This window comes from Eumetopias jubatus, unplaced genomic scaffold, assembly GCF_037043125.1.
Source record: "Eumetopias jubatus isolate StellerSeaLion01/CBP00866 unplaced genomic scaffold, mEumJub1_p1.0 scaffold_3, whole genome shotgun sequence".
Lineage (NCBI taxonomy): Eukaryota > Metazoa > Chordata > Mammalia > Carnivora > Otariidae > Eumetopias > Eumetopias jubatus.
Window position 1 is genome coordinate 103,116,261 of NW_028274809.1, and position 576,716 is coordinate 103,692,976.

The 576,716-nt window shown below is 44.5% G+C and overlaps 4 protein-coding genes, 1 non-coding gene and 2 pseudogenes across 8 annotated transcripts; 4 read left to right on the forward strand and 3 right to left on the reverse strand.

The window, feature by feature from the left end:
- Positions 1–66,851: 66,851 nt before the first annotated feature.
- Positions 66,852–121,931, reverse strand: TFCP2L1 (transcription factor CP2 like 1). Of its 3 annotated transcripts, none has more exons than XM_088022168.1 (16): positions 121,870–121,931; positions 121,231–121,260; positions 118,257–118,408; positions 89,111–89,187; positions 88,450–88,555; positions 87,670–87,776; positions 86,450–86,602; positions 83,099–83,209; positions 80,183–80,274; positions 78,510–78,558; positions 78,322–78,415; positions 76,179–76,269; positions 75,349–75,452; positions 71,857–71,999; positions 67,805–67,856; positions 66,852–66,898 (listed from the first exon to the last, which is right to left on the reverse strand). In XM_088022168.1, exons 1-16 carry the CDS (start codon positions 121,929–121,931, stop codon positions 66,852–66,854), a joined length of 1,470 nt encoding a protein of 489 aa, XP_087878294.1. The 3 variants fall into 3 exon arrangements, with proteins under 3 accessions (XP_087878294.1, XP_087878292.1, XP_027957165.1); XM_088022166.1 differs by having other exon boundaries at positions 80,138–80,274; XM_028101364.1 differs by lacking the exon at positions 121,231–121,260.
- Positions 121,932–167,230: 45,299 nt separating this feature from the next.
- On the reverse strand, positions 167,231–427,396 carry CLASP1 (cytoplasmic linker associated protein 1). The gene is made up of 39 exons (XM_088021764.1): positions 427,317–427,396; positions 395,628–396,107; positions 338,275–338,353; positions 336,610–336,713; positions 335,382–335,473; positions 333,449–333,524; positions 328,425–328,522; positions 317,139–317,206; positions 288,414–288,566; positions 285,687–285,760; positions 284,454–284,546; positions 283,340–283,485; positions 282,311–282,446; positions 280,989–281,059; positions 276,843–276,902; positions 268,137–268,214; positions 266,441–266,608; positions 265,789–265,838; positions 264,534–264,704; positions 262,639–262,686; positions 253,970–254,074; positions 249,772–249,939; positions 243,776–243,883; positions 235,987–236,090; positions 234,086–234,109; positions 232,520–232,764; positions 230,665–230,728; positions 227,929–228,092; positions 223,570–223,648; positions 222,425–222,568; positions 213,978–214,121; positions 212,887–212,993; positions 204,078–204,228; positions 199,558–199,804; positions 196,845–197,035; positions 194,847–194,975; positions 180,808–181,014; positions 179,169–179,285; positions 167,231–170,360 (listed from the first exon to the last, which is right to left on the reverse strand). The coding sequence occupies exons 2-39, from the start codon at positions 395,820–395,822 to the stop codon at positions 170,274–170,276; spliced, it is 4,545 nt and encodes a 1,514-aa protein (XP_087877890.1). The 5' UTR covers positions 395,823–396,107; positions 427,317–427,396; the 3' UTR covers positions 167,231–170,273.
- On the forward strand, positions 175,027–175,620 carry LOC148164727 (ubiquitin-ribosomal protein eL40 fusion protein pseudogene; annotated as a pseudogene).
- Positions 338,912–339,037, forward strand: LOC114207381 (U4atac minor spliceosomal RNA). The gene has a single exon (XR_003608854.1). It is a non-coding gene; the product is annotated as a U4atac minor spliceosomal RNA (small nuclear RNA).
- Positions 427,397–443,582: 16,186 nt separating the features above from the next.
- LOC114207376 (U6 spliceosomal RNA) lies at positions 443,583–443,680 on the forward strand (annotated as a pseudogene).
- A 37,061-nt stretch (positions 443,681–480,741) lies between these two features.
- On the reverse strand, positions 480,742–491,488 carry NIFK (nucleolar protein interacting with the FHA domain of MKI67). The gene is made up of 7 exons (XM_028101365.2): positions 491,329–491,488; positions 490,243–490,380; positions 485,493–485,601; positions 483,469–483,680; positions 482,472–482,537; positions 482,261–482,335; positions 480,742–481,496 (listed from the first exon to the last, which is right to left on the reverse strand). Exons 1-7 carry the CDS (start codon positions 491,431–491,433, stop codon positions 481,308–481,310), a joined length of 894 nt encoding a protein of 297 aa, XP_027957166.1. The 5' UTR covers positions 491,434–491,488; the 3' UTR covers positions 480,742–481,307.
- A 7,879-nt stretch (positions 491,489–499,367) lies between these two features.
- Positions 499,368–506,360, forward strand: TSN (translin). 2 transcript variants are annotated; one of them, XM_028101355.2, is made up of 6 exons: positions 499,368–499,558; positions 500,741–500,834; positions 501,821–501,917; positions 503,661–503,776; positions 504,668–504,747; positions 505,530–506,360. In XM_028101355.2, exons 1-6 carry the CDS (start codon positions 499,493–499,495, stop codon positions 505,761–505,763), a joined length of 687 nt encoding a protein of 228 aa, XP_027957156.1. In that variant the 5' UTR covers positions 499,368–499,492; the 3' UTR covers positions 505,764–506,360. The 2 variants fall into 2 exon arrangements, with proteins under 2 accessions (XP_027957156.1, XP_027957157.1); XM_028101356.2 differs by lacking the exon at positions 504,668–504,747 and having other exon boundaries at positions 505,530–505,691.
- The last annotated feature ends 70,356 nt before the right edge of the window (positions 506,361–576,716 follow it).

The window sequence follows — 576,716 nt, forward strand, 5'->3', positions numbered from 1 at the left end:
GCACTAAACGAGAAAAATATGCAGCCAAGAATACTATATCCAGCTAGGCTATCACTGAAAATAGAAGGAGAGATAAAAAGCTTCCAGAACAAACAAAAACTAAAGGAATTTGCAAACATGAAACCAGCCCTCCAAGAAATATTGAGAGGGGTCCTCTAAGCAAAGAGAGAACCTAAAAGCAGCAAAGAGCAGAAACGAACACAGACAACAGACAGTTAACAGTCACCTTACAGGTAATACAATGGCACTAAATTCATACCTTTCAATAGTTGCCCTGAATGTAAATGGGCTCAATGCCCCAATCAAAAGACACAGGCTATCAGATTGGATTAAAAAACAAGACCCATCAATATGCTGTCTGCAAGAGACTCATTTTAGACCCAAAGACACCCCCAGATTGAAAGTGAGGGGGTGGAAAACCATTTACCATGCTAATGGACACCAAAAGAAAGCTGGGGTGGCAATCCTTATATCAGACAAACTAGATTTTAAAACAAAGACTGTAATAAGAGATGAGGAAGCACACTATATCCTACTTAAAGGGTCTATCCAACAAGAAGATCTAACAATTGTAAATATCTATGCCCCGAACATGGGAGCAGCCAATTATATAAGGCAATTAATAACAAAAGCAAAGAAACACATTGACAACAATACGATAATAGTGGGGGACTTTAACACCCCCCTGACTGAAATGGACAGATCATCTAAGCAAAAGATCAACAAGGAAATAAAGACTTTAAATGACACACTGGACCAAATGGACTTCACAGACATATTCAGAACATTCCATCCCAAAGCAACGGAATACACATTCTTCTCTAGTGCCCATGGAACATTCCCCAGAATTGATCACATCCTAGGTCACAAATCAGGTCTCAATCGGTACCAAAAGATTGGGATCATTCCCTGCATATTTTCAGACCACAACGCTTTGAAACTAGAACTCAACCACAAGACGAAAGTCGGAAAGAACTCAAATGCATGGAGGCTAAAGAGCATCCTACTAAAGAATGAATGGGTCAACCAAGAAATTAAAGAAGAATTAAAAAAATTCATGGAAACCAATGAAAATGAAAACACAACTGTTCAAAATCTTTGGGATACAGCAAAGGCAGTCCTGAGAGGAAAATATATAGCAATACAAGCCTTTCTCAAGAAACAAAAAAGGTCTCAAATACACAACCTAACCCTACACCTAAAGGAGCTGGAGAAAGAACAACAAATAAAGCCTAAACCCAGCAGGAGAAGAGAAATCATAAAGATCAGAGCAGAAATCAATGAACTAGAAACCAAAAGAACAGTAGAACAGATCAACGAAACTAGGAGCTGGTTCTTTGAAAGAATTAACAAGATTGATAAACCCCTGGCCAGACTAATCAAAAAGAAAAGAGAAATGACCCAAATCAACAAAATCATGAATGAAAGAGGAGAGATCACAACCAACACCAAAGAAATACAAACAATTATAAGAACATATTATGAGCAACTCTATGCCAGCAAATGAGATAACCTGGAAGAAATGGGTGCATTCCTAGAGATGTATCAACTACCAAAATTGAACCAGGAAGAAATAGAAAACCTGAACAGACCTATAACCACTAAGGAAATTGAAATAGTCATCAAAAATCTCCCAAGAAACAAAAGCCCAGGGCCAGATGGCTTCCCAGGGGAATTCTATCAGACATTTCAAGAAGAATTAATACCTATTCTCCTGAAACTGTTCCAAAAAATAGAAATGGAAGGGAAACTTCCAAACTCATTTTATGAGGCCAGCATTACCTTGATCCCAAAACCAGACAAAGACCCCATCAAAAAAGAAAATTACAGACCAATATCCTTGATGAACATGGATGCAAAAATTCTCACCAAAATACTAACCAATAGGATCCAACAGCACATTAAAAGGACTATTCACCATGACCAAGTGGGATTTGTTCCTGGGCTGCAAGGCTGGTTCAACATCCGCAAATCAATCAACGTGATACAATACATTAACAAAAGAAAGAGCAAGAATCATATGATACTCTCAATAGATGCAGAAAAAGCATTTGACAAAGTACAACATCCTTTCTTGATCAAAACTCTTCAGAGTATAGGGATAGAGGGTACATACCTCAATATCATAAAAGCCATCTATGAAAAACCTACAGCGAATATCATTCTCAATGGGGAAAGGCTGAGAGCTTTTCCCCTAAGGTCAGGAACGCGGCAGGGATGTCCACTCTCACCACTGCTATTCAACATAGTATTAGAAGTCCTAGCCACAGCAATCAGAAAACAAAAAGAAATCAAAGGCATCCAAATCGGCAAAGAGGAAGTCAAACTCTCACTCTTTGCAGATGATATGATACTGTATGTGGAAAACCCAAAAGACTCCACCCCAAAACTGCTAGAACTCATACAGGAATTCAGTCAAGTAGCAGGATATAAAATCAATGCACAGAAATCAGTGGCATTCCTATACACCAACAACAAGACAGAAGAGAGACAAATCAAGGAGTCTATCCCATTTACAATTGCACCCAAAACCATTAGATACCTAGGAATAAATCTCACCAAAGAGGCAAAGGATCTGTACTCAGAAAACTATAAAATACTCATGAAAGAAATTGAAGAAGACACAAAGAAATGGAAAAACGTTCCATGCTCATGGATTGGGAGAATCAACATTGTGAAGATGTCAATGCTACCTAGAGCAATCTACACATTCAATGCAATCCCCATCAAAATACCATCCACTTTTTTCAAAGAAATGGAACAAATAATCCTAAAATTTGTGTGGAACCAGAAGAGACCCAGAATAGCCAGAGGAATACTGAAAAAGAAAACCAAAGCTGGCGGCATCACAATTCCGGACTTCCAGCTCTATTACAAAGCTGTCATCATCAAGACAGTATGGTACTGGCACAAAAACAGACACATAGATCAATGGAACAGAATCGAGAGCCCAGAAATGAACCCTCAACTCTACGGTCAACTTATTTTTGACAAAGCAGGAAAGAATGTCCAATGGCAAAAAGACAGTCTCTTCAACAAATGGTGTTGGGAAAATTGGACAGCCACATGCAGAAGAATGAAACTGGACCATTTCCTTACACCACACACAAAAATAGACTCCAAATGGTTGAAAGACCTAAACGTGAGACAGGAGTCCATCCAAATCCTAAAGGAGAACACAGGTAGCAACCTTTTCGACCTTAGCCGCAGCAACTTCTTCCTAGAAACATCGCCAAAGGCACGGGAAGCCAGGGCAAAAATGAACTATTGGGATTTCATCAAGATAAAAAGCTTTTGCACAGCAAAAGAAACAGTCCACAAAACCAAAAGACAACCGACAGAATGGGAGAAAATATTTGCAAATGACATATCAGATAAAGGGCTAGTATCCAAAATCTATAAAGAACTTATCAAACCCAACACCCAAAGAACAAATAATCCAATCAAGAAATGGGCAGAAGACATGAACAGACATTTCTCCAAAGAAGACATCCAAATGGCCAACAGGCACATGAAAAAGTGCTCAACATCGCTCGGCATCAGGGAAATCCAGATCAAAACCTCAATGAGATACCACCTCACACCCGTCAGAATGGCTAAAATTAACAAGTCAGGGAACGACAGATGTTGGCGGGGAAGCGGAGAAAGGGGAACCCTCCTACACTGTTGGTGGGAATGCAAGCTGGTGCAACCACTCTGGAAAACAGTATGGAGGTTCCTCAAACAGTTGAAATTAGAGCTACCGTTCGATCCAGCAATTGCACTACTGGGTATTTACCACAAAGATACAAATGTAGGGACCCGAAGGGGTACGTGTACCCCAATGTTTATAGCAGCAATGTCCACAATAGCCAAACTGTGGAAAGAGCCAAGATGCCCATCGACAGATGAATGGATAAAGAAGAGGTGGTATATATACACAATGGAATATTATGCAGCCATCAAAAGGAATGAGATCTTGCCATTTGCAACGACGTGGATGGAACTGGAGGGTGTTATGCTGAGTGAAATAAGTCAATCAGAGAAAGACATGTATCACATGACCTCACTGATATGAGGAATTCTTAATCTCAGGAAACAAACTGAGTGTTACTGGAGTGGTTGGGGGTGGGAGGGATGGGGTGGCTGGGTGATAGACATTGGGGAGGGTATGTGCTACGGTGAGCGCTGTGAATTGTGCAAGACTGTTGAATCACAGATCTGTACTTCTGAAACAAATAACGCAACATATTTTAAGAAAAAAGAAAAAGAAGAAGATAACAGGAGAGGAAGAAAAGGGGAGTATGTCAGAGGGGGAGACTAACCATGAGAGATGATGGACTCTGAAAAACAAACTGAGGGTTCTAGAGGGGAGGGGGGTAGGGGGATGGGTTAGCCTGGTGATGGGTATTGAGGAGGGCACGTTCTGCATGGAGCACTGGGTGTTATGAACAAACAATGTATCATGGAACACTGCACCAAAAACTAATGATGTAATATATGGTGATTAACATAACAATAAAAAATTAAAAAAAAAAGAACTAGAAATAGAAGCGATTTGAAACAAGCATGAAAGAAAGGAGCAGCGGGTCAAGGGACTGTTGCTTTTAGTTTTGTGGGGGGTTTTTTTCCAGTCCTCTGCGTGGGTTACTTTTTAAAGAATAAAAGGGTAATGCTTTTAATCGCCTCAAAAAAAAAAAAAAGAAAAGAAAACCTTAAATGGCACGCATGGCTCATGTTCCATGTGTCTTTGCCTTCGTGGGCCTGGTGGGGAGCCCCTGGAATGACGTGGGCCTGGGGACGTTGGAGTCTGGGGTGCTGATGCCCCTGTCTGAATCACTACCCCTCCGGCATGATTCCCCCTTTCTTTTCTTCCTTATTGGCCCCTGATCACCTTAAACGGCCTATCATGCAATCATGGCTCATTCATTGATCTTATTTATCATTTTTTCTCCCCCCTAGAACGTGAGACCCACAAGGGTGGGGATTTTCACCTGCTTTGTTCTCTGCGGAATCCCCCATGCTTAGAACAACGCCGACACACAGTGGATACTCGGCAAATGTGTTGAATGAATGAAAGAGTGAGTGAATGAATGAATGAAAGGTGCTAGAAATCTCAACGTGGCAACTTTGTGGAGCCTAAAAGTGGGGTAGTGGGGGCACCTGGGGGAGTAGAATTGTCCCTTTTGTCATGGGGCAAGATGTGCCCTGAGAACCCAATTTCATTATGGCCACATCCATGGAGTTTTCTTTTTAAAACATCATTTTGCCTAACTCCTCTAAACCTACAGGATTAGCTCCCAGGTGGGAAAATCACAGGCAGAAGTCAAGTGGAGGGTGAAATTTAAGTTTGAAAAAGAAAGTCCTTGGACTTCTTCCAAGTGTCCCCAGCCCAGGGGCAGACCCCTCCACAGAGCCCCATGGGGGGATTCTAGGATCCCCACTTTTCAAGCTGGGGACGCTGAGAGCTCGGAGAGGGGCAAGGGCTTAACTGGGGCCACACGGTGAGGACGGAAGCCTGCTGGGGCCACAGGCACGGTCCGGAAACTTCTTTCCCCCTCCTCTCCTGGACATCAGGTGCCTGGGCTCTGCTCCATCACCGATGGCTGGCTGAGTGACCACGTACTGAGCGCCATCTTCCCTGCATATTATCCTCCCATGGAAAGTGACAAGATGGCACCAGCTTCTTCCCCAGGTCCCTCAAATCCTAAAGCAAAAGCAATCAGCATGTGATGGCTATCCTAGCACAGAGGACAACCTGGCTTGGGGTCAGTCCGATCAATGCTGGGCTGCTACAAAGGGGCTAGATGACCTCTCTGTGCCTCAGTTTCCTGGTCTGCCAAAAGGGGCCCATAAGACCTATTCTTTAGGACTGTTGTCGTGGTTGAGTACAATATTGTACGTGTGAGATGGCTAGGACACGGCCTGACAACAGCAAGAGTGGTGACCTCAATCCTAGCCATTATTATTCATGTCTTTATTCTTACTATTGCAGGTGGCAGGGGAGCAAGGTCAAAGGGCAGAAACTGAAAACTCTTGTGTACATTCCCCCCCACACACCCACTTCTAGCATGGGGTCCCCACAATCCCCAGAGCCTCTCCCCAGCTGGCTGGGTCCCTAGTCCTTTTTTCCAATGCTAGGGTCTGAGAGCTGGCTCTAGGAATCTTGTTTGTGAGCACAATATTGCCCTTTGTTGTTCAAATAAACCTGCCTGATTTGGTGAGGAGACAGAGGGAGGGGTGGGATGGCGGGTGCAGAGAGAGAAATGTGGGAAGCAGAAAGTGACCGAGGACAGGGTCCGGCGAGACAGGGAAAGTCAAGGAGGGGAGGAGAGCAGAGAGGCAGAAGGACAGAGGGTGGGCGGCAGAGAGGCTGCCGGGCTGGCGAAAGACAGAAGGAAGAGAACAAAGACTGGGAGGCAGGGAGATGGACCCTGGGCAGACCCGGAGCGAGCCGGAGGGAGGGGTGAGAACAGCAAGTCGGGGCAGCGCCCGCTTCACGCCAGGCCAGTTTGGTCCAGCCAGGCCCCACAGGCCCCTCGGCTCTACCAGAGCTGTCCATCGATGGCCTAGTGAGCCCGAGGGAAATGAGCCTTGAACCCGTTATTCTGGGTAGGAACAAACACCCTTTCGGGCAGCCTGCTCTCTGAAGGTGGCCCTGGGTGGGGTGGGGGGTGGCAGCTTCATAGGGGCTCTGTGTGTAGGGCTGGGTCCCCAGCCAGGTCTAGGGCCCCAGGGAGCCTCTGTGGTTGAAGACATGGAGGCTCAGGCCCGGGGTGCGGCGAAGAAGGTACCCAAGTCAACACTGGGTGGGAGCCTCCAGGGGAGCTGTCAGGACCAGGCTGGAGGATGAAGGGATGGCCCCTCATTCCCCCACTAGTGCCCAACTGTGGCCCACTGCCCTGACTCCAGAACATGACTCTTTTCCTTATTATACTCAAATAGTAGGGCCAGGGCTCTGTCGGTACAGAATCACCAAAGACAACACGTTAGCCCAAAAGAAACATGGGCACTTCTCTCTTGAGCAGCACCCAAGGTACCTGAGGAACAGCCTCCACACCCCCATTCTCTCTGCTCTACTTTCCAAGGCCTTCTGCAAGGTGTCTGTGAATTTCTCCAAGGTTTGCCCTCTCGAGGGCCGCTTCTGGCCCCAAACGCCTGTCCCACGGTTCTGTTTTGTGACCAGCACCCATCTCCTGCTCCGTTACATGCCTGAGGACCCCGAGAGCAGGTGTCACAGAGAGAGACTCTAGGTGGCGAGGAGGGCCAAAGGACCCAGAGAGGAAGCTGCTTCGTGGGGCTTAGCACGGTTCTTAAGAGCCCACCTGGAGAATACCCCTGCAGCTCCAGCCCATGCTGGCCTCGGGCTGGTGCCACCCAGGCCCCTCCTGGCTCTCCACTGTCAAGCCCAGGTGGAGGTTCCAGCCCCCCTGAGCCCCTCTCCTTGCAGTGCCCTCCCAGCCCCTGCTCCGGTCGCAGCCCAGCAGGAGATACTGCCCTTTAAGCCCAGCCCACCCCTCTTGCAAAGAGGCTGGGGTTTTAAATAGCAAAACCCTCCTTCCACACAAGAATCCCCACTCTGGCGGGGTCCACAGGCCTGACTCCGTAACAGGGCAGCTCACTCAGAGACGGTGAGCCCCTGAGGCGGGAGCCCGCCTGCTCACCTGCAGATTCTGAGTCGGAGTTTGGCACATCTGTCTGTGCTGTGGAGAAATCGCCGGTAGAGGCCTGTCATCAGCGCAGCCCCAACCCCATACCTGGGGCCTTGGGTCTTGTCGGATCCTGTCCTTCCTGATCCTGCAGCCAGAGCAGAGTCCCTCCCTCACATGTGACCTTCGGTGGCTCCCCAGTGTTCTTGGGAAGGAGCCGAACCTCTCCACTTTCCGAACGTGCCCTGATCTCGCAGCACCTGAGGCTTTTGCAGATGTGGTTGGTTCCCTTTGCCGGGAGCAGCCTTTCCCCATCTCCTTCACCGGCTTCCTCCCATGCACATAGGCACTACCTCCCTGACAACACCCCTTGCCCAGCATCGCCCCAAGTCTCTCCCACTCCTCCTGAATGGCTCGGGTTGTTAAGTGCAGTGACCCCGAGCCTGGACCTGAGAGTCCTTGAGGGGCTCATAGAATCTCACAGGGTCATCTTTTCATTTCTAAAAAGCAAGAAGTCAGAACCAAACATATTGTACATGATTCTGTTTCCCCCCGACTCTTTATTTTCTCCGTGTTTCCCCTTACATTTTGGGAGTCTACCCGGGGTCAGAAATGCCTGGGTGGAATCTGGTTCTGACTCTTCCCAGGGAGGAAGTTTCAAGCAAATTCTTTAGCTCCTTGGTCTCGCAGGGTTCTCAGTCTCCTCACATGGGAAATGAGGAGAAGCCGTTCTCACAGGTGCCGGGAGGTACGAGGAGTGTGTGTGTAGCACGTGGCACTGTGCTGGACACTTACAAGGTGCTTGATCAATGGGGCCCTAATCATCTATCTTGACTTTGATATAACAATAACAATATAACAGCTTTGGCCTGCAGCCATCTTACGTACACAAAACACAATGGAAGGCACTGGAATTTGCCAGTTGGCAAGAACCACCTGTTCTCTGTGTCAGGTAGGAAGGAGAGACCAGGGGGAAGGAGAACAAGGCAGGGGGAAGGAGTCCGGTTACTTGAGTTCCACCCAGGCAAAAGATGCCGCGAAAGCAGCCGCTGGGACTCAGGGACCAGACAGAAGGTTCTGGTGCAATCTCCTTTTCCAACATCCATCCAAGTGGCCCAGCAGGAGCTGACAGCAGCCCATCCAAATCCCTGCCTTGAAAGGCTCCCCCGCTTTTCCATGAAAGCTGCCTTGTCTCCTCTCCTGCCCCTTCCAGGCCCAGGCCTCATCTGGAGTTCCGACCCTGGCTTCTCTGGAGGACCTTTTACCTCTTGGCCCAGATGGACTCTCTCTCTCCGTCTCCCTGTCTCCCTGTCTCTCTCTCTCTCTCTCTCACACACACACACACACACACACACACACACACTCCCTAATTCACCCATGGACAATGACTGAGCACCTGCCAGGACATGCTCCTAGGGAAGACCAAGCCCATCCTCAAGGTACTCGCTCTGTGGCAGGAGATGACCCCAGAAGCTGACGCTGGAGAAAGCACATGGCATACCCATGCCCAGCTGCAAAAGAAGTGCCTATGGGGACACCAACCCCGGTGGAGAGGAGGAAGTCTCCCGAAGGAGGGCAATGCTGAGCCGAGTCTTAGCACAGGAGTTCTCAGGGGTGAGCAAAGTGGGAAGAGCATACAGGTGGAGGGGACCACTCCAGCAAGCACAGAGGAGGGACAGAGCATGGTGGGGGTAGGTGGATGGGTGGAGTACAGGGTCCTGGAAAGTAAAGACAGGCAGGCAGTGGAGAGAGCGGGCGGGAGAGGAGAACTTGGCCTCCTGTATGAGGTCTGGGGGCCGTGTCAGAACATGGGGACTCTCTCCAGGAAGTAGGAGGAGCCTCTGTGGGTTAACAGCAGGGGGTGGGCTTCCCCTCCATGTTCTTTTTAGAAAGAACACTTTGGAGCACCTGGGTGGCTCAGTCGGTTAAGCATCCGACTCTTGATTCCGGCTCAGGTCATGATCTCAGGGCGGTGAGATCCAGCCCCATGCCAGGCTCCTTGCTGGGGCACAGAGTCTGCTTAAGATTCTCTCTCTCCCCCTCTCCCTCTGTCCCTCCCTCCCACTCAGGCACGCTCTCTCTCTCCCTCTCTAAAAGAACAACAACAAAAAAAAAGACCACTTTGGCCACCAAGCATGAAGGAAAATTCAAGAAGGTCAGCTGCATTCCACAAGCAGCGAGGTACTGCTCATGCAGACGCAGCATCAGCACTGGAAACACAAAAATGAATTCTCCCCTGGGCTTCTTCTGCTTCTTAAATATGCATTAACAATTCCATGTGCCCTGGACCCCCAGTCCCCGCAAGCATTTTCTCTTCTCAGCTTGATGCACCTGCCCGTGTTCACAGCCTCTTGGGGAAGACAAACCTGTCCACGGCTGTCGTACAGTGGAATGGACGTTCTGAAGTCATGCACCAGGGGAGGTGTGTGCCAACGAGCACATCCAAGGAAAGTATCACTGACCCAACCAAAACGGGGTCCATCGAAAGGAAACAGGTAAGGAAATCCTGTGAGTCTCTATTATGCTGGGAGTCCAAAGTAAAATCCCTGCCCAGAAACATGTTCTAGTCTACTTGCAAATATATGTATAACTGTTTATCTATAAGTATATACAATATATAATTGTTTACTTATAATTATATATAATATAAAATGTTTATCTAAATTAAATATAGGGGCACCTGGGTGGCTCAGTCATTAAGCGTCTGCCTTCGGCTCAGGTCATGATCCCAGGGTCCTGGGATCGAGCCCCGCATCGGGCTCCCTGCTCAGCGGGAAGCCTGCTTTTCCCTCTCCCACTCCCCCTGCTTGTGTTTCCTCTCTCGATGTCTATCAAATAAAATTTTTAAAAAAATAAAAAACAAATTAAATATATATAATTTTTAACCTGCATGATTCCATTTATATAAAATTCTAAGAAATTCAAACTAAAATGTAGAGACAGAAAACAGATTATTAGTCACTGGGGGACAAGGATGGGCAGGGAGAGGGTATGCAAGAGATTATAAAGGGGCACGGGGACACTACCTGGGGGGGTATGTTTATTGTCACCATGGTGGTAATGATTCCATGGGTGTCTACATATGTCAAAATTTATCAAATTGCAGACTCTAAATATGTGCAGATTATTGTATGTCAATTATTCCCTCAATAGAGCTGTTAATCAGGAAAGCCTTTACCATAGGAAAGGGACACACGGGGAGCTTCTGGGATACAGAGAAGTTCTAGTCCTTGACATGAGTGGAGGTTACACGGAAGTTCTTTTCATTATGACTCATTAAGCCGAAGATGATACTTTTTATGTTTTATCCACCTTTTCTTTTTTTTTTTAAGATTTTATTTATTTATTTGCCAGAGAGAGAGAGAGAGAGAAAGAGAACGAGTGGAGGGAGGGGCAGAGGGAGAAGCAGGCTCCGCACTGAGCAGGGAGCTCGATGCAGGGTTTGCTCCCAGGACCCTGGGATCACGACCTGAGCCAAAGGTAGACGCCCAACTGACTGAGCCACCCAGGCGGCCCTAAATCTCATACTCTAGCAATCAACCTCCATTTCTCCATCCCCACCCCACTCCCAGCCCTAAGCAACCACTGATCTACTTTCTGTTTCCCTGTTCTGGACATGTTATATGAGTGGAATTGCGTAGCGTGTGGTATTTAGGAACTGGCATCTTTCATTTAACACAATGTTTTTATGCTTCATTCATTGGAGCACGAATCAGCACTTTGTTCCTTTTTCTGGCTGATCAATATGCCATTGTATGGATATACAACATTTTGTTTATCTGTTCATCAGTTGATGGGCATTTGGGTTGTTTCCACTTTTGGCTACTGTGACCAGTCCTGCTATAAACATTCATGTACAAGTTTTTTCTTTTTTTTAAAAATTTTATTTATTCATCTGAGAGAGAGAGAGCATGCGAGCAGGGGGAGGAGCAAAAGGAGGACAAGTAGACTCCGAGCTGAGCGCAGAGCCCAACGTGGGGCTCAAGCCCAGGACCCTGAGATCACGACCTGAGCCGAAATCCAGAGTCCGATGTTCAACTGACTGAGCCACCCAGGCGCCCCACGAGGTTTTTTTTCTTTTTTATGCAGATATGTTCTCATTTCTCTTGGGTATATACCTAGGAGTAAAATTGCAAGGTTGTACGGTAATTCTATGTTTAATTGTTTGAGGAACTACCAGAATGTTTTCCAAAGTGGAGGTACCATTTTACATTCCCACCAAAAATGTAATAGGGCTCCAGTTTCTCCATATCCTTGCCAACACTTGTTATTATCTAACGTTTAATCCTAGCTACCCTAGTGGTTGTGAGGTGGTATTTCATTGTGGCTTGGATTTGCATTTCCCTGATGGCTAATGATGTTGAGCATTTTTTCATGTGCTTATTGGCCATTGCTATATCTTCCTTGGACAAATGTCTATGAAAATCTTTTGTCCATTTTTTAAATTGGGTTTTGTCTTTTTATTATTGAGTTGTAAGAGTCCTTTATTCTAGATACAAGTCCCTTATCAGATATAAATGTTTTATAACTATTTTCTCTGATTTTGTAAGTTGTCTTTCCACTTTTTTTGGTGGTGCTTTCTAAATTTTTATGAAGTCCAATTCATTTACATTTTTCTTCATTGCACATGGTTTTGGTGTCATATCCAGAATCCTTTGCCAAATCCAAGTTTATTAAAATTTACACTTTTGCTTTCTTCTAAGTGTTTTTGTAGTTTTAGGCCTTACATTTAGGTCTTTCATCCATTTTGAGTTAATTTTCATATATGCTGTGAGGTTGGGGTCCAATTTCTTTCTTTTGCATGTGGATATCGTTTATCCCAGCACCATTTGTTAAAAATACTATTCTTCCCTCATTGAATGGTCTTGGCACTAATGATGAAAATCGGTTGGCCATAGATGTATGGCTTTATTTCTGGACTCTCAAATCTATTCTACCAATGTATATATCCAGTCTTGTGCCGGCACCACCACATCTTGATTACCATTGCTTTGTTGTGAAGTTTTGAAATAAAGAAGTGTTTCCTTTTGCCTTGTTATTCTTCTTCAAGATTGTTTGGGCTATTCCGAGTGACTTTACTTTCCATATGAATATTAGGATCAGGTCATCAGTTTCTACAAAAAAGTCAGCTGAGACTCTGGTGGGGACTGTGCTGAATCCTTGGATCAGTTTGGCATGTGTTGCCATCTAACAATGTTCAGTCTTTCAGTCCCTGAATCCGGGATGTTTTCCAATTATTTAGATATTCTTTCATTTCTTTCAATAATGTTTTTGTAGTTTTCAGTATGAGTTTTTTACTTCTTTTGTTAAGTTTATTCCAAAGTATTTTATACTTTTTGATTCTATGAAAATGGAATTGTTTTCTTTTTTTAAGATTTTATTTATTTATTTATTTGAGAGAGAGAGAGAGTGCATGAGCCAGGGGAGGCAGAGAAGCAGACTCCCCACTGAGCAGGGCACCCAACTCGGGGCTCCATCCCAGGACTCTGGGATCATGACCTGAGCCAAAGGCAGACACTTAACCGAATGAGCCACCCTGGCATCCCCAAAATGGTATTGTTTTCTTAATTTTATTTTCAGATTTTTTTTGCAAATGTATAGTGATACAATTGATTTTTATATATTGATCTGTTATCCTGCAACCTTGTAGAACTCATTTATTAGTTCTAATAGATTTTTCAAGGATTCTTTAGAATCTTCTGTATATAAGATCACATCATCTGCAAATATAATTTTACTTCCTCCTTTGCAATCTGGATGCCTCTCATTTCTTTTTCTTACTAAATTGCCCTGGCTAAAACCTCCAGAACTATGTCGAGTAGAAGTAGAGACAGCAGACATTTTTGTCTTGTTTCTGATCTTAGAGGGAAAGCATCCACTCTTTCACCAGTAAGTATGATGTTAACTGTAGGGTTTTTTGTAGATGCCCTTTACTACGAGGTTGAAGAAATTCCCTTCTATTTAGAGTCTATTGAATGCTTTTATCATGATGTTTACAATTGTTATACCTTCTTGATGATTTGACTCTTTTATCATTTAAAGTGTCCCTCTTCCTCTCTAGTAACATTTTGTTGTTGTTTTATTTTTTTTATTTTTTTGTTGTTATGTTAATCACCATATATTACATCATTAGTTTTTTTTTATTTTTTATTGTTATGTTAATCACCATATATTACATCATTAGTTTTTGATGCAGTGTTCCATGATTCATTGTTTGTTCATAACACCCAGTGCTCCATGCAGAACGTGCCCTCCTCAATACCCATCACCAGGCTAACCCATCCCCCTACGCTCCTCCTCTCTAGAACCCTCAGTTTGTTTTTCAGAGTCCATCATCTCTCATGGTTCGTCTCCCCCTCTGACTTACTCCCCTTCATTCTTCCTCTCCTGTTATCTTCTTCTTTTTCTTTTTTCTTAAAATATGTTGCGTTATTTGTTTCAGAAGTACAGATCTGTGATTCAACAGTCTTGCACAATTCACAGCGCTCACCGTAGCACATACCCTCCCCAATGTCTATCACCCAGCCACCCCATCCCTCCCACCCCCAACCACTCCAGTAACACTCAGTTTGTTTCCTGAGATTAAGAATTCCTCATATCAGTGAGGTCATATGATACATGTCTTTCTCTGATTGACTTATTTCGCTAAGCATAACACCCTCCAGTTCCAACCACGTCGTTGCAAATGGCAAGATCTCATTCCTTTTGATGGCTGCATAATATTCCATTGTGTACATATACCACCTCTTCTTTATCCATTCATCTGTCGATGGGCATCTGGGCTCCTTCCACAGTTTGGCTATTGTGGACATTGCTGCTATAAACATTGGGGTGCACGTACCCCTTCGGGTCCCTACATTTGTATCTTTGTGGTAAATACCCAGTAGTGCAGTTGCTGGATCGAATGGTAGCTCTAATTTCAACTGTTTGAGGAACCTCCATACTGTTTTCCAGAGTGGTTGCACCAGCTTGCATTCCCACCAACAGTGTAGGAGGGTTCCCCTTTCTCTGCATCCCCGCCAACATCTGTCGTTCCCTGACGTTAATTTTCACCATTCTGACGGGTGTGAGGTGGTATCTCATTGAGGTTTTGATTTGGATTTCCCTGATGCTGAGCGATGTTGAGCACTTTTTCATGTGCCTGTTGGCCATTTGGATGTCTTCTTTGGAAAAATGTCTGTTCATGTCTTCTGCCCATTTCTTTTTTGTTGTTGTTTTAAAGCCTCTTTTCTCTGATAACAATAGAGCCACTTTAGCTTTCTTATGGATGCTATTTGCATGATATATGTTTTTCAGTCCTTTCACTTTAAATTTATCTCTACCTTTGAATATTACATGTGCCTCCTGTAAGACAGCATATAGGTACATCATTCTTTTTAATCCATCCTGACAATCTCTGCTTTTTATTGAATTATTTAATCATTCCCATTTACTGTATTATTGAGATAGCTGGATTTATGTCTGCTACTGTCACTTCTTGTTTTCTACATTTCATACAATGTCTGTTCTTCCCTTCCTCCTTTACTGCTTTCTTTTACATCAAGTCTTGTTTAATGCAGCATTTGATTTTCTTTAATGTTTTATTTTCACAATTTTTGAAGGTTTTTTTAAAAGTGGTTGTTCTGGGAGCACCTGGGTGGCTCAGTCGGTTGAGCATCTGACTCTTGATTTCGGCTCAGGTCATGATCTCAGGGAAATCAAGTCCAGCATCAGACTCTACGCTCAGCGTGGGTTAGCTTGAGACTCTCTCTCCCTCTGCTCCTCCCCACTCTCTCCAAAATAAATAAATAAATCTTTTAAAAAGTGGTTGTTCTGCAGTTTGCTATATATATCTTAACTATCCTAATCAATTACCTATTTATACGAGATTATTCCAGTGATATGTAGAAATATTACTTCATTATAGCTCTATTTTCTTTCTGCTTTTTTTGGTATTATTGTTAAACATATTATATGTATTATGTTACTGAGCCAATGATATGTTATTATTAGCTTACCATCTGTAGCCATTTCCTGCGCCCAGTGCAGCTTCTCAGATATTTTCCGATGCTCCAACCCACTTCCTTTATGCTATTTTGGTAAAAATATTACATTTCTATATGTTATAGACCCAACAATACATTCGGTGCATGTTACTTTATAAAATTGCTCTTTAAATCCACTAGAAAAAGAAAGAAGATATGCATTTTCACCATCTTTTTAAATTACATAATTATATTTACCAGTGTTCTTTTTGTCATGTGTGGATTCAAATTATCGTCTGAGGTCACTTGCCTTCAAACTCAAGAACTTCCTTTAGTATTTCTTGAAAGGAGGGTCTGGCGGCAACAGGTTCCCTCAATTTTTTTTTATCTTGAAAAATCTTTATTTTGATTTCAATTTTGAAAAATAGATTTTGTGGAAATAGGATTCTTGGTTGACAGTTTTCTCTTGGAACATTTTTAATGTTATCCCAAAGCCTTTTGGCCACCTTTGTTTCTGCTAAGGAGTCAGCAATTAGTCTTACGGGGGCTGTCTTGTAAATAATGAGCCCTTTTTTTTCTCTTGCTGTTTCCAAGATTGTTTCTTTGTGTTGGCTTTCAACATTTTACTATGATTTGTCTGTTTATGTATTTCTTTGCCTTTATATTGTGTGATGGTCTTTGCGCTCCCTGGATGTTTAGGTTCTTGTTCTTCAATAAATTTGGGGATTTTTCAGGCTATTTCTTCAAATGCTTTTTTCTGCTCATTTCTCACTCATATCTACTTCTGGTAGTTCCATTACACATATGTTGGTGTCCCATGTTTCCACGAGGCTCTCTTTACCTTTCTTTATTCTTTTTATTCTGTTCCTCCACTTGCATAATCTCTATTGATATAGTTCCAAGTTTGCATATTCTTTCTTTTGCCAGTTCAAATCTACTGTTGAGCCCTGTGATGAATTTTTAAGTTGTTATTGTACTTTCAGTTCCATAATTTCCATTTTGTTCCTTTTTATCATTTTATCTCTTTATTGATATCCTCTATTTGATGCAACATTGTATCATCATACCTTCCTTTACTTCCTTCATCATGGTTTCCTTTAGTTCTATGAACATGTTTATAATGACTACTTTAAAGTCTTTTTCAAATAAATCTGACATCTGGTCTCTCTCACAAGTAGCTTTTGTACCCTGCTTATTTTCCAGTATATGGGCCATACTTTTTTATTTCTTTTCATGCCTTGTAATTTTTTGTTGGAAACTAGACATTTTATTTATTTTTTTAAAGATTTATTTATTTATTTAAGAGAGAGAGTACAAGCAGGGGGAGGGACGGGGGAGAGGGAGAGAGAGAGAGAATCTCAATCAGACACTGTGCTGAGCTCAGAGCCCAACTCAGGGCTCGATCTCATGACCCTGAGATCATGACCTGAGCTGAAACCAAGAATCATATGTTTGACTGACTGAGCCACCCAGGCGCTCCAGAAACTGGACATTTTAGATAACATATGATAGCAATTCTGGGTACTGCTCTGCCCCCTCCCTCTTCTCAGGCTCGTTATTGTTATTTGCTTGTTTATTTGTGTAATGACTGACTGGATTATTTTAGTGAAGTTTATTTCCCTCCCACAGTGTGCAGCCTTTAGTGCTGGCCCTCAGGGAGGTTCAGCTTTGGTTATGCCCACAGTCATCCTGAGATGACACTGGTTTAGGTATGGCTTTCTTCCTCTCTTTCCTTGACCATAGCCAGCTTTTAAGCTCCATTCATTGCTCTACAGTTTCCAACAATACCCTGGAGGCATAAATTGCTCTACAAGTTAGTCCAATCAAACTCTTCTGCTTTTGAAGAAACAGTGTCCAAGGTCAATGTTTGATTTTTGTTCTGATGCCAAGACTCCTCTTATTCCCTGCTTCTCTCCCACAAATAGCCAGCCTACAGATTAGCCTGTATCTTGAATCTCCTCTCAACTGCCCTTCACCACAATTTCCATTGTTCTTGAAAGTATTATTAGGTTCAAACTTTTTCATTCTCTGTTGCAGATGAAGTCAGTTTTTCTGGAAAGAGATAAGGCACTATTTGTTTTATGGCCTGCTTCTACCACCAGACAAAATCTGAACCAGGGCTCCGGAGCTGTGGGTAGGGATAATGGCAAGCTTCTCTCTCAGTGACACTCCTGCTGTAGCAGCTGAGCATCCTGTGGGTGATGGTGGGGAAACAACCTGAGGTCCGGCCAGCTTGCCTCTCCTGGTGAGGAATCTCCACCTCACAAGCTGGGGCATGGGTGATCAGAGACCCAGTGTTCTTGGCACACCATGCCCAAGGTAGATCCTCCATTCCATGAGTAGGAGGGAAAGGCAGCCCCAACCTCTCAGTCAGACTCACTGAGGACTTAGCTTCAGCAGCAATGGATGAGAAATGCTGACGTCATGCTCCGCTCAGCAAGAAAAACTTCTGGCTGGATGCTGTGAAGAGGGAGCCCAGGCCCAAGAGGAGTCTCCATCACACTGAGCCAGGATGGGGGAGGGAGGGAGGGAGCAGTCTTGGTTCAAATACCACAGATTCTCACTTTCTTATGATAGAGTTTTCACCAACATTTATAAACGGTATGGAGTTTTCAGAGATGTTTCCATTATTTGTTGTTTACCCTGAGAACCATTTTCTGAGGCTTTCAATGTTTTGTTGTGTTTGGGGTTTCTTTCAATAGTTGTCACCAGTTTCACTCGGGAGCAGGTTGGCAAAGCTCTTCACACTGTCATGCTTGAAGTTGATCCATATTTCATGTTTTTGAATTTTGACCTTTTTTGAATGTATATTTAGGTATATATTATGGTGGAAGTATTGAATGCTTTAGGAAAGCTATTATCTAAAAGAGATGCACTTAGCATTCAGATTCATGAATGTTCTTATTATTTTCCACCTTCATACCAGTCAGTGGAGGTTTGAGTTGCAGTATACAAACGCTTTTATCTGGCCTTATAAATAAATTTTGTGTACCTTCCCACTTGTTCTAGAAGTTGAGATCAGTTTCTATTTTGTTCACAGGCTCATCTGTATTCCAATTGCTTTGAGAAGATTAAAAAAAACTATAGTTAAGCTATATCTCTGTAAGCCTCATTGGTGGCCCATACATCATAGAGTTGTCATCTGTCCATTTATTCTGGTGACATTCTGTTTGTAGCTACATTTGGGTGGGCAGCTACTGGGAATATTGCATCATTTACTTTATTTTATTTTACCTTATTTTATTTTATTGTATTTTATTTATATAGCTTTGCCCTTCCCTGTAGTCATTATGTATGATATCTCTGTCATCCCTATGGGTGCATTATTATATTTATCTTACGCATTGATCTTGTCTCAGGAGGTTCATTTCTTTTCCATAGGTGACAAATTGTCTTTCTGCCTTCTGCACCTCATCCAGAAATTTTTCCATTTAGTTGCTTTAAAATATTTTCTCCTGGTGTGCAACATCTAGTAAAGACCCTGTATATTTACTCTTTCTGTTCTTCCTTCCTTCCTGATATGCCAAGGTTCTGTATTTTATCATTTCCTCTCCCTTTCAGGACTTTCTTTGGCCATTCTTTTAGTGTAGATCTGCAGGTGACAAATTATCAGTTTTCCTTCACCCAACTTCATCCAAGAATGTCTCAATTTTTCCCTTTACTTCTGAAGGATATATCCAGATTTCTTTCTTTTTTTTTTTTTTTAAGATTTTATCTATCCATTTGAGAGAGAGAGAGAGAGCATGAGCGTGAGTGGGGTGGAGGGTGCAGAGGGAGCAAGAAAGAAGCAGACTCCCCACTGAGCAGGGAGCCCGATGCAGGGCTTGATCCCAGGACCCCGTGATCATGACCTGAGCCGAAGGCAGATGTTTAACTGACTGAGCCACCTGGGCACCCCACGCTGGAGGTAGAATTCTAAGTGGACAGTTCTTTTCTTTCAGTATTTGAAAAATGTTATATCACTTCCTTCGGACCTCCATTATTTTTTCTTTTTATTATTGAAGAACGTTAATATACTCCATGTTTTTTTTAATGAGAAATTCACTGTTATTTGAATTTTTTTAAAAAATAAATGTAGTGTTTCCCTCTCACTACTTTTAAGATATTTTTTCTTTAGTTTGCTGGAGTTTGATCACGTGTCTTTGCATGGGCTTCTTTGGTTTTATCCTCTTTGTTTCACTTAGCTGCTTGAATCTGCGAATTTATGTATCTTGCCAAATTTGGTAGAATTTCAGCTGCTATTTATTTTGTTATTTTGTCAGCCCCACACTGTTTTGCCTTTTCTTGGGAACTATGATCACATGACAGTTTGGTTTTTTGTTTGTTTTTTTGTTTTTGTTCTTTTATAGCTTTACAGGTCCCCGAGGCTCAGTTCTTTCTTTTTCTTTTTCTTTTTTCAGTCTAATTTCTCTCGGTTACTCAGACTGAGTGATTTCGGTTGTTCCATCTTCAAGTTTACTGGCTCTTTCCTCTGTTCTCTCCATTTTGCAGTTAAACTAATCCTGTGGGTTTTTTAGTTCAGTTATTTTATTTTTCACTTCTGGTTGTTCTTCATCTCTTCTATATCTTTGTTGAGATTTTTTTTTCCTTTGCCGAGACCTTATTTTTTTTTATTTCTTTTAAGTGTGTTTATAATTGCTTGTTGAAGCATTTTGTTGTTGTTGTTGTTGGCTGTTTTTAAATCCCTCTTCAGATAATTCCAACATCTCTCTCATCTCAATATTGTTATCTGTTGATCATCTTTTTTTCATTTGAGGTGAGATTTTCCTGGGTTTTGAAATAATAAGTGATATTTTATTGTACTCTTAGCATTTGGGTTATTTGCAATGAGAGTCTGGTTCTTATTTAAATTTTCTGTTTTAGATGACTTCCTCCAGTGGAGAAAGGGTCAGGGGAAGTGTACCACACCATTACTGGCAGGTGGGGCAGAAGTCCAACTTCCCCACTCTGTCTCCATTGCCACCCTAGATAGGAGGGGAGCCATGTTACTGCTAAATGTATAGGAAGCCTCTTCTGACACCACCCTGACTGGGAAGGGAGGGGCAGGTCATTACTGCTCCGCACATGGTTGGCATGGCCTTTGCTGACAGAGATGGGGAGGGGCACACAGTTTTTTCTCTGGTATTTGACTGGAGTTGGATGGTTGTTGTCTAAAGTTTTCTCCGTTGCTAGACTGCCTCTTTCCTTGTCCTCAAGCTAGATAGAATAGGCTTTTGTTGGGGCCTTCTTTGTCTGCGCTTCTTAGCATTTTGGGTTGCTGGCTCTGCCAGCACCCAGTCCAGGGCACATTAGGCAAATAAACAAACAACAAATCTGGGAACTCATCCACTGTCCTTCTTTGGGTCCCAAGGTCCCTGGCCAGTATACCTTCTTTTCTCCACCTTTCAAAATCTTCTTCAGTTTGTTTTATGTTAATGCCCAAAGTTTTTAACTGTCCTGAGTGGGAGGAATATGAAGAAGTGCCTAATTGGGAGTGTATTCCATGGGCAAGACAACATCTTTCTTGCCTTGTCCTAGACATTCTGCATAATGAAGTGTTTTCCATTCCCCTTTCTCGCCTTGCACTTTGATACATTCCTTGTTTCACTGGTATTCAGAGACACTGATGGTTGGAACCAAAGACAGAAGGGATTTGTTTGCAGTTTGTTTAAAAAAAAATGGTACCTGCACCTAAACACCTCAGACTTTCAGTACTACTGAGTTTCCTGGGAGAAAACAAATCCCAAAACCACATGAGTGGTGACTCCATTACACACACTATCTCCTATTTGTCCAAGACACTGTGCAGATCCAAAAATCATCCCCCTGCTTGAAGTGGGGAGGGTATGCAGAAAAGCCTGATGGTGTGATTAAAGCTTGAAGAAAATGAGCCAATGAAAAGATTTCCTTTAGCACCCTCATCCACATCTTTGGCCAAGTCAGCCTTCAGTCGGTAGAGGCCTTCAGACCATCTGGCACTGAGAAGCAGTGATGCCTTTCATGAGCATCTCTCCAGCTTAGCCTCTGAACTCCAGCTGGCCCAGGTGGGCAGTCTGCCAAGAAGGCCTGGAGTCTGCTCCAGTGCCCCCTCAGTGCCCCGTTCCTTGTCTCAGCGGGCCCCAGTGTAAAGAAGAGAGAGTTTGCTTTGGCCTCGTGCTGGCTGTGGTGTAAAACCCCATGAGAGCACTTACCAGCCAATATGACTTTGGCCACATTCTCAACTCAACCTCTCTTACTCCCTCTATAAAATGGGAATAACAGAAGCTAACTTGTGAAATTGTTGAAGGAATAGAAACGGTATGTGAAGTTTCTGGCATGTAATTTCTTTTTGATATATGTCAGCTATTATTATCATAGGGAATTCCAGCATAAATAAAAGTCCTCCAGGGGTGCCTGTCTGCCTCAGTCCAAAGAGCATGAGACTCTTGATCTCAGGGTTGTGAGTTCGAGCCCCTTGTTAGGCATAGAGATTACTTTAAAAAGAATGAATGAATGAATGAATAAATAAATAAATAAATAAATAAATAAATAAAAGTCCTCCAATGTAAATATTTTAGACACCATGAGAAGTGCGTGTATGTGTGTGTGTAGATGGATGATTATATTTCCCAGTTAAAAGGGTACCTGAAGTACATTTTGTATACAACTACTAAATTCACATAGGCCATATTCCTGAGTTATTATTACCCCACCACCAACAACCCCCAAGTTATATTGTCCTTGTTTTTTCCACATTCCATATTTAAGATGCTTAAAATTTCTTATGCCAAAGGAACATTCTTATCTCAAGGCCAAGCACAGAGACACAGGTGCATGTTAAAAGGACTTCAAGCTCAGGGTAAACTCTAATGGAGTATAGTTCTCAGCTAATCATGGATTAAAGGGTGAGGGGGCAGGATTATCATATAAATAAGACTTCTTTTGGTTATGATCAAGGTAATACCACTTTTTCCATTCACTTTTCTTAGGTGAGCTGTAAGGTTCCTGGGTATTATCATTCTGACAAAACAGTTAATCTAGGTTTAAATGCCCATGGTACCTGGAGTCTATGTCATTTGGTCTTAAGAAGATTGAATAATTCAGGCACCTCCACAAGTCCAGGGATGGTAAATAGGTTTTATCCCACATGCCAATTCCCATTGATTTGGAATGGCTGCCTGGAGACAGATCCTAATCCAGGCCTAACTGGGGGGGAAAAAAAAAAGAGCGGTAATTGATTAGCCATGTCTACAATGGACAAAAAAATGGGTGAGTACTGAGTGTGCTAGGTATTTGCAATCCCTGCATACACCAGAGCAGGGCTTGGCAAACCTAAAATAGTAAACATTTTAGGTTTGTAAGGTAAGTACAATCTCTGTCACATATTCTTCTACCTCCTCCTTCTCTTTTTCTTCCTCTTCTTTTTTTAAACATTCATTTTACTTACTTTTTTAAAGATTTATTTACTTATTTGGGAGAGAGAGAGAATTGCAGTGGGGAGGAACAGAGGGAGAGGGAGGAGAGGAAGGAAGAATCTTTAAGCATTCTCCGCACTGAGTGTAGAGCCCAACCCGGGGCTCGATCTCACGACCCTGAGATCACAACCTGAGCAGAAACCAAGAGTCAGACGCTTAACTGACTGAACCACTCAAGTGCCCTCTAAACACTTACTTTAAAGCACAAAAACTGTTCTAGCTTGTGGGACATACAAAAACAGACCATGTGCTAGAGTGGGCTCACGGGCTACAGTTTGCCAATCTCTACATTAGAGGCTCAAACATTGTACTATGACTCCTTTCCCTCACCATGCAAATATAACGATCTTTCTAGCGCATATTCTGGTCAGAATTATTTTCCATGGAAACTTATAATCCAGTGGAAACAATATAAATATCTACTACCTAGCTTATTTTTTAATAAAATAGCAATTCTTTTAAAAAGTGATATAAATATTAAGGAACTGATGTCAACAAGAAAAAGATAAGTTTATAGAGCAAGTCTTAAAGAAATGTAGCATTGATACACCAATACCATTCAGTCGATCTAAACTTTTATCAATTTCTCTATTTATGAATTTTGTATGTATCTTTCTTTGATGTAAAAAAACAAACCCCTCCAAACTGTATACTTCTTCACTCATTCTTGCTTTGAGCTTGTGCACTGTTGACTGTGGTCGGCTTCTGTCTGTTTTGGTTGTAGCTTTATAGCTCTTTTGGGGGTCTTGGTGGCAGCAGTTTGCTGAAATGAGATGTCGCTTGAAAATCCCCATTTAGCTCAAAGATTTTTTTTTTTTTATCGCTTCTAAATTCTTCCAAAAAGAAGCTGTCTTCCTGGGTTTTTTCCTCCCCTGACTCATAATTAGAATAGAGAAAAGGTTTGGGGATAGTCCACAATTACAATTCTTCATGACTCATTTTCCAATCACTATAATGAAAATAATATAAATATGTAACTGATATTGATATAAATGATTCCTCAGCTGAGCAAATTATTTGGTAGAGAACATTCGCACTTTTTCCTGTCTGATCTGCTTCCTGTTCACCCTTAACCCTGACTTGTGCTCCGACTCTGAGCTACATAGAAGGATATCTCTGGTGAGGTATCTCCAAGCAGTGCTATTTACCCCCCAAAATTTCTGCCCCAAACTGTAGGTCAAACTTTTTTGCTCTTCAGTCCTGAACTATAAATAGGCCTTTCCAGTTTTCTTAAACAAGTGATTTCTGGAAATTAGAGCCAAATCATGGAGGCCCTCAAATGTACAGTGAAGAGAGTGCACTTTATCTAAAGGCAGTGGGTTGTTTGGGGTTTTTTTTAGTGTTGGGTTGTCTGAGTTCTTTATATATCTTGGATATTAATCCTTTATCAGATAAATCATTTGCAAATATCTTCTCCCACTCAGTCAGCTGGTTGTCTTTTAATTTTGTTAATAATTTCCTTTGCTGTGCAAAAGTGGGGTTTTTTGGTGTAGTTTATTTTTGTTTTCGCTTCCCTTGCCCGAGGAGACATATCTAGAAAAATGTCACTATGGCCGATGTCAAAGGGATTACTGCCTATGTTTTCTTCTAGGATTTTTATGGTTTCAGGTCTCCCATTTAGGTCTTTAATCCATTGCAAGTTTATTTTCTTTTAAGATTTTATTATTTATTTGAGAGAGAATGAAAGTGAGAGAGATCACAGAGGGAGAGGGAGAAGCAGACGCTCCACTGAGCAGAGAGTCCGACGCGGGGCTCGATCCCAGGATCCCGGGACCATGACCCAAGCTGAAAGCAGATGCTTAACCAACTGAGCCACCCAGGTGCCCCCATTGCAAGTTTATTTTTGTGTATGGTGTCAGAGAGTGATCCAGTGTCATTCTTTTGCATGTACTGGTCCAGGTTCCTCAGCACCATTCTAGATAGTAGACTGTCTTTTCCCCATCATATATTCTTGCCTCCTTTGTCTTCATTAATTATGTGGTCAGTGTAAATGTATATAAATGTAGCCATTTTATAAAATGTAGCCATTTTAACAGGTGAGCAGTAGTAACTCATTGTGGTTTTCATTTGTATTCCCCTAATGGCCAGTGATGTTGAGTATTTTTTCACTTGATCATTTGCCATTCATGTATCTTTTTTGGTGAAGTGTCTATTCAAATCTTATGCCTATCTTTTTTAATTGGGTTGTTTGTTTTCTTATTATAGTGTTTCTCAATATAGTTATATAATTTTCAATATATAGATAATACCTTATATATTCTAGGTACAAGTTTTTTATTAAATATATGTTTTTGCAAAGATTTTTCTCCCTGTCTATGGCTTGTCTTTTCATTCTCTGGAAATGTCTTACAAAGAGCAGAACTTCCTAATTTTAGTGAAGTCCAATATATTAATTTGGTGGTGGTGTTTTTTTGTTTTTTTTTTGTCATGGATCATACTTCTGGGGTCATAGCAAAGAAATCTTCATTTAATCCAATGTCACCAAGACTTTCTTTTATGATTTCTTCTAGAAGTTTTATAGTTTTAACAGTTTTGTGTTTGGGTTTGTGATCCATCTTAAGCTCATTTCAAATTTGGTTTAGGAATATGACTCACCCTGAGTGAATTTTTATGTATAGTGAGAGGTATGAATCAAACTCTATTTTTCCCCCTATGGGTATCTCATTGTTGTAGCACCACTTGAGGAAAAAACTATCCTTTCTGCACTAACTTGCCTTAGTAGACTGTTACAAATCAATTGTCCATATATTCATGGGTATGTTTATGTACTCTTCCTTCTCCTCCATGAGTCATGAAGACTACCCCCAAACCATAGAATTTCTTTTTGTGGGTATGTCGTGATCTCCAACCAGATAGGGAACTCTGTGACAACAGGAGCTGGTCCTCAAACACGTTGTGGCCCCCACACCTAGCATGCACCCAGCCCAGAGCAAACAGCAGGGAAGACTTACTGGGTAGCTCGGTAAGGAAACGAATGGGGAACTAAATGGCAGAGGTTGGCCTCTGGGTCTCCAGCTTCATCCTCTGCTTCCGTCAATTTCCGGTGGCTCTGAGTAACTTACCGGTCTAATCTAAGTCTGCCCCTGGGACGTGATCCAGCCCTTTGTAAGGTAGAAGGGAAAAGCAAGCAGTCCCTGGTTTCAGTACAGTGAGAGTCCACGGGGGACTTTCTCCCTGATAAAGTTCTGGGAAAGCTGGGGCAGAAGTATCCTGGCCACAATTGTCCTCCACTAAGTAGCCTTGGTTTTCTCCCTTCCCTTCCAAGTCTGGAGGTTTAATAAAAAATAGGGGAGAAAGGGTATATGTTTTGTTGCCATCTGGAACAGTAAGAGAGGTGTAGCGGCCGAGGCCCATAAGCCTGCGTCTTCCCAGGCACCTGTGTCATGGGCAGCATCTCATTCTGTCCCTGGCATGGGTAAGAAGGGGAAGCCTGCAGCACACAGGACTCAAGTCACTTGCCTAAGGTCACACGGAAGCTCAGCGGAGGGTGTCACCAAGAACCCTCAAATCTAAGACTCCTGGCCTGTGGGCCTTGACCTGGCGGTGAGATGGTGTAGGTGGACACACCCATGGCCCTGGGGAAGAGTTGCTCAGAGTAATTGCAAAGCGCCTGTGAACCCACAGTCACTCCAAAGATCGCCTCCATTCCGAATAAATAACATCACACACATTTACTTGGTGCCAATTTTTCCAACCAAAGTAGTTGAATGTTATCTTGGTGAATAGGTATAAATTCATGTTTAAAAAACTACGTATCATGCTTTTTTATTTCATTATATAGTCTATCAAACCGTGTATACAGAGGCCCAGCTGCTATCATGGTCCTTGACATTTTGTTGATGTTCTTAATGGAGGTATCCCCTGCTTAACAAAATTGGAATCTTCCAGGTTCCAGGCCTGAGAGGGACTCTGCCCTGGGGTTCGCGGTTCAGTTTCTTTAATCATGTCTGCAATAGTGATGAGCACTGGGTGTTGTATGTGAGAGATGAATCACTAAATTCTACTCCTGAAACTAGTATTACTCTATATGTTAACGAACTGAAATTTAAATAAAAACTTGAAATAAAAAATAAATAAATCGTGTCTGCAAAAGCACGCTGGAACCGAGACAGGCTTTAGTCACTCCTAGCTTTGCCTTCCACAGTGGAGACAGAAGTGAGTTCCAAGGGCACAGGGTGAGTAAGAAGGAGGGGGGAGCTGCCTCCCTCTCGCCCCAGGGTCAGGCAGACTCAGCCCAGGTGCTGCCTAGCACCCCAATCCCCCAGGGTTGTTCAACTGCTCCCCCAACCCTGCCCATTCATGCATCAGGAAAACCACAGACTTGAGCCCTTTCCATTTTGTGGTCGTTCAAGTGCCTTGGCTAAGGGCCTATTCTCCCCTGCACGGTTCCACCAGGCTGTCATTGAACACCTGGAGAGCTGTCAGAATGCATCATACTTGGTACCCAGACACTTCCTGCAGACATTTCTGACCCCTGTTCTGGGAGGTGAAGGGCCAAGGATGGATTGAGCCCAACACCCTTCCCAGGTCTGGACTTCCTGGGGCCCCGGGACACACAGCAAGGCAGCGAGCAGGGCGAGACAGCAGGGGAAGGGATTTGGGGTCTGTCAGAATCCTCACTGTGCTGACATGGATGAATCCCTTAACCTCTCTGAACCCTGATTTCCTTATCTGAAAGTGGGGATAAGAGCCTACCTAGCTTCATGAGCCTTGGTAAAGATTAAAGGAAACATTGGAAGTGCCTGGCCCTACGTCTGCTCTATGGCCGCCTCTTGTCTGACACCCGTTCCCTTGGTCTTCCTTGGCTTCCCTTCCACACCCTGGCTGTGTCTGCCCCACCGGGCCCACTCAGCCCCATTCTTGCGGGTGGAGAAGGGGCCTCCGGAGGCAAGTGGGGACATAGAGGCGACTGCCGGGGGGGACATGGGAACGCAGGTGTGTGTGCGCACGTGCGTGTGCTCATGTGTGTACAGACGAGGTCAGCCGGCGGGACACAGAGTAAAGGGCTCAAGAGAATTCCGCCTCATCGAATGCCCCAGATCCCACCATTCTTTTGAAGTTCTTTTGCAATAAGTCATCTTTTTAAAACACGAATGTCCTTGGGAGGCCTAACAAAGGGAGTCCCTCCTGCTCGAGTGTGAAAGCTTTTGCTGTTTTTAATGGTTCCATCTCCCTAAGAGTGATGCAGCGGAGGGAGACAAGGGGGGCAGGGGGGTTGGGGTCAGGGAGGGAAAGGCCCAGGTGAGGGGGGTGTGGTGCTGGAAGAAGACCAGCAGGGCTGACCTCACAGGCGGCACTCAGGTGCAGGGGTGGGAATCCAGGGTATCTTTTCCCTAGGGAGGCGGTCAAGACCCCACCCCAGCGTCAGGAAGGACACGGGCCAGCAGGTCGCTTGAAGCTGCGTGTACACTGAACTGTTCTCTGAACTTCTAGAACGTCTATGGCATGAGCAGCCTCAGGATGGCCACCGAGCTCACGCCTGCTCCCTGGGAGTCCGAGCTTCCCTCGGGGGACAGACAGGTGCCTGGGCAGACACTGGTTGGATGGACCCCAGGGAACTCCCCTAGAAGGTAATGGTTGGTTGGGCTCCCTTCACACCAGCTGCCATGGGCTTTTTGGGCATGGCACTCATTCCCACCTCCTGGCCCTCCTTACCAGAATCTTGTTTCCTCTGATCGCCCGATCCTTCCAGCTCATTTCTGGACCTTTTTCAGTCTCAGCTCAAATGTCACCTCCTCAAAGAGACCATCCTGGTTCCTCCCCACCTAAAACAATCTCCTTCTCCCATCAGAGTGCCCTCCTCCTCCCCTTCACAGCTCTGATGTAATTTGTAGGATGGATTCGTTTGCTTGGGGGGTGGGGATCATATTTCTAGGATATTCACCAAGGCCCAGTGAAGAACAGGTCCAGGGTAGGTCTCTGAGAGCTTGAGGAGGCCAAGGAGAAGACTCTGAACAGAGCCCCAAGAGGGCTGCCGGGCCTGCCGGGCAGTAGGCTGCACCCAGGGACCCTGCCACGTAAATTTGCCACGGAGCTGCATAAGCCTCCCAGAACCTAGACATAACCCACGGGGCAGTAAAAAACGGAACCCCAAGCTAACTGTGATCACTAAACATTTGCTCCCCCAGTGAAATGCAGTCTCAAAATAGAAATGAAGGTAAATTATAGAAAATTAAAGTTACATTTTCTTGCACACCTGGCATTGAGAGTATGAAATTCATGCCTGTCTCATTTACTTACTCAGCTATGGTCTGTATCCCGCACTTGACTCTAAGTTCCATAAAAGCAGAGACGTCGCTCCCTTTATAACTACTGTTTTCCCAGAACAGGCACTGGACCTGGCCCCTAATACACACTGTAAATTTGGGAGGGGGGAGTGGTAGCTACACGGATGAACAACAATGGGCTTCCTCCTCTGCCAAACCCACCACCCACCCAGGTCTCCTTGTCCCTTAGGACAAGTATCCCTTCCCTCTGAACATGGACCAGCATGTCTGAATCCTCCCTCCAGACCTGTTTTCTGGGAAGCTGCCACAGGGGCTTGCCCTGCCATGATGCCTGAAGCCTCTGAGAAGCAGGTGACAGCTTGGGCTAAACTGGTCTCTTTGTTCCCAGCATCAAGGCGGGTTGAGCAGAAGCTTGGCAGATACCACTGGCAGGTTGGGCCTGCCAGAACAGGGGGCCGACGCCAAGCCAGGGAATGTGTCAGGAGATTCCGGGGGTGGGGGAGCACAGAGAGCACTCCTAGGTCTTCTGGGAGCATGCCCGAGCTCCAAGTTCACATGTCAGGCCGTGCTGTCCACTGAGGCAAGAGCTCCTGCCAAGGGCAGGAGGCCACAGAGGCAATGAGGTCTGCCTCAGTGCCTGCTGGGAAACAAGCCAAGTGGTCATACAAGCTGCCAGTACATGTAGAAGGCTGAGTGCTGGAGTGGAGTGCATGTGGTTTACCGGCCCTAAGACTTGAGGCATGTGTCTTTAGCTCTCTGAGCCTCCATTTGCTCATGGCCAGAACATTTCCCTTCTCCCCTCTGCCCATGCAGCTCTTTGAAATTCTGCACCATTGGCTCCCAATCACAAGGGCCGGTGAGTCATGCTGGCATGAGCAAGCATGAGTGAAGGCTCGTTTGGGTGGTTGCTCTACATACCTCATTAGAGCGTGTAGCCTTTACATCCTAAACCGCATCCCGTCCAACCACGGTTCAGTCTTAAATCTACAGGTCATCATTTAGTGTCTCCATTAGTCCTTTGTTGATTTGTCTCCAGTGATTCTGGTTGTCTGAAACGAATTCTTAATAGCCTTCTCAGGCAGGGCTCGTGGGAATTATAGTCCCTGAGTTCTTACAAGTTCATAACAGTTCATGGTCTGTATACTTGAAGGTCACTTTGGAAAGAAAGAAAATCCTTAGCTCACATATTATTTCCTTCAATATAAATATGTTTGTCTAATGTGTTCTGGCATGAAATGCTTCCAACAAAATATCTGATGCCAACCTGACTTCTTTTACTTAGAGAAGTGCTGTCCAACAGAACTTTTTGTGATAATGCAAACTTTCTAGAATCTGTGCTGTCCAATGTGACAGCCACTAACTATGTGTCCTTGCTGAGCACTTAGAGCATGAAAAGAATTGAATTTTTTATTTTATTTAATTTTAATTTAAATAGGTACATGAGGCTGGCCAACTACCATACTGGACTGTGCAGCCTTACGTTGACTTGGCCTTATTTCCTACATATCCAAAAGATTTTTTCTTTAAAATTTGCTAATTTTAGGGGCGCCTGGATGGCTCAGTCAGTTAAGCATCTGACTCTTGATTGTGGCTCAGGTCATGATCTCAGGGTCGTGAGATCGAGCCCAGAGTCAGGCTCGGCACTCAAAGCAGAGTCTGCTTGTCCCTCTCCTCCTGCTCACGCTCTCTCTCTCAAATAAATAAATGAATAAAATCTTTAAAAAAATATAAAATCTACTAATTTTACTGTAAGTCTCATCATTGCCCTTCTGCTCCAATTTCCCTAGGTATGGAGTGTCAGCTTTTGATATTTTGTTTCAAGTTTTTTTTTTATTTCAGGAAACTTTAAAAAATTAATTTAATTTTAATTTAATAGATTTTAAAGACTTTATTATTATTTATTTAGAGAGAGAGAGAGAGAACATGAGTGGGCGGGAGGGGCAAAGGGAGAGGAAGAATCTCAAACAAACTCCGCACCGAGTGCAGAGCTCGATGCATCAGGGCTCAATCCCAGGATCCTGAGATCATGACCTGAGCTGAAATCAAGAATCAGACACCCAACAGACCTAGCCACCCGGGCACCCCTTAATTTTGTAGATTTTAATATTCATTCTGTCCCATTGCTTTGATCTTCTTCCTCAGACATCACTCTCATACATATATTAGATCTTCTTTGTCCATCACTGTCTCTCAAATCCTTTTCACTTCTCTTCATTTCCTTTTTACCTTTAAAGATCACAAGGGCCAAGTTCAAAAGGATTCAGGGGTTAATCCGAAGTAGACCCTACATGGGACAATTTGAACATGAGGCCACAAAACATCATAAGGTGGCGAATTTTTCCCACATTGTTGGGGGAGTCCATGTGCTGTGCAGCCCAGAAGAAAGACAAACATTGGGGCGCCTGGGTGGCTCAGTTGGTTAAGCGACTGCCTTCAGCTCAGGTCATGATCCTGGAGTCCCGGGATCGAGTCCCGCATCGGGCTCCCTGCTCAGCGGGGAGTCTGCTTCTCCCTCTGACCATCCCCCCTCTCATGCTCTCTATCTCTCATTCTCTCTCTCAAATAAATAAATAAAATCTTAAAAAAAAAAAAGAAAGACAAGCATCACCAGCATTCATAAGTGTGTTTCCTGAGAGCTGCTACTGAGCCACCAATCTCCAATCCAGTCTGATGTGGAGGCTGGTCCCAGAGTGGGCGAGGAGGATCTAGTGAGGAGGAGTACATTGAAGGCATATCTTCTACTTGGGCAGTCACTTTTTAGAGAGAAGAGAGGTCTTCAAGAGTAGGGAATGCTTCTTATCCAACTTTTCACCCCAAATATTTTATACAGAAAATGGTACATATAAGATGTTACATAAATGCTTATTAAATTGAACTCAACTTTAAGGGCGGAACCATATATTTATCCCTATTAAATTTAATCTCATTAGATTTTGTTCTTTATTATTGAGCAGCTCATTGAATTTACCTTCTATCATCCACTTTATATTCCTAAGGCCAACCAGCTGTGTGGCACATATCACAAGTGTACAGATACCAATCTCATCCCGGCAGGAACTATAAAGAGCAGGAAGGGGACAAAGACAAAGCCCATGGATGGCCTACCTACAGAGATAACCCGCAGAATTGCCCCCAAGCCCTCAGTCATGCTTGCCTGAGTGAGGCCATGACTCAGTTATAGCCCACCCAATTATCAGGTAACAAAGATCACAGCTAACACGTACTGAGCACCTACTAGGTGCTAGGCACCACACTGAGCGAGATTATTCTAGCTTCAAAATAATCCTATCATCTGGAAGTAGAGTTAAGTGTCTAAGAATAGAGTCTCTGAAACCAAACTACCTAAGTTCAAATCCCTATGACCAGGGATAAGTACTAACCCCTCTAGCTTCCCAGTTTCCTCTTCTATGAAAGGAAAGAATTGGGGCGCCTGGGTTGCTCAGTTGGTTAAGTGTCTGCCTTTGGCTCAGGTCATGATCTCAGGGTCCTGGGATCGAGTCCCTCTTCAGGCTCCCTGTTCAGTGGGGAGTCTGTTTCTCCCTCTGCCTCTACCCATCCTCATGCTCGCTCTCTCTCTCTCTCTCTCTCTCTAAATAAAATCTTAAAGAAAGAAAGAAAGAATGAATGAATGAATTGGCTGTACTCACCTCATCCAGTTGTTGTGAGACAAAATCAGATCATACATGTAACTGGCTTAACCCAGGTTCCCACAGGTGGTATGTGTCTAAGGCAACAGACATTGGTTTGATCCTTACTCTGAAGAAAATGGAGAGCCATAGACATTGAATAACTTGCCGAGGACATACAGCGAGAAAGTGGCCACACCCGTGCTCCTAACATTTCTCTCTCCATCTTGTCCACAAGGAGACTATGAGTGATTTTTACAAGTCCTAGTATAGTTCAGATGTGCCCTGTCTTTTGCATTTCCTTGCTCATCAGTATTTAAAGCCTGTCCTGAGAAAGACAAGCTGACAAGGAAATTAAGAAGGAGTGTTAGGGAATTTTCCGTCCTGGCTATTCATCTTTTTTTCTTCACCTAACCTGTGAGATCTGGACGTCAGAACAGAAAAATGACCAGAAACATGATCAGGTCATAAATATGGAGCAAGTGAGTAGTGCAAATAAATGGATGGGTGAATAAATGGACAGTTAGTCTGCACACTGCGAAGTTGTCCAAAGTCCAGACCCTTGATGATGTGGGCTGTGGCCTGGCATCGTGACAGCTTTCATTGCCATGGACATCCTAGGGAATTTTGTCCTCTGTTCCTTAGGAAGTTTGCTGTTCACGTGACACATGGGGACAGTTCCAGTTCTAGAAACTATAGCCAGCCATAAAACATTTTTAAAGTCCAATCAACAATCATCTGTGCTGTATGTGAACATGCTAGGAAGGAAAATGACTGCCCGGGGACCCTGGCTGGAAACATCAGGGCCACACCCACCCCTGCCTCCTCCCTGTGTGGCTGCCCCAGCTCCCGTGAAGTCCCCTAGCTCTGTCATGCACTGAGACTATAGGAATGACTCAGATTTTCATCCCTTGCCTAGAACCATCATTGCTGAAAGATTTAAGTCCTCACACTTGATTGAACCCAACTGTGCCAAACTCCAAGGAGTTATTGACCTACCTGCTGCTGGAGAAATCCAAAACCAGTGAGTCCCTTCATTTTTTTGTCCGCAGTCAGGGGTGGAAATCCAAAGATAGGAAACAATCATCTTGTGTAGTAAGTAACTCAGCTCCTAAGGGCTGCTCACCACTCCAGCCCAGCTCTCCCCATGCTGCCCTGATCACACTTCACACTCGACAAGACCAGAGGGTCTTGAGTCTAGCTGTAGGTGCCCCGAGGTGCCACATGGCTGGACAACCCTGGGCTCCACCACGTGTCTCCCTACACTCTGCCTCATTTCTCAAAGATTCAGTTCATAATTTCTTTACCTCTATCACTGTTTGAAAATGTTCATTAAAAAGCTGGGCTGTGGGGGGCGCCTGGGTGGCTCAGTTGGTTAAGCATTTGACTCTTGATTTTGGCTCAGGTCATGACCTTGGGGTGGTGAGATGGAGCCCTGCATCATCAGGCTCCAAGCTAGGCCTGGAGCCTGCTTAAGATTCTCTCTCTCCCTCTGCCCCACCTCATTGTGTGCCTTCTCTCTCTCTCTCTCTTAAAAAAAAAAAGGGGGGGGGATTTACAAAAAAATTTCAGTTCAAGTACAACCTCTTCCAGGAAGCGTTCCTTGTCTTCTCTGACCAATTTAGGTATCATGACCCTCCTTTGGGATTCCACTGCATCCAGAGTTTGTCTCTATCAAAACAGCACAAAGCAATGGTTCAAGCTGTGAACTTGGGGATCAACACACCTGGGTTCAAATCCTAACTCCACTAGTTATTTGCTACATGACCTTGGGCAGGTCCCTAGACCCCCAGAGTCTTCTATAAAATCTGGTTGAGAAAACACCTACCTCCTAAGAGTTTTACGACAACACATTTAGAGCACTTAGTGTAATACCAGGCATAAAGAACATTTGAGCAAGGATAGTAACACTTATTTAAAAATTATTATTTTAACACAGATGACTGTGTAATGAGACTAAACACCCATCTGTCTCCCCACTGGACTGTGGGTTCAATTTTATTTCCAACTCCTATCAGAGGCTGAGAACGCACAAGGAAACGAGATTTTTCCAGAGTTTACATCTTCCAAAGCCATATATCATGTCAAATGCCCTTTCTGGAAAGTCCAAGCAGCATGAAGCCTATGAAACCTGCAGAATTAGAGTCTAATTAGCAAGTACTAAAAGAGCAGAATAGATGACGTGGGGTCTAGAAGCCTCGAGGAGGGTCCACAATGAGGGCTGGAAGAACTCTAGAGGGCTTCATGGAAGAATGTCCTGACCGTTGGCCTCTAAGCACAGAAAAGATACAGCCACTGTTCTGTCCATGGTACTCAGCCTGACCTGGCCAGCCACCTTGCAGGTGGTCCTCGAGAGCAACCAGAGCCTGTGTTTCTACCTCCCTAGGCATGCATATCCTGCAGCACTCCCAGTTATCACTGGCTCCGTTCTAAGATGCGGAAGCTGAACCATAGAGAGAGAACATGCCTTGTACGGTGGAGGCCAGTGTGGGAGCACCAGGCCTGTCTCACTAGGACGCCCGTACTCCTCGCCCTAAGGCTGAAGCCTCCCAGCACAACTGGAGAAATAGCAGGAACACTTTGCATTTCAGTCCTGCTAAATACTATTCCCAGGAATGTTCGTAACCTCCATGCCAACACTATGAGATGGCGTGGGCCACCTATAATTACCCTCTTGAGCAGTCGAGGAACCCAAGGCCAGGGTCAGCCAGCTTTCAAGGACTGGAGTTTTGAGTAGGTCTGGTACCGGCTCTCCACCCTGATCCAGCCTGGCAGCTGCCTCCGTCTCCGTGACTCGGCTGGGGGCGGCTGGGGGTGTGGAGCGAGCTGGGGAACAGATCCCATTAAGCTGTGTCCATCCACAGGGTGTAAGGCCACACCTAGCCATTCCCTGGAGCACGGTGGTCGAAAGTGCAGAGGGAACACTGGTCTGGAGGAACAATGGGTATTGATTACGCTGGCAAGTGCCGCGGACACACTCAGAGGCGGTTTGGCTTGGGGTTTGGGGTGGTTTTTCTTGGATGCTGCAGCCCAGTTATGCATCATTCTTGCTCTCCCTGGGGCCCTGGGCTGTCTGAGGACCCAGTGGGAATGGCTCCTCAGCACAGGACATGTGTTGTTGCATGTCACCTCTCCTCTTGGGAGTGACTGGTGTTACCGCACTGGATGCGCTGAGGTTGACCTGATGTCCCTCCGAAGACTAGGACAGGGGCCTGGACGTACTGATCTGCAACATCCCAGCCCTGGAGATGGGGGCTATCCTCCTTTATACGGGGGCGCACACACCTGAGAACATTCTAGAGAGGACTGTGTCCATGCTCCATTTCCTGGCCATCTACATGTCACTCCAAACACTTTCTCACACACACACATACACACACACACAACACACACAACACATATACACACAACACACAAACACGGACTCTACCTAGACACACAGGGCCAGGCCATCCCTGCCACCACCATGATCACCTCAGTGGTCGGGCAGTCAGATGATCTCAAGGAAGTCTTGCTTCAGTCATCACTGCATGACCTCTCACCTCCCCTCTCTAGAACTCAGCGTCCGCAACCATATGGCGAGGAGACTGGACCCATCGACTGCTCTGCACCACATCAGACCCTCTGCACCTCACCTGCCTCCTCCAGCCACCTGGATACCTCTGCAGGGACCAGCTCTGCGTTCTTGCCCATCCACACGCCTTTCCTGGGGGCCACACAGTCACAACCTGAGAGGGCAGGATGCAGGAGCATTTGGGTAAATTCTCCTTCTCTCTTCCCTAAGATGAGGTTGGGAGCTTCTCAGAGCTAGGCCGGGGAGCCTGCTCTCAACCACATGTGACATCAGCTGTCCATCCCTCCCGCTTCACTCCCCTGCCCTCGCTCCGTCTCCGTGGAGTCACACTCCCTAACACTCGGCTGGGGCGGACTCAGGTCAAGACCGTGCGTTTGAGAACTTCTTAGTCCTCTATTCTGTGACCTGGGAAGGATGTTCTTCCAGGAAAGACTGCCAAGGCCTGGGTCTTATTCATCTCACAGCTGGTTTGCCTGCCTGCCTTCTTTACTCACTGGGTGGTAGCAGATTCTCGCCCGATTCTCACCTGATTCTTGCCGGCCCTTCATTCCTTCCTCTGTAAAATGGGCTGAGCCCTTGCAGAATTTCTCCAAGGATTAACTGAAACAACGCACATAGTGCACTCTGTGCAATGCCCAGTGTCCAGTAGGTGCTCAGTAAATCAAACAGAAACAACACTAGGCTTGAACAGAGCACAGAGAGGCAGTGGCTGAAAGCAGGGCCCCTGGGAAGTTTCCAGCTGCCCTGCTGGCCGGCCATGAAGGCAGAGGGACCCATGTCCACCCAGATCTCACACACACTCCAGTCTCGTCTCCCTCCTCTGCAAACCCCCAGATCCAGTGTTTGCAGGCTGGACACTGCACGCCCTGGGTAGGGAGCCCGGAATCAGGGCCAAGATTCCGGCAGGTGCTCAAGATCAACAAACTTCAGGTTTCCTGGTTGAGGTCATGCACGTACAACATGTTCCTTCTTTCCAGGAGGGGGGAGCAGCCCCCGAACCCAGACTTCATGCTTCTCTGTCACCTTGACCCCCTCCCACTCCCCTGCCCTCGTTTCCCCCTCTGTGGCTCGGCTGGCTGGTAGACCCGAACAAACAGAGCTCGGAGCAGAGGCTCCAGAGATAACTGTCTGCTTGCCCAGTGCCTCCACTCTGTGCCTGGAGCCAGCTTCTGATCCTGGGGGTCCCACAGCCCTGGGGCCTTGGCTGTGAGGGCACCTCTGACAGCAACCCCCTCACGTCCAGCCACTCTGGAGGTGACGGGAAGGTGGGCAGCAGGGAAGCACGGGGAGCGCCGGCCTATCTGCAGTAGGCAAGAGCTCCCTACCAGGCTGGCACACACTGGCATGGAAGGTCATCCAACACAACCATCTAGAGCCCCTGAGTCAGCTACAAATTCAGCCTTGCCTACACATGCGCCCCCCCAGCCATCTGCCCACCCTCCAAGCTCCCCCTCCCCACCCCCCTGGCCTGCCCAGCACTTGTCAGGACCGTGGAGCTGGTACTACTGTTTGTCGCAGGCTCGGTGACACCCTCCTCTTGCAGTCATTCCACAGGAATGCCGACCACAAGCTTGCCCACCCTCTACAAGCCTCTAGAATGATGGCTCCGGAACATGATTCACGTTGGGGTGACCCTTTGCTTAAAATCCTTCCATGGCTCCCTAGGCTTTCAGGATGAAGTCCTCCAAGACCTCTCGTCTTCCCACAGCTTAGCCTCCTCCCCTGCCTTGCCTTCCCTGTGCTCCCTCTGTAGGCTTCCCCAAAGGCTGTAACCATGCTCTCTGGCCGTGGGACTTGGCACATTCTGTTTCTTCTCATTGGGATGCTCTTCTCTTCTTCCTTGACAGAGGATCCCATAGTCTTCTTTCAGGACTAGGGCTTCTTCCTTAGGAAACCTTCCTAGATGCCTCCAGGCTGGGCGGGGTCTCTTCCTCGCCCCCCACCCCCACCGCCGAGCTTGGGCCCTTCGAGTCCTTATACCCATACCTGCTTGCTCTTCTGTTCCCACCTATCATCTGAATTCTTTGAAAACAATTTCAATGTCTCCTTCATCCTTGGTAGGCTCAGCAAATTTCCAGAACATAGTAGTAGATCTCAAAAAATGTTTATGAGATGGATGGATGGATGGATGGATGACTGGGTGAACAGATGGATACATGGATAGATGCAGGATGAATAAGCAGCAAAAGATCCAAAATCTCCTTACATCCTCCACAATCAATAAAAATGTGGAAAATAATTAGATTAACTGAATTGAAAATTTGCCACCAGAGTGAGAGCTTTGCCCTTGGGATGTGGACTTTACTTCCTGTATTCACGCAGTCAGCATTTACTGCAAGCCTCCTGGGTGCCTGAAGGAGGAAGAAAGCCCGGAAGTAGAAGGTCAGGGCCCTGCCCGCAGGAAGTTGGCACCATCACCAAGCAGACTAGACACATCTGGGATGAACTCCAAGAGCCCATCAGCCCCCTCCTGAACAGGCACAGTGGGTACAAGGAGGGGGTTGGAGGGGCTCAGAGAGGGTGACCCCAGGCCTGCTCTGCAGTGAGCACTCGAACCCCATCAAACTCTGACTCCCAACTTCCACATCCCTTGAGATGGACAAAAATATGACCCAAACTTGGTGCCTGACCCTTGAGCTCTCGCTCTCATATTAACCTCAATCTAAATAAACGTTACCCATATCTGGGAGGCTTATCTGGCCTTAATGCAAACTTGGATGGAACCCTAACTGGGTCAGGCTGGAACCCAGACCTCAATCTTTACCTGCACGGAAAGTTCCAGAAGCCCTTGTGCGACAAGTAACTCTGTCGAACTCAGACATCCTCTGAGAGAAAGACTCTGGCAAAGGCAAAGCAGGTTCGGAGAGTGGCTCTGCTGTGGAAAGCCCACCTGCTCCCCCCCATCCTGCCACAGCCCAGGGCCCTGTGCCAGGGACTCGGGTCTCTGGGAGAGACACGGCCTTCAGAGGAGGGCCCCCTGGAACCTGAGGTCAGTTGAGGTGTATGGGAGCAGGAGAGAACAAATGGACCCTGTCCTCTGGATCAGGCCCTGCACTAGATACCCGGGGAGACCTTGCCCTCAAGAACCCAGTTCCCGTTGGGAAGGCGAGATTTATTCCTTCCTTCATTCAACATCTATTACACATCTTCCGTAGTCTCCAAGCTCACGGGGTAAGCGTCCCGCAATCCAAGGATTTGGAAATCTGATCTAGGGACACTCCAGAACGCAACGGTCTCACATGTGTGAACGCTCAGGTTGATGCGTGGCCCAGGCACTGCTGGCATCCGCCTCTGTGACACTCCCTGAGTGGCGGTGCTAGAAACATTTCTTCTTTTTTTAAGATTTTATTTATTTATGTGACAGAACCACAGCAAGAGAGGGAACACAAGCAGGGGGAGTGGGAGAGGGAGAGCAGGTTTCCCACAGAGCAGGGAGGGGAGCCCGATGTGGGACTCGATCCCAGGACCCCGGGATCATGACCTGAGCCAAAGGCAGACACTTAACGACTAAGCCACCCAGGCGCCCCAAAACATTTCTTCTTTAGATGTTGTGGCAGGTAGCAATACGCCTGGCTTCAAATACTGTGAGAGCCTTTCCCTTTCTGCTGATTGACTCATGGTGACAAAATGGCTGCTGCCACTCAAGCCTCACAGCCACATTCCAGTCAGAAAAGATAAGGAAGGGCAAAGGGGCCAAAAATCCCTTCCCGGCAAACTTTGCCCTTCCCTAGGGACTTTCACCCATCTGCTGCTGTCCAGATCCGTGTCACGTGTACACTCTGAGCAGCAGGGGAGATGGGACGATTGAGTGATTTTGTTTTCATAAAGGGAAGCAAGGAGAAGTGGGGGAGCATGGAGGCTGGGCAAACACCCAGCAGGGCCCGTCATAGATGGGCTATAACTCTGGGGCAGGGTGCAGCCCAGCTGGCTGGTCTGGGAGCTACATGTCCTCTTCCAGGGACAGTGCTCTTCTCTCTGACCTCTGCTGTCAACCTCACATTTAAGGGCTCACAAGCTGGTCTGCTCCCGCGTTTTTAAGGCTTTGCAGGGTTACGGCATTCGGGATCCCAGATACTTAAGACCTCTCCTCCGTGCAGGGGCCCTGCTGGGCTCTGGGGATGCATGCCGAGGCAGTCTCCCTTCCTCAGAGCTGGTCCCGGGGCACTCCAAGAAATGGTGTTTCCCGTCCTAATATTTGGTCTCTCCGTCCACAAAGCCCCTGCTCCTGCTCCGCCTGGGCACGTCGGCCCACCCTTCTCTACTCACCCAGGCCTACCTCCTCCATGAAGCCTTCCGGATAGCTCCACTCCTTCCCAAACTCCTCCTCAAGCCCCTCCCAGCTCTACCCCTCCTCAGGACGCTGACAGCAGGTGTGCCCCCTGCCGTGAGTCTCACGTTCACGGGCCACCCTGGGTAGAATGTGTGCTGCGGCAGAACTCAAGGCCCCGCATGTCATCTGCACTAACTAGGTAGCATTTCCTTCAACGTCTCCACGGGCACAGACCCAGCGGGGCGAACACTCCCCCTGACAAGCTCCCTGGTGCCTGTCCCCACACAGCCCGTGTCCTCGCCTGAGCATGATCTCAGAAGCCGGGGGCTTTAGCCCTTTCTCTTCTCCCCCCAGGAGTGAGGCCCATCTGAGACATGGCAATGCAGGACCAGTCGTCCCTCAGTCTGGGCGCCCACAACTGATCCCTGCTGCCAACCCCAAGAGAGCGAGAGAGCTGCCCAAGGCCAGGCATGCCCTTGCCCCTCTCCTTCCCTCCCGCTATCCTCCTTCCAGCAGTGACAAACACTGCTAACTGGGGCGCAGCAGGTGCAGTGGAGAAGTGTTGCCCCGCCCCCGCCCCCGGTGATGCTGTGATGCTGTGAAGCAGGCAGCAGGGGGGAAGCCTAGGAAGCTGGAGCTCAGAGAACTCAGAGGGGCATCTCGCTGTGGTCAAGGGGGCCTGGTGAAACCTGCCCCATGCCTCTCTCACAGCAGATGGCCACTTTGCCCTCAATGCGCCCCACAGAAGCTCCTAGCAGGCACCCTCTGCCCATAGACTGGCATCCTCAGCCCAAGGGGCAGTCCAGTTCCTTGCAGGGTGGCCTCTCCCCCCGCCTCCGTGCTGGAGCTGATTCCCCTCCACTCTCCCCCAAGCAAGAGGTCTGACTTCCCTGGCAGGCTGGCCTCTAGTTCAGATTCTCAGATCAAAGCAGCAATTCCCAAAATGTTCTCCATGGAGCACTGTTGTTGGTGAGTTGCCAATAGGGCGAGAATAAATTTGGCAAATGTTTGATAACACAAAGGGAAAGAGGTTCTTCACGGCAGACCTTCGCAGAGCCTTAACGTGCTTTGGTGTGGGGTGACCCCTGGACAGGAAGATCCTACGTGCAGCATTTCCCCCACTCATTTAAACACTGACTGTGGAACACCAAAGACATTTGTGGACTACAAGAGAGTTTGGAGAACTCCTTCATTCACTCACCCATCCAACGAGTGTGTCCATCCCCTGCTGGGCGCTGGGATGGGGCAGCAAACATGCAGGCTTGGCCCCGCCCTCATGAGGTTTACATTCCAGTGGGGACAGACATAACCGTACTTCATTCACCCACCCACTCAATGCCCACTGAGTGCCCCTCAGTCCTCAGTCCAGTGCCAGACCCTAGAGCAGAAATGAATCGGCCGGGATGGCGGCCCTCAGGAGTTCTGGGGTCAGCTGATGTAAGAGACTCTCCCTGGTGTGAGGTGTAGAAGGCATGGCTTTTTTGCAAAGGAGGCTTCAAGTCTTTTTCCCTAATCCAAGCCACCCCTGCATCCTCCCCCTTCCAGTCCTGAGTCAATCCAGCCTTCACGGCCTCCTTGAGCCCTTCTGGCAGGTGCTGAGGGCACCCCACTAGTCTGGGGACGGCGTGGCAGAGATCTGGTGTCCGGCCTGGGGCCCAGCCACAGTGGTGAGGGAGTATTTGCCCGTGAATGCTGGGTATCCTGGTAGTGTTTCCTGCTGTGTAGCCCCCAAGTCTGGCCCTCCACGCTCTGGGGAGTGCCCTAATCCCTCTAACCAGGATTTTGGGGCTTGCCACAAGAACCCGCTCCAGGCTGGGCTCTGGGAAGCAGACTCCGGGTTGGAGATCAGCACGCAGGACACTTACTAGGTAGCACTCTGGGCATCCGTATGGGGTGAGGGAGGGGACGCCGGGGATGAGCGGTGACGGAAGTGGAGGGTGGGGGTGGCCGCCGTGTGGGAAAAGTTGCTCCTGGCAGAGGAGCTTCCCTGCAGTGACCAGAGGGCTCCCCCCCCTCGAGCTCAGGGAAGTGCAAGTGGCTGCCACGGAGGGAGGGGAGAGGTTAGAGGGGAGGCTGGACAGCGGATCGGGGCCAGGTCATAGACAGCGGGAGGGTCAGGTGAGGGAAGGCTGGCCTCACCCCACCCCTAGGAAAGGACCAGGGGTGTTTCTACACCCTCGCCGTAATGTCACGTTTGCACAGCTTTCACAACGTGTTCGGGCTGCTCTTAACAGTGCACCTGCACTAGCTCATGAAACCTTCACAGCACTGCTCAGAGGCAAGGACTCTTAGCGCCCCCATTTTGCAGATGAGAAAACTGAGACACCGAGAGGCCCAGTCAGTCATCCAAAGTCACACGGCTAGTAAGCAATCCCAGGCTGTCTGGCTCCAGAGCACCTGCCCTTCACCCCCACACCACTCATCCCGGAAGCATCTTTGAGTGGCTGGGGCCAGGGCTGTGTCCTCTGACCACCTTGATTCTGCTTGATCCCCCAGCAGGCCCATCCCTCTGCCAGCCCGGTGGAGACGCCACTGACCCAGCCCTCCCAACCAAAGCCCTCAAAACACCAAACCCTCAAAGGCAGCTTGTCTTCCGAGGACAGTGTGGCCGATGCCAAGCCCCGGGGGATGGGCTGCAGGCCAGGGACACGGTTTGGCTGCAGAACATCATAGGGCAATTTGCAACACCTTCAAACCTCCTAGAACAGCCAAGGGAGGCAGGTGATGTGCATGTCTGCAGGAGGATGGCTGGTGTCAGGTTACCCTGGGGGGCAGAGGAAGGGCCCTGCAGGAGGGCAGGAGCCAGGGCTACCCCCGCCACCCCACCCCTCCTGACAGAACACCCACATTCCCCCCGGCATGCGGGGCACGGCCTGGGGCCCCCACAACCAGGTGCCCAGGGCCTCTGCCATCGTGTCCATGAGCTCCTGTGGTACCGCACCTCGGGTCCCTGGCCACAGCTCCCACTGCTCCCCTCCTCAGCCTCAGCCCCGCGGGCAGGGGGCTTCTCCGTGCCATGGGAGCACACACTGGGGGGTGGGGGAGGCTGGCAGCTGCCTGGCCTGCTGTGAGTGCCCATCTGCGTCAGCACGGTGGCCTCACGCACCGAGCCACCTGCCCCTGCCCAAGGGCATAACTGCGGATGGTGTGAAGGTGTGTGGGCGGCCTGCTGCATGCCAGGCACTACCTCCCGGGTTTATCTCCCGCCTGGCTTCCACAAGCAGCTGCTCAAGCCCTACCCTGTGCCGGGTGCCCTGGCAAGAGTGCCCAGGTGAACCAGCCCCAGGCCTGCCCGCGGGGCTCCCCCCTTAGCCAGCGGGAGCCCACCTCACAGCTGTGGAAGAAGAGCACGTCGGCGAAGAGACCCGCACGGCCACCAGCGACTGAGCCGGGCCTGCCCTGGAGCCTGCTTCGTGCAGAACGCTCACCCCAGCCACCACAAGCTACAAGGTGTGGGCTGCCATGCCTGCACTCGAGACACAAAACTGAGGCCCAGAGAGGTCGAGCAACTTGCCCAGGCTCACACACCGGCCGCGCTGGGATCCGAACCTGCTTCTGAACAAATCCAAGGCCGTGGGCCCAGCCTGGGAACATGACAGGCTGAGAGAGGACGGTGCTGGGGGCGGAACAGGGAAGGCGGAGGGAGCTGAGTGATGACTCACTGGAAGACGTTGTCCTGGTTACAAAACAGGCTGGCTTGTGCCAGACACACACTTTCACTCGCTTTCCCCCTTTCTTTCCCTGCCCTTCCACTCCCTGATCCTTGGGCTCCTAGAGAACATTCTGTTCTTACTGAACCTTTTACTAACAAGGCAAAACGATCCCTCGCCCGTGGACTGAGGGCCTCGGGCGACTGGGATCATCAGCTCCAGGCCCCCCGGCCTCCTGCGGGAGAGGGACGTGCTAAAGTGCACCCTCCTGGAGCCCAAATCTGCCAGGCTCCCCAGTGCTTTCCCGGTCAAGTTCAACCTATCCTCAACTTAGTCCCAGGACCAGCCCTCCCAGGGGCTCAGAGCAGAAACGCTGCACAGACTTTTACACACACAGGGGGCTCCACATCCCCACCCACGCTGCTCCCTGCAAATTCCAGATGCTCCTCTCTGTACTGTGGTTATGTCAAAAAAATGCACTTGCGGGATGCCTGGGTGGCTCAGTCGGTTAAGCATCTGCCTTCAGTTCAGGTCATGATCCCGGGGTCCCGGGATCGAGCCCCGTGTCAGCCTCCCTGCTCAGTGGGGAGCCTGCTTCTCCCTCTCCCTCTCCCCCTTCTCGTGGGCTTCCTCTCTCGCTCTCTCTCTCTGACAAATAAATAAAATCTTTTTAAAAATGCACTTGCTTCTAGGAAATACTGAAGTACTTAGAGGTAAAAGGACATCGTATCTGTAACAGTACTACTCTGAACCATTTTAAAGAAAAAATGTTTTGAGAGAGATGGGTAGATGATAGATAGATAGATAGATAGATAGATAATAGGTAGGTGGTAGATATGGGGGAGGGGAGAGGGAAGAGAAGCAAATGTGATAAAATATAACACTTTAAGGAAACTGAGTGAAGGCTATTAAAAATTCTTTGTACCAATTTTGCATCTTTTCTGTAAGCTTAAAATTGTTTCTTTAAAAACGCAGAAAATAAATTAAAAACGCACTAACCTTAAGCCTCATCTCCAGAAAACAGCCCCAATTATGGAGGCTGGGTGTTGGTTCCCTCCCTGGCCCCACCCAGCCCATCCCTCCACTGTTTCTTCGTGTTCCCTGTCACACTTCACTGGGATGGTCTGTTTCCCTCCTCAGCAAGTGGGCGCCTGGGGAACAGGGGCGGGGATTAACTCACATCTGTGTGTCCCCTAGCAGTAGGCTTAGTGCCCTGAAAATGCTGGAGCAGGATGGGACGTGCCCATCTTCAGGAGCTCCTGCTTGTGCAGGGCAAAGAGAGGAGAGGGCGAGCCACATTGGTGCTCGCCCTGGCTCGGGCCACTGTCCTGAGCTAACAGGCCACCACTCCCCTGCTACTTGACCCACTGGTAGCTGACTCCCAAGAGCCTGGGGCCAGGCTCTCCGAGAGCCCAATGTCCCTCCAGGGAAGTTGAAAGGAACAAGCAAGAGGAAAGGCCAGGCAGCTGAGGGCCAGGAACTGAAGGTGGGAGGTCAGGCAGGGCCATCAGGGGCTCTGTAAGATGGTATCACAGCAGGTGCATGATGCAGGAGACTGACCAGTGGAGAGGCAGAGCGGCAGGGACACTTGGAGAGGCCCAGGCTTGTCACCCTGTCACTCAGTCCTTGCTCTTCCTGGAGCACCTGCCCGTCTGGGCTCTGCTCCATGAACAGGCAACACAGCAGTGAGTGAAACAAACCTCATGGATCCTTCCCCCTCCCACGTCCGACTGCTGGGGACAGTCAACCCCACACAACTGCAGGGGTCTATATGTATCTGGCCCTTTTTGGTATGATGAAGCAGGGGACAGAGAGAGTGAGGGATGCGGTGGGGAGGGGGATGTTCCTTCATGAAGTGATAGGGAAGCCCTCTCTGCTTGGTGGCCTGCAGGGGGCACCATTCCCATGGGCCCTGCCTGTGGGGCCTGAAGGAAATAGGGAGGAGCCGTGCAGATACTGAGAGGAAGATCTTCCCAGCTGGGAACAGCAAGTGCAAAGGCCCTGAGGCCAAACAGCATTCCAGAAAGAGCCCAAGAAGGCCAGGGAGGCTGGGACAGGTAAAAGGGGAGGATGCTGACATTAGAGAGACCATGGGCCTCTTGAGTGATCAGACTTACAGTTTTAGGATTTTTCTGGCTGCTTCGCGTGGACAGACCGTAGTAGAGGGCAGGGGCAGGGAGACCTGTCTGGAGGTGACTGTGGCATCCCAGGGCAAGATGATGCTGTTGGTCAGGGCCACATCATGACTCATCATGACTCTTATGGGCCCCTTCCTCTATTACAAAAAAATTTAATCATATTTTGTGACTACTTGGTATAAGGATGAATATATGTTATACATTCATCATTATTATATTCATTTTTTTTCCTGCTTATTTCAGAAGAAACTAAAATTAAAACATTTTCTTGGGCCCTCAGCACAGTGCCCATGGTGCCTAGCAGAAACACTAGCCTGAGGGGAAGTGGTCAGATTTGGGGTGTAGAGACAGCATGGGAAGACCAGGCAGACCCCTTTTCGACACTTTTCTTGCCCCTAGCTCCAAGTCCTCCTGGAATGTCACCACGTGAAGACAGGAGCAGGTGTGCTTCTTGGGCCCAGGATGGCACCTGGCACCTGGCACCGAGGTCCCATCCCTCTCCGGAGGCCCATCATGTGACCCTGCTCGGCAGGGTCACCTTTGCCTGAATCTCTGGAGCTACGAGTACTTCTCTGTTCCTTGCCATCGAAGGACTTTGCAAATCCTAAGACAGGGCACGAAGTTCAGAGAGGGGGAAGCTAGACCAGAGTTGTCAAAGACCACATCATGAAAGAGAGGATCTTGGGATGGCCCTTGAAGAAGAAAGAAGATATGGACAGGGTGTCAAAGGAGGATTGTCCCACAAAGGATGTCACTGGGGAAAGACTCAGCACGCTCCAGTGGCAGAGAGAAAATGACGGATTAGTGGGCCCCAGGAAGCTGTGGAAGATGGGGCCCTCAGTAGCTCAGTAGCTCCTCAAGCTGCCACCAGTGAGCTTCCATTGCCTCCTTTTCTTTTCTCTTTTCTTTTCCTTTCTTTTAAGTAGGCTCCACACCCAGCATGGAGCCCAACACAGGCTTGAACTCACAACCCTGAGATCAAGGCCTGAGCTGAGATCAAGAGTCAGACGCTTAACCAACTGAGCCACCCAAGCACCCCAGTCCACTGCCTCCTTTTAAAGGCACACACATCTTTGTCTGGAGGGAAGACACACAGGCCTTCGGCCCCCAGTGGGATTTGACATTCCCGCTCCCATGAAGGGGAAGTGGCCTTGGTTAAAGCCAAAGGGGATCTCAGCTGCAGAGCCCCATTACCACCCCGCACCTTGCCAGGACTGTCTTCTTCCCCCAGGCACCACCCCTTTCCCTGGCCCATCACCGAAAACAAGATCTCTGGTCTTCCCCAAAGTCATAGCCAAGCTCAGCTATAGGCATGGTGCTTCCTTAGTGGACTTGAGGCCTCCCATCCCACCCAGCGTTGGCATAAGTCCCTTCAGAGGATCATCATGCAGGGATTAGCGTTCAAAGCTGGGACAAAGGAAAGTGAGAGAAACCTGTGTTCCAGTCCTGACCTTCCAGGTTTGGTGGCCTCGAATGACCCTTAGAACTTAGTCACTTCCTGGGGCGCTCGGGTGGCTCAGTCAGTTAAGCGTCTGCCTTCGGCTCAGGTCATGATCCCAGGGTCCTGGGATCGAGTCCCGCATCGGGCTCCCTGCTCAGCGGGGAGCCTGCTCCTCCCTCTCCCTCTGCACCTCTACAGTGCTCGTGCTTTCTCTCTCAAATAAATAAAATCTAAGGAAAAAAAAAAAAAAGAACTCAGTCACCTCCTCTGTAAAAGTGGGCCTCAGGACATCTGCTTTGCAGGGTCAGTAATGAGCACGAGCCATATGGACTCCAGGTGCCTAGCCTGGTGCCTGGCACACGCAGCCTCTGGACAAACAAGAGCCATTTTCGTCCCTGGGGGATTTGTTCCTGTGTTTGGGGTTGTTTTGGTTGGCTGTTTTCCATCATTATCTCCCACTAGTCCAGGAGCCCGTTGAGCCAGGGATGATGCATCACTTTGCCTGGGCGCCCAGTGCCGAGCGTGCTCTGTCACGTGTAAGTGCCCAGTGACTGTCGCGTGGATGTCCTTACAGCCCTGCCCCCCACCTCCAGGTCTGGACATTGGCCCTTGCCTGGGGCAGTTTCCAGGGGAGTCTAGCTCTGTCCATCTGACCCCAGGCTGGGACAGCCTTTCCTTGGCTCTGCACTGGACCTCTTGCTGGGCTCTGAACCCCTGGGTCTCAGCCCAGACTCAGCTTCTCGTTCGCCGGGAGCACACTTGAGTGCCGGTGGGCGGGGCGGGGAGGCAGGTGCACGGTGAGGCAGGATGCAGTGTCTGGACAAGCTGCAGGCCTACAGACGTCACAGAGCAAGAAGGGAGAGTGCCGGGGCAGGGAGCCGAGCAGCAAGAGGGGTGGGAGTGAAGTTCTGACAGTCTCCTGGTAATGTACCTTTTCCTCCTTTATTTTCACATCTGGAAAATGGGTATAAAAACACCCCCCCTTATATAGCCATTGTGAGAGTTTTCTGAGAGAATGAAGCACAGGGCCTAGCACATAGAAGGCCTTCGAGAAACAGCAGTTCCCTGATTCTTCCTCGTAAAAGTTTCATGTGACAGGGTATGTATGGTGGGTACTGATGAGCGCCCAGATTCCCTTTCAGGGATGAAGACTTTCTCCTCAGGCTGCTGGGCAGGGGCAGGGGCAGGGGCAGGGGTGTGCCCTCCACTGTCACTAGGAGGATGGCCTCCTTCGAAGTCACGCCGATCCCACCCCTCCTTCAAGTGACTGACTGGCCCCTGTGTGGAGGCAACTCTGAAGTTCGGGTCAGCTTCGAGCTGCCCGTAGGGCCCACGGAGGCCCCCACTGAGACTCCATGCAGCCCAGCTTTTCCCCTCCCCTCCTCTCCAGGGTGGACCTCAAGAACATTCCTAGTAAGTGTCCTACATATGAATCACTGTCCCAGAACCTGCTTCCCAGGGAACCCAGACCCTCCAAAATCCCAACATCTGAATTCATCTAAGAGAAAAAGAGTTTGTTTGTTTGTTTGTTTTCTTTTGGACGTGGAGGTGGGCTTTGCTATGTTACAAAAGAATCTTTTACTCTCCGGAAGAACGAACCCATCATAAGCTTCCCTTAAATGGTGAGTCTCGCTGGTGCATTTAAAGCAGCACTTGATGGACCGGCATTCCATTCGAGCTCAGCAATATGACTACTGTCGGAAGTGCATGGTGTCCAGACTAACCTGCCAAACCAGAGGCATGGAACCGAGCAGGGGGCATTGCTCTGGACATCTGGTCCAAGCCCTCACTTGCTGGGGCTTCTGGGTCTCAGGGCTTCATTATCGAGAGACCCATGGGTCATTCTCCTGCTGTGTCCAGGCCCCGGGTTGGTGAAGGAGTGCCTGGAACGTGGAGCTGAATAAGACAAGTGCCCAGGCTCCAGGGGCCCTCCGTGCAGTGGGAGGACAGGGCAGGGTTGAGCCCCATTGCTGAGGCAAGCCAGGGGCCGTGGGAGCCGGAGGAGAGGCGTCTGACCCCACTGGGGTTTGGAGGAGGTCAGGAGGCCTCCCTGCGGCCAGCGAGGGGACCGAAGATGTTAGGTCAGAGAGTGGCACCGTCGGGTGGGGCTTTGGACACTTTCTAGGCCTGCAGAAAGGAAAGGCAGTCCTGGGCAAGGAAGCCACGCAGTTGGGCCCCCTCCATGCAAGCCTGCCGCCACGCACTTTTCTGATGGCGTCACAATGAAACCAGGCAGCCAGCCATGGGAAATGGGTGTGATTACTTTACTCTATGGACTCAGAAGCCAAGGTCCAGAGGAAAAGTCGGGACCAGGTTTGCCTGAGTCCTTCCAGGTGACAGCTGGCCCGGCATGGGCTGAATTGCCTCACGGTGGCCAGCTGAGCACTTGTTCCTGAGGCTGGGCTTCCAGACTCAGGCCCTAGGCAGAACCCTGGTGGCAAGGGGTGGCCGGGGCTTCGACGGGGAAGAACAATGGGGAGCCACTGCAGGCCCTTGCCTGGCCTGCTTGCCACGGTGTGGGGTGGCGATGGGCTTGCCCCCGGGCAGGGTCCCTGCAGCAGGGAGCGCGCCACATCTCCGGTTCAAGCAAGCACTGTGAACGTGGACCTGGGACCCGTTTGTGGAGGACACCAGAAGAAAAGCTGGTGCAGAAAAGACAAGACAGTAGAAGTTTCCCCAGAGCCACAGACGCTGCCCACCTCAGCCGGCAGCTCTCGTGGGGCGAGTCCTTCTTTTGCAGAATGATATGATTCATTTACTCTCTCGTTTAAAGCTGTTTTATTGTGAAATGTAATATGCGCACAGAAAAGGGCACAGACAGACACACAGCTCAGTGACTTACCACAAAGCAACACTACTCATTAAGTCACCACCTGGGGCAGGAAATGGAGCATGGCGGTCCCTCAGAACCAGCCCCAAACTTGAATCCTCTCCCACTGCCCTGCCCTGCCCCCCGACACTAACCACTAGCCTGAATTCAGGGCCATCACCTCCATGCCTTCCTCTCGATATAAGAGGTACAGTTACCACCTACCCGTCTCTAAACACTGCTTAGGTGTGCCTGCTTTATCATGCTACAAGGTCAAGCCGTGGGCTTTCTTTCTGGTTTCTTCCATTCACTGTCAGGTCTGAGACTCTTCGGCACGAGCACTGAGAGCCCTGTGCGGACATTTACGTCAAGAGCACTAGGTAAGCATTGTTCTGGAGCCAGGCTGGCTGGCTTCTGGTCCCAGCCCCACCACGTCCCTATTGCAAGCCACCTAGCCTTCCACACCTGGGCGTCCTCTCTGAATGTCGTGAACACACTTGAGGATGTCCTATGTATTGGCCTGGCACAAGAAACTGCCTCCCAACTAAAGATTTCCAGAACTGAGTCTGAATCCGGGCTCCACAGTTTCTGACTGTAGTTCTGAACAAAGTACTCATTTTCAGAGACTTGTTTTCTCCTACGTAAATAGAGTGATAATAGTATTCACCTCGCAGAGTGGTTTTCAGAATTACAGATGTTTGGGTAAATAGAGCATTACGGATGTTTGGGTAAACCCGGTAGACATCACTTCCTATAAGCTATGAACATCCCCAGCTGGCTGTTATGTATAACATGTTACTTATAAAGCAACCACTTGTAAGAGGGACCCTTTTCTCCTTAATGTTCATTTCAAAAGTGTGATCGTATCTGCAAAAAGCCACCACGGCACCTAACTCGGGGGACACCCTCAGCAAACATGCTTCTCGGCCCCTGACCCATGCCCTTGGGCTGGAAGGAAATGGGAGGAAAAGGTCTGCAGCTCCAGGGGGGAGCCCTGGACCCCAGCAGGGGCCAGCAGGAGCCTCCTAGAGACCTCTGGATTCTGCCTGTGCCCTCTCTCCCTCTCCCTTCTGCCTTTCTCTAAAATAAATAAATACATCTTTTTTTAAAAGATTTTATTTATTTATTTGAGACACAGAAAGAAAGAGAGTGAGCAAGCAGGGGTGGAGGAGCAGAGGGAGAGGGAGAAGCAGGCTTCCCGCTGAGCAGGGAGCCCGACATAGTGCTCGATCCTGAGACTCTGGGATCATGACCTGAGCTGAAGGCAGACACTCAACTTACTGAGCCACCCAGGCGCCCCTAAATAAATCTTTTTTAAAAATACAGAGAACAGTCGCAAAAATGTATAAACAAACAAAAAATAAGTAAATAGAATAAATTTAACATACTCACTTACAAGCGAATCCTCCATAATTGTATTGTTGAGTCTGTTGGCAGCTTCACCCGTGGATCAAGATGTCCCACTGACTTAGAGAAATAAAATTTACACTCAGATCCCCAAATGTCCCTCTTGGTCCTGCATCACCACTGGACCCCAAAGAGAACAGGCTGGAGAGGGCAGGCTTAGGTCACTTTCCTTGAACTGGAGACACATAACATGGGCCCCAGACAGTGAAAACTAATCTTGCTCGAGCACTTTCTGCTCAAATCCCTCACTGGTCACCACACAGCTAGTCAGGCTGCTTGTCTTGAGTGCAGGCGGTGTCCCCAGTGCATGAGATGGCATGAAAAGGTGGGAGCCCCGGCTTGCCTCCCGAAACCCCACGTTCAGGGCACTGGCCCACACTTTCTGGCCGAGTATCTTGCCACAGCACATCAGCATGTAAGCCTGAGGTTTGTCCCTGGAGAACAAGGACAATAGCCCTACCTCATGGGCGTTGCAAGCGTTAAAACAGCCAGTGTCTACCATGTGCTCAGGGAGGTGCCTAAACCATGGGTGTATGCATTCAGTAAGTGGTGGTGACAAATGTCTGCCACAGAGACTCTCCCAACCCCAATATGCTCCTCACCCTTAGCAGAGGGAAGTTGGGTGCCTGGCCCCTCCAAGCCAGACAAGCAATATCCACTTGCCTCCGCCGCCATCCTCGGGTCAGGTACACCAGTCACCTAGGGGCTCCCCATGATGGTCAACTTCCGGCATCCGCCATGCACCATCTTCACTCCCTTGCAGCTTCTTCCTGCATCCCTGTTTTGGGAAGGCAGTCTCTCCCTGCTGTCCAGGCCCAGTACCACCCCCTTGTACCAGCACAGCACCCTCGGTGGCCACTCCGTCTTGGGAAGCAGCCACTCCCAGGCACGTTCCTGACATCTCTGGTGGGGGAAGGGCCTGAGTTTGAGGGCAGAGCCCTGGCCCGGGGACAGGGGCACCTGGGTTCCTTCTCAGCCTGGATGGGCCACTGGGTGACCAGGGGACCTCAGCATGTTGCTTCCTTTCTGTGGGCCTCAATTTCCCCAGCAGCAGCTGTAGCAGCAACAGAGTCTAGACAAAAGCTCTGAGTTTTGCACAGTCTGCCCCTTACCACCTGGGCATTCTCAGACCCCCTGTCATAGTCCCCATCAGGCCCCACAGAACAGCTCTTAGTTTGGAAAGCCCTGCCACATACTATTTCCTTTAATGAAGGCATTAGGGGACAAGTCCGAAGACCACTGGTGGGGCCTGTGTCTTGCAGCATTGCCCCTAGGACCCTGTAACCCAGAGTCTGGTTGGAATTGGGCCACATGGTCCCGAAGCCATCAGGCGGGAGCCGTGTCCTCCCCACCACGTCTTCTGTGCCAGAGGCAGTGGGGACTGAAGTAAGCCCAGAGCCTCGGCCCGCCTCACAGTGGGCCCTGTGTGCCACTGCCCAGCCCCGCCACCCCCAGGCCCAGCCTCTGTTTTGTACACAAACACCCAGGATGGGTCATTGGAAACCTGCAGGCTGATTTCATCTTTCCAATAACAATGCCGTTTTTTTCTTAAAGGCCCCACGGCACCCTCTCAGGGTGGGGAAGCAAGTAGAGGCTGTAAGAGGGGTCTGGAGGAAATAGGGCTCCTTCCCCGGCTGCCTCCACGGGGTTGTGGGGGCGGGGGAGGGCCTGCACCACCCCATCCAACAGAAGGCCTGGCACACAGCACCACGGGCTAGGAATGGCTGTTGGCTAAGAAAAAAAAAAAATGAGGGGCGCCTGGGTGGCTCAGTCGGTTGGGTGTCTGCCTTCGGCTCAGGTCATAATCCCGGGGCCCTGGGATCGAGCCCCACATCGGGCTCCCTGCTCAGCAGGGAGTCTGCTTCTCCCTCTGCCTCTGTCCCTCCTCCCACTTGTGCTCTCAATCTCTCTCTCTCTCAAATAAATAAAAATTTTTTAAAAGTTTAAAAAAAAGAAAAACAAATGAAAGAATGAATGAATGAACGTTGATGCAGCCCACTTTGACCCTTTTTTTTTTTTGAGCCCGTGTGTCTACTAAAGCAGAATGGAGTAGTGGTTGAACACAGACTTGAGTCAAAAGCCCTGGGTTCAAAGTCTTTCTTGGGCAGGTCCCTGAACCTCCCCTGGCCTCAGTTTCTTCCTTCCTACGGTAGCGTCGATGAGGGCCCCAGAGCAGGGCCATGGGGCGCATTGGTATCTACAGACTCCAAACAGACCCTGGCACAGGGCTGACACTGTATGTGCTGGCAATTTCTTTTTCACTGGTTTTGGTGGGTTAATTTACTTCTTTACTACATGCCATGGTGGCAGAGGATGCTGGACCTATTGCTGGGCCACACTTTACAGTCACCCAGTGACGAGGCAGACTGGGGCCCCAGGACCATGTTCTGCCCCCTGTCATGGGAGGGGAAGCTGCTGGATGCCACTTGCAGGCCTGGTCTGACACCTCTCCCTCCACTCTGCAGGCTCTCATCCCTTCCTCTGCCTGGAGCAAAGGATGCAGGGGAGGCCTCTGAGGCCCTAGAAATGGCAAAACCACCAGATGGAAGACACACAGGTCCCCAAGTGACCATGTAGAACGCAGCCTAGCGAACCAGATGGACCTGACACACGAGGGAGAAATACGCCTTTATCGTGTTAAGCCACTCAGGTTTAGGGATTATTTTTATAGCGCCTAGCATTACTTACCTAATAATATGGGCATAATGTGAGGCTATTTTAATTGATTCTCCTCAGGGTATTTCCAACTTGATTTTTCTTTTCCTAACAATTATTACCATAGTGGTGCTGTTTTATATTCCTGACGGTCTTCTTCTTCTTCTTTTTTTTTTTTGACGGTCTTCTTTTTAAAGATTTTATTTATTTATTAAAGATCAAGCGAGGGAGAAACAGCATGAGAGGGGAGAGAGTCAGAGGGAGAAGCAGGCTCCCCACTGAGCTGGGAGCCCGATGCGGGACTCAATCCCGGGACTCCAGGATCATGACCTGAGCCGAAGGCAGTCGCTTAACCAACTGAGCCACCCAGGTGCCCTGACGGTCTTCTTTTTAGTGTGACCTTGTGGATACCTTACAGACAGTTCCATTCGTCAATTAGTCTACAGACCAACCCACCCTTCAAACTCTTAAGTCACTAGCAGCAAAAAAAAAATGGCACTCAAAACTCTGACACATGGCTCTCTCTGCACGGGGCCCTCATGATTCCTCTCCTAGAGTCTGGGTAATTTCAGAACATAGAGGCTGCTCTTATAGGGGCATCGGGGACATCGGGATATGGGGAGCAGCAGGCTTCCAAATGGACAATTTGGTCAAAAGTCAAAAGGTCAAGATGAAGGCTTTCAGAACCCCTGGCAGAGCTCCAGGCCCTGTCCATGCCAACACACCCAGGGTCCCTTGGCCCCACACTTAGTACTTTGCCCAGTTCCCTACTCTCCCATCCGAACTCACCTGTCCCCATCCGCTGCTACCGTGGCCCAGTTCTCAGTGTGCTAAGCTAATAAACTAATCTGAAGTCCTGTTAGGAAGGCACACCAGCTGGCTCCCTGCCTCATACAGGACTCTCTCGTGATAGCCTCGGGTCCCCCTTCTTCACTTGCCAATCACCATCCTGCTATCATTTACTCACTCAACAAAAACTGGAGAGGCTTGTCCCTGCCAGGCCCTGGGTGGGACTTCCAGAGTGGCAGTGGTCAGGCAAACCAATCTCTGTCCTCTAGGAGTTCTGCTCAGTGAGAGACAGACAAGCAGACAGTTCAGCCTCTGCACGGGAGCCCAAGGGAGCTCAGGGGAAGAGCGGGGCTGGTGAGCTCTGTGACTTGGAGCCAGGAAAGAGCTGAGTCCACAAAAGGAATGGAGGAAGTGGGGAGGGAGGGAGGGAGAAGGAAGGGAGGAAGGAGGCAAGGAGGGAGGGAGGGAGGGAGGGAGGGAGAGAGGGAGGGAGGGAGAGAGGGAGGGAGGGCGAAGGAAGGAAGGGGAGGAAAAGAAGAGAAGGAAGGACAGGCAGGCAGGCAGGCGGGAAGTTGGCTGGTTTCCCTCGTCCACCTTTCCCCACTGGACCTGTTTGAAGCCCCGCCCCTGCCCCTACTCCAGGTCACCCTCTCTGGTTATCAGATATTCCAATAGCTGCCTCCTGCCCGATAAGCTCTCTCCAGATAACCTGTTTCCCTTGTAATTGAGTTTAAATATTGATCCCCCCAATCAAGGCAGGTTAATGTTCAACCCAGCTGAGCTCTGGAAGCCTCCTAGTCACCGGCCCCCTTCCCTGGAGTACAGGGATACAGGGCTGAGGGAGGGGCAGCTGCAGGCACCACAGCCTTCCCTGGAAAGCACGTGCCTCTGGGGGCTTGCTCTGGGGGCTGTAACTCCTGGTTCTGCCCGGACGGGCTGAGTCTCGCTGGCGGGTCCAAGAGCCCTCTCCAAGCCCAGTTTCATGGAAGCCCCAGTACCTGCCCTGAATCAGGTGAGGACAGAGGACAGGGGTGCTTTGGGAAGTGTAAACTGAACTGACCAAGAAAGGATGCAGAGGGCAAGCCGATTCACTCCGTTGCTGTGCTCAGCTGGGAGAACATGCTCACACACACACATCTCTCCGGGGATTCTGCTTCACTGGCCCTTGGCTGATGCCCTCTGGCTCCTGAAAGTTTGGTCCTCGGGAGTCAGTCTTCTAGGGCCTACCCTGTCTGACACACTCCTGGTGGGATCTCCAGCCTATGGACGGAGGCCCGGACACTGGGTGCCCCCAACCCCACTGCTGACTTTGTCTGGTCTCCTGTGTGGACTGCCACAGTCAGTGACGTGGGGACGGCTGCAGCCCAGACCTCCTGGACTCAGGGGTGCTGAGTGTGGCTGCCATGCCTGGCCCAGAGCAGACACTGGGGTGGGGGAGCAGGCTGCCTGCACCCAGGATTGCACCCAATCAGCAGGTTTCAGAACTGGAGTCAGCTTCCCTTACAGTGAGGACGGGAGGGTGCCACAGCCGGCCCCTGCTTCTTGGGTTCTAGGGGACCACATCAGCTGACTCTGACGTTCTCTAGTCCCCACCACCACCCACCCTTAGCTCACACCCAGGTCTGCATCTTGAGTGACTCGTTTCCCCTCTTGGAAGCTTCTTCAAGCAAGCAAGCTCGCTCCTCCAGGCCAGTGGTTCTCAAAGCATGCTCTCCTGCCAGCAAAGAGGATCCACTGGGAACCAGTTAGAAATACACATTCTCAGGCCCCCACTCAAACCTACTGAGTCGAAAAGTGGCCGTGGGACCCAGCAGTCTGTTGAACAAGCCGCCTGGGTGATTCTGACACTGTCTGAGGACCACAGCACCCCACCCTGCTGCCTGGAAAGGGGCACCGAGGGGAAATCACCCTGGAAGCTTCATGGCCATGGCAGGGCCAGCGGAATGTGTGTAGGAAGGAGACTGTCTTCCAGTGCCATTCTGCTCGAGCCCCTGGGAAGGCAGCTGGGCCGTGGGCTGGGCCTCAGTACATTACCTCGCCGGTCCCCGTCTATCTACTCCGCACCCCCACGGTGTCACTCCCCTTTGGATCCTGGAAAACACGGAGCCGTTTCCCACCTCTGAGCCGCGCCCCCCACCCCCAACCCACACCGGGAAGCTGCTCCTGAGTTTCACTGGGAACCTCCTCCTGTGTCCAGGCTCATGCTCACTGCTTCACCCGCATGGTCTCAAGGCCAGTGACATTCCCAATTCCCAGATGAGAAGGCAGGTTCAGGGAGGTTCAGGATCTTACTCTACATGAGGTGGTTCCAGGATTCCCACGTGCACCACGCGCACCCTGCACACAAGCTAGCTAGGGGGAAAGGGGGACTTTACTGGAGAGTGGTGGGGAGGGGAGCTGTGACCCCTGGGCTCGGGAGGACAGGCAGAGCTCCGGCAGGAGGCACGCAGGAGCGACAGCCCCGGCTGGGCAGCATACAACACTGGATTGCAGTGGAGCGCCAGGGGCGGGCCGGCCTGGAAGAGGTGTGGTCTGGGGAGGAAGGTGTCTGAGCAGGGGAGGGGCTGGGAGAGAGAACGGAAGCCGGTGGGTGGCTCCAGAGATTGCACCCTCAGCCCTTGATGGTGACAACGGTCTGGAGTGGGGAAACTGCAAATGTGCCCACCGCAGCACTGAGCCCAGCACACCCACTGATGGAGCTTCGGAGGCCCGAGGCCGCCCACCAGGGTGGCTACAAGCGAAAAGAGAAAGTGAGTGTTGGCCAGAGCAGGGAAGAATTAGAACCCTCATTTGTGGCAGGTGGGAATGTGAAGTGGCGCAGCCGCTGTGGAAACAGTATGAGCATATGAGCCCGCAGCCGCACCCCTGCTCTATATCCAGAAGCCAAGGCAGAGACTCAAACGGACATCTGCACACCCGTGTTCACAGTCACAACAGCCAAAAGGTGGAAGCAGCCCAAGATGGATGAATGGATTAACAGAACATGGTGTATACATACAGTGGAGTACTATCTAGCCTTAGAAGCAGGGGTGGGGGCAGTCTGCCACATGCTGCAACACGGATGAGCCTTGACCTTACGTGGAGTGAGATAAGCCAGTCACAAAGGGACAAATACTGCATGATTCCACTCATCTGCGGTGGCTAGAACAGTCACGTCACAGACACACAGAAGAACCGTGGTTATAGGGTGCTGCGCGGGGCGGGGGTGGGGGGAAGGTTGAGTTTCTGTTGAGGAAGATGAAAAAGTCCTTGGGAGATGGTGGGGATGGTTGTACAATATGAATGTACTTGATGCCACTGAACTGCACACGCCTCAAAATGGTTAAGATGGTAAATTTCATGGTATTATGTATTTTACCACAATTTTAAAAGAGAGACTGGAGGCCTGAGCCACAGGGGTTTCTTACAAATGAGTTTTATTTGCATTTCTGACCCAAGCACAGATCCCACATACAGATTTCTCATCTGCACAATGGTACAGTAACAAGTGCAAAATATGCTTTATTTCAGGTACAAAAACAATGTGGCAGTATGACAACTTCTGTCTCGATGCCCACCTCCCATGACCCATCACACCCTCTTGACCCATCCAAGGCCCACACCACCCAGTAGACTCCCCACCACCTTCAGGAAAGAGTCACCCAATCTGGAGAAAGCTTGGAAAGTTACACGTTAAGGAAGAATCACATTACATACATGAACATTAGAGGACACAGTAACCAACTTTTTACCCAGCAAGGAGAGGGCTGGGGAGAGAGGCACACAAAACCATCTTCTTCTCCTCCTTCTTTTTTTAAGATTTATTTATTTGAAGGAGAGCACGTGAGCAGGGCAGGAGCAGAGGGAGAGGGACAAGCACGCTCCCCGCTGCTGAGCGCGGAGCCAGACACGAGCTGTATCTCACAACCTGAGATCATGACCTGAGCTGACATCAAGAGTCAGACGCTTTAACTGACAGAGCCACCCAGGCACCCCTCCCGTTCTCTTGTCTTTAACAACCAAGCCCCACCAATGCTTCACGACCAGGGTGCACCAAGCCCAGCGATGGAATCACAGGGTGAAAGCTAGCACTGCATTAAGAGCTCGCCCCCCAAACCTGGCGGGAGAGAGTGGGGGGTGTGGATGTGGAACTCAGACCCGGATGCCCCAGTTCTCATCCTGGCTCAATCCACCAGTGCTTGGAGGACCATGGGCTGGCATCTGATTTCTTATCTTGACTTCCTCACCTGGAAAACTGGGCCACGGCGGCCACACAGCACAGTGGGGAGGATGAGAGGGACCACAGCAAAGCACTGACCCAGGAGAGGACAGCCAGCATCCGCCGTGGCTGTTAGCATTGGTGTGATTACTAATAGAAGGCTGGATGCGGCATCCCGCTACCTGTACCTGGAGTGGAGAGGCGGTGGGCCCACAAAGACCAGACCGCCCCAGCAGGAAGGTGACCCCCGGCATGTAGGACTCAAGAGTCCTAGGCAGACCCGCCAAGTCCAGGCCCAGAGAACCCTTACTCAGGGCCAGGCAGTGGCCCTTCTCTATCACCACGCCGAGTTCCCTTTGTACGAGGAAGAGCCAGCAGAACATGCAGGGAGAAACATGCGGGACCCTAGGGAAGCCCCAAGGTCCTCAAGGCGCCAGCTGGAGGTGAAGGTCAGGCTATGACCTCCAGGAGAGGAAAGTTCCAGTGACCTAAGCCCAGAGGCCACTGCCCACCAGCTTGCTGACCTGTTAATACCAGCACAGAACCCTTCCCTGCAGGCAGCCCTCCAACGCCAACCCCTAGCACCCAACCCAGGGGTCCGAGGCCCACCGGGTCTCCAGGAGCAGGCCAGCAGCCGGGAAGAGGAAGGCAGGCCCGCAGAGGGACTGGGGTGGACGCTTCACAGAAGTGAGAGGCCACAGGCAGGGGAGGCTCCGGGGCTGCTCAGCCAAACACTTCTCTTGCTTCAAAGCTCAGGACAAATACTTTTTAAAAATTGTTTCAAAGTCCTTATGTAATAGGATTTCCAGTGGGGACAGAAAGCAACAGAAAACCTTACCTCAGTGGTTGGCAAAGTTTTTCTGGGAAGGGCTGGATAGTACTTACTTTCAGCTTTGAGGGCCAAGAGGCAAATCGATAATTATGTCAGAAGAGAAAACCAATTTCCACAACTTTTTTGTTGATGGAATTCAAAATACAGTAACTGAATCCTTTTTTTGGTAATACAGGTCTACTAATGAGAAGAATGGAATTGGGACAGGGGGTTGCGGGATAACATTTCACTTGGTTTCAGAGATCGTGCTCCCTGTCATCAAACATCACACAACCCGGCAGTGAGCTGGCTTTGGCCGGCAGTTTGCTGACCCCTACAAGAGCAGGTGTGTGTTGATCCTGGTGGGAGCTGGGTGATGGGTACTGGGGTTAATGATATTGTTCTCTCCCTGATGAAGGTTTGCAAACTTCTCATGATAAAAGGCTTTCCGCTCCTTGCTAGCTCCCTGCAGCCCACAACCCCGCCCCCGCCCCAGGGTTCCTCAAGATGAAGGTCATGAAGACAGGCTCCACACAGCCCCTTGGAAGGGGACCAGTATGACTGCTCGGATGACCGGGCTGGTCATCCCAAGACTAGGCAGTGACTGCCCCTCCCCACTGCATCACCATCAGCTGCCCAAACCCACCTCTCAGAGCCACTGCCTGGGGACGTTGCCCCTAGAAAGCCCCTACAAGCCAGTGGAGGATGGCAGGTCCAGCCCTGGGCCACTGGCCTGGGAGCCACCACTCAGAACTACTGGCTAGTCCCCACGGGAGTAAGGGGAAGGACGCCTGGGAGAAGCCTTTGCAGAGAGGTCTAGAGAGCTCCGAGGAGCTCCCAGGGGGCCTGGCTGGGTCCCAGGAAGGCCTGGGGGAGGGGGGGGGCCTGACTAGCACCTCACTGCCCTGCCCCCATGGGGCAAAGGGAAGGGGCTGGGAGGTGATCAAAAAGAGTGTACAACCACTTCCTACTGGCCACAGCCTGACTGATGGTATCATACCCAGAGCAAGGAACTCGAGGAGACAAAGGGCACGTGAGCCCCGGCTTTGGGGTCCTTGTCAGATGTCTGCTGCCAGCACTGCTCCCCTCCCCGGAAGAGGTGGACCTAGGGTGTGCATCCCCACCCCCACCCTGCTAACTAGGGCAACTTTACCCCAGACCAGTTAGTTTCATCAACAGAGCCTGAACAAGCGTCACACAAGATCTAAAGGGAAGAGCATGAATCACCGCTTCGGGCTGAGCTGAGAAGATCCAGGGCTGCGCTCGGGCCGGATACAGGAGCGAGGAAAGGGGTCTGCGCTGACGACCCGCGCGCGTGCACACACACATGCACATACACGCGCGCGCACGCACGCACGCGGGCATCTGTAATGCAGGCACAGAGTCCGGGCTGGGGCTGCCAGGGAACAGCAGGTCGCTGCTCTGGGGCGCTAATGGAGCAGCCGCCCAGCTGTGAGCAAGACACGCTTCTTAAAGACCCAGCCCAGGCGCTAGACCTCACGCTGCGGGGCACCCCGCGGGGTGCATGAGCGGTGCTCCGTACAACGGGGACACTCGCACGGGCGCGTCACCTGCCCGCCGTAGGACCTTACAGAGGGAGGAGTGGGAAAGCCCCACCACCCCTCACATTCACCTCCTGACCAAATCAGCCACAGCTCAAGATGGGCAGACGCGCGGGCCAAGCAAGGGTCTGGAGGCCCTGGCTCCTGCACCCTCGGGCCCTGCCACGTCCACGTCCACGTCCGCGGCCCCTGCCCCTGCCCCTCATCCTCTGCTCCTCCGCCTTCTGCGAGCCTCCGGGCTTGCTCCCTCTGCTCCACAGGCAACAGCAGGAGAGGTTTTCCATGTTTCTCATCAACTCGTTAATGATTTTCGAGCTTAAGCTACTCAGGCCAGGCCCCGAAGCCGCTCTGGACTCGGAAACTTGTGACCCACAGCTCAGCCAGCTCCAGTCCGCTCCCGGGGAAGCGCCCTCTAGGTTAACAGCTCTTCCCAAGGGGCCCAAGGCCGCCTGAGCAGGGTCAGCGGGTCCGCTGGCTGACCTTTGCTTCGGACCCTAAGTCCCGACTTCAGACTCCCTACTCCATCTTGTTCTTTCTGTCCATCCCCTCCCCCAGCAAATCGTCTTGTCCCCCATTCAAAGGCCTCTGTGCCTTCACTGTAAAGGTGCAACCTGGCAGACGCGATAAGGTTTATCACAACCTTGCAAACAGAAAAAGAAACATGACGGCCTGAGACTAAGGAACTCAGCTCAAGGCTTCTGGTTCACAAGATGGTGGCCTGAGCACATGAAGAGATCTTCTCTTTCTCCGGGGATCACACCTTTAAAAATGGCTGCTGGAGAAGGAGCCACAGGAGAAGCCACAGCCTAGAACCCGTGGGGTGGAGGCTACAGTTCTGCACAGGCTGACCCAGCCCCCAGCCCCAGACTCTGGCCTCAGAACTCATGGGAAAGGCAGTGGACATGAGTGGGGCGGGCTCTGGCTTTTCTGTACTTTCAAATGAAAAAAATTAAATCTACAGCCAGCTCATCTGACTCCCGTGCAAGGAGGACAAGCCGCCGAAACAAAGCTGCTTACATTTTGGTACCAAATTATGATGTGCATTTATTTCCTACTTCTTTATAAGCTACAAGATGCATCTAGAACCATTAGGAGAAGGCGAAAGGGGCATCTGGCTGGCTCAGTCAGTAGAGTTTGCGACTCTTGGTCTCAGGGTTGAGTTCAAGCCCCGTGTTGGGTATAGAGATTACTTAAAAATAAAATATTAAAAAAAACAAAAAATATTCAAACAGACAAACTAAAAAACAGACAGCAGTGGGGGTTCCAGAAAATGGAAGCCTCCACTAACAGAGAACTTAAGGTAACAACAGATCTTTATTAGACCTTCATCTGGAATTAAGAAATAAAAATATTAGCCTACCACATTTCTATAGTGAAAATCGAGCCTGTTCATCACTTGGCCTGGGAAGTGGCATCACTTAGGTCTAGCGATTAACAGACACCCTGAAAGACTGGCAGTCAGGACACCGGAAGGTCTAGTCCTGATTCTGTGTGACCTTGGGCAAATGACTCCACTTCCTTGTGACTGAGGTCCCTCCAGAAAGGAAATGACTGGTCCTGACTTTCCCCTAGGACTAATGTGTGGAGTTAGAACATGCACCAAGTAGGCTTGCAGAATTCTGAGCAGAGCGCGGTATGAGCCAGTACTGTTGAGAAGGTTAAGGGGGAGACAGTAGGCGGAGAACAGAAAGACAGTCATAAAAATGGTGGAGTCACACATAGGCTGGGTTTTAAAAAAGAAGGAGGAAAAAAAAAAGGAGTTTCCCAATGACAGCCCCATGTCCCAGAAGAAAAGATCCAGTAAGAATCAGGGGCCTCTAGCAAGAGTCAACAACTGATGGGGGAACCAGGCATCCGCACTCAAAAGAAGGATGTTGGACTTCTACCTCATACCATGTACAAAAAGTAACCTAAAATCAATCAAAGGCCACTGGAGAGCTAAAACTGTAAAAATATCTTAGAAGGAAACAAAGGCATAAATCTTCTTGACCTTGGATTACACAATGGTTTTTCAGGTACTACACGAAAACCACAAGCAACAAAAACACGTATCTTAAGACTTCATCCAAATTAAAAACTTTTGTGCTCCAAAGGACGTCATAAGAAAGTGAAGACAATACACAGAATGGGACAAAGTTTTACCAGATCATGTATCTGATAAAGGATCTCCATCTAGAGTATAAAGAGAACTCATGCAACTCAGTAATAAAAAAAGACAAATGACCCAAACACAAAGGGGCAAAGGATCTAAATAGATAGTTCTCCAAAGAAGACATACAAATGGCCAATAAGCACATGAAGAGAGGCTCAACACTATTAGCCAACAGGGAAATGCAAATCAAAACCACCAGGAGACACCACTTCACACCCATTAAGAAATGCTCTAATCAAAGGCAGATATTTAGCAAGCGTTGGTGAGGATGTGGAGAAATTGGAGCCTTCGTGCGCTGCTGGTGGGAATGTGAAAACGGTCTGACTGCTTTGGAAAACGGTCTGGCTGTTTCTCAAAAAATTAAACATAAAGTTCTATATGACCCAGCAATTCCACTCCTAATATATACCCCAAAGAAATGAAAACATATGTGTACATAAAAACTTGTACAACTATGTTCATAGCAGCATTATTCATAATAGCCAAAGAGTAGAAACAACTCATGTATCAATCAACCGGTGAATGGATATACAAAACGTGGTAGGTATGTCCACAGACCCGGGTCTGTGTGGCGGGTCCTACACATGCAGTGTAGTGTAGAACGAAATATTACTCAGCTCTGAAAAGAACTGAAGTATGGATACATGTTCGACATGGATGACCCTAGAAAACATTTAGTTTAAAAAAAAAAACAGCCACAAAAGGCCACCATGATAGGTCCAGAATAGGTAAATCTATATGGAAAGGAGATTTGCAGTTGCCTTGGACCAAGGAAGTTGGGGGGAGAGAGGGAAGGTGATCACTAAAGGGAATAGGGTTTCTTTTGGGGGTAAGGAAAATCTTCTCAAATTGAATGTGCTGATTCTGTGAATTCACTAAAAACCACTGAGTTGTATACTACTATAAATGGGTACACTGTATGGTATGTGAGTTACAGCTCAATAAAGCCGTTACCTGCTCCCCATCCTCCCCTAAAACAGAAAAGGAATCAGGAGCCTGTTGTACTCTGGAGGAACACCATACCTGTTGTCCCCACATAACCATGACCAGAGAGCCCTTTTGCCATCTGAAGTGTCTTGATTTATATGATAAATTTCTATCACTGCCCTGTCACTACGTGATTATCAGGCAGGTGGCTTTGCCCCTCTAGGCTTCAGTTTCCTCATCTGTAAAACAAGGTCTACCCAGTTCTGATCATCTTTGACCCTAACACTATATTCCCTATAGTCCCCAAAAGGTCCACTTTAGAAGTTGTAAAATCCTGCTCGGTTGATCATAGGGCTTCCTGGTGCTTTGGAAGATAAACCTAAGTTAGCAAAGGGTATAGATGACTGGGTCCCAGGAAACAGAGGCAAGATGAAGACTAATTCCTGAGTAAACTCAAATTTCCCCATAATTAAGCCACTAAGAGAGGTGATCCAACCATCCTAATGCAGGCAAAATGCCCTAAACACTCCCTCTACACATGAAAAAAGATAAAACATTTAAATGGGGGCCCTCAGAGAGGAGACAAAAGTCCTTAGGAAACTTGGCAAGTTTGGCAGTGGTTAACCAAGGTCTTCTCTAACGGGGACTTGGTTCAGTCCATGTGCAAGGGCCTGCTATCATGACTGTCAAGGTCATCTGATCACGCACTGGGACACTCATTTCCTAAAATGTCCTCCTTTTATCCATGACTGCTGAGGAAATAAAATTATATAAAAGAAGTTCAAGAAAAAATAAATCATTTTGTTCTGATCCCTTTTATATGCGTGAAAAAGTACCTGAAAATAGTTGTTCTAGCCTCTCCCTCCCTCCCAAGGGCATAGACCCGGGTCTGTGTGGCAGGTCCTACACATGCACTCTAGTGTCTACATGACTAATACAGAGACAGGAGAGCCCATCTCTGGGCGCTGCGGCGGCAGGTCCTTAGAAACGAGAGTGAAGGTGAAAGAAGCAGAAGGCACAGAATAAATCCCATTCTCATCAATCCATCCAAGAACTGGAAAGACGGACGCTCACCAGCGTCGCTGAGAAGGGAAACCAACATGAAGACAGAATGGAGGCGACCCACCTACATCCAGTCAGCAGTCCTGGTCATGGAGACGGTTACCAAAGAAGGGGAAGGTTGGGGGTGAGGCAGGGCTTTCCCTGGAGGCAGGGGAGTGGTTCAGGAGGGTACAGTGGCACCAAGATACCCAATGAACTAGCCTCCAATAAGGGAGTGAGGGGTTTCAGAGAAGATGCCCCCTAGGGGGGCATCTGTTTGCCTCTCTAGGACAGTAGGCAAAGAACAAGGAACCATTCAAATGCTGGAGGCCAAGAAGGGCAAGAAGAGCCATTGGCTTTCTGCATGCCAGAGACTGCATCCACGGGTTTCTGCTGGCTATTGGTCCGTGGTTTTCACAGACTGGGCCAAGTCCCTCCTAGTCACAGCTTGCCAGGTGAGGCCGCAGCTTACAGAGGTGCAACTTCTATGTCCAAGGGAATCCACGGGGCTGGGAGGTGGAGGCTCTACTTTACACACGCTACTTCTGCTCAGAGGCCACATTTCAGGATGATGTGATAGCCATCATTGCTCTCGGCTGCAAAGAGAAACACTGGGCATTTTACAGGAAGAAAGGCACGACGCTGTGACCTTGGGGAATTGGGGAGGGCACGGTCCTGGTGTACCAGCAGAAGCCCTGCCAGGGGTATTGGCTCCAAATACAATTGCATAGAGCGAAGTGTGCTAACAAAAACAGGTATTTTAACACATGCCTTCACATGCCTTCTGCCTTACTGAGTTTCTCTTTGGCAATGGGCCTTTCTACCATAGCTCTAGGCCCAAGAACTAAAGGCTCTCTCTATCCAAGGCGGCTTTGGACAAACTGTGGTTCTCAGGGTATTATGGCCCCCAGCACTCCGAAGGCAGGTGCTGGCTAGATCCAGAGAACAGGGGAGGACAGGAATGGCCCTGTCACCGTTCAGGGTCTATGACCCAGTCATAGGGCTTTCATTCTGATATACTCCATACGTTCACCTGCCCCAGCCCTAAGGAAGGTCACAGCTAGTCTCCCCTTTCTCCTGGCACAAGATGTTCCTTCTCAGACCCCTTCCTCAGGTGAAACCTTCATGCCCCACCCCTGCCCCAGATCCCTGCCCCACTAGGCCTGCAGGCTCAGCTGCTGTATTCCACACTTGCTCCTCCCGGAGACCCTCACTGTAGAAAAACTCAAATGCATCTTACTTCTACTCAAGTACTGAGTTCATGGAGTTCACTTCTACTCAAGTTCACGTTGCCTGGCCAGGATTTCCCTTTCAGAACTGATTTTGGAGCCAATCTCCAAAGTTCTCACATCTCCAGGGCAGGGTTTCACAGGACGTGAAATGGGAAACGTCCTTTTCCCCAGAGGATGTTCCCAGATGTCTCTCAAGGGACCCACTGTGCAGGCAGGCCCCACTTACTTCGATTAAACAAGAAAAAGGGGTGTGCGGGGAGAGGGCTTTACCTTTTAAGGTACTGAGGATAAAACAAGACTCATCTTGAAAATTCTGCACCATCTGAAAGGCAAAAAGAGAGACCATGTCCCTTCAACAGTGAGTTCATAATATGAAAAGCCTCAGTGACACGGGGCCCAGCCACCGCAGGGAGGCAGAAATGACAGTCACTGTGTTTGCACAAATGCAGGAAAATGGTTCCACTTAACACTAAGGAAACACGAAACAAGATAAACGTACGAGATGATCGCAGTCGTAATTAACAAAACCTGAACATAAAGGACAGAAAGGAGCCAGGCAGGGAAGCGAAACGTTAACATTTAATACAGGACTACATGTTTGTTTGCTTTCGTTTTCCTTTTTCCTACTTACTAGGACCTCCAATCCCTATAACGGACACATTATAAGAGCATGTATGTGTATAATAGCAACAAAGAAAAAAATAAAGTCCTTAAAAAAAAAAAAAAACCTTGGTAATTAGCAGCCTCTGCATATCAGAGTCCTATGAGGACCAATATAAACATAGCGCCACTCCCTATGTCTACAAAGTGGCAGGGACAGAACGATTACTCAGCCGCCTCTGCAGTTCTCGTTTTGATTAACTACCAGGTGACCTTGGAGAAGTCAGCCTTTCCCCTTCTGGTCTCCGTGCCCCATCTGTAAAATGGGGCTGCTCCCACGACAAAAGAACAGAACCAATATACAGAAGGATAGGAATTGGCTCCCACTGCCGGTGGAGCGTTAATCTCCACAACCACTTTACAAAGCTGTCCACAGGATCGGGTACCTTACTCCTCCGGGCCAGTGTCCCAGAGAAAGCCCTGCGCGTGCGCACACAAAGCACACCTAGGAACTCTGACAGCAGCAATGGCTGGTAAGAATGGGAACTGGAGGGACACCTGGCTGGCTCAGTCCGAAGGGCACGCGACTCTTGATCTCAGGGTTGAGTTGGAGCCCCACGTGGGGGGCAGAGATTATTTGCATAAAAACTTAAAAAAAAAAAAGATAACTGGAAGCAGCCCCCGTGTCAATCAGTAGTAGAAGCATGAATGAACTGTCACCTAATCACGCCACGCCATCCAGTGGGCCAGGGGCCTCCGGCAGCATCTCAACATGCTGAATCTCAAAATCTATGAATCTCAAAAATATAAAGTAAAATGAAAAGAAAGTCACAGAAAAACATGCTATTATCCACCTATATGAAGTCTTAAAATGGGCAAAATTAAAACAATGTATGGAGGAAAAGGGAATAATTAGTACAAAATTCAGACCAGCAGGTGGAGAGGTGGAGAGGTGGAGTGGAAGAGGAAATCAGCCCACAAAGAGGCTTCTAACATAATATTGCATTAACCTGAGCGCAGGTATTGGGCACTTACTTCTTCCTTAAACTGTAAAAATAAGTTCCATATACTCCTTGCATACATATGCCATACTTCACAATATAAATGGAAAGACCATTTTAAAAATACTTAAACATACCCACAACACACATACTAGCTAACACGCAGCAAAAACCCTTTCCAAATTAAAAAAAAAAAAAAAATGCAACCCACATGTCATTGCCTCCTCTGGATTATTGCCCCAAATCCTGCAAATCCATCCACCTGTCGACCCCTGCCCCTCCCTGCAGAGGCTAATGATGCGTGAAGTACATTTATTCTATACTGCTGGCCTGCTCCCTCTAGGACTCTTGGCAGCCCAGCCACTTGGGCATGCGAAGCCCTACGCAGAGCCCACATGGGCTTAATCAGTAACTCCCTTGTTTAATTAAGTGCCCTTGCACCTCAGGGGCCGGCTCCGCGCCTGGCCGGGCTGCCTCCAGCAGTCGGGGCAATTAAGAACCAAAGGTTTCCAATTGATTCAGGGTTAAGAGGCAAGGAGACTTCGGGGAATATGAATCGCCTACTTAGCTGAGGTAGCACTGTGGTTCTGTTCTCTGCTTCACTTGCTTAACTGCCCACTCGGGAGGACACAGGGCGAGCTGGGGAAGGGACTTCCTGCAGGGACCCGTGACATGGCAAGGGTTCCGCACATTCTTGGCTTTTGTCTTCACCAAAGAAATTCATTCCAAAATGCAGAGTGCCGAGTTTTCCTGCGCCCCCACAGCAGCCCATTGCTCAGGTGTCGTAACCTCCCTGGCTATTCTCAAGGAAGTGCTCAGGTCAGGAACCCTGGGCTCCAGTCTGTCTGGGAAGTGGAAATAGGGAAACAGCTGCCTGAGATTTCAATGGAATGATATGGAAGGAATTCTGACCCGGGGGCAAAACTAGCCAGTGGCAGATAAATGTACAGCTGGATCTCTGCTGCGTGTTTTAGGAATCCACACCTACACAATGCTCAGGCACACGACAGATGCCCGCACAAAACATTATCTGGCAGAATCACATCTAAGCTAATATGAACTCCTCTAGGAAAAGAGTGGGGAAGACAAGTGCCTTTCGCATTTGCCCGCCGCTGTTTTCTATTTCCTGACTTAAGCTGTGGATTTTTTTTTAAGTAATCTCTGCACCCAACATGGGGCTTGAACTCACAACCCCGAGGATCAAGAGTCTCATGCTCCCCCAACCGAGCCAGCCAGGTGCTCCATGAACTGCTTTTTAATTCAAGAGGAAGGAACCCACCAGCGCTTTGCCAACCTCCAGGGCCAAACTCCCATGAAATGGGGACTCCCATTCAAGGGGCTCAGGCAATTGTAATGACAAGTGGGAACAGGATTATCACCAATAATGACAATATATGAAATATACAGACCATTACAAGCCTTACAGTTCATATACTGTCAAATTTAAAGATCTCTCCATTACTTGCTCTCCTAAGTTAAAAGTGCCTAGCACCATCAATTACCACCACCACCAGCTTATCTGGTATCTCCGGGTGCCTGACACTGTTTTCTGTTTTCTCATTTGATCCTTACTACAACCTGCTCAGTGGGTGTAATGATCCCCATTTTATAGATGCGGAAACAGAAGCTCAAAGGGGTTAAGTAAATCTGCCCAGAGTCACACCACTCCTGGCAGCAAGGTCCGGGCGGGAACACATGTCTGATTCCAGAGCCCACATTCTCTCTACTTCCCCAGACACCATTCATGTACCATTTCCTCTACAAAGATGCTCTCAGAGCTCCCACAAGCGGCTTGCTGGAATCTGCTGGGGGCTCAGGGTGCCCCCCCCACTCCCATCAGCCCAGCTCTGTTTCTTTAAAGGCCTCATTTCAGGGGAGATGGTCTCTGCAGCTGGACGCCAGGGTTCCCACCCTAGCTCCACCCTTTACCGGCTGTGCAACCTGAGGCAATTACTCAGCCTCTCTGGGCCTCAGTTTCTTACCTGTGAAATGAGATTTCACCCAGTTCATAGGGAGGCTGTCAGGATTAATAAATGAGTCACAACATGTGTACTTAGGACAGTAAGCAGTGGATAAATGCCAACACTCCAGACTATTATTAGCAAGAGGAGGGGTCCAGGATAGAACAAGCTTAAAAACGAGGCATCAGGAATGCCTAGATGTAGCTGCAAACCCTCCTTGGCCATGATGGGACCAGATCACTCTGTGCCCTCTGCCAGAGGCCACTCGTGCCCCACACAGATCTGTGCAGCCAAGGGCAGACCCAGAGCGGCCGTGGCATCTTCGCAGGTCAGCAGAGAAGGGTTCTGGGCTCCCATGTGACCTGCGTGCTCTCCATCACCTGGACCGCCTTCCATTCCACGGCCCCTGGGACCTGCCGCTCTCCCTCCTCCTGACTTCTCACAGCCCTGACTGTTTAAGCATCCCGGGGGCAGGGGTGCAGTCAATGCCACGGTTCCTGCATGGCGTACAGCCGAGGACGAGGACGGGGTAAGGAGTGGATACTAGGTAGCTATTCAGAGCCTCGGAACTCCCCCCACACCCCCGCCCCTGCACTCCAGGGGTAGCCAAGAGCCTGTGGCATGCAGATGAAACCCGTTTGCCATCTTTGGGCAGAAGTTATCCCCAAACCCCAGTGGGGGGCGTTTCTGGTGCAGGTCTGCTGTGCCTCCCTACGGCCCCAAGCCCCAGGCCACGAGTGGGGGTGGGGGCAGTGCTCACCTCGTTGCTCACCACCACATGGATGCCCGTGGGGCCCTGCCGGTAGACTCGGTGGATATGCTGGGGGGAGATGCTGTACAGGTTGGCGATCTTCTCAACCAGCTCCAAGGTGGTCAGCTCTTCCAAGAAGATGGCATGGTACACTGGAGGGGCAAGGGACAGGGCCTTCTATAGAACACACCCGTGCTTTCTGAGGAGACTGCCTATCCCCAAGCCCAACCCGCCCCCCAAAATCAGTCCCTCTGTTGTACGGATACTCATGCCCAGACCCATTCCGTGGGATCCGGCTGTAACAGGCACAAAGCCTCCGCACAGCCCAGTGGCAAGGGCAAGGCAGCCAGGCCACGGTTCTTCATTTCTGTTCCAGCCTCTCTTGGGAGATCGTACGTAAAATGGAGAATTCCCGCATCCAGCCTGTACCCAATGACACCCATGGCGGCACAGAGGCTGGAGAGCTCTGTATTTCTAACAAGCTTCTAGTGATTCTGACGTGTGGCCAGATGCACACCCTTGCGAGAGGAAGAACTCCTGCATTCCCTTTCCTTTCTTTCCGCGGCTTAGAGGGGTCACTGGATGGCTCCAGGGGGGGCAAGAGCGGGATTTAAGGATAACTCCTACTTTTTAAAAAAAATTTTATTTAAAATCAATGAATTAACATATAGTATATTAGTTTCAGACATAGAGCTCAGTGATTCGTCAGTCGTGTATAACACCCAGTGCTCATCACATCACGTGCCCTCCTTAATGCCCACCACCTGGTTACCCCATCCCCCACCTCCCCTCCCCTTCCCCAACCCTCAGTTTGTTTCTTATGATTAAAAGTCTCCTATGGTTTGTCTCCCTCTCTGATTTTGTCTTTTTGTTTTTCCCTCCTTTCCCCTATGATCCTGTTTTGTTTCTTAAATTCCACATATGAAGAGTTCATATAATTGTCTTTCTCTGACTTATTTCGCTTAGCATAACACCCTCTAGTTCCACCCACGTCGTTGCAAATGTCAAGATTTCATTTTTTGATGGCTGAATCATATTCCATTATGTATATATATACCACATCTTCTTTATCCATTCATCTGTCAGTGGACATCGGGGCTCTTTCCACAGGTTGGCTACTGTGAACATCACTGCTATAAACCTTGGGGTGCAGGTGCCCCTTCAAATCACTGTGTTTGTATCTTCTAGGTAAATACCTAGTACTGCAATTGGTGGGTCGTAGGGTAGCTCTATTTTTAACTTTTGGAGGAAGCTCCATACTGTCTTCCACAGTGGCTGCCCCAGCTTGCATTCCCACCAGCAGTGTAGGAGGGGGGTTCCCCTTTCTCCACAAGGGGTAACTGTGACCTGACATCCCAAGGGTCTTGTCCTTGCCCTTCTCCACAGCACAAATACCACTCCACTCCGGCACCGTGACCACAAAGGGAAAAGGGGCAGTGGGAGCACCACCAGCCCACTGGAAGAGAACACTGACCCGGAGGCTGGAAATGCTTCCTTATAGGAAACCCAGCTCTATGGGTGCCCTGGGGCAGATGACTCAACACTGGGGGGCGGGGGAGGCTCAGGTTTCTCAAAAGCGAAGCACAACAGGATTAAACTAGAGGTTCCCAAACTCCTACCTCAACTGAGGAACCCTTGGTTTCAGAGGCCCTGTATTTCCAAAGCACATATGCACGTGCACACACAACACACCAGCTCCCTCTGAGAGGGGGTGGCAGAGGCCATGGCATTCCAGCCACACGACAGATCTGCCGTCCCAGGATTTCAGACAGGCTGACCCACCATCAGACTCTGTGCAGAGCACGTGGCCACCGCCCCTCCCAGTGCGGACAGCAGGTAAGAATGCCACGGCTCTTCTCTAGCATTGCCTTCTATGACAGATTCGAATGTACTTTTGTTGCTTTGCAACATTTTCGGAGGCCCTTCAGCTTTTTCTGAGTTCACTTCTCCAACAAATCAGGCCGGCCAGAAAGACCTAGACGGCTTGCAGGTCAGCGTGTTTTGTTGTAACCTGTGGTCACCAGCCTTTCCTGCCCCAGGTGAGTGTGGGGGCGGCCAGGAGTGCTTGGGGCAGCTGAGGGGTCTGTGGGACACTCCTCTGAACGCCTCCCAAGCCACCTCTCCAGGGCCATGTTGGCAGCAGCTCAGGGAAACATGAGGCTCTAGAGTAGGCAATCCCAGGCTGATGTCCCAACTCAGCCACCCTAGAAGCAAGCCCTAGAACAATCTCTACACGTCCTGGGGCCCCAGGGTGTGTGCAGGGGCAGCACCAAGCTCTTGGGGCCTCCAGGAGCATAAATCAGAGCTGTGCTTGGAGCACCTGCCCTGAGCAGGTGCCGTGCACGAGGCTGCCCTTTCCGCAAGTGCAGGAAACCCCAAGGCTCAGGATCTGTCCTTCACAGGCTAACAGCTGAGAAGCAGGGTGAGGACCTAGCCGCTCTCCAGAAATGTAGAGGGGCCAGACGGAGGGCTCAGAAGCCAGCCCCCAGGGTCCGAATGTGTGGGTCCTGGCTCTGCCATGTACAATGCTGCCATCTGGGGGCAGTGATCCACCCTGTGCCTCAGTGTCCCCCCCAGCGAAACAACATTACCAACAGTGCCTACTAGGAGAAGCGAGTAAGCAAGCACACGGGAAGCCCTTTGGACAGGGTCTCGGTGAGCCTTCCTTCTCCTCCGGTGCTCCCTCGCTCTCTGCAGACATATGCAGAAGAGCACGGACTCTGCAGCTTGAGACCAGCCACTGGTCAGACCGTCAGCACTCAGACGCTCAGAAGCAAGGCACTTCGCCTTACACGCCTTGTCTCACCGAAACCTCCCACCTCTGGGGGTAGCGTCGCTATCTGCACGTGCAGAAGCAGATGCACGAGCCCTGGTACCCTTCCCAAGGCCACACGGCCAACACGCGGCATGGCCAGCACTGGTGTCCAGACTCAGCTGACCTCGAAGCTTCTGTCCTCTCACCAAACTGCCTCCAAACTGCCAACCCAGAAGAGTCACGTGCCCCTGAGGTAGCTCTAGCTCCCACAGCCGTTCTCCTTTGCCCTCGGGCAGCCGCCAAACCAAACGGGAAAGACTCGTCCAGCTGGGGGGACACCACCATAGGAGGAAGCGCTCCGGCATTCAGGCCATCGAGCGTCACTAGCCTGGGAGCCGAAAGGCCTGATGCCCAATTCTCCCACGAGTGGCTAAGCAAGCGGCTGTTGGGGGACACATCCCCTCTCTGGGCCTGCTCCCCAGGGAGCAAATAAGTAAGCTGGACCAGCTGTTCCGGGACAGGACTTCCACCTTAAATATTTCAATTCCAGGAGGAAGTTTAACAAAAACTCATCCTTTGGAAAAAAAAAAAAAAAAAACCTTCACCCTTTGAGAAAGCAGAGTGAGGTGATCGGTGGACACATTCTCGGCAAGAGGACTCATGTTGCTGCTGTGTCTTCCTGTGACCTGGCCACCCAATAAACAGCCCTGGGTTGGTGGGGCAAGGGAGGGCTCCCCACAACTCACCACACAGACTGCTGTCCCCACCACCATCCCGCTTCTGCTGCAGTGGTGCTCGGTTCTGCTCCAGCTCCTGACAGACGTAAATGGTCATCTTTGGCCTCACATTCCTGGCAGGAGGAGGGGAAATAAATAGCAGGTATTGGGGGAGGGGGGTGGTGGGGAGGAACATTCCAGAACATCCCAGAACACAGGGTGGAACTAGCAGAGAAGGATTCAGGGAGAAGAAAGGAGGCCGCGGGGATGCAGAAGGCCTTTGGCTGGGCCTCTACGGCTTCATGCAGGTTTGCCCAGAGGCAGAAGGATGGCCAACCCCTCCAAGTCCTATGTAAGCTGCCATGAGGGCGCTCTGCCCAGAACATGCGTCTCAAGACACAAGGTGTTTTTCAGGGCGATAACAAGAGCAAACACTTTCTCGGGCTTACCCTGCCCCAGGCACCATTTCCAGAACTTCATATGCCTACCTCATTTCATCGTCACACAACTAGGGTGCTGGAACCACGGCCCTCCTTTTACAGAGGAGGAAACCGAGGCTCAACAGGGGTTAGGGCTTTCGTCTAGTGAACAACTCGTAAGAGGCAGACCTGAGATGCACACCCAGGCTCTCGCCCTCACTCTAAAACTGTGCTGTCCATGCGTGAAAGGGAAATGAGATTTAAAACTCGCTTGGTCAGTCATATTAGCCTGAGACAAAGCGCCCCACAGCCACATGTGGCCAGGGCTGCTGGACTGAAGAGGGTGGCCCTGAACATATCCACTGTGGCAGACCCAGCCCATCCCTGGCTGAGATGGGGCTCCCTGCCATACCCTGCATCCAGCTAGAAACTGACACCCACCGGCCTTTGATGGCATTGAAGAGCCGGATCCCATCTGCAGGGCCACAGATCTGGACCAAATCGTCTCGAGACATCTTGAGCAAGTCAGCACCTAGTCAGGGAAATGGGGCCGCCCGTTAGGAGGACACACAGAAAAACTTCTGTCCTCAGGCACCTGCAGATGTTGCATGGTGACAGAGTCAGCCTCATGCTCAGGGAGCACTGGACGTTCCACGGAGACAGAAACAACAAAAAGCTAAATATCAGGAAATCACAGCCCCAGAGATGAGTGGTGTTCTCAAAGGTCAGAAAACAGACAGGCATTTACCAAAGCCGACAGGTCCTTACCAGCTGTGCTCCCTGTCCCTCCCTCTGTACCGTTTACTGGCATGTAACAGAAGTGCATGTAACCAAGCACAGGCCGCTGATGACACGCGCACTTGTCTACATGCAGGGGTACACAGCTCCCTGCATGCGGCCGCCGGGAGTGAGACGCAGAACATTCCCACCTCCCACTGGCCCCCCAGGCCGGCCACTCCCCTGCCTCTGGGGAACCACCATCCTGACTGCTCGTGCTTAAAAGTCTTGCTGGCTTCTTTGAAGTTTACATAAGCGGAATGGAATAGGATGTACTTTCCCATGTCCGGCTCCCGTCCTCCAAGTCCTGTTTAAGGGCTCATTCATGGTGTCTGTGGTTAGAGATCACTCATGGCCATTATCAGCTAATATTCGTTGCATGAATACCCTACAATCACGTGTCCATTCTCTGCTGATGGGCACGGGGGTTGCTCCCAGCTGGAGAGATTATGGATAAAGATCTATGAACATCCTTATCGGTGGATGCAGTCCCTCCTCAAAGCCCAAAGAGTCCCTTAGAGCCTTATGCCCTTGTGGCCTCTCCAAGGGACAAGTATGCTACCAGCCTTCTGCTAAAAACCAGCCGGCAACCACATGGCCAGGAGCGACGATATCCATCCCCCTTTTCCTGCCACGGTGCAGATGCAGTTTCAGGCATAGCTCTGCAGGCACAATGGCTCCCACTACATAAGGAGTAAAAGCGCCCAAAATCCCTCCATTGTTCTACCAGGCCCCTCGGTCCCTCTCTGACCTCACCTCCTTCCCCAGTCCACTTAGCCCCACTCACCTGGGTGCCCAGCTCTGTGGCCACACACCAGGCAGGCCCCCACCTTGTGGCCCTTGCACTTCCCCCCTGCTTGGACATTTCACTGGCCCCCTACCCACTTGGCTCACTTCCTCCCCTGGGCCCAGCCCCTGCTCAAGGGCACCGTCTCGGGAAGGCCTATGCTGAGCAACCCCCCTCCCGCCCCGAAAATGGCAGCATCCCTCCCTGCTCCTCCCTAACCAGAGCCAGGGCCCTCCTCTGAGCCTGCCCACCACCAAAGGGTCACGTTGCACTGAAATATGTGGTTCACACATCTGTGCAGACTCAAGGCTGCAAGCTCCTGAGGACGGGGTCCCTGGCCGACCCTCCTCGTACCTGCCTCCCCCAACACAAACGAAGTTCTTGCAGAAGCTGAGCTGAGAGACAACCATGTGCGGTTTTCCTTCCCCTCTCACAGATGTCCTTGGGAGCCACTCCTCTAGTTCTGGGTCAAAACTTTATTCCTGGTCACTGTGGATTGACTCCACTTGGTGGCAGGGTTCACTGCTCCATTCACCCTTTTGCCAGACAGCCCTGGCTCCGGGTCTCTGTCTGCCGGCCCCTCCGGTAAGAGTTTGAAGGAAGCAGCTAGCTGTGTGCTCCCTCCCCTGTGGCTTCACCACCATTTCCCAGGTCGTGGCTCTGGAGACAGCGTGACGGATGGGCGGCATGGTGGCGGGAAAAGTGCTAAGAAGGCTTGCTGAGTGTGCCCCAGCCCACCTGGCGCAGGGGCCCTTCCCGGGCAAACTAGGGCCCACCCCAGGGGACCCAGATGGTCCTCCCTGAAGGCCACACTCGACTGGAAACTCCGAGGAGCAGGGCTTCCTATTTTAGCACTTGGCCCAGGGTCAGCAAAAAGTGAGCAAGCGACCCACACCACACTGGGTCCTCAGGAACAAACCACGACCCGGCAGGCAGTGCGGGCAAGTCCAGGAAGGCAACTGATTTGCGAACTGTTTCTAAGATCCCTGTGGGTTTTAAGAACAACACAGAGATGCTCACCTGAGAAGCTGGCGAAGAGCCGGCAGAACTGTGAGAACCTGTTTCGGTGGAGCCACTGCTGGGCATCCTGGATCGAGGCTGACGGAAGCAGGTGCTGCAGGCAGAGAGAGAGGGGAGGGGGCCTTGACATGACCACGCCGGGTCTGCCCAGGGACACGCGGCCAGAGAGCCCGGCTGCAGACACTTACATCATTGCCCAGGGGCAAGGTCTCCACGGGGTGCGTCGGAGAGCTGTTCCTGCAAAGGAAGAGAACAAGCGATCAGCTGCGGGGACAGCCCCTTCTCCCAGCCTGGCGCTCTCCCCTCCCCTCATGGAATGGCACTCCCTCGTAAATGCAGCAGGGCCTCAAGAATTTCCCAGATCAGAGACATGTAGGCGGAACCACCTGCACAATCCCTCAAAATCCCTGACCAGCCCTTCAGGGCAGACACGATGTTCTGACTAGCAACATAGCCGGGCCAACAAATCACCCCTCCACCCCGAGCTTGGGGTTTGTTTGCATCCGATTCCCTCCCACGCAGAGATCCCCCCACCAGCCTCGGCCCCAGGGGAGGGCAAGCTGCCCAAGGAGCCCCAGGCGCTGTTTGGGTGCCTGGACAGCGCCAGCCAAACCCCCGTCTGAGGAGACAGGAGAGGGCTGCAGGCTCCTGGGGAGGTATCCCGCCCTGAACAGGTAGGCCGCAGCATGGCATCCATCCACGAGAACATTCTCATGGCTGGAGACACACCGCCCTCCCTCCGGGGCTCACCCATGGGGAAGGCACAGACCTAAATGCCTGGATTTTTTTAAATTAAGAGAAAGATACATCTTTAAATGACCCTCCCAGACAGACACAGTGAAGAAGGCACAACGTGGATGGACATAGGTGTCTCATTCTACGTTTAAAATGACAACGTGGTAAGTGTTACTTTGCGTGCACTTTACCACAGTAGCAATGAAGAAAAAGCCCTCGCTGGGATGACCCTCAGACTGGTCGTCAGCGACAAGAGCTGCCCTTTGTCCAGTGTCCGTGAGGCCCCCCCCCGTCCCTGCATGAATCCTCACTCCCTTGGTAGCAGGGAAAGTGAGGCTGAGGGAGGTTAAGGAGCTCACCCCTAGAGAGGGGGGATTTAACACTTGGTCCACCTGAATCTGAGCATGACACCTTGGCTATGTGCGCCCCCTTCTCAGGGAGGCCCCTCATGACCTTGTGAAATCAAGTTCATGGACACTCTCACTCTCCCACTAGTAAAGTTCTCTGTACGCCAAGCACGGGCTTTGAGGACCCCACGGGTTCCACGCCTACCTGCTGAACCTGCCTGGTGTCTCCCTGCTTCCCATTGCCCCCCAGAAACAGGATCAGGATGTGTGCAGCCATCACAGTGGCACCGTGAGCCCTTCCTGTGCCACGCAGCCCGGGATGGGTCGGACCGATGCCCGCCAACCCCTGCACCATGGTCACCTTACAGTCAGCGTGGCCTGTGCATCTGCAGAGCCGGGTGACCAGGAGTGAGGCCACTCCCATATTACAAGCCCTGAAACATCCTGAGCCGACCCATGCTACCTGGAGAATGCACACAAGGACCCGGAAAGAACCAGGACAGGCCCTTGCAGCCGCTGGAGCCGCCCAAACGGCTGCCTCCTAAGGCCCCATCTGTCTAGGCCACTCTGCCCACCTGCTTCTACCGGGGGAAAGGGGTGGGAGGGCGGCTTCTGCCCCAGCAGACAGTGTTTACAGAAGCATGTCCAAGCACAGAAAACGTGCAGCCCACTCTGGTGCCAGCACACCAAGCGGGGGAAGACACAGGGAAGAAGATCAAGGAAGGAGCCGAGACCCATCATCACTCCAGGACCTCCGAAGGGAAAGACGGCGGACGTACCCTTCACCAAGGCCGAAGCTGTTTGGAGAGCCATTGTAGCTTGGAGACGGGGCGCTGTTCACTTGGTAGGCCATGTCCGGCCACGGGGAACACTGCAGAAAGAGCAGAGGGCGGCAGTGACTCGCGGGCCGTGGCAGTCAGGAGGAATTCAGGCTACAGAGGTGCTGACCCGGCTCCCCTCCCCCGCAAACCAGCATCCATCGAGGCCGGCGCAGGAAACCACGGATCCCTCAGCATTCCCCCCAAGTCTCCCAGGGCCCACATGAGGCAGCAAAGTGTGGGTTTACTAGGGCCACGCCCAAGAATTCAAGCATGGCACAGGAGAGACCTGAGATGCAGCCATTCCCAGAGCAAGCGAAGCAAGGCATGCGTCTCCGTGGGCTTGCTAGCAGTCGAACCAACGAGGGAAAGAAACCTCATCGGTCACCTGGGTCCACAGGGAAAGAGCTGACGACAGAGGCCAGCTGCCTGGAGGGCAGGGTTTCCAGGTGTAGACGAATGTGTGTCCACGCATGAAAGAGGGAGCACTGGACACGGATAACTTCCAAACAAAAATCATCAGTGAAGTTCAGTACTGAGGCGCCTGGGTGGCTCAGTCGGTTAAGCGTCCAGACTCTTGGTTTCGGCTCAGGTCATGCTCTCGGGGTCATGAGATGGAGCCCCGCGCCAGGCTCCACGCGCACCGGGGAGTCTGCTTGTCCCTCTCCCTCTCCCTCTGCTCCTCCCCCTACTCTCTCGCTCCCTAAAATAAATAAATAAATAAAAATCTTACCAAAAAGTTCAGTACTAAAACCCGCACTATTTGAAAACAGAAATGGCCAACAGGCCCTGGAGAGCACAAGGCACGTGAGCACCTCCAAGAGCAGGCCAGCCCCTCTGGACATCATTCTATGTATGTTTGTTACATGTCAGGTGTCCTGCGAGGAGCTAAGGGAGACAAAGAAAACACGAAAGACGTGATCCTTGACCTCAAGGCACTTCTTGTGCAGAAGCCAAAAATGAACATATGTGAGAATCGCCCAAAGAAAGCAAAGACATACAGGTTTTGCCTGTTGGGGAAGCCAGCAGACAAAGTATTCATTTCTTCCCTTCCCTGTGATGACACCTCTTTGGAGACAGCCAATTTGAAGCATTCCTAAGATTTACTATCATCCACCGAGCCACAGGTTGGTAAATATTTAACTCTGTTGTGCATGTGGGCTGGAATTTTGCGGTGCTAAACTTGGGAGCTGAGGAGGAAAAGCCAACAACCTGTCACCTGGCAAGGTCATGGGCCAGGTGGGGGTTTTGACCAACTGCACCACGCTCTGAGAAGGGCTTGGAAGGACGTGGTCTAAAGCACCCCTGGCCATCAGGTGGAGGTCAGAGGAGAGTCAGGAGCAGAGAGGTTGAGGCTCAGCCTAGAACGGAAAGGTGTCTGGAGGCAGAGGGCTGTGGGAGCATGGAGAGCACCCTGGGGTGCCCCCACAGAGGGGACTAGGGCCTGGGGAGAGCTAACTGGTCTGAGCGCTAATTCACAAATGCAGGGCCTAGCACTGCTTTGCTGCTGAGAGTAAGCCAGGCTCTTCCTACGCCGGGACTCTCTGGCCACTGTTATCCTGAGCCTGATGAAACACCAGTACATATCTGTCTCTGCCGCAAAATTAGCTTCCATACTCTATCTTGTTGCAAATACCCTTCTGCACATGGCTTATTACACATGCGCGCGCGCACGCACACACACACACGCGCGCGCACACACACACACACACACACACACACACACACACACCTCATCAAGCAGGACTGGCCACCATTCTCTTAGGTGCTCTGTGCCCGGGCCTCCCCTCCTCACTTAACACAGTCTTAACCCCCACCATGGCCGGTGCGGGGCCTCATGTATTTGTGGAGGGCTTTCTAAGCACGTCAAATTATTCAACAAACAAACACCCACGAGCTGGACTGATTACAGAATGCAGTGGGGAATAGTTGTTTAAAAAAAAACAACAGAGCCCAGAAAGAAGTGGCACCAGCGGTGACCAGTGGCAGGAGGAAGAAGCACCTGAGACAGTGAGTGTGTGAGAAGTAATGTTGGACACAAGGATGGTGGGGAGCAGGGTGCTGCTGGAGTCTGGGTTAGGAGGGAACACATTCCAGTATCCATCCAAACAACAGGGCAGCAAAGTAGTTCGCAGCCCTTGACCTGGGGAGCCCACTCTGAGAACGGAAGCCTGCAGAGATCTCTACCACACGCAGAACCTCAAGCGCCCAGGGTCACTCGCTGCACCCTGTGGACACAGCAAGCCCAGAAGGCACCAAACGTCCACCCACAGGCCATCTATCTACATAACAGAGGCCACGCCTCTGGGTAAAGAACTAGAAAGCTCTTTATGAACAGATGGGGAACAGACTCCAAGCTAGGCTATTAGATAAGGCAAGCAAGTTACAGAAACAGCATGTCAGTGTACACCGCTGGGTGTAAAGGCAGCGGGTGTGGATGAACTGGACGAATTGGCTTCACTGGAAGAGAAAGCTGGGCCACGTACATGAGGACCCAGAGACGCCAGGCGCCCCGGGGAGGGAAAGCTCGAGGCCAGGACAGTTTGGAGAGAGGTATTCTCTGATGTATATACACTCTCCTCTATTGGATTTTGGAGCTTTACCTATTAAAATGATAATCACCAGATTCTGGAAAGTGCAAATGGCAGCACCAGGCTGGAAGTTATTTCGGAAACGCCGTCCCGACCCCCGGGCCTCATCACATGAACCACAGCTCTGGACCTGGGAACCTACCACGACTTCACGGGCACTTTCAAAAGAGGCATTTACCCACAGGAGGCGTTCTTCCCAAGAATCTAAACCAACAGTGCGCCATCATCCTGCTCCTGGCAAAAGGCTGGTGGGGGCAGGCCACACCCCAGCAGTAGGCCAGCTCACCTCTGTGAGAATGGTGGTCTCGTAGGACGGCTGGTACTTCTCCTTCTCCTGGGCAGTTCTTTTCTCCATCTTTTCCCGGTCAGTCTTCTGTTTCCGGTCAGCTCCCTTGGGCTACAAGTGCAGAGCACAGGAGTCCAATTAGTCCAAAGTGAGTAGAGGCGGCTGTCACAGAAAGACCCGGGGCTCGGCGACAGTCCCCAAGGCCTGCGTGCTCCCGGCCTCTCCCCGGGGCCCGGGAGTCCAGGCAGGATCCTCGCTCACCTCCCAGGTGTCAAGCACAAGGTCCTCCTCCTGGAGCCCCTCCCCTTCCTCACCTGAGGGAACTCACGGCCTACTACAGGGTCCTGCCACTCAGCTGCTCAGGGGGAAATGCCAGCCCCTCTACCAGGGGCTGCTGGCCCATGGACAAAACCCTTGGGAGCCACAGCAAATTGCAATGCGTGCCTTGGGTTACCAGTGGAGGGCGAAGGAAGTGGAAGAAGTCAGGGCTGCTGGTGGGAGTTTGGTCTGCACCTGTGTGCTGGGAAATCCTGGACACATCGTGAAGGCCTCCCAGCTCCCAACTCCAGGACTAGCGTGCAGCTCCCCGCTCACACGCCCCACACAGGGTAACCCCTCCAACCTCACAGAGCCTATGCTGGGCGCCCAGCAAACATGAGCAACTTACAGAGGCACTACTACTCCTGTCATTTACAGGTAAGGAAACTGAGGCTCAAGTGACTTATCAAGAATGGAGAAGAACCTGCTCTGGCTGGTCGGGGTCTTCAAAAACAAAAACCCAAAGCAGAAGCAAGTGTTGACCAGGTGAAGAATCCAAGAGAGCATGTCCAGGTATATATCGCCACCAGGCTGGCCCACCAGCCCTGCTCCTGGGACGCTCTGGACGTCCTGTGACTATCACCTTCTCTGAGTTCACAGCCTGCTTGGTGGTTTCTGACATTAAGCCTCCAAGCAGCCCCAGAGCCCCAAACTGAGCGGTCTCCCTGTGGATGCAGTGGACCGTGCATGGTGCACAATCAGTGAAAACAACCTTCAGGGTTGCCACCTTCAGGGACTTTCATCCCAGAATGCACCTGCCTCAGGCCACACAGCTTTTCATTTCCAGCTCAAGAGCGTTTTAGGAGACCACCCTCGGGGTGATGTGATACCCATGTTAAAACAGAGGCAGGTCTGCAGGGGGTCCTCTGGGGGCAGGGATGACAGATCTGGTGTTCAGAGAAAGACCAGGCACGCAGCACCTATACCCCAGTGGCCTGCCTGCTCCCCAGCCCCTGCCCCTAACAGGAGGCTCTTCCTCACCGTCCAGAGGCCATAGGGCGAGCCTGCGTGTGGGGAAGGCACTTGTCCCAGTGAGGCCTGTGGAGAGCTGGCTGGTCCGAGAGGGGTCCTGTCTGTCCTGTCAAGAGGCCCTGACACCCCCCCCCACCCCCAAGCCCGAGCCTTGCTCCAGCCAAGCAGGAGGCTTCCCCGTGACGAGGGTGACTGGGGTGGAAGAATGACAGCCAAGTCATTGAGACTCTGCCTGGCGCTTGCACGCAACCGCTTGAACTGCTTCTGTGATGGGGCTGGGCGCACAGGGTAGCCACACCTCCCCAGGCATTCTGAGAAGCCAGTTTCAGGTGACTGGGGCCCCTACGTCCCTGCAGGAGATGCCAAGGCCTTCCTTGGGTCACTCAGACAAGGCAGCTTCCGGATCAATTCCCGTGATAGCTGGTGTGTGGTCCAAAAGCCTGGAGCCCTCACCCCTGAACTTCTGCCTCGAGGTGTAGACAGGGGAGCTGGCGGGGGCCATGGGAAGGCCTAGGCACTCCAGCGGGGGGAGACACTGTCCGTCTCTCCTGCTGCGCTGTGCGGCCTCTGAGCCCCAGGAATTCCGCTGGATGCCACTGGACCTGAGCACAAGGACAGCCAGCAGGGCCACAGATGTGGCGCACACGACGAGGACAGAGGTGTGACCGGGGACAGGCACAGACATCCGGCGGCGCAGCTGTGGGGCCATCCACGGGAAGTCAGCACCCCAAGATCCCGGAGCGGGCAGCAAGAAGGAAGACCAGAGGCCGCAGCACCCACCGCACCGGTAGTCGGGCTCAGGGGAGGGGTGTGCGTCAGAAACGGCCACGTCCTGATCCCCAGGAGCCTGAGGCTGTCAGCTCCCAAGGCTGCAGCGGAATCAGGACTGCGAGCAGTGGGAGAAGGGCACAGGAAGATGAGCCTGCGGCATCCCAGAGGCTCCGACGTAATCACGGGGCCAGTAAAGGTGGGCGAGGGGCCGGGGAGAGGAGGTCGGAGCGGTGTGACCCCAAGAGCCCGGCGCTCTTGCCAGCTCTGAAGACAGGCGGATGGGCCACAGGCAAGGAACGCAGAGGCCTCTAGAAGCTGGCAAAGGGAAGGAGAGGGAGCCTCCGGAAAGGAATGCAGCCCTCCTCACACCTTGACTGTAGCCCAGTGAGACCTCGTCGGACTTCTGACCACCAGCCCTGAGAGGTAATACGTGTGTGTGGCTTGAAGCCACTAAACCTGTGATCCTTTGTTCCAGAGGCAACAGGAAACAACTATGGTGGGCTTGACTGCAAGGAGTCATCGTCCCGAAGCAGGTTTCTGAAGAGTGCTACCGCTCTGGCACGAAAGACAATCACGCTCCCACCACGACCCGTGCCTTCCCACCTGGGGCGGCCTCGCTAACTGAGCCGGGGCCCGCCCCTCCCTCACCCCTGTGGACGCCACAGGCTCTGCTGCAACCCTGCATCTCCCCAGGCCATGCAGGACTCTGGGCTGCAGCACCAGCCACCGACCATGTCTAGGATGCATCGGTCCAGACAGCTGAGATGAAAAGTAGTGAACAGGCAACTGCGGGGGGCGGGGTGGGGGAGAGGGGGGACACAGGAAGGAAAAGAGAGGAGATGCCTCCAAACATGTTTCCTTCTCCAGCAGGAGGCCGCGACACAGGGAGCTCTACAGCCTCGGGCCCTCCATAAGAACATCTGGGGCCAGGACTTCCGCACGGGGTCTCTTGACTTGATTTTTAAGGAGAATCTAATGGGCTACTACAGAATCCGTGGCCAACTACAAAGCGCTTGGGAAGAAAACGAAAACCTAAACACGTGCAAGTCCTGGCAGTCTTACAAAGCAGAGCCGGGCACAGCCACCCGTGATGCTGCACGACAGAAGGTGCCCCCGCACAGGACGCCCACAGCGGGCAGGCCCTGTCAGCCCAGGACGTGCGGGCTCACGCTCCTCGGGGGCCCAGGTGCACGGGACGCCAGGCTTGCGCGGCTGTCCCTGTCCAGCACAGGCGGGGACCCCACGGGCATGGCGGCCACAGGTGTGCACAGTGGGGCAAGGACATCCTACCTTGAACACCTTGATCTGGCAGCTGGCTGAGTGCAAGTGCTCTGTGTACTCCCCATTCTCGTTCTGCTTAAATGTATCAATCTGCACCCGGAAAGGCACCCCCTTTTCGCCGCCGTGCTTCCGGGGAGTGAACTCTGTGCTGATGCAGTGCACCTGGAAGGGGAAATGTGGGCCAGGAGCAAGGAGAGGGGTGAGGCCAGGTCCTGGACTCCTCAAGGGCCCCTCGCCAAATGGAGGTTTCCGTCCTGCCTCGTCAGGTGCACACCTGCCTCAGTCTCCCCGCTCTCCCACCCACACTCCCATCGGGGCGATGGCCTCCCCCTGTCCCCTTTACAAAGGGCACGCCCTCCCACCTTTGTCCCTTGACCTTGGAGGCCCTGCCTGAGCAGCTCCGTCCTCGCCACTGCTCAGGCCCAGGGGCCCCAGTGGCCCCACCCTCACTCCCTCCTCCCCTTTGGCAGATCCCACAGACTGCACAGCTCTGTCCCCAGTGGCCCTGGCATCCCGGTTACTCGGGCCAGGCCAGGAGCAGGACCGGGAGGCTAGAACCATTTCTATGTTACCAGTACCTGCTACAGAAAAAGGCACTGGGTAACATATTTTTTATTGTAATACTATACTACTGCAATAATATATATTATTGTGGTAATACAATAATATTGTAATCATAACTTTAAAATACAATAAGAATATTGTAATTATGTAAAAAAAAAAAATCACTAACTTTTACTGAGCAATTGCTATGGACCAGGCACTGCAGTAATCACTTTATGTTCATTATCTGATTTATAAGACAGGTAGAAAAACTAAGAGGCTCAGAAAGGGACATAGAGTAAGGGAGAGAGCGTGTGTCAGCCCAGAAGCACAGCGGCCCCGCCATGCCCCTGGATCCACACCAGGTGCTTGATCACCAAATAATTAATTGAATTAAAGAAACTCTCCTGGAAAAAAATTTCATTACATGTTATCTATGCGAGGACATACTTATTTTGTAACAAGCTTACATATTGTTAAGCAAAACCCACACAGAGTTCTACAACATGCCAAGTCCTCTTCTAGCTCTGGGGACCAACCAGCTCTGTGACTGAGCCACACTCCTGTACCCCATTCCCTACAACGTGCATCCCTGCAACACAGAACAGAGCCCATCGGGACCCCGCGGGTGGATAATTTTGAGGAACATACAGGCCCCAAAACTCTGGCTTCCCCCTCCCGCTTACCTGAATGAACGCAGAGGCTCTCTTTGAAGGGTCCCACAAAAATTCAACTGCGTTCAGCTGGGTCGGGCTGGCCCTGGGGTCCAAGATACCAACAGACAGTGGAATATCTGCACACACATACACACACACACAAAAGTGCAATTGTCAGCCACTCCCGAAGATTTAGGGAAGGTCTCTCTCATTACAGGTCCAAATTCCTTAACCACAATTTGAAATGCCGAAAGTCCTGAAAACTAAGTTTTGCATAACTCATTTGGCAGCAAGCCCAACTTAAACTGCCATGAAGCCATTTCGAGTCTTTGTCCCATTTTGGGTGAACATTTTAACGCTACTGCAGAATATTAGTGGGCCTGGTTGCCTCTTGTGAGGCATTACCTGTCACTAGGGGGTCTATGTGCCCTGTTGTCATTCTAACTTCTAAATTCCAAAACCCAATGGCTCCCAGGGTTCGAGATAAAAGACTACGCATAGACCAGTGCCTCAGACCCCAAAATTCAATTTCTGTTGCCCATCTCTGCGATGCCCATGCTTCCCTTCTCAAACTCCTTTAAGGCAGGACCCTCTGCAAAGCCTTCCCAGCAATCCCCGATGGTAGGCCTTTGAATCAGAAGTCCCCGAGGGCAGGCCTGGTGGCATGGGCATGTCTGCCAGCCCCCACAGCATTTCACCCAGGGCAGGAGTGTATTAAAGTGCCCTATGGAGGCATGAGTCCGACGGTATCGGGGAAGAACCCCAATGTGCTCAGAGTGCCTTGGGCCCCTCATGGCCCAGGAGACTCACCGATATCCAGGATCCGGTCCCCAGGCCGGCTCCACCGCCATCCCTCCAGCTGCTGGTGTTCTGTGTACTGCAGCCGACGGTCGTGGAAAACCACGCGGATGATGCTCTAGGGAAGAGAGGCCAGTGGAGGGACAGGTAAGTGTGGGGCCGAGAAGGAGCCCCAAGGAAAACTCCCACTGGGGCAAACCTCCCACCTTTTAAGACCAAGACCCCTCCTGCTGGAGCCTTCCTTCCTAGCTCTCAAGCTCCGTAGGCTTCTCCCCACTCAGAACCCCAATAACAGGACACTGAGAATGAGGACTCTCTCTTTTCCAGAATTACTAAGTGCTTTACATACATGGCTAACCTATATACCTTTTTGTGCAGATGAGCCAACTGAAGCTCAGGAAAGTTCAGTAAGTGGCAAAGCCAGGCTCAAACCTGAGTCTGTTCAACCCAGAGCCTGTTCCATCAGCCCAGGACCCTCCAGCTCTTAGCACCGCCGGCTTGCCCCTGGCTGTTCAGACAGCACGCTCCAAGGAACAGAAACCCACTCCCACTCTGGAGCTCTCCCCAAACCTCCCAGGCACTCCTGACCCCACCCCCAGCAAGCCCAGGTCCCCAGACATGCCCCCACCCCGCCAACAACTCCTGAGGAGGGAGAGCGGCCCCGCAGCCTTGCCTTGACATATTTTGTGTTCAGATCTTGAAAGTCTCCCAGCTTCCGATTCTCCAGCAGCCGGATTTCATAAGACTGACCTAGAAGGGGGTTAACAGGACATTTTCCATTTCTGAGGAGTTTCAGACCTGGGGTTCACCCAGACAGTGGCCTTCTTGACCTCCTCAGTGGCCACCCAGGCCTCACGGCCCCAAGGGACAGAGCGAGGAGTCAGTCCACGGCCAACTCAGATGGCTCTCTGGGCCACACACCCCCATCTGTCCCCCAACCTGGTTGCGCTTAGGACACCCCAGGGAGCAAATCATGTGTCCCCAAGACACAGCACCTCTACAATTTTCAAAGAAATAGAATTCAATAAAAGGTAGTTAACGTTAAATTTATGGAACAGAACTTCACAGTTCTTTACCTCATAAAGGACGCCCCCCCATTCACTTGGATGGAGAACACAGCCACCCACTCAAATCCACGTTACTTATTGTAACTGACCATACCCTTTCAGAAAGCAGGTTAGAGGAACGAGTAAAAGCCTGTTAAACATTGTCTCTAATTGCAGAACGAAAAGCATTTTCCCAAGTTAAAAGAATTTCATGTATTTAAAGGGTGTGGGGGATTCTATTTGGTGACACAGAACCAGCACAAGCTGGTTAAAGAATATACATGGGGAAAAGACTCATCAGTCATAACAGAGAGAACTGCATCTATGAATAACCTGAAGGAAACTACACGTGTTATCAGGAAATAAAATAGAGTCTGAATAAATAGGATACATCACATTCCTAGACAGGAAGACCATTTATCAAATGATGTCAATTCTTCCCCAAATTAAAGAAGTGTAACCACAACTCTAAAACACCCATACATATTTCACAACTTAATAAAGGATGTTTTACAAATTAAGAGAGAATGATTTAATGATGGTACTGGTAAATCTGACTGGCTGTTTGACATTGTTTTAATTTTTAGATGAGGATAAGGACAGACTCACAAGAAGTAACAAAAATAGTCCTGAATACCTGTCCCCCAGTTTCCCCAGTGGTGGCAGCCAAGGTAAATATGGTACATCATGGAAACCAGGAGGCTGACCATGGCACAGTGCGGTTCACTCCACTACAGGCCTAACACGGAGCTCCCTGGGTTTTGCAGGTACTCACCTCATAGCAAATATCAAAACAAGATACCACTGGACTGAAGTCAACTTTCTTAAGGTTTTATGCAAACATGAATCATACATATCAGACACTCAATAGGGAAGGACTTTCTGAAACCAAAATTGGGGAAAAGGGAAATCTACATATATTAAAATCTCTCTCTCCATATATATACACACACACACACACACATATGTATGTATATTTATATGTATACATACACCCATATATATGAATGAAACTTAAATGCCAACAACAAATTAGGAACAGCACAAACCCAGTGGCTAGCAGTTTTAAAATAGTGAAAACAGCCATGATTAGAAAAAGCCTAACCCCCCCACCCCCGCCCTGGTGGGTGGAATGCTGCCCATTCCCCCAAAAAGATTCGTCCATATTATCATCTCTAGAACCTGTGAATGTTATCTTGTATTTGGAAAAAGTGTCTTTGCAGATGCAATTAAAGACACTGAGATGAGGAGATATCCCTGGATTATCTGGAGGTCCCTAAATCTTATGACAAGTGTCCTTGTAAGAGATACGCGGGGTATAGAGAGGAGGCAATGTGACCAGCAGGGACTGGAGGGACCCAAGCCAAGAAACACCTGGAGCCCCCAGAAGCTGCAAGATGCAGAGAATGGATTCCCCCCTAAAGCCCTGCCAAGCAGCATGGCCCTACCGGATTTCCGACTTCTAGCCTCCGGAACTACAGGAGAATAAACTTCTGCTGTTTTGTGTTAAGCCAACACGTTTGTAGTAATTTCTTAAAGCAGCCACAGGAAGCTAATATACTCCTCCCTATGATGAATAATAGAATGGGTGAAGAACATGCAATTAAATCATTTATTCCAAATATTGGAATAAATAACAACTACTGCAAAACACCACGTGAATCCTAGGGACCTGGAGAAGAGCAGAATGGACACAGGGCTGTAGGTCACAGAGCTCGTCCCCATGGCTCCCACCCAGCCTGAAAATGAGGTTGGCCACGCGCAGGAATACCCACTCAGCCGGTGCCCTTCCCAGCTTCCACCAGCCCCCGGGACAGGCCCAGCAGACACAAGGCTGTACCACGCCCCCGCCCCCCTCAGGACGATGGGCTGGGCCCCCTTCCCATCAGAGGGAGGAGGCGCAAACCCCAAACTCTTGGCCTGCCCACTTGCCAGCTCAGAAGATGCAACTCATAGAAGGGTTTTGCGGACCTAACCAACACTTCTAGCTTTCGGAAAAAGCCAGATTTTTAACAGACATTTCCGGGCTCCTGAGCCAACATTCCCTTAACAGCAACATAAAATGGAGCCTCACACACCCTAACTGGTTTTTCCAGTGTCCTCCACCTTCTCCAAGGAAAAATGTAGCCGGCTCTGGCATGAGGCCTGAGGCCCAAGTGGTCATCACCATGGGTTTATGGGCACCCCAGGACCCAATTAATACTGACCCCCAGCTCTGCAGGGCAGCCCCAGCTCATGCAACCCCAAGGCTCCTCCTGCCCCACCCAGGGCACTTTCTTGAGCCTGAACATAAGAGTCTGGAATCAGTGCTAGTTAAGTGGGGCCCTAGGCCCGGGGCTACGGCCTCCTCCACCTGCTGCAGAGACCTGACCCATGCGGTTCTCCACCGCCTCTCCAATCTCCCGCCCTTGTCCCTTCCTCCTGCACACACACGCTCTGGAGCCCCTCCCTCCCATGCCTGCCTTGATGCCAACACTGGGGCCAGGCCAACCTCCCCAAGCCCAGCTCTCACACAGTGCGGGGCCATCAGAAGGCCATGGTTGGTCTGTGGTCACACACACTGATGAGCAAGGTCACAAAAGCAGAATTGACCGGGGGCACAGGGGCACCTCTCTGCTTCGCCTGCATCGTTTCTGGACAGGGTTGGGAGCCATAGGAAGTGGGCTCTGGGAAGGCACAGAGTCTATCTGTTCTGCTTACCACTGCACTGTTTGACACACAGTAGGTACTCAGCAAGTGCTTAAATGTGATTTTATATTTCTTTACAATGCTGTTCTGTGCTATGACTGTAGGGTTTACAAAACTAAGACACGCTTTTGCCCTCAAAGGTCAGCAGTCTTCTGGGTTGTATCACACCACACAGGAAAAGCACTTATATAAGGCAGAATTTGAAAAATCTCCCTAAGAGACAAGAGAGATCCAAAGTTGGGCAACACTCACAGAGAATGGGGAGGGTGGGAAGGGTGACAAAAGGTCTGAATCAGGAGGTAACATTGAAGTTGGACTTTGAAGAGTGTGCAGGATTTCCGTAGGGGAGGGGGTGAATGAGTGAGTAAGTAATCCCAAGTAAAACTGAGGCAAGGTGGTGGGAGGGGAGAGGCATGCCTTTGGGGAGCAAGAACTAGCAGCTTCCATTCACTGGGTGCTTACATAATGGCAAAGTCCTGCTCGGGATTAACTCACCCAAAGCTCAGCACAAGTCAACAGCTTGTGACAGGGGCAGCTTAGGATCATGAGCCCCACTGAGAGAAGGAGGCAGAGGTTCAGAGACATTACCCGACTTGGGCAAGCTTGCACAACTAGAAGTGGCAGAGCCAGGAGCAAAAACTAAATCTGTTTCCAGAACCTACCACATCCTACCTGGTGGGTGTCATTTGCTGGGCAAAGGACATCTGTAGTTCTACATGATTCTCTCTCAACTTCTCTCTTCTGGAAGGCATCAGGTTCCATTTCCCACCCTAACTAAAGTTTGCCTACAGCGTCTCATGGCATATAAACCATCCCCATCCCAAGTTAAGATGGGTTTTTTTCTCCTTCCTTCTCTCTAGGAATAGCAGATTCCTAGGATGACCAAACCAACTTGCTGGGTGATCCTGCATATAGCATGTTGGCTCCATTTCCTAGTCTATAAAATATTCTGTTTCCCGGGGCGCCTGAGTGGCTTAGTCAGTTAAGCATCTGCCTTCGGTTCAGGTCATGATCTCAGGGTCCTGGGATCGAGCCCTGCATCGGGCTCCCTGCTCAGCGGGGAGTCTGCTTCTCTCTCTCCCTCTGCCCACCCCGCTCATGTTCTCTCAAATAAATAAAGTCTTTAAAAAAAAAATCCTATAAAAAATATTCTGTTTCCCACATTCTAAACAACAATCTGGGAAGAAAAACAAGTACTACAGGAAATGATAGGAAAGCCTGTTCTAATTTCAGAATCGTAAAATGTGGCAAAAGAAAAAGTCGGCCCTAGAATCAAGGAAATAGGGCAATAAGTAACTACCATTTAGTTTCTGTACAGCTACATGTCAGGACATTGCCAAGCCCGTTATGTGCACTACTTGATTTAGTCCTCTCAAGAGTCCTGTGAGGAAAAGCCATTATTGCCCTCATGTTATAGATGAGGAAATTAAAGTTAAGATCCAGAGAGGTTAAGAATCTTGGTGAAGATCAAATCCGGGTCTGTCAGACTCCAAAGACTGATCACTTAGCTGAACTACTACACAGAGTGTCCAGTGGCTTCAAAGGTCCCTTCTGGTTCTAACATTCAAGGAGTCCATCTATTACATTTCCTCCTGAATTTCTTCATATTCATCTTATCTGATGACCCTCTCCCACACACTTAAACCCTCCCCTTCCCTTCCCTTAAGGCTCAAATCCCTAATACACTATGACTTCAGTACCCCTGAAGCAATATGCACCTTCCAAGTCTGATGGACATGTAACCACATTGTGGCATAAGTTCTGATATTTGTTTCCTCATGATAAAAAAGTCTCCCTGAAACACATATTCCTACTCCATTTAAAATACTCCAAAGATATATGGTTACAGTACCTGAAACCATTATCATTTTTGACATGGAAACAGACCAAAAAAAAAGAATAAAGAACCCAGAAGTAGACTTCTAGATACCTGGAAACTTGATCTATGACAGTTGAGAAAAAACATAGACTTTTTAAGAGTGTGGAATAACGGGTTATCCATATGGAAAAAACACATCCCTACCTCACACCATATATAACAAACTAATTCTAGGTGAATAAAAACCATAAAATAAAAGCAAAACCTTAACATTTCTGAAAAAAATATGAGACTCTTTCATGACTGTGGGGTAGGAAAGGATTTTTTAAAGTAGACACAAATACACAGAGGAAAAACTATGTCCTTTATATTACATAGAAAACGATGTTAAAATTTATATTGAAACACTTTTGAAAATGCCAGGGGTAGGGTGCCTGGCTGGCTCAGTTGGTTGAACATCCAACTCTTGGTTTCAACTCAGGTCGTGATCTCAGGATTGTGGGATCAAGCCCTGCATCAGGCTCATGCTCAGTATGGAGTCTGCTTTTGTCCCCCTCTCTCTGCTCCTCCCCCCACTCGCATGCTCTCTCTCTCTCTCCCCCCCTCAGATAAATAAATAAAATCTTAAGAAAAAAAAAGGACGCCTGGGTGGCTCAGCCGGTTAAGCGTCTGCCTTCGGCTCAGGTCATCATCATGGATGGAGTCCTGCTTTGGGCTCCTTGCTCAGCAGGGAGCGTGCTTCTCCCTCTGCCTGCCACTCCCCCACTTGTGCTCATGCTCTCTCTCTCTCTCTAACAAATAATAAAATCTTTAAAAAGGAAGGAAGGAAGGAAGGAAGGAAATGCCAGGGGTGCTATTAATAATTACACAGTCTCTTTAAGTGGGGACTGACCTGGAAAACTGGGCCATAATGATCACCCTATGTTAAAAGAAAATGATCAATATACACACAAGAAGATGCTGGTCTCTACAAGTATGCAGGATAATGCAAAGTAAGGTAAGATACCATCTTACATCGATTGGAGGGGTAAAAACTACAGTCTGACAATATCAAGCGTTGATTACAATGTAGAGAATGGGTACTCTCAGAAGTTGTTGATATTAGTATTATATTGATATAACCATTTTGGAGAAGTCTGGCAAAAAAGAGTTTCATTAAGGATATACAAATCCTTCAGTCAGGCAAATCCTAGTCTAGAGGCATATCCTAAAGAAGCACTTGATGTATATTAGAAGAAAGACAAAAATTGCTCACTTCGGCATTGCTCATTATGGGGAAAACCTGTCAACAACCTATATATCCAGCACTGGGAAAAGAGATACGTTAATTCTTTTATTTGACTTAGAGTTTCATGCTAACTGCACACAGCACTTAAAATGAGCACTTTAGAGACACATACCAACACGGAGAAATCTCAGAGTCATAATATTAAGCAAAAAAGGTACATGGTAAGGACACCTGGCTGGTTCAGTCGGTAGAGCACGTGGCTCTTCATCTCAGGGTTTTAAGTTCGAGCCCCACACTGGGTGTAGAGATTATTTTAAAATAAATAAATTTTTAAAGAAAGGTTCATGGTGACACATAAGAAATTACTTAGATATAAACTTTGAAGACAAAAGAAAATGATGCTGTTAGCTTTTATGGTTAATTACACAAGGAAGTAAAAAAGTTAAGAATCTGCATGGAGATTCAAACCAACACCAACATTTCAAACCAACATCAACTTCACAAGTGGTTTTGCTTCTGAGGAGGGAGGAAAAGCTTTAGAAAGAGGTAAAATCAGAAGCAAATTTGGCAAGGTTGAAAACTGTGTTGGGCACGTGAGTATTTGTTCTCTAATTCTCTGTAGTATGCAATCATCTGAAATTCATACACACACACAACATGACTGAGTGAAGGAAGAACACTTAGAGCCGGCTGTCATTTGCAGTGCATTAGGGTTGTGTGTATTCTGATTCCCCAGCCCCACCTGAGAGGGAGGGTCCTTTGGACTCCATTACTGAGCAGTCACCACACACCCCCCACTGCCACCTTCATACCAGTGACGTGCTGGGTAGAGGGTATTCGGAGATGCTAGCGGGGAGAGCCTTCACCACACTCATTTACACACCACCCCACAATTTTGGCACTCAAATAAACTGCCTATAAGTGATGAGCCGATTTAATCAACCCACAGTTCTGTACCATACCTGCGTACAGAAAATCACAATCACTTACCATAAATAGTAACTGAAAAATTAGAGATATGCACCTCCCAGTGTTCTTCTGCATGCTCCCAAAACCACCTAGGGAACCTGGTTAGCACCCAGGTTTGGAGTCTGGGTTCATAGCTAGACCCACTACTGACCCACCAGCAAATCGCTCCATTTGTGAGCCTCAGTTTCCACATCTCCAAAATGTCGACAATATTGGTGCTTAAGGCAGAGGGCTGCTGGAGGATTGAAGGAACACCCAGCAGCAAGTGGTGCGCAGGTCTTGGGCTGGATCTTGAACCTCCCAGTGGTGAGGACACTGGCAGACACCACTCCACAGCAGTGCCTACCAGCTAGGGGTGGTCTTTCTACAGCCTCCCCCAAAGCCTTCAGGGCAATTCCCTCCAACATCCCCAGCCCCACCCTCTATGTGGAAGGCTGTTCAAGGCCTTTTAAAAGCCAGTGGGAAGGAGCCCCAGGGTCAGCACTTGAAGATGTGAACTAGCCCTTGGCAGGTGGCCCCCAGGCCAGCCCAGCCCAGAGGAGCTGAGGTGCCAGGAGTGGCGTGAGCTGGACCAGGGGCGGTCACAGGCTCCACATCCCCCTCCCCACCCTGCCCAGCAGAGCCCTGGTGACCCCTCCCACCTTGGCACTCCAGCTTTAGTCCTCAGGGAGCCATGGGGGCCCTCACCTGGCTCAGTAAGGTGATGTGACCTGGGCCACATCCTGAAGAATGGTTTGGACCCTGCCAATGGGCCCTGAAGCCATTCCAAAGGGTGTAGAATCTTCCCTCTACCCCAACCTTAAGACTGTGCCCAGCCTCGGCCCCTCTGCCCTTCCTCACCTCCACCTCACACCAGCTGTAGCAGAAATGGAGGAAGGAGGGCAAGGACCATATGGCATAGAAGAGAAACTTCTTTTCCAAGGAAGGGATGTATGGCACTTGACATTGCACCTGGTCCAGACAAGTGCTCAACAGACCTTCATTTTCTCCCTCTTCCCTCACAAGCCATGATTTCTAAAACCTTCTAGCCCAGACATCAGCCAGCTTTCTCCCTGAAGGGCCAGACAATAACTATGTTCGGCCTTGCGGGCCATAAGATATCTGTCACAACTCCTTGACTCTTGCCACCGTAACAAGGAAGCAGCCATAAACATGTGAATGAATGCGTGTGGCTGTGTTCCAATAAAACTTTATTTAAATACACTGAAATCTGAATTTTTATGTAACATTCACTTTTTCTGCTGACCTCTTCCTCCCTCCCAAATTCTTTTGATGCTTTGCAGCTTTGCCCCTTGGCTTTCTTGCACGATGCCTAAATCAGAGCTCATCAACTAGACTGGAAGCTCTGAAGGAGAGGCCAGCAACTGGTTTACCTGAACCAGGAGTGTGTGCGTGCATGTGTGTGTGTGTGCGCGCATGCGCGCACACACCACCCCCTTGTACAGTACTGGCATGTGACAGGCTTGTAATTAAGGGTGCCAGAATTTGATATTAAATTCCCTAAAGCCGTTAATAGAGCTAGAACTAGTCAGCCAAACCAAGAAGAGTATGAAGAGATGCCAGCCTCCCTAAATGGTCAAAGAAATGCCAAGTGGCAATAATGTCATATGCCAGTTTCATCTATCAGACTGGCAAAACTTTGACTGCTAGCATCCCAAAAGGACAAAACACGGGGCTAGGCCCTCACACATCCTGGAGGTAGGAGATTCTATGTCACAGCCTACTGGACATTTCGACAATACCCATCAATACTGAAGATACACCCAGTCTATTATACAAATGCCCCATTAAAAAGTTGCTGAATAATATGCACACAATGTGACTGCATTTTTAAATGTTCTACACATCCCCTTTTTATTTGAGCCTAATATAATGCATCTCACAGTTGACAGAAAAGGACCCTTCCCTCTTAAATTCCATACACCTTTAGCATTAACTTTGTTGAGGACTAGGAAGATATGACACGTGAATTTGAAAAACACATAAAACAAAGAGTAGGGAGTGCCTCCTACTGTTCCGGGCACGTAACAGATGTCCACAATGACAATGATTGGTATTTTTGCTTCCAGTGTCAGGCCAGTACCCAAAACCCAACCAAACAGGTAGGCATTTGGGGAAAACAGTCTTCATCCAATAAGAACACGGAACACATGCAGATGAGGGCAGACACAGGGAGGTTCCTTCCACCTGGCATCTCTCTGCGAGACCACCCTAAGAATCCACAGGACAATATGACTGTGCCCATTTTAGAGGTGAGGATACCAAGGCCCAGAGAGGTACTGATGTGCCCCAGGTGACACTGCAACTTAATGGCAAAGACTCAGCAGCCTGTGGCCTGGCCCAGGACGAAAAGAGGGGAGGGCAGCTGGGGTCAGGTCAGATGCCCTGGAGTTGAGCCTAGATCCTCCCGTGTCCTAGCAAGTTCTCGAACCTCCCTGCACCTTCCCCTCTACGTCTGCCAACTGTCCCGTGCAGGATGGTTGTGAGATTAAATGAGAGAACGTACCTCCAGCCTGGCACTCAGTAAGCGCTGCACCCTTGCCGGCCGCCATCTCAGGCTCTCAGCTCCATCCCCGCACTTCCCACTGCACTCAGTGCTGCAGCACAGATGGGCCCCTCCAGCCCTCACAATAGCTCCCAGTGACCGGGCCACCCAAGGCCACACAGTCAGGAAGCAACCCAACTGGGACATACCATGGGACGACTCCACCAGAGCCACCTGAGTCTCTTCCCGGCTGTCTGGGGGAGAGAGGGCAGGGGACACAGCCACCACCACCCGGGTGCTGCCCCGAGCAGGCCCGGCCCTGCTTGCCTCCCCCGGGGCCCTGCCTACCAGGTGCTCCCGCTGAGCGGCTCTGCCCAGTGAGCGGAACCCAGCGCAGGGCCTCCTGCCCAGATCACGGTGTTCCCAAGAACAGGAGGCAATTGCCTGGGCCAGCCAAGATTTAAAGGTTGTTTACTTTCCAACAGTTACTGCTTTGGGTAATTAATGCCACATAAAACATAATGGAGGCCATCGTCACCTCTGAGGAGGGAGCGCTGGATGCCACCAGCACTGCAATAATGGCAGGTGAAGGAAGCAGAACTCCGCACACACTGGGTCCAGCACGTGGAGTTTGTCTTGTCACCTGCCCATGTGCGGCATCATGCAAGTGTGTCGACACGGAGCACTCGACACAAGGAAGGCTTTGCCATCCACACACCCAAGTCTTGATCGTGATGGCCTGCTGCCCGTGTGACCTTGGGCAGGGCACTTAACCTCCTCACAGCCACTTATGTCAGGGACTGGGCACCATGCCCAGCACACAATGGATCCCTTACATGCATACAGTAAGTATGTGTGTGTATGTACAGAAGTAAAGGTCTCCATGTCCTAGAAACTCTTCAGAGAAGGGACTGCTCCCAGGGCTGGAGCAGGGAAAATGCAAGATGCTCATCTTGTCTTTGGCATCTCGTGAGTGCCAAAAATGAGGACAGGCTCAGAAAAGGGACAGAGGCATGTCAAAGCGACACAGAGGCTGGAATTAACTGGGTAAGAACAGAGAAACAATGACGTTAGGTTTTAACACAGAATAAAATATCCACAAGTCCATACTGATGTAATAAATAAGTGAATGCATAAAGTAATGGTAAAGAAGAAAAGGCTCCTTATACTAGCATTCCAATTACTCAATGTAGAAAGAAGGAAACAGAAAATCATGATTAGGCAAATGCTATGTAAGAACTGGTACAAAAATGATCAACTAGTGGATGCTACAACAGTGTGCAGCAGTTTGAGGATAATCAAGACATCAGCATATCAGATTATCTCCCCATCCCAAGATATTTATTAATTACAAAAGGAAAAATATCAACTTTGCAGCAGAGAAACCTGGCAGACGCCCCTAACTCATCAAGGTCAACACCACCTGCAATGAGACAAATCAGCATCGCGAGCCCCTAATATGATGCACTAGCAGGGCACAATGTCACTTCTGTGACGTTCTTGCCAAAAATGCAAAATCTCAATCTCATTACTTAAAAACATCAGACAAACCAAAATTGACGGTATTCTATCAAATAACTAACCAGTATGCACTCTTAAAGTCTGAAGGTCATGGAAGACAAGGGAAGACTAAGGGACTGTCACCAATGGCAGGGCGCTAAGGGGACATGACAACAAAATGCCATGTGAGGGGCACCTGGTGGCTCAGCCGTTTAAGTGTCCGACTCTTTATTCGGCTCAGGTGGTGATCTCAGGGTCATGAGATTGAGACAATGACGTTGGGGCTCGTGCTCAGCAGGGAGTCAGCTTCTCTCCCTCTCCTCCGCGCCCCCAACCCCACCCCACCCCCAAATAAATAAATACTTTTTTAAATGCCATGTGAGATCCTGGCTTGGATCCTAGAGCAGAACAGGGACAGCACTGGAGACACTGGTAAAATGCAAGACTGTGGTAGAGGTTAAGAGCATCACACCAATGTAACTACCTCGTTTCAATCATTATACCATGTTTATATATGATGTTAACATTATGGGAAGCTGGGCAAAAGGTATGTAAAAATCTTGGTACTGTTTTTGACACTTGGTACCTCTTAATCCCCTTTGACACTTTAAGTCTAAAATTATTCTCTTCTCCCTACCCAAAATGCTCTGGATGCCCCAGTTCCACCCAGAACTGTGAATAGTAGACCTAGATGGGACCCAGGAATGGTCTTGCTCATAAGCACTGCTGGCTGATTCTAAGCCAGGGGCTTCTGGGCCCTGGGATATTTGCTAAGCAGTTTTTTAAATTGTCTGATGTGCTCTGAGTACCGGGAATGGTATCTCTTTTTCCTATTTTAGTTCCCATTTGGTTATTGTTGGTTCATAGAAAATTCACTAATTTTTGTATGTTGAGCTTATATCCAGGCACACTGCCGAACTGAATCTTTAATCTATTTAAATGAACAATATTTAACTGCAGACTGTCGACCCATTTTGAATTAACTGGTAAATTTGACGGTAAGGTAAATTAAATGGTAACTGCAAATGGTTCAACTTAATACAATGGTTCTTGCAAATCAGTAAGCGAAAGGGCAACAGAAAAATGAGCAATGGCTATAAATGGCCAGTTTTTTGTAAAAGAAAGGTAAAGGCTTATAAACATACAAGAAGATGTTCAGTTACACCCTTAACATTTATTAGAAATTAAGTAAATGCAAATTAAAATAAGGAGCTTAGGGTGCCTGGGTGGCTCAGTTGGTTAAGCGTCGGACTCTTGATCTCAGCTCAGGTCTTGATCTCAGGGTTGTGAGTTCAAACCCCACGTTGGGCTCCACGCTGAGAGTGGAGCCTACTTGGAAAAAGACACAAATAAAATAAAAAATAAAAAATAAAAAATAAGGAGCTTACTTGTGTGTGCGTATTAGAACGGTTTAAAAGGTTGACAAGGGAGAGCCCAGGCATGGATATGGAGAAACAGGTACCCTCCTGCTCAGGTGGTAAGGGTATGAACATAAATTACTAGAACAAAGGACAGTAAAGAGTAGAAAACTCAGGCGCCTGGGTGGCTCATATGGTTAAGCATCTGCCTTCAGCTCAGGTCATGATCCCAGGGTCCTGGGATCGAGTCCCGCATGGGGCTCCCTGCTAGTTGGGAGCCTGCTTCTCCCTCTGCCTCTCTCTCTCTTTCTCTCTCTGTCTCTCATTAATAAATAAATAAAATCTTAAAAAAAAAAAAAAGAGTAGAAAACCCAATCTCTTAAGATAAGGTCAGAACTGTGACTCACTCGAGCACCTCCCCTCTGAGCCCTGCCCTGCACCACGTCCTGGGCTGAGGTGTTCACGTGCCCTTTATTGGCCAAGATTTTGGAGGCAGGAGCCAGACTTCCTGGTCATTCATATGCCGACCCCCAACATCTGGCCCTGGGCAGCCCCATTTTGTGTCTGAGCCTCTGTAAGACAAAGGACTTTGCAGGCCCTGTCCATGCAGCCCCAAGACAACCTAGGCCTCTTCTTCCCCCTCACCCCAGGCCTTCCAAAAGAGCAGGCACCTAGGACTACCTCCAGGAACTGCTCCACCTCAGCCTCTGCTTAGAGGGTAGAGAAAGGGAGAGGGTGGGAGCAGCCATGCTTACACAGGGCCCAGCTCAAGGGCCACAACCCGGCCAGGGGAGCATGGGACCCAGTCAGGCCAATGGCTCCCCTGAGAACGCCAAACCAGAGGCTGGGAATGAGAGCCACTAGCCCCTCTGCGCGGCCGGGCTGAGGATCTATGTTCTCGGGAGCTCTTGGTGGTCTCCCCGTCTGCCCTCTGGCTATGGGAGCGGGGAAGCAGGGAGGCACAGAGAGCATAAGGCAGATCCCCAGAGAAGAAGAGCGAGGAGAAGCAGAGAATTCTCAACGGTGTTTGAGCCTCTGGCTTTAGTTTGCTCCTGTGGCCCGGGTGCAGCCATGCCTTGAGGTTGCCTGCTCTGTGTGATGCCAGCAGAGAGCCAACAGTGGCCACCAGAAGAGGCCTCCACCACCTCATCCTTACACCGACCAAGAGATGGGCAATAACAAGTGCTGGGTGGGAAGGCACCAGAATCCTCCTGTATGCTGCTAGCAATGCAGTGTGGTACAACTGCTCTGGAAAGCAGTCTGGCACTTTCTCAAAAAATTAAACGGAGTCCCCGTATGACCCAGAAATTCCACTCCTAGATATACTCACCAGAGAAATGAAAATACAGGTCCACACCAAAACTTGTACATGAATACTCACAGCAGCCTATTCATAATATGCCAAGAGGCGGAAACTACCCAAACGTCCACCAACGACAGAACAGATAAATAAAATGAGGCCCACCCACATGGTGAAGTATTATTCAGCAATGAAAAAAGAATGAAGTATTATTCAGCAATGAAAAAATCTGATTCATGCTACAACATGGATGGCCCTTGAAAACATTATACCAGGGGCGCCTGGCGGGCTCAGTGGGTGGAGTGTGCGACTCTTGATCTCAGGGTTGTGAGTTCAAGCCTGCCCCACGTTGGATGTAGAGATGACTGAAGAATACAATCTTTAAAAAACAAAACAAAACATACTAAGTGAAGGAAGTCAGTCACAAAAGGCCACCATTTGTACAATGCGATTTACATGAAGTATCCAGAACAGGCAGCTTTTTAGAGAGAAAGCAGAGAGTGGCTGCCTCAGGCTAGGGGTGGGGACAATGGAGGGAATGAAGACTGACTGCTCACTAATAGGTACAGAGCTTCTTTTAAGAGGGACAAAGTGTTCTGAAATTGGTGGTGGTGGTGTAGTAAGTTCAGTTGAATATATTAAAAACCATGGATTGTGTACTTTAAATGGGTGGATTATATGGTATGTGAATTGCATTCCAATAAAACCATATAAAAACAGAGACCAGATTGAAGTAACCACTCTGTGACCTGGGGCAAGTCACACAGCCTCTCTAGGCCTCTGTTTACTCACCTACACTACAAGGGGAGTGGGGTGGGGAGGGGGTAGGCTAGATCAGCACTTTTCAAAACTTTAATACATTCGTAAATTACCCACTAACTTATTAAGATGCAGGTTCTAATTCAGTTGTCCTGCAGCAGACCCAAGATTCTTTATTTCTAACAAGCTTTCAGATGATGCTGGTTCATGGAGCACATTTCCAGTAGCAAGGCGAGATGAGATCTTAGGCCTCTCTAACCCTAATCCTTTAGGAAATTGACTCTTGCCCACCTCTGTGAATTCCCAGAGCATGTGTAGTCCTTCCCATTCAAGACTCATACGGCCCTCTAACCACTCCCATGAGAGCTTCTGGGGCATGAACACTGGCTAGAGTGGAAGAGAAAGATCAAAATGTCCCATGTCTGCTGGAGCACAGAGTGCTCAGCTAGGTACAGGTGAGGTCCCCAAGCTACAAGCAAAGAGCCAAGAGTGGGGCAGGGCCCACAGTTGCCTTGCAAGGTCCAATCCTCTGTTTCTGGAAAGAAAGAGGTGAACAGCAATGCCCTCAACACAGTGACTAACAAACCCTTGTACACCTAAGCATCAATTAGTGAAAATTCAGACATTCCTGCCCTACCTAGTCCATCACAGTAGGAACCATGAACTCCAAGAGACTCTGATGCTGCTGGCCCAAGGACCAAATACCATCCTTGAGCCACTCCTGAGAGAAGACAGGCTTGCGCTCCAAGAGAACGTCAACAACACACGACACATGCTGACAAGTTGGTTCCTCTCTCCAGACCTCAATTTCCCCATCAATAAGAGGGGGCTGGATAAGATGTCCCTCAAGGTACCCAAAGGACATTCCCTTGGGTGAAAGTAGAAGGTAGGAAGAAAGGTCAGCTGGCCATCTCTGGCCTCCAACCAAGATAACACCCACACATCTAAGCAATGTGTCTCTTTGCTAGAGAGTTCTGCAAGAAGAGTATCCCATAGGGACCTGTCGGAGGGACACAGAGTCCTGAGAAAAATGAGGTAGGAACACCAGTCTCTTAATTAACACCAAGGAGCATTTTTCCATCTCCCCATGACCCCTACAGACTCTAAAGCTGTCAAGTCCTGGGCCTGGGAGCTGAGAGTTCTAGGCTCACACCTGGCCCTGCCCCTAGCAGGTTGGATGGCCCAGAAACATTCCATCTTGACTTGGGCCTCCTTCCTTCTCTTGTGAAATGAAGGGGTTGAGACAATCATAGTAGCTACTTGGGTAGAGTGGCGCCTTTAAAACAAAACAAATGCAAAACACCTTCCTCCTTCAGAGCAGAGAATCTGTACACATTCTTCTAAGTAGTTAATTCTAACCATAGTTCAGTGGCCCCCAGAAACCCAAACTCGGGCCATTTTACAAAGAACAGGGTGGTTCTTCCTACCCTGGCCTACCTTCCTGCTCTCCTCCCCTCTAAACAGCCATGGGGAACAGCCAAACTTAGCAGCTGAAGGAATTAACATTTACTGAGACCCAGTGACATACCTGGCATTTAAATGTGATTAACTTCCTACAACGCACCATACAAACTCTAACCTTTTCCACCTGAGCAGTGACCAGAGCCAAGTTTATTAAGCCTGGTACCCTGTCCCTCAGCCTCACTGATTCTGTCCCGGCTGCCAGGCCCTTGTTTGGTTTAGGGGTAGGACACTCAGGGGCCTGGCAGGCAGCTGTAGCCCACAAGCTACTGGCCAGGGGCAAAGTGCAATGCCCTTTGGGGCCAGGGAGAGCCCGCCAGTGACCACAAAAATGTCACTGCTGCGGCCACGTGGCAGCTGTGCAGTGCTCTGATGAGCTGGTCTGAATTATGGGCACAAGGATCAGGTCTGTTTGGGTATCCCCTGGAAATTTTGGTATGTGCTGCTTTGCTTTTATAGTCAAAAGCCAAGGTATGTTGCTGGAGAACAAGCTAGCCAAAAGATTTTCTGCCCAAGTGGAAGAATCTGTCAAGTCGGTGAGCAGATTAACTGCATTACAGAAGCCTTCGAAGCCCTGCCTGCAATGGGGACCAGTCCTCTGGCGCCGCAAACTCTGTGCCTGGCAGCGCGTGGCAAAGCTACGAACAGGTGCACCTCTTCACTGGGGTATAGGGCAGACCTCCTTGAGTGAGAGCAGAAAAGTGAGTCCCCCAGAATTTCATTCTGTGGAGTAATGATAGCTCACCTGGTAGGACAGACAGGGTCACTCACAGAGGCATCAACACCCTTCCAGTCCCAAGTGACTGAGGCCAAAAGCACCTTAAAGACATCTGAGAAGAATGCTGAACACTGATGGAAATAGTGAACAGTTTTGATGAAACTGGTCAGCTTCAGGAAAGCCTAAAGCGGCTCCCTGACCAAGACGCTAAAGAAGAGGGTAGCTGAAAGAATAAAGTGACTGCGGGGCGCCTGGGTGGCTCAGCGCATCTGACTCTCGATTTCAGCTGAGGTCATGATCTCAAGGTCGTGAGATCCAGCCCCATATCAGGCTCCTGCACTTATCAGGGAGTCTGCTTGAGATTCTCCCTTGCCCTCTGCCCCTCCCCTTCCCCCCCACCCCCGTGAGCTTGAGCGCTCTCTCTTAGTATTTAAAAAAAAAAAAAGAGCCTGGGTGGCTCAGTCAGTTAAGCATCTGCCTTCGGCTCAGGTCAGGATCTCAGGGTCCTGGGATCGAGGCCCACATCGGGCTCCCTGATCAGCAGGAAGCCTGCTTCTCCCTCTGCCTCTGCCCCTCCCCCCTCCTCCCATGCGCTCTGCGCTCTAACAAAATCTTTAAAAAAATAAAAATGGGGGGGGCGCCTGGGTGGCTCAGTCGTTAAGCGTCTGCCTTCAGCTTGGGTCATGAGCCCAGGGTCATGGGATCGGGCCCCGCATCGGGCTCCCTGCTCTGCGGAAAGCCTGCTTCTCCCTCTCCCACTCCGCCTGCTTGTGTTCCCTCTCTCGCTGTGTCTCTCTCTGTCAAATAAATAAAATCTTTAAAAATAAATAAATATAAAAATTAAAAATAAATAAAAAGAATAAAGTGACCACAAACCCACCACACACAAAGGGAACAGGAGAGCAATGATAAGGGGAGCCAGCTACAATCTCTGAGATGATACACTCCCCTGCTCTCTTTAGAGAAGATTACAGGAATGACAGCAACGTGGCATCGGACAAAAAGTCAAAAAACAGATACCAAGATGATCAGAGGTCATTTTGAAGAAACTCAACGACGCTATTAACAACATTTCCCTAAAAAGTCTAGAGAGTATTTCTCAAGTGACGTGAGGAAAACTACGCCCACAAAGCACCTGCGGTTCAAATCACAAGTCTGCGACCTGAGCAGGCAGCTCTGCAGTGTGGAGATGCACGGGGGGGGGGGGGGGGGGGGGGGTTAGCGAGGGAGACTGGGAGAGCTCCATCTGGGATTCGGCACTGCCTGGGCTACATCAAGACCCTGACATCCAACTCTGCAAAGGACCACGGGGGAGGGCCCGTACTGCCAAGAAACAGGGAAGCTTCCAGAAGTGTAGGAAGGCATCGAGCTCGCACATCTAAATATTGGCTCCTGCGGGAAGATGGCCAAAGAAAGACCTGGAGAAATCCAAGGTGGATCAGCTCCCGTGAGAAAACGCTCAGCAAGCGTGCTGGTGGTTGTGCAGACGGACGGAAAACTCAAGTCGTGGAAGAAAATAAATGGCTGAATTCAAGTCAGAAAGGTAGCTTTTTCCAAGTAGCTCCTTGGTGCCTGCCCTTCCGCGGGACACGCAGGGCGGCGCCCAAGGTCACGTAATTAAATGAACCTTGTTTCTGATGCTTTGTCCTTTGGGGCCTTGCTGACCCCAGAGGCCACCCCTCCTAGGGCTAGACAGTTCGGGGATTATCAAAGCCTAGCTTCTGTGTCTTCCTTTCATATGCAAACCAACCAATCCAGACACCATGCCCCAATCACCTCCTCCTCCAAGGGTTTAAGCCCACCACCCACCACTATTTCTCTACCTGAACCACTCCGGGGCCAGGTACCAGAGGATAGACAGCCCTTAGGCCCCAGAGCCACTCCTAAGCCTGTTTGCGAGGCCTCGCCCATTCCCTCCCCTGGACACCCCAATAAAGGCTCTTGCCCAGGTTTTCCCCTCAATTTCTCGGCCTCCTGACCAACTCTGGTGCTTCCCCACGGAGCCCTGCATGGAGGGTGTGCCCCCTCCTCTTGAGAACAGTGACAAACACGCTATCTTTCAATGGCAATTGTCTCCTTATCTGTTGGCCTCACAATGCATGAAAAACAAGAAAACCTGCATTTTAAACAGATGTGGACATCCCCCTGCATCATCAGGCCCCCTTGGGAGCTGGAGGGGTTAGCTGTGAGGGAGGGACAAAGGGTGCTGGGCAGACTGGATCCACAGGCACCATCCTCTGAACCTCTGCAAGCACAGCGGGGGATCTGAGGTATCTTCTCCAAATTCATTCTGATTGGGGCCTATTTATCGTGTTACTGAACTGATGCTGCATTGTTCTCATTTCTGTAACAGTGCTTCAGAATATAGATGGTATTAACATAATTTTTTTAAGATTTTATTCATTTATTTCAGAGAGAGTGCAGGAGGGGAGTGCGCAGGGAGAGAGCGGAAACAGTCCCCACTGAGCAAGGAGCAGGACTCAATCCGAGGGACCTTGAGATCATGACCTAAGCCAAAGGCAGATGCTTAACCGACTGAGCCACCCAGGCGCCCCTAACATAATTCTTATGAATATATCATTCCCAGGTCATTGGACACTCTGGAATTAGACCGTGTGTTACATGTTAACTTAATTAATTGATCCGCTCAAGTTTGACATAACCAGGAGACCTTTGAAACATTAAAAATCATTTCTCTATGCTGTGAGCTAAGAATAATCTGTATTATTCTTTCATAATTACAAAAATATTCTTACATAATAATGAATAATCATTATTCATTTCAATAAATGTTCGTTGGTTTGAGTGAAAATCAAAGAAACAACAAAAAAACCCAATCGGCAACCACACCCCCAGCTCACTTACTAGTATTTTTATTAGTTTACTAATTCATACATGAATCATGAGGAACTGACACTTGGGAAAGTGTTGTTCCTTATTTTGTTTTTTTTTTTTTAACCTGTGTTACTATGCTGTTTGTAAAATTCTTTGCTGATTAAACATTTCTAAATTTTACGTACCCAAAATAAAGTATCCTTGCATGGCAAAAAACAAACGAAAAACAAGCAACAAGTATTTCATTTAATTCTCAAAACAACACCTGAAGTGGGTGTTAGGTCTTCCACAGAAAACACGGGGTGACAACAGGTTCAGTGAGCCGGGAAAGGAGAGAGCCAGAACCGGAACCTGGGTGCATCCAAATTGAAAATTCCCCACTTTTTATCTGCCACCGAGTTTCTAAGAGAGGATCATTAATAGGGCCATCCAAACTGGTGTTACCAAGAAGGGGAAAGACTTTCTTAAATTTAACAACACACGCTGGATATCTTTCATGGATAAACTCAAGAATCTGCCTCATGCTCTTCCTGCTTGCCTAGTGTTCTACAAATGAAGGTTCCATATTCAATCAGTTAAGGTGGGACAATATGATGTAATAGAGGTGGATTCCTCCTTCATTCCTTACATACCAACATGAAGGCCAAAAGTGCCAAAGACTTAGAAAAAACATTTTTTAAAACAGGCGAATAAATTAAAATCCTAAAGTAGAGAAGCTCTTTTCCATATGGGACATGAAGAAATACACAGAAAGAATCAAGGCAAAATCCAATAACCTGATCCCATAAAAAATTATAAAAACCTATATTGTGTAAAAGAACAAACAAATGAAAAATGAATGAAATAAATAAAAACATGGAAAAAATTTTTTTAAGATTTATTTGAGGAGTGCCTGGGTGGCTCAGTCTGTTAAGCATCTGCCTTTGGCTCAGGTCATGATCTCAAGGTCCCCAGATCGAGCCTGGCATTGGGAATCCCTGCTCAGTGGGGAGTCTGCTTCTCCCCTCTGCCTCTCCCCTCCCCCCTCGTGCCCTCTCTCCCTCCTTCTCTCAAATAAATGAATAAAATCTTAAAAAAAAATAAAGATTTGACAGAGATTGTGTGTGTATGCAGGGGGAGGGGCAAAGGGAGAGGGGGAGAGAGAATCTCAAGTAGACTGCCTGCTGAGTGTAGAGCCCTACACAGGGCTGGATCCCAGAACCCCAAGATCATGACCTGAGCCAAAATCAAGAGTCAGCCACTCGACCTACTGAGACACCCAGGCGCCCCTGGAAAAATACTTCTAACACAACATCCCAAATATGAAAAGAGCCTATATGAATAAACAAGGATAAAAAATCCCAGCTGAAAAATAGGTATATCACATGAAAAGCAAACAAAATAGTAATAACCAAAGAGCATAAAAAGTATATATATTCTGGGGCAGCCTGGCTGGCTCAGTCGGTGGAGCATGCGACTCTTGATCTCGGGGTTGTCCCCTGTCAGGTACAGAGATTACTTAAAAATAATATTCTTTAAAGATTTTATTTTTAAGTAATCTCTGTACCTAAAAAATATATACATATATATTCAATATCATCAAGGAAATGAAAATTACAACAGGAATACCTTATACTCTCCCCACTACTTTATGGTTTTTAAGGTTAAAAGGTTTTAAAAGGCAAAGGTATGGAAGAAGAGACATTCTTCATTCATTCAAAGAAGTCATGTACGCCGGGCACCGAGCTAGATAGAATAGCAGTGAACAAGGTCTTTGCCTTCCAGGACTTCATATTTCAGGTGTGGTAAGAGGAGAACTGCATGATAAGGCAGGAGGAAATAAACAATTCTTCAATACTTATTGTTCATAAAAGTACAAGTTAAGTACACCTTCATTGCAGGGCAATATGACAGCATCTATCAAAATGTTGTACCGGCAATTATTATGTCTAGATATTTATCCTGCAGATATTCTCACTCTTGCTTAAGCATAAGATATGTGTACATGCAAGCTCACTGGAGTGCTGGGTGTCATTCTGGAAAAAAAAAAAAAATGGAAACAAGCCTGATGTTCCTCAACAGAACAAATTACAGGACACCCATACAATGGGCCATAATGGAACTAGTGAAGATTAACTTCTGTTTTTCATTTTTGTAATGTACCCACATAGAAAGACTATGTTTTGTGGGGGGGGGAGCAAGTTGCTGAAAATATATAATGTGATCCCATTTATCTTAAAAAGAAAGGGGCACGGAGCACCTGGGTGGCTCAGTTGCTTAAGCATCTGACTCTTGATTTCAGCTCAGATCATGATCTCGGCGTCGTGAGACTGAGGCCTAAGCAGGGCTCCGTGCTAAGCGTGGAGCCTGCTTAAGATTCTCCCTCTTGGGCGCCTGGGTGGCTCAGTCGTTAGGAGTCTGCCTTCGGCTCAGGTCATGATCCCAGGGATCGGGTCCCACATGGGGCTCCCTGCTCCACGGGAAGCCTGCTTCTCCCTCTCCCACTCCCCCTGCCTGTGTTCCCTCTCTCGCTGTGTCTCTCTCTGTCAAATAAATAAATAAAATCTTTAAAAAAAAAAAAAGATTCTCCCTTTCCCTCTGCCCCTTCCCCGCCCCACTCGTACATGTGGATATGCGCACTCTCTCTCTTAAAAAAGGGGGGGGCACACACATTTCTACTAAGTATGTATGCCTGTGTGTCTATATAATTAGACATATGTGGGTTAATGCAGGGCTAAGAAAAATCTGGGAAGTGGGATTATGGAAAACTTTCTAGAGTACAAATTTCTGTGCCGTTTGCATTCTGTTTTATGGTAAGTATGTGCCATTTTTTTACTCAGGAAAAAAACAAAAGGGAAAAAAAGCATTTAAAAAAAAAGTATGGGGCGCCTGGGTGACTCAGTTGGTTAAACGACTGCCCTCGGCTCAGGTCATGATCCTGGAGTCCCAGAATCAAGTCCCACATCGGGCTCCCTGCTCGGCGGGGAGTCTGCTTCTCCCTCTGACCCTCCCCCCTCTCATGCTCTCTCTCTCTCAAATAAATAAATAAAATCTTTAAAAAAAAAAAAGTAATGTATTTAAGGATCACTTGGCTTACTCAGTTTATATTCCCAAACTTCAAGCTAAAAATTAATCTGGAAAGAAAACGTCAGCTATGGAGAAAGTGTAACAAGTAATCCTTTGCCTCATTCCTTAAATTCAAAGTCACTGACGTAACTGGGGAGAGGGGGCAATGTAACTGTGCTTACCACCTGCCAGACACTTGTTACTTAATTCTCAAGGCCACACGCAAATGAAACCATCCCAATTCCACAGGTGAGGAGTCTGAGGCTTCTCAAGATTAAGTGACTTCCCTAGAGTAAAAGCTGGTGAAAAGGCAACGGCCATCTGTCCTGGTTTGGGAGCAGAAGACAGGACTGCCCTGCCCCGAGCTCTTATCTCCCTGGCCAATTCCCTCAGGTCACCGTGGGTGGAGAACATGGGGGGGGGAGGGGAAGCAACTGATTATGGTTTTCTGTTCAAGGAGGCATTTTCTACCCCCTCCATTCCTTCACAGTTATCTCCCCCACTCACCCTCAGAGCTGCATCAGGAGTAGCAGGTGACAGTCACCGCTCCCAGAAATGCCGGGGGGGGGGGGCGGTCTCCCCTTTCATAACTCCCGTTATCACATCACACTGCTCAACCATTCCCCAGGCTTGCCTAATTGCATGACACAGGAGAGAAAAGCAGATTTCACGTCTCTCAGCTTATCTGTAAAATGGGAATAATACCTTTTGAGAGAAGTATTCAAAAGAGAATATCAGAAAGTGTAAATTCTACAGTGCCAAACAAAGGATCACACTAAAGGCTGAGGTCCTTGCACAAAGCTTTACTTGGCTGAGGATCCAAGCAAAGTAATCCTCCATAAAACAGCTGACATCATTTAGGGAGGGGTCGAAGTTAAAGATAGGATTTTAACAACCTGTGTAGGAAATGTCTCCTCCAGGTTATGTCCATTATCTGGTTGTACAGTGAATGAAGAATGAAAAAGTTCAGCAGGCCTTCTTGGCTTTAATCTGTTCCAAAGTTAACACCCTGCAGTTCCAAAAGGTACAATTCTTAGTTCTAGAACCAACCCTGTGTTAATCTTTGAATTAGGAAAAGGATAAAAATAGTAAAAAATTTCAAAGTCCCAATTTGATAACCTTGTTAACTTCCAAAATAGAATTAGGGTAGGGGGTAGGGAAAAAAAATCTGTCTGTCTATCTATCTATCTATCTATAGCATTAAGGTAAACAAGTGTCTACTTTATCATTAATAATGACCAATATGTGAGCGCTTCCTATGTGCCAGGCACTGAGAGCGTAAGTGACTTGCCCAGGTGGCTGCCCAACAGCTCAGCCTCAGCAAGGCAGCTGGGGAACTTGGCCAGCTGGTCTACCGCTCGAACCATATCATTGACACTCTTTTGTGTTCCCCGAACCTTAGCCATCCTAAACCACTCAGGGTTCTGGCACAGACAGAGTGCTTAAATGCACCCCCATCCCACCCCTGCACACACACACACTTCATTGCCTTTGCTTATTATGGCTTTTCTTTCTTCTCGCTAAGCCATTCTCTCCTTCCAAAGGACAGGAAGTTTCATTCCATAAATGAATGAAAGTAAGATTCCTGTAAGAATGCATTACTATAATAAGATCCAAGGGCCATTCTTGCAAAGCTGTTCCTTATCTCCAAGACAGAATTCCCACAGATACTGCCTGGGGTTCTCTTTCCACTCTTCTCCCTGACTCCTCCCCCACAGCACACTTCTACCCCTTCCTTCCTGCTCCAACCTTCAGGAAAGATCTGGCCACTGACAGAAAGGTTGATCTGGGACGCTGCAGACCTCCATGCAACAGCCGGCCACCCATTCCTTAGGACTCCATGTCACAAGAGGAAGACACAATTTGTTTTACAAATTGTTTTCACCATACATAAAATTAGCCACTGGGCTTGGTGACAAGGCACCACAGGTAACACACTGGCTTGACACTGCACTGAGAAGTGAACATCTGATGGTTTCAAGGTCTTACAGCCAGAACATGCCCTCATGTTTTCAGAGAACTTTGAAAACACCATTACAAGGAAGAGGGTATGGCACGGCCTCAGAGAAATAGCGTAATAGACATCACAGAGCCGATGCAATAAACGTCAAATACTATTAACAGCTAACTCTTCAATTAACCAAAAAAAGGTTTTGACTGATGTGTCAAAACTATGGTTTTTAAGTGAATCAATGACTATTTGTCATATGACATGGAAGTAGAGGCTACTTTAAATAAGATATGCTGAAAAAGATAACTCAGTTCAGCATTATTAATAACAGCAACAAAAAGGGAGGAGAGAAAAAATAAAATGGAAATAAAATAAGTCATGCCTATTGTTTAATTTTCCAAGTATCTATAGAGCACCTACTTCAGTGTCAACACACCAAGCTTGATACAATGTTTAAAAAAAGACAGATATAACTGCCCGGCTAGCTCAGTCGGAAGAGCATGAGACTCTTAAAAAAAGACGGATATGACATAATAAAATTAAAAAAAAAAACAGATATGGCTCTGCCCTCATAGAGTTTCCATTCTATTATGGGAGACAGACATTAAAATAATTACATTGTGGGCACCTGGGTGGCTGAGTCATTAAGCGCCTGCCTTTGCCTCGGGTCATGATCACAGGGTCCTGGGATCGAGCCCCGCATCGGGCTCCCTGCTCCGCGGGAGGCCTGCTTCTCCCTCTCCCACTCCCCCTGCTTCCGTTCCCTCTCTCGCTGTCTCTCTCTGTCAAATAAATAGAATCTTTAAAAAAAATAAAATAAAATAATTACATTGTGTATTTTCTTCCAGCAGTTATGCCACTATGCTCTCCTAAATAACAAAAGAGAAATAGCGAAATAATATGCAGACATCTTAAGTGACGGTAAAGAGGTTTCAATAATGACAGAAAATGGGGCACCTCGGTGGCTCAGTTGGTTAAGCGGCTGCTTTCAGATCCAGTCATGATCCCATGATCCCAGGCTCCTGGGATGGAGCCCCGAGGCTGGTTCCCTGCTCAGCCGGGAGTCTGTTTCTCCCTCTTCCTCTGCTCCCTCCCTTTTCCCCCCTCTCCTCATGCCCTCTCTCTCAAATAAATAAAATCTTAAAAAAAAAAAACGACAGAAAATGTTATTACAAGAATAGTATTTAATAAAATCATGAAATGGGGGCGCCTGGGTGGCTCAGTCGTTAAGCGTCTGCCTTCGGCTCAGGTCATGATCCCAGGATCCTGGGATCGAGCCCGCATCGGGCTCCCTACTCCGCAGGAGGTCTGCTTCTCCCTCTCCCACTCCCTCTGCTTGTGTTCCCTCCCTCACTGTGTCTCTCTCTGTCAAATAAATAAATAAAATCTTTAAAAAAAAAAAAATCATGAAACAATTTCATGAAGTATATGATCTCATCGATGTAAAGAAAAAGGTATACGAAGGAGGTTCGGTAATTATAAAATCCATCTGTAAGAATATATGACTGAGATTACTAAGAAAAATGATGAAAGGAACTCCTACACTTGAATGGGGAAACAATTTCCAAGCCACAATGAATAGTTCAATGTGAAATGGGGCAAGAATCAGTGAATCTCAGGGCTAGCTACAGGACATATACCTCTACAACGGTCTGTTTCTGGACTAATACTCTAGAATACAGCTTTTTTAATGTTGCAAAGTGGTATTTGAAGCCAGTGAGAAAAGGATAAACTAGGCAATAGCTAGCAGGTTGACTATTTAGAAAAATAAACAAAGTTAGACCTTTATATCACATCATAAATTCCAAATGCAACATGACAATATAAATCTCACTGGTAAAGCTGAAATAAATAAATATATATATAATGCAATAATAATTCAAAACATCACTAGATACCTAATTATTAAGTTTCATAAAAACATTCCAAATGCATTTCAATGTTAAAATTTAGAAACCATGAAATGAAATTTAGGAAACTACTATGTGATTGTGGGGTGGGGAGGCATTCTTAGAATAGAAGAAAAACTATTTTAAAAGACTGTAGGATTTTACAATAGACATTTCAAATAAATTTTTACACAGAAAGAAACATGACATAGATCCCACAACATGAATATAGTTATCACAAAATAAATATAGTTAAATGGCCAGCAACCAACAAGGAAAAATATTTGCAACGTATAAGAACTAAAGGTTTGATAGTTTTCATATATGGTGTGCTCTTACAATCAACAAGATAAAAAAAGATATAAACATCCCAAAAGAAAAATGTGCAAAGAACATGAACATAATTGGTGGAGAAATTTAAAAGACTCAGAAACCTATTTTATAATATTCGACCACAGTGGCTGATACGTGCTAGTTTATAATAACCACAGTGATAGAAACGCTGTTTTAAGTTCTATGTTTCACTACTCAGATGAAAAGACACAATGTCCAATATTGGGAAAGGCTAGCATATGAGATGGGGCATTCTGCTGAGACGGCAATTTGGTAAAAATGAGTCAAAAGCCTTATTCAAATCCTTCAGTCCAGTAATCCTACTTCAAAGATAATTTATTATTATTTTTTAAAAAACATTTTACACAAAGACAACAACTCAGGGCTAAGTGTCCCCCCCCATGAAACTGATGAAAGCCACAGACCTGTAACACATAATACTATGCACGCATTACAAAAATTTAAGTTCTCAAAAGCATTCTGAGTGAAATGAGAAAAGCTCATAAATCTAATAAATGAAAAGAAGACATACATCTGGAGCAGGATCAGTTCTAAAAGACGCATACACAAAATATGTGTGGAAATCAGGCTAGCAGTGGTCCTCAGGTGAAATCAGCAGAGATTTCAATTTTTTTTTCCTTCTCATCTTCTTCCTTATACGTGTCTAAATCATCCAAATTTTCTATAATGAGCATGTTACTTTAATAATCAGGAAAATGCAACTTAAAAAAATATCTGAAGTAAATACACCAAACTGACACAGGATGGTAAGACCATAAGGCAACTCTTTTCCCCTCTGTTTCAACTTTTCTATACTGAGCCAAGGAGAAACTCTTAAAAAGGCCTAGCATGCGGACTGTCAAACATGGCCCAAAGTTGGCTGATTACAGGGGGCAGGGGTGGAGGGAAGGGGGTGGGTGGGAAGGCCTTGCAGAGGAGGCAAAGGTGGGTGGCCAGTGCACCCTCAGTGTCCCCCTCAGTGTCCCGGGCCAGCCATGGAGCCCCAGACCACGCACTCACTCCTCAGCACCAGAGGACGGGGCCAGGAACAAGACCAGCCTCGGAGCTCAGTGCTCTGTGAACATCAGCCAATCTCTTCAGGCTACCTTTAGGCAAAAAAGCAGAGGCCCAGAGAGGAAAGCAAAGCTCCGCAAGCTGGGAGAAAGAAAGAAAGAAAATGGCCAAAGCCACTCCGCAGACAAGCAGTGAGGCACAGAGGTACCCCTCCACAGGGCCTGAGTCAGGCGCCCTGCTGCTAACCGAGCTTGGGCTTGTCAACCAGCGGAGGCCACAGAGCTACCCGCAGGGAGCATCGTGCCCTTCCACTGGGCCACATCAACCACAGCAGGGGGCTGCTTCCATCCCCAGGCCAACGCAGAGCCACCTGCTAACTCGGAGGTGGCAAGCCAGCAGAGGACAAGCCTGATGACCGGGCTGGATTCCCAACCCCCAGGGGCTCTCCAAATTAAGGTCTCCAAGTTCTACAGAACCAATGAAGCCCCGGGAAGACCAACTGCTTCCACACGGCAGCTCCCCTGCAACTCAGTGCCACCCTAGAGCGCACCGCATTCCCCTGCCCCTCTGCTCTGCCCATCTAAAAACCTAGGGGCAATTAAGCCACTTGATGCCAGGGTGTCTACGAGGTGACCCAGGAAGGAAGTGCAATAAACACATACACACGATCACACAGAAACCACAAAAAATACCATCTGTTAGGACACTGATCCACGTGTCCTGATAAAGGGAAGCAGCAACTGAACAGCCATTATCATACCAGGCACTTTAAACGGGTGCATTCTTTCAAATGTCGCAAAATTACACTTCTCAGTTTACACAGGCCAACACGGAGCCAAAGAGAAAAAGGAAAGGCAGCTCAAAGTCACGGCGTGAGGAAGTGCTAGAGTGCAGATTCAAACGTCAAAGCCCGTGCCACCTGCCTGAGGACACGGCGGGCGGTCCTGTCGCCACCGCCACACGCGTGGAACCCAGCCCCCGGTGCTGCGTGAGGACAGGGCCGACCTTCCCACCACTGCAGCTCCAGAAGGGACCACAGACCTCGTATACCTAAGGTGCTCAATCTATGTCCAGGAAAGGACACCGGTCACGGTCACAGTAAACAGCAGCCCTAACGATGGCTGCTGATCACTGAGCCTCCGCCCCGTCGGGGACCGTGCAAGAACTGTTGCCTCCCTTACCCACAGTTGGCTGAGCAACTCTAGAGCTGATGCGCCCACTTTTCAGACGAAGACGCGGAGGCTCAGGGAGGTCTCAGCGCTGGGAAACGGAATCTCCCTGACACACCAGTCTCCTTCCCAGCCAACCCCACTGTGACCAGGTAAGGAAGCCCAAACGCGTCATCCGGGTCCGCTCCCCACTCCTGCTGGGAGGTCTTCCCAGCCCCACCCACCACCCCCACCCCGCGTGGCGGGCGCTACCTTGGTTGAGATAGGTCAGAGTCTCTTCGTGCAGCTTCACTGCGGGCGACGTGGCCGCGCACAGCACGTACTGCAGGGGCGGCAGGCGGGCCTCGTTCTCGGGGGACAGCTGGGGCTCCTCTTGCTTGAAGATGGGCAGAGCGAGCACATCACTGCAACACACAGGAGCGGGCAGTCAGGCGCCCAGTGGCAAGGACAGAGCGCAGTTGCAGAAGCAGGTCCTGACCAGGGAGGGGCATCAATGGCAACACAGCCAAACCCGGGGCAGTGTGCTTGGGGGGGTAAGGGGGGGCATCCCAGACCCACACGTCACCGGCCCTCCAAGAGGCTCATTTCAAACCAGGCCAACCAATCCTTGAGGAGTCTGTTTTTCACTCAATGGCCCTCCAGAGAGTTACTGAATCAAATCATGGAGGCAAAAATGCCAAGTTATCTAGTATCGACAAATTACAGAAATCTCTGTGACAAGGGAAGGGGACCGGCAGCAATGGAGCGAACTTTAAATGCCGCATGGTTTCCATCCACAAGAGATGCCTCATTATGTAGTCTTGCTCTTGGCCTAAGAATCTGAACAAAAAATTTCATTTTTTTTTAAGTAAACTATTCTACTCCTTGGCAGCTTCTCAGACCAATTCAACCCTGTCCTCAGGGATCTGTAAACTATGCAAATGGCACTGCATTTCACTCATCCGGGCTGTGACAGCCCACCACCCCCAACATTCAAATAAAAATGGACAGTTGGCCCATAATCCTGATTTTAAGGGTCAACACTAATATCTCCTAAAGGCAAAACGAGAAGGAAAGACCTCGGTTTTAATTCCGTTTTCTTATTCAAATGCAAAATAGCAAGATGCTCAGAGATACTTTTCCTCCACCTCTGAACAGAACTCCCCGCCATATCCAAAAAAAAAAAAAAAAAAAAATCAGCCTCACATCAGCCTAGGACTTGTCTCTAGATGTACTTTTTAAATGCCCTCACATGGGAAAAAGAAATTCTTGAGAATATGAATGACCTGGGAGCAGGAGAGGCTTTAGGACCTCTAAATTACAAGCCACCTAGAAACAGGTGCCCCCAAAGTGCTGTGTCCTTATCTTGATAACCCTCCTCCCTCTGAGTGTCCCGCGTTAGGAATCAGATTCACCGACCCCACTTCACTATATAAACAGTAGTCACTGGTACAATCTGTTCCTCGTACAACACAATAAACCAGTAGTCTCTAAAACACAAACCCGGCACACACCCCAGCAATCCCAAACAATTCTCAGAAGTTCAAGTCTGGCTTGGAGCACACCTGGAAGCTCTCCTGTGTGGGGGCCGCCCCTGCCACCATCCCCAGCCCAAAGACAGGAGCAGTGCTGTCTTGGCTACCCCCACACCACCCCTTCCTTTTGCCACCCTGGCGCACACTCCCAGCCCAAGCGGTTATCTAGGAACACAGGAGAAGCAAGCAGGCCTGCTCACCTGGGGATTGCATAATTTCATGTTTGCCCAGACCGTGTTAAGTTAATAATCCATGGGCTGCTGCCTTTAAATTTAAAAAAAAAAAAAAAGAAAGAAAGAAAGAAAAGGAAAGAAAAGTAGGGGTGGTAAGAATCATCACTCACCAGTAATTTGTTTCAAGCCTGGCATCCTTACTTGCCAAGGAATAAAAGTCACGAGAACATCAAACAGAAAAAAGGAAGAAAGGAGTAAAGGCCACTACCTTCATAAGGTCAGACAACTTGCAGAGGTTCTGCAGAGTAAGGAGATGACCAAAAGTAAAATATATAAACCAAGGAAAAGGACAAGACTCTCACTCTAGAGTTGGGGGAACCAGTGGCATATTCACTGACCCTCACTTTGGCCTTCACTGAGGTCAGACTTTAAGAGGGTGAAAATCCCAGGTTCCAAGATATGAAATTTAAAAAAAAAAAAAATTTTTTTTTAACAGCATGGACCAAATGCTTCCTTATCCACGGTCCCTAAATGACCCAGAAACCAATACGGCTTTCTGGCACCTTTTACCCCAATTCCCACCCCACCTCCCAACCCCTAAACAATACCAAAATCCTAAAAAGGTATCTAAGGAATTCCATAGACCAATTTCCATTTCAGAAGCAGAAGCACCTCCCATACAAGGGGAGAACTATTTCCTAATGGGATGACATTTTAAGTATCCAGGAAGTTTTACACACACTCACATTCCACTCAAGGTCACCTTCACACTCATTTTTTTTTTTAAGATATGGCAACATATTTAATGGCCACAAACTAAAATTTAGGCAAAACCACAACCATAACCCATCACACAGTACAATAAAAGCGGACTCCATTGTAGCATTTCATGCAGGTGAATGGACACAATTTTCTGCAGACTCTTAACATCTGCCCCGTGGACTTCTGACATCCCCCAGAGCAGCTTCCCTCTGGTGACATTTCCATGGTCTGTAAGGAAGGCCATCATTCCTTAATTAAGATGTGAGACTTTGGCCGCCTCCCACTACTCAGGCCCATGAATAAAAAACAGAGGACACATCAGTTAAACCCAATCACTTCTTTTCTTCTGGAACGGGGATGTCTTCAGAGAGGACTAGCGGACACATACTTATCAGAAGCCAGGACTTCCAAATAACGTGTACTGCTAAATCTGAGTGGGAACTTCTTGGGAGGGAAGAAAAAAAAAGGGCACTCAGAAGGGCTCTCACTTCGGGGCTGTTGGCACCAGCGATTCCTTCCACCTCACAATTCACTTTCTCTAAGCCCATACCAAATGCCCTTTGGGTTAAATTAGACACATTTCATAAACTGTGACTAGGATGGAAATAAAGACAGGCTAAAGCTGGTTCAGGCGAGTTCAGTAAATGAAATGACTGCCCATTAGTGCCCAGCCAGCTGCAGAACAGGGAAAAACAATCCTCCAGGAACTGAAGCTAACGGGCTCCTGACTTCCTTAAAGGGGATAGGAGAGAACTTTGAAAAACAAGGCGGACTTACTTTTCCCTTTGAAGAGCACTAGTCAAGTCCCTGCAGAAGAAGAAAGATTTCCATCAAGGGCAATAAATGTGCCGGCCGCAGGCCAATACACGCAAGACCACCTGGAGGGAGGGGGCAACCTGTCCCTGAGCCCCCGCCCGCGGGGCCGCGAGAATGAAGCGCAAGGTCGGCCCTCGCCACTCACTCGCCGGCCCGCCCAAGGACACCGGAGAGGGCGCGAGGCTCGGAGAGGGACCCGGACAGAGAGGGGCAAAGAGCAGGGGGCGAGGCTTCCCCACGACGGGCACCGGACTGATGGTAGGAAGTGTCCTCTGCTCCGACGCGAGCCGGGAGAAGAGGGACGGGGGAGGCGGACGGAGCGGGAGGCGCGGCCAGCCAGCACGTGTGTGCTCCGCGCCCGCCAGGGTGGTCAAGGGAGGACGGGTCCCGCCGGAGTCCGTCCCCAGGCGGGACTCTGGGCGATGTCCCTCCCAGTCCCCAAAGGGCGGACAGCCGGGGGTGGTTGGGGGAGGCCAGGGCGCAGGGAGGGCGCTCGGGACCCAGGACCCTGCGGCTCCCGCCCCACCCGGGGACGTCCGACGGCGCCTCGCCCGCCGGCCCCGGCCGCGCCCCGTCCAGCCGGGGCGGCGCGGCCCTTACCGCAGGTAGCTGCCGGAGTTGTGCTGGTTGTAGTGCTCGGGCTGCGTGTGCCAGAACAGCATGGCTGCTGCTCCGCGGCCGCCGCGCCCCAGGCGTGGCAGCGAAACAGCGGCGAGCCGCGCCGAACTCGCCCGGTCCCCTGGAAGCCGCGCTCCCAACCCGCGGTGCCGGCCGGCCCGGCGCATTTATGGACGGCCCGGGGGCGGGGCCACGGCCGGACCCGCCCCCCCTCGGGCCGCGCGGCGGGGCGGGGGCCTCCGGAGGCCGCGCACCTGGCTGACCCGCTCGGGCGCGCCCTTCCCGGGAGCGAGCGCGCCTCGGGTCTGCGGGACAGGAGGGGGCGGCGCGGCCTCGGACTGGGGCTGAGGCCCGGCCTCCTCTCTCGCCCCCGAGGGCGGGGCCCAGGGGACCCTCACCGCCGCCCCGACGACCTCCCGCGTTTACCCCGCGCGCCGCCCTCGACTCTGCTGCGCCCAGGGCGGGTCCCCACAGTGACACCGCGGCCGGGGAGAGGCTGCCCTGAGCTTGGACGTTAGGGACCCCGGACCAGACACTCTCCGCCCCCTTACCTTGCTCTTGTTTTTTCATTTCACTTTACACTCTGAAATCGCGGTACTTTTTATTTTTGTTCATTGATTTTCTTTTCCACTACAATGTAAGCTGCGAGAGGGTAAGGCTTGGACTCCAATTCATCGTGTTTTCCCATTGCCTAGAAAAGTGCTTGGGAAATAGTAAGTGCTCTCCATAAATATTTGTTGAATAAATATGAAAAAAAAGGAGTGCATCGAGGGGGTAATCAGAGAAGGCTTCCTGAAGGAGGTGACATTGAGCCGAGGCTTTACAAACACGGAGGAAGCATCTCTGAACATCTGGAGGGAAAGTAGGTCCAGGCCCTAGTAATTGCCAAGGCAGACCAACTTTAGCATGACTGGGGCTGGGTGACCAAGGGGATAAGGAAATAAGGTGAGAGAGGTGGACAGGGCAGATCACAGAGGGCCTGGCAGGGCCTGGCACGGAGCTGAGATTTCTCAGTGTGTTTTCAGAAGAGGAGGTGAATATGTGATTTGCCTTTTGGAAAGATCAGTCTGGAAGAAGTGTAGGCAGTGGATCATGGAGGGGAGGGGATCAGGAAGGAGGGCATCGAGGTCATAGAGCCATGACTCACACCCAAGTGATATCCCCCACTACATGGCACAGTGCCTGGCACAGAAGAGCTGGACGTTCTGTCTCTGAGCGTTGATGGAATGGAATGAAGTCCCATGAAGCCCCAGACCTGAAACTCCAGCTCCCCCAAGCGTGGACGTGGGTAGAACCCTCCCTCACTCTGCTCTCGCAGCAACTCTTCCTCCAGCACGGGTCCTCGTAGCGGCTCTCAGGGACCACTACCTCCCCACTGCTCTCCAACCCCATGAGGAAAACAGAAATGTGTCATCCCAATGCCCCCGCAAGGAAGGACTTACTGTGCGAGCCACGAGGAATGCTATAAGCAGAGAGCCCTCAGACCTCAGCCCCTTCAGGGACAGGCTTTGCTGCAGAGAGCCTCCTCACACAAGGTCACACCCAGGGAAGGCTGTCCACATCCCACTGTCTATTGAGACAAGAAACTGAAAGTCTGGAGTCTCTGCTGATTGGCTCTTTTAGCCCTAGGACTCCCCGAGGGGCCAGTCAAATGTGTCATGGGTTCCTCCCATGGGCCCTCCCTCAGTCCACTCCTGCCTCCTTCCCATCCCTTGCACAGGGGTGTTAATCTCAAGGAAACTTCCTAATGAACATCCTGAACACTAAGCTCCGTCTCAGGGTCCATGACAAGCGCAGCATCTAAGTGGGAGGCTCTCTGGGCCGGTGTGCAAAGAGCACACCCTTAGCGGATCCCGTCACTGGATAGATACCCCCAGAGCACTTGCCGTGTGCCAGACATGGCATGGGGTGTGAACTGGTGCTCTAACTGGAGAGGCCAGGGGAGCAACAGTAGAGGCTGCTCTAGGAGTAGGAGGGAGGGTTGTGGAGCTCTGGAAAGCCCCCGGGGAAAGTGATGTCCCCTGACGGATGGGTAAGTGGAAGTTAGGCCAATCTGTGAAGCGGGGCTTAGAGGAGGGTCTCCAGCAGCACACACAGCATGTGCCAAAGCCCGGAGGAAGGGCTCTGGTCGTGGGAAACAGGTGACAGCATCTCAGACCTGGGTTTTCCACCTGCCTCTGTCAGGATCCATGACCCTGGGTGGAGTAAACTGTGTGCTGCTTCTCTCATCAGGAGGGCCCTGTGACTTGCTTTGACCATAGAATGCGGTGGAAATGACGCTGGCCCTATTCCAGGCTGGCTGGCCCCAACGAGCTTTCTGCCTCTGCTTTCCTGGAGTTCTGGAGCACCCTGGAGAGCGTAGATCAAAGCCTAGCCAGCCCCCAGGCCATCTCAGATTTGGCAACGGATCTGCTCCAGCAGGCGCCACACAGAATGAGTTTGAGCCCTGCCACCGGGCCCTGCCCAAAATGCAGACTTGATGCCCAAAATGCAGACTTGAGAGCCCGTGCTCTTCAGCCACCATCAATTCCTATCCTAAGGCCCTGCATTCCTTTCTGGGAACAAGGTTGGGCAAATGCGCTGGGATCCAGATGTGTGTCTGCTCCTGAGTAGTAGCCCAGGGCCCCCTAGAGTCCTCAAAGGACCACACCCTCTTGGCCACTCCACAAGGGGGTCCAGCTGCTCTTCGAAGAGGTCACCCTGAAGAATCTGGGGCCTGATGCCCCGGGGGGATGGTTTCCACAAATGCACAGGAGTTTAAGGATGGCCAAAGTAGGCGGGGAGGTATCCTAGCCAGAGGGAAAAGTCTGTATAATTATGTTTATCCCAGTATTGTTTATAATGGTAAAAATTGGAGACAAACGAAATGTCCCATCAGTAGGAGGCTAGATACATCATCTGCGGCCTGTTCACATGATGGAATTCTCTACAAGCTTGAAAATGAATTAGAGCTCCATGGTTGACGCTCACAAGCATAAGGTAAGGCAAAGAGAAACAAGATGTAGATTATATATTGTATAATATGCTTTATCAGGGTTAGCAACATGCAGAATAACACTAGCTATTGTACAGGAGTCTTTACGTATGTGGCTGGGAAGTGATAAATACAATTCTCAGAGCAAAGCTTACCTCTGGGGAGGAGGGCTCACGTAGAGGCTCACACAGGGGCCTTCAACTGTAGGCCATTACCATGAGTGGCCATTAGAACATTCTTTATGTATTCTGGCAATTGGAAATATTTCATTAATAGATTCATTTTTTTAAAAGATTTTATTTATTTAGTTGAGAGAGAGAGCATGAGCAGGGGGACGGGCAGAGGGAAAAGCAGACTCTGTGCTGAGCAGGGAGCAGAGCCCGATGTGGGACTCGATCCCAGGACCCTGAGATCATGACCTGAGCCCAAGGCAGACACTTAACCAACTGAGCCACCCAGGCGCCCCTCGTTCATAGATTTATTTCTGAGTACATGCAAGGCCAGAAGCATTGGCAGCCCAGGGTGTGGCATAGGAGAGAAGAAAAGGACCATGTTTGCCCTGCGCCAGAGTTCAAGTTTCACATGCTTTGCCTTGAGAGGACAGAGCCCCTTCTAAAACAACTAGAAAAGGCAGATATGGATGCTCCCAGGTATTTGCAGGTAGCAAGTAGCTCGCCATCTGCCCAGACCCCGTGACCTTTCCTTGGACAGGCTGTGCCCCATGCCCCGATGTCAGCCACTTAGGGCCCACACACAGAGGAGGGACTGCTGGTTTGGGGGCTAGGTGGGGAGGCGTCTATACCTGCTGTCCATGTCCTGGGAGGGCAGGGCTTGTGCACTCAACAATGTATGATGCTAAAAAGCCATCTTCCTGACTGGGGTTCCCTGAAGGGAAGAAGAACTGAGACCCCAACTGTGATTTTGGGAATCAAAAATCTGTTTTGATTTTGTTTTTTTGTTTTAAAGATTTTATTTATTTATTTGAGAGAAAGAATGAGAGAGAGAGAGAGAGAGAGAGAGCACATGAGAGGGGGGAGGGTCAGAGGGAGAAGCAGACTCCCTGCTGAGCAGGGAGCCCGATGCGGGACTCGATCCCGGGACTCCAGGATCATGACCTGAGCCGAAAGCAGTCGCTTAACCAACTGAGCCACCCAGGCGCCCAAAAATCTGTTTTGATTTTGAACCCCTACTCTGGGCTGGACACTTTCCACAGTAGCCCTGGGAGGGAGGGCCTGTGAGCCCTTTTGCAGATGGGGAAGGAGAGGCTTCAACAGAGTAAGGGAGCTGCTCGAGTGTGTAAGGCCACACAATGGAAGGGAAAGACCAAAGGGCCAAGACGAGGTGCGGACTGTGGTGCCCACAGGGGCACCTCCTCTGCCCCTTGGCAATTTCCCTGGCAGGTTCCCCTAGGTAGGGTGCCTCTGCAGAGCCCAGGGGCAGGCATTTGCTCCTGGGGAGAGCCTCTCCTGTGGGTGCTGTTATGCCAACAGGCTAAACACAGAGCTTGCAGCACTGTCAGGCTGGAGGCTGGGCCAGCCCTCACTGCTGTGCACATGGCCCAGACAGGAAAATGGGATGGACCTGGGGCTGGCAGGAAGGAGCCCGCCTAGCCCTGGTCCCTGGCCTGCATGGCCCTGACTCCTGCTGAGGGGCGGGGGGGGGGGGGTGGGGGGGGGTGGGGGGTGGTGGTGGATAGGGAAGAAGTTCCCACCTGCTGAGCGCTGCTATTAATTTAATTCACCAATCCCCACCACACCTCTGTAAGGAGGGGAAACAGACTCCAAAGGCTGCCTTGACTAACCTAAGGCAAGGTGACGGAGATTCAAGATTTGAACCCAGGCCATCTGATTCTGGTCCCCTGTACTCAGTCCCCTGTTTGGCACAACCCTGTGACCCTCAGCCTAGGCCAGGGTATGGGAGGGGCAGCTGTGCACAGGGTTCTAGCCCAACCCAAGTCACACCCAACATGCACCCAACAGCTGGGGAAGGCTAGGCTGTCTGAGGCCCTTGGGAGCAGACGGCCTTCCTGGGAAGGCAATGATCTTCCTTGAGTCTGTGCCCCCATCAGGCTCTGGAATCTCCCAGGCAGGGGCCATGTCCTTCTCCAAAATGCATGCCCTGTACCTGACACAGGGTCATCACAGAGGGGCTACTTAGGAGCCACAGGATTAATCTGATTGACATAAACTGCCATGAGACACCCTGGTGGATGCTTCCAATAGGAAACTCACTAGTGTGGTCTATTACATAAGTAACTAATCTTCTAGGAATAACATAGAAATGCACACAAAATTCAAAGGGTGGTACCTGGAAAGGAAAGTATTCTCCCTGCCCCCTCCACTTCTCTCTTCATCCAACTTTCCAGGGTTAGCAGTTTCCGTGGGCTCTTCCCAAACATGTATGGGAGGCACACTAGGGATTTAGAGCTATCTAGAGATGTTAGGGCTAGGTAACCCAGACAGGCTTCCTGGGGGAGGAGTGGAGGGGTAATTTGAGCTGGAGCCCTGAGGGAGGTAGGATTTCTGTGGTCAAAGAACAGAAGGGATTCTCTAGGCATGAGTAACAGTGTGTACAAAGGTGAAGAGGGAGGAAAGAGTGTGCTTCTCTAGGGATAGGATAATGGGGGGAGCCACGGGGAAGCCCCCTGGAGCAAGAAGGGGCCAAGTCACAGTAAGCCTCAGTGACCTCTGACTTCTAGGGAGTAGACTGGTCGTGTCACCTTGGACAAGTCACTTAACCTCTCTGTTGCTGACTGCGTGATGGACGTTTGCTGAGGAGCGCTCTTGGGATCAGCAGCTTGTCGGGGAGTGAGTGAGGGTAGGAGTGGGCAGGGATCAAATTAAGCTGTGAGGTCTTAGTGGACCCTGTGGGAACTCTGGGGCTGGGGTGGTCCTCAGAATTGTCCAGAATTTGAGCAAGGGATACACCCACACTCACCAATAACAGTCAGATGCAGGTTGCCCTTAGGGAAGGTTGATGACCTTGAGCAAAGTGACTCAGCTGGAGGCGAGTCCGGAGAGGGACCCAATCAGGAATATTAATGGCCCGCAGGGGCCTGAGTGCCTCAGTGGGAAGGGGACCTTGGCCGGGCGCAGCACCCACCAGGCTCTCCGAGCTGAGTCTCATTCGTGAAATGAAGATGATGATACCTGCGTCTTGCGGCTCTTGGGAGGCCTAGCGGAGACAAACACTGGGGCGTGCAGAGCACCCTCTCCCTACCTTCTCTAAAGCACTTTCCACTTTCCAGCTGCCCATCACCAATCTTGTTTTTAATTCTCGAATATTCAAAAGTGTGTAGTGGATCAAAAATCCAGGTGCCGGTTAGAGTTTCATTCTGCTGCGAGTGACAAAAGCCCCAAAATAAAGAGGGCTTAAATGAGATAGACACTTGTTTCTCCCTTAAATTCTAGAAGTCTAGAGTTAACACCATCCGATACGGTACCCAGGAGCCCCATGTGGCCATGGAGCACTTGAAATATGGCCAGCCTTAGCCAGGATGTGTTATAAGTGGAAAGTACAGCGATATCCCCTATCCGCAATTTTGCTTTCTGCAGTTCCAATTCCCCGCAGTCAGCCGTGGCCTGGGGCGGGGAGATGATCCTCCTTCTGATACATCGTCAGAAGGTCAATGGCAGCCTAATGCTATGTCACTGCACCTACATCATCCCCCTCACGTCACCTCACACGTAGTCATTTTGTCATCTTGCAGCCTCCCACGAAGGAGGGTGGGTGCAGGACAGTAAGATATTGTGAGACAGAGAGACCCCATTCACGTAACTTTTATTACAGTGTATTCTTATAATTGTTCTATTTTATTATTACTTATTGTGAATCCCGGGCTGTGCCTCATCTATAAGTTAAACTTTATCATAGGTACATATGCATAGGAAAAAGTCATATATACAGGGTTCAGTACTATGGGCGGTTTCAGGCGTCCCCTGGAGGACTTGAAATATATCCCCCATGGATAAGGGGGGACTATTATACACACCAGTTTTAAAGATTTTATATGAGGGGTGCCTGGGTGGCTTAGTCAGTTAAGTGTCTGCCTTTGGCTTGGGTCATGATCCCAGGGTCCTGGGTTCGAGCCCCACATCGGGCTCCCTGCTCAGCGGGGGGTCTGCTTCTCCCTCTCCCTCTGCTCCTCCCCATCCTGCTTGCACTGTCTCTCTGCCTCTCAAATAAATAAATAAATAAAATCTTTTAAAAATAAGTAAATAATAAAGATTTTATATGAAAAAGGAATAATATAGCCCTGTCAATAATTTTTATACGAATCCTTGATAAGTGACAGTAGTTTTAATATATTGAGTCAAATACACTATATTACTTAAATTAATTTCACCTGTTTATTTTTACTTTATTTTATTTAAAATTTAAATTTAAATATGTGGTTTGCATTTGTGGCTTGCATTATATTCCTATTGGACAGAACTGCTCTAGAGCAGTGTTTGTTTGTTTTTTTAAATTTTATTTATTTGAGAGAGAAAGCACATGTTGGGGGTTGAGCAGAGGGAAAGGGAGAGGGACCAGCAAACTCCCTGCTGAGCACGGGGCTCGATGCAGGGCTCCTCTTGGGAGACAGACACCAAGTCGTGGGGTGAGACAGTGAGACGCAGGGCGAGAAGTGGGGCTCCATCCCAGGACCCTGAGATCATAACCTGAGTCGAAGTCAGACACTTAACCAACTGAGCCACCCAGGCGCCCCTCTAGAGCAGTGGTTCTTTTTTTATTTATTTAATTTTATTTTATTATGTTATGTTCATCCCATACAGTACATCATTAGTTTTGGATGTAGTGTTCCATGATTCATTGTTTGCGTATAACACTCAGTGCTCCATGCTAGAGCAGTGGTTCTTAACCAAAAGTGACTTTGGCCCCCAGAGGACAGATAGCAATCTCAAGAGACATTTTTGATTGTCACACCTCAGGGAGTGGGATGCTACTGGCATCTAGTGGGTGGAGGCCAGGGATGCTACTAAACATTCTGCAATGCATAGGATGGTCCCCGTCCTAAGAATTATCTAAGAATTATGCAGCATGAGATATCAATAGGGCTCAGGTTGAGAAACCCTGGTCTAGGGGTCCATGCCATTAGTCCATGGAGTTCTACAGTATCAGGGACCTGGCCTTCCTATACCTTCTTAGCAATGTGTGCCTTCCATTGGCAACACTGTGGCACACTCTAAAATGGCTGCTGGAGCTCCAGCCATCATGACCGCATTCTATCCAGGCACAAAGAGGAAGGGCGGAATAAGGGCACACCTTCTTTCCTCAAGGAAGATGTGCACACCACTTCTGCTTACTCCCCATTGATTGGAACCTAGTCACCGGGCCTCATCTTGCTATATGGGAAGCTGGGAAATGTAGTCCTTAGTGGAGTGGCATGTGCCCAGCTAAAAAATCAGGAGTTTCTTACTGAGGAAGATGGGAAATGGGTCTGAGGCGGAGACTGGTATCTGCCGTACCTTGCTAGGAGCACCAGGCAAGGAATGTTATTCCCATTTTACAGAAAAGAAAAAGAAAAGAAACCCGGCACCCAGGTAAGGGGAACGGTCCAGATTAAATGGCAGACTCAAGCATGAACCTAGGGCACCTGAATCCCAGCTGTCTCTTCCTCACTCCCTGCTACCCTACAAACTTGGCTAAATCACACTTTTGTCCTTTGAATCTCATTGGCCAATTGTGCATATTGTCATCTCCATCCCCACGGTGGCAGTTTCTCTGTCAAGAACTTCACTCTCTCAAGGAAGAGAGTAACTTCTCAAAGATGCACCTTCAAATTCAGATAAAGCCTGGTATTCACTTAACAGCACTGTACCGATCTCAGTTTCTTAGCTCTGACAAATGTACACAGAACCCTAGGATGTTAACAACAGTGGAAACTGGGTGAACGGTATGTGGGCATTCTCTGTATTATACTGGCAATTTTTCTGTAAGTCTAAAGTTATTCCAGAATAAAAAGATCCTTAAAAAAAAAAAAAACCTTCTTTCAGAATTCAAATAGTCAAGTTGATACATTTCAGCATGAGTGGTTTGATTTTCTTAAAGCAAAGGTCATCCCCACCACTCACATTTATCATTCACCAAACAGCCCAGACAGGGCAGATATATTCTAATAAATAACTAGTGTACATCCAGCCCTTAGCATGTTCCAAGGGTTGTATGGGAACGTTATGTTTACGAGCTAGCCTGGTTCTCACAAACGGCCCTATGAGACAGCTACTGTGCCCATTTTACAGATGAGGCTATGGAGGTCTGAGTGACCAGGCGACCTTCGCGGGGGCACAGGGCTAACAAGAGAAGGAGCTGGGATCTGAGCCCCAGTCCCTCCCACTCCACAGACCCTACTACTGCCTTCTGCCGACTCTCCCCTCTCCATTTAGATTCTCCCATCAGTCTTTTGGGCAGTCAAGCATCCTCATTGTGATGACAACTGCCCTGCTTCCCACTCAGCGAATTGCCTTGGGCAGAGTCAGCCACAGGCACTTTGGCACAGTGCCTTCTCTCCGGGGGCCAAACAAGAGCCCTGTTATCTGCTTTATACCTCCTTCTGCAAACTTCCCCAGTTACAAGTGTCAGCCTCTGCAGGGAGGCCAGATTTAGCGCCTCTTCCCCAGGGAGAGGGTGGGACCGCTGAGAGCCCCTCCCCACACCGCTGAGGGCCCCTCCCCACACCGCTGAGGGCCCCTCCCCACACCGCTGAGGGCCCCGCCCCACACCGCTGAGGGCCCCTCCCCACACCGCTGAGGGCCCCTCCCCACCGGCTCAGCCCAGGGGTTTAAACTCCCACCCATTATCCCATTTAACTCTCCCAACATCCTAGGGAGGTGGACGGCATGACACCCAGCTCACTGACGGGAAAACCCAGGCTCTGAGATTCAGCCACTTGTCTAAACTTGTTCGGCTGGAGCCAGGATGGAGCCCAGTGCTGTCTGTCCAACTGCACCAGCCTAAAAGGAGAGTGCCGGGCTGGGACCAGACTCAGGATGGCTCCCCACGGGAGGCAGGAGATGTTGGACAGGCTGCGAGCAGAGCCTTAGCTCCTGGGGAAAAGAAGCAGGACTCAAGAGAAACTATCCTCCTGCTGTCCTTAGAGAGGTTGTCCCCACTGCCCGCCATGCCTTTACACCCAGGAGCCTCTTGCCTCAGAGGCTCTCTCCCGCCTACTCATTCATCCCAACCCTGCCCAGAAAGAGGATGGACCTACCATTGTATCTATCATTGTGTCTTCCAGAAACCCTCCACAGTGGAAGTCAAGACTTCTGTTTTCAGGTCAGGCAAATAGAGTGAGAAGAGTTGGCAGCCGCAAAGATTTGGGATCTGGAAAGCAGATGGGTGAGGCCATCCGACCCTTCTGATAGAGATGCTTTTTAGCCTCTGTAAGGAAGTCTCACGATTGTACAGCAATGCTGATGCCATTACAAAATTGCCAAATGGCCAAGAGCCGTTACTGGTTGTCAGAAGCATCCTAATTGTAGAGACATGAAAATATGAACAAAATTACGTGTCTTAGAATGAATGAAATAGGCTGGCTCCACACAACTGCGAATCCTACCTTGTTAAGGTAGGATTTAAAAAAAAACTACATTTCCCAGAGTCCCTTGCGGACCTGTGACCTAGTTCCCACCAATAAGATGCACCCATGGAAGGTTCTGATTTGGAAATGACAAGAAGGTTGGATAAGAAGTGAGAGGCTGGGAGAGCTCATCCATTTTGCTGAAATGGGTGGCAAAAACAACAAAGTTAATTTTCTGAGATTAATCAAGACAATTAAGCAACACTGTGAGAGCATTGCCTAGACTTGTTTCTTCTTCCCTTCTAATAATTCTGCGGGAAATACATTCCTTTTTGTCCAGCTAGTTAGAATTGCCCACCTGAAATATCTTTCCTTTCATTTTTTTGCTAACAAAACCCAGATTTTGTTGGGTCTTAGCAATTTGTGCCCAGCTAACAACTATATTTCCCAGGCTCCTTCAAAGGGAGGGCTAACCACATGACTAAGTTCTGGCCAATGAGGTGTAAGGTGATGGTGGGTGGGGTTTTTGGAGAAATTCCTCAGAAGGTGAGCTGACCTCAGTGTGTCCCACAAGGTCATGTCTCTCCATGGGGTGGTATGGGTCAACTCTTCAAAGCTAGAGTTTCATATATTATTGTTAATTGTGACCATAGGGCACCTATTCGAAAGGAGTGTCTTCAAAACAAAATCGCACCTCAAAATGGATATTTGGAATTATGATAAGACAACAAAGATACGGAACCTTAGGTCCCCTGCTGTCTACTGATAACCCCCACAGCTGGTGGAGAATGTTCTTTCGGCTTTGTACACGTTTAGACTTGGCACCTTTGTGTCTGAACCACAGCCAGCTGCAGAAGGAATCACCTGACACAAATCAACAAAGTGCTTCTGTAGATAATGTTAGTGCAGGAAATATGTGACAGGCTAGACTCTGAGTTTATTGCCTTGCCTTTTTCCCAGGTAGATTATTAATTACCTGACCACGGATTTGAGTTTCATTTTGTATTTGCAGGATTTGTCATTGAATAACAGTTAACGTCCTTAACTGAGGTGATGGATGTGTTAATTATTTTGATTTGGGTAATCATTCCACAGTGTATATGTATATCAAATTATCACTTTGTACTTTTTAAATATATACAATTATATTTGTCAATTATTCCTCAATAATGTTGAGGGGGAAATTAACCACTGTCTTATGGCAAAAACCCATATTTATAACTCGACAAATACTAATTTTCCATCTACATGGAAATTTGCCCTACATCCCTTTGGTACCTTCAGAAGTTGGTGTTGTTTTCCTGATGGTCCTATTTCTTAGTGTTTTAAGTTGGAATAATCCAGCTTGATGAAGTTTTAAATTATCATTAAAAATTTCTTTGTGGATCAAGTGTTCTTTCACATTTGTTTCAGTGTGTCACCCCTATTCCACACTGGAAATAGCATTTTTCCACATTATATTCTGTTGAACCCAGTAGTGAAATCTGACCATCACCTTTCCTGCCTGAGAGTGACTCAATGCTCGTATAAATATATTTTAGAGCAAAGAACAAGAGGAGGGAGAGCTGAATCAGTGGACCAATCTGCTTTTGCCCTTGCCTTTTCCTCCTCCCTATTGCCTTGAATGCAGATATGAGGGCTGGGGCTCACGCAGCCATCTTGTGAAGGCTATATGCTCATTTTTTTTAAAAGATTTTATTTATTTATTTGACAGAGAGACACAGCGAGAGCAGGGACACAAGCAGATTGGGAGAGTGGGAGAGGGAGAAGCAGGCTTTCCGCTGAGGAGGGAGCCCGATGTGGGACTCGATCCCAGGACCCTGGGATCATGACCTGAGCCAAAGGCAGACGCTTAACGACTGAGCCACCCGGGTGCCCTCTATGCTCATTTTAACATTGTCTTAGCAGAAATACAAAAGGAGTCTGCATCCCTGAAAAACCTCATGAGGACACCATTTCAGCCAGGGATTGCTCATCAAATCTTCATTGATATTCATTGACCATAATTTGATACTGCAGAGTGGGGGCTGCAAGTTACAGAATCTAATGTTTTGGAAGTGGCTGACTGGAGAGGGTCACGTCTGGAACTGTAGAGGTACATATGTGAGAGGCTGGAAGGCTGGCAAGTTGTTACCTTTAGTTTCGGGGTAGTGAAACATTTGGTCACATTCTTGCCTGTGATGCTTTGGAAACTGGACTCCGGGGCGCCTGGGTGGCTCAGTCGTTAAGCGTCTGCCTTGGGCTCAGGTCATGATCCCAGGGTCCAGGGATCGAGCCCCACATCGGACTCCCTGCTCCACGGGGAGCCTGCTTCTCCCTCTCCCCCACTCCCCCTGCTTGTGTTCCCTCTCTCACTGTGTCTCTGTCTGTCAAATAAATAAATAAAATGTTCTTTAAAAAAAAAGAAAAAGAAACTGGACTCTGTGCCAGCCAAGGGTGTAGATCAGGGCACATGGGAGAAGAGGGGGCAGAATATCAGCATAGGCTGGCTCAGCTCATTCTGGCTGCTTTGAACCAAGTCCTTCAAGAGCAAGGAAAGCCAGGCGGGAGCCAGCTGGTCAGAGACGAAGGTAACACACTCTGCCTACAGCCTCAATTGGAAATTGATCGAGGGTCCTGTAATTTGGAGACTTGTAGAGTTGAATTCAGTTGCTCCTGTTCCACATAGCTGTGAAATGAATGTGAAGGGACGTTAGCAGAAGACAAGAAAATTCACCTTCAGGCTTTTTCAATTTCCTTCCAGTGAAGACAAGGTAGCTTGCTGCCAGAGGACAAGGGAAAAACCCACCAGGAAAATCAGATTAAGGGTGAGCCTTCCCACCTAAATTTATTGTTTCACATGACCTCAAGGCATGAGCAGAGGGGACTGGGCCAAGGAGGAGGGGCCAAAGGGGAAGGGCTGAGCCAGCATCAGCTGTGACAGGGCCCAAATTTTTAGACTTAAAAAATAAAGGTCATCACCGTAAGTGTAATTGTGGGGATTAGTGTCCAGAATATCTTAAGGATTCCCATAAATCAATGAGAATACGAGAAACCATTCCATTGAAGAATAGGCAAAAGAATTGAAGAGGCATTGCCCAGGAGAAGAAACACAAATGGCTCACAAACATATAAAGCATTATTCAACCTAATCAGTAATCAGGAAAATAACAATTTTTTTTAAAGATTTTATTTATTTATTTGACAGACACAGCGAGAGAGGGAACACAAGCAGGGGGGGTGGGAGAGGGAGAAGCAGGCTTCCCGCTGAGCAGGGAGCCCGATGCGGGGCTCGATCCCAGGACCTTGGGATCATGACCTGAGCCGAAGGCAGACGCTTAACGACTGAGCCACCCAGGCGCCCCAGGAAAATAAAATTTCACAGCCTGGAAAAAATTTCAAAGTCAGAAAACACCAAATGTTGGGCAGGATGGGGAACAGGGCTGAGGGTGGGATGAAGTGGCAAACCACCGCAGAAAAGGGTCTGGCAGGAAACAGTTAAATGTGTACACATCCCACTCCCCAGCAACTGCACCCCTAAGTATTTGCCCTGGAGAAATTTTTGAACTTATTTTTTTTTTTTAAGATTTATTTATTTGAGAGAGAGAGAGACAGAGCATGCACTAGCGGGGGGAGGGGCAGCGGGAGAGGGAGAGAGACTCTCCAGCAGACTCCCCACTGAGCACGGAGCCCAATACAGGACTCCATCCCACCCCCCTGAGACCACGACCCGAGCTGAAATCAACAATCAGATGCTTAACCAGCTGAGCTACCCAGGTGCCCCAGATTTTTGAACGTATGCACCAGGGGACGGTTGCAAAAAATCTTGAGAGCAGCAGTGTTCATAAAAATTAGGAGCAGTAGACATCCTCAGCTGGAGAATGGAGTAACACATTTCTTACACAGAAATACACAGAGCAGTAAAGATGAAATAAAAATAGCCACATGCATCATCAGTATGGTTCAATCTTAGAAACACAATACTAAAAGGAAAAACTCTAGTTGTAGAAGAATTTTTAAAATTTATAAATTCATAAATCCATTTATAAAGTGTGCAAAACTAAACAATATGTTGTAAAGGGATACATAAATATGTACAAAATCAGGATTGCACTGAAGGGAAATGGCGGTTTAGTTTAGTTTTTCCTTTTTTTAAAAAAAATATTTTATTTATTTTATTTTAGACAGAGAAAAAGCACAGCAGGGCAGGAGGGGCAGAAGAAGAAGGAGAGAGAGAATCTTAAGCAGACTCTACATGGAACATGGAGCCCAGCACAGGACTCAACCTCATGATCCTGAGATCATCACATGAGCTGAAACCAAAAGTCGGACGCTTAACCAACTGCAACACCCACACGCCCCTGTTTTAGTTTTTTAAATATCTGTGACAGTAAATGCCCTTTCTTATGTATGACACATTTCACAATAAAAACAAAACAAAAGGCCATGGGAAGGCAAGTTGCTGGATTAGGATTACTCATACATGAATATATATATATTTTTTTAATATTTTATTTATTTATTTGACAGAGAGAGAGCACATACAAGCAAGGGGAGCAACGGAGGGAGAGGGAGAAGCAGGCTCCCTGCCGAGCAAGGAGCCTGATGCGGGGCTCAATCCCAGGACCCGGGGATCATGACCTGAGCCAAAGGCAGATACTTAACCAACTGAGCCACCCAGGTGCCCCGAATTTGACCAGAGGAACAATAGCCTCCAAGTGGAGTAAGTTACTATATTACCAAAAATTAGAAAATGAAAGTCTTGCCACAGGCTCTGGTCCTGAACTCATGTCAACAGCAAACAGGCTGCTGGAGCCCTAATTATGGTTTCCAAGAGGGACATCTCCCCAGTGCCCACACCAGCTGTGAGAATGGAAGAGAATGGATCCCAAAGATCCTCACAGAGGTCAGAACCAGGATCACCTGGTGGGCTAACCAAGGCACTCACTCCATTGCCCAGGCAGCGAGTCTTCGGGATCTGACCATGTTCCGGGTCTGTGATTGCACTGTGTTCCTCACTATCTCTTTCCTGAATGAGTTTTGTTGTGGACACCCCATTCTTCCTCTACCATTCATTGTATATTTAGCATGTTTGGGACAGAGGACTTGTCTTTCAGTTTCTAGGTCCCTGACAAGCTCCATCTGCCCCTGATGAAGAAGACACCATCCAGGGGGCCCGGACTTGAGCTGGATGCAATCAATGCATGAGACACAGGGCAGGCTAACTGTATTCTACGGAGAAGAAGAGTATGTGATGGGTGGTAGGTTGCCCAAGGAGGAAACTGGGGTGGAGACTGCTAGTTGCCCACCCATATAAACATCCCCTTTGGGCGCCTGGGTGGCTCACTTCGTTAAGTGACTGCCTTCGGCTCAGGTCATGATCCTGGAGTCCCGGGATCAAGCCCCACATCGGGCTCCCTGCTCAGCGGGGAGTCTGCTCCTCCCTCTGACCCTCTTCCCTCTCGTGCTCTCTATCTCTCATTCTCTCTATCCCAAATAAATAAATAAATAAAATAAACATCCCCTTTCCTCCTTATTAATGAAACCCTAATTTTGTTGGGGGAACAATGCACTTCACCACCACAACAACAAAAACTACATTCAGCAGTCTTCCTAATAAATGGGATAACAATATGACAAGGTTCTAGCCCATGAAACTAAGTGAAATTTGAGTGGCACTTTAGGGAAAGCTTCTCAAGAAGAAATCTAACTCAGCTAGCAAGTGCCATTCTGCCCTTGTGCTTGCCTGCTTTCTGTGCCTGGATCACGAAGTGAATGACGGAACAGCAGCAGGTATTTTGTGGCCATGAGGTACTCTTGAGGATAGAAGCTGTTATACACCAAATGTCTGTGTTCCCTCAAGATTTATATGTGGAAGCCCTGACCTCCAGTGTGGCTGTATTTGGAGTGAGAAAGTAACTAAGGTTAAATAAGGTCTCAAGAGTGGGGCATTGATAGGATAGGATTAGTGTCTTTTTTTTTTAAAGAGCCCCATAAAGAGACATATAAAAAAAGTCATGTCATCTGCAAAGCAGGAATAGAGCTCTCACTAGAAGCTGAATTCTGGCACGCCTGGGTGGCTCGGTCAGTTAGGTGTCTGCCTTCGGCTTCGGTCATGATTCCAGGGTCCTGTGATCAAGCCCCACGTCGGGCTCCCTGCTCAGTGGGTAGCCTGCTTCTCCCTCTCTCCCCTGCTCATGCTCTCTCACTATCTCCCTCTCTTTCTCAAATAAATAAATAAAATCTTAAAAAAAAAAAAGAAAGAAACTGAATTCTGCTAGAAACTTGATCTTGGATTTTTCAGTCTCCAGAACTGTGAGGAAATAAATTTCTGTTGTTTAAACCTCTCAGTCTAGGATATGTTGTTATGACAGCCCAAGCTGACTAATATAGAAGCCATGTGCTAATGATGGCAGCAAGAAAAGATTAAAAAGTTGAAGAATTGTAAGATGAATCAAGGAGTGAAGAAATTGATAATTCAATTGTGATAAATGGAGACTTTAACCCCACTTTCAATAATGGATAAAACTAGGCAGATAGAAGACAGGAACAGCACTGTAAACCAGCTAGACCCAAAAGACATCTATCAAACACCCCATCCAACAACAGCGGAATACATGTTTTCTTAAGCTCACATGGAACATTCTCCAGGATAGACCACATGCTAGACCATTGAACAAGCCTGGAATTAAGTTAAAAGCAGAAAATTTGGGAAATTCATCAACATATAGAGATTAAACAACATATGCCTAAGTGGGTCAAATGAAGAAAGGGTCAAAGAAGAAGTTGCAAGGGAAATTAGAAAATACTTTGAAATGAATGAAAATGTGTGTGTCCAAATCAAAACCTATGGATGCTGGCCAGACACCAGCAAGATGATGGACCAGAAGTCTCCAGATCCTTGTTCTCCATTGAAATATTAAATAAGCAACTGGAGACTGGGTGAAATAACTTTATAGAAGCTCTGGAAATCAGTCGAGATCTACAGCAAACAAGTGAATGCCCAACCAAGAAAAAGCCATGTTCAAAACAGTAGAAGGGGTGCCTGGCTGGCTCAGTGGGTAGAGCACGCAACTCTTAACCTCAGGGTCACGAGTTCAAGTCTCACACTGAGCATGAAGCCTAGTTAAAATTAAAAAAAAAAAAAAACGAAAACAAACAAACAAGGAAAAACACAATAGGACAGTTTATGGTGTTTTTACTCATCCTTCTTCCAACCACTCCCTGGAATGGCATACTTTGGGAGAAGTGGTAGCCAAGTTCCCAGTTCCTTCTGTAAGCCAGAGAGAACAAAACCATCCAAGTTTGCAACGTTCTAACCTGTCCTGGAGCTGCCTAAGGGATTGGTCTCTGTGTCATCTAATGTAGAGTTCAGATGGCCAAAAGCAGCACGGCTTGGATCTCAGGCTGGAGGAAGCCAGAGAAAGCAGCTGGAACAGTTCATGAAAACTGGAAGAGGACTACAGAGCTGCAGACCCCTGACATAAGAGATTACTGATGGAGGAATTACAGTAATACCACTAAGGCCCTGAGAGGAAGCTGAGTGAGATTCTTAGGGAAATTAAGCCATTTAAAGGCAGTCGCATGGGGTGCCTGGGTGGCTCAGTTGGTCAAGCGGCTGACTCTTTTTTTTTTTTTTTTAAGATTTTATTTATTTATTTGAAAGAGAGAGAGGGCAGGAGCGGGGTGAGGGGCAGGGGTGGGTGGGTGGAGAAGCAGGCTTTCCGCTGAGCAGGGAGCCCGATGCAGGGTTCAATCCTGGGACTCTGGGATCATGACCTGCTCAACCAACTGAACCACCCAGGCATCCCAAGCAGCCGACTCTTGATTTCAGCTCAGGTCATGATCTCAGGGTCCTGGGATCAAGCCCCACATAGGGCTCCACACTAAGCGGGGAGTCATTTGAGATTCTCTTTCTCCCTCTGCCTCTGCCCTTCCCCCTGCTCACACTCTCTCTTTCTCGCTTCTCTCTCTTCTCTTTTAAAGATCTAAATAAATCTTTAAAAATAAAAAATAAAAAAAATATAAGCAGTCATGGATATGGAGGGATGGGAAATAAAGCACACACACAGGCCAAGGGAAATACCCACCCAGAAAAGGCCTTAAGCCTTCATATCACGTTGATTAGTGAAGACCATCCCTCACTCAGAATCAATCTGCAAAGACTGAGAGAAGATAAAGATAAAGAAGATAAGAAAGACTTTTTTTCAAATGCTCAATTTTCAACAAAAGATCACAAGACATACAAAGGAATAGGAAAGTATGGCCCATTCAAAGGAATAAAATAAGTCTCCAGAAACTGTCCATGAAGAACCACAGGCTGTGTGGACTTGCTACACAAAGACTTAAAAACAATTGTCCTGGTCCCTCAAGCAGCTGAAAATAGAGCTACCCTACAACCCAGCAATTGCACTGCTGGGCATTTACCCCAAAGATACAAATGTAGGGATCCAAAGGGGTACGTGCACCCCAATGTTTATAGCAGCAATGTCCACAATAGCCAGACTGTGGAAAGAGCAAAGATGTCCATCGACAGATGAATGGATAAAGAAGAAGTGGTATATATACACAATGGAATATTATGCAGCCATCAAAAGGAATGTGATCTTGCCATTTGCAATGACGTGGATGGAACTGGAGGGGATTATGCTAAGCGAAATAAGTCGATCAGAGAAAGACAATTATCACATGGTTTCACTGGTATGTGGAATTTAAGAAACAAAACAGAGGAGTGAGCATAGGGGAAGGGAGGGAAAAATAAAACAGGACAAAACCAGAGGGGAAGACAAACCATAAGGGACTCAATCATAGGAAACAAACTGAGGGTTGCCGGGGGGGGGATGGGTAACTGGGTGATGGGCATTAAGGAGGGCACGTGATGTAATGAGCCCTGGGTGTTATATAAAACTGCTGAATCACTGAACTCTACCTCTAAACCTAATAATACACTATATGTTAATTAATTGAATTTAAATTTAAAAAAATTAAAAATGGATGCCTGGGTGGCTCAGTGGGTTAAGCGACTGCCTTCGGCTCAGGTCATGATCCTGGGATCCTGGGATCAAGTCCCACATCGGGCTCCTTGCTCAGCAGGGAGCCTGCTTCTCTCTCTGCCTGATGCTCTTCCTGCTTGTGCTTTCTCTCTCTCTCCCTCTGATAAATAAATAAAATCTTTAAAGAAAAAAAAACTAAAAAAAATAAAATTAAAACCCTGTCTTAAATATGCTCAAAAAGCAGAAGGAAAACACAGATAAAGAACTAAAGGAAAGCAGGAAAATGATTTATGAACAAAATGAAAATACTGACAAGAAGATACATATAAAAAAAATTCTAGGGCTAAACAGATAAAAACTGAATTTAAAAATTCACTGGAGGAGTGCAATATAATGAAGTTTATATTTGGTCATTCAGATGACCAAATATATATTTCCCAGGTATATTTGGTCTTCATCCACAGTTCCTGAAAATGTTGCAGAGCCATAAAGGTGACATGAGTGTCTTGTTACTAATGAAGGTGATTTTTGGACCCCACCCAGGGGCAGGGGCTGGTTGCAAGGAGGACTAACCATGTGATTAGGAAGTTGGAACTTTCACTGCTCCCCCCTGACCTGTGGGGAGGGGAGAAAGGCTGGAGGTTGAATCAGCCACTGGCCAATGATGCTCAGTCATGACTATCTAATGCCTCCATAAAAACCCAAGAGGACTGGTCTCGGAGAGCTTCCAGATTGGTGAACACATGGATATTGGAGAGAGTGGAATGCCTGGAGAAAGCATGGAAACTCCGTGCCCTTTGCCCATACCTCACCCTCATCTCTTCATCTGGCTGTTGTTTCATATCCTTTATCATATCCCTTAATAAGTTGGTAAATGTAAGTCTTTCCCTGAGTTCTGTGAGCCACTCTAACAAATTAAAAGAACTCAAAAAGGAGGTTGTTGGAGCCTCCAATCTATAGCCAGCCAGTCAGAAGCATAGGTAACTGCCTGGGGCTTACAACTGGTGTCTAAAGTTGGAAGTGGATGGCAGTCTTATTTTTTTTTTTTAATAGTGATTCATTGGTTTAAAAGAAAGAGAGAGTGAGCAGGAGGAGGGGCAGAGGGAGAGGGAGACAAGCAGACTCCCGACTGAGCAGGGAGCCTGATGATGCAGGGCTCAATCCCAGGAATCTTAGATCATGACCTGAACCAAAATTAAGACTCAGACACTTAAACCAACTGAGCCACCCAGGTGTCCCTGGAGGGCAGTCTTGTAGGACTGAGCTGTTACTTGATACTATCTCTGGGTAGCTAGTGTCAGAATTGAGTTGAATTATTAGATACCTCATGTCCAAGAATTGCTCATGTTCCAGAATTGTTTGGTGTTGGTAGGGGGGACCAACACCGTGTACCCTCCGCCACATTGGAATTGGGTCTGGGAGCGCAAAAAGAGTTGGCATCAGTAGAAGGGGTTCGATAACAGACTTTAACAGGAAGAAGGAAGAATCAGAAAACTAGAAAACAAGTCATTTGAAATTGTCAAATGTGAGGAGCAGAAAAGAAAAAAAGTGAACAGAGCCTAAAAGAATTATGTGGACATCATCTAGAAGATGGGATCCAGAAGAAGAGAAAGAAAAGGAGGCAGAGAGATCATTTGGAGGAATAAAAGCCCCAAACTTCCCAAATTTGAAGAAAGATATGTATATACAAAATTCAAGCTCGGCAAGCTCCAACTAAGATGAACCTAAAGAAACCCACACTGAGACACATCAAAATCAGACTGTCAAAGACAGAGAGGGAATCTTTAAACCAGCAAGAATAAATCAACTCATTATGTATGAGGAATCCTCAATAAGATTATCAACACCTTTTTCAGCAGAAACCTTGCTGGCCAAAAAGAAGTAACATGGTATATTTAAACTGTTAGAAGACAAAACAAGACAAAACAAAACAAAACAACCCTATCAATGGAGAATTCTACATCCAGCAAAACTGTCCTACAAGAGAGAAATTAAGACACTTGCAGATAAACAAAAGCTGAGGAAGTTCGTTGATACTAGCCCTGCTCTGCTGAAGTGCTAAAGGGACTTCTTCAAAATGAATTGAAAGGATGCCAGACAATAACTCGAAACTACATGAAAATATAAAGTTCTCCAGTAAAGGTAAATAAATGGGCACATATAAAAGCCAGTGGGACTATAATTTTGGTGACAAAAGCATTAAAACAATCATAAATCTATGTTAATGGATACACAATATTTAAAGATGTGATTTGTGACATTAAATAGAAGGGAGTCGACCTGCAAAGGAGAAAGGTTCTGTATTCACCTGAAGTGAAATTGTATGAGTTTATTTATTTTTTTAAAAGATTTTATTTATTTATTTGAGAGAGAGGGTGAGAGAGAGAGAGAGCAAGAGCGGGGGGAGGTGTAGAGAGAGAGGGAGATGCAGGCTCCCCACTGAGCAGGGAGCCCGATGTGGGGCTTGATCCCAGGACCCTGAGATCATGACCTGCGCTGAAGGCAGACGCTTAACTGACTGAGCCGCCCAGATGCCCTGAAGTTGTATGAGTTTAAAATAAATTGGTATAACTTTAGGGGCACCTGGGTGGCTCAGTCGGTTGGGCATCTGACTCTTGATTTCAGCTCAGGTCATGATCTCAGGGTCATGAGATCAAGCCCCACGTCGGGCTCTGCGCTCAGTGTGGTATCTGCTTGAGATTCTCTCTCTCCCTCTCCCTCTGCCCCTCCTCCTCCTTGTGCACTCTCTAAATAACTAAATTAATAAATATCTTTAAAAAATTGTTATAACTTTAGGATGTTATATGCAATCCCCATAGTAACCACAAAGAAAATAGCTATAGAGTATACACAAAAATAAATGAGAAGGGAATCAAATATATCACTACAAGAATGAAAAGGAAGGTAGTAATGGAGGAAATAATGGACAAAAAACTATAAGGTATACAGAAAACAAATCACAAAACAGCAATAGCAAGTTCTTTCCTATGGTTAATTACTTTACATGTAAATGGATTAAACTTACCAATCAAAAGGCATTGACTGGCAAAATGGTTTAAAAAAAAAAAACAGTTTCAGGAGGCTGGGTGGCTCAATCATTAAGCATCTGCCTTCGGCTCAGGTCATGCTTCCAGGGTCCTGGGATCCAGCCCTGCCTCAGGCTCCCTGCTCAGCAGGAAGCCTGCTTCTCCCTCTCCCACTCCCCCTGCTTGTGTTCCTGCTCTACTCTCTCTCTCTGTCAAATAAATAAATAAAAAAAATCTTTAAAAAAAAACAACAACAGGGGTGCCTGGGTGGCTCGGATGATTAAGCGTCTGCCTTCGGCTCAGGTCATGATCCCAGGGTCCTGGGATCGAGCCCCACATCGGGCTCCCTGCTTGGCGGGGAGCCTGCTTCTCCCTCACCCTCTACTGTTCCCCCAGCTTGTGCTCTCTTGCTCTCTCTGTCAAATAAATAAATAAAAATTTAAAAAAATAAAAACAACAGAAAACAGTTTCAGCTGTAAGATGAATAAGATTGAGGATCTAATGAATAACATCACACCATGCTGCATAATTTAAATTTGTTAAGAGAGTAGAACTTAAATGTTCTCACACACACACAGGAACTCATAAATATGTGAGGCACTGGATATGTTAATTAGTTAGATGGGAGGAATCTTTCACACTGTATATGTATAGCAGATCATCACAATGCACCCTTTAAATATCTTAAAATTATATTTGTCAATTATTCCTTAATAAAGCTGAAAAACAAATAGGATCTAACCATATGCTGTCTACAAGAGACCCTCAATTTAAGGACATATATAGGTTGAAAATGAAAAGATAGGGGTGCCTGGCTAGCTCAGTTGGAAGAGCATGTGACTCTTGATCTCAGAGTCATAAGTTTGAGCCCCATGTTGGGTGTAGAGATTACTAAAAATAAATTAAAAGGAAAGTGAAAAGATAGAAAAAGATACTCTTTGCAAATAACAACCAAAAGAGAGCCAAGTGGCTATACTAATGTCAGACAAAATACACTTTAAACCAAAAAGTTTACAAAAGACAAGGAAGGATATTATATATTAATAAAGTAAAAAACAAGATAAAACAATGGTAAATATATATGTACCAAGCATTAGAGCTCCTAAACATATTAAGGAAACATTGACAGAATTGAAGGCAGAAATAGCTCTAAAATAACAGTAAGGGACAAAATTCCACTTTCAATAATGGATAGAACAGCCAGATAGAAGATAAACAATAAGGGACTTAGATAACACGTTGGACTAACTGAACCTAGTAGACATGTACAGAACATCCACCCAACCACACAACACGCAATGCACAGAATATTCTCCAGTAGGAACAATACATCAGGCCACAAAACAAGTCTTAATAAATTTAAAAGACTGAAATCATACCAAGCATTGTCTGAATAGGTCTTTTTCATAAAAAGACGTACAGATGGGCAAAAGGTATACAGGAAGGAGCTCAACATTACTAATCACCAGAGAAATGCAACTCAAAACCCCAATGAGATATCATCCATGCCTGTTAGAACAGCCATTTTCAAAAGGACAAGAAATAACAAGTGTTGGCGAGGATGAGGAGAAAAGAGAGCCCTCACGCGCTGTTGGTGGGAATGAAAACTTGGTGCAGCCACTACGGAAAACTGCATGGGGGTTCCTCAAAAAAATTTTAACACGGAATTACTATACCATCCAGTAATTCCGCTTCTGGGCATTTATCTGAAAGAAATGAAATCACTATCTTAAAAAGGTACCTTCAGCAAATGGGTGTGGTGAGCTCAACTATATGCCTCAGCAGCTCGGAGGCTGTGCCAGCCCGTGATTCCTATGGATTCCAGTGATTCCTATGGATTCCAGCAACAGGGAGGACAGACTTGAGGAGACGTGGGACGGATTGTGCTGGTCCCTGGACGCCCGGAGAACAGGCACTGCCGTAATCAGTGTTGTTTCCTGGGCCTTAGCGGAGTAATGGATGCACTTTGCCTGCCTGCTGGGAGCAGGACTTCCTAAATCGCCAAATAATGTCTGGAAGGCTGGGGTCCAAGGCCATTTTTGCTGGCTGTAAGCGGGGTCTCGGGAACCAGAGGAAGCACTTCAATCTTAAAATCAAAAGTGTTTATGATCAAAATGAAACGGAATACTATCTAGGCAAGTACCCATGCGCCTATGGGTACAAAGCAAAGAACAGTACAGTGACTCCTGGTGGCAAATCGAACAAAACCTGAGGAATCTGGGGAAAAATAACTTGTGCTCACGGAAACAGTGGCAGGGTTCGTGCCAAATTCCGAAGCAACCTTCCTACTAAAGCCATCGGTCACAGAATCTGTGTGATGCTGTGCCCCTCAAGGATTTAAACTTAATGAAAAGTAAATAAATAAAGGTGTAGAAAAAAAGGTACCTTCAGATGGGTATTAACGAGGGCACGTGTTGTGATGAGCGCTGGGTATTATACATGACTAATGAATCGTTGAACACTACATCCAAAAACTAATGATGTACTATATGCTGGCTAACTGAACATAATAACAATAAAAAAGGGAACGTCACCCCCTTGTTCACTGTAGCATTATTTACAATAGCTAAGACATGGAAACAACCTGAGTGTCCGCTGATGGATGAATGGACAAAGAAAGTGTGACTTATAGACACAGTGGAATGTTATTCAGTCATAAAAAAGAAAGAAATCCTGACATTTGTGACAATAAGAACGGAACTTGAGGGCATTATGCTAAGTGAAATAAATCAGTCAGAGAAAGGCACTGTGTGATCACACTTGAATGTGAAATCTAAAAATGAAAACAAAAAACAGAAAAACTGAACTCATAAAAGAAAAAACTAAACTCATAGCAGATTGGTGGTTGCCAGAGGTTGAGAGTTGGAGGGGGTGGCCGAAATGGGTGAAGGTTGTCAAAAGGTATCAACTTCTGGTTATAAGATAAATAAATCCTGTAGATGTAATATGCATAATGGTGACTATAAATTAAAAAAAAAAGCTATCCTGCATTCCTGGTGAACCTCAAAGATTAATACCACCATCAAAGACATCAGAGATACACAATGGTAATCAAAGCCTACCACAGCCTCATGTGGTTCACCTATTTAGCCTGTAGACAAGACAGCTGATTCATAGGGATTGGAAAGCTTAATAACATGGTGAATTTAGACCACCTTATTAAGAGTGGAAGAGCACGGGACTCTTGATCTCGGGGTTATAAGTTTGAGCCCTAAGTTGGGTGTAGAGATTACTTAAAAAAAATTTTTTTAAGATTTTTAAATTTATTTATTTGAGAGAAAGAATGAGTGAGAGAGAGCATGAGAGGGGGGAGAGGGAGAAGCAGATGCAGGGCTCATTGTGGGGCTCAATCCCAGGACCCTGGGATCATGACCTGAGCTGAAGGCAGACGCGTAACTGACTGAGCCACCCAGGTGCACCTTAAAAAAATTTCTTTAATCTTAAAAAAAAAAAAGTGGTGAACTTAAATACAGATCTTCCATAAATCTTTCTTTACTGGTACAAATTATCACAGACCCTAGTGCTTTGTATTCAGTTATTGATATGGCAAAGAAATGGGGAGTGCCAGATGTTTTCTTTTAAATCAATGTAGGATTTGCATATCATAAAATCTACCCATTTAGAGCATAAAATTCAGTGATTTTTAGTCTATTCTCAAAGTTGTGCAATTAGTTTTTCTAATTCCAGACCATTTTCATGACCCTACAAAGATCCAGACGGAGCTTACTTGTACCTAACAAAGACCTGAACATATCTTTAGCACCATGCCTCAAAACTATGTCAACTCTCCGATTCTGGGCCATGCTTTGAAACCCAGGGGTCTCGAACATCCGCCTGGACATCCTACTGGTCCCTTGGCCCTTATGATCCAGTGGATTCAGTGGTACTCAATGTGTCTGTGGCAAATTTAGAGCAAAGCCATACCCTCTTCTGCAGGTAAGTACTTTCCTGAGAAACAGCTTTGGCTCTGCTTGAGAGTGAACATCTATGGGGTACGAGATGACGAAGGAGAGGTTGTCTGACCATTCCAGTTTCAAATGGATGGGATCTGGCTCATGCAAGTCCTGGAGACACACGTGAGCTCCTGAACACGGGTGGCTGCCCCACTCAGTGTGCTTGCTCCAAGCCCACTTCCTCCCTCAAGCCACCCTATGACTGGCTGACTGAAGAGGAAAGCATTGCTTGAACCCTGGTGCTCAGAGGGCTCTGAACGACAAGCTCCCACCAGCGGTGTGGGTACAGCCCTATTCAGTGGTGCACTGAAGGACAGTGGAGATGGGGAGTCCTCCCGAAGCACAGAACTCCAGGCAGCACATCGGTGTGGGGTCCTCTTTGCCCAGAGGAAAGATTATGTGAGATGAGACTCTCTCCTGATACAAGGGTGATCGCTAAAGTCAGTATCCAGGAATTTGGAAGTAACAAGATTAAAAAACTGATAACAAGGAGGTTAGAGAAAGAGGTAGAATGGGCCCTGAATGTGGAGATATTTGTGTCTCATGGGAATGGTCCCCACAAGGCCACCCTTTGCAGAGGAAGTTTTCAATAATCAATCTCTTTCCCCAACCAGTACTTACTCATTGACCAATTGGAACAGTGGCAGGATGGAGGTTTTATATTGGCTCCACAGCATGGAAGTGACCACTCCAAAACCGACTTGGCTACTTATCACTACCAAGTGCGTTCAATATGGCACCATACAGTGGGGGACCAGTCTGCCCCCTGGTGGAGGTTGACTGCATTGGACCTCCTTCATCATGGGCGCAGCAGTGATTTTTCTTTATTGGGGTAGACGTTAATTCTGCAAATGAATTTTCCTTCCCTATCTGCCATGTTTTTGCTGGGAGCACCATCTATAGACTTAATGGAGGTCTCTGCCCCTCAACATTGCTACTGATCAAGAAATTTATTTCAAAAAGAAAAAGAAACTTATTTCACGGCATAAAGAAAAGTAATACAATAGGCTAATAATACCCATGGGACTCATGGGTTTTACCATGTACCTGATCACTCCAAAGTAGCTGGTGTTTTAGAACAATGGAATGGCCAAACAATGACTGTAACCCCACCAGATAAGAGACAACACCTCACAAAAGTGAATTTCTATTTTACACAATACAGTATATGTCCTGAATCAGTATGTGGCCCCGTTTTTTCCTCTTAGGCAGAATACTTGGGTTGAGGGGGTTGAAGGGCTAATCACCTCCCTCACTATACAACTAATGACCCACTCACAAGACATTTTTTTTAAAGATTTATTTATTATTTTAGAGAGAGAGCATGTAGCGGGGAGGGGCAGAAGGAGAGGGAGAGAGAGAGAATCCCAAGCAGACTCCACGCTAAGCACGGAGCCTGATTCCGGGCTCAATCCCACAACCCCAAGATCATGACCTGAGTCAAAATCAAGAGTCAGACACTCAACTGACTGAGCCACCTAGGTGCCCCAAGACATTTGTTTGTATACCCCCCCAGTTTGGGGCTCTATTATTTAAGTAGTCTGGGTTACTCAAGGTAATTTTTCACTAGAAGAATTTAGTTCATTTAAATTAAATTAGAATTTGGGGGTGCCTGGGTGGCTCAGTCGATTAAGCGTCTGCCTTCAGCTCAGGTCATGATCTCAGGGTCCTGGGATCGAGCCCCGCATCAGGGTCCCTGCTCAGCAGGCAGTCTGCTTCTCCCTCTCCCTCTCCCTCTGCCCTTTTTCCAGCTCACTCTCTCTCTCTCTTTCAAAAAAATAAATAAAATCTTTTAAAAAATTAGAATTTGAGACCCTTCCTTGGCCCATTTGGGGCTCCACTGAACAAATAAGAATGTTAACTAGCATGACTGACCCTAATTTTCAAAAGGAGATATGGTTACTGCTACACAATGAGGGGCAGGGAATCTTCAGGGACTGTTCCTAGCATGGCTATGTCTAATGGTAAAGAAAATGGAAGACAAAAGTAATCAAACATAAACAGAATCACTAAGAGCTCAGATCCCTCAGGAATAGTTTTGGGTCACCTCATTAGGTAAAGAACCTTTAGGGGTGAGAATAAGAATAAGACCTTGGGTATATGGCAGAGTGTCTGCTTTGGGGTCAGAAGTGAGGGAAGGAGAGAAGCTCATCACTCCTCTCTGCATTCCTCACTCTGTCCTTGCCTCCCCTTCCCTCCTCCCCTCAGGCTGGATGGAGCTCCCTCCTCTGGGCTCCCACAGCCCTTGGGCTCCTCTGGCCTTGTACCCCTAATGCCATGGACATGCCCTTGCTTTCCTCCTCGCAGAGGACAGGAGCTTTTGACCTATGTCTGGTGCCTGCCCAGGGATCAGCATGATAGAGGTGCTCAGAGCCACCTGAAGATGGAACCCAGGAGGCAGAGGTGGGGTGGGCTCTGCCCGGGGAAGACAGCTTGGCTGAGAGCAGCGGTCCCAGGGGAGGCTGCTGATGGCCTCCCAGAGCTGCAACCTGAAGACTCCAGCCACCCACCGGAGAGGCAGGCTCCAGCCACATGGATGTTCCTACTCCCCAACCACCTCACAGAACAAACGCACAACCAGGCCCAAAGAGCAGAAGGAGAACTGTGACCTGGATTTGGAGGCCAGGGGCCTGGTGGAGACAGCTCCAAACAGGAACAAGTAGGGCGGGAAACAAGTCTCTCTGCGCTCAGAGGTATGTAGGCAGGGATAACAGTGAAATAACCTAATCACACAATTCCTTTATTGAATTCCCTGCACGGAGCCACATACTCTGCCGAACGATTCACATTTCCATTTTGCAAAGGAGAAGACAGAAGCTCTGAGAATTCGAGCACTTGCCCGAGGAGTGACGACAACTTGGTGGCCTCACCAGTGTCTGACGACTGTATGCATCGCTAAAGCCTGTGTTCTCAGCCTCCATGCCGACTACCATTACCTAGGAACCAGAAAATGCTTAGGGCAAGAAATCCACATCGCACCGATGTTATAGGGTGTATAAATCATCCACTGCTGCCTAACAAACTGCTCCAAAATTTACCAGATTTAAAATAACAAACATTTAAAAAATCTCCCACACCCGTCTGGGTGGTTCTGGCTCAGGATCTCTCATGATGCTGCAAGTCATCTTGTCAGCGCTGCTCTGGTCACAGGAAGGCTTGACTGGGGCTGGAGATGCTGCTTCCCAGGTGACTCACTCAGGTGGCTGTTGGCTGGAGACCTCAGGTGCTCACCACACAGGCCCCTCCACAGGGTTATCTGAGTGTCGTCTCAAGATGGCGGCTGGCTCCCCCAGAACAAGTGACCCAAGAGAAAATGAGGAGGAGGTCTCAGTGCTTTTTATGACCTAGTCTCAGGAATCACACACAATCATTTTCCCTTTATTCACTAGAAGTGAGTCACTAAGTCCAGTCCATACACAAAGGAAGAGGAATTAGGCTCCATCTCTTAAAGGGAGGACTACTAAACATCAAATATTTTAAAACCACAAATTAGGGATGAGACCAAACAAATTTGTGTTTCTTTTTTTTTTTTTAAGATTTATTTATTTATTGGGGTGCCTGGGTGGCTCAGTTGGTTAAGCGACTGCCTTCGGCTCAGGTCATGATCCTGGAGTCCCAGGATCGAGTCCCACATCGGGCTCCGTGCTCGGCGGGGAGTCTGCTTCTCCCTCTGACCCTCTTCCCTCTCATGCTCTCTATCTCTCTCATTCTCTCTCTCTCAAATAAATAAATAAATAAAATCTTTAAAAAAAAAGATTTATTTATTTATTTGAGAGAGAGAGAGAGAGAGAGAGCGAGCAAGAGAGCAGGGGTGTGGGTGAACGTGACCTAATCTCATGAGACCTTGAAACCTGGGTCTACAAGTCAGAGAAAGGAAATCAGAGAGATTGAAAGCTGCAGCAGATGCTCTCCTGTTGACCTTGGGGAAGCAAACTGCCATGTTGCTGGAGAGGGCAATGGGGCAGGACACGGGGCAGGAAAGGGCAGCCCCCAGGGCCAGGAGCAGGGATGTTAGTCCTACAGCCACAAGGAAATGAATGCTGCCAACAACTACATGAGCCTGGAGGAGGATCTGGCTGCAGAAAGTAATGCAGCCCAGTCGACATCTTGACTTCAGCTTTCTCAGACCCTGAGCAGAGGACTCAGATAACCCATGGACTCCTGATCATGGAGACTGAAATCAGACATCCCTGTGTTGTTCTGAGCTGCTTGTTCATGGTAATTTGTTATGCAGCCACAGAGAGCTATTACAGTAAGCATAATCTCTCTGTTTTTTTTTTTTTTTTTTAGATTTTATTTACTTATTTGACAGAGAGAGACATGGCGAGAGAGGGAACACAAGCCGGGGGAGTGGGAGAGGGAGAAGCAGGCTTCCCGCTGAGCAGGGAGCCCAATGAGGGGCGCGATCCCAGGACCCTGGGACCATGACCTGAGCCGAAGGCAGATGCTTAACGACTGAGCCACCCAGGTGCCCCATGATCTGATTTTAATATATTTATTTCCTATATGAACATACACAAAATAAACTTGGGTTCATATAATGTCTACTCTTTTGCAAATGGCTTTTGCCATTTAATATGTCATAAGCATTTTCCCCTATCATTAAACATTTATCTAGAAAATAAATAAATAAATAAATATTTATCTAGAACTGAATTCCAATAACCACATAGAGTATGGGCATATCATAGTTTAGACTCTTGTCTAAATTCCATTCTTGTATATGCATCTGTATACACTTGTCCTGTGATTTTGCTAGGGGATAGTCCTGGAAGTAGAATTTTTTTTTTAAAGGTTTTATTTATTTATTTGAGAGAGAGGGAGAGAGAGAGCATGAGCAGGTGGAAGAGGAGGGGCAGAGGGAGAGGGAGAAGCAGAGCCCCCCCACTAAGCAGAGAGCCCGACCTTGGGGCTGTGGGGCTGGATCCAAGGACCCTGGGATCATGACCTGAGCTGAAGGCCGACGCTTAACCGACTGAGCCACCCAGGCACTCTTGGAAGTAGAATTCTTAAGTCACAGGGTTTGCACTTCAAGATTTCTCATTCTTTAAGCTGAAACATCCCTCAGAAGGTCTGTGCCCGTTTACACTCCCACAAGCAAGGTGTAAGAGTGCCCCCTTACACACTCACTCACACCCCTTCCCATTGGCTACCATTTTGATTGTTCAATTTTTTTTTTAAAAAAGGTAACTATTGTGTGTGTTTCTGTCTCATGTATGTTTGCGTCTCATGTGTGTTTGTGTGTTCAATGGGGTGTGCCTGGATTCTTTTAAAAATTTTTTTAATTTAAAATTCAATTAATAACATGTAGTACATTATTGGTTTCAGAGGTAGAGGTCAGTGATTCATCAGTCTTATATAACACCCAGTGCTCATTATATCCAATGCCCTCCTTAATGCCCATCACCCAGTTACCCCATCCCTCCACCACCCACCCCCGCCAGCAGCCCTCAGTTTGTTTCTTATGACTGAGAGTCTCTTACGGTTTGTCTCCCTCTCTGGTTTCGTCCTGTTTTATTTTTTCCTCTCTTCCCCAATGGTCCTCTGTTTTGTTTCTTAAACTCCACATATCAGGGAAATCATATGATACTTGTCTTTCTCTGATTGGGGATATGTCTGGATTCTACAGTGAGGTCAACCCCTTCAAAAAGGAGGGTTTTCCTTCAGGAACTAGACTGTCATTTTTTCTTTGTGGAAACATGGCAATTACTTCACCAAATGTCCCTGTCTCCCCTCAGTGAAACTGTAAACTCTTTGAAGGCAGCATTTACACTTTTGTCCCTTTTGATCCTTCTTGGGAATTAATTCAGGGCTGAATTCCCTTGATAAAGCTGTGGTGTGTTGATAGCAAGTAAAATGTTCAAGTGTGTTGAAGTATCTCCCTGTGATTTTAATTTGCATTTCCCTGATTCCTAATGAGGCTGAGCACCTTTTCTTAACTCTCATTTGGATATTTCGTTTTGTAAACCACTAGCCTGTGACCTACTTGTCTTCTAGTATTTTTCTTATTTTTTTACAAGAGTTTTTCTTTTATATAGTTTGATATTAAGCTCTTTGGTGGTTAGATAAACTGTGAATATATTTCCCCACTCTCTTTTTCACTGTTCTTTTTATTTAAGATTTTATTTTTAAGTAACCTCTACACCCTGTGTGGGGCTCAAACCCACGACCCTGAGAGCAAGAGTCACATGCTCTACCTACTGAGTCAGCCAGGCGCTCCACTTTTTCACTGTTTTAATGGTTGTTTTGATGAGTAGAAATTATTACTTTTGATTCAATTTATCAGTCCATTTCTTTTTTTTAAAAGATTTTATTTATTTGAGAGATAGAGAGCACGAGAGGGAAGAGGGTCAGAGGGAAAGCCGACTCCCTGCTGAGCAGGGAGCCCGATGCGGGACTCGATCCCGGGACTCCAGGATCATGACCTGAGCCGAAGGCAGTCGCTTAACCAACTGAGCCACCCAGGCGCCCAGTCCATCTCTTTATGACAATTTCTCTTTGTGTCTTATTTAAGAAATCTTCCCTACCTTCAGGTCATGAAGATATTCCCAATTATCTTCTCAAAGATATCTTGTTTTGGGGCGCCTGGGTGGCTCAGTCGTTAAGCGTCTGCCTTCGGCTCAGGTCATGAGCCCAGGGTCCTGGGATCCAGTCCCACATCAGGCTCCCTGCTCAGCCTGGAGGCTGCTTCTCCCTCTCCCACTCCCCCTGCTTGTGTTCCCTCTCTCACTGTGTGTGTGTGTCTCTCTCTCTCTGTCAAATAAATAAATACATTTAAAAAAAAAGATATATTGTTTTGCCTTTCATGTTTAGGCCTAACTCCCCCTAGAATTCATTTTTGTGCATGGTGTGAGGTAGGGGTCAAGTTTCTCTTTTTTTTCTCCACCTGTATATCTGGTGGACGCAGTCCATTTATTGAAAATACTTGCCTTTTCCCACTTCTTTGCGATGCCACCTTTGCCATAAATTAAATGTCCAACTGTGCATGGGTCTATTTCTGGGCTCTTTATTTGTTCCTTTCCTGTTTGTCTATTACTGCAGAATACCATACTACCTTAATTATTTGATCGTTCTAAAAGTTCTTGATTTCTGGTAGAACAGATTCTCCCACCTCTTTCTTCTTCTCCTCCTCCTCCTCCTCATCTTCTTCTTCTTCTTCATCATCTTCTTCTTCCTTTTTTTCTTTAGAGAGAGAGAGAACACGAGCGGGAGGGAGGGGCAGAGGGAAAGGTAGAAGCAGACTCGGGGTAGAAGCAGATGCGGGGCTCGATGCCAGGACCCCGAGACCATGCCCTGAGCCGAAGGCAGATGCTTAACTGACTGAGCCACCCAGGTGCCCCTCCTTTCTCTTCTTAAGTCTTTTGGCTATTTTTGTCCTTTTGCATTTCCACACAGAGTTTGAAATCAGCTTTTCAAGATACATAAAAACACTTGGAAATTTTATTAGAATTTCATTAAATATGCAGCTTATTTGGGGGAGAGCTGACAACTTTATCATACTATGTCTTCCAAAGAACATATCTCTCCATGTAGTTAAATTTTCATTTTCCCCCAAGAATATTCTTATTGTTTTCTTCAGAGAAGTCTTTTCCATTTTTTTGTTAGATTTGTTTCTAGGTCCTAAGAATTTTTATTCTGTTGTAAACGGTACCTATTTAAATTTTTCATTTTCTGTTTGTTGTTAACATATAGTTGTGGTTTATTTCTACCGAATTTTGTCCAGCAACTTTGCTGAACTAATTAATTCAAATAATTTATCTGTAAATTCTTTGGATTTCCTATTTACATAGTTATTTCATCCACAAACTGTGATAGTTCTCTTTCCTCCCTTCCAATCTTTATGATTTTAATCTCTTTTTTCTTGACATTCTACGTTTAGATCTTTTCAGGGTCTGCAGTAAAACATTCAGCTGAGGTAGCAATAATTTGCATCCTTGCTTTGTAGCAGATCCCAAAGGAAAACCTGTCAACAACTCATCATTAGGTATGCTATTTGCCCTAGGTTTTTACAGGCAACCTTGATCAGATTAAAAAAGTTTCCTTCTATTCTGAGTTTTCTAAAAGTTATGTTGAATATCATGAATGGACATTGAGTTTTATCAAGTGCTGTTTCTATATCTATTAAAATGATCATGAGTTTTCCTCATACTCTACTCATGTGATGAATTTCATTAATTGATTTTCTGTTAAACCAACCTTGGAGTAAACACTCCTTGATCATTATACGTTGCAAGATTCGGTTTGCAAATATTTTGTTTGGGAGTTTTGTGTCTATGTTAATGAGTGACATTGGCCTGTAATTTTCCTTTCTCATAATGTCTTATCGGGTTTGATATCAAGGTTATGCTGACCTGATCAGGTAGTGTTCCCTCTTGTTCTGTTTTCTGGAAGAGTTTGTGTGGGATTGGCACTTTTTTCTTATGTGTTTGGTAAAAAGCACCAATGCCGTCCTCTGGCCTTGGAGTTTTTGTTGTGTGAAGTCTTAAAATTATGTATTCAATTTCTTTAATAGCTGTAAGACTATTAATTCCTTTTTTGTTGTGGCCGTTTTGGATTGTATTTTTCTACAATTTGTCCATTCTGTCCACATTTTAGCAGAATGTCGTTATTGTTACATTGTATATACTCATCTTGGTTCTTTTTATTTTTTGGGAGTGCAATACAGTAGTTTTTAGTGTATCCACATAGTTGTACAACCTTCACCACTATTTAATTCCAGAATATTTTAATTATCTCAAAAAAAATTCTCTATCCGTTAGCAATCACTCCCATTCTTTCCTTCCTCCAGGCCTTGGCAACTACTAGTCTATTTTCTGTCTCTTTGGACATTTCATGTAAATGGAATCATAGGGTATGTAGCCTTTGTGACTGATTTCTTTCACTTAGCATAATATGTTCAAGTTCGGCCCATGTTGTAGTATATAGCAGTACATCATTCATTTTTATTGCCAAATAATGGTTCATTGTATGGACATACTACATTTTATTGATCTATTCATCAGCTGATGGACATCTGTGTTTCCATCGTTGGGCTGTTATGAATAATGCTGCTATAAACATTCTAAGTTATTGTGTGGACATGTATTCTCTTGGGTAAATATCGAGGCTTGAACTTACTAGTTCATATGGTAACTCTATGTCCAACTTTGAGGCACTGCCAAACTGTTTCCCAACATGATTGTACCATTTTGCATTCCCACCAACAATATAAGAAGGTTCCAATTTCTCCACATCTTTGCTAAATTTATAACTGTCTGCCTCTTGACTCTAACTTTTCCAGTGAGTGTGAAGTGATCTCATTGTGGTTGTGATTTGCATTTCTTTAATGACTAATGATGTTGACCTTGCTTCATATTTTCATATTTTTCCTGAAAGGTCTATTAGATCCTTTGTTTATTTTAAAATTGTGTTGTCTTTTGTTCTTGACTTTTAAGGGTTCTTTATATATTCTGGATATAAGTTCCTTATCACATACATGATTTGCAAATTTTTTGTTTTTGTTCTCTGAGTGCTTTTTTCACTTTTTTGATGTTGATGAGGTTTGGTTTTGTTTTTACAGATTTATTTATTTCAGAGAGAGAGAGAAAGAGATAGAGTGTAAGCACAAGAGGGCCAGAGGGAGAGAGAAAATTTAGCAGACTCCTCGCTGAGCTCGGACATAGACACGGGGCTTCATCTCACGACTCTGAGATCATGACCTGAACCAAAAACAAGAGTCAGACACTCAACCGACTGCATCACTCAGGGGCCCCTTGTTTTGTTTTTTTTAAGTAGGTTCTACACCCAGTGTGGGGTCCAGTGCAGGGCTTGAACTCACAACCCTGAGATCAAGACCTGAGCTGAGATCAACAGACTCTTAACTGACTGAGCCACCCAGGTGCCCCCTTGATGATGTTTTTTGAAGTATAAAAAATTTTTCAAGTTTTTCATTTTGGTAAAGTCCAATCTGTCTTTTTCTTTTGTTGCTTGTGCTTTTGGTGTCATATTGCCTAATACAAGGTTGTGAAGATTTGACATGTGTTTTCTTCTAAGAGTTTTATAGTTTTAGCTTACATTAGATCTTTAATTAATTAATTTTTAAAGCTTTTATTTATTTATTTGACAGAGAGAGTGAGAGAGCACAAGCAGGGGGAGCAGGAGAAGGAGAGGGAGAATCAGGCTCCCACGGAGCAGGGAGCCTGATGCAGGGCTCGATCCCAGGACCCTGAGATCGTGACCTGAGCCGAAGGCAGACGCTTAACCATCTGAGTCACCCAGGTGCCCCCTTGAACTTATTTTTAATTAATTTTTGTATATGGTATGAAGTAAGGATCTAAATTTATTCTTTTCTTTTGCATGCTTTCCAGTTGGTCCTGATTATCTTTTTAACAGGATCTCTGAAGATGTTTCTTTTTTCATTCCTGATATTGATAATTTGTGACTTTTTAAAAATCTCAGTTAATCTTGCCAAGCGTTTATTGATTTGGGGATGTTTTTAATTGTATTAGTCTTTCTTTTTTTTTTTAAAAGATTTTATTTATTTATTTGACAGAGAGACACAGCGAGAGAGGGAACACAAGCAGGGGGAGTGGGAGAGGGAGAAGCAGGCTCTCTGCCGAACAGGGAGCCCGATTTGGGGCTCCATCCCAGGACCCTGGGATCATGACCCGAGCCGAAGGCAGACGCTTAACGGCTGAGCCACCCAGGCGCCCTGTATTAGTCTTTCCAAATAATTAGCTTTTTGATTTATTGATCTTCCCTATTACATGTTCTTTATTTAATTGCATTATATTTTATTTAATGCATTATATTATTTACCTTCTTCTACTTTGTGTTTATCTTGCTATTGTTTTTCTAACTTCTTTATTTTTTAAAGATTTTATTTATTTGACAGAGAGAGCACAAGCAGAGGGAGAGAGAGGGAGAAGCAGGCTCCCTGCTGAGCAAGGAGCCCGATGTGGGCCTCGATCCCAGGACCCTGGGATCATGACCCAGGCCGAAGGCAGCCGCTTAACTGACTGAGCCACGCAGGCGTCCCGTTTTTCTAACTTCTTGAGATAAATGGTTAATTATAAGCATTCAGCTTTAACTTTTAACTAACGCATGCATCCAAGGCTAAAATGTTCCTCTAAGCTTGGCTTTAGCTGCATTCCACAAATTTTGATGTGTGATATTTTTATTATCATCCAATTAAAAATATTTTCTAATTCCCATTGTAATTTCTTCCTTGTCCATTGGCTTATGTGGAGGCGTATTTTTAAACAGAGTACTTGCATGGTATATCTTTTTCCAGTCTGTTGTCAACTTACCTATACGCTTATGTTTAGATGTGTCTCTTGGAAACAGTATATAGCTGTTTGTTTTTTTTAATCCGTTCTAATTTTTTCCCCCATTTTATTGGTGGATCCTGTCCATTTGTATCTAATATAATTGGTAAAATGTTGACTTAAATCTAACATGTCACTAGGTGCCTTCTATTTGTTCCATCAGCAATATTTCCTTTTCTTTCATTTTTGCCTTCTTTTGAAGTCATTATTTTTTAATTATACAGTTTTACCCTTTTCATGAGTTTGGAAGTTACACCTCACCTTGCTTTAATTTTATTTTTAGGTTTTCCCTAGAGTTTCAAAATGCGTCACTGACTTTTCAAATCCTAATATATTTTTTAAGATTTTATTTATTTATTTATTTGAGACAGAGAGAGAAAGAAAGTATGAGCAGGAGAAGGGGCAGACGGAGAGGGAGAAGGAGGCTCCCCGCTGAGCAGGGAGCCTGACATGGGGCTCGATCCCAGGACCCCGGGATCATGACCTGAGCTGAAGGCACATGCTTAACCCACTGAGCCACTCAGGCGCCCCCTCAAATCCTTAGTTAATCAGTACTTCTAACAGTCTCTTCCTTAGAACACTTGAACCTCAGTTGGCTCCCTTTTTACTTACATACCATTGTTATAAATTTAAATTCCATGTACATTTGAAATTCCACAGGTCAAAACTATTGTTGTTTTGCATAGGCAGAATCATTTAGATTTGCTTCCATAATTACCATTTCAATTGATCTTCCTTTCTGCAACACCCGCCTGGTATCTGGGATCATTTCCTTCTGCCTTGCCGCAACATCTCAGGTGTCTTAGTTTTCTTTTCTGGGTCAGCAAACACACCCAGGACACAAGTTGCCCTAAGCGCTAGGGTTGGCTCTCAGGATTTCCATCTTCTCATGCTAATTCTCTGTAATTCCTAGTAAATTTTCATTACTTGAACTCTCTGATGCTTCAGTCAAATTTGCAAATTTTTGGTCCAGTTTTTTTAGTTGCCTTCTGTAGAAAGTTTTACCCAAAATTGTCTAGTGTACCATTATCAGAAGAGGAAATCCTACCTTTTTATTTTCCATTTTCCATTATTTGTGAGCATTCCCCCATGTGTTTAAGAATTTTTTGAGCATACACTCTACATGCTGGATAGTATTCCATCAAAAAGTTAAGCCATGATTTATTTAGCTGTTTCATCTTCAGTTGGATGTTTTGGGTTGTCTTTCTGTTGCTCAGGGTTATCCATTACAGATGATGGAGTCCCCTCCAGTTAGTGTAAGCAGGAAGGGTTTTCTCTTTTTTCTTTTTTTAAGATTTTATTTATTTATTTATTTGAGAGAGAAAGAGAAGGAGGGCAAGCACAAGCAGGGGCAGAGAGAGAGGGAGAAGCAGACTCCCTGCTGAGCAGGGAGCCCGATGTGGGGCTCAATTCCAGGAGCCTGGGCTCATGACCTGAGCCAAAGGCGGACGCTTAACGACTGAGCCCCCTAGGCGCCCACGGAAAGGACTTCTTCCAGAGAGTTTGGCAGTGGATGTTATCTTTGGGAGAACCGGAGGATCAGGTTGGATGCCACTCAGCCAGGAACAGCAGCAGACAGAAAATACCTTCCCAGATAATGGGACAAACCTTCACGGTCCACCTACTGTTTGGTAGCTGTGACCTGACACTGCAGACAAGCTAGAACCTGCACCTGAGCTGTCCCCCAAGAACCAAATGTCACCGCCGTTGTGTCCATTCTCAACAAAACTGCCTTCCATCATGTGAGGTGCACTCCTTGGCAGAACCTAGCCACACATGCCACCCAGGACCAGTGGAGCATGGCTCAGCAGGAGAGGAAAGCATGTTAGAAAGATTGGGAAAGGTCGGAAGCAAGCCAGTCCTCCTCAGATTCGGCATCTCTGCTTTGCAACCTGACGTTTCCGAGAGCAGCCGTCTTCCTGAGTGCTACCCTCTCTGCAGTGTGTCTTTCTGGGGCTCTCTTCCCATTCTTTGGAGGATGTCTCACACAGTATGAGGGACCTCAGACTTGGCTGAAAAAGCAGGACCCTCTGTAATCAATAACAACGTGGATACCATCGGAACTATTTCCCCTTTTGGCCTTTATTAGGGAGCAAAACCAGGTGGGAGGGGAGTGAGCTGAGCAGGAAAAAGAACCAAAAGAGACAAAGCCTCTCTAACGTTTAGGGGTCCGAGGGGCTATGGGAAACTGATGCTGGGAGGAAGGAGATCTTCTATCTCCCCCTTCCTCCATTGCCATGTGCAGAAAGGGTGTCCTAGGAAGGCTGATGTTGTCCAAAACATTGGGTGTCCCCTTAGACACAGGCCTGTTAGGACACCGATGGTCTCATGTAGTGTGGCATTCCTTGAATGGTGGTCCACAGATGTATTCTCAGGGGTCGGCAACTTCTCTACAAGAAGTAAAAATTTGGGAGTTTCTAAGTCTATCATAATCAAAAGAAATAGGAGACATCTAAGTCACCCTATAGGGACACCTGGGTGGCTCAGTTAGTTAAGTGTCCTGCCTTCGGCTCACGTCGTGATCCCGGGGTCCCGGAATTGAGTCCCAAATTAGGCTCCCTGCTCAGCGGGGAGCCTGCTTCTCCTTCTGCCTCTGCCTCTCTCTCTCGCTCTCTCATGAATATATAAATCAAATCTTAAAAAAATAAATCACCCTATAGCTTAATATTCTCACACATTATTGTTTTTAAATTATGAAATATTTGATAATACAAATATATATATACAACATACATGTTAGTAATGAGCTATAAAAATAAAACAAACACCTGTGAGCCCACCATCCGTATTATGAGCCAGAATATCATCAATGTCATTGAACTTGGCCACCTGCTTCTCCTTGTCTTGTTCTCCCATGTTGAAGGGAAATACACAATGGAGACCAAACTTGAAAATGTCCCGAGCAGACAAAACTGTGCAAGCCACGTAAGCAAGATTAGATCTAGCTCATTTCATGAACATAAGTGCAAAAACATATTATTCTTGTAAATGTCTCCGATAATCATAAAAGACATTTAAGCCCATTTCCTAAAATGGTATGAAATAATCACTTTAAACCAATCCCCTGCCATCTAAAAACCCCTTCCCCTTTTGTGATCATCCATCATCGCCCAGATCAAACAAATTCCTCATTTTCACTTTGCTAAACTCTTACTAAATACTATTTTACTGAGCTGGTTTTAATTATTGCTGTTCTGGATTGTTGGCACCCCCCCCCCACAACAACCAACCACTCTCCTAAATTGGTTTTAGATCTACTTACTTTGTAAAGTTTTACCACAACCTATGTGTCTCTAAAAGACACCTGGTTATTTAGTTTTGGTCATTTTCACCTTTAAAAACTTCAAAAAATGGTAAGATAGTCTACACATTCTTCTGGAACTTTCTTTTTCCTTAGGTGTTCCTAAGATTTATCCATGTAGATAAATGCAGCTGTAGAGCATTCCTTTGCAGTTCTGTACCAGACCCCACCATGTGACAAATCTGCAAGGCCTCTGTCCTCCCTCCTTGTAGGACCACTTTGGGCTGTGTCTGGCCTTGCTATTAGGAATCATGCCGCCTCCAACGCTTGCATGAGTCTGCTAAAACACTCATGTGTAGGTTTGTCCAGGGCATGCCTCAGGAGTGGAAGGGATGGGTTGGAAGGTACATGAATCTTTAATTACAAGAGGATGTTACACTCCTCCACGGTGGTCACACTGCTTCTCATCATTTTCGGGCCGGTGGAAGCCCAAAGACTCAGCTGAGTTCACACAGATGAGCAATGGAAGGAAGCCAGCATTGGGACCCAGGCCCGACTCCAAAGGCCAATGTCACTCCCTCACTTAATTGGTTTAATTGACCACCGAATAAAAAGTAGTGGCTAACACAACATGCCAGGCAGGGGCCGGGGCACTTTTTATTTTTAAGTGACTTACAGAGAGGCTGCGAGGTCAGCACTATTGGCACTCTGCCCATTCAGAGAAAGAAACAGAGGGAAAATGTTATCGACTTGCCGGAGGGCCCCCAGAGCTGGGACTGGGACCCAGGCAGTGTAGCAGGGTTCCATGTTCACGGCAGGGCCCCTGAAGAAACAGAAAAAGCTCTAGGTCACGGGGCATGCCTTTGAGATCACAGGCTACTCCAGGAACTGCAAACTGATCATTCATTCATTTATTCGTTCATTCTTTCATCCATTCATGCATCCATCCATCCATTCATTCATTCAGCACCTACCACCAAACCAGCACATGGGCTGTACTTGGAATACAGATGTCAGTGCGACAGGCCCAGTTCCCACCTGCAGGGATGGGTGAAACAAACAATCACACAAACGGATATGAACATGTTAGGTAAGAAAAGTAAGGGACTCATTTAGATTCTTTTCCAAAGAAATAATGACCTGGCATTTAAGCTGAGACATAAAGTACCTGTCAAAGTTAGCCAAGGGAATTGTGTGTCTAGGCGTGTGTGCGCACGGGCACAGGGGGTAGGAGAGTGGGCCATGCAGAAGGAAAAAAAATGCAAAGGCCCCGCCCAAGGCAGGGAAACAGTGATATGAGATGTAGCTAAAGAGGAGCGCGGGGGCTGGGTGGTGGGTCTTGTAGGCAGCATTCAAGATTTTCAAATTGTGTGTGTGTGTGTGTGTGTGTGTGTGTGTGCCATCGCTTTGCGATGGCAGATCAGATGAACGTTCTTAAAAATCCCAAGGGGGCCGTTCTGGAGTGAGGACAGAGGGCAGGAGCCGGGAGGCAGGAGGGGATGGAGCAGCCCCTCTGTGGCTGTGCAGGGGCTGTGCAGGGGAGAGCAGGGGCCGTGGTCCTCGCAAGAGGAAAGAGACCCACTGTGGGGGTGGGGCTCATTGCACTGGGGAGCTGAAGGCGTGTGTAGGGGTGGGGGGCAGGATGAGGGGAGGGCCTGGCCTTGGCATCTGCGAGGGGGGGAGCTACCGAAAGGGAGGGTAGCGGGTTTGGGAGACCAGCTGGAAACTCCCATTGTGGGCACTGAGCAGCCCCTGAGACGTCCATGCTGTCCATGCGGAGACCTCGCGAAGGCAGAGGGGGGTGTGAAGCTGGAGCCCAGGGGTCATGAGGCAAGGCCCTCGGGACACAGCAGGCGCGGAAAGGAGTGGGGGGAGTTGTAGTGCCCTGTAGAGAGGGCGCCTGAGAAGCCCAGACAGGAGGGGCTGTGGGGGCCGAGCAGTGGGGCCCGCCACCCCTCACCCCGACCAACCCCTCACTCCTCTACTCTTTTTACAGTAAGAAATTGACCTCCTCCTAGACTGGAGTCATCTGGGTGAAGTCATAGACCCTGCAACACTCAAGTAGGGTTCAAGATCCAGACTTCCTGCCTCAGGTGGGCCCCTGACCCCCTCACCAGGCCCCGTGAGCAGCACCCCGGGGGCGCCCCCGAGGCACAGTTCGGTGAGCCTGGCATCCAACAGCTCAGGGTGAGGCCGTCGCAGCCCGCAGACGGGGAAGCGGGAGACCAGAGGAGAGGCGCTGATGGGCGCTGGAGCTGGGGACACCTGGGGCGCCCCCACAGCCAGCCTCCGGGGCCTCGGTGCTGGCAGCAGGCCCGCCGTCTGAGGAGGGCACTGGTGTGGAAGCATTGTAGTGTTTTTTAAATACATAATCCGGGATTAGATGCCCATTCACATGACCTTTGTCCGTTCTTGCCTGGAGCCACTGAAGCGGGAGTTAATAAATACTGGAGGAAGCCACGAGGCCGGCTGGTTTGGGCGAAGGCCCTGCAGGAAGCGCTTTCCCCCGAGCAGGGAGCTTTATGCTGGAGGGGGGTGAGGGCTGAGTGCCCAGTTTGCCCCGGACACTCCTGGCTTCCCTCTGCTAACGGCCCCCATTCCCTTCCGGAAGTCCTAGTCAGGAGGCTAAGTTAGACAGGCAGCAGCCTTACCCGTCATGTCCGCGGGGCTGTGTTCTGCAACAGCTTCTCTCAGGACTGCCCAAAAGCTTGGGACCAAACCACCCGTCCTGTTTTAAGCAAAGTGCACGGCAGTGGTTCTCGAGCTGCGACCCCAGACCAGCAGCATCAGCCTCGCCGGGGAGCTTGTCAGAAATGCACCTTTTCAGGCCTGCCTGCAGCCTTCCAGAATCTGCTGCTCAGGGGGTGGCACCGAGCATGCTGCTTCACAAGCCCCCCCCCCCCCCCGGGAGACTCCCACGTGCCCATCTGTTGTTCCTGCAAAAATGCGCTAACGGTGGGAGGTGGGGGGGGGGGCTGGGAGGACACCTGCTAGACAGGGACAGAGCCTGGGGTCTTGCCCTAACATTTGTCACCGTCTAACCGAGCCTTCTCCTCATGCCTCATGACTCAGTTTCCTCCTCTGACAACTGAACAGGACAGCACGTCCCTTATCTGCATCACATAACTGGTGGAAAAGCCAGTCCGAGGTTACAGATGAGAATTCTCCCAAGTCTAAATGCCAGACAAGTTTATTAATGCTGCCTGTCAGCTGCACGTCCCCACTCCCTCGTGAATGACCCAAGAATGTCAAGAGCATATTTGGTCTTCAGGTCAGAGCTTTTCACCTTGGGAACCTGGGACAGGTTCAGGGGGGTCCTGGAACCTTCCATGAGTGAGTGCCAAACTCAGTGGAAAGGTGCACTTTCTGGAGAGAAGACCTTTCAGACCCCCTGAACCAAGCACTGTGGACTACAGTGGGCCTCTGAACTCCCCACCCCGCTGCAACCATGGCCCGTGACCGTCTTCAAGATGGCAGTCCTGGGAAAGGCAGGGGTTAGAGACCCAAAGGACTGTGGTCTGTGCCCGCCCAGGAGTTTTCCACATTCACTAATGAATAATGGAGTGTGTGTGCAGGCTTGCGGGGGTGGCTTCACCCGACTTCCCTCTCCCTGCAGGAGGCAGCGCGGGTCATCCCGGCATTCACTCTGTCCCAGCAGCTTACCTCAGCTCCATGAATCCTCACAGCCCCACCAGGACGTAGCTGTTGTTCCACCTTAAAAATGGAACTGCCAGCCAGAAGAGTGGCGACTTGCCTGGGGAGGGTGGGAGCTGGGATTTGGGCCCAGGCATTTGTGATCCTACCACCCCGCTGTCACAGGTCAAACGGGGGAAGGAGGTGGTGGGCCACAGGGAAAGGGGGCTGAGTCATGGGGTGGTGGTACTTGAGGTACATCACAGTAAACAATGGAAAACTCACCATCTTTTTTTTAGTAAAAGGCTTCAAAAAAGTGGATTGGTGCCCTTGGTGTCCTGCACGCGTTCCTCCTAAGTCCATGCTCCGGTCAGCTGCCAGGCGGCCCCCTCCCTCCAAGTCCTTCCCCGAGGTCTAGCCTGCTCCCAGCAGCAGCTCCTGAGCTGAGTTCCTGGAAGCTAACCTCCTCTCTGCTCAAGAGAGCCCACCTGGGTCTTTACGCCCAACCCTTCCACTCCACACTGCAAGGTGGCAGCTCCCGAAAGCACTCAGGGCAGGTGGGACACTCCCCCTAGAGAGTGACGTGTTGACATCGAGAAAACTCCCTTGATGGAGCCCCCTCAGATTCTTTACAAACATGTCACCTTCTGGGGTTGGGGAGACGGGATAAGCTATCTACAGGATCCAGGGAGGAAAAAGACTGCTCCAGGGCAAGAAACTGAATTAAGTTTCATTTATTCTAGGGCAAACTCAAAAGGGTTTTTTTTTTTTGTTTTTTTTTTTAGCAAATCCTAGCACATTATTAACAAAAAAAATCTGTACATTTGCCATGATACACTTGAAAGTGAAACAAATAAGATATAAATACAGATATGGATGTAACATGAAAAGCCCCCAAAAAACAAAAACAAAACCCAAAAAACCCAACCTGGGGGTGTGGGGACCATGCGTGTGAACACAGTGCCGACAAAACTATTTTGGTGGCTGATAGTTTTCAGAGCGTTTTTTTTTTTCCATTTCCAAACATCATTGTTAGCAAAGTCCTGGTGGGATTCTACAAAGTTCTTACTTGCTGTTAACGTGTAGTATTAGGCTTGATAAATAAAGGGCGGCAGGGAAAGAAAAAGACGGAGGAGACCAGGATCGGCTGCATCACCTGCACAGGGGAGGAGAAGCCGGGGGGAGCCACAGAGAGGCAGTCCCGGGCTGTCCGCAGCGCCGCCCAGCGAAGCACACACAGTGTACTTGAAGGAAGCTGCATGCCCACCTCGGCCTCAGCCTGCCCGCCGCACCGTGGCAAGTAGGAGCCAGGAGGGAAGCCAGTCCCAGCGAGAGGGAGGCTCAGGTGGGTGGGTTCGTCAGGGTCCTGGACGGTCAGGTGAACAGGGGAGGCAAACAGAGTTTCGCAGTTTTGGGTGCTTTGCTCTTTGTGGTGTTTGGGCCGAACGGGAGGCCTGCAGGGGGGCGGCGGCTGTCCGGGGTTCGGGGGTCGGCGGCAGGCGCAGCTCCCTCCCCATGAGGTGGTGGCGGCATGCGAGTCACCCCGGCGCGAGGGCAGGGCTTTGACTGAGGCCAAGAGACCTGTACGTGATTGTAGCTCTCTCTAGGTCAGGAGACTGAAGGCTGGGGAAGTGACATTCAAGGCTAGCCCTTTGGGAGTACTGTGAGGACAACTCGGCAATGTTCAAGATTCTTCCCAACTGCAGGCGCAGGGCCTGGGGGACCAGGGAGTCAGAGAGTTCAAGGAGGAAGGTGTTTCCAAACGCATCAGGCGTAACAGAACTCATAACCTAGCCAGAATGCACGTTTCTACAACAGAGGAGTAATCAAAAGGTGCCCTGACTCACTTGTCGAGTGTAAAAAGGAAATCCCATTAGTGAAATATAACAAACGGTATTTATCAGTGAAAGTAAGGCCTGGTCCTGCTATGTTCTGAGCCAAAAATAAGTCAATATTCAACCACTTAAAATGCACCCCTGAAGTTCCTTCAACAGCAGCAGTGGGGTACTTCCCTCCATGTGCAAGATATCCCCTGCGTGCGCGCATGCGCGCGTGCGCACACACACGCACACACACGCGCGCACTCTCTCTCTCTCTCTCAGTGAAGGCACCCTGGCTTCACTGTTCCTGGACCTTCATTTTCAGTGCCTAGTTCCAAATAAAGTATCTAAAATAAATTCCGAATGAAACTGAGTTTATGTGTGCTACAGTGTTGCAACTTCCAACACAAAGCCAGGGCCAGAGCAAGGGGGTCTGTGGACGTCCGTGGTGACCCCACACAGTCTCTGTTCTCAGGGCTGCAGGCTGCAGGGGATTCTGCATCGGAACAGCGAACATCTCATTAAAAAAAATACCACCAGAGTCGGCATTTTCCAGAAGGAAAAACCAGTTCCATTTAGACACAGGATAGAAAAGCCTTTGTGAAGACATCAAGGACTTCCATGTGGCTTTAAGAATTTTACTCAAAATGTATTTAACCAGATTCCAAATCTAGAGTTCATTTTACTGGAGTAATCAAACCCTTAAGAAATTTGTAAGGGTAGTTTCTCTGATCATTTCTCATTGGAGAAAAGGAAACAGACTTTGAAACTGGGTTTCAAATCCTGTTTTTCTGCAATTTGCTAGCCGCCAAATTACTTTTTCCTTAAACAAGGACTATTTCAACAGATGAGCAAGAAAGTACTTTTGTCCATAAAATTAAAAAAAAAAAAAATTCTGATACTTGGCCTCTCTGGACTTTTCTTCGATCTTACTCCTGTATTAAACCGAGAAGTCAAAACTGGGATGCCATTTACCAGACTGACGGAGAACACTCTAGAACTGAGGAGCTGAGGCAGAGGCTGTGGGGGAGGCAAAGAGAGGGCGCTAAATCTAAAAATCTGCACCACCAAGCACCAGGGTCAAGGTGGAGCCCTGTTAACATAGTGTTTCCCCAAGAGCTGAGGAGTGGAACACTCACTCACACACACGCACCTTCTTTTGTACCCTCCAGGCTTCATGAAATGCCACGTTAGGCACCCATGAATGGCTGCTACAGATTTACCTTGATTTTTGTGTTTGGATTTAAACAGAAGAAAGAATTCTTTCGACTGGAAGCTCCAGGCGGGGACAGCATGAGTAGAGTGTCCAGAGGGGCGGGGAGCCCATCCTGGAAGGAGGCTGCAGGGGGGCCCCTGGGCCTCCAGGCTAGATCCTGTACAAGCAAAATTCCACGTGGTTGTTACAAGACCGTCTTCAGGCTTTTCTCTGTTTCTTGCCGAGACTCGACTCACATTCTTAGTAGGTCTCACAATACAACTGAAAGATGTATGACCCTTTCCTGGGGTCACAGGCCGTATCCAGAAGGAAGTAAGCGAAGTGAGAGAGAAGCACAAATTAACATACCCTCCTCAAATGTTAGTAACTAAGAGAAAATGCTACTTTCTACCAAGTATTGGCCAGAGAGCTCCAATTTTTTGAAAGTGCACCCCACACACATGGTTTTATGATCTCAGCAGGCTGTACAAGATGCATTTAAGTATGGCTCTTTTCTTATTCCATTTGTTTCATATGAGGACTGCAATACAGGCCTTGCTTCCTTTACATTCAATACCAGTAAGATTCTACACAAAAGCTGGAAGGGACCAAAATACTGATTGTAATAAATATTTGCGGGCCTCCTTGTACTGATTGGGCAGCTGATGAGGGGGAGGGTGGGGGAAGGTCTCGGAGAGGCACCACCGACTGCTTCTAGGGCTACACGAAGAGACTCTGGCGCTGCCATTAGCTGTGTGTGGACACGTCGGATGAGGAGCTGCTGTTACTGTTCGTGGTCTGGGCCCTCTTTATATATAAGTTTAGTAGCTTCATCTGCAAAGAGAAGACACAAACGCATTAGCAGGAGGAAAGCAATCCGAGAGCAGACAACGAAAACCCAGGCAACAGTAAGAAAACAGCACATTCTGGGCGCCTGGGTGGCTCAGTCGGTTGCCTGCCTTTGGCCCGGGTCATGATCCCAGGGTCCTGGGATCGAGTCCCACGTCGGGCTCCCTGCTCAGTGGGGAGTCTGCTCCCCCCTCTGCCTCTGCCCCCGCTCATGCTCATGCTCTCAAAAATAAATATCTTAAAAAAAAAAAAAGGAAGAAAACAGCATGTTCCTTAGTTGAGAAATTCATCATATGAACATTTACTAAGGGCCTACTACTCAGGCAGCACACATGTGCCCCGGGGCGAGGGTCACAGCGGTGGGAGGAAGTCAGGGTCTAGAGGAGAGGGAGCTGCAATGGTTCTCCGGAACAGAATGAAAAGTGTTACTGTAACCAGGTAGGCCACAAGGGTGCTGGGGAAGCAGGTATGTGAAGAGCAGAGGCACACATTCCAGGGGCGACTGCAGCCAACGGCTGCATGCAGCTGGTGCGGCAAGCGGGGTGCGGGCCCATGCTCCACAGGGACGGCTAGGCTAAACAAGGCTGATCACATTAAGAACAAAAAGAAACAAGTATTTGTGGAAACAGGATGCCCATAAACGTCCACATAACACACAACTTATAAGACTGAGGAAATTATGAACTATTTCCCATCCACTGCTCTTTACCTGCCTTGCTCTAAAGAGGCCATGCGGCTGGTTTCCAGGGGGACCCAGGAAGAGAGGCTCAGCGTGTGGTGCACGAGAAAGCAGCCCCCCCCAAAAAAAAAACAAGCAGGAACTGGAACAGCCACTGTACAGAGCTCCTAGGAGAAACTAAGTCTCCCTGACACATCACACCAAGGTAGATGTAGAGAATGAAGCGAACAGCTGTGTCGTGTGTTTTTCCACAAAGGGAGTCAGCAGTAGGCAGTCTGAGGTTTGCTGCCTTTATTCCACAGTCCAGCCCTGGGATCTCCACGCACCGGCACCTGTAGCGCTGCCTTAGCCGTTTTAACTGAGCAGAGTACAACACAGGTTGCTTTTCCTTCCCCACCCTTTCAAGTTTTAAACCTTTAATTTTATTTAAAGATTTCATTTATTTATTTGAGAAAGAGAGACAGACAATGTGCAGAGTGGGGCAGAGGGAGAGGGAGAATCTCAAGCAGACTCCCTGATGAGTGCAGAGCGGACGTGGGGCTCAATCCTGTGACCCTGAGATCATGACCTGAGCTGAAGCCAAAAGTTGGACCCTCAACCGACTGAGCCATCCAGGCGCCCCATGAGGGTAGTACCATCATTTTACCTGAGGACTCTCATGTTCTCAGGTTCAGAGTGATACATCCAGGGCTGACCAGGTTCAAGGGAAATCCCATTTATCAGACAATGCGACAGCTTGTGCCTCAACAGATCCAGCACAGTCCTAAAACCAACTCCACCATTAACTAGTTGTGTGACTTCAGGCAAAACATTTTCTGAACCTCAACTTCCCCTCCTGCAAAATGAAGAAAAATGAGAACACTTCCGTGTGCCTCCAGTAGCTCCTTACTCAGCAAACATGTCCTCCGAACACCCCTCCCCTATTCCTGCGCGAGCTGTCCTGTCTCCTCCTGCAGCTCAGCCCCGTGCTGCCAAGCCCCCCAGTTCAGTCCTGTCTCCTCCAGGAGGCCTCCACCTTTCCTCCTGCTCCAGGGGGCCCGCAACCCAGTCACTGGGTCAGCTCGGCTGGTCCCTCCTGGGGGACTGTGCAGGCTTGCGTCAGTCCTGTCCTGCCCCGGGGCAGAACAGGGTTTTGCTTTTCCCACATGCCTTAGGGGTACAGTGAAGAGGGCGGCTTCCTAACCCGTACTTGTTGAACCAAAGAGTTGTTAAAGAAAAAAAAAATGTTCCAGAAGACAGGACAGTTCTATTTCTGTGAAAGGCTGGTTAAAAAAGAGTTGCTAAACACTGTTGTACTTATTTACAATCAAAACCCCTGAAATAGATGAATGGATAAAGAAGATGTGGTATACATATATATACACGATGGAATATTTCCCAGCCATCAAAAAAAAAAAAAAAAATGAAATCTGGCCATTTGCAGCGACGTGGATGGAACTAAAGGGTATTATGCTGAGTGAAATAAGTCAATCACAGAAAGACAAGTATCATATGATCTCACTGACATGTGGAATTTAAGAAACAAAACAGGATCATAGGGGAAGGGAGGGGAAAAATGAAACAAGACAAAACCAGAGAGGGAGACAAACCATAAGAGACTCTTAATCACAGGAAACAAACTGAGGGCTGCTGGAGGGGAGCAGGGTAGAGGAATGGGGTAACTGGGTGATGGGCATTAAGGAGGGCACGTGATGTAATGAGCCCTGGGTGTTATATGCAACTATGAATCACTGACCTCTACCTCTGAAACTAATAATATATGTTAATTAACTGAAAAAACAAAAACAAAAACAACACGGAAGTATCCACTAGCAACGTCCAGAACATAAGTGCAAGCCCAAGGAAAAGATGGTAAGAGAGTTAATGATGTGTACATGTTCAGTTCACGAGGAGCTTTTACGGATTCCCATATTTGAGCCACACAAAGATCCTCTGAGGGAGGCAGCACAGGTTCTCCTATTTTACAAATGAAAAGGCTAGAGTTCACTTGCTCCGTAAGCTGGCAGAAATTCAAATTATAGACTGTTACAATGTTAGGATGTCAGATGTAATCCCCACAGCAACCACTAAGAAAACAGCTACAGAATATACACAGACAGAAATGAGAAGGGAACAGAAACGTTTCAGTACACAAAGCAAACACAAAAGGCAGTAATGCAGAAAAATGAGGGATAAAAACAGCTCTACAGCATATAGAAAACATATGCCCAAATGACAAAGGTCTCTCCTCCCCAGTAGTTACTTCCAGTGGAGATGGTGAGACTCCCCAGTCAAAAGACAGAGATCGGCAGGATGGGTGAGGAAAACATGGTCCCACTCTATGCTGTCTACAAAAGACTCACTTTAGGGAAGACACAACGAGGTTGAAAGCGAAAGTCTGGAAAAAGGCACCCCATGCGAACCGTAATCGACTGTGCAGGGGTGGCTGTGCTAATGATATTGGGCAAAATAGACTTTAAATCAAAAAAGTTTATAAGGGACCAAGAAAGTCCTTATATATTCATAACAGGTCAATACAACAAGACGACAGACCATTAAGTATATAGTAACATGCCAGCAGAATATAAGAAGAAAACGCTGACAGAATTGGAGAAGAGTTGGAAACTTCAAGACTCCGTTTTTGTTTTTTTTTTAAAGATTTTATTTATTTATTTGGCAGAGAGAGACAGCAAGAGAGGGAACACAAGCAGGGGGAGTGGGAGAGGGAGAAGCAGGCTTCCCGTGGAGCAGGGAGCCCAATGTGGGGCTCGATCCCAGGACCCTGGGATCACGACCTGAGCCGAAGGCAGACGCTTAATGACTGGGGCACCCAGGTGCCCCAACACTCTGTTCTTAATAATGGAGAGAGCAACCAAAAAGAAGACAAGGAAATCAAAGACTTGCACACCACAACGAACCAACTAGATCTAACAGACACACCCAGAACACCCTACCCAACAACAGAATACACATTCTTCTCAAGAGCACACAGTCCATGCTCCAGAACAGGCTGTGTGTTAGGCCACAAATTAAGTCTCAATAGATTTACAAAGACAGATCCCATACAAAGTGTCTTCTCTGACCACAACTGGATGAAGTGAAAAGTGAGTAAAGGAAAGAAAACTGAAAAATTCACGAATTTGTGGAAACTGAACAACACACTGGTAAACAGCCAATGGGTCAAAGAAGAAATCACAAGAAAAATTAGAAGAGATCTTGAGACAAATGAAAATGAAAACACAACTTACCCAAACTTACAGGATGCAGCACACACAGCACAAAGAAGGAAATGTGTAGCCACAAATGCTTAGATTAAGACAGAAGGAAGAGCCCACAGCAATCACCTAACTTTACATCTTAAGGAAGCAGAAAGAGAATAAATTAAACCCAGAAGGAAGGAAATAATAAAGATCAGGACAGAGATAAAGGAAATAAAAAAACAACTGAGAAAATCAATGAAACCAAACGCTGGTTCTTGGAAAAGATAAACAAAATCAACACAACTTTAGCTCAGTTACCTAAGAAAAAAGAAGACTCAAATTACTAAAATCAGAAACGAATGTGGGACATTTCTACTAACTCTACAGAAATAAAAAAGATTAGCAGTGCCTGGGTGGCTCAGTCTGTTAAGCGTCTGCCTTCGGCTCAGGTCATGACCCCAGGTCCTGCGATCAAGTCCTGTGTTGGGCTCCCTGCTCAGCGGGGTGTCTGCTTCTCCCTCTACCTCTCCCCTCTGCTTGTTTTCTCTTTCTCTCTCTCAAATAAATAAAATCTTAAAAAAAAAGGAAATAAAAAAGATTATGAGAACACTATGAATAAACGTACACCAACCATTAGATAACCCAGATGAAACAGACACATTCCTAGAAACACCAAACCTAGCAAGACTGAATCACGAAGAAAGAAAAGGCGAACAGACCTATAATTAGTAAGAAGACTCAATCAGTAACCAAAAATCTCATAGGCGGCAGTGGCCTTGCGGCAGACACAGAGATGCAGATCTCTGTGAAGACCCTGACGGCAGGACCAACATTCTCGAGGTCGAGCCCAGCGACACCACTGAGAATGTTAAAGCTAAAATCCAGGACAAGGAGGGCATCCCACCCGACCAGCAGCATCTGAGTTTTACAGGCGAACAGCTGGAGGATGGCCACATTGTCTCAGACTACAATATCCAGAACGAGGCCACCCTGTACTTGGGAGGTTCACCTGCAGGGTGGCAGCATCGAGCCTTCCCTCTGCCAGCTAGCCCAGAAATACAACTGCGACTAGATGATCTGCTGCAAGTGTTCTGCTCGCCTGCACCCCTGCAGTCACCTGCCACAGGAGGTGCGCCACAAAAACAACCTGCCCCTCCACCAGCTCTTCTTTTGCCTGCAGGGCCACCTCCTGCCAGAGCCCCTAGGCCCTGGGGCCTCGATACAAGTTTTCCTCTCATTAACAGCAGTAAAACAGAAACAAAAACACAACAAAAAACCTCTTATAAAGAAAAACCCTAGACCAGATGGCTTCCCTAATAAATTTTACCAAACGTTTAGCAAACTAACACCAACGCTCTTCAAACTCTTCCATGAAATCGAAGATTAAGGAGCACTTCCAAACTCATGCTGTAAGGTCAGCATTGTCCTGATACCAAAGCCAGATGGGAGACAAGAACAGAAAACTATGAGTCAATATCTCTTATGAATACTGATATAAAAATCCTCAAGAAGACTAGCAAACTAAAATCAACAGCATTATTAAAAAGAGTATACACCATGGCCAAGTGGGATTTGTTCCTGAAATTCCTTGATAGCTCACCATATGAAAATCTAATCACTATAACACACATTAACAGAAGGGAAAAAAACCACAATTTCAATTGATGATGACAAAATTCAACACCCTTTGATAATAAAATTACTCAACAAACTAGGAATAGAAGGAAACTGCCTCAACATATCAAAATCTATATATGGGGGGCCTATGATGAACATTATGCTCAATGGTAAAAGACTGAAAGTGTTCTCGGAAGATCAAGGACAAGGCAAGGATGCTGATGTTCCCCACTTCTATTCAATTTGGTACTAGAAGTTCCAGCCAGAGCAATTAGACAAGAAAATAAAAGGCCTCCACAATGGAAAGTAAAATAGTCTCTATTCATAAATGATGAAAGATCTTATATGTGGAAAACCCTAATGATTCCCCCCAAAACACCCTAAGACTAATACATTTAGCAAAGTAGTAGGATATAAAATCGGCAGTTAATGGAGAGAGGGTAGTCTTTTCAACAAATGGTGCCGTGGAAACTGGATATCCACATACAAAGGAATGAGACTGGACCATCACCTACTGCCATACAAAAATTAATTCAAAATGGACCAGAGACCTGCATGTGTGAGTTAAATTATAAAACTCTTAGAAGAAAACACAGGGCAGAAGCTTCACAACACTGGATTTGTCACTGATTTCTCGGCTATGATACCAAGATCACTGGCAACAAAACAACAGATAAATTGGACTTCATGAAAATTAAAAAATTTTATGCATCAAAAGACAGGGATTAATATTCAAAATATACAGAAAACTTCTAACTAAAACTCAACAATTAAAAAACAACAAACTCCAATTCAAAATGGACAAAGGACTTCAGTAGATATTTCTCCAAAGAAGATACACCAAGCAGCCAACAGAACATATGGCCACCAGCCAGTGGGATGGCTACCATCAAAAAAAAAAAGAGAAAACAAATGCTGGTGAGTATGTGGAGAAACTGGAGCCCTTGGTGCTGTTCTTGGGACTGTCAAAGGGCACAGCCACCGTGGAAAAGTTATTATAGGATTCAGCAATTCCAGTCCTGCATAGATAACCCAAAAGAACTGAAAGTCAGGTCTCAAAGACGTATCTGTACACACTATCATAGCAGCACTACTCCCAACAGACACAAGGTGGAAAGAACAAGTGTCCATTACCAAAAAATGGATAAGCAAGCTGTTGCATGTACATATAATGGAATATTATTCAGCCTCAAAAGGGAAGGACATTCTGGCACATGCTACCACAAGGATGAACCTCAAAGACCGTTATTCTAAGTGAAATATGCCAGTTGCAAAAAGACAAATGATTCCACTTTTATGAGGCACCCGAGTAGGCAAATTCATAGAAACGAAAATAGAACAGTGATGGCCAGGGGCCGGGAAGAGGGAATAATGAGGAATTATTACTTAAGGGTACAGAGTACTGGTTCTACAAGATGAAAAAGATTCTGAAGGTGATGGTCACACAGCAATGGGAATGTCCTTACTACCGGTAAACCGTACACTCAAAAATGGTAAAGATAGCAAATTGTATGTTATGTGTATTCTGCCATAATTAAAAAAAAAAAAATCAGAAAAAGAAAAGAAAGCTTGTTCAAGGTCCTAGAGCTAGCTGAGAACTGGGAGACAGAGACCAGAGGGCAGGCTGTCTGACCCCAGAGACGGCGTTGCTGCCACAGTGACGGGGCACTCTCAAAATGCCCAACGCATTCCTTCTGCATTCTTGCGTCGGGCCTTTCTCTACGGAGAAACAGGAATTCCTTTTGTTTCTAGTCTAACAGACTTAGCACCATGTCTGTCAGCTACTGATTTTTGGTGATGGAGATGTATATCTGAGTCTACAAAGTTCATATTACCACATCAGAGTTACCACGTCGAACACCCGTAACAGGATGAATCGGACTACCAAAGCAGAATGGTGCGAGGGCCGGCCTTCCTAAGCCCTCTGAGTGGACTCAAGCTGTAACGGGCTCCAGACCCAAGGCCACCACTGAAAGGAGCCCCAGCAGGTCGGCCACCAGACAGGGATGAGAAAACACCTGTATCTTCTCAGTCCATTATTAGAGGGGTCACATGAGACGATGGGACAGTTGCTTTACTGAGGAAAATGAAAATTGCCAGACAAAACCGGGGTCTAATACAATTTGGGGATGAATTTTAAAAGCTGAATTCCCTTTGTAAATGCTGTCTTCTAGCCCTCACCGCTGGTGAATCTTGGCTCAGTATTTTTCAGGTCTTGGCTAGGGCAGGGATCAGTGAGGAGCCTTTTTGTAGGAGGAAGTGGAAAATGGAATCAGGCGAAGTAGCCCCCAAATCATTTATCCACAGCCGCCTCACTCACACCTTCCGACCCAGTGGCTTATTTTTGTCTGCAAGGAGAGTCAAGTGTCTCCTCCTGGATTGGCGGTTCTCAAGCAGGGGTGATTTTGCCCCCCAGGGGTGATCTGGCCATGTGCAGACTTGATGCGGATGACTGCGTCTGATGGTGGGGGTGCTACTGGAGTCTACAGACGGCAGTCAGGGGCGCTGCCGATCTTCCTATGATGCCCAGGACAAGCCCTGACAACAAAGTGGCCCGAAGTGTCAGTGGTGCTGAAGGGCAAGTCCTGTTTGGACAGAGGCAGGCAAGTGCCAGAACTCTCAGGGAGCGAGGCTCACCAGCTGTGTCAGAGGAACTGCTCTATTTGGAAAGAAACGGGGCACTACTTGTTGATTCCTTCCTTCATAAGGAGCACGCCAGGCACCTCTAGCTTCACGGTTTTTAATCCAGAATGCCGCCAGGGTGTTTTAACTCCATGTTGATGCATGTCCCCCACGGGCAGTCCCTGGAGTAGCCTCGCCACCAGGCAGGAGGCCTGCAAGGCCCAGGAGTTCAAGCTGGCGCTCCCCCCTCCGCCTCTCCTGCCAAAGCTCGGGGCATCCACCTGCTCTCACCTGGCAGGCTCTTCAGATTTTAAGTTTATTTTTAAACCAATAAGCACTCTCAGCTGCAATGAGCCAATGGGCCTTTTGTTCCACATCTGGCCCCTGATTCTAGAAAACTCTGAAAGGAATGTGAGGGGCAGCATAGGGAGGGAAAAGCTGAGCTCTGTGTGCCCTTGGGCAGTTAAATGTGGGATAACTGTCCTTGTCCCCCAGGGATATTGTCATGAACGAATGCATTAACACACGCAAAGTGCAGCCAACAGCATCTGGGACCCAGGACTCAGCAAGCACCAGGCGAGAGCCTGCTCTCATGACTGCTGATGCCCACGAGGGACTCCGGCTGTCTGGAGGCCAGAGCTGCAGCCAAGCAGACCTGTGACGGCCGGCGGAGCCCAGGTGTAACACTATACATACCTTGCTCCCCGTGAGCTGTGCGAGGTGAGGTTTCAGCTCTTCTCCAATTACGGAATAAATTGCCACTAAGCAAAACACGCTGGCCTTACGCACGCTGCTTTCAGTGTTGTCATAACCCTACAAAGTCAGAGGGACACAAAAAGGACATGAGATCAAAGGTCTGCTTCAGAGTCGATGTCTCATCCACATTTCCACAAATGCCCTCACAGTTCACCCGTGGCCTTGTTGCCAACAACCATGGTGCACCTGAGGTCTGCCACGGAGCCCAGAGAGGCCAAAACTTCAAGGTGTTGAGAATGAGCTGGTGCTGGGGGACTGGAAGCGGGAGGCTGGCCCGCCTGTGCACGGGGTGCTGTTCTACCGGAGCGGTCACGGCAGCGCCACCCAACGCGCACGCGCCAGAGTGGGAGAACAATCAGCTTGCTTCTCTCACATTTCTCCCAATGGTAAAGCCAATCTTTTTTTTTTTTTTTTTTTTTTTGAAAAAAAGAGAGAGTGTGCGCAAACACGAGCAGGTGGTGCAGGGGAGCGGAGGGAGAGGGAGAAGCAGGCTCCCTGCCCAGCAGGGAAGCCCTGACCAAGGGGCTTGTTCCCAGGACCCTGGGATCATGACCCGAGCCGAAGGCAGGTGCTGAACTGACTGAGCCACCCAGGCGTCACCCAGGTAAAGCAAACCTTGTGTGAAAATGCCTTTTAAGAAATGAGAACTGCATCCCTCACTCTTGTGGGCAGAACCTCTGTGCCAGCCAAAAATGGCTGGGGAATGTCCAGACCCGCATCCTCTACAACTGGGCCTCAATCTACCCGTTGGCCTGGCCCCTGCCCCACACTCAAATGAGACTACCTGCTGCTCTCCAAGCAGCCCTGAGGATTTTTCTGTATTTAAACTCCAAGCCAAGTGTGTGGCAAGCAGAGTATTTATTAAATTGTGAAGCTGATTTATCTCTACCTTCCCTCTGAAATCTTGCTCTCCTTCCAGGGTCTGACTCTAAACTGGCTCCTAGGTGAGCCCTCCCCTCTCCACTACCCCAGGCCCGAAATCACCCCTCAACCTCTTATCTCGGAAACCTCCACTCATACCTACGGTAATGGCACATGGTGCCCCCATCTAGAGCCGCCTGCATGGCTGTACTGGGTCCCATGGCACGCTGAAACACCCTCGGGATCGTGCCGCAGCACCACAAAACATCTCTTCTCTTCCACACTCTAACACAATGCCTCACACTTAGAAGGCTTTCAAGAAGTGTTTGCTGGAGAGGAGAGCAAGGACCTGTATCTGATCCCTGGCCCGCCTTGCCCAGGGCTGGGGCCCACAGATGTGCAATAAGGGTTTGTTGAAGGAACGAACAACAAAAATGACCAAAATATATTTATAGTAAACAGAAAGCTCATTCTGGGAGCCACAGTTCTAATCTGCCAGGAGGATCTTCCTGCTACATTCAGGGGAGGCGTTAGAAAACAGAAGGCGTGGGGTGTCCAAGCCATTCAGCTGCACAGGTTCCTAAAAGCACAGGTTGGCGCCTGCCTTTCCCTCCCCGCCCCTGGGGTGAACGAGGAGAGCAAAGCCCCCACACGCCCGGGGTTGGGTGGTGCCTGCTCCCGGGCAGACGGGCGCCGGCCAGCCGCCGGGAGGGCCCACCTGTAGCAAGCCTGGGATGATGTCGGCGAGGAGCTGCAACAAGGACTCCTTGGCGATCCTCTCGACGACTTTGGTCTGCATCTTGATGGCGGCGAGGTTGATGGGGTAGTCAGCCGTCTGGATGATGGGACAGAGAACTTTGATGCACTGCTCTGGGTGGATGGAGCTGGCCAGCGTGGACGCCGCCTCCTCGGCCGCTCGCACTACCTGAAACACCAGGTCCCCCACACGAGTGAGCTCCCAAAGACCAAGTCACACTGCCACCTAACTTCGGAAGCCAGACCATAGACTTCACTTGATGTCTCTGGCTAATTTTGTACAAGGAAGTAAAAGCAGAATGACTTGGAGGGTGATTTTTCAGGGGGTCGGGGGCATGGGAAGGCACGCGTGGGGATTCTGCCAGAAACCCTGGAAAAGTGGTTCTCCAAGTGTTGCCTCCCCCTATAGCAGCAGCATTCCTGAGAACATGCTAGAAATGCAACCTCCCTGGCTCCAACCCGGACTGGCTGAATCAGAGACTGGGGGTGGGGGGTGGGGGGTGGAGCCCAGCAAGCTGTTTTGGGTTGTTTTTTTTTTTTTCTTCTCAATTTATTTGACAGGGCGCCCGGGTGGCTCAGTCAGTTAAGCATCCGACTCGGTTTTGGCTCAGGTCATGATCCCAGGCTCCTGGGATCGAGCCCCATGGCAGATTCCCTGCTCAGCGGGGAGTCTGCTTTTCCCTCTGACCCTCCCCCTGCTTGTGCTCTGTCAAATAAATAAATTTTAAAAAGCCTTTAAAAATTTATTTGAGAGACAGCAAGCGCATGTGCGAGTGGGCGGGGAGAGGCAGAGGGAGAGAGAGAATCTCAAGCAGACTCCCCGCTGCGTGTGAAGCCTGATGGAGGGCTCAGTCTCACCACTCTGAGATCATGACCTGAGCCAAAACCAAGAGTTGGATGCTTAACTGACTAAGCCACCCAGGCGCCGCCCAGCAAGCTGTTTTAATACTAAGCACTTGGGAGAGTCTCCTATACAGAAAAATTTGAGAGTCTCTGCCCTCAAAGATTAGGAGCTAAAAATAAATATAAATGCTCTCCCACAGCCTGTGGGACATCATCCGCATTTAAAACAACTAGAGAGAAAGAAGCCTAGAAGAAAATTCAGAATGGCTTCAATACTTAGGATTCCATGGAAGTGCCTAATTGTAAAGCAGTTGGGGAGGCTCAGAAAGAATTCTGGGTTTTCCTGTGAGGAGATTCTTTTTTTTTTTTTTTAATTAACATAGAATGTATTATTTGTTTCAGAGGTACAAGTCTGTGATTCATCAGTCTTAAACAATTCACAGCGCTCACCCTAGCACATATCCTTCCCAATGTCCATCACCCAGCCACCCCATCCCTCCCACCCCCCTCCACTCCAGCAACTCTCAGTTTGTTTCCTGAGATTAAGAGTCTCTTATGGTTTGTCTCCCTCTCTGGTTTCGTCTTGTTTCATTTTTCCCCCTGTGAAGAGATTCTTATGGGAAGTTGCTTTTCCAAGAATCTATGCTGGTATCACCTCACCTTGCACTCTGAAAAAGGTACATGAAATAGCCACCTCATGGCCAAAGGAGCAGCCTGACCTCTGAAAAGGTCACAATGCGCTAGAATACACTAAGTACTTGTACTAGAGGCCACGAGAAGGGCCGCAAAAACCCTCTGTAATAAAGGTAGAAATTAAATGCAAAACCAGCAAGGAACAAAGAGCGCGGGCTCTGGACTTGGGTGGTAAACCCTAGCCACGCCATTCACAAGTGCTAAACCCCCATCTCCTTATCTGTAAGATGGGGATACCTCACAAATACCATTTGATAAGTAGTATCAGAATGTACTATTTAGTAGATGAAAGTTACTCCTACTAATAGCACAGGGCTACATATATAAATGATCAACAAGAACACCAGGCTGTAAACATGTATGCATTTTCTTATGAAATGTAATGAAAATCTACTACTTTTCTCCTACTGCCCTGCCCTGCCCTGGACCGGTCATTCCACCCAGATTCTTCTCTGCTTTGTGTTCTGCTATTTGAAACAAGTCAGTTCTGTCTTTAACTCAGCAACAAGACCAAGGTTATCACCTCAAGCCTTCAATCACCCCAGTGCTCTCATGATTGAAGCAAAGACTGACCAACAAAAACAGCAGACAGACCATCTGGAAGGCATCTTCTAGATTTAGGCAAGAGTGGGCTAAGACATCGGGGCTTACAAGCCAGGGAGGATAGGACATACGGACCACATGAGGTCACTGCAGGGTCCTGACTGAGGCGCTGCCCCCCAGAGCCCCGGCTCCTCTCTCTAGGAGGGACAGGGTCAGATCTCAGGGCGCTGCGGTCATGGTTTCGGGACAAGATACAGCCCAGCCTTGTGTTCAGCTGGGGCTACGCTACCCCGTGAACAGGGCTCACTTCCCGGGGTGTGCCTCAGCGGTCCACGTGTCTGCTCTGCTCTCTGAACAGTAATGGGAAATCCTTTCAACACAAGGGGGCTGAATTCATCTCATTCAAAACTCGGTATTAAGACTGGTCATGCTGCATTAACGGTGGAAGTTCCACCTTGGCTACTCATGTTCCAACACCTGGCATTTAACACTGTGAAAAACTTGGAAGGAAATGCACGGAATGTTCACTCACTATCTCAGAGTGGTAAGATTATGGGTCATTTTATTTTCTTCTTCATTTTTTATATTGAAAAACTGCAATGAGCATCATAGTACTGTTCATAGCCAGGAGAATGTGTTCATAAAAATTTACTTAAAGTGTTTTTTTGAGATCAGGGAAAGTTAACAGTTCAGTCCTTGGTTCATGGGGAGCAGGGAGGATGGGGTGCCGGTGGCCCGTCATCTTCCAGAACTGAATCTGAGCCCTGGCATGGAGTCACACTCCCTGGGTGTTAGCTGAGCCTGGTGCCTCTGTATTTATAATACAGGATATCATTACGGTCGCCATAATAACTACTGTTATCTCTGTTTATCTCCTATGTTTCCGCAAGCTCTCCTCTGCTAAACTACAAAACTCACTGTCCTTCAAACACACGTGGTTGACCATGTGCCCTCCCTGACCAGCAGAAAGATCTTTTTCCTCAACACCTAGAGTTTTTCCTCTATTGCCGGCACCTATTATAGGTTGCTTTGCATTCTTGCCAACATTTTCATGTGTGTCCCCTTCTTCCCAAACAGGCTGCAAAGGCCTAGTAGACAGGGGCTGGGGCATTCCCTTTGTACCCCAAAGTACACTGTAAGGCTGGATATTTACCAGGTGTGCAACACTTCCAGATGGACTGAATTTCATTCTGTCTTCCTGAGGCTAGGTTTCTATTTAAAGAGGCCCTGCCTTCTTGAATTCTCAAAGTTCTCTTTCTTGTTAGAGGCCTTTTGAACTTTCCCTGGGAGGGCCTGCTATCTCCTTAAAGCATTGACCAAAGTCTAGGTGTCTCATTCAATAAGCTCATGCCCCCATCACCTGGCCAGCATGCTCGTGGACACAATGCATACTCTGTGGGGGCAAATTGGGCTTATGTATTAATCATTTCAGGAGTAAAAACGGGGACCCCGATCAGCATGGTTCAAGGATGAATACTGTCTACATGTGAGAAGACAGGTATCAAGAACATCCACAATTTATCTATACTTATTATTTATATCATGCAAAGCACTAGAGAGAGATTTTACTTTACAAGAATCTTATTCTTAATAAGCCCATAAGAGCAACGTCTCTTTCATACCACCATTCCTTCTGCCTTCTGTTTCATGCTCTGTGTATACATTCATTTATTCCCGTGTGTCAGGGACTGAGCTCAGAGCTCAGGCCACAGGCGTGAGGACGATGGCTGGGGGCCCAGCCCTCACAGTGCTGGACTGGGGGTGGCGGGTGGGGGGCGGTCTGTGCAGAGGGGCAGCATGAGGATGCAAAACCCCAGGAAGTGGTGGACCAGACCACAGAAGCAGGCAGGGGCTGAATGGTGGGGAGCTGCCATCTGCAGAGCGTCCTGCCTTTGGCCAGGATTAGATGAAAGGAAGTTGGTGAGGGACGGGACGCAGAATGAGCATCTGTGGAACGCATCCCGAGTGTTCTGTGGAGATGCCTCCAGATCAAGGGCCCTGGTCATGCAGAGCCAGCCCACCGTGCCTCCACCTCCTCTAGAGTATGTGAGCAGTCTGGGTGAGCCAGGCGGCGAGCTCAGCCTTCCCAGGCACCTTGACACAAGCGGGCTGACACCCTGTCCATAAGCATGAACTCAGTCACACTGATGACAATGCCCTCCACTTCACACACACATGAGACAATTTAGAGAAAGCCCACTGTGATTCTCTCCTTGCCAACTCAATCTCCTGCCAAGGCGCAGCTTTTTCCACACACGTCCCCTGAGAGCAGAGTGTTGCGTGGCCCTGGTGGGCACACATGACCTTCTACCTTTCACCTCAAGAAGGGCAGCTCCAGAGTTGTATGGACACATTCTCAGCCTCTGAGAGCAGCGCAGCAGACAAACCTGAGTTCATTCCTCCGGCAAGACACTCAATTGGTCTGATAATCGGGCCTCAATTTTTAAAAAATTTTAAAATGGGGATATAAAAGGTATCAACTGTGACAGATACTGGAGTGAGATAACCTACAAACACCTGCAGCCAAGAGGCCACCAGGAGGGAGAGTGAAGCACCCGGGAGCTCTGGGGCTGCCAGAGTGCACAGCTCTGGCCAGAGGACCCCTCTGACCTGGGCTAGCACCCACATCAAGTGGCTCTGCCATTGCCAAGAATCTAAAAAGCTAACCCGAAACCAGGCCCACATCCATTGAAGACGGCACGGAAGGCCAGCAAGGCTTGGCTCCTGCTTGACCGTCTAGCGGTGTTTATGCCCTCCCCCCCAACCGCCTGTGCCCTGGTGACACGGAGCTGAGGGCACACCCTGCACATGCCCCACTGGCCACTTCTCAGAGCCCCAGCTAACCCCTCCATTCTTCCTCACTGTTGCTCACTCGTGCTCTTCTCCTGGCTGGGCCAGGTCAGCCTTCAAGACTCACTCACCGTAGAACGGCTCTAGGAAGCCGCGTGTGCACCCCTTCGTCACTGCACTCACACACCTTGCTAAAGTGCTCTCTCCCACTAGACTATAAGTCCCTGGAAGGTGAGCTCCCATCTTAGCCATTTTTCTATCCCCCGTGCCCAACAGAATGCCCAATATGCACGAGGTGACCAGGTGCTCAGTGAGTTTGTCAAACGAGTACTCCCACAGTGTATGTATTTTTAAAAATGCCCATGACTGGCAAAGTCACCTCTGGGGCATGCCTCACTGATTTGCATTTACATGTTCCAACCGAGGAGCTAGCCCAGAAAATGAGGAGGAAGCAGGATATCTATAAATGACCAACTTGAGCCTAGGGCAAAATCAACCGTAGAAGGCCCAGAGGGTTCCATTCCAGGTGACATGCCTGAAAGGCAACAGCTCTGTCCTTTGCAAAAGAAGACTTTAGTTCAGGTTGGTTTTTTCTAGTATCCGCTATTTGATGAGGGGCAATGTATTTCTGAGAAGACTTCCATCACGCGACGAATTACCCTAAAATCAAGTGCTTTTCTTCCTCCTCAGTTCCTGCATGTCCCACGGGTTGCTTTAAGTCCACAGTGCACTTGGGAAAGCCCCACACTGGGCACGTGGCTGAGTTATGTACCACTAAGCAGAAGGTGGACAGTGGAAGAGGGGGTCCATCTCTTTTCTAAGCTGGTCCCACAGGGAGACCGTGCTCTGAAACCCATGCCTTTCTGCTGTGCAAAACTACTGTTTCCAAGTATCCTAACATACTGGTCAGAAAGCTTAGTACTGACTGAAAAAACTTTCTTAGTTTTTAAACATGGGGGGAAAAAATAGCAGAGTCAGAAAATACTGGATAATTTCATGGATACAGCCAAGGCAGAAATACCGAGGGACAGGAATCCACGTTTAGGATCCCGCTGGGAGCGGGGCAGCAGCTCAGCGGGTGCAAAGGCAGGCGTGCAAAACAGCCTGGAATTCAGGTGTCAGCAGTGCCACTCAACAGTCCTGACAGGAGCAGACCGCCTCCCTGCGCCCCTCAGCAAGCAGCGAGCATTAATGGGACGAGGAAGGGTACTGGCAGGCTCACAGCGAGAACTCGGTCCCATCGTAAGGTGTCCTTCCTTCCCTCCCACCTCTCCGTGCTCTCTTGTGGTTCAGGTGAAAGGGAGCTACCCTACCCTAGGCAGCTGCTGGGTCCACAGACTTCCACATCTGCTGAGCTGAAACCCAAACCCAAGGAGAACTTCCTCTTCTAGAACTCCAGGAATTCTCCATGTCACCCTGCATGAAGCACTTAATCAAATGTACCTAACATAAAAAGGTTTTCAGAAAATGTCTGAAAACAAAAAGCCAGAAGGTGCACTTTGAGATGGTAAGTTTGAGGCCCTCTCTCTTACACTCGGTCACAGAAAGTTTCCCAAGGCAGACATCATTTTTGGCAAGGCGGGTAGATGTTCCTGACTTCCCTCTAGATGCCAAGCCCCCAGTTTTTGGCGAGCTGCCTGAATCAGGGTGAACTTTAGGTTTTGCCCCTGTGTTCTGTGTAACATAAGAACCAAAGATTATAAATGTAAGCACACAGAGAGCAAAAGTAAACACGGGCACCAGAAAGAAAGGAGAACAATACTGTTTAGGAGACAAGGTGGCCAGAAACGGCAAGGATTTTTAAAAAGGGCGATGGGGCATATTTATGACACGGCAGCATCAAGTAGGTTATAATCCACTTTGAAGTGATCCAAACTGTTCCAAGTCTGACTCTGCTACAGTCTGGATAGAAACATAAGGATTCTTTCTTTTCAAAGTCAGTGAAATAATAGTAGCCAGCTAGGAAAAGCATAATTTCCTCATCTTTTTTTTTAAAAAATGAGATCATTACTAAGAATATTAATGAATGTTTACTTAGAGATAAGGTTTCTTCTAGAGCACAGAACTTGTCAAAATTTGGATTGTGTGTTTTAAGTTCACAAAGTTTGGTTTGGCTGTCACAGACACACCAGAAAAATTGGTTGAATAAAAAAAAGAAAAAAAAAAAAGCAAATGTTCCTAAACAATGACTGGAATCAAAGAAGTCTTCCCAGTTGGGCATACCTAGTTTAGCCCCTCAGAAATGTGGAGGTTGGGGGCGCCTGGGTGGCTCAGTCGTTAAGCGTCTGCCTTCGGCTCAGGTCATGATCCCAGGGTTCTGGGATCGAGCCCCGCATCAGGCTCCCTGCTTCGCGGGAAGCCTGCTTCTCCCTCTCCCACTCCCCTTGCTTGTGTTCCCTCTCTCGCTGTGTATCTCTGTCAAATAAATGAATAAAATCTTAAAAAAAAAAAAAAAGAAAGAAATGTGGAGGCTAAGGAAAAGCATGGCGCCACCTTCTGGGGAAAAGCCGGAAAGACCTTATACAAACGGGATCCACACTGTTTTGGTATCCACCAGGATCCTGGGGAGATTTGGTCATTGGTGAGAGACTGGCATTTAATAAATGCCAGGATTTAAGGTGGGGTGCCAGCATGGGTCTGGACCTGCTTGCAAGTCCTCACTTAGCTAGGCTCAGTACCATGCCAGAGCGAGCAAGGTAGGAAAGAAAAAAAAAAAAAAGCTCCAAGTGGAACGTCCACAGGCCTGAGTTTTGGACCTGGTGTTGTCATCAACTAGTGAGGTGGTCTGGGGAGAAATTTCTTCTGCTTTCCAGGCCTCAGCTCCCATCATCAGAAAAATGAGGGGGAGACTATGAAATCAAGGATTTTCACATTATCTTGGGTTATATGACCTTATCTTCCACCCCTCCTTGATGAGCACTTTCTCCTGGGGGGACAAAAAAACAACAGAAACGCACAGGAAAAATGTCAGGAGGCCAAGTCTGAATGAAATGATGTCTAACAAGACAGCCATCACATCCTTGCCTGGAAACGCAGATTTGGGCCAATACTTTCTCTCTCATAATGTATTGAGGCAGCTAAGGGGGAGACTTACTCTGTCCTACCCCAAAGGGCAGAATTACGGCCAAGAGGAAAAAGGGCTGAGGTGTCAGGAGGGGCTGAGGTGTCAGGAGGGCACCGCAGACACTGGGCTGGCCGGCCTCTCAGGAGGGGCTGAAGAGACAACCTAAACCTCAGATGGGAAGCTGGGCAGCACACAGAAGCCTCCTCCACTGCAGCCCCAGTGTCCACCTCTCAAATCTCATAGTGTTTTCCAGGCTGGAGGTGACAATGTCACAGTCACTCCAGGGCAGCAGCCTCAAGACAAAAGTTGTGTTTTCCATTGGTGTTTTAAAGTCTGTTCAACCAAATTTAAAGAGCCTTCTTAGATGTGTTTAGGAAAGCTTGTCGACAATTCTGTCCATCCGTCTACTTTCTTGGGTGGACGAGGAGAGAAAGGATGGTACTTTCAGTTTTCAACAATGAGTCCTGCAGGGCATGGCGCATCCCTGCTCCCCACGCACCTGCGTTCTAGAGACCCAGAGAGCGCTTGTGACTTGCCCACAGTCACACAGCCAGTGAAAGGCAGACGCAGGATGAGAACCCAGGACTTCAAACTCCAAACTCAAAGGCTCTGACATTAAACAGTGGCCCTCTTGCCTGTTTCTGGGTGAGATGCCTTTCCTGAAGCTACAGGAGCTAAAGGCCACGAGTCACACCGGGCTCCTAGGAGGGCCAGTCCACCAGAGGGAGGAGCCGCAGCCCTGCCCCCGAGTAACAATGCAAGGGCGGCCGGCGCTGCCATTCAGAAGCAAACACTGCGCCTGGCACTTGACGACAATCCTGCGGGGTGGGACATGGTAGCTCCGCTTGACACACAGAACACGACAGCAGTGTGGGTTCTATGGAGTCTTCTAAGCCCATGTTCCCTGCCCCTGGCCGTGCTGCCCTGGCTCACTGTTAGAATCCTGCCCCTAACTACTCCTCGCAGCCAATCTCGGGTTCTAACTACCTCAGGCAGTCTCCCCTGCCTCTTCCAGCCCACTCCAAACTCTAGTGCATCTCACTCTGAACCACACGTTTGCTTTAACCTCAACTGAACCACGGGCTCTTTGAAGACTGGAGCCCTGCCCCCTGCCCCCCCACTTCCTGCCTCCAATAATAAAATATTTACCAGAATTTGTGCTATTAGTGTCAGACTGTTGGCTTGACAACTACTAACCTTTAAATGAGTATATAGATTTCTGTTTTTGCCTTTCGGTTAAGCAGCAAAAACGTACAAAGGAATCGGGTTTCTAGCCACATCCCAAGACTGATTCAAGGAAAAAGTACATATTTAGAACCTAAAAAGGTTTAGGTTTGTTACTCAATAGCAACTTCTAGTACCGTGAGGCTGGATGAGATACAGATAATCATCTAGTCCACTCCCTGCGCTAACAGGTAAGAAAAACCAAGGTCCAGAGAGGTGAAGTAATTTCTCCAGGTTCACACAACGCATTGTTCTCTAGGGCCAACTGACACATGGCTGCTGCCCCGGGAGGCTTCCAAAGACCATTCCAGAGTGCAGAGGGTCTGGGTTTAGGCGTGGTCAGTTAGTGATTTTAATTGGTATTTGAAAGAGAATTATCCGCTTGCTAAAATAAAACGTGACACACTCTGACACACTGCTGCTTTTCTCTGGCCCTATTTGTCAAAAGGACTGCGTAAGACACGCCACACCAGCAGGATAAAGCAGAAGCAAGAAGCTAGTTCCCCAAATGTTTATTTTTAAAATAATTTTGGTCTGGCTTTACTTTTAATTCCTTGAAATCATAAAATATAAAATTAACTAGAAATGCTTTAAAAACAAAACCCCTAAAAGAAAAAAACTGTTTTATATTTATCTCAGAATCCAACTTCCCCAAACAAATCAAACCACCCAAGGCTGGACGGTGATGCCCGGAAGCCCCAGACTTTTGTGCATGGCAAGAATGTTTGGTGACCCAGTCCAGCACATAAAAGGATGCTAACACTCTCTTCTCTAGTAGACAAATAAAACTGAATATTCACTAATGTGGGCAAGGGCAACTTCAGGAAACGATCCAAAAGTTTCAATTATAGAACATCTTCAAGACACAGAGTTGGTGTTTCTTTCAACTTTAAACATTTACCAAACATTTCCACATTTGGAGGATTTTATGTAAGACAAAATTCCTGGGAGCAACAGCTGTTCTTACATCAAATGTGTCTAAAATGATTCATAATCAGCATATCAATTGTTCACAAAGAAAGAGGTGCTTCTGAAACAGATAAGGATGTCTAAAACCAGTTTCATGTGGTAATATTCATAGAGCATATGACATGTCCACACTGTCATGTCTTTGAGTCTTGTGATGGTCATGCTTTATAGGGTCACACAGAGGTGATGAGACCCAGTAACACAGCTGGACAGGACACATGCTGGACTGAAAACCAGATTTCCTGCCTCCGGAGTCATCCCCACCACACTGACCCCAGAATTCGTTTGCACCATCGATTCTCTTATCAAATCCCCTCTTCACCGGTGAAGGAGAGAATCAGCACCAGCCTGAACAGATTGCAAATTCTAAGAGGAGAAAAGGTAAAATCGATGTTTTCTTTCAAAACAGAAAATGGGCTTCAGATTTCTGAAGGTCACTACCAAGGCTGAGCTCTTTGAGATGTTCGATACAAGCTAACCCTCCTGAAAACCACAGTGACTTCATTAACAAGTCGTTAAAACTCTGTAGCAAAGTTTATTTACTAAAAACATAAAAACAAGGAGTTAGACAATGAAGGAGATGTACTTATTCAAATAAGGAACAAAAGAAAACATCTCTAAGCTGATCCACACCAACGTCTCAAATAGAAACTCTAAACTGGTATCCAAATCCTCCATGGTGCTTAACCAAGTCTGTGCTGGCTGAAGATGGGTGATGCCTGAGCGAAATCTAGTACCTGATACACTTTCAGTGTGTAGCAAAAATGTTTTCACGTGCACGGTTCCTTTTAAAAGACCCTGAGAAAACAGCCCCTGGCTTAAAGGATGGGAAAACAAGCCATCTTATCAATAGCCCTACCCTACTCCTCTTCTTTCACTGCTATTGTCCTGGTGCCATCACAAGGTGCCTTGTGGCGTGGCCACCACCACAGCGGGCACGAGAGGACATCTGCCGCTAAGGTCTCAGGGCAGCTTGTGCCAGCCTGCCGGGTCTCACGTCCTTCATGTCCTGCTAAAGCCTGGACTCTGTCTGTGAATACAAAACCAACTAGCTTCCTACGGGACGGAAGTTCCGGGGCGCTCAAAGGAATGACCCCACTTGGGAAGCACTGACTAGCTAGGAGAGCAGACTTTGCCTCTGAAGGACCAATATTAGTCACTGGGTCTAGAAACATTTTGGATCCTTCCCAATCAATGTCTGAATAACGCCCGAATGTAGTGACGAGAAAACGTAACTAGAGAAATACCGTGTGCGATGTTCTCTGCCAACAAGATGGCTACACACAAACTTGATGTGCACCTAAGTATTCTGCCTGAAAACACAAGAACGGGGAATGGAGACAGATCAGTTAAAATACGAGAAAGACTAGAAAAATTTCAAAGGGAAAGAAAAAGAAAAAAACCATACCTAAAACCTACACACACACACAGGTGCCCAAGTGAGGAGCTTCTGGCAAAGTGACAGAGTGAAGTTTCATAAGGAAAACTACAAGGGCACCGAGTCAAGGTGAGTACGAAAGTATGCAAAGCAGGGGAGACCTGCCAATACAGGCAATCCTTTATTTGGAACACAGTGTTTTCCCCACCTGCTTTATCAGGCAATCAGTGACAGCAGCGTGCAGACCCTGGGTTACTTGACTTCCATGTCAACTGAACGCTGGTAAGTTTACTTTAAGCAACAGATATTTTCTGCTTCTGTCCCTTAGGCAATTGAAAGGCCATTACACCTAAGAACTTTCTCTCCTCAATTTCTCATTTTGCAGGAGAAAAAAAAAAAAAAAAACAAACCCAAAGCACGATTCCTCAAGAAAACAGCTAATAGTAAACAGACTATTTAATTCTGCTCACTTGTACTTCCTAGGGTCTACTGTCAAAGTTTCAAAGTTTAAGATCAGGATGCCGACTTTAAACACAGACATCTTCCAAGGGGACAGTTAGTAAGTGCCACATACTATGGATGGCTTAGTTTCACCTTGATGCCACATTCTAAGTATGTCCTCTCCTGAGGAAACAACTGATTTCAGATATTTGCCAAAAAAAAAAAAAAAGAAAAAAACCACTTTTACTTAAGATTTATTTATATTTTTGAGAGAGAGCACCAGTGGGAGGGGCAGAGGGAGATGGGGAGAGAATCTCAAGCCAACTCCCTGCTGAGTGTGGAGCCCAACGCGGGGTTCCGATCATGACCTGAGCCGAAACCGAGAGTCAGACGCTTTAACCGATTGTGACACCCAGCCACCCCTTACATCATTTTGTGATCATGTATTCTCACTAAGGAGAAGCTATTATGGTTTAAAAAAAAAAAAAAAAAAAGCCAGCATCGGCCAGGCCAGTTGCCCCTTAAAAGAGACACACGACCTGCTTCACATCTTGGTTCTGCCAATAACTGCCACATATTACCTGACAAATTACAGCATCTTTTGGACCCTCTTTCCTTGCTCAGGAGTAATGGTGTTGACTGTATTAGCTCATCTGGTCCTCACATTTTTTAAATGAGTTACTGTAAATGGAAAGTGTTTTGTTCAAACATGAGTGATTTTCCCTATCGCACAACCAAGCCAGATTTCAGAAGCATACGGTATCGCGTCTGAAACACGTCTATCACTTACGAACCTGTTTTGTCTAGGGCTATCAGGTGGAGATGCCTATACAGAGCATGAGACCCAGATCTCTGATGAGTCTGCTATCGTGGGGTGGATTTCAGGAGGTCAGACCTGTCACTGTTTGACAGTCACATAACTGCTAAACAGAGAAAAACCATGATTTAGGGTCTGGATTCTTTTTGTAGACATGTAAGAACTGCTCTCACTGCAATTCCCTTAATCCACGAGGGTGCTTGTGAGAGTCACGTGGGAGCTGAGAGAATGACCTGAACAAGTGGTTATGTGTCGCTGGGGTCGAACCCACTCAAGTTTTCTAGAGTTCTAAGTACATAGCCCTATTTTCCATAGTGCCTTTTATCGGCTGCTGAGATCACTTGTACTTAGAAAGCTGCATCCATCTTCCCTGTTGGTCTCTAGACACGCAAAGGACTGGTGAGCCACGGGGGCTGGGCACCTAGGAAGCACGGGGACTGACTGAGTCCAGTCGCGGCCGGCTGTAAGTGTGCGGGGCACAGAAACACGTCCTTCCGGCTCCCTGGTAGGCCTCTGAGGTGCCAGGACAGTCTCCTAGCACCTTATGTGTTCGGGAGCTAGGAGGAGAGGCAGATGACATGACTGCGTCCGTTCGTCCAGATCTTGCAGAGAGGGGCACGAGAGGGCAGGAGAGTGAGGAAGACCGACGTGGTGTAGCACCTCTGTCAACACGTACGGGGCCAGGAACCCTCACTGACTTCTCATTTAATTCTCACGGGAAACTGTGACCATATCCACACCTCTATCTTACACACAAGGACACTGAGGCTTGGAAGCTGAAAGAACCTGTCTGAAGTTGTGGAACAAGGAAGAACTGGGTCTAGCACTCGCACATCTTTGTCTCCCAAGCCAACCTCGATCTCCCAACACCAGTCTGGTGGGTGCTGAATGCCACCAGGAAATGGCAGACCCCTACACCCGTTCTTCTGACCCACAGCAATGGGAACCACTGACTTGAGAAATCCCTCAGGGACAGGTCAGCAGAACAGGCCAGTTTCCGTACAGGTGGAAAGGGAATCAGGAACCTACCAAGTGGCACCAGGCCTTCAACTGCACCTGGCCTTAGCCGTCACACCAGCAATGAGATCTCTGCCCTGTATCACGGCCCGGGGCCCAGCTCAAAGGCAGCGACTCCCTGTCTTGGGCCAGACAGTGATCCACGCTCCTCCTCTCTTCCCACATCCTCAATGCACCCCAGACCCGTCTGCTCAGCACTCCTAGGCCAGAGGCCTGGCTCACCTCCTTATGGGAATCTTTATGGGCTTCCAGAGTCTTCATAATGGTCAGCTCGGCGTAGTTTTTAAATCTGGCTGGCTGGTTTCTCAGAATTTCCCGTAAAACTCTCAATGCTAGTGCTCGGATGGAATGCTGGAGTACAAGAGGAAAGAAAGACGTTAGCAAACGCTACCCAGAGCTTTAGTGAACACGCCAGCCAGCAGCGTCCAACAGGGCCAAGCGCCCAGCCCTGGGCTCCCCCGGAACCTCGCTGGAACCCCAACACAGGTCCCACTGCTTAGGTGGCCCAGGCTGAGGGGCCAGCTCCAGGAGGCAGGTGCTGTGCCTATGCTGACATTCCCAGGGCCTAGCACCTAAGAGGGACCTGATGAAGGTTTCTGGAATGAGCCAAATGAGGACCAAATGAGACTGAACGAGGACGATACATCTAAGTTCATTATCCATCTCCTGGGGGATTTCCAGATTTCCTGAGGTTTAGATAACGCAAATTACCCTTTTGTAAAATGTACAAAAGAACAGGTAAAAAGCATGTAACCATTTCATCAACACGACCTGTAAGACCGTGGACTAAGACAGCCGCAGACCTGTCGTTACTCCCGACCTTCTGTGTGATGAGATCACAGGGGAAGGGGATGTGTACATGCCTCGAGCTGTCTGAGGCCCAAGTCTCACCATTTGGAGGAAAGCCATTTCAAACAGACTCCTAATCTCAATAAAAGAAAAAGGGGTTTATACCAAACAGAGCCAAAAAGTACATCCTGATTCTTCGTCACTCATCTGTACAGTTCACACACTAACACACCATCCACCTGCCCTCTACGTGACATCACTTTATCTACCAACGAAGGCTGACCAAGCAGACGGGCTTCAGCAGCCAATACTCTGTGTAAGGAAGTTAATACAGCCCTTTCATCACTGTCCTTCTATCTGTACACCAAACCATTAACCCAAAGCATGAAAGAAATCAGTCACCGTGACACTCGCCAGCCCCACGCGCACCCGTCTTCCAACAAAGTCCCCATCAATGTGACCGAGTGTGACCTATACCGTGGGCTGTGTTGAGCTTCCCCCAAATCCACCCGGTCCTGCCCTTGAGCTCTTCACCACACCTACTTTGTTGTTGTTTCTGCCAGCCTACACAAAGCCCAGTACAGAGACAGACTTTTACTTCTAGAGTGTAATTCAGACAATTCCCAACATTTACTGCTGTCTCCACATAGGGGACCAGCGCACAGATGGGTGAAGGCAGGGCTCTAACTAGGCTGCTCCCTTCTGTGAGAGTCATCTACGTGGTACCATGGGTGGGTTACAGACCAGGCATGGTACAAATGCCTTGTGGGCCACGTTTTTCATTTTAAAAATAATAAAGAAAATAATAGAAAATAATCCATACTTCTAGAACTTGTTGCTTGACCAATGAAGACCACTGGAACTGCTCACCTATGCAGGGCTGAACCTACACAGAATTTCATGGAAGGCAGCATCTAGTAGGGTCTTTTAAAAAATGAACTTGCACTGGGTGTTATGCACAAACAATAAATCATGGAACACTACATCAAGAACTAATGATGTAATGTACGGTGATTAACATAACAATAAAAAAGATGATAAATTCAAAGATAAATAAATAAATAAAAAATGAACTTGCCTCTTTCTCAATTCCACATGAAACATAAAACTCACACGGGGAAGAGCTCATTGTAAAAAAACATTCCATGCTAACAAAGTCATAAGAAATTTTGTGTGAGACAAGGTAACCTGAAGCAGGAACAAGTTTCCCTCAGGTCCTACAAACCCGATTACAGAAAAAACTTGCATATAATAAGCTAGGAATGGGGCCTGTCTCTGACCAAAACATGACCTCACTAACTGCTGCTCAGAAAATATATGAAAAATGTTTTGATGTAAACAGTAGGCACAATAGAGAAAGTAAAGCTGAAGCCAAACTCAAGGAGAACAGGACTCAAGGGGGGACACATAAGGACGAGGAAAGAGCCTCACGTCTTTGTCCCCAAGCGTCTCCAGCAGCAGGAGCAAAATGGTCTTGAAGTGTTCCTCCCAGACGCCGAGGCTGTCTTCCCGGGTGATCTTGAGCAGCTCCAGCAGGGCACCTTTCCGTTCCTCCACCCGCTCATTGTGGTTGGACAGCTCCTTCAGCAGGTCGGCCACCAAGTCAGAATGGTCAATGGGTACTGGGGAGACACCGAGACAAGTCACATCACAAGGGAAGCCCCGGCTGGGGACGCGCCCCCAGAGATGCTCAACCTCCCCTCCAATGGCTCCCCGTCTCCCAGAGGCAGCTTCTCCTCCATCCCTGCTGCCATGCCCTCCACCCTGCTTTGAACCACCTCACTCTCTACACCCTCAGCAGGCCACCTCCCCAGCTGTGAAAAGAGAGATGTGAGAACAGGCGTCAAGTTCTGATTATCTACGTCTTTAACCCTTCCTTACCATCTTTTGCCCCCTCCCATTTCAGATAAATGGGAGGAACCATCTAATAGGCCCTCCTCTACGGTCTTCCTTCCCCAAGTCTATCCCCAGCGCAGCAGTCCGAAGTCGGGCCGCCACCGGACAGGCCCCTCCCGCTATCACACCCACCAAAGCACGCACATTTTCCTCAGGGCCCTCCTCACCGTCACATCTGATCCTCTGACATCCCTTCCCTGCCCCAATATCCAGAGCTTAGTAACCAGCACAGCAAACAAATACTAACCAAGATGTTTAGACTATTCTTGGACTATTTACAGACTAAACTTGCCAACCAAGATCACTTAGCAAAATCACTCGCAGGGACTTCAACCATGGAAGACCATCCTTTCTCTTCCCATGTTCTTTCAAGAGACCTCAACTCTGAACAGTCCCTTTCAATACAAAGGATGAAAAGGCAAAGACGAATCATTAGAAACTACTTAAATTTGTATTTGCATACTTTTCTTTTTTAGCATCTAAGAGAGGGGAACACACACACAGGAAGTTTGAAATGTTAAAGAACTTGATCTTTCTCCCCTGCATTCCCACCTTTCTCTTTGAGCCTTTTTTTTTCCTTTAAGCCTTTTAGTATACAGATGGTGAAAAGATAACTACCAACACCCAGCCCAATCTCTATTCTATCTTAAACGAGAGCTACAAATGGGTTAACTTAAATGAGTTATCAATTCTATGAGCAATGAAAGGAAACAGCTCCCTATTCCATGAAAGGACAATGCATAATAACCATCATACCCCTAGCCCACGGCCCCGGAAACACACACTAGGATCCCTTGGGAATTTAAGGAGCCGATACCCACTGGCAATCAGCAAGTAAGAGCCAGGGGATGTGCCTTGAGACAACTGAAGGACTTCACTGCTGTCTTAGGATCCCATCACTGTCTGAGCCACTGAGAGAGCACAGTTGCCCTTCTTCTTTTTTTAAAAGTAGGCTCCACATCTAACGTGGGCTTGAACTCACGACCCTGAGATTAAGAGTTGCACGCTCTGCTGACTGAGTCAGGGAGCCAGCCAGGCGGCCCCCAGTGTTCCTTCTTTCGTATCCCCACTGAAACCAGCATCTGCTCTAGTGTGGCACTCCCCTATTTCCAGGGCCACTGTGATAAGTCTGTTTCCTCTGACAGGACTTGAGTTCTCTGAGGCCAGGGACTGTGTCTCATTTGCCTCCTTCTCCCCAGCAAGCTACACAGTTCATTACACACAGTGAATGCTGTTTAGAGTTCTAATTTAGGGTTCTGATTTCATTCTCCATTCAAAATTAAAACACAAAAGGTTTGGAAACAAAGAGAATATATATAATTTAAAAAAAAATGACTATTAAGTGAACATGACAATCAGGTGAAAAGGAAATAATTAAGTTCCTGATGAAAATACCATCACACCAACGCATACTTGACTCACTTATTACTCAATAATGGATAATGGGTCTTAACACAAGTGTCAGAAAACAAAACAAGACAGACTAGTTCTGTTCCATGCCAAGTATATTTTGGGACAAGTAATTCAATCTCTCCGAACCCTTAGATTCTTAATCTGTGAAATGGGAATAATCCCCTCTATCTCATTAGATATACAGGTAAAACACTGAGTTCAGCAGCAAGCACATGGTAACACAGGAGCTCAGTATGTGCCAGATTCCCTCTCTCCAAACCACAGGACAGAAGTCAACCTAAAGCAGCTCCAGGGAGACCTGGTTAAAATGCCGGTGACAGAAGAAGGGAGCCTCTCAGTGGTTGCTACAGGATCGTACTTCCACAGCTCAGGGCTGGGAGAGTGCGCAGCAGGGGCCTCTGCTCCCCAACAGTAGTAGCTAACTGCTACTCCTCTCGTGCTTCTGACCTCCACTCAGGCCCCGGCTCCTCGGGGAAGACTTCCCTCATGGATACAGCTGACCTGCCTTCACTGCACAGTGTCATAGCTCCAAGTTCTGGTGAGCTGTGTGACTCCGATTTCATGACTGCCTCTGGGAGGAGGCTGTAAGCTCTCGGGGGGCAGGCACTGTGCATACTTTCGCCCACGGTTGTGCCTTCCATGCCTAAGCACAAGGTAGGAGAGCTCAGTGAGCAGCTGCTGAGTGAGAGGCTAACCAGAACAGACCCAGTATGTCCATTTAGGTTTGCCCTGTCGGCCCAGAGCTGCTCTGACAAGAGGAGAAAGCCCCACAGGAAGCACTTTTGGATGGGCGGGGGGGTGGGGGGGGAACGGAATCAAGTGAAGAAAGACGAACCGTCTCGAAGCTGCTCCATGTCATCATCAAACACGGCCTCCTTCAGAGCTGTCTTGTCATAGGTGTTGATGGTGTCGGAGTAGGGGTACGGATTGTAGTCTCGCACCCGCGGCCCTGGGAAGGCGCGTGGAGGCTGGGTGTTGAGGAGGGACGTCTTGTTATCCAGAGCTGTTCTGCCTCCTTCCACCACATCGCTGCCTCCCCGGCCCTCTGTGGCAGGCGAGGCAACTCCACCATCACGGGACACCTGCAGCACAGCACATGGTCAGTTCCTGCTTAGGAATTTTAACAAACTCTTCCTTTAACTTTTCACAAGTATTAGGGGAGCCAGATTTTGCACTTGAAATCTGGCCACCGACAGAAAGATAGTGACTAGGATTTCAATCTGCAAACATCTAATTCATAAACTACTGTACCGGGAACCGAACATGCTTACGTTTTCACCCCTTCATTCATTCATTCACACGTAAAGTCTGTTTTACTTTGTACTCGGTGATGACTTTTAACCAAACATTTCTCCAGGAATCTCATGTGCCAGCACTGCCGCCATCATTTCTTCACGGACAGCAGGATTTTCTCAGTGATGCCTTGACACAACACCAATGTGAGATGCTCCCCCGAAGACCACCACAAGATCTAAAGCAGCCCAACCATCCAGGATATCCTTGTATATATTTCCCCAAAGCCAAACAATGCTTACTAATCCCTAGCAATGGAGAACTCTGTATCCGAGAGGCCAATCACCCCCTGGACACCTGTGACTCTCAGCTGGGCTTTATGCTGGGTCAAAGAATAGGCTTTGCTGCTATTTCCTGAAACTTTTTCTTCCTAATATATTCTGAGACTTGTCCTTAACAAATTAAACCCTTGGTGTCCTTTGGCCCTTGTGTCATGTTCCTGACTCCCCCCTCACTCCCAGGGGGTCCCTTCTCCTGAGAAGCACTGACCGGCCTGTCTGGCTCCCTTTGCAGGGCGGCAGTATAACCAAGCTAGTGTGGGCCAACTGCCAGGAGCAAAGCAAAACCCTCACTTTCCTCACCCCCACCATCTGACTATGTAACCATGGTAGAGCCATCTCTAGGCAGCCAGACCACACTGGGTGATTGCTGTGGCACGTGTCTGACTTGTGCTGCTGACAAGATACATCTCCTTCACTTTGTGCTTATGCATTTTTTAAAATTATGGCCAAAAAAAAAAGCCAGTTTAAAATTGTGGCAAAATACACAAAGATCATTGTAATGATTTAATTCACAGGTGTACAATGCAGTGACATTAGAGACAGTCAAGATGCTGTATAACCATGACCACTACATTGTATGTTGGGCAAACCTTTTCATCTTCCCCAACCAAAATTCTGTACCCAGTAAATAACAACTCCCCACCCCTCCTGGCTCTGGTCACCCCTATTCTACTTTCTGTCTCTGAATTATTTCACTTGGTCTAAGCAAGGTCCATTCATGTTGTAACATGCGTCAATATTGCATTCCTTTTTATGGCTGAATACTCCTCCACTGGATGCATCTATCACATTCTCTTTATCCATTTATCTGCTGGACACTTGACTGCTTCTCTACCGTTTGGTTACCGTGAAGGATGCTATCACGGACACTGGGGTACAAGTATCTGTCCCAGTCCCTTCTTCTAATGCTTTTGGACACACACCTAGTGGTACTGCTGGGATGCATCTGGTTTTTAACACCACCAAAAACTATTTTCTGCTAACTGTTAAGATGTCAAAAGGATATATAATCCATGGGTAGACCTGAACAAAATAAGACTTTGGGCTTTTCTTGCGGTAGGAAGATGATTCATGGACAATTTAATTTTTTTCTCCTTGTAACTCTCTTCTCAAAGTAAAACACATACTATCACAATGAAAAAACTTAGGAGAAAGGGTTTAAAAAACTTCAGACATTTTAAAAATAAAGCTAACCCCCATCCTAATTCTAATTCACTTTTAACAAAAACCAAAAGAAAAGATCTTCCTTTTTAAAGTTGTGTATTACCCCCATCCTTCCCTTCCCGCAGACTGCGTGGAGTGGGAATCAGAGTATACACGCCCACATATTTTGCTTTCCTCGCAGTGTAAGCATGTCCCATGCAAACACTGTTTGTAACCACGATGTTTACTCACACCACTATTTCCATTTGTGTTCTAATAAGATTTACTCAACTATTCCCCTTCTACTTTTTCAATGTTTCTGGGTTTTGTTATAGATAATGCTGAGATAAACTACACTGTAAATAACTTTCTTTCCTTTTGCCGAGTTTGTTATTTAGCGTAGATTGTCAAAAGTTCTATTACGGATAAAAGATATGAAACTTAAAATCACTCAGGCTGAGGGGCACCTGGGTGGGTCCATCAGTTAAGTGTCTGACTCTTGGTTTTGGCTCAGGTCATGATCTCAGGGTCATGAGATCAAGCCCCATGTTGGGCTCTGAGCTGATCGTGGAGCATGCTTAGGATTCTCTCTCTTCTTCTGCCCCTTCACCCCCTACCCACCCACCCCCATCACTCACTCTATCTCTCTTAAAAAAACAAAACAAAACACTTATGCTAAATTTACTAAGCTCCAAAGCAACTGTATCAAGTTCCCATGCCACCAATATTCTACTAGTTCTTTTTTTTTTTTTAAGATTTTATTTATTTGAGAGAGTGAGAGAGAGAGAGAGCACATGAGAGGGGGAGGGTCAGAGGGAGAAGCAGACTCCCTGCTGAGCAGGGAGCCCGATGCGGGACTCGATCCCCGGGACTCCAGGATCATGACCTGAGCCGAAGGCAGTCGCTTAACCAACTGAGCCACCCAGGCGCCCTATTCTACTAGTTCTTTATATCCTTTTTAGCATTAAATATTTTAATTTCTACTCGAAACAAAGTGGAACAATTTAGAAGTAAAGTTGAACCTCAAAGGTATGCTTACCATATTTCTGTAATCACTCATAAAGATGGACTTTTTCCCACATGTTGAACGTTTTCATTGCTGCTTTTGGGAACCATCTTCCCAGTGGATCTGACATTCATCCTTACAGATGTCTGTCTTATTAGACTGAGTCACTTATCAAGCCAAAGAGACATACCAGTTCCCAAATCTTTCACACTTAATGCATTTTTATATCCACTGTGGTCTTTGCTAACGCTCTGATCATCAAGCAGCTAAGATGTTGAATTTTGAGCCTGCTCAATAATTCAATTTCCACTTGGTCATATTTAATGCAGCTAGGAAAAAAAAAAATCCAATGGAGCCCTTTCACTCCACATCTGACTGATCCCTCTCCTTGGCTTGAAGGTCCTTCCCAAAAGTTTTCCTTAAGTTCTCTGACACCACACTATCCTGGTCTCCCACACAATAACCTGTAGCTTTTCTTTCAACTCCTTTTCTTCCATCTTTCCATTAGTGTTGATGATCCTTTGGATTTTGTCCTTACCCTTTACTTGGTTGATTTCACTCACCTTTTAGTTATCGTCAAGCCAACTAGTCAATGCCTCTCAAATCTCTATCCCCAGCCTGAACGGCCAGCCTAAACTCCAGACTGGTACCTGCAAAGGCCTACGGGATACATATGCTCAGATATTCCACAGGTCCCTCAAGTCACATACATTCAAAACCGAATTCACTGTGTTCCAAAGGGGATTACATACATTTTTTCTCTCCTTCTAGGATATTATCTCACTACACTGCCCCAGCACTTAAGAGTCCTAGGCAGAGACTTCTGACTCTAGTATTTCAGCTCATGCCCTCCCCAACCCTACTTCCTCCAGAGGCATTCTTTGTGACAGTAATCTTTCTAAAATATAAGTGTGACCATGCCGCTTCCCTGGTTAAAAAATCCTTCAAAGACTCTCCATTGACCCCAGAGTAAAGTTAAGACACTGGCGGAAAAGTCCCCTGGGTGTGAATGCCCTTCCTGAGCCAACCTCTGCAGCCTCTTCCCCAAACCTCGCCACCCACATGATATGCCCACTCTCTCCACAGCAGCCACCCACAAAGGGAAATCATGCCATGCCCACTGCCATCTCCCTGCTTTCTCACAGGGTCTCCCTCCTATTTGTCCAAACTCCCTTTGACCCTTTGCTTCATGCACCTCCAAGGCTGCAAACATCTCTCCTGCTGACCCTTCCTGAGCACCAAGACTGGTCCAGCATGTCTCTTCAGTACTGAGCCCTGACCACTCCCCACCACACCACTGATTTCCCACGGATCTGCCTCCCTCTGCATGAGACTAGAGCTTCCAGAAAGCCACGATGGTGTCTGATTCAGGCCTACTATTTTTATCACGTCACAGGACCAAAAATATGTCCGGGATAAACAAAAGCAAACAGGGGAGAAAAAGGCAGTTTACATTTTTCACAGACAGCTGAGAGTTACTCAAAATTTTATAAAGTTACCTTGGGCCTCTTAAAATAATATTATTCTAACTGCAAGATAAAAATAATGGTGAAGTTCAGTATTCACGGTGGTCAACCTTCAGAATTATCACTTAACTGAAATACTGTTCTCTGCTAGCCTGGGGATACTTACAATATCACAGTCCTTCTTGCCATCTCGTTTAATTGGCTCATTCAGATCCTCTTGGCTTCGAAAACTAAACTTTTCAATGGCTTCCGTAACTCCACGCAGAGAACTATAAATTTCTTCCGAGTTCAGGTTCTCTGTATCATACTCCAGCATGCTAAAGATCAAAAATAGTGTGTTTCTTAAATTGAAGCATATGAAGTATTTGAGCTATGGGCATAAATTACTTTCAGTGGTTTATGGAGTAAGGTGTGATTATAGTTTTATAACTTTAGGTGACTTGGATGAAAAGGAGACACCTTCTGTTAGAGCACCACCACTGGACAATTATCCGTGTCGTCAAACCAGGCCCCAAACACACTACACCGGCACTCGGTAAGAACCAGTGGGGAACAGCAATAACCACAAGAATGCAAGAACTCAAAGGGTGACAACTGGTGACAATGCACGAGGTAATGAAAGTGGAAAAATAACTTTCATATCTTGAAGATGGAAACGAGGAGTCTGGTTGTTACTGGTCTCAAATGTACAAACAGATTAAAAGGGACGGGCGTTTCAAATTAAAGCTAGTATTACAAGCAAGTTTCGGAGGAGCAAAGCAAATGACCTCACAAGACGGGGTTATGCTTACCAGTATTAGAAACTTGTGAAATAAAACCCTACATTCAAAAATGATTCCAAGTCAGATCCACCCTACCGAAAGGCTCCGGACTGTCTCTCGTGCCATCTAACCCAGGCACTTGCTGTGAATACCAACTCTTCCAAGATGCTTATGTTTATGTGTTTTATAATAAAAACAGATCTTCTACAGAGAAGTTACATTCCTAGATGGATGTCTAAAAGTATTTCAAAAAGCAAGAAATATTTGTCCCTTACAGAATAGTAATGTCAACTATTGTTCTTTTAGTTGGCCGTGCAGAGAAAAACATGAAACAGAACAAAAGTCCCACAGAGCCTTCAGGTATAATGCAGTGTGTCAACAAGCAGCCTTTAGAGGTCTGAAAAGTGCACTGAAACGTGGTCCTAAGAACAAAACCCACCACGGTCCCTCACTAAGAATATCACAGACAAGCACAGGATAAAGCACAGCATAAAGAAAGTTCAAGACAAGAAGCGACAGTCAACCAAGTAAAAAAAAAAAAAAACCCGTGTTTAAGTGTCACCTGTTTCAAGAAAATGTCAAGAGAAGATCAGATGAGTCAGTCTAACTGAACTTATAGGAAGTCTTGAGCTATCCTGAGGATGGCTAGGGGACACTCAAAGAGTCCTTGGCTGTATACAAGTAAGCATTTGACAACACTATTAAAGACAAAAGAAAAGCACTCTTTCCATCTTCAAGAGAAGGAACTGAACCTAGACACTTGCGGGCAGGTACCTTTCCTATGGACAACACAACCAATCCCATACGTTCTCACAATGAGGTTAAGTTTCCTGTAGCTTAAAAACAAGTAATATTTACTAAGCCCGCTCCCCTTTTCTTCTCTTTTTTTAAAGAGAATGGGCGGATGAGCAAGACAAGATCTGCACAGTTCTCATTTGGGAGTAGCCAGACCTCTGCTGGCTCGAGGCTGTAATGATCCAAGTGCTTTCCAAGGCTGGACAGGTTCTGCTGGGGCACAGCAGCTGAACTCACCCTTCAGAGATAGGAGCTATTTACCTAAAACTGCAACACTCGCCCAGAGAGAACCCATTCTTCTTTTCTGATGAATGAAAGAAAATCCATGCTCTAACTGTACTTGGAGAGCTCACAAAACTACACGCCAACTCAAAGACTAGCTCTGGCATCAAACACAAAAGAAATGTGAACGAACACGTTTACAGCTAAAATTCCAAAGTATATACTGACAGGAGGTGGACTAAAACACTTGAACAGAATTCAAGATTTCAACCCCTGCTAAGTTCATAAGGTTATCTGTCCATGAGGCAATATCCCTTTAATGTGAAGAAAGCATGACTGAGGAGCACAGGGGCTCCCGGCCCCTCCTTTCTAGAACACCACAATACCAGCTTACGCGGGAACAAAGGCATTTATACATCTGGCCAGTACACTATTTTTTATATATAAAAGCTGAGTATGACTCAAACAAAAAAATACGCATACAAGATGTAAAAAAGATGCCTTAAAATACTTTCAATCACGACAACCAAAAATAATAGCATAGCCCATGCAAAAGGAAAAAAAACAACAATGGAAAGAATGACAGATGGACAAGAGGAAGTCTGGCGGAACGTTCAGCTTTTTAAGGGATGTCACAATATTATTTTCCATATGTCGCTTCAGATAATGTTAGCTTTCACATAATTTCATCTCACTATGCGTACCCTGAGTGGTCTTAAAATACTTCACTGCAGTTCACAGAACTTTAGCATTACAGTAGCCTCTTTTCAAAATAATAAAAGGATCCTGCCAGTTAATGTTCCTCCTTCTTACTTTCAATTAATAATTAGGAGTACACATGCATGACCAAGTACAATCTGTGGTGACACTCTTTTTGGACTCACTAGCTTGAGGTCTGAAGTATCTCCTTGGTACGAAGCTAAAACTGTGAGCTCCAGGTGAGATAGTATCGTTTTTTCTAACAGGAAACAGGTAATGAACGCTACGTTCTTTGCTAGTTCATGTTTTGGCATCTGTTTTTTTCCAAATCAATGCCTATGAGCCCTCAGTTTTTAGGGGGAAAAAAGGAAATCCCCAAAGCAGTCCCTGGTGAATCACAGATACCGTGGTCCCAGCCAGCAGACCATAAGGGAGCACAGCAAGAGGGACGGCTTTTCCTATCAGAAGAGACTTGCTTAGGGACACCCCGGTCTGTCACCTGCCCCCATACTCTGTCTCGTTTTAGCTCAGGGACATAATCCTTGAGGTTAAAGGACAGCTCCTGGTCTTCTGTAAACACTGTGTTTAGACCCCAGAAAGGTTTCCTTAGAATTCTTTAGATTACAAACAGTTGCTCAATCGGTCAATAGTCACTGACCCAAGGTCAGGCCACGTCATCCAATACGGAGGCAGAATAGAGCTCTGAACTCACCCTGTTGTGAAGGATCCATATCGTGGATGGGGAGGTGCATGAGGTCAGGTCTCCAAGAATGGGGACACTAGAGACAGGAGGTTTGCTTTCTGAGATTTTCCTCTTTGTCATTTTGCAGGGAAAAGATACCAGGAATGGAATTAGGATATAATCATTCCTTGTTATGCAATCAATACGGTTTTGGCAGAAAGCAAAGAGACAAAGATTTCCTCTTATTTGTCGGTAACTGATGTGTTTTTCTAAACATAGAAGTCTCTTGTCAACGCTCTCTCCCTCCAATGGTCAACAGAAGTTATGGGTACTTATTAAAATTAGCTGTGCTATTGTGCACGCGTGAAAGATGATTCTGGAAACAAGATGCCCAATGGAAGGGAGTCTTGATGGCTGGATGGGAAAGTGGCTGGGGGTGGGGAAGCTCAGTGCCCATTAGGGCACACAGGTCAGTGTACGGGAACACAGTCAATAAGTGGACTTCTACTTTGAGGCATGGCTAACCTTTAAAAAAAAAAAGTTTAAGTACACTGACATGCTTTATTAACACTGATGACAGCAGCTGTCACATTGTTGCTGTGTCCTTGCCCTAACCTTGTGTATCTAGAAACAGTCATTACAGGGTTCTCTGTACTTGAGAAGTTACTCTTAAAACTCTGAGAGTTTCAAAGGGGAGATGTTGTTAAAACCTTTAGCTGACTTTATTAAAAATGTACAGCTTCACTGAGTTGAGGATACAAAGTAGGAATGTAAATCTGTGCAAAAGCCACCTACGAGGCATTCAGAAGTTAACAGACCTTTTTCGGTTGTTTTCACCCTATCCTATCAGCGGGTACAAACTCATCTTACACAGCACAAAGACAGCTGGGCTGCCCCAGGCTCGTGCAATTACAGGCTTCTAGGGAAGGGGTCCTCGGATCTTTGGACCTTTATAATAACCACCTAAGAGACCTTCAAACAGGTATCTGTAGAAATCCGTGGCCCCTACTTTGTCCCACCGATTTACCATCTGTTTTAGATCTGAAGGAAGCCCCACCCTTCCTCTAGACTCATTAACCTCGTCACCTTCAACCAGGTGAGAATACCGACTGCGCTCCTTCCTAGGGGCAGGGCACACCAAGGAGATGTACTTCTCGGGCCTTCCCTTCAGGATCTGCGTCCTCTGACTCTCACCACATGGCAGTACAGCATGCAAGAAATCAGTCCATATTGCCAACAGCGGGACTGGACGCTACAGGTACGGTTTGAGAAAGAGCAGGTCTCATTTGCTTCTGAGCGGGCATGCCTTGTCCTCCTGAGAAGAATACGAAGGAAACCGTGCCCCTGTGGCCTGCCTTGACTTCAGGGCATTGCCCCAGCACCTCTGGCGGAGCTCAGCTCTGCCGGGGCCAAAAGGCTTGCTCCCGTAGGTGCTGCTGGATTTGGTCAGTTGATGAACTGGTCATCTGTCCCTGTGACACAGCAGGAGTCATACTCATGCAGGTCAACAGAGATCATGCACCTGCTCACACTTCTCACCAAGGCTCTACTCCTGCTCGTCTAAGCCAGAGGCTTTCCAAAAGCCCTGAGACGACGCTGGAAATGCAATAATATTGTGACACCTCAGACAAGGTTAACAGGTAGCTTGTTACCTGGGAGAGTAAGAACGCCTGAGAGTCTTGTGGGAGGGAGCGGTGGGAATGGAGTTGGGCTGAGAAAAGGGAGGTGGGTGCTTCGATAGGCCATCGGCACTCCAACCCCACAAGCGACTGCAGTGATCAGAAGAGGAGAGTCAGAGAGAGACAAAACAAGGCAACGGGGGGGGGGGGGGGGGACAGGAGGGGACTGAGAGACACTATATCCTAAGTGTCTTCCAGTCTCCTCCTTCCTTGACCAAGCTCTGTCAAAGTTAACTGGAGCAAAATTTATACTTCACCATACAGAGAAAATGAACAAGGCTGGTTTTACAGTTTGGCCCTCAATAAGGCCACTTTATTCCTGCCCCTCTTGACCACGTGTTACATTTTTAAATCATGAGATTCCAAGTGTAAGAGTGTGTGAGTGTGTTTGTGTGTGTCTGCATTTGGGAAGGACATTACAAGTACTTCCATACAAATATGCATGGATGTTCAGTTTCAGATAATGCCATCAACTGTTTTACAAAGAGCCAAAGGAGGAATTTCGGGCCTTAAGTCAAATGGGACCCGAGGGACTACAGCAGGAAGACTCAGAGAACATGCCTTTCTGACCAAAGAACTCAAGCGGGGGACGATGTGCTCCCTGAGCCCGGGAACCGGGACAGGCAATTTCCTTCTGAAAAAGTAAGAGCACCACTAGAGGGCCAGAGCGCCAGGTCTCAAAACAACCCAATTCCCTGCTCATATCACCTGATTCGAGAAATAACTTATCGGAGAACACAGGCATCCCTCCTCACTCTGTAAATGCCGCTCAGTGGCCGGGGCCCGCAGAGGCCCCAACAGACATTCTAACAGCTGCTGCGATTCAGGAGAGCCACAGCCACTGTGAGAGGTGTGAGCCGACCTGGAAGGAAATGTGACCCCAGGCCCAGGGTGGTCCCCAGGGAGCAGCACTGCCTGAGGCTGGCAATCATCAGGGCCCTAAGAGCTAGTCTCTGCCAAAGACAGCTGTGGTCTCATTTTGTAAGGTAAGTGTGGAGAGGAGAGGTCACCACGGCACACGAGGGCCCACAGACTTTCTCTGAGTCCCACACTGAGTAGGGGTGGAGGTAACCAGAGGAACTCGGGTGACCATCTTGGCTGGAGCTCTGCTAACAGGCAGAGCATAAAGTAGATGCACCCCTCCACTGCTTATGGGAGGCTGGGTCTCCCAGTTAATCCCCACTTTGCTTCTATGGAAAATCTTGATCCTCTGATGCAATGGACTGTAAAATCCACCTAAAGTTACCCTTTACTGCTAGGGGTAACAGATGATCTGTTTTGTGTCATTCTACTCTAAAACACGTTTGCCAACAATGTACAGCAAGATGGGGGCAAGAACTGCCACCTACTTTCTGATCTCAAAGGGAACGGACATCATGGGATTTCTGAAGCCCCCTGCAACTCTTGTTTTTCATTTAACACAAATCACACTGGGTAAAATAAGCTAAAAAATATATATGCGTTGAATGATGAAAAACTCCAGGTTACAAACCTCCTCTCTAAATACCCAGTAGTATTTGTTTACTGCTGGGAATAAGGAGTAATTCTTCCCTCACACACACACAAAAAGCAATTTAATGGAATGTTTCACAAAGGTTTAACATGCTAGCTATGATTTTCTCTAAGACTACTGGGTTGATAAAAACAACTTCCTCACTAGGGTTTGTTTTGTTTTTTATTATTATGTTATGTTAATCACCATACATCATTAGTTTTTGATGTAGTGTTCCATGATTCATTGTTTGTAGGGTTGTTTTTTTTTTTAACTAGCAAATTAGATTTGCTCATCATTTTAGAATATTTCCTTATTAACACACTAACATGATCTTAGTGTAGAATTTTTGGACTAAAAAAATACTAGTTCGTTTTGATACAAAAAAATTGGATTGAAAACAAACAACTGGTAACTTTTCCTCTTAAGAATAAAAAATTAACATATGTTTAAGATGATTCAAAAGAATGGCAGCTCACAGAAAGTAAATGCTTCAAGAGCACTGCTCAAAAAACCCTTGAGATTATATGTGGTAGAACTTGTCTATCGTCTCCTCAGGAATGGGGTAACCTAGTCCATTCTCCTATTTAATGCAAGTGTTCATAGTTTTTATAATCTTCCTGGTGAAAGTATGTGGCCTACTTTAATATTCCCAGTGATATAAAGACAGGAGGCCATTTTTCCTACTTCTGGACAGTTTTAGTTATGAGAAAAATCACTTCTACTGAGTTTAATTAAGTTGTTGACTAAGGCCATCTGGCTAGGTATGCCCTGACTGAGGGCACATTCGTTTAAAAAATAAAGAGGCCACACAATTAAATAATTCCCTAAAATGGAATTTGTTGGCAAGAAAACATTTAGGTCACACTTGGCTTTAATCTTGAAAATGATATTAATATTGAAAATAAACCTCTTCATTTCTTCCACCAACCGGCAAACCTGACAGTAAAAATTAAGGCCAGGCCAACTAAAAATGAATGGTGACTTGGAAAAGTAAAATTTTTAATAATCTGGGGATCCGTGAAGATCAATACTGTGCCAATTCTTAGCTCGGATGGATTACACCAGTGGCCTCCACCGGTCTGTTACTTAAGACTAGCAGTACATAGAATAAAAATACTTGAGTTTTACCTTTTGCTTATTACCTAAGGAATGTGCCACCCTAATAATGAAAGAACTAAAAGATAAGAAGTATGACCTGTGTATTATGGAAGAGATTTCCTAATTAATGGTGCAGAAGTATTACTTCTAGACAAAAGCAACCATTTACAGAGAATTCAAGCTTTCCACAAAATCCTGCCCCTGCCCTCCACCCAACACTGGACCCTGTAAGTCATATACTTTAGATACAGATATTAACATGAAAAAAAAAATAGTTGGTTGAGCCTGTCACACCTGGGGAAATTCAGACATATTTTCATTCACTTCTGATGTCAACTATCTAATTATAACAGCCTGCTAAAATCAGGACAACACAGACCAAACTTGGAGACGTGACATCATTCTTCATTCTACCTAAATATAGTACCAGGGAGATTTAGGGGGATTAGAAATAAGGCAATATAAACGTAGCATACTATAAGTATATAAAATACTTTGTTTCATCAAGAGAAAAATACAAATTTCATATGTTTCAATATTTATATGACAACTTGAAGAACTAAAGAGAACTTTACTGGTAAGGATGGAAGATTTGGGGAATTTAAAAATCTAAAATAAATTTAAAGGCACTTATATTTTTTATATTTTCCTACTAAAGAGGTAACCTTTAAAGGGAAGATGGCAGTACTTGTGGTATGTTCTTACTATCTTGGTGTCAACATCCCTTAAGACACAGCCCCCTGATCCTTGTGGCCAGGGATTGCAAAGACCTGGACGTCTGGTAGACAAACACAGCATGTATGACCCTCACAGGTCCGGGCACTATGAAGTCTGGCCTCTAGGGCCACTACTCCATGTGAGGCCATGAGAGACTCCAACACATGCCAGGGGGTCACCTGCAGAGACTTCCAAAGGCTCTGGGCAGATGGAGAAGTCTAAAGACCCTGAGACAAAGCATTTTTCTGATTTTAAGTCACCGTCTCAGACTCTCTTAAGACCAACGTTTGCATGGTCCCAACAAAAATCTGAAAATGCTGATCCAATTTTAGTTCTCAGGTTCTTAATACCTCTCCAGAGCAGCAGTCTGCCTCAAACGTGAGCCTGTGATGACAGCAACTATGCTTGGGACAGCTGCTTGGTGGGAAAACAACCCCAGGCTATGTGTGGACTGACTACAGGGGATTTATTTAGATGACAAATACCTTCAGGTGCTCCTAGCACTTGGAGAATAGGTGATGAATTTCTAAATGGTTTCTATGTGAAACAGTACTAAATGTAAACTTAGCTTTAAAATTTTAAGTTACTAGGGAGTGCTCAGAGCTGGAAGAATCTCCAAGAACATTCAGCACAAATTGCCCATTTCGCCATGGAAGTCAACTGCTTTGCCCAAGATTATATAGTTAAGATTTGGGTGAGGACTAGAACCCCATAGTCTCATGATACCCATTCATTTTTTGCTATTAAGCTTGGTCTAAAAACCTAGAAATAGGTTGGACAGACACTGGGGTGCTTTAGTTTCTTCACTTTTGTTGAAATGGCATTACCTGGGAGATAGGCCCCCATGGGAACAGTTGGTGGGGGAGGTCAGGGGGCTGGTCCTGCTGCTGGTGTGTCGGGAGGGAGTTCGGCCAATTGTATTGCTCGGAGAGCCCTGGTGTGAAAACAGAATAAGCATCATTATTCAAGGGCTAAACATAGATTATAGCGCCCCCTTTCCCCTAGGTTTTCTTTTTTCTTTTTTTTTTTTTTTTTAAGATTAATTGATTGATTTTAGAGTGAGAGAGCAAGAGCACAAGCAGGAGGGCCAGAGGGAGAGGGAAGAGAATCCCAAGCAGACTCCACGCTGAGCGCAGAGCCTGACGTAGGGCTCAATCTCATGACCATGAGATCAGGACCTAAGCTGAAACCCAGTCACATGCTCAACTGACTGTGCGACCCAGGTGGCCCCCCACTTAGCTTTTTAATCCACATGTAAATAGAAGGGCAAAATCTGCATAATTGGGATGACTTTTTTTTTTTAAAGAATCATTAAGGCCAACTTTTAAGTGCACATACACCTAAAATGGGTAATTGTCACATAGGGATTCCTGAAGCTGAATGACTGATGTCAGCTGTGCTAGATTAACAGACACAAATTGAGCACTTCCATCTTTACATATGAAGAAAGTAACTCAATGAATAAATGACTAAATGACCAAGTAAAAATTTAACTGATTGAACAATCTCATGTAAGAAAAGGCCATATTTATTTATTTATTTATTTTTAAAGATTTTATTTATTTGAGAATGAGAGAGAGCACGAGAGGGAAGAGGGTCAGAGGGAGAAGCAGACTCCCTGCTAAGCAGGGAGCCCGATGTGGGACTCGATCACAGGACTCCAGGATCATGACCTGAGCCGAAGGCAGTCGCTTAACCAACTGAGCCACCCAGGCGCCCAAAAAAGGCCATATTTAAATACCAAGTTCACTCATTCATTGGGAATATGGCAGGATTAGACACGGCCCCCACCCTCCAGATGCTCACAATCTACTAAAAGAGAACAAGAAAGCTGGCCATTTTATTAGAGCACGTCTAGCCCAGGGATTCACAGAGGTCATGATCGCTACAGACGTATCAATTGTGACCAAGCACTCACCACACTGGTGTTACTGGCGTTCTTGAGGTGGTTATGCAGGAGTTTGGTGGCACCATCCTGGAATGTTTTTGGCAAGGCACCAAGTAACATGGTGAATTCAGGAGTGTTCAATTCAAACAGAGAGATCAGCACAATTTGTGCTGCCTGGAAAAAGAATACTTGATTAATTTATGTAATAGACAATAGCATATTTTGGTCAAAACTTTCATTAAAATTGTTTTACAAAAATGTTTTTGTATAAGTAAATAATAATAAAAAAAACAAAGAGGACACCTTTGTCATAAAAAAACACAAACAAAAGGCATCTGGAGAAAATAAGATCATCAATTATAAATAGCCTGACTTCAATCTGGAAAATACACCCCTGTTTCATCTTCACGTCCTGGCCTTGGATTTCCATAGCATGCTTGTAATAAATGACTTTTCCTGTGTTGTCCAGCACTAGGCACAAAGCTGGTAAACCCATAAATGAAACAATCCAAGAACGTGAAAAGGCTGACGATGGTTCACTCTACTAAGTCAGAACTGGACAGGGCTCCCGGTGCATCCTGGGGAGAACAAGACTCTCCATGAGCTGCCAACGGGTTATCTGAGCAACCCGTTGAGCAGCCTTTTTCCTCAAGCCCACTCTGAGGGACTGAGAAATTCTAGAAAAAGAGTTTAAATACATCCGGAGAACTCCTACTGTTATGCCTATGAAGTGAGGAGACAGTCCATGGGCAGCAAACCAGACTTCTATGGTACAAATTAAAAACATACTCTTCTGTGTTTTGGCAAATGCTCTACTTTTCTTTATTAACTGAGACAATATATTGCAGGACTGCTGGTGATCACTCTTACAGCAAGGTGGGAAAGCAGTTAGCTGAAGCAATAGTAGCCCAATGAGACTCAGGTTTCTCTAACAAGTTATGTGCTTTCTATGGTACTAAGTAGTAGCAGGCACTAAAAAAGCCTGAGGAATTCGTTCCAAGGGTTTTCATTTAGAAAAACTATGCCAAGAGAAAACTTTAGTAAATAATGGCATTTCTTAACAAATTTCTGAGAGTCAGAAGAAAGAAAAACATTCTGAATATCTTCTGACCGAAAGGATACATTTATCTGTCCAACACACTCTAATTTTAGGATTGCAGTAATTATTCTGTATATTTTTTTCCATGATATAGGGTATTACAAAATATATTATTTGCTTAGAAAGGCTCTGGAAATAAACACCACAAAATATTTCAATGCTTTCACAATGTTAAAATTTAATTCTGGATCCAGTAAAGGCAAAATGATTATTTTTGTCTGGAGAGGGAAAAAAAAAAAAAAAAAGATAATCCAGAGACCCAAATATATTTAACCAAAAATAAAAATTATGAAACTTAAAATATCAGTAGAATGTTTTCTTACAACATCAAAAACTACTTTTTAGACATATCAAAAGCATTTATTAAGCACAGCATTGGGCAAAAGTATCTTCCTTTTTTCCCTTGACCTCCAAATATAGTCATTAGTAGCTTTTCCATCCAAATTAAATCCCAAGGGGCCTGTGTGCTTTCATGACAGAGGCAAAACACATTGTTACTGATTGTGTTAAAATTTACATTTTTACATTTCATTATTGAAACATTCTTAATAAATAGTTATCTGAAAGAATCTATTTCACCACCAATGTAATATATATTAACAATGATCTGTATATTTGTATAGGAGCAAATTCCAAAACTCATGCAAGGTAACCCGTGCACTTAAAAAACCATTTTATTAGATGTTACGGAAAAAAATGCATGCAGAAAAAACTGCACTTCAAACAGACAGAAAAAAACAGACTTGATTTAGCAGGGAGAAAAAATGTCACCAATTTAGTAAGAAAGCTTAGGGACTTATTTTTTAATGACTGACAATGACATTTGAAAATTATAAAACATAACAGTATATTTCTGAATAGCATATTTTTATGTGAAATGTGCCACTGTCTTTAAAAACCGCATTTCGCCTGGGTGGCTCAGATGGTTAAGCGTCTGCCTTCGGCTCAGGTCATGATCCCAGGATCCTGGGATCAAGTCCCGCATCGGGCTCCCTGCTCCTTGGGAGCCTGCTTCTCCCTCTGCTTCTCTCCCCCCTCATGAATAAATAAATAAAATCTTTAAAAAAAAATAAAAAAATAAAAACCACATTTCTTCCCAGAATGACAGGATATCCAACACCACAAAGTAATCTGAGGTTTTTCATAAAGCAAATTCTAAAATTAGCGGGATCTTTTAGGAACAAGAGGGCTGCCCAGAAATTGTGCTAATTCATGGCTACATGCTGTCAACGACTCTTAGTCACATGGGAAAAGAAGGTGCAGCCAACTTTAACTTCTGGCCCACTAAAGAAACTTCTTTTTCAATAACCATAACGTTACATTTGATAAAAATCAAACAGAAAAACGGGGAATTTTGAAAATACAGCTAGTTGGAAAGATGGTACATTTGCGGTGACTTATATATATGAGTATAATTTATTTCTACATTTTCCAAAATACAAAATGTAGATGATTCTATACAGTCTTCAAAAGTCACCCTTAGGTTTTTAAAGCTGTTTTCAAAGTAAAACCCTTTCTAATGACGTCCAAGCTCCAGAAATGGATAGAAAGTATGACTTAAATGTGTTCTTTTAAAAATACTTTACGTCACAGTTTTAAAAGGAATGAGACTGCTATGGTCCTAAAATATCTTATCTACAACCCTCTGTCATAGTGAGAAGTCAGAACACTAGAATCCAAGCAAGGAAGAAAACTGGGTTATATTTATCATTACCATCAATACACTCTCTTTAAAGTGATAATTCCAAATATGGGGACTGAGTTGGAGAGAGTCGTTTAAAAAAGCCTGCAGCACCGCTCGTGTGCAATAATGAATGCAAGAGCAGAGTAGGCCTGTTCTTGTCCCATTGTTGAACTCTTGCTTTCCACAAGAGGTGGGGCCGGTAAGCGGCTGGACAAAACACTCAAGGCTGCTGCTGACTTTTTCTACTGGACAACTCTAGGGTTACTGGTTTCCAAGATCAAACGGCAACTTACAAGGAAATGATTCCCACTCACACCCCTACAGGAGAATTTGGGAGGTGAGGGCAGAAGGTCCTTCGAATCTTACTGCCACTGTGTGGAAAGCACTCCCAGGGCTATCAACTGCCTTGAAAGCAGCAAAGAATTCTTTGAGACAGGAGATCAATAAAGCTTTGACAAATGCTTCAGCACTGGTATTAATTGGGGAAAACTTAAACTCGGGGAGGGAAAGAAGTTTTCTCATTTATTCAACGATTAGTGCTCCCTCCGGATTGTCGTTAAAAATTGCTTTAGAAAATCACCAAAGAAAGGGTATCTCAACACCTTCAGACATTTCTCATTTAGTACCTCTCCTTCACCATTCTGCTAAAGTACAGTAGAGGTCTACACTCAACATAGCTATTTCTTTGGGCAGGGAAGTTAATCATAAAACACGTTAAAACACAAGCATTTACACACACACAGACACACACTATCACGTAGTATTATATGAATTTTAGGTTTCTTCGGAATTTTTTCAGTGTCTTGACAAGGGTAATCAGTATTAATCATCTAAAATGCAAACAATGAAGTGTCTTTTTTCAAATTAGTACATAGTTTAAAATCTACCTGTTTACAATTTTCTTCCAAGTTTCCTTCTCCAGGCCCAGAGCAGGTGGAAGCTGACCTAGTGGGGAAATCCTCACCTACTCGACTACGCTGAAGCGGGGACTGACAAACAGGAAAGGCGGTAGGATTTAATGAGAGAAGAAGCAAGTGCTTAAACCAGGGTTATTTGTGAGCTGTGAAAGTATTTGGTTTCTTTTACAAAATCACCTAGGTATACATAATCTAACAGCTAGGAATAGGAAGAATAACAACAGTAATGACCAGTTTCAAACCTCTATCATTTGCTAGGTGCGTAATAACCATAATCCTCGCCAGCAGTTGTAGCACTCTTGCCTTATGCGATGCAAGGGTCAGAAGGAGACCAAAAAGGGTCAACTCGTTTCTTGAAAGAGCCTGTCACAGTTTAGTTGAGCCTCAAATCCTGTTTGATGGGAAAACCCTGAGCTTTGAGGCTAGGCCACGCTGCCTACCAGTAATCAGACTTGAACATTTTTCAGTTAGAGGGGCATGTGGGTGGCACAGTTGGTTAAGCGTCCGACTCTTGATTTTGGCTCAGGTGATGACCTCAAGGTCATAAGATACTCCCTCTCCCTCTGCCCCTCCTCTCTCTCCCTCACTCCCTCTCTCTAAAAAAGAAAAAAAAAAATTTTTTTTTTCCAGTTAGAAATTTCACCTTTTGAAGGTTTCTATCATCTTCCTGCTCCAGGCAATACCATCTTTGTACTTTCTAGGCTTCTTTGCCATGCTTTCAGTTATCACATCTCTCAAAACATGTGGGGGCTAAATCTGCTATCACATCTGACAATGTAGGTGCGAAATGTCAGAGGATCACATATGATAACCAAACCCACAAGGATTCTGAATCCTGAAATATAAACATACCATTCAAAATTCTACTGCATTATCACATTCCCTTTGGTTGATGGGGGAAAAAAAAAAAATCTTCCCAATGCTGGAAAAAATTGGGTTCTCCATTTGCTCCACAAATAGCAACAGCAAAACCAAAACCACCAAGAGCAGGGGCTGCAACATAAATGAAGTAATATTTAGCTATTTTTCTCTACTAGTTCTCCCATTGAAGCCTGAGGCAGGGATTTTCATTCCCATTTTTTGGGAACAAACAAGAATTAAGAGGTTACGGTGCCAGCTTACACCAACGAGTGGCAGAGGCAAAAGTCAAAAAAGGTCAAACTCCAGAATCTACTTCCTACTGTCAATACATTGTTATCTTTTTTTTTTTTTTAAGATTTACTTATTTGAGAGAGGGAGAGAACCTCAAGCAGACTCCGCACTCAGCACTGAGCCCAATGTGGGGCTCAATCTCATGACCCTGAGATCACGACCTGAACAAATGTCAAAAGTCGGACGCTTAACCGACTGAGCCACCCAGGCGCCCCACATTATAGTATCTTAATATCAACACAGCGCCTTCAGAAAGGTATAGTATGGCCAACACAACTAGTCAGGGCTCCCATACCTAAAACAGAAACAAGGTTACTTTGAGAATAAAGCAGGCCAGTGAAGGTCTGGGTCGGGGGGAGCCTTTCCTGCTAGCCCCCATCAGTTTGGGCCTAAGCACACTCCACTGCTGACTGGCTTGCGTTCCGGTTCTGGCTGTGCCTCTTCCCTCCTCTTCAAAACATCTTAAATATTTAGACACCCCTCTCTCTCCAACATCAAACACCCCAAAATGCTGAGATGAAAAGGGAAACAAAGTAAATTATTAAAAATGTTAACAACAAATCAAGAGTTCTATCAGCTTAAAGTGCTTTCCCAAATAGGATTGTGTAGAATGAATTATACTGTCTACAAACTCCTCAACTACTGTTGGCAGAAAATTAATACTCTTAGATGGGTAGATTAAGGTTTTTCAGCAAATCTTGGACGTCTGGGGAAATTTTTTCCCCAAATATTCTCCTGCTGGCTTTGAAAAAGCAAACTGCCGTGTTGTGGAAAGGGCCATGTGGCAGACGGGGTGGCAGGTAACCTCTGTGAGCTGAGAACACCCGTGCTGGCAGTCAGCAAGAAAACAGGCACCTCGGCCCCACTCCTGTAAGGAATGGAATTCAGCCAAGCAACAGTGAGCCAGAGGAGACCAAAAACCCAGACAACACCTTGATTTCCGTCTGTTAAGATCTTAAGCAGAGGACCCAGAGACCATGTGCCAGATTCCTGAATCACAGAAATTACAACATAATAAATTTGTGTAGTTTCAAGCTGTTAAGTCTGTGGTGATTTGGTGTTCAACAGAAGACTAATACAGAGGTCAAAACAGGGGCCTCCAACACTATGGTTTTGAAAATGATGGCTTTGACATGCTACGTAAAATTAGATTATTTCTCTTTGGACATTTATCATTCATTAATTCATTCAAAATGTTTATTAAATGTCTACTTTGTATTGTGCTCAGTGCTGAGTATACAGGGTGAGTGAAAATAGGGAGGTGGGGAAGGCACTGGGGAGCAGCAAGTCCAAACCTAGTCCTGAAGATCCTGATGATGAAGGCTGGGACCAAGAAAATTAGTGGCAACCAGGTCAACACTAATAGTCTGTATATGTTGAGGTTCAACCCCAGGGTAATGTTCTAAAACAATGGGTCTCAACTCTGTGCGTTAAAAATCAACCAACAGCCAGTGAGACCCAAAATGCTGTCCACACTTTTTATTAATTAAGCCAAATTACCTGGGGTAGAGCCCAGGAATTGAGGTTGATTTTGATTGCAGCCAGGACTGAGAACTACTAATGTAATAAAGCTTTCCAAATTTTCTGAAAATCAGGATTACTGTCCCAGAACCTGGGTTTGAACTCAGTCTGACGGTGAGGTAGGTATTAAGCAGTCCTCAAGATGTGAAAGGGGAAGTGAAAGCAGGCAACAGAAGCGGAATACCAATGGAGACCAGGCTTTGTGAAGCCCACTATAGGATCCAAAAAGACTGAAATTAAGTGTTGGAGATCAACAGTAAATGAACCATGTGATTTCTGGCAATAAATTCAGTATCTTAACCATATTTGACTTAAGCTAGTAGTAAAATAAGTTGAGTGTACTGGAGCCTAAGGCAAAGGAACTCAAGGAAAAAAGTTCCTATAACAACCTGTTTAGAAAAGTTAGGAAAATAAATTCTAGTTCAAATTTCTAATGTGCATGTCCAGAGAAAGTGGACGTTATGATGAAAGTGAGCTGCTCTCACGCAGGCCCTAATCATGGTAAGTCTAGAGTATGTTTCAGCCCTACAGGAGGGAATATTTAAGTAACATCCAATTATAAACGGAACACACACACACACGCACACATGTGTTACGACTAAAGATAGAAAGCTGTCCTGAAGGCTTTTGTATTTATTGGCCAATCTTGTGATTTTGAAAATTACAACAGAAGTATCTGTTTGTGACTTACATACCAACCAAATCACTGAACCACCTCCTACTGTTCCTCCCTAATCCAACACTGGCTTAATGGCTACATTAAAGGTTGCCAGTGAAATGCTCTTTTGATGATAATTTTGAAAGAGTGCTTGAATAAGATTTGCCCTTTTTCCTTTGACCTTGGACAACTTAGTTTATTACTACACAGTGGACACAGGACTTACATGACCCGTGACCGTTTCAAAGAAACCTTCCAGAGAATTCTTCTGTTGTCTTTGAACTCCACTGGAGGAGGAGCTAAGTGTTAGTTTGCATTTGGAAATACACCACTCCTGCTAGCTATTGCTTGGAATCCTCCTTTTCTTTTTTCCTGCCTGGACCCAAGTGGTCCACATTATCAAAGCCAAAGCACTCCATTGGTCAGGCTAAATGTAGAAGGAGTATGGCACAGAAGAAACAAAGCAAAGCTCGTGATTATACACAAATAACCAAAATCAAGTACTTTCGGTCTGAAAGCTGCACTGAGGAAGCTGGCTTTAAAAGAGTATTTTATAAAGGCTACTCAGTTTCTATACAGAGTAAAAGAATAACAACTGCGTGTGAAACTCAAGCACATAAGGACATGGACAGGCAGAGAGGAAGAGAAAGACAGGAGCTTACACTTGTTGCGTGCTTGCAACCTGTCAGGAATTGGCAAGTTTCACATATAATAATTAATCTCTGTTAATGGTCCTGAGGCAGAGCACTACCTAGTAAGAGAAATGGTACTCTCTGTACTACTGTATGTCCCTGTGCACTATTATATTACTTTGTTATATGCCCCTCAATGTGTCACTTCTGAAGAAAGTAGCCAATACTTCTCTTCTGATGAAAAAAAACAAAAACACCTTGGTGTCCAGGGGCTCCAAAATCTGAATTCTACCTCCCCATTCATTCAGCCCCCCATCTCAAAAAGAGTGTGTTCCAAGTGTGGTATATAATCCAAAATTGTTTGTTCTTTTTAAACTCAGCAATTCATATTCCTAGCAAACATTCAGCCACATTTTGCTGTGAGGCACCTTATGGCCGGGCAGCCTTAGATCTTCAATTCTGTCCTCAAAGTCCATGTCACGAAACTGACATATGGAAAACCAACGGCCTTACGAGACACTAAACTACTAGTGCTTTCACATTTGAAAAGAACAAAATAGATGCCTAAGGAAAGCACGAAACCATCATACATGATTTCTGATTTTCATTTTGATGTCAGAAGCCTGGGACGAGGTGGAACTGGACAGAGAAGATAAGGGCGAGAGCAAAGTCTGGTTTTCACAGAAAAGGAGTGAGAATGGATCCCGTGTAGCTGTGTGGGGTGGTTTGCAAGTTTCTAGGTAAATGTCTTTTCCTAACACATGCCTGAGAACAGTGTGTGTTTAAAGCTGCACCTGAGCTCTCCTGGACATACCTTTCTCACGTCTGAACTCTTTGGTTCTGTAGTCCAGGTTATAATTCTAGAAACAGCAAGCCTCGTCTCACTAGAGTTTACAAAATCTGTTGGATCCATCTGCCGAGCGAGGGACTCAATGTACTTCAGGATTGCAACTTTGACCTGAAAGATCCAATAATTATAAACATTAAGCACACTTTATGAACCTGTGAACAGAATTCTGATCAAAGTAAATACTCTTGAGGGGACACCTCCTTCCTCCTGGATTTATGTTTGCACAGGGAGCAGCGTCCACCAGGGACAAAAGCATGAAATGACTGGATAGGTAAGTCTGGGAACAGGGCGAGTAGCATACAGCTCAAACCTCTTCAGTTTTAGACTGAAGGCACACTCTGCTCCTCCCGTATGCGGCAAGACACCTGCAGGGCATGAGCCCCTGCGGGCAGGCTGCAGGATTTCCAGCGCTGCCACTGACCGTGAAGTACTTAGCTTTGTTTTTTACACAACCTTGGCCATGTCTTACAAGGGAGCATTTTCAGCGATCAAGCTGATACTCTGCCTAACTTCTCCACTGATGCTTCAATGGGCTTGCACCTTTGGAGAAGAGAGTTATTATTTATTGGGCCTACGCTAAAACCCCAACAAAAGTTAACAATTAAAGAACAGTTGATGTATGTGACCTCATTCAAATGAACAAACACCCTCCCTCAGATTCAGTCTTGTTATCGTAGATATGATTTTCCAAAATAGGTAACAATTAATTTTCATGTGTTAGAATGTTAATATTAAAAACATTCCAATAAGATACCTTATCTCAACGCATCAGAGCTTTCTAGTTTAAATACCGTGAAAAACAGTAATAATACCCAAATGTCGGTAGGCTGTGGAACGACTAGTCCTCCCATTATATTGCCGGTAGGAATATAATATAGCGCAACCATTTCTGCAGTTTAGAATCAAGTTAAACACGTACTATCCAATAAACCAACAACTTTTCTCCTAGCTACTCAACCAAGAGAAATGGGAACACATTCCCAAACAGTCGTACAAAGATGCTCACAGATTTATTCATAACAGCCAAATATGAATCATGAACAAAAAAGTACATTTTAAGCAAATCTGACTTATAGAGGTTGAACTCTAATTGACAAATAGTTACCAACCTTGAGGTTAGGAGTTTGAGTTTGATCCACAATAAATCTCATCAAAATGTTAAACTGTTGATCAAATGGAAAGGAGTCCCTAGGTTTAAGAGAAGAAAAAAAACTCAGTTTTAAAGAAAGGCTTATTAGAAAAAGTAATGTAAAACCATATCAGTAACGAAAATATACCATTATAGATGAATCTAATTTATATAAAAGCAAGCCTGACCTTAGTTGACTAAGTTTACTAATTGTACCTTTCATTTTATATAAATACTAGAGTAATACACACTATATGGAAAATTCAGAAAAAGGAAAATCTGCTAAAAGTCCCCAAACACACACTCCACTTACTTTGAGTTATGCTATTTTAAAAATTAAGACCAAGCAATAAACTAAGGAAGAGATTCCTACCTGCCTTCTAAGGAATCTGCTCATCTTCTCTCTAGCTACCTTTCTGAATATTGCTTCATGAGAAGCACTTCCAATTCCCAAATCTGAATTTTCATCCTGACTGGGCTGCTTACCGCTGACCTTGCTAAGGCTAATCACACTGTCCTCCCTTGGTCCCACTGGGCAACTGCTTATGGTCTCTGTTCTGTGGAGTCTCCGCAGCTGAGTGCCCATGAGAGACCCAGCAAGGGAACTCCCCATCCAGCTACAACACATATGCAGAAGCCAGGGCCTTCAGAGCCCCTCTCCTGCTCCACTTCTGGACTGTTCCTGAGCTCATTTCTTGTAGCCGCTTCACATTTTCGACATAACTGAGTAATCCTGAGGGCCCTGGTGAGCAAAAATCTGTGCTCTCTCCCTTCAAGTGCTGCAATCACTAGCATTAGTTTAAAAGTGCAGAATGGTGTCCATGTGGGAAAATGCAGACACACCTTCCACACTAACAGGAAAGACTGTGCAAAGCGAACATCTGTTATAACGGACTGAGCGAATGCACTGCTTTCTTTGGACTCTCTGACTCATACTGCCTATAAATTAAAGAAACAAGGTAGACAAACCACACACAAAACACCTCTCTTTTCTTCTGCAGCAAGGGGAGAATGGAGAATCCACTTAAGTATAAACTGGTGTGTTTAATCTGGAAATGTGCCCATGGTTAGGCACAGCCAAAGGAAAGGAAACAGATCACAGTTAGGCCTATCCCCTCAGGAACCCCTCACCCCTGCCCCCAGTACTCACGGACTGATCCTAAATATGCTTAAACAGCTAGGCATCTCAGCTGCCGAGGAAATGGGAATGATGAATGTGTTCTAGAGACTTAGACCAAATCTACCCAAAAGAGGATTCTTTTTTTCCCCCCTCTATCTATCATCTATTTATTTGATGTAGGGTTCCATGATTCATTGTTTGCGTATAACACCCAGTGCTCCATTCAATACGTGCCCTCTTTAATACCCATCGCCAGGCTAACCCATCCCCCCGCCCCCCCGGAACCCTCAGTTTGTTTCTCAGAGACCATAGCAGAAGAGGATTCTTAAAGGGAAGAGGCATCCAGGAAAATAATAAAAGGGTTTTCCTTAATCACCAAAGTTTAGGAGTAGAATCTTAACATTCTTGCCATCCCTAAAACTCTGAATGGTTTTGCCATTCATAAATTCACCTATATCAAGGAAGCGACCTTTAGGCCAAGTCTGGCTCACAAATGTTTTATTTGGCTTTCAGAGTGTCATTAAAAAACAAAACAAAACAATAAAAACAAAAAAACCCCTCAAATGTGTTGCCTTAATCCACATTTCTGACCTTTCTTGAGAAGTCTGGTACCACTGGGCCCACATGCCAACATGGCAGCTCCCCGGCCCACACATCACCCTCCCTCCTGTCTCTTCACTCAGTTATTATAAGCTGGATCAGCCTCACCCCTCTAGTCAATCCCCGGCTTAAACTTTACAAATCCACTGATACACTGGTATCACTAGGTATGTTCCCTAATTCCACTAAACTTACTCAACCCAAGGAGGGATGGCATTTGAAAGGCTTATTGTAAATATAGTATATAGCACTGACCTCAGTGAAAATCAAAAGGGATCTATTTGGATAATAAAATTCTGTAGCAGCACAGATCTACAGGGTCAGGGACCAAAAGAAAACAGTCGGCATCAGTGTGTAGAGGAACAAATGCATGTTTTGCAGTCAGAGACATCTAACAGACGTATGCGTGGGGGATGATGGCAGGGGAGTTTATGCTGAGGGAGCCAGAGAGGAAAGAAAAAGTACAAAGGCTATCCACACCCTCCTACAGGAAGATGCCTGCCCACAGACCAGCCTGCAGAGAAACAGACAACGGAGCAACAACCAGCAGGCCTGGATTCCAGCCCCCAGCCTGCTACTAACACAGAATGTGACCCGGGCAAGTCAAGTAAAGTCTGTTTCCTCATTAATAAAATGAGGAAGGGGGGGTGCCTGGGTGGCTCAGATGGTAAGCGTCTGCCTTCAGCTCAGGTCATGATCCCAGAGTCCTGGGGATCGAGCCCTGCATCGGGCTCTCTGCTCAGTGGGGAGCCTGCTTCTCCCTCTGCCTGCTGCTCCCCCTGCTTGTGTGCTCTCTCTGTCAAATAACTAAATAAAATATTTAAAAAAATAAAATGAGGAAGGGTCCTTCCGTTTTGGAAATTCTATAATATGCAGTCATCGCCCAATGGATAGTAACTGGGTTGTATAAAAGTTACTGTACTGATGGGAATTATCTGCTCTGAAGTTATTTGTTTATTCATTTAAAAATTCATTAATCTGACACACAAGCTTCTATCTTCCACCAAATCATAATGAAGACATTACAGCCAAGTGTCTTCTGAGGTCATTTAAGTTCTAATACTTGTATGTTGAGGACCTACAGCTGTAGAGATAATTGATTAGAGGTTGCTCAACAATGAGAGCACATGGTCAGTTTTTCACATGCCTCTGAGTCCCCACAGATCCTCTCTTTCTTCATAACAGCCAGAGGGGTACAACTGCTGTGTTAGCAATCTCCGACCTAATGAATCTAACAGAGATTATACCTGGACAAAAGGTACATCACACGTGGCTAGAAAAATTTCTAGTATGACTTGTAAGAAGTTGGAAGTATTAAAAATACTGAGGTATTCAGAAGGATGTAAATAAATACTCAAATGTCTTTCAAAGAGAAGAGAATCAATTTGCAAGGCTTTATATTTGTTTTTAATTTGTCTTGAGCGTTCACAAAAATACCAGCTCAAGGAGGATATGGGTATTTCATCTCATCAAATGCAGGAACATTTCAACAAATATGTTAACAAAAGAATGTGGAAATTGTGTAAGAGAGTACTTATTCAAGCAGATGACAAAACCATGGGTAACAAGAGAATGGCAAAAAGCCACCTATGAGAGTCTTGTAACATCAACATGGTCTAGCCCACGTGAAGAGACATTTTCCCAAAGATGACATCCAAATGGCCAACAAATACATGAAATGCTCAACATCACTATCAGGAAAATGCAAAGCAAAACCACAAGGAGGTATCACCTCACAGCTCCTAGCTATCATCAGAAAAGACAAGAGAGAACAAGTGTTGGCAAGGATGTGGAGAAAAGGGAGCCCTTCTGCACTGTGGGTGGGAATGTCAACTGGTGCAGCCACTACAGAAAATAGTACAGGTTCCTCAAAAAATTAAAAACAGAAACATCATATGATCCAGGAACTCCACTTCTGGGTATGTAACCAAAGGGAATGAAACCACTATCTCGAAGAGACACCCGACCTCATGGTCACTGTAGCATTATTTACAATAGCCAAGGTATAAAACAACCTAAGTGTCTGTCAACAAAAGAATGGAAAAAACAAAACAAAACACAAAGGAATATTATTTGGTCATAAAAAAGAAGAAAATGGTGCCATTTGTGACAACATGGATGGACCCTGAGGGCATTATGCTAAGTGAAATAAGCCAGACAGAGAAAGACAAATAAAGCATGATCAGGCTTATATGTGGAATCCCCACGCCGCGCCCTCTCCCAAAAGCCAAATCCCTAAAAGCAGAGTAGAATGGTGACTGCCAGAGAGTACAGGGTAGGAAAAACGGGGAGATGTTGGTTAAGGGGTACAGGCTTCCAGTTACAACATGAATCAGCTTTGGGGATCTAAAGTACAGAATGGTGATTCCAATTAATGATACTGTACTACACACTTGAAAGTTGCTAAGAGAATAGATCTGAAATGTTCTTACCACCACCACAACAAAAGAATGGCAATTATGTGAGTGAAGAATGTGTTAACTAACGTTGTGGTAATCATTCAGCAATATACACATGTATCAAGCCATCATGTTATATACTTCAAACTTACACGACATTATATGTCAGTTGTATATCAAAAGCTGGGGAAAAAAAATGGTCTGGCCTCTAAAACCTTACCTGGTGACATCTAGAGCCTTCTGAACTTTTGCTTGCACAGATCCAAGTAAATCTGCTCCCATTTTCTTAAGTAATTGTGTGAGAAGAACAAAAAGCCAGTCTTGCAAGTCATCCTTATGAATTATAATAAAATCCACAAGAGTCTCCAAAAACATACTGAAAACCTAGGCACAAATGAAAACCAAGTATTTCACATATGTAATTCATAATTTCCTCCAAAGTCTCTATTAAAAATGGACTGGTCATATTAGAGGAGACAAATGTATTAAAAAAATAAAGGAAAAAGGATCGGAACTTACTCTCTGTTGTGAATTCCACCGCAAACCAGGCCATGCAACAAAACAAATTCCATGTTAGTCCACAGTGAATTAATAACCATTTTCATGCAGTTTCTTAAAAGACCTGAAAAGATTATAAACTGATACTGATACTCTTCCCCTCCCTCAATATGCCTTCAAAATTCAGTACCGAGAGAAATTAACTTTGCTGAAAGGTATTAGTTTAATCCTAGAGGCCTCTCTTCCTTCCATCCTTCCTTCCTCTTAAAAAAAAAAAAAAAAGTTCTCTTAACCATCAGAATTCCATACTATTACTGTCCATTATCTAGCATTCAACAAGTAATGTTACAAGATGAGGGAGGAAAAAAACCTTGAGCATTGTAGATTTCGATGTAGGCCAATTCAGATATTGTAAAGTAATACAATATAAAAAGATATTATAAAAGTCAATATAGTCTATAAAAAATTATGGCTTAGAATAAAAGATACAGTCCACATAATTCTCATGCTGCTGTGCAATCATTAATGCTGTATAAGGTGAGATAAGAGTCCACAGTGGACTATCCTCGAACCGATTTGAGAGAGATAAGTAGCACTGTGTCCCCTACTTGGCTAATAAATGAGTCATGCTCTACTGGGACAACCCAGCTATAATATACCTACTCAGTTCTAGCACAGCAACTATTAACCACCAGGGGTCTCCCGTGAGACAGCTCAGAAAAAAAACTCACTGAGCCCCCAGCTATGGGATTCCTGGCTTAGTTCAAAGGCAGCTAGCAAATATTAACTAAACTGAGACCTCCAAACTCACTGTACAAGAGCCTTCTGATGGAAACAAATTTCCTTCTTTATCCTCACATTCTGGTTCTGAATCAGCAATCTAGAGGTGACAGGTAACAGAAATTTCATCAATGCTCCATACTACCTAACATCCCTTATGCTCTCTTATGAATCTTATGCTTAAAATCTTCCTGCCTTTTTTTTTTTTTTTTGGAAGTAGGCTCCACACCCAGCATGGAGCCCAACACAGGGCCCAAACTCATGACCCTGTGATCAAGACCTGAGCCGAGATCAAGAGTCTGATGCTCAACTGACTGAGCCACCCAGGTGCCCCAGTCTTCCTGCTTTTAAACACTTATTCTTAGAGAAAAATCGTGATAATTGTATCTTTGGATATCTCTGTGGCCCTAGAATTCAACCTTTCTTGGATTCTACTTATGTTGTTAATGTTAACCTTGCTGTGAAGTTCATCACAGGAATTTTAAGACATGCTTCAAGACCAGTACTGAGGAGAACTGCTGTCTCCCACCCACTACCCCTGCAGAAAAAAGAGAACCCCCACATTCATTCTTCTAGGCTCCCATGAGCATCTCAAAGAACAGGGGTCCCGTGTTGTTTTCTGTGTCCCTAGCCCAGAGCAAGTACTGAGTGCTGAATGACTGGACAGAGCATGTCTGATGACTCTGATGAGAAAGGGCAGAAAAGGAAAGGAAGTCACAATAACTGGCTGGACTTTCTGGCCATGGCAGGTCTCCTTCTCCCCGTTAAGACTTAAAAGGGACCATTTTTACTAGGAAAACTGTGGTCTGAGATCATGAAATCCTGCACTGTCAAGCATATGAGATTTGGTTATGCTGACTTAAGGTTCTACCAATTTTTGCACTTCTGGTCTTGTCCTTTATCCATCCTTTAAACTTGCCCAATAAACTCAATCCCCCCATTTTCTTTCTCTAAAAGCATCCAACTAGGATTCCTCCCAAACTAATGGCATGTGTTTCAAATCTAAACTCCAAGCAGGCTTCTGTAAAGGGTCCCTCTCTGAGCACCATTCCTGGGTCATAGTCAGGGGTGTTTTCCTCCCAGCAGGGATCCCCCTCAGGACTCAGTGCTCTCCTTGGACCCCGGGAGTGTGGATGCCAGCTAGGTGGCCACCATCGGGCAAATTCTTGGGGACAGGAAAATTCTATTTGGAGAAATAGCTTAACCTGATTTTTCAATAAATCCATTACATAAATGCTTCTATTTTTTTTATCTTGTCCTATATAGGCAAATTCTACATGGGGTACAAAAAAGAATAATTATAGACTTGATTATCTTTTTCATTTCTGTTAAGAAAAAAAAAGGCATTGCATTAGAATATGATGTTTTATTCTAGCACGTAGCCCACCGTTTGGCTAACAGGAGGTACCCCAAAGCATCTGAATATGACTATATCTTATTCTTTCCATTAACTCTTAAAACAAATTTTATTTAGTTTATTTAGCTCCAAGTTTTATGGACATGTGAAGTTCCCAAGAAGTCTTTTTTAAAAGATATAACATAAGCTGCTGAAGCTGGTGTTATATCTGTAAAGTCTAAACTGCGCTATGGGGAATTCTCTCTCACTCTTAAGTAGTGTATTATACAGCTCACGTGGACATGCAGAGGGGGCGTCGGCAGGCACGAGTCCCAGACTTACCTTGCTGTGAGGGTCAGCAAACATTCGGGTGAAGATCTCACACAATCTTTTCAATTCTACTCGACTAGAGGGAATAAAATGGAAATAAATAAATTTAGAATTTAATGAGTCAACACTGAGATTAGTGACAGCTTTTTTAAAGCTTTTTTCACAAACGAATCATTTTATTTAATTCATGATGAAATCAAGTAGAAATATAAAACCACGACAGTTTGACTCTCAAAATGAGGCAACTGAATCTCAGAGAGTGATTACCAAAGTTCGCACACATGGGAGTGGCAAAGCCCTGAGCTAAATCCCCCGCTCATTTCATTTGAGGTCTGTTTTCCACCTACCACAGATGAAAGGCAATGGGATAAAGTATAAGAAAAGCATGTGCTTTGGGGTGAGACGGACCTGGATTTTAATCTCAGTTTTGCTACCAAGTACTCAGATGTCTTTAGATCTGTATCAAACAAATGGCCACAGGGAGGATTAAAGGAGGGAACGCTGCCATTCCTGCCACTGCTGAGACCAAGAAAACATTCATTTCCTGTTAGTGCCCTTTTGCCTTTTCTGACCCTTACCTATATATACTACTGAGTCCCATTTTTCCTTCAAGGCTTGAATAAGCGTCGTCATCTCTTCCCCAAATCACCCTTGAGTAATCCCCCCTTCATACAGATGAGTTGGTTTGATGATCCTTTAACATTATTAACAACACGATCTAGTTAGACCAATGCCAATCAACAGATTTCTAGAGATTCTTCAATGGATACTTGGTGAACACTAAAAATCAAGAAACCAGGATCGCCAGAATTAAGCAGATTCTTGAGGAATAATAATCTCAACAAACCATCCTCTTTTTTTTTTAAATCCTCATTTTGTTTTCGACAGCTCACTAGAGCATCAGAGGCTATGTGCATTTCAGAAAGCATATGACAAAACTTCTCAAGGCCTCTCGGTGGGGGAACGGCACGTAACAGATACGAACACAGCAGGGTGGAGTCGGACAGACCAGATGGGCACACTTACAGCACAGGGATCCACTAGTCAAGGTTCACTTAGCAGTGCAGAGCCTACCCGTGACCACAAACTTACCCACTCTCACAGGTTATCTTAGAAAAAATCTCCAAAGAACATCGTATCTGTACTTCAGGGATTCTAACTTGCCCAATTTTTCACATTTTAACATCTCTGTAATTTTGAGATTCATCTTATAATCAAAGATGTATTAGTACTGCCATGGTTTAATAAGCAGCATTTCTTAGAGGGATATAAAATAGCAGTGTATCAACGGTGCCTCAGATTTGATGAAATATGGTATAAACATATACTTTTTTGGTATGTGTGATACATGCTCATTTTAGAAAATTTGTGAGATATAGAAACAAAGAAAAAAGCAAAATAATCAACTCTAGTAATAAGGCTGGTACTACTTTAAAGTACTCCATTTTAGTATCTCGTTACTATACATGTTTATAAGCTATATGTATGCATATATTACAAAATTTGAGGCTGAGACTGCTATGATTTTACCCACAACTCCAAAGTATAATGAACCATACCAACCAGCAGAGTTATTTTTTACCTAACTTGCAAACTGTATCAAGACTTCTCAAATAACACCTACCAGATAAATATGAACTGTAACGGAACCAAATGTTTTATAAACCTAATAGAGTATTTGTAAGATATTTCAAAGTCCTTGGAAGGCAAAGACCATGTCTTAGTCATCTTAGCACCCGCAGTGCCTGCCCCCGCGCCTGGAACTCGGTAAGGACTCCCTGAATGACAGGGAGCCCCCTTAAACCACTGCTAAGTGTAAATACGGGACTTCAAACTTGGCTCACGACCTTGGCCTCCTTGTCCTCACCTCAGTGTTCTTTGGCTCTTCAGTAAGTTCTGCAGGCCTAGAAGCCCTTCTTTCCTTTCTGACCAGTTGGAACTGGCACAGTGGTTGAGAACTTCTGCTACGTCCTCAGTCTGCCGCAGATAATGGGGAATGCCACCATTCCTGGAGCCGTACGAGCGCTCAGAGCAAACACTTGAGGCATCGCTGTTGGCGTCATCATCTGAATACATCCCATACGGCTCGTACCTCCTCCTCACAGGCTTCTTCTGTCAGATCCAACGAAGGTGGGGGTGATGGAGGAAGACATGGGAAGGTGAAATAACCATGAGTCACACCACACAAGATCAACAACAGAGTTACAGGTAAAAAGATACGCACGCACATGCACACACACGTATGCACGCACCACACTTTCCTGTACTCACAGATCAGGGAAATAAAAACCTAAAAGCAGACATCCAGTCAGAATAGTAAGTAACAGGCAGAGCAGTCCGTAGCAGAGACGGAAGAGTGTGGTCTCTAGGACGGTGTGTGGACTTCGCAGTGGGGCAGACTCGAGTGGTAGTCAGGCCGCCACTGACTGGCTGAGGAACTTCAGAAAGCTCCTCACCTTCCTGCTTCACTTTCCTCATCTTTGAAATGACAAGAATGCTACCTCCCACACGCCTGCTGGGAGCGTGTGTGAACTAACCTGGCTCAGCCCCTGCCACCCTGCAGGTATGCGCCCCCACTGGGCCCTTCGCAAACAGAAGCAATCTATTGTGAGCAGGGTCTGTGGGAAAATTTGTTGGAATATCCATGCTTCCTCAAGAAAGTCTGAAACTGAAATGTCAGGGACAGAGTAGCCCAAGTAAAAGGATGCTTAAATTATCTGAACACAAATAGCCTTCCTGCAGACCCTTCATTCGTTTCTCTTACCCTGAATACAAAACTGTAAGTTAAACCCATAAATAATATAGCAACAGCTATTAAACTGATAAGATACAATTTTCCCTAAAAGAAAAAAAAGTTAATTGGCTGAAACCATACAAATGCAATTTTCTTTTGTCTTTTTTTTTCTTTCACAAACGTAATTTTCTAATAATGTATGGCTTGTCCATCCACCATAACTTGCTCAGGACAATTCTGCCTTATGCCTCTTGTCCCAGCAGAATTAATGAGTTAAGTAGCACCTCTTTTCACTTTCAGAAGTATCCTTGTTAGTATGATAAATTATATCATCATATACACACACACACACATAAACAAACTAGATTTGTAAAATAAGAAAAATGTTGAATATATCCATTCATGAAATAGTAATGACATTAAAAGTAGACACAAACTGGGTTAATAAAACACTGACAGAAGGAGCAGAGCTTGAGATTCAAAAAAAAAACAAAAACAAAAACAAAAAACCCACTAAAACAGATGAGAGAGGGGACTGATTCCATTGCTAACAACAGCTTCACTAGACTCGACAAAATCGTAATTCAGACCAGAATTTCTAATTACACTACATGCTTTGTGCTTTCACTAGCCCCTAAAGGAAATATACTCGCAACAGAAAAAAATGAAGTTGTAAAACAAAAGTTAAAGCACTGGTACCTTGCTCCTGGAGTCTCCTAACAGCTGTAGGCAGGAAAATATTGAAGGATGGGGAAAAAGCATAGAGAATTATGTCAGAAGCATATGTGGGGATTGTTCTTGCAACAAAAGTGTACAGCAAAACATATCTTAGCAAACCAAAAATATAGGTTAGCAAGCGATTCATATCAAGTGAATAATAACAAAGAACGCTTTCACAATGGCATTACCTAGCCCTTCCTACACCTCCTAGAAACGCCTTCCAGTACTCGCTACACTTCTTGCTATGCTAAAACTCTTCCCACACCACCGAGGTACATCCCGAAAGTCACCATTAGTTCTCCTGTCTGCTCCTACGCTAGATTCTGTCTGCCCCTGGGGCTTCTACCCTGGGAGGCAAACACTGTGTACCATTCTTGCGCTCTCTCTTCTGCAGCAGGTCACTCTGGGAGGCCAAGCAGTTTGGACAAAGAGTAATAAGGGCAGCCTGAGTGGACCGAGAGCTAGAGCTCAGAGAAAAGCCCGAGTCAAGGAAAGCCCAAGCTCAAATTCTCAAGTCCGACTCTGCCTCCTAGAACTTTGTGCACAGTCCCTTGGGCGGTTCTTTAAAGAATGAGGAACTCCCCCGCCTTAACTGGAAGTCCCATTTAACTAAGGGTTTTGCACATCCATCATTTCCCACCCCTCTGACCTCCTAATAGGGTCTCTGAATAAGTAAGAGACAGATTCTCAGTGCTGCAGCTTGGAAGGAAAAATAGCTTCACAGAGTTCCGTTCCAGCTCATGACTCTGAAGTCAGAGCCATGGTTAGAGCAATTATCCTGAAACTCCAGTACCTGCCAGGAAAAAAAGCCCTTCTACACAGAAGGCTGATGAATAGAGCTGGCCAGGCAGCCCCTGCTTACAGGAAAAGCATCAGGAGAGTGGCAAACTGCTTGCTCACAGTCGCTTGTCAAAGAAATCTGACTGAGCAAGAATAAATGAGGGCGACACAGGACGGGATGAAAAGTGAGAATCCCTGTTAGCCACAGACTATAACATTTTGATCAGATGAAAAACAGGGCTGGGTTTAAAATTTCTGTGTCTGAAAGCAGGATGTTATAATACGTTTTTCCTCAGAGAGACAATATATCTTAAAACAGCACAAGCAAGGCCAGAGATCAGACAGTTCTAAAGAGGATCTATTTTAAATGCTGAGCACATCAACCAGAATATGCTAGAGGCAGTGTCACTACCAGCTGAAACGCATCTTTAAAAAGCAATTTGACCACAAATTGAAGGACCTCTACTCACTTTATATATATATATTTTTAAGATATTCCATTATAATGAGGCAAAAACATATTCAACCAGTGCTTTATATCCTCAGACTTCACTGGCATTAAAATTTAGGAGTTTCCTTAAATAATGACTCATTTTTAAAGACAAACAAACAAAGGTAAAATCGCAAGGAACAACTAGTGTGGTCCTGGATTCAATGCGAGATTTTCAAACCACAAACTCTGTTACCTACTATTATAATGATACGTGTAGGCTATGCCATTAGAGCCTGTAAAGCAATAGAAGCAGGAGAACGAAAAAAGGAAACGCTGGGGGAAAAAAAAATGGAGAAAAGGGGAAAAAAAAAAAAAAAGAAGCCCAATGACATCAGAGAAGCCCAATGCCATCAAAACTTCCTTGATACTGAGGAGCACAGAACGAACACCTGGCGCGAGAATTTTTTGTAGAGGGCCGATTTTCACTTACGTACAGGGATAGGAGTTTAAAGAGAAAGTGATGACAATATCAGTTTACCCAGTATTTACACAATTTTACAGAGTGCCCAGGGTGATTTAGTACCCTGATTTGGAGGCGATTTTCTGGTAGGACAGAGAAAACCGTGGCTGAGTAAGTCAAAGAGACTGCACACACTGCGACTCTTACCAAAGCATCGGCGACAGCAGCTTCGAGGTCTGTACTTGTGCTCAGAACTCGCATGGCATTCACAGAGCCAGGTATTCTTCCTGCCTGGCCAAGCCCAAACCGGTCTATTTAAGAAAAACAAAACCGAAAGACATGTCACTTTAATTCAAATTTTCTCAATCCTTTGCAAGGGCTCCTGCCTCTTCCCACCTACTGGACAGAGGCACTGGAAAGTCTCTAGCCAATCGGAACTACCCTTCACTTAAGAGTTCTAACTAGACTTGTTTACCGGCGGCAGAGGTTAGGTTGTTTCATATTTAATACCATCGTGCCACAAAGCATCCTAACAACTGAAATGGCTCTTTAATGTTTTATTTTTGAAAAGTGCTGAGAAGTGGGAGAGAGAGGGGAACTTATTAGAGAAGCGAGCCGGGCTGTGGGCGGAGTTTTTTAATCTATTTAGCGTTCCCTCTGGAGGCAAGTTGGCCCTGATGTTTGGTCAAACTAATTAGAAAGCTTCACGGTTTGACAATAGGGTTCTAATGAGATGTGTAATAAAAAGGTAAAATTTGAAACAAATGCATTCGATTGATCTCTGCAAATTTTCATTAGTGTCACGACTGTTTAACTGTCATTAACTGAGCTCAATTAATTTTTGGCATTTGTTCATGATGGCTGTGTCACCAAAGGTTATTTAAAAATCAGCTTATTAAAATTCTTCAATGATCATCACAAAAAGCTAGCACCTTCACTGCAAAACATTAATCATTTGGATAACAGTAGTATACATTTTTCCTGAGTCTCTCAAAGGATTTTCAAACGATAGTCTAAACATGTAACAAAATGGGTATGATCCAAAGAATTTAAAATAAATTTCAGCAGTTCAATTATTTTAAGCCTGTTAAGGATCAAGGACAATGAAGACTAGCTTTTTAAAAGCCCCATTACATCAGGAGAGCAGCCTTCCTTAAGAAGAGCTGAGGTTAAAGCTTTAACAGGAAAAAGTTCATATAAATTATACTCCCTAAGTGTATCATACTATTTACTGGCAAGCATTTCTTATTTAAAATCCTAATGTATTTAAAAAAAACCTTTGAAGAAAAATGTTAAGATAAAAAATGCTTTCTTTTTGTGAACAAATAAGACACTATTTGGATGGAAAAAAAAAAAAACAAACCCTCTCTATTAGCCATAATGAAGCATTTAGAATAAAAGGAAAGCTAAATCTGTTTTACGTGAATTGATCTTTCTTATAAAGTGGTATATTTAAAACTCTAGATATGTAACAAGAGTTCTTTAGAAAACAAGAACTCTAAAAGTGAGGTGTTGTTACTTAGCTTTTTTAAAATGTCGATTTCAAAAAATTACACCTTCCAGCGCCACCGAAAGGGGAAAATATTTAAACACTGCTAACCAAAACGTTATACAGTCATGAATTTTTATAAAGAAACAAAAATTGTATGTTATACTATCCCCTTTTTTAATGCACTTGTTGGTCACACTGCATGCTGTCTTAGCCGTTCTGTTCAAAAGATGATTAAATGTGCCATATAAACTAAGAGACCACAAAGCAATTATATCTAGATCTCTCCCCATATATGCATATATATATATATAATCAGTTGACATATGAAACAAGTGTAAATTTGAGATTTGCTGTGCATATGGTTTTATACATGATCTTTGCTCACGTCTTTTTTCCATTAAAAAAGGGTAGATAGTAAGGGATTTATGAGTAACAAAATGAAAATAACTCATTGTAAGCCATTTAAAAATTACCCAGCATAAACTTAAATAAAACGGAATCTAAAAAAATTAAAAAAAAAAAAGTATATCTCATGCCAGCAATTCTTGCTCCAGGGATAATACTGATTTTTTTTAGACAGAAAATTAAAACTGTAAGAACAATGCAATTATTCTGTGCTTCCCAGATGCATACAGCTCCGCCATACACAGTGACTGCAGATCACTGGATATATATCATAGATCATTTGAATTTCAAATCTGAAGGGGAAATGTTTGTCTGGATCTGAGCAAAGTTACAAGCCGTTTGTTTTCACCAGAGCAAAGTCCGTTCTACACTCACTGCTCTGATGTTATGATGAAGCTCCATTTCCCAAGAGATGGATACGTGCGACTGTGCCCTCAGTCTGGCCCCTGATTTTCAGGGGACTGTACTCTTCAGAGTGTGCATAATAAAAAGCATAGCTCGCTTCGCTTAGAGGAAACACAGAGAAAAATAACTCCATGAGTTGGTGACAGTTGTCCCCATCGACAGGCTGTAATTTAATACATAATGCCTTAGTCAAGTAAGAAAACTGTAGTTACCATATAAAAATGATGTCAGTTAAATCCAGCAAACTGATGCATCTCGGTATGCTTACTTTTTGCCCCAAAGGCTGACCGGGGGATTTCTGGTATCGTTAAAGCGGGCTGGGACAGAACATTTGGGGACCACAGGCTGCAAAGGCTACCTGCCGCCTGACCTGATTACCTGAATCGTGACCTTGTTTTTCCGTAAAAGTTTTAGGACAAATATTTATACATATGAAATCATGCACGCTAGGATTTGGAACATTTAATAACTAAACAGTTCCTCCAAGTAATCAGAACTTGACACTAATAATTAACATCAGTAATCAACACTTTTTGGGAGCAAAGCCTCTGGAAATGAAAGACTGTCGAGGGACCTCCATCCCCTCTTTCCCCACAGGGACGTTTCAGGATACCTATTTCCGGTGACTGTTCTCCTATTTCGGGAGGGAGTCAAAAGAGGGGTAGAAGCCCCTCCCCGTGTTTTTGTTTGTTTGGTTTTCACATAAACATGAACACTGGAGAAATGATGTTGTCAAACAGGCTATAAAGCATCTACGGCCTATTAACAGAACCATAAACATTCAACAACTTAAAAAAATCAAAGCACGTTGGGGAAAACAAATATGAAGGGCGTACATGCCAAGTGCTAGCCGACACTGATGAAAACAAATGCGAAAATGGGTGCGAAACTGGAACATATGAAGAAGCCAAGGCATGCAGTTAGCACTTGTTCACCTGACTGCCCAACAGTTTCAGCAGTGGAGAGGGCACTAGTGGACCTGGAATGACGTCGAGAGGCTGCAGGTAAAAGGAACGGCAACACCCACAGGATTAACACAGAAGTACCCCAGACAGGAAATGCCACAGTCCAAAGGGAACGCACAGACTGCTCCCAACAAGGCCATGTTTTCTCATGAAAGGAAATGATGCTGGAGATGAATGGAGAGCAAGTGCCAATCCCCAAACTCTACGGCAGCCTGCTGGCTCTCACAGGGCTAGCACACACACAGGCACGACAAAGGCACTCTTTGCGGTGTTCCTTAGGCACCACCTGAGCTCAGACTCCAGGTTTGTATTCACGCCACGAAGCCTCAAGGAGCCGTTAATGGACATATGCAACATGAAGGACATCAGGAGTCACAGAGCACTGTCTATATACCGAGTGGAACAGCAGTAGAATGGATTATTTACTCAGCTCACGAGATGCCTCATCGGTACGTGATGCATACGCAACCATGCACCAAAAACAAAAGCATAGAAGTTCGTCATGTTATCTGAACAGAAACAGGATGAAATCACGAGAAAGGGGCTCAACAAATGAAATTCCGTGTTCCCCAAATTTTTGCTCTACTGTTGCACGGATACCCTTAGTATCAGTGAACTTATTGTTTAACTGCCGGAGACTGCGCTGTAACAGGCTTAAGGAGCTTCCCTGGCGAGGCATTTGCAGTACTCTGGTTACGAGCAACCACTCCGTAATGCAGCTGGGGGCAAATCCTGGTTTGATCACAACCAGCTGGAGGACCTGAGGCCAAGCGCTACATCTCTCTGTATCTCAGTTTCCTCGGCTGGAAATGGTGCTAAAAGTGGTACGTACCTCTTGGGAGTGGAGAGAGTTGCAAGAGATCAGACACTGAGCACTTAAAGCAGTGCCGGGCACTGAGTAAATGGTGAAATGGTGGGAGCAACAGGAGTAGTGCTGCTGGTGCTGGCGGTGGCAGTGACGGTTACCAGTAAACGCCAATTTATATGTCTACGTCAAATATTACTGTATTAGCAAGTATTCATAATAAGCATATAAATTCAGCAATCTGAGGAATTCTGTGCTAAACTCTGTCCGCAGAGAGAATTACTTTCAGAAAGAACCGTGAAATAGGCTTTGGTTCAAAATAAGAACTTACTGAGCAGAGTGCCATGCAATATATGGCTTTTCCTTACCTCCAGAAAAAAACCCCAAACACTGTGTGCTTATAGTCATTACTCTGAAAAGAACATGGTGGTCGTACCATGGAAAATTCACAAGGTTTAACAAAGTAATACCAAGCAGTGCTACTCTTCACCCACGCTACGAGAGTACACTGTCCTGTACACGTGAACACTTTTGTTTCGTCATAAAATACCAGAACCTCAACTCTTCAATACAGTTTCTTTTAAGATTGTTTTTAAGGTAATCTCTATACCCAAGGGGGCTCAAACTCACGACCCCAAGATCAAGAGTCACATGCTCTACCGACTGAGCCAGCTAGGCACCCCTATAATTTTATTTTTTCAAGCTCATGTCACTTTATGAAAATGCACATATCTGTGGTATTAAGTGGTATTAAATAGCAAAGGTTACCTGGTCGACAAGGACAAATTTTCACCAGCTTGCAAAAGGAAAATTTCTAACTCCTCAAGATGCACACAAATAAATTGGCAATCTCTAATAACAGATATAAAATAATCACTTTCCTTACAGAAGGAAGTTGGCAAAACACATTTTAAGACTGAAGCATACCATTTACTGTACAACATATCAGCACCATACCCTGGTAGTTTAAAACTGAAAATAGCTTTTAGGCAATACCTGATGGTTTCTTCTAAAGTCGTCCCCTGGTTCTGTTTCAACAGACTATTCTACAGTAAATCTGTCATGTAAAATGAGTCCTTTGTCACTTTCTCAAGTGAACATCCATCAGTGGAATCCAAGGTGGACCCAGTTATGTCAAAGCCTGACAGCAGAGCCCGTACTTGCACTTAGAAGTTGTCACTGTAACCATATACATATTGAAAATGGTCCAAAATAACTTTGTAATAAAAATGCAAACATAAAACCAATATATAATCACCAAAACACAATAATTTCCACCACCACCCCTTATTTCAAACTGAAGGCTGGCTATATAAAGGGCCACTAACACAAAATCTCACTAATTTATAGAAGGGTTGGGAAACAATTATTAAAGTGAATGAGAAGAAGGAGGAAACTTCACATTGTCTGAAGGGCACAGCGAGTTCTCCTGGGAACCTTTAGGGACTCATCTATGAATTCCTAGGTCCTAACTCCAAACCTGGAAATCATAATTGCGAAACATTGCTGGACACTTTCTCTGTGCTTAAGCCTGGAGAGAAAGCATTTAATACATTTCAGAGGAACAAATCAAAGACATTAAATTATCAAAACTTTCAAATGAGGCAGGGAAGCAGCCAAGCTTTGAAGTCAGGCTGGATTCAAAACCTAGCTCCACCGTCTAGCTGTGTGACCTTGAGAAAGTGGCTTACTCTCCCTAAGTCTCTGTTCTGTCATCCGTAAGAAAAGGGATGACAGTAACACCTGTCCCAGAAGGCGAACAGGAGCCATGAGGGGCTGCACCTGCTCAGAATGGTGCTGGTATGCACAAGCACTGCTCCTGTTCTCATTGGATAAAAGTCTTATGGGCAGATTTAACCCAAGGAGGCAAAGGAGGCATGGCATAAAAATTCAGCTGAAAAGATGTTAACTATGGCCCTGACCACAACAGAAGACGTGTGCTGTTGCTAGTTTGTTAGGAAGGGGAAATATCTGTATCCACATCTTCTGCCCTGGTAGGAGCAATTGTGCATTTCACCATTCTGGGCTGTCACCAAGACAGACACGTATGCAGATTAATTTCACCAAAGAAAGTAAAAACCAGACTAGATCACTCAAGTACTCGGGGTTCAATTAGGAGCTCAAGAGTTCAGCACACTTTGCCTGGTCCACTGACCACATGCTGGATTCCAAAGGCTGCTTCCATGGATGATAACAAAAATACCCATACATATATGAAATAAAAACATGGACTTGCCTAAGAGGCCAAAAAACCAATAAACAGATTGAATCGTTCACTTATATAACAGGTTGTTTAGAAGGTCAGCAAGGATGCAGAGATATACAGCCTTAACTTAAGGAAAAATCACCAGTTCATTTGGAAAAAAAAAAAAATCATCATTGCCACCCGATTTGTTGAGAATTCTGTTCTGATGCTTCAGATTGCCATGGAATAGCGGATGTGTATGAGGTAAGTCGCCCCACTTAGGATCTCATGGTCATCAGGAAGACTAAGTCAAGGGACTCATCTGGCATAGCTTTAACTGCATACAGGACAGCAGGTCATAAGGAAGTGTATCTAGATTTTGACTATTGATACTGATGGGATAAAAGGATATTAGGAAGAAGTGTATGACATTAGGAGCAGAGAGAGGCAAATATTAAGACTATGTGTTTCTGATCCATCATCTACTTTCTGGAGTGACATTTTTATATCTGAAAGACCAGTTACATAATTAGAGTTGAAATAACAGACTGCTGCAGACCATAATTCCATATAACAACTTCAGGCCTAGGCCTAACATTCTAAAATGATTTCCACCTGCTATGCTTATCAAAAGGAAAATAGACAGTTTTACAGCAATATGGCAAAGAACTGAAACACAATTACTAGAGAATACAAAATATTTTTTTGTGAGAAGTGTGTGTTCTTTCTAGAGGTCTCTAGGGATTAATAATTTGCACTATGAGGTATATGTCCATTTTAGACTATTCAAACTAAAAAGAAAAGGCAAACACGAAATTCCATAAAGGAAATAGGTTTCTGTCGGTTTTTCTTGAATCCTAAGAACTGTGAAAATATAAACTCTGGCTATAAGAGAGACTGAGGTTGGTGGGTGAGCAACCCAAATGGCACCTGGCGGGTGACCTGAGATATGGTACTAATACCACCTTATGGCAACGAAATACCGTAAATTTCTGCCCTGGGAGGGCATCAGGTCACAGCCTTTAAATAGCCTATGGAGCCCAGGAAGAATGAAAATATCTGATTAGTTAACAATAAACGTTGTAAAGTCGTGCATTGTGCCATACACCTCAGCGGCTTATCAAAAAGCTACTTTGGGGGAAAAAAAAAAGCTACTTTGGGCTTGCTTTAGGAGGAGGCACTGAAATGACTCACTTAACAAAAAAGCATGGCTAATCCCTTCATCCATGCAGCTTTTTAACGTTATCACCCCTCAGCTGAGCACATTTCATGTCGTAGACATTATCACGATTGTATTTTTCTCCACCTTTGAACTGAACCACGTAGGGCCTGAACTCGGGTACAATTCAAAACAAATTGCTGAAATTCAATGACAAACAATATGCTTGGGATTCGCTCTACTTTTAAGAAGCAATTCACTGTCACTGAGCGTCCCCTTATGTTAGAAGTTGACCACGCAGATGGGCTTGCTGGCCAGCAAGTGGTCACAAATGGCAACGGCACAGGGTGAAGTGGTGTTTTTTTCCTCCAATATGTAAAAATTGGAAATGGCCAAACTTCAAGCATGCAGAGGGGGGAGGGGACAACAGAGGGTAACTAAGGAAGAGGAGAGAGAGAAGAAAGGTTCACAAGGACAGTAGAGGAGGGAGAGCAGGTCATTCCACCTGGCGGTGTGTGGGACAAGCATTTGGAGCAGGGCAAGAACTCTGTTCCGAGAGCCAGTGCCTACGTGTACTCACCGAGTGGAGGAAAGCCCCGAGCGGGGCTCGTATCGCGGCTGCTCTCACAGCTGGTATTACGGCTGCACCCCTGACTCATGCTGGGTCGAGGGATACGGCTGCTCCGTGCTAGTGTGCAGCATGAGGGGTTTCAGAGAAGGTGAAGAAGTTTAATGAAGACAGAAAAACTCACAAAACGTCAGTCACATTCCGTTAACGTAATCATGACATTGTCCGCGCTGGGGTGGGGCGTGGGGGGGGGGTGCATCGTGAATGGCTATCCCTGCTGAGGCCTCACTGACTGGCGTGCTGACAGGCCTGATAACGGGCCTGCATAAAAACTCGACTGTGCTCAAGGTTTCGGAAAGCTGTGGGTTTTTGTATGGAAGTGAAATAATACCTAAATGTAAGAAATGAAAAGAAAGCTTTCCAAAGAGCAAACTGGCACCAGGAAATCCAAGATCAAACTCTTTTAGAAAATGATCAGTTTTTATGGCTTTAGCAAACTGGCTGAACAAAATGATAAACGACTAAAGCCATTTTCATATACACTGCGTTGTCAGAAAGATCATTTATTTTGGATTAATAAAACGGAATAAAGGCTCGAAATCCATGAACTTACCTAATTAAAAGAAAGAGGGTTCACTTCTCTCAGCCTGGGCTTCTTTACAAAGAGAAATTCTAAGGACTGACACAGCTGGAGAACCTGCCCACTTCAAGTAAGTATCTAGATGCTTCAAACATACTTAATTACTGAAACCAACACATATAGAGTTGGGATTGCTTTCCCTTTATTTACTGGTCCCAACAATCCATTCCTGCTTTTTCTGTGGGAATCCAAACAGATCTGCCTGTGGTCCTTACTCAAGCACCTTCACTTTACAGCCTTACACGTGAGTCTGTCAATGGTATGTGGACTGACAAATCCCAAAATTCATGTTAAAAGATCCCTCCGCTGACCTAAGAATGGCCAATTACTGTATGATTATCCGTGGGTAATTTTATTGTCATGTTACAAAAACACTGAGAAGACAGTGTCACATGAATAGCTTAAGGTCTAACATAACTTGGCCATAAAGCTCAGAAAAGACCATGATGCTTTTGTTTTCTAATTTAACTTGAGGAAACAAAGACACAGTACTGGCAAAATACTCAGAAATGACTGCATACTGAACGTGCACAGCCATCTCCATGACAGCTAGTGGGACAATAAATATGTCCATTTGAGTGGGTCTACTCATTCTGGACTGGATAGAAATGTCTTCCCTGAACATTTTGGAAAAAATCAACTAGATTCACTGATGTAAAATCATTTTACATTTACTATATTGTAATAAGCAGAGCCTATTACTTCAAAGCCAAGGTGGATTTACAGCATGACCAAACCATAACAAAAATGTCTTCCAAACCGGAATCGTGAAATTCCCTGACAAAGAATACGGAAGTGAGAAACCAAACCAACTTCCTCCTGTCGTCTCTGCTCAGTGCTAGAGTTACATCAGACCCCACAGTTACATAAGAGATGTCCAAATGCTTAGGTCTGCACTGGCAAGCAAGGAAAAACAATCAAGCGCAGGAATGAATCTGAGCAATCTGTCAAAACGGGGCTTCATTCCTAAATTCGCCTTCATTTTGCCATATGACATGGAGGCACTGGGTTTTTGCTCAAACTGGCAGTGACTATAGAATCAGCAATTCTAGATAGTAATTCTGAACAGCTCCTATGATGAGGGTGCACAGGGGCTAAATTAAAAAATTCTTAAAAAACTAGGGAGCATCCATTGACACCAATATATGAGAAGGTGCCTAGAACCTACAAAGTAATGTGGCTTTTCCCTAGAGGATCAATACCACATCTTATTTGTGAAATGACCTCTCCGGTTCCATGCTAACTCACTGGTCCAGCCACGATGCCTCTCCTGTCTCAGCCTCCCCGTAGAAAGGCTGGGAGAAAGAGTCCCTCATTTAAATGAGAAGAGTACTGTGAGATAAGGTACACATGTGAGTGCCTCTGAGTTCCTTGCTGAAAGGCAGACATGAAAATCTTATTTCACTACCCACTCCAAAACAAACAATCGGAAATAATAAAGACAATCCTGATAAGTGTTTCACACATGCACATGTTTAAGTTGAGCATTTTCTTATAGTTCTTGCCTGATCCCTTCTGTTACCCTGCTTCCACTCCCTTCCTTAAAAAATACACATGCTACAGCAATGGGAAATCTCTGCTCTCTCTTGCTGAGCCTGCTCTGTGAAGACAAGAGCATGAAAAGGGATAAGTGGACATGATCTGAAGCAACAATATGCATAATTCTTTTTTTTTTAAGATTTTATTTGAGAGAGAGGGAGAGTGAGAGGGAGAAGCAGACTCCCTGTTGAGCAGAGAGCCCGATGTGGGACTCGATCCCAGGACTCTAGGATCATGACCTGAGCTGAAGGCAGACGCTTAACCAACTGAGCCACCCAGGTGCCCAACAACATGCATAATTCTTAACAAGGTTTACCCTCCTTAGTATTTTAGCCAAAGTTTATTCACCCCTTTGTGCTGACTGGCTTCCTTAACATAGGCTAGTAGTAACACACACAAAAAGAATTCTGCCCAACCCAACATTAAAGGACATCTACTGGTGACAGCAACCGTTCAAATGCTGGATAATTTAAAACATGAGAGGAGTAATGGCCACTTCTAATACCACTCCCAAAGACCACTCTACAAAGAGGATTTTAAGTAAGTATACCAATATATGATTTTTATAAAGACTAATGAATTAGATGGTCAAAGCTAAAAAAAAAAAATATCAAATCAGCCTCTTTATGGAGTGCCAAAACTGACTGTTCTCTACGAGAATATATAATGTGAAGGCAAAACAGAAGAGGAAGAGAGGATGAAGACATGCTTGCCATTTGAACTTTCTGAAGGCAGTATTCTTCAGTGGTTCTTAAGGCCTGTGCTTACAGGAAAGGCTGGGAAGCCTTGAAAACCCATCTGATTGGCTTCATTTCTTGAGAGACATTCTACTTTTGTAGTGTTTGGGGGGTAAACCCAACTTCAGCCTTTTAATAAAAAGAAGGGATGGATCCTACCAGAACTCACATCAAAAGCAAAAGTACAAGAGGAATAAGGAGCACTACCATGAAACGTTTCTACAGTCTGGACATTTTCATGTTGTGGTCTTGCACACAGCAGTCTAACAGTTGACACTGATTACTGTTAATTTTTGCTTCTTTCAAAATATTTTGACCAGAAAAATCTGAAAACAGGATGTAAGCTGCCAAAAATAAAAAATTTTATAGCCTTTTCAAGAGATGAGTGCAAGAAGGAAACTAAAGGCAAACTTTCAAAATATAACTGCTATAGGTATTAGCTATTTATACTTTATTATTCATCAAAAACAGAATAAAACCCCAAGATGAAACAATTTACAATCTATTCTGTTTGGCTGAACAGTTTATGAAGGAATAAACTGCCAAGAAAAAAGAGTAGCAGGGTTTTATTTTGTTTCTTGGTTATACAACAGGAATTATATCCTGTTTTGCTTAAGAAACCTTAAATGCTAAAAAAGAAGAACTTTGGTGTCATTTTTATCACAGATGAGGCATAGCTGAACCAAACATAATTTGTAGGTAATTTGAGAATTAATTCTCAGTGCAAATTCCATGCCTAGCTTAGCAATGATTAAAACTATTAATTGGTTTGGGACAAAAGAAAACATTCTTAAAAGACGCTTAATTACCCCTTTTTCGAATATTTATATTTCAAGTTGCTATACAATGAATCAAATGTTTATAAACATTTGGGTATACACAGGCATATACCTAGTATCTATTAAATGATCACAACAATGGACAATCTACTGCTAAAAGATGTTATGTATCTGACACCCTATAAAATGGAATCTCTCAGCAGTACTATAGAGAGAAGTGGAAAGATGAACTTGATTCATTTATCTCTCTTTATATCTGTGTGTATTCTCACCATGTGCAAAAATTTAAATATCTTCTTTAATCAGAATTGTATGTATGACCTCAAAGCTTTACACATAACTAATGCCCTTAATGAGCATCAAGGAAATAACTTTGTCCAAAATACTGTTTCAAATAAGAACTCTCTGGAAGAGAACAGGTTCCTATTTAGTTTTTACTGATGGATGATATTTCACAGTACCTTGTAAAGGCTTAATAAATGCTGTCTTTTCAACTATCCACAACACAAACTTCCTAGTTAAAACCATGGAATTATGTTAGGCAACCTAGGGCAGTTTCTTTCCCAATTTCAAGAAAAAGGTAAAAATGGCAACTTTAATAATCTAAAAAGTCAAATCCCAAAAAAGAAAGAATTTTTAAAAGTATGAAACTAATCTGGATCACCAAGAGACATCCTATACATTTAGCTAACTACCAAAAAGGGACAGCCAAAACCTCATGACTAAATATGAAATCAAATGCATTTTCCAAACAAAACTAGATCCAAACAGACATACGTTACAGCCTTAAATCTGAAATTTAGACATTCTCGGTCATGATACTTTCCCTGGTGTATCCACGTAACTTATTGCTGGATCCAAATAACTTGTCAGCTCAGGGACCACGCTATGTAATGCCAACAGAAAGTTGGGATCATGTAGAAATTTCTTACTGGCTTTGTTTTGAAATGTTAGTCAAACCAATGCCTGTTCATTCTACCTCTTAAATATGTCCCCCCTCCCCGCCTTCTCGTAGCTCACGTGGCCTTGGAGGGCTTTTGGAAGCGGCACTCTCTCAGTGCCACTGCCCTCCTCTCCCACCTCACCCTGACAAACTTCCTTTGCTGCAGCTCAATGAATTACCTGTGGTTCCCATAGCACTTTATGCTTCCTCCCATCTCACTGTTTATGAACACACTCCTCTCTGCCCTAGAACACCTTTCTCCCCTTCTCCCCACCCTGCCTAAGCCTACCTTATACATCATCAAAAATGGACCTCTTCTGGCAAGCCTCTCCTCTCCCAGTCCTTCCAGATTTCTCTCTTGGGCGGACTGGGGTAGGCAAGGGCCCTAAGACACTCCTTTCCTACAGCCCCAGAGCATTATATCACAGTATCTGTCATACTATCTTACATTTCCACCCCTAAGACCACAACCTCTTTGAAAATTAGAAGCTGTATCTGTTTTATCTTCTGATCCTAAGGTTTAACAAAGTGCCTGTGCATCACAGGAATCATTCAAGTAAAGCTGTTAACGAGATAAATAAGAAAGAAAAGCCAACAGGACTTACAAATAGAGTAGTACTCTGATTTCACATTAATAGATTTTTACCCTTAGAAAACAGTAAAAATATAAGGAAAAGGATGAACATAGATTTCTCATAATATATTACGAAAGATGTCTTTTGTATTAAATAGATTATATAGAAATTAGATTTGAATAGAGTAAGCTGGAGAGTAATTGATATAATTCTACACACTATCACAAAGAAACTAAATACTACAACACAAAAATATTATATATTTGGTTTTCATTTGTTCCTTGTTTTCATGTTTAAATACTATGTCAAAAGTAACTATACACAGTCTTTGACCGTAAGTTCCACCAATTATATTAGAGAAGACCAAAATCAAAATATACGTGGACCCTACAAATTGCTTTTGAAAATATATATAGATTAACGGCTACTTAGCACTAATCCATGAAAGAAAGATGAAAAGCAACATTGCTCCTAATTGTGAAGAAGACAATCCTGCCCACTCCCCCCAATTCTAACATTTTGTTAAATGGCTCTAAAACACAAAAGCCCACAGTGACATTAATTCTTTTCCGTCAATCTGAACGGTGAGGCCCATGTATTTTTCGGTTGTAATTCAAACCTGAACATGCCATAATCTGTAAAAAGCACAAATCAGAATGTCTTTTAACACAGGCAAAATGACATCCTCAGTTCAAAAGCAGAACTCTATTTCCAACATTAGACAAAGTCATTACATTATAATAAAAATCATGACCAAGTTGGGAATGATGTTTTGAGGTCTTTGAGAATCCTTACCTAATCCTATTCGGTTTGGACTTGTTTCTCGGCTACATCCCTGACTCCTGGGAATCTTGCTTCGTTTTTCTGAAGAGGGGGTCACAGGTGGGCCTCTTGAGGAACCCCCAGCAAGGCCACCATAACCACTTCCCAATAATTTCCCTGGGGAACTTGACCGGCTGCCAGCTAAAAATGAAACAAAACAAAACTGAAGAATGGCTGTAAATCAGGGAATAAACTATAACAATTTCAGAAGTCAGCAAACACATTATTTGGCTCAAATACTTTTATATAAAAATGGTATTTTTGGTTGGTGGTAGTACTATTTTTTCTTTTTACATGGAGCATAAAAGAACATCAAATATCATAAAAGAATGTTTATACAAAGAAGAATTACAGGTGGAGTTCTACAAAAATGACAGTAAAATTTCTGATTCAAAGAGCAGGCTGAGTACAAACAGCTCCCTGTTCCACAGCAAATTTCTACAAATAATCACAAAGGTGTTTGTTTATTGTTTCATTTTTTTATTCTGTAAGAGCTGATATGTGAAAAATTTTAAGTATAACCACTGGAAGAAGAGAATTATAACAGAAGTTTCTTAAACATTAGTTGAAGAGAAGAGAATAGATCCAAGAACATCCCATTAATTTAACAAATGGAAGAAAAGGAAGCAGGAAGATAACTAGAAACATGGTAAATAAAAATCACAAAATAAAATGGTAGGAATAAACTCAAACATATCACTAATCATAATAAATGTGGCTGGATTAATTTCATCTATCAAAAGACAGAGATTCTTGGATTGGCTTTTAAAAAAATGAAACTCAACTGAATGTTGTCCATAAGAAACAAACAACATACCTAATACAAAACAATAAGAGTGAAACAGCATTAAAAAAAGGACAAAGGATATCTCATATTGATAAAAGAATCATAGTCAATGAAGACATAATAACCATGAACCTTTATGCTCCAAGTAACACAGCTTTGAAATATAAAACATAAAACTGATAAAAATATAGGGAGAAATTCAAGTCATAATTATTAATGCACCTCTAAGAAAAAAAACTAAAGAAACTAATAATACACCTCTGAAATTGGCAGTCAAAATTATACAGATATGCATAAACACACAAACCACATACACACACGTACAACAAACAGAAGACATTCTTTTCACTTTTCCACACATATTACAAAAACCAACTATGTACTAAGCTTCAAAGGAAATCTCAGAAATCTACAAAAATAGAAATTACATAGACCACATGCCGAGATGTACACAAAAGAATTAGAAATTAAAAACAAATCATACAGTTAGTAATTTTTATAAATGAGTAAGTGGCTGGATAGCTATATAACCATTTTTCATGAGACAACATTCTTTCTTTAACAGCAAAACTTTAAAGATCACATCAATACACCGAAATACACTCTCCTTAAGCAGAGAAGGCAATAAAATTCTCAACCATAAAGTGCATGTTATTATGTACCAGAATAGAATGAACCAGAGATAAAAACCCTTAAAATAACACTTAACCTGGAAACACACACCTACACCTCCATCATTCAAATTAATCATTAAGGTGACCACTCACAAAAATTAGGATTTTATAATGACAGCTACAGTTTAAAGTGAAATTCATTATAAAAATCACTGGTACGCATCACCATGAAGAACCTGTCTCAGGATTTATTAATCTTATGCCCATAAAACTTTGAACACCCAAATGAACTACTAAGCTGTGTAAAAGGAGAAAAGAAATCCATTCCAAACTCTAGAATCTGAACACAGAGAAAAAATGCAGAAAGATTAACTAAGCTCATAATAAACAGAGAAATTAATATTGTGCAAGGAACATGGGACATGGGGTGAAGAACGCAAAAAAAAAAAAAAAAAAAAGGCAAGAAGAGAAACGGCTTACCACCAGCAGGATTAGCAGATCTGGATCCTTGATTATGAGAGCAGACCAAAGGACAGGCAAAAAGTGGATTAAAAGACAATAGTACAATACAGAAGGTCAGCATGCAACACAACACAAAAATGTCTGTTCACAAACACATTAGCAAAATAGTTTTTTCTTCTAGGTCTTTTTCCTCTTAGTCTACTTTTGTACTTATGTTTATTTATTCATATCATACTCTATCAGCATTTATTTCAGGTCTGTTCATGAAACACCTAGGAACCTACAATGTGCCAGGCGGAGGAGATGAAGACAAGCGTCTTGACCTCCGGGGGGGGGGGGGGGGGGGCGGGGCACATCTCTCTAGTTCTGAGGAAGTGGAGAGAAGTGACTGCATCCTACTCATTTATGTATCCCTACCACCTTAACTGGTGCTTACCACATAGCAAGTGCTCAATAAACATCATGAATTCAAAGAAACTGCTACTAATTAGTTTCACCTGAACATCCTATGCCAAATCCTCAAATATTTAAACATCAATCTTCACATACTTAAATCCTCAAATATTTAAACTATGCTGTTAAGGGCCCTAAATCTAATTAATCTAATGTTAATGAAATCTACTTATTATACCAGGACTACGAATGCTAGTATATCTACGTTTGTAAAACATATGAATATGCTCATATTTACTTCCTATTAAAATAATTTTTTTAAATACTTAATTTATATGCCTAAGTTTAAGGTCCAGTCTTGATTACTGGCTGGTGTTTTCTCCCTTCCTGTGAGTGGAATTTAGTGAATCAAGTAAAACTGAAGACTTTTAAAAGTGGAGCCCCAAGCTAGGGTGCACTATTTCTACAAGACTGAAGAATTAAAGCCCCTTGCCCTCACCCCCACTACAGAAGGAAAGTAGTCTCCACTATCTCCTAAGCAGTGAGCCAGGCTACGGGCAGGAACCCCTGCAGAGGCCAATGCCAATAAACAGCAGACATAAAGAAACGTACAGTACCGTTCAACCCTCCCTCTCCAAGAAAGGAAATAACACTGCACAGCTAAAGAGCTAGACATTTTTTTTATTAAACTTTATTTTAACATACTAAGCCATATTTTGAGTCTTGAAATCTTTGTCAAGAAAAATTTCTGCGGTCATGACCAGAGTACTATATCCGTCTGTGGCTCCAGGCATCACTAGGGTTCAACAGAACAACCCGAGCCAGGACAGTGTTCCCAAAGTAGAAGCTACTGGTCTACATACAGATGCACACCCTATGTTGTGTTGCATATACCTGTGTGATACACCAGAAGCATGCATTTCTGCATCAGACAAGCCTGGCAGCAATGTATCACTGATGTTACACTTTCTTTTCGGAAAGGTATTACACTTGCTTAACATGAGGCCTAGAGTTACCAGAGGGACATGGGAGAGTATGTGAATTCCCAAGGAGCTGAGAAAGGCATTCTAAATACTAAGGAGAACCTAAGATTTGGCCACAGACTCTCTACATGAGCCAGACAGCTCCTGAGGCCACAGAGGAGGCAGACACATATGGGCTGGGGAGTGCTGTGCAGAGGGACCGTGTGCAGCTCCCAGGGAAGCGGAGCCTTCCTCCAACATGCTCACCCTGCCCGGGAGAACTCAGACACCCAGCTCTATGCACACAGAGCGAGCAGGGGACTCAAAGGCAAGTGTGGCTGGGAAGTGAGACACCGGGGTGGTTCCTTAGAGCGATCTGAATACACTCCTTCCATCTATGGCTGCTTTCATGGCCGATGCTAACAAGCCAAGTGACTCAACATGTACAGACAAGCAGTAATGGAAGCGAGAGCAGCTGGGCAAAGCGGGAACCCACACTGGCAGGAAGAGAAGAGCAGGCTGCAAATGTTAGAACACAGGGTTAATGGGGAGAGCTTTTAATGGATTTGCTTACTACCACTGAAAGAGAACTCCACGTTAAAATAATCCCCAGATACTGCTCTTAAATTACATCAGAGGGACACCTTATCAACAGTAAAATGGGTCACAGCCCAGGTATGTCTCAATTTGAGATGCTTAAGGGAGAGAAACCACGTTTTAATGTTTAATGCTTAATAATACAAAATTTAAATCACCTGGCAAGGAGACAAAAGTATCCTGGAATACTCCATGTTGTAAGCTTACCCAACAAACATCAAGACTACTCATGGCAGCTTAGAGCCACACAAATGTGTTTTTCCCCTGAAGTAATGAAAATACTATCAATTTTTCAACTGTATAATGGGCTGTTGAACAAAACTGAGATAACAGAGAGTATAAAATATACTTCTTACGCTGGGACTGTGAAACCACTTTGGCGCGGCTGCGGCCTCGACTGTCAGGTGTGGTGGCAACATTGGTGGCGCTCCCAGAGCTCTGCCGTCTCGTGCGGATCCGACCTGGAAGATGCAGCAAAAACGGTGTTTCCATCGTGTCTTCAGTCAGTGTGACCTACTCAAGAAAACCACGCACACCAAGAACAAGCGGCACTGATGGGCCACCTGCAGGGGCGCGGGTCTTCCTCCTGTGCGGTCCTGACCCAGTTCCCTGTGTGCACACGCATGCGCATTCCATCTACACACTCAAGTTCTACAGATACATTAGCAACTCCTGAGAGTGAGTCATGAACCTGGAAGGTGCTTCTGTTACAAGTATTCTAGCATATTCTATTTTCCAATGAGGAAGTGATATCCACTTGAGAATTTTTTTCCACAATTTTTTTCACATTAAACTCTCTTACCTACAAATCTGTCAAATTTCCAAAGGCAGAAAATATTAGCTGTCATCTTATGAAAAATACTACAGGAAAAAGAGTAAATGCAAAACAAAGCAAAACACAACAAAAAAACCCAAAACCCTTAACTCAGCAATCAAAAGCTATAGCACCCTGGAGAATAAATGTGTTTTGATATGTAGCATTAAACTTCTATTTTAAAGCACGTATGCCAACAAGTTTCTAGGCTGCAAAAGATGAAGACAGAATCAGCAGTATAGGAGTAGCGAGAGTAACGACAACCTAAAAATAATGGATGTCATAGGCATTTATGAAAAGACTTTGTCACTGTAAGTAAAGCAATCTGTTAATTCCCATTATTAAACCATGAAACCTCAAAAACAAAAGTGAACTCAGAAATGCAAAATCATCGATGATGAGACTAGTATGGTTAGAGACTAAACTTTTTAAAATTCAGGGCTTCTTTGGTTTCGGGTGGGCACAAAATGCCTCTCCTGCCATAATTCAATCAGAACAGCAATCTGATATGGAAAACACAAACCAATAGAACTCGCATTGGCATCTTACATTGCTCAAAACCATTTCTACCTCATCATTTAAGAAAGATTACAGAAAAGGAATACAGGAAAACAAATCCTAAGGCTTGAAAAAGGTTCAGGAAAGGGAAGTACGGAGCAATAAAAGCACTGCTTTAAGAAAAAAGTTAAAACTAGAAAGAATCAGTAATTTTTAATAGCAGTTTAAGCAAAGATTCACAAATTCTAGAATCTGTAGTAAGTTTTATATATATATATACACACACACACACACACACGATATTATACTAACAGCTGTATATGTGTGAACTTGGAATCCTCATAAGAACATATAATTATTCCCATATTACAGATGAGGAAAGAGAGAAACAGGAGGATTCATGAATTTGTCCAAGGCCACACCACTGGTTTAGCTACCTGTGCCTGCCTGGCTGGCTAGCTGGCCTATGAGGGAGGACATTTTACTTTCCTAAGGAAGTCACCAATCCAAATCAAGGCAGTCACCAAGGCAAAGCGAACATGAAAACCCAACTGAATCTCACTTCCTATTTTAAATTTACTGTAAAACATTTAGGTCACAAAAAAGATATTTTAAATGAACATCCATACCCATTCAGCTTAAAAAATAAAAATCTTTGCTAGCGTCCCTGTACCCCCTATTTTCTCCCAACATTTAGTAACCTGATCCTAAACCCAGCATTCATCATCCCCTTGCATTTCTTTGAACTTTTAATATAGTTGTATAACCACAAAACAGATGGCTTTATTTAATATATTTCAAATGCTTTTAATTATATCACAGGGTATATATATTCTTCCAAAACTTATTGTTTTGCTCAACATTTTGTGAGGTCATTTACGGAAATGATTTTTCGGTAGGAGGTAAAGGAGAGATCCATTTTATTTTTTCCATATGACTAACCGACATCCAAATAAATTTTCCTAACCCCTTTCTTACTGATCTACAAAGCTGTCTTTTGGCATTTTACCAAGTACTTAAATACATACGTAGGCTTGTTTCTCAATTGTCTACTCTGTACACGTGTCCACACCGGTGCAACATCAAAATGTTATGATGAGCTTAAATAAAAATCTTGCTAACTGGAAATCAGCCCACTTTTTCCTAAGGCCTTTGCTCTCTTCCACATGGATCTAAAGATACAGTTTAAAAAGACCAGTTGAAATCTTAACTGGCATTATGTGGAATGCAGGGTTAATTTGAGGGATGGGGGGGTGGTGAGATAACTTTATGATATTGATCTTTCCATGTTTTTTCTTTATTTCACTTTCTTCAATATCCTGTAACAAAACTTTATAATTTTTTCTATTACTCAACTTTTATAGACTTATTCAAAGGTGCCTTATTTTTATGACACACTATTTTTTATTTAAACTATATTTTCTAACTTCTTGACAAATGTAAATGTAATTAATCTTTATATTTTGATCTTGATTCTGGGAACTTTGCTAAACACTTGTTAATTCTACTAACTTGTATGTAGATTATCTGGAGTTATATAAATAGAATATCATCTACAAACAAGACTTCAGTTTTTTCCCTTCAAATTCTACCCTTTCATTTCTCTGCCTTTAACCCGCTGTCTCGGACATGTAGTATGCACCTACCCGGGTAGGCTTTGTTACTTTAAGCCACGTTAAGAAAAAAAATTCTGGAATTTCACAAAAAGTAGGATATTTCAACAGACTAAGAAAACTCCTTTTCCTAATTGTTAAGAATCTGCCAAAATGTTTGTTGCATTTTTTGATGCTTTCTTGGCATCTTCTGAGAAAAGAGGATTTTTCCCTTAAATGTGCTGAGCTTCACCAGGAAATTTCTAAGCTATTAAACCTGAGATAAACTCCCCTGCTCATAATGTACACACTCGCATATAATGCCTCATTTGTACCTTCTCTGGTTTAGTGCTAAGGCTACCCCAGCTGCATTAATGAGTGAAGTAGTCCCACTTTCTCTTCTTGGAGTTTATGGAAGACTGGGATTATCCAATTCCTCAAATAATTTGTATTTCTTAATCCTGTCTAGTGAATGTTTAATTCCTATTTCATTAACTTTTACTCTTTATTATTTCTTTCCTACTGTCCTTTGGGTTTATTCTGTTCTTTTTCTAACAAATTGGAAACAACCTCCTAATTATTTCTCTTCTAATATAAACTTAAGGCTATGAATTTTCCTCTACGCACTGCTTTTGCTTCATTTCATAAGGACTGATAAGTAGTTCAACATAATGTGTTGCTTTTAAAAAAATTTTTTTCTAGATCCCATTTGTTCATGTTTTGCTTTGGAAAAGTTAAGTTGGATCTGTACTTCACACTTTACACCAAGAAAAACAGCAAATGAACCTAAGATTAAAATGTAAAACATGAAACCACAAAAGTTCTAAAAGAAAACATAGGAGAAACCCTTTGTAACTTGTAATGGCAAAGTCCATTCTAGTTATGACTTAAAATTAAAAGCCATTAGGAAGTCGTTAAGTCTGACTAAATTTTTTTGTAAAATCTCAGTATGACAAAAAGAAAACTATGAGCAAGTTAAAGAAAATGACAAATTGGGAAAAAAATGTTTATAATTCATATCACAAAGGGTTAATTTCCTTAACATATAAAAGGTTTCTAGGAATCAACAAGAAGTCCACCAACAAGCAGTGTGCTGGTAAATGTTTAACAACTGGCAGGGGGCTGGGAAAGGTTCCTGCAGATTTGTGTTTTCCAATTTCCCTGGTGTTATTCCCACCATGGCCAATTTCCAGCTACTGACATGAAATCAACCAGATTACAAAATGTCTGAAAATTTAACAACTGGCTGTCATGAAATAGTCAAGACAGCTCCAACACACCACTGCCACAACCCAATAAAGAATGGACAAAAGCTAGGAAAAGACAGTTAACAGACAATAGAAATGGCTCGGGTGTATGAAATATTGTTCAGCCTCACTCAATAAGAAAAAAAATTAAAATGACATTAAGAATGCCATTGTTCTAACACCTATCAGAGTGGCAAGAATCTAAGACTGTGCTAATAGTCTAGCGTATAGGAAAAGAGGCACTCTCATTGGCATGTTTTAATCTGCGGGAATTCTGAGGAAACAGATTTGAGTGCCTTCCTCTATAGAAGCTCACTGCTCCTGTCCAGCACCCTTCATTCAATTCATCAGACACCACAGATGAGAACTGAAACCACAACTTATGTGAGAAGAGAGCTCAGTTACAATGAGGGGAGATTGGTTTTTTTCCTCTGGCTAGGACAAAGTCAAGAGATACCATGTCAACCTGAAGATAAAGAGGTTTTGTTCCTAGTACACCTTTTCATGGATCTATATAGCACCTGGACAATGCTGGCTCAATGCCAACCTTACCTCTCCCCTGAGGGGAGCACAATGGCTTGTGCTCACATGTGTCACTAAGACCTCAGGGCACCCTTAAAATCAATTTTGGGGAGTTAAAAGGGCCTTTTTGTGTTATACTCAGATAAAGATTTCTTCTGTAAGGAGAGAGTCTGTTTGTTTGTTTTCCCTATATTAATTTGGTGATATTATTCTAAGTGCCTATATACGCCTTAAAGAGATGCGTATTAAAATACTCCATGGTCTTTAAGAAAAACAAAATCTACTCAATAAATGCAGCAAAGCATAAAAAATATATTTAAGTTCTACATTATGACCTGTTATTAACATTCATATTCATTCATACTATGTTATGACAGAGACAGAAAGTAGACATGAAAGAAAAAAATGTACATAAAACAAATAGAAATAAGAGGTATTAGAGAACTAGCCAACAGAAAAAAAAAAATTCTGGAGATGGACAAGAAACCAGCACACCCATCCAAAGAAAAGCAGACCCAGAAGAAAACAAAGACCTGGAAGAGAGCAGCCTTTGACTTTCATGGAATGAAGACGGAACATCCATACCGAGTAGCTTTTTAAAAGAGCTGCTGAAGAATTTCTTTCAATCACACCACCATTCTTCTAGAAGAGCCCTCAAAATGGGAAATAAAACCTGTGCACCCAGTTTAACTTGCAGGCATGGTTTTCCTACATTCAGTCCAAGCAAGGCAAATTAAAAAAATCACTTATCAGACAGCTTCATGTCACTAGGGTTTCTGTCCTCCTTATGTTTCAAAAATTTCAGGCAATTCTCAATTTAGAGGTTATAAAGATTAAAAGGTCTTGTAGGTAAATCTCCACTCATCACACTGGAGCCTTTTAGCATACATATCTGCTTTACAATCTCATGGCTTCGGGGCACTATTAAACCAACCTCTACTCATATGTGGCAATTTTGATAAAATCAAAATTTGGGAAGTTGACCCCTGATAAATTCTGTTACCTACAAGTACCATTCCCCCAAAGGAACAACTTTCCTCGTGTTTTTTAAAGATAAAGCTAAAAGAAAGTTAGCACTCTTTTACTCTGACATACACCTATTTTTTTTCCACTGTGTAAAAAAGCCAATCATTTAAAATTCAGAGTTCTCAGATAAATATATAGCAATACCAAATGTTTTATGTCCCGGTAAAACTGAACTAAAATCTAAGTTTCTTTTCCTGAAGAGCAGACAAGGCTACATGGTACTTTTTATTTTGTAATTTTAAAAACCACCAATGGGTAAGCACAGACTTTCCCATGAGTGCCAGAACCAATGACATAAATGCTTCCTTCTAAATCCCCCCAAATTATGCAAAGATAACCTGGAAATAAACTTTTGTCCACAAGAGGAGCTTCTGTTGGTTCTTCACAAAAAGATATTTTTTGACTAGTTGTAAATGTGAAAAATGCTACTTAATGGGTATGATAAAGAAACTCCCAAAGGAGGTAAAAGTATTTTCTCCATTCCTACCCTAATTAAGTGGCCAGAATTCAAATGCACTGTCTGAATTTTGACTTTAGAGCATCCAACTATAGATTCCCAGTCATATCTTTGTCTCCTACTGATGAAAGCATCTGTCTCTTTTGGTCTCAGGAACTAGACAGGAAAGTACTTCACAGGCTTACTATTATTAACAAATTTTAAAAAGGCCCATAAGGAGTCCAAAAATTCAATTTTAGTGTATGTGCTGCTGAAGCGAGCACAGGATTCCAAAAATTCAGACAGGAAACTCAGGACGTGATATTTACTATTTACTGCAAGTCATGATGTTTCCACGCCTTTTCCTAAGAACCGCGTGTGGCTTTTCTGAGCACCGCTAGGTTTCAACTCCTTCACAGCCAGGGTATCCTAGATGCGCTGGAGTCTGTGGTCCCCCTGCACTGTGTCCTTTCCCTCTCGTGGGCACTCGAGGCCTGAAGGTCTGATGTCCCGCCCTTGACAGCCTGCACAGCCCTGGGATGCAGAGAACAAGGCTCCCCGGCTCCCCTCAACTAAGGCTGTCTTCCACTGGATTCTGAACCCTGTACAACGAAGGGCCCCCATCTCATTATCCCACCTTCCCTACCGGAAGAACCAGAAAGAGATGCCTCATCCTTAGTCTCTTGACACAATAACTGAGTAGGCAATCTTCTGAACTGGCTCTGTACCAGTAAGAAGAAAACTGATAAAAAGAAAGAAAGGTGAAAAATTCCTAGTGCTGGGAGACCAGCAGGCTGATTTCAAGTCTGTCACACAGGCGTATGAAATAAGAGCATCTAGAAAAAAATACAATCTCCCTTGGAACGTCTTCCCATTCCATCTACATTCCAGAATTCCGTGCTCCACTCCTCTTCCATCTAGGCTGAAGAAATGATGTAGGATCGTTTCTTTGGAAAGGAGAAATGTACAATTACTCGTTACGGGCTAAAAAATGCATAAAGTCACACCCAGCCCCAAGAGTCTGCTACTCTCACGGAGGTCCTCATCATGACATAGGCTTCTTGTCCATTTTCCATTTGGGCAACTTTTCACTTCTCACACTCGTCCACCCCAGAGAACCACCCATGGGGCTTACTGAAGATTCAGATTCCATTGCTCCTTCCAAACTGAATCAGGATTTTCGGAGGGAAGGACCCAGGACTCTGCTCCTTTAGCAAGCTGCAGGTAATTCTTATGATGAGGTTCAGTTTGAAGAACAGGGACCCTGGGATTATGCTCATCTTTAAAAAAAAAACTCCATTCCTAATTTTTCCTTTATGAGTCCCTGAGGAACTAGTATATTGATTAAAAGTACTGTGAACTGCACATATAAAGATAGAACCAGTCCACTTTGCAGGCTAGCCTTTTAGAGTAGCTAAGTAATGTATGCAAGTAAACTAGCAGCTCTTAGTTGTTAAATCATTAGGCTGAGGGTTGGTGGGTCTAAGCCACTAAAGCAGATGAGGTTCCTCTAAATTTCAATTATTTGAGGCATTATCCTGCTTTCCAGCCAGACTGTGCAAAGGGATGGTCTTGTCTAGCATGTGCTAATCAAAGACCTGTACAGAGTGAAATGGTTAGGTCTAAAAGTCAAAAAGACAATGCAAACTCAGGAGGAACTACTGGAGAATGGCATAAAAAGAAACCAAAGTGGATCTGGAGGCGCGTTTTCTTTCACCATGCTAGATCTTGTGTGTAGCAGCAAACACAGCACATAGAAGGCATTTAATACACGGTTGGCGAGCGGAAGAATGAGGGTTGATGAATGAATGGGGTATGTGTCAGTGATACAAATAAAAATGACATCGTATAATTCAGTAGCATCTTTAGGGAAAAGTGTTGTTTAAAATTTCTATAAATTACCTGGTAGAAAACTGTTACCAGCCTTTCACCTAAATAAATGACACTGAATTTATTTTCAAAACAGGAAAGGCAAATCCTGAGAGGCCCACAGAAGCACAAAAGTAAAGAGAAAGAAAAGAGGAGGGAATGAGAGCTACGAAGAGGGTGCTTCGGGCGTAATAAAATCTGAGACGAGCAGCCCACAGGATGGCAGTACACAACGTCTTGGCAATGCTCCTCCCCGGGGGTGGGCCCGGGGGCTGGAAACCATGTACAGCACACGTGAGGGACAAATTCACCAAAACCACGACAGAACACAGAAGGAGAGGAGAACTCAGGTCAAGGGAAGGCAAAGAGCCAGGGAAACAGAATGAAGAAGAGTGGGAGGGGAACGTGCAACGTGTCATGCGGGGACCTCGGTGAGGACGAGTGGGCACCAGGCAACACTCAGTGAGCACAGAGGACGGGTGAAGGCGAGACACACCTCAGTCACAGAAACAAACTGCTTACCCTCCGCTTTAGTGGAAGTACCGTCTTTAAGCAAATTAAAAAACAAGGGAAGGGATAACAGGGAACAGTTAGTAACAGTAAAAAAATTAAAAAGCAGAATGTTATTAGCTACTAAAAAAGCAAAAGTACAATTTAAAATAAAACTGAAAAAGAAGTTCAACAGCAAAGCAGATTCTGAAGCGAGTAAGTGCGCCTTGTGTTAAAATCGGCTTAGTATTATGTCGCTTTTGGCTTTTGGAAAACAAAATGAAACATGGCAAACCCAGGGTAGTGCCTCGGTCGATAGTATGGATTTTCTGTTTGAGCCAACCCTCATCCTCTTCAGAGTTTCTTTTTCTTAGAACCAAGTACCAGCAGCGTAAGGGGGAAAAACCAAAAACTAAAGTACTGAAGAGTCACCCAAAGGACAGAGGTGAGTAGGAAGCTGACAGAAGCTGGCTCTAGCAATGGCGCCTATCCCAACCACATGGTGAGCAGCAGAGGCTGTACAGCGGGGTACCTGCGTCAAGGCCTATGGACTCCGTATCTTCCCTCACGTGTCTGGACTCTAGAAGTTCGGAAAAGGATCGTCAGCTTTAATGCTACACTTCTGCACAGATGTAACGTGCCAACCTAAGTAGTAATCATAACAATTTCTCAGTAGGATTATGTTAAATTTCCAAGGGTTTTTGTTGTTTTGTGGTTTAGGACATGAGGCAAGTAGGGACAGATGATCTCTCGGGAGAGAATGGAATATTCCAGTCCTGTTATCTGAAGAGCTAATGAGGGGCTGAAAATTTATCCTCGGTGCTTTAAGAGGTCAATTCTGTATCATCAGACCAAAAGACCTGGGTGCTTTTACGGGCACCGAGGGAATTCTACACGGTCCCTATTAAAATATCCCAAATATGCACAGAAAAACAAAGACTACTGAGTACTCTAAAAGATGAGTTTTACTCAAATTTTCAAGCAATGAAACAAATACTGATGACAAACACTCAAGGCAGATAAAATGTATTGAAACACGAGTACATACTTAAAAACTGACCTAAAATGAACAGAGCTACTCCACCCTGGGAGAGAACCATCCTGACTTCCCCCTTCCTCGATGACTACATACCAACCGAACATCATAAACACTCTGATGTGATGCCACAGTACTAAAATGGTAGAAAGGGAGAGCACTTAGGGGGTTCCTTCCCTATCAAAAGGTACCTATGTCTGAGGTAGTTCCCTAGAGAAACAAGACTAACTTAACTGACTTAACGTTCCAGAACACACACCTCTCATGTTGTAATGCTCCTAGCACAATCTGTTTTTTCACCTTACGTGATTAACAGATTACGAAGGACTTTTATATCCTTTCATTTATCCCCTACGTGTGTCTGAGCTGGGTGACTACTACCACAACTAATTAGTTGGAGAAACCAGCTTCAGAGACTGCGTGGCCCGTTCAAGCTCACCAAGCTCATCAGTGGCAGCCCAGTAATCTTCTCTTGCTGCTCTCTCACTGGGCTTCCATGCTCAGAACACTTTTAGAACATTAGTTTCAGAAATGACTTTGGAATTGGTTTGTAAACCACATAAGTAATTCAGTCTCAATGTTCCATGAAGCTTAAATTGTATGTATTCAATTTCCAAAATCCAAAATAAAACCAATCTGGCGAAGTCTCAAGATTTTGGCTTGAACGACTTGGCTCAAACAAAAATAAAATGTAATCAATTATCAGCCTTACATATGGGTGTTCGGTTGTCTGCTGAAAAACTGACCTACCATTCTGTCAGATATGAATTCTTTTAAAAATAATTTTTTAATCCTTTGGCTATTGCTAGAGTAAGTACACTTTCCTCCCAAGGCGACACATGGAAGACCAACACCGTTCTGTGGAATATGGTTATGTTGGCTAGTAAATCCACCCCATTTCTCTAGAGATGCCCCTTGTTGTGGCCCCTGCGTCCCGCACCTCTGCCACCCGTCATTCTCAAATTGGGAAACACCTAACTACGACAGTCTTTGGGGATTCCCTCACAAAACCCTCCGACTCTGCCCCCCACCGATGTCACGAGGGGGAAAAAAGCCAGCTCTGGCAATAGGGGAGGTGGCGTAGGTGCTGGCTGGGCTGCCACGGAAGGGGGGAGTGAAGCTGAAGGATGTGTTCAGTGTGACACGCCATGTGAGCACCCAGGTACTTACTCGTCACTAAAAGGGATCATGCTCCAGAGAAAGGGAACACAACAAAGGCTGGCTGGGAACCAGCAGTAAATGCACAGAGCTACTTATACTTAAATATCAGCCCTAAAGCAGTGAGAATTTCCTCAATGATCATGTTTTATAATTTGCTAAATAAATTTGAGCAGGGCTAACTGTAATCTCAAGCAGCAGAACTGGGGGGAAAGGAGGTGGGGTCTGGTTACCTAAGGATGCATATGACCCGGGAGGCAAGGCTGCTGCTGAGCTGAAAGGCGTAGCTCCCGAGGCCGAAGACACCTTGGACTTGGCACTGGCTGCTGCATTCACGTCAATATCGCTTCGAGACCGCTGGAGCGACCCGGTCGTTGACACGGATTTGGTGCTAACTGTAGAAGCTTGAGTGGTAAAGAAGGAAACATCAGTAGGGACTACACTAGAATTGTAAATACACATCATTAAAACTTGTTGTGATTTTCTTATCAAGATTTCTTTAAAAAAAAAAAAAAGTAGGCTCCACGCCCAGCATGGAGCCCAATGCAAGCCTTAAACTCACATCCCTGAGGGGCGCCTGGGTGGCTCAGATGGTTAAGCAACTGCCTTCGGCTCAGGTCATGATCCCGGAGTCCTGGGATCGAGTCCCACATCGGGCTCCCTGTTCAGCAGGGAGTCTGCTTCTCCCTCTGACGCTCTTCCCTCTCATGCTCTCTCTCTCATTCTCTCTCTCTCAAATAAATAAAATCTTAAAAAAAAAAAAAAAAAAAAAACTCACATCCCTGAGATCCAGACCTGAGTTGAGATCAAGAGTCGGGACGCTTAACCGACTGAGACAACCAGGTGCCCCTTCCCAGCAAGTTTTAACAAAGGCTGGAGTGCGTGAGCAATGACGTGCTGTTTTTCCTGGTCACTGGAGACAGTTCAGCCAACACAATGCTGAGGGAAATTAAGTGACCATGACCACATACACCCATTCCATTTCTTTTCTTGTAATCAAAGACTATAAACCCCAAAGAAACGGCCCCTCTTTCTGGTTAATGTGAGGAGTGAGGTAATGAAAAAGCGCACACATCTGGCCAGTTTCTGCACAATGTGGCCTAAGCAGGCACCCCGACTCCAATGCCCTCCTGCTCTCGGGGAACATTCTACTCTCCCACCTCTAACAGCCACCGCACTGCTGCTGCGGGGGCGGCTCCAAGCATCACCAGCTGTCCTCACTCTTGTCCAGTGACTGGAGCAAGGGAGCGGCACTATTCGAGTGGAAAGGTCCCAGGACTCCCCTTCTGCGTGTGTTCCTCACTGCCCTTGGCCGCCGGCGCAGTGGAGCTCTGCTGGGCATAGCTGGAGCACCGAGCAGCAGGCTCCGCAAACCCGAGGGGCACCTGAAAGCCGGTGGCTGGCTTCTGGCGGCAGAACAGCCCCTGGGAGCAGCACCGGAAACAGAGGCCTCCCCGAGGGGGCCTTCACTATGGCCGTCGGTCTTACCTCTAGAGGTGGTGCTTCCAGTAGGACTTCTTTTGGCAGAGAGCGGCCGGCTGAAAATAAACGTACACGCATGTTCATTATCACCAAATGTGCACTTCATCTGCGTTCACCCAAGTACTGTCTACAACAGGAAACTAGGATAATGAAGGAATCATTTCAGAGTTTTCCGAATTAACTGGGACCACAATCTTATAAATCCCCGATTTCAGACAAAGCTGCAGCATTCTATTTTGGACTATCTTCCAAACATTCAGAGAGAAGTCATAACTCAAAACAGAAGTTAGAAATCCAGAGTGAGGATGATAATGCATTTATTCCCAGATTCCTAACACCCTTCCCCTTTCCAGACTTGTCTTCAAGTTAACCCTCATATTCTCCTAGAAGACCCTGTGAATGATTCACTTATTTCACTCCAACACCGTATTCTAGGGCGGCCATATAAACTTCACTAGACACTACTTAGGGCAAAGACCAAGGCCACCTTTTCCTTACCATTCCCCAAGAATCTTACCTAGCAGCAGAACCCATCTGAAGAGGGGACTAGAAGAGGCATATACACATTAAAAAAAAACCACAGCTGGAATTTGTGTCATGTAGCAAGTCTTTTAACATAAAATCTCCCACGAATGAAAAGCACGGCTGAAGTGCTTACTTCAGACTCTCCTGAGAACTTGAGGATGAGCGGTCAGACTGGGGCAGAGACACGATGCTGTCGGAGTTCTTCAGGTGGGACTGCAGGGCCTTCTGGTAGGAGGACTCGAGGGTGTGATACAAGTGCTCTGCTTCTCTGCTGAAGTGACTGTGAAAACCCCAGTAGCACCTAGGGGAGACACACAGCTTGCCGTAGTCAGGATCGCACGGGGCTCCTGCCGAGCTCTGTGGCCCCCTCACGCAACACAGTCAAGGACTGCGATCCGTGGTGCTCCGCCACTAGGAGCAGCACTGGCTGAGGAAGACAGGGCGGACGAAGGAGGCCTGCGGTGGATCTGGGCCAGCTTACTGGCTCTTCTGACACTGGGCAAGTTCCCGGACTTCTCTGCATCACAGTCTCACTTATAAAATGGAAACTAAAGGGCCTAACTCGTGAGACTGGGGAGGCTTCGGGACGACGGAGCTAAAACGTCTAGAACTAGACTGAGAACACGGAGGGGGCTCATCCATGGCAGCTTTTATAAAAGCGACTGGACACTTGTCGACCTGAAGTCTTTACAGTTGCCTCAGATAACATGTACGAGAGGCACAAAGATGTGCTGAGCTACTTGAACTCTGCATTGCAGCACGACCAAAGAACTGGGGAGGGGGAAGACACATAAAAGGATAAAAACAGCATTAAGTACATGACTAACAACTCCATTCCTAAGAGTTGTGAGCAACTATTAACTACGTCACTTATTTTGGTAGGAACTACCCGAGCTGAGACTGTGATAACTACTTCAGTGTGTCGATGAGGTTCTCTGACCTCAGAAACTGGGGGACAGAATTTAACGGAGAGAGTGGTCCGAGAACGACAGGGACTTTGTCAGGAGGTATCAGTGCAGCTAAGTCAGACAGTAATATTCCAGGTGAGTGAGGAGAGGCTACCTGTGGTCCAGTAGAAGAGCTGGTCATTATGAAAGCACAGAGGCACCACCCCAGGTACAACATTCACAGCACTCATCTACACATGGCCCAAGACGCGTAAGTCTCAGCATCTGACTCTTGGCTTTTACAGTCACAATGACAAAATTATTCCTGGGAAGGCACCGAATGCATGGTCACAGTCACATGACTGGAGCATGACCCACCTCATGGCAAAAGTGCCTCGCACATGGGATGGCAACTGCAAGTCACCACTGCGGTAATCCCCAGCATCACACCTCAACCCACCTGCCCCTCACCACGTTCACACCTTCCCAAGCTGCCACCTGAAGGTTTCAAAGATACCGTCACAGGGGAAGGATCTCTGGGACCATGATTTTTCACAGGAAACCAAAAGGTCCCTTTGGGTTATGACCTGGCTCCTAACAGAGCCTAATGAGTAAGAAAATACACTGAGTGTGCATACAAATGCTTTCCTGATTCACGTAGTCATTTGTCATAAATTTAAAAATGAGCATGCTGTTGTGTACCTCAGTTCTGTTTATATTCAAGTACTATCAATCAGTCTTTCAGGCCTGGGCACCTGAACAACCTTCTAAACAAAAAGTTAGAGAAATATTGTGACATGGCCTTTTGAGGTCGTATTTCAAAGTCACAATTAACAAAACATGTTCATGTAACTTAATGAGTTTTGAGTAAGGCAATCTAAACACCACCCTGAAATTTAAAAACAGTGCATTAAAAACAAGTGGTGTACAATAAACACTTACTTTCTGGCTTCTATCCTTGCTTCGGAATCCGCATCATGTATTCCCTTCTTTATTGTTTCGGCTAATACTGATATATGTCTAGACATCAAGAAGAGAAAGCAGTAACAATCATTAACATGTGGTTTTATGCGGGTGAAAACTGGTGTGAGAACTTCAAATCGACACATGGAACCTAGAGCCTCTGTGCCCAGTGAGTCAACCAACATGCAGCTGAGAAATCAGAGCTCCCTTCCCCGTTGCTCTCCTAACTTCTACCTCTGTCCCGGGGCACCCCCACCCTCCATCAGCTGCCCCCACCTAAGTACCCCAAGTTTTTAAAATAACAGCTGATTCTTCTTACTTCATACTTATTTAGCTCAACCTTTGAGGAACCCAACGAACAAGGCTACAAGTTTCTACCTTTCCATGGCCAGCAGTAGTTTCTATGGAAATTACGAGGTAATAATCATCAGAATACTGGCTCACATTTCTGTAATTAAACACAATGTTTTTTTTCAAGTTCCACTATGCAACATGAACAAATTTATAAAATCATGTCACAATTTTATAAATAGGTGTTCTCTTTAGCTTATGTTCTGCCCTGAGAGGAAGTTATTAAAGTGTCTCTTTGAATGTTTGACAGATTTTTAAGAAAAGAAAGAAGGCTGCAATGAGTTAGTCTCACAGAACAAAGAGTAGTTACCAATCTTATAGCCTGTTCAGAGTCTTTGCCTTATTCCTTCATTTAGTAACTGTTTAGCAAGTACCCACCAAGTGGCAAATGTTGAGCGAGGAGGCGAATGAATAAATACTGAGTTCTTCACACGGGACTGTTCTACTCACATGTCCTCACATTAAATCCCCCATTCCATTTTCCACCTCTAAATTCCAAAACTGTCACCAAATAGAGGATACAATACCCAAGAGATGAAAGAATGCACGACTATCTTCTAGATTCGAGGTATTTGCAGATGAAATTTTACCCCCAGGAGGCATGGCTTTGTTTCCTCTCTGCCCCTTGCAGTATGGAAAGGGACTCCCAGAAGTACTTCATTAAAATGCCCCTAATAAAATGATGAGTATGCTGTAAAGTTCCTCACAATATGTAACATTAAAAACTGGGTGGCACATCATCATCTATCTCTCCAAATTTAACTCACCAAGAATAACAGGCACCTCAAATTCAAAGGAACTGAAAATGGCAAAGAATGAATCTTGAAATTAAGAGACATCCTTCTTCAAGAATCCTGCCATAATTCTACCTTTTATCATGATGATGTGAAACATACCAACACCAACCTGAATAAAGAGAAAATTGCTGACTTTCCCATTCAGGGGGATCAAAAAGAACTGTGAGATGAGAGAAATTCCTCTAAGGATCTAAGAGTTACACCAGGCTTGCCAAGAGCAGCTTGGAATATTTTCCTGGTTGAAGGGACAGGAATGTCAGACACCAGGGTGAGAGTCAATAAGGAGTTAACTGTGGCTGACTTCCAGGAAAATGGCAGAGTAGGAGGACCCTAAACTCACCTCCTCCCACAGATACAACTAGGTATCACCCACATCATTGTAAATACCCCAGAAAACTACCTGAAGATTAGCAGACCAGACTCTGCACAGCTAAGTGTAGAGAAGAGGCCACACTGAAGAAGGTGGCAGGGAGGGCACAGACTTTCTGTAAGAGGGAGAGACACTGGGGACACACAGAGGGGAGAGGACCAAACCCTCACACCAAGCACCCCAGGCACGGGAACCCACACGAAAACCAGAGGGGCATACTTTTGTGAATTCTTATGATCAGTGGAGCTTAACACCGAAACTTTAAAAATCAGTAGGAGGGAAATAGGAAACTGAGTCCCCACCCTTAAAGAGCACAACAAACAGCCCCTCGGAGATACAGCAATAGAAGCAGCAGTTTGAAAAACACGTGGGGTATACACAAGGGAGATTGCTTTACTGACGTGAGAGCATGAACCAGAGGGGAAGGGATCCCGGGGAGACTTCACCAGGAACAAAGGAGCTGGGGGGCACCGTTTCCCTGCCCCACCCCAGGGGTTACATAAACACAAACCAGCCAGGCCTTGGTTCCAGGTTTCCCCCTCCACAGTGGACCCAAGCAACACTTGCTAACACTGCCTGCGCTGTGGCAACATTCTCCTGGGGTCCCCCCCCCCGATATATCCTTGGCCACAACCCATCCAAAGCAGTGCCACAAGCTTGGCAGGGTACAAGCAGCCCCGACAGGGATGGGTTGGCACCTCGGCAAAGTGACTCCTGCTCTGAGGAGGGGGAAGATAACCGCACACACCAGTCAGACTGTGGCCCCAGCAGTGGGCTGGAGTCAGACAGCTGCTCTAACTGTAGGCACCACCCACCAATAAAAGCTTCTCAGGAGACAACAGAAGGAAAGTGCCCAGCAGTATGGTACTACTGCATCTCGGACAAATGCCCAGTGTGAACGTGACTCAAGCCCAAGCCAACCCCAGACTGGCCCACGAACAACACAGGGATCCAATGCTGCCCACAATAGGCAGAGCCACGGCAGAGGACTGGACTGAAAGAAAAAGCGCCTCAGCCACAACATCAGGATACATGCAACACACATGGAGACATCCCTGCAGTTCCAGTTTGGGTGAACAGGGGACACTGCCCTGCAGGGCACTACAGGACCTCTTCTTCATAAGGCAGGAGACAGAGCTGACTTTCCTAACACATAGAAATAGACACAGAGTTAGACAAAGGGAGAAAAAGAGCTACACTTCCCCAGTGTAAGAACAGGACAAAATCAGAGCAAGAGACCAAAGGAAAATGGAGATAAGTAATATGCCTGATAGAGAATTTAAAGTAATGATCAAAGCTACTCACTGGACTTGAAAAAAGAGTGGAGGACCCCAGTGAAAACCTTAACAAAGAGATAGAAAACATAAAAAAGAACCAATCAGAGATGAAGAACTTAATAACTGAAATTAAAAATACAATAGATGGAATAAACAGACTAGAGGAAGCAGAAGAACGGATCAGCAACTGGAGGACAGAATAATGGGAAGCAATCAAGCTGAATGGGAGAGAGGGAAAAAAATAATAAAAAATGAAAACAGACTTAGGGAACTCAGTGACACCATCAAGCATAGTAACACTTGCATTATATGGAATCCCAGGGGAGAAGAGAAAGAAAGGGGGGCAGAAAATTTATTTGAAGAACTAATAGCTGAAAACTTCCCAAATCTGGGGAAGAAAACAGAAATCCAGATCCTGGAGGCCCTGAGAGCTCCCAACAAAAACAACACAAAGAGATCCACACCAAGACACAGTAATTAAAATAGCAAAACGTAGTGATAAAGGGAATTTTAAAAGCAGCAAGAGAAAAAAACAGTTATATACAAGGGAATCTCCTTAAGGCTATAAGCTGATTTTTCAGAAGAAACTTTATGAACCAGAAGGGAGTGGCATGATGTATTCAAAGTGCTAGGGAAAAGAAAACAAAAACAAAAAACAAAACAAAACAAAAAACCCTTCAGCCAAGAATACTCGGTCTCTCCTCTTCCAAATGACAGCCTTGCTGGATAAAGTCTTCCAGACAAATGAAAGTTAAAGAAATTCATAACCCCTAAATCAGCCCTACAAGAAATGTTAAAGTGGGCTCATCAAGTGGAAAGGAAAGACCATAAGCAGGAGTAAGAAAAGTAGGAAGCATAAAAGCAGTAAAATTAAGTATAGCTATAAAAATCAGTCAAGCAATTCACAAAATAAAAGAGTAAGTATGACACCATATACCTAAAACGTGGAAAGAGAGGAGTAAAGAATGGGTTCAAACTGAAGCAACTATCAACTTTAGACTGCTATATGCATAAAATGTATAAATTAAAAACTAGTAAAACCATAAATTAAACACCAGTAATACATATACAAAAAAAAAAAAAAAAAAAAGAGGCAGAGAGAGAAAGGAAGCCGAGTATACCGCTAAAGAAAGCAAACCATGAGAGAAGAGAGCAGAAACAGAAAGGAACAGAGAAGAACTACATAAACAGTTGTAAAGAAGTAACAAAATGGCAATAAGTACCTATCAATAACTACTTTGAATGTAAATGGACTAAAACCTCCAATCCAAAGACACAGGGTAACAGAACAGATAAAAAGCAAGACCCATTTATATGCTGCCTACGAGAGACTCATTTCAGATCTAAAGACACACACATACTGATAATGAAGGGACAGAACAGCATCTACTACGAAAACGGAAGTGAAAAGAAAGCCGGAAGAGCAACACTTATAACAGACAAAACAGACTTTAAAACAGTATACAATCTGGGGTGACTGGGTGGCTCAGTCAGTTAAACATCTGATTCTTGGTTTCAGCTCAGGTCATGACCTCAGGGTTGTGGGATTAAGCCCCAGGTCAGACACTGTACTGAGCTTGGAGCCTGCTTGAGATTCTCCCTCTCTCTCTGCACTCCCCCACTCGCACCCTGTCTTTCTAAATAAATAATCTTGGGGCGCCTGGGTGGCTGAGTCATTAAGCATCTGCCTTCAGCTCAAGTCATGATCCCAGGATCCTGGGATCGAGGCCCACATCAGGCTCCCTGCTTGGCGGGGAGCCTGCTTCTCCCTCTCCCACTCCCTCTGCTTGTGTTCCCTCTCTCACTGTGTGTCTCTCTGTCAAATAAATGAATAAAACCTTAAAAAAAATAAATAAAAAATCATCTTTCCAAAAAAAAAAAAAAAGGCAGTATACAATCATAAAGGGACCAATCCAACAAGAAGATGTAACAATTGTAAATGTTTATGCACCCAACATGGGAGCATTCCAATACATAAAACAGCTAATAAGAAACAAAATAAGGGAAGTAATTGATAGTAATACAATAATAAGGGACTTTAACAACCCATTTACATCACTGGATAGATCATCCAAAGACAAAACCAACAAGGAAACAGTGGCTTTTAATGACACATTGGACCAGATGGATCTAACAGATATATTCAGAACATTCCATTCTAAAACAGCAGAATACACTTTTCAAGTACACACAGAACATTCTCCAGAATATACCACATATTAGGCCACAAAACGAGTCTCAATGAATTGAAAACGATCAAACTCATACTATGACTATGCATCTTTTCCAACCATAACATTATTAAACCAGAAATCAACCACAAGAAAAACCGGGAAACACCACAAATAAATGGAAGCTATATAACATGCTCCTAAACAATGAGTGGGTCAACCACAAAATCAAAGAGGAAATAAAAAAAAAATACATGGAGACAAATGAAAATGAAAACACAACAGTCCAGAATCTTTGGGATGCAGTAAAAGCTGTTCTAACAGAGAAGTTTGTAGAATATAGGTCTACCTCAAGAAGCAAGAAAAATCGAAAATAAACAACCTAACAAAACCCAAAACTAGTTCTAGTTGAAGGCAGGAAATAATAAAAATTAGAAAAGAAATAAAATAGAAATGAAAAAACAGATCAATGAAACTAGGAGCTAGTTCTTTGAAAAGATCAACAAAACTCATCAATATTTAGCTTATCAATGTAAAACGAAAGAAGACTCAAACAAAATCAGAAACAAAAGAAGAAAAATAATAACACCACAGAAATACAAAGGATTATAAGATTATGAAAAATTATATGCCAACAAACTGGACAACCTAGAAGTAGATAAATTCCTAGAAACCTGTAACTCCCTAAAATTGAAGCTGGAAGAATTAGAAAATCTGAACAGACTGATTACCAGCAAAAAAATTGAACTGGTAATCCAAATACTCCCAGCAAACAAAAGTCCAGGACCAGATGGCTTCACAGGTGAATTCTACTGACTCGTCAAAAAAGAGTTAATAACTATTCTTCTCAAACAATTCCAAAATACAGAAGAGGAAAGAAAGTTTCCAAAACTCATTCAATGAGACCAGCATTACCCCTATACCAAAATCAGATAAAGACTACAAAAAGAGGAGTGCCAGGGTGGTACAGTCAGTTAAGCATCTGACTCTTGATTTTTAGCTCAGGTCACGATCTCATAGTGGTGAGATCGAGCCCGGCGTCTGGCTCCAAGCTCAGCATGGAGTCTGCTTGAGATTCTCTCTCTCCCTCTGCCCCTCCCCCCAGTTCATGCACTCTCTCTCTCAAAATAAATATTTTTCTAAAAAAAAAAAAAAAAAAAAAAGACTACAAAAAAAAGAACTAGAGGCCAGTACCCTGATGACACATATGCAAAAATCCTCAACAAAATACTAGCAAATCAAATCAACAATACGTTAAAAACATCATTCATGGGCACCTGGGTGGCTCAGTTGGTTAAGCGACTGCCTTCAGCTCAGGTCATGATCCTGGAGTCCCGGGATCGAGTCCCACATCGGGCTCCCTGCTCAGCGGGGAGTCTGCTTCTCCCTCTGACCCTCTTCCCTCTCGTGCTCTGTATCTCTCATTCTCTCTCTCTCAAATAAATAAATAAAATCTTTAAAAAAAATAAAAAAAATAAAAACATCATTCACCACCATCAAGCAGGATTCCTAGGATGCAAGGGTGGTTCAATATTCACAAATCAATTAATGTGATACATCAAATTAACAAGAGAAAGAATAAAAACCATGCAGTCATTTCAGTAGATGCAGAAAAAAGCAGTTGACAAAGTACAACATCCAGTCATGATAAAGAAACCCTCAACAAGGTAGGTTTAGGGGGAACATACCTCAACATAGTAAAGGCCATATATGAAAAATCCACAGCTAGCATCATCCTCAATGGTGAAAAACTGAGAGCTTTTTCCCGAAGATCAGGAACAAGACAAAGATGTCTACTCTCACCACTTTTATGCAACACAGTACTGGAAGTCCTAGCCACAGCAATCAGACAGGAAAAAGGAATAGAAGGCATCCAAAAGTGTAAGGAAGAAGTAAAACTTCCACTACTTCCAGATGACATGATACTTAAACACAGAAAACTCTGAAGACTCCACCAAAACCTACTAGAATAAATGAAGTCGGTAAGGTCGCAGGATATAAGATTAATATATAGAAATCTATTACATTCCTACAGACTAATAATGAAGCAGCAGAAAGACAAATTAAGAAAATCCCATTTACAACTGCACCAAAAAGAATAAAATATTTAGGAATAAACTTAACTAAGGAGGTAAAAGAGACCTACTCTGAAAACTTATTTAACACTGATGAAAGAAACTGAAAATGACGCTCTCTCTCCCCTCTCCTCCCACCTCCCCTCTCTCTGTTTCTCTCTCTCTCCCTCTCTAAAATAAAAAAAAATGGAATAAGGACCTAAATAGGAGACCTGAAACCATAAAAATTCTAGGAGAGGACACAGGCAGTAATTGCTGACATTGGCTATAACAACATATTTCTAGATGTCTCCTGAGGCAGGGGAAACAAAAGCAAAAATCAACTATTGGTACTATATCAAAATAAAAAGCTTCCGCACACAAAGGAAACTGTCAACAAAACTAAAAGACAATCTATTAAATGGGAGATGATATTTGCAAATGACATATTCAATAAAAGCTTAGTATTCAAAATATATAATGAACTGATATATCTCAACACCCTCCCAGAAAAAGAATTAAAAAATGGACAGAAGATGTGAACAGACATTTCTCCCGTGAAGACATCCAGATGGCCAACAGACACATAAAAAGAAGCTCAAAATCACTCATCAACAAGGAAATGACAATCAAAACCACAATGAGATGCCATTTCACACCTGTCAGAATGGCTAAAATCAAAAACACAAGAAACAACAGGCGCTGGCGAGGATGGGGAGAAATAGGAATGCTCATGCACTGCTGGTGGGAATGCAAACTGGTGCAGCCACTGTGGAAAACAGTAGGAAGGTTCCTCAAAAAGTTAAAAGTAGAAATACCATATGATCCAATAATTCCACTACTGGGTATTTACCCAAAAGTTATAAAAACACTAATTCAAAAAGATATATGTACCCCTATATTTATTGCTGCATTATTTAGAATAGCTAAATTATGGAAGCAATTCAGGTGTCCATCAACTGATGAATGGATAAAAAAGATGTGGTATGTGTGTATCTCTCACACACACACACACACACACACACACACACACAATGGAATATTACTCAGCCACAAAAAAGGAATGAAGTCTTGCCATTTCCAACAACATGGATGGATCTAGAGACTATAATGCTAAGTGAAATGTCAGAGAAAGATAAATACCACATGATTCACTCATATGTGGAATTTACGAAATGAAACAAAGAAAAAGGCAAACTAAAAAACAGACTCTTAACTACAGAACAAACTGGTGGTTACTAGAGGGAATGTGGGGGGGGTGGGTGAAATAGGTGAAGGGGATTAAGAATTCACTTATGACGAGCAGCACTGACTAATGTAGAGAATTACTGAATCACTATGTTGTACACATGAAATATTACATGGTATGTTACCTATACTGGAATTAAAAAATAATTTAAGGAAAAGGTTAATCGTAGCTTTGTGGCTGGAAGGGTGCACATCTGTCCACATCTCTAGGCACACTAAAACTGCAACCAATGTAATTCACTAAAAGTTCCTGCCAATATTATGATCTTCACATCAGTAGAAATAACAGATGTAGTTGTGCAAACAAATGCTTAGATTCCTTCGATTCTCATAAAAAGCAGGTTGGACCACTTGTCGGGGCACTAAATCTCAAGATTCATTTCAGAAGGAAAAAAACCCTGCAAATCAAATGCTTACCGTTCCAGTGAATGTGTCTGCCACTCTTGTAAAAGTAAATCTAAAAATTCAAAACAGCGCCTAAAAATTGTAAAGAAAACATGTAACTCAGTCATTTTTATGTTAGTGAAAATAAAAGCCTTTTTTTCTTCCCACACTACTTTTTAGAACTGGTAAATTTCTTCTAATTATTAGGATTCAAAACATGGAATATAAAGTTGGAATTGGCACTGACTGAAAACCCAAGCAAGTAAAAGTAATTAAGCATCTATGGTGATCAGAAACAAAAATCACTCAGACATATAAGAGACAGGATACAAAAGCTCCCCTCAAATCAGAAACTGGAGCTTCATGGCAACATTATGGAAAGGGCCTATCACTGTCATTGTTTTTATACTATCTCAAATAATATGTTAATATGGGATGTACAACATGAGCAAAAAAGATCAGCGTACTTTATTACAGAATCGGGGAACTGGTCTTTGCACTAATTTCACAGAATGCCTTGTGCAATAAATGTAAAAGAAAAAAAGTCCTGGGCGCCTGGGTGGCTCAGTTGGTTAAGCGACTGCCTTCGGCTCAGGTCATGATCCTGGAGTTCCAGGATCAAGTCCCGCATCGGGCTCCCTGCTCAGCAGGGAGTCTGCTTCTCCCTCTAACCCTCCCTCCTCTCATGTGCTCTCTCTCTCTCTCTCTCATTCTCTCTCTCAAATAAATAAATAAAATCTTAAAAAAAAAGAAGAAGAAAAAAAGTCCTCAAAAACAAAGTGCTTTCCTTTCCAAATTTTCCCAAAAAGTCCTAGGTAGTGCTTAAAATAGATTTTTCTCTAACTACTCCTCTATTCTCCTCTTTAATCTTTCAACATCCTTTCTTGTCAAGCCTTTCCACTTTTGTAATCTTTCTTGATCTGATTTGTGCACAAAAACAATTCTGGTCTCATCTCCTTTGGATTACATCACCACTTTGGGTTCTACCTCTTTATAACTTTTCAGACGTCGAGGGTGTTTATCTTTGCGGGAGTATATCTTAACGGTCTTAAGAACTCACTCAAGCAAACAAATCAGAGGATAATTTTTTTCTAATGACCAGACTTTCATTCCCATGGTCCTCCCAATTCAAAACCTCATAATCCATATAATTAATCACTCATTAAATCTTTAATAAACCCTAACCCTACCATAGAGGCTACAGATAACAGTGGTAACCAAGACATAAACCAGCAAGCAAGCCAGACAAGGAACAGTTCCCACGTGCCAGGAACACAAGGGGGCTCTTCTTAGAAGCACACAGAAGAGCTATTCAACCCAGTCCCAGGGCTGGCAGCAGAGCGCGCGTGCGTGCACTTGTGTGTGGAACGTTGGCTGTGAGGCAGACTTTGACCCACACCCACACCGTCTCCTCTCTGTCACTCTCCCCACCCCAGCCTCAACCAGGGCCATGTTTATTCTACCTTCTTCCCTCTTCCTCATGTCATTTCCTGGGCTGATTTTTGTCTCTTTTTCTTTTTTAAAAAATGTGTGTGCATTTGTTTATATTTATCTATCTCTTAGTGAATAAAAAGTCATCTTTGATGCTAATTCTGGTCTTAAATGTGTGTTAGAACAATCTGTTTAATCAAAAATATGACCTATAAGCTAGGTTTTATTTTCCACTCTTTAGGCTAACATACAAAGAAGCAGTATCAATACTGGAATTCTTTGACTCATTATTTAAACACATCAGGTTAGGACTTGTCTCTTTTCTTTACCTACTCCTACTCATCATTCAAAATGCAGCTCAGTTTTCAACTTGTCTATGAAGCATCACAGAAATATATTAGCTGGTCTTAATCACTGCTCTCTGAATTCATTCTAACTTCCCCAGTACAGGTGTTATAACTCACTCTTACATTGCTTTGCATTATTGTTTTTAATCTCCCCATCTAAATGAACTTCTCAAAGGTAGGGAGACTGTGCAGGCCATTTCTTACAAATTCTACAAAGTAGAGCTAGGTACAGGCTGAGTACGACAGAGAAAACACACTGCTTGTGTTACACTGCCCTGTTTGGTTCTCTTTACCTTTCTGAAGGCAGAGGGACTGGATGTCCCTTTTAGGTCTTTCAGCATTAAGACACACTGTTCTGACTGACATGGACCCTGACTAATGTAAGAACAGCAATCCGAGCGTGTGACTCAGGAAGCTGTGAAGGGGGTGACATTTCTGTAGTCACAGTAAATGCAGGTTACCAGTCGTTTAGCACCAGAACAGAACTGTTAAATTCTGTGGACTGAACGGTGTTGCCCCAAAATTTGTATGTTGAAGCCCAACCACCCAACATGATGGTATCTGGAGACGGGGCCTTCAGGAGGTAATTAGGTTCACATGAGGTCATGAAAATGGGGCTCCACTGATGGGGCTGGTGCCCCTCTAAGAAAAAACCCCAGAGAATATGCTCTCTCTGTGTCTCTCTCTCTCTCTGTCATGTGGAGACACAGCAAGAAGGCAGCCACCTGTAAGCGACCCTCATTAGAACTCAACCATGCTGGCACCCTCATCCCAGACTTCCAGCCCCAGAACTGTGAGAAAACCAATTTCTGTTGTTTAAGCCACCCAGTGTACGGTATTTTGTTATGGCGGCCCGAGCTAATACGCTAAACGTCCTGTAACATTCTACAACAAAGATCTGTGTCACTATATCCGAGGAACTTGGCCTAACACACTCTGAATGTCTTGGAAAACCTAAAACAATACTGACAATAATAGCAGGAGCAGCAACAAAATCTAATAATGGGTATCATTTATTTAGGTTGCAAGAAGCGTCAAATCCCTCTACCCAATGACTGAGCCCACGGAGCAGCTCTGCCCCAGGGTACTCTTGTTCCAAGCAGGTCAGAAGATTAGTTAGTGGGGTAATGTTTAGTCAGGGGTAATGCTTCAGCTGCAGTCGGCCAGGTTCTGAAGTTCACTACCGTCCCTCTCCCCTGCTGACTTCACACTCTCATCTCTAGAAGCAGCAGCGAAACTGGAGGTAAAGGGCAGACCGCATTCCTCAGCGACACACAAGGGAGCCACGCCATTAGAACTTAAGTTTTTTCAGTGGAAGGTGCCAATTCCTTCCTTCCTGGCTTTATAAAGGTGGATGATTCCCCTTTCCTCCTTCATGACTTCCAGAGCTGTTAATAAGATGGATAGGGGGCTGCCTCATGCGTGGCAGGCATACCTACCCAGGCAAATGGGGCGGGACCTATGGGACATGCCAGGAAAGGAGGAAAACGGTGGGCAGCGAATGTAAGCTGGGCTCCAAGCTTGGAGTGAAAGGCTCTTTCACTGGGCCAGGATCAGAAAATGAACTCAGGAGGCTGCTATCCAAGCCGGCCGTAAATTTACCCTATGAAGCTCCTGATACAATCCACTGAGAGGCTTCAACAGTGTCCATAAATCCCCTGAAAATCTACACTAAACTATTCTGCGTATTTACATTTTCTTGGGAAGAGGGGCCACAGATTTTATTAGACTCTCAAGAGTCAAGAACCATGGATTCCAGCTAGAAGAAGCCTTATTCATCACCTGTGATCTAGGGCAGCTCACCTGGACACAAGACCAGGCAGGGACCTGGGAACAAAGACCTAGCTAGCTAACCAGGTGGTATCTCCCGGATAGATCTCCCACAACTGTGCAGCAGAAGCAGGTGCTGGTCAGGATTCAGAAGCCCAGAAATCACTGTCGGAAGATGGAAACAACATATACCTCCTCCTACCACCGGTAATATTAAATAGATGCCATTAATTTTCATAATGGTCTTTTTCTTGCATGCAGTTACTGCTGCATTCAGAGAAGGGTACACCGATGATTTAGGTACAGGGACTGAGAAAAAAATGTACACCCCCCCTTCCATTAACTCACATACATACAGACACATTCTCTGTCTACCCTCCCTTCTCTCTTGCTCTCTCTCTCTCACACACACACACACACACACACACACACACACACACACAAATAGAGGTTGTCCAAATTTATTTTTCAGACTATTTAGATCATGATCCTTCAATCCAAAGGCATTTATTGCAACAATCTTAAATAACTTTAACATTTCAAACGTGAATACTTTCATGGAGGCAAATTTGGAATTTATTTTGGTTTTTAAACCATTCAAAAATAATGAAGAAGCTGTTTAAAAATTTACCTTCTAACTGCGACAGACTTAGAGGTACAGTTGCTTGTTATGACAGGTATTAGCCTAGGGATGTGTGTGTGCTGCAGAGAAGAACAAAAACAGAGGTGAACACCTGAAAATACGAAAATAAAATAAAACTAAGACAGCCACACTTCCTGATTAAACCACCTAAAGCACATATAGATTTAGATTAGAATTTCACTGAGCTTAAAAAGGAAAAAGAATTTCACTGGATACTGCCAAAGGCCATGACAACATTTACAAAGCCTCAACAGACCACCCAATGATATATAAATAAACCTCACGGCAAAACAAACCATTGGCAGGAAGTCTAAACTATCTAGCAGTAGCAATCTAAGTGAGTTCAAAAGGAATCTGCAGACCTATGTGTTTTGATACAGTTTCAATGGGAATGTCCAACAATGGCTTTGGATTTAATATTTCAAGTAGGCAGTGCAAATAGTAGGGACTAAAAATAATACAAGTAAGTGACCCACGATAACCAGCAATATTCTGGAAAGATTTTAGCATCACCAAGTCCCAGTTTCAAGGGCTGCCTCTGGGGAAAAGAGACTTGAAGGTAGGGAGAAGGTGACGTGCAGCATATTCATTTTAAGCTTCTGTGAACTATTAAGTTTTACTGAAAACTGGTACATAAATTACTTGGATAATTATTTAAACTTAAATGAGTGTTTAGAACACTGAAAAGAATCTTTTATTCATTGGCTTAAACACAATTAATAAAATAAAAACTTTAGGTGAATAACAATGCCACAAGCACAAATACCTAAAATGGAATGAAAGGGAATTAAGGAGTAATATCTGGAGACATAAAGACTGGGTGTAAACCCAGAAGCAGATGCTCAAATATTTAAAGCCAATGATGAGTAAATGATCAACACATCAGCAGGCAAACACCATATCCATAATTCACATTATGGAATGTAAAAAGCTCATATAGGATATAATTAAGGAAGGGGAGAGGCTGATTTATACCTACAATATGATTCCAACTATTTATAATCATGCTAATGAAAAATGCCTCTCGGGGCGCCTGAGTGGCTCAGTTGGTTAAGCATCTGCCTTAGGCTCGGGTCATGATCCCAGGGTTCTGGGATTGAGCCCCGCATCGGGCTCCCTGCTTAGTGGGGAGCCTGCTTTCCCCTCTCCTCCCCGCTCTTGCTCTATCTCTGTCGCTGCCTCTGTCTCTCTCTCTCTCAAATAAATAAAATCTTAAAAAAAAAAAAAAAGAAAAATGCCTCTAATATTGCTTATCAACCACCAATGTTTACCACTTGCTTATTCTATGTATGGCCCCAAAATACACTTACCCGAATGATTAACCTAACAGCTACAACACCGGATGTGGCCATAATTTTGGCACTATTTGGAATTAAATTAAAGATAGTTGGCATAATGGCTTCAGCTCCATGGTCAAACTTATTCCCCAGAACTGATGACAGATGCCTACAATAAGAAATGAAAACTGTACTGTAATTTTATTTCTTGCAAACAGCGAAGCATATAAACCTCTTAACATCGCAGGGCTTTCATTTAAAGTTATCGAGATAAAAAGGGTCTAAGTAAGATACTTTCAAAATATTTCCAACGTCCACACAGTGGACTTGGCAAATAGCCAATGGCCCATGAGTTTGCTCCTTTTATTTTTTTAAATAAATCATTTCCAACTAATTAGTCTTAAAATAGCAAAAGACAAACTGATCATACCCTAATAAAATATAAATATGAAAAAGCTCCCTCACCCTTTTTTTCCTTTTGCCCCATTAAAAACCTTTAACACATAATATACATGCTTCCATATCTGATACTTTCAACAGCTGCAGCATCTCCTTCCTGTAGCTGCTTTGATATTCGGACACACTTTCTTACACAGAAGTTCCAGCTTCAAACACAGATAGCAGGTTTAGCGAGGGTAAAATTTCACTGTAGTATATGCCTTTGACTTTAACTTTATAGCTACAGTGCACTTCTGGAAACAAACAAAAATTCTGATAATCATGCTATATCCTGCCAGCAGAATCAATGAAAAAGCTGAGAAACAGAAGTTTGTAAAATTTCTTCTTTCTGTGTTGTTAATAATAACTGCTTCAAGTTTAAAATAGAGGGTTCAGAGCTAAGTCACTGAATAAAACTGAAAATCTGTCACTCTTTCCATCACTGGGCAGGAAGCACTGTAATAGTATAAAAGTACCAAGAGAAGCGTAAATGGAACAGGTCCCAGAGACTAGTCAGAAGGTACATTAAAGAGACCTGCTGGGCATATTCAATGGACCATCTCAGAAGCGCTGCAACGAGGCTATTTTAGGATGTGTGAGAATCTGAAGCATGGTAGTCCTTACCCCAATGTGATACAAGCCTCCCGCACTACCTGAGACCGCAGGTCCTTAGCAGATAGTTTAAAGGCTCCATCCAAAAGACGCAAATGTTGAAAGAAGTTATCATACTCAGCAGCACCAGCCAAAAGTAAAGATCTTATCTTTTTTAGCTGATGGGACAGAGAAAATTCAGAGATACACAAAACAATTCTTAAAACAGTATATACAAAACAACAGAAGCCATCAAATATGAGAGATCAGCATCAAAATTAACTGATTATCAGAAGTTCTCCCAAAAGAATTCAGCCCATTCAGTATCAGCTACCGTACTGCATAAATCTACATATCACAAATAAGAACAAATTATTTTTATATGCAGTATCTTACAATTCTACAAAACGTATCTCTTCATTGGAAAACATTTTAGTGTATTTATAGATTCTGTGCTAACGATAAAACACCAAAGCCTTCATTTTAATTCCTCCCCTAAAGCTTACCTTCCCCAACAACTGACTCCAACTGCCATTCGTTTAATGAATCAAAGGAAGAAGCAATCCTATAGTCTTTTATATACTATCCTCCACTGTATCATTATTAAAAGACTAGTCTGAGTTTGAATGGAATATAGCAGTAATTTAATCGCCTCACTTCCTGCCAGCCGACCACTGGAAAATAGCTTTCCACAGGTAAGACACATCCTCATTTTAATGTTCACCCCACTTTTCATTCATCCACTTTTTTAAATAGAAGGGACAGAATTTTCCAGCAAGTGATATGAAGAAAGAAAGGAAGAGAGGGACACATACTGAAAATGCCACTAAGAAAAGTCGACTTACTGGCCAACAATCACAATTAAATGTTGACTAAGGCAAGAGTGGAGGCCGTCTCCAGATGCTCCACATTAGGTCTTTGTTAAAAGTACAGGACATACATAAAGGCATAGGTTGGCATGTTTTAGAAACAGAAATAGAAATAGAAGTGAGGTACTCTACTAAAAGGGTTAAATGTAAATATGGTAACATATTTAAAATACTTAATACTTAAAATTCATCAGAGCTGTACCCCAATTGCATAATTAAGTATTTAGAACATTTAAATAAATCCAATGAAAATGTAATCACATGAAGTCAAAGCTTACAGCATTTACTCTTTGCTCCCAATCATGCTTGTCGTCAGATAATATTTCCCTAATCTTGTTTATGGATTCCTCAAGGTCTCGGCTGGAATAAATCTGTAAGCAAAATTAATTTACAACCAATATAAGAAAATTTACAGAATAAACAAAGATTAGTTTTTAATTACACAAAGTCAAGAGCTTTTAGGAAGTATAGTTAAAAAAAAATTCATTTTTCAGAAGGACCTATGAGGTAACACCTAGACAGATTTGTCTTAGAATGAGCTTCTTTCCCAATGTGAATACATACCCACTAGATTCGATGCCAAGTATGGATAACCATGCTTCAAACACAGCTTTACTATAAACTTAACAGATGATTTCATGTACAGAAGAGAAAGAAGCCAGCTGGGGAATGATCAGTGATGCTCAGGTCATTTATTATTCGTAGTATTATTTATAACACCACACTCTCTTCAAATCTACTTTCTCATTTATGCTCACATCTTACTAGTAAGATAGGTAGGGGAATAATCAGCCAAGAATGATGCAAGCTGGGAAGGTCAAGGACTTAAGGATGAGCCTGAGCCTACAATGCCAGCTACCTGATTTATACACATATGGCAACCCAGCAGCAGGTAACAAGTGATCACATGGACATTAGCGCTATAGGAATCTGGAGCACCACATTCGATGTAGGCTGAGGAAAACTCTTATTAGCCCACAGTCAACTATGGACAACACTGAGGCACAAAGCAGTTAAAATGTGTGTACCCCAACCTCACAAGCAATCTCTGCTTTGTCTATTAGGTACTTAAGTGAAGCATCAAGACGGCATAAACTTGAGCTTTTATTAATCCATTCTTTATAGCTTTTCAGACACCCAGTTCCTTGAAATTTACAACTTGCCCAAAAAAAAAGAAAGTCCCTAAATAAGCATGCTTCTTTGTTCTCACACCTAATCTAATCATTGCATTTTCTCATTCACCTGACCTAACCCACAAATTTATTATTAGAGCAAGCAAGCAACTTCTCTCCAATTCTTACTGAAAGACTACCTTGGGTCTTGACTTTTGCTCTTCATTTCAGCTATAAAAGGCATCAATGTTTTCTACTCTGCAACCGCAGGTATCCTGTAGTCCTGAGAGTTAAAATTACCTCACCTAGGAAGGGACTTCACATAGCACCTATTTGAAAACTGAAATTTGAAGAGTCAGTCTTACCTGTTTTTAATCAAACTCAAATATCCTCACTCACCTGCACTACAGGTACATCATCAAATGCTTTAATAAAGTCCTCTTCATCAACAGCACCAGCTCCTTCTTTTGCAGCTTTAAATAAGATTAATTTTTAAAAGGTGAACAATGCGCAGAGTCTGAATATACACAATCACCATTACATTTTGGAAGATGTGTAACTGTTTTTCTAAAGGCTTAATAAAAATTCAGAGTGTTGTGGAACTGACAAACATTACTAACTTTTAATATCAAGATGAAATGTAGTAATTCTACAATACTATATACATTTAGTGTAAAGTCACTTAAAGACACTACTGGCTAAGGAGGACATTTAGCCTTTAAGGATATAGACAGCTTATACTGTAGTCATGTCTGAATCTTTTGACAGGTTCCTAATAAACAGATATATAACAAAAAATTTAATTTTTCAGGGAATAAATTAGGTTGTGTTACTGTTAGGCATCTAGCATAATAAATTTGTGAAATATTCAAATAAGTTCTAAAGAATTTAACAGTTTCACTTCAACTTTGTATTAGGTCTCAAAACATTTCCATTTCCTTGAATGCATGATAACTCAATTTTTCACCTACACATCAGGTGCAACTTTCCCTCATAAAGGTGTTATAAGATGCTCTGTATACTTGAAAGTTGATTGCTATCATTTGGGAGAGAGTTTTTTCTTTTGCTAATATGAACTCTACTTCACACAAGAAAATTGTGTGACATTTTATCAGACCTCTTTCCCCCCCAGAATAAAGGTTTCAAAATTGGAGTCTGTGGTCATCTTGCAACACTCATTAATGATTTACACTGATTAGTCTGAGTGCTTCTCCTGAGTTTTCCCGCAGACAAGTTATTTGATGTTTGGGGTCCCCATGGACAACACAGGGCTTTAAAGACGACTCTGGGAGCAATAAATGTGTGTCCTCGCTTTTGATGAAGATTCCTCACACTGAGTTCACAAGCTAACTGTGGACAGCGGACAGTAACGTCACACTGTGATGTCGTGCTCAGTGCCTGTTTTGGTGAAAAGACTGGATCCTCCCAAGCAGACGGGTCCTGAGCGCCGCCCCGGGTAAGTGTCACACCACGTACCCACGTACAGAAAGGGACTCAGACCAACCATGGTCCGTGGGCCCCAGAATTAGATGAGGAGTCAGTAAGCAAATTCATGACTATGTTGTTAAACAAAACAGGAAAAAAAGGATGAAAGCAGGGCTGAGCTCTCTACATATTGAGTTGGGACTTCTGGAAGGGATGTATGGGTGAGGGGCAGAAAAAAAAAAAAAGTGGTCTGATGATACACAGAAATTTTCTAAGCCTTGTTTGTGGAACTGATACGTCCCAAGTATAGATTTTTTTTTTAAATAAAAGATTAGAAAGGTTTTTCAGTCATAAAAAGGAATGAAGTACTAATACATGCTACAACACAAATGAACTGCAAAAACACTACGCTAAGTGAAAGAAGCCAGACACAAAAGATCACATATTATATGACTCCATTTCTATGAAATACCTAGAATGGGCAAATGCATAGAGGCAAAATGCAGACTGCTGATTGCCAGGGGCTGGAGGATGGAAGAGACGGGGAGCAACTGTTTAAAGGGTCCGGGGCTTCCTTTTGGGAGTGGAGAAGCTCTTCTGGAATTAGAGGTGATAGTTGTACAACACTGGGAATATACTAAATGCAACTGGATTGTGACCTTTAAAATGGTTAACTTGATGTTTTGCGGATTTAAACTCAATTAAAAAAAATTTTTTTAATGCATCAAAAAATTTAAAAAATAGAGAGGACCAAGAATACCAATAAACACACAGCTTTTCCTTCTGCCATCCATGGTGTGAATATCCCTGTCAGCCATGAGCACAGCTCTTCTAACATGGACAGAGAAGCTGGTAGCAGAGGCGCTGCGGGGACACTGAGCTGACCAAGGAAGACCCCAACAGTCTAGGACCAGTGCAGAAAGCCAGAAAGACCACCAGACGGAGACAGCATTCTACAGTCAATCCTTACCCCAGTTTTAATGAGCTCATCCAGCCAAGTTCAAAAGCCCAATGCTAACAATCAGAACAGTTCTAAAAACAGTGGCTACACAATTTGAAGTAAAAAGAAATTCATATGTCAATTTAAAATGTGACAGCAAAATGCAAGCTGTATATAATAAGGACTCAAATTGTCTAAATCGGGGGTTGGCAGAGAAGAAATTTAGAGGACGACATCTTTGTAAGTCAGTGCTCATCTCTACCATTTACTTAGGCCAATGTCCATACACTGGTCTCACAAAGAATAACGCTACTTAAAGGAACAAAATACATTTTAAGGACAGAAGGCACACCATCTGACTTGTGGATAGTCTCAGTGTTGGTTAAGTAGAAGTTGGCAAAAAAAAAAAAAAAAAAAAAAAAAGGCCTCATGGTAATTTCAGGCATTGCTGGAGCCCCATAACTAAATAAAGCCATAGGGCACACTCGAGCTCTGTCTCCGAGTTCTAGCTTGCCTCTGCGCTAGCCATATTCTCCTACGGGCTCCCCCATACCAAAACATTGGCAACACAGCAGCTCAAACTTCTACCCTATCAGCTATCAGCATGGACAGCACAGTGCTAACTTAAAAAACAGCAAGCAGAAATTTATTGCCAACAGAATCACTTCACTCCTCAAGGACAGAGAAGGCAAGCACATGCACATCTGGTTTTAAACACTGGCAGAGCCAACCCCAGAGCATGCCGAGGGGGTTGGTCTTACCTGAAGACTTGGATCCGAGAGTGGATGACCCAAGCCGGCGGGTGGTCCCCATTCCAACGTTTCTCCGTGAGCTGGGCGGAGCTTTGGACGATGTAGAACTAGCAGAGGAAGGTCTATTACCGTCCACAGAATCTTCATCATCAAAATTTTTATCTAAAGAGTAAGCAGAGAAATCAGTTTAAAAAAAAAAAAAGAAAAAGAAAAGAAAGGTACTTTTCCACCCGAATGTAAAACAACAAACTAGCTTTAGAGAGATGAATGGTGCGCCTACTCTTGGGATCTGAGGTGCCAGCCCAGGGTCTAGAAAGGTCTTAGATAAGTCCAGAATGCAGATACAAACATCATGTTTGCTTTCACATATCTAGAATGCTCTCCTGCTCTCATTTTGGAAAACAGAGAAAAATAAAGAAGAAAACAATCTCTTATAAAAACCACCAACTAAAAACAGTTACTTTAACATTCTGGCGTATTTCTGACCATTCTTGCATGCATTTTTTTTTTTTAAGATTTTATTTTATTTGAGAGAGAGAGAGAGAGAGAGAGAGAGAGAGCACAAGAGGGGGTAGGGTCAGAGGGAGAAGCAGACTCCCTGCTGAGCAGGGAGCCCGACTCGGGACTCGATCCAGGGACTCTGGGACCATGACCCAAGCCAAAGGCAGTTGTTTAACCAACTGAGCCATGCAGGCGCCCCTGATGCATTTTTCAATAACACCTGACACTAGGCTACTTATCAGTTGGTATTTTGCTTATTTCAAATATGTGCATTTTTCCATGTGATGAAATATGCTTCATAAACACCGTTTTAATGGTTGCTTGGTACTCTGTAATGAAAAAAATGCCACAACTGAAACACTCTTGTTGTTAGGCATTTGGGGTCATTCTAATATGTCACCATTAGAAATAACATTGCAACAAACACCTTCCTACTTGCGTTTTTGTTTAAATTTCTAACAATTTTAAGAAAGAAAAAAAACCCACCTTAGAAGTAATACCTGCCAGGTCCAAAAGTATAAGTTTTTAGTATACACTGCCAAACTTATTTTCAGAAAGGTGACGTGTTTTTTTTCCTGGAAGTTCAAAGAAGTGCCTGTGTTGTCACACCCTTGCCAACACTAAATACTATCATTTTTATTTTATTTTTTAATAATTAGCCAACTTATAGTACTATCATTTTTAAATGTCAATCAATTTGACAGGTGAAAAAAATGCTTCCTCCTCAATGTTTCGTTTCTCTTTTAGTGGGGTTAAGCATTGTTTCGTCAGCTCATTAACTTCTAAATGTTCTAAGCATCAGTGGATCCAAGGAATATTTCTCAGGTTGCTTTAAAATTAAAAAGAAAAAACATCTTTGGGCTTTTAAAAATCAACATACTTAGAAACAACATTTGGACGACACAAAATTAAAGCTATTGTGGTGCACTATACAGGGTACCATGGGCTTACAACAGCATCTGTGAGTCATTTAGGAGGCTAAACAAAGAACCTAAGATAATTAAAGAAAAAAGAAAAGAAAACAAACATCTGTAGCTGGCAATATTCATGATTTCTGAATAAGGGTGCTAGATCTTTACCAATACATCTAAAGTAAATAATTGTTGACCAGAAAACACAAAGAGCAGCCTGTTTCCTTGATCTGGTCGCTCTTGGCTCAGCTTTCAACAGCCAAGTCTCGCATCTACTCAGGAGCCTACTGTTCCTCACAACTATCAACAATCCACTTCAAAATACTGGCTTCTTTTATCCAACACTGGTGGGGGTACGACCCATCCTTCTACATGCATATCCTTGTGCAAATTAGCTTCCTCCAAACATGCCTTCCCAGTTCCCAGATTTCCCAGATCAAGCAATCCTTTCACAGATGGTTCTTTCAATCCACACATCAATTTTGAAGAAGTTCAATGGTCTCTTAGCATAGACTTCCCACGTGGATTCAAAAGGTGATTCTTGAACTGCAAGCACGTTAACGAGCCCTTCCCAAGGGGAAAAGTGCATCTGATGTCAAGGACAAGGACAACCCAAAGGAAAGGTCCCCCACTGAGCACCGCCAGTATTAGCAGTGACAAGGATGGCTCTCAGCCCATCTGCCCTCAGGGGAGCTCTAATCATTATTCTTGTCAGAATAGTAACAGTAACAGTTCCTTTCTGTGGGAAAGCGGCATAATGAACAGGGGAAGTGAGAACACTATTATGCTTCACTCAGAAATTCATGTTGAGTCTGTTCAGTTTTTCTATCATGGGCAGGCACACCATGGAGAACTGCATTCACTTAGTGAGGATTATTTTCAATGGGCCAAATGTCACCAGAGTTCCTGGAGTTTCTACCGGAGCAAGGACCAGCCAGACTCAACCACTTTCAGCACACAGGCTAGAAACCAGAGTCTGTAAAACAACTATTTTAGATGGGACAACAGACAGTGCAGAACTGTGAGCCCCGAGAGAGAGAAAAGGTGAGCTATACAGTCACCCAACTTCCTGCCTGGACACAATTTCCAGGCCACCAAATACTGGAAAGGGGACCCCACATCAAACCTGGAAGCCTTGCTAAGTTGAGAAAATGAAGATCATCAGTCTTCAAGGAGGCAGAGGGGGCTGGAAGGTACAGGCAGAGTGCTGAGAACGGGAAGCTACACAGAAAGAGAAAGAGAGCTCTAGAAATGTACTGAGTTGTAGGCCGTGCAAGCAGGAATGAAAATTCCACACACAAGGCAGGGTGAAAAATGACCAGTAAGCTACAAACTGAGCAATCTCCAATGTCTGCACAAAGTAGGAAGGTGTTCGAGCACCAGAGTAGAATGTTCTTGGAGACTCACTTATGGCACTCACTGAGACCCTGAGAGGCAGGCCTCAGTAGAAGGGCTGAACTATTTTCTGGAGGGAAGGCTACACTAAGCCTGTCCTATCAGCGGTTCAAAACAGGCCTCCAACAGTTAGACAGACTGGCAAGTAACTTAAGGCTCTGCCAAAGCAAAGCATTAACAATCTTTAAGGAACGTCGGGCTCCCTGCTCGGCGGGGAGCCTGACCTCTCCCCCTCCCACCCTCCACTCATGCTTTCTCTCTCAAATAAATAAATAAAATCTTTTCTTAAAAAAGATTCAGTTATTTTCATGTGACCTCTGTACTAATAAATAAAGTAATTCGGGGCACCTGGGTGGTTCTGTCGGTTGAGTGTCCGACTCTTGGTTTCAGCTCAGGTCAGGATCTCAGGGTCGTGGCACTGAGCCCCGCGTCAGGCTCCACACTCAATGCAGAAGTCTGCTTGGGATTTTCTCTCTCCCCTCTCCTTCTGCCCCTCCCCCTGTTCATACACATGCTTGAGCACGCACTCTCTCTCTCTAAAGTAAATAAATAAATCTTAAAAAAGAGAGAGAAAGAAAGAAATTCATATGTCCTATTGGAATTAGAAATCCAGGGGAAAGGGAAAAGAATGTTGTTTTCCAGATTAGCAGTTGGACACACTGCTTTCCCCTCTCCCACACACTGCTTTACATTTAAAGATACTTCATCTGAAAAGGTGTCTGGAGGGATAAAAGCCCACTGAGCCTTGAAAACTAACACAAAGTAAGTTTGTTCTATGTTTACCAGCTTTCTGAATACCCAGAAAATACAATCAAATTAAAAAGGAGGTTAGGCCCTCTGAAAAGTACCCAATTTCAATCAACTAGGAAATTCTCTTACATAGAATGTGTTATTCCTTCACTGGACAGAGAAGCTGTATTTGCTGTGGTTAGAGGGGATCCACTCTAGATGCAGCCCCGAAGGAGAAGCCTCCAAGTCCCAGGTTCCAACAGATTTCTGTGTTTCTCAACTAAGCAATCCATACTGAACTCTACGCGTCACTGAAATCCTATTTTCTTTAGGGTTTTCAGCTAAGCAGACAAATGTTAGGCTATATCCTCTTTTTCTAGACCTTTAAGACAAAAATGTGTGAAAATGAGTATTTTTAGCTATGCTTGCTTGTGCCATTAATGTCAGTTTAAAATTTTTCACACTGTAGAACATCTGTCACACAGAAAATGGTCGTACAGAAGGGTAAGTTTTCCCTGAGCCCAAAGGAATAATTGATTCTATCTCAAGCCACCACCACAAAGACCATCATCCAAGAGTCACTACTCTCATTTGACAGTCTTGGGTAGAAACCTGGGCCTTCGGGTCCCAGTCTTTTAATCCTTTTAAATCACCTGGGCTCCTTTCCCCCTTTTCCAGCACTGGGACAAGACATTTTTAAATGACTCATGAAGTTTCTACAGAGCAACACTGTGATCTTTGTCCAACTCTCCATCACCTCATTCCTGGCAACCCCGTAAGTAGGCACGGTGGAGTGAAAAGCAGCAAATAGCACGCTGAAAAGGGCTATGGGTACAAAAGAGATTTTCAAACACAGAAGAGACAGGACCCTTTGAAGAAACAAAAGGCCAGGGAACAAACATAGTCACCCGTGGACCTAAAAGCAAACCAGCAGAATTCTAAGCAAGTCTGTGAACATATTCTTGCACAAGTCTTGAACTGTGGACAAGGTGCTGGGTAGAGACTAGAGAGTGACCGTGGCTGGCCCGGAGGGCAGAAGCAGTCCATCAGCCTCACCTGACTCAGGCCCTGAAATCCCTGAGCAAGCCCTCCCCAGGGCCCCAGCTGTCTCAGAACTAAACTTTAACCAAGCCAATAGGGAAAGATATAAAGCGACAAGCCACAGACACATTCTATGGGTCAAAAATGATCAGAGGGGTGCCTGGGTGGCTCAGTTGGTTACATGTCTGACTCTTGGATTTGGCTCAGGCAGTGATCTCATGGGTTGTGAGATCGAGCCCCACGCTGGACTTGGTGCTCAGCAGGGGGTCTGCTTGAAGATTCTCCCCCTTTGCCCCTCCCCTCACTCACTCACACACACATTCTCTCTCAAATAAATTAATCTTTTAAAAAAAAAAAATGATCAGACAGGCCACTCTGTATACCACCATGACTATAGGTTTGGGTCCAGGGGTGGTGGAGAAACAGATCAGTGTAAAGACAAGCCTTCAAGTTCAGTGTCCAGAACCTGGAATTATGAGACTTGGATTGCACTGTCCATTTAGCAAATGTATATACTCATCCACGAGAACAAACAAAATGTCACAGAAACTAAGAAATGTCTGTTCCACTGTCCATCTGCCAGGAAGGCAAGAACCTAAATCACAAAGCTTTTCCTCTCTTTCCTCCTAAGGCAGGCTTTGACTAGTGGAAGTCCAATGGGGAGGAAATGTCTCATTTTCTAAAGCAAAGACAACTAACTCTCTGTTTCACTGCATTAGGGTCATTTTGTGGAAGCTGATATTCCTGACAGGCTTGCAGATTCACCCGCTCCCGTTACGGAAATTCTCCTCCAAGAGAGTAAGGAATGTGGCAGCTTAGTAACTAGAATATAATTAGCATTCCCCAAAGAGGCTGCACAGAGACATGATAATAAGCCCAAAGGCTGGCTGCTTTTGTAAATATCCCCAAATTTCTTCTTTCTTGATTGTTCAAAGATCCAAAGCTTTGCTTTCTGCAGTCTTGCCCGATGTGCCCAATGTATTCCTATGTTACTCTTGAAAACACTAGTCTACTGCTGGGTGCCCCTCTGAGTTCTTGCCCAGCTCCATCCAGAAAGAGCCAACCATGCCCTTCTCCGTGCTACATGCTCAGAAGTGTGTCTTTCACCCCATCTCACCCTGTAACTGCGTGCCAGACCCTGTGTTTGGTGTTCTGCATTATTCTCATCAAATCCTCCTGACAACTCTACTCTTAAAGGTGAAAAAAACTTAACACATCCAGGTATAATATCCAGGGCCCAAAGTCATTAGGCTAACTAGAAGGTGGAAGAAGCTGAGATTCAAGTCCATATCTGTCCGACTCAAGATCCTCCAATCTGAGTCATGATAATTAAAAAAAAAAAAAAGCAATCTGCATAAACTGGCCACTTACTATGTGCTGAGCACTGTGTTAAGTGCTTTCTGTGCATTATTTTATTTCTTATAACAGATATTTGCTTACTTAAGAAAACTATTTACTTAAGATAATTAACACAGAATCATTAATATCGCTTACAAACATACACATAAAAATCCTCAACAAAATACTAGGCAAACCAAATCCAGCAACACATACAAAGAATTATCATCATGGCCAAGTGCAACTTATCCCAGGAATGTAATGTTGGTTTAATTATAAAAATCAATTAATTTAACACATTGTATTAGTGGAATAAAAGACAAAACAACATGCTCAATAGATGCAGCAAAGTATTTGACAATAACCAAAACGAAATCATGCTAAAAACACAAGAGAGATTAGAAGGGAACTCACAAAAAAACACACTATTAACATCGTATCTAATGGTGAGAGACTAGATGCTTTACCCCTAAGATCAGGAACAAGACAAGATGGCTGCTCTTGCCACTTTTATTCAACGCTATCCTAGAGGTTCTAGCTGATACGATTAGTAAAGAAAGAAAAAAACATCAAGATCAGACAGGAAGAACTGAAACTGTCTATTCACAGATGCATAATCTAATATGTAGAAAGTCTAAACATTAAAAAACTATTAGAACTAATAAATAAGCTCAGCAAGGTAACCTGATATAAGTCTGACACAGAAAAATCAATTGTATTTCTATACATCACCAATGAATGATCCAAAAATGAAATTAAGGAAACAATTCAATTGACAACAGCATTAAGAAGACATGTATGCTGAAAACTACAAAACATTGTTAAGAGAAATTAAAGAGCTAATAAATGAAAAGACATCCCATGTTCATGGATCTGAAGACTTATAAAAAGTTACTTGGCTCATTATCTAAACTACAGTTCTTGCTCATTTGTCCTCAATAGCTTTTAATTTTAAGCGAAGTTGGATGGTGCCTAGAGGGGCAAAGAAATGCAAGCCACACCATCTGAACTGGGTAGCAGGGCAAAAGACTGCTTTCCTTCTAAGTTTCTACATTCCTCCTCCTTCAAAATATGGTGAGTGGATAGGTGTATCCCCCCACCAAGTCCAGTTGATATGAATCAGCGTCAAACAGGATCAGTCCTTTAATAACGCTCCGTGAAAAACACCCTTCACACTATCCATATCCTGAACCAGAAGTTCCATTCCTCTCCATTATTAATAAAATTAAGAAATGCTTTTGTCAGGGCACGAGGGATATAATAAGCTTTAGCCTGGCTGGAAACGTTGGCATATTTCACAATATAAAATGGAAATGGCATAATGGAAGTTCGAGAGGCACCAACAAGGGCTACTGCTGCCCCTTTGGTGCCGGTAATCCACTCTACCACAGAAAAGGTGAACCTGAAACACCATCAAGCGTCACAGCGAGGGATGACTTTCCACTCCTTCAGCCAAGAACTTGCTGCCAGGAAGCTCGGGGAGGCATTTAAGACTATCTCAGCCATGACACCCTTAGTGCAGATAAAGCGAGAAGAGACAGGATAAAGAGGCAAAAATTCGTTTAGGTTTACTCATCCTTTACAAAGGAAGCTAAAAGGGGAAAAACGGGGGAGGAGACAGGCAAAGACAACACCATCGGAAACTGGAGAGGGGAACAGAATGTAAGGAGGTCGTGAGGCAGACCTCCACTGAGACCTGCTTCTTAGAGGCCCTGGTGGGAGTGAAAGGTTCACATCGGGTAAGAAGTGATAAGTGCCTTCTGCAGGTGCAGATCAAGGCTCATTCCTTCTTTCAGACCGAAAGGGTTCTGGCTGCTGCTCTCTGGTTTCTGAGCAGGTAACAATGAGCAGGCTCAGGAGAGATGTAGGTACGTATGGACAACAGAGGATGATTCTGCGGCAGAGGAAAGACAGAGCTGGCAGTGAGATTGCCCAAAGGCGGGGCCATCAGTCACAGGCCTGCCCTGTCACATTAAGACTAACCTCAAGGTTTAAAAAGAAAATGGAAATACACTTTGTTTTCCAATCTGTGGAAAAGAAGGGATAATAGTTAGTGCCCACCTAGAGCATCCAAAGTGTTGCCTGCTCAGCCTCAACCCCCCGTCTTGTACTGACAGCAAAGAGCAAGTCTTGGGTGACCACCCTTCTCTCGCTCCCCCTCAGAGTGACCTCACCCCGGCCTCGGGGAATGGGCAGAACCCAGGCCTGGCCAAAGCTTTAGGACTTGGCCCGGGACACCGCAGTAATTAATTCTGGAGCCTCTCTCTTCTGAGCTTGGGGCTGTGTAGATGCAAGCCCAGAAGTGCGGGAGCCAACAACATGGAGGCACCTGTCTAAGCGTGAAGCAAACCGGAAGGAAGCAGAGTAAGAGGTGGAGAGAGAGCAGGGAGGGCAACACCAAGCCGGCGCCCCAGAGACCACAGGGAAGCCTCCCCAACACCCAGTCACAGGAGCCAGTTGATTTCCCTTTTCCCACACACAGTGGGGCTTGTTTCCCTGTACTTGCGACCCAGAGAGTCTGTGCCAGATTAAAGGATCTCCTGCAGATTACATGATATGCATGAAGACAGAAAAACCACAGGCCCACAGCCGATGGCAACTATGTATACCATCATTGTCTGTTATGCTATCAGCACAAAAAGCCAGCCCTTCAAAAATATGTGGATGGAGCTGAAGAATCAGGAATAGATTTGGGTTTTTTTAATTATGTATTTACTTAAGTAATCTCTACAGCCAATGTGGGGCTCTAACTCACAAGCCCTGAGATCAAGAGCTGCATGCTCTTCCAACTAAGCCAGCCAGGCACCCCAGGAGTAGCTGTGGTTTTTTGTTTTGTTTTGTTTTGTTTTAAGATTTATTTATTTATGTGAGAGAGAGAGAGAAACTGAGAAAGAGTGTGTGAGCAGGGGAAGGGGCAGAAGCAGACCAAGAGAGAACCTCAAGCAGACTCCCTACTGAGTGTGAAGCTTGACACAGGTTCGACCACACAACCCACGAGATCACGACCCAAGCCAAATCCGAGTCAGACGCCTAACCAACTCAGGCTCCCCCAGGAGTAGATATTTTTAAAATGCTCTTAAGAGGCATACAAAAATTCAGGTTATACAGTAGAAAAAAACCATATGGGCATTTTTGAGAAAAGGAAGGCCCGGTCAAACCACCTTCCCTAGAGCTGGCTCTAAAAGCGAAGGATCCAGCTGCCCACTTGTCAAGATGCCTCAGGGATGGTCTCAACAACAGTTTTCTCAGGGTCACAGAAAAGAAATTAGGCATTTATAAGGAAGAGAAAAGAGAGGTAAATTAGGGATATGCCTCTGCTAAGTGGTATCAATTTTTAAAAACTGCCTCTCTGTAACTTAGAAGTTCAAGTCCAGGGCACAGGGTCAGCTGAGAGGTGGTTTGGTATCAAAGTAGTCCCTCTGTCCCTTCTAGACTAAACCTGGATGGATGCCCAGAAGCATCAGTCTCCTCTCACTGGAGGCCACCGGAGTGGATGCCTATTCTGAACACAAAGAACACAGCACATGCACTCTCCTTCCTTCGCCTCTTCAGCAGCTATTTATCAAGCATGACTGTGTGCCAGGTACTCTGCTGGGAGCTGTAATGCAGGCAGAAAAGTCATGGTTCTCACTCTAGAGCTCACAGCCCAGCACTGAGAACAGACATATACAACCAGCAGCTGTTATGATTCAGTGTGATGTTTTGCTAAAGGAACACACAGGATATTCAAACGAACAGAGAACAGGAGTAAGTAGAACAGGGCCAAATAAACTCAGAAAGGATCTACTGTGCCCGCCTACGAACCCTCCGACATGACTCACTCTATTACTTGTGTCCAGTATCGAGGGACTTAACAGTGACTGGGCATGGGAGAGGTTTTAAATGTGCACACATCTGACATAATTCAGGAACACCTTGGACTACCATGTTGAGTGAATATACAGTGAGAACAAATTCCAAAGACGACTCCTGGGCAGATGTGGGACTGGCAAGGAATTTCTGACAAGAATAATGAACGAACTGACCAGCTGCCTTCTGCACACACGGGGGTTCAGAAGCCCCACTACTCTGGGACTGCCCCCATCTTGGGCACCAAGGAGCAGAGAACCGAAGGCAAAGTCCCCAAGTCATGCCCAGCAGTTAGGGTTACGGAAGTTAGTATCTCTTGACCCATCTGAAAGCCCAATTTAAATAAAAACCCTCTTAATACTATACCTTCCCCCAGACAAAAGAACCTACAGCAACACAGCAATAATCAGGTACAGATCAATCTTGAGGAAGAATATCTCCCAACACACCTCAGAAAGACTATAAACTCACCCCGGGAACCAAACCAAAAGGAAGGGAACACAAAGAGACTGCTAATATCCTAAGCATCAGAGACATCCCCAGAGGGGAATTAGGGAAGATGGGAATAAACTACCCTTACTGCTAGAACAGCGAGCCACTGAGCTCTGTGAACACTTGACCTGACTCCGTATTAACATCTTCGGGTGAGCCACAGGAGCTCTTACGCAGACTGAAAACCTGGTTTTACATGCTGTTAAGGACCATCGTTCCCAGACAACTGTGAGTTAGTGCCTTCAACTCTGGAAAGATCCAGGGTAAGACAAAAGCAGAAAGAGCCTTCCCCAAAAGAGCTTCTCCTGCTTCCTCTGCCTTCCAGGTTCAAGAGCTGGGACCCTCCTACCCCCTCTAGTAGTCACCTAAGCCAAGCTTCAGTAGCTGGAGGAAGAGAAGGAGGGGAGAGGAGGCTTAAGGAAATAGCCATAGGTATAACTTTCTTTTAGATGTCAAAGGTGTTCTGGAATAAAAGTCCTCTGGCCTTTCTGTATCCTGCTTTACCCCCTGCCCAGAGCCTGATAGAAAGTGAATTTAATCAAGTCGCTAGTGACTCATATTCTCTGGCCATGAGCCTTTAGCCACTTCTCAGGCTTTTCTCCTCAGAAATAAGATTATCAAAATCTACACTGAATCCTATGAAACAGATCAGTCAAGCTCAGGAGAGCTCAAAAAGAGAGCCTAAGGAAAAATTAACCACTGTAGTGAAGAAATCCTTATAGTTTGGTTTTAAGAAAAAGAGCTCTTTCCTGGTAAGTATCTCTGAGTAAATGCATCAAGAGTTTGGGTCTGTTTGTTTCTTTGGTCCAGCGTTCATTCAAATCTGAGTAACTTCAATCTTACAAATTGAAAAGTTAGAAGTCCTATTACAGTTGGTTTTCTATGTTCATAAAAAATAGGGCTTTTTGATAACTAACACACACAAGCTTCCAACAAATCTCCTGCAAAGGCAGTAGTGTCTCTTACTGAGCCTGCTCCTGCTCCAATCGCTACCTGCAGTTCACACTGCGGTAATTATTTATACAATCACAAAGCAAAAAGTAATATAAATCAAGAATAACTTGTTTCAAAATTTCAAAGTAGTTAGCTTTCTAAAATTCTTTTAATTACATTCGGATACCATTAATTGCAAACGACACTCAGGTTTGTTGCTGTCATTTGTCTAGAAAATGATCCAGATTGAGTATCTGCCAGCTAAGAGCTTCTAAGACATTCTCATGCACGGCCGTGTGTAAGGCCACACAACTGCAGACTACAAACAGGAAGCAAGCAAAGGAAAAATTAGGGAGGTATCAGTATTACGGAGGTGGTGAGCAAGTGTTTTTTTAAGGGGAGAAAGTGCAGGTAAATAGTTATATGACATAAGGTACAGGATATCCTTAGAGTTTTTTTGTAAATTACAGGCATATTACTGAAGTTATTTGTTTGATAACTGTCCTGTCACACTGATCAATTGCTTATTTTCCAGCCCGAAGCATAAGGTCAAGTGAGTGTGCCACACTCCACCTGCCCATTATCTCGGCCAACCACTAAGGCTCACTCACCATTACCTCTGTAATGGCTTCCCACAGCACTCCCCGTATAATAATCACATTGCCCAATTTATGCCAAAGAAGACCAGCATTCCCCACCCAATTTATGAGCACTGCCATCCTATTCTCCCCTCTGTCTGCTTTGTTGGGCACAAACACGACCTTGCAGGGCACTTCTGAGCACACCAGATAGGGCTGAGGTCCTGGACCCCATCACAGACCCTCAGTCCAGCTCAAAACCATACTCCAACCCAAGAGGCTGGGATTCTCTTCCAGTAGGTAAGGGGCTCCTTAAAGGCAGGAGGAGGGGAAAGGGGAAAGTTACATGAGGAAATGGTGTGGAGCGGGGAAGATAAGAGGCAGAAAGAAAAGGAATGAAAGTGGAATGGAAAGGAGACAAGAGATTCTCTTTCTGAAGCGCTAAGTTCAGGAGCAAAGCATTAATTTGCTTACAGGAAAAACAGCCAAGGTAATTTATAGGATTAGCAGGCTAGTTGCCACCTGTCTTGGATAACTACCTCCTTCCTTTGTCTATTCATTCAATAAACGCATGAGGATCTACTAGCTTTCAGGCACTTTGCTAGGGCCTGGGAATACAGTAAGAACAACACACGCATGCTAACTGCCCACAGGAAACTTCCAGTACAAAGAGTGAACATTTGTTAACACAAATCTGTGAAAAGGAGATGCGGGAAAAGAACAGCGTCCTGGAACAGAAGCAGGAAAAATTTCACAGGGGGACAGTTTGGATAGGGTGGTTCAGGGAAGGCCAAATCATTCTGTAGGGCTTTCACCAAAGGCATATCGCTCATCTACAAAGGTGAGGAGGATTACTCAGGCATCTCTGTCATGGACTGGGAATTCAAGAGTAGGAGGGGAGAAAGGGTAGGAGGAAGGGTCCAATTTACTATGAACAGTGAAGCAAAAGAATGCCTTTGATTAAGCACCAGGGTAGAGATCACTCTTTCAGCAGGAAAAGGGGCCCTACCAGGAGGTTACTCTTCCTCTTTGAAAAGGTGCCAACAATTTCTGACACTTGGGCCCAGCCTCAAGGCCACAGGCATATGCAAGCAGCTGCCCCACAGCTTATTGCGGCCTGACCTGCAGGTAAGTGACTACAGTATAAAGCACAGTTTTCATTTCTGTACAAATAAACCCAAGTAAGTTGAAGCTGCTAAAAATGAATTTTAAGATAAAAAGGGGGCCTTTCAATTGTGGTTTTTTTCCCAGTTTCATTTAAAAAAAAAAAATCAAACGTATACACCTATTCCACCTTGAACCTGGTTATAAGACTCCATGAAGCCCATTCTAACAAAGTTACAATGGGCTTTGCATCTGCCTGGCTCGATCAAGCCTCTTCACTCCAAAGGTCACTGGGTAAATGTGTTCTCGATGACTGGGCATCGGGCCAGATGGGACATCATACAGAAGCAGTCCCGTGCAGTGTGGTCAGGTTATGGAGCTGCCTTAGCTCCCGGGTAGGGGGAAGCTGGGAGCAGCCTCTGTGTGCATGCACATCATGGCGGGGTGGGGGGGGGGGGAGGGTGTGCGGACCAGCGAAAGCCTCCTGACCTCAGAGCTATACTCACATTCATGCTGAATAAAGGTTCTGGCAGTTCCAGCACTGGGGGTAAATCAATTAGATAGTGTACAGTTTCCAGAAGGAAATGAAACAATAACTGGAGCTCAATCTTCCACATGGGACTCTAACCTGGGGAGGTAGCATGGAGGGTGGTGAAAGGTACACAGACTTCAAAAAACTCTCCAGGCTTCAAAAATCCTGGGAACGTTTCTTAGTTTAGACAAGTTACTGAAATTCTCTGAGCCTGTTTCTCATCTGTACAATGAAGATTATTCATATGACTTTTGTGTATTCAGAAGATGTTTTTAAAATACTCATTCTGTGCCAGGCCCTGAGCTGGGTGCTGACAACTCAGAGAACAAAACAGAGTCTCATCCCTACTCTCAGAGCTGCCAGCCAGGCAGCATGGTGAACCTTTGCGAAGCAAACTCCTAGAAGGCTATGGAGGTCCAGAGAAGGCATTCCTCCTGGGGAAGCCTGTGCATCCTGAAAAATGATGCCTGCAAGCTGAGAGGATAAGTGGGGTGTGATGAGTGAAGTGTATTCCAATGGGAACAACGTATCTGAAGACCATGAACCAAGAAGGCTGGCAGCTGCAAGGACAGGCACCCCTACGCGCACCAGTCCATAGCCATGTCTACCAGGAACTGGTCATCATCAATAATATAACTGTAATAATAACCCCAAACTTCTGTGTGGTAATAAGGTAGAGAAAAGTAGCGCATTTACATTGTTACTTATTTCTGGGGCGTGTGGGCAGCGAAGTCAGCTGAGCATCCGACTCTCGGTTTTGGCTCGGGTCATGATCTCAGGGTCATGGGCTCAAGCCCCCCGTCAGGCTCCACACTCGGCACATATCTGGATGAGACTCTCTCTCCCTCTCCCCCTCCTTGTGCTCGATCACAAATAAACAAATAGCTTTAAAATAGTTACTTATTTCTCACAAAAGTACTCAAAAGGTACAGTGCAGATGTTTATTTTAAATGAATATCCTCAGACTTAAATTTTTACTATCACTTAGGAAAGGGAGGAGTTTGAAGCAACTCTTAAGGGCTGTGAACAGTCTGTATGTCGGTGATGAAAGCTAAAAGTGAACTTCTATGAATCAACAACTAGTATTTCAACACCTTAATTTCTGAATCTCACAGTAACAAAAATCACAGTGTATCCTTTCACTGATTAAATATTCTTTTCTCTTTTCAACCACAGTACTTACTTCACTCTTGAACTTGCCCTAAAAGGGCAATATATGTAACAAATGTCAGATATCAGATCTTCACCTTGCACTCTTAACGGAAATGTCATCTTAATGATTGCTGTGCCGATCATGACCCAATTCTTCTTTATGACCACATGAAGGCACAAAAGTGAGTCAGCTGGAAAACTTCACAGCCAAATTTGGAAAAGTTTCCCACAACAATGTGACTGCCCCAAAAGCTACCTGCCTCTTGTGCAAACTTCAAATCAACCATCCCCTTCATTCTCAAGAATCCAAGGGAGAAAGGCAAATAATACTTCTGTATAAGAAGGCAGAGAAATAAGATGACAGTTGAGAATAAACACCTACATTCTAATCTTACTCTCAATACCAGCCCCAGTCCCATGTCTACTCTGAGATACAAACCCACTTGAATCAAACCCACGTAACAAATCAAAATTCTAAATTGAAATGTCCAAAACTATGATCATCTCCCTATCCTCAAAACCTGCCACCTTCCAAGTCTCCTCCTTCTGCTAATTCTACCACCACCCACCCAGTCAGTCAAGCCAGAACACAGAATTCTTCTCAGCTCTCCCTGTGCCCTTACCATCTCCCGCAGGGTCCTCCCCACCCACCACCCAAATAATCACCAAGTGTGGCCAGGGCTGCCTCTAACCGTCTCTCGTTATACTCCTTCTCTGGTCACACTGAGCCTGTCCCAATTCAGGTCTTCCTCGTCTCTTAGATAGATTTCTGTTACCGAACTAGTCCTCTATAACTGGTTCTCTGTGTCTCTGATTTTATTTTTTAATAAATAATATTATGTGTTTTAAATACACAGAACATTAAAAACATAATAAAAGCAATTAATTCCGCTGCCCAGATAAATTATGTAACCTTTCTCAGAGAACAAAATTAACACATGCATAAACATAGTTAAATAAATCAAATATCACCAGAAGAAAGCAAAATAAAAACAAAAAGCTTTCTCTTCCAACTCCCTTACTCATTTCTGGTTTTTTGTTTATAATTGGGACTATATCAGAGTTGCAGAAAAGAGAGGTCCCAATACCCCACCTTCAATCTCCCTATTATTAACACCTAACGTTAGTATATTTATTATAACTAGTGCATCGATATTGATATATTATTATTAACTCGTGCCCACAGTTTATTCCAAGTTCCTTACTATTTCCCTACTGTCCTTCATCTGTCCCGATGTGGGGCTCCATCCCAGGACCCTGGGATCATGACCTGAGCCAAAAGCAGATGATTAACTGACTGAGCCACCCAGGCACCCCTGACCTTGACAGTTTTGGAGCAGTACTGGTTCTGCAGTTTATAGCATATCCTTCAAACTGGGTTTACCTGAGGCTTTGATCATATTTAGACAGAGCTTAGGGGTTTTAGGGAGGAAGACCACAGAGGTAAAATGCCATTCCTATCACATTGTATCAAAGTACATGCTCTCAACAAGCCTGTTGATGTTGACCCTGATCACCTGGCTGAGGCGGTGCTGGCCAGGTGTCTCCACTGTCAAGTTCCTCTTCTCCCTCTTGTCCACGCTGTACTCTCTGGAAGGAAGTCACTGTGCTCATCACATACAGAGTAGGAAGGTAGGCTCTCTGCCTCTAGGGTAGAGTAGCTACATCAATGATCTGGAGCAATTCTGCAGAGATTTCTCTCTCCTCCCCCATTTACATATTTATTCAATCATTCATTTTTATCAGTATGGACTCATCAATACTTATTTTATCCTGTGGGTTATAATCCAATACTACATTATTTTATTGCTCAATGTTCCAGCTGTGGCCACTGGAAATCTCACAGTTGACTCCTGGGTCCTTTTGTCCTAACCCCATCATCGTTGTTCTTTGCCTTTGGGGCACTTTCTTACTTTCTGGCACCAGCACATGCAAAAGGCTCATCCTGAATAGTCTCTGGTCCGGCCCTAGAATCAGCCATTTTCCGGAGAGCCCTAGTGGTAGTGGAAACCAAGATCTGGGCACTGGGTGGCAGTTTCTTTTTAAGGGATATTATTATATATCTGATTCTGCATCTTGTTTTTCTTATGAGAGTTTCCATATCTGTGCAAAAAGATCAACCATATCATTTTAAACCTAAGTCCAACTTCTACCTCCCATCATATCATGAGATGCTGCCACAGTGGACTGTGTCCCTATATCACACAGGACAGTATCTATGGGCGAGGTCCTGCGCCAATTTATCTACGTGCACCGTCTCACTTTCTCCTCCCAGTGGTGCAGGAATTGTCATCCCCAAGTCACACAGAGGGAAGTCAAGGCTGACAAGGGACCCTGCCCCGGGTCACAGTGCTCATTCAGGCATAGCACCTACAGTAGGTCTGAGGGGTTCCAGTGTCCACATGCTTACTCATTCCTGCCCCAAAGTCACCTGTGCATTTACAATCCAGTCACCTAGACCAGTAGTCCCCAAAACCACTTAAAGGACTGGGGACACTTTTTGATGATTCACACTAGTCTGCATCAAAGAACTGTAAGGGAAAACTTGTCAACTCCTCATAGATTTAGGTTTTTTTCACTTACAGGACTATCCTTTACCCTAAATTACATCTTATTTTTCTTTACTGGTATTAATGTCCTGGGGTTCTATGAAATACCAAGGGTTGGTTTAAATCTTGTTGTTATACTTGGGTAAGGTTAAAACTGGCCACCCTGTATTAGTCTCTCTCCTTGCAAACCCAATTTTTTAAAATTTAACTTTGAGCAGTGTCCTACAATCAAAATCTCGATTTCTCAGCTCGGCATGCAAGGCACTTGGCCATCTTCTCCTGCACTTCCCCCCTGCCCCCAGCAATACCAAAGTGCTTTGAAAAACAAACTCATCATGTTCATAGTATAATTCCATCTCCCAGAATTACCTCCCTCAGCCCCTCGCTGGGCAAACAACTGACTAGGAACATTCTACTTCTGGGGCATCTAAAACTGGTAAAGCCTGGTTTAATGTCTCCTTGAATGCTTTCATTTTTAAATTATTCCCTAAGACAACTACTAAAAATAGCACAATTTGAGAATCAAAGAAAAAAACAGAGCCAACGGTTTATCCTAACAGCAGGGAAGAAGCACTGAGCTTGCCAGGAGGAGGACTGGCTCAAGAAGGCAAAATCCAGGGCTCTGCTCTCTGTCCGGGCACCAAGCCAATTATAGCAAACCTGAAACCTCCTGTGTCTGTGTTGGAAAGCTGCTCTGCCTATTACTCCTTAAGGAACTGCTGTGAAGAATCAAAAATAACCAACAAACCTTCAGGAATGTGCTCTGAAAATACTAAAATACTCAATACACCATTGTGGTAAAATGGCTGATATTCTATTTTGCAGGTTGTTCATGGGCCCTTTATTAATCGTGGACAGAGGAAGATTCAAACAAGCCACTGCTCCAAGAAGCAGTTTGTAATCCTCCTTTCCAGGGGCGCCTGGGTGGCTCAGTCATTAAGCGTCTGCCTTCGGCTCAGGTCATGATCCCAGGGTCCTGGGACTGAGCCCCGCATCGGGCTCCCTGCTCGGCGGGAAGCCTGCTTCTCCCTCTCCCACTCCTGCTGCTTGTGTTCCTTCTCTCATTGTGTCTCTCTCTGTCAAATAAATAAATAAAATCTTTAAAAAAAAAAAAGTTGTAATCCTCCTCTCCTACTGTATCTGCAGTCCTTTAGGGTAAAAGTTACCAACGCTTAGGAGGCTGCATTTCAAGTAACAGTGACTAATGAGATAGGCAACTTGAAAGGAATTACCAAATTGAAAGGACAGTCTATTTTAAACCCAGATCCACGGGCTTTCTCCATGGCCTTTGACATGACACAGTCAACTCCCACAATTATTTTGCCTTGTTTAAAAAAAAAAAAAAGTCCAAAATAGAACAACGTAAGACAAATGCCACTTATAAGAAACAAACACACTTTCAAAACCTCAAATGAAGGGACCTGAAAAAGGTCACTTCAGAACATGAATTATTTAACTCTCCTGCCCAGGTATTGATTTCCCACAGCGGCTTAACCTGAATACAGAGTACTGTAATGAAGGATGAAATAAAAAGGAACACCAGCACTGTATACTTCAAATTCTCAATTCTAAAATGTAACATGCAGAAATGCGGCTTCTTCCAACATGACCATTTGCAGCAAACTTAACCAAAGTTAGCTTAAGATAGACAGACTCACGGTGACAATCCGCTACAAAATAAACAGAGAACAAATGAGCTGGATGTGTACCAGTTTCCCCGCAGTGGGAGGCATATGAACACTTGTTATCCTGCACCATTTTACTCTGTGTAATACCTGTTTCAGTTGAAGGGTTTGGAAAGATCCTTCAGAGACAACAAATTAAAAGCCTGGCAGGAAGAGCACCCCACAGGAAGGCAGGGCAGCCACACACCGGGTTGTTCTGTTCTGTTCCGGTTGTTCGTATCACATCAATTGCACTTTCTTCAAACGCAAACCTGTTCTCATGGAGGCGTTTTCTCAACATCATTTCAGTGCTACCAAAACCTGGGTAAAACCTCCATGCAAAGACCGAAGGCTAATCGGTAAGACTTTGGCAAAAACAATTCTTCTTTTGTAGTTTTTCAGTTTCATTCTGCATTTTTAAAATGCCAGTCTTCACAGGGAAGGAAAAATCTTACACAGTGATTCTCGAGACAGAAGCAGCATCCCTACACTGCTATGAGTTATATGCATTTTCTCTATCCACTGTTGAAAAAGCTTAGAAATTTCTGGCCAGCAGATTCCTTCGAGACAGCTTATACTCAGTAACAAATGTCTTGAATCACAAAATAATTTATTTTCATAAGCCACATACTGTGGATACAAGAGTTGCAGAAAAAAAATTTAAAGCACAAGAAATGAAGAGATGAAACACAGCTAATCTCGCTTCTTGTGCCTACTTCCTCTTTCTCCCTAGTTCTCGAAGGTCATCATTAATGTTAATACATCTGTACATTTCGGGGCGCCTGGGTGGCTCAGTCGTTAAGCATCTGTCTTCGGCTCAGGTCATGATCCCAGGGTCCTGGAATCGAGTCCCGCGTCAGGCTCCCTGTTCAGCGGGTAGCCTGCTTCTCCCTCTCCCACTCCCCCCCCCCAGCTTATGTTCCCTCTCTCACTGTGTTTCTCTGTCAAATAAATAAATAAAATCTTTAAAAAAAAATACATCTGTCCATTTCACAATTTCTTCCTTGCCAACATGGAAATACTCATAGCAATTCTTTTCCTAAGTTTCATCCACAATTTTTAGTTATCAAAGCAACTATAAAATACCTTAAATACGTTATTTATTTAATAATTACAAATGCATTTCAAAATACATTAGAATAGCCTACCTTTCCCAGTAGTCATGATTGTCGGGGATCTTGGTACAATACAAACACTGCTCTGAAAGCTATACCTACTCACAGCAACTTAAGCATCAGCCAACTCTCCACCCACACGACTTCTTCAGTGTGATCTGCACCAATGGCAACTGCCACCCTCTTCCAAAATAAAAGCCTGGACTATATATAAGTGATTGTTTTAAAAGGGGGACTGAGTGGGAGTTGAACCTTCTCCATCTGACTTTACTCATGTAGGAGAGCCTTCTTTAAAACTCGTATTAAAAAAATTTTTTAACTATCTGATTTTTCCCCTTGAAAAAACAGGGAAGAACATTCCTAACATAAACCTCAAGTAAGAAAAGTATCAAAAAAGCAAGCTTTACTTCCACACACAGGATGAAGCTGTCAGTTGCAGCTTAAGCTACTTAAACTGGTACCAGAAACAGTCTCTCCCAGGCTATTTTAGGTGGACTTGTCCTTATGAGAGTACAGTATGCTTGCTATAGCCTTATACCATATTATCCCTGGATCTGTGACTATGGAAACACTCTCCTAAGGTACTGAACCAGAACCCCAGACCTTACAATATCCAGAGTCTAATAAACAAGCAGGCGAGGGGATGGGAGCCCATTACCAGCACCTGACCCACTTACTCACAATTACTGTTTTTAGGCTACCCAAGATAATAATTGCTTGGCTTCTTAACAAAGAAGACACTCAATTCACCTTTAAATGAATGCTTTGTCCTAGCTACACAGGGCAACAATTCAAATCTTACCTAACAATTCAACACTGGTCTCATTGCTTTCAGATTTGCACAGGTATTTCTCATTTCTAACTTAGAAATGACATCTAACATTTTTCAAATTACACAATTTTTTTAGTAGAAAAACATAAGGCAGAATGCAGCTGGCAGTAAAATGATGCTCTAGATACATGGATGTATTAGAGTTGATAATCTTATGATTATCTGTTATTTGGTTTATAGTTTTGTCAGCAATCAATATTTTGACTTTTTCTTTAGCTACAGGTTTATTATGGAATTTTCACAGATTTAACCAGCATGATACTTTCATTCTTTCCTCATAAACATGTTAGCTTTGCTCAAGAAACTCAAAAGCATGCACATTTTTAACCAAACTAATGTCCATGGGCCTCACTTCAGTCAAATCTAACTAAAGATCATTAAGTGGCCGCAGATAAAGGACACTGACTAGTCTATAATTACTGGCTCTTTCATGCTGAAAATCCAATTCGCCTGTGAGCATAAGCACATCTGCATGATTAAGAGAAAGACTTACATAGAAAATAATTTGCTTTTTGAAACCCATGGAAGGCAAAACTATAATTTTTGCTTCAAGGGGTTTGCTAATTATATGCAGATGGAAAAAGAGAAAAAGAAACATCTATAAAACAACATATTTTTAACTCCCATATTCTTGCCATTCAAAGCTGAAAGGCCTTTGGGTAACCTAGCAACAAAAAAGGATCCTGCAAAGATGAAGTGTTCTATTATAGATAGGACACTCCTTTCCAGTTGCTACTCAGCTGCTTTTCCATTACTGTTTTTTAGTCACAATTCTGCATTTAAAAAAAATTAAGTCCATGGGTTTTACATAAACATAATTACACATCTGAGAACAACCTAATTTTGAACATGTCAAGAAATAGAACCTGCGATGAAACTCATCTCTTCCCTACAAGTACTGCTGTAGGGAAGCAATAACTATAAGCAATAATGTAACTATTATTAGATTAATAGTTTCTTTCAACTTAGCTCAAATCCAGAGCTTTTCTTACTCAAAAGAAGTTACCATTCACAAGTAACAAAAAAACCCCAACAAATTTCACAAAAACTAAAAACTTTTAAATACCAACCAAGTAAAAAAAGACAATCAACAGAACAGAGAAAAATATTTGCAAATCATGTATCTGGTAAGAGTCTTATGTCCAGAATATATAAAGAATTCTTATAGCTCAAGAACAAACAAACACCAATTTAAAAATGGGCAAAGAACAGCAATCGGACAAGGAAAAGAAATAAAAGGCATACAAATTGGTAAGGAAGTAAAGCTGTCACTATATGCAGACATGACACTATACAAAGAAAACTCTCAAGACTCTCCCCCCACCCAAAAAAACTATTAGAACTTATAAATGAATCCAGTAAAGTTTGCAGGATACGAAATTAGTATACAGAAATCTGTTGCACTCCTATACACCAAAACACAGTAGAAAATGAAATTAAGAAAACAATTCCATTTGCAATTGCACTGAAAGGAAAAAAATACCTAGGAATAATAAACTTACAGAGGTGAGGACCTGTACTCTGAAAACTAAGACACTGATAATAGAAACTAAGATGACATAAACAAATGAAAAGATATATCATGCTCATTCATGGATTGAAAGAATTAATACTGTTAAAATGTCCATATTACCCAAAGCAACCTATAGATTCAATGTAACTCCTGTCAAAATACCAATAGCATTTTTTCACAAAATTATAATAATCCTAAAATTTGTATGGAGCAACAAAAGACTCTAAACTGCCAAACCAACCAGGAAAAAGCAGAACAAAGCTGGAGGTATCACAATTCCAGATTTAAAGATATACTACAAAGACAGGCTAGTCAAAACAGTGTGGTACCAGCACAAAAACTGAAACATAAATCAATGGAACAGAGAACCTAGAAATAAACCTATGTTTATATAGTTAATTAATCTATGACAAAGGGAGCAAGACTATATGATGGGGAAAAGACTGTCTTTTCAATGTCTTTCAGTGTTGGTCCTAAAACTAGTATTATACTATATGTTAACTGGAATTTAAATAAAAACTTGAAACCACCGGGGGCACCTGGGTGGCTCAGTCGGTTAAGCATCTGCCTACAGTCCAGGTCATGATCTCAGGGTCCTGGGATAGAGCCCCCCCTTTTTTTTATTTTAGGATTTTTTTTTAAAGATTTTATTTATTTATTTGACAGAGAGAGACACAGTGAGAGAGGGAACACAAGCAGGGGGATTGGGAGAGGGAGAAGCAGGCCTCCCACCGAGCAGGGAGCCCAAAGCAGGGCTCGATCTCAGGGCCCCGGAACCATGACCCGAGCCGAAGGCAGATACTTAATGACTGAGTCACCCAGGCGCCCCTTTTAAGGCTCCCTGCTCAGCGGGAAGCCTGCTTCTCCTTCTCCCTTTGCCATTCACCCCCTCCCCCAACTTGTGCTCTCTGACTCTGTCAAATAAATAAAATCTTAAAAAAAAAAAAACTTGAAATTACAAAATAAATGGTGTTGGGAAACTGGACAGCTACCTTCAAAAGAATAAAACTGAACCACTTTCTTAAACTATGCACAAAAATAAACTCAAAATGGATTAAAGACCTAAATGTGAGACCTGAAACTATAAAACTATAAAGAAAACATAGGCAGTAATTTCTTGGACATCAACCTTAGCAACATTTTCATAGATTATTTTTGCTTTTGTTCCTCTTGTAGTCTATCAGGATTACATCAAAATAGAAAACTTTTGTACAGCAAAGGAAACCATCAACAAAAACAAAAAGGCAATCTACTGAATGAGAGAAGTATCTGCAAATCCTTTATGCAATACAGAGTTAATATCCAACATATATAGATAACTTATACAACTAAACACCAAAAAAACAAACAATCCAATTAAAATATGGGCAGGAACCTGAATAGACATTTTACCAAAGACATATAGATGCCAAGAGACACATGAGAAGATGCTCAACATCACTGATCGTCAAGGAAATATGCAAATCAAAACCATAATTAGATATCTATCACCTTACACCTGTCATATGGGTAGAATCAAAAAGATAAGAAATAACAAGTGCTGGCAAGTATGTACAGTGCACTGTTGATGGGAATGTAAATGTGTGCAGCCACCGTGGAAAACAATTTGGAGGTTCCTCCAAAAATTAGAAATACTGTATGATCCTAGTAATTCCACTCCTGGGTATTTACCAAGACAAAACAAAAACACTAATTCAAAAAGATATATGCACCCCTATGTTTATTGTGGCATTATTTACAATAGCCAAGATATGAAAGCAACCCAATTGTCGAATGGATAAAGGTGTGTGTGTGTGTGTGTGTGTGCGCGCGCATGCGCACACACACATACACACAACAGAATAATACTCCGCCATTAAAAAGAATGAGATATGGGGCACCTGGGTAGCTCAGTCAGTTAAGTGCCTGCCTTCAGCTCAGGTCACAATCCCAGGGTCCTGGGATCAAGCCCCACGTCGGGCTCCCTGCTCAGTGGGGAGTCTGTTTCTCCCTCTCCCTCTGCCTCTCCCCCCACTCGTGCTCCCTTCTCTTTCGCTCTCTCAAATAAAATCTTAAAAAAAAAAAAATGAAATCTTGCCATTTGTAACAGCATAAATGGACTTAAAGGGTATTATGCTAAGTGAAACAAGTCAGAAAGACAAATACCATATGATTTTACTTACAAGTGGAATCTAAAAAACAAAACAAATGAATGAATGGACACAGAAACAAAAAGGAGAAACAGACTCATAAATATAGAGAACAAACTGATGGTTGCCAGAGGGGCGGGGAGTGGGAAAATGGCCAAAATGGGTGAAAAGGAATGGAAGGAACAGGCTCCCAGTCAGGGAATGAGTTAAGTCACAGGGATGAAAGGCACAGCATAAGGAATAGCGTCAACGGTACTGTGAAAGTGCTGTATGGTGACAGATGGTGGCTACACTCTTCAACAGACAGAGCTGTGGAATCACTATACTGTGGACCTGAAACTATTGTAACACTGTGTGTCAACCATACTTCAATTAAAAAAATAAATAAAAACACAAACAACCCTTCAAACAAAAAAAGGACAAAGGAACTCAATAGAGATTTTTCCAAAGAAGATCTACAAATGGCCAACATGCACATGAAAAAAATGCTCAACATCATTAGTCATTAGGGAAATGCAAATCAGAGCCATAATGACAACACTTCACACCCACTAAGATGGCTATAATCAAAGAAACAGACAGTAACAAGTATTGACTTAAATACGAATAAACTACAACTCTCACACATTGTTGGTAAGAATGTAAAATGGCGCAGCCACTTGGAAAATAAGGTGCCAGTTAGGCAAAGGTTAAACACAGTGTTACCACAGGAGCCAACAATTCTACTGCAAGGTATATACACAGGTGAAATGAAAACATCTCCACATAAAAACTTTCAAATATTCATAGTACCATTGTTCACAAGAATCAAAAAGTAGAAACAACCCAAGTGTCCGTCAACTGATGAGTGGATACACATAAGGAGATATATCTATACGCCGGTGAAATATTATTCAGCCATAAAAAGGAATGAAGTACTGATACACGGGTGAATCCTGAAAACATTATGCATACGTAAAAAGCCGTATGTTGTATGACTGCATTTATATAAAATGTCCTGAAAAGGCAAATCCCTTGAGACAGAAAGTAGGTGGTCAAGGACTAGGAGGAGAAGGAAATTGGGAGTGCTAATGGTCATAAGTATTCCAGAATATAAAAATATTCTGGAATTAGATAATTGCACAATTTTGTGAATATACAAAAATATACACTTTAAAAAAGCAAATTTTTGGTATAGACTTATCTCAATATTTAAAATATGCTGATAAGTCCCCCCAAAATAATCCAACACTCACTTCTAATAAAAATTTAGATAAATAGGAATAGATGAGAACTACCTCATCTTGCTAAAGAACATCTACAAAAAAAACCTACAATTAACATCACACTTAGCTGTGAAAGACCTAAGACTGGGAACCAGATAAGGAGGTCTACTCCCACCACTTAGACTTTATGTAGAGGAGGAAATTCTAGCCAGTGCAATAAGGCAAGAAAAAGAAATAAGTATATAAATCTGAAAGAGATAAAACTACTCCTACTTGCAGATGATTTGTCAATCTATGCAGAAAATGCCAAGGAATCTACAAAGACATAGAGAACTAACAGGAATCTTCAGAAAGGTCATAATCTACCCATATAAGCAGCATACTGAAGAAAGCAGAGGGTGGAGAGTTGAGAATAAGTAGAGCAGTCAATGGTCTGACTTGCAGAGGAGGTGAAAAACTGGTTATACTGGGAGTCAGTGAACCAGAAAAACAAAAATCAGAATAGGGTTTTCTTATGTTCCAACTGCAGTTTCTCTATGCTATCTAAATGTTCAAGGACTCAAGCAAAGAAGGAAATTAGGTGGTTTGCTTTTGACAGCTACTGAACATCTCACCAGTCTCTCGAAGTTACCATAAAGAGACTGAACTTATTTGGGTTAAGAATTCTAAAATCTTTATACATACCCCTTTAGGTGATTCTGTTTTGGTTCTAACAATTAAAAAGTAATACTACATATAGACAGCAAAAAGCTGAAATTTTAAGGCCTCCAGTAAGTCTTGAATTAAGATTTCCTTACCATCTGCTATTTTTAACACAGATGCCTAAAAGAACTGTCTTCATTCTTTACCTTTACCACATATACATATATGGATATGCAGCGGCAGTATTTACAGCACATGGAGGTCTAGCACAAAATGTTGCTGTGACACACCTAAAGCCACAGGATTTTAATACCCTTGATTAAATCATGTGTGTTGTGCTCATTAAAACTCAGAGAGTATACAAACACTCTCCTGGGTAAGGCCTCCAGCAGGGGTGTGGTCCTTCTCCCCAGTGCCAGTATTATAATCAGATTCTGTTTCACAGTTATGATTTATAACACAGGCTATAAAGCACAAACTCACTTCTCAGCCCCCACCACCACTACCTCTTTACCTGGTACTTTCTATCTTGGTACCAACAAGTTTTAAACTGGGAAACCACACAAACTACACAAATAAACACCCATACACACACAGAGTTAAAAGCACATGTGTGGCATCTGGCTGGGAAGCCCTGCCCTTGTACTCCACCAATGCCACTCATCACAGGAACACAACTCCACAGCCAGAGTTCTGGTTCTAGCTCTACCATGGACCCACTGTAAAGCACATATGAAAGTATATATACAAAAGTAGGGGGCACCTGGCGGGCTCAGGCACTAGAGTGTGTGACTCGACCTCAGGGCTGGAAGATCAAATCCCACGTTGGGTACAGAGATTACTTAAAAATTAAATCTTAAAAAAAAAAATGTAGAGGGCAATGTACAGAAGTTATGCCATGATAAAATTACAAATTATACAGTAACAGACAAATGAATTGTTAAGTGAATATGAAAAAATGAACACTGATTTACTGGTGATTGCAGAATTACTGTAAATACTCTTTTTTTGCCCTTTTAATATTATGTTTCTATAAACACACGGAAGAGAAATAAGAGGGCTTAATGAAAGCATGTTTAGAATTCTTTAAGCAGTCTTTAAGAAACATACCATGCAAAGACAAATTCCTTACTGATAATGATAGGTACACAGCAGAGCAGGACTTAAAAGACCTACATCCTGTCCCCTGCTCAGCCCTTACGTACTAGGAGCGACATTCCCCAAAGTGACAACCGGTTTTTATGACTTCAAGATTTTCAAAATTCAACAGCTATGCTGTGACCTAAGATCCCTAGCAATTCAGAAATTGCTATGATACAATGATGTATGTAAAGTTAGAAAAAGTTCTTGGTGACAACTGCTTTGTGAGGACTTCACTCATACACACTTATACACCAAATTCACTTGTCTTTTCTTCACCTTCTGGAATCACAAGAAATATCCACGTGCTCAACCACCACAAAGTATAGTCAAAGGAATGTAAGTACCAGAAACATTAAGTCACAATTCAAGTCTCAGTCATTATTTTATTTATTTGACAATATTTACTGCATACCTATACCACATGCCAGGGACCTTTTGAGGCACTAAGGATAAAGAAGGGAATAATACAATGTTCTTGCCCCCATGAATAAACACATTATTTTGCAGCAATATGCGGTAAGAAAGAACATTAAACACAACGAAGGCACAGAGTTCCCTTAGGACATCGGATGTGCTATACTGGCTGGCCTTGGTAATGAAGTGTGTCTGCAGTCAAGGGCTGGATGGAATGAGGAGGAGGGCCACAGACACACCCAGGGGACAAATGTTTCAAACAGAAAAAGTCATAAGCGCAAAGGCCCTGAAGCAGGAGAAGCTTGGAACGTTCAAAATTAGCAAGGAGGTCAATGGGACGGGAGCCAAGAGAACTCTGGGGAAGAACATCGGATGACATCAGAACGGTGGTCAGCACCAGACTGTGTGCAGGGCCTTGTGGGCCATGGTGAGCCACTGATCTCGAAAACCTCTGGAGGATTCTGAACCGGGGATTAACATCACATCAATTACATCCTAAAAGGATTACTCTAGGGGTGCCTGGCTGGCTCAGTCGACAGAACATGCGACTCAATCTCAGGGTCATGAGTTGGAGTTCCCCATTGGGCGTGGCACCCTACTTAAAAATTTTTTTTAAATTTAAAAATAATAAAAATTAAAGGATTACTCTGCTGTGTGAAAAACAGCTTTTAGGTGCTTGGGGAGAGTAACAGCAAGGACACTGGTCAGGCAGCCAGTGCGAGAGCAAAGGTAGAAGACTACAAGCACTTGCACTAGGAGAAGAGTGGTGGCTACAGTCAGAATGCCTGGGATCCAAAGAGAAAGTCAGCGACAACCCCACCGTTTCTGGCCTGGGAAAGTGGGTAAATGGAGGTAAGTCTTCAGACCTAGAAACTCTCCTCAAGATATCAAATTCAGCTGTTCAGAACTAGCCTAAGTCTTACTGACCTAAAACTGAAAAGGCGATAATAGAATGATTGCTTTTTCTACTCACCGTTTGCGGACTGTATCATGTTTCCAGATTTTTGGACTTCATCAAATTTTGTAAAAATTACATTCAACCTGTATGAAAAAAAAATACATGTGTATATATAGAAACTATTAACTATCACCGTTTACAGTCAATTATATTAAAACACTAATGTGAAGTTGAGTCACACACCCCCCAAAAAAATCAAGGATACAAACCCACCTAATAACAAAAACAGTAACTATATTAATAACATTAGTAACACCCAACAATAATCGAGCACTTATTATAGACTAAGCACTGACTTAGGACTCTCTCTGAAAGATCTCAATTAATCCTTACAGTAGCCATATACAAGATTATTATCATCCCCATTTTACAGATGAGGAAATCAAGCCCAGATAACTTCCTTATAGGGTAACATGGTGAGTTCGGGTGGAGATGGCAGCCCTGAGAGTAAGAATCCAGAGCTCATATTCGCAGGCACTGTATTAAGTGGACTGACCGCTCTACATAAAATGTATACATTATGAAAAGCATGTTTCTCCTATTTCTGTCTAAGCACAGACTGGTGATTACTTAGGATAAAGATTTTCAAAATGCACTGACATTACAATATAAAGGCTTTTCTGTGACTTCTGCTTAATTAAAAAATGCTATAAATAATTTCTCCAGAAACAAACACTGTGACTAGATGATCTTTAACTGAAAAAAACCTACATAACATTTATTTTCTATTAATGGATCAATGTCACCTTGACACTGAAATTGAAACAAAACTCCTTAACCAGTCAAAATATTCCATCCTAAGTGACACCAGTAATGAGAGAAAAATTGGGGGTAGGGTGGAGTGAAGGGGTTGCTCTGGTAGAAGTCAAGAAAAAACTAGGCTTTCCAAAGCAAAACACAGATACATTGGAGTAAGTGTAAAGGCTAAGAGTCCAAAGCAATGTACTCCTGCGTTCAAACCCACACCACCCATTTCAGGGACCAGACTAGAAACTGCTTACAAACTGTCCTGTCATACAAGCTCTAATTAGTTCAAACATGTTTGTCTTTTCTTCGCAACTAGAATGGACTCTCCTTCGGGATAGGGATGGGAACTATATAACACTATGTCACGCAGGAGCATGACATCACCGGGTAAATCCTGTTCCTGCCCTCACTACGGAAACTAGGTATGTTCTGGCCTCCACTCATCCATGGTTCATTCACTGAGTCCAGCACTGAGCTGGCCAGATGCTGAGTGTGTAAAGTTCTTAACTTCTGAAGCTTCTATTTCATTCTTTTCTACTTAGAATGTCACATCCTAAGTGACAGGGGAGCCAAAAGGACACATGAGCAAAGAGAGGTAAAACGAAGGGGATGGGATGAAGGAGCCTGACATCCTGTCTCTCCCCCAGTCCCGTTCCATGGCAGGTTATCGATCTTTTCTGCCCATCTTTCCACCTACGCCCAGATGTAGCCTCAAAATCCTTCTCAAAGCCTCTCTAGGCGGCCACTACCAATTAATCAAAGTTGGCACTGAATTACAAAAATCTTATTTGTCATCTCAGGACCAGATGGGAGTAAAACTCACTTTCATATCCAGAGGTTACTAAAGATCTGGAAAAATGCCTTAGAATAAATTTCTTATGATGTTTCCATCACCTTCCCTCTTAAAAGCACCAAAGATCTCTAGTGGCTTACAAAGAGCACAAATAATATCACTACACAGGTTGCCGGGGCATGCCCTGACCAACTTATCACTTTATTGTGTCACAACTACACCCTCTGACGTGAGCATGCCTGCAAGTTTGCAAGTTAGGAACAAGGTATACCTCTCGCCTGGTTGGTCCTAAAATTCCTGCCAGGGGCAAGAATTTCATCCATTGTTGGTAAAGTAGTCACCAACTACTTTACTTGGGGGTAGGGTGGAGTGAAGGGGTTGCTCTGGTAGAAGTCAAGAAAAAACTAGGCTTTCAATGTCCGCTGTGGAAGAGTCTGCAGATGCTCTTTGTCTGTGGTAATGTCTACTCACTGGGGCCACATTACCCTCAACTACAACAAGCTACCCACAAGCTGGCCCAAACAACTAAGTGTGAAAATGCTAAAAAGATTACTATTTTTTGGTACCTGCACTTGAATTCAGAATTCCCTCAGGCGGTGTGCCTTTCCCTCTACTTACACTTAGGGCTCACTAGCTGCCTCATTCTCTGCTCAGCAATGTCTATACAGGGGCTCCTAAGAAGGTTACACCTCAAGAGATCAGCAACCTGGCTTCAGGACAGTCTAGCACCAACAAAGACTTCCTGAGGAATGGCTTTTGCCTTTAGCTCTGAACACAGCAATACGAAACGCCTCTCTGCGACCAACGAATTTGCACAAACCCAGAAGGGTGAGTTTTATACATTCAAAGACACTGAATATATAACTAATGATTACTCTCCGAAGCCACCAACTTTTTTTTCACTTTTTAATTTTAAATCTCTGGATCTCAAATTTAAATTTTGACAAATAACCAATACAATTTTCCCCTGGTTTTTCTGAATTCAAAATTTATATTCAACTCTGCAATCCAACTGGCATTTATTTTACTGTTAAGATCTAGATCTAATTATTCCTTCCTAGAATATCTTATAAATTTAGGGGCGCCTGACTGTCTCAGTTGGTTGGGCGTCCGACTCTTGATTTCACAGCTCAGGTCATGATCTCAGGGTCGTGAGCTCAAGCCCCATGTGGGGCTCCATGCTGGGTGTGGAGCCTGCTCAAGATTCTCTCTCTCTCCCTCTCCCTCCCAACCTCCTGGCTCAAAATTAGATAGACAGATAATTTTTAAAAATTACAATTTCGTAAAAGCAAATACTAGTAGGCTCACAATCCATCAAGCCCCACCCATACACTCAGAGCTTTTGACTTTTTAGTCCACTACTCTTCAATATGAGCAGATAACCAAGCATTCAAAGATACATGAGTAAAGTTTTTAAAGTGAAAGAGACCAAGATGAACAAACACATACTCCAAAATCACAACACAGAGGAAAGAGGCAATGAGAAGTTTTAAAAATATATCATTAATACTTCCAAAGAGATAAAGAAAATACTGCAATTATAAAAGCTAACAGGGAAGGAGCCCTTCAAAATGACAGAATAAGGACCCCTAAAAATCTGCTCCTCCAAAGCAGCCAAGAAAACATTGGCAAAATCTATCAAAATCAAGTTTTTCAGGCTCTGGAAATTAAACAAAGGCTGGCAACAATCCAAGGAGCATTCTTCAAGAAAAACGGCTACTCTTGCTAAGGATAACAAGTTTTTCACTGTTTTGCTGTGTCTTACTTCCATCTCCGACTCACTAGCTAAAAATCAACAGCCTCACAATCACGACAGTTTGAAAACCAGAAGCCTTGAAGCCACTAGAAGGAACTGACCAAGTTTGGAGCACCACAAAAATCCCCATTTTAAGAGAACTGTAATTATTTCGCCTGTCTGGCATATCCCAGAATCCCCATTCACAGGGTTTTATTTTACCTGATTCATAGCACACTTAGTGGGAGAGCCTCTTTTCCCTGAAGCCATGATTAAAAAGAATCACCAACAACTGTTTAACATGGCAGCCACCCAAGGTGATAAAACTGGAGCAGAAACACTGACCAAAAAACTTACAAAGAAAAATAGAGCAGAATATATTCACAGGGAACTTTGAAAAAATCTGACATATTCCTGGGAATCTGGAAGGCTACGCACATATGTGCGAGACTGTAAGAAAGTCTGAGGAAAGACCTAAGAAGACACTAAGGTCTCATGTCTGACTGACTTTGAGGCTCTGCACAAGCAAACAATAAAGGGGAAGGCAGAGATGTATAAACTGCCTGCCAGGACACTGAAAACATTCCTCAACATACACAGACAGCCCTTCAGCAAAGGCTATGAGATTTACTGGTTGAAGGCATTCAAGGAAATCTCTGTCTAATCATTAGCCGAACACTAAGCTAATCAAGCAGAGATCGCAGGAGCCATACACATCAAAAAAAAAAAAAGAAAAAGAAAAAGAAAAACAGACTTTATGGAATTAGTTCCGGAAAATCACTTAAGAAACAACAAATCTGGAGAAAGAGCAAATGTGATTTCCAAAGTTGTCACAAGAGATTATTGTAAATGACCAGTTTTAGCTGGTCAAGTATAAAAAAATTGTACACGTAAAGAAACAAGAAAATATGGCCCATACAGGGGGAAAAAAATTAGTCAAAGAAACTATCCTTAAAGGAAGCCCAGACAATGAACTTACTAGATGAATACTTGAAATCAACTATTAGAAATATGTTGAAAAAACTAAAGGAAAGTATAAGAACAATGTGTCACCAAATAGAGACTATCAATGAAGAAATCAAAAACATAAGAATCATAGAGAAATTCTAGAAATGAAAAGTACAAAAACTGAAATAAATTCACTAGATGGGAGCGTCTCGCTGGCTCGGTCAATAGAGAATGCAACTCTTCATTTCTAGGTTGTGGGTTAAAGCCCCATGTTGGTATAGAGATTACCTAAAAAAATAAAACCTTTTAAAAAAATTCTTAAGAGGGTTCAACAACAAATTTTTGCTGGGGGAAGAAAAAAGCTGCAAATTTGAAGATCAATAGACAATACCCTGTCTGAGAAACAAAACAAGAACAGAGCCTAAGAGTTCATGTTCTTATAATACCAACGTACCAACATACACATAATGAGAATACCAAAAGAAGAGAAGAAAAAAACGACAGAACATGTGGAGAAATAATGGCCAAAAAATTCATTTATATAAATATTAATCTACATGTTCAAGAAGCTCAACAATCTTCAAATAGGGTAAACTTAGAGATCCTAACCTAGACATAAGAGAAACAAGCTGTGGGAAGAAAAGACAAAGAAAATCTTGAACGCAACAACAAACAAGTCAGGAAACAAATGTTGGTGAGGATGCCGAGAAAGGGGAATCCTCTTACACTCGATGGGAATGCAAGCTGGTGCAGCCACTCTGGAAAACAGTATGGAGGTTCCTCAAGAAGTTAAAAATAGAGCTACCCTACGACCCAGCAATTGTACTACTAGATATTTACCCCAAAGATACAAATGTAGTGATCCAAAGAGGCACCTGCATCCCAATGTTTATAGAAGCAATGTCCATAATAACCAAACTATGGAAAGAGCCAAGATGTCCACTGACAGATGAATGGATAAAGAAGATGTGGTGTGTATATGTATGTGTTTGTGTGTGTGCGCGCGTGTGTGCGCGCGCATGGAATATTACCCAGCCATCAGAAAGGATGAAATCTTACCATTTACATCAACGTGGATGGAACTGGAAGGTATTATGCTGAGCAAAATAAGTCAATCAGAGAAAGACAATTATCATATGGTTTCACTCATATGAGGAATATAAGAAACAGCACAGAGGATCATAGAGGAAGGAAGAGAAAACAGAATGGGAAGAAATCAGAGAGGAAGACAAACCATGAGAGACTCTTAACTATGGGAAAGAAACAGAGGTGCTGGAGGGGAGGGAGGTGGGGGGGAATAGCGTAACTAGGTGATGGGCATTAAGAAGGGCACGTAACGTGATGAGCACTGGGTATTACATGCAACTGATAAATTACTAAACACTACATCTGAAACTAATGATTCACTACATGTTGGCTAACTGAATTTAAATAAAAAAAGAGGAAGCAACAACAGAGAAGTCACTTATCGTGTACAAAAAATATCAATTAAGATAATTTCTCATTAAAAAAAAGTGGAGAACAGGTGGCAGTGGGATGACATATTCAGTCTTGACATTTAAAATCTCAACAAAGTATACTTCAATAATTTGAAAATAAGCAAGCAAATACGTACATACATAAAATAAAACATAAAAAGCTCAACCAAGAATTCTACATGCAACAAAATTATCCTTCAAAAATGAAACAGAGAATCTTCTCTGGACCAGACAGTTCAGTCTTTACATGAAGTCATACTACCAATATAATGAATTGCAGACTCTGAGTGGGGGGAGATGAAGGAGATGAAGGAGAATTTAAGACATTCCTAGATAAACAAAAAAATTAGACAAGTCCTTCAGCTGGAAATGAAAGAAGACCATACATTAGCCCGAATCCACATGACAGTATAAAAAACACCAGTAAAAGTAACTACAAAGGTAAATATAAAACCTAGGTAAATGTAACAGATAGTATAAATGTATTTTTTGTTGTTTTTAACTTTTTTCTTGTCCTACATGACTTAAAAAGAAACTACATAAAGCAAGAAGTATAAAACTGTGTGTATTGGTGGGCTGTAATATACAAAGATGTATAGATAAACACAGCAGAAGAAACAAGGGGAGAAAACAGAACTGTGTAAGACTAAAGTTTTTTTGGTTTTTTTTTAAGATTTTATTTATTTGTTAGAGAGAGCGAGTGTGGGCGAGAGAGAGTGAGCAAGGGTACAAGCAGGGGGAGCTGCAGGCAGAGGGAGAAGCAGGTTTCCCGCTGAGCAAGGAGCCTGATGCAGGACTCGATCCCAGGACCCTGAGATCATGACCTGAGCCGAAGGCAGACGCTTAACCGACTGAGCCACCCAGGCGTCCCAAGGGTAAAGTTTTTAATACTGAAATTAATTAAGGGTAATAATTCTAACTAGGTGTTTATAAGTTAAGATGTCAACTGAAATCCCCAGAGCAAACACTAAGAAAATAAAACAATACAAAAACACAGAATAACAACTGTTGGCACTGCTGGCAGGAATGCAAAACGGTGCATCAGCTATGGAAAACAGTATGGTGGTTCCTCAAAATATTAAACATAGCAGCGTGTGATCCAGCAAATCTACTTCTGAAATCTAACCAAAAGAACTGAATGCAGGGACTGTAAGAGAGACCTGTATATCCACTTTCACAGTAGCATTATTCACAATAGCCAAAAAGTGGAAGCAAGTGTCTATCAACAGAGGAATGGAGCAACAAAATGTGATATATACATACAGTGGAATTTTATTCAGCAATACAAAGGAATGACTCATGGTATAATGTGGTTGAACTTGGAAGATACTGTGGTAAGTGAAAGAAGGCAGTCAAGAAAAAGTTACATTTTGTGTGATTTGCATGAAATGTCCCAAAACAGACAAATCCATACACATAAAAAGTAGACTAGTGGTTGCCAGGTAGAAGGAAGGAATAGAGAGTGACTGCTGACGGATACAGGGATTCTTTTCGAATGTTCTAAAACTTGATAGAAGTGACAGCTACAAAACTTTCTGAATATACTAGAAACAACTGAATTGTTCACTTTAAAGGGTATATAGTAAATTATAAAAATATGAAAATTATGGTGTAGGAATATTTCAAGAAGGCTCTTATTCAAAAAACAGAAACAGAATGCTATAAAAAGGGACCATACAATTGGAAGAGAAAGGAAAAATTTTTAAATCAAATACCCAATATCCAAGTGGTCATAATATAACTACAATATTTATAAATATAACTTTTATATGTATATGCTACTTATATTTATAAATACAATAGTTATATTTCTAAAGTACCTTGCTCAGAAAGACATGAGGTTCCAGATAGAAAAGGCCTCCAAGCGCACCACACAAAAAATGAAAATGGTCCCATCAACCATAATGTTTCAGACAAAATCAAAGTTATCTACATAGGATGAAGAATCAGAACGGATTTAGAATTCTCAGTAGAAACACTGAAAGCTGGAACGACTCAATGGAGCACTGGCTTTAACATTTACACTGAGGGGAGCCTGGGTGGCTCAGTCAGTTAAGCGTCTGATTTCGGCTCAGGTCATGATCTCCGGGTCCTGGGAGTGAGCCCCGTGTTAGGCTCCCCCACTGTCTGCTTGTCCCTCTGCCCCTCCCCCTGCTCACTCTAATAAATGAGATCTTAAAAAAAAAAATTAATTTTAGCCACCAGACAGACAAGACTCAAATAACAACCAAATGCATGGCCCAAAAGCAAAATTCTGGCTCCTCCAAAGTAAAGCAGATGAAAGGGCAAATCTCTTCCCACCTGTGAAATGGGAAAAGGAGCTGTGCCACAAAGCATATTATTGATCTTAATGTTTATGTCACTTAGCTGATACTATCAAGGCATTTTTTTCATTACATATTTCCTAGAGATATAATTAATCTTCTCAAACACAGCACTCACTCAATGGACAATCTCTTAAGAGGGCAGCATTTTATTTCAGGATGCAAGTTTCAGAAAGCACTACGCATGGGGCGCCTAGGTGGCTCAGTCATTAAGAGTCTGCCTTCTGCTCAGGTCATGATCCCAGGGTCCTGGGACTGAGCCCCACATCGGGCTCCCTGCTCCTTGGGAAGCCTGCTTCTCCCTCTCCCACTCCCCCTACTTGTGTTCCCTCTCTTGCTGTGTCTCTGTCAAATAAATAAATAATAAAATCTTTAAAAAAAAAAAAAGAAAAAAGAAAGAAAGAACCACGCATAACCCACGCTACTTTATTAGTCCTGTGGCATCTTGCTAGGCTGAAAATCTGTGATGCTCACATAACAGCAAAATAGATATATATAAATGACGAACAGAAGTCTAGAATGTTCAAGTATTCCCGTCAACCAGTTGGAGCCACAAATAGCAGACAATGAATTTCCAAACAACAGCAGGATTCTTCCAAAGTTTCATTCCATTTGCACGTGTTCCTGGCAAAATCAAAATAAAGGTGGCAGCCAGAGGCTCTGACCCTCACAGTGCTAGGTAAGTGTCTTGTAATAAATACAAAGAAACACGAAGTTTTGGCCTCTTTCACCAGAGTAATGCCTTTTTTTTTTTTTTAACATTTTATTTATTTATTTGAGAGAGAGAGAGAGAGATAGCAAGAGCAGGAACATAAGCAAGGGGAGTGGGAGAGGGAGAAGCAGGCTTCCCGCCGAGCAGGGAGCCCAATGCAGGCTCGATCCCAGGACCCTGAGATCATGACCTGAGCCAAAGGCGGACGCTTAACAACTGAGCCACCCAGGCGCCCCCAGAATAATGCCTTTGAAGCACCAACAGCCTCCTTTTCCAGGCACTGTGCCCACCAGAGTTTTATGGCGACAGCCGGGAAGCATCTGGGCCCATTTCCCTAGGACTACCCTCTGCATATGGTCTACAAATTTTAGGAAGGATTTTAGGTCACATGAGAGATCAGAAACCTCATTCCCATTCACAGAAGACCAAATTCTGCAGCTTCTTTTCATTTAAAAAAAAAAAAGGGGGGGGAGGGTGGTGGTATAAAATCCCATCACTGGGAGGCTGAAGGAGAAGGTTCTAGCCCCAGCTCTGGTTGGCATTACCTGCCCCCTGGAGCCTTACCTAAATCGCCTTCTGTGTTGGGGTCCCCAAGTCCACACACGGGTTTAATGACTGGCTGGGAGGACTCAGGGCTCGGCACACATTCACACTCACAGCTATCACTATCGTAACTTAGGACACTCCAAGAAACCAGCAAAGGGAGAAGGTACATGGGGTGAGGTCTGCAGGAAAGCAGGCACAAGCTTCCTAGAGCCCCTCCCAGTGGAGTGGAATCACAGAAGACATGCTTAACATCCCCAGCAACAAGCTGTGATAATCACAACACGTGCGCCGTGCTGTCTCCCAGGGCACTGCTGGGCTGGTCATACAGACACTCCCTGGGGTAGCATTTACCAGCATGCCAGACTCCCAGAAAGAAAGCAGGTGTTCAGTGTAACACACACTGCTAGGGCACAGTGAGCCACTCTTGCCCACTCTTTTGGGAATGGGAAGCCCCCAGACCAAAGCTTCCAGCCGCCAGCCCAGGGCCAGCATTGCAAGCCGGCCTCCCCAAGGACAGCAGTCTCCTCTGAGCACTTATCTCTCCAGATCTCAGTGTCACCATGTCACCTCCCAGGTGTACAGGCTTGCTACAGCAGCCTTCAGACAGGACAAGTGAGATGGTCTGCTCACGGCCTAGGGCTACCGTGAGCTACACAGCCTGGTGAGGCCACCCCTGGAGCAGGAAAAGGCTTCACTGCTCACAGCCTGTCTTCCCAACGATGATGCTGACATCATGAGTAAACAGCCCTCTCCCTCCAGCCCTGCTCTCCCTGCTCACCTGGGCCCTCCAATTTTCCCTAGGACACTGTAGGGTTTTTGTCTTTAAGTTCGCCTTTCTCCTAAGTATTCTCCCATATACTCAAAAACAAGAAAGCTGAGGTTCATAAAACACAGGAACAAAATAAGTCTATTCTCACAGATCACCTGTTATAAAAAACATGAAAACAGTTTTATCCCCATCTAATAATCTTGCACACAGCTCAGGGGACATCATGAGAGCAACCCTGGGGTCATACAGGACTCTCAACAACACAGAGTATAGCCCCACCTGCCTGCTCACAGAACCCTTACTTTAGGGTAAGGGGCCCGCTTCCATCATAGCAAATTAAGGGACATCAAGACAGAGGACTCCAGTATATTTCAAAATCCCAACCCATATCTGGACTCCCAATATTCTGTAAACTCTTATGAAATGGGGCAGAGAAAATTAAAAGGGGAGCCAGGAGAACAGGAGAACAGGGCTTCTCTCTGAGCTCTGACTCATGCTGTGTGCTCTCCCAAGTCACTTCATGTCTCTGGGCCTCTGCTGTCTCCAGGGACACGGTGACAGGCTCAGACAAGCTGCTCCAGAAGCCCAGGCCATGTGTAGCTTTCCAGGACTTCAACATTACTCTCTCCCTTAAAAGAATGGGGCAGAGCACAAAAGGTTTAAGATTCTTCTGCCAGAGTTAAAATTATAGATATCCAGTTGTTCATTATTTTCTTTAAAATGTTGACTACAACAGAGACCTCCGTGGACTCACGTGGTTTTGGATCTGATGAGACGTGCATGCCCTTGCATTGGCCTCTATATATTGAGACTGGCAGAACACTACCATTTCAAAGATGCTTTCCAGAATAATTATTCTTTATTTCTATCCAGACTCATTCTGGAAGGGCTTCATTAATTCAAACAAATATATTCTAAGTACCTACTACACTAGGTACTTGGTGCAAACAAGATATAGAACTACATGGGCCAAAAGAATGCTGAATTTTCAATACCAATTTTAAACATGCTTCTAAAATCAATACATGGCACAAGATGTGGCCAGATGTCTGGGTGACAGTCCTCCTTTTAGGGACGTTGAATGGGAGGGGCCCCGACACACGATCTGGACAAGACCTCCGACTGCCAATCCTCTAACCACATATTCTTTGAATATAATCACCACCATAAATTAAGTAGTACAAACCAGGAGGTTAACTGAAGAAAGAAGATGGGAAGAGCAGAAGGAAGGAAGACAGTCTGAACTCACCGGGACTGCGGCAATCCTTTTTTACTGAGGTCTGCCCTCACACGTTCTCCCACGTGTCTGTAAATCTCCACTAAGCTGTTTATTGCTGCGTCTCGAACCTAGATGTAAAAGAAGAGATCTTACAGTTGCTCTGTGTCAGTGCACAGCGCTTCCTGCTGGGACACAACAGGCCGTACGCCACCCCGAGTTTATCACCAATCTACCAACTCAACTGTGATACAACCCCTTACAGACATTTGACTAGACAAAGCCATGTTGCTGGTACAATTCCAAAGAGGAAATTCGGGTCCCCTCCCTGGAGACGTGTGAAAGTCCACATCCCCTAGTGCTTTCGATTCTTTCAGAGGATGTCAGGAATCCAGAATTTTCGGACCATCTTCCCAAAACAGAAAATACCACAAATAAATGAATTATACTAAAAACAAAACTTCATGTATAAAAAGCATTCTAGATTGAACTCAATAAAATACTTAGTGAGAAACAAAAATGGGTAGTAAAAGCCGTAATACATAGAGCCCTGTATTCAAGAAGCTAACAGTCCTAAAAGGGGACTGGAGAAAGGGGGACGCAGTAGTCCATAAATTCTACATTTAATACAGAGCAGGATGTAGTAAATACCATTCAGAAGTACAAAGAGCTCACACAGGTTACAGAAGGGAGCAAGCACACTAGACGATACCAAGGAACATTTTCTGGAAGAGGAAGGAACCACTCAGAATGTGTTTAGGGGACAGCATTTTACCAGGTAAAGATGGAAGGAGACAGGTTCCAAACAAGGTACAGCCTGTGTGCAAAGGCATGAAAGCAGAGATACATGGCCTGTGCTTCAAGAAGAGCAAGTAAGTAGTTGGAAAAACACAAATATGAACTAAGATAAGAACGCAGCCAATAAGTAAGGCTTAAGAAACAGATTTAAAACAAACAAACAAAATCAGGGAAATTTGAATATGGATATACATCAAACATTACCATCATTAGCAATGTTAAATTTCTTAGATGTGAAAATAACATGTAGTTATATAAGAAAATATCCTTGTTATTGAGAGATGTACACTTAAGTATCTCAGCAAAAACATCATGTCAGAGCAAAAATACCATGGTTCAGAAAAAAAGAGTGTATTTCTGTGTGTGGGTATGTGTACACATACAGGGAGAGATCAAACAAATGTGACAACAATGTTAACTGGTAGATACAGATGTTAATACTAGTCCTAAGATTTTTCTATAGATTTAAAATTTTGTTAATAAAAACATGCGGGGGAAAGACTTTCAGTATACCATGGAACCAAGCCCAGCCTGTGAGGGTTGGGAGGAGCGGAGATGGGTACTTACTTCAGTAGGCAAAGACAGGGGAGCAACATGATTTTGTATTTGGTCTCAAGCAGTGACATCAAAATAACAGAGAAAGAGGGCACGTACTGAATGGAGCACTGGGTGTCATACGCAAACAATGAATCATGGAACACTACATCAAAAACTAATGATGTAATGGTGATGTAATGTATGATGATTAACATAATAAAATAGTAAAATAAAAAAATAACAGAGGACAAAAGACAGAGGAAGGAAGTAGGGATACAATTTACAAATCTCAGTACTGCAGGCTACTCTTGATTTACGAGTGTTATAGGTTATAGGACAGGTAACTTCACTGATCATTTTTCCCCTTATGGTGGAAAAGGGCAAACTTTATGTTACAGACTGAATGTTTGCATTTCCCCCCCCCCAATATGTTGAAGTCCTAACCCCCAGCATGACTGTATTTAGAGACAGGACCTCTAAGCAGTAACAGGTTAAACAAAGTCTTAAGAATAGGGCCCTGACACAACAGGATTAGTGTCTTTGTAAGAAAAGACACCCACGAGCTGCCTCCATTCTCCACATGGGCACAGAGAGGTCACGTGAGCACACAGCGAGGGAGCAGTGTGCAAACCAGGAGGAGACCCCCTTCCAGAACCAGACGATGCTGGCACCCTGATCCCCAACTACCAGGCTTCAGAACTGCGAGAAATGTATTTCTATTCAAGCTACTGGTCTATAGCATTTTGTTATGGTGGCTCAAGACGACTAATACAGATTATCAGTTTATTTGGGAAAAGAAAGACCTTCTGAATTTAGGCATCATTTTTATATGGAAACACGCATATACTACACAAGTTGTTAATGCCACTGTGTCCTGAAGATGACTCAGCTCACTTTCTAATGACATTTGCTCAGAGCCCATCACCTTAATGAGCAAGCAACATCCTGCCCTACTGAGAAAGGCTGGGCCATTAGTTTAAGAGATTTAGTGGAAAAATGACCAGCCTTAGAATCAAACTAGACCTGAGTACCTCCCTTGGCCATTTAGGAACTGTGTAACCCTGGATCAAATACATAAACTATTTTAGTCTCAATTTTCTCCTCTGTGAGCTGAGGGCTGCTTTGAGGGCTAGAAAAAATAACAAATTCATTCCACAAGTATCTGAGTGTCTAGCAGATGCCAAACTAAAGTGCCTCCACGGCCCAGGCAGGGACCTTGATACCTGGGTGGAGCCAGGTGGGTGTACAGTGACAAATGGCTCTGGCAGGGGACCCTGCTGGCAGAGAGAAGGGGGAAAATGGAGGGTCAGGCAAACAGGTCGCCGTCACCCACCCTTGGAGGAATGTAGGAACGGCTCTGCCACATCTAATCTTTCGAGAGAAATCGGGAATACAAATCTTCCAAATATAAGAACGCCAAAACTCTTAAATGTAAAACTAAAACGTTAGGCAGACACACAATGCACATTAGGCTGCGATTTTAGGTTTCAGGCCAGCAGTTTGGAACCTGTATGTTGTGTGTATAAAACACTCAACATGAGGCTAGTGGAAGCAGTATATCTACATCTTCTAAACCAATCTCCTTAGCCTTTGAAATCGTCATTCCTCAGCCTTACAAAGCTATAGGGTCAGAAAGCATCTGAGGGTCTAAAGCACCCTCGATTCAGGAAATGCGGCACAGCGCATTTTCTCCGGTCCTACAAAGTACTATACTCCAACTGAGAAGGGAGGCTCTGTACAAGCAACTCAGACTGAAGGCACAACAACGCAGCACTCGCTTCTAACACAGCCACGCGGGCCCCACACTGCTTCTGCCCGCCCTCAGGCTCGCCATTAAAAAGGAACTCCAACTTTTCAGGCCACTGGGACTACAAAAGCACTCCAATACATTAAGCGCTGCCTGGCAGGCCTGAGTTGAATGCTCTACAGAACCGGAGGTCTTCAGATCTATGACCTTCCTCCTGGGACCACTGTTTACTGGGATACAGAGGCGCCTGGCCACCTGCTGGGGCGCACAGCAGGAAAGACTAACAAGAAGATTAAAGTAAAGGCAAAAGCACAGGCACGTGTGGCATACACGCGTCCCCCGAGAGGAGGGATGACTCAGCATCAACAGCAGAGAAGCGGGTGGTCAACTTCCCCGGCAGGAGGGTCCTGGCAGGTGTGGGCCGCGCGTGTCTGTGCATGCGCAGATAAACACTCCTAAGGCAGCTGAGAAGCAACGGAAGACCGTCTGAGCGCGCAGGCTCGGGTATCCCGGCTCTGTCTGCGACAGACTGCCCAAAGCTGCCCACGGAGCCCCGACGTCACTGTGCCCCAATGCTTGGTGTCCCGGGGCCCACCGTGCGGATTCACATCACCCGAGTGGCCAGTGACAGCGCCTGAGTTAGGAAGGAGGACATTCAGCTAGCCAAGCTGGCTTTCCTGCTCGACTTAAGGATACCATGTGATAGCAGCAATCGCCACGTGTGACCTCAATAAAGGATTTCTTTTTCCCCCATAGAAAACAAAAAATGGGGACAAGACCAAAAAGGGAGAAAACGCCAAATAACCCATTTGGTAACTTAGAATTAAAAAAAAAAAGTTTCTTTTTAAATTAATGCTGAAACATAAAGCGTGCTTCAGTAAACTAAAACATCTCAAAATTCCACTTCCAGGGTCCTGTACTTTCCGTGAAGGCTGGATAAAGGAGTGGGTGGCAAGAGGAAAGCAGGTGCAATCAAAAGGCCCAGAGAAGCCACGGGCAGTGCACAGAGGAGGGGCTGGGGACGGGAAAAGCAGCAGCAGAGACAAGAAAGGGCAAAGCCAAGGAGGAGAAAGGACAAGAGCCACAGGGACCTGGGAGCCAGGGAAGGTGGAAGGCGAGCTGGCACAACTCTCTGGGGACACGTTAGCAAGCATCAGTCAATGTTTAAAATGAGATGCCTGCGTACCACGTGTATTTCTTTGGTAAGTTCCTGTTCTGATTTTCGGCCCCTTTATCTAATGCGGTGTTTTTCTTATGAGTTCATAAGAGCTAATTATCATAATAAAAATGACTCTCGGTGATAAACGGAACTAAATCCGTGGGAGAACTGGCACTTCTGAAGCCCAGGCTTGGAAAGTTCTGTGACCTGCCTGGTGACTGCCCACGGATTACCGGCTCTTCTCCCACCCCTACACTAAGGAAGTGGTGCTTTGGTGTTTGGTCCCTGAATTTACCCAGGATCTACATAAAATACCATCCGCACTTCGTTAGGGTTCGAGGAATTTCATACACCAACCATGTTACATACACCAGTGTGGCCACCACCCAAACAAAATACAGGAAGCTTCCATCCCCTCAGAGCAGGTCCCTCAGGCCCTTTCCAATCAATCTCCTTACCCCAAGAGGCAATGCCTGACTGACTTCAATCAGCATTGATCACTTTTCCCCAAGCCCACCCCTTTTTGACTGTAGAGTGGGTGACCAGAGGGACAGTATCTTGAAGGCTGGTCTGGGTGACATCATTTTACAGGCTAGCGAGACCTCAGCCATATAGAGAACAGGGCAGCGTGATCACCACATTCACCAATTTTATCTTATAAAAATGCTAGAGGGCATTAATGCTAATTATCTGGAACAATCAGAACATTATAAACATGAATAAAGTCCCACCCACCTATCAGGTACACACAGAACACCAGAATGCATCTTAATGGTCTATAGCCAATATTCTTCTTTCTCACGAAAATACACTCACCTGGCTGTTTGGATCTCCAAGTAAATTACATATATGTGGCACAATCTTGCTTAGTGTTAAAGTATGTGCTCCAGAGCTGAAAACAAAAGGAGTGTTTTACTGTTGGTGAGAACAGAGAAAAGAAACAGCCCTCCCTCCCTCTCCATCCCCAGGGCCTTATCGCCCCCTCACACCTCAACTCCCCTTCCTTCCCATCTTCCGCCCACCTGGTTCCAAAATAAGCACGCCACAAAGGCCCCACCCCTCTGCACAGAGTTCGAAACCCTCCATGCTGCTTGCTGACGTGCCTTCTCCCCGGCACTCGGGGCTTTCTCTGTTCTGGCTCCCAGCCTGCAATGCCAAGCCAAGGCCCTAGCCTTTCCCACAGTCTTGCCTGCCTCACACACGGCTGCCCCTGCATTATCATTCTGTCACAAAGCAGTTCCTGTTTTGCCCAACTCAGTGTTCTCAATTAAACCGCCATTCTCTTGAGGGTCCTCCTCGCTTAACTCTCCACCTGTGCACAGCTGGTGCTCCGTTTATGACTGCTCAGTGGGAAGACCCTGACACAGTGGCCGCAGAGAGTTCCAGGTAAACCCTGCCCTGCTGGACAGCATGGAAGTCACTGATCACTGTCATAAACACTAGCACAAATAGCCCTTGTGAATACAACTCTCTCTGCTAATCTGATGACTTTCTTAGGATACATTCTTAGAACCACTGTGATCAAAAACTAGAAACATTTTTAAGAAGATGCAAGCTTGGGCTAATTAAATGGTACTGAAAAGGCTAACATATTGATCGGAATATTTTATAAGGTGACATAACCTTTATTATCCCAGTTTTATTTTTTGAAAATAATATAACTTTACAGGTTGGACTAAAAATGCACAAGTTAACCATGATTGTGTGAAGGTGGTAGAAATATACCGAATCATTACATTCTTCCTGATGTAAATTTTCTGACATATATAGTATCACTTTTATAATCAGAGAAGGGGACTTGTAATTTTTCTATTTTAAAAATGCCTCTCCTACAAATAAGCACGTGACGAAATATTCAACATCAACAGTCATTAGGAAAATACAAATTAAGACCACAAAGAGATATCACTACACACCCATCAAAATGGCTAAAATAAAAAACAGAACACTCAGTGCTAACAAGAATACAAAAAAATGGAATCATACATTGCTGGTGGAAATGTAAAACGGTACAGACAACTCTGGAAAATAGCTTAGCAGTTTCTTTAAGCTTAAACCTACCAGATGACCCTGCAGTGGCACTCTTGGGCACCAACCTAAGAGAAATGCAAGCTTACGTTGCCGCAGGAACATGTACATACGCGTTCACAGCAGCTTTACTTGTAACAGCCAGAAACCAGAAACTATTTAAACATCCTGTAACAGGTGAATGGTGACATAAACAGATACGTCTGTACCATGGAATTCTACTCAGTAATAAGAAATGAAGCATTGTTCAGGCAACCCCACATAGGCAACCTCAAAGGAATGACGCTGAGGAAAAGAAGTCAATCTCAAAGGGTCACACTGTTTGATTCCATTTATATAAAGTTCTTGAAATAAAATCATAGAGATGGTGCGCAATCAGTGGTTGAGGGGGGAGGGTGGGTAGCATGAGGGAACCTGGCCGCGCTGCACAGGTCCGTACCTCGCTGGTGGTGGGGGTTCCCTGGAGCTATACGCATGACAGGACGGGGCCAGAACCACACACCCAATGCGTGTCACCAGAGGAAGCTGTGCATTGCATCAGTATTGATCTCCTGCCGCTTGCACTATAGATACACAAGTTGTAAAGAGTGAAGGACCGTCTAGCACAGCACTTCCCAGGACATTCCTCTGCAGCTTCCAGAAATCCACAGTCACTTCGAAACACAAAATCACAAATAAAAATGCTCGGCCAAGGAAACCCTCGGGCCCTGCCCAGACTTACGCATTGAGTGTGGCCACAAGGCAGAGGCACGTGCCTTCCCGAGTCCGGAAATTCTTGTGCTTGAAGCCTCCCAGCATTCGGTCCCAAACGTACTGTAGGTGACAGAGGAACAGGTGAGAAGAGGAGGAGCCTTTCATTTAATAAAGAGGAGCCTCTCAACAGGTGCCAAGTCAGCCCCAGCCTCAACCAATCCATTTCGCCCTCTCAAGGGCATACTGAAAAATGGCAACTTGCATTTCTGTATCAAGTCAGAGTTTTTCCAAACACATTCCTTTATAGAATTGCATTTAATTATGCCAACAACTCTGCAAGAAAGGTATACCTGTCCCCATTTCATGGGTGAGGAAAGTAAGGCCAAGTGAGGCTTGGGTGACGTGCCAGAGAGCACGTACTCCTACTGCTCTCCTGGTCTGGAACAGCTGTCCCCACCTTATCCACAAGTCACACATGTGCTCCTCTTTTAAGACATTCTGGGTTTACCTTCCCTGGATGGCTTTTTCTGATCCTTCCACCACCCCATCCCCTATACGTTACACAGTTGGAGCCTGGAAGGCAAGGCTGTGTCCCTCTGTCCATCTGTCCCAGCAGCCCAGCTCACTAGCAGACAGGAATGAGGGCTGCAGCCAGGCCTCCTGACTCCCCAGACACCACAACCACCTCTTTTCATAGAAACTGAGACAATTACACAAATGAGCTCAAGAGTCTAATGGATTCAACCAAACACACAAGACCCGTTAAGCCCACTATTTTAGTCAAAGTATACCCTTTGCTATTTCTTTTTAAAACATCCTGTACATCCTGTATGGGGGGGGAGCAGGGACGGATTAAATATTATGAAAATTTTTATGTGAAACACATCAGCTTAAAAGAAATTAAATCTTGGGACACTTGGGTGGCTCAGTCGGTTAAAGCATCCTACTCTTCATTTTGACTCAGGTGAGATCAAGCCCCGAGATGGGCTCAGCGCTGGGCGTGGAGCCTGCTTAAAATTCTCTCTCCTTGTCCCTCTGCCCCTCCCACTCGTGCACACTCTCCCTAAAATAAAAAAATAGATAAATAAAAAATAAAAAAAATTAAATCCCCCTCCCTCCCCGCCGCGCCCAGAGAGAGAGCATGCACATGCTGGAAGAGGGAGAGAGAAAATCTCAAGCGACCTTCCACTGAGTGCAGAGCCCAACGCGAGCCAGAAGCACATGCCAGACGGCCGTGGAGCACCTCCCTGCCCTACCTGGGGATTAGCAGCTTGATCCATGATCTTCAGCAACAGAGTTTGGTCTTGCTCTCGCACAGAGTCTTTAGCATCTCCCAGTCTGTCTATTAAACTTGGCAGCACTGAAAACCAAAATGCAAATTGATCAAAAGAAAGCCTGTTTTGGGGGGTCTGCAGTCACCAACTGGGTATTTCAATTTACTGGGAAGACAAAATGCTGGCCTAAATGATGTACACCATTCTAAAACCACCAATCCTCACAGTTCTACTCTCCTCACTAAAATTTATAGGAGCTTACTCTAAGAATCTGCAAAATCCTTTGCATGGACACTCTACTTGTCTTCTTCCTTAACCGACCTTCCTCTAGCTAGCTCCCGGCACGCTTTTAAGCTGGTGAAATATTAAAATGAATGTTGGTGGAAGACCCTGGCAGGAAGGAGTCAACACAAAAGGAAGTTTAGGTAAGAGAGGGGGCTCCAGCACATTCGCTGGGGAGAGAAGAAGGCACTTATGACTCAATCTCTCATCTAAACTGCATGTAATTTTACAGAGTATACCTGCAGATGTGTTAGAGTCACGCTCCCTACCCCAGGTGTGGGCTATCAGCTAGTGCTCCAAGGGCATTTACCTACCAGAAGTCAGTTTACTTAGCTTCTTCCAAGAGTCTATAAACCTTTCTTTTACAAGAAGTATCCCTAAACAACTCAGCTAACTTATGAGGAAAATGGAATGCTATTAAAATATCAAATTTCTAAAAGTAAGGGAAGTTTTATTTACAGATGGATAGTTAACGCCAGAATGGGAAAAGAGTTCTTAACCTTATCTGAAAGAGCACACTGACCAGGAAGTCAAGAGAAAATAACAAATACACGTGTAGCAACCAAAACTGAGATTTCCTCTGAAGGAAATCTCTGTGCAAACGGAGCTGCTTGGCGCTTATACTGTCATTATGAAATCCCAGAGGTCAAGAATTTAGAAATGACTAAATCATCTCTAAAACGATGAAACCTGCTTATTTTTTATTTCATTTTGCTGACATCGTTTACCCTCCAAAATAAAGAGTGATCATTTAAGGTACACTTGTAACAACATCTATGACCAAAGTGAAAACAGTTAACACCTAGGTTACTGATCTTGAAAAAAACACAGCTGCATTGGATTTGCAGGCCATCTAAAAACGGGAAAACAAGGCCTCTCAAAACCCGCAAATATGATTTTGTCAGCACTAAAATGTGACAGCTGATCTGTATAAGAATCTGTGTAAGATGTGGTGACAACATAATAAAATTTAAAAAAAAGAATCTGTGTAAGAATAAAAGAATTAGCAGTAATACTGGGTATCAGAACACGAACGCGGGAAGAAGCCAGCACAAAGGTATGGGAAAAACAAATACGTGAACATGCCGGCAGGTGTGGTGAGGCGGGTGGATCTGGGGTGACCCCAGGAGGGGAGGGGCAGCAGTGGTGCAGCCCCAGCTGGGGGAGACTGAAGAAGAACTTAAAGGCTGGCTGGGAGGGTGGGAGAACTAAAGCAGAAGGGCGGGTGCGGTGGGGGCTGAAGGAGGCCGCTGGCCCGGAGGGTTGGGTCGGGCTAAGTGGAGGATCTGGGAAAAGACTGAGCGAAGGCTGGGGGCTGGACGGTGGAGAATGTGGGGGCCCGCTCCACACCTACCCACAGCTCACCTGTGCCAATCTGCGCCTTGAACCGATCCTGCAGCCGGGTGACCAGCGCGGACAGGATGTCCATGCCGAGAAGAACCACCTGCAAGGGGAAACACCGGGAACCCATTAGCTGCCGGCCTCCGGGCCCACGCTCTGGCCCGCCAGCTCCCAGGACGCCCCCCCCATTCCTGGCTCAGACGCAGTCCGACAGCCCGGAGAGCGCACGCCGACTGGCAGAATAAACTGGTTGTCAAGGGGTCTGCTCTGGTACACAAAGGGCTGTTCACAGCTTAAATGGAAAACGGAAGGGGACATGAAAAGAAATAAAAAAACAGCCAGAGCGGGGCCACATCCAGGGCACCGGCGGACCAACGTGGAAGCCCGAGCCGCGGCCCCGCCCCCTACCGGCCCCGCCCCGGCGAGTAGGGCGTATGCAAATTACTCGCAGCTGGTGCGTGGCCTTCTGGGTAAAACCAAACAGCCTGTTCGCGACCTTCAGAAGCCTCAGAAAACAAGAAGTTCCTGATTTGCTTCGGCAGCTGTGCTCACCATAGGTACACTAGCTACTAGGCGGTTAGGCCGGGAGTTGAGAATTAGTCACCCCAACCCTACCCGGTATTGGCGCTTCCTGCTTGCAGCGCACGCACAATAACCACCAACCATCCTTTTCTTGGGGTTGCGCTACTGTCCAATGAACGGTTAGTGAGGGCAGTACTGCTAACGCCTGAACAACACGCCCGCATCAACTAAAGCATCGCTTTATCTTGGTGCAATTTTTGGAAAAAAGAAAAACCTCTTTTTCCCCGACGTATGAGTTCAATAACAGCTCAGCTGTGTTTTACCAAGTCTGCTGCAATACCAAAAAGCATCACCAGAGAGCGCTCGAGATCAACGCTAACTCCAAGCTCGACGTCAACACCCGGTTTTCAAGCATACGTCCGTCACAACTTACCACTGTTAGTAGTTATGTTAAGTTTAACGATCCTGATCCTGTTTGATCCCTCCGACTACTCAGCAGGTTGACCTACTATACTCTCCAAAATACATGAACGAAAGCAAGCTTGATTACAAACCCGCTTTTGTGCTTCCCTACGTGATTAGCAAAAGCATTGAGACGTGTTTAAGAAAGTATTAAACCACCTCAAAAATGAGAGTCCTCCCTACAAACCTTTCAGTAGCAAGCAGTTGCTTTGTGCAACTTTACTAAAACATGGTTGAAAACTAAATGGAGCAGCCCAGTCGGTATCTTACAAAACAAATTAATGAACAAGACTAAGGCAACCCTACACTAATCACCCTAACATCAAGCGATGTCATTTTGATTCCTTTCATCTATCTGCCACTGCGTTCTGCAGCTTGTAAATGCAAAGACTGCAGGCTTTTCCATTCAGCTTGGAATCCACTGCTTCAAAACTGCCCAATCAGGACATAAACTGTCCTTGCAAGGTACTGGCACCTTGAAGAGATCAAAGGAAATAATTCTAAAAATTTTTTATAAAGAGAACATTGGTTGGTAAACAGCTTTTTTAAAAAATATGTAATGGTATAAAACACTTAAATATAGTGGCTTTACTTATCAGCTAAAGAGGATTTAGGTTATCACACTCTGATTTCCTCCCAAAGAGTACAGTATGGAAGTAAGGGGGAATAATTTTACAGTGGAGAAACCCGACAAACAGCACCTCAACCAGATAATCAGGGTGAATATCAACAGTCACAATTCATGTTGACAGCATATATGCTTGTTGTGGTGTGATTAAAATGACACTTTACATCTGTGATGTCCTCCTCAAAACCCGTAAGCCCAATTCAATCATGAGTGAAAACATCAATTCCCATAGATGGACATCTTACAAAATCCCTGACCAGTACTGTCAAGGTCATCTAAAACATGGAAGTCCAAGAAACTGTCATAACCTAGAGGTGCCTAGAGACACATGATGACTAAATGTAATGTTAATCCTGGATGGGATCCTGGAACAGATAAAAGCCAGTAGGAAAAAAGTGAGGAACTCTGAATAAACTATGTCAAGACTTGAGCTAATAACGATGCATCAATATTGGTTTATTAATTTTAACAACTCTAACATACTAATGTTAGGTGTTAACAGATGTGTGGTGTACATGGAGACTCTCTATACCACCCTCATAATTTTTCCGTAAATCAAAAACTGTCCTACCTAAACATTAAAGCTTGTATTTTAAAAAGAGCAGCCCATCAATTAATTGGAACTGGCTTTTCCCTGATGAAATCCCAAGCACTGAGTATGGTTGCATCGCAGGTGGGAGATGGAAGTGTTACTCATTACAGAAATACTAGGAATGCTGCCTTCAAGTCCTCACCACATCCCGTCATCACTCATTCAAGACTAAGGTGTAAGAGGACAATTACACCTTCATTTTGAATGAATTCAAAATTCTGTCAGATATTGCAGCCCTTCTTGGTGAAGCTACCTGTGGAATTTGAGGGAACATAGACTTCCTTTCATCTCTTCCAGGATGGAAGTTTACTTGGTAGTTTTGACCAGTTCAGGCCTAGCTCAATCCTAAAGAGTAAATTTCAAAAAGTCTTGCCCAGACAGACTGGGGAGTCCAGAGACTCCCCAAAAAGCCTAAGTTGGCAGATGCAGCGAAGGCCCAGTGAAATAGGACAGGAGAGGACAGAACACAGTCCCAGGCACCTTCACAGCAGAAAAAACAACTACTTTGCAAGGAAGCAGAGGGGTTCATTTACAGTTTCTATTATTAAGAACATTTAATAAGAATGTTTTTAATAAGAATGTCTTCTTAAATGTCTTTAATAAGAATGTCTTCTTAATAAGAAATTAAGAACATTTACAGGTGAACTCTAGTTCACCCTGAGTCACAGCCCCATTGGGCAAGGAAGGCAATCATCACCCACAAATGTTTATCTTCACAGCTCAGGCCCTGCTCCTATGTTTCCATTTCCCTACTGAAGAAGGGGATACATGAATAAAGTCACTGCCCAGAAGACCACCATTACTGGCTATGAAGCTTCTATGTGCCTCAACCTCCCACCTGTAAAATGGGGATGACAGCAACAGCTACCTCACAGGTCGCTGTATGTGAAGTGTGTGATATAGTGCTTGGTGCATGGTAAGGGATACCACCAGCTCACTGTCACTGCCGTGGACAATACGTACCGATCGGTGCTCCGGCAGAGGCCTAGGATTCCTGACAAGGGACTGCTCTGGCAGAGAAGGCTTCCCAGAAAGAGTCACACTACATGAGGTTAAGTTTTGAAAAACCAGCCTTGCACCAAAGGAAGAGATGGCCTCTAAGCAGAGGGAAGTGTGCATGCAAAGATGTGAGACAGCTACCACGATGGGGACAGCTGGAGGGGAGGGCAGGGCTGGGAAGTTGCAGGGGAGATCGCTCCCAAAGGGCCACAGACATGCCTGCAGGACAATGGGGCAGTCACTGAATTCATCTGAAACGGATGAGTTCTCAAGGTCCAACACAATTCCTTTATCCTGCAACTTTAAAAACACGCTTTCAAAAGGAATTAGTAATTGCTAAGTAACCCAAACTAACCCTCATGCTGAAAACAACTAAAAATGCTAAATTATAAAAGAACATCCGCTTGGAAATATCAGAGAACAAGGAAGGCAAAGAAAAGTTACCACATCACAAAACATAAGTAAACTAACATCCAGAGGGATAAGCGTGCAGCAAATGGTCCACTTTTGCTCTCGGACCATTTAAACACTGAGAAGGGACAACCAAGACACTGCGAATTGCTTCCAATGACCACATGGGTCTAGGAGAACAGAGGTTGGATTCCAGAGCCCTCAAAGGTTGGTAGCCTGGATAGCCCCCTACAATTCGCATTAGAAATCCAAATGGCTATACCTTAGGAGAGTGAATTGAAAGTAAAACAGTCTTCAGATGGACCACAAGACCAGCTTCCAGGAATCTGGGTAGCCCAAAAAAATATGAATCCCTGACATCAGATGGAAATGATATTAAGCTTAGGTGGTGCCCTAAAGCCCTTGGCAGATGAAAACCTACATCACTTCCAGATGGAGAGAACATCATCCTCCTAGTCCTCAATTTACTTCTGTGAACACTTTTCTCAAATACAATGTCCAAAACACAACCAAAGACAGCCAGGCACACCCAACAACTATAAATGAAAACTAGGAGAAACACAGACACACATGAACTAAGTATATGAAAATACTTAGAAACAGATATTAAAATAATAATTCTGGGGTGCCTGGCTGGTTCAGTCAGTAAAGCATGTCTCTTGATCTCAGGGTCATGAGGTTCAAGCCCCACTTTGGACACAGAGCTTACTTAATAATAATAATAATTCTTACTGTGTGTAAGAAGATAAAATACATGATTAAAATTCGGGGGAGAGAAATTACAACTTTTAAAAAGTGACATCAATTTTTAAAAGCACCAAATAATTACCAAAATTCAGTACACCATGGATGGGCTTGGTCTGCAGAAAAAAACAGAATGAAACACAAAGAGGCAAAAAGATGAAAAATTCAAAAAAGTAGGTAAGAAATAAAGGACAGACAGAAAAGAACTAACAAGTTTAAATGGACTTCAAAAAGGAGAGTCAGCAACATCAGGTAAAAAGAATTAGCTGCGGGCGCCTGGGTGGCTCAGTTGGTTAAGCGACTACTGCCTTCGGCTCAGATCATGATCCTGGAGTCCCCGGATCGAGTCCCACGTCGGGCTCCTTGCTCAGCAGGGAGTCTGCTTCTCTCTCTCTGACCCTCTTCCCTCTCGTGCTCTCTATCTCTCATTCTTTCTCTCTCTCAAATAAATAAATAAAATCTTTAAAAAAAAAAAAAAGAATTAGCTGAAACCCATTTGGATCACTATTATAACAAAAAAATAAGGAAGGAAGGAAGGAAGGGAGGAAGGGAGGGACGGAGGGAGGGAGGGAGGGAGGAAGGGAGGGAGGGAGGGAGGGAATAACAAGTGTTGGGGAGGACATGGGGAAATTAGAACTCCTGGTATACCACTGGTGGGAATATAAAATGGTAGTCACCGTGGAAAATGATATGGTGGGTCCTCAAAGAATGAAACACAAAATTACCATATGATCCAGCAATTCCACTTCAGGGTATATACCCAAAAGGAGTGAAAGCAGGATTCCAACAGACACTTGTATACCTATGTTCCTAGCAACATTATTCAAAATAGCCAAAAGGTGGGAAGAGCCAAATTTTGAACCAAGTGTCAAATCAAGCATCATACTTAATGATGAAATACTGGGGAAATAAAAAAAACAACAAATTAAAAGTATAAACTCACAAAGAAGCAAAACTGTCATTATTAATGGAAAATATAACTATAAGTAGAAAATCTAGAAGATCTACAGGTATATTACAAAATTTAAAACTGAGCTAAACAAGACCAAAGAACCCAAAGTCAACATACAAGAAAATCAATTACGTATCCATACCAACAAGCCAAAAAGGAAATTTTTTGTTTCCATATTTAAGTCCATAAAAATAAACACCTAGGAATAAATCTAGGCAAAATAAGTACCTACTCAAAAAGCTAATGGAACAATAAAAATAAATAAAGAGGACTAAAAGAAATGGAAAGATAAACTACAGGTTGGAATACTCGGTACTGTGAAATTTTCATTTCTCCCAAATTGATCTACAGTAAAATTTCACTCAAAGTCCCAACTATGTATTTTTTAAGAACTTCACAAGTTGGGTGCTTGGGTGGCTCAGTCGGTTAAGCGTCTGCCTTCGGCTCCGGTTGTGATCTCTGGGTCCTGGGATCCCTGGTCAGTGGGGTGTCTGCTTCTCCCTCTCCCTCTGCCTCTGCCCCTCCACATGCTTGTACTCTGTCTCTCTCTCTCCCCCTCTCTCAAATAAATAAATAAAATCTTTTTTTTTTATTTATTTGACATAGAGAGAGAGAGACAGAGTGAGCACAAGCAGGGGGAGTGGCAGGCAGAGGCAGAGGGAGAAGCAGGCTCCCCACAGAGAAGGGGGAGCCCGATGCGGGACTCGATCCCGGGACTCCAGGATCATGACCTGAGCCGAAGGCAGTGGCTTAACCAACTGAGCCACCCAGGTGCCCTAAATAAATAAAATCTTAAAATTAAAAAAAAAAAGAACTTCACAAGTTGATTCCAAAATCTATGTAGAAATGACAGCGGCAAGACAAGAGGTGATAAAACTTGCTCCCACTGGATATCAAGATTATAAAATGGCAGTAATGAAGGCAATGTGCTATCAGGTCAAGGGAAGACAAATATATCAACAGAATAGAATAAACAAAGAGACTCATGCATATATGGGCACTTAATTTATGACAAAGTGGGCACTACAGAGCAGCAAGAACAGGGCTGTTCTTTTAAATAAATGCCCCTAGGTAACTGAATACATGGAATAAAAAAAAAAAAAAGAAAAAACTGACTCCTATCTCACACCGTACACAAAAATGAATTCCTGGTAAAAGAGATGTGTGGAAAAGTAAAACAAAGAAGCTTTTAGAACATGACCTAAGAAAACAGCAGGGCATAACAGACACAAACCCTACAGGAAAAGACTGATGAATTGGATCAAATTGAAATTAAGAACTTTGGCATACCAATCACTGTAAAAAAGTGAAAGGCAAGTCACATAGGAAGAAGATATTTATGAAACAAATAAGCAACAACAGGCCTGATTCTAGAATATATACATACATAGATCTTCTACAAACCAATCAATAGGCAACCCAGAACAAAAATGGGCAAAATATCTGAACAGACACTTCATAAAAGACAGCAATGATCAGAAGTATACAAAAAGTTGTTCAGCCTTCATTAATCACCAGAGAAATGCAAATTAAAAATACAAAGAGATGCTACAGTATACTCCCCAGAATGGCTAAAATTAAAGACTGACAAGACCAAGTGTTGACGAGAAGATGGAAACTCTCAAACATGCTGGTAGGAATGTAAATGTAAACCAACACTTTAGAAAACATGTTGGTATTATCTACCAAATTTGCAGCAGTTCCACCGCTAGGAATATGCCCGATAGATATACATGCACATATACAACAGGTGAAACATACAAAATTTCTCAGAGCAGTGCTATTTATAATAGCCTAAAACGAGAAATCCACGTGTCCATCTACTGTAGAATGTATGACCTGTGGTTTCCATACCAAAGAATAAACGATAAAAAATCACAACAACGCTCAACAATACAGATAAATCTCATAATGACTCCAAAGGCCAGACACAAAGTAATTGCACATTTGTATGAAGTTCAAAAACAAACATAAACTGTAATTTTAAGGTCCATCCTGGGTAATAAAACTAAAAAGAAAAGCAAGAAAGTGATTACCATAAAGCCAGGAGTGGTTACTCTGGGGAATGCTACTTCTACTTCTTTTCCAGAGTACCAATTAAACAGCTGTTAGCTTTATCACAACTCGGAAAACTGTGTCTTTGTGTCTCATGCACATTCTACATTCACAATTTTTTTTAAAGTTTAAAAACTAGAAAAGTGGGAGTGTTTCTGGACCCCTCGACCTGTAAGTCTGTGGCAAATGGCTACACTTTGTCTCTGCCTCCCTTACTTTCCAAGCCACCTTTGGAAGTGCCAGAATAGAAGCCACCACAGTTCTCTTTCTAGAGCGTGACATCTGCTCATTGATCAAAGAAAGAAATACTAAAGTCTTTCCCCCCAAAAATCCATAAGGGTCAAGCTGGGTAGGCAAACCACTGCATTTCTTAAGATTCAGAAGACTGGATTGGCTTGAGTAAATATATTTTGCATTCATATTGTACCTAATTGTTTTTAAGGCACTTCTGGGTGAACCTCAATAATCTCACACTAACCTGAGATGTAGACCATACTATCCTGAATTTGCAAATGAGGAAAATGAAGACCAAAGGGGTCAAAAGACCCACCTGAAGTCATGAAGTTGGGATAGTGACCGAACTGAAAATAAACCCAAGCCTCCTGACCTTATCAAGGCCATTTTCAGTACAGCAAAATCACAATATCCCAAACCCCATGTTTATTGTCTTTCTCATCTCTCTCTCTCCCTAGCTAGCTTACATATGACCTCGAGCAAGGCACAACATTTCTCTGCCACAAACACCAGATAACCTCTCAGGTCGGCCTCAGCCCAACTTCTCTGATGCCCTGACAGTGCCCAGAACAGGAGAAAGTGCAGCGCTTTGTCACACAGATCTGGGAATGGATACCAGCTCTATCTACCGCCCCTACCGACCAGCTGGGCTGCTCAATCTCCAGCCTTCACATGCTTCATCAGTAAGATCAGAACAATAATACCTTACAGAATATACATGAGGGTTAAGAGTTTTAACACAACACCTGGAATACAGTAGGCACGCAATGAGTGCCTGTTCCCTTCTTTATGAGAGCACTACTTTTAAACACTTAAAAACTTAAAAAAAGGCAAGCTTGGCCTTACAGGGGAGGAACATTGTCCAAAGAAGAAAGTAAAGTTGCCCCGAATCCCATCACTCAACAATAACTCCGCTAACATTTTGATGACTGTCCCACAAGACATCTCTGCATATGCACATTTGCATGTGATTTTTACATAAACAAGGGAGAGGGAGGGGAGAGAGACAGGTAGATAGGTGCAGAGAATTTTTCACTCAATATGCCATGGAAGTCTTCCCCAATTAACAGGTAAGGATCTATACCCCCATTTTCAGTGGCTGTCTGATACCCTATTGTATCTAAGTATCATAAATACTGATCCAATCTCCCCAACAAATGCTGGCATTGAGGTTTGGCTGAAATTTCTCACTATTGCAAACAAGACTGTGATGGGTACTCTCTTCCACACATGTACTGTTATCTCCTTAGGACAAATTCTGAAAAGGACAACAGCTGGGTCAAAGAGAACACACACTGTACCCTTGATGAGGTCTATTTTTAACATAATGCACTAGGTGCCCTGTGGGGCTACAGGCTGCTGACTTCTACAGATTTGTTGGTTATTTTAAAAGACCCTACATTGCAACCTTATTAAATAAGGAGGAAATTAATTAGCACTCTATGCTGCACTCACTTTTAATTCCAAGAATAAGAGCACAACACAAATACAAAAAAAAAAAAAAAAGTGTGATCAAGTCAGTGACTTTGTGTATTCACGTGTCAGATGAGAGAATTATTCACCCAAACTGGTTGTCCTTCAAAGTAGTCACTGAGGGAGCCCCTGCCACACTCATCCCAGTGATAATGCCATTCCAGAGGCATGCCCTCCAGAGACAGTTTATGAGCCGTTAAGTCTGTTAAAATATCAGTAATTAATAGGAGATTAACGGGACTAACCAAGTATTCGCTTGTTACCTGTCATTGCCCGTATATAAGGATTTTACCAGTGGTAAAGGAACTTAGGAGCATCACGTCACCGTTTTACACATGTGCAGCAATAGGCCAAGCGAGGCTAGGAGGCAAGGTTTGAATACAGAGAGAGGCAGTTAATAACCACTGCAGATCTCATCTAAGTCAGCTTTCAGCAGTGACAGAAACGTTCTGTCTGCATTGTCCGACACAGCAGCCGCTAGCCACATGTGGCTACTGAGCAAATGAAATGTGAGTGTGAATGAGAACCAGAACTCTACATTTACCTAAAACATGAAGTTCCTTAACTTTAAATAGCCACAGGAGGCTCATGGCTACCATGTTGGACAGCACAGCTCTACATGTATGGTTGCAAACCCCAGCAGGTAAAAACCCAGGCCAGCATGTGAGAAGGGCAGGGGACCACCTCTTCAAGTTCTGCTCACTTGACACCATGTAAGAAGTAAGGTCACTGTGGCCAGAACTCCAGATTTTAAACACTGGCAGCTTATTGAATGAGTTCTAAGGGACTGGGGAACCCATAGAAAACACGTTGTGGGTCCAATCCCGCCAAAGACCCAGAAATCTGCATCTTCTTTCTTCCAGATACACCTCATAAATGTGAGATCAGGCACCCAAACACTCACGGTTGTCTAAGGGATTAAGCAAAGATCCTGGGTGACCTCCTGGGCTGCACAACCCCAGCCAGCCAGCAAGGCTCAGAGCTCCGCCCTCTGCCCCAGACTCCCCTACAAGTCTCCCCACGCTCCTCCTCCAAGGCCCAGGTTCTGATCCTTCCAACAGAACTTTCGGCTAGCCCTGTCTAGGAGGTCTTCCAGCCTCCTGAGTCCACCCAGGCCAAGACCTGTCCCTCTCTCCAGGTCCTTTACGTGCATCTCTCCAAAACCACTACTCAAAGCAGGATGGTTCCTCATACAGCCTTTCTCATCCCCACCCACTTCCCCAGAGATAGCAAGGGGGTGGGGGGGTTAAGAGGGCCGGGCAGGGCAAATCAACTGTTACCTTGCATATATTCTCTTTATTATATTATTTCATCCGCACAACAATACCTTGAGCTAAATAGCACACCTAATAAATATCCCTACTTTACAGATAAGGAAGCAGGCAACCGGGCAAAGCCACTCAGCTATTAAGTGGCTCAAATAATATCCATTAATCAATCAGTCTTAAGAAAAGGGCAAACCAAGAACACTAAGATTGTAATGACAAAGTCAGCGACTCTTGTGTGTGTGCTCATCCCAGAGAACCATCTGCCCACTGGCTGTGCTTCTGGCAAAAAGTGGGCATTATTCCTAACAGCTAAAATGTGGTAATAATCCAAATACCCATCAACTGGTGAACAGATAAACAAAATGTGGCACACCCATACAACTAAATACCATTCAACAATAAAGAGGAACAAAGTACTGATACATGCTACAATACAGATGAACAATGAAAACAGGATGCTATGTAAAAGAAATCAGACACGAGACGACATATTGTATGATTCCATTTATATGAAATGTCCAGAAAAGGCAAATCTACAGGCACAGAAAATAGATAAATGACTGCCTACAGCTGGAGGCAATGGGATTGACTGCAAATGGGGATAAGCGGTCTTTTGAGAGTGATAGGGAAATGTACAACTTTGTAAATTTACTAAAAATAATTGAATGATACACTAAACATAAATTTTATGGTACATAAATTATACCTCTATAATGCTGTTTTTTGTTGTTGTTTTTTTTTTTTTTTTAAATCAGTTTGGGGCACCTGGGTGGCACAGTGGGTTAAGCATCCAATTCTTGGTTTTCAGCTCAGGTCGTGATCTCGGGGTCGTGGGATCGAGTCCCGGGTTAGGCTCTGAGCTCAGCATGGACTCTGCTTGAGTTTTTCTCTCTCCCTCTCCCTCTGCCCTCCACACCCCCCAAAATAAATAAACCTTTTAAAAAAATGAGTTACTGGGCTTAAAAGAACTCCGATCTTTCTGGTGACTGGATCATGAAGAACTGATGACATCTGCCAAAGGCAAGTATTGGTAATTCATCTATCCAGAAACACCGCCTGTTGTAGAAGGCAAGCAAGGCCACGGGTCAGGTCGGGAGCTTGTGCAGACGAAGAGTCCTCCCGGTTCTCCTAAGAACTCTCTGAAGAGCTCGTGGTGCACACAAACCTCAAGAGTTCTGCTGGTGACCAGGTGACCACCCACAGTTTTCCTGAATATGCTATGCTCTTCCTTACATGTTCCCCTGCCTGAAATATTTTGTGTTTCCTCTTCCGTATGCTCTTCTCCTCTTTCAAGGCTCTCTTCAAGCACCATGAATTCCAGGACCCCCCCCCATTTATATCCTCTGGCCTGAGACAGAAAGCTGTGTTCCCAGCATCCCCACCATACAGAGTTCTTCTAGATGTCAGACTGAAGGGACCTCTGGTTTTTAAACCATCTATTCGCCTACTGCCTAGAGTCTAGACTCTAAGCTTCTGCAAGGCAAAAGTTCCACATCTTCTCCATCTCTGTGTCATCAGTGTCAACCATAATGCTAGCAAATCTAGGGGGCTGGGGGTGGATGGAAAGTTGCTGGATAGGACAGTAATAACAGTGTAAATTGTTATTTAGTTCATGTTTGAATTAAGCATTCCAATTAACAATCCCAAATACAATAACTGGCATTAAGACACTCTCACTTTCTCCTATTTGTATTCCATCTATTCTCACCACACGACCAGAAGGTCCTTTTAAAGATTTTATTCATTTTATTTATTTGAGAGAGAGAGAGCACTCAAGGAGGGAGAGGAGCAGAGGGGGAAGGAAAGGGAAATAATCGCAAGCAGACTCCGTGTTGAGCGTGAAGCCTGACATGGGGCTCGATCCCACAACCCTGAGATCATGACCTGAGCCGAAACCAAGAGTCGGACGCTTAACCGACTGAGCCATTCAGATTCACCAACCAGAAGGTCCTTTCAAACGGTAACTCATATCATGTCACGCCTATGTTCCAAAGCCTCCAGTGGCTCCCCACGTTGGGTAAGAGCGGATCTGTACAAGGCCTGTACATGGCCTGCAAGTCCTCACAGCCTGACCTCCCATTCCCTCTTTGAGCTCACAGCTGCCCCTCTCCTTTTAGGGGTCTCCTGGCTATTCCTCAAACGTCCCCTCCTTGTACCTGAGGTTCTCTCCCTAGAACGCTTTTCCCCCAAGATATGCACCTTGCCTGTCCCACAATCTCATTTCAATCTTTGTTGAACCAGGTCTTTTTGGCCAGGTCTGTTGCGACCAGCCTACTGAATTCTGTGGGCATGTACTACGTGCACCCCTCCACTCGCTCTGCCTTATTTTTCTCCAAAGCATTTATCACTTTCCAGTATTCCATAAAATTCACTCAGTTAACCTGCTTATGGGTTCTTTCCCCCAAGTAGAGCATAAGCTCTATGAAGAAAGGCATTTTCATCTAATTATTCATTGCTGTAGTCCAGAACCTTATTTGTTAAATAAATGCACGAATTTGATATGCCTTAATGCTCACTTAAGGGAAAAGTGTCTTTCTCCTAAATTCAAAATTATGTTGAAAATGAACAAATAATTTGACATAACTTGCTCCTTTTATGCTTCTTTATCCTAAAAAGTGAGGCCAAAATATAATTAGGTAGAAACTGATGCATCAGGAAAGTGGAGATCCCATGTAAGAAGTCCCACACTAGGTCATGAGACCTGGATCCTAGTTGTGCCACCAAGTGACTGCAAGGGCATCACTTCTCTCTGGCGCCTAACTACAAAACTAAAACCAGTGGCCTCCAAGGCCCTGCAAACTCCGTGTTCTGAATTCTGTTCTTTGTTCGCCCCCTTCTGCAGTGGTGCTCACTGGGACCGCTGTCAATCTCTGGGACTACTGGCCCTTCCCCCAGGTTCCTCAAGAGCAGGTGGTGGAACTTAACTCCTTCCTGGTTATCAGTGCAGGTGGTAAATTCTGCTGGTGCCCATCTCCGTTGATACCTCAGAGCAGTGACCTCTCAACTTTTTTGATTGTACATCCTTATTAGAATACTTCATATGCATGTTTATAACCATACGACCTGTTGTTATGCAGACATACAGTAAAATTATAAAATACATGAAAAATACAATACTTTTAAAAAACAGAACTGAGGGCGCCTGGGTGGCTCAGTCGTTAAGCGTCTGCCTTCGGCTCAGGTCATGATCCCAGGGTCCTGGAATCGAGCCCCACATCAGGCTCCCTGCTCCACGGGAAGCCTGCTTCTCCCTCTCCCACTCCCCCTGCTTGTGTTCCCTCTCTCGCTGTCTCTCTCTGTCAAATAAATAAATAAAATCTTAAAAAAAAAAAAAAACAGAACTGAAAATCAATTTAACAGGGGCTCTCAGGTGTTCTTACTGCAGCCTGATGGCCTGCCCGGGCCCCACTGAGAAGCCCACTTATCGAAAAGGTGAAGCAGCATCCACTGGGAAGTTGTACCTCACCCTGTCTGGGAAGGACAGAACACCAGAACAGAAAGAAATCCTCCAGAGTCCCACTTCCTAGGAAGCATCTCATTGCCGATCAGGGGGAAAGTGACTTTTGAAAGAATATACTCTCAAGTCCTGCAGACTCCGAATTATGATGAATTTCAGAACTAGCCAAATTCTGGCACGCTCTGCTCGGATATTTCACAAGAATGATCTTGCAAACCCAAGCTTTCAACATGGCTTGGGTCCCCTGAGAACATTTTATGAAAAATCAATCCACTGAACTGCAGCAATCAGCAAAACTACTGCAGGGTACAGATAGCCATCCTTTGTCTCAACTCAAGGAGAAAGTCTTACTTAAGGTCACTGTGATGGAGGCAGCCAAGGTGTGGACCACAGCTGGTAAGATGTGCACACCGGACAGCTCAAGACAAACGCAGAATGCTCAATCTTCAGAAACCCCGTGCTCGGGGTCCCGGGGGGAGAGAAGGTCCAAGCAGCAGAGGGGAGTCTTTGGAGTCAGACAAACTGGGGTTCAGACTGTGGTACCGCTATGCTTATGAGCTATGGGATCCTAATCAAGTTAACATCTCAAAGTCCGTGTATGTATCTGCAAAATGGGATACCTAGTATCTCCTTCTGCGGGTGACTGGGAGGATTACTGAAGCAATCTATTTAAATTATCAGGCACAGTAAACACACAGTAAACATGGCCCTAACATGTTAAGCTTTGGGGCTTTGTGATATCAAAATAGAAATATCCTGAGGGAGTCTGGATGGCTCAGTTGGTTGAACGTCCTCTCGGTTTCGGCTCAGGTCATGATCTCAGGGTTATGAGATCAAATCCCATGTCAGGCTCTGTGTTCAACATGGAGTCTGCTTGTCCCTCTCCCTCTACTCCTCCCCAGGCTCGTGTGTGCTCTCTCTCTCTCAAATAAATAAATAAATAAAATCTTTTAAAAAGAAAAGAAATATCCTATAGGCAGATGTCTGCTAGCTGAAGCCCAGGAGAGAAGGAAGTCTGAGATGCAGATACCGGTCTAAGAACTGTATGTGTGAATGAGATTCCCTGGTGAGGACGTGCAGCAACAGATCGAAAGTATCCTATTAGAAACCAACAGCAGTACAGCCGACTAGAAATACCAGGACATTCCCACAGTCAAATAGGCTGGGAATACAGGAATATTCTGATTAGCATCCTGACAAGCCTCAGAAACACAGTAAGAAAAGAGAAAGAATAAAGAGATAAGACAACTGAAAAATAAAAGACATTACCACCATTACTTGCAAATAATAATTGTCTACTAAGAAAATACAAAACAATCAACTGAAAATTAAAAGTGACAAGAGAATAAGTTGGCCAAATCTCATGCATATATAGTAAAACCTATATCTTTTCATTGTATCTGTCAGAACCAGGAAGAAAGATTAAGGGGAAAAAATCAAATTTACAACTCTAACAAAAAACATACAGTAATTGGGACTGAACTGTAAGACCTTTGTGAAGAAACTATAAAAATTTTCCTAGTGGGCATAAAGAAAGCACAAATAAATAAAGAGAAATGTCATATTCCTAAAGTAAAAATAATAAACACAAGTAAAAGAGAAACAACAAACTGGGCAAAAAAAATCTGTAAAATATGTAGTGAAGGATCATGTCCGTGATTTAAAAAAAAAACCTACAATAATTGTTAAAAATAAACATTTATTTTTTAAATGGATAATTCATTCTGTAAAATATCAATAAACATACAAAGTTGCTCGGTCTCATTTATATCCAAAGAACTGCAAAGCACAATAATGATATACCATTTATAACCAATCAGACTGAGGTAGATTTTAAAAGATTAATAATGGCCCATGTGTTTGGAGGGTTCAGGAAAACAGACCCTAGCATAAGCTGCTTGCAGCCCTGAGAAGTGTAACTGGCACAGGATTTGGGCACACAATTGATAGCTATCAAATTTTTAATGTGTAGAAACTCTGACCCAGCAAGTTCATCTAGGAATCTATTTCAGAAACATTAATAACACTAGTATGCAAAACAGTGCAGTGTGCATACAACCGTGGTCACTACAGAATTATTCCGCAAAAGAAAAACATTAAAAATCATTCTGGGGGCCCCCACTGGCTCAGTCAATGGAGCATGTGACTCTTGATCTCGGGGTCATGAGTTCGAGCTCCACGATGGGCACAGAGCTTACTTAAAAGTAATAATAATAACAATAATACCAATCAACAGGTAACTGGGGAAATTAATGATATGTCCGTGTGTGCTATCTGAATAATTAAAAACAGTAACAAACACAGTAGCAATGAACAATCCAAAAATGAAATTAGAAAACAACTCCATTTACAACAGCACCAAAAAGAAGACAATGCTTAGGAATAAGTTTAACAAGAAAAAAGTGCAAGACTTACACACTGAAAACTACAAAATGCTGTTGAAAAAAGTTCAAGAAGACCTAAAAAAAATGCAAATATATCCTTTGTGCATGGAACCGAAGATAATACCGCTAAGGTGGCAATACTCTCCAAACTGATCTGATCTACAGATTCAGTGCATTTGCTATCAAAATTCCAGCTGCCTTCTTCTGCAGCAATTGACAAACCATGCTATGGAGTTTAGAAAAGAAAGAAAGACAAAAGCAAGCTGCAGCACAATATATATCATGGGACTCTGTTGTTTTTAAAAACTTACCTGCAGTGTTTGTGTGAGGGTTAAGTTTGCATTACGGGGAACAGGCCTCTTACCCCTGTGCCTCACGCATGTCTGTGTTATGCGTGAGGCACAGGGGTAAGAGGCCTGTTCCCCATAATGCCTCCTGTCCCTTACCCTAAATGCTGCAGTGACTTAAAACAGTATCTTGCAGTGCCATGATCTTATACAACCACTATCAAAGAGAAACTCCAATAAAATAAAACAGTAAGACACATTTGGAGTTGAGAGGAAAGCAGGTTTAAGTCCAGCCTTCTGAAACACTGAGCTTCCTAAATAAAGGATAAGGCAGGTATTTAAAGGGTTTTTAAAAACCAGTTACAATGAGTATATGTTCACTATTCTCTCTTGTGGAAAACCACCGGTTTCTTCTCACGGCCAGCATACCTACAAGGGTAGTTACAGGTCTGCCGGCACCAGGATGCTAGAATCAGCAACTCACAGGACGGGGCTCAAGGTTTCATTTATGTTAGGGCTTAAAGTCAGAACGTGTTCTGTGGTTTCTCTGGAGACGAAACTTTTTCCTCTGACTGCAGCAATAATGTGTTCCTATGGGTTGCAACATAAAATAGATTTCTTTGGTATGGACCCTAGCAAAAGAGCCTGACAAGCCAATCGCCTTTTGTCTCCTTAGAGCAAAGCCCAGAGCTGGACAAAGCACAGAAACCCGGCAGACAGTGTACCTGGCCTGAGCGTTTGCTGAATACACAAGTGCTGACAGTGAGTTCTTCCCAGGACAGGGGAGGGGTAAACGACTCATGGCAAGCACCCAGCACACAGCCTCAGAGAAGGCAGTCAATATATTTGGTTCTCCTCCCTCGTCCTGCCGTCTGCCTTTCACTGAGTTCTCTGGTCATTCAGCAAAGAATAAATAACTCGAAAGCCACATCAGGTCAAAAGACAACAGAGGGGCCCCAACACCAAGGGAATCCTTTTTTCCCTCCACAAAAAATCAACGGGGTACAATATGGAACAGCTCTTCCAAACACTTTCAAATAAATACAGTTGGGAAACTTTTCCGCTTTGGAGCTATCCCAAACTCTTCCATTATTTACGAGGAGATCAAACACCAGCACAGAGACACGACAGGCAGGTTCTGTTTAAGCTGGGCTTTTGTGGCTGCTCAAGTTTTTTTAGCTCTATCTTTCAACGATGCGGCTGGATACAGATCTCCCTGCCTTTGTCTGACTTTTTTCTCTTCGATCTGGAAAGGGAGTCACCAGCCCTTTCTGGTCCCCATGCCTTCAGCTGTGCAACGACTGTGTGATGGTCTGCTGCAAGTGCCTACATCACACTGCAAAAAAAACGAGGCAGGTAAAAGCAACGGGATTTTATCAAAGAGAGCAACTAACAGTCTGAAGAGGAGGGAGGCAGAATGGGCAGAAACCTCTCTTGTGGCCTGAGCCCCTCCTCTTCCGATCCCGAAGTTCATTCATGCTTTCAAACACACAATGCACGGTGGCCTTGCCAAAAATTAAAAACATTACACATGCCTACACACTTAATGAATTCACTTATGAAAAATAAGCCAACTTGTTCCAGTGCAGAAAGCTTAAAGGCAGGGCAGAGAAATCAAAATTAATTTGCTGTTCTAATCTCTTCTAACTTCCAGCCCTTTGGAAAACAAAAAGGCCTTTGCAAACTGGGAATAAATTCTCAGCTCTGGGGAAGCCAGCTTCTTCTGTACTACTTCCTACTCAATCTAATCCTGATTTCAAATCTCAAAAGTACACAAGACCACATTTGAGGGACATAAAAGAGAAAGAGCGAGGGATGAAAATGCAAGTTCATGACGGAGTTCTTTCAAATGAGGAATTCACTGGCCAGTCAAGAGCAATGCTGGAAAGCAAAAGAAAGAGAAAAGCTAACATTTATCCATTCCTCCAGACATGCTCCATTAGGACCCCCACTTTGCTCTACCTGACACCCTACCCTGTCACTTCGTCTCTCTAGCCTACCACTGGATGATCCATCATGACCCAAAAGTGGTGCGGCTTCTGTAATTAGGGCTTCTCCCTAACTCAACAACCCTGAAGAGGAATTACCAAAGGTTTTGGACAGAAAAGACCTCAGACATGATCCTATGTGTAATGTTTCCATCTTAGCGACAGCCTTGTCACCTAGACTCACACCCAAGTCTGAGGGGCTCCAAAGGCCAGCTCTTTCAATGGCATGGTTTTCTTCCTGGGGGTGGAGAGAAGTAGGAATCAGAATCCAAAGGCATGCCAGTTGAAGGCAGGAAACCAAATATCTATTTTGACAACCTTTCCTCCTGATGGCCCATGAAAATGATAATATAGAAGCACAGAAGATTCTCTCCAAAATAACCTGGACAACTGAAGGGGAGGGAGAACTCAACCGGCCATGTAAATGATATTTTCCCCCAAATGCAAATCTAGAAGAGGGGAGGCCACACCCCAGAATATGTTCCAAGGAGGGCCGCAGCAGGGATGAAAGCTCACCCACTGGATCCTAAGTAGGCTGAGGGCTCCTGCAGGCAGCTGCGAGGCACAGAGGAACAAGGATGTTGGGATCAGTAGGGGAATGCACGTAGACAAGGGGCTGCCCAGGGAAGAGTAGAGAAGGTGGGTAAACGGGTAAGATCGAAAGGGAAGGAGCAGTTAGAAACAGGCCAGGCTGGGCCCCCTTTGCACATTAGGCTCCATTCTGTGAAAATTCTTGGATGAGTGCTTACATGTTTGCCTGGTAAGGTTAAGGTAACCAAGTAATTCATCATCCACGCTGGGGAATTTTGAGATTCAAAGGGAGTGCTACTAGTCCTTATGCCAGGACAACAGGCATCAGTCGGGACATCCCCAGGCCAAAAGGACACACAGTCTCTGTAGGCATGAGGCCTTCGGGGTCAGGAACCGTGTCCCATTCTGCTCTGTAGTCACAAGACCAAACAGGCTCTCAGTAAATGACTGCACAACTGATCTGACCACTTTCTTCGATTCTGAATCTGCCAAGAGCAACTTGCGTGTTCTTGCTACCAGGGCCCCCTTGCCCCTAACTCGCCGGAGGAGGCGGCCACGGTGTATTAGTTGTATTAGTTTCAGGTATCCGACACAGGGACTTGACAATTCTATGCGTTACTCAGTGCTCATCTGCCACCATACCTTATTACAGTATTACTGACTCTACTGCCCATGCTGTACTGTTCTTCTCTGTGGCTTGTTTTATAACTGGACGTTTCTACCTCTTAATCCCCTTCACCTGCTTCGCCCAACCTCCCACCCACCTCCCCTCTGGCAACCACCAGTCTGTTCTCTATACTTCAGAGTCTGTTTTTTTGTTTGTTTTATTTTGTAGATTCCACACATAAGTGAAATCATAATGGTATTTGCCTCTCTGCCTTACTCCATTTATTTTTTAAAGATTTTATTTATTTATTTAAGACAGGGAGCACACAAGCAGGGGGGAGGGGCAGAGGGAGAAGCAAGACTCCCCCACTGAGCGTGGACCCTGCTGCAGGACTTGATCCCAGGACCCTGAGATCATGACCTGAGCCGAAGGCAGACGCTTAACTGACTGAGCCACCCAGGCAGGCGCCCCTTCACTTACTTTTTAATTAAAAAAGCAACAAATGAACCTCCTCCATATCCAGAGCCAACCAAAACTCTGCCCTAACGCCACTTGCCCACTGAACTCACTGTGACCTTACACATTCACCCTGTCCCAGGCTGGGAAAGGCTGTCAAAGAGTCCTGGGAGCTGCCGCGACAGCTGATGCCCAAGCCCAAGGCCCAGAGCCTTTTTTCAGCAGGGCCGCTCCGCCTTTGGCCACGCTCTGGCTGAGTTACTCCAAACAAAGGTCATCCGTCATGACCAGCACATCTGCACACTCTGGTCGAGGCATTTATGGCAGTACCCAGAGTCACAACACACACACAAAAGGAGGAAGATTCTGAAACAACAGTGTTCTAAGTCCTTCCTTGCCCTTTTTGGGTCGGGTTGCCATAAGTCGTCTGTCCGCAGGGAAGGTTAAACAGGAGCCCTGGAATCTGTTTCTTTTCTGAGGAGAAAACCCTGAGAAAGACAAGTGAAGATTTCCTGCAGAGGGGTTTCAAGGAAGGCCAGAAACAAGCTTACAGGAAGAGTTAGCATGGGGCTCCAGGCCTTCGCTTCTCTTGGAGATTGACAGCTGTGAGTCCTATTAATGGATCTTAGCACTCGTCTTAGATTTCACAGGTTTAATCCAAGCTACCAAATAACTGAGACCAGCCCGTAAGCTATTCAGGTGCCTCTGAAGCAATTGTTTCAAGGTACTCCCGCCATGGGGGGTTTGGGGGGCCAGGAGTGCAAGAAGAGAAATGGAGAAGGAACCAGTGGAACCTCTGGCCAGGTCTCAAAGGGCCTTGCATTTCTTGGGTCGCCTTATGCTAAAGGCATAATATGAATTCTCCTTTTTATAAATCCTGAAATGATTTAATGAACAACCCAATTACACTGCAGGGTAACCTGTTCCAGGCTCCCCTACACTTTGTGTTTAAAAAAACTAGTATCCTAAATGTAAATATTTCACGGAAATGACCTGGGCCTCTTTCTTTTCCCGAAAGGCTCTGTTTTCAAGTAAGACTATGGCAGCTAAAAAAGAGGTATCACTTAGAAGGATAATGCCTCTGATGTCTGCACACAGGACTTCCTTAGGTCAGGGAGATGCAAAGTTCCCAAACAGGAGGCATCGTGGAGAAAATGAAATCAATTTATTTTATCGAGGATTTACACAGTGTTAGATTCCTATCAGATGCCACAGTTAATGGATCACAGCATTCCCCAATTTCCCCCCAACATTCCAATAATCCACTTCCAACCTCACCACCTCTCATCCCACTGGACTAACTTCTGGAAACCTCCTATTCATCCCCAAGCCAGCTCAGATATCACCACAATTTTCTAACTTTCCAAAGAACACTCTAGGAGTCTGTTCAAAATCTTCAGTGCTTCGGGGCACCTGGGTGGCTCAGTCAGTTAAGCATCTGCCTTCAGCACAGGTCATGATCTCAGGGTCCTGGGATCTAGTCCCACATCGGGCTCCCTGCTCAATGGGGAGTCTACTGCTCCCTCTGCCCTGGTCCCTTCCCCCATCTCATGCACATGCACACGCACTCTCTCTCTAATAAATAAACAATATCTTAAAAAAAAAAAATCTTCAGTGTTTCCTCACAGCCTGTTAAAAAAACAGCTTCACTGCCCTAGGTTGGCATCCACACTCTCTAAGGTCTGGCCCCAATCTATCTTTCTAGAAAGCACAGTTCAGGTGAAGGGTTTGGATTCAGAACCCAGATGGCCCAGTTCCAGACCCAGCCCTACCATTTATCGTCACTTACTACCAGGGGAATTGCAGCAGTAACTAACAAATAAGGTTATGAGGATTAAGTGCAGATTGGCTTAAAAGAGCTCAGCACATGCCTGATACACAGAGCTGTTCAATAAACGGGAGCTCTTCTCATTATTCCTAGCCTCCCTCATTCACTGAACAAATATTTGAGTACTCCTGGAGGCCAAGCCCTGTGCTAAGTGCCAGGCTTACAGAGTGAACCAAACACAATCCTGTCCTCCTGGAGCTTCTGCATGGATGGATGGACCAGGGCATGTCCCACGGCTTCGCCAGACTGCCCAAGTCATAGTGGGATCTTTCCTGGCGCTCCAGCCACCAACGCTTTGGTCACTGTTTCCCCCTTCAATGTGCACTTCTCCCTGCCAAAACCCCACCCATCTTTTAAGATCCAGCTCTCAGGACCCCTGCTTCTGGGACCCTTTTGTCTGTTTCTTCCCACAGAAAGGAAACCTGGAGTCAAGCACTGTTTGCAACAGGTGGGTTATAACATAGAACACAAGGTCCTTGTACGCAAACCACATCTACTCTGTTATAATCCGGTTTGAAGGCAGAAATAGCCTTTTTCTCTCCTCCAACAGGTATGTCTCAAAAAAAAAAAAAAATGGGAAATGAGCAAAGAAATCTCTAACTCAATTATCCTACGGGTCATCTGTGATTAAGTCAAGGAACCCAAAGAGAAATGTGGACAGTAAAAAGGTATTAGGGAAAAAAAGAAATACCTTTTGAGGCCCACAACACCCAGAGTTCAAGGATCATGGCTAGGAGTTACAAGGCCTTCTTTCTCATGTGACTACCTTTGTTTTCTCAGATGGGTTTGGTAAACTGGAAAAGTTTCTGTGGACTGCTGAACTTCTAAGACTTGCCTGCTTTTACACCAGGGAAACAAAAAACAGAGAAAGACGAAGGTCTTCCTTTTCTTAGCAGTAAATGCTCGCTGAAAGCCGAGAGGGAGAAAGGCCAGTACAGAAGGATTTATACACCTGTCCAGAGGACTTCAGACTGATGTGGAACATGCTCTCAGGCTCATGGCCAACTGGCAACAGGAGACGGGTGGCTCACGAAGCCCAGCCTGAATCTGTTCCAGGACAGTCACTGCCCAGCAGGCTCAGGGAGTCCCAGCTTCCCTCCCTCGTGGGACCCTGGGGGCAACTGTGACCAATGCACCAGAGTGGGGCTGTAATGGCTTGCAGAGCCTCTGGGCCCTCACGCTGGGGCAGTGCAATCAGATATCAGATGACCCGTAGAAAACTCCAAGTGACTTTGATTCCAGATAAGGAACATGTTGTATTCTAGACAGGTGGGAGAACACATGAAAGAAACAGTTGTTTAATAATCATAACACAACTTTAGGGAAGGCTCCACAGCACTAAGCAAGTAACAGGCCCACAGCAGAATGAAAGGATGAGCCTACCTGGAGAGAGGTTTCTCCAGATAGCTGAGGCTGATTCCACACATCTGAACTTCCCACTTAGTTCATGGAAAGCCCACAAAATGTACTAGACATTTTTGTTAGAGAGAATATTCTGAAATTTAGCCTTTCACGATGTCTCAGGGTCACCATTACAAACACAGTCGCTGTGAGACAGTCCAAGAGTTTCTTTCCAGGGTCCTAGAAGACCCTGCATCAAATCAGAGGAAGCCTTCTGTCACATTCAGGCCCTTGGCTGACTCCTCCTACCTTCACTTGCTGCTGAGACACTGGAAGAAAACCTTTCTCCACAAGTTTTGTTTTGGGAGGTGGCAGAATTTGGAAGCACAGAGTTGACAAAGCAGTCTCTAGCTGTCCTGAGATGGTGTCACATATTCTGTTAGCCAGAGGGTGTGTCTCAGAAAAGCCATGGGCCTTCCAGAGACATAACTGTCCAACCTCTCATTATTCATTTACTCAATAAATATTTGAGTGGCCACCATGTTCCAAGGACTGTTTTAGGAAATTTGAGAGATTGTGTGGTTAAGAAAGGTAAGGGCTTTGCCCTCAGGAAACACACATTCAAGTGGGGGATTTCAGCTAGGGTTATAGTAATGGCTGAGGGAAGCTACTTAGGGAAGCCTAGAGAAGGCTGAATGACAAGATACAGGTCATAACGCAAAGATCTGGGGGAAGCTGACAGGCCATCAGAAAGGCCTTAAAATTGTGTTCTAAAGACAGAAAGGCCAGGGTGACTAGGGCAGCACAGTGTAAGGCAAAAGGAGGGGGAAGAAGGTCAAGAGACAGAGAGGGCCAGGCCAGGGGCCCAAGATCATTTACACTATTAGGTCAAGTTTCAGTCTTATTCTAAGTATAATGGGAAAGCATAGGAGACAGGCTGAGAAATGACAGAATTGGAATTATGATGTTAAAAGACTACTCACATGTTGTACGCACTGGAGGCTCACCATGGCCAATCTTGTTTTTAAACTGCGTTGACGTCACAATATTGCACAGTACTTAAGAATGTAGATTCTGGACCCAGACTCTGACACTTACTGTGTCACTGGGCAAATTATTTCCTCTGTATGCCTCAGTTTCCTTATATGTAAAATGCAGACACACAGGAATATCTCATAATTATTGTTTTTCAGTTTTAAGGCAAAACAAAACAAAAAGGTATCACATGTCTAAAGTCACTAATAATGCAAACACTTCTGCCCAGGCAGCCTCTAGCATCATAACTCTGTCTCTCTCTAAAAGAGGAAATGGACAGTTGGTACAGTCTTGTTCACAACGTAAAAAACGTCCCTCCTTTTCATTTCTGGACGCTACTATGGTGGGGGAGGGAGTATGCCCAAAATGTACACTAGAGTTTAACATACCACGCAGTAGGACATTGTTTCTTAAAGATAAAGACAATCTTCTCTTGGCTAGGAAAGGTTTTCCTTCTCTCCATGAAAAATAAGCTCTGTGGCTACAGTTATTCATGCTGAGCATTTGAGCAACATGATAGAGTCCCACATGCCTGATTGTTCATTTTCTAACAGCTGCAGACAGAATCTAATGAACTCTTAATGATCCAAGAGGCTTCCAGCCTGCCAGGCATCCTCTGTCATAGAGCATACATAGTTTTGAGTATAATCAGAAAGCCCAGCTTTCCCCTTCCAAGGGGGGGTGGAGTGAATATTTTAATTTCTTTTACAACGTCAAAACTACACTTTATATTTCTAGATTTCCTTCACTAGGATCTTACACGATATGACATTCATGATTTTTCTATTTGGAATTTTCTGGGAACAAATCACAATTCAAAATCAAGTCCTTAAATTACTAACAAAGGTTAGGATGGATGCCAAGGCATTCGTCCAATTAACTCATTTTCCGAATTTAATGGCTAGGAAGGAAAGAAGGAATATTCCTGGCTGATTCCCAGGTGTCTGCTCCCAATGCAGACACCCCACCTCACTTTATCCTCATGAGATCAAAGTCACCCATGGGATTTGGCAGGCCTGTGAGAATCCTCCTGCCTTAAAGGGAGCATTTCTACAAATTCATCCCAAAGCTAGCCCCTCTCATAAAACTACACTATATTAGGACACAACTATAAGAGAGGAAGTTGTCACAGTGGTATGTATTAAATGACAATGCAGATTAAACAGAAAATACAAAGAAAAAGCCATCTCAAAGGCAAGCAGGAGCTACTTATTACACAGCTGAATATAATTAAATGTAATAAGCCATTATTATATGCCAGGTCCTGCTGTGCAAGCAAGGAATCAGAGACACCCCTTGACAGATAAAATGTGGCCCTCACCTGCAAGAATACTGATAATACAGTTGAAACAAGTAGACAAATGGACACGGTATAAGGCAAAATATGGTCTGGCAAAAGTGATGTGTGTTCTAAGTGCTATGGAAGCACCAGCCTTCATAGAAGTGTTCTCAACTGGGGAAAACCAGCACAGGCTTTACAGCGGTCCCAGCATTTAAGCTGAGCCTTCAAGCACATAAAGGAGTTTGACAAGGCCAAGAGGAGGTGATCCACATAAATCAAACGGAATGGAGGCGGGAGAGATACCAAGTCAGCATGGCCACAGTCTGGAGGGGGATGTGGTGGAAGAAAAGCAAAGAACGGCATATTAGGGACAAAACTATTACAAGACTTTGAACATAGTGCCCTGGTGTTCAAGCTTTCTTTTACAGGCAGCAAAGAACCCAAGGCTTCTGTGCAAGTAGGGACTGAACAGCTGTGTGTTTTCGAAAGCTTGCTTGGCCCAGAGAGGGAGACCAGTTGGAAAGCTCCTTCAACAGGCCAGGGAAGGGAAAAGTGGTGTCTGATTCCTGTCTTAGAGAGAGCCTACAACAAAAGGAAAGCAAAAGGTTAGGAAGATACTTCAGGTAAAGTAACTGCTGAGATTTTCTTTACACTTTTCTGCTATTTTCAAGAAAGCACATATTCTTAAATATGGAGGGAAAATACAAAAAGAATTACTTCAGAAGAAACACTACTAAAATGTATTGACAACTGGATTGTGTGTGTTGGGGGAAGGGGCATTTAAGGCATTTAAGACATAAGGAGTTAAGAATTAGCCCCAGACCGGGGCACCTGGGTGGCTCAGTTGGTTAAGCATCTGCCTTAGGTTCAGGTCATGCTCTCAGGGTCCTGGGATCAAGCCCCACATCCGGCTTCCTGCTCGGCGGGGAATCTGCTTCTCCCTCTCCCTCTGCCCCTCCCTGCCACTACCACCCCCCCAAATCATGCGCACACCCTAGTGCACTCTCTCCCCTCCCCCCAAAAAATCAGGCCCAGACCTCCAATGATGGTGTCTGGTCACACCTCCAACCCGAACAGGAGCAGAGGAGGAAAGGAAGCAGTCCTATAAGGTCTGTCCACCATCTTCTTCTAATTAATTAAAACAGGAAAAGGGAACGCTAAAGATACTAAACCTAGTTCAGGTTCCACTAACCCAGGGCTGGACTAAAGTACTCTATGGTGCTCAAGAAAACATGCTTTTCTAAGCAAAGGACCAATGTACACAAAGGACAGTGTAAACAAAGTGAAAATGGGATATTATCAAACAGTTTTCAAGTATGTGTTAAGTCATTTTTAAAGTGTGCTTGAAATGTAAGAATGCATATGCGATAAATTAGTCATGTAGTCTTTTTTTTTTTATAAAGACTTTTTACTTATTTGACAGAGAGAGAGACAGTGAGAGAGGGAACACAAGCAGGGGGAGTGGGAGAGGGAGAAGCAGGCTTCCCGCTGAGCAGGGAGCCCAATGTGGGGCTCGATCCCAGGACCCTGGGATCATGACCCAAGCCGAAGGCAGACGCTTGACAACTGAGCCACCCAGGCACCCAGTCATCTACTCTTTAAAGCATCTGTTAAGATACTATTACTGTACTATCTGGCCCAAAATTATCATGGTCTATATTACTACATTCACTAGAATTAAAAGGAAAGATTCTTCATTCATACATTCATATTTCTTCTTAATCTATAAATTAATTCTCTCATATTAAGGGTGATATTTACCCCTACTACCCTATCATCACATCTGAAATGCTGGATTAAGAAACTTTTCAGTTTATAAGCAAAGGACACACATAAATGAGTACAAACAAAACTGGATAAATCTGAGTCCATTGTTGGGTAGTATCGATGCAATATCCCAGTTATACTGCACCACGGTTTAGCAAAGTATAACCATTTTTGGAAAACTGGACATTTGTACAAGGGATCTCTATACTCTTTCTTAAATGAATCTATAATTATCTCAATTTTTAAAACAGGGATCCTTTTAAGCAAAAAAGAAAAAAAAAAACAAGGGGCAGCTCTGTCCCATGAAACCCTATTTATTTTGGCCACACAATAGACTAACAACAAAAAACAGAGGTTCTAGAGCTAAGTGCTCACTTATAGGTAAAAGCAGAGAAATGTGTCAGATTCTAAATCTCAAGTGACCACAAAGCGAAAGGAAGAAAAGAAGAGGAAAATAGCCAATAACAATTCCTCTGTCCACAGCTTTACATAGAGTAGGTACATCCAGTACCACTGCATCCGGTACTGTTACTGCTCTCCGTTTTACACACAGGGAAGCCAAGGCTCAGAGGTAAAGCTATCTGCTCCAGTCTACACACCAGAGTAGAGCTGAGCAAAATCACGCGTTCACAACTCAGCATAAAAATGCCAAAAGGAAAAGTCTTATTTCCCACTTCGGAGAGGAGAGGGGAGGGGAAAGAGGGGGAGGAAAGAGAAGGGAAAAGTGGAAGGTTAAATGCACCCAAACTATTATTCACGCTGTATCTCAGCAGTATCGAGATGAGTATGTCAAGGTTCATGACCTATGAGCAGATTCATGTTCTGAGCTATGGAGAAGACACAGTTAAAACCCTGCCCAATACCAGAAGGTGCGAATTCCCACCTACAACAGAAAAATGACCTATGCTACTTGAGAACATAACACAAGCCAAGGCAAACGCCAGAGGCCCTGACAGGTCTCTATAATGGCAAGGTATTATGTAGTCTAGCTTTCACTTCCCTTATTCTGATTTGACTATCAAAAAATCACATAACACCATGGACAGTAAAAGGCTGTTTTTCACTCATTAGACAAATTTTACTGAAAAAAAGTATGTGCCAAGGTGTTACAGGTAAAATTACGTTAAAAAAAAAATTGCAGGCACCGTCTGAGACAGACGTTAATCACTCATCACAATTAAAGTAAGCCGTGGTAAACCAGGGTCTGTTCGAGTCTGCAGGTCAAGAAGATTTGATGAGAGACCAAAACCTGTGGAACATAATGTAAGTAATCAGAACTTCAACTCTGAAATGGAAAAAAAGGAGAGAGAAAGAGCTGTAAAATACAGAAAATGAACTCTGAAACACAAATAAAACTTTGGCTATCCCATGCAAGAGCAAAAGAGAGGTAACAACAACAACAACAACAAGAACAGTGTTGAGCCGCATATTATACCCACTTTTCTTAATCAAAATGCATGACCCAAGGTATAGTTTGCCTCACCTACCAAATCAACAGTCAAATCCCCACCATTACTTTGACTTGTATGGCTCAAGGATACAGGGACAAAAGCCATAGGATGATGGGATTCCACACTGCATCAAAAAGTCAACTCACCTCGCAAAAAGCGACGAACAACTCTTGGAAAACCACTGGGCAAACGCTAACAGTTGTTAAGACAGAGAAAATGGGGCTTTCCTATAGTCCCAGAGAGCACTTGTCAACTGAGCTTTTTTGTTTTATTGAGGCAGGAGAGGTTCTGCATTCTGCCTTGGGGGGCAGAATGCAGAACCTCCAGCAGGGACAGAGCTGAGTTATTCGACCCCAAACAAAACACAGTCGCTGCCCTGCAGAAGCTCATAATCCAGTGGGGAGGCCACACCAGATAAAATGCTTCCTTGTTTTCAAGTCTGAAAGATGTCCCAAGCTCATCTTGGACAATTCCTGCCAAGACATGTAATTAGCCATTTTCTCTAAGGTACCCCAATTCCTAAAAAGACCCTCTTTGGTCACCTTTGAGGCTGGCAGGCACTAACTCATGTTCTGAAAATTGATAAATCGAACAAAAGAATAAAGCAGTCAAACTGCCATTCCTACATGGATTGTAGTTCAGAGTGAGCAACTAGTTGAAGACTCAAAGTTCTTCTATAGAATTACAGCCGGGACACCTGGGTGGCTCAGTCGGTTAAGCGTCTGCCTTCGGCTCAGGTTATAATCCCAGTCCCACATCCGGGATCCTTGCTACGCGGGGAGTCCGCTTCTCCCTCTGCCTGCCTCTCCCTGCTTGTGCATGCTCTCTCTCTGATAGATAGATAAAATCCTTTAAAAAAAAAAAAAAAGGAATTACAGCTAATAATAGAATTAAAGGAAATGACAGAATTAGAAAACTGTCCTATTGCTAGTTAATAAAGTAATCGATAAAATAATCGCAGTAATCATCAACTGCTACTAAAACCTACAAGTGAAACATCTCATAACAGAAGGATCAGGGAGGACACCTGAACCCACTGCCATCAGTCTGAGCATCACCAAAAAGTGGGACAGATGATTTTACTAATGTGATGCACATGGATGAACAAACCACCTAAGAAGTATGAGTTACAGAAAGAAAAACTGAAGCTAACAGAGCCTCTAGGATCAGACTGAACTACCAGCTTTCCGGAAACAGAATAACATGCTAGAAAACACAATGACATAAGAAATGTAATTTAAATCCAGAATAGGGAGATTCTACAGGACAAACAATACATTCCTTCAATAAATAAACTATATGGAAAAAAAGTTGGTTGGGTAGAAACTGTTGTCAATTCTAAAAGAAACCTAAAAATAACACGCGATAGCATTTGGATACAGCTTTAAACAAATCATCTGTAAAAAGATATTTTTGAAATAAAGGAGGATAACTGAACATAGAATAGTTAGTTATTAGATGATACTAAGGAATTTGGGGTAATTTTGTTGGGTGGGATAATGGTATTGTGGGTATTTAAGTCCTTATTTATTCGAGATACATACTGAAATCTTTACAGGTAAAATAATATGACATGTGAAGCATGCTTTAAAATACAACAGGGGGGAAAAAAGCAGAGGGAAACAGATGAATAAGAATGGTAAAATGCTACTAGTTGTTGAAACTAGATGATGGGTACAAGGGGACTCACTCTTTTATTCTCTTTACTTTTATGTGTATCTGAAAAAATTCCATGTAAAAGGTTAGAAAATTAAACACAACCCTTATGTATGGATAATGCTAATATTGTTTGAATGATGAAAATTTGCAAACAATCACTATACTGTACACCTGAAACTGATATTACACCGTATGTTAACTGGAATGTTTTTTTAAGATTTTATTTATTTATTTACTTATTTGATAGAGAGGGAGAGGGAGAGGGAGAAGGCAGGCTCCCCGCTGAGCAGAGAGCCCGATGTGGGGCTTAATCCCAGGACCCAGAACACAACCTGAACCCAAGGCAGATGCTAAACCGACTGAACTACCCAGGCGCCCCACTAACTAGAACTTAAATAAATACTTAAAAAATTTTTTGCAAACAGCCTAAATCTCAACTGAGAGCAAATTAGGTAAATCACAACACACACAAAAAGGAGTATCATAAGGCCATAGAAATGACCATATTTTAACAACAACAAAAAATATTCTACTGAAAGAGGATTTCAACTACTTTCATTTTGACCTCAAACTTTCTAATTAAGTTCTTTCCAGCTTATCTCTGAACTCAGGCAAAAGACCCTGAGGGCAAAGCATCCCCTGATGGGGGGATGGGAACCAAAACCACACCCTCAAGCCATAGGGACTGCCCTGAGCCAGCAGAACCCCCATGACTGACCCCCAAGACCGTGAGACCTGACCTCCACTGCCCACCTGCAGGTACTCACAGACCTCTGCCCCACCGTTTCCTTCTATAAACCTCCAAGTATTTTAAGCACTTTGGAAACAATCTCTGAGACGCTAGTCTGCTGTCTTTAAGGATGCTCACCAAGGTGTGGGCATCTCTAGGTGGTAATATATCAGGCAAGTTATTTTCCTCACTGTTTTTTGAGAACTTATGAAGGCATTCACTCGTAGAATTTTAATTTTTCAGGGGGGGAGGGAGTGATGAATGTTTGCTTTTAGTTTCCCAAATTTAAAATGGGATTGAAAATACAGTTCTTATGGTAATCAAATGGCATGAACTATTTAAAGCAATTATCAAAAGATCTAGCATATAACCAGACATTCCAAAATATGTTAAGAGCTCTTCTTTTTATTTTTTTCATTTAAAAATCATAAGACAGGGTACCTGGGTGGTTCAGTCAGTTAAGGATCCAACTCCTGCTTTCAGCTCAAGTCATGATCTCAGGGTTTTGGAATCAAGCCCTATGTCAGGCTCCATACTCAGTGACAAGTCTCCTTGGGATTCTCTCTCTCTCCTCTCCCTCTGCCTGCCCCCCACCCCACTTGAGTCCTTGGAACACATATACGTGTTCTCTCTCTCTCTAAAATAAATTAATTAATTAGGGCACCTGGGTGGCTCAGTCAGTTCAATGCCTGCCTTTGGCTGAGGTTATGATCCCAGTGTCCTGGGATCAAGCCCCGCATCCGGTTCCCTGCTCAGCAGGGAGTCTGCTTCTCCCTCTCGCTCTACCCCTCCCCCCTGCTCATGCTCTCTCACTCTCTCTCTCAAATAAATAAAATCTTTTTTTTTAAAGATTTTATTTATTTATTTGACAGAGAGAGACACAGCAAAAGAGGGAACACAAGCAGGGGGAGTGGGAGAGGGAGAAGCAGGCTTCCCGCAGAGCAGGGAGCCCGATGCAGGGTAATTAAAAATCTTTTAAAAAAAAAAATCTTAAGGGGCGCCTGGGTGGCTCAGTTGGTTAAGCGACTGCCTTCGGCTCAGGTCATGATCCTGGAGTCCCGGGATCGAGTCCCGCATCGGGCTCCCTGCTCAGCAGGGAGTCTGCTTCTCCCTCTGACCCTCTTCCTTCTCGTACTTTCTATCTCTCATTCTCTCTCTCTCTCAAATAAATAAATAAAATCTTTAAAAAAAAATAAAAAAAATAAAAAAAATCTTAAGAAAGCAATTGCTTCTTAAACAAAAATCCCTCACTCTTGTGAGCTTTTATAAAATCTATGTATTTCCTTCTCTTCCTCTATGTAATTATTTGTTGACACCTACCATGTTTGTTTCATTTTGAAGTTTAAGACAGGAATTCAGTCTACGCTACTACATTCCCATAATGTTCCTTTTCAAACAGATCTTGTTAAGTACTATTATTCATGTCCTTAGATTGTCTTTTCATAACAACATTTTAGATGTGACTCATCACTTTCATCACAGAGCGTTTTTTACTCTCATGACAAATGCCTGTGAAAATTCAACATTCTCCCAGGATTAGGCGTCTCTGTAATTTACCATTAAGAAGAGTGACAAGGTTGGTGGGATGTGTATGGGACTTCTTCACGTATGGAATCCACCCTCTTCTCCTTTTTTAAAAAATTAAGATACCATACACACACCACGGAAATCATCCCTTTAAACTAAAGTGTCCAATGCAAGACCATGCATCTGTCACTGCTACCTAATTCCAGAACATCTTCATCACCCCACAAAGAACCTCATTACCCATTAGCAGTCACTCCCGAAGCCCCTCCTCGTCTCTCCTCCATCCCTGACAGCCACTAATGCAATTATAATTCTTACTAAGGCTGTTTTGTTAGTGAAAGGAATAGGAAGATGGAATATATTCCTTCATAAATCAAAAGATCTCCATGCTACGAGGATTGCAATTTATTAAGAACATGCTTCAACTCCACACGCACCATCATTATGCATCAGGGAAGGTAAATAAGCATTTTCCTCTTGAATTAATCCTCCTCCTATTATAAAGCAGAAATCAAACCAAACAGCCAGATTTGGCTTACTCCGACTGCATTGCTAATCAAGTCTGAACATTTGGCCGCGCCATATTTCACAATCTCCTATCTCAAAACTGAGGCAAAAAAAAAAAAAAAAAAAACAACTAGCAATTACCACAAAAAGATAAACTAAATGTAAAAAAAATAAGCAGTAAGTCATTAAGATAAGCTAAATTTATACCGATGTTTGCTCATTTAGCTGGCAAAACTTCTCAAAACAGTTCATGTATTAAATGCAGCAACAGATTTTCATATCTTTTTGGAGCAACTATAAGCACATTTATGGGGTAAAGTGGGGCTGAAGCAGTTGAATATACTTAGTGGATTCTTGATCCCAACTGCGGTATTGCTTGGGTATCACGTTTTTTTTTGTTTTTCGTTTTTTGTTTTTTTTGGTAGGCTCTACGCCCAGTGTGGAACCCAATACAGGACTTCACTCATGACCCTGAAATCAAGACCTGAGCTGAAATCAAGAGCCAGTCAGTCACCCAACCAACAGAGCCACCCAGGCTCCCTGGTATCACGTATTTTCATTAGGAAAAGCTACTTTTGTTGCTACCTTAATTCCAAGAGAAAAATGAAGGAATCGCTGTAAGTTACAAAGGCATTGCTTTTTGCAGCAAATCCAAGCTCTGTTTATTTCTTCATGTGACAATATAGGATAATCTCATCCCTATAATATCCTGACCAGTACCTTCTCAAAAGCAGCCATGTTAGAAAAGTTTTAAATTCCTGTTTATAAAAAATAGTATGTGCCTACTATGGGAAATTTAGAAAATACAAGAACACAGAAAGAGAACCTATTATCTATAATTTCATCATATACATGAATACTTACTAACATTTTCATAGCCTTTTCCAGATCATTTTTTCTATACATGTGTGCATAGCTGAGATCCTGGTGTATATAAATTCTGCACCTGCCTTTTTCATTTTACATTTTTCCATCAACATTGCCCCACATCACTGAAACTCTTTATAATTATACTTGCTGCAAAGTACACCAAATTCTGGATAAATGTGCGGAATATTTACACATATGTACTTTTATATTCTCCTAATGCTGGGCATTTGAGAGTTTCCCAGTTTGAAAGCCACTATTTCTAATTTCAAGTGATGTTTTTTAATCAACAGGCACACATTTCTTTCATGGACACACATCACATGCACAGAGGCCACACATTTTGGCTTGGTTATTTTCAAGCAATGGTGATGCAGAGTCACTGCCAAAAGCCACATTCCTGAGAAAAAATATCATCCATATCATTAGGACTCTGGAATGAACAAACAATGGGGCATAAACTCTTTAAACCATTTAGAAATGAAAGGCCATGCCCTCAATCAGTCAAAAAGCATTCTCTCCTACTCTAAACTTGCAATCAGACCCCTCTCCTGACCTCTAATACCAAGAATGTGAGAAAGGAAGATTCATTTTGTTTGCCTGTGTGTCACTTTGGCAATGGCTATCTTATATAGCTGACCTTGAATTCCCACTGTAGACTCTTCTCGGGCAGACCAGCATCTCATAAAGGTGACGCCAGAGCAAAGGACCCACTTCAGAAGGCAGGCTGCTATAGCTCCAGCACGGCGAGCTAAGCCTTCAGGACAGCAGGTCGGGATGTAAAGCAGAACCAAAGACTTTCAGGGCCCATATGCAATTACCTACCCAGCCAATAAATACACGCAGAAACTCCAATTCTTTGTCTCAGTCCAAGAGTGTATTACTTTTTTAAATTATCATAAAATAACCTCCACCGAGAACTTTCAGAGAGTCCAAATCAAATATTAAAACAAAACCAGCCAAAAAGTACTATGAATTTGATCCTGAACATCCCTCATTTAAAAACTAAGATTGCTTATTGACTTTACCTTATCTGCTGCTCCACTATACCCAGCTATTTCCTTCTGCTCTCTGGTACTATTAAGTAGAGCCCAGAAGCGCTTCTCTCCCTCCCAAGTAGCCTTTTTGTTCTTGGTAAGAAATAAATGTTTTCTTTCTTGGTTCTAAGGTAATCGACATTGTTCTGGCTGTTAGAAGGCTAGTCCACTTAAAATCTTTATTTTGTGTTCTTTTTATTCACCTGTGGACACCAAGCCAGTTCCCATCCACTATGATAAGAGAGGTTATTCTTCCAAGCGTCTGCTAACCATTTTTAATTCCTTCCACTGAAAATTTAAACTCACTACCCACTACTATTAGCTCAGCAGCAAATCCAAGACTTGTTTTATTTTTCCTACCATACCTCCTAAACAATGTGATTACAGAGCAAAGTTAAACCTATCTACCATAGGCTGAATGAGCTTTTTTTTTTTTAAAGCCTTGATGTTCTACAGACTTCCATTCAAATTCCAGTCGAAAGCTGACTATGTATGTGCCTACAGGATATTACTTCACCTTGAGGAGTCTCAGAGCGAACTAACCTCTGGGAAATGGGGTAAGATTTAAGAATAATGCATATAAAAACCTACTATTCCTTCTAACACACACCAGGAGATCAAATATTGGTGACAATCTTTATGACACTCAGTTCCTTTACCACAATCTCCACCAGCATTTATTCCTTTTGGTAAAATATGCAAAGCAAACACTTCTAATTCACTTTTGACTTCACCCAAGCAAAATCACCTTCCTTTTCTCTCAGTGCCCACCAAGTGTCTATCAGGCTAGTATCATCCCACCCAAACCCTTTCCTATTCTCCTGGAATGTATACTGTTTTGTTCGTCACTAGGATCAGCTGGATCAGTTTCATGCTCATTTGAGCGCAATTTCTTCCAACACTGGAAACTCTTCACGGCATTCCATGGCTCACTGACACACAGCTAGTCAAACTGCACGCACAGTGACTTGAAATTTCTCCCTCACCACAGCCTGGTAGAGAACCAACCACCTGAAGACACACTCTAACCTGTGGTTTTTCTTGGAGGGAGGTGGATAAATGAATGCCCCCAAGGTGAATTTGATATGCCCCACTAGAGATGATTGTTTCCAAAAGTTTTTAAAAACACAGAAAGAAAGAAAAGGTAGGGTGTATACCCCACAATCCATTTCAGTACACATTCGAACACAAGGAGAGACCTGGGCCAGTGAACTTTCACCCACTACCCTGCAAAGACACGCAGCCGGTGCTCCCTTAACTACGGTCTTCTGGAATGAAGCTGCTCTGCAACCCGACTGATTCCTCTGTGGCCTCTCTGCCACTGTCCGGTTTGTTCTGGGATGAGTGAAATCCATTACAGGTAACCAAAGGCAGGCAGTGACAGTGCTGGATCAATTACAAAGAAATGAAGAAAGAATTATCATGTTGGATGCTATAAAATAATCATAAAGCTAACAAGTCTGCAGCACTATGTATCAAGCACTGTGTATGAACTCCTTCACCCTCATGAGAACCCTATGAGATCAATATTGTCACCATTTTACAGATGGAAAACTGAGACCTACGGAGGTTAAATAACTTACTCAGCATCACACAGTTAGTGAGAGGAGTTCTAACCCAAGCAGTCTGTCCCCAGATTCCAGGCTCTTAACTTTTCCATATAAATTGTCTATTATTTTACAGAGCTGGAGCCACGCCCCTGAAGAAAAGAGGGTAACGAAGAGTACCCCTGGACTTGATGAGTGGAAGCCCCAACATTACCAAGGACTTCCTAAACATCTCCGCAGCTTGGGAGCATTTGCCCGCAAGTTACAAAAAACAATGGCTGGAATAGCCAGAGGCAGGCCATGATGTCAGCAGGTATGAACGCCAAGTGCCAAAGTAAGATTCTAGAACACAGCTCCACAGAGACTAAGCACGTTAGCTCCCCTTTGTCAGTGTTCCCTTTTCCAGAAGAGCATCCCCTGCCTTAACAGGGCGTACCGAGTTTCGGAGATGGCAAAAAAAACAGATCAATTTTCCCTAAAGCAAGGAATCAAGATCTCATCATATAACAATAAATCCTTCCACCAAGGCACTGGAGGTCTCTCTTTGGAGCTCAGAAAAACACGATGAATTCAAGATGACTTCCTGTTCTGCCACCTTCAACCTGATCACTCCACTTCCTCCTTTATCAAGGATAATGGTCTTCAGCAGAAAGTAAACAGCTGTGTATCTAATACAAATAAAGCTGACCTGCGTAGAGAACTAAACTAACCCTTTCGAGCACACTACAGTATCCTTAAAAAAGAAAAAAAAATTTAATGCCCATTGTATTATATGTATTTTTTAAAAATCCCAACAATGAGAAACATAAGCAGTAAGTACACATTCCCTTATAATGCTTCCCCTCCCCCTTAAAAATACTCTATTAATAGTTTGGCACGTCATACCAGATTTTTCCTTAGAATTCTAGCACCAAAATGCCAGTGTTTTTATGGTGTCATACCATCCTTTCTGTATTTTAAAAATGTGAAGTCTGAATTATTTATGTATTAAAGTCCATATAGAGTTAAAGCATAAATGATAAAGCAGCATATAATTCTCTATGTACATCAATATATAAATGATGCATATACATAAGGTTTTCTTGAACTAAAGCAGGCTTAATAAACATTGCGGGGGGAAGCCCATCTTTTGTCAGCTGTCCTCCATGTGTGCCCATGTTTCCATTGTGCCCCTATCCACCTGGGCTTTGGGGCCCTGTGAGTCTAAATCTTCCTCATTCACTTTACATGAAGAGCTGCAGACTGAAGCAAGAGTCACAAACACAGTCAGCCACGGATGGCTGCTTGGGGCTGGGTTGGCAGCATGCAGCACAGCTAGTCCCCAGGCAGTCCTTACTGTGAAGAGCACTGGCTTTCGCCCACCTGCTCTGAATGTACTTCTCCCAAAGTGGCATCACCGGGCAAGAAGGCTAATTCTGGCTAACATATGTTATCCTAGAGGAGGAAAGGTCTGGTCCTTAAGATCTGGACCTGAAGGGAAAAGAGAGGAGCAGGGGATCTAGCCCCTGAGAATAGGGAAGGGGTCCAATTGCAGGGGAGGGCTGGAAATTAGGCCTGGATCTTTCTCATTCTGTTTCCTAATCCCTTTACCATAACCTCCTCTTAATTTCTGCAGCGTCTCACCTTCCCTCTTAAATTTAAATGACTTAGGAGCTCTAACAGGAATAAATGCCCCAAACTGGTTCTCGGGAAAATGTAAGTGATAAATTAACATAAGGGGCTCAACTTCACTGTCTCTAAGTCCCATTTCCTTAGTCACTACAAGATACCCCAAGGGAGGGTCTGAAACGGGACAGGCAGGTGGTAAGTGCACGTGTGACATGTTAAAGCAGCATCACACATAAATGACTGAGACTTCAGATTTTTAAAATACAGAAAGAATGGCATTAGACCCATAATGACATTGGAATTTTGGTGCTGTGATTCCAAAAACCATAATGACAACCACAAAGGATAAGTGTTCAGTTTAAAGGGGATGGGACAGGTAGAAAAGCGCTCACTTGAAGACAGAGCTAAAAGCCCGAATAACATAGGGTCACCAGAGAGAGAAGCAGCAAAGTGGAATACACACACAGAGAGAACTATGCCAAGTGCTATAGCACACTGCACATTCAGGTTACTCAGGCTGCTCACGCCTGACCACAGAAGCAGAAGGCTCAATGGCATGCCTAAATTCACACAAATGGTAAAAAGAGGGGCGCCTAGGTGGCTCAGTCGGTTAAGCGTCTGCCCTCGGCTCCGGTCATGATCCCAGAGTCCTGGGATCTAGTCCTGTGTCAGGCTTCCTGCCCAATGGGGAGTCTGCTTCTCCCTCTGCTCCTTACCCATTCGTGCTCTCTCTTTCGCGCTCTCTAATAAATAAATAAAATCTTTTTTAAAAATGGTAAAAAGAACTGTGAGACAAACTGGGGCCTCTGAGGGGCACCTGGGTGGCTCAGTTGGTTAAGCATCTGATTCTTGATCTCGGCTCAGGTCATGATCTCCAGGTCATGAGACAGAGCCCTGCATCAGGCTCCATGCTGAGCAAAGAGACTGCTTAAGATTCTCTCTCCCTTTTCCTCTGCCTCTCCCCCACCCCAATTTGCACTTGCACACGCGCACTCTCTCTCAAAAAAATAAAAAATAAGAAATAAATAAAACCCCAGGCACCTCTGAACCCGATGCCTGAGCCTCCAGTAGAGCCCTGGAGTCTCTCAAGCAATCCAAAATACAAACTTCTGACAAAATTCATAATGCCCCCAGTGGTTGTGCACCAAGGCCACTTGCCCCCAGCCAAGCTTCATTCCTTTAGGGCAACCTGTCCTCCTTACTCCATCCCTTGACATGAGGTTTGCTGAGTGGGGGGCCCCCATTTTCTTACACTGTCATAACTCCCTGGCCACCGTGAGTGAGTCAAGGGTTTGGGGATATGTCTGGGAGTTTGTGGTTGTAATCCAAGCTGGGGAAAGACAGACTCTTTCCTCTGGTGGTAAAACTGCAAGATGTGAGCCGGACCCACAGTGGACATGAGTGTGACACAGAAGAGAAGCCACTGGCCAGAAAGAAGCAGAGACCTCCCCAACCTGAATCCCCACTGCTGTCCCCACAGTAATCTCAGCACCAGCCTGGCCAGTGATCGGCCCCAATACTGCCCTTTTTCAGCTTCAACTGGTTTGAACACAATTCCTGTACAATATAAAGTCCATCTGACTCCCTTTCCATGATCAGAAAGGCTCGTATCAGTCCTTTTCTTCACAAAACTGTTTAAAAAAAAAAAATTCCGGGGCGCCTGGGTGACTCAGTCGTTAAGCGACTGCCTTCAGCTCAGGTCATGACCCCAGGGTCCTGGGATCGAGCCCCACATCGGGCTCCCTGCTCCGCAGGAAGCCTGCTTCTCCCTCTCCCACTCCCCCTGCTTGTGTTCCCTCTCCCGCTGTCTCTCTCTCTGTCAAATAAATAAATAAAACCTAAAAAAAAAAAATTCCTTAGAATCATATGCAGAATCAAATAAGATCACACACCTATCCCTCGCTGCCCAACAAAAACAAAATTACTATTTACTTGGCATTACTTAGCGTCTTCCAGCTTAGCCCAGTTAAGATGAGGTGACATTTCGGTTACAAGACGTGTGAAAGCACCTGGGAAAAGGAAAGGAAAATTCCAAATAAATGGATTATGATGGGTATTTTCTCTCACAACTCTCTTGGGAGATAAATCAATATTATTCTCATTCTGTGTAGAAAAAAAAATAAGCTAATGGGAATAAAACGACAGCTAGGGAGAAAACAATTTCTTTAATCCAACAAAGTGGACTTTGTCGAGGTGTCAGGACTTCCTCCTCCGAACTATGGACATCTTCTCTGCATGTGTTTAATATGCCCCAGACAGAACCTTTTCTCACATCAACCTTTTAAAGGGAAAATGAGATTAACAAGAATAAAATTAATTACTTCACATCCTCTTAAGATTTCTCTTATCTGAAAGGTTAGAAACAGAAGAAAGACTATCCAATGCTGCTCTGGCTACACAGAGATATCTTTTGCCCATACAAAAGGAAGCCTACCCAAAGAAACAGTAACACCCAGTGTGTGTTGGTATGTGAAGATGGTACAAACACATTCATGCACCACTGCCGGGGAGGGGCAATGTGGCCCACTCCAAGCCAGCAATTCAGGCTGAAAGGTTTCAGAACTTTCAACACACACACACAAACACACACACACACACACACACACACACACAGGCATGAACATACACATATTCAAGGATGCTAAGCATCATGGGGCTTATAACAAAAAAACTAGAAACTGCATAGGTGGTAGCACCCAACTGTGGATAAAGAAATGATGGCTAACCATTCACAGAAGAGAATAATATAATATATTGGAATTATATTAACTCATAAGTGATCTAACTTATTGATTTGAAAAAATGATGACATGCATTTAACCAAAAAAAAAAAATCTCATAAAATAGCATGTGTAGGCTAAATAAAAGAAACCAGACACAAAACACACACACAGAGAACAGGTGTAGTATGATCAGTCTTACACAAATATTCTTTCCATTTTTCTCTACCAATATAAATAATAAACTAGTTATGGCAAAAGACTAGGAGTGATTTTCAATTTTTTCATTATAACTTTATATTCAGAAGTTTCATTAGTTGGTTCTTGTTTGTACAACAGGCACACAACACTTTTACTATAGAAAAAACAAAATTACTTTTTTAAATCAGCATTTGCAAAAATACTTCAATTAGGCAACCTCAAGAGAAGTGTCTGAAAAAGGATGTTCCCAAGATACATATGTAAATCAAAAAGCATATAAGACTTAGGACCCTCCATCAAAGTAAGAAGTCAAAGTAAAAAATTCTCCTAAATGTTCCTCCAAATTATTTGTTGTTTTTTTTTTAAATGTCTTCTCCAATTTAAAAACAAACATGCATCATGCAGGAAAAGAACCTATCTTTTTTCACAAGGTTATCCACAGTCAATAAACTGTATCCTGAAGCCTGGAAAGTTGAAGACTTCTCAAATTCATCCCAGTCCTCCCTACATCCAAACTCACCCTTAGAATTCTCGTCCAACGGCTGTTCTGCTCTTTGCTATCATGAGTGCAGCAGCTCAAGGTTTTGTATCTTACTACCAAAGATCCAAGGCCTCTGTTCCAGGCCCAGGCCAACAAGGACTACAAGAAGGGATGCAACCTCAGCCCCACAGAAAAGTTAACCTACCAATCTTACTACCAGTAAGTCCAGAATACCTCCTTCATTTTCCTTTCACTGACCACATGTTACAATGCTAAGCACAATTGGTACCTTATGTACACGGGCTCACCGGAGCTGCACAATAAAGCTGTTTAAGAGGTATCACCAGACACCCATTTTACAGATGAGGAGAGTTACCTGCTCAAAAGTCAAAGCGGCAGAGCCAGGACAGGAATCCAGACTGTTCACTCAATCTGAATTATTTCCAATATACTTTGATGCTCTTGCATACATGTAAACACATATTTAGGAAAAAAATGCCATTAATTACATCCATCAAGCATACCATTTTTACTCAACAATCCACAGAAATTTTCTCCCTTTTTTTTTGTAAAGATTTTATTTATTTGAGAGAGAGCAAAAGCAAGAGAGATCACTGAGGGAAAGGAAGAAGGAGTCTTGCCGCTGAGTGGAGAGCCCGATGAGGGGCCTGATCCCAGGATCCTGAGATCATGACCTGGCCAAAATCAAGAGTCAGGCACTTAACTGACTGCACTACCAAGGAGCGCCAGAAATTTTCTTCAAATAACTTTTCCTGAGGTGTTTTTACTTTTGCTTAGTATCACTCACTATAGCTTTTCTACTCACAACAGAGACATCTATCTTTTTTTTTTTTTTTAAAGATTTTATTTAGGGCGCCTAGGTGGCTCAGATGGTTAAGCATCTGCCTTTGGCTCAGGTCATGATCCCAGGCTCCTGGGATCAAGTCCCGCATTGGGCTCCCTGCTCCTTGGGAGCCTGCTTCTCCCTCTGCTTCTCTCTCTCTCTCTCTCTCCCTCTGTCTCTCATGAATAAATAAATAAAATCTTTAAAAAAAATAAAGATTTTATTTATTTATTTGAGAGAGAGAGAGAGACAGCGAGAGCAGGAACACAAGCAGGGGGAGTGGGAGAGAGAGAAGCAGGCCTCCCGCGGAGCAGGGAGCCCGATGCAGGGCTCCATCCCAGGACCCTGGGATCATGACCTGAGCCGAAGGCAGACACTTAACGACTGAGCCACCCAGGCGCCCCGAGACATCTATCTTTTTAAAATATACCCAGAGAGGACGCAAAGTACACTTATTTTGACAAGCACTGAGTAACACACGGAACTATTGAACCACTACATTGTACACCTGAAACTAATATAACACTATGTTAACTACATTAAAATAAAATAAAAACAATACGGGTGGAGCAAGATGGCGGAGGAGTAGGAGACCTGGATTTCGTCTGGTCTCAGGAATTCAGCTGAATAGGGATCAAACCATTCTGAACACCTACAAACTCAACAGGAGATCGAAGAAGAGAGTAGCAACAACTCTGAACAGAAAAGCGACCACTTTCTGGAAGTCATCTTCCATCCCTTCATTGTATCAACCCTTATTTTGTACATATATAAGTATTTCTTCCTTTAAAATTTTAGGAGGCACTTTTTTCTAACAGACCAAAATACGCCCAAAATCTAGTCTGTGGCACCGATCTATGCACTAGCCTGATCATATTTGATCATATTCGGGTTTTTTTGTATTGTTCTGTTTTTCCTTTTAATCTTTTTCTTTTTGGTTTTTTCTTTCTTTCTTTTCTCTTTCTTTTTTCTTTCTTTCCCTTTCTCTTCCCCTGGTTTCAGGTCTTTTCTGATTTCTATAGAGTATATTTGCTGGGGACGTTGTTAACCTGTTAGCATTTTGTTCTCTCATTCATCTATTCTCCTCTGGACAAAATGACAAGACGAAAAAAATCACCTCAGCAAAAAGAACAAGAGATAGTACCATCAGCCAGGGACCTACTCAATAGGGACATTAGTATGATGTCGGACCTAGAGTTCAGAATCATAACTTTAAAGATACTAGCTGGGCTTGAAAAAGCGTGGAAATTATTAGAGAAACCCTTTCTGGAGAAATAAAAGAACTAAAGTCTAACCAAGTCGAAATCAAAAAGGCTATTAATGAGGTGCAATCAAAAATGGGGGCACTTACTGCTAGGATAAATGAGGCAGAAGAGAGAATCAGTGATAGAGAAGACCAAATGATGGAAAATAAAGAGGCTGAGAAAAAGAGAGAGAAATAACTACAGGATCACGAGGGCAAAATTCGAGAGATAAGCGATACAATAAGATGAAACAACATTAGAATATTTGGGATCCCAGAAGAAGAAGAAAGAGAGAGAGGGGCAGAAAGTATAATGGAGCAAATAATAGCAGAAAACTTCCCTAAGGTGAGGAAGGAAACAGGCATCAAAATCCAGGAGGCACAGAGAACCCCTCTCAAAATCAATAAAAATAGGTCAAGACCCCGACATCTAATAGTAAAACTTACGAGTCTCAGAGACAAAGAGAAAATCCTGAAAGCAGCTCGGGAGAAGAGATATGTAACCTACAATGGTAGAAATATTAGATTGGCAACAGACCTATCCACAGAGACCTGGCAGGCCAGAAAGGACTGGCATGATATCTTCAGAGCACTAAACGAGAAAAATATGCAGCCAAGAATACTATATCCAGCTAGGCTCTCATTGAAAATTGAAGGAGAGATAAAAAGCTTCCAGGGCAAACAAAAACTAAAGGAATTTGCAAAACAAAACCAGCCCTCCAAGAAATATTGAAAAGGGTCCTCTAAGCAAAGAGAGAGCCTAAAAGCAGCACAGATCAGAAAGGAACAGAGACAATATACAATAACAGTCACCTTACAGGCAATACACTGTCACTAAATTCATACCTTTCAATAGTTACCCTGAATGTAAATGGGCTAAATGCCCCAATCAAAAGACACAGGCTATCAGATTGGATTAAAAAACAAGACCCATCCATATGCTGTCTGCAAGAGACTCATTTTAGACCCAAAGACACCCCCACATTGAAAGTGAGGCGGTGGAAAACCATTCACCATGCTAATGGACACCAAAAGAAAGCTGGGGTGGCAATCCTTATATCAGACAAACTAGATTTTAAAACAAAGACTGTAACAAGACATGAGGAAGGACACTATATCCTACTTAAAGGGTCTATCCAACAAGAAGATCTAACAATTGTAAATATCTATGCCCCGAACATGGGAGCAGCCAATTATATAAGGCAATTAATAACAAAAGCAAAGAAACACATTGACAGCAATACAATAATAGTGGGGGACTTTAACACCCCCCTCACTGAAATGGACAGATCATCTAAGCAAAAGATCAACAAGGAAATAAAGACTTTAAATGACACACTGGACCAAATGGACTTCACAGACATATTCAGAACATTCTATCCCAAAGCAACGGAATACACATTCTTCTCTAGTGCCCATGGAACATTCCCCAGAATTGATCACATCCTAGGTCACAAATCAGGTCTCAACCGGTACCAAAAGACTGGGATCATTCCCTGCATATTTTCAGACCACAATGCTTTGAAACTAGAACTCAATCACAAGAGGAAAGTCGGAAAGAACTCAAATGCATGGAGGCTAAAGAGCATCCTACTAAGGAATGAATGGGTCAACCAGGAAATTAAAGAAGAATTAAAAAAATTCATGGAAACCAATGAAAATGAAAACACAACTGTTCAAAATCTTTGGGATACAGCAAAGGCAGTCCTGAGAGGAAAGTATATAGCAATACGAGCCTTTCTCAAGAAACAAGAAAGGTCTCAAATACACAACCTAACCCTACACCTAAAGGAGCTGGAGAAAAAACAGCAAATAAAGCCTAAACCCAGCAGGAGAAGAGAAATAATAAAGATCAGAGCAGAAATCAATGAACTAGAAACCAAAAGAACAGTAGAACAAATCAATGAAACTAAGAGCTGGTTCTTTGAAAGAATTAACAAGATTGATAAACCCCTGGCCAGACTTATCCAAAAGAAAAGAGAAATGACCCAAATCAACAAAATCATGAATGAAAGAGGAGAGATCACGACCAACACCAAAGAAATACAAACAATTAGAAGAACATATTATGAGCAACTCTATGCCAGCAAATTAGATAACCTGGAAGAAATGGGTGCATTCCTAGAGATGTATCAACTACCAAAATTGAACCAGGAAGAAATAGAAAACCTGAGCAGACCTATAACCACTAAGGAAATTGAAGCAGTCATCAAAAATCTCCCAACAAACAAAGCCCAGGGCCAGATGGCTTCCCAGGGGAATTCTATCAGACATTTAAAGAAGAATTAATACCTATTCTCCTGAAACTGTTCCAAAAAATAGAAATGGAAGGAAAATTTCCAAACTCATTTTATGAGGCCACCATTACCTTGATCCCAAAACCAAACAAAGACCCCATCAAAAAGGAGAACTACAGACCAATATCCTTGATGAACATGGATGCAAAAATTCTCACCAAAATACTAGCCAATAGGGTCCAACAGTACATTAAAAGGATTATTCACCATGACCAAGTGGGATTTATCCCTGGGCTGCAAGGCTGGTTCAACATCTGCAAATCAATCAACGTGATACAATACATTAACAAAAGAAAGAGCAAGAATCATATGATCCTCTCAATAGATGCAGAAAAAGCATTTGACAAAGTACAGCATCCTTTCTTGATCAAAACTCTTCAGAGTATAGGCATAGAGGGTACATACCTCAATATCATAAAAGCCATCTATGAAAAACCTACAGCGAATATCATTCTCAATGGGGAAAAACTGAGAGCTTTTCCTCTAAGGTCAGGAACGGGGCAGGGATGTCCACTATCACCACTGCTATTCAACATAGTATTAAAAGTCCTAGCCACAGCAATCAGACAACAAAAAGAAATCAAAGGCATCCAAATCGGCAAAGAGGAAGTCAAACTCTCACTCTTGGCAGATGATATGATACTGTATGTGGAAAACCCAAAAGACTCCACCCCAAAACTGCTAGAACTCATACAGGAATTCAGTAAAGTAGCAGGATATAAAATCAATGCACAGAAATCAGTGGCATTCCTATACACCAACAACAAGACAGAAGAAAGAGAAATCAAGTAGTCGATCCCATTTACAATTGCACCCAAAACCATAAGATACCTAGGAATAAATCTAACCAAAGAGGCAAAGGATCTGTACTCAGAAAACTATAAAATACTCATGAAAGAAATTGAAGACACAAAGAAATGGAAAAACGTTCCATGCTCATGGATTGGAAGAACAAACATTGTGAAGATGTCAATGCTACCTAGAGCAATCTACACATTCAATGCAATCCCCATCAAAATACCATCCACTTTTTTCAAAGAAATGGAACAAATAATCCTAAAATTTGTATGGAACCAGAAGAGACACCGAATAGCCAGAGGAATATTGAAAAAGAAAAGCAAAGCTGGCGGCATCACAATTCCAGACTTCCAGCTCTATTACAAAGCTGTCATCATCAAGACAGTATGGTACTGGCACAAAAACAGACACATAGATCAATGCAACAGAATCGAGAGCCCAGAAATGGACCCTCAACTCTATGGTCAACTCATCTTTGACAAAGCAGGAAAGAATGTCCAATGGAATAAAGACAGTCTCTTCAACAAATGGTGTTGGGAAAATTGGACAGCCACATGCAGAAGAATGAAACTGGACCATTTCCTTACACCACACACAAAAATAGACTCCAAACGGTTGAAAGACCTAAACGTGAGACAGGAGTCCATCAGAATCCTAAAGGAGAACACAGGCAGCAACCTCTTCGACTTCAGCCGCAGCAACTTCTTCCTAGAAACATCGCCAAAGGCAAGGGAAGCGAGGGCAAAAATGAACTATTGGGATTTCATCAAGATAAAAAGCTTTTGCACAGCAAAAGAAACAGTCCACAAAACCAAAAGACAACCGATAGAATGGGAGAAAATATTTGCAAGTGACATATCAGATAAAGGGCTAGTATCCAAAATCTATAAAGAACTTATCAAACTCAACACCCAAAGAACAAATAATCCAATCAAGAAATGGGGAGAAGACATGAACAGACATTTTTCCAAAGAAGACATCCAGGGGCGCCTGGGTGGCTCAGATGGTTAAGTGTCTGCCTTCGACTCAGGTCATGATCCCAGGGTCCTGGGATCGAGCCCCATATCGGGCTCCTGGCTCAGCAAGGAGCCCGCTTCTCTCTCTCCCTCTGCCTCTCTCCCTGCTCATGCTTTCTCTTCTCTATCTCTGTGTCTCAAACGAATAAATAAAATCCTCAAAGAAGACATCCAAATGGCCAACAGACACATGAAAAAGTGCTCAACATCGCTTGGCATCAGGGAAATCCAAATCAAAACCTCAATGAGATACCACCTCACACCAGTCAGAATGGCGAAAATTAACAAGTCAGGAAATGACAGATGCTGGCGGGGATGTGGAGAAAGGGGAACCCTCCTACACTGTTGGTGGGAATGCAAGCTGGTGCAGCCACTCTGGAAAACAGTATGGAGGTTCCTCAAACAGTTGAAAATAGAGCTACCATACGATCCAGCAATTGCACTATTGCGTATTTACCCCAAAGATACAAATGTAGGGATCCGAAGGGGTACGTGCACCCCAATGTTTATAGCAGCAATGTCCACGATAGCCAAACTGTGGTTAAAGCCAAGATGTCCATCGACAGATGAATGGATAAAGAAGATGTGGTATATATACACAATGGAATATTATGCAGCCATCAAAAGGAATGAGATCTTGCCATTTGCAACGACATGGATAGAACTGGAGGGTGTTATGCTGAGTGAAATAAGTCAATCAGAGAAAGACATGTATCATATGACCTCACTGATACGAGGAATTCTTAATCTCAGGAAACAAACTGAGGGTTGCTGGAGTGGTGGGGGGTGGGAGGGATGGGGTGGCTGGGTGATAGACATTGGGGAGGGTATGTGCTATGGTGAGCGCTGTGAATTGTGCAAGACTGTTGAATCACAGATCTGTACTTCTGAAACAAATAATGCAAGATATGTTAAGAAAAAAGAAAAAGAAGAAGATAGCAGGAGGGGAAGAATGAAGGGGAGTACGTCGGAGGGGGAGACGAACCATGAGAGACGATGGACTCTGAAAAACAAACTGAGGGTTCTAGAGGGGAGGTGGGTGGGGGGATGGATTAGCCTGGTGATGGGTATTAAGGAGGGCACCTTCTGCGTGGAGCCCTGGGTGTTATGCACAAACAATGAATCATGGAACACTACAACAAGAACTAATGATGTAATGTATGGTGATTAACATAACAATAAAAAATTAAAAAATAAAAATAAATGAATGAATGAATGAATGAATGATTGCCAGAAGCACAGTGGGGTGCAGGGATGGGTAAAATGGGTAAAGAGGAGTGGGAGCTACAGGCTTCTAGTTATGGAAAGAATAAATCATTGGCATACAAGGCACCCATGGGGAATGCAGTCCATGATACTGTAATACTGTTGCATGGGGACAGATGGTAGCTACACTTGTGGTGAGCACAGCATGATGTATAGACAAGTTAAATCATCATGTTGTGCCCCTGAAATGAATGTAGCATTGTGTGCCAACTACACTCAAAAACGTTTTAAAATAAGTAAGTGTTTAGGGACACCTGGGTGGCTCAGTCAGTTAAGCGTCTGCCTTCAGCTCAGGTCATGATCCCAGGGTCCTGGGATCGAATCCCACATTGGGCTCCTTGCTCGGCGGGGAGCCTGCTTCTCCCTCTGCCTGCCGTTCCCCCTGCTTGTGCTCGCTCTCACTCTCTCCCTGACAAATAAATTTTTTAAAAAACTTAAAAAAATAAAAAAATAAAATAAAATAAATGTTTCATAAAACGTAAATGCTGCAGTCAATCAATATATATATATAAATAAAATATACCCAGAGAAATGCGGCTCTTGCAACCACTGGACAACACTGCAAGGAAACAATCTGGGAAAAATGAACAGGCTCTGCAAGGAGGCACGGCTTGATGGCAGCACGAGCGGACCGCCAGAAAAAGAAACAGAAGTTACTTCATCTGAATCTGATAATCTTTTCTGGCTCTCCTCTCAAGGACACAAAGGGGGGAAACAAAAACCTCCGTCAATGAAAGCCAAGGTTGTGGAGATAGAGGCCGGGGAAATGAGAGGAACCTCCCTTACTGTCACACCTTCCCTCCTGCCCATAAAGGGCACCTGATCCAGGGCAGAGGTAAACACTGTGCTCTGTAAAGAGGCTTAAGGAAAGACTAAGTCTTCTACGGTCTATAAGAGACAGTGCTGCCCAGACAGGGAGAAACAAGAAAGGAAGACAGGCTTCTCTGAACCTTTAGGAACTCATTCCTTTTGATTCTTCATGGCCCTATGTAATTCTGACTCTCCATCTCGGCCTCTCCAACTAACAAACCCTAACATTTTTTTTCTTCTCCACACTACAACATTTATAGACACTGCTATGATGCAATTTTACGGTTAATGATATCCTATCCTACACTGTGCACCGTCCTCTCATCTGCCTTACCTGCCCTCCCCCACCCTCACCCAGTTAGACCATAAAGACCATTAGGGCAGAGACAAAGGAAGCCCTAGGTTAACAGAGAATCTACAAATTTCAAATACAAAGCAGCATGGCATGGGCCTTGAGACAAGAGTGCACCGGGATGAAGTCCACATGTCCCATATTTAGACAGAGCTAGACTGCCCAGGCACTAGTAGTCATGGTCAGGACAGGGACTGGGCCCGATGGTCTTCACTGGACACCCAGCCCCCAGTGCAGTATCTGGCACATCGTAAGTGCTTAATTAACTTCAGCTGTTACATAAGCACCTGGGGTCAAGTCCCCAAAACCTTAGTTCCTAGATCCGTCACCTTGAACAAGTTACTTGGCTTACTGGGGCATCAGTCTCCTCATCTACAAAATGAAAGAACACAATCTACCCCATACGGTAATTAGACGGTAAAAACGAACTCATATTTCGCACCATTTCTGGTACATAGCACCTATCCCCAAACCATGGGTTGTCATTATTATTCTACAATATTAAATACGGGTCCACAATCACTCATCCAAAACTCTGGCAGCCTGATGTGTTCTGGAATACAAAATTTTTCAGCTTTTACAAAAGTCAAGTAGTGCAAACAGTTACATATATAGGATAGGAAACATATGTAGAGAATAGAACCTATAGAGAGAGGGGAGGGGAGAATATATATATATATTCAACAACATGTGGGGCAGCAATCCACAATCAAATATACGAACACTTTAGTGGTGAAACATGCCCTGAGCAGGTAAGTGAAGACTACACGTAGTTTCATGTCAGTTCACTGTGGTCAAATGACAAATGGAAAACACAAGGTGTGGGGGCTTCGGGGATTTTGGAACCGTGGAAAAAGGACTCTGGGACCATATTCATGAAAAACCTGGTCCGCACTGAGCTGCTAAATGTGCAGGTGCCCACACGGTAAGGGTACAGCGCTGCCTGGCTGAACAGAAGGGACCATTCACTGGGAAAGCTGCACAGCATCAGTGTCCCTCAACTCCCTCCAGCTGAGGGTGCCCATGCAGCTTCTCTGGGTTGTATCACTCTATTTTCATCCTTCTCATCTATAGAAGGGGTGGGGGACAGGGGACACAACAGTGGCTGGAGGTACATACAAAAATCTACTCCACCATTCTTCTCACTCTTCAAGTTTTAATAAAGGAAGAGACCAGATCAAGGAGGGCAACCATATTCAAAATCTGGAGGTTTACTTGTAATGTCTGAGTAATCTAGAAAAGAAACCTCATGTACATAAAGAGTCTCCCCTCTCCTTCTGTCTCCCACAGTCACTAGGACAACAATGAACACTAAGTGCTTCCATGTTGAACAGCACCCCACGGTGCAGCCCTCTGGTGTTCTGACATACAATGGCCTTATACTGATTCCTCAATCCCCAAGATGACTTCTATTATCCAAGAAAGTCCAAAGCCAACTCACAGATGATCAGTGACAGGCTAACAGAATGCAAACTGATCGTAATAGAGTCTGAATGAGAGAGGGCTAAAGAAGGCAAGATTTCTTAAAATTCAGATAAGGTGCTCCAAAAACAAACCGTACTCTACCTAACCTATACCAGTGCTCTCCCCATCCCAAAATTATAAGCCTACTCTTCTGCCAGATGAATCATGAATGGTTCCCATCACTAAAGGAAAAGTATTTATGGGGGCACCTGGGTGGCTCAGTCAGTTAAATGCCCAACTCTTGGTTTTGGCTCAGGTCATGATCTCAGAGTCATGAGATCGAGCCACATGTTGGGCACCACACTGGGTGTAGAGCCTGCTTAAGATTCTCTCTCTCTCCCTCTGCCCCTCTCCACCATGCTAGAAAGAAAAGAAAAGAAAAGAAAAGAGAAGAGAAGAGAAGAGAAGAGAAAAGAAAAGAAAAGGAAAGAAAAGAAAAGAAAAGAAAAGAAAGAAAAAAGAAAAGAAAAGAAAGAAAAAGAAAGAAAGAAAAAAAGAGAAAGAAAGAAAGAAAGAAAAGGGAAAGGAAAGGAAAGGAAAGGAAAAGAAAAAAGAAAAGAGAACGAAGGAAGGAAGGAAGGAAGAAAAAAAGGTATTTACACATAGTAGGTGCTCAATGTTCTAGTCTGGGGGCTGGAAAACTACAGTCCATGAGCCAAACTGGTTCTCCATCTGTTTCTATAGATTAAGTTGTTTTGGAACACAGCCATACCCATTCATTTGTGTGTTGCCCGTGGCTGTTTTTTGCACTAGAATGGTCCAAACTAGTTAAATATTTGTGAGAAATCCACATGGCCCACTGAGCCTTAAATATTTACTATGTGGCCTTTAAGAAAGTTTACAGACCCTGTTCTTGTGAGAGGGGCAGAGGCTAGGAAATCAGGGAGACCTATGTTGAAGTCGCAGTTCCATAATCACGAGTAGGAATTACCTCATAATTCTGGGTGATCTCAGTTACCTTATGTATAAAATCAGGGTAGCACCACCTACCTTGCAGGGGCGTTGCAAAGATTAAAGGAGATAAGACAGGTAACATCCTGAATACATAGTAACTAAACAATAAAGGGTAGCTGTTAAACTACAATTAATGCCAAATACAAATGTTTACCAAGTTAAGAAATAATCAAATGTAAAATGATTCAAGCCCCAGCCAACTATTTTTTTAAATAAGACACGGCGTTGACATTCATCTACATTCTTTGTTAAGGAATAACAATACCCAAGTACTACTGCTTTGAAAGCCTAAAATTGTTTCCATTTTCTCCTTCTTTTTAGTCCTTAATTTAAAAAAAAAAAAAAATCAAGAAGCCAAGTTTTAATATAAAGTGAATCCTTTCAATCCATAATATATAAAGCATGTCAAATAAAACCTAAAAGGCACCTGAGGCTCTAATGAGAAATCTTATCTATGATTAAAAGGGATGTGGGAGGAGAACAGGGACGCCTGGGTGGCTCAGTCAGTTAAGGGACTACCTTCAGCTCAGGTCATTATCTCAGGGTCCTGGGATCAAGCCCCATGTCAGGCTCCCTGCTCAACGGGAAGCCTGCTTCTCTGTCTCCCTCTGCCTGCCATTCCCCCTGCTTGTGCTCTAGCAAATAAATAAATACATCTTTAAAAAAATAAAAATAGAACAATCCACAAAGACAAAAGGCAAATGGCACATATGACAAGCTGACTTCCATAATACAGAAACGGACTGTACAAATTAACACCAAAACATAGAAAAATGGACAAAGGATATAAGCAGTTGACAGGAAAAAAATACAAGTGGTTAGTAAACAAAAAATGTACATTTCACCCAAAATTAAAGAGAAACAATTAAAAAGATATGCTTTTATACTATCATTTTGGCAAAAATGAAAGACTTTGATAATACCCAGCATCTGAAAATATATAGGGAACCAGCACTCATACATTCATGCATAGAGTAGAGCAACCTTTGTGTAGAACAATTTGGGAGTATATGTCAAAATTAGAAATTGCATAACCTTTGGAGCGCCTGGGTGGCTCAGTCGGTTAAGCAATTACTCATGATGGGCTCAGGTCCTGATCTCAGGGTCCTGGATCAAGCCCCATGTCAGGCTCCCTGCTCAGCACGGAGTCTGCTTCTCCTTCTCCCTCTGCTGCTCCCCCTGCTTGTGCTTTCTCTCTCAAATGAATTTTAAAAATCTTAAAAAAAAAAAAAAAGGAGGGGGGTCTAAAAGGTAAGTTTTCAGATTTTGGTAAAGCTACCAGGACTACTTGCCCTGCCCAACAGTCTAAGCTCCTGAGTTCACTCATGCAACCAGTATTCATTGAGCACCTTCTATGTTCCAGGCTCCAGGCTCCAGGCTCCAGGCATGCAGAGGGCTCGGTGTCACCACACTGAGAGAGCTTATAAAGAAAGGGGGTGCTCAGTACTGTGTAACATTAGAAACATCTGACATGGCCCGGACCGTAAAGCCATCGGTATGAAGCTGTGTAAGATATTAGAGCTTGGAGGCTCTCAAGAGATGACCTGGTCCAACACCAGCATTGCAGACAGGTGAAGTGACTCGTCCATGATCACATGCAACTCGGTAGTAAACCCCATCTTCCTGACTTCTCCTTCACACCAAGCTGTCTTCCTTATAAGTTACTTTGAGAAGGGTCAAATCTTAATTTTTCACACTTTTGTGACCCTGAAAACGCTATTCTGAAAAAAACTACCCAATCTTCAAACCTTGGATTCCTCCACGCAGTGTTGTCATGTTCTTCTGGCTTCCCACCCAATTCTGTAGGTCTCTGCTACTGCTCCCACTATATTATACTGTAACCCTTGGCTTGCTGATCAGTGCTCTCCCTCCCCACTCCCCCTGTACTAGGAGCTCCTGGAAGACAGGAACCAGTCTTGATAACCACCGCTAATATCCCAGTGCTTGTTATGCGGCAGACATGGGACAACTTGATACACCGTCTCATTTATTTTTTGTTGTTGTTGTTTAGATATGCACTTTATTTTTCATTTAAATTCAATTAATTAACATATAGTGTATTATTGGTTTCAAAGATAGAGGTCAGTGACTCATCAGTCCTATATCCAGTGCTCATTACATCACGTGCCTTCCTTAATGCCCATAACCCAATTACTCCATCCCCCCACCTTCCTCCCCTCCAGCAACACTCACTTTGCTTCCTATGATTAAGAGTCTCTTTTGGGTTTGTCTCCCTCTCTGATTTTATCTTGTTTTATTTTTCTCTCTTCCCCTATGCTCCTCTGTTTTGTTTCTTAAATTCCACATATTTGTGAAATCATATAACAATCATCTTTCTCTGATTGACTTACTTCACTTAACGTAACACCCTCTAGTTCTATTCATGTCATTGCAAATGGCAAGATTTCAATTTTGTTCATGGCTGAGTAGTATTCCATTGTGTGTATATATACCACATCTTCTTTATCCATTCATTTGTCGATGGACACCTGGGCTCTTTCCATAGTTTGGCTATTGTGGACATCACCATTACAAACACCGGGGTGCAGGTGCCCCTTCGGATCACTACATTTGCATCTTTGGGGTAAATCCCTACTAGTGCAATTGCTGGGTTGTAGGGTAGCTCTATTTTCAGCTTCTTGAGGAACCTCCATACTGTTTTCCAGAGTGGCTGTACCAGTTTGCATTCCCACCAACATACACTGTCACATTTAGTACTCATAATAACTCAGTTATCCCAACACTGTAGATGAGGGAACTAAAGCCCGAAGCCAGGAGCGGTTAAGAGAGCTCACACAGTACAGCAGACTCTCTGGGTTACCTATTTAACATCCCTATTACCTCAGTCCCATCCCTAACTTTCTCCTTCAACCCATAATATATAAAGCATGAGTTTTATATATTAACAGAAGTCTGATATTGCTCAAAGGTCTGATGTTGCACAGTTGCACATTATGGTTGGAGTAGAGCTCTTTGTTTCATTATCTGCCCTTACTGGACTGGACGCTTAGGGAGTACTTATTCACTCATGGAACCAGTATTTGTTGAGAGGAGTCTGACAGTATTCAAATATCCCCCCTCCTTCACACAGCCACATGTTTCACTCAATGGAGGCTGGACTCTTCTTGAGATCAGGAGGTCAAGCATGATGGTGGAAAACAGTCATGGACACCAATCTATTTTCCAGTGATGCTGGGGTGGCCATGCAAAGCCATTCTGGCCAATCTGATGTACAAAGGTCTGCCGGGGAGCTTCTGACAAAGGTTTCCCTCCAAGTAAAAGACACAAGCAGACACTCTTCCCTGGACACTGCCTTAGCTACTGCAGACTTCTTAAACTCTGAAAGAAAATCACTCAATCTCCTGATAGCAGTTTGAAGCCAATAAGTCAGTCCTCAGTTACTCTCAGGCAAAAACATCGCAATGTGCACCCAGAGTGGTGGAATTGGGATTCCAACCCAGACGAAGTGACTTTACAGCCCCCAAAAATGGAGCGACCAGACCCTCTACCACCTCCCCTGTCTGTAACATTCCCATCACCCAGCACCAAGGCTGGGCACATAAGCAGCACTTGTCATCTGCAGCTAAATAAATAAATAGATGAATGAAACAAAAATTAAGCTCAGCCTTCAAAGACAGGATAAATTTTATATGCAATTTTAAGTAAAATATCAGGGTCCTAGGTAACAGCCTTAATGAGTATAAAGCCTGCTAACTCTTAGATGAGACCAAGGTTTAATGAATTTGGAAAACAAGAGTCTACGCTAGAGCAAACAAAAAAAATCCTACACGCACCAGTTTCCAAGTCCAAACCAATCTCAGAAGACTGAGCCAATAAAAAAACACAACAGATTCTGTTTCCTTTGAGCCCCTTTCTCAATGTCTATAGCACCTATTAAGAGTCACACAGATGCCGTACTCTTCCATCCCAATCTTGACCCAAAGGGGTCAAGGGGCCACTCCCTTGGCAAACTAAAAGAGAGGGGAAGGGGACAGGTAGAGAGAATGACACCTCTGCAGTACAAGTCCAGTCCAGTTTTTAGTCACGAAAGCTCAATCCTTGAATGGTAAAATGGTCAACCTTCCCAACTCATTTGGGTCTTGGGATCCCTGCCTGCACCCCCTACCCACCAAAGGCACATGCCCACCTCAATCTTTAGAACTTGAAGGATATCCTCCAGGCCATTACATACAAGTCACAGAAGAGTCCTTGGCAACCCATACTATTTCTAGCCAGGTACCTAGGCCAACTTCAAAACAATGACCTGAAGGTAAAATGCTCCACATGCTATCGCCAATTCCATTCCCCACAGGAAATCAGTGAAGACATCTGCTATTCATGAAGGGCCACTCACCAAAGTCTCATGACCCTTTCAGTTCAAGATAGAACATTCACTTTAACTTCAAGGCTGCAAATGACCGTAAACTTTCCAACATAAAGCCTCTCTTTATCTGCTCACTTGGCCTTCTCTCAAAGTACTAAAGCATAAGGATTTTTTGATCCCCAACAAAAATTAAAGAAAACCCTACTTGCTCCAGAATAAAACATCCAAATGCCACAGCCTACGTGAGTGTCTTACTGGAAGCCAAGGAACTGTGCTGACTGCTCCCAAACGAGTCTTTTTTCTAAGGACCAATTCTGACCCACCGAGGCAGCCCAGCCACCTACGCCAGTGCCTTCTAAAGCACAGCTTACCTTGTAATTGCTAGAGTTCACCCAAGAGGTAGCAAGCCCATCCACAAGTTTATCTAACATGGTCTGGTCATGTTCAAGGTCAGCAGACTTCTGTTTGTCTGAGAAATAGTCTATAAGTTCTTGGCCAACCTGCAGTCGTTTCCCCACATCCTTCTGCAACACCTGTGCCAGGCAGGACTCCATGCGAGCCTCCATGGTGGAATTCAAATCCAGATCCGGCAGAAGCTAGAGGGCAGTCAGGGTGACACCCTCCCAGTAAATGTACCCAGGAGGTTGCCTCTTTGTTCGCTGAAATCTACTAAGAGCCTGTGTTTCAAAGATGCAATCCGGGGAATGGCAACAATGCACCATGTGTGTCTGAAGAGCAGCTGGTGGGATATTAAAAGTCCAATTTAAATAACTAGTAGAAGATAAAGGAGTGAGTGGCCGAGTGAGGTTCTACTACTGGGTCTGAAATTCTTCATAATTCAGCAGTCCATTCTGAAAAGGGAAAGAGAACGACAAATCAGCACAGATAACGTAACTTCCAAATGTTATGAAACATTAAATCAAAGACAAAGCAATTCGTGCTGCAGAATCATTTATAATCACAAGTGGAGTGAGAAGCATGAATGCTTGGCAACCAGATCTGAAAAACATAATTATTATTTTTACCAGGAAGAACATGGAAGCCCAAAGCAAAGAGCCAATGAGCTATATAGTTGGTAGGTTGATGTTTTTCACAACTTTCCAGCTTGTAAATGAGCCAGTCAGGAAAGCAATCTTCCGCTTCAGCTAGCATATTTATTTGTAGCTTAAATTTTGCTTCCCACCAAAAACTTAACACCACTCTGTGTGTGAATCACTGGAGGTACTGTAGCTTATTGCCTTACTCTGAGTTTTCTAAAAAAAAAAAAAAACAAAAACAAAAAAAACCCAGTGCTGGAAATGGGGCAGGCTCCATAGAAACACCATTGACCAAAGTGGCCGGCCTGGTAACATAGACCAAAGACAGCACCTCCATCAAACCTCTTGCTCAGTAGCTTGACAACAGAATGAATGGTGATCCCTGCCTCCTCCTTCTCCCTCCAACAAAGAAGACGGGGTGATGAGAGGGAGAAATGGGAACAGGCCCACACGCTGATCGCTCATGGACAGTATTCTCAGCTGACAACAGCACCATTTGGACCTGGTATTATGTTATATATAAAATCAGGAGATCTCAAGATCATGTTACGGGAAAGTTATACCAAAATTGTTTTCATTAGACAAACTCAGTAAGCTGAACAGTTAATCTACGGCTGCTGGAGCAATTATACACATCTATTTCTAACTTCAATTTCTTGTCTTGATTCTTTTCATTCTAACCTAAGAAGACTCACAGAAAACCTGTCTTCAAGATGCAGCTCCCTGACTCTGTACTAAATAGAACTGTTCCTCACAGCAACAGTCAATCCCAACTCTCAGGGGTTCTAGCAGGTAAATATGAACTTGTACATCAAGTAAAATTACAAGTCTGTGCAGAGGAATTCTTCCCCTTTCTAACATCACCTCATCCATCCCTACCCTCAGGATAAAGAGCACAGTGCACTTCCTGAGTTCCAGAATCAGAGACTTCTGACACCAACAGGAATAATTTAAGTCGAGTCATTCAATGCGGAAGATCTCCTTCAAAAGACTCGGACACACGATTATCCATCTGAGGGTAGGGACTGCGGGCAGGACAGCATTCGAGAAGACCCACTATCTCACATGGCAGAGGAGATAGCTGCTTTCCAGTCACTTCCATATCCTGGAGCTGGTCCCTCCTTCATAAGAAGGATCTTCAAGTACATAAAAGCAGCTATTACCCTTCATTCCAATTTTTAGTCCGAACAAAATATCCCCAGTTCCTTAATCAGCTCCTATGTTGGTCTAAAGAAGGCATCAGTGATACAGGAAAACTGGAGAAACTAACAGAACCTTTTCTTTCTTGGCCCAATATTAGCCCAAGAAGCAAATCAAACAAGGGTGGGTTTGTGGTGGATTAAAAATGACCACAAATTCTTGGTTTCTTTTCCCCCACCAAGGTGGGGCCTTAGTCCCCTCCCACAGTGACCCGAGGTTGGCCCTGTGACCTGCTTTGGCCAGTGGCAAGTCAGCAACTGCAAAAGAAAGCAGAGATTTGATAGGCAAGCACTGCAGCTCACCCTCTTAGAATGCCACCCTGGGCCTGCCATGCGGTGAGGAAGCTTCTGGAACTGGAGAGGCCATGTGGAAGAGAACCAACACGCCCCAACCAGCAGCCAGAAGCACTGCTGGACTTGTGAGTGAGTCCACTGGGGACCACTTAGCCCTTTCAGTCATCATCTGACTGCAGCTACACAAATAAGTCTAAGGAGACAAGCAAAAAAAAACTACCCAGCCAAACCACAGAATTATGAGAAATAATATTTCATTGTTGTTTTACTCCACTAAGTCCGCAGTAGTTTGTTATACACCGACAGATAACAGATGTACTCCGCCTTCCCCTAAACATCTTTCATTCTCATTGAAAAGAATCTCCCATCCTTTATTCCTTCAAGGGGCCTAAAATCAACAGACGTTAACCAATAATAATCATCATACAGTTTTTAAGCATCTACTTGAGGTGTCAAGTTCCATTCTAGATTATTTATATACATTATCTTTAATTCTCCAACCAACTGTATAAAGTAGGTATTGAAATCCCTATTTTACAGATAAAGAAACTGAGGTAAGTAATTTTCCAAGGCCACATGGCCAGTTAGTTTCCTTTCCCCACCTTCAAACACTTGTGATTGTAAGTCTGGCCCTGGGTGGCTCAGTTGTTAAGCATCTGCCTTTGGCTCAGGTCATGATCCCAGGGTCCTGGGATGGAGTGCAGCATTGGGCTCCCTGCTCAGGGGGGAATCTGCTTCTCCCTCCCCCACTCCTCCTGCTTGTGTTCCCTCTCTCTCTCTGTGTCTCTCTCTGTCAAATAAATAAATAAAATCTTCAAAAAAAAAAAAAAAGTCTGGCCTAGTTCTGCTCTCACTCAGGGAAAGGAGGTCAGACTTCATGCTCAGGTAGGAAGCAACAGGCAAGAGAACAAAGTCTCCATTGCTAGGAGAGGAATGATCCCATTCATTCAAGTCTCTATGGTAATTTTTAAAATATGTATTATATAAAAAAGCTCCCCTTTGATTAGAATTGTCTAAAATTTCTAACAAATAGGGCGCCTGGGTGGCTCAGTTGGTTAAGTGGCTGCCTTCGGCTCAGGTCATGATCCTGGAGTCCCGGGATCGAGTCCCACATCGGGCTCCCTGCTCGGCGGGGAGTCTGCTTCTCCCTCTGACCCTCTTCCCTCTCGTGCTCTCTATCTCTCATTCTCTCTCTCAAATAAATAAATAAAATCTTTAAAAAAAATAAATAAAATAAAATAAAATTTCTAACAAAAGTATATGTTTCTTGAAGGTAACTATGCAATAAAGGCTTAACATACTCAAAAGTAGGTCACAAATTCCTATGTACAAAACCCACAGAATGAAAGACACTGGAAGCCGCTAGGCATTAAGCAGACTGGGTTCTCTCTTTTCTCCTTTTCTCCCTAAATTTAAAAAAAGAGGGACGCCTGGGTGGCTCAGTCGGTTAAGCGGCTGCCTTTGGCCCAGGTCATGATCCCAGGGTCCTGGGATCAAGTCCTGAGTTGGGCTCCCTGCTCAGCAGGGAGCCTGCTTCTCCCTCTCTCTCCCTCTGCTTGTGCTCTGTCAAATAAATAAAATCTTTAAAAAAAAATTAAAAAAAAGAAAGTAACTGATAATACTTTTTTTTTTTTAATTTTACTTATTTATTTGACAGAGGCAGAGAGCACAAGCAGGGGGAGCTGCAGCAGAGAGGGAGAAGCAGGCTCTCCACTGAACAGGGAGCCTGATGCGGGGCTGAGTCCCAGGACCCGATCACGACCTGAGCCTAAGGCAGATGCTTAACCGACTGAGCCACCCAGGTGCCCCTGATAATCCTCTCTTATATTTATTTTTACTAAACTGGATTTTTAGGGTACCTTTTTCTGATGCTCTTGAGCATTTGCTCCATCTCCGCTTTCAAAGGCCTTCAGGGAGTATCAATCACATGGTCCCAGTGCACGAGGTACAAAAGTGCAGAATCTCCCTCCCACTCCTGCCCCCAAGTCGCCTTGTTTCCTGCCTAAAAGCAAATAATGTCCCTAGTTTCCTGTGGTATTTTTAGCGATCCAGGTAAATAAAAATGTGTCCTTCTCCCTGTACCCCCCCCCAGGAATGTTCTAAGCCAACAAAAATACAAGCAAAATTTCATATAGCAACAGAATTAAAAAATGTTATACTAAAAATGCAGAAAACAGAATACAAACAAGAGGAGGAGGTAAAAATCTCTTCCTTCCACCCACATCCTGTCTAGGCTCTCTACCAGGGAAGAGGGCAACAAGGAAACAGGTCTAAAGTTAACCTGGAACCTAAGGTCCCAGACATTACCTGTGGCTGGACCAAATGAAAACCAGGTCTGTTATGTGTAAGGCATTACTGGAAGGCACTGGGACACAAGTGTAAACAGGACTCAGCCCTTACCCAGAGAGAGCTTACAAAACCAGCACAGCACCTATTCACATCAGTTCTGAAATCATCATTCAGGAGAGTGGCATCACACAGGTGACTACCTGACAGCAGTACTAACGTTAGAAATTACTCAGGGGGCGCCTGGGGGGCTCAGCTGGTTAAGCAGCCGACTCTTGATTTCAGCTCAGGTCATGATCTCAGGGTGGTGAGATTGAGCCCCACGTCAGGCTCGAAGCTCAGTGGGGGAGTCGGCTTGAGATTCTCTATCTCCCTCTCCGCCTCCCCTTCCCTCCCTCTCTAAAGAAAAAAATAAATTACTCAGAATGTGGGACTGAATAAATCACAGGGATGAAAGCTACAGCATAGGGAATACAATCAACGGCATCGTATGTAGAGATGGTAGCTACACTTGTGAGCACCGCATAATGTAGACTTGGGGAATCACTATGCTCTACACCTGAAACTAATGCGACACTGTGTGTCAACTCTACTTCAATAAAAAGAAAAAACAATTACTCAGAATGTAACACTATTTCTAAGTTTTAAAAAAAGTTCTACTTGCACACATTTTCCAAAATAAGAGAAATGTAAAAATGATATAAAAGGAAAGGTAGGTACCTTAGAATAGCCAGTTACCTTTCCTCCTCTTAATTTATCAGGCTAAGTGTTCTTTAGTAAGATCTCACCACGAAAGCCATGGAGCCCACTAGATGTTATTGTACCAGGCCCTGGAAAAGGGACACATTCAGGGTATTTCTGAAAAAATGCCCCAGCTCCTCTAAAACTCCTCCCCAACTGCAAAGGGCCCTTCCATTTCCCAACATCACCACTGTTCTCTGCCCCCAGTACAGCAGTAAGGGGGCAAGCCCCCCAACCTTTTCCTGCCACATCATCTTGGTCTATACCTATGAGGGAAAAACAATAAGAGATCAAGACAATGGTCCTTCGGTCATTCTCCCTTACAGTACCCAGGAAAGGAGAAATTAACAGAGCAATGTTTACAAGAACAATAGCCCTACTCCTGCTAGGGACCAACAGGAAGAAGTTAAAAAATATCAGCTTCAACAAGAATGAAGAAACACGCAATCAGAGAGCCTGAGGTAATGAAAAGAACAACACAGTTAAGAATTCCAGCCTCCAGTCTTGACTGTGCCATTTCCTGAGTGGCACTGGGGAGAATATTCGCTCTACATTCATTATATAAGATGACGAATGGAAAGGGTTTGCACAGGACATTTTTAAAAATTAGCTCCTGGGGTGCCTGGGTGGCTCAGTCAGTTAAGCAGCTGCCTTCGGCTCAGGTCATGATCTCAGGGTCCTGGGATTGAGCCCCATGTTGGGCTCCCTGCTCAGCGGGGAGCCTGCTTCTCCCTCTCCCTCTGCTGCCCCCCCCACTTGTGCTCTCAAATAAGTATATAAAATCTTTTTTAAAAATTAGCTCCTATCTCTAACCCCTTAATTACCATAATTATTGTGTGGCACTTAGGTACCCAACTTACAGAGGTGTATTAACAATGGAGGATGGGGGGAGGGTGGGAGAGAACAGAACCAACGATAAACTCTGCTCTGTAGACTTCTCCATAAGAGAAGTTACACGTAGGACCATTTTTACCTAGTAGTTCCAAATAAGTTAATATTTCTCATAAGTCTGTGGGTTGGCTGGGCCCAGCTAGGTTCTTTCTACAAATCTCGCCTGGGATCATTCATGCCACTGTTGTCACCTGCAGGCTTTACTTGGGTTCAAGAGTCCACAATGGCATCACTCACATGTCTGACACACTGATGCCGGCTGTTGGCTGGACCTCTTGCCACATAACCGTTCAGTAACCTAGCCCACAGCTCTATACAGAGCACTGCAAGGTAGCAAAGGCGGAAGGTACCAGGCCTCTCGAGGCCTAGAATCCAGAACTTGCAAATCACTTCTGCTACATTCTGCGGTCAAAGCAAGTCACTAGGCCAGCCCAGATTAAGTGTGAGAAAATGGATTCTACCAATTAATAGGAGGGCTGCAAACTGTTGTGGTCATGTTTTTCAATCTAACTAACATATATACTTTCAATGGATATTTGCAGAATGAATAAATGGATAAACAGATGAATGAGTACATTTGTATTCTGGTTATCCATTACCAGTTAATCTCAGTTACTTTTATTGACTCATCACATATCACATCTCACTACAGAAAATACAACAGAAATAACTATAATCTATAACTTGACTTGAAAATGCTTCCAACTTACTTGGAGAGAATAAAATGCACAAAAAGCTTGTCAATGTAATAATTCAATACAAACATAGGGTGCACATTAGATTTCACAGGTGGAATGTTGCACCCGTCAAGTAAGGGGTATATAAGTACTGTGGCAATTCAGAGAAGGGATGGATCGAGAAGGCCTGGAATGACCAAGTTAAAACTACATATGCCCATCAGGTAATAGGGTGCACTTAATAGGGGAAATGATAAAACTTAATGGGGGGGGAAGCATAAGCAAATGAGGGAGGAAGACACTTGTAAATGGTTGAGGGAAGAAGCGTGCTGAGACCGTGAAATACCCGTGACATAGGTGGGCATCATTACTCTCATTTCAAAGATAAAGAAATGAAACTCAGAAAGGCTCAAAACAACAAAAAAATTGCCCAGAGTTTTAAAGCTAGTAAGGTCAGGCAGTAATTGATAACCAGAGCTGCGTAGTCTTACGGCTTGTATTCTTAACACTATACTACAACACTCTACTACCACGTTGAAAAGCCAAAGTACAGGCACTTACTTAATATCGAAACACAAAAACGGTAAATTTTTGCTATAGCAAAAATTGCTGTTTGCTATAGCATGTGGGGCATAAGAAGCAGAGGATTAGGAAACAAGAAATAAAATCACAAGTACTTGGGAAGATTTAATAAAATAATATTCCATTTTATAGTACTAAGAAGGACAATTTAAACTAGCAGCACAACAAAGTGAATAACAAATCAAAAATCTCCATGGAAAATATGTAGAAAACAGTCATAATACTTTATTTTTTTTTTTTTAAAGATTTTATTTATTTGACAGAGAGAGACAGTGAGAGAGGGAACACAAGCAGGGGGAGTGGGAGAGGGAGAAGCAGGCTCTCTGCTGAGCAGGGAGCCCGATGCGGGGCTCGATCCCAGGACCCTGGGATCATGACCTGAGCCGAAGGCAGATGCTTAACAACTGAGCCACCCAGGCACTGCAGTCATAATACTTTAAAGGCCAACTCCGGAAGCCAGAAATTAACAGAATTTACTCACATTAAGTCAAAAGCGGTGTGTTTGTCAGTAAGACAACCTTTTTTGCACTGTAATGATTTCTATAATATGGTCTGAAATTTTACAAAGACACTCTGCCTTGCCCTGCCAGCAACAAATCTCTGTTCTCACTCTTCCTTCTCTTCCCCCTCAGCCCACCCACTTCTGAGCCCACACATTCACTCCGTGAACATTTACTCTGGGCCTGTGACATGACTGGCGTGTACTATGCTAATGGCCGGAAATCACAGAATGTAAGGCTTGGCCCAGGCTCTCGAGGAGGAGCCCACTGTCCAGAAGAAGGAAGAGACAGAAATGCAAATAGCTGCAATAGTATCTGGAGGAGTGCTAAGCAGGATGTTTGTAGAAGGTGCTGCAGGTGGCAGAGAAAGGAGACAAAAGGCTGCCTGAGGAAATCCAAGTGGGAATTTCAGGACCGGGGCAGGGCAGCTCACACTGAGCAGATACAACACTCACTCTCCCAGCCAGCCCCTGTTTTCATTTGTCAGCCAGTGGTCACTGGCTAGCTCGAGGCAGACTGGGCCTCCAGCCTCCCTGTCTCCCTCCTTCCCTGCCTCAGCATCCTTCAATGGCCTCTCTCTTCAGCCACCTTGACCTCTAACCTTCCGGGTGTCTGCTCTCAGATATTAGCAAGCCCTCCTTGTCTCTCAGCTCCCTGTCATGTTCTGCAATCCGTATTTGCAACCACAACTGCCCATCCTTCCAGCTCCTATGCTCAAGCACATGGCCCCAGCCTCCTCAATTCCATAGAACGCCTTCCCAATTCAACCTTCCTTTTAGTCTGGATTCAATTCCACAGGGGTGTTAAGAGCTTGAAACTACCCTCAACTTTCTCTCCCTCTGGGATAGCTGCCTAATAAGTCCAAACCTTGGAAGAACCTGACACACAATCAGGTGCATTCTCGTGCCTTCATCATGCTGAAGGAACACACACACCCGTCCAACCGGTTTCATTTTACACTGACAGTCTCAAACTTCACGAAGTATCCCAAGCCAGCACCTCAATTCAGGTTCTCTAGTGAGTTTGCTCTGCCCTTCTCTCCAAAATGACTTTCCCATATTCTCCCCAAGGGCCCATGTACCTTGCCCTGCAGCCTGCACCCTTCTCCCTCCCAGGACATCAGCTGCACTGATGCACTTCCTGCTCACCCCGAAGCCCCTCCGATCGGGCTTCACCTGCCACCGCTCCCCTGGAGCTGCTCATCAGGATCACAGATGACTTCCATGCTGGCAAATCCAAGCAATACTTTTCTGTACTTTGCTAACTCCAACTCTCCGCAGTATTCCAAAGCTGGCCACTCCATCCTTCCTGAAAAACTTCCCACTTTGTGAAAACAAATGATCATGCCTTCCTACTACTTTTCTGGCTGCACCTACTTGAGTTTCTCTAACCATCTCTGCTCTGCTTCCAGAGCTGTTGAGGGGCTCAGAACGATGCCTCTCATCTTCTGATCTTGCTCACTCCAAAACACTCAGCATCCATTGCCATGAATTTAAAAACTGCCTTTAAACTGATGACTTCCAAATTGTTCTCTCCAGGGTATCTCTGAACTCATAGCCCACACTGGCCTCACTCTTGCTCTTCCTTCTGCCTTAAATACTGTCCATATGCCTACAGTAGCCTGGCTGCGGGCCTCAGGGCTTCAGCTTAAAAGTCGCCTCCTCAACAAGTCCTTCAAAGATCACTCACAGGAGGGCCCCTGTCACTGCACCCTATTCCCTTCCTTCGAAACACAAGTTATAATTCTATCGCATGTTTGTTTACCTATTTGCTGTTTTCCTACAGGGCTGTCAGCCTTACGAAGGTGGGGGTCTTGTTCATTATGTTCACCTAATGCCTGTAACTATGCCTGTTACACACACGGCACTTGAGAACTATTTGTTAAAAGAATGAAGTTTGTTTGAGCTGAAAATCAAAAGTCACTGGCAATCATTAATTGAGTTCATTTTCTTCTTGGGGAGTAGGAGTAATTGGAGGGTAGGAAGAATGTAAAAAGCATTCCAGGTAAAAGGAATGTGCAAATACATACAAAGCACAAACGCAAGAGACTGTCAAGAGGAAAACCAGCAATTTGGAAAGGCCAGTGCACCGGTCCCCAACCTGTAAACACTAACCCCACCTCTGAAATGAGGGTGTTCAGTTATTACAAGAATGTCTGAGCATTCTTCCATACACACACCAAACGTTACCCATGAACCGAGTAAGTCTTCATAGCCACAATTTTTCAAACTCAGGTACAAGCAGTTATGAATTTTTAAAGGCAAAGATAATGAAATTCTTTTAGTTTGATCATTTTTCTCAATTTTAGTATTTCTCAAATACTAAAAATTCCACTTCTGTAGAGCTCTGTGACGCTGGACACTAAAAAGAGTTCTTAGCCTCAAAAAGTGTGGAAATAACCAGTTAGGCACAGAGCAGAAAGACTGGCACAGACAATGCCCAACAATCATTTCCTTAGCCCCAAAGTCAGCAGGCCTTCACTCAGGGAGCTCTATACAAATCATCTATGAACAGCAGAATCAGGAGACTGTGGGTGTGCATACAATTACTTTCCTGGGAAAGATCATTAAAATCTGGAATTATTCAAGTGATCAAAAGACCGTAAGATTCTGCGGTGGAGGGAAAAATTAGAGTTAATCTATCTATCTATCTCAATCACTCACCCCAGTATGAATAATAATTAACTACAGCGACGTCAGGACAAAAAACAGCCATAACATATAATGCAAATGCCCAAAAAGGAATAAAAGAAGGTTCACCATATTCCATTGAAAGGGCAGGCCATACGAATAGGAAAAAAAAAAAAATCATGAACACTGCTTAACTTCTGGTGGTAAGATTATAGATTGTTCATTGCACTTTTCTGTATTTTCTAAATATTTTCTATAATGAATATGTTACTTTCATAATTACCAATAGTAAAGTACTATTCAAAAATCAGGCACTGCCATCTCATAATGGAGGAAAATCTCCCTTTCAATATTACAGTGGGTATATAATGGAATATAATGTACAACTGTCAATGAAATGTCAAACAAGAAGAAAGTCTGAAATTCATAAGAAGATGAAAGTAGTGTACCAATTACTTCCACAAAGTATGTGATGGTGAAAACCAATACGCTGGTGAAGAAAAATGCCAAAACAAAAATAAAAACAAAAGAACCCAACAGCTCCACATTACTGTACATATACTGTAAGAAAATAATAGAAGATACTACATCAGCACCAGATAACTTCTTGGTAACAGTTAATACTTACCTTCACTAGTATTTTAATGAAGTAATTTTTTTAATATTTTGGATTAAAATATTTAAGTACTAAAATATCAAAAATATTTAAAATAAAATACTGTTTTGTCTGTGAATTGTAAAAGTAAGTGATAGCTTTAATTTTGTTTTTGCTTCTCCTGGGGCAGGTTTAAAATAATAAAAATTGTTTCTACTTTTATTCTGCTCCTCAGAACTTCCTCAAAGATACAGCAAGATGGATATGCATTGAGAATTATCAAAATTCGGGGGTAAGTGCATGAGGGTTGTTAAACGACTCTCTTTACTTCTGTTATGTGTTTAAAATTGTCCATCTTTTTTAACTTTCATTTTATTTTTTTTAAAGATTTTATTTATTTATTTGAGAGACAGAGCACAAGTAGGGAGAGGAACAGAGAGAGAGGGACAAGCAGACTCCCCAGTGAGTGGGGAGCCCAACGTGGGGGGCTCGACCCCAGGACCCCGAGATCATGACCCCAGCCGACATCAGATGCTTAACCAACTGAGCCACTCAGGTGCCCTGTCCATAATTTTTTTTTTAAGATGTATTTATTTTAGAGAGACAGAGAGAGTGTGTGCATGGGTGGGAGGGGAAGAGGGAGAGGGAGAGGGGAAGTAGACTCTGTGCTGAGCCCGAAGCAGGCTTGATCTCATGACCCTGAGATCATGACCTGGGCCAAAACCAAGAGTTGGAAGCTTAACCGACTGAGCCACCCAGGCGCCCCTGTCCATAATTTTCTTTTTTTAGGTAGTGTAAAGCTTAAGTCTACTTGGTGGAAAAAATATGAAATGCCTGTAATAAAACTGTTCATTAACTAAACAAATTAGGATGTGAAATTATATTAAATTATACACACACACACACACACACACAGTAAGATAAAGCCTACATGTGGAAAGAATTATAGAAAAAAAATAGAGTATATAAAGTATTGAAGTGTGGCCCCTGGGGGCGCCTGGGTGGCTCAGTTGGTTGAGCAGCTGCCTTTGGCTTGGGTCATGATCCCAGGGTCCTGGGATCCTTGCTCAGTGGGGAGCCTGCTTCTCCCTCTGCCTGCCACTCCCCTGCTTGGACTGTCTCTCTCTGTGTCAAATAAATAAAATCTTTTAATAAATAAATAAATAAATAAAGTGTGGCCTCTGAGTAATAGGTTTGTGAGTTTCTGCCCTACTTCTTAAAAATTTCTTCTACTTTTATTTTTTGAAAAAGAAGAGATAAAGCTTTTAAAAGTCTCAAAACAGAAGAGCAGTTATTTAATAACACCCAATTTTATTCATGCAAAAACTATAAGACCAAAACTAACTGAAAACATCTCACTATTCACTGCTGACTCTTCTTCTCCGAATGCAAAATATTTAACATATACACAAGACTGCTGTGAGCATTAGCATACCAAAGTGTTACCTCATCAACACAGTTACCCCGGGGAGGAGAGAGAGAATCATTAATATAGATTGCAGCTTCCCAAGGAAGGATCTTACATGGAGACAAGAGACCTCAGTAGAGAACCAGCTTATTGGGGAGAGGAGCCTCGTTAGAAACAGAATGAGACTGATGAATTGGCTCATCTAGAAAGAGGGGATGTAAATTTCTACTCAATCTAGCAATACTTGACTTCTGTAGTATTTTTCAGAGCTTCATTATCCTTTCACAGTCCTGGTCAAACAGTATCTCTTTTTTACTTGTTTACTATACTAATGAAAAACAGATCACTAAACCTAAACTCCTTACATGATTTTTTTAGTAACAGCTTTACCAAGATACAATTCACATACCATTAAGTTCACCCTCTTACAGTGGGTGTAATTCAACAGTTTTTATTATATTCCCAAGATTGTGCATCTGTCACCACTGTTAAAGAACATTTTTATTACCTCAAATATAAAACCTCCTATCCTTTAGCAGTCACTCCCCAAACCCCTCCCCTAAGGCCATGAAAACCAATCTACTTTCTGACCAAATGAATTTGCCTATTCTGGATATTCCATGTTAAGTAAAGTCATAAAATATGTGGCCTTTTTTGTCTGGCTTCTTTCACTCAGCATACTATTTTCAAGGCTTACCCATGTTATAGCATGTATCAATACTTCATTCCTTTTTACGGATGAATAATACTCCATCGTAAAGATATACCATATTTGTTCATTAACTTACCTGTTGATGGATATTTGGATTGTTCTACTTTTTGGCTATAATAAATAATGGTACTACGAACATTCCTGAACAAGTTTTATGTGGGAATGGTTTTAATTTTCTTCGATACACAAATAGGTGTTAACTAGAATATAGGATATGATAACTATGTTTAACTCTTGGATGAACTGCCGAACTATTTTCCAAAATGTCTACATCATTTTACATTCCCACAAGCAATACATGAATTTCCCTACAGCTTCAGCAACACTTACTGTCTATTTATTACAGCCATTTTAGTGGGTGTGGAATGGCATCCCATTGTGGTTTTGATTTGCATTTCCCTAATGACTAAGGACCTGAACTTCTCTTTATGGGCATGGCCATTTGAACACCTTCTTTGGAGAAATGTCTAATCAAATCCTTTATTTTTTAATTGGGTTATTTGTCTTTTTACTGTTGACTGTAAGAGTTTTTATATGTTCTAGATAAAAGTCCTTTATTAAATATATGATTTCCAAGTATTTTCTCTCATTCTGTGGAGTGTGCTTTCACTTTCTTGATGGTGTCATTTGAAACATAAAGTTCTCAATTTTGATGAAGTCCATTTGTTTTGTTCTTCTGTTGCTTGTGTTTAAATATCATACCAAAGAAATCACTGCCTATCTTACTACAATGAAAAAGAAAAGAAAATATTGCCTAATCCAAGGTCATAAAGATTTACACTTGTTTTCTACTAAGAGTTTAACAGTTTCAGATCTTAGATTTAGTTCTATGATTAATTCTGAATTCATTTGTACACACAAATGAGAAAAGTGTCCAAATTCATTCTTCTGCCTGTGGATATCCACTCGTCCCAGCACCATCTGTTGAAAAGACCATTCTTCCAGGGGTGCCTGGGTGGCTCAGTCGGTTGAGCAATGGACTCTTGGTTTCAGCTCAGGTTGTGATCTCATGGATGGTGAGACTGAGTCCTGCACTCATCGGGGAATCTGCTTAAGGATTCTCCCTCTCTGCTCCTCCCACTGTGTGTTGTGCTCTCATAAATAAATCTTCAGAGAGAAAGAGAGAGACGGAAAGAAAAGAAACAAACAAAACAAACAAACAAACCATTCTTACCCCATTGAATTGTCTTAACATCCTTGTTGAAAATCAATTGACTATAAAAGTAAGTTTTCATTTCTGGACTTACATTCTATTCCACTGATGTATATGTCTACTCTTATATCAGTACCAGACTGTTGTGATTACTATAGCTTTATGGTAAGTTATGAAAGTCCTCCAACATTGTTCTTTTTCAAGATTGTTTTGACTATTCTGGAAATACAAGGGACCTCCTTGTATTTCCATACGAATTTTAAGAGAGGCCTATCAATTCCTACAAAACAGGCAGCTAGCATTTTAACAGTGAGTGTACCAAATATGTAGATCAACTTGGGAAGTACTGCCATCTTTAACCATATTAGGTAATCTGATTCATGAATATAGGATGTCTTTCCATTTACTTAGATCTTTAATTTCTTTCAATGATGTTTTATAGTTTTCAGAGTATAAGATTTATACTTTTTTTGTTAACTGTATCCTAAGTATTTTTATTCGTTTTATAGCTATTGTGAATGGGATTGCTTTCTTAGTTTCATTTTTGAACTATTCATTGCAAGTATATAATAAACCTGATTTTTGTTTATTGATTTTACATCCTTCAACCCTGCTGAACTCCTTTATCAGTTCTAATAGGATATTCTATATACAAGATCATGTCATCTGCAAATATGGTTTTACTTCTTTTCCAATCTGGATGCATTTTATTTCTTTTTCTTGCCTAATTGCCCTGGTTAGAACCTCCAGCACAATGTTGAATAGAAGGGTCTTGTTCCTGATCTTGGGGAGAATGCATTCCATCTGTATATTCTATTACTACTGGGTGCATGATTCTATATATGTCTGTCCCTTAATAATTTAAGAATCTGTCTGTACCTAGACCACGTTTAAGAAAAAAACTCTCCATTATCTAAATCTTAAATTTTTCATGGTATCCCCTACTTTTTATACTGCTTACATATCCCATATTTACATATTTAAAAAATCAGGTCTTGGGGCGCCTGGGTGGCTCAGTTGGTTGGGCGGCTGCCTTTGGCTCAGGTCATGATCATGGAGTCCCGGGATCGAGTCCCATGTCGGGCTCCCTGCTCAGCAGGGAGTCTGCTTCTCCCTCTGACCACCGGCCCCACCCCACCCCCCGTCCTGCTCGCTCTCTCTCAAATAAATAAATAAATAAAATCTTTTTAAAAAAAAATCAGGTCTCCCCTTTAAAAATAAAAATCTCAGTTCTGGTACCATATTAAGAGTTGGTTTCTGGAGCATCTGGGTGGCTCAGTCGTTAAGCATCTGCCTTCGGCTCAGGTCGTGATCCCAGAGTCCTGGGATCGAGCCCCGCATCGGGCTCCCTGCTCAGCAGGGAGTCTGATTCTCCCTCTCCCACTCCCCCTGCTTGTGTTCCCTCTCTCACTGTGTCTCTCTCTGTCAAATAAATAAAATCTTAAAAAAAAAAAAAAGTTGGTTTCTAAGAGCAAAACCTGCAAAAAAGGTAAGGCAAAAAGATACTTTCATGAGATATTTTTTAAGAGGTTTCTGAAACATGAAATCCCCAGACTTAGGTGAGTAAGAAGAAAGGCAAGCATTTGATATGTCATTTGATAGCATGACAGCTGACATGGCCATCCCAAATTTCTCAAGGGAGCTGGGTTACACCCAGTTGAAAAAAGAAAAAACCCTATTAAGTACTGGTTAGTCAATGTGAAGACAGAAGGCGTAAAAAGGCTTGGGGGACAGAAGTAGGGAGAGTTTTTCCCGTTACTGCATAAAGTCAAGCTATTAAGAAGTAGTTTAAAATTCAGCTTTCACTTCAACAATTTAGAATAAGCAAGGCAACTTCACATTTGAAACAATACTTTCCAATTCACTAAGTAATTCTACAAATGCTACTTTTATCAACCCATAAAACCTCTCTGTATGACTATTACTCTCAAACTATTTTACAGAAAAGTTAACAGATTCAGAAGCAACGTAACTCCCAGGTTACCCAGCAAGTATGAAACAGAATCAGGATTTGAACCTGAGCATCTAACTCCAAATCCGGGACCGTTTCCACCAAGTCACAGGTACTCCTCACCAATACACACAGGTCTCTGAGTACTGTAGACATGTGTATATAATTTAGGAAAAAGATCCACAAAGGAGGGACATATCCACCATACTTAAGGTTACCAAAATAAGAGAGCCTGAATTGAGAGAAGCCACTAGAACCTGGCACAGCACCACATACTAAACAAGTGCTTCACCAAGAACAAATGAAGAGGAAGCACGATATGCATCCCCACAAGTAACTCGAGGAGAGTAATCAGCAATCTTTAGTTCAGAGGGTTTAGTATTTCCCACAGATACTGATGGCAAGCCAAAGCCATGATCATAAAAAGGAAAAAGAGACAAAGAGAAACGGGGAATGCATAACCGCTGAGGGACACTAGATAAAGGATAAACAGAAACTCTGTACTATTTTTGCAGCTGTTTGTGAATCTGTAATTATTCCAAAATGTAAAGAAGAAAAAAAGTGAAAAGATAACACGTGATGTGGACAGGCTCTTGGTACTCGGTTCCTAAGTCCACTAAATACCTATTGTGCCAGCCAATCTCCCAGGCACTGCCTTCAACAAGCTCCAGGTTCACTGGGGAAAGAAAGACGAGTGAGCAATCTTTTCTAACACAGTATATCAAGGTGCTTTCCTGTAAGACTACTTTTCTGATGACTCCCTAATAAATAGGGGAAAAGGAAAGACTGCACCAATGAAACAAATATAAGGGCACCGCTGGGCAGAACTCTGTCTTACTTGTGCACTGGCATGAAAACACATGCTTTGCTTACTCTCACCCTCCCAACCCCTTGCTTCCATTCCTGGCTCCAGCAAGATTCATACTGAAGACACAGAATCTGACCAACTGGGAAATCCCACATAGTCACAGAGCCTTCAATAATAAGAAGTCCTGTGCTTGCTGACGATAGAGAACTGATTAGAGGGCTTTAGAGATTCATTTATTCATTGACAAATCAGATTGTATTAGGTTTGGCCTCAAATCTTTCTAATGCAATAAAGTGAAGTAGCAGAGAAAGATAATTTGGAAAATCAGCCAAGCAATGACAAAGACTACTGAAAAGTTTTACATACGGCTTCCCACCCGCCCCACTGAAACCATATTTCAAGCATACAGACTTTAAGTTTCTACTTTACTAAGCTTACACATAAAGCTAGGGAAAATTCTATTTCTCAGATCAATTATAACAGAACACTGCTATTACTAAAATGACGTTTTTACGTTCATATTTTATGGATTTAGGGAAAAAATTCCACAAGAAAAACACAAAGAGAGATCTGTGCCTTAACCATGTTAGTATATACTGAATCGTACCCACAGTTTCCAAACTGAGTTGTCACTGCCTCTGTATTTTTCCAACACGACTATTCCTACCCATCACTAACACAGCTTTCTTTAAAATACCAAAAGATGTAACCCTCACTCTGATCCTCCATTTAAACAAAAAGATCAGTTGATAATGTAATTAGATATAATCGAACATGATTTAATACGTGGATAAGAATAAAATTCATAACTATCTAGGGCAATTTGGAAACATCTATCAACAACCTTTAAATGAAAAGGTGGAGGAAGACTGACATTTCACTCTCTGGCCTTGTGTACCTTTTAAGTTTTGTGACCACGTACATATTATCTAGTCAAAGGAAATATAAATTTTAAAACATTAAAAAAATATAATATTCTTTCTAGTTAAACCGTATTACAGACAATAAATGCCAGAGAGTTGTTTGTAAAGTCAAATTTAATTGCAATCATGAAACTATAGGCATCATCACTTACTGCAAGAATTAAAAATTACAGGGTAGCCTGACTGACTCAGTGGGTAAAGCAAGTGACTCCTGATCTCGGGGTCATGAGTTCAAGCCCTGCGTAGAGCTTCAAAAAAATTGAAAACTATAAAAAGCGCCAGTTATTCAGCAAATTGTCCACCTCTGGTACTCCTCTCTAGAAGGCAGCCTTGGTAACATATAAGGAAGCAAAGCTTATTTCTGAATCTCCTATCCAGCCATGGAATCTTTGCAAAATCAAAAACAAAAAACAAACAAGTAATGAGATGAAGACAAGTGCTTGATTGGTTCTTTTTATCACTGAAGTATAGCCACATGTTAACTGAAAAATGACATATAACGAAACAATCATATACTTTTATGAAATTATAGTTTTAAGTGTATCAACTACAGGATTCTCATATTGCAGGCTGGGTTTTGTTAAAACCTCTAAGATGCAGGCGCCTGGGTGGCTCAGTCAGTTAAGCCTCCGACTCTTGATTTCGGCTCAGGTTGTGGTCTTAGGGTCATGGGATCCAGCCCTGCATCGGGCTCCACACTCAGCACAGTCTGCTTGTCCCTTTCCCTCTGCTCCTCTCCCTACTACTTTCTCTTTCTCTCTCTCAAATAAATAAAATCTTAAAAAAAGAAAAAAAGAACCTCTAAGATGGATGATATGGCAATATCTCTCAAAATTTTAAAGGTACATAACTTTCAACCCAAAATGTCAACTTATGGGAATTTATTCATACATGTGCAAAATAAATTATTATAGGATTATTCTTACTAGCATTATTTATAAAAGCAAAAGACTAGAAAAAACTAAAGCCAGATGCAGGACTCCATCCCAGGACCCTGGGATCATGACCCGAACCAAAGGCAGACGCTTAACGGACTGAGCCACCCAGGCACCCCAATGAGGAAATCTTTAACGTACTCACACAGAATGATTTTCAACATACATAAAGCAAAAGGAAGGAAGGGAGGGAGGGAGGGAGGAAGGAAAATAAGGTGGTCTTTAGTAGTCTGTACAAAAAAGGGGGAAAGGGAGGTGTGTCTATATATATGTGTGTGTGTACATATATATATATGCACATATATATATATATGTGCATTTTTGACATATATAATCAGTAACATTGGTGTTTCCAGGGAAGGGAAATGGGTGAATGGCAGACAGGAGAGGAGGAAAACTTAAATTTTATATCATATATGTGTAATACCTGCTCAAAAATTAGTATTTTATTTAAAAAATTAAGCATTTAACAAGCAGTTCTATTTCTCCTTTCTAGATAATTTAAACAAGACGAAAAAATCTTCATACATGGCTAAAACAGATTTGAACTCGCTCATAATAAAAAGGGATACTGGGGCGCCTGGCTGGCTCAGTCGCTAGAGTGTGTGACTCTTGATCTCGGGGTTATGAGTTCAAGCCCTATGTTGGGTGTAGAGATAACTTAAAAATAAAATCTTTTTAAAAAGGGGGACACAAACTATCCCCTAGGCATCTTTAAAAAAAAGATTTTACAACAAATAATGCATGCAATAAGCTTGTGACTACAATAAAAATAATACATTTTTAATAATGCCATCACTCTCCAGACGCAATCTCAATAGCAACCAGTTTCCCAAAAGTACAATGTCTAACCCCCACCCCCAAAATTCCAAAACTGAATCACTGATCCGTTGATGATTCAAGTAAAGATCTGAAAATAGTCCTGATTCTATCAAGACCTAGGGCTCTCTGCAAGATGCTAGTTTCAAATAGGGTGCTTTCTTGGCTCTTGTCTGCGGCCACTTCACAAAATTAGACCACGGTATTAATATGGCCAAGAGTCAGGCTCTTCGCCCCACGGTCACAAACTAGGTCCCCAGCCAACAGAGGTCTCTCATAAACGGAAAGCAACAAACAGGGCCAGAGGACCCAACCAGGTGTGCACACCTGGTTCAGGGCCTTACATACTTCAGGCCAAAACAAGGTAAGACACCTCCCTTCCCCTACCCCCAGATTAGGAGCCCTTCCCTTGTCAGTCTTCCTACGGTAGCACACTTAACTCAGGAATCATAACTCTCTCCTTGTCTGACTTCCCTCTTAGCCGTGGAGCTCGCTGGGAACAGTGCTGAGAGCCTCACTCTCTGTCCTGTGGCACAATACTAAGTGTTTTGAGTGAAGACTCTGATCGAGGCATACAGTTTCTGCATTCTTTACTAATTACCCAGGATATACCCCACAATAACACTCTTAATTAAATGGCAGCAGTTTTCATGAAGGCTCTGGTTTTTAGGTCCATTGCTCATGAACACCTACCTATACCGTTTCTGCATCCCCTCCATTCACCACCTCCCCCCAAAAGGAGGTCTAGCAATCAAGTGATTGTAAGATGTTCTTTATCTTCCCCAGCTGTCATCCTTTCATGATTCTATGAAATCATTACTATACAATTAGACTAAGTATCGTTACTTAGTCCAAACAAATGTTCCTTTGGCAATTTCAGAAACCTCCTCCAAGTTCTAAAAGGCATGAGAGAATGGAAAGCTTTTCCCGTCATGTTCACTTTAAAACTGCAGTCACAGGCCATAGGAAATCTCCTTGGCATGCCATTCTCTACCAATAGGTAAACACAATCAGGATCAGGCGAAAATACCACACCTTATAAGCCCAAATCAGCTGCACAGAGGGCAATGGGACACTGAGAGCATTTCTTTTTAAAGAACTACCCCCCGCCCCCACATCTGAAGGGTGATATATTAAATGACAAAGACACTTCCTGAATCAAATTCTGTGTGTATAGATACTGCTATATACTACCTTTGGCCTTATTTACAGAGAAGTTGGGTCCATCTTTATGTATACAGATATACAGCTATAGATTCAGATTCACACCGGGCCAACACTATGATGAAAGTGTTTATTTAACAGCATACTAAGAAATACCTATTTAAGAGTCAAAACCTAGTGGAAAACAAAACACCAAAGGCCAATCTTCAAACTGAGCCTTCCCTTCACTGACATCTGGATGGTAGATTACAATATGGACTCCTGAGGGAGGTCTGATCACTCAGGACAAGTAATATTAGACCCTACTGAACACTAAAGAGTGTGATGGGGGGAAATCTGATAATACAGACCCAGAAAGAAAATTCAGATACCTCTTCCCTAGTTAACTTTTAGAATTTCTAGGCAAAAGAATTTTTTAATGATATTTAATATTTTTGTTAGAAGAGTAATATACACTGTTGCACAAACTTCAAATAATTTTTTAAACTAACATTTGTCAAAAATGCAAATCAAAATGGATCAACAATCTAAATATAAAAGCTAAAACTATAAAACTAAATATATAAAAATCACCCCTAAAATGAGTAAAATTCCCAATATAAAACTTATCATAATCTTAAATAACAAGTTAAAAATTTTCCAGTCATCCATGAAACAAACCCTCCCTACCCTCCTTCATTCTTACCACCCGCCCACCCTGTTTTCTTCCCTTGAAACAGGATACATGGTTTAAATGCATGTCCTTAGGCGCCTGGGTGGCTCAGTTGGTTAAGCGACTGCCTTCGGCTCAGGTCATGATCCTGGAGTCCCGGGATCGAGTCCCATATCGGGCTCCCTGCTCGGCAGGGTGTCTGCTTCTCCCTCTGACCCTCTTCCCTCTCGTGCTCTCTATCTCTCATTCTCTCTCTCAAATAAATAAATAAAATCTTTAAAAATAAATAAATAAATAAATGCATGTCCTTTTAAGTTATTTTCCCAAATGTGAGGATTGATATAGCATCTAGGTCTTTCAAATGCCTTAGGAATTTTTTTGTATGTGACCTAAGATATTTGGGTAAACTTCAGTTAGGTTGCATTTAAAATCATGAAGAATTTCACAAAATACTGATTATTGATCTTTTAAGAATTTTTTGCAATTATCCAAACGTAAACCCAAAGATTTATATTCAGCTTTATAACTCAATCAATAAAAGGTAAGGACATCACTTGCATGGTACTACACTGGGCACTAGAGTGATGGGGGTGGGGGGAGACAAGAGAGGGTTGGAAATGGGGAAACAAAGAAATAAATATTATATATACCCGACCCTGAAGGTCCTCACAATCTGTTTTGAAACACAAACCACTTAAAAGTAACTATACAAAATTAAAAGGAAGAAAGGGAACTCACATTTAAGTGTCTCTCATATGTCAAGCAGTAAAGCTGTAACATACACAAAATATCCATGTATCCTGTTCAAAGAAAGAAAATGGGGGTGGGGCAGTGGGGGGAGAAGGGGTAAGGATAAAGGAGGATAGGCAGTGAAATCAAATACCTAAAGCAAAATATAAATGCCAGGGGCGCCTGGATGGCTCAGTCGTTAAGCATCTGCCTTCGGCTCAGGTCATGATCCCAGGGTCCTGGGATTGAGCCCCGCATTGGGCTCCCTGCTCAGCGGGGAGTCTGCTTCTCCCTCTCCCACTCCCCATGCTTGTATTCCCTCTCTCGCTGTCTCTCTGTCAAATAAATAAATAAAATCTTTAAAAATATATATATATATATAAATGCGAGTGAGTGATACAGAAAATAAGTAATTAAAACATTTATATCAGTCTTCAACAAATGGTGCTGGGACAACTGGATATCCACATGCAAACAATGAAGTTGGATCCCTACCTCACACCATGTAAAAAAAAATTAAATGAATCAACAACCTAAATGTACGAGCTAAAACTAAAAAACAGAAGAAGAAAACATAGGAGTAAATCTTCATGACCTCAGATTGGTAATGGATTCTTAGCTATGACACCATAAGCATAAGCAGCAAAATAAACAAACAGACTGGGGAGCCTGGGCGGCTCAGTCATTAAGCGTCTGCCTTCAGCTCAGGCCATGATCCTGGGGTCCTGGGATCGAGCCCCACATCGGGCTCCCTGCTCCACTGGAAGCCTGCTTCTCCCTCTCCCACTTCCCCTGGTGTGTTCCCTCCCTCGCTGTGTCTTTCTCTGTCAAATAAATAAATAAAATCTTTAAAAAAAAAAGAACAAACATTAATTGGACTTCATCAAAATTAACAACTTTTGTGCATCAAAGAACATAATCAAGAAAAGACAACCTACAGAATGAATGGGAAAAAATATCTGCACATCATATATCTGATAAGAGTTTAACATCCAGAATATATAAGAACCCCTAAAACTAACTCGACAACAAAAAGACAAGCAATGCAATCTAATAATGAGCAAAGGACTTGAATAGATATTTACCCAAAAAAGGTAACACCTTAATCATCATGGAAAAACAAATCAAAACCACAGTGAGATACTGTTTCAAAATATTAGAATGGCTATAACTTTAAAAATAAAATAACTGAAAACAGCAAGTGTTTGCAAAGATATGGAGAAACTGAAACCATTGTACACACTGCCACTGGGGGTGCAAATGGTACAGCCACCCTGAGAAAGTTCAATGAGTCCACAAAAAGCTAAACAAAGAATTACCACACAACCCCGTAATTCTAGTCCTAGGTATATACCCAAAAGAATTGAGAACAGAGACTCAAACAGAAATTTGTAAACCAATATACACTGCAGCATTATTCACAATAGTCAAAAAGTGGAAACAACCCAAGTTCTATCAACAGATGAGAGGATAAACAAAATGTAATATATACAAACAATGAAATATTATTCACCAAATAAAAAAGAATAACATTCTGATAATCCTACAACATGAATGAATCTTGAACACATTATGCTAAGTGAATAAATCATAGAAGGGCAGATATTATATGATTCCACTTACATGAAATATCTAGAATAGGCAAATCTGTAGTGACTGAAAGTAGATTATAAATTACCAGGGACTGAGGGAGAGGGAGGAAGGAGATTTACGGCTTAATGGTTACAGGGTTCCCGTTTGGAGTGATGGAAAAGATTTGGAAGCTGACTCTGACGATGGTTGCACAATAGTGTGAATGTAAGTAATGCCCTGACTGGTAAGTCTTAAAAAATGGTTAAAATGGCCTATTTTATGTTATATACATTTTAACCACGATAAAAAATAAATTAAAAAGAAAAAAAAGGTTTATATCATGTCTTCAGTGACCTGGATTGTCCAAGGGTAGATTTCAAATCAGGGAATCAAATCTAAAAAACTGCAGGTCACCTGATCTAACCTTTACGGACACCCTCCTGGGAAGCTTAGAGCTCTACGTCCTTCTTGACTAGGAAGGAGGCATCTCTAGATGCCACCAGATGCTGGGAGCAGAATTTCTCCCAAGACAGCCCACTGACCTTTCACGAACGAGGAATAACCTGTGCTGGAAAAACAGAATTAAGTGGAAAGGAAGCTGAAGAATCTGAGAGCCTAACTCTGCAGCTGCATGACTGTGGACAAATAATTCAACTTTTCAAAACCTCAGCTTCCTCTCATTGTAAAATGAAAATCGCATCTGCCTTTATATGTTGCTCTAAGAGCTGGCAAAAGCACACCTATAAGAAGTTGGGTGTTCAATCCATGGTGGCTGTTGCCATTGTGACACTGGGTCTACCTACCACCCTTGGGTCAACCAAAGACTGAGCAGGACATGGTTTGGTTCTGGAGAGCTCTATGACTCTCAGAACTGAAATAAAACACAGTCACCAGCAACCACGAGAAGACTTCAGAGAAGGAGCTGTTTTTATGCAGTTCAACTACTCGTAGAAAGACTGGCTTATTGTTCCTAGAATGAACCCAGCTACTCTCCATCAGTAAGGGCACTGCTACACAATTCATTCGCTCTATACAACAGGCCTCTGTTACCATGTCTGAGCAACTGTTCATAACAAAGTCGGCCTCTACCCACAGGAAAGACACACTATGGGAAGAAACTAAGCAGAAAATGAGCTAGAAGGTAGTCCCGAGGCAGCTCTCAAACTCTGTGGCTTCAGAATCACTTGGGAAATCTGTTTAAAAAGCAGATGCCTCACCCCCACCACCAGACATTCTGATTACTAAATATTTCAAGCAGGGCCCTTGAGCACAAAAAACTCTTGAAGGTAGGAGATGAAAATGTAATAAGATTACATTCTGATGTTGACAAATAAGACTATTCTGTCCCACAAAGCAAAGGGTGCAGTTCCTCCACATCTACCTGGAAATGCAATAGCTTTAGCAATTCAGGGCAAGAGTGAAAACCAAGGAAGCAAGATCACCTGCGTGTAATGCCCAATACAAATTGCATACAGTTGGTTCATATAAAGTTCATCATTACTGCTTATTCTTTTTTAAAATAAATGAAAAATAAAAATAATGTGCCATTCCACATCTCTCACAGTAACAAAAAATACACTTAAAATATATTCCCAGAAGTTGGTAAAATTTTTATGGAACTGATAACACTCTTAGGGTGCTGGGAAAATTATTAACTGGTACAACTTTTTGGTCAGCAATCAGACAATGTGTATCAAAAAATCACCCAATACTCACTTCTTTGAATTTATCCTAAAGCAACAACACAAAAGAAGCAAACTATATGCAAAAAGATAGTCCCTGTTGTAGTATACATAATTTTAAAAAAAAAGTGGCACCTGGCTGGCTGTCAGAAGAGCATGAGACTCTTGATCTTGGGGTCATGAGTTCGAGCCCCACGCTGGGTGTACAGATTACTTAAATAAATAAGCAAACTTAAAAAAAAAAAAAGATACTCATATGTCAAGGACCCCAGTTTCCCAAAATTTGCCATATCATCTCAAATATGACAAAGCTATTAAAAAACTTAAATGATATGTAATCTGTCATTACATGGAAAATAGTCACAAAACATTCAAGACCTAATACTACTTACTGAAAAGTACAAACATATGGGCAGCTTCAAAGGTGATACATTAAGAAATAATAGCTTGTGTTAGGATGGTTTGATGTGGCTTTTCCCTCTCTGGTCTCTCAAGTTTCTGTTATTGCTATGTTATTATAATAAGACTATAAATAAATTTAACTGATTCTGCTTGGAAAGTTAACTGGAAAACACTTATAGAGACAGGTGGAAAGTGGATTCAGCTATCCTGAACAAACATAAACTCACCCAAATGTACCATGGTAACAGAGAGTCCCAAGGCCAGTTTTGGATTTTTTTCACAAAAAGATCAATCTTCCCAGATACGTGTAACTATGAAACTTTGAATTTACACTTTTTTAAAAGTAGAAACACACTAAAAGATAGGAGGAAATCTGGTTTGGCAGCTATTCACATGGCAAAAAGATCTTAAGATTTCCTGAACCATAACTTCAATAATCCAACAAAATTATGAAGCTAAGAGCCAGCTGACAGGAAAAGAACGTTTAAGTTGAGAAACAGAAGGCGCGGCTCTCCTCCTCTATCTCAGACTGGGATTTAACTTGCAACTCTCAGTTTCTCATTTGTAAATTGATAGGATAATGATGTTATCTTCCCTATCTACCTCACAGGAGTTTGAAGGGAGCAAAGAAGATTATGAATGTAAAAGTGCTTTCAAAATCGAAGGAATTTTCCCTTAAATCTGGCTATTATTTATTATTAAGACACTCATGTATGTGTAGCTACCAAAATGGGGAACAGTTGTTTAGAAGGATACATTTCAAACTGATAAGTGGATATGCCTCCCAGGGGGCCTGAGGTCTGGGGCCAAGCCCTTCCCTTTATCTGCCTTGTTTCAATCTTTTTTTTTTTTTTTAGATCTTATTTATTTATTTGACAGAGGAGCGCAAGCTGGGGGAAATGGCAGAGGGAGAGGTAGAAGCAGGCTCCCCACTGAGCAGGGAGCCTGATGCAGGGTTCGATCCCAACCTGAGCTGAAGGCAGATGCTTAACCGACTGAGCCACCCAGGTGCCCCTCAATGTTTCAATCTTTCAGGAGAATCTATTCATCTATTACTTGGTAATTTTTTTAATTTGTAAAAGCAAATGCAATCACTAACAAAATTAACATAGAGTGCAGGGTTCTCAAACTTTAGGGTTTTGGGGTTTTTTTCAAGAACCACCTGGGGATTGTTAAAATTGAGGCTGTCCAGGTCTCACAGACTTAATTGACCAAAATCCCTGGGTGGACAGGAATAAATAAGGTCGGACCATTTGTATTTTCACAAACTCAAGTGATTCTGCGACTTGATTATTGCTTCTTACACTATGTTGTTATTAATATTAACTCCTATCACAAATACATAGTAGGAACACCATGTATACCCACGTACTATATGTCAGTCATCACTCTCAGCACTTGACAAATATTATCTCATTTAATCCTTACAACCCTGTAAGTAGGTACTACTGTTAACACTGCCCTCCCCTCGCTCTTGTTTTATAGATGAAATTATTAAATAGGAAGAGATGATTTAACAGGCCATGGCCCAAAGTCACAGGGCTAGTAAGTGGCAGAGCCAGAATGTGCAACAAAGTTTGAAAACTCCTGATACAGTTTCTTAACCTAAGACAACAGCTGTATACTCTGGTAAGGTCACAGCAAATTCTGTTTCATTTGAGACATTGCATTTGCCTAAAGAAGGCAGCATGGGGAAATCTGATTAAACCATGAGGGGAGGGAGCACCTGGCTGGCTCAGTTGGTAGAGCATGGGACTTCTGACCTAGGGGTTGTAGGTTTGAGCCCCATGTTGGGTATAGGAATTACTTTAAAAAAATAAAATCTTGGGGCGACTAGGTGACACAGTCGGTTAAGCATCTAACTCTTGGTTTCAGCTCAGGTCTTGATCTCAGGGTCATGAGATGGAGCCCCACAGACTTTGCACTCAGCACGGAACTGGCTTGAGATTCTCTCTCCCTCTGCCCCTCCCCCCTGCAAGGCCAAGCTTGTGCACTTTTGCTGGCTCTGTCTCTAAAACAAACAAATCTTTTTAAAAAATAAAATCTTTTTAAAAATTTTTAAAAAACCATGAGGAGACAAAGGATCTAGGCTGTTTACATACTTCCAGCATAACTGGCCTCACTTTGTATCATTCTGGCCCTCTATTAGACTGAGCCCTGGAAATGTGGGGAACATACAGTCTTTTCAACAGTACCCTCATGATACTGGTATCTAACTAAAAAAAGGGTCTAATAAATTAATTCATCAATAAATCTACAGAAGGCTTGAGGGCTGTCCTAGGAAATGAAAGCTATTATGTGGAGAAGAAACAGACTTAATTCATGTTGCTTCAAGGGGTATAACAAAGAACAGATAACAAGGGAGTGGCAGATTTTGATATAGTCTAAACTAGCTTTCTAACAACCAAGACCTGTCCAGTAACAGAGAAGCACATCTGCAATGTGAGGCTGATGATCAGAACAGAGTAGACAAAACGTAGGAAAGTGGTCTATGGAGCCTCTAAGAGCTCTTCCAAAGTTCAAAGTCTTCTATTCTAAGTTATGATACATTTGCTCATTCTTTCACATCTCACACATTTACCGTGACTATGATACATTTGTTCATTCTTTCACATCTCACACATTTACCGTGACTAGTTACACAAGTTCCTAGTTACACAACTCCTGGTAGTAAGTACAGAGGATACCATCATGTTGTACAAACCCCCAGAGCCCTCAAGGATCTGGAGAAGAATAAAAGCACAGGCATCAATCTTCCAGGGAGGAAGGTAATGGATACAAAAGGAATCAGCAAGGAATGAGAAGATTTCCAGGCAGGAAACAAGAGGGAAGTCAACACAGGCATTATGAAAGAAAGGCCGTCATTTGAGCCATATCTTTAGGGATCCATGTGGGGAGGTGGGTTGGGGCTGCCATAAGAATCCGGGGAAGAAAAGCCTTGCAGTATGGCAGTACTGGTCTGAGCATAAAGGAGGCAGGCAAGCCCTGGGGTGATGAAGACCCACCAGAAATAACCACTAAACTCTGGGGCTTAAAAAGAGAAGGCCTTTGGAGGTCATTTAGTCAAACACACACGTTATGGAGGGTGCTTGCCCTGGGTAAAGAAAGGTTCGTTTACTTTCTTAAATTACATTTTACAAACCAAAAACTCTATCATCAACGACTTGTCCTTTGCTTAGTTTTGCGTCTTTTTTTTTTTTTAAGACTAATAGATCCTTCTCTTATTTTCTAGGAAAACTTTTAGATGATTCCGTTTTTCTTGCAGTTTTCAAAACTAGCAGTTTTAATAACTCAGCTCTTAGCCTAATATTATAATCACTTAAGTGGTTATAACATTTACCAATAATACTAAATTAAAAGTATTATCTAAAAATGATGATTTTACAAATAGAAGATTGTTAAGAAGAAATTGAGTCTCGGGCGCCTGGGTGGCTCAGTCGTTAAGCGTCTGCCTTCGGCTCAGGTCATGATCCCAGAGTCCTGGGATCGAGTCCCACATCGGGCTCCCTGCTCAGCGGGAAGCCTGCTTCTCCCTCTCCCACTCCCCCTGCTTGTGTTCCTGCTCTCGCTGTCTCTGTCAAATAAATAAAATCTTAAAAAAAAAAAAAAGAAATGGAGTCTCAAAAATAAATTTAGGTCTCAGATCCAAGAAACTATCTCTTACTCAACTTACAAATTGTGAAACTGAGCCACCCAAGAAAATAGAATTAACTACTGAAGTAAAAACAAACTAAATCCAAAACCAATGGAGAAAATGTAATACACATGAACAATAAACTTAACGTTCTTTGGCCAATCATTTCTCAGCGTCCCTGTCAAACTATTTTAAGGATCTGAACTCTTGTTCTATAAAAAGTAAGTTCCCATCATCCGAACTACACTTAAGAGATTCTATCGCAGTGGTTGCTGAAGCATAACACCAAGCTTCAGTTTTTTCCTGCCTTTTAGTACAAAAAATGCTTACCTCTTTTAGATAAAGCTGAGTCTGTGGCCCAAATCCTGACATACCAGGAGATCTAAGTTTTCAATTCCAACACTAATTTAAGGTGTCAGGTTAGCAAAGGCCTCTTTTGTATTTACCACTTAGCTTAGATTGTAACATGGAGATACAATATTTGACATCCCCACCACCAATGGTCACTTCAAAGGATTTCTAACTTTGGTAAACCTTAGTTGGGGGAATATAAAGTTAGGGCTGAAAACTCAGTAAAAAAAAAAAATCGAAACTTTAAAAATCTGAAATAGTGCTGCTGCATGTTAGCTGACAAACTATGAATTGCAGAAACAGATCTGAGTAACAATTGCTAAGAAAGGTGCAGTTACACGATTTTACCAAAATGAATAAGCAAACAGCTCACGAAAATTTAAAGCTTTCTTAGCAAATGGAGAAGATAAATAATATTCACTAACTCTGGGACATTGTGGTTTTTTGTTTTTATCTATAAGGTCTCTGCATCAATGTTACTGTTCTTTCACTCCCTTTATGAGCAAAAGGAGCCCACTGTCCAGAATCCGTCATACCAAAGCTCAGTAAATATCACAAATAATAATAGTAATAAAAGCAACCATCTCTAAAGCTAGAATTTATACGGGACTGTGGCACCAGAATAGGATGCAAGGCACATGGCAGCCTGCAACTATTTCTCCCTTCTGACTCTTCTGCATCACTGCCTCCCAAAGGACTACAGAATCCGAAGCTCTCACTGCCACATCTACAAATTAAAGTATCATGATTAAAGAACTCACAGGTCCTACGAACGGTCAATATTGAATGAACGAACACCACAACAAATAAATTCATCCGGATGCAACAAAACATGCTTCAAAAGGCTCCACCTAATTTTTTTAAATCTTAGAAATAAACACAACTATTTTAATAACATTATGTAATAAGTTAGACTCTGGAAAACCCCATCCTCATCCGAGCGGCTCGGAAAATGGAAAGCAAAATTCGATTAGCTCCATTGTACCCAACCAGGCTAACGTGCAAGATCACACACTCATCTTCGTCAGAGCGGCTCTGCCAATACCAAAGAACAACAAAGGCAAGTTGAGGCGGCTGCACAAGGCTTAACTCAGCACTTGTCCGCTTTCCCAGCTTTGGAAAGAAGCTCTCAGCGGGCCCCAGGGACCAAGGGACCCTCTGCATCCCGCCCGGCCCCCAGCTCAGCTCGGCTCGGCGACGCTCGCTCAGCTTTTGTCTGGCCCGGCTGGGAGCCCCGGCCGCCCGCCTCCCCGGCACCCCTTCCCTCTGGATCTTTCTCCACACCCATCACTCGCCGATGACTAGTTGTTGTGGGTTTCTCTCCCTCGCCCCCTCCCCTCGCAATCCCGGGCTCTTTTCAAACGCGACTGGGCTGTTCGCTGGCTTCTCCCACCCGACCGGGAAGACTCGGGTCAGGAAGGGGGCCCGGGTGCGGTCCGAGAGAGGAAAAGAAAGAGGGGCACACAAAGCCCGGCTGACCCCACAGCCGCCCCCTCCTCCCTTTGCAAAGCAGCCTGGGATCAGCGACCTACCGGGTGGATAAACAACCCTCCCATCCTGCTCCCCGCCCGGCTCCCACCTAAGGGCCGCCCCCTCCCCCCAAAGTGTACCCAAGAGCCGATGACAGCGCTGGACATCGCCCCCACCCAGACCCAGCGCCCGCCACCGCAGGGGAGGGGGCAAAGGCCTCGGAGGGCTGGGTCTAAATCTCCTCGCCCTAACCGGGTACTTACAGTCGTATTATTCGCTACTGTTGCCGCTGCGGAGCGGACAGCCGCCGCCTTCTCCTCCACCCCAATGAGGTTAAGCGCTTGGTGCGGGGATTAAAAAAAAAAAAAAAAATAGAAGCCGAGAGCGCCTGCGCAGTGCAGTCTCCCTTTTACCGCCACGGACCCGGCTCGACCATAGAGAGGGCAAACCGAGACCAGAGAGGCGGCTGCTCTCTATGGTAACGCCCCGCGCAGGCGCCGGCCTGGCTGCGCTGGGCTTCGGGAGCTGCAAATCCCGGGAGTTTCTGCCCCCTCCGAGAACGTTAATTGACCCCGATGGGGACCCGTAGGGTAAAGGTTCTTTAAGGGAAGGGTGGCCAGGGTTCTGTTGGGGTCCCTGGGAAGGTGCGGCAAAACTCAGGCTAGGCCACGAGGGTGGATGTAAGGGCCCACGGCGACACAGCACCACAATGCAGGCAGTGCAGTGAATAGAGCTAAGGGGGAGTCAGGAAAGCCTGGATAAAAGTCCGGCCGGGACTTCCTGTGGTCGGGGTCTAATACCTGAAGGAAACGGACTTTCACTTCTGGGTTACGCGCGTCCCGCCCCCACCATCGGGCGACTAGGATGAAGGAAACTGTGCCCTGCGACTTTCCGTACCCGGGCTTGCGTCCGTTCTCTCTTCCTTTCTCAATTAGGCGCCGACACCTGAGCCGGAAGCACAAATTTTTAACGGTTCTTCGCTCTTCTGGGAGCGCAGTCGGCCCGGTTGAGGCCTCGGAGACTTTTGAAACGGCCAGCCACAACCCCTTTCTTACGTGAGCGCCTCCGCAAGTAACGCGGCTTCTGTCTTCCCTCTCGCATTACTTTCGGATGACACGTGAGAACGTGTTTCGGAGGGTAGAAAGCTGTGCAAATTATTGGGCTGCCTTTAAGGATTCCCCAAGGACCCGCAGTTTTGCAGCGTCAAACCCTTAGGTTCGCAGGTAATTTGACACTGAGAGCTTTTGTGTGAAATTATACACTGCGTCGACGAAATCACTCTTTGGGGGTGTGAGTTGACTTCCCTCCATCTCGATGCCCAACGAATTGAGTTTTCACCGGGAGCTCTTGAATGCCGAGTTCCGTGGTGGTGGAGTGAGTGTGTTTGTGTTAGAAGAGGGGTGCGGGAGAATGGTGAGATAATGCCTCTGATACTCAGGAGCTTGGATGTTACGGTAGGAGAGACGAAGGTAAAACAGTAAAGCCATGTGTTTGCTCCTCTCTGCAGTGCAGGACAGGGAAAGGACTCTAGTCTGAAGGTGTAGGCATGTCATGGAGGATGTGACTTCTGGTTGGATCTAGAAAAGGTAAACCTATCTTCGGGGCGAAAGCACAGACAACCTTTTGAAAATGGATGGGTGATGATGAAAGCATTCCAGAGAAGAAACTCCTTGGGGCAAAGGCTGAAAAGGAAGTGCTTTGCTGGGAGTACAATGTAGAGAGCAGTAACTTGAAAAAGGGGTGGGGGGTGTGGAATATGGGGGAAGAGTGGAAAGTAAGGTTTGAAAACTAGGATGGGGAATTTGTTTTTTAACTTTAAATTATGGTAGCATACACATAACAAAATTTGCCACTTTAACCACTCTTTAACTACATGGGTCAGTAGAGTTAAGTACATTTACATTGCTGGGCAACCATCTCCAGAACTCTTTTCCATCTTTTTTTTTTTAAGATTGTATTTATTTATTTGTCAGAAATTTATTCATTTGTCAGAGAGAGAGAGAGAGATCGAGCACAAGCAGGGGGAGCAGAAGGAGAAGCAGGCTCCTGGCTGAGCAGGGAGCCCGATGTGGGGGCTCAATCCCAGGACCACGACCCTAGCTGAAGGCAGACGTTTAACCTACTCAGTCACCCAGGTATCCCCTCTTTTCATCTTCTAAAACAACAATTCTATACCTATTAAACAACTCATTCCCCACTCCCCCAAGTCCTGGCAACCACCATTTTACTTATGTCACTGAATTTGACAACTCAGATACCTCATACAAGTGGAATCATACAGTGTTTGTCTCTTTGTGACAGGCTTATATCATGCAGCATAAGGTCCTGGAGGATCTTCAATGTTGCAGCATGTGTCAGAATTTCTTCCTTTTTAAGGCTGAATTATATTCCATTGTGTTTGTATACCATAATAGATACTTGGGTTAATTACACCTTTTGACTAGGGTGAATAATGCTGCTATGAACATGGGTGTACAGATATCTCTGAGACTCTGCTTTCAGTAGGATGGGGAAGACTTAGAAACCAAGTAAAGAAAGCCGAATTGTTTCAGGTCCTGGACTGGGGATAGTAATACGGTAAAAGAACTGTTTTAGGAAGTGACCCTAGCAGTAGAAGCTCAATACATACTCCATTTTTACAGAGAATTTATGGAGGCTCTAAGATATCCCAGGCATTGTACTACTGTTTTATGTAAAGTATTGATATGTCATTGAATCCATCAAAATAAACATGAGTCAATTGTTATTCACCACAGTTACCAGTGAGAAAATCAAGGTTCTGGGTTACTGTTGGGCTGTGGGAAGACTCACCAACCACACATACACACAAATGATTAGGAAACAAAACTCCCATGTGATCTGGACATGCATGGGCACTGACTACTCACTGACTTGGACAAGGATATTGAAAGAAAACAATTTAGATGTTAAGAGTGAGTCTTCAGGGACACCTGGGTGGCTCAGTCAGTTAAACGTCTGCCTTTGGCTCAGGTCATGATCCCAAGGTGCTGGGATCAAGCCCCTGTGTTGGGCTCCCTACTCAGCAGAGTGTCTGCTTCTGCCCCTCTACCTCCCCTGCTTGTGCTCTCTCTCTCTCGCTCTCAAATAAATAAAATCTTAAAAAAAAGAGTGAGTCTTCCCAGGAGAAAGAATAGGCTGACATCGAGAACTTTCACAGTCAAATTACTAGTATTATAAGGGCTTAACACAGCAAAACTGCATGGTCTAGGGTCCCTAAAAGAACTCTGAGGTTTGATTCCAGGTATGTTCATTGCTCTCAAACAAATAAAATCTTAAAATAAAATAGGGGCGCCTGGGTGGCTCAGTCGTTAAGCGTCTGCCTTCAGCTCAGGTCATGATCCCAGGGTCCTGGGATTGAGCCCCACATCAGGCTCCCTGCTCCACGGGAAGCCTGCTTCTCCCTCTCCCATTCCCCCTGCTTGTGTTCCCTCTCTTACTGCGTCTCTCTCTGTCAAATAAATAAAATCTTAAAAATAAAAAATAAAACACCAGGTAAGTATATTTTTGTATGTACTAGAGAAAATAAAACACATCGTTTCCTACTCAACATTTCATGTTTCATTTTACGTTCTCAAAAACCCTATCGGATCATTCAAAGCAATGATCTGTTTGGCAGGGGAGAAAATAAATGGCCAGAAAGGAAAACTTATTTGCCCAATGTCACATGGCTTATTGATACCAAGGCTGCAATTGAAAACTGAACTTCTAGAAGTCCCATTCTCTGCTTTGGTCTCCTTTAAACTATAGAAACACTGTCCACCCGCTCAAGACTATGATATCTATCTCCTTTATGAAGATAGATATCATAGTCTTGAGCGGGTGGACAGTGTTTCTATTCAGTCAGTCTCATCTTCCTCAGGGATGCATGCCCAAATGCTTATGAAGCTAGCACGAGTAAACAGTGAAGCAGAGAATATAAGTGCATTTTAAGTAGCATTCATACACTTAGAAATATTGTGTACCAACTACGTGCCAAACACTTGGGGGGGGGAATCCATGTTCTCATAGGAGATAGAAAATAAAATAATAAAATATAAACTGTGTCAGGTAGGACAAATGTTACAGGGGGAAAAATGAAGCAGTGAGGGAGAAATAAGGAGTGCTGAGGAGGGCGCCTGGGTGGCTCAGATGGTTAAGCGTCTGCCTTTGGCTCGGGTCATGATCCCGGGGTCCTGGAGTCGAGTCCCGCATCGGGCTCCCTGCTCCTTGGGAGCCTGCTTCTCCCTCTGCCTCTCTCTCTCTCTCTCTCTCTCTCTCTCTCTCTGTCTCTCATGAATAAATAAATAAAATCTTTTTAAAAGAAAAAGTGCTGAGGATAGGGAAAGAAGTTTCTTTTTAAATAGGACTGGTGGGGTGGGGTCCCTCTGAGAAACATACGTTAAGTACACATCTGAAGGAGGTGAGGGAGCAAGAAATGTCCTTGGGAGAAGAACCTTCCAGGTAGCAAGAATGGTTAGTGCAGAAATCATTCTGAGGGAAGAGGATGTCTACACTACATTCTAAGCATGGAAAGGAGGCCAGAGTGACAGAAGCAGAGTGTGGCAGGCAGAAAGTAGGAAATGAGGTCAGAGGGAACGGGATGCCAAATTATGTGGGGATTTACAGGGCATTGTAAGAATGTTGGCTTTTACTGAGAGGGGAAGCCATTGGAAGGTTTTGAGCAGAGAAATAAAATGATTTGACTTCTATTTTTAAAGAATCAGTTTAGCTTCTGTTTTGAGAATAGATTGTTGGGGAGTAAGGGAGTTTTGAGAATAGATTGTTGGGGAGCAAGAGGGACGGTTTAGGAGGCCATTGCAGTTCTGCAAGTGAGACAGTGGTGGCTTGGGAAAAGTGCAAGCAGTGGAGTGATGGGATGTCTTGGATATATTCAGCCAGGATGGCACATGGGATTTGATAAATTGATGCAGGGTGTAAGCAAAAGGGGAGTTAAGGGGACTCCCAGTATTTTTGACTGAGCAGTTTAAAGAATGGAGTTGCCATCTACTGAAGTGGCAAAGACCAGGAGGAGCAGGATGGGAATGGGAAGCAATAAGAAATTCAGTTTTGGAGATGTTAAGTTTGAAATGTCTTTTAAGGGGTGCCTGGTGGCTCAGTTAGTTAAGCGTCTGACTCTTGAGCTCAGCTCAAGATCTCAGGGCCGTGACGGGCGCCTGGGTGGCTCAGATGGTTAGGCGTCTGCCTTCAGCTCAGGTCATGATCCCAGGGTCCTGGGATTGAGTCCCACCCACATCAGGCTCCCTGCTCCTTGGGAGCCTGCTTCTCCCTCTGCCTCTCTCTCTCTCTCTCTCTGTCTCTCATGAATAAATAAATAAAATCTTTTAAAAAAAAAAGATCTCAGGGCCATGAGTTTAAGCCCTATGTTGAGCTCCACACTGAGTGTGGCGCCTACTTTTAAAAAAAACAAAACAAAACAATGAAATGCCTATTAAATTAGCACATGGGAATATCAAGGCAGTTAGATATTTGAATCTGGAGTTCAGAAGAAAGGTCTAGGCTGGGTATGTAAATTTGGGAGACACAAGCACATAGTATTAAAAGCCATGAGATCATCTAGATAATTAAGTATAGACAGAAATTTGAGAAAGTTATCTGAAGACTGAGTCCTAATGAATAAAGACTGAGCCCTGGAGCACTCTAGCATTTAAGGACTGGGATGGTCATGAAACCAACAAAGGAGAAAGAAAGGTCAGCCACTGAAATAAAGGGAAACCAGAAAGAGCAACCAAGTCAATTGCCATTGGGCTATAATTGTTGGCCATAACATTGGAGGGGTGAGGATGGAAGCCTGATCGGAATGGGTACAAAAGAGTGGTAGGAACAGAATTGGAAAGAGGGAGGATAGATAATTGGGCGGGTAAGCCGGGGAGGGTGGAGGGAGAAAAGTGGAGTAATACTTCAAGGGATAGGTAGGGTCAAGGGAATAATTTTTTAAATTATTTCATCCACAAATATTTTAGTATTTCTAAAAGATAAGATTTTCCCTTAAATGAAAATAACTTCAATACCACCATCATACCTAAAAAGTTAACAAGACCTAGTATCATCGTCTGCCCAATCTTCAGATTTCCCTAATTGTTTCATAATTTTTTTTGCTACCAGGTTTACCTAGTTATAATTCAAATACTATACAATTCATCCATTTAAAGTACATAATTCAACAGTCTAGTACATTCAAAGAGCTCTACAATCACCACTACAACCCATCTTTTTTTAAAGATTATTTTAGAGAGAGCATCAGTAGGAAGGGCAGAGGGAGAGGGAGAGAGAGAGAGAATCTGAAGCCGACTCCACACTGAGTGGGCAGTGGGACACAGGGCTCGATCTCACAACCCTGAGATCAGGACCTGAGCCAAAACCAAGAGTCGGATGCTTAACAAACTGCACCACCCAGGTACAGCATCATCAGCCCAAAAAGAAACCCTATACCTATCAGTACTCACTACCATTTTTCCCCAACCCACCAGCCCCAGGCAACCACTACTTTTTTGTCTCTAAGGATTTTCCTATCCTGGACATTTCATATAAATAGAATCCTGCAATATATGACTGGCTTCCTTCACTTAGCATGTTTTCAAGGTTCATCTATACTGTAGCATATGACAGTACTTCATTTTTTTTATTGTCAAATAAAACTCATTTATATGTAAATATACCACATTTTGTTTATCCACACATTAGTTGATGGACATTGGGTTGTTCCAAACTACTTTTTGGCTATTGTGAATAATGCTGCAAGGAGCATCTATTACAAGACTTCATGTGGACATATGTTTTCAGTTTTCTTGAATATATGTGTAGGTTTGGAATTGCTGGATCATATAATAACTGTATGTTTAACCTTTTCAGGAATGGCCAGACTCTTTTCCATGGTGAAGATGCCATTTTACATTCCCACCAACAGAATATGAGGGTTCTAGTGGACACATCCTCACCGACACTTGTTATTATCTATCTTTTTTTTTATACTTATCCTATTGGGTGTATAGTGATATTTCACTGTGGCTTTGATTTGCATTTCCCTGATGACTAATCATCTTTTTGTTGCATATTGGCCATCTTGTATATCTCATCTGAGAAATGTCTATTCTAATGCTTTGCCCACTTTTTAAATTGTGTCGTCCTTTTATTGAGCTATAAAGTTTCTTTAAATAGTCTAGATTTAAGTCCCTCAGCAGATATATGATTGGCAAATATTTTCTCATATCCAGTGGATTGTCTTTTTACTTTCTTGATGATACCCTCCAAAGCACAAACGTTTGCCATTTTATTGTCCAATTTATCTTCTTTTTCTTTTGTGGTTGTGTTTTCGGTACTTATCTGAGAAACCATTGTGTAATCCTGTGTTTTCTTAGAGTCTTATACTTTTGGCTCCTACATTTAGGTCTTTGATCTATTTTAAGTTAATTTTTATATATGGCCTGAGGTAGGGGTCCAACTTCATTCTTTTACATGTAGGTTTCCAGTTGTCTCACCACCATTTGTTGAAAAGCCCATTCTTCATTGCATTGTGTTGGCACCCTTGTCCAAAACCAGTTGACTATAAATGTATGAGTTTATTTTTGGACTCTAAATCTATTCTGTCAATGTATATGTGTATTTTTATGGCAGTACACATTGTTTCACTTACTGTAGCTTTATAGTTTGTGAAATTGGGCAATGTGAGTCCTTACCTTTGTTTTTTGTTTCCAGTTGTTTTGGCTATTTGGGATTCCTTGAATTTCCATATAAATTTTCCAATCAGTTTGTCCATTTCTGAAAAAAAATGCAGTTGTGATTTTGATAGGAATTTACTGAATCTGGAAATAAATTTGAAGAGTATTGCCATTTTAATAATAAGTCTTTCGGTTCATGATCATGGAATGTCTTTCCATTCATTTAGATCATCATTAGTTGCTTTCAACAGTGTTTTGTAGTTTTCCTAGTATAAGTTCTGCACTTCATTTATTAAATCTATTCTTATATATTTTCTTTTTGATGCTATTGTAAATGGAATTGTTTTTCTTCATTTCATTTTCAGATTATTCATTGCAATTGTATAGAAATACAATTAATTTTTGCATATTGACCTTGTATCCTGCAACCTTGCCCAACTCATTGATTATTTTTTTTGTGGATTCCTGAGCATTTTCTAGATACAAAATCACATCATTTGCAAATAGAGATTGTTTTTGCTTCTTCCTTTCCAGTCTGTATCCCTTTTATTACATTTTCTTGACTAATTTTTTCCCAGCTAGAACCTCTAGTACAATGTTGAATTGAAGTGGTGAGAGTGGACATCCTTGTCTTGTTCCTGATCTTAAGCATTCAGTCTTTTACCATTAAATATGATATTAGCTGTGGGGTTTTTATATATGACCTTTATCAGATTGAGGATGTTTTCCTTTAGTCCTGGTTTGTTGAGTATTTTCTCATTATCATTAAAGGCTTTTGGATTTTCTGTGTCTGTTTTGATGATAATGTGACTTGTCCTTTATTCTATTAATTGATTTTCAGATATCAAACCAACTTTCTGTTCCTGGGATAAATCCCACTTGGTAATGGTGTTATAATCCTTTTTATGTGTTGCTGAATTTTGATTTGTTGCCATATGTTGAAGACTTTTGTATCTATATTCATAAGGGATATTAGTCTCTAATTTTCTGGTGATATCTTTGATTTTGGTATCAGAGTAATAGGGCCACACAGAATGAGTTGGGAAAGATGCCCTCCTCGTCTGTTTTTGTTTTCATTTTTTTTGTGTGGTTTTTGGAAGAGTTTATGAAGTATTGACATTTATTGTTTTTTAAATGTTTTATAGAATTCACCAGTGAAGCCATCTGAGCCATGGTTTTTCTTTGTGCATAGTTTTATTTTGCTTTTTTTGTTCTTTTATTGCTAATCTCTTGTTATAGATCTATTCAGATGTTCCATTTCTTCTTGAGTCAATTTCAGTACTTCCTGTCTTTCTAGGAATGTATCCATTTCATCTAAGTTATCTAATTTGTTGGCATTCAGTTGTTCATACTGTTCTCTTTTGATCCTTTTTTATTTCTCTAAGCTTGGTATTAATGTATCTGTCATATGATTTTTTTTATTACAGTTTGTGCAAATCAGGATCCAAATGCCAGTACATTACATTTGAGTTATTTGTCTCTTAGGTCTCTTTAGATCCCCCCCATCTCATTTTTCCTTGATATTTATTAATTGCAGAAAACTAGTTATTTACCCTACATATTTCTCACATTCTAGATTTTTCTAATTGTATTCCTGGGAGTCATATTCTTCTACTCCTTAGGTACTTGAAAATACGGTATGCCTTATTCTGATTCAAGTTTGAATTTTTTGGCAGAACTACTTCATACATCCATCAGGAGGCACATAACTTCTAATTGTCTCTCTTTGTGAAGTTAGCAGTAATTAATGACCATTGCCTAGGTTTGTTGTTACAGCTGAATAGTTCAGTTGAAGGCAGAGTAAATAAAGCAGAGTAAGTGGGAATACCCATCAATCAAGAGCATGTAGGATCCTAGCTAAACATCTTTACCAAATTCTTTCCTCTTTGGGCCTCAGTGTTCTTAGCTATAGAATGGGGGCATAAACTATAAAGGACCTCTAAGGTTTCTTGCTCTTCTAACATACTCAAACACTTAAGTAGTGAACTTAATCCCTAGCAGATACAATTTGGGTGCATTAAAAGGATCTGCCTGGGACACCTCAGTGGCTCAGTTGGTTAAGCATCCAGCTCTTGATTTCGGCTCAGCTCATGATCTCAGGGTTGTGAGATCAAGCCGTGTGTCGGGCTCCATGCTCAAGTGGGGAGTCTGCTGGAGATTCTCTCTCTCTCTCTCTCTCTCAAATAAATAAATCTTTTAAAAAATAAATAATAAATAAAAAGGATCCACTAACATTGTGTTATTCTTCCCATCTCAGACCACTTGGGTTCATTTCAAAGCCGAAGTTTGTCAGTTATTAAATCCAATCATGTATATAACAAAGTCAGATAAAAATCATTGTGAAAGCAGGGAGATTATGCCAAAAATCTTGGTTCCTGGATTCTACTTCTAGCTATGCCTGCCCTCAGCTTGTCACATTCTCTCTCAAGGTCCTATCCACAGAATAAAAGATTATGTTAGTGTTCTGTAAAGGCCTACAGGCTTTATGATTTTATGTCTTTTGTTGATTTTTCCCCACAGTTTTTGAGGATGATATTTTTATTAATATCTTCAGCCCTACCTGTTTTTATCTGTTTTCTGATCATACTCTCTTCAGCAACTGATTGACGGGTGCCTGGCCCTAGGTATCAGTTCATGTATGAGATGCATCTTTGGCATAGAAAACTTTCTTGAAGTAAATACATCAAAATATTATTAGCAAATGATTATCTGTGGGTGGTAAAATTGTTGGTCATTTTTAAAACTTATGTCTGTATGCTTCATTTTATTCTATCAACATATATTTTTATAATTTTTAAAAGTCATTCTTGAAAGATTTAATAGCATATTTTTGATAGCATGCCCTAATGAACAAATCACCAAACTCTGGGTAGGAAGATTTCTTTCTCTTCCTATGATTTCATTAGGCAGTATCTCCCACTCTAGGTTAGTCTAAATGCTTTAGTAATAGGTACTTACATTTAATTTGATGGCTTTACTTAATCTTCAGTAATCTCAGTGAAAAAGTATTTTATGCCTACAGAAATTAAAATTTATGAAGAATAGCAGCAATGCATATTGTCATCATCCTTCATAGCCCATATGGAATCTGAATTTGTACTACTTGGGGAACAGGTAGTCTCTTTGTTAGAGAAGTGGTGTGTTACAGAAATATTTGGGCAGAGTCAGGGTGTGTCTTTTGTATGTGATGAAAACAGGAGATCAGAAACTAGTTTGCTAAATTGTGTTCATAACCACTCCCTCTCTCAGTACTTGACTTATCTAATAAGTATCACCCACTGAAGGAGACAGGACAGGTGTCCGGCTTACCTCTCACGGATTTCCTCTCCTGGCAAGGTTTTATGCCGCTCATATGCCCATCTTTAAACACCATAGTGGGGCGCCTGGGTGGCTCAGTCGGTTAAGTGTCTGCCTTCAACTCAGGTCATGATCCCAGGGTCCTGGCATTGAGTCTCACATCAGGCTCTCTGCTCAGCAGGGAGCCTGCTTCTCCCTCTCCCACTCCCCCTGCTTGTGTTCTCTCTCTCTCTCTCTCTCTCTTTCTCTGTCAAATAAATAATTAAAATCTTTAAAAAAATAAAATTAAACACCGTAGTGACAGTTACTGGGTATGTGCCCTCATAGCCATCAACTCACTGTGTGACCTAGACAAGTCACTTAACCTAGTCACAAGCACCAAGGTCACTTCATCTTTAATGAAGAGGCTAGTTCCAGTTTCCATTATTGTCACAGCTAGTGAAATTAACATGAGAAAAACCCATTTCTCAGTAACAAAGGCAGTATGAAAGTCACTGTTTGACCATCAGAAGCGTGACAAATCCGGGCGGTTCTATGGATAGCTCTGATGCAAAATAAATGACTAAATAGCCCTTTAAACATTGCCTGTTGCCTAATATGTCATAATCCGGATCTGTTCAGGCTTTTTGAAGACGATTCCTTACACTTAGTAAGAACAAAGGGCAAATGCCAAAAAGTAAGTAACCTGACATATTTATCGGTAACCTGACCGTTTGGGGATTTCAGCTGCCATCAGTGAGGTCTCTCAAACAACCGGCCCATGCCAATTCTCAGACGGGCTCCTGTACCAATGGCCTGATCAACCCATCCAAATGCAGAGAACCACTTCGAAACCTTCAAAACCAAGTGAAGTGCTTCTATTTTTACATTTTCTAATAGCCTCTCCTATGCCAGAACTTGACCTGCCCCTGAGTAGGCATAGCTAGAAAGATACAGTTTTTATACTCAAGGAAGTCAGTTTAGTAAGGAAAACAAATTACTAGAGTATAGTTACTACAATGATGGAACACAAAAGGGTTGCTTAGCAGGTGTGGGTAGGTCAAGGAAAGCTGAGGAGGAATGAAGGGAATGCTCTTGAGCTAAACCAAACAAAACATTGAAACCCTTATGACATTCAGTCTCTCAGAACCAGAATGAAGATTTATACTGTTCCCATTTGGACAGGGTTTATTTTTTTTCTAATAATTTCAAGCAACTCTAGATCTTTCCATTTTAACAAGATCATTTAGAGCTTCACAGATATTTCCCCAAATGGCCATATTCTGACATGTGGACCATCACTTACACACACACACTTCACGGTCATGCGGCAAAGTGAGAACGGAGTTCATGAGCTGGGCCAGAATATGCAAATGAAACTGCCCCACTATGTCTGCTTTAACAAAATAATAGATCCCTGCCTGTATCTGTTCACTTGTATTACGGTTAAAATAATTCCAACTATGTATTGTAAATTGCAGGATATGCCTGATCGTCATGCATGGGAATCTGTGCTCCTCCAGAATTGCACAATTGTGTTTCTTCTATTTTTGTTTTTGCCACATTAATTATATCATGTAGTACTTGAAATAAAGGTGGAGTCTTTCACTCTGCGAACTTGCAGTTCAAAAGTTAAATGATGCGTTAAGAAACCAAGTTTTTTAATTACTTACAAGATGTTCCTGGATGAAATTCTCTTGCCTTCTGCTGTTTGCAATAACTCAAATCCTATTTCTCCTTTTCGATCATCTCCTTATATTCATACCATATTTGCCAGTTTTCCTTATTACTTCAGCTAATTTCTAAACAAATCATAGCCTACATAATATTAGTTGTTCAGTCACTAAACTAATATCCCCAAATGTATTTTGATGTTCTCAATTCCCAAAATTTGCCTTTGCTCGTGCATGATTTATCTATATAACTCAGCTATGAACTTCTCTCTCTCATGCACTTGGCCACACTGCATTTCTCTGCATCATCTACTACACTGCACTGGGATTCTGAGTCATGTGGGATTGGGCACCTCCCTGCTATCAACTGTAATATTTAAATTCCACTTACCAGTCTTCTTTTGAATCCAAGCACCACGTGAATTAAACTGACTATAGTTGCTTTCAACCTGTAATTCCTGTTTGCAACAGGTAGTTGCCAACTCTTGAAACTAACAGGTTTGACTAGAAGTTGATAGTTCTTACTCCCACAGAACTATATATTTTACATTTATATAAATTCAGAAGGTAAAATCATACCTTTCTTATCAGGACTCTTTGTTCATTGATAACACAATATCTTAATTTAAACAAAAAGTATTTGCACCTTACCTAAGAAAATAAATTAAGTTCCTCTTAGTGCCAAGCAAGGGGAAAGTCGGAAAATTTTACTACAAAGAGACTACCAACCACTTCAAGGGATTTACCAGACAAGTGCTTGTATAAATTACAAAGACAATGCTAATCTATACCTAAATGAGAAGCCAGGACATTTGCCTAATGGCAAGTGGGGTAACTGACTCTTGGCATTTTCAACTGGGGCATATGAAAAATATAGCATTCCTCGAAGTTGTCCAGGGACTTGAGATCACCGGGATTTATCCAACCTACTCGGTGGAAATGATAAGAAGAATTACAGAACCAAGGAGTGTTTTGACAAAGCCTCGAAATCTGCATTAGGCTCATGGAAAGTTGGATCAAGAATGTACCTTAGAGGGTGCCTGGGTGGCTCAGATGGTTAAGCATCTGCCTTCGGCTCAGGTCATGATCCCAGGGTCCTGGGATGGAGTCCCGCATCAGTCTCCCTGCTCGGAAGGGGGCCTGCTTCTTCCTCTCCCTCTGCTTCTCCCCCTGCTTGTGCTCTTTCGCTCTCTCTGTTAAATAAATAAATAAAATCTTTAAAAAAAAGAATGTACCTTAGAGATCGTTTCATCCATCACGCTTGTTTGACTGTGAGGAAACAAGTCCACAGCAGTCAAGGGATTCACCTAAGGTCTTGCGCTTCTGGTAACTGACCAATTCAGAACCAGACCTGGATAATCCTGCCCCATTCCAGTAGTCTTAAAGCCAGCTGGCAAGTAAATTTAAACCCTCTAACAGCAGGTAGCCTATTTCCAGCTCCTGAATGTCCCTTTTTCTGAAAATTAGGCAAACAGGTTGGAATATTTTGAAAAGAAAACACTGATTATAAAGTGGGAAGAAATTCCTGTACAGACTTGCTAACACTGGAAGTAAGTCTTTGGCTTCCCCAAGACAAAGGAGAGTCTTAGTCATGAAGTTAAGGTTGAAAACGGATTGTGTCACCAGCCTGAGAGCAGATAACCTTTTTTAGAAGCAGTACGCTGAAATTAGAACTAAAGGAAAGAGTTTACAGAAACTTGAATTTAAAGCTATCTTACAACACTGGGAGTTATTTTGTACTTATTGTTTGCATTTAATAAAGTATCAGGCATGCAAAAAAGAATAGAGGGGCGCCTGGGTGGCTCAGTTGGTTAAGTGTCTTCCTTCGACTCAGGTCATGATCTCAGGGCCCTGGGATCGAGTCCTGCATCCGGCTCCTTGATCAGCAGGGAGCCTGCTTCTCCTTCTGCCTGCCACTCCCCCTGCCCGTACTCTCTCTCCCTCTGCCAAATAAATAAATAAAATCTGAAAAAAAAAAAAAAGGAATAGAAACTGTGATGAATTCCTTGTGTTGCCCGCCTGACCCCATTTCCACCTCTCCCTTCTGAATTCGGACTTATATTTTCATACCTGTTTTGTGTTTTTCCTATATATAAATGTATCCATAAATGATACTTAGTATTGTTTTCATATTTTAAGTTTTATATAAGTGCTATCATATTGTATATATATTTCTGCAATTCACACTACCCCCCCACTTTCTTTCTCAATACTATGTTTTTGAGATACATCCTATGGATAAAGAGGAGAGCTGGAGTGTTAATTTATTTTTTAAGTATTCTGTGGTATTCCACTGTATGAATGTTTTGACATTTATCTAATTTCCTATTAATGGACATCTAGTGAGTTTCCCGGGGTTTGGCTTTGTTTTGTTTGCTGGGATTTTTTTAACCTTGCTATATAAACATTTTTATAAAACCCTCTACTGATGATTGTATGTGTAAGTTTCTTTAGTGACATTTATGAGGTCTTAACATATGCATATCTTCAACTTGACAAACAGATCTCAGAAATAACCAGCAGAATATGAGAGTATCCAATACTAGCACTATATATTTTCAGAGTTTTTAATTTTTTACTAATTTTTAAGAGTCTAAAATATTTCCTTATGGTGTTAATTTGTTTTCCTGATTCCTCATGGGACTGGGTGTCTTTCCATGTGTTCACTGGCAATTTGAATCTCCTTTTCTGCCTGGGTCACATTTCAGATGAACGGCTTATCTTTTTATTATTGATTTTTAGAAATTCTTCTATAGTCAGGATATAAATCTTTCATAACTATATGGCTATATGCAGCCAATATCTTCTCCACATCTGGAATTTACATTTTGTTATGGTGTCTTTTTTTCTTTAAGATTTTATTTATTTATTTGTCAGAGAGAAAGAGAGAGCACAAGCAGGGGGAGTGAGAGAAGGAGAAGCAGGCTTCCCACTGAACAGGGAGCCTGATGCAGGGCTCGATCCCCAGGACTCTGGGATCGTGACCTGAGCCGAAGGCAGACACTTAACCAACTGAGCCACCCAGGCATCCCATGTTATGGTGTCTTTTTATGATCAGGTTTATCAATCTTTTCTTTTTGATGTATGCTTATTATTTCTTCTAAAAAAATATGTCCCCACTCTGAAGTCATAAAGATACTCTCTTGTAGTTCCCTCTAGGTTTTTTTTTTTAGGTTTGGGTTTTTTACAACCTTTAGGGCTTCTATACACATAGAATTTACTTTTGTGTGTGGTGTGAGGTAGGAAGCTAATTTTTTTTTCCAAATTGACAACCAATTGTTTTGAAACCTTTTATTGAAAATACCATCCTTTTCCCAAAGATGGGTAATGCCACTTTTGACATATTTTGGATTCTCTTTTTGGTTCTGTCAAGTTATTCTTTCATCCCTGTGCCTTAATGCATATCTTAATTACTATACCTTGATAGTAAGTTATAGTATCTGGAAAGTAGGGATGCCTGGGTGGCTCAGTCAGTTAAGGATCTGCCTTCGGCTCAGGTCATGATCCCAGGGTCCTGGGATCGAGTACCTCATCAGTCTCCCTGCTCAGCGGGGAGCCTGCTTCTCCCCCTGCCTGCCACTCACCCTGCTTGTGCTCGCTCTCGCTCTCTCTCTGTCTCTAACAAATAAATTAAATCTTAAAATATATATATCTGGAAAGTAAGCTCCTGCCAGTCAAGTAAACACAGTGGGAGCTAGCTATATTTGAGCTATCTCTCTTGAACCAACCCCCCCCCCAAAAAAAGAGGATGCATACTGCAAGAAAGAAAATCCAGAAAGAGGCTATGGGATGTGCCAGTGGGCCGTGAGTGGCAAAGTTGGAATCCTGGAACTGGAGATTGATATCCTGTACCAAGAGAACTATGCTCTGTGGAGATCTGTGGGGGCCGGTAAGAGCTCACACAGTGCTTGCTTTGGCAACACATATACTAAAATTGGAACAACACAGAAGATTAGCATGGCTTCTGCACAAGGGTGACACGCAAAAGGGCCGCACATGTGTTCGTGAAAGATCCAGACTTTGGATACCTGCCCACAGAAGGCCTTGTGGTCAGTCAGTGTTACGAAGTAAAACAACAGCAACCACAGAGAATTCCAATTGCTCCCAATGAAGTAAAAAGACATTTTCTCTGAAAATGAAGTTAAAAAAATAATCCAATTTATAATAGCATCAAGAATAAAATACTTAGGAATAGATTTAACAAAAGAAGTAGAAGACTTGTATACTGAACATTGTTGAAAGAAATTAAGGAAAACCTAAATAAATGGACCAGAAGCCTTAATATTGTTAACATACTCTTCAGGGGCACCTGGGTGGCTCAGCCAGTTCAGCAGCTGGCTCTTAGTTTTGGCGCAGGTCATGATCTCGGGTCCTGGGATCAAGCACTGCTTTGGGCTCCCTGCTCAGTGGGGAGTCTGCTTGAAGGATTCTCTCCCTCTGCCCCTTCCCCAACTCACATGTGCACTCTTTCTCAAATAAATAAATAAATCTTTAAAAGAAAAAAAAGATGCTCTCGAAAATGATCTACAGATTCAGTGCAGTCCCTATCGATATCTCAACTGCCTTCTTTGCAGAAACAGACACACTGATCCTACAATTCCTATAGGCATGCAAAGGACCAAGGGAAGCCAAAACAATCTTGGAAGAAAAGAACAAAACTGAAGGACTCACAGTTCCTGATTTTTGAAACTTACTACAAAGCTACAGTAATCAAAATAGTGTGGTACCAGCTAAGGATAGACCAGTGGAATACAATTAAGAGTCAAGAAATATACCCAGGCATCTATGCTCAATTTATTTTCAACAAATGGTGCTGGGACAATTGGATAGCTACGTGTAAAAGAATGAAGCTGGACCCCATCTCCATACCATATATGAAAGGTGATGTGAATCTAAAACTGCTCTTAAGGGAAAAGGAAAAAAGGACTCTAAATAGACCAAAGACCTACATGTAAGATCTAAACTGTAAAAACTCTACAAAGAAAACATAAGAAGTCTTAAATGTCCTTGTCTTCAGATTAGACATTTGTTCCTTGGATATGACACCGAAAACAGGCAACAAAAGAAAAAAAAAGATAAATTGAATTCAGTTAAAATTTTTAAAACTTTTGTACTTTATAGGACACTAGTAAGAAAAAAAAAAAGATAACCCAAAAATGGAAGAAAATAATTGCAAATCATACATCTGATAAATGTCTAGTATCCAGAATATTTAAAGAACTCTTGGGACTCGGGGCGCCTGGGTGGCTCAGTCATTAAGCGTCTGCCTTCGGCTCAGGTCATGCTCCCAGGGTCCTGGGATCGAGCCCCACATCAGGCTCCCTGCTCAGCGGGAAGCCTGCTTCTCCCTCTCCCACTCCCCCTGCTTGTGTTCCCTCTCTCGCTGTGTCTCTCTCTGTCAAATAAATAAATAAAATCTTTAGAAAGAAAAAAGCTCTTAGGACTCAATAATAAAAAGACAAGTAACCTAATTTAAAAATGGGCAGAGAGGGGGCACCAGGGTGACTCAGATGGTTAAGGTCTGCCTTTGGCCCAAGTCCTGATCCCAGGGTCCTGGGATCGAGCCCCACATCGGGCTCCCTGCTCAGTGGGGAGCCTGCTTCTCCCTCTCCCTCTGCCTCTCCCCCTGCTCATGCTCTCTCTCTCTCTGTATCTCTGTGTCTCAAATGAATCAATTAAAAAAAAAAAAAATGGGCAGAGGATCTGAAGAGACATTTCTCCAAAGAAATACACAAATTGCCAATGAGCCCATGCAAAGATACTTAATATCAATAGTTATTGAGGAAATGCACATCAAAATCACATTGAGAGGGGCACCTGGGTGGCTCAGTCGGTTAAACATCTGCCTTCGGTTCAGGTCATGACCCTGGGACCCTGGGATGGAGCCCCGCATCATGATCCCTGCTCGGCGGGGAGCCTGCTTCTCCCTTTGCCTCTGCCTACTGCTCCTCCAGCTTGTGCTCTCTCTCTGTCAGATAACCTAAAAAAAAAAAAAAAAAAATTGAGATGCCACATACAAAAAAACAACAACAGACAATACCAAGTGTTGGTAAGAATGTGAATTGGAACCCTTATACAATGCTCCTGGGTATGTAAAATGGTACAGTTGCTTTGAATAACAGTTTGGCAGTTTCTCAAAAAGTTGAATATAGAATTAGCATATGATCCAGCAATTCTAAGTAAATACCCAAGAGAAGCATTGGGTATGTGTAATAGATTTAAGCATTATATCCACACAAAATCTTGTACACTAGGATTCATAGCATCATTATTCATAGTAGCTAGGGATTGGAAACAACCCAGCTGATGGATTAGTCCATCAGCTAATGAATGAGCAAATAAAATGTGATGTATCCATACAATGGAATATTATTGAGCCATGGATAGTAAACCTTGAAAATGTTATGCTAAATGAAAGTAAGCAGAAATAAAAGGCCACATATTGTAGGATTTCCTTTATATGTAATGTCCAGAATAAGCAAATCCAAAGAGAAAGTAGATTAGTGGTTGCCTAGGGCTGGGGTAGAGGGAGGTTTGGGGGAGGGAGACATTGGGGAGTGACTGCTAATGGGGATCACCTTTCTTTTAGGGGTGATGAAAGTGTTCTGGAAGTAGTGGTGATGGTTGCAACCTCTCTCTCTCAAATAAAATCTTAAAAAAAGAGAGAAAATAGAAAATGAGCAAAGATTGCCATGTTCATTTTATGAGGCTACTGTAACTCTGAATTCAAAAACTGAATAAGGCAGGGCGTGCCTGGGTGGCTCAGTCTTTGAGCATCTGCCTTCGGCTCCGGTCGTGGTCCCAGGGTCCTGGGATCAAGCCTCACATCGGGCTCCTTGCTTAGTGGGAAGCCTGCTTCTCCCTCTCCCACTCCCCCCTCTCTCTCTGTGTCTCTCTCTGTCAAGTAAATAAATAAAATCTTAAAAAAAAAACTGAATAAGGCAGCACCTGGGTGGCTTAGTTGGTTCAGCATCTGGCTATTGATCTCACCTCAGGTCTTGATCTCAGGGTATTGAGTTCAAGCCCGAGTGGGCTCCAGCTCAGCATGGAGCCTACTTAAGATAAACAAATGAGCAAATAAATACTGAATAAGGACATTATTAAAAATTTCAAACGAGCAAATAAATACTGAATAAGGACGTTATTAAAAATTTCAATTAGATTGATGTCATATATGAACATATATTTGAATATCCAATATAAAATATTAGCTAGCTGAATTCAACAGTGAATTTTAAAAAATAATAACTAAATGGAGAAACTTTAGAAGCGTTTTTTTCTTAAAGATTATTTATTTATTTATTTATTTATTTATTTATTTATTTATTTGACAGAGACAGAGATAGCGAGAGAGGGAATATAAGCAGGGGGAGTAGGAGAGGGAGAGGGAGAGGGAGAAGCAGGCTCCCGCAGAGCAAGGAGCCCAATATGGGACTCGATCCCAGAACCCTGGGATCATGACCTGAGACGAAGGCAGACACTTAACGATTGAGCCACCAGGTGCCCCTTTAGAAGCATTTCTTTTAAGAGTAATGAAAAATAAGCTATCTACTACTTTAGTTACTCTTTAAAATTATACTCGAGGGGTGCCTGGGTGGCTCAGTCAATTGAGCATCCGACTTGATTTTGGCTCAGGTCATGATCTTGGGGTCATGGGATCAAGCCCCACATCAGACTCTGCACTCAGCAGGGAGTCTGCTTGAGATTCTGTCTTTCCATCTCCCTTTGTCCCTCCCACCTGCATTCTCTGTCTCTCTCTCTCTCAAATAAATAAATCTTTAAAAAATAATAATAAAGGGCGCCTGGGTGGCTCAGTCGTTGAGCATCTGCCTTCGGCTCAAGTCATGATCCCAAGGTCCTGGGATCGAGCCCCACATCAGGCTCCCTGCTCAGCGGGAGGCCTGCTTCTCCCTCCCCCACTCCCCTTGCTTGTGTTCCCTCTCTCGCTGTGTCTCTCTCTGTCAAATAAATAAATAAAAATCTTAAATAATAATAATAAAATAAAATACTAGAGATGCTGGACAATGCTATAAAAAGATGAAAAGATATAAGCAATACAAGAATTGGAAATAAAGAGATAAGCTATCATTTTGTGAAAAACAATATGATCGACATAGAAAAATCAATAGAATAAACAAACTATTGCAACAGGATGGATGTACCATATTTTATTCAATCAGTCCCCTACTGATGGGAATTCAAACTGATCTTTTGCTATTACAAATTGTGCCATAATGAATAATCCTGTGCATAGGTTGCTATCTATTTGTGGAGGTAAGTATTCAGGGTAAATGCCTGGAAGTGGTATTGCTACATCAAGAAGTACAGGCATATGAAATTTTGTCAGCCAAATTCACTCCAAATTGTTGCACCATCCTGTACCCCCATTAACAATGTATAAGAGTGCCTGTTTCTTCACAGCCTTATTAACAAAGAGTGGTGTTAAACATTTGGATTTTTGTCCATCTGATAAGTGAAAAGTAGTATTGACATCTAATTGTAGTTTTCATTTACATTTTCTTAATAAATGAGATTGAATATCTTTTTCTACATTTAGGGCTGTTTGTCTTTCCTTGTCTATGCTGTTTACCCATTTTTCTATTGAGTTTTTGCTCATCAGTTTTTAATAAGCTTTGTTTCTTAAAGTTTAAAAAAAAAAGGGAATAGCCTGAATGTCCACAATTTGGGGATGGGTTAATTAAAAAATTATTCTATATTCATACAGCGGCATACTATACAGCCATAAAGATAAAAGTTGGTTACATGTGCTTCTATCAGAAGATCTCCTCGATACACTATTAAATAAAAAAGCAATGTTTGGGACGCCTGGGTGGCTCAGTCATTTAAATGTCTGCCTTCGGCTCAGGTCATGATCCCCGGGGCCTGGGATCAAGTCCCGCATCAGGCTCCCTGCTCAGTGGGGTGTCTGCTTCTCCCTCTTCCTCTGCCCTGCTCATGCTCCCTCTGTCTCTCTGTCTCTCTCAAGTAAATAAATAAAAAATTTTTAAAAAGCAATGTTTAGAATAATTTCAGTACTGTGATCCCATCTATGAAAACGATAAGGCTATATATAAAGCCACACATAGAAACTTATATTTTCCACAGAGAAGTTTGCTGAGGTTTGAGGATGAAGAGAAAGGTTTCCTTTTCATTTCAATTTATATCAAATTCTTAGGCTCCACTCCAGACCTATTAAAACAGAAACTGGGATTAGGCTAGGCACTCTGTTTTATCAAACCCTCCAGGTGATTTTGATGCGTGCTCAAATCTGAGAATCACTGTTCTAAGTCAGTGCTACTAAATATGGTTCTCACACCAGCAGCATCAGCACTACCAGGGAACTTGCTGGAAATGCAAATTCATGAGCCTCAAGCCTGAACTCCTAATCAGAATCTCTGGGTGGGGCCCAGGAATCTGTGATTTAAGAAGTTCTCCAGGTGATTCTGATGCACACATAAGTCTGAGAATCACTGCTCTAAATTTCTCTCAAGGTTCAGCTCTTTTTTTTTAAGTGAAAATTAGTTTTAAGACAGAAAAAAATAGTTCCATGCTCATAAGTTTCATTGAACAGACTAGGCCTCAGTTGATCTTTTCTCACCTTATAAGTAACACAAGTACATTTAAATGAGTAGATTTGGGGACCCCTGGGTGGCTCAGTCAGTTAAGCTTCTGCCTTGGGCTCAGGTCATGATCCCAGGGTCCAGGGTCCAGTAGAGTCTCTTGCTCAGCAGGGACTCCACTTCTCCCTCTGCCTGCCGCTCCCCCTGTTTGTGTTCTCTCTCTCTCTTTCTGACAAATAAATAAAATCTTGGAAGGAACGAAGGAGGGAAGGAAGGAAGGGAGGGAGGGAGGGAGGGAGGGAGGAAGGAAGGAAGGAAGGAAGGAAGGAAGGAAGGAAGGAAGGAAGGAAGGAAGGAAGGAAGGAGAGGTGCCTGGGTGGCTTGGTTAAGCGTCTGCCTTTCGCTTGGGTTGTGGTCCCAGGGTCCTGGGATCCAGCCCTGTGTCACACTCCCTGCTTAGCAGAGAGCCTGCTTCTCCCTCTCCTGTTCCCCTTGCTTGTGCTATTTCTCTCTGTCAAATAAATAAATAATTAAAAAAAAAAAAGAAACCTAGCTATATGCTGATAATAAATACAGATGAAACAGTGATAGATAAAGGTTGAAATTAAAGAGACAAAGAGGCACCAAGCAGTTACAAGCAAACAAAGCAAAATTAGTAAAAATTAAGGTAAAAATTTAAGGTAAAGTCTATCAACCTAGAAAGAAGGTATATGTAATGATAAAAGGCACAATTAATGAAGATGATATAATAGGTATAAACCGATATGCACTAAACAACTTAGAAGCTGAATACATTTTAAAAACTAAAAATTGCCTAATAGATAAAAATTAATGAATCATGCAAAAAAATAAATAATATAATTTATATACAATTTAATAGATAGAGAAATGTCCCTCGTATAGAAAAATTTTCATGTCCATGGAGGATTTGGAAAAATTGATCATGTCTTTGGCAAAAAATAAAATAATAAATTTTAAAAAGTAGCAGCCTTTTTTTTCTGATCGTAATCTAACATGGTTGGTAAAAATAATAAAAAGTAAACAGAGAGGCACGTGGGTGCCTCAGTCAGTTGGCCATCTGACTCTCAGCTTAGACTCAGGTCGTGATCTTGGGGTCATGGGATTGGGCCCCATGTGGGGCTCCACACTCAACGTGTAGTCTGCTGGAGATTCTCTCTATCTCCCTCTCCCTTTGCCCCTCCCTCTCCGATCACATGTGGTATAAACAAACAAACAAACAAAATTTTAACTACTTGGAAATTAAGAAATACACTCCGCAGGGGTGCCTAGGTGGCTCAGTCAGTTGGGCAGCCATCTCTTGATTTCGGCTCCGGTCATGATCTCGGGGTCATGGGATGGAGCCCGGCATGTTCACCCTCAGCTAGGAGTCTCGTTGTTGAGATTCTCTCTCTCTCTCTTTCATGAAGAAATCTTTTTTTTTTTAAGATTTTATTTATTTATTCATGAGAGACAGAGAGAGAGAGAGAGAGAGAAGCAGGCTCCCAAGGAGCAGGGAGCCTGATGCGGGACTTGATCCCAGGACCCTGGGATCATGACCTGAGCTGAAAGCAGACGCTCAACCATCTGAGCCACCCAGGCACCCATGAAAAAATCTTTTAAAAAATACAATCCCCAATAATTGTGAGCTCAGAGAGATGAAGGGGATCAGAGTTGTCACCCCAAAATATGCCACTTTGGCTTAAGGATTGTTTTGAGCTGAAGACAAATAGCTCCCTGCCCTCCATCTTTCTGTCTGAAAACAGGGTATAAATTTCCCTTTTCAAAGGTAACATAAATTTCCATTTGTAGAGGTGTCCCCCTCTCCTATAGCAGGAAAAGAACTACTCCTGAGATAAGAGACAACTCTTATCATCTGAAATAACTTTTTTTTAAAGATTTTATTTATTTATTTGAGAGAGAGAGAGCACATGAAAGGGGGGAGGGTCAGAGGGAGAAGCAGACTCCCCGCCGAGCAGGGAGCCCAATGCGGAACTCGATCCCGGGACTCCAGGATCATAACTTGAGCCGAAGGCAGTCGCTTAACCGACTGAGCTACCCAGGCACCCTGAAATAACTCTTATCTGCATAACAAACCTTAGTGAACAGCCCTTATTTACCTAATGACTTCCTAGTAAGCATTCACCCTCAGAAGCCCCAAACATCTTTTTGTTTGTTTAGCTTCTTCTTAACACTTGATCACCCTTTGTTAAGATGGTATATAAGCCCCAATTGAAACTGCCTTCTTGAGTCACATTTCCTTGTGGACTTCTGTCTGTAGGTATGTGATTAAATCCGTTTTTTTTTCCTCCTGTTAATCTGTCTTTTATCAGCATGATTTACTGGCCCCACCACTGAACCTAAGAGGAAGAGTTTTTCCCCTCCTCTACAATGTATCAGTTCTGAAATTATAAATTATCTTGTAAGTAATATGAAAGAATGCCTTATACCAAAACCTGTAGGATGTGTCAAAAGTAGAGCTGAACAAAATAAACAAGTTTAAGTTATTTCCTTGCTAAAGAACACAAGAAAGAAGATCATATAGAAAATAACTATCATATTGGGCGCCTGGTGGCTCAGTTGGTTGGGCGACTGCCTTTGGCTCAGGCCATGATCCTGGAGTCCCGGGATCGAGTCCCACATCGGGCTCCCTGCTCGGCGGGGAGTCTGCTTCGCCCTCTGACCCTCCCCCCTCCCGTGCTCTCTCTCTCTCATTCTCTCTCTCAAATAAATAAATAAAATCTTAAAAAAAAAGAAAATAACTATCATATTAAGAAATGTAAAAAAAAAAAGAATGAAAGAAGGAGGAAAAGATTAATAAATAATAGGTTGAGACTAACAGAATAGTAAACAAACCGAAGAAGGGAAAAGAGGGGGAGGAGGAGAAGGAAAGCAGTGATCAATAAATCCAAACTAAAACTTTGAAAAGACCAATAAAATAGATTATAGGTTAACTTTTTATGAGCCCAATTAAGGAAAAAAAGATTGATGTGGGAAACAAAGGCAGAAGGAAATGTACACAAAATTAAATGTCCTTATCACCTGCAGCCCATTGACAGATACTTGAGGTAGGAAGGTTATAACTTTCCTCCGGGATCCTGTGAGTCTTCTTTAGCATATGAATGTCCTTTAGGAACTTCCCTTATCTTTATTTCCTCCAACCCCAAGGTATATAATCAGTTGCTCCTCCCAATCCTGGGGCAGCAGCTCTTTCTACCCACGGTCCCGTCCCCATGCTTTAATAAAATCATCTTTTTGCACCAAAGACGTCTCGAGAATTTTTTCTTGGACGTCGGCTCCGGACCTTACTAACATTCCAGAACTACATCAAGAGCACGTGTAAAAATGAGCAAAAATAGGAATGAGGAAGGAGACATAACCACAGAGACCGTGTGGCCGGAGAGGAGCAAATTAGAGAAAAAGATTGCAGGAATGGGATCATAGAGGTAAGTAGGAATCATACCACCTGGGGCCTTATAAACCACCGCCACCAAAAAAAAAAAAAAATCAACAACCTGGGGATGGTTTGGAGTCCTTGAAGCTAAGTGTTATGTGTGAATTGTGTCCCCCCCAAAAAGATATGTTGAAGTCCTAATTCCTAGTACCTGTGAATGTGACCTTATTTGGAGATAGGGTTTTTTTCAGATGTAATTAAGTTCAGATGAAGTCATCCTGATTAGGATGGGCCCTAATCCAATGACTAGTGTCCTTTTAAGAAGAGGAAAATTTGGAAAAGCAAGAGCAAGACCTAAAGATGGAATCAGAGATAAAAGCTATGTTGCCATGAGCCAAGAAATGCCTGAGGCTCTCAGAGGCTGCAAGAGGCCCAGAAACTTCCTCCCCTACAGTCTGCAGAGAGAGAGCATGGTCCTGCTGACACCTTGATCTTGGACATCCAGCCTGCAGAGCTGTGAGAGAATAAAGTTCTGTTGTTTAAGCCACTGGCTTAAACATTTTGACAACAGTCCTAGGAAGCTAATACAAATGTGTATACATGCAAAAGAGAAGGAGGAAAAGGGCTATATTCAGGAAATTAGTAATGGTTACCTCAGAGGGCATTAGGTTAGGTGTAGATTATTAGCTTTACCTTTATATTTGGACATAAAGATTCCTTAAAGAATGCCTCATATTTATTTATCTTAAAATTTTATACTATCCAAAATCTTTAAAAAAAAAAAAAAAGGTGGGGGGAGGTCCCCAGGTGGCTCAGTCAATTAAGCGTCTGCCTTTGGCTCAGGTCATGATCCCAGGGTTCTGGGATCAAGCCCCACATCAGGATCCCTGCTCGCCGGGGAGTCTGCTTCTCCCTCTCCCTCTGCCCCTCCCCACTGCTTGTGTGCATGCTCTCTCTCTCAAATAAATCTTCAAAAAAAATTTATGTGATGCTTTTCAAATTACAATAGTAATACATTCTTATGGTAACAAGTGAAATAATTCAATATGAATATTGGAATTTCAGATAATCAATGAACAATTTTTAACGCGTGTCCCGTACAATATTTGGGGCATGTTTACACTAACAGAGTAATTCGCATTTGCCTGGGCAGCCTTTATTTAGTTTGGCACGCTCCTCCACCAGATTGCCACATAGCTTGCTCTGTTACCTCATGCAGGTTTTTGCTCAACAGTCACCTTCTCATGAAGGTCTTTCCCAACCATTTCATTTCAAATCGAAGCTTACCTCCACTTCTCCCCAAATCCTTCATGGCTCTACTACCAGCTTAAAACATAGTTGCCTGTTTATTTGCTCAGTATGTCTCCCTTAGTATAGATGTAATCTCATGAAGGCAGGGATTTGGATGGTATGTTCACTGCCTATGTAAATTCCAAAAGCCTAGAATACTGGCACATAGCAGCCTCTCGATAAATCCTTATTGAGCAAATGCAAGCATAAATGCATTAGGGAGGCTATACTAGCTCTCTCCAGTGCCATGAGAGCAGATGGTTTGTAGCAGTCCCAGGGAGCAGACAGGAAAAGGATCTGCCCTCTGGTCGAGCTGGCAGAATCATTTACTCTCATTTATTCATCTGATGTACTTTGAGTCCTCGCTATCTGCTGGCACAGTTTGTTGCCAGAGATGTTGACTAAATAATCCCACAGGGTTCTGTGGTCTGGAGGAGGAGATAGACAGTAACACACAACAGGTGGATGCTTATTTAATTACAGTGGTGATCTCTCTATGGAGGAATAGAACAAAGAGAGCATAATCTGGTCTGGTGGTCAGGGAAGACTTCCCAGAAGAAGGGAGCTGGAGCTGAGATCTGAAGGCTGAGCCTGGGTTAACAGGAACAGAGGTGTGTAAACCAAGGGATGTAGTGGAGCAAAATCTTCCACCCCAAAATGTGTGTCTTTGGCATGTGGATTACTTTAGGCTGATGGTTTAAAAACAAAAAACAAAAAACATGGGAATCCTGGATGGCTCAGTCAGTTAAGCATCTGCCTTCAGCTCAGGTCATGATCCCGGGGTCCTGAGATCAAGCCCCACATCAGGCTCCTTGCTCGGCAGGGAGCCTGCTTCTCGCTCTCCCACTCCTCCTGCTTGTGCTCTCTCTCTCTGTCAAATGAATGGATAAAAATCTTTAAAAAATAATAATAAAAACAAAAAACATAGAAGGCCCAGAGTCACCTTGGTAGCACGGTTCATTAAGTATCCAACTTTTGGTTTCAGCTCAATCGTGATCTCAGGGTTATGAGATTGAGCCCAGCATCAGGCTCAGTGGTCAGCATGGAGTCTACTTCAGATTCTCCCTCTCCCTCTGCCCCTCCAGCTTGTGCTCTCTCTCTCTCTCAAATAAATTAATAAATCTTAACAACAAAACAGAAGGCCCAGGAAGAACATTTGACCTTCCTCTTAAATGCCTAAAAGAATTTAGATAGAGGACTTGCTCAGGAAAAGAGCTATCAGCATAGATAACTACATAATATGAACTAGTGGTGGTGGACAGGGAGGAAACAACAATGCCTGCTTGATCAAAGTCCTCTCTCTTGTGCCATTGTGTCTGGATGGCCCAGCAAACATTTGTTTACCAAACACTTATTCTTTTCATTCTTCCTGTAAATTACCTCCTGGACCCCTAACCCATCTCCTTAGTCCAAAATGACATATGTACTTCTTTTTGCCTGACTGCCTTTGGAATATCTTATGTTTTTGTAGATTCAAACATAAGATATTCCAAAGGCAAGTTTAATTTATTAAATTAAAAAAATTTAATAATAAATGATTAAATTTTATTTTCTTCTGTTAATCTGTCTCATGTCAATATAATTCTTAGACTAGCAGGAATCTTGAAGGGTAAAGAAAGATTTTTCCTCCCCAACAGTTGGTGTAGTCCACAGGGTGAACTTCCCTGGCTGGACACTATTCAGTTTGAGTTGCTGCAGCTGAGAGATACTGGGACAGCTGATAAAAGCTGGCAGATGATAAGATTTCTTACCACATCAGCCTCCTAGATTTCTGTCTGTGGGGTCTGATGGAAATGAAAATGATGAGAGTCCTTTTTCTTTCTCTTTCTAAACATAGAATTGCAGGGGGAAAAAATTTGTAGACTAGTTCCTCGGGTATAGCAACTTTAGTAAAAGTTTGTTATGAGTATTCTTGTTTTGTATTGATCTTTTTCCTTCCAGAGATGGTCATTGTTTTCTTTTGTCTCTGTCTTTTGTGTCATTTGTTGTAAAGCATGGAGAACGATAGGTCTGATTAGGTTTTCCTTTCACCTTGTTCTGTGTCTTAAGAGCGTGGCTTTATGACCAGTGAGAATATTCTCTCTGGACTCTTCCAACCAGAGGATGCATGTACTGGCGTGCATCAGGCAGACAGCCAAAGAGGCTGTGGATCCTAAGTCATCTATTTAACACACTTCACTCTCTTTGTCCAACTGTACCAGCTCTCAGGAGAATTTGTCATAGGGGTCCTGGTCCATAAGGGGCAACTGTCATTTCAATCTTCATTGTAAATGTGGGTTGCACCCCATTTGTGGCTAGATATGGCTGGGCAGAAATGTGGGTCACACCCCATTTGCAGCTAAATCTTTCTTAGGCTAAATTTGAGAGTGGACGTTCTGGATCCTGTGAAGACTGCATTTTTTTACACTTTATGGCTCCTTTTCCTCCCAAAGATAGTCACTGTTTTTCTTTGTCTCTGTCTGTTGTGTTGTTTGTCATAAAGAGCAAGATGATAGGGCAGAATGCAGGCATAGGTCCGATTAGCTGCTCTTAGAGCCAGCAAGACAGACCGGTGAGTTCACAGTCCTTAGCAGACCAGTGCAGTGTCTGGTTAGTCAAACTATGCTGTGGGTTAATGTGCACATGAGGTAAAGGCTTTTGTGAAGGGACATCTTGCAAGCCAAAGCCACAAAATTGGTGGACACAGGTCAGGCATGTACGGGTGCTCGCCCCTTAACCCAAAGTCTCACATGTTAGGATAAGTTGGTCACGGAATAGGTTAGATTGACACTAGGTAACCCACCAACCTCAAGAAAATTTCCTTGAACAGATACTCTGTAAAAACACATCACACAGGGGCACCTGGGTGGCCCAGTCAGTTAAGCGTCTGTCTTTGGCTCAGGTCATGATCCCAGGGTCCCGGGATCAAGTCCCACATCAGGCTCCCCACTAAGGAGTCTGCTTCTCCCTCTCCCTCTGACTGCCGCTCCCCCTACTTGTGCTCTCTGTCTGTCAAATAAATAAATAAAATCTTTAAAAAAAATGTTAAAAAAAAAAAAACATCACACAGCACATTCCTCTTAGGTATTAGTGGCTCCAAGAGACCCAAGGCTTAGCTAAAGCTATTAATGTGCATATAAGAAAAATCAGGTGAGGTCACTAATTGGGCAGGTCAGAATGTGGGATGCACCCCGTTTGTGGGTAGATCTTTCTTAGGCCAACTTTGGAAGTGAACTTCCTGGATCTTGTGAGGGCTATGTATTTTGCACTCTCTTATGGGTTACCTCACCACAACAGCTCTTGTATGGATAATCTTCATGCCAGTTGCTGTGTGGTCGCTCAGAAAAATCATCAGTGACATTCAGACTACAACACAGGAAAATCTAACAGATTACCATTTCCTACCTTCACCCCATAAAGATGCTCAAGCCGGACATCTGTCCTTGGGATCTCTGTTTATGTAGATTCCCTGTACGTATATAATTAAATTTTACTTTCTCCGGTTAATCTGTCTTATAGTAATTTAATTCACGGAGCAGCCAGCATCTTGAAGGGTAGAGGAAAACAGGAGACAGCGTTCCAAGTAGGAAGTCCAGTTAATCAAGTGCCCTGAGATGCAACCAGAGTGGAAGGAAGGCCGGCAAGAGGAAAGAGGGCCACAGCACAGGCACTTACTGGAGAGCACGTGGCCTGAGCTGTGCCTGGGAAGGGACTGGCTCCAGGGGTCCCGTAGTTGAGATGATGCCCAGCATTTCCCAAGTCTGACCCCCTCATTCCCATCCACAAGGATGTGGACTGCCCATTGCTCCTCAGGGACAACCACCTTGAACTCTGTCCTCTTTAACTCACTGAGATGTTATGAATTGACTGGTAGGTGCCCTCCCATCCTGTGCCTCACTCATTCTCTGAGGCAGTGTGGAGATGGAGACAAACAAGGGCCCAGGAGGCAAGGTTGGGGCAAAGCCATTGCCCTCTTTAAATTCAGTTTCTTCATCAGTAAAATAATAAAGAATTGCACAGGATGAGCTCAATTTAATTCCATTTTTAAAAGAAATCTCTAGGGGCACCTGGGTGGCTCAGTCGGTTAAGCGTCTGCCTTTGGCTCAGGTCATGACCCCAGGGTCCTGGGATCGAGTCTCATGTCGGGCTCCCTGCTCAGTGGGGAGCCTGCTTCTCGCTCTCCCTCTGCCCCTCCACCGTACTCACGCTCTCTCTTTTGCTCACTCTCTCTGTCTCAAATAAATAAATACAGTCTTTAAAAAAATTAAAATAAATCTCTGATCTGAATATACAATAGCATGTAAGTAAAGTACAACTGGCTAATTATTTTTCCCTTAAAAAGGTAGGTTTACTGTTGTTTTTCCAATTATAAAGTAATACTGGATGATAGATAATTTGTAAAATACAGAAAAATAGAGAGGAAAAACCAAAATATTTTCTGTCCCCCCCCTTCATTCAAAAATAACTAGTATTGGGGTGCTTGGCTGGCTCAGTCGGTAGAGCATGTGACTCTTGATCTCGAGGTTATAAGTTTCAAGCCTCACACTGGGCATAGAGATTACTTAAAAAAAAATAGATAAACTTAAATAAAATATCTTTTAAAAAGTTAACTAGTATTAAAACGTTAGTGTATTTTCCCCTTTCTCAGTATTATATTACTTTTGTCTTGACAGCATCAGCAAACTATATATTAAATATTGGGTTTATCTGTTTTCACTTATTCCAATAACAATCACTTGGTCATATTGTAATAAACTTTTCACAAATAGTATTCATGAAACTATTCCCTTACTGTTGGGCATTTAGATTATATTGTTACCATTTCTGACATCACTAATAATGCTGCAACTGATATTTTGGTGCACAAAGCTTTATTACATTTAGAATTCTTTCCTTACATCAAAGTCCCATAAGTAAAATTACTAGATCAAAAAGTATAAACATTTTCAGCTTCTTAATACTATTGGAAAATTACTTCCCAAAAGCATTTTGTCAGTGTATACACCCAAGAGCAATATACGACTCCCTGTCTCACTGGTGATTTTCTTTCTGAAAATATCTGCAATTTATTGAGCAAGGGTGGAAGGATGCATTTCATTGCTTTTCTGATTTGTGTTTCTTTGACTTTCAGTGTATGTTTTCCATATTTGGCCTAAGTTCTGAATCTAGAACTTCAGCGTGCTAAGACTCAGGTGGGGGATCATTTTGATTTGGTGGATTAAAGAGCTGCCCATTTCCAGGACTGCCCACCTTCCGCCCAACCAGTGACTCCTCAAGGATCCCGAAATTCCCCATCAGGGATCACCAAGGACCAGACAACAGCCAGGGGCAGCTGACAGGTGACTGTGGAATGCAGTGAGGTGCTTTTCTCCTAGTCCTCTCTCCTGGCAGAACATTCCCTGGGGATGAAAGCCCTGGGAGGTGTGCTCCATGTTCCCTGATCACCCTCCTCCAGGCGCTGAAGGTTTGAACCGTGGGTGGAAGTGGGCAGCGCAGACCAAGGGAAATGGGGGGCGGGGGCGGGGAACAAGGAGAGGCACCAGTCAGTGTAACAGTGAATCTTTGGGGTGTCCAAGCACGGTTTGGCAAGTGTCTCCCAGTGATAAAAAGCCTTCTTCAGGGGAGCCAGCAGCCCCCAAGTGTCAACATCAAATTCAAGAAAGCAGACAAGAGGTGACATTTTCTCCTTTAAAGAAGCCATTATACATAAGACAAAATGTTAAGAGTGGTTATTTCTGCATTTCTGGGATTATGACTGATATTTATGTTCTGAATACTTCTGTATTTTTCCAAATTTCTGAAAACAAATACTATTTTCTAACTGAACATTATCCAAACTCCATAAATCATTGTGAAAACATTCCAAGTGAAGATTAAATTGGAAGGGAATTCTAGTTAGCCATGGCAACTGCAACACCAGAATTTATCTCTGCTTCCTGTCGGAAACATCATGAAAAGGTAATGACAGGATCAGAATAGGCATAAATCCGGAAGACAAAGAAATGGGGCAAGAAAGTGACAAATGATCAGAGATGTCCACAAAATTTAGGAAGGCAAAAAGCAAGAGACAAAAGAGAACTAGCATCATTACGTAGAGAAAGCTGGAATCTGGACCCCGGGGGAGGGGGACTGCTGGTTGACGGAGTCTCACCAGCCAGACTCAGGAATAGGAGGCACCAGACAAAGGGGAGGATGGCAACGGGAGGGGCTGTAAGTCTGCACAACAACAGGCGATGCCCCATAGGACCGTACCTGACACTTGGTGCTCCACAAACGCTGTGACTTGAATGAGCGAATGGTAAAGGAGCAGATTTCCTTTATGAGCTGAGGCCTCTCTGGTTGCCCTGTCAGGTATGAAAGCCCCAGAAGAACTTGTCCATGTAGAGGGGAGGCCATGAGGATCTGAACATTCTGGCACTGGGGTCCTGGGGTTCAGGGGCTACGTGCACTCATGCGCCATCCTCTGGCAATGCCTTCCACGGCTCCACCGGAAGAGTTGGAGGCGATAGTTGGGAGAGAGGAGGGTGGAAGCAAAGGTGGGCCTTGGCGGGCTGCAGCTTCTGGACAGACCTCAGCATGTGACCTGGTCCCTAAACCCGGTTCCAGGGGCCCCTCACATCTGTGGAAGCTTCTGGGGGAGTACCCAGGATGGGGCACCACTGAGGCACTCATGCCTCCCCCCACTTCCCTGATGCAAGAACTGGCCCTCCTCACCCAAAGCTTCCCTTCCTTCAGTTGTGTTGAAGGGGGACCCTTGAGCCTTAAGGACACCAGGGTCCAGTTGTGCTGGTGGGTGAGTGTCAAACACCCTGGCACCTACCAGCCAGTCCTGCTCCCATGGAGGGGGGCCCGCACTTATTGAACACCAACTGGGTTTACCTGACACTGATTGAGTTGCCTCAGCAAGCCTGTGAGGAAGAACCATTATCCCCAGGGCTCTGAGGAGAAAGACATGTGAGAAGCTGAGGGACGCCCCGCAGGCCAGTCTCAGAGCCCAGGCCTGTGTGGAGGAGTCACCCAAGCACACTCAGGGATAAATGAGCTTCCTTTCCTGACAGGAGTTGACTTACCTTGGGAGAGATTGGAGAGTGACCAAGCACTCCAGAGCCGGGTCAGATTAGGGTCAGTGTCATAGAAGCACAAGGAGGGAGAGAGGAATTCCTGTTGGGATGGCGGGAATAGTCCAGACACCTTTCTAGGGAAGGAGACATTGGTACTGACTCTGGTGAGGAGAAGAAGGTGTCTTCAGGCATCTTGGAGAGGAAGCAGCCGTGGCGTCAGGGACATACGCTGTACTGGTCAGCTGGGACCATCTGGTGGGCATCCTGGAAGGCCACATGTGGTGAGGGGGACACCCCCTCTGGCAGTGTGTGCAGGACAGCTTCCAGAAGGCAGAGTCTGGGCAGTGGGCGCAGACAGGAGGTGGAGTGGAAGGTCACTGCTGAGGGAAAATCCAAGGGCCGGGGTCTGAGGCGCCGGGAGGAGACATGGTTTCACTCTACACTCTTCTGTGATGTGTGTTCATGCATTCTTTTCCCCTCCAAAAACCCTTTTGGAAAATAGCCCAATGAGTGGATTGTTTAAATGTGGTCTATACATATAATGGAATATTAGCCGGAAATATTATCCAGAAGGAAATTCGGACATATGTTACAACATGAGTGAGACTTGAGCAAGGACATTATGCCAGACCCAAGAGGACAGATGCTGTGTGCTTCCACTTCTGTGAGGCACCCAGAGTAGTCAGCTTCATAGATTCAGAAGAAGGCTGTTGCCAGGGACTGAGGGAAGGAGGAGCGGGGAGGTGTTGTTGAATGCGGGCAGAGTTTTAATTTGGGGAGGATGGAAAAGCGCTGGACTTAATGCCCCTGACTTCTACACTTAGAGATGGCTGGTGAAGGTGGTCAGTGTTATGTTATGTCTCTTTTACCACAAGAGCAAAAAACCACAACAGACCAGTGAAAGACGCACACGAATACTGCTTTGTCATTGGGTCTGAGTGACAAGGAGCGCTGGGGCCATTCACGGGGACAGGCAGGAGAGGGGGGTGAGCACCTTTGCGGGGAAATGAAATCAGCTCTTGGTGGCCACGTGGTGCGTGCCTGCTGTGCACTGTGTCCGGGAGGTGCTTTGCTCCCACCATCTCTGAACCTCACAAGGCAGGTGTGCTTGTTTTCATTTCTTTACAAGTGAGCTCAGGGGCCAGGGCCATAGGACCCCAGGCCAGTCCATCCCACGGGGACGGGCTGGGTTTAGGATGCCAGTCTCTGGAGATACAGACAGCAGGCTGGCGGGTGGGGTGGAGCTTGGAGGGGGAGAATCAGAGGCCAGTTTCCTGAGGGGAGCTCCTGCTAAAGGCATGGCATGCTGAAGCCCTAGAAAAGGGTGAAGGGGAGCAGAAGGCAAGCTCTGGAAGAAATCCTGCATTTATGACACTGATCCCCTCCCCATCGCTGTAGGAGCTGCTGTGATTAGAGCCTCCTCCTGCAGAAGTGCCCCCCACACACACACACACCATGTCCCCAGATTAAGACCTGGGCCTTGTTTAGCCACTGCCCAGCAGCTGATTCTGGGGCCTTCGCCAACCACAAGGAGAGGAAGCAGCTCAAAGTGACCTCATTCTAAATCAGGCCGGCTCCGTGGATCCCTGTCAACACTCAGGAGCACTCCGGGCAGTGAGGAGTCAGCCCGGAGGAGAGGTACATACACCCTGCTGTCCACTGAGACAGCAGGAGCATCTCCCCGGAAGCGAAGAAGCCAGCCACCCTGAGTTTCCTCCGGAAGGTGCACGGGGAGACAAAGCCTCTCAGTGAGTTTGGTTTGTTGGGTGGGGGTCGGGGTGGGGTGGGGTGATGTGCAACTCCCAAGCCAGGTAAAAAAAAAATTGTACCGGTTTCAAGGAGAGGCCACTTCCCACCTCTAAATAATAGAAGCATCCAGAAGGAAGTAGCCAGAGGTTTCTGCCAATTGATCTGGAGACTGGGAAAAGGTCCCACAGTTATTAATAACCCTTGTGTTCTGGGAACTGATTTCATGCACCAGACAAAGGGATTAAAAAGTTGCTGGTGAAAGCAAAGTGGTTTTAGCCAGGGCTCCACTTTCTGTTCTCCCAATAAATGACCATTTTTGTCTTTGGGAACACTTGGCGCCGATTGGCCTCTTGAGCTAGGAGGCACACAGTTGACTGGCACGCTCTTATGACCAATCGGTCTTCCCAGGGCACTTTTTGCGGCCACCCCCATCTCAGTCTGCCCCGAGAGTGGGGGTGAAAACGGGCTTGCGTGGCTTCTGGGAGACAGCTGAGGATGGAGCCACTCAGGGCCTGAGGCCCTGGCCGCAGTCCTGCTGGAATCCTGGAAGATGGAACCGATGTTCATCAGCCCTTGCACAGGTAGCTCAGTGAATTCACCTTGTCGACAGAGCTGCCCTTTCATAAGCCTGGGACCCCTCAGGAGGAGCCTACAGATAAATAGATTGGGGTTCGAGAGAATGTCAAAGAAACAGTCTCCTGTGGAAAACAGTGTTCAAAATGATGCTCAGCTCCCTTCACTCACTAAACTTGGAGCAACCTGAGGGGAGGCTCTGTGCACCCAGATGAGACACAAGATCAGCCAATTTGTAAGTTAATATTGAATTAGTAGAGTGATGTTGTAACAGAATTATTTCAAAAGATAACTAACTACTACTTATAACTCCTTCTGTGTGAGGATTTGTTTCATCCTCTCAGCCAAGGAGACAAGAACTATCTCTTTGCCTTGCCCATGACCCCCTCTACGGGTGGGGTGCCCAGCCCTCAAAGCAAGGTCAGGAGCCCATCTTTAGCAGGATACGCGTTTCCTTCCGGCTCTGCGAATCCCTCATTGCTCAACCCTGAGCAAGTCCACGTTTCCTCTGTGCACTGTGTGCTCTATACATTCAAAGGTAAATTCTTTACTACTCCCTTCCTGCAGCCGCTCTATCTCCTGATGGGAAAGGAGGCCAAAGGTTTGCTAACGCTCTCAAAGCCTCCCACCTGGACTACTACAAAAGCCACCCAACTGGATTTTGTCCCTTTCAACTCCTTTTCCTTGCTGCAGGAGGAGTGATTTTTTTTTTTAAGATTTATTTATTTATTTGACACAGAGAGAGCACGAGGCGGGAGGGCCAGAGGAAGAGGGAGAAGCAGGCTTCCCACTGAGCAGGGGGCCCGATGCTGGGCTGGATCCCAGGACCCTGGGATCATGACCTGAGCTGAAGGCAGACACTTAACCATCTGAGCCACTCAGGTGCCCCAAGAGTGATTTAAAAAAAACAAAAACAAAAAAAACACACACATACAATTTGAAGTGGCTAAAATTAAAAAGACTAATGCACCAAGTGTTGACATGGCTGTGGAGGGACTGGAACCCTCATACAATTTGGCTGCAAATACAAAATGGCTGCCCTGGGAAAGAGTGCAGCAATTTTCTTTTTCTTTCTTTCTTTCTTTCTTTCTTTCTTTCTTTCTTTCTTTCTTTCTTTCTTTCTTTCTTTCTTTCTTTCTTACTTTCTTTTTCTTTCTTTCGAGTAATCTCTATATCCAACATGGGGCTCAAACCCAGGACCCCGAGATCAGGAGTCATATGCTTTACCGACTGAGCCAGCCAGGTGCCCCTTGGCAGCTTCTTATAAACACGCACTTACCATATGACCCACCAGTCCCACTGCTGGATGTTTATTGAGGACAAATGGAAACGTGTTCACACAAAGACTTGTACTTGTTTTCATAAAAGTTTTATCCGTAACACACAAACACTGGAAACAACCCAAATGTCCATCAACTAGTGAGCAAATTGTAGTAATCCATGTACAATGGATTACTCATTAGCAATTAAAAAGCTTGAACTACTTCTAGACACATCAAAATAGATGAGCCTCAAAAGCAATCATACAAATTAAAGAAGCTAGGTACAGAGGACTACATACATATGATTCCATTTATACGATATTATAAAAAAGGCAAAACTATTCTTTCAGGAAGTCGATTAGTGGATGTTTGGGGCAGGGTTGGGGGATTGACTACAAAGGGCACAAACGAACTTTTTGGGTGACGATTTTACAATTGTATACATTTGTCAAAATTCATTGATTTTTTTTTTTTAAATCAGTAAACTTGGCTGTAGGTAAATTTTATCCAAATAAGTCTGATTTTAAAAATAAAGGCACGTAGGAGTGCCTGGGTGGCTCAGTCGATTGGGCGTCTGCCTTTGGCTCAGGTCATGATCCCGGGGTCCTGCTTCTCTCTCTGCTGCTTCCCCTGCTTGTGCTCTCTCTCTCTGTCAAATAAATCAATAAAATCTTTTAAAAAAGTAAATCAAGGCCTGTAATAGTGAAAACAACCCCCCCCCAGTCTGCACAATGATGAAAGAATGGTAGCCAGTCACACAATGTGGATACCAAGACAAGATGCGTTAGAAATAGAGTTCCATCAGCGCAGGGCTGTGTTGGCCATGCTGTGGGAGAGGTGGCCCTGTGCATTATACTTCCAAGGCCTAAGTTCTCAAACTTTGGTAGGTATGGGGCAGCCTGGGCAATGTGGCAAAAATGTAACCACCACAGGCCCCAGGCCCTACCCTACTGCAGTGAGTGGGGGCCTCTGCATTCTTTATTAGGCTCACTTGTTCCATCAGACTCACCTGCTTGTGCCTCCTCAGAGCTTAGCACACGTTCTTCCCCCTCCCAGAATGCCCGAGTGCCTTTCTGATCCCCGGCATTGGCTTAAGTCCACCTGTTACGTGCCCATACTGTCCTTGGCTTTCATCACACATACAACTTAAAATTGCTTGTTTGGTATCTGTCTTCTCTGCCGGACATTAAGCTCTGTGACCCTCTCTGTGACAGTAAGCAGGCTGGGACCTGATCACCAGCACTAGGAATGTGCCAGACACACTGTTCATTTATCCGTTCTTTGACCAGGGTCCTGAGGAAATGCCCAGAGGGTTCAGGGAGGCTGATGTCAAGACTGTGGCCCGGTGAGTAGAGCTAAGTCAGCCTTGTCCTTTCAAAACCAGAGAAGCTGCCCATTTAGACTAGTCTTCTTGGTAACAGACAAGTGGATAATGGGTTTCCTTAGTAACCTAAGCTTGGAGACAAATCCAGGTGTGGAGTTTGTTCTGCAAAGTGTGGGCTTTTGTCCACGTGTTTTGATGTGGGTCCGCAGGAGTTGCTTCCCCCAGCTGAGGCCTTCATGTCAGCCCACGAGTGCAGGGCCCTAAGCTCTGACCCTTTAGCCTCTGGCTCTCTATGAAAACAAGGGGCAGAAATTAAAACTACAGCGGTGCCTGGGTGGCTTAGGAGGTTGGGCATCTGCCTTCAGCTCAGGTCATGATCTCACGGTTCTGGAATCAAGCCCCACATCGGGCTCCCAGCTCGGCGGGGAGCCTGCTTCTCCCTCTGCCACTGTCCCCCACCCCAGCTCGTGCTCTCTCTCTCTCACTTGCTTTCTCTCAAATAAATAAAATCTTAAAAAAAAGGGGGGATATCTCTAAACACCCACCAGAATAGCTAAAATTAAAAAGACTGATTATGCCAAGTATTGGCGAGGCTGTGGAGCAAATGAGAATCTCATACAATGCTGTTGGAAATAGAAAACTGCTTTGGAAACAGTTTGGCAGGTTCCTATAAAGTTAAAATACATTTATCATATGCCCAGAGATCCCACTTGGGTATTTACCGAAGTGAAATGAAAACATGTTCATTCAAAGCCTTGCCCATGAATATTTAGAGCGGCTTTATTTTTTATTTATCTTTTTAGGACTTTTTTTTTTATTGTAGTTGACACACAGTGTTACATTAGTTTCAGGTGTACAACATATAGTGATTCAATAGGGTCTAAGGTTATGCTGTGCTCACAAGTGTAGCTACCATCTGTCACCATACAATGCTATTATTTATTTTTTTAAAAGATTTTTAAAATTTATTTGAGAGAGAGAGAAGAGCACGAATTGGGAGAGAGAGACTCTCAAGCGGACTTCCTGCTGAGCGCAGCGCCCAACACAGGGCTCGATCCCAGGACCCCAGGATCATGACCTGAGCTGAAGCTAGACGCTTAACCAACTATGCCACCCAGGCGCCCCCTTACAATGCTATTATAATACCACTGATTATATTCCTTATACTGTGCCTTTTATTCCTGTAACATATTCATTTCATAACTGGAAGGCTGTGCTTCTCACTCTCCTTCACCCATTTTGCCCATCCCTGCACCCCCACCCCTCTGGCAACCATCAGTTTGTTCTCTGTATTTATGGGTCTGTTTCTAGAGCAGCTTTATTAACAGTAAACTGGAAACAATCCAAATGCCCATCAACTAATAAAGGGACAAACAGTCTTCATTGACAACAGCAGGATACTACCCAGAATAAAAAGGACAACCTGTTGGCACATGAATGATATTGAGTGCATTAGGTTCTGTGAAGGAAGCAGACAAAAATGAGTGCATGCTGCATGAGTCCATTCATAGAAAATTAAAGATTTTTCAAAAAGATGTATTTATTTATTTCAGAGAGAGCTCCTGGTTAGGGGGAGGGTCAGAGGGAGAAAATCTCAAGCAGACTCCCTGCCAAGCACAGAGCCCAACATGAGGCTCGATCTCATGACCCAGGAGATCATGACCTGAGCTGAAAAGAAGAGTTGGTCACTTAACCGACTGACCACCCAGGTGCCCCTCCATTCATATAAAATTAAAGCACAGGCAAACTGTGGGGTCAGAAATGAGATCAGTCGTCGCTTGGAGCCAGGGGAAGGGGGAGGAGATTGGCAGCAAAGGTGCATGAGAGAAATTTTGGGGTGATGGAAATATTCTGTATCTTGATTGTGGTGCTAGTTGTACAAGTGTATGCATTTGTCCAAATTCTGTCCACCATACACTTAAATTTTTTTAAATAAAATAAATGTTATTGTATGTAAATTATATCCCAATAAAGCTGTTTTTTTTAACTTTCTTGATTTTTATTTTATTATATATATATTTTTAGTAAGCTCCACATCCAACATCACGACCCTGAGATCAACAGTTGCACGCTCTACCAAATGAGCCAACCAGGTGCCCTAAAACTGATTTTTAAAAAAATGAGGAACAGTCGGGGTGCCTGGGTGGCTCAGTTGGTTAAGCATCCGACTCTTGACTTCAGCTCAAGCTCAGTGGAGTGTCTGCTTCTCTCCTTCCCCCCTACCCCACACTCTTGCACATGTTCTCTCCCTTTCACATAAATAAATAGATCTAAAAAAAAAAAAAGAACAGCAAGTGTTTTTAGAATACTGAGAAGGGGAAAATCAGTTTATTTTTTTTATTTTTATTTTTTTGAGAAGGGGAAAATCAGTTTAAAGTTTTGTGCCTTACTTTAATTCAAAATTTGCCATTCTTTTCATTTATCTGATTGGAGGTGGCAGCAATCGAGCAGAGTATAAGATCTGGGGTCCAGCGGACTCAGGGAGCGCTCTCACACCTATGTACAAATTTTGTGACCTTCATCCAGTTGTGTAGCCTGTCCCAGACTAAGTTTGCCTGTGTGTCTGATACTTTCATATTAGAAAAATAAAATGAAACTCCTTTTCACACACAAATGTGTTGTGGATCCATACATGAGGTAAGTAGGTAGAAAGCTTCTCCCGGCTCCTGGAACGGAGTTTAAATAGCGTCAACCCGGCAACGGTTGCTGTAAATAAAGTGACATGAAAGCCTGCTTTGTTTCTAAGGAACATGTGGGAAGCTTCGATGCACTGGAAAGCAGAAACCACTCTGAAAACATAACTTTTTTTTTTTTTAAGAATTTGGAGGGTTTTGTTGTTGTTGTTTTAATTTTATTTATTTATTTGACAGAGAGAGACAGCGAGAGAAAGAACACAAGCAGGCGGAGTGGGAGAGGGAGAAGCAGGCCTCCTGCTGAGCAGGGAACCCGATGTGGGGCTCGATCCCAGGACCCTGGGATCATGACCTGAGCCGAAGGCAGACGCTTAATGACTGAGCCACCCAGGCGCCCCAAAACATGGCTTTTGGAAGGAAAAAACAAAACCTAGCCACTGGGCCTGTGTTGGCCTCTTGGCGCGCCCCCCTGCTGAATGAATGGGAGTTCATGTTAAAACCCGAGAAAGCCCTTGCTTCCTGACACATGCAGCATCTGGGAGGAACACTTCATCTCAACCGCACACACCCTGCACAACTGACTGTTATGGCCTCCCAACCCCAGGCTGTGAAAACAAAGGGTCAACATCCCTGCGGGTTAGTGGGAAATTCTTCACTGACACATACCTGCTCAGTGATTTGTTGGTGTATTTTCCATCCAGCAGGCAGCTGTGGGTAATGTTTAACCAGAAAAAGAGGAGCTCAATTATGCAAGACATGTTTACAATGTAAATGGGGGGGCACTCCCCCCCTCTGGCCATACTGGGGGTGGCAAGAGTATGCATGGGCTTCCATGTGTCTTACCAGCAAAACAGGTGTCAACCACCCCCCTTGGCTTCCCAAAGCCTGTCGGCTTGCTCAGACTTTGGGGAGCGCTGTTTGAAGGCAGAAACACCTGCTGACAGGAGGACACACACAGTGAGGTTGCTATTTCCTGAGTTCATCGGGATGAGAGGAATGTTCTTCAGCCCACCGTGGCCCCTGCACCCCGGCCACGTCGACTGGGGATGGCTTCAGAAGCGCGCTCTCTCTCAGCACTGCTCGCAGGCTCGTCTCTGCAGTAAGAATTCACTCTTTTAAGCCTGTAACTGTTTCAAATCTGCAAGTTAAAAAAAAAAATCTGGGGGCACCTGGGTGGCTCAGTAGGTTGGGCGTCTGCCTTTGGCCCAGGTCATGACCTCAGGGTCCTGGAATCGAGCCCTATTTTGGGCTCCTTGCTCAGTGGGGAGCCTGCTTCTCTCTCTCTTTCTCTGTCTGCAGCTCCTCCTGCTTGTGCTCTCTCTCTTGTTCGCTCTCTGTCAAATAAATAAATAAATAAATAAATAAATAAATAAATAAATAAAATCTGTTGCTTCTATTTGCACAACTTGGGGCGGGGCGGGGGGGAGGCAATTATTGGCCCAGCTTACTGAAAAGTCCAGGGGATGTGGAGCTTGGCTGGATCAAGGGATTCACATTAAGTGTCCTTCCAGCTCTTGGCTCAGCTTTCTTTTGGGTTGGCTATATTCTCAGGCTGGAGCTCCCTGTGGCGACAAAGGGGCCACCATTCGCTTTGGGATGGTATGCTGGGAATTCAGAGTTCCTGTGGAAAAAGTGCCATTCTCAATCACTCCAGCAAGTGTCTTCGGGAGGGCACTCAAATTCTATAGCATGGCTGCCCCTGGGGCCCGGGTCCTGCGTCCCCTCAAGACCGCAGGCTGGAGTCCCTCCACTCAAATCACATGGGTTGACAGTGGGGAGAGATGGTTAACTCAAGGAAAATTGAGGAATTTTTGAGGAACAAGGATGCTGTGGCATCTGCCACAGTCCTGTTTCTGTATCTGAATAACTTCTCACCACGTTGGCCTTTGGTGTTCCGAATCTTAGGTCTTCCCCACTGTCCGCGGCGGCATCAGATGATCTCCTCCTTGGCTCAACTCCTTCTCAATGAGCTGACTGGGCATTTCTTCCCTTACCCTGGTGTTAGTCACCCACATATGGACTATTCAGTCACTGGGCACTTCCTGGGTACCCATTGTACGCTGGTGAGTGCTGAGTGTGGAAGAGGAGTGAGGGTGGGCGCAAAGTTGAACAAATCCCAGCACGACAGACAAGTAGACTGTCATCACAGTGAGGTGTGGCCCTCCGCTTCCTGCAGTTCGTGCTCCCAGGATTTGGACCTCACAATAGCTGCATGTTAGACACTGCTCTGTGACTGGGGAGACACGGTGTGGTCACGGGAGGCGAGCTTCTGCTCCTCACCCGAGAGGAGGCTCCGGGCGCTCAGGCCTGAGTGGTCTCAGAGCCCTCCCTCACCAGGGCAGATGGGCATAGGTGAGAACTAATTTTCCAGTGAGGATTTCTGGCAGACTCAAATGAAGAACTCCAGAAGTTAGGGCAAGAAGGCCCTCAGAGGGGCGCCTGGGTGGCTCAGTCGGTTCAGCGTCTGCCTTCGGCTCAGGTCATGATCCCAGGGTCCTGGGATCGAGTCCTGCATCGGGCTCCCCGTTCGGCAGGGAGCCTACTTCTCCCTCCACTGCTCTCCCTGCTTGTGCTCTCTCTGTCTCAAATAAATAAATGAAATCTTAAAAAAAAAAAAAATAAGGACCTCAGAGATTGCTAACTCAATTCCTTCTTTCCCTGATCCAAATGCCCAGGCTCAGAGAGGAGGAAGGGGCTGGACCGCAGCCACCAGCGAGTTCCTGCACGGCCAGAGGAGGACCCAGATCCCTGACTTCCTCCCCACGTCTCCCGTCCCCACCACCACTGGGGCCCTGGCTTTTTGCCCTGCTTGTCAACTGCATTTCCTGGGAAGGAAACAAATTAATCAAGCAAGAAAAGAAATAAAAGTCAATGCCTTTCATTTACAGAGTACAGTTTCCAAATAAGAAAGATGAGTTACTAAGAAATATTTCCATTGTACAAACACTGGAACTAAGATAATAAGTAGCTAATATTGTTTGGAAAAAAGGGCATGCTGAGGGCAAAGACTGGAGATAGAAGCAGGGAGACGGGGGCACTTGGAAGGGGCACCCACTGCAGCATAGATGGTTTGCATGTGGCTGGTATCATCGATCATTGAATCTGAGACACCTGTGGATTGTAAGACTACCATTTTATGTGCTGTGAAGAAAGAGAACATTCTGGGGGCGCCTGGATGGCTCAGTCGGTTAAGCGTGTGACTTCTCCTCAGGTCCTGATCTCAGGGTCCTGGGATGGAGCCCTGCTTCGGGCTCCCTGTTCAGCGAGGCGTCTGCTTCTCCCTCTCCCTCCTCCTCCCCTATGCTCATGCTCTGTCTCTCTCTCAGGTAAATTAAAAAAAAAGAAAAGAAAAGAAAGAGAACACTCTGATTAAACTTTGACGTAGCGTTGATAATGTCTGTGGTCCAATTCATGGCATGTAGATAGAGCTCCCCAAGGAAGAATGAGAGTAAGGCCAGGGACGGATCAAGGATGCATGGTGAAGGGCTATGGTTAGGAACAGGCCGAGGACTCAAATAGGAGGAACCAGGTATGATACAAATCTGGATGCTAAGCATCCCAGGAGAAGTTTGAGACGGGCTAAAACTCAAAACAAATTTATGGTCTTCTGCGAGCCCGGGTCCTTGTTGCCTTGTTTTCTCCATTCGGATCCTCTTTCTTAACCTTTCCATGAACATCTCAAATATAGAAATTATTGATTAGAGGAATGATGCTTTCAGACCAATCAGCAGCATAAAAGTATGAGGAGGAAAATAAAAAGAACATCCTATAGGATAGTGTCAAATTTTTATAAAGCAGAGCAAAAGATGAAGAGGGAACTGATTTGTAATTTCCAGAAGTTTTAGTGCTGGAAACATCTTGCTCTAAAAAGAAACAAAAGTGTAATGAAGAGAAAGACGGAACTAGGCTAAACTGGGTTTGAATCTTGACTCCAAACTGAAAGCCAGACTCTTTAAGCAGAGTTACTGTCCCAGGACAAATAGGCTTTGAGGACAACTGGAGGGCTTTGCGCTTCCTCCCCTTGGCTCCATCATATGGGAGGGGGGTGTCGAGTTACCTCTGACGAGGGGACCGCTTTAGCCTGCCTGGACTCTTCCTGAAGCCAATGGGCCATCCCAGACTGCATCTTACCGGACCTGTCCAGCAGCATGAGACCCAGACGGTCACTCTCTCTCCCTGATAACACTTTTTTCTCCTGACACTGGGAACCCCTTCGCCCTGGTTTCCTTCCACCTCTCTATTTCTCCTTCTTTTGCTGGTTCCTGCTTGCTGCCCTGGTCACTAAAACACTGGAACGTCCCAGGGCACTGGTTCCTGTGAAAGCCTATTTAGTCGCAGGGCTGTAGCCTGCATTTCTCTCTCCAGCTCAGAACTTCCCTCTGGACTTCAGATATGGATCTCCACCTGGATGTCTCATAGGCACCTCTAACTCCTCATGTCTCAGGTGTAACTCCTGAGCACCACCCTTCCGTCAAACATCTTCTTCGTTTCAGTTAACGCCTCTCTGTTCTTCCCTTGGCAAACCTGACTCCTTTCTATTTCTCTTGCACCCATATCAAAATTATCAGCAGATCTTTGTTGGCCACCTTGAAAACATATCCAGAATGTGGACACTTCTTTGCTTCTATCACCCTGGTCCAACCAGCACGGACACCCCACGGGATTACTGCAATAGCATCATCTTCCTCCTGTGTGTTTTCACGGGTTCGTTCTCAGTACAGCAGTGATCCTTTTAAATGTAAATCCACCGGTGCTCCCCATCTCACTCACAGTCAGACAATGGTTTGCAATGGCCTCCCTGGCCCTGCCCCCTCTGGCATCTCTTTACTTTCCCTCTTGGCTAGAACCTTCATCTCCCACCACTTCCCTCTGCCAACTCTGCCCCAGCTACATTGATCTTTCGGATTCTGGAATAATCCCACCTCTGGGCCTTTGCACTTGCTGTTCCCTCTGCCTGAAAAGCTTTTCCTTCAAGATCTGCAGGGCTCACTCCCTCCCCTCCTCAAGCGGTCTCTGTTCAGATGCCATACTCAAAGTGAGGCCTTCTGGACCACCCACTTGAAGAGGCAGCCCCTCTTCCACCCCTAGAAGTCCCTGTCCCCTTTTCTTATTTAATGTTTGATTTTTCTCTACAGCATTTAGCATTTTCTGCCACAGTATATATTTCTTTGACTTCTTTGAGAATTGCTTCTCTTGCAGTATTGCAAGAATGTAAGCTGCGTGAGGCAGGGATTTTTGTTCACTGTTAATCCCCAGTGCCGGACACGTAGCAGGTGCTAACATGCATGTTTTGAATGGATGAATTAATGAAACAAATAGGGTGTATCAGCATTGTCTCAGTCACTGGGGATATAACTACGAACAAGACAAAGCTCCTGCCCCTAGAAATGTGGGTACTTGGGGTAGAGTGGGGATACACAATAAATTAGAAAAGGAGTACTCTTGATCTCGATGTTGTGAGTTCAAGCCCCGCATAGAGCTTACTTAAAAACAAACAAATAAGTAAAAATAGAGTTAGAAGAGGAGTTAAAACAGATGATGGACCTCTTTATTCAAGTGATCCGACGACCCTCCAGGGATTGAGAAGCTGGGGAGATCAGCAGCTGCGGGGCCCATTGTTGCTTTTATTTTATTTTATTTTTTTTATTTTTTATTCACCTCTTGAGCTGAGCACATGGCCGGAGGGCTGGAGCCCGGTGAGCGCTGAGCAGGCAAGGACAGAGACTGACTTTTGGGATCTTTTGAGTTCTTGTAGCTTTTTATACATTACCTCTTCAGGTAACCAATTACATGGAAAAAATAAAAGGAAAAAGTCACCAGACGATCACAAATAATGAGCCAGGTGAGCAATTTATGCCTTTATATGGCATCTGGAGACATAGCAGGTGTGTGGACTTCTGCTATGTCCAGAAGTAAGCTTCTACCTTAACATCAAATGAGATAACTGGCTAAGTACAAATTTGCAAGGTAAGAAACGGATACACAATTTGCATTTACTAAACTACTTGCTTGCATTTTTTATTATGCCAGGCATGCACTGGCAGTGATATATTTTTTTTAAAAGCTAATTAGGAGAAAACACCACAGTCTTTATCATCTAACTGTTAAATCAGAAATAGAAGAAATTGACACATTCCTGCAGAAGAAAAAAATTGCCTGTGATTATCCTGTATCAGTGCCAAAAACATCTGAAGTTTCTCTTTTAGATGGACCATTAGGGTGTGGTCCTTGGTTCTTCTTGCAAAGGTCTGCTTCCCCCCAAACCAACACTACAGCACTTCCCTTTGGAATACTCAAATCCCAGAAGAACCTGTGAATGAAGCTGCCGGACAACAGCAGCATTACTCATGGCACATTTGCTACGGAAACTATGTTTGGCAAGTATCAAATGTCTGAATTTCTTTTCCTGGGCATCGTGGAGTTGACAGGACTTATTTATAATAGGCGAGATTCTAAAATTGGCCACTTATCAACACAGAAAAGTAATTTCCATAATACTGCTGCAAATTCATGTCCTTTTTTTTAAAGATTTTATTTATTTATTTGACAGAGAGAGACAGCGAGAGAGCGAGCACAAGCAGGGGGAGTGGGAGAGGGAGAAGCAGGCTCCCCGCTGAGCAGGGAGCCTGATGTGGGGCTCGATCCCCTCAGCCACTCAGGCATCCCGGTTTTGTTTGTTTTTAAGAGGAAAAAGGCCAGAAATATATCACCCTAAGGTATAATTTGAAAAATATTTCAAAATGCTGAGATTTACTAACTGAAATAGGAAAACGAGGGCACCTGGGTGGCTCAGTTGGTTAAGCATCTGCCTTCAGTTCAAGTCATGATCCTGGAGTCCTGGGATCAAGCCCCACATGGGGCTCCCTGCTCATCAGGGAGTCTGCTTCTCCCTCTGCCCTCACCCCGCTCATGCTCTCTCTCGCTCTCTCTCAAATAAATAAAATCTTAAAAAAAAGAAATAAGAAAATGCCTCATATTCTAAATCCAGTATTTACTTCATGCTTATAATTCTGGCCTCATGAACAAAAAATAAAACCTGGGTGCCTCAGTCAGTTAAGCATCCAACTCTTGATTTCAGCTCAGGTCATGATTTCAGAGTGGTGAGATACCAGCCCCATATTGGGCTCCCACTCAGCGTGGAGTTGGCTTGAGATTCTCTCTCAAATAAATGAATGAATGAATGAATAAATAAATAAATAAATAACCTAAATGAGCACAGAGAGTAGAAAACAGGAAATACTCCACATGCCATGGGCTAAAGATTGTGTTTAAGAGTAAGGCAAAGCTCTCTTGCATGAAATTTATTTTTTAAATAGAGCCATCTGATTCTCATTTACACTGTGGAACAGCAAATTATAAAACTATTTGCCCACAAATTACCCTAAGCCATGCTTATTCATAACTTCATGCAATTTCATAAGCTAAAAACTTTCATGGATCACCCATCAGTATGTTGTGTGGCTGGTGATGTGAAATCCTCTAGCAAATATATTTTTCAACACTAACCAATTGCCCAAAGGACATTACTAACACCCCATTGTTTAAGGGTCATTTGATAGTGGCAGTTTGTGTTCTCTAATTGTCTAGAAATTGGTGGTGGTATGTCTGCGATAAAAGGATGTTTCTCAGGGTGGTCTTTAAAAAAAATGCTGGGGCACTTGGGGGCTCAGTGGGTTAAGCGTCTGCCTTCGGCTCAGGTCATGATCCCAGGGTCCTGGGATCGCACCCCCCCATTGGGCTCCCTGCTCAGTGGGGATCCTGCTTCTCCCTCTCCCTCTGCCTCACCTTCGCCCCCGCTCGTGCTCTCTCTCTCTCACTGGGCTCTCTTTCTCTCTCTCAAATAAATAAAATCTTTTAAAAATTCCCTTTAATAATCTTGCATTTTTGTCAGTCCCTTTACATGAGTTTTTAAGTGTCTGAGATCTATCGCCACCTAGTGTTTCGTGGCTTTCACTTTTTTTTTTTTTTTAAGATTTTATTTGTCAGAGAGAGAGAGAGGAGCACAAGCTGGGGAGAGGGAGAAGCAGACTTCGGGAGCGGGATTCGGGGCTCGGTCCCAGGACGCTGGGAATCGACCTGAGCCAAAGGCAGACGCTTAATGACTGAGCCACCCAGGCGCCCATTGTTGCTTTTATTTTATTTTATTTTATTTTTTTTTAAGATTTGTTTATATATTTTGAGAGAGTGAGAATGAGAGAGAGTACATGAGAGGGGGTAGGGTTAGAGGGAGAAGCAGGCTCACTCGCTGAGCGGGGAGCCCGATGTGGGACTCGATCCCGGGACTCCAGGATCATGACCTGACGCTTAACCAGCTGAGCCACCCAGGCGCCCCGTTGCTTTTACTTTAAAGCCGGCCACAGGACCGCCTTCGGCTCGGGTCATGATCCTGGAGTCCCGGAATCGAGTCCCGCATCGGGCTCCCTGCTCAGCGGGGAGTCTGCTTCTCCCTCTGACCTTCCTCCCTCTCATGCTCCCTCTCTACCATTCTCTCTCAATAAATAAATAAATAAATAAATCCTAAAGCCGGCCATAGAACAGAACCCCGATTTGCCTCCTCCCACAACGGCCCCAATGCCCCATTTCTGCCTCCCTTTCAAAAAGTCAGCAGGCCTCGTGGTGTTTGCCCCTCTCCATTTTTCCACTGCCGCTCACAATGTAGCATTCACGCTCAGCTTGTGGGAGGGGAACTTGAAGGGCTTGAGTCCACGTTGTTAATCTGCTCACCATATACAATCTTTGGACAAGTTATGTACACTCTCTGGGCTTTCATTTTCCTCTCTTTTAGACTGAAAAGAAATATCTACTTCATAGGTTTTTTTCTGATTAAATAGGCTAATATATTTAAAAGGCTTACCACAATCTGACACATGGAAATATTGAGGAAATATTAAGTATTATCACATGCCTCACATTATGTTGAAAATAGTCTATATTATAGTTTCCATTTTATGGTCAGAAGGGCAGAAGTTGGGTTGCCTAGGACAATTTGAGCTGATTGTTTTGACAGGTCTATTTTGGATAAAAAGTTCTTTGAAAATATTTTCACCCAGCCTGTACCTTGTCTTCTCATTTTTTTTTTAAAGATTTTTAAATTTTATTTGAGAGGCAGAGGGAGAAGCAGGCTCCGTGCTGAACAGGGAGCCTGATGTGGGGCTCGATCCCAGGACCCCTGGATCATGACCGGAACTGAAGGCAGATGCTTAACTGACTGAGCCACCCACGAACCCTCTCATTTTCTTAACACTAATTTAACTAAAGAGTAAATTCCAATTTTGATGAAGTCCAATTTATCAGTTTTTTTCTTTTATGGGTCATGCTTCTGGTGTCATGTCTAAGAACCCTGTGCCTAACACCAGGTCATAAAGCTTTTGTCCTATGTTTTCTTCTAAAAATTATTTAGTTTTATGTTGTACAAAGTTTAAGTTTATGCTCCATTTTGAATTTTTGCAGGAAGTGTGAATTTAGTTTCCTATCATCAAGGTCATTTATTTGCAAATGTTCATTTGTTAACGTTGATCTGGAATGAGATTTTATCTATTTCATTTTTCAAAAAAAGTTCATTTTTAAGTACTCTCTGACTCGCATTTTGCGTAAAGAAATTGGAAAACCTTCCTGGTTGGTCCTGGCCTGGTGCCTCCCACATGTGGGCTGTATCCCATACCCACTGAAACCGCACAGCTTGAACTTCATGGCTGCAGCAGCTGGGAAGAGGGAAGGGTCGTGAAGAGAAAAAAGCACAGCTAGAGCCTCACTGCAGAAGAGGAGCAATGCTGTGCTGTCTCATTTGATAAAATAACCTGCGCTCCACCATGAGCCGAAGTATGACAGAAGTCCACATTGCTTGTTTTGATACGATGGGTACGAACTGGTAATAAAAACACATAAAATTCGAGGCACCCCAAAAGCACGCGGCACTCAAAGTACGTCGAGCTGAGACTGCGTCACTGCAGTTTGTGGCGGTCCTGGGCCGTGCTGAGCAGAGGACCGCAGATGGTCTGCATCGTGCTAAACTCCGGCAGCACAAAAGCAGCCATATGCAACCTGTAAATAAATGTGACAGTGCCCCAATAAACCCGTATGTAGAAACACTAAGCTTTGCATTTCATAATTTTTCATTTGCTATGAATTTTGATTTTTCAAACGTTTAAACATGTTAAAATCACACCACGCAGAGCAGACTTGGTCCGCAGGACAGTGAGCCACTCTGTGGTCCACAGGATGCCCCATGACATAGTTCAGTTTGGGCCACGCGATTATTTCTGCCTATGTAGTGAAAAAAAAATCATATATACTCAAAACTATACACACACGCTTCTGGGTTAAAGGATAGCAGCCGCCTGCATCAGTCACTGCATGGGGGTCGACTGCTCTGGGTCACCTAACCTGGGTCAGTCCTGGAACAAGAGATGGCCTTTGTGGCAGGACAGCAAGGGTTTGGAATTCCTATGAACACAGCCCATCTGGATTTCCAGCTCATGCCACTGATCAGCCAGGGTTCCAGTTTCCAGTCACGGTGACCAGTTGCCTTGGACATGGTCACACTCTATCCCAAATACTGCCGGCAACAGAAAAGCTCCTTTCACTGGTTTGTCCACTTGCTCCCCTCTCTATGGCAAATATGCAGTCTGAAAGGTCAGACTCTAACCGAACCTTGGCTGTGCATTCATTCCTTTTTTCCTTTAGTTCTTTGCTGATTACGTATAATAGCAACACATACTTTTGCTTCCACATACTCAATTGTTTATCTTCCCATTAAAAAAATGCATTTTTTACAGTCATGGTCATACTTATTGTAGTTTTGAATTGTACCCTCTTTTTACCTTATTTGCTCCTATCACTACAAAATTTTAGCATTTTACTGGCAGAGACTTCCCACTCAATTCATCTGGTTTTACTACAAAATCTGAAAATCAAAATCACAATCAAAATCACACATTAATGAATTTTCTTGAAGACCCTAATCCACAGGAAGATACTCTTTTAACCACAGAATTTCAGCTCTATTTCTTACAAAAAATACCCATAGCCATGACATGCTAAAGATGGATTCATCCCCACCCCCTGCCCAGCTCCCGGGCACATTTAAAACATAATTTACACATTAAGTGATGAATGGTACCATGCCTAAATGGGGCGGACGGGCAGCAGGCTGGGAAGAGGGAAATATTCAACTCATCTTGCTACGTATACATGTGAGTTTGAGTGCATATGCCCTTTGGAGAGAGAAATGTGAAGCCGCAACGACATACTTCCCTGGTGCTTTCCCAGAAGGGGAAACTAGAGGGACATCCAGACCCAAAGTGGAGAAATGGTTCAAAAAGGTAAAGTTGTTATTCACTCAACAAACACACACTGAGCATATTTTTTTAAAGATTTTTTTTATTTGCCAGAGAGAGCGCCCAAGGGAGAGAGGCAGAGGGAGAGGGAGAAGCAGGCTCCCTGCTGGGCAGAGAGCCCGACATGGGACTCGATCCCAGCATCCTGGGATCATGACCTGAACCGAAGGCAGATGCTTCACCAACTGAGCCACCCAGGCGGCCCCATACTGGACATATTCTGTATCAGGTACCATTCTAGAGGTAAAATTTGCTTTCTGCACTTTCTGTTCTTACTACACTTGAAACAAATTCTCATTTACATTTTATATCAGGACACGTAGTCTAGTACCTCATTATTAAAGATTTAACAAATACTGGAGGAAAAAATGTTCCATGGCAATGGGCATTTTTAATAAATCTGGATTAGCTAAACGAAAACACATTTCAAGGGTATTAGAAATTTTAAAATAGCTGAGAAGCAAAAAAACCTATTTTACTTCAAGACACGAAAGTCCTTACAATGGAATATTACTGAGCCATAAAAAAGAACAAAATCCGGCCATCTGCAACATGGATGGAGTATTATGCTAAGCGAAATGTCAAAGAGACTGACAAAGACAAATCCTACATGATTTCACTCATGTGTGTAATTTAAGAAACAAATGAGCAAAGAAAGAAAAAAGAGGCAAACCAAGAAACAGACTCTTAACAAGAGAACAAACCAATGGTTACCAGGGGGAGGCAGTGAGGTGATGGGAGGAGTTAAGTGATGGGGATTAAGGAGGGCACTTGTGATAAGCACCAGGTGCTGTACGGAAGTGTTGAATTACTGCATTGTACACCTGAAACTAATATAACACTGTATGTTATACACTGGAATTTAAATAAAAACAAAAAAAAAAGACCTCCAAGTCCCACCTGCATATGAATGAATTACAGAAAAAGTTTATTTGCTGGTCACTGATTTCTTGAAATACAATTCCACATCCATGATACAGACACAAAATGACGGTTATTAAATCTTGCTAACCCACCAAAACCTAACTTAACATGGTGAAAGTGATCACATATACTTCTCTCCCTTCAGGTAATGTAACTTCGTTTCAAGCACACGACTGAAGTGCCCTTATGGGTTAAAGATGCACACCTAACAAACCATGTAGGTCGTCAAGCAAGATTTTATTTTATTTGATGGTAACAATGAAACCTGCAGTAAATGGTGACTTTCCTATCCAGGCAGAGTAACTAAAGACAGCTATGAAATCTGCACAGAAAACTAGAGACCAGGCCAAAGAGGCAGCGTTCGCCCGACTCCTGCAGGCCAGGCACCCACGCGTCTCAGCAAGGGCAGGTCAGCCAGCTGCAACCACTTTCCCTACTGACTTGAACTGACAGTTTGTCCTCCGAGAATCTCGTCAACAGTTGCACTCCACTGCATCTAGTTAAATACAAAGAATTACCCCTCACACTAAAATCGCATTTTTCAGAATCACTGATTGCTTTTTCTTCGTCTTTTTTTCCTCGAACGTGTAGGTGTTTGAGTCTCTTGTGTTTCTTCTTTCACACCAGGTACGGGTTGTTTGAAAACTATTTCGTTATCTTGATCATCAACGTTCATTTTAGCCACTTCAGATTTTCGTTTCTCCAAAAACGTTGGCGTGCAAACTGGTGTGGGGCCCTGGATTTAACAAATAAAAGATTGTAGTACAGAAATATAGGAAGGTTTCAGGAATGAGTTTACCTCTCCTCTCCCCCATACCACCTGCCCTGTATTTTTATAAGTTGCCCTGTATTATTTTAGGCTTGCTTACCCTTTTCGGTGATGCAGCTGCACATAATAGGCTCCATTATAGGCCATTAGGTAGAAAACTAGACTTACATTTATAAAGATAGTGGCTTCATTTCTCCCTACTGACTTAGTCACTGAAAGGTAAACAATGCAATAAACTCACAATAACTTTTGCTAACCTCACTGTATCTGCTAAATCACCAGTAAGGATTTACCAAAACAATCACAAGGTGAAATTTGAAATTTTAGTAAAGTGACAGCAGCACGAACTGCTTTTCCTTTTTTAAAAAATCTTTATTGGAGCACCTGGGTGGCTAAGTTAAGCGTCTGCCTTTGGCTCAGGTCGTGATCCCAGGATTCTGGGATCAAGCCCCACATTGGGCTTCCTGCTCAGTGTGGGGGTCTGCTTTTCCCTCTCCCTCTGCCCCTCCCCACAACTTGTGTTCTCTCTCTCAAATAAATAAAATCTTTTTAAAAAATTATTTACTCATTTATTTTAAAAGTAATCTCTATAACCAACATGGGGCTCAAACTCATGATCCTGAGATTAAGAGTCGCACACTCCACCGACTAAGCCAGCCAGGTGCCCCTGCTCTTCCTCCTTCAATCATTTCTAGAATACCTCATTTCCAGAATATTGAAGACAATTTTACCTGGCTCTCCACAGTCTTCTCAGGAGTGGTAGGAGTACGTGAAGCCTTTTTCTTCTTCTTTTTCTTTGATAAGACCTTCAATAAATTTTAAGGGACTTCATCAGTCTGCATATTTATCAGCAATAGTAGTCCCGAATATATTTCCCCATTTATCTTTCCCTACTACCTGGCATGTGATACGACAAATAGATACAAATAAATAAAATTTTACCTGGCTATTTGCAGATTTCTGAAGCCCAGTATTTGAAGCATTTCTTTTGTCCTTTTTATGTAAAATCTTAAATAAACAAAGAAATAAACTGGTAGTCTCACACATTTACATTTTTAACTTACCATTAGAGCCTTACACATATTATCAGTAAATCGTCCCCAAATGACACAGCATTTCAATTAGAGGGGCCTCCAACTAAGGAATGGCCACAGGCTGTAGAGGTTGAAGTGGGGCCAAAACCTGGAGCTGGCCACACAGAAAGCTGAATCAGATATGTGAACTAGAAGACTGTGAAAAGGCAGGCCCCAATCTGGCCAAATTCAGGATTAGATCATGAAGCAGGGCCGCTTTCGACAAAGCAGTGAATGGGCTACTGGAGAGGCATTTCTCACATGCCTGTTTTCTAGCCTCACTGTCCCAGCTCCCCTGTGGTTCCCAGAGGTACCAGGGCCTGTTCTTTTAACACCTACTGAGAAAGAGTGTGTTTGGGATTTGAGCAAAAAATTAACAACCAGGAACTGGGCCCAGGGAGGGTAACTCAGTCTTCCAGGTGCTGGAAAACCAACTGAGCCACCCAGGCACCCCGAGCTAATCCCTTTCAAGAGTTTCCTCTTCTGTATGATGGAGATAATAGGATCTGCTCTAACAAATTTTAGAAAGGACTTACAATGCAGAGGCGCCTGGGTAGCTCAGTTGGTTAAGTGTCTGCCTTCAGCTCAGGTCATGATCTTGGGGTCCTGAGACTGAGCCCCATGTCGGGCTCCCTGCTCAGCAGGGCGTCTGCTTCCCCCCCCACCCCACAACTTGTGTGCACTCTTTAATAATAAAGAAATAAATAAAATCTTTAGGGGGAAAAAAGAACCTACAATGCAATGTTTCAAAAACATGATAAAACTGGGCTGGACACTTTATGTATAAAACCCACGTTATAACTAATGAGGTATAAAGCCCACCCCCAAGAAAAAATACAAAAAACATTTTGTGAAGGCATATTTACCAGTGAAGGAAAATCATAATCAATTCCTTTTTTAGCTAATTTCTTCCTGAGTAATTTTTCCTTCTTTTTAAATCGCTCCTCCATCTGTAGCTTTTGAAGAAGGGTCCGATTCTGATTATACCGTTTCACTGCTGGGTATGATGGCTTTTTAAATGGAACATGCCACTCTCTAAAAAGTTCTTCGTGTACTTTTTCGGGTGGTATAAAATGACCTGTATTTAAAAGAAAGAAGTTTTCTACCAAGTGGGAGGGAGAAGATTTCAATGTTTCCACCAGTGTCATTCCCACATCATAATCAAGATGACGTCTCCCATTTTACATGGAGAAGACAAAACAATAAAGTAGGAACCTAAAGGAAAGGCATACAGCCAACAATTATTAAATAGCTATTGATTAAATGCTAAGAACTGTTCCAGGAGCTAGAAATATGTAAGTGAACAAGATGAGTCGTATAAAGGAATGTCTTGGTGGCGTCAAGTCTTTGGGGTTCCTGAAGCTACCAGAATCTCAGGCTGTGCGACCTGCTGTAGCACAAGGAAATCACTTTCCACCTCATCTCCTCTGCGTCTCTCTCCAGGACTCAGCCAGCTTACCGCTTATCTCCAGCTCTCTGCTTAAGGGCCCTTTTCAGGTTTGGAAGAACACTGGAACAATATGCAAGGCAAGCCAAAACTCTTGGCATCAGCCCTCAACCAATGAAGGATAGGGAGTTGATAGATAAATACCCTAGTTCCCCTGCCTGTCAGTCGGAATAATTCTGTCTTCCCGTGTTACCCAGCAGGATGGAGCCCAGCTGCCTGAGAAGTAATGTGCTTGCTAACACACCCTCAATGACTTCCTTCTCTCACTTCTCTACTCCCTACCAGTATTTTCCTGGGCTCACCTCCGATATACACTACTTCCATTCAAAAAAATAAAAAAAGACAATGTGGCTAATCTTCTATTTGAACTCGTTATCAGAGTTCAGAACTTTTTCTGTGATCTTTCAAAGTCAGGCACAGCACAGCACTGATCCTACCCATGTGGTCCCCTGACACATTTTATATTTGGCCCATTTCCTCTTGGAAAGAACCATGCTTTCTATGTGTGAAATGAACCCGTGACCTCATGAGGCCACTGGGATTCTCTCTCATGGCAACAGGAACTGAGAGAGAGAGAGAGAGAGAGAGAGAGAGAGAGAGAGAGAGAGAGGCAGGCTACTTGGGCAGCTCATCAGCTACATGAACAGATGTGTGTGGCTTGAGCACTTGGTATGGTCCACACTCTACCATCAGCACAGAAAAGCCAAAGTTAACTCTGCCTCCGGAGGCACAGAGCTCCAGACAGGGATGCTCTGGGAACGCAAAGTGGGCAGCTCCACTTTCTGCAGGATGAACTGATCTGGTGTTGTCTCCCCTCTACTCCTTACGGTTTCTCCCGTGAAAGAGTTGCAGCCAATGTCATTTAGATGGACTCTCAAACAGGATTTCCTGCCTTTAATGTTATCCTATCTAGAATCTATTTGTGGCTTCCCACTGCCCTCAGGATATATTCTAAACTCCCAGATTTTTAAGGCTTTCAGTAACCTGACCTCCTCTCATCTCTTGCTGTTCTCCTGACATTCCTTCACAGGCACGTAAGCACTGTTAGTCACCTCTCGGTTTGCACTTGCTGTCCCATCAAGCCAGGGATGGTAATTCCTTTCCCCTGGCTCACTCCTACCTAATCTTCAGGTTTCAACTTAAATGATACTTCCTCAGGGAAGCCTTCTGTAGCCCATTAGGGATGGGTCAGCTGCTCTTCCAATGTAGTAACTTGTCTCAATTCTTAGCATAAAAACAGCTCTCACTCTGGAAGATTTTAAAATTCCAGCCGGAATCGGCCTAGAAAATGCACTCATATCCTTGCACTTAAATACTTAAGAGAATCATCCCAGAGATGAAGTAGGACTCCAAGTAGCTAAGCACTTTGTATTTCACAGCACAGCCACCCACCAGCAGCAGGCATGCACCACGCAATCCCACCGGTAAGAGAAAAGCACTTACACTTTAAGAGTCTTTCACCAAAAAGGTAGTTGTTCATTGTATCAGCAACTATCTTGGCAACATCTTCAGATGCAAACTCCACAAAGGCATAGCCTTTACTATTACCAGTCTGTAACGGAAAACCCGACAAGAAAAAGTAGAATGATTAAATTCTAACTGGTCATGAAAGTCCTAAAATGCCATTAATTTAAATAATGTAAATTAGCCCAAGTAACATTACAACACCCTTAATTCTAACTTCAATGCACAGTGCAGGGACTCTTACGGGAAGAGAGAAGATCCGGGGTGCCTGGCTGTCAGTAGAGCGTGCAACTCTTGATCTCAGGATTGTGAGTTTGAGCTCCACACTGGGTGTAGAGATTACGTGAAAATGAAATATATTAGAAAGAAAAGATCCAAAATAGTCGGAACATGCCACTGATTTTGAGGTATTCCTAGAATTTTTATTACCTGACAAATACATTACTACTGCAGCTGGAATTTACCACATGAAGGAAATCTGGTAAGGCCCACAGTCCTTTACTCATTACCAATTTCATTGATAGTCACTTTATTCATGTATTAACAATGCCCAGCGGATAGGGTGATGTTTTGCAAAGAATGCAGATAAATCTAACTCTCACTTTATACATAAGAACTGGGAAGAAACTAACTCCTCACTATTGCCAAGCTAATCAATAAAATAGTGTGTTCATTTTCATGTTTACTAATGACTGATCATCTTCCTAACTGATGGTAAAGGGATGCTGCCAACATCTTATGAAATGCACGTCCCAGGTTCCTGCCCTCAGCACCACAATATAAAGTGAATTTTCTCACCTGTCTTAGTAACAAGAGCATGGGTTTTAGTGTAGAAAATGCCCAGGTTTGGATCCTAGCTGTGACAGGTAAGTAACATTATACCTCAGTTTTTCATTCTATTAAATGGGGACAAAATAACCACTCTCACAGGGTTGCTATGAAGAAATAATTCATAAGCACTCCACACAAAGTCTGTCAAGGATGCAAATGTTCCTGTAGGGTGGCAGAATATGCCATCCCCAAATATGCTGTGTTGGCATAAGGATTATGTTGAGCTGAAAGCAACTGGGAAGTAGTAGATAACAAAAAAAAGCCCTTCACCCCCCACCATTTGCCTAAAAGCAGGACATAAATTTACAGGGTCCCAGCCAGAGAACCTAGGAGGGTAGAAAAAAACAAATCTTTCTGCCCTTACAGTTCTAATTATTAGTAACAATAGGAATATTTCACAATTATGCATTAAGCATATCTTTGGATATGGATCAAAACTGGTGATACAATTATGGAAAGAGGAAACCACTCAATGACCAGGAGGCTCATTTCTAGCACCGGCAATGACACTAACTAGAAACTTGGACATGCCCTTTATTTAGTTATCTGCCACAAGAGAATTCTGGTAAAAATTTGTTATGTCCAAAAATTCTTTATAATCCTATCTCTTAATAGGGAGGGGAAAGACGGTGGAGTGGAAGAGACATGCTCCGATATTCAACTTACTGTACCACATTATCAACTGACATAAGCCTTCTGAAAAGGGATTTGAAAATACACATCAAGTGACTAAAACAAAGAAACAAAAAACCGAAACTAAAAAAGCCAGGACCGCCTGCTGGCTCAGTTGATAGAGCATGTGACTCTTGATCTCAGGAATTGTGAGTCTGAGCCCCACGTTGGGTATAGAGAGTAAAAAAAAAAAAAAGGAAAAAGAAAAAAAAGGAAGCCAAACACTTTTATCTATCTTACCTAGTAATCCCAGAATGTTGGATGGAAATACTGAGCAAACAGTCAAAATTGGGGTGAGTGGGGGGGAAACGGCACCTTTATTATGCAACAACAATGCTGGAAATGCTAAATTTTAGTGCATCTCCTTAAGGAGCAAGCTTTCTATAAGACAACTGACCTGAACTCTTCAAAAAAGCTAATGTCAAGAAAAGCAAAACATGGGGTGCCTGGGTGGCTCAGTCGGTTGAGCGTCTGCCTTCGGCTCAGGTCATGATCCCAGGGTCCTGGGATCGAGCCCCGCATCGGGCCCCCTGCTCTGCGGGAAGCCTGCTTCTCCTTCTCCCACTCCCCCGCTTGTGTTCCCTCTCTGGCTGTGTCTCTCTGTCAAATAAATAAATAAAATCTTTAACAAAAAAAAAAAGCAAAACAATTAAGCAAAAATGGCAAGAAGATTGTTCTAGATATGCTGAAGAGCCAGAACCAAATACAGTGCATGAACCTCGACTAGATTCCAGAATGGGTAGGGAAAAAATAACTAAAGACATTTTGGGACTACTGGGGATGTATGCAGATGAACAGTACATTATAGACTATTATATTGTGGTTATGTAGTAAAATGTCCTATTCTTAAATTTATGATGAAATATTTAAGTGTTAAAGTATTATGACTAACTTTCTTCAAAAGGCTCAGCAAAACAAAAAAGTGTATGTTCTAGAGGACAAGTAGAGAGATGAAGCTAATGTGTCAGGATATTAATAACAAGTAAATCCAGGTGACGGGCAGGGATGTTCATCACACTATTATTTCTACCTGCCTGTAGGCTTGAACATTTTCTAAATATAAAACTGAGGAAAACAATGACTATATTGCAATCTGGGAAAACATTTACATAGTAATATCTCAGAAAAAGCAGGAAAAAGTTCTCAGAAAAGACAACAATAAGGGCAAAACATATGAACAGGCAATTCATAGAAGATGGAGTTCTAATGGCCAACACACACATAATGATACTAAATGTCACAGATTAAGGTAAATACAAAAACCATGAGCATTCTATACTCAGTGACTCTGATGATATTCTGTAAAGCAGTAATTTTCAAACTGAGAATGTGACCCTTAAGAAGACAACAAAATCAATTTAGGGGGTCAGAAAAGCATTAAAAAAAAAACTGAATAGGAAGGTTAAGTATTGCCTCATATGACTTATTTCAATTATGTTTACGTACGTGCGTATGTGTGTGTGCGTGTGCAGGCTTGTACTGTAAAACTTATTTCTTATAGTGGGTCCAAAGTCTGAAAAATACTATTCTAGAAAAATATGCCTACACTCACACAAAGAATGCTCCTAGCGGTTGCTAGGAACAGAGAAAAATTGTAAAAGCAAAAACACAAAACCAAAACCCTAATGTTCAATAAGATGGATAAACTTATTAATATATTCAAGCAAAGGAACATAGTGACAATGAATGCACTAGAATTTCACAGATTAAGTTCTAAACAGATTGTTAATGAAAAAACGGAGTTAAAGAATGATAAAATATAGACTTAAATATACAATGTATATTCATTCATACATGAACACGTAGTAAAAATTTAAAAACACAGAGTAATGAAAAGCACTGGATTCATGAATAGTAATTTCCTGGACATGGGGAGGAAATGAAGATGATTGGGAAGGGTACAAAAGGGACCTCAAGTCTACCTATAATTTATTTCTTAAAGAACAAAGATCTGAAACAAATAATGAGATCAAGTTGATATCTGATAAAAGTGAATGGCGGATTACCAAATAGCCACTAAATACTCTAGCAGACTTTAGGATGTTTAATAATATCTCACCCACATAATTAGCAACCATTATAAATAGACAGATGAAAAAACAAGGGGAGGAATACAGACAAAATGTTATTTTGGTTAGGATGGAAGAGATACCAGGGCATTTTTAATTTAAAATCCTCTTTAATGCTAACATGTTGCTTTGACAACATAACTTAATATCTGATTTTATGACAACTAGCATATGATGGATGCATACCCTATCCCCACATACCAAATCAAATATAAAATTTAACTTTGATAAAATGTGGAAAAATTGTATCAAGAAAAACAGATTCCAACAGTGAGAGGTCTACCGTTACAACCAAAAGTGGATGTGTGCAGGCAAGAAAATAAAGTGGCCACTCCTCTATTTCAGAAACAAACCAGGGCGCCTGGGTGGCTCAGATGGTTGAGCGTCTGCCTTTGGCTCAGGTCATGATCCCAGGGTCCTGGGATCGAGTCCCGCATCGGGCTCCCTGCTCCTTAGGAGCCTGCTTCTCCCTCTGCCTCTCTGTCTCTCATGAATAAATAAATAAAAATCTTAAAAAACAAACAAACCAACCATACAAACTTTTTCTTTATGAGGAGGTAGGTACAATATAACATTTATAAAGGGTTTACTGTATCAGGTATTGTTCTAAGAACTCTACATTTGTTACATTGTTTAATCTTTGATTATATTCTCCTAGGAAGTGGATGGTATTTTATTCGTATTTTACAGACTAGAAAACTGAAACATAGGGAAATTACGTAAATTGTCCAAGGTCACACAACTAGAGACCCATACAGCTAGGGCTCAAACCTAGGTGGCCTGGCTTTAATGCCCTTATTCTTAACTACTCACTATACAAACCTCTGCTATTATAGGGATGCCTGTGACAGAGGCTGATACAAGATGTTCATACTTGCTCCTCAAACAGAAGTTCATGTATACCTACCTGGCTTAGTAGCCACAGAATAAGTATGAATCACTTATCAGGATTATCAATTTAATTTGAGGATTTGGGGCAATTTTAATAGTAAAACTAACATTTACAGTAACACTGACTTTGCTCTTTTCAGTTTCAGGTTCTAAATTTTACCCACCCCCCTTTCTAAAACGAACTGTGACAAACAATAATATATGAACACACTCTGTAAACTATCAAAACTTACATACTTGTAAGGAACAAAGCAATCTAATCTTACCCTTTTACTTCTAGACAGTCTGAATCTTGTAACAGTGCCAAACTGGGAGAAATATGCCCGGATCTGGGTTTCGTAAAGTGCTGGAGGTAAGTGGCCCACATAGATTACTCCAGGAGTCAGTTTTTCTTTCTCCTGTCGCTGAAGACATACAGACCAGGTAAACGCAAATTTTAATTAAAGGAAAAAAAAGAATCACACTGCAACAAAACCTGCAAAACCCTTATCTCTCAGTCCAAGACAAAAGATCAAAAACCTGCCCTGTATTTCCATTTACAGAATAGTAACTGAGAAATTAGCTGTTTAACCTCTGACCTCCCAGGAGGACAACGGTCAAGTGGTGGATTGTCTTAGCCTGTACTGCAGCACCCGGCACCCTGTAAACGCTCAATAACTACACGCTGAATCAGTGGACAGGCAGGTAAATCTCTGAACACATCGTTTTAAATCTTCCGGCCCAACTCCACATAAAAGTACCCTTCAACTTTGCTTGCAGATCACCGTTGACTCACACCCACCTAACCGAACAATTTCAAGACACTGTCCTTCACAATGCCCACCAACCAACCTTTCAGCACCCCACTCATCATACCCTTACCTTCCATAACAAGCACTTTTAACTTTTACAAACATGTATTTTATGCTAAAGAACAAGGCAAATATAAATTGATGACAGAGGCCCTAGTCAGTAAATGGAACTCGGCAAACCTTGCCTTTTAAGAACTCCAAAATCACCAACCAGGAGAACAAACCTCCCAAATTCGGGGGCAAAGCGGAGGAATGGCAGCTCTAACCTGAGGATGATTTGCGGTGTAAGAGTCCATTCCCAACAGCGGGCCCTCCTCTTGCATCACCCGGTTACCTCCCCCGTATTTCCATAGGAGGACCCTAAGGCCTACACGGCCAAACCCCATCTCCCAATCAGCATAACCCTCTCAGTCTCGGGAAGACCCTGGCCTTCAAGCTTGTGAGGTCTGCGGCCCACCCTGGGAGACGCTGGAAATAGCACAGGTGTGAGGAGGGCGAGGGAACAGCACGCGGACCCGTCTGCCCCCTCCTCTCTCAGTCCGACCCGCGGTGGCTGCTCACCTGGGTTGCGCGTCGGCGAGCCTGCGCCACCTCCTTCTGAAATTTGGCCTCTTCCTGCGGATTCAGCGACAGGAACGGCTTGGCCGGGCCAGCAAAGACCGCCATGGCGACGGCCTCCAAGCCGAAGAGCTCCACGCGGCGCCGCCGGAAACGGCCAGCTCTCAGCTCACCCAAAGCGGAAGTGGAGGCGGGAGACATGCGCGGTGAGGCGCGAGGACGGGGCATAGGGCGCCGGGGGCGGGGCGGAGTCAGGGAGGGGCTGGAGCGAGCTCAGGCGCCCCCTGCTGGCTGGGCACCGCTTGGCCTCGCTCTTGTTCCTGCCGACTGTCTAAACCCGCGAAAGGTTAACTTGCTCATGCTTACCTTGTGGCCAGCCAATTTCAGGGAGAGTTTTAAAAAATAAAGCCCCAGGGTGCCTGGGTGGCTCAGTTGGTTGGGCGACTGCCTTCGGCTCAGGTCATGATCCTGCAGTCCCGGGATCGAGTCCCGCATCGGGCTCCCTACTCAGCGGGGAGTCGGCTTCTCCCTCTGACCCTCTTCCCTCTTGTGCTCTCTCACTCTCTCTCTCTAAAATAAATAAATAAAATTAAAAAAAAATAAAGCCCCAAACAACATCTGTGCCCTTGAGGTCTTGCCAATCATTCTTTATTTATTTTTAATTTTCTTTCTTTCACACACTCATTTTTTGAGGCCTTACTGTGTTCTTGTGTTGCTGCCCTTAGGGAGCTTAGAGATTGGGGAGGTGGAAAATAATGTTTGTGGTGGGCTTGGTGCAATGAGAGATTTAAGAGCCCCGTGGGGTAGAGACATGCTGGGTGACCAAGGAGGGCCCCCCAGAGTGGGTGGTATTTGAGTAGAGGCCTGAAGGCTGTAAGGAGCCATGTGTGAAAACCTGGAAGCTCCCCATGTAGGTAGGGGGGACCCCATGTGCACTGTCCTTAGAGCTGGAAAGAAAGAACCAGCCAGTGTGGTTGGAGCTCAGCCAGTGAGGGGTGAGGGGTGAGGGGAGAGGGCCTGGCTGGAGCTCCAGGTTTGAAGCTTGGGTTTTATTGTAAACACAAGGCAATGTGAGGGTTTTTCTGTTTGTTTTCCTTAAGATTTTATTTATGTATTTGGGAGAGAGAGCACAAGCAGTGGGAGGAGCAAAGGGAGAGGGAAAGGCAGACTCCCTGCTGAGCAGGGAGCTGGACACAGGGTTCGATCCCAGGACCCTGGGATCATGACCTGAGTTGAAGGCAGAGGCTTAACCCACTGAGCCACCCAGGCGCCCCTGTTGTGAGGGTTTTAAGCAAAGAGGGTTTTAAGACCTAACCCTCTGAACTTAGGACTGACCTCCTGAACTCAAGAAACTCCTAGAAGCTTCTGGGTGTCGATCTTACTTTTCATCTTTTTTTTTTTTTTTTAAGATTTTATTTATGTATTTGACACAGAAAGAGAGATAACGAGAGCAGGAACACAAGCAGGGGGAGTGGGAGAGGAAGTAGCAGGCTTCCCTCTGAGCAGGGAGCCCGATGTGGGGCTCGATCCCAGCACCCTGGGATCATGACCTGAGCCGAAGGCAGACACCTAACGACTGAGCCACCCAGTCGCCCCCGGTCTTACTTTTCAGAAAGGAACTGACTGCTGGAACAGAAGAAACGTTTGAAGATGATGCCTGCACAGATGATTCAGAAAGTGCCTCAGCCTCATTATAATGGTAAAACCCCCCTCTGAATATTCATGCCAAGGCCTAATAAAAGGCACCTGCTTCTCCTTGTTCAGGGAGTCAAGGCTTTGGAAGTCATTCCCAGCAATTTCCTTGTTTGTACAAATAAAGTGACCTTGTGATGCAACCACCTGGTACATTTTCTGTCTATAGCTCACCAAGGAGTGGACTCCCAAAGTTGGTAATAACACTACTCTAGTAAGGGTGGAGGGTGATTGCTTGTCTCAATAGTGCGGCCTCAAGAAATGTCACCCAACAAACTACAAAGTTGGTCTGCACTCCATTCAGGACCACGTGATCTGAAGCTGTGAGGGAAATTTTCTTCCTCCGTCCTTGTGAGTGGCTGTCACTTCTGCCACATCCTGCCCTGTGCTAGATTTAACATCATGCACACCTCCAAATCCAGACCTTGGGTGTGGCGATGACCTGAGTGAAGCTGGGTGGATACCTGGGGGCTGGGGGCAGGAAAAGTGGGTTGTGGGAGTGGCCAGAAAGTCCGGGATCCCTGTGAAAGTCGCTGAGCTGTTGCACCAATCCCCTCCTCCATCCCAGGATCCTTTCTTGCCCTTCAGAATGGGGTGTGAGTCATGGTGTCCTGGGTCCTGCAGGGCCAGCAGTCCCCATCATGATGCCCTCTTTCCAGCCTGTATTCATCATGTTTCTTATTTTCTGTATTTTGTGATGTTTTGACATCTTTTTAAAAAATTTTATTTATTTGCCAGAGAGAGAGAGAGAGCGAGCGAGCACGCAAACACAAGGGGGTGGGGGGGTGAGAGGCAGAGGGAGAAGCAGTCTCCCCACTGAGCAGGAGTCCAATGCAGGACTCGAACTCAGGACCCTGGGATCATGACCTGAGCCAAAGGCAGACGCTTAACTGACCGAGCCACCCAGGCGTCCCTAATGTTTTGACATCTTAAAAAGCTTGCTGGCTAGGGAGAGACCATCTCTCCCAGAACTAGCCAATTCTTAGAGATTTCAAAAAGCTCAGCCTGGAGCACATCTTTCTTATGCTGCTTCTTTATCCAGCTCATATGCCAAGTCAAGATTTTAGCCTGACCCTAAATCATGCCATGGCCAGGTACCAGCCTAAAGTCCCTTAGGATTAATCAAGCTACCCAGTCCTAAGCTGGTTCCCCTGCCGTGCTTTGCCTTTCCTGCAGAAACCCCCATAAAGGCTCTGGCTCAGGCTTTCCCTCAGTCCTGCTTCTGCCTCCTGACTAAACCTGGTGCTTCCCCATGTGGTCCCCTTCAGGGCATGGTGTGCCCTGTCCTCTTGGAAAATATAAGTGCTAAATTCTTTCAATGACACTGACCTCTCCATGTTGTTGCTCTGTCATCTCTTATAAAATCCTGTGGGTACAAATGAGACAGAGCCTGAGGCCCGTCTCCTATTCTCCGTCTTTCTCTGATTCCCTAACCCCTTTTCCTTGCTCTTTTTTTTTTTTTAAGATTTTATTTATTTATTTGAGAGAGAGAGAATGAGAGATAGAGAGCGCGAGAGGGAAGAGGGACAGAGGGAGAAGCAGACTCCCTGCTGAGCGGGGAGCCCGATGTGGGACTCGATCCCAGGACCCTGGGATCATGACCTGAGCCGAAGGCAGTTGCTTAACCAACTGAGCCACCCAGGCGCCCCCTTTTCCTTGCTCTTGGACTGTGGCAATGACACCCAACCAGTCTTTGGTTTCCACCCCTTTTTGCCCTTCAAAGAACCTTGCAGGAGTGCATCACCCCTTACATAGTTTTCCATGCTATTAGCAGAGGTATAATTTCCCCCTGAAATTAGCCTAGAATGTTTGCAGTGTTAATATTCACATTGGGAAGATTGCAGCCAAGTTGGCTCCTTCAGGCTCTGGTGGGCAGGGGAGTGGAAATTAGTTTAATCTCTCCGGGTAGTGATTTGGCAAAATATATCAAGAACTTTAAAAATAGAACCTATTAAAATTGATTTTAAATCTTGATAAGGGCTTACAACGACGTTTATCACAATGCTATTTATAACAGAAAGAATTGGAACCAAACAAAATAGCCTTTGATAAGCAACTGACTGGGTTAATGAATATGGCATGCACATTCCACAAATAAAATCACATGAACAATGTCTACATTTTAGGGGCACCTGCATGGCTCAGTTAAATACCTGACTCTTGATTTCAGCTCAGGTCATGATCTCAGGGCCATGAGATCAGGCTCTGCACTGGGTGTGGAGCCTAAGATTCTCTCTCTCCCCACCACCCCAAAAACACATTTACACATTAAAACAGAGTGTGATGGTTACAACTGTACTGCAGGGCAATTTGGTAAAGGTGATTCATTCACCACATATCTGTTGAGTGTTTGACAGGCACTGAGAAAAGTTCTCAGTAGAGTGAGGTGATGGGTAATTCAGCCCACCTTAGGAGCATACTCTGCTTTCACTATGTAGAAATAAACAAGATGGAGACAATTTTCTAATAGAATGAACACTTCTATAATGTAAATCTATAAAGCACTTTTTTAAAAAAAAGATTTTATTTATTTATTTGACAGAGAGAGAAGGAACACAAGCAGGGGAGTGGGAGAGGGAGAAGCAGGCTTCCCGCTGAGCAGGAAGCCCGACGCGGGGCTCGATTCCAGGATACTGGGATCGTAACCCAAGCTGAAGGCAGATGCTTAATGACTGAGCCACCCAGGCGCCTCTCTATAAAGCACTATCTTTTTTTTTTTTTAAAGATTTTTTAATTTTATTCATTCGAGACAAAGATACAAAGAGAGAGAACATGAGTAGGGGGAGAAGCAGACCCCCCGCTGAGCAAGGAGTCCGATGCTGGGCTCGATCCCAGGACCCTGGGATCATGACCCGAGCCGAAGGCAGACGCTTAACCATCTGAGCCACTCAGGCGCCCCTATAAAGCACCATCTTAAGAATTATAATCTTACGATGTTTCAATTTGAGTTGTGGGGGGATGGGTGAAATAGGTGAAGGGGATTAAGAGGTACAAACTTCCAGTTATAAAAAAAATAAATTATGGGGGTATAAAGTACATCATAGGGAATATAGTTGATAATATTGTAATAACTATGGTGACCGATGGTAACTAGACTTACTGTACACCTGAAGTTAATATAATATTGTATGCCAACTATACTTCAATGAAAAAATGAGCTTATAGGGGCGCCTGGGTGGCTCAGTTGGTTAGACGACTGCCTTCAGCTCAGGTCATGATCCTGGAGTCCTGGGATCTTGAGTCCCGCATTGGGCTCCCTGCTCGGCGGGGAGTCTGCTTCTTCCTCTGACCCTTCCCCCTTTTATGTGTTCTTTCTCTCTCTCTCTCTCTCTCAAATACAATCTTTTTTTAAAGATTGTATTTATTTGACAGAGAGAGCACAAGCAGAGGGAGAGAGAGGGAGAAGCAGGCTCCCTGCTGAGCAAGAAGCCCGATGTAGGACTCGAGCCCAGGACCCTGGGATCATGACCCGGGCCGAAGGCAGCTGCTTAACCGACTGAGGCACCCAGGCGTCCCATCAAACAAATACATAAAATCTTAAAAAAAAAATGAGCTTATAGGGGCGCCTAACTCTTGGTTTTGGCTCAGGTCATGATCTCATGGGTGGTGAGACTGAGCCCCATGTTGGGCTCTGCACTCAGGGTAGAGTTGGCTTGGGATTCTGTCTTCTCCCCCCGCTGGCCCCTCCCCCACTGGCACTTGCACGCTCTCTCTCTCTCTCTCTCTCTCTAAAATAAATAAATAAATAAAATGTTTAAAAAAATTACACCACTTCGGGTTATTGTGAAAATTCATAAAGGGAAACCTCACTAAAATGGGATTGGGAGGTTTGAGAGGGAGAGCTCTCCTGCCCTACCACTGTAGTCAATTGCAAGTCCAATAGAAAGAGACTGATCTTACATGTAGATGCTATTTTACTACTCTAGTAGGAGGAAGAAAGGCTTTCCTCCCCTCCCAACTTCTCACTTTCCTCTACAAGAGCATTCCTCTCCTTTGTTCTTCAGATTTGCCTATAGTTTTGCCACAGCTTGTTTGTCCTGGATTGCAATTCTCTGTCATTCCCCAACAAACCCATCTTTTGTTGGTAAAATAATCGGCAGTTTTATTTTTAAGGTTAACATCATGTACTTAAAAGCACTGAAAGCAGGAAATATTTGCACAGCTATGTTCATAGCAGCATCATTCATAATAGCCAAAAGTAGGAAACAAACCAAATTTCCACTGAAGGATGAATGGATAAACAAAATGTGGTATATACATAAAGCAGAATATTATTCAGCCTTTAAAAGGAATGAAATTCTGATACATGGTACAACATAGATGAACTTTTTTTTTTGTGGTTGTTTTTAAGACTTTATTTATTTATTTGAAAGAGAGAGCGAGAGGGAGAGAGCAGAAGCAGTGGGAGCAGCAGAGGGAGAGGGAAAGGCAGACTCTCCACTGAGCAAGCAGTCCTGTCCAGGACTGGGTCCCAAGATGCTGGGAATCATGATCTGAGCTGAAGGCAGCCAGTTAACCGACTGAGCCACCCAGGTGCCCCAGAACTGATGAACTTTGAAGTCATTATAGTAAGTGCAATAAGCCAGTTACAAAGAGACAAATACCTTATGATTCCCCTTCTATGAGGTACCTAGAAGGGTCAAATTCATAGGGACAGAAAGTAGTCCTTTGCACACATTTATAATTCTCCAAACTTTTAGAGATAGGTGTTGTTAAGTCTAACATGACAAATGAGAAAAGACACTCAGGGGCTGCTTAAAACCACTTAGATTTCTTGAAAAAAGTGATTTGGTCGACTCTTTATAAGGTAACACGAATATCCACTTCACAGAAGTATAATGAAGATACAATGTCCTTCATGTAAAGTTTTTGAATAACCTCTCACACAAAGCAAACACATTTCATCTAGTTGAAATAAGTAATCATTTTAATTCGTTTGGAGAGTGCAGCCTACCGTGGATTGTATACACTTCTGGACATGAGAGACTCCCATTTCCAGAAAAGCTCCATTTTCCTTTCTACAACAAATGGCTAATGAACACTTGAATTGGAAAAAAAGGACCAGTCCAGGGGCTCCTGGGTGGCTCAGTAGGTTGAGCGACTGACTCTTGATTTCCCCTGGGGATATGGTCTGGGGGTCCTGGGACCCCAGGCTCTGCTTGAGGATTTTTTTTCCCTCTCCTTTTGCTCCTCCCCCCTGCTCGCTCCTGCTCTCTCTAAAATAAATAAATCTAAACAAATAAACAAAAAACTTGGACTGGTCCAGAAGCAATTGTTTCACAACCAATTGTTCCTAAAGTCAACGGAACCATGAGCTTCCCAATCATAAGACTCTTGGTTGTGGACTTTCCTTAGACGCAATAGTTAACGTAAACCAAGAATAGCATCGTTTGTCAAGAACAATAGAAGTAGTCATCACCGTGTAACCAAAAGCGGCCTAGCCCTTAGCCTGTTAGTATAAATTAACATTTTTTTTTCCTTTTATCAAAGTCATGTGGTGCCCCTCCCCAAACCAAACAATTCCTTGCTTTCACCCCGCAGGCGGGACACTTTTTTGGCTATTGCTGGAGTCTTTGCTCACCGAATTTCAATTCTTTGATCTCAAACGCTCATTTGGCTCTCATAGTATCTATTTAAAGGTTGACAGAACGCACACATACACATTTCTATTTGTAGGGTAGATGTACGGAGTAATACGACTGCAAGGACAAGAAATCATTACAGCGCTTGCCTCAAGGGGAATTGGGTTAAGGTTGTTAGTTGAGTGGAAGAGAAACTTCCCACCACACACGCTTAAAAAATTCATATAATTTAAATAGATTATAGTCATACAGGGAAAACGTTAAAAAAATTTCGCTCGCAATCCATCCCCTACTCTCACGGTCCTACACACTTTTATTTCCCGTGTGCTTTTTGCAAATATGAATGCAGTTTTTCCTGTTTCTTCACGAAAATTGCAATCTCGCTACAGTTTTCTGCACCTGGGTTTTCACGCACACTCTTCAGCATTGAACCATTTCTCGCCCTCACTTCCCAATCAGCATAACACAAATACGTAAGCTAAGAGCTGCGCTCGCTCGCACCACCTCCAAGCCCGCCCCGCCCCCGCAGGCCCACGTGCCCCGAGGGACCCTCCGCCCCACTTCGCGGGCTGTTCCCCGCAATGCCTGTCCGAAAAGTCCTCAGCTGGAAGCCCCACCCACTCCTTTCTGCCCCGCTCTCTGGGCACGTGCGTCGGCTCCGGGATAGCGCTCCGGAAACGGCGGGCGGCACATCAGGCAGCACGGCAGACAGCCCGGTATTCTGCGCGCCGCGGACCTCGGAGGGCCCCAGCGACGTCCGTAGCGCAGGGCCCGGTGGACGCGGCGGCGGCGGCGGCAGCGGCGGGCGTTGCGACTGACTGCGCTGGTTGTCTCTGAAACGCTCTTCCGCGGCCACACTCGCCGCACTGGCTGATTGTTGTGCAGCCGGCGCCATGTCTGTGAGCGAGATCTTCGTGGAGCTGCAGGGCTTTTTGGCTGCCGAGCAGGACATCCGAGAGGCGAGCCCCCTCTCTTCCCCTCCCCTTTCCCATTCCTTGCTTGCTGGGCCACATCGTTCGGCCCTCCTCTGTCGCTCTGTCTCGAGCGGTGGGGAAGCCTCCGGGGGTGGGTTGCTTCCCCACTTATTTCAGCTTAGGGCATGTTCCTCCCCCACCCGCGATTCTGCTACCTGGTCCTGATTCTGTGTTCAAGTCTCGGCTCCTCAGCATCGCCAATCTCGTTTGAGTGTCAGTCTTTCTCCTTTTTGGCGCTTGTTTCTACTGAAGGCTCTGCGCTTGGACTCAAGACAACACGCGTCTCACGTGTTTGTTGTTTTCTTAAGAGCACGTGTGGCCTCTTCTCTTTAAAACTCTCCTGTGGCTTCTTATTCCACATAGAATATTAATCTGGGCTCTGCTGTGGCCCACAGGTGTCTCCTCCCCTAACCTCATCTCATTTTACGCCATCTTCCGTTGTGTATTATGTTCAGTTAACTTCTCTTTTATTCCTCTAGTTCCGCAGATAGTTTCTTGCCTCAGGACTTATACACGTACTGTCTGCGTTTCCTGGAATTCGCATCTTTCCTTTCTTTTCCTGGTTATCTCGTATTCGTATCCTTGATCTCACAGTCTGAATGATCCTTTTCCTGTCGTGTTTTTTAGTAGCGCATTCACATTAAAAACATTTGTGCGATCCGTATTTTTTTAAACGCCTGTCTCCCCCCATTATGCTCTAAACTGCGAGATGGAAAGGACTGTCTAGTTGGGTACTCAGTATTTACACAATGCTTCGCACATAAGTATGCTCAGTGAATATTTGTAAAATGATTGAAAACTACCCAGTCTTTGTATTGCACTGCATTTTTCTTTTTACAAATTACATTCAGATACCTTATCTCTTTTAACATTTATAGTGTTTCAGTGGGATATTTGGATTGGGTGGCGATTATCCTTTGAAGGCTACGTGAGAGATTTCAGGCTTTTTAGTAACCTCTTGAAGCTCTCACAGAGGAAGGAAGTGGCAAAGTCAGGATTCAAACCTGGATATTTTCTGCACCGGTTCAGTCCTTGTAAAGATTGTCAGAGTTTTGAATGTGTGTGAAGGTGTCATAGATATTTAATCTATGCTATCTGGTTTATTTGGCTTGAGGTTCTGATAATAATTATGAGTTTATCTGTTACTTTGATTTTTAATCTCTCTAGGAAATCCGAAAAGTTGTACAGAGTTTAGAACAAACAGCTCGAGAGATCTTAACTCTACTGCAAGGGGTTCATCAGGGTGCTGGTTTTCAGGACAGTAAGTTCTTTTGATTTGAAGGTTTTTTTTAAGATCCAGTTTATCAGTCATTTAAAAGTTATTTAAAGAGTTAAATAATTTCCATTTAGAAAACATTTCAAGTCTGTGTCATTTTATTAAGAACAATGTCCCTCGTGTTCTGTGGTGAGTAAAAATTGGAGAAGTAGGTGAGTTGAGCATTTTATATGGTTACAGAATTCTGTGTGTTATGGTTGAGCTTCCACTTTCACAGAGTAACGTGATAACGTAATTATAATGTGGTAATTGTAATAGTTTTGTAGCTCTCTTGTGTATCTAGCTTTTATTTGGCTCTCTTCCTTTTAAACCCAATCTTTCATTCATTGAATATGGTTGAATATGCATTTGTAGGTAAATGGCCAGTGTAAAATGTTCCTAATGTGTTTACAGTCACCCCCTTGAATGGAGATCAGGTATGATAAGTTTAAACATGGAACCTTCATTGTAAGGTACAGCCAGCACAACTGAAAGAGCTGAAATATATTTTTAGTCAGAGAATGATACCATATTGTAATGTACAAGTGTCAGAGGCAAGTCATTTTTCTCAGTGGTATGGAATTGGTCACATTGAGAATATTTGATAAAGCTTCTTTTTGACCAAATATGGGAGCTAGAAGCTGTCCAAATAAGGCGTCCTGTAAGGACTGACTAGGAATAGCAGCTGGTACATGGTCCTTTAAGGATGACATAATTTAGGACAGCTTACTGACTTGTCTGCTAAAGTATTCCCTTGTAGCAAATTTTTGTCTGTTTTTCAGTGTTGGTAAATCAGTAGGGAAACTAAAGATGAAATTTTGAGAGCCAGGTTGAAAAGAAGAGATGCATACCCTGCATTTGGTCATGAGATTTTTTTTTTTTTAAAGTTGATTTATGTCCAGATAGACTGCATAGATTATTAAGGAAGAACTGTATTTGAAACTTGATAAATTTTTCATTATTATTATGTTTGATTATCTTTTTGTGATCAGTTCCAAAGAGGTGTTTGAAAGCTCGAGAACATTTTGGTACAGTAAAAACACATTTAACGTCTTTGAAGACCAAGTTCCCTGCTGAACAGTATTACAGGTTTGTAAGAAAAATAGCTTTGTTTTGTAATGTTAAGTAAAAGTAAAGGCAGGAGAAAAATTGTATATACTGAATGATTGCTTAGAACTAGGTAAAAACTTCTCTGTGTAAAAGAAACAATGAAAAAGAGTCGAACTATTAATAGTGGTGGTATTTTAATAGTGACAAACTTGGTGATTTCATTTTTTTCCTCCCTTTGAGAATTTTCCTAAGAAACATGTATAATTTTTGCAATGAAAAAGGGATGAAAACAAAAATATTCGTTGTATGAAGATCAATGAAAGATTATCTTTTTAGTATATTTAAGTTGTGAAATTGGGTGAACCATATCTATCTGTTAAAGTTATGGGATTAAGTGGCAGTATATACACGAATTGAGTATTATCTCAGAGTTTGAGTTTTATTGCCGAATAGTGTATTTAATGTTTTATGCTGTGTCTTGTTGACTCTATAGCATCATTAATTTTAAGAGTCACCATTATTTTATGTACCACTAGGGAAGAAAATTTGTTGCCAATCATAATTGTGAAATTTATAGATTGTAAAATGCATCCTAATTTCACAGATGTTAAACTAGACAAAGCTGCAGCTGGGTATTGATGAAATATGTGAATAAGAACCTAAAATCTTTACTTGTGTTTGTTTTCCTAGTGAAAAACATGTTTTCTAGTGAAAAAGATGTTCTACTAAGACATGTGGGCAAAAAACAACATGTATGTGGGAAGTGGATAATATAAATTTACAGGATAATTTAAGGCAGGGGTTGGCAAACTACCTGTGGCCTGCTGCTTCTGGAAGCTAAGAACTGCTTATATTTTAAAAGGTTGTTAAAACAAAAAACAAAGAACAAAAAACCCAAACCAAAAACACCCAAATAAAAATATGTGACGGAGACTGGAGGTGGTTCACAAAGCCTAAAATACTATCTGACCCTTCACAGAAAAGGTTTGCTGACCCCTGCTATAAGGTAATAATAGATGTATAGAGACGTTGAACAATAGAATTGACAGGATCTTGAGAGATCGTGTAGTTTGGAGGTCACACAGAGGCTGACCTCTGAGTGATTTGGCTCTTAGAAGGTTTTGTTTGACTTGAATTGTATTGAATATTTTTTTTGAATTTGCCATATTTGAAATTCAGGAGGCATAACACTTAATATTTGGGGTTATAAAATTTTCTATTCCTTTTTTTGTGTCTCTAGCTCAGTTTAATTGCAGTATCCTGAAAGTTATAAGTCTGTTGGTTTAGTGATTGCAAGTGGTAGTTACTTCATACATGTGTGAATCAGGATTTTCTTGATACGGCACACTCAAATCAAAATGTGAGAGTAAGTTAAGTGTTAGGCTGATGTACAGTTGCAGTTCTCATCAATCTGTACTTGCCAGTTTTAATTTTTCTGAGAGCAGTATCATTGTTCTTACTGATTAAACTTCTAAAATACAGTTGTTCTTGTCATCCCTAATCTTAAATTGTAAATATTTTTATATTCACTAAAGTTGGCTCATGTTTCTCATTTATTAAACTTCTCATAAGTAATTGTTATAAATTTGAACTTGTAAAACTTATACTGTCTCCATCTGATATATTTAAGTGTCATAGTCTTACACGTTTTATATGTTGGAGTTTCACATAGATTTGATTTGAAAAAGAGTTCTATTTCTAAAATGTTGGACTGCATTGTACTAAACTTATCTTTTTTAAGGCCCCTAATCCCTCAACCTAAATGAGCTTATATCCATGCAGATTTCATGAGCACTGGAGGTTTGTGTTGCAGCGTTTGGTCTTCTTGGCTGCATTTGTTGTGTACTTGGAATCAGAAACACTAGTGACTCGAGAAGCGGTTACAGAAATTCTTGGCAGTAAGTGTCTTCATTAGCATTGGTCTGCAGAATCAGGCATGGTAGCTTAATTTTTGGTTGGTGGGAGAGCTGCTGCGTGTACTTTCTATTTGTTAAATGAGAACTAAATGGGAAACTAATGACTTGGAAACACAAAACGTAAAAATATGTGGTGGCTTCGTTTTTGTACTCGAGTGTTTCTTTTAGTTTGTAAAATTTAGTTTTTAAGAAATCTAGGCCCACAGAAAGTTGAAAGAACAGTACAGTGAACACCTGTTTACACCGCACTTAGATTTTCTGCTTATTATTATTATTTTTAAAGATATTTTTTATTTATTTGACAGAGAGCACAAGTAGACAGAGCAGCAGGCAGAGGGAAAGGGAGAAGCAGGCTCTCTGCTGAGCAGGGAGCCTGATGTGGGGCTCGATCCCAGGACCCTGGGATCATGACCTGAGCCAAAGGCAGCCGCTTAAGCGACTGAACCACCCAGGCGCCCCTCTGCTTATTATTTTGCCGTATCTTTCGGTCTGTTCACTTTGTGTGCACGTGCGCGTATACCATTTGAAAACCACTTGTAGTATCACGGCTTCTTTAAATGCTGCAGCATGCATTGTCCAGAAACAAAGATATTCTCTGATACAGCTAGGTAATGTTCTTGGTGGTGTTACTTTTTTAGAGAAGAATGAAAGGAAAAATTGCAGGCTAAAGAGCTCAAAAATCCACAATGAGGCCTAGTTGCCAAAAGTTTGAATCCATTAAAAACACAATTGTAAAAGATTCTTTTTTTTCTTTTCTTTTTGTTGAGAGAAATTATATGTGTGCATTTATATATGTATATATAGTATTTTACATTTTTAGGTTCAGGTTCTGTTCACATCATGACTTTATTTTTACTTTGGTATATTTTTTAGTTGAGCCAGATCGGGAGAAAGGATTTCATCTGGATGTAGAAGATTATCTCTCAGGAGTTCTAATTCTTGCCAGTGAATTGGTAAGAAGTTTAGTGGTTTGCCATTTGCTTTTTTTTTTTTAATATTTTATTTTTAAGTAGGCTCCATGCCTGCCATGGGCTTGAACTCACGACCCCAAGACCAAGAGTCACATGCTCCACCAACTGAGCCAGCCAGGCGCCCCTGCCATTTGCTTTTTTGATCTTCCCACTTTGCTGTCAGTTTTTAAAATGGGTACAGTAATTCAGGAAGTCTTTTCTAAGCCCTCTGTTGACCACCAATTCGTCGTTGTACACTGTGTGTATGTTTTGCTAGTCATCAGAAAAAGGCCGGTTCAGACAGTGAGCTAGCTGTGCATACTTACCAATGTGTGAATTTTTAAAAGATGGTAATACTAATACCTCTTCCTTTTAAAGTATTGGCAAGAGGTGTATGTTCTCAGTAACTGTGTTAATACATATACTTGCTTTGGAGAACAATTTAACTGTATAACTATATATTATTTTTGCCCGTATTCTTTTAATGTCTCTCTGGAGAAATTGTCTTATGAAAATAATTCTAAAGAACAAAAAAGGCTGTTATAAAGGTGTCCACTGTAGTCTTTGTTCATATTGATGAAAGCTGTAGGCCAAACTCCCAACAGAAAGGGAATGATTTCTTGTCATGAAGTAATTTCGTAATATTAAACAGTTGTCAAAATGTAATTATTAAAGACCATGTAGAAAAGTTGAGTGGCCTTTGAGGGTCTTTTAGTTGTGATTGGGAGGAAGATGTGCTAAAGAGTCCTGTTGTGACATATCCGCGTTTGCCTTCCCTCGTGTAGTCGAGGCTGTCTGTCAACAGTGTGACTGCCGGAGACTATTCCCGGCCCCTCCACATCTCCACCTTCATCAATGAGCTGGATTCCGGCTTCCGCCTTCTCAACCTGAAAAACGACTCCCTGAGGAAGCGCTATGACGGCTTGAAGTACGATGTGAAGAAAGTAGAGGAGGTGGTCTATGATCTCTCCATCCGGGGCTTCAATAAGGAGACTGCGGCGGCTTGTGCAGAGAAATAGGAGGCTCTCCTGGTGCCTGGCCCTGCTGACCTCAGTGGTTGCCGGGGAGGGTGAGCCCAGCGCCTCTCAAGGTAGTTAGGATTGCCCCGCCCCGTTGCTAAACACCGCGCTTTATTTTCTTAACCAGTGTGTGGTGTAAGTATCAAAATTGAAACACTTTTTTGGGGGTAAAAAAGATAGCCTTTACAAGGACAGATTTTTCTTTGTTGTTTCAGTGAATTTGCTCTGTAATTCCGTGTATTTCAGTTCTGTCAAAAAGTGTAAATGTCAGTCTCTTGGTAAAGTCCTTTTTTTGCTTACCCTGATACTGTTGATGTACTGATTGAGAAGTTCATTGTCTTGTGTTTCTTCCAGAAGTGATCCTTGGTGTTTTCTATATCCAGATTAGCCATCCATACCCAGGTGTAGCCTGGATACGGTATAAAAGTAGGTAATTTAAAAGGATGGTTGCCAAGCAAATGACAACTTATTTTATATTTCCCTTCCTTATTTTAAGCCTCATGAGTAAATCAGATGTTGAAATTTTTGCAAGGGAGTTACAGCCCCAGGGTCTCTCTCACTGCCATCAAAATATAAAAGATGAAATTGCAAAGTCAAGTTCAATAGATTATTTTGGGACGTTTTTGTATTAGGGGATTGAGTAACATCTTATTGTTTAGCTCTGTTTACCAGATGGAGAGTAGGGCTTAGTGTTTTACAACACCTCTGTTTTCTGATGTTGCCTTAACATTCTGCTCTTGCAGCAACTTAAAAATCGTTTTCACACACATCTTGAACTAACACTTCATATGATATATTTTTAAGCTATGAAACCTTTTTCCTAGCAGCCAGCTAGACTGTCTGGTCTGAGACTGTAAAGCCACCCAGTCAAGTTAATTAGCAATACCCTGACTGGTATGTTCAGAGAGAAAAAAGCTGTGCTCTGTTTGGAAAAAAGAGAAAACCTTGGATTCAAAAAGAAGATCTGATTTGGTAATGTTTTTTAGAGTAAGCAATTTCAGGTTGTTGGCAGCTATCCCAACAGGTTTTAGATTTACAATTTTGGGCAAGTCACATGGACCTTGTTGGCACCCACCTCCCCCTCCTCCTTTTCAGGTAGTGCTAAGGATACTTGCCATGTAATTTTTGCTGTTGAAATGATTTAAAATGGTGACTTACCCCACAGGTTTTTGGAGCTCACTGAAAGGAAGGTGCTAGTGTTCCCAGAATAATAGGAAGTATTTGGAAGTACCATCCTCTCATGCTTGATTCCTGGTTAGGCTTTCTGTTTGTGCAGTAGAATATTTGGCATCGCTGTCAGAGCCATGATCAGGCCAAGTTAAGGACTGACCAAATTTTCCATCCTGAGGAAAAAAGTAGAAACGAAGCATAAATTGCTTTGCATTTTTGGGTTTTAGAACAATTTTCTTGACTGCTCTTTGTTCAGGAGAGTTTGTAGAAAGAAGAAAGGTGCTCAGGTGTTTGAAGCGCCTCGGGCGGTCATCTGAAATGTACAGTAATAGCGCTGCCTGGGTTGAGCACAAAAGACTTCTAACTACATGATCAAACCCTGTGATCAAACCCTTACCATTGCAGTAAGTTTGGTAATAGTTTTCTTCTATGTGGAGAATTTCAAGGTGTTTTGAGGCTGAAGATGACCAGGGGTGATAAGCACATACTGCTGTTTAATAGTTAAAATTATCAAAAGACACCAATCACTCAGAGTTAAATTAAAAGTATTGTAATTGAACGTATTGAAAAGCCTCGGCTCTGGTTTTTTTAGGACACCAGAATCTTTTCAATTTGAGAGAATTGAGCAGCTTAGAGAGAGTAGAGATGAAGTAGTGGATGTTTTCTTTATAAATTTATTTATAAGAAGAGAACCCATAAATACTTCATAAGATTTGCCCTGTCTTAAACTTGAATAATAATATTGGTAACGCTTAAGAGCATTTAATAAAGAACGAAAGCTTTGGCAGTGTCCTGAGTCCTTTACTTAAACAAGTGGCTGAAGAGATGAGGTGGATCTGCAGGATGCCGCCGGCATAGTTTGTACTGTGCACTCTGAAATCGTGGCTTTCTTGGTTCTTTTTTTAAGATTTTTATTTTATTTGAGAGAAAGAGACAGCATGAGCAGGGGAGAGGAGGCAGAGGGAGAGGGAGAAGCAGGCTCCCCACTGAGCAGGGAGCCCGACATGGGGCTCCATCCCAGAACCCTGGGATCATGACCTGAGCTGGAGGCAGCTGCTTAACTGAATGAGCCACCCAGGCGCCCGGCTTTCTTGGTTCTTGGTCTGGACGAGACTGTATTCCTCAGGTGGAGCGTCATTGTGTGCCTGACACCAAGCCTGAAATAATTTTTTTTTTTTTTTTAGTGTTCACCGTAATAAACATTAAACAAATAAAAGCGCCCCTCCCCTCCAAACAGCAGTAACAAACATTTAAGGGGGGGTTGAAATTGACTGGACTGGAGGTTTGAATGAGCAGGAGGTGAGGGAGAGTAGAGGAGGGCATCTAGCTTAACTGTCAGGTTTCTGGTCCGGAAGACGTAAGCCGAGTTAGGTGCTGTTAGCCCAGGTGGGGTGTGTAGGAGGACTCTTGGATGTATTGGGTTCAGGATGCTTGTAGAGCACGAGGTGGAGGTGGCCAGCAGGACTCTGGAGCCAGCCTGGGATAGCTTTGGATAGTGTTAGTGTGTACGTGGTAGACGGGTCAGGAGAGCAGGTAAGATTGCCCTGGAGAGCGTGTAGAATAAGAACAGTGACGAGGTGAGGACAAAACCCTGGTTCACAGCAGGGTTTAGTGAGTCAGGCAGGGGAAGAGACCATGAGGAAATGGAGAAAGGGTTACAGAGACAGAGCGAGAGTGGCTTGTCACAGAAGCCAAGGGAGTAAAGGGGCTAGAAGGCTTTTCGGGGGTAAGAGATTTAAAATACATTACTTTCACAGTCTGAGAGCCTTGTGACTGTCAGGCAAGGCTACGTTATGCTGTGCTAGCAACCCCCCAGACTCCTAGGCATAGTACAGAGTTTGTTTTTCCCTCGCACTGAATCCTTTGCAGGTTAGCTGGGGGATCTGTTCCATGTTGTCCTCATGTAGCTGACAGGAGCCACCCATTGGACCATTGCTAGTTACTGGGGGAGGAGGGAATCGATTGTGGAGGGTTGTACACAAACACATGTTCTGGTTTCCAAGTGACCTGTCACTTCCTCTCATTGTTTGTTGATTAGAACTGGATACCTTCCCCTGCTAAACACCTAGGGGGCCAGGAAGTGAAGACCCACCTTGCAGGATGGGAGTCGGCAGACGGAGGGTCAGACAAACTAAATGTTGAAAGTTGTGGGCAATGTGTAGTTCTTTCGGTTAAGTGAATAGTAGTATTTCTGGACCCACATAAACTTCACTGGGCTTGGGAGGGAGAGGAGCTGTCCCAGGGCCACTGTTACCTGTTGGATGACAAGAAGAGGGTGGAGCCATCCGTAGTTGTCCCCTCTGCTGTGGAACGCTGTTTCCGGTTTGAAAGAGATTTCTCTGGTGTGTGTGCATTTGCGTTGGTTCATGTGAGTGTTAAAGCCAACATTTGGTGAGCTCTTGGCATGTTCTAAGCACTGGGCAAAATCTTTTATCCCGACCCATCTGATTTCATCCCCATATAACTGTGAGGTGGCTGTCACTGTTTGCCCCATTTTAGACCGGAAGCAGGCTTAGAGAGGGTCCTGAGTTCACAGTTATGAAGTGGAGGAGCTGTGATTCGAATTCACTTACTCTGCCTCTGCATCCACATACACCATTTCTTCAGTGATGCTTTTGGTGGCCTCACTCTATAGCCTGACTTGACCAAACCCAAATCCACCAACAGTTATGAACACAGTGTATGTGTAGCTTTGGGTGAGGGGCAGTTTGTGTTAACAATTAGCATAAAAAATTGAGTGGGAAACTAGGTCTGTGTCCTCAAGATGTTTAGGGTCTAGTTGCAGGGGAGAGGGTGGTGAGAAGATACAGTTAAGAGATTATTCAACTGATGATTGAGTGCCTACTGTAATTTTTTGGAATTTTTTTTTCAGTTTCATTGAAGTACATTTTATAAAATAAAATTGACTCAAATCAAGTGATGTAATTTATAAAGTAGTGCAACAATCATCATCTATCAGTTTTAAAACATTTTTTTATCATCCAGAAAGATCCCAGTCCCAGGCTACTACTAGTCATAAATTTGCATTTTCAGGATATTTCATATAATGAAATCATATAAAATGTGGCCTTTTGTGTCTTACCACGTAGCATAATGTTTTTAAGGTTTATCCATGCCACAGCATGTGTTGGTAGTTTGTTCCTTATGCCTGAGTGGTAATCCTTTGTATGGGTATTCCATGTTTAACCACTCATCAGATGAGGAAGGTTTAAGTTTTATAATGTTGCCTTGAGCATCCTTGTGCAAGTCTGTGAGTGGGCTTTTCCATTTCTTTTGCATAGATACCTAGGAGTCTATGGTAAAAATGCTGATTTTGTGTTTAGTTTTTGATGAGACTGTCAACCTGTTTTCCCTTCAACAATCTATGAGTTCCTTACTACGAGTTAAAATTCAGGTCAGTACCAGGCAAGATCTTTTTTTTTTTTTTTAAGATTTTATTTATTTATTTGAGAGAGAAAGAGAAACAGCATGAGAGGGGAGAAGGTGAGAGGGAGAAGCAGGCTCCCCGCTGAGCCGGGAGCCTGACGTGGGACTCGATCCCAGGACTCCGGGATCATGACCCGAGCTGAAGGCAGTCGCTTAACCAGCTGAACCACCCAGGCGCCCAGCCAGGCAAGATCTTATACAACGTCATTGCTAAATAATTTGTGAACAATTGCTGTAGGAATTTAGGTATAATTTGAACTGGTTCATGAAAGAGGTAGGATTTAGATAAGCATGGAACTAAGAGGAGATCATTTCTGGGGGGACAGAATTGCAAACAGAGCAGAAATGGTAGAAGCATGCATACCTTGGAAATACCATGGATTCAATTGCAGACCACTGCAGTAAAGCAGATACCGCAATAAAGCAAGTTGAGTGAATTTTTTCCTGGTGCCTATAAGTTATGTTTATGCCCTACTGTAGTCTTACTAAGTCTGCAATGTCTAAAAAAAAATACATACCTTAATTAAAAAATACTTTGAGTTGTGATCATTGATCACAGATCACCATAACAAACATGTAAAAGTTTGAAATATTGTGAAAATTACCAAAACGTGACAGATGGGAAGTGAGCAAATGCTGTTGGGAAAATGGGGTCAACAGACTTGCTCGACACAGGGCTGCCACAAAACCTTCAGTCTGTAAAAGCAGTATCTGCGCAGTGCAGTTAAGACGAGGTATGCCTGTGTCAATTGAATGGGGATGGGGATGTCACACACTTAACTGAAGAACAGTCTGGTGATGTTGGACTGTTAGGTTTAGAAAAGCTTGAATTGAGAGGTTAAGGAGTTTGGACTTTGATAGGCATTGGGGGGCCATATGGTTTTTCCTTTTTTTCAAGTGGTGGGGGGAGCATCTTTGGAGTCGGGCAGACGCAGTTTTGAATCCTGGTTGTCATGTTACCATTAGAAGAGACCAAAGGCAGGGAGACCTGTGAGGAGGCCCTTGCTGTCTCTGAGGTTGTAAAGGTCAGCTTGGGTGGCTGGTGGTGGGCCTGACCGGATGCAGGTGCAGTGCACCGTAAAGGAAGAAGGAGTCAACTTGGGGTTGGGGGTGGAGAGCGGGGGATGCTGGGATTGAACATGTGTGTCCCTTCACATTTATACAGTGAAGCCTAATCCCCGATTGGATGGTATTGGGCGTTGGGCCTGTGGGAGGTGATTAGGTCATGAGGGTGGAGCTGTCATGAATGGGATTAGTGCCTGAATGAAAGGGACTCCTGGTGCCTCCACCACAGGAGGAGAGAACCAGGAGAATGTGGTCTGTGAGCCAGGAGGTGGGCCCTCACCAGACACCGAATCAGCTGACCCGTTGATCGACTTGATTACAGATTCGTTGTGTAAGCCACCCCCGTCGATGGTGGTTTTGTTACAGCAGCCTGAATGTATTAAAACAAGGGAAGAGCAATTGAGAATCAGAGATGACTGAGCTGGAAAAATACACGTAGGAAAGTGGGAGCTAGTTTCTGGGGGAAGATGAGAAGGTCAGTGTGGCAGGTATTGAGTTTACTGTGATGGGGAGATGTTGCACGGGTGTGTATACTTTTTGGGGTAGAATTTAGGGCCCCAAGTGGAGCTGAGGGAGTCTTAGAGATTGGGTAGAGTGGATCTCTGGCTCTGGTTGCAGGGGAGCTTCTGGAGGTGGGAGAGGTCTGGACAATAATCAGGCCAGGGAGCCCCTGGAGGCGGTTGAAGACAGGAGAAGGGAGAGGAGTGAGCCAGAGGCTCTTGTCATTCTCTCTAGGTCAGGTCTGTCCCAAGCAGGAGTGGGGACTGATAGGAAAGTGATATATGTACCGTGATCTCTCCCATTGCCATAGAAATCCTTTACTTACCATTAAGACTTAAAGGTTTTTGACTGAAGGAAAATAAACCTATGAAAATATGTGGAACCCCCAAAGAAAGTTCAGCTTATTTTGTGATTTTGTTTTTTCCCTTATTTACCCTGTTTCTTAAATCAGTTACTCACGATCATCTGGTGTCATTTAATATTAATTAACATTTACACACAGCCATCTGCTCTGGCTGGAGTGCTGCGTTCATCCGTTTTAGCTGTGTGTTTCAGTGACAGAATGCTGGCCTTGCTATCTGGATGTATCAGCTGGGCCTGCCAGCGAGACCAGTTCAGAAGTCAGGAGGGGACTTCAGCTTCCTTCGCCATGTCCTCGTTGTCAGACCTTCGACTGATGAACTTTTTGCTCACCCTGGCAATTGAAGTGAAGCCAGAGCATTTTTCTCAGTCGGGAGATACAAAGGGCAGGGTGTTTGTTTTACTTTCTGGGGGGAAGACTGCAAGATCGTTTTAATCATTAAGGGGTTGTTTGGGGAGCAGAGTACGCGGATTGGCCCTTCTACTTTGGTAAGACGCTAGTAAATTAGACCCAGAACTGACACAACTAAGATAAAGACCCATAATCAGTGTTAAAAAAAAAAAAAGACCAACATCAGTAAACTTTAAGGCTTTCTTTGCACCCGGAAGTTAATTTTTATTTCTTTTCTTTTAAAGATTTTATTTATTTGAGAGAAAGAATGAGAGAGCATGAGAGGGGGGAGGGTCAGAGGGAGAAGCAGACTCCCTTCTGATCAGGGAGCCCGATGCGGGACTTGATCCAGGGACTCCAGGATCATGACCTGAGCTGAAGGCAGTCGTTTAACCAACGGAGCCCCCCAGGTGCCCGAAAAGTTAATTTCTAAATCCGCAAGAGGAAGAACAAAGGGTCAAAGGGATGGCCCTAGGTTCTCTTCTTGAGAGAAGAAGAACCTGTGGCTAGCAGAACTTGGCTGTCAGTCTTCTGGGGACTAGTCTTGGGGGGTGGACGTTAGTAGGGAACAGCATGAGTCCAACAGGGTTGGATGGCTTAGTGAGCCTTCCCGTGCCTCACCTACCATCCCACCTGTCGCAGGATGGGACAGAACTTCATCTTTTTTTTTTTTTTTTTGAGGCGGGGGAGGGGCAGAAGGTGAGGGAGACAGAGAATCTTAAGCAGGCTCCATGCCCAGTGTGAAGCCCTATGTGAGGTTCAATCTCACAATCCTGAGATCATGAGCTGAAATCAAGAGTCACTTTATTGACTGAACCACCCAGACGCCCCATGACTTCATCTTGTCTAACAAAACCGGCCAAATGGGCGCCTGGGTTGGGCTGTGGCCTGCCTTGTGTCATCAAAACAGCTCAGTCTTTCCTTAAACTGAAAATAGCCTGGAAATATGAATATTTCCAAAATACCCTCACTGAGGAAGACAAAAGGAAATAAGAGCTGACTGCAGAAGAACTTTGACTTTGGTCCTCATGTATCTTGTACACATTGGAAAGGTGGAATAGGTGCTACCGCCTGGTGTTCAGTCAAAGGACGATAGGGGTCGTGGGGACACTTTGGGGGATATGTAAATGTGCATACCTTTGCTTTAGGACCCATTTTATACAGTTTTCTCTTTGGAGACTTGTGTTACTTTTGTGATTACAAGAGAATTAAGTAAACGTAAATTGGGAAATGACAGAAAACTCTTAAAGGGGCCTATGTATTTTCTGCATTGTTGTTTATCCTAAATATGCTATTGACTTTCAAAACTCTTTTAAGGTATTTGGATTCTGCTGTTAACTTTTGATCAGAAGTACTATCACTTAGCTAATGGCTGTGTGAGTGTCTGTTCATTGTCCTGGCTCCTTTCACAGAGAGGTACAGATGGGTATCTTCTCCCCAGGCTCCGTGGAAATGCTCACGTTTCACGGTCCAGCTTCTTCTGTCTTTCAGCAGCGCCTTTTTCATTGCTGGCATCGAAGCAAACATACTATAATTGGCTTTTATAATTTTATAATTGGATCTTAAAATTTCCTATGTAGTTAGAAAATAATTTTTGTCACCTTCTGCCTTGTCAGTATTTTTACATTTCATTACAGCTTCTGACTTTCGGAGCTGTCCTGACACATTCTGTGTGACAACCCAGGAGGCCAGGACAAATGGAGGAGGAGGTGTTCCCAGGGGCTTCCCTTCTTTCTTCCTTAGCCTGTCTTCTCTGGGCCGCCATCTTGCACTCAAGCTGACGCACTTGTGCTGTAGCCTTGAATTCTGATCACTGCTTGGTGCTCCTTTGGAAAGCAACCTGGAAGTTCCTCAAGAAATTAAACCTAGAGGTACCGTATGACCGAGCATTTCCATGACTAGATATATACTTGAGAGCTGAAAACTCTCCATACGAGTCTGTACAAAGATCTGTGCACTAATATTCATAGCAGCATTATTCATAATGGCCTCAGAGTGGAGACCATCTAATTGTCCCATCAACTAGTGAATGGATAACAGAATGAGGTATTTCCCCACAATGGAATGTTATTTGGCAATAAGGAATGAAGTATACAGATACGTGCCACAGCATGGATGAACCACGGAAACATGCTAAGTGAAAGAAGCCAGTCACAAAAGACCACATGCTGTATGATTCCACTTACATGAAAGTCCAGACTAGGGAAGTCTGTGGTGACAAAGTAGATTAGCGGTTGCTGTAGGACGGGGAGGGGAGAGCGGGAAGTGACTGCTAATGGGTATGGAGTTCCTCTCTGGGGAGAGGAACACATTCTGGAAGCGGTTAGTGGTGATGGTTATATAACCTTGTGAATATACTAAATAGCAGTGAACTGTGCTCAAATGGATGAGTTTTGTAGTATGCAAATTATATCTTAATAAAAAGCCAGAACTGAATTTGCCATTTATCTTCGCAAATTGCTGCTTGTGGTTTCTGTTGGTGGCACTGTGGGGGAGCACCAAATGCCAGGTGCCGTGCGGGGGGCTCACATGAAATCTTTCATTTAATCTGCCCAGCAGTGTGTGTGTGTTGGCCATTTGTCTCCACTTACAGAGAAGAAACTGCAGTTTGGAGCACAGGCGGGCCTGCTTGCTGTCCTCCAGCCCGTCTGTGGTTCCCCCCCAACTCAAGCCTGAGCGGCCCCAAGCCCCAAGTTCTGCCTCGGGGCCACTGAGGCCCAGCACATGGGAGCCAACTTTGGCTCTTCTCCCTCGTCTCTCCACCTGCTCCTGAGTAGAGTTTATTTCCTCCGTGCCTCTTGTGCCTTTTTTCTACTGTCTACACCACGTTCCTAGATCACAATGCCATCACTTGTTGCCAGGCCTGTTCCAAGAGCCCATGAGTCTCCTGTCTTCCAAACTGTCATTCCTCTAATCTACCCAGTACCCTGCTGCCACAGCATTGTGAAGTCTGATTCTTCAAGTCTAATCACGTGCCTGCTCTAAAACAATGGCTGCCTGTGTCCCGGTGGATTGAGGGCACACTCAGGCTGGCGTCTGTGGCTTTTGACAGTGGTGGTCCCTACCTGCTTGCCCACTCCTCCCTGCACATCCCAGAACACTGCTCACTGTGCTTCCGGGAGCATGGCCACAGTGGGTTGGAATTCACAAAGGCTCTACTGACCACTCAGGAGAGAAGCATACCTTGACAACTCAAAGGGGCAACATTCAGAGGCCCTTAGGATTCCTCAGCCTGTGTGAGGAACAGAAGAGCAGTGATTTTTCAACTGGGGGCAGTGTTGTCCGTTAGGGGACTTCTGCAATGTCTGGAAACATTAAAAAAATTTTTTTTTTTTAAATTACAACTTGGGGAAAGGACTACTGGCATCTAGTGGGTAGAAGCCAGGGATGCTGCCAAACATCCTGTCATGCACAGGACAGCCCACAGCAAAGAACTATCAAGTCCTAAATGTCAGTAGCGCCAAGGTTAAACTAATGAGCTAAAGCAAATAATTTGACTCTTGAAATGCAGTAAAGAATAAATGAAAATACTAAGTGATTTCAGATGTGTAATAAAGATTCTTGCATATTGGCACGTGCAACACAGGAAGGCCACGTGGAGATGTGGGGCTCAGAGGGTGAGTTTGGTCACAGCTAAGCACGTGATGCTCACTTCCAGGCCCCTGTCCCAGCACCATGGTGCCCAACACTTCACTGCGTCATAGCTTGTGGTGCATTGAGTTAGGATTGTGTTGTACTCGCCCGTTTACTTGTCCGCATTCTCCACTAGATCTGAGTTCTTTAGGGGCAGGCTTGCCGTCTTCCTGGTCATTGAATGCCAGCCTCTTGCGCCAGTGCCTGGCACGTAAAAAAGCTCAGCAGGTCTTGTGAGATTGAATGGAATAGATGAAGCACATAATTCAAATTTTATCTCAGCAAAGGGAGTGTTACTGTTTGCGGAATTTTTTTTAGCCTTTGGAGAATAGATAGAGCAGAATGCTAACCCCTCGTGTCCAGCACCTTTCTGTAAGCCTCTCCGTACGCACAAAGAACAGAGGATCACAGCAGTCTGGCATCTTGCCCCTCTCTGAGCCTCGCATATCATGCTGCAGTTGCAGTGGACTGTTGCCTCTGGAGGGAGATGGGTTAGAAGGGCTGCAGAGGAGACCCCAGGAAAGGCTGAAGGATCCAGTACCCTCAGGAAACAGGGGTGGCAGTTTCAGATCAGGGGATGTGTCTGTTTCAGTGTCTAGATCGGGGTCAACCATGGGCCCACACTGGAGACATTGGGAAAGACGTACGTACTGGGGAGAGTCTTGGAGACAAGAATTGGGGTGAGGATCAGCGTTCAGCTCTCTGCTTTTATATATTTATATATATTTACATATATATGTATACATGTCGGACTTTTTATATATATTGGACAGCTCGGAGCTGTCTTTGTTCCCACTAATTGGGGAACTGATAGGAAAGATCCACATAAATTCTATAATGCAAATTATTGCTATCTTTTGGCACATTGGGGTGGCTTTCTTCCTGGGTATATCCTGCAGGTTGTACATCTGAGCACTCCTATGATTCCTTATGATCTGTTGCTCCTTATGATTAGTTAGACACCTTTACTTGCAAGGATTATAAATGGAACAGTCTGCAGAAGCTATTCAAAATCTTACGGACTGCACTTTTTTTTTATTGTGGTTAAAAGATATAAAAAATTTTACCATTTTAACCACTTTTAAGTGTACAGTTCTGTGGGATTACATACATTTACATTGTTGTACAACCATAACTATCATCCATTTCCAGAACTTTGCCATCTTCCCCAACTGAAACTCTGTACCCATTAACTCCTCCATTCTCCTTCCCCCCGCCCAGCTTCTGGCACCCACCATTCTACTTTATGTCTCTATGAATTTGACTGCTCTAGGTCCCTCATATGAATGAAATCATACAACAGACAATGATTATTGGCTTATCTTTTGTTTTTAGAAAAATCCTTTCTCTTCCCAACATTAAAAAACAGTAGAGGGTCACTAGTAAGTTTAAAAAATACAGGAACCTGTAATAAATAAAAATCTTATTTCAACCAATGAAGAAACCATCGTTAATATTTTAGTTTATGGTCTTCTGATTTTGTTCTACATCTTTATAAAGAGTCATATTGGAACTCCACACAAAGATTCCAGTTATCCTTTGTTACCAATAAGTCTTATGAACATCTTAGTGTACAGTCTTTGATTGCATCTGTGAGATTTCCTGAGGATAGACTTCTAGGTCATACTTTTGGACTAAGGTTATAAATAGTTTTAAGACTCTGGATAAGAACATAATTTCAAATTGTTTTCCAGAAATGTTGTCCCAGTGTTATGCTGTCCCAGTGTATGTGAAAGTGGCTTTCCCCTCACATTGTCACTAGTGTAGCTTACTTTTTGTTTAAAAGTTTTGCCTAGGGGCGCCTGAGTGGCTCAGTCGGTTAAGCGTCTGCCTTCAGCTCAGGTCTTGATCTCAGGGTACTGGGATCCCTGCATCGGGCTCCCTGCTCAGCGGGGAGTCTGCTTCTCCCTCTCCCTCTGTCTCTCCTCCCGGTGGTGCTCTCTCTCTCATGCTCACTCTCCCTCTCTCTCTCAAATAAATAAATAATCCTTAAAAAAAATAAAAAATTTGCCTACTTTTACCACTTTAACTTGTTACCATTTTATCTTTTCCTTAATACCAACATCTAAAAATAACCACTTTTAATATTTGTGTGGATCTAAATTTTACAGAAAATAGCATCATACTCTATATTCTCTTTTGTAACTTGCTTCTTTTAAATTTAGAAATACAGAGTGAATCTTGGTTTCAGTATATTTTCTTTGTATCAACATTACTATTTTAAAAATTTCATTAGTTCAAAAAATTACATCAATAGTACGCTCATTATAAAAACCCCAAAAATTCATGAGTATGAAAATTAAAAATAATTATACTTAAATAACATTTTAAATGCAAATGTAAATATATAAGCATCGTATTTGTCAATTTCAACAACATCTGTTCATAGTATACGTTTTATTTGCAATTTGCTTTTTGTATCAACATTTTATCAGTCAACATGTCAGGACATATGGATTTGTCTCATTTTCTTCTTTTTTTTTACAATCTATTTATTTTAGAGATAGACTGTGTGAGCGCGTGAGTGGGGGGAGAGAGGGAGAGGGAAAGAAAATCCTCAAGCAGACTTCCCGCTGAGCGGGGAGCCTGATGCAGGGCTCGGTCCCAGGACCTTTGAGATCATGACCTGAGCCGAAATCAAGAGTCGGCTGCTTAACTGAACTGAGCCACCCAGGCACCCCCCCCTTTTTTTAATTGAATGATTGTTCATAGTGTAGCTATGCAATTTAATCATTATCCCTTTCATAGACATTAAGGTGTCTTAAGCTTTTTCTGTTACAAATAATGCTTTAATGATATACTATAATACATTAAAGAAAAATACATAGGAGGCACCTGGCTGGCTCAGTTGGTGGAGCACGCAGCTCTTGATTTCAGGGTTGTGAGTTCAAGCCTGATGGGAGTAGAGATTACTTAATAGTAAAATCTTAAAAAAAAATAAAAAATCATAGGATGGATGAGTAGTTTAATGCTATTGTTAAACATTTTGGTTATTTTCCTTTCTTGTTTTTTAAAAAAATATTTATTTATTTACATAATCTCTACACCCAACGTGGGGCTCAAACTCAACAATCCCGAGATCAAGAGTCACATCCTCTTACGACTGAGCCAGTCAGGTGTCCCCCTTTTTAGCTTTTCATTTTATTTTATTTTCTTAAAGATTTTATTTATTTATTTTGAGAGAGAGAGCATGAGCAAGGGGGAGGGGCTGAGGGAGAGGGAGATGCAGAGAGGGAGAAGCAGACTCCCTGCTGAGCAGGGAGCCCAACGAGGGGCTCGATTCCAGGACCCCGAGATCATGACCTGAGCTGAAGGCAGACGCTTAACCGGCTGAGCCACCCAGGCACCCCCCTTTTTTGCTTTTTAAACAAATCTCTGAGAATATCTAAATATTGTCCTAGGGTTCCTAGGGCGTATTCATTTTTAAGACTCTTGCTTGTATTACAAAAACTGTCTTCCAAAAAATACACCAGTCTGTACTCCTATCATCTGCTTGCCTAGACTCTCCCCATCTGTGGGTTTTACATTTGGAAACAACTGACCAGAGAGCAAATCACAAGCTTTGGTTCCATGCCAGTCACCTCAAGTAATGGTGGGGATTATGGTTGGAATGCTGAGGTCTCACTGAAAGGAAGTCAGGACTTGGAGCTGGGGCTGGGGACTTGGTAGTGACCCCTGATCCCTGACTCTCAGAGCCTTCCCACGACCCTCCTGAGGCTTCTAACCCTTCCTGTCCCATGCTCTGCCCTGCGGCTGGCTTCCTTGCCATAGCCCCTTGTCTTCTCTCTGTAGCTTGGGGCTGCCAGGGGCTCACTCTGGCGCTTACACTGCATGCGTTCTCAGATTCATGGGCTGTCTCATAGTTAAATGATTAATTTTTTTTAAGATTTAATGTACATATATTTAACAGAGATTAGATTAGACTTGACATAGATATTAAATTTAACAGAGTGTTACAGACTAATTTCTACACCTGATGATGCTGATATCAAGAGATATCAGAGAATGCTTCCAGCTCTCCAGAAAGCTCTCATGTACCCTCTCCGTCCAGACCCTTCCCTAAAGGCGACCGGGGCGTTCTGATTTCTATCACTGCAGATTTGTTCTGTTAAACTTCATATACATGGGCTCAAACAATATATATTCTTTTGTGTCTGGCTTCTTTCCATCATTATGTCTTCAGGATTCAGCCATGACTTTGTGTGGGGCAGCAATCCTCTGTCAGTCTCTCTTTCTCTTTTTTGCTCTGTCGTTCACAGCATGAATAAACTGATTTTAAAATCCATTCTCCTTGGGGCGCCTGGGTGGCTTAGTTAAGCGTCTGCCTCCATATGGGTCATGATCCCACGGTCCTGCGATTGAGCCCCATGTCAAGCTTCCCGCTCAGTGGGGATTCTGCTTGTCCCTCTCCCTCTGCCCCTCACCCCTGCTCATGTGCTCGCTCGCTCTCTCTCTCATATAAGTAAATAAAATATTAAAAATAAAATCCATTCTCCTTTTGGTGAGCATTTGACTTTCCAGTTTTGGTTACAATGAACAAAGCTACTGTTTATATTCTTGTTTATTTGTTGAGGGGTCTAGGCCTAGGAGGGGGGTTTCTGGGTCATAGCATAGAGGCCAGTTTGGCTTGAGTGGTTGCTGCCACGTTGTTTTATGAAGTGGTGGTACAATTTTACTATGTCCCCGGCAGCACCTTAGAGTCCCAGGAACTCCATGTCCTCACCATCTCTTGTTGCTGGTGGCCATCCTGGTGGGTGTGTCACAGTATCTTATTGGTTCCCCCCCCTTTTATCTATTCATATGTAGTAATGCTGAGCACGTTTTCATACCTGTATTGGCTATTTGGATATCCTATTTTGTGAAATTGTGCCTGTCTTTTTTCCTTTTTAAAATTGGGTTGTCTTAGTCTCTTCAACAAATGGTGTTGGGAAAATTGGACAGCCACATGCAGAAGAATGAAACTGGACCATTTCCTTACACCCCACACAAAAAGAGACTCCAAATGGTTGAAAGACCTAAACGTGAGACAGGAGTCCATCAAAATCCTAAAGGAGAACACAGGCAGCAACCTCTTCGACCTCAGCCGCAGCAACTTCTTCCTAGAAACATCGCCAAAGGCAAGGGAGGTGAGGGGAAAAATGAACTATTGGGATTTCATCAAGATAAAAAGCTTTTGCACAGCAAAAGAAACAGTCCACAAAACCAAAAGACAACTGACAGAATGGGAGAAAATATTTGCAAATGACATATCACATAAGGGCTAGTATCCAAAATCTATAAAGAACTTATCAAACTCAACACCCAAAGAACAAATAATCCAATCAAGAAATGGGCAGAAGACATGACCAGACATTTTTCCAAAGAAGACATCCAAATGGCCAACAGACACATGAAAAAGTGCTCAACATCGCTCGGCATCAGGGAAATCCAAATCAAAACCTCAATGAGATACCTCCTCACACCTGTCAGAATGGCTAAAATTAACAAGTCAGGAAATGACAGATGTTGGCGGGGATGCGGAGAAAGGGGAACCCTCCTACACTGTTGGTGGGAATGCAAGCTGGTGCAACCACTCTGGGAAACAGTATGGAGGTTCCTCAAACAGTTGAAAATACCATACGATCCAGCGATTGCACTACTGGGTATTTACCCCAAAGATACAAATGTAGGGATCCGAAGGGGTACGTGCACCCCAGTGTTTATAGCAGCAATGTCCACAATAGCCAAACTGTGGAAAGAGCCAAGATGTCCATTGACAGATGAATGGATAAAGAAGATGTAGTATATATACACAATGGAATATTATGCAGCCATAAAAAGGAATGAGATCTTGCCATTTGCAACGACGTGGATGGAACTGGAGGGTGTTATGCTGAGTGAAATAAGTCAATCAGAGAAAGACATGTATCATATGACCTCACTGATACGAGGAATTCTTAATCTCAGAAAACAAACTGAGGGTTGCTGGAGTGGTTGGGGGTGGGAGGGATGGGGTGGCTGGGTGATAGACATTGGGGAGGGTATGTGCTGTGGTGAGCGCTGTGAATTGTGCAAGACTGTTGAATCACAGATCTGTACCTCTGAAACAAATAATGCAATATATGTTAAGAAAAAAAAAGAAGAAGATAGCAGGTGGGGAAGAATGAAGGGGAGTAAGTTGGAGGGGGAGACGAACCATTAGAGACGATGGACTCTGAAAAACAAACTGAGGGTTCTAGAGGGGAGGGGGGTGGGGGGATGGGTTAGCCTGGTGATGGGTATTAAAGAGGGCGCATTCTGCGTGGAGCACTGGGTGTTATGCACAAACAATGAATCATGGAATACTACATCAAAAGCTAATGATGTAATGTATGGTGATTAACATAACAATAAAAAATAAAAAAAAAAACATCAAATCACAAAAAAAATTGGGTTGCCTTTTTCTTAGTAATTTATAAGGGTTCTTTGTATATTTTCAATATGAGTCCTTTCAGAGATAATTGTGTCACAAATATCTTTGTCTAATCTGCAACTTCACTTCTTACTCTCTTAATTGTGACTCTTAACAGAAATCCTTAATTTTACTGTAATCAAAGTTGTCAATCTTTCCTTTTGTGGTTAATGCCTTTTGTTTTCTGTTCAAAATGTATTTGCCCACCCTTAGAGGTTCATGACAGATTCACCTATGGTGTTTTCTAGAAGCTTTATTTTGCTTTTCACTAGAGGTCTTCAGTCCTTCTAGAATTAATTTTTGTGTGTGTATGGTCAGTGAGACCTTTCAGTCCTTCTAGAATTAATATTTGTGTGTGTAGGGTTAAATTGTGAGTGGGAGAGTGAATCTGGCTGGTTGCTGGTCAGCTGGCAGAATGGCTGGCCTTGGGCCAGGGGTCCACCATGGTCCTAATCAACCATGGAGATGTGGAAGGAGGAGCAGGTCCACTCAGAGGACTGTTACATCCCTCTTTGGAAAATGCCTTGGAAAATCAACCACAGAGTCCCTGAGTGCAGGGACTTCCATAAGAACCCTGGAAACTTGTCTATGAACTTGTTGCAGAGATATTGCTTCCTGTGGGGCACGAGGCTTCTACGCCAGCATGACTCCTGCACCGGCCCTAGGGAGATCTCCTTCCCCAGCACTGAGCTATTCTCTGGGGAGAGGACAGTTCCTGGGATGGCCCTTGGGCTGCTGCAGGGACTGCTGGGAGGACACGTCTGGTGCCACCTGGCTGGCCATCTGTGTTTCTGTGCTATGGCCCCCCAGAGGCCCGCTGTTGGCTCGTCAGTCTGATGTTTAGCAGAATCTAAAAGGACCATGATAGAGGTTGCACCCTGAAATATAGTCCGTATAGGAACTGAACTGCTTGATTCTGTCCCTTTAATTATCATTTTTCAGCATAGTGAACTGGTGCCCTAGCAACCTTAAAAAGTCACCTGTTAGAATACCCCTCCTTCTTTCTCCTTATTCTTTTTTTTTTTTTAAGATTTTATTTATTTATTTGACAGAGAGAGACACAGCGACAGAGGGAACACAAGCAGGAGGAGTGGAAGAGGGAGAAGCAGGCTTCCCGCCGAGCAGGGAGCCCGATGTGGGGCTCGACCCCAGGATCCTGGGATCATGACCTGAGCCGAAGGCAGACAATTAATGACTGAGCCACCCAGGTGCCCCTCTTTCTCCTTATTCTTAAGAAAAATTGGCCTTTCTTATTATTTTTTTGAAGATTAATTTAGAGCGAGTGAGAGAGAGAGAGCATGAGTGGGGGTGAGGGGCAGAGAGAGAGGGAGAAGCGGGCTCTCCGATGAGCAGGAAGCCTGACTCGGGGCCTGATCCCACGACCCTGCGATCATGGCCTGAGCTGAAGGCAGACGCTTAACCAACTGAGCCACCCAGGCGCCCCCAGAATTGGCCTTTGTTGAGGTATAATTTCAATAAAAGTCACAAATTTTAAACATACAATTTCAATGAGTTTTGAATTTAATCATGTAACAACCACCACTATCAAGATGTAGAACATTTCTACCAATCCTAAAAATTCCTTTGTGTCCCTTTGTTGTCAGGCCTCTCCCCCAACCCTGGCCCCTGGCAACCACTGGTCTGCTTTGTCCCTATAGTCTTGCCTTTTCCAGAATTTCATGTAAATGGAGTTGTATGGTAGGTAGCCTTTGTGTCTGGCTTCTTTCACTTCGCATGATGCCTTTGAGATTCATCCATATTTTGTGTATATCAGTCATTTGTTCCTTTTTGATTGCTGAGTGGATTCCGTTGTAAGGGTACCATAATTTAACCATTCACCAGGGGATGGATATTTATATTGTTTCCAGTTTTGGGATATTATGATTAGGGCTGCTGTGAACATTCCCATGCCGATCTTTTTGGGGATGCACTTTTATTTCTCTTGGGCAAATATCTGGGAGTGGAATTGCTGAGTGATATGACAGTGTATGTTTAATTGTTAATGGATATTTGTGTTTTTCAGTCTTTTGCTATTACAAGTAATGCTGTGATGAATAGTCCCGTGCAAAAATCTTTTTTTCTTTATTTTTGTCGATGTTTCTTTGGGATAGAAGTAGGATATCTGGTACAAAGGGCAAATGCATATGTAATTTTGTTAGATGTTGCCAAATTCCCTTTCACAGGGATTGTGCCCTTTTGCATTCCTATCAGTAGTGTTAAGAATTTCTGTTTCTCCCTAGCTTTATTGTCACTGTGTTTTGTGAAGTTTTTAGGTTTTTGTTTATTTGGTAAGGGACAGTTGGTATCTCTGTGCGGTTTTAACTTACATTTCCTTTATTGTGAGTCTGGTTGAGCATCTTTTCGTATGTTTAAGAGACTTTGATACTTTAAAAAATTAATTACTATGAGTCAGCCTTGAATACTGTTTCCCCTGGCCCCTTACCCCCATCACGGAGGCTTGTCAATTCTACCTAAAAAGTGATCTCAAATCATTCCCTTCTCTTCACCCTGCCTGCCACTACTTAATTCAACCTGTCATAATCTCTTTTCTAATCTCTTCTCCATACAGCCACTTAGTTTTAGTGCTCCACTGACGGTGGGATAAAATCATCGCCCAGACTATAAAGCCACTTACAAGCTGGCCCCTGCCTCTCTCGCTCCAGCTTCACTGTGGGCCACTGTCCCCTTGTTTATTGTGTTTCACAGTGGCTGTTCAGTTCCTAGAATGTGCTCAAGTTTTGCACACCTTGGAGCCTTTGTGTGTTTGCACTTCTGCTTGGAAGGCCCATTGCCTTATTTCCTCATATTCATCCTCTAGTCTCAGGGAAATGGCCCTTCCATTGTAAATTAGGCTTACCCTTATACCCCCCTTTTTTTAAGAAAAGGGGAGGTGGGGCAGAGGGAGAGGGTGAGAGAGAATCTTTTTTATTAAGATTTATGTATGTATTTGAGAGAGAGAGAAGAGCACGTGCACAAGTGGGGGGAGGAGCAGAGGGAGAGAGAGAATCTCAAGCAGACTCCCTGCTGAGCGCTGAGCTGAACATGGGGCTCCATCGCACGACCTCGAGATCACCTGAGCCGAAATCAAGTTGGACGCTTAACTGACTGAGCCACCCAGGCGCCCAGAGAATGTGCATTTTGAACAAGTTCCCAGGGATTGCTGCTGTTGGTCCTGGGAGCACACTTTGAGAACCATTGCCTTGGAAGTTTTAGGATGTGTGTGGGTTCTTTACTGATACGAATGAAAATGCTACTCAGTAAATAGAAACTTGCAGTTATTGAGCACTGATCAGGTGCCAGCACAGTGCTGGGTACTTTCTAGGTAAAGGGGAGACAGGCAAATGAAGGCAGAAAACGACAAGTCCAGGTGCTAAGTGGGACGGTGTGGCTGGCCCCTGGGTGCTCTCCTGCAGAGGGCTGCGTGAGACCCAAGTGCTCGGAAGGGCCTGGGCCAGGCAGCTGTCGTGCGCAGAACAGCGTCCCTCATGTCTTAACTGTGCCCGTAATGATCTCGCCATGTGCTCTTGGGAAATGCGCTGCTTTTCATACAATGACACTTTCTTCTAGGTTTATGATCCATTTTTTTTTTTTAGAGAGGGAAAGAGAGAGAGGGAGAGAGAGAATCCTAAGCAGGCTCTACGCCCAGTGCGGAACTTGACACAGGGCTGGATCTCACGACCCTGAGATCACAACCTGAGCCGAAATCAAGAGTCGGATGCTTAACTGACTAAGCCACCCAGACGCCCCATTACCCTGATACTTTTTTTTTTAGAACAACAGATTTTAATGCAATAAAACAAAAAGTTCTTTAATACTTTTTATAGTTGCCTGCATTTTCCCCGCAGAGAAGCTAACACAGTTTTAGTGTGATCATCTGTCTATGGTTTACCTCCGCAAGGGACCATGTCTGTTTTGTCCACATAGTAGAGGTTCAGTAAGTGCTTACTGAATGAGTGGTACAAGGTGTGAAGAGCTACTCAAAAACAGTACAGGGGACACTGTTCCCACACACGATGGAGGAAAAGAAAGAAATTGGGTCAGTGAGTCTTTCCTACCCCCAAAATCCAGAGGTCACCATGCAGAAGCAACTGTCCACTCTTGCCAGACATAAAGCCAACCACAGAAGAGAGCTAACAACAAAACTAAGGTTTTTCACATTTGTGGCCAATGTTTGCTCCTTGGCTTTGCTCCACTCCCCCCTGCCCCCCCAACCCCCCACCCGCTTTCTAATCACTGAGTGGTCAGCACCAGCATCAGCAAAACCGACTGCCAAGCCCCAAGCCCCAGTTGCCATGGAAACCTCTCTTTGTTACTGTTAGGTAAGAAGATGTACTGAACAAAGTTTGGCTTCACAGTATTTCAGCCTGTGGTCATGGTTAAATTTCCCATGGGGATAATGCTGATTGCTTTTTGGTTGCTTTCTCTTCATTACTAATTGCTTCTGTGATGATGGGTAGTGAAAAAAATAGACTATAAAAAGTGTAAGTGTAAGGACAGAAGATAGGAACCTTGTTTCGCATCTCCTCTGGACCTACATGCCACTGAACCCCAGCGTGCCCCACGGCAAGCAGGCCTGGGGGCTGAGGAGCAGGTTAGGGGAGAAATGGAGGGGTCAGGGGTAAAGGGGCCTGAAGGCAGCTGCAGTGCACAGGCTCCGTCTCTGGGTGGCTGTCGCCGTGCGCACCTGTGGGCACAGAGCTGCCCGGTCTCCCGATTTTCGAGAGCAGCTACCAAGTTTTAAATATCGGCACCTCATTCAGATTAAAGTGCTGTGCTAGCTAACACCGAAGGGTGGCGGGTAGCACGGGTGTGGGCCATCAGACGGAACCTGCAGGTCAGCAGGACCAGGTCCTTCCAGATGCCCCCTTCATTACGGAGACACAGTGCCCGGCCCCCGGCTTCCCTGGGTGCTCTGTCCCCAAGAACAAGTCCACAGTCGCTCTGGGCCTTTTTGAAGACAGGGTACAGCCTCTGAGGGGCCTATGGGCTTCCAGCTTGAAAAGGGGACTGAACATGGACTCTGCTTCCTGGGAACATGGAGGCCTCAGGCCAGGTCTGAGAGGCACAGGAGTGGGGCAAGGCCCACCTTCTGTCAGCATCCCTGAAGGCAGCTAGCAGTTCTCCACTCTTTCCATTGGCTGTCAAGGCCACCAGCAGCAGAAGCCCCCAGAGATTACCAATCTTCTTTTTGCGGGGAGGGGAAGAAGGTGGGCTTTCCTTGCATATGCGAAAGTGCAAAACTTAGGCACAGAGAGAAGGCTGGAGGAAAACCCTGAAGTGTTCACAATGGTGGTACTTAGATAATGAGGTTATAAGGAAGAATGCTCTTCCTTCTGTTTTCCTGCACTTTTCAGTTTTTCTATAATGAGCACTTACTGCTTTTATAATTGGAGAGAAGAAAGAACAAGGCCTCAGAGAGGTTTGTTAATCAGCCCAAGGTTGCACTTGCTGTATATTCACAGATAGGAAGCTGGGGATCAGGGCAAGGGTTGCCTCCCTGCGCCCACAGTGTGGGGAAGGGAGACTCTTAACCATGATTCTTATTGATCTCCTTGCTCATCCTCCTTGGAAGAGAAATATGGGGCGGGTCACTGTGGCTTTGTAATGTGTTCTGCCCACACTCAATACCTGAAGGAGAGTTTTGAGCTCTGTGTCTCTTGCAAGGCTGACTGTTTCATTGGTATGTACTGGGCATGGGACTAGCTGTGTAACTTTCAGGGCCCAGTGCAAAGTGTAAGTGTGGGGCCCTATGTCCAAACACTGCCAAGAATTTCAAGATGGTGGCAGCAGAACTTTAAACCCAGCAGGGCCCTGAGTGACTGCACAGGTCCCACACCCGTGAAGCTGGCCCTGCTTGTGGACACTTCCACTAGACACACGTGAGCCATGGTCAGGGAAGTGGGGCAGAGGGACACTTAGAAGGCAGGGACAGATGGAAGGCTTGGGCTTGGGACGTGAGCCAGAGACTTGAGAGATCTCCACTCGCTGCCAAGTCTCTGTGGCTGGTCTGGAATCCAAAGTAGGACCCATTTGAAATGTTCAGGAGTTAGGAGCCTCAAGTTCTAGTCTTTTCCCCTGTGCAAACACCAATGAATGACTTCTCTTCTCTGGGTCTCGGTTTCCTCATCTCTGCAACGAGAGGGATGGAGTTGGTGATCTTGAGTCGCTGGCAGCTCTAGGACAATTGTGATTGGACTTTGAGTACTTGTGTGGCCCATGTGACAGTGGCTATGAATGTGTCCGTGAGGGACTGAGCAGACAGCGAGAGAGGGCGAGAGAGGGCCCGATTTGGAAATCGCCTTTGATGAGCCAGCAAGAACGACAAAGCTCTCCCTTTCCTTCTCTGGAGTGTGGGCCAAACACAAAGCGGTTGTTCCCAGGGAAATGTAGACGCTGATAGCAGGTTGTACTGGAGGAAGCAGCCCTTAACATTATTGCAAGTGCATAAAACACTTGGTATGTAAGGTGACTTTTTGTATTACAGCTTTGGCAGAGATTTCCTGCAAGTAACAATATGGGTCCTGGCTTAAGGGAAGTGGTATCTTTGTGTAGAAGATGTGGGAAAAGAACAGTGTTGGGGGGAGCACCTGGGTGGCTCAGTCAGTTAAGTGTCTTGACTCTTGGTTTCTGCTCGGGTCATGATCTCAGTGTCGTGAGATCAAGCCCTGCATTGGGCTCCATGCTCAGCATGGAGTCTGCTGAGATTCTCCCTCTCCCTCTCTCTGCCCCTTCCCCTTGCTTGTGCTCTCTCGCTCTCAAATAAATAAATAAGTAAATAAATCTTAAAAAAAAAAAAAGGAAAGAACAGGATGGGGTTTTTACTGGTTTCTCAGGTGGAAGGACTGAAAATTACTATCAGGATCCTGCTATATATTTAGCATCAGTAAAAGACGCTCAGAGTCATGCAGTTTGTAGTGAGAGTCCAGCTAGCCATGACTTACTCTTTTGTTGTCTGCATGGGATCCTGCACGAAGAGTTCTTCCGGGTGTTCTAGAAGTGTCCACAGAGCAGCAGGTCAGATGCTGGTATGCAGATGGCCAATGTTAGGGGTGTGAGACACATGTACTTATAAATCAAATTTATTTGATGCTTTGATGACATTTAATGTGAAGATAAAGCAAAAGCAAAAACAAACAAGCAATGGTACAGAGGGGCATGAGGCTAGTGATTTATGTGAGTAAGTTTTGGAATTTTCAGGGACTTTTGGTCAGTTTCATGAATAAATTTATTCAACAATATTTGGAGTTGTGTATAAAAGAACTTGCGTTTATGATACTTTAAGATTTTTTCTTTTTTCGAAAAGGAAGATTTTTTTTGTTGCACACTTGAGCCAGTATAGGGCACTTTTCAAGGAAGAACCTTCTTACTGTTTGGGTGGGTAAGTTATTCCTCCATCATCTCACATAACTCTTGTTTGTTTGGTTCAAAAATCCTGCGCTAATACTACTCTTTTCCTACAGTCTGATGCAATTTCCCCTTTCATTTGTCAGTCGCGTGCTGTCCCACAGAAACGCCGAGAAAGGATCTCCTTATTTGACTCTTGATCCAAATCGTCTGCTTTCCTTTATGATAGAGAAATGCAGGCTGACAGAAATTTGAGGAACAAATTCAGCTGAGTCTGTTGGTTCTGACCTCACTTGGGGTAAAAGATCAGTAGCGTAGTTTAAAATTTAAGGCTTGGTGGCTGAAGGAAGATAGATTTTCACCCTTGTTTAATATCTTGAAGTTCAAAGAATAAGCTTTTTTCTTTTAATTTTTTTAAGATTTTATTTATTTGAGCGAGAGAATGAGATAGAGAGCATGAGAGGGGGGAGGGTCCGAGATTTTATTTATTTATCTGTCAGAGAGAGAGAGCGCGCACAGGCAGGGGGAGCGGCAGAGGCAGAGGGAGAAGCAGGCTCCCCGTGGAGCAGGGAGTCCGATGTGGGGCTCGATCCCAGGACCCTGGGATCATGACCTGAGCCAAAGGCAGACGCTTAACCGACTGAGCCACCGAGGCGTCCCAAATTAAAGCATTTTTAATGGAAAGCATTTGTGAGGTAGAGAAAGCCACAGACTCACAGCCTCAGAAGGGAATTTTATTTTTTTAAAAAGATTTTGTTTATTTATTTGAGAGAGAGATATCGAGAGAGAGCACAAGCTGTGGTGGGGGGCTAAGGTGGGGGAGTGGCAGGGGGAGAAGGAAAAGCAGACTCCCTCCTGAGCAGGGAGCCCCACGAGGGGCTTGAACCCAGGATCCTGGGATCATGACCTGAGCCAGAGGTGGACACTTAACCAACTGAGCCACCCAGGCGCCCCATCAGAAGGGAATTTTAGAGGGTTCTCCTACCCAGACTCCCTTTGGTCAGACCAGACACTGGATCTCCATTTTCCTATCAAGGCCCATGTAGGCTAGGTGGTGAGCTCACGGTCACCCAGGGAGAAAGTAGGTCTGCTTTGTTGAAGGGTATGTAGTTGTGGCCGATAGACAGCTAAGCAGTACACATGCCACCTCTCCCAGCGAGAGGGGGAGTCAGATTCCTCTCGCCTTGAACCCAGCCTGACCCTATGACTTTGACCAGTGGAGTGTGGTAGGACTGACACAGTGACTCCTTGGCCCAGACCTTTGGAGGCCTTGTAGCTTCTGCATGGGTCATCTTTTTTTTTTTTTTTTTTAAAGATTTTATTTATTTATTTGAGAGAGAGAGAATGAGAGACAGAGAGCATGAGAGGGGAGAGGGTCAGAGGGAGAAGCAGACTCCCTGCCAAGCAGGGAGCCCAATGTGCGGGACTCGATCCCGGGACTCCTGGATCATGACCTGAGCCGAAGGCAGTCGCCCAACCAACTGAGCCACCCAGGCGCCCTGCGTGGGTCATCTTAAGATCTAGTTGCTACGTCAGGAAGCTGAGCCACCCACAGAATCATGAGAAATAACAAATCATTGTGTTAAGACTCAACACATGTGGAATGTGAAATGTGGTGAAAACCACAAAAATAAATGACAAAAACAACATTTTTGTCAACTATAACCCCCACATGGACGTTATTTATTTCCTCAGCTCTGAGACAAGTCAAGGACATGGTCCCCCATTTTTCCTCAGGAAGCGTATATGTATTGGATAAGTGTTCTCCCTCCCTTCCCTGTCATAACCCAGAACCTCTCGTTCCAGGGTCACTGGGACCTGTGGGAGGCCAGGTGATTTCTGCAGTGCCTCCAGATTTTCCCTCTGTCTTTCCTTCCCCACCTCTCCGTCGCTGGAGAGTATCTGAATATGACGGGACCTAGTCGTAGACCTTCCTCCACAGGAGCAGGGTGTGGGGGACCAGGGTGGCACAGAGCTGATGACCTTGGGCTAGACTGTGCAGTTTAATGCTCGGTGAGCAGGCTCTCACAGAGGTTAGTTTCTCTGGTTGTCACCCCACTTTCTGATGGTACAGACCTCTACCCCCAGGGACATGAGGTGGTTGGATCCAGCACGATTTATTGCCTTTCTCCTCCTCTTTATGGGGCCAGTTTTAATGAGCACCCAAGCAGAAATGCCTTTGATTCCTGGGCTGTGAATAACTGTTCTTAATAAAGGGGCGAGGAGCTTGCTGCTGTACCGTGGCATATTTCCATATTAATCATGCCATAAACTCCCCCAGAACGACACTGTGGTCCCTCACGGGGCAGAGGCTCTGACTCCGGGCTTTGGGCTGCTTGAGAGCCCTGGGAAGACAAGCAGCCAGGTCCCTGCCCAGGGAAGCTGGACCCAGGTCCTGACCCCCTCTTCCAGCTCACTCAGCACCCTGCACACCTCTGCTGTGGGATTTACCCCTCAGAAGAAAACAGCGGATTCCAAGGGGCGACTGGAAGTGGGTCAGGAGGTTCTGTCCGCTTTCAAGTATCTCCCACACGAGTCTGTCAAGCCACTTTTCTAGCCATTGTCCTTCCCTTATGGAGCTTGGATGATGGTCGGGGCACACAGACTCCTTGGCTCAGCCCTTCGTCAACTCGGTCTGTGAAAGCCCAGCACATGTCCCTCATTTCTGTGGATTCCCAGGGATTCATAGTCTCCCTTTCCAAGCTCCCGGGTTTGACTGTGAGCAGTCTGTGTGCAGCTACCACCAATTCTGACTTGAAACTCAGTGTCCCTTCAGAGTGCCCCCTCCCCCCACCCAATAAAACATTAATGAACAAGGTGGACTTTGCAGAAGATCCATGAGTGGGAGGAGGAGGGCTTTACCTTGCACTCTCTACTGCACTCCCTTACTCTCTGGATGTTTTGTTCGCCCCAGATCACATCTTGGCCCTTCTACTGCCAGGCTTTTCCTTTTTTTATTTTATTTTTAAAAAGATTTATTTATTTATTTTGGAGAGAGATAGTGCACAGGGGAGAATCTCAAGCAGACTCCGCACTGAGCACAGAGCCCAATGCAGGGTTCGATCCCATGACTTTGAGATCAGGACTTAAGCCAAAACCAAAAGTTGGTTGCTCAGTTGACTGTGCCATCCAGGTGCCCCCAGGATTTACCTTTTTAAATTTTCAGTAGCCCAGGGCACCTGGCTGGCTCAGTTGGTGGCGTATGCAACTCTTGCTCTCAAGATTGTGAGTTTGAGTCCTATGTTGGGTACAAAGATTACTTAAAAATAAAAATCTTGGGGTGCCTGGGTGGCTCAGTTAAGCATCTGCCTTTGGCTCAAGTCATGACCCCAGGGTCCTGGGATTGAGCCCTGACTCAGTCTCCCTGCTCAGTGGGGAGCCTGCTTCTCCCTGTCCCTCCCCCACTTGTGCTCTCTCACTCTCTCTCAAATAAATAAATAAAATCTTTAAAAATAATAAAAAAAATAAAATTTCATTTGCCTGTCTTTCCCCCCCGGTTATCATTAACTTTCCTCTCCTTCTCTCTTGCTCCCCAAAGTCTATTTCTGGCTGCATCCCGTCTCTCTCTTATAGCCTCTGGAAACTCCAAGTACCTCCTCCTGATTATGAGGGCTGGCTCTCCCCTTCCTCTAATGGCTAGATACTAGTTGACGCCCAGAACATGGAGTTGGCTTCCTCCCCAAATGATAATCACAGTATTTCCCCAACAACCCAGAAACTTTTCCTCCGGGACTTCCAGTGCCCACCATTAGGGTGGTAGCACCTTCATCACCTTACTGGGGATTATTTAAAAAATAATTCTATTTTTTAAAAGATTTATTTATTTATTTGGGGGGGAGGGGCAGAGGGAGCAGGAGAGAGAGAAACCTAAGCAGACTTTGTGCTGAGCATGGAGCTGGGTGTGGGGCTTGATCTCACGACCCTGAGATCACTACCTGATCCCAAACCAAGAGTTGGACGTTTAACCGACTATGCCAGACTGCTAATTCTTATGCAATAGCCATTCTCCTTTTGTCCTTTGGCAGTGGAAACCTGATCTTATCAGGGAAACCATGACCACAGTGCACAATGCTCATTTTTCCATGACTCCTTTGCAGCTAGGGGTTGCTGTGTGACATTCAGGCCAATAAGGTGGGAGTGGAAATCACCCTGTGGTGCTTCTGGGAAAATACTGTAAAGAGACGTGCTCTGATTAGCATAACTTTTGGCCCTTTGCCATCTGCTTCTTCCTGCTTTGAGTAAAAGTGCAGCGGCCATCTGTGACCTTGAGGTTGAAAACCACATTAGGGATGGAAGTCAGGAAGATAGAAGAAGCAGGGTCCCTGATTATATCTTTGAGTAGTAGCCCTGAACAACTACTTCTAGATTTCTCGTTACATGTGACAGAGAACTCCTTAATTTAAGGCAGGTTTTTGGTGGCTGTTATGGGCTGAATTCTGTCCCCTCAAATTCATATGTTGAAATTCTAACCCCCACTACCTAAGAATGTGACTGTATTTGGAGACAGGACCTTTAGAGATGTAATTAAGGTTAAATGAGGTCGTACGGAGGCCCTAATCCTATCTTAGTGGTGTCCTTATAAGAAGAGGAACTTTGGACACACAGAGAGATACCAGGGGCTGATGCACATAGGAAATTTGCATATGAGTGCACATGGAGAAGACAAACATCAGAAGAAACCAAACCTGATGACACCTTGATATTGGACTTCCAGGCTCCAGAACTGGGAGGAAATAAATTTTTATTTTTAAACTTTTTTAATTGATTATTTAGTTTTAAAGATTTCATTTATTTATTTGAAAGAGAGTGAGCGAGAGAGAAAGAGGGAACATAAGTGGGGGGAGGGGGAGAGGGAGAAGCAGACTCCCTGATGAGCAGGGAATCTGACCTGGGGCTCGATCCCAGGACTGCGGGATCATGACCTGAGCCGAAGGCAGCCACTTAACTGACTGAGCTGCCCAGGCACCCCAAGAGAAAATAAATTAAAAAAAAAAAGATTTTATTTATTTATTTATTTATTTATTTATTTATTTATTTATTTATTTAGAGAGCAGGAGCAGTGGAAGGGCAGAGGAAGAGGGAGAGACAGAATCTCAAGCAGACTCTGTGCTGAGCCCAGAGCGTGACATGGGGCTCCATCTCAGGACCCTGAGATCATGACCTGAGCTGAAATCAAGAGTTGGATCCTTAATCGACTGAGTCACCTAGGTGCCCCAGAAAATAAATTTTTGTTGTGTACACCACCCTGTCTGTGATGTTGTTATGGCAGAAACAAACACAGTATGACTTTCAGCCAAATGCAGCCCTGACTAGTAGACCACGACTTTGGATCTGGCTATCTGGGTTCAGTGGGGCCAGGATCAGCTCAAGAGGCAATAAGGAAAGTTCTGCAATTAGGTTCTAAGTCAAGTATCCATCTGAGAATGGCTCCAGGATCTTAGGTGCCTGGCTCAGATGTCCCCTCTTCCTGGTCGGATGCTTTTCATTTCCCTCTTCCTTCCCCAGAGCTTGTGGTTGCAATGCACCTACTCCTCCGAACCTTGCTGGCCTTGAATGTTCACCTCTCAGCATCTAAGAGTGTCAAAATGTTCATTCAGTAACTGGTCTGGGCTAACGTGGCAAGCATAGTGCCTGGCGTATAGTTAACATTCAACAAATAGACATTAATTGAATTAATGAATAGGAAAGGACTATGGGAGCCATTACCAGGTAACATATACACATTCACCATACATTTGTTTATTCATCATTTGAAAATCTTATTTTTTCTCATTATAAAAACTAACAATAGCTGGTCTTCAACTATGTGCTAGACACTGTGGTAGGTGCTTTGCATTTTTTATTGTTTATCTTCACAAGAGATCTGCAAGATAGGTATTATGCCAATTTTATAGATGAGGAAAATGGAATTTAGAAACCAAAGGAACAAAGATAGTAAATGATGAAACGAGTATTTAAAATGCAGGTCTGTCTGATTCTGAAGGGCATGCCCATTCCACAATATTCAATACAGTATGTTGAATATACTATGTTGCTGCCCATAAAAGTAATACATGTATAAATACATACTAATTTATATGTATATATAAATTACATACATATTCTCTAATATATATAAAAATTACTCTATAGTCTAATATAAATTATATACATATACACCATATATTTATGTGTTATATATAGAATATATGTGTGTATATGTTGATATATAGATGTAGATACAGAGACCATATGTATATAGTATCTATAGAAAATATAAAAAAGTAGAAAGAAAAGGGAAAAAACTATGGGGAGTTTTGTTATTTTTTTAAGGATTTATTTATTTATTAGAGAGAGAGCACACAGAGGGATAGGGAGAAGCAGACTCCCCACTGAGCAGGGAGCCCATTGTGGGACTCGATCCCCGAACCTGAGATCATGAGATGCAGGCAGATGCTTAACTGACTGAGCCACCCAGGCAACCCTCTTTATGGAGTTTTAAAAAATTGTGGTGAAGTGTACATAACCTAAAATTGACCATTTTAACCATTTTTAAGTGTACAGTTCAGGGGCATTAAATATATTCACATTGTAGGACTATTGTAAATTTGGCTTTTGTTCATCTATTATATTACACCATCATTTTCCACTGGGCATGCAATTTTTTTTGAAAAAAATCGGTGTAATCAACATATAGCATTCCATTGCTCATGCATTTAAGTGACCTTTCATGAACCAAATCTTCTGCCTTTGTGTCCAACCATTAGTGACCCCAGGGAAATGCATTTTCAGCCTGATCCTGGAGAAATTTGGGGTGAAGGGCCTTTTGGACCCCATAACACATGCTTATTTTAATGGGAGATAAGGTTCTTGTTGGAAATGTTTTCACGCTTGGAAAAGGGACTTCAGGGACTGTTTCAGCTCTCACAGCTTGCTTTTCTGAGACTGGGAAAGTCATGCCAAGCTCCAGTTGATGTCTTGGGCTTTAGAGACAATGATTAGATTTGTCAACCTAGTGAAATGGTAGATTTTATTTACAAGAATTCCTGGGGTGCTGCCCGCAGTGAGAAGAGCAGTCAGAATGGGACACATGCCCCACTGCCCAGTGGCAGGGTGGGTCTATATGTTGGAATCATGGACTTCAGGAAGGAGGTGAGGTTGCATGAAGGGTTATGGGTCTGTGGAGGGTGGAGCGATGTGGTGGTGAGAGCCTGTGAGAGAGGGTGCCATGCTTAATGGGGCTGTAACAAAGGTCTACTGTGCATCTTTGTACAAATTCCATTGCTGCCTCACAAGAAAATCGATGGGAAAGTTATTCATTTAAAAAAAATGTTTGGAGTTAAACTGATATTTCTCGGACAGTGGTGTTCTCAATCTGGCCACAAGGCTGCTTGGTTGTACACGACTTAAAGGCTCTGCCCCTCTCAGAAGGTATTTGCGTGTTTGACAAGTGACCAAGCCAAGACTTGATATGGACCCCCAGCGGGACTTCTCCAAATGCGAAGGGCCTTGTGGGAAGTCTGCACACTAATTTTTGCAGGGCTAGAACCCCTTTTTAGTTGAGGTGACTAAGGGAGTTCCCTGTCTAGAAGGTGAGGCTATTTACTTCTCTGGGGGTAGTTCTGTTTAGTAATGATTAAGACGCTTACCACTGAAAGATGGGCGAAGGGAAGATGAGGGAAGATTATGGTAAGACTGATGATTTGCTCTCATCTGATGTCCTCAGGAGATCTAAAATGGCTATGGCCTCTGTCATTTTCCTTCTTTGTCCTCCTTTTCTTTTACATTCTGTGAGGATCACTTTTCTGCTGTCTTCAAACTGGCGGTGAAGCCTTTTGGGAGAACAAGGGCTTTCTGCTTCACATCCTAAAGCACAGCTCTTGATCTCAGCCCAAGACTTCACTCCTTTTGATGCTCCCATGTGAGTTCTTCCTGCTGTCTCTTCACTTAATCTGTTGTTCGTCTTTTTTTTTTTTTTTTTAGGATTTTGTTTATTTATTTGACGGAGAGAGACACAGCGAGAGAGGGAACACAAGCAGGGGGAGTGGGAGAGGGAGAAGCAAGCTTCCTGTAGAGCAGGGAGCCCGAAGCAGGGCTCGATCCCAGGACCCTGGGATCATGGCCTGAGCCGAAGGCAGACGCTTAACGACTGAGACACCCAGGCTCCCCCTGTCGTTCGTCTTTTAAGACACAAGTCAAACATCTCTAGGAAGCCTTTCTATTCCTGGTTTGGATTTTTCACTCCAACCAGGAAAAAAGTTGCTTGACATTGTGGGTAAATGGTCAACGGATTTCTGACAAGTGTGCAAAGAAAATTATATGGGGAAAGAATAATGTTTTTAACAAATGGTGCTGGGACACCTGGATAGCCACAAGCAAAATAATGAGGTTGGATCCTTACCTCACACCATATATGGAATTCAACTCAAAATGGATCAAAGATCTGAATGTAAGAGCTAGAACTGTGAGAAGAAAAACATAGAAGTAAATATTTGTGACCTTGAGTTAGGCTGTGGTTTCTTATGATATAAAAGCACAAGCAACAAAAGAAAAAATAAACTGGACACCATCAAAATGGAAGACTTTCATGCATCAAAGGACAGCATCAAGAAAGTGAAAAGACAACCCATGGAATGGGAGAAAATATTTGTAAATCATATATCTGAAAGGTTCTGGTATCCAGAATATATAAAAAAGCCTCTTACCACTCAATAATAAAAAGACGGTCCAATTAAAAATGTTCAAAATATCTGAATAGACATTCCTCCAAAGGAGATATACAAATGGCCAGTAAGCACATAAAAAGATGTTCAATATCATTAGCCATCAGGGAAGTGCGAATTGAAACCACAATGAGATACCACTTCATACCCACTAGGATGGATATAATAAAAAAGACAGATGATAACAAGTGTTGCAAAGGATGTGGAGAAATTGGAACCCTCATTCATTGCTGGCAGGAATGCAAAATAGCATAGCTATTTTGTAATATAGTTTAGCAGTTTCTCACATGGTTAAACATAGAGTTAGATATCCATCCATCAACTGATGAATGGATAAGCACAATGTAATATATTCATACAATGAAATATTGTTCTGCCATAAAAAGGAATGAAGTATTGACTCATGCTACAACATGGATGAATTTTGAAAACATTATGCTAAGGGAAAAGAAAGCAGCCATGAAAGGCCATATATTGTACGATTCCATTTATTTATTTATTTTTAAAGATTTTATTTATCTGAGAGAGAATGAAAGTGAGTGAGATCACAGAGGGAGAGGGAGAAGCAGACCCACCGCTGAGCGGAGAGCCTGATGCGGGGTTTGATCCCAGGACCCCTGGATCATGACCAGAGCCGAAGGCAGACGCCTAACTTACTGAGCCACCCAGGTGCCCCTGTATGATTCCATTTATATGAAATGTCCAGAGTGGGCAAATCAGAAAGTAGATTAGTGGTTTCCTGGGTTGGGGGTGGGGGGAAGAGTTGGGGGATAATAACTAAGGGTATGAGATTTTTTTGTGGGGTAACGAAAATATTCTAAAATTGATGGATGCACAACTCTATGAATATATGAAAAACCATTGAATTTTACACCTTATTTTTATTTATTTTTAAAGGATCTATTTATCTATTTTGAGAGAGAGAGAGAGAGAGCACAAGCAGGGGGAGGGACAGAGGGAGAAAATCTTTCAAGCAGACTCCCTGCTGAGCAAGGAGCCCGATGTGGGGCTTGATCCCACAACCCATGAGATCGTGACCTGAGCTGAAACCAAGAGTTGGACACTTACTGACTGAGCCACCCAGGGGCCCCAAATTTTACACTTTTTAAAACTTTTTATTTTTTTAAAGGTTTTATTTATTTGACAGAGAGAGACAGCGAGAGAGGGAACACAAGCAGGGGGAGTGGGAGAGGGAGAAGTAGGCTTCCCGCCGAGCAGGGAGCCCGATGCGGGGCTCGATCCCAGGACCCTGGGATCATGACCTGAGCTGAAGGCAGACATCTAACGATTGAGCTATCCAGGCGCCCCACCACCACCCAATTTTACACTTTAAATGAACAAACTGACATGTGAACAATATTTCAACACATCTGTTAAAAAAAGAAAAAAATGAAAATGTCAATAAGGAGTCTGTGATTTCCTCAGGAAAGACTGACTACACTTTGAGGTTCCACAGCCCTTCTTAGGGAGGTCTTTGACATGTTAGTGTCTGGATTTGTACCTCTGACTGTGTGTCGGGGGGGAGGCCCCCTTTCTCCTACAGGGTGCTAGCTTCCCTTTCTTGTGGTGTTCAGAGTGCTTTGCTGTCTGTTTACCTAAGTGTCTTCCTCCCTGGGCTGGCTAGGTGGGCTGGTTAGGGACCTTGAAGCTTGAGGGATAACTTGGCAGTGGGATCCCAACAACCTGCAAGCACCCACAGGCACGAATAGAGAAAGCCCCATGGAAAGCCTGCTCACTCTACTCAAAGGTCCGAGAAAAGGGCAGAACAGCGGACAGTGCCCACCTCATTCCACCAAACATCAAGGGAAGAACTCCCCCAAATTCCCTCAGCCCTACCCTGTGGTGCTGGTGGGCTTCTGTGCCCACCCAAGGACAGTGAGCTTCCCTCCAGACAATACCCCAAATGTCCCAGGGTACAATTAGAATCCTCATACCAAGAACCAGGAAAATTTCATTTGAATGAGAAAAGACAATCAACGGACACCGTCGCAGAAATGATACGGAATTTAGATTCTAAAGCAGGCACTATTAAAATGCTTCAACAAGCAAGTATGAACATGTTTGAAACAAATGAAAAAATAGAAAGTCTCCCAAGGAAATAGATATAAAGAAGAATCCAGGGGCGCCTGGGTGGCTCAGTCGTTAAGCGTCTGCCTTCGGCGCAGGTATGGTCCCAGGGTCCTGGGATCGAGCCCCGCACTGGGCTCCCGTTCCGCGGGAAGCCTGCTTCTCCCTCTCCCTCTCCCCCTGCTTGTGTTCCCTCTCTCGCTGTGTCTCCCTCTGTCAAATAAATAAATAAAAATCTTAAAAAAAAAAAAAAAGAATGACAGATGGTTTCTCAGGAGAAATCCTGGAGTCCACAAGGAAGAGGCACAACATTTTTCAAGGGAAAGGCCAACTAGCTCCAAAATTTCTTTTGCTCCTGCCTTAAATTCACATTATTCGTTCCTTTACTTAAGCATTCTTTTCTTGGAATGCAGCCTCATCTTCCTAATGGAAATGTTAAATTTTTTTTATTAAAAGTATGTCCAGATAATTTTTAAAAGTTATTATTGTAATTAAATATCTGAATTTTTCTAATTAGTTGTTGCGGAGCTATGGAAAATCCATTATTTTGAATATTTAGCTTTTATCCTAGCTACTTTGCTGAATTCTTACTAATTCTAATAGTTTTAGAGCTTATTCTTTTATAACTTGTAGATAAACAAAACAACTGCCAACAACATGATTTTTCTTTCTGTCGTTCTAAAAGTTCCAATTTTTATTTCTATTTCATGTGGTATAGTATTGGCTAAAAAAAAAATCTGGAAAATGTATACATAATAATTGTCATAGGAATTAGTCTTGTTTGGTCAGCAATTTTATCTGGAATGTAGTGTTTCCTAAAATGAGTTCCACAGGATTCTGGGTTTCCAAGATGTTTTGGGTAATGTATGGTTAAATAAAATAAAAATGTGTTCTGTTTTTTTACTGCACAGCTTCTGGGTTTTAGGTATGACAGTCCTCCCTATACATCTTCCAGGAAGCGGGTGTAGCAGTCAAGGACCCCCTTCCTATCCTTTCCTCTTTTTTCTTTTTTAAAGATTTTATTTATTTACTTGTCAGAGAGAGAGCACAAGCAGGGGGAGCGGCAGGCAGAGGGAGAAGCAGACTCCCCGCTGAGCAGGGAGCCCGATGTGGGACTCGATCCCAGGACCCTGGGATCATGACCTGAACCAAAGGCAGATGCTTAACCGACTGAGCCACCCAGGCGCCCCTCTTTCCTCCTTTGGACAGAGCCTCTCATGCACCAGTGGTCTAGGGGCACCCTTCTTCGGGGAAGTGCTGCTTTAGAATTTCACTGTAATGGATGCTGTGAACAGTGAGGTTGAAATAGTTATTCTTTGTAATGCTAAAGAAGTATCTTCCTAGTCCTGAAATATTTACTTCATTTCCCTTTGCTCATGGGATGGGGTTGGGGGAGGCAAGTGATTAAAATAAAATTATTCTTTTTAGTCTCATATTATCAAATGTGTATTGTAATAAACACATATGAACTTTAAAATTAAACAAAACCCTATAAAATGCAAATTTGCCCAGAGAGAGAACATGTTCAGTGTGGGTTTCCGCTCTGAGGAAGGGAGGTGCCCCATGAGAATCCCTGTGTGTTCGGGGGCAGAGGGAGAGTGGAGGGGGGCAGGGTGGGGGGTGGTGTTGGGGTGAGGTGCTGGGTGTGGGTGAGTGCTGAGACAGGTTACCCTGAGATCCATGACATCATTCTGCATCTTGATTGGCTGCCAGCTGGATGTCATCAGGGACTTTTTTTCCTCCCCATTTCAATTGTCGCCAAATTCACTGTCAGCACACTGAGTGAAAATCTTCTAGGCTGGTTGCTGACATACAGCAGGATGAAGTCAAATATTCTAATTACTTTTTCTGACATTAACAAACTCAATTTTCATGTAAAATTATCTCCTCACTCTCCAGAAAACTGTTTATTTTTCTCCTAAGGAGACACAAGTTCAAGGCTCCTTTTCAAATGGATATAATTTCTTGAAAGCCAAAAATTATAGCTTTTAATGGTATTTTTCTTCCCTTGTGATTAAATCCCTTTGGTCTTGGGCTATTTGGTGGCAGTATTTGATTATTTTTCCTCCCTCTGTCCCTCCTTCTCTTCCTTCTTGCTTTCCTTCTGTTTCTCCTGGAAGAGGAGCATTAGGCTGGGAGTCTTTGTGTTCTGAAATGGACCTTCCTCCCTCCCTCCCTCCCACCCTCCCTTTCTGAAAGAGACAGCGCACAGAGGGGAAAGGGGCAGAGGGAGAGGGAGACAGAATCTTAAGGAGGCTTCAGGCTCAGCGCAGAGCCTGAGGCGGGGCTTGATCTCAAGACCCTGGGATCATGACCTGAGCTGAAATCAAAAGTCAGACACTTAACCGGCTGAGCCACTCAGGCACCCCTGAAGAGGGCTTTTCAAAATTCCTTTTAAAAAGTCAAAAGATAGGATCTAGGAGATCTACCAAAGAAAAGGAATGTTAATAACATTATTATAATTATAATGGTTAATGCCAGTTTTTATTAAGCACTTGCTATGTGGGAGGCATTATTCTATGTCCCTTGCATGTATTTTATTTAAGTCTCATAACATTTTTGAGGAGCAGGAGTTACCTGTATGTTACAGTTGGGGAAACAGAGAGGTTAAGTAATTTGCTCAAGATCACATAGCTTGTAAATGACAGAGCTAGAACTTGAATTCATGTTTCTTCTGCTATTCAAGCCAGTTAAAATCATTGTGCAAATTAGAAATAATGAGTCTTTTCAAAATAAAGATCCTCCCTTGGGGATGGAAGAAAGAAAATGAAACTGTTTATGCTCTGGTAGAAACAGAGAGAGAGGGAGCCGGGGAAAGGGAAAGATCTTTCAGAAGAAATGACTCCACAAATGATCTCATGTCAGAACTTGGGGGGGACCTCATGTCCCTCATTTTACTGGTGAGCACTGGGACCCGCTCTTGATTGGGGAAACTAGTGCTTCAGAGCACGGACAGGAGTCCAGGCCTGGTGGCTTCCAACCCATTCTCCTCTCCTATTTCCCTAGGCTGCCTTCCAAATAGTATGTATTTTAAAGCACCAATTCATTTTTTTTTAGAATGTTAAAACCATCAGAAATGCTAAGTGATGGAGAGAAATTAATGGGGGCCTATTTACCCTTTCGAAGGTGGGAGAACCTTCCCCACTTGCTATTAAAGCTTGAGGACAGGGGCGCCTGGGTGGCTCAGTCAGTTAAGCGTCTGCCTTCGGCTCAGGTCATGATCCCAGGGTCCTGGAATCAAGCCCCGTATCGGGCTCCCGGCTCCGTGGTGGGCCTGCTTCTCTCTCTCCCATCCCCTCTGCTTGTGTTCCCTCTCTGTCAAAATAAAAAAAAAATAAATAAATAAAATTAAAAAAATAAAGCTCGAGGACATGATTTGTGATTCTGTTTATGTTTACAGCTCAGTTTCCTTTCTGCCTTGAGGAAATAGCTGGACCCCGATAAAAGCTGAGGAGCCCAGTTTCTTCTGTAATACAAAGATCATGTTTAACATTTTGTGTTATCTTCTTGGCTGAAGCCAAAACCAACGGACTTCTAAATTCTAGGCACTTCCTAACTAAGGACTCCAGACAGGGGCTGCTGGATTCTTTAAATAGAATCAAACAAGACACGGGCGCCTGGGTGGCTCAGTTGGTTGAGCGACTGCCTTCGGCTCAGGTCGTGATCCTGGAGTTCTGGGATCGAGTCCCACATCGGGCTCCCTGCTCAGTGGTGAGTCGGCTTCTCCCTCTGACCCTCTTCCCTCTCGTGCTCTCTGTTTCTCATTCTCTCTTTCTCAAGTAAATAAATAAAATCTTAAAAAAAAAAAAAGAATCAAAAAGACTTTTCCTTTTGTGAGATTTCCCCACTCCACTTTGGGATTTTGTGGTTCCTATGACATCCTGGGCTTCCCTTTGGCATGGGATCCAATCTTAGGCACACCACTTAGTGTGTGTGTGACTTTGATTAGTATCGGAAGCTATGTGCACTCATGGTGTCGGGTGTTCTCTAGCATCCGCCGTGTGTTAACTCACATATGCTGACAACAACCTTCCTAGGGTTCTTAGGCTGAATGATGGCCCCCTGAAGATGTCCCTGTACTAATCTCTGGAACCTGTGATGTGACCTCACGTGGCAAAAGAGACTTCACAGATGTGATTAAGTTCAGGACCTTGCTATGGGAAGATTATCCTGGGTTATCTGGGTGGGCTTGATGTAACCACAAAGGTCCTTTATGAGAGGGAGGCAGGAGGGCAGTGAGAAGAAAAGAGGCTGCAGAGCTGGCTTTGAAGATGGAGGAAGGGGCCAGAAGCAGTTTCTAGTAGATCAAGTAGGCAAGGCTTAGATTCTCCCCTGTAGCTTCCAGAAGGAACCAGCCCTGTAGATGCCTTGATCTTAGCCCCATAGTATTCCTTTTGGACATCTGATCTTCAGAACTATAAAAGAAAAAAATGGGTTCCCTTAAACCAGTGCATTTATGGTAATTTGTTACAGAAGCAGTAGGAAACTAATATAGGTAGGTACTATTATTGTCTCTGTTTTACACATTAAGAGACTAAAGCACAGAGAGATTAAGTTCTTTGCCCAAGGTCACACAATCAGAAAGCAGCAGAGCTGAGAATCAAGCAACTGTCTGTCTGGCTCCGGAGACTGTGTGTTGGATGACTATGGTATTTGACCTGAGGCAAGGCACTTACTTCCACGAGCTTCAGTTTTCTCATCTCTAAAATGGAGCTAATAATCCCTACACAGCTGCTTGTTAGGGGATTAAATGAGATAATGCATGACATTCTAGGTGTGGTGGTGGTGATGGTGATGATGAAAATGGTGATAATGATGATGGTGACGATGGTGATGATAATGGTGCTGGTGATGATGCTGGTGATGATGGTGATGGTGATGTGGTAATGGTGATAGTGAAGAGGGTGATGATGGTGATGATGATAGTGATCATAATGATGGTGATGATGGTGCTGGTGATGATAGTGATGATGATGATGGTGACGATGGTGAGGTGCTGGTGATGATAGTGATGATGATGATGGTGACGATGGTGGTGATGGTGATGATGATAATGGTGATAGTGAAGATGGTGATGATAATAGTGATCATAATGATGGTGATGATGATGGTGCTGGTGATGATGATGGTGATGATAGTGATGGTGATGATGATGGTGCTGGTGATGATAGTGATGATGATGGTGACGATGGTGGTGATGGTGATGATGATAATGGTGATAGTGAAGATGGTGATGATAGTGATGATGATAGTGATCATAATAATGGTGATGATGATGGTGCTGGTGATGATAGTGATGATGATGATGGTGACGATGGTGAGGTGCTGGTGATGATAGTGATGATGATGATGGTGGTGGTGATGTTAGTGATCATAATGAGGTGATGATGGTGATGATAATGGTGATAGTGAAGATGGTGATGATAATAGTGATCATAATGATGGTGATGATGATGGTGCTGGTGATGGTGATGGTGATGATGATGGTGCTGGTGATGACAGTGATGATGATGATGGTGATGATGGTGGTGATGGTGATGATGATAATGGTGATAGTGAAGATGGTGATGATAGTGATGATGGTAGTGATCATAATGATGGTAATGATGATGGTGCTGGTGGTGATAGTGATGATGATGATGATGATGATGGTGATGATGCTGATGGTGATAATTAGGCTGCTGCTGCTGATGACAATAACAGAATGCCATTGAAAGGTGCAGGAGGTTAGCACTGTACAAGCTTTGAGAGGGAGACTGTGGAGTAGAATGACATGCAAAGCTTCCTAAAGGATGCTTCTGCTATTTTAGCTGTTGTCTTCTGTTCTTCCCCTGGCCTTCTTCTTAGCAGGCAAATGTCTTTTGTTCAAATTCCCACCTTAACAGCTCTCCTCACCATGCCACCCCTTCAGCCCAGCCGCTCCCACAGGTTCATGAGAAGCTCACATTTTTATCCCCTTTATACAAATACCAAGAACTAGAGCAGAGTCTAAAATAGGGGACTGTTGTCAGTCTGGGGAGGCCTTCAGAACACCCCACTCGCTGTCCTAGCAGCTCTGGTCAAGCTGTCAGTTCAAACTGGAGTCCTTTGGGAAATTCTAGTGTGAGAATTAAGACAGGGGATTATGAGAGGAGAGATCAAAATAGACACATAGGCATATATGGAATTTTTTCCTAATTATAAAAGGACTGTATGTTCATTGTACAAAATATAGAACTGTATAAAGAATAAAAGTCTCCTGGGGTGTCTGGCTGGCTCAGTTAATAGAGCATGTGACTCTTGATCTCGGGGTTGTGAGCTCGAGCCCCGTGTTGGGTGTAGAGATTACTTAAAAATAAAATCTTAAAAAAAAATAAAAGTTTCCCATAGTCTTACCACTAGAGAGAATCCCTGTTAATGTTTTCAGTATATTTTCCACTAATCTTTTCCACCTGTGTTTATAAATAATGTGGATAGTTCTGTGTGTTCTTCTTTCTTCAGTTAAGAACATATTGTGATCACCTACTCATATAATTAAATCTGGTTCAAAAGATGTTATTTTAATTAATACTCTAAGAAGTTATCCTATTTATATTCTATTCTCTTTATACCATATATATCTGAATGAAGTCTAAGGATGACGCCCACTAGTATTTAAAGATTTCTTACAACTTCCTTGTTGATTATTTGGGTCCATTTCTGGACAGAGCAAGACCCCCACAGGGGACGGTGGTGGTGTTTCAGGGCAGTTGGGGTGGGGAGCAGGCTGAGAGAGTCATTCTCCTCCCAGAGGATGTGTGTATGTGTGGCTGTGCTCCGTGGAGAGAAGAGGGGGTGACTTTGCTACTCAGAAGCTCCCCCAACATGCCATCCAGGGGGCTTTCGGAATCCTCTTTAATATTCCAGAAGCTCCTCAGTTTTGACCTGGATAAAGTTGTTTCTGAGATGTGTTTTTTTTTTTTTTTGGCCAGGTGTCTTTCTCATATGGTAAGTGAGAAACAGGGTTTACAATCTTTCTGATTGGTTTCCTCATTTTTCTAGGCATGAAATTTGAAGTCCTGAATAATAACCCTCCAAAGAGCACCTTTTCCTAAAAGCGTGAAGACGCTCTAGTTTGCAATAAGCTCTGACTATCTCAGAGGGTCAAGTTCTGGGCTCCTATTGTGCCCTGGACTTGTCTTTATCTTATTTTGTGGTGGCCATTCTCCAAAGATGACCCCCTTATGAACCAGGCCTCCCATTATTCATGGCTTGTATAGTCCCCTCCTTTTGAATCTGGGCTGACCCCGTTACTCACTTTTGACCAATGCAGCAGAAGGCTCTGCATGACTTCTGAGTTATAAGAAGTCCTGCGGCTTCTGGGAGAAGCCATTTACCAGCTATGACATGCTGTGAGGAAGCCAAACTAGCCCTTTGGATGGGCCACATGGAGAGAGGTGTTGGGCCAGCACCCCGCTGTGGAGCCAGACATTCGAGTGAAGACATGATCATCAATGTCCAGCCCAAGGGAAGCTTTGAATGACTCCAATCCGGCCAGCTTCAGACTGCAACCACTAGATGATCCCAAGTAACCCTTGGAACATAGGGGGATAACAGTAAATTATTGTTTGAAGCCATTAAGTTTGGTGGTAGTTTATTGTATAGCAAGAGATAACTTGAAATTAAAAAAAATATTTTATTTATTTGAGAGAGAGCATGAGCAAAGGATGGGGCAGAGGGAGAAGCAGACTCCCTGCTGAGCAGGGAGTCCAACCTGGGGCTCGATCCCAGGACCCCGGGATCATTACCTGAGCTGGAGGCAGACGCTTAACTGACTGAGCCACCCAGGTGCCCTGATAACCTGAATTTTTAATTGCAAGGTGTTACATGTATTTCTTGACTTCAGGAAACTGGAAGCTCTTTGAAGGCAGGACCGCATTTTAGCATTTTTGGTATTGCTAGCTGAATACTGCAGTATGGCTGACACAAGCCTGGAATGTGCAAATAGTATATTACCAAAAGCCCTGGAATAAGAAAAGAAGCAAATATAGAGAAAGGCATGAAATTTGGCTAATCTACAAAATGTATTATTTATTTTCTGTGTATAGTCCATCATAGAATGCTTCCCTTCCAGCTCCTCGCCAGCCTCCATGTGAGAGAGGCTGCTTCTTTAAATACTTCTAAAAAAGTCAATACACTATTTTAAACAAATTGGTTTATAGGGCACCTGGTGGCATAGTTGCTTAAGCACCTGACTCTTGATTTCGGCTAAGGTTGTGATCTAATGGTTGTGATTTCAGGGTCGTGAGATCCAGCCCCGCGTCAGCTCCATGCTCGGCACAGAGGCTGCTTGAGATTTTCTCTCTCTCTCCCTCTGCCCCTCCTGCTCATGCGCTCTTTCTCAAATAAATAAATAAATCTTAAAAAAATAAAATGAATTGGCTTTAAGTTGAAAGGTACAAAAGTTTCCCTCTCATCCTCTCCATAGCCATTTAGATACCCTCTTCACAGGCTCCAACATTATTGGTTTTTTGGATATCATACACACACAGGCTCACAACTCTTGTATGTTAGTACACTATGTGCATCTTTTTCGTATGACACTATATCTTGGAGATCTTTCCACATCATTCTCTTTTTTTATGGCTACCTAGTATTCCATTGTATTGTACCACAGCTCATGTTTTCTCATGGTTAGCGTTTCATTCTTTGAAGAATGGCTCTGAAACATCACGTTATAGTCAGGCTGAGAGGTGAAGTTTAAAATAGTTTTGTAAGGATCTGTTATAACAGATGAGTAGCTGCCTCTGCTTTCTCTGAGAGGTAATCAGCTAACCTCTTTTCCCTTTCTCTTGCTAATTTCCTGGGATTTCTTCATGTTTTTCTGGGGAGCCAGTTCTCATTGATTTCCAGCGGGCATGCTGACCACTGGACGGAGCCGGGAAGAGCAAGGGCTCGCCCACCTGCGGATCCTGAAGGTGGAGCCTGCACAGGTCCTGTACCACAGTTCATTTTATATTCTCTTGCTGAGAAGCATTTAGATTATTGTCGATGTTTTGCTATTAAAAACACCACCATGAATAACTATATTCCAAAGACGTTTCACACTTGTGTATTTCTCTGGAGGGTGTATTCCTGGAAGGTGTATTCCTGGAAGTGACAAGTGTTGGGCCTGGCCATCCGAGTTCATGATTCGCATGGAAGGTGGGGCTTTTGCAGGAGAAACCCAACGTGTGCCCAGAGCCAACACCACCACACCGGCACACCTGCTGCCACAGTGGAATTAGACTGATAAGGAGTGCACAGCCGGGAGGAGAAGTGATTTTTGCTCTGACAGCCCAAGGCAGGAAGTGCTGGATGGTGAGGGCCTGTGCAGGGTGCTGGCCGGGAAAGGTGGACTCATTGTGCTCTTCTTAAGGGCAAACGCCAGAGTTGCTTTCATAGGTAAAAATGATTTTATCTAGGTGTTGGCTAAAATGAATTGAGCTACTCGCTGAATCCTACCCATCAAGAACTTCCGGTTTTCTAGAAGACTAGACCAGGTTCTAGCCCTGTTTTCCCTGTTTCCTGGCCCAGTAACTGTTACTGTACCCTCCTGAAAAGTTTAAATCATTGTTTCACTCAGAAATGATCTCGGGCGCCTGGGTGGCTCAGTTGGTTGGGCGACTGCCTTCGGCTTAGGTCATGATCCTGGAGTTCCGGGATCGAGTCCCGCGTTGGGCTCCCTGCTCAGCAGGGAGTCTGCTTCTCCCTCTGACCCTCCCCCCTTTCATGCTCTCTCTATCTCATTCCCTCTCTCAAATAAATAAATAAAATCTTAAAAAAAAAAAAAAAGATCTCCAGGGTGGTCTGGCTGGTTCAGTTGGTAAGGCACACAACTCTTGATCTCAAGGTCGTGAGTTCAAGCCCCACGTTGGGCATGAAAACTACTTAAAAAAAAAAAAGAAATGATGCCCGGCTCAGACTTTTTGCTCAATTAGACTGGCCTTTCCCCCAAAGTAGCAGTTAGTTGCAGTTCCAAGAAATGACCGAAAGATGGTGCTAGACACAAATGATTCTACCCGGCTGAACGGTGCTTTCAGAGCCGCCTAAAACCCCTTATCCTGCTCGAGCTTCCTGGCCCTTCCCTAAGCTTCTGAAGCACATAATCCTTAGTAGAACATGATGTTAATGAGGAAGCCAAAAACGGGAAAGGAAACAGAATGAAAGCAAGCCAACGAACAAGATAACACTGAGCAAAGGAATAAAATGCACTAGCATGTCAGAGGGCTGGCCGGCTGCATTGCCCAATGAGCTGGCACCAGCTCGCTTACCTGCCCCCAGCTCAGTCCAGATGGTTCTTCGTTCAGGGATCTTGGGCAGAGGGGGAGTAGCGGAGGCCTACGGTTTCATTCTGGATCCCCTAACCGACACTTTGCACAGTGTTCAGCCCTGGAGGCATCTTTGTTGGGACCTTCCTTCCCACCTTCTGTGGTTCTGCCCAGGACCTGGCCTTCGGGTTCTGTCCCTGCAACCCCATTTGCCCAGCTGTTTGCTGCCCTCACACTCAGGCCCAGCCTCCTCTCCCATCTTCCCGAAGGGCCTCCAGCCACCTGGCCACGTCTTGCTCTGGATCTGTCTGGCCATTCTCGGGGCGTGGTTGCCAAAGATCAGAGCTGGGGAGCCCTCCAGTGCGCCAACTTCCACCACCGGCACAAAGGGGACGGGACTGTCCTGGGGCTGGCACCTCAAAAATGTCTGTGGGATAGACCAAACACCAGTGGGGCTCCTGATGGGGCCCACGAGTTGTGGAAGGTGATCTGGAGGGCTGCATATGTGAGTAGAGGCCAGGGTCAGCCACCGGCCTTCCCATCTGACCACTGGGGCTTGCGGAGAATCCCACGGACACGCATTCCTGCAGATTTTGACACTTAGCTGCCAGGAGCCTCTCTTCAGTTCTCTCTTTGCTTCCTGCCCTCCTTCCCCTCCCTTCCTCTCTCCTGAGCGGGTCTACTACATGGCCTCGAAGAGGTTGGAAAGCCCGTCACTGCTGGGCACAGGGCAGACCTTCCTTCTCCTAAGTGTTAGGCGTCAGGCAGGGCTGCATCTGGACGGGTCTCCTTGGGACCTGTGAGCCTGATGGCTGCCTTCACAGAGACCTGAGTGGTGATGGTGGTGGTGGGTGGTAGGGAGTGCCTCCTGGCTAAGCAGAAAGGACTGAGGGCACAGGCTCAGTCTGAAGATGCTGCCCACGGCAGACGCTGTCCTATTCCTGTAGGTGTGGCATTAGCCCCAAAGAGAGGGAACACTTCCTTCCCCCAAGGAAGGGGTGCTTATGGAGAGATCTGGGTCCAGACCGAGGCCGGGGCTGGCGGGACTGGCTGGAGCTCAGGGTGGCAGTTGCCCCCTGCACCTCTACAAGACGGGTCCTCCTCACCTTGCAAACCACTGGGTCACGTTCCCTCTCCCTGGTCATGACTCAGGTCCCTGGTGCTGTGTGCGTGACGCCTGATGCACGGAGAAGGTTTGAGTGATGCCCGGGTTATGATATTCTGACACCCAGGTGCTCTGTGGAGGTGGAGGGCCAGCAATGTTAATAAGGCTCAGATCTTCACTTTAGCTAGACACGAAAAGAGGCGAGGAATATGAAAACCAGAGGAGGATGAGGCGAAGCAATAAAGGAAATGGAAATCTTCAGATGTTTGGTGAGACTACTCTGCAGAACTGGGCGAAGCACGAAGGAAATGAATTGGAGAATGACATAAAGCCTGGCGTTCAAAGACCAGAAGTTTCCTTGGGGCAAAGGAAGGGGCAGAAAAGGGCAGCGCTGTCCTATAAAGCAATCCTTTTCTTACTTCTTGCAGACGAGTGGAATATTAACCAAAGGGATGAGAAAAGAGTCCAGCTTCACACACAGCTTCTCCAGCTGGCCAGCCCCGTTCCCGGAATACTACAGGGTGGTTCAGGCATGGGGCAGGTTGTCAAGAGGTGGGGAAAATGATGGGGCTCTTTGTCCTCTCTCCGACAAAGTGGATGACGGTCGTCACCTACTGTCCACTTAGTAAATGCCAGTTTCTTTCTTTCCTTCCTTCCTTTCTTTCTTTTTGTTTGTTTGTTTGTTTGTTTCTTTCTTTCTCTTTCTTTTTCTTTCTTTCCTTCTTTCTTTCAAGATTTTATTTATATTTGAGAGAGAGAGAGACACACACACAGAGCATGCGCATGAGCAGGGAAAGGAGCAGGGAGAGGGAGAAGCAGACTCCCCACTGAGCAGGGAGCCTGACATGGGGCTCGATCCTGGAACTCCAGGATCATGACCTGAGCTGAAGGCAGCCACCCAACCGACTGAGCCACGCAGGTGCCCCGGTAAATGCCAGTTTCTGTGCTTATTTTTGTACATACATCTCTTCATTTAGAGACTGCATCAACTCTATGAGCTAGGTTCTACTTATCCCCATTTTACAGGTGAGGACATGGAGGTTCCACAGTTATGCAACTTGCTGGAGCATTCCACACTGGTATGTGGGTCTGATTAGAAGCCAGGATTCAGCTGCAGAAGCTCCACACAATACTGCTCTCATTACGAGTGAGGTGGTGTCTTCTTGCTTATGCCCAAATCCATAGGTGTCTGGGTCCAGACAAAACCAAGCTCTTAAATTTTGGGGAAGTAAGGACTGCCTCCACTCCCTGTCCCCACCCCAACCCTTCGGTATCCCTCCATTCTTTCTGCTATCATCTGACCCTCCTTGGCCACCTGGCCACCATCCAGAGAAGGGGCAAACATTCCAGTTTGCTCAGAAAAATTCTCCAGCATGAGAGAGGTTTTGGGGAGAGATGGGGACAGAAAGGGGAAACCATTAGCCCCCTTCACCCTCTCTGCAGCTGGGGGAGGCTCGGCTTTCAGGGCTCAGCGCTGGGCAAGTTGCAAAGCTAGCAGGGTTTGGCAGCTGTATCTTCCTTCTGTTCGCCTCCTTTCTTCTCTACAAGCCTCCATCCATCCACCCTTCCCCGGTGAGAGGATGTGGCTGTCCACACACGGCCAGCTTGGCCACTAACTGGCTCTACTGGGGGTAGCAAGTGCTGCTGAGCAGTGGAGGCTGCAAGGAGGCCCAGGGCGAAGGTGGGAAGTGGTGGGGGCGTTAGGGACGGGAGGATGTTCAGGGAGGATGAGGACGACTACCCGAGCTCTGAGAGGCAGACTGTGAGCTCGTTATCGCCGAGCATAACCATATCTGTCTGTGATCGCATTTACCCGAAGTTGCAAGGCTGTAGCCACAAGCGGATCAGAAGGGCCAAAGACACATCTATTTGGGAAGACCAAGCTCTCTTCCCGCAGCTAACCCCTCTATTACTATGGAGGGGCTGGGTCCTTAGAAGGCAAAGTTTCCACCAGTCAGAATAAACAGAGAAGTTTCAGGGTTGCCCAGAGCTGAACTGAGGCTGCTCAGTATGCACCCATTTTATTTGGGAGTCTTGTCAGGAATCCCTAAAAAACTAGGGAAGTCACTGTGTGCCCTGTAGGCTGCGCTTGCTACCCCAGATGGCAACTTGAGAGTCTGGCCATTGTGACGCTGGAGCAGGGGCCTGGGAGGGAAAAGGGTGCTGGGGCAGATACTGGGGAGTCACCAGGAGGCAGGGAAGTGGGGACAATCAAAGTTATCAAAGGGCCCTCCTCAGGCTTGAGATATTTTAAGGTCTGGATTTCTTCTCAAAGAAGAGAGGAAAGTCAGGCTACATATACAGTGACCTGAGCCAGAGAGAGCATGTTTGGAGGAATGGCTGGGTCTCCAGATGGTGCCGGAAAGAGGATGTTAGTGTGGAAGCCAAGGCCCAGTGGAGTGGGTGTGGAGAGGGGTCATACTGTCTCCTGACATGGCCAGCCTAGAACAGTCAGGAATCTGATTCTGGGGAATGGGGGGTTGAGGCTGGGTCCCACTTCTTTTAAGCAGAAACACCTGCTCTCCACCGGCCTTCCTGCCTTATGATGCGAGACCCACCAGGGGCTATTCCCTAGGGCTGGGGACATTTTGCCTGGCCACCTGGCCAAGTTTCCTGGTTGGGGTTGGGTGGTGTTGACAGAGACCAGTGGGCCGAACCAAGGTTGTGGGGAATGAATCTCTGGTGTTAGGAGGTGGGAACCTCACCTTGTATCCAGAGGTACCCAGCCAACCCCGGCACATACTGTCTGGTCAGGCTCCACTCCCATTTTCTTGGACGCCAAAGGCATCTAAGAAAGCATAAATGTCCTTTGTGGGCTACACAGTTTACTATGGGAAAATGTGACGGGGTTGTATCCAGTAGTTTCTTTTCTATGGCTTCATATTTAGAGCCCAGCGCCGTGGCCTCAGAGCAAAGCGTTTCCTCTTGGGTGAAGAGAGAATGCCTTTCCCATCTAGCATGGTTGGCACTGAGGCTTGCTGTCCTGGCGAGGGTGGAGGATTTGCTAGAAGGTCTTCAGCCAGGCAGGCAGACACGGACAGCCTTTTCCTCCCACCTGGGGGAAGAGTGGGGGTGACAGGAGAGTCAGACGCAGGCAAGCAAGCTGTCAGATTGGAGCCTGGTTTCTCCCCTCTGAGCAGAGTCTTGGGGACCCTGGAGATGCTGGGGAACAGGAGAGCGCGGGGGTTTGGTAGTTTGAGGAAGCACGAAAGCAGAGGGGCTTTACCCTTCTCCCCAGCATGGACCCACTTGTGGGGCAACCTGTCCCCATATCAACATGGGTGCCTGCATCAGAGGACGAACAGTGTAGGGGTTAGGGAGAGCTTCTGGGCATGGCACAGCGGTGACCTCAGGCTCCTGCACGGCTCTGGGCGGGGTGGCTGAGCTGGGAGCAGGGGGAGTGCCTGGGACAGGTGAGCGGCAGCACGTCTGTCTGTCACGTCTGTCCTCTGCCTCCCGGGCTGTGGCCCCTTGCCGATCACAAGTGTGAGAGGACCGGTGTCCTGGCTTTGCCCCACCATTTCAGCGCCCTGTTTCCTCCAGCCGCAGCAAGTGCTGCTGGCCCTGCAGGAAGTTTTGGAACATCCCCTCACCCTTCATTCTGGACCCCCAATTACGAATTAATGAGAAAATCCCCCCTTCTGGTATCTGCAGCTCAGGCCAGGAATTCAGCCCCTGGCAGAGCTCCCAGAGCTCCCGGCAAGGAGGATGAGGGTGTTTTCCGCAACATCAAGCTCCAAGAGTCAGGGATGCTCCTTAACAACCTCTATGGATTGACTGCGAATTTATTTAAGCCCTCCCTGAACCTGTTTATGTTTCATTAAACTCTTTTATTGATCCTCTTAATTTTCTCTTTGCTGATTTACTCTGGGCCTTGACTTCACATGCCTCTCCCTGGCTCTCAGCCTCAAGGGTTTTCAAAGTGTGTCTGCAGCCGCTGGCCCCAGTCAAGCGGTCAAGCCCGCAGAATCGGCACCCAGCGGCCCCCCTGCCTGGCCCGGCTCACGACCCTCCCCTCCCTCCCTCTCCTAGAGAACCCAGAGGCTGTGAGGACCTTCCCCTCCCTGCTCCCCGGTCTCCATTTGCCTTTGAAATGCTTAACTCCAAACAATGAATCTTTGTCGGTGAAATTTCAGGCTGCTGTGGGCTAGTGGTAGAGACATTTTTTGGGGGGGTGGGGGGGTGAGGTGGGGCAGGGAGGTCTTTAAGCTTCACTCTGGATGTGGCCGCCTATTTTGCTTTTGGTAGAAATAATGCTTGTTAAAGCCACATTCCATGGCAGGGCGAGGTGGGCAGTCTGTTGAATGAGAGCTGGACCAGCTTGGGAAATTTGCAGATGATCTGTGTCAATCCGTTCTCCCTTGCTCACCCAGACTGAGTTCTATTTATAAGCTGGCCACAGAGAAAAGGGAAAGAGGCCTCGTTATGTGGGTGTAGCGGACAGGAAGGAAATGGGTGCCAGCCACCTACCTCTGCCCACGTGGTGGATGTTCTTCCCATGGTGTTTATCAGCTCAGGGGACAGCTCTCCTGTCCTGCTCCTCTGGGCTTGTTACTTCTCTCTCATCCCTGTATTTCCTCCCAAGTGCCAAGGGGAGAGGGCTTCCTAATTACTGTTTTATTTGACTTACAGGAAAAACTAAAAAATAGTTGATTAAAAATGTATTTTGAGTATCAGTTTATCCAGAATCTCTATGTATTTGTGGCAGAAGGGTTTTTGTATTGGCTTATTTCACCATTTTCCCAGAAGCAGAAATTCTCTGCTTCTGCTTGTCTAAGGAGATTTGAAATGCATAAAATACCAGGTAAGAAAATTCTGTGTACACAGAGTGACACCTGCATTTCCTTTTTTTTTTTTACTCCCTTAAGTTACATAATCCAAATAGAACAATGAAAAATCTTCTACAGAGAGGTGGACTGATCCTTTGTTGAGGCACTTCTTTTTTTTTTTAAGATTTTATTTATTTACTTGTCAGAGAGAGAGAGAGAGAGAGCGCGCGCGCACGAGCAGGAGGAACTGCAGAGGGAGAGGGAGAAGCAGGCTCCCCGCTGAGCAGGGAGTGCGGTGCGGGGCTCGATCCCAGGACCCTGGGATCATGACCTGAGCGGAAAGCAGATGCTTAACCAACTGAGCCACCCAGGCGTCCCTGTTAAGGCACTCCTTGATATCTCGCTCCCTCTCTCCGCGCCCCCCACCCCTGCTCTGCTCGGTGCTTCTCGTCAGTGCGGGCAGCCTGGCTAGAGCACCACCCCCAGAGACTCCGACCTTGGTCTCCTGATTGTCGCCCCCCAGAGCGGCCACCTCCAGTGTGCAGAGGGAGGCACATCTGCTGCTGGAAATCCAAGAATTGCAGATCTGGGGAGTTCCTATAACAATCTTTTTGGCAGATGGCCATGACATGTCTTGGGGGACACTTTTTCTAATTTGTATCAAGTCCCCATTTGGTATCGTGCTGAGGCTGCTGTGATCTTTATTGATTCCTGTGGAAGTTTGCTTCTTCAGATATATTCTGTAATTTGCTCCTATCCAGTAGCAGCAGCAACAGTAACAAACATTTACTGAACTCCTAATAACTCCTATTAATAATTGCTAACATTTATTGAGTGCTTGCTACAGATCAGGCATTGTGCTAGGTGCTTTTAAAATACAATTTTGGGGGGCCCCTGGGTGGCTCAGTAGGTTAAGCGTCGGCCTTCAGCTCCGGTCATGATCCTGGGGTCCTGGGCTCGAGCCCCACGTTGGGAATCCCTGCTCAGCGGGGGGTCGGCTTCTCCCTCTCCCCGCCCCCCGCTCGTGCTCTCTCTCGCTCTCAAATGAATCAATAAAATCTTAAAAAAAATACAATTTTAGGGGCGCCTGGCTGCTCAGTCAGAGGAGCATACAACTCCTGAGCTCAGGGTTGTAAGTTCGAGCCCCATGTTGGGTGTAGAGATTACTTAAAAATAAAATCTTAAAAAAAAATACAATTTTGTTGAACTTACTTCAGCCTATGAGGCAAGACCACAGTGAATCCCATTCTACCCCTGAGGATCTGAGGGTAGCAGGGTGAAGTACCTTGATAGTTGTCACAGAGCGCAAGTGATGGGGCTGGGATCTGTTCGACTTCATCTCCTCTTCCAGCTCTACTGGGTCCCTGGGGTTTATCGATGGGGATGCCCACAGTCTATGGGGGACACATTCAAGCCGACTATCCCCACGGAACCAGCTAACAACTGATGAGGAGAAGGTGGGACCATAACTGTGTCCAGGAGATACCCCAGCCTGGATCCCTATGGCTCTATTAGTGCTGACTCAGACCTCACTGTCTAGAAGCTTACAAGCTTTTTTGGGAGGTGAGACTCACTCATAAAGCAGGAAAACAGGAAAAGATACTGGATAACCCACTGTGAGATTGGGTGAGGCAGAAGGAAGATTGTGTCTCTGACAAGTTCTCAGGTAATGCTGATGCGGCCGGGTTGGGACCACAATTTAGGAACCAGGCCTAGCGTTTTGTAATCTCTGTCTGTTATCTGAGGCTCTTAGAAGTCTAATCCTGCTTTTTTGGGCATTTCTTTGGCATTTTCTGACTCTTACTCATGGCAAATCCTTTCCTTGTATGTGTTGGAACTATGGATTCTCAAATGATCTTTACTAGAGTTTTGTTTATGACAATCCCACGTGGGATGGGTCAAGGGCATATCTCTCCAAAAAGATTTAAACAATTTTGTTAAGTACTTTTTGTGGAAGTATAACATCATACCAAAAAGTACATATGTTTTAAGTATACACCTTAAAAAACTTCCAAAAAATAAACTCTTGATCTATGTGTAATCACCACATAAATCAAGAAATAAAAACATTATTAGCTTTCCAGAATCGCCTCCATAACCTCTTGTAGTCACTACCTCCCAAAGGTGAGCAATATTCTGACTTCTAACAACATAGATTCATTTTGCTTGTTTTTGAACTTCAGATACACGGACTCATACAGTGGGTACCCTTTGGTGCCTGGCTTTTTCCACTCAGTATTATCTTGAGAGCTTCATCTATGCCACTTCATGTAGTGATAGAAGTCATTTTCACTACTGGGGAGAATTCCACTGTAGGACTAGATCACAATGGATCTGTCTGCTCCATGGATGGTGGACATGTCATGCTTGTTTTGTGTGTGTGTGTGTGTGTGTGTGTTTAAGATTTTATTCATTTATTTGAGACAGAGAGAGCACGAGAGAGAGAGAGAGAGAGAGAGAGAGAGAGAGGGAGAGTGAACATGAGTGGGGCTGGAAGAGGGGCAGAGGGAGAGAGAGAAGCGGACTCCTTGCTGAGCAGGGAGCCCTAGGCTGGGTTCGATGCCAGGACCCTGAGATCATGACTTGAGCCGAAGGCAGATACTTAACCGACTGAGCCACCCAGGTGCCCCTTTGTTTTGTGTTCTTGGTTGTGGCTGCCACAGTACTACCGCTATGTACGTTTTTGTACATATCTTTGTGACACTTCTGCTGGGGGCATATACCTGAGAGTGGCATTCCTGGGGCATGTGTGTGGGGGTAACTATGTTCAGCCTTAGCAGACACCGTCAGCCTTCCAAAGTGGCTGCACCATTTCACACTCCCACCAGTGACTCCTAAGAGTTCCATCTGCTCCCCATCCTACCAATACGTGGTATTGTCTGTCTTTCTCATTTTAGCCATCTTATGGGTGATTAGCAGAATCACACTGTGGTTTTAATTTGTATTTCCCTCAATACTAATGACTTTAGCACCTTTTCATGTGTTTCTTGGCATTTAAATATCCTCTTTTGTGAAGTAGTTGTTCATGTCTTATGTATTCTGGACATGAATACTTTGAGCGATCAATGTATTACAAATATTTTCTATTCTATGGCTTACTTTTTCTCTTTTTAACAGCAATTCTTAATATAATACAGTCCAATTTATTAATTTCCCCCTTAATGGTTGTTAGGGCTTTTGTGTCCTGCTTATAAAATCTTTGCCTACCCCAAAGTCATGAAGGCATTCTCCTATATTATTAACTAGAAATATTGTTTGACCTTTTACAAAGAAGATCTACAATCCATTTGGAATTGCTTTTTTGGTATGGTGTGAGGTAGGGGTCAAGCTTTATTTTTGTGCTGCTGTGCCAACTTTGCCATAAATTGTGTGACTGTATATGTGGAGGTCTATTTCTGGGCCTTCTATTCTTCCCTATTGGTCTATCCTTGTGCCAAGACAGCACTATCTTAAGTGCTATGGCTTTATAAAGGGTCTTGATATCTACAGTGTAAGACCTCCAGCTTTGCTCTTCTTTTTCAAAAGTGTTTTGGTTCTTTGCATTCCATATGAATTTTTTTATTTATTTAAATTCAATTAGCCAACATATAGCACATCATTAGTTTCAGATGTAGAGTTCAGTAATTCATCAATTGCATAAAACAACCCAGTGCTCATTCCATCACGTGCCCTCCTTAAAGCCCATCACCCAGTTACCCCATCCCCCCACTCATCTCCCCTCCAGCAACCCTCAGTGTGTTTGCTATAGATAAGAGTCTCTAATGGTTTGTCTCCATGTGAATTTTAGAATCAGCTCATCAATTTTCACAAAAACACCTGCTAGGGTTTTGATTAGTATTGCATTGAATCTATGAATCCACTTGGAGAGAATGGACATGTTTATAATATTAGATTTTCCAATAATATACCCAACTCTAGAGCATTTGCATCTCCCAAGTCCCCCAGGGTATTGTTAGCTTAGAACAAACTTTTGAGTTATTATTTTTTTTACCTTGGGGGTTCCTGAGCCAACTTAGATTGTATAAATTTGAGCCCCACATCTGTGTGAAAGCAAGTTTGTGATTATGAATTCCCAGGGAAATGTTTTATCTATCCATCCATCCATCCATCCAGCTAAGATTTCTTTATTTGTTAAGCTGAGTTGGTGACAAATTTTTTTCTAGTTTGTATTTTCTTGCTTTTTTTTTTTTCACATTTCCATTCCATACAGACACCAGACTCCAATCCACCCCCCTCCCCGCCCTGCCACATCCTCTTGACCAGGCTTCACAGCAGAAGCTCAAGTCTTTTTTGGCCTCTCTGAATTTCCAGTCTTTCTTTACTGGCTTTGTGATGGTTTAGAAGGGTGCTTATTATATTTATCCAGCATTTTTTGGGTGTTTTATGCTAGGAGGTACTGTTCTTTGATCAAAATTTTGGAAAGGGTGTTGTTGCTTTTGAGTAGTCCTAATATAAGCATGGATATGGTCCCCTTTTCTTGGTTTGGAATATTCTTTTTCCTCTTCTTTGCCTTTCAGAACTTTGTCCTTGGTTCTGACCTTGAGGGGTGGGGCATGGGGCAGGCAACTTTAACAAACCCTTTCAGATGGGTCCATGTGTGAAGCCATTAGGTGTGGCATAGCCAAGGACCATTCATGGTAAGTTGGCCCACCACTTGCTGGCTACTCACCCTGCCCATCCTCCTCCCTGTCTCATAGCCTATAGCTCGAGATGGCTTTAGTTATAGATGAAACAGGTAGACACTCACATAGCATTGAGGAATTAACTTAATCCATAGGTATAAGGAGGCACTATGCTGGATGAGTAAGACAGACACATGGGGTCCCTGACCTCATGGAAGTATGAACCAATGGAATACACAGTAGAAGTCTCTGAGTCCTGGCACCATCTTGAAATCCCTGCCATAGCTTTCATCACTTATGCTCTGACACTAGGTCCCGGGGTTGTTACTAGTCCTTTTGCCTTATTTCCATTGTCTCCTTCCCAGGGATATCACCCCTACCAGGGAGCTCTATACTTCTCATTCATAATTTCTTGTAATGAGAGTAGAGAGAGAGAGGGGGTCAATTATTAAAAAAACCACCCCAAATATAAACCACTACATCTGTTGATTGTTCACCACTTGAACCTACTTCTCACAGAAAATCCTTCAAACATGTCCTGCCAATTCACCAGTCACTCAAGGGCAAGCCTCACATTTTCTTGAATCTTCCATAGGCTCTTAGAAGGAGCATTCAACATTCATCATTTGACAGTTGCTGACTTAGTCTCCAAACACTCCCAAATTCTCAGAAAAAAACACCGGCTATTAGCATTTGCCCAGATCCTGTCTGCTTGGGGAAGCAGCTTCACTCCCTGTAATAGGGCAGGAAATAGCAAACCACAGCCAGTCAGCCCTTGCCTTCAGTCCAGAGAATGCCACATTTCACATACACCTCGGGCACCTCTGGGTGAAGGTGCTCAGGAGGCTCCAGGAGGATGTCTCTCTTACCTGGGGTGAGAACATGTGCGCTGCTAGCCATTCACACCTCAGGCAGAAAGAGTCACTTACATTGGCCCTGCGGGAGAACCCCCCCATCCCCACCCCCAGCCCCCCCAAAGAGTAGGAAATCTGGATGCAGCAGAAGCTGGGAGAAGCCACACACACACACACGCACACGCACACGCACACGCACACGCCCAGCTCTGGTTGAGCTGGGGCCAGGCCCTTCCAGTTTCCCTGTGGAGTCAGGGAGGCACAGTGAGGTGGGGCGGTTTCATCCGTTCCGCAGACACGTGAGCACCTACCTGTTCTGGAGCCTGCGCTCCGCAGGGTCCTGCGGTCAGGAGGAGGAGGAAGCCCTGGCGCCCGCCCCCAGAGGGCAGTCCGCCCCAGAGAAGATGGTGAACGAGGAGGGGCTTCTCAGGGAGTGTCGGGAAGGGACAATTTTGCCTGAGGGGCGGGGCCAAGAGAGGCCGGGCCTCCGGATGAGTCTTTCGGCCAGTGTTTGCCAGACAGGTAGAGGGCGGTCAGGCGGAGGAGCAGTGCCGGCAGAGTATGGCGGCCTGGGTCGCTCCGGGAGCTGTACGTGGTATTTGTAGCTGGGGAGAGCTTTGGGTGTGACGGGTTGAGACGAGAGTTAGGGCTGGAGGCTGGGGGGCCCCGGAGTCGCAAACCCGGGATTCAAACCGAATTCCTCGGGTCACCTGGCCCCAGAATCCTTGCAGCTTGATTCAGGACTCTGCAGAAATCAAGATGGGCTGGCTCGGGACGCCTGGGTGGCTCAGTCGGTGAAGCGTCTGCTTTCGACTTAGGTCATGATCCCGGGGTCCTGGGATCCAGCTCCGCATTGGGTTGGCGGGGAGCCTGCTTCTCCTTCTGCTTGCAGCTTCCTCTGCTTGTGCTCTGTCTCTGTCTCTCTCTCAAATAAATAAATAAAATCTTCAAAAACAACAACAACAAAAAAGATGAGCTGGCTCATCTGGAGGCCTCTGTCCCCTCTCCTGCTGCCAGCACAGGGCCACTCACTTCTTTCCCAATGCTTGGCTGACTGTGCCCCGATAGGAAATGCCAAAGGACCCCTAGTGGCCCCAGGAGAGATGGAGATGAGCCCCTGAAAGAATGAGCCTGTTTCTCCTTACAGAGAGCTTTCTGAAGGCTGTGCCACTGCCCAGCACCGTTACCATCCTTACTCAGAGAGCACAAAGCTGCTGGGGGCACCTGGACAGCACCTTTCACCTCAGTTCTGGCCCCCACACTGCAATTCTCTGGCAGGTCTCCAAACAGCTGTTTTTCTGAAATGGAGCTGTTTGCAGGTTCGCAGGCGGTTGATGTGGTGGGAGGAGGACAGAGAGGAAGCTGTGGTCTGGGAGTCCCAGTACCTTGGCCTGTCTTGACTTCTGTGCCTGTCCTCGATATGCATGACTCAGTCAATTTCCCTGACCTGGTAAATACACCCGGAGCGGTGGGTACTGCTGCTCACCTGGGCTGTGAGCTGCTCAGAAAGCAATGTATGTGTGGCCATTGAAGGGGATATCAGTTCTACTTTTCTACAGCATCCCTTCTGCCCAAATTTCTATGCCAGTGTCAGCAGGAATAATGTTTGGAGCAGTGATTCTCAACCTGGGATGATTTTGTCCTCTAGGGGACATTTGGCAATGTCTGAGGACATTCGTGGTTGTTACAATTTGTGGGTCAGTGTGATTGGCATCTAGTGAGTAGAGGCCAAGGATGCTGCTAAATATCCTATAATGCATAGCACAGCCTGACTCCCCTTCGGCAACCCAGAATTATCCAGTCTAAAATGTTAACTGTGCTGAGGTTGAGAGGCCCTGCTCTATTTATTTTTTAAGAAGATTTATTTATTTGACAGAGAGAGACACAGTGAGAGAGGGAACACAAGCAGGGGGAGCAGGAGAGGGAGAAGCGGCCTTCCCTCTGAGCAGGGAGCCTGATGCGGGGCCCGATCCCAACACCCTGGGATCATGACCTGAGCTGAAGGCAGACGCTTAACGACTGAGCCACCCAGGCACCCAAGAGAGGCCTTGCTTTAAAGCACCTGGGGATACCTCCTCTCTGGAGGCTTGTTGAAAGTTCTTTCAATGGCCTTCTGAGTCATCTCTCTAGTGCTTGTTATTCTCTTTACTTGTAATGGCCTGTCAATCTCAGCTCAGCTGGAAAACTCCTGTGCATCCTTCAAAACCCCGCTCAAGTATCACCTCTCTAGGAAGACATCCCTGGCCTCTCAGGAACCTGATCATGAGGGTAAATTCCTCCCTTCTCTGTCCTACTTCTCTACCTGCAAATATTTTTGGATGTTGCTGCTTTTCAGCTGCATAGCAATTCATTTCTATGTCTGTCTCCCCTCTTGTCTTTGAAAAGAGGAAAACTCAGGTCCAAGCCCTTGGGAGAATGGCCCAGGTTGCTCACCACTTTCAGTAGCCAAAGTTTAAAAAAAAAAGTTAATGAAAAGCTTTCTAAATTGAATTTTACAGCTTCCTATCTCTTTAAACAGAATCTCTTCCCTGGATTTCCAGTTTCCTACACAGGGCTGGGCACAGTAATTATTCAACCAATATTTGTTAAATTGAGTTGGTAATGAGGAGAGAGGGTTTTACAAAATGGAAATGGTCAACAACTGGAAAAAACCCCGAAGAACATTGGGGATTTTTATTACTTCTTAAGGATTTGAAGTTTGGGTCTTTTTGTTTTGATTTTATGACTTTTCTCGGTCAGGTGAAGAACTGTAGCTTTGGAAGGGTTGTGTAAGTGTGTGTGGGGGGGTCTGAAATGGTAAATGGTACTGAGTGGCCTCTTGGAAACGAATGACTCATTTCTCTTTCTTTATGCCAAGCAGGTGCAGAGAAAGTGTTTACCCTGAAGAAATGTGCAGTCCTAAATATAGGTTTGGTTAATGAGGGATGAATCTTGCTAAGTAAAGAAGGCTGTGTTGTAGATTCCATAATTCTGAAGCCCCAGCCCTCCCCCAGTGTGGGGCTCTGTAGGAATTATGGGCTTTTGAGGAGGGGAATGGTTTTTATTCTGATGAATTCCTTCCTTCCTCCCTTCCTTCCTTCCTTCCTTCCTTCCTTCCTTCCTTCCTTCCTTCCTTCCTTCCTTCCTTCCTTCCTTCTTTTTAAAATAAGCTCCATGCCCAATGTGGAGCTTGACCTCATGACCCTGAGATGAAGAGTCGCATGTTCTACCATCTGAGCCAGCCAGGCGCCCCTGATTAACTATTTCTTTTTTTTTTTTAAAGATTTTATTTATTTTTTGACAGGGATAGACACAGCGAGAGAGGGAACACAAGCAAGAGGAGTGGGAGAGGGAGAAGCAGGCTTCCTGCTGAGCAAGGAGCCCGATGCGGGGCTCAATCCCAGGATTCTGGGATCATGACCTGAGCCAAAGGCAGACGTTTAACGACTGAGCCGCCCAGGCGCCCTGATTAATTATTTCTAAGCCATCACTGAAGCAAGCTCTGCTTCAGCAACTATTTCTGTGATATGAGTTAGTCACAGGAACTTGGTAAATAGGGGAATGATGTCAGTAAAATGTGTGGGCTCGTACTTGATCTTTTTTGGTACGTTAAGGGTTGAAGACGCGTGGAGGTGGATGGGGCAAGCTTTCTTACAATGAAAGAGAGCCTCCACCAGGTGAGAGACCTTGAGAAGAAAAGCTGAAAATCCCACAGAAGGGCTTCTTTTAGTGCAAGGAGTGGCTGGTTTGGTGGCTTGAAGATCCTCCACTTCCCACAAGTTAAGCTGCCCGTGGAGCTGAGTGCCATGCAAAACTGGAAAGACATTTCCCACTATGTGAAAAAATGATTACACCCTGGATCAGACTTTTAATTCTGATGCAGTCTTTACTGGAAGAAAATGCTAGCAATCTCCAAGGACGAAGCTCGAGCCCCAGGGCTTAAGAGTTGCATGGGCACCAATCCTGGGTGCTCACGCAGCTGGGGCTTTAACTCTGTGGGTAACTTTATTAGGCTGTTATTGTTTTTATTAGTGCTCTGGTTACAACGACGCCTAGGTTTGGAGTGGTCTGTCTGCTCTGGATCCTATTTTTCTCATAAACTGTGTTTTAAAAAAGACATTTTAGTGTGCATTTTCGCAGAACCTGTGATTTTTTAGGAACGCATGATAGCAGAAGTGCTGGTCTCTGCCTAGCTCCCGGGTGTTACTCTGGCTGCTTCTTCACATGGCCCTGGAAGGCGGTGGGGCACCCATGGGCTGCAGATGAGGGGCTAAGGATGCATGGAGGGAAGTCACCCAGGTGCCCAGGTGGCAGATGGCCTCTGCTGATGCTACTCCTCAGGCTGGCTCAGATCGGGAGGCTGAGGTGCTGAATTTGGATGACTTAGTTCAAATGAACTCAGCTCCGGCCAATTCCACCGCAAAGTGTTCGGTTTGTTCCTGGGGGCTGGAGCAGGCTTGGACCTTGAGAGCCGATTGTTACATTTACAGGAATGTTGCAAGCAAGCTGTTGTTAAATTTAGCCAGTGTTAAAAATTAAATTATGGAAACGTTAATGACATAAAGTGTATTTTTAAAAGGTAAAACATACTTAAAACTCATCGCTTTCTAATTATTTTACTACATTTTGCTATTAGTGTGTTCTTGAGATGATTTCCAACTGTTGTAACTGTGTGGTAGAAATCCTGCCAAGGCGCCGCTGTGCCCCTCTCCCTAGTTTTTTTTTTTTTTTTTTAAGATTTCATTTATTTATTTGACAGAGAGAGACACAGCAAGAGAGGGAACACAAGCAGGGGGAGCGGGAGAGGGAGAAGCAGGCTTCCCGTGGAGCAGGGAGCCCGATGCGGGGCTTGATCCCAGGACCCTGGGATCATGACCCGAGCCAAAGGCAGACGCTTAATGACTGAGCCACCCAGGCACCCCAGCCCTCTCCCTAGTTTTTTGATCGGGGACATCACATTGGTACCTTGATATGAATGGGAGTATCTCCACCATGGAGACTGGCAAACGTGCACACCAGAGTTTTTTCTCTTTCTAGAGAGCCGGTTTATAAAACTTTTCCAGACTCCACTGGGCAGAACCATGGGGTATGCCGGGGAGGGGACGACATGGAGGGAGGCCCGAGGGCTCAGCGCTGGCAGAATGACCCCACTCTCAGTAGTTGAAGTTAAAGAAACGAAAAATGATGTCATGGATATCTTCCCGGAGTGGTAATACACGCTCCTATCTTTTTACATGGGAGATTCCAGGCATAACTAAACTCTTTCTTTTTTTTTTTTAAGATTTTATTTATTTATTTGAGAAAGAGAGAGAGTGCACAAGCAGGGGGACGGCAGGCAGAGGGAGAAGCAGACTCTCCAGTGAGCAGGGAGTCTGATGTGGGGCTCGATCCCAGGACCCTGGGATCCTGACCTGAGCCGAAGGCAGACGCTTAACCAACTGAGCCTCCCAGGCGCCCCCCGCTGTGTGGTCTTTGATGAAGGCCTGGGCTGAAAGTCTGGTTGCTGGGATGAGGGAGAGGGACACATTTGGGAGTCATGTAGAGAGTAAAATAGCCAGCACTTGGTCAATGGCTTAGATACGGAAGGTGAAACAGAGGAAGAGGTATATTAACTTCATAAGTTTTAATTTTAAAAATTTCAAACCTATAGTAATGAGAACGGTGTAATGACATCCATCACCTGGACTTAACAATCATTAACATTTTACTGTATGTGACTCATTTGCTTTACTAAAGTATTTAAAGCAAATGACAATCTTCAGAATATTTCAACCCTAAATAATTAAGCATACATCTCTAACAAATTTTCTAATATCACTTAACACCAGTTTGTAATAAAAATTTCCTAATTATCCCCTAAAAGCATTTCACAGACAGTTTGTCAAACCAGGATCCAATCAAAGACTACGTACTATCCAGGAATCAGCAAACTTTTTCCATAAAAGGCTAGATAGTACCGATTTTATGCTTTACAGGTCAAGAGACAATCTATTAAGGTTGAAGATTTTTGCATTTTACATAAAAAAAACCTGTTCTTAGCTCATAGACCACATAATATGGGTGGTGGGCCGGCCTTGGCTGCCAAAGCCATAATTTGCTGGCCCTAGAGTTTCTACAAGATGAAATCAGACCCTTTCTTGGCTGTTCCTCTTCCTTGTCTGTCTTCCCCTCTGCTCTGTAACAGGTTCCTCCTAGGAGCATTTCTTAATAATACACTTGTTCACAAATGCTCATTTCAGAGTCTGCTTCTGGGGAACCTGATTGGTGGTAGTGTCTGATGCTGCAGAATATTGACACGGGAGCTTGGTGAGGGCAGACCGTGGGCATGGGGCAAAGACCACCCCCTTCCAGTACCCGGGAGAAACAGGAGCTGTGTCCACAGTTCCCACAGATAGCAGATGGAACGGCTTGGCTGGCCAGGACCTCTGCAGCACAAGCCAGAAGCACTGTCAGAGGGGAATGTGAAGGGAGGCCCATAGTTGGGGTTCAGCTGGACGATGGGGTGCCTCTCACAAGGGGCTCCACGCCTCCTAAATGGCATGGCATCAGTCTCTGGGAGAAGACCTCAGCCTCCTGGGGCAGTCCTTCAGGGGATACCTGTTTCCCTTTTTTCTCCTATCCCAAACCCGGAGGGGCAAACATTGGGAAGTAGGGGGTGAGGCAGCACCTCCACCCTGCCCCTCTGCTTCCCAGCTTCAAGGCCCATGAACTTGGCCTGTGGTGGAGGGGCAGGAAGTGCTTTGAAATGAAAATGAGCCTCAAGTTCTAAAATGAATAGGATTGAGCCTTCACAGCCAGAATGAGATTGCTTTAATTAACTGAAAATGACCACAGAATTATGGAGTCCAACTGTGATGTCATTATGGGAGCTGCTCCCCAGCGGGAATGTGGGTATGGTTGTGAGTGGGCCCAGCAAGTGGCAGGTGCTGGGAAAATGAAAGCTTCTTGTTTACACTCTAATGCATTTTGATTCCTCCCTATACCAGTTATAAGAGTTGGGAAATCTCTCACCATAGCTTCAGAATGCTCTTGTCATGGAGAACAGGTCAGAGCCTTCAAAATAAGGTACAGTTGGCCTGGCGAAGATCAGATCCAATCAAATGAGAGCTTCACCAGGATTGATAGATAAAATATCAGGTGCCCAGTTAGTTGTGAGTATCAGATAAACAATAAAAACTTTTTTAGTATAAGTATGTTCCATGCAACAATTGGGATATACTTAGGCTAAAAATGTACTCACCATTTATCTGACATGCAAAGGTAACTGGGTATCCTGTGTTTTTATTTGATGAATCTGGAAACTCTAAGCTTCACGAACCTCCAGAGGATCTGAAAAGGTCCAATTTTTCTTTCAAGTAACTGGTCAGAGGGATGAGGGTGGAATTGTACACTGCGCGTTGGATGATGGAATAGGACTTTGCAGGCTGTATGTTCCAGGATGGAATTAAAGTGACAACAACGAATGCCACTCATTGAGAATATGCCACCTGCCAGGCAAGGGGCTTGGTGTTCTCACCCCCTGCTAGGAACGCTGGCAGTCATCATATTACCTCTACTTTACTGCTGAGAAAGTGGAGGCTCAAAGGGTCAGCAACTCATCTCAGGAATGAACCAGCTCTGTTCTCAGAGCCTGAGTTGCCTTTGCCAGTGCGCAGCTCCCCCCACCCCCGCCCCTGCTGCTGGATCCGTGGGAGAAGGAGCACCCAGCTCTGCTGGGGTGGCAGGCCGCCTGGCAGGGAAACGCATGTTGTGCTTCTGCGGGGAGAAGACATTCAAGGGGCTGAGAGGCACTGCGAGTCCCCACTGTGACTCCTGCGAGTCACCTTGGCAGTGTTCAGGACTCCCATTTGGAGCTGGGCCGTGTGGAAGGCTGAGATCCAGGTGTGAACGTTACACAGCTCTGCCCTCCAGGGGCTGGCAGCAGCTGGGGTGAGGAATGTGGGGGTGAGGGGGATGTTGGACGAGTGAACAATTAATACCATGGGAGTGCAGAGGAAGTCTCCTAACCCAGCCTCTGTGTGTGCGTGTGTGTGTGTGTGTGTGTGTGTGTGTGTGTGTGTATGAGCGCGCACATGCGTACGTTTCCATGTGTGTGCCTGCGTTCCTGGAGGCCCAGTCCTTGAACACAGGCTGTCCCCTCTCCTGTCCTCCGGATTATTAGGTCATTGTGCTCGGACTCCCCTAGGCCCTCAAATTCAGCAGATTACAGATTGTGCAAACCCAAGTTGCCATGTGGCTGGGCATGTGTGGTACCTAGTCATTACCTTATAATCTGTGCCACCGGTGGAGCTGGTGGTAAGTGGGTCTAAGCAGAAAGGGTGGGGGGGGGTCCCCAGAAAAAGCAAGACAAGACACAGCGTTTGTGACACAAGAGAAGTCATTTCAGGCCCCTAGCTATTTTCCATGATCTGTGCCCTGCCGGTTCTACTTCCCTAAACACACCTCTTGCAGAACTTCCTGAGGAGGTGTTAGAATTACAAAGAAATGCAAAAAACCTCAGTAGTTAAGGATTTTAAGGGAACAAAGGGAATGCAAAAATGAACAGTCTCTACGAGGCTGGGAAATAGCCTAACCACATGGGAGAAAAAAATCAATGTTAAAAACTTCTGGTGTTGTTTCAAAAGTAAGCAAGACCCTGCATTCCTTACTGCAGATAACAAGCCCAAGGCCCCATCTGGTTTATAGGGGGAGCAAGTTCATAGCCCCTTCCCTTTGTCAGTTTCTTTGACAGTCACCTCTGCTTCATTATAATGTTAAAGTCTCCGCCCTAGGAAGAGCACCAGCTACATTAACATAACATTCAAAGCGTTCTAAGTACGTCTACCTAACTGTCTGCCCGTCTTTATATGCAGTGACAAAGCTCCCCTTTCTGAATATTCATCCTAAACCCTAAATTAAGATGCTGCTCTCTGTCACAACTCTGGAAGTGATTCCCCTTTATTTCCTTATTTGCGGCAAATAAAGTTTCCTTTGTGTGACAACTCCATCTGGTGTAGTCTCTACCTGTAACTCATCAAGGAGCCAGCCCACGTTGGTTGGGGTATGTAGGGGATGGCTCCCAGAACCTGGATCTTAGATCCGGGGAGGTGCCTCCCTGTCGACAACCACCTAAGGTGAATATGCTGGAGTTTCAGGATGACAACACTGGGTTGTGAGAGTCTTGTTAAGCCTCCCCCAAACCTTGAAGGGCTTCTGCAAGTGGGCAGAAGCTCACTTTGGGCAGGTGAATGTTTTGGCCACAACCTGCGCATGCCTCCCGTAGGGAGTCCAGGCAGACCTGAGAAGTCCTCTCTGAAAACCCCAGCCTGGTTATCCTCTGCTGGCCTCTCCCGCACTACTCTTTGAGCTGTGGCATGAAAATGTGACAGATTTGAGTCTCTTGCGCTGGTTATTATCATGCCCGGCCTCACACTTAGTCCTGTGTCCCTCCCCACCTGTGGGGATGCAGGAGCTGCTGTCTCTGGTCCATGCTACTGCAGGAGACACTTTGAAAGGATGGGAGACCCAGAGCTCCAGGGGGGCTCCTGAGTGCGGGTTTTACCAACAGACGAAGGAGGGAGAGAATACAATGGGTGTCAGTACAAAATGGCACCCGGATTTCTCCAAATTGGCCAGTTACCACCTGCATTTACATCATCAGAAGTTAGAGGGAAGAACAGAGGGATGTCGCGGGGGAAAAGGAGGTGAATGATGGAAGCTCCTGTGAGCACAGATGTGGAGAAAACATGCGGCTGGGAAGGAGAGCCTGAAAAATGATGGCTTCGTTGGCTCCGGTAGGAGGATGCTCGTGTGGGTGAGAAATTTAGAGAGGCGGCAGCAAAGGGTGAGGATCAGCAGTCATCCATCACATGGGGGAGGGGCAGCCGCGGATCCCTGCTTGCCTGAGCCTCTTTATTAATGATCCAGGAGAGAGGGACCAACGGTTCCTTCGTTAAAGTCACAAATGATTCTGGGCTCGGAAGCCTTGGGAACCACAGTGGGGAGGAATGACAAATTTAGAAGGTTGAATTTATAGATGGGCAGCAAATAAGGGAACTTGTCCTGGAAAAAAGAAAACCCAGTAGGGATTTAACTGAGTCTGTGCCTATTTAGAAGAAAAAAATTCCCCTCAGTTCTCTAAAAAGTTTGTGTGGTTTTAAAAACTGTTACTGATATTTTTTTTTTTCAAAAATCGCTTTTCGCCAACAATTGATCAAGTGTTAGTAACAATGACCTGGGTTCGGAGGCTTTATCAAATCACAGACTGGCACTAAGCTGGTTTAGCTATGAAGGGGCCTCGGAGATTATGGGTCTCAATTCTTCATTTCACAGGGGAGGCCCAGAGAGGCCAAGAGCCTGGTCTGGTGTTACAGCGCCCCCCAGGGCCAGACCAGGCTGAGTGCCCCAGCATAGTGCTTTCTTTGCCATGTCACTTCCTTGGCTGTAAGCCAGGCCCTGGGATCATTCCTGGGGACATTCCCTCGGGTAACACCACTTCTGACACCAGATATGTTTTATTCCCACACCTATTCTGCAGTCCTCTAGTACCAACCGGGTGTCTAACGATTCGATTCAATCCTGACACCAACTTCCAGAGTTGGCGCAGACCCCACAGGGTGAGGGCTCAGTCCAACAAGACTGTCCCCATTTCAGATGCCAGTTGCAAGACTCAGGGGCCACCATACTTCTGACTGCCTAGAATTTGGGGGTTCTTACCACCCTCTCCTCAGGTTTGATGATTTGCTAGAATGACTCACAGAACTCAGGAAAACACTTTGTTTAAAACTTACTGGTTTATTATAAAGGAGCAACCACTCAGGAACAACCAAATGGAAGAGGTACATAAGGCAAGGAACGGGGGTGCACGTGGAGCTTCGTGCCTTCTCCAGGGGCCTCACCCTCCCAGCACTTCCGTGAGTTCACCAGCCTGCAAGCTGCTGGACCCCACTGTTTAGGGGATATTATCTAGGTTTCATTAGGCAGGCACGGCTGATCAAATCATGGGCATTGGTGACTGAACTCAATCTCCAGCTCTCTTCTCTTCCACAGAAATTGGGTTGGGGCTGCTGGTTCCAATCCTCTAATCACTGGTTGACTGTTCTGGCTACCGGTCCCATCTTGAAGCTATCTAGCCCTGCCCCCGCCGCCATCCATTTCATGAGCATACAAAAGACAGTAAATCCCAAAGGTTTTAGGAGCTTTGTGCCAGGAACTGGGGACAAAGAACACATATTTATCTTTTGTTATACCACAGGCCTTCAAGGGAGCTGTGACCTAGTAAGGACAATAAAGCAGAGCTGAATTAAGTGTCCCACGAGGGAATGGGAGAGGGCCAGGCTACTCATGGCCAGTGGGGAAGGAGGAGGGTAATGCCTCCCGGTGGAAGTGGCCAGCAAGGGAGGAAGGAAGAGCAGGTGTCCTGGCAAGAGCACAGACCCGTTCTCTGTGGCTGGAGTGTGGGGTCTGGAAAGAGCGACAAGGGGTTTGATATTGGGGGGGTCTGTATTGGGGTCAGACTGTGGTCAGTCTTGACTATCAGGACTTCGGTATTGAGCAGTGGCCGTTCAGGTGTTTGATGAGGGAGTGACGTGGCTCACCCGAACTCTCAGATGGCTTAGGTGGCAGTGCCCAGTGGGGTTGCCCAAGGCTGGTGGAGGCTGGACGGGCCGTGGGGAAACTGGAGCAGAAGGCCCCATGGGTCTCAGTGAGCAGGATGATTGAAATGCTCTGCATGTTTCAGGGTGTTTACAGATTACAGGACTCCCTCTCTGAGAAGCACTTTTTTCACCCGCAGGGCCAAAACCAAGGGCCAGTGGGGTGGTTTCTCTGGGCATCCTTTCCTGTCTTGTACATCGAATAGAAGTAGAGATCGAGGGGCTGCAGGGAGACAGGGTGCGGAGGTTAAGTTGCAAAGAGAAATAGAGACCAGAACCTCTGACCCCTGAAAGGGAGAAACCCAAGACAAGGCTGCCGGGGGTCCTGAGCACTTTTCATTTCCAAAGTCCAGGTTTTGTGCCTCTAGGGGCCACTGCCATTGTGTCCTGTGACAAAACCTTGTGTCCTTATTAAGAACTTCTGTTCTGTGCTTCGTTCATTTAGGACAGTGGCTCTCAAAGAGTTTTGGTTTCAGAACTCCTTTACACTTTAAAAAATTGTTGAGGACTCCAAAGAGATTTTGTTTCTGTGGATATATTTGTGGATGTTTACCGAAATCAGAATTTAAAACTGAGCTGTTGAAAAATATTAATTCACTGAAGAATGCCAACAATAAACCCATTTGCAAATCTCTTTAATGTCGGGCTTCCTGTAGGTCAGTTGAATTCTTACCCCTGCTTCTACATTCAGCCTGTTCATGCAGCCTCTGGAAAACTCCACTGTGTGCTCATGACAGAATATGCATGAGAAGGCAAATGATGTTTTAATATTATGATGAAAATGGTTTTGTCCTCATAGCCCCTCAGGGGTCTGTGGAACACACTTTCACCAGACTCAGGTTCTTCTGAGGTTGGTTTATGGGACAGACCAAAGGGTCTTAACTAAGAGAGGGATTGATCTGTCAGTCTCAGGAATATGGCTTTAATTTGTTAACAGTTCCTAAAGAGATTATTTATGAACAAATGAATAATCCGTCAGATTAGGAATGTAGTTGTCACCCAAACACCATCTATTGCTTTTATTAAGTAGATACAGAGTCTTAAAAGACACACGCACTCTCAGAGTCTGAAAAGACACACGCACTCTCAGACACACTCACACTTACCACCATATACTCACACACACACTAACATACATTCATACATAGAGGCTGATGAAATTGTCAAGGTGGCTTTGAATGCAGGTGTAATGCCTTCTTCCAAAAAATATTTTTCACTAGGGCACCTGGGTGGCTCAGTCGGTTGGGTGCCCCACTCTTGGTTTCTTTGGCTCAGGTCATGATCTCAGCATCCTGGGATGGAGCCCTGTGTCAGGCTCCATGCTCAGCGGGGAGTCTGCTTCTCTGTCTCTTTCTCCCTCTGCCCCTCCCCCTGCGCTCTCTCTCTCTCTCTCTCTCTAAAATGAATAAATAAATCTTTAAACAACAACAACAACAACAAACCAACAGTATTTTTCATCAAACAAGTGATTCATGCTCAGGGTAGAACAATTAGGAAATGCCAGTAGACAAAGGAAAAATTACCCTTTATCCCACTACCCAAAGGTGATCTGGTAACGTTTTTGGTGACAGCCTTCTATAGAGATATGTTTGTTTTTTTAAACAAAAATAGAAACACACTGCACATAATTTTAATAGGCTTGCTTTTTAATATTTTACAATATATTATAAATATCTATCCCTGTAAGTAACATACACTCAACAAAATTATTTTAAAAGGCTGCTTTGTGTATTCTGTAATATAAATGTATCATAACTTATTTAACAAGCCTTTATTATCATACATTTAGTTCATGTTTTATTTTGCTATGAATATATATCTCTACATCCATTCCCATATCTGTTTTTATTTTTTATTTTTTTAATAATTTTTTATTGTTATGTTAATCACCATACATTACATCATTAGTTTTTGATGTAGTGTTCCATGATTCATTGTTTGTGCATAACACCCAGTGCTCCATGCAGAACGTGCCCTCTTTAATACCCATCACCAGGCTAACCCATCCCCCTACACTCCTCCCCTCTAGAACCCTCAGTTTGTTTTTCAGAGTCCATCGTCTCTCATGGTTCGTCTCCCCCTCCGACGTACTCCCCTTCATTCTTCCCCTCCTGTTATCTTCTTCTTCTTTTTTTTTTCTTAACATATATTGCATTATTTGTTTCAGAAGTACAGACCTGTGATTCAACAGTCTTGCACAATTCACAGCGCTCACCATAGCACATACCCTCCCCAATGTCTATCACCCAGCCACCCCCTCCCTCCCACCCCCCACTACTCCAGCAACCCTCAGTTTGTTTCCTGAGGTTAAAAATTCCTCATATCAGCAAGGTCATATGATACATGTCTTTCTCTGATTGACTTATTTCGCTCAGCATAACATCCTCCAGTTCCATCCATGTCGTTGCAAATGGCAAGATCTCATTCCTTTTTATGGCTGCATAATATTCCATTGTGTATATATACCACCTCTTCTTTATCCATTCATCTGTCGATGGACATCTTGGCTCCTTCCACAGTTTGGCTATTGTGGACATTGCTGCTATAAACATTGGGGTGCATGTACCCCTTCGGATCCCTACATTTGTATCTTTGGGGTAAATACCCAGTAGTGCAATTGCTGGATCGTATGGT

Excerpts from the sequence above, each read along its gene's own strand:
- TFCP2L1 (XM_088022166.1), bottom strand. The coding sequence starts at position 121,931 with ATGCTGTTCTGGCACACGCAGCCCGAGCACTACAACCAGCACAACTCC. Across the intron at positions 88,556-89,110 it reads TGAACACAAAATATGTCAAG|AGCATCATCCGCGTGGTTTT; the intron begins GCAAGGCTGCGG and ends TCTCTTCCCTAG. Across the intron at positions 66,899-67,804 it reads TATCCTCAGTACCTTAAAAG|CCGAGAGCAATGATGGCTAT; the intron begins GTAAAGCCCTCT and ends TTCTCTTTGCAG.
- CLASP1 (XM_088021764.1), bottom strand. The coding sequence starts at position 395,822 with ATGGAGGCTCGCATGGAGTCCTGCCTGGCACAGGTGTTGCAGAAGGAT. Across the intron at positions 249,940-253,969 it reads AGTGGTTTCACAGTCCCAGC|CTGGCAGCCGGTCAAGTTCC; the intron begins GTAAGAAGTATA and ends TTTCATTTTTAG. Across the intron at positions 170,361-179,168 it reads CACAGCTCACGGGGAGCAAG|ATGAAGCTACTAAACTTATA; the intron begins GTATGTATAGTG and ends TTCTCTTTGCAG.
- NIFK (XM_028101365.2), bottom strand. The coding sequence starts at position 491,433 with ATGGCGGTCTTTGCTGGCCCGGCCAAGCCGTTCCTGTCGCTGAATCCG. Across the intron at positions 482,538-483,468 it reads ATTATGATTTTCCTTCACTG|ATTTTACATAAAAAGGACAA; the intron begins GTAAATATGCCT and ends TGTTTATTTAAG. Across the intron at positions 481,497-482,260 it reads AGAAGACTGTGGAGAGCCAG|GGCCCCACACCAGTTTGCAC; the intron begins GTAAAATTGTCT and ends TGTTAAATCCAG.
- TSN (XM_028101355.2), top strand. The coding sequence starts at position 499,493 with ATGTCTGTGAGCGAGATCTTCGTGGAGCTGCAGGGCTTTTTGGCTGCC. Across the intron at positions 500,835-501,820 it reads GGGTGCTGGTTTTCAGGACA|TTCCAAAGAGGTGTTTGAAA; the intron begins GTAAGTTCTTTT and ends TTTTGTGATCAG. Across the intron at positions 503,777-504,667 it reads GGTTACAGAAATTCTTGGCA|TTGAGCCAGATCGGGAGAAA; the intron begins GTAAGTGTCTTC and ends TATATTTTTTAG.